At 44.5% G+C, this 576,716-nt stretch overlaps 1 protein-coding gene and 1 pseudogene across 4 annotated transcripts; both read left to right on the top strand.

The window, feature by feature from the left end:
• The first annotated feature begins 143,788 nt into the window (after positions 1 to 143,788).
• KIF16B (kinesin family member 16B) lies at positions 143,789 to 423,265 on the top strand. Of its 4 annotated transcripts, XM_043884699.1 has the most exons (26): positions 143,796 to 143,972; positions 180,869 to 180,938; positions 185,521 to 185,634; positions 193,485 to 193,601; positions 195,726 to 195,823; positions 196,541 to 196,650; positions 203,948 to 204,090; positions 206,082 to 206,250; positions 206,437 to 206,568; positions 207,696 to 207,871; positions 212,718 to 212,783; positions 216,744 to 216,803; positions 280,120 to 280,239; positions 281,282 to 281,333; positions 282,872 to 283,009; positions 299,634 to 299,716; positions 301,876 to 301,964; positions 328,263 to 328,316; positions 329,982 to 331,259; positions 334,721 to 334,873; positions 336,887 to 336,983; positions 337,695 to 337,745; positions 350,535 to 350,657; positions 368,962 to 369,051; positions 394,310 to 394,393; positions 422,091 to 423,265. In XM_043884699.1, exons 1-26 carry the CDS (start codon positions 143,926 to 143,928, stop codon positions 422,247 to 422,249), a joined length of 3,873 nt encoding a protein of 1,290 aa, XP_043740634.1. In that variant the 5' UTR covers positions 143,796 to 143,925; the 3' UTR covers positions 422,250 to 423,265. The 4 variants fall into 4 exon arrangements, with proteins under 4 accessions (XP_043740631.1, XP_043740632.1, XP_043740634.1 ...); XM_043884696.1 differs by lacking the exons at positions 350,535 to 350,657; positions 368,962 to 369,051; positions 394,310 to 394,393; positions 422,091 to 423,265 and adding exons at positions 327,867 to 327,899; positions 339,060 to 341,307 and having other exon boundaries at positions 143,789 to 143,972; XM_043884697.1 differs by lacking the exons at positions 350,535 to 350,657; positions 368,962 to 369,051; positions 394,310 to 394,393; positions 422,091 to 423,265 and adding an exon at positions 339,060 to 341,307 and having other exon boundaries at positions 143,789 to 143,972.
• Positions 200,465 to 202,835, top strand: LOC122681274 (annotated as a pseudogene).
• Positions 423,266 to 576,716: the final 153,451 nt, after the last annotated feature.

Genomic DNA, 576,716 nt, shown 5'->3' with positions numbered 1-576,716 from the left:
ATACTGTAGAATATGATTCAGTCATAAAAAGGAAGGAAATTCTGAAACTTTCTGTAACTGGAAGAAACTTAAAGCCATTATGCTAAGTGAAATAAGGACAAATACTACATGAGTTTATATGAAAGACCTAGAATAGTCAAATTCATGGAGACAGGGAATTGTGGTTGCGAGGGACTATGGGGAGGGGAACTGGGGTATTGTTTAATGAGGACAGAATTTCAACAAAGAAAGATGAAAAAGGTCTGGAGATGGAGAGTGGTGATGGTTGAACAAAAATGTAAACGTATGTAATGCCACTGAATTGCACACTAAAAATGGTAAATTTTGTGCTATTGTATTTAACCAGAATTTTTGTAAAAGTTAAGATAATGGTTTTGTTTTACGGGGAAAGGAAACAAGACATCTTGATTGGGATTGGAATGAGACATGTGGGCGGATCCACAGTCTCCAGGGAGGTTCTGTTCATTGAGATGCGTGGTGTTTACAAGGGTATTTGCTTTATAATAGTTCATTATCTGTTTTATTTGATTTTCTGTCTATGTTTTATTTTATAGCAACAAGGTTTTTTTGAAATAGAGAAATAATATATAAAACACTTGGAATCATGCTTAGCATAGAGACAGCCCTCCACGCACATGAGTTATTATTGCCATTACTCTGTGAATCATCTCTGTCTCTGCCTCTCTCCACCCACCTCCACCACCACCTCCCAGCATGATGATCTGCTAAATTAATGATGACAGCCCTGGACCCAGAGAGCCTGCCAGACTGAACCTGAGGCCTCCTAGCCTGATGGAAGAGGCAAAACCCCCAAGCTGGACCTCAGTGCTGGGAGCAAACGGTAATCATATGGGATAATTATATGGGGTCATGGGGTGGCGTCAGTTGGGGTGCCTTCTCAAGGGGAAGGAGGGAGACCATGCCTATTCTGAACAGAAAGAAGCTGAGTTAATCTCCAGGGTACATTTTCTGTTTCGGCGCTCCACGCTCAGCTTGGATGAGGGGCATGAAAATTGGTGACCAATCTGAGATGAGGAGCTAATAAATATGTTAGGTTATCAGTGCTGGAGGCATCCAGAGCAAAAAGAAATAGCCTTGAAAGATGAATGAGGTTTGGAAAGACACCGAGAAGATGGCAAGGGAATGGCTTTCCAGGAGCCAACATCAAGAAGAACTGGCTGGCATGTTGTAGTTGGTGAAAAGGCCAGTTGGCACCAGAGGGACACACGGGGGAAATCAGATTAGACAGGTCGCCTGGAGCCAGACGCAGGATGGCCTTGGATTCAGGTAGAGAAATTCACATCTGAAATGATGGAATATAGGGGGTCCATGGGAATTTTTTGAGCAGATGCAGTGAAAAGATTTTTTTTCAGCAGCTGCCCTCAAGGGGCTGGCAAGAGCTGGCAAGGGGCTGGCTCTGAGTCACAAGAGAGACTTATTTGGAAAGAAAATCAACAGGACTAGATACCTAACTGGATATGAGGAATGAGGAAAAAAAATATTTCTAGTCTGAATTAAGGAAGATGAGCCGTGTCCGTCTCAAGATTAGACTCTAGCATTTTTTTCTGGGTTCTAGACAATCTCAACTTTGAGGCACAATTGAATCATCTAGAGACTGTGTCAAAATACAGATTGATTCAATGTATCTGGGGCAAATTCTCCATTGTTTTTCTGGCCATGCCTCACAGCATGTGGGATCTTAGTTTTCCAACCAGGAGTCAAACCTCTACCCCCTGCACTGGAAGCAGGGGTCTTTAACCATTGGATCTCAAGGGAAGTCCCAGAATTCTCCATTTCTAACAGACTCCCTGGTAGCTAAGATGATAAAGAATCTGCCTGCAATGCTGGAGACCCGGGTTTGATCCCTGGGTTGGGAAGTTCCCCTGGAGAAAGGAATTGCAACCCATTCTAGCATTTTTGCCTGGGAAATCCCACTGACAGAGGAGTCTGGCGGGCTATGTCCCATGGGATCGCAAAGAATCTAACACAACTGAGTGACATTCACATTCACACAACAGGTTCCCTGATGCTGGTGGTCCACAGATCAACCACACTTTGAGATACAAAGTTTTAAAATAGTTGTTTGCAACTTGACAGTGCACAAGAGTCTTCTGGGGAACTTTAAAACATTCAAACAGCCAGACCAGACCCCTTCGGTCAGCATCTCTGGGTGGTGAGCTATAGGCATCAAGGTTTCTAAAGCTCTCCAGGAGGTTCACACCCACAGCCTAGGTAAATTGGGCTTTAGACCTTCTGGATTGCGGAGGGTAAAATAACACATTTAGTCTTGTAAAGTTTCCTGGATTATTCTCCAGGGAAAATGACTTGACTGAGATTCTTTTTGGAGTGGTTCAATAATTAGCCTATTTAAACGTGTGTGCACCCAGTAATCTATAACAACAAAAATCAAATTGTCCCTTAAAATGAAGGTACGTGAGCAAAATAACTGGCAGTAGATCGTTAATGCTACTGCAGCAAGCACATTTCTTTTAACCGCATGGTGGGAGATGTCTTACAATGCCTGCAAAGCTGTGTGATTTATGAGCATGAATGCACGGTGCAGAACCGCTGAATCACCGCAGCTCATCAAAGAAGCTTCTCTGAGGGCTATTTTGAAGACTCCCTGCTGGGTCTTCAGTCCACATTTCTGAACATCCATCTCTGAATGGTCAGGCCACTGCTCCCAACTCCACAGGTGCCTGGACTCAGCTCCCTGTTCGTCTTACCATGCTGCAGACACACACAGGCAAGTCCTATACCTTGAAGCAATTAAAGTCCTTTACAACAGACTGCAAATTATGGTTGTAATAGAGTGCTTCACCCAGAGCTTTCTCCCAGCACCTTGGGATTTATAGCAAGTGGCCTTCTTTCTCCTGGGTAGTAGAATGACACAATGCCCATGCTGGGCAGAGAAATTTGGGAGGCGGGGCCTAGACCCTCACTCAGCACACAAGCCCTTTCAATCAGATGTCTGCTGGGCAGCCAGGCACTGAGATGCAGAGAGAGAGCAGTTCCTCCTTCGTGCACAGAGAGGCAGTGTGGTATCATGCCAAGAGCCTCAGTGCAGGAACCACGGGGCCTGTTTCTTGCTTGAGTCTTGTGTTTTAGTGGCCAGAGTCTCCTCAGTTATAAATCTGGAATTAGACGGCTTTCTTTGTGAGATCATTATGGTCAGAGACATGTTGGTAAATGTTTAACAACTAACTATCAGCATGGAAAAAAAACCCTGACTTATATGGTTTGCCCATTTCCATGGTGTAAATATCCCCAGCCTGGCCTGTTTCAAACTATCAACCTGTGGGAGCATGCTGTTATGCAGTATTTCCTCCATTCAGATACAACAGACATAAATTCAAGGACACAGATAATAGTAATATGCAGTAAAATAATTAGGATGTATTGGGTTTTGCAAATTCATCACCTTTTAAGAATATAATTTGTTTCATTTTAAGTTTACATAGCTTAATTTTTGCCACTTCCCTGGTAACTCGGACGGTAAAGAATCTGCCTGTGATGGCAGGAGGCCTGGGTTTGATCCCTGGGTGGGGAAGGTCCCCTGGAGAAGGGAATGGCAACCCACTCTGGTATTTTTGCCTGGAGAATCCCATGGACAGATATGCCTAATGGGCTACAGTCCATGGAGTCGCAAAGAGTCGGACACGATTGAGTGACTAACACATACATAGCTTAATTTTTAATAATGGATGTCCTAAAAATCAGCTCACAAAATTCCTAAAATTTTAAGTTGGCTCTCACAAGCCAGCAGAAGGTGGTTTCAGCAATGTCCCGGATGTGATAATTTAATAAAATGATGTGTAAAAACATCTAGCATACTCATTAGGCATTTGTTTGCTAGGGTTGTCATAACAAAATCACAAATGGGGAGACTAAACAAGAGAAATTTATTTCCTCACAGTTCTGGAGCCTGGAGACCCAAGTTTAAGGTGTTGGCAAGGTTGTTTTTTCCTTTGGCTTGCAGTTGGCAGCCTCCTTGCTATGTCCTCATATGGTCTTTCCTCCTGCTTGCCCAACCCTTATAAGGACACCAATCCAGTTGATTTAGGGCCCTACCTTTATGAATTCATTTAACCTTAATTATCTCTTTAAAGGGCTTATCTCCCAATACAGTCCTCCTTAGAAGAACACCAATCCAGTTGATTTAGGGCCCTACCTTTATGAATTCATTTAAACTTAATTATCTCTTTAAAGGGCCTATCTCCCAATACAGTCAGTCATATTGAGAATTAGGGCTTCAACATAGAAATTGGAGGAGGTTGGTGGACATGAGTCAGTCAATAGAAGCATTTGGTAAATATTAGTTGTATATAAATAGAAAAGCTTCAACAATGAGCAGAGAAGGACTCATCTCTTCTGTTTCAGGTATTACATCTCTTATAGATCTCATGTTGTTGTTCAGTCGCTAAGTCATGTACGACTCTTCGTGACCTCATGGACTGCAGCATGCCAGGTTTCCCTGTGCTTCACTATCTCCTGGAGTTTGCTCAAGTTTATGTCCATTGAGTCAGTGATGCTATCCAATCATCACATCCTCTGTTACCTCCTCCTCTTGCTGTCAATTATTCCCAGCATTCCCAGAGTCTTTTCCACTGAGTTGGCTCTTCCTATCAGGTGGCCAAAGTATTGGAGCTTCAGCTTCAGCATCAGTCCTTCCAGTGAATATTCAGGGTTGATTTCCTTTAGGATTGACTAGTTTGATCTTCTTGCAGTCCAAGGGATTCTCAAGCGTCTTCTCCAGCACCACAGTTCAAAAGCATCTGTTTTTCAGCACTCAGCCTTCTTTATGATCCAACTCTCACATCCATACACGACTACTGGAAAAACCATAACTTTGACTAGATTGACCTTCGTCGGCAAAGTAGTGTCTCTGCTTCTTAATATGCTGTCTAGGTTTGTCATAGCTTTCCTTCCAAGGAGCAAGAGTCTTTTAATTCATGACTGCAGTCACTGGCAGCAGTGATTTTGGAGCCCAAGAAAATAAAATCTGTCACTGCTTCCCCTTCTATTTGCCATGAAGTGATGGGACTGGATACCGTAATCTTAGTTCTTTAAATATTGAGTTTCAAGCCAGCTTTTTCACTCTCCCCTTTCACCCTCATCATGAGGCTCTTTAGATCCTATAGGTAAAGAAAAGACTTAGGCTATGCCAACATAAACTTTGCCTGGGGGTCTGACCTCACTATGCTGAGGCTCATGGGCATATGGCCCAGTAATGTACAAAGGGTTGTACAAGTGGAATATTGTTGTGGTTAGTTATTTCCTTTCTACCATGGCTGGTTGTTTTAGTACAAACTAAAAGTTTTTCTCTAACTGCCCTTAGAGATGTTGTGTGTACAGTAGTCTATCATGGGTAGGTCCGTTATGGGTATGTAATTACTTATGTTTTGTGCTCTCTAATTCTTTATGCCTAGAGGCTGTGAAGCATGGAGGTTATACGTTCAGTCTCTAAACCCAGAGTCCCTGGATTTGAATCTCAGCTCCACAGTTAATATTGTGTGTTTTTTTAAACTTGGGTAAACTTTTACTTTTATACCAAAAGGAAAACCAATATTTACTTAAAGTCACCTAATCCATATTTCCAACAGTGAAAGCGTTTAGTTTAGTATACACATATTACATTTTCACATCTCATTACAGTTGCTGCAGAAGTTAAAGCCTTCATCCAAAGACCACCAGGAATACAACCATCATTCAAATAGTTAGGTTTATTTAGCTTCCTGTAGCAAAAGAAAACATACCCCAGAGAAATCATGGACTTCTGAGTAAGAAGGAATTAGGATGGGATTGCAGTGGGCTTGGGCTTGTTATGAGTATTTTTAGGAAGTTTGAAGGAAGTTGGGGGTGACAATTTAGGATGGAACCTGTCAGTACTAGTGGATCATTCAGTGATTGGACATCAGGATCATTTTTATTTGAAGGACAAGAGTATTAAGGCAAGGCTAAAGTTGCAAGTGGTAAAGAATCTGTAGTCACTTGTCTTCATCATAAGGGGGAAGTGTTCAGTCATCTTTGTGTTTCTAGAGTGTCCTGTCTTTGTCTTATGTAAAATATTGTCACACCATGAACTTATCTGATGATCATGTATATTCTTTGAGCACTGTTCATTTCAACTGGGATCATTACAGCCTATTGCCTCCTGGGGTGTTTTTTTACAAGTATCTCAAAATAGCATTCTTATCACTACTTAGAAATAATATTTATTAAACAGGTAACTAAGACATGAGTATATTGTGATAATCACTGCATGATATATGTAGGTCAAATCATACTATACAACTTAAACTTATACAGTGCTGCATGTCATTTATATATCAATGAAACGGGAAGAAAAGAAAGACGAGTAAAGAAGCATATGCAATACCATTTCACACCTATTGTGAGATATACACGCATATATTATCCTGATAAGTGTACTTCAATCCAGTTGTGGCTTTTGTAATTCTATATGTACTTCATTTTTTGCATTTAAAAATATTATTCTGAGAAAGAATTCATAGGTTTCTTCCAACTGTCAAATAAACCCATGAATTTCAGAAGTTTAAGAGCATCTGATAGCCCAACTCTGATTCTAGAAGTCGGGAAACAGGCTGCAAGAAGACAAGTGGCTTTCCTGAAGTTATACTGAAAGTCAGGGGCAAAGTAAGGATCAAGATCCACTTCTTCTCCCTCCTCCAGTTCAGTTCAGTTCAGTCGCTCAGTCGTGTCCAACTCTTTGCGACCCCATGAATCACAGCACGCCAGGCCTCCCTGTCCATCACAAACTCCTGGAGTTTACTCAAACTCATGTCCGTCGAGTCGGTGATGCATCCAGCCATCTCATCCTCTGTCGTCCCCTTCTCCTCCTGTCCCCAATCCCTCCCAGCATCAGGTCTTTTCCAGTGAGTCAACTCTTCACATGAGGTGGCCAAAGTATTGGAGTTTCAGCTTCAGCATCAGTCCTTCCAATGAACACCCAGGACTTATCTCCTTCAGGATGGACTGGTTGGATCTCCTTGCAGGCCAAGGGACTCTCAAGAGTCTTCTCCAACACCACAGTTCAAAAGCATCAATTTTTCGGCACTCAGCTTTCTTCACAGTCCAACTCTCACATCCATACATGACCACTGGAAAAACCATAGCCTTGACTAGACAGACCTTAGTTGGCAAAGTAATGTCTCTGCTTTTTAATATGCTATCTAGGTTGGTCATAACTTTCCTTCCAAGGAGTAAGTGTCTTTTAATTTCATGGCTGCAGTCACCATCTGCAGTGATTTTGGAGCCCCCAAAAATAAAGTCTGACACTGTTTCCACTGTCTCCCCATCTATTTCCCATGAGGTGATAGGACCAGATGCCATGATCTTAGTTTTCTGAATGTTGAGCTTTAAGCCAACTTTTTCACTCTCCTCTTTCACTTTCATCAAGAGGCTTTTTAGTTCCTCTTCACTCTCTGCCATAAGGGTGGTGTCATCTGCATATCTGAGGTTATTGATATTTCTCCCAGCAATCTTGATTCCAGCTTGTGCTTCCTGAAGCCCAGCATTTCTCATGATGTACTCTGCATATAAGTTAAATAAGCAGGGTGACAATATACAGCCTTGACATACTCCTTTTCCTATTTGGAACCAGTCTGTTGTTCCATGTCCAGTTCTAACCGTTGCTTCCTGACCTTCGTACAGGTTTCTCAAGAGGCAGGTCAGGTGGTCTGGTATTCCCATCTCCTTCAGAATTTTCCACAGTTTATTGTGATCCACACAGTCGAAGGCTTTGGCATAGTCAATAAAGCAGAAATAGATGTGTTTCTGGAACTCTCTTGCTTTTTCGATGATCCAGCAATTTCGATGATTGGCAATTAGGAGGCAGCAAATAAAAGAGTGAAAAAAGCACAGGCTTTGGAGACCAATAGACCAGCATTTGTTGGGATAATAACACTGTCTTAGCTTGGGTCTCCTTAAGAATAAAACACTTGGCAAAACTTACTCTTACTGTTTTATCAAGGGGTGCAACCCCAGGATGCCAAGAGTGAAGAGAAAAGAAAAGTGAGACTAAGATGGAAGGAAAGCAAACACCAGGAGTTGGGTTACTAAGTTTGCTGCAAGAAAAAGCAGACAGCTGTTCAGTCATGAGGATGCCCACCAGCAAAAAAGCATCAAAGTCACAGTGAGAGAGAAGATGCCGAGGGGACACCAAGTCCCACATCAGCAGCCTGGAACATGCTGTCTCCCACCCCCCTGGTAGGGTACACAGAGACATTTGGCAAGAGCATATTTGTGAATTAACAGGAGATAAATTGATGGTGGCAACAAGATTCTCCATCAGGAGATAAATGTGGAACTGAGAAAATATGGGAAGGTGCGTAAATTGGGACCTGACTTGAATCTATTATATCATTGTTGTTAGGATCAGAAATAGAGCACTGAGCTAAAAAACAAATCCCCAAAATGGAATGTGCAATGTAATTGCAGCACACACCCGCTCTGTGTTCTTTCCACCGTAACTTAGAAGTTTCCCTTAATGACCTTTCCTCGAGAAGGAACTCAGAATGTGACAGTCTCTTCCTTAAAAGTGGTCCTCAGACATGGTTGCACATTGAAATCAGCTGGAGAATTTTATTTTATTTTATTTTTTCATAGCTGGAGAATTTTAAAAAATTATGATGACTGGGTCCCATGCTGGTGATTCTGGCTCTGTTGGTTTGCGGTTTAAGCTGGGCATCAGCCGATCTCAAAGGAGGGTTTGGGTTATGATTGCAGTTGCTTAATTGACAAACTGATGGCTTGGAGTTCTTTAGTGGATCTTAATTTTATTCTTTAGTTCAATTCTCTACATTCATTGGATTCATTTTACTTGAAAATTCTACTCTGATTGCACCTTCTCTGTGGCCTAGGCTAAAAGTTCCTGACATTCTTACTGTTCCTTTCTATCTCCATATCTATGTCTGAAGGCACTTAGGGATGGGTCAAGAGGACCTCAGCAATTTCTGCTTGTGTCCACTTCATAGCATGCAATGCACGCAACACTGCCGTCTCTTCCATCACTGCTGTCTGTCTGTGCATGCAAACATCCCACCTGCTGATTGAGACCCTGCTCTAGGCATTTCAATAGGAATAAATCTAAGGCATTAGGGGCCATTGCCAATAGAAGATCACTTGGCAAGGAAAGGGACAAATCTCTAAAGTTATCAGTAAAATTGACAATTCAGGATACCTAAACTCATAAGATCTCAGACTTTAGGGAGAGAGGGGTGAGTTACTTGGACCAATCCTCTCCGCGTTGTATAAGTTCTCTTCTACAACATTCTTGCAGATACCAAATGCCAAAGCATTTTATTTTTGTAAATAAGGTTAGGGACTTCCTTGGTGGTCCAGTGGTTTAGACTCTGCTTTTCCAATACAGGGGGTGCACATTTGATCCCTGGCTGGGGAACTAAGATCCCACATGCTATGTGGTGTGGCCAAAAAACATAATACAAAACAAAATCACACAGCTTTAAAAAAGCAAGTTTAAGCTCCAGTGTTTCAAAAACACACCTAGTGGATAAAATGCAGGCCAGTAGAGGTCCTGATGAAGTTCACCAGGTGATGAAAGTGAAAGTATTAGTCACTCAGTCATGTCTGACTCTTTCCGACTCCATGGACTGTAGCTTGCCAGGCTCCTCTGTGCATGGAATCCTCCAGGCAAGAATACTGGAGTGGGTTGCCATTTCCTTCCCCAGAGGATCTTCCCAACCCAGGATGAAACCCAGGTCTCTTGCATTGCAGGCAGATTCTTTACCATGGAAACCACCAGGGAAGCCACGCCAGGTGGTAGTGATGCAGAGTGCAACAAAGCTGCTGCTTGTGATGAGAAGCGCCCAAGACACTGCAAGTCTGCATACAAATGCAGGAGATTGTTATTCAGGATTTGTGCAAAGAGTTGCCTTTTTACTATTCAAAAGGCACCAAAACTGAAAAAGACACATGTACCCCATTGTTCATCACAGCACTATTTGCAATAGCTAGAAAGTGGAAGAAATCTAGATGTCCATCGACAGATGAATGGATAAAGAAATTGTGGTACATATACACAATGGAATATTACTCAGCCATAAAAAGGAATGCATTTGAGTCAGTTCTGATGAGGTAGATGAACCTAGAACCTATTATACAGAGTGAAGTGAGTCAGAAAGAGAAAGATAAATATCGTATTCTAATGCACATATATGGAATCTAGAAGAATGGTACCAAAGAACTTATTTACAGGGCAGCACTGGAGAAAGAGACATAGAGAATAGACTTATGGACATGGGGAGAGGGGAGGAGAGGGTGAGATGTATGGAGAGAGTAACGTGGAAACTTACATCACCATGTGTAAAATAGGTAGCCAACGGGAATTTGCTGTATGGCTCAGGAAACTCAGACAGGGGCTCTGTGTCAACCTAGGGGGTGGGATGGGGAGGGAGCTGGGAGGGAGCTTCAAAAGGGAGGGGATATATGTACACCTATGCCTGATTCATGTTGAGGTTTGACAGAAAACAGCAAAATTCTGCAAAGCAATTATCCTTCAATAAAAAAATAAATTAAAAAAAAGGCACTTTTTCATTTGAAGTGTCGAGGAAATCAATATGCTGTAGTGACTGAGGCATTCAGAGGCTCAAGGCACAATGGAGAATTACTTCCCCCACTCCAAATACACAGATCAAAATCAAAGCTCTAGTCCTGTGTCTAAGAGCAGAGGCTTGGGAAGTCCACAAGGCAAGAACTTAGTCTTGCTCCCGAGAGAGATAGAAGGTTATTGTTGGTTCAAAGAATGAGAGAAAACATCAAAGTTTGAAAATAAACATTCAAACTTTAGAATAGTTATCTGCTACATCTGGATCAGTAACACATAATTCCTTTTTATTCTCCACTTGGAAATAACATTCAAGCCAGACGTAGAGATAGAAGAGAGGTAGGCTGGCATAACACAGTTCCCCGCCACCCCTTCCGCATCCACTTCCTTGGTTTGCTATTTGGACATAAAGAAGTGTATGCAAGGGCTTCCCCAGTGGCTCAGTGGTAAAGAATCCTCCTGCACAGCAAGAGCCTCATGAGATGTGGGTTCAATCCTTGAGTCAGGAAGATCCCCTGGAGAAGGGCATGGCAACCCACTCCAGTATTCTTGCCTGGAGAATCCCATGGACAGAGGAGGCTGGTGGGCTACAGTCCATACAAGTCACACAGAGTCAGACATGACTGAAGTGACTTAGCACGCATGTAGAAGCATATGCAAAGTTTATCACCCTTTATTTTTGCCATAAAACTGAAATAACCATTTATGGAGTACCTATAACGCTCAGCTGACTATGGTAAGGGTGGTGATTGAAACACATCTTTACTATTTTAATATTCAGTTCAGTTCAACCTGTGAACTCAGCCTTTTGCTGGGCCCCTGGGTGCCCAGCTGTCCCCATGTCTGGGACTATCCTGGTTTGGGCTCTGAAAGTCCTAGAGAACCTCTCACTCTCAGGCAAACTGGGACAGTTGGTCACTCTGGGCACTGAGGAAATGACCAAAGAAAGAACTGTTTCTAAACTTAAGGAATTTACAGCTTACTTAGATTTAAAATTAAGGAGTTTACAACTTAGATTTTTTTAAAAAGAAAATCCGTACGTTACACTGACAGCAATTCAAGAAAGAGTGTGATTAATAGAAGCTTACTATGTGATTAATATGAAGTAATATTGAAAAGGGGCTATGGAAGTGCTTGTGAAAATCAGTGCTTCAAAGGAAGGAGAGATGAGTTAGCTTTGACGTTCTTAGAGCTTTCAAGTGTTGAGTCAAGTATTTACTGAGGGACAAACAGTGCTAATGTCAAACAAGGTACACCTCTGCCTCGAGACGTAGTTTCTAGTCTCTGCACCACTAATCCTCCCACTATTGTGAGAAAATCACTTAAACTCACTGAATTCTGGTTTTCATATCTATAAAATGGGTATTATAACCTTATTTGTCTATCTCTTAAGGATGTTGGGAGGATCATATGAGATAAGCGGTATATATAAGAACATTTTGAAAACTATAGAATGCAATACAAATTTAAGGGGGTAGGTAATGTTGTTGTTATAATTGTTGAAATCCATAGTATGGGTTTCAGTGGTCTAGAACTATGTTGGCCAATACAACATAGCCACTAGTGGTTACTTGAATTTAAATTTAAGTTAATTAAAGCTAAATTCAAATTTAAACATTTGTTGCTCAGTCACCCTACTCACATTCGAACTGCTTGATAACTATACCTGGCTGGAGGTTGCTCTATTGGTCAATACAGAGAATATTTCCATTACTGCAGGAAGTTTTACTGGACAAAGCTGATCTAGACATAAATGATTGAAATTTTGTATCTTGAATATGGTAATACTGTGTCTTTGAGGTGGGACATTTCTGTATAATAGTGGGAAGGTTACAATGACCCCAAACCCTCTGGCCCCAACTCAGGTTGAAGTGGCTATGACATCTGTTCACCAGATAACTCAGTTCTCTTTCTCTTCTGGGTACATGTTAGCATCCCACTTCTTAGAGCCCCATGTGGTTGATTGGCAACCATGGTCAATTCTGGGCAATAAGCTGTGAGCACAACTGATGTATGTCACTGCTAGGTTGGACATTTAATTATTATTATTGGCTGCACTGCAAGGTTTGTGGGATCTTAGTTCCCCAGCCAGGGATTGAACCTTCACACTCAGCAGTGAAAGCATTGAGTTCTAACCACTGGACCACCAGGGAACTGCCGAGCATTTAATAACTGATGGAAAGACATCCAGGGTGCTCTCTCTCTCCCTCTTTCTCCTCTTCTATAGCTACTAGAAACTTCCCAGATAATGGCTACTGATCATCCTGGGTCCTGAAGGGAGATTAGATGAACAAAGGCAGAGATCATTTTCCAGCTGACCCTTGAGGGACACATAGAAGGAGCAATAAATCATCCTTTGCTTGTGTAAGCCACTAAAATTTAGGGACTGCTTGTTATCTTGTCATGGCTTAGCCTATCCTGACTGATACATTCATCTTGAGGTAAGAACAGAAAGAGACATAATGGGTTAGATTTCTGATCCTAGTTATTCTCTAGCCCAGATCATTCACCAAAACACACATACACACACTGAGACCCAAATGCACTTGCAATAAAAACAGAACAAAACAAGAACGACTCAGCACAGCCCCACCTGCCCACAGATGCATGCAAGCTGCACTGTCTCGCTTCTTTGCCAGAAGATTCAAAGCAGTTTGTAACCCATTTACCACAGCTCGATTTCAGAAATAGAGTATGATGTTCCCATTTTCTTTTAGGAGGCTCTGGATATTATCATGTCATGAGGACTCAGACTGATGTAACTGGAATCTGAGTTTTCCAGGGTGGGGTTCATACCCTGTTTACCAAGATGTACCTCTTGTCTTGGTCTCTGCAACTGTCAAAGGAGGAAGCAAGAAGGATAGTCTTCTCAAGTGAGATGATTTCCCCTCCCCTAAGGAAGTGTGGAATGCCTTGAGTTAATGGCAGAAAGTACTTAATTTTTGAAGAATGGAAGGGAATATATTGGTTCAAATTATACATATTCTGCTGCCTGATCCCAAAGCAAAGATTCCATTTTAAGATGCCAGTCAGCAATTTAGCTTTTGAAACACATCATGTATTATACTAAAGAGGTGCCATTGGGAAAACTTTATGAAGAAACTGCACAAATCTTATCTTTCTATGCAAATATGTTGAAGCATCCCCATGGACGAAGATGCAATACCCTACCTGATGCTTCTCTTCCTGTTCACCAGCAATGCTCAACCCAGCGTCTACCCACCATTTCCACCCCACCCCCTCCTTCCACTCAATTCTGTAAAGCACGGAGCCTGTTGCCAGGATTATCTGCTGCCATAGCTATGGAGAGCCCACAAGAAAAAGGAAGGTACCTACTTCGAGGGCACTGTGCCAAGCACCCCCTCACATGAGCTTTTCTCCTTCACAAGAAGCTGGAAGTGTGGCTGCTGTGATCTCCATGCTCCACAGGAGAAAACCGAGACTCTGAGACATTGCCTAACATGTCTGCGATAGACTCACCACTCACATACACCTGCTGACGTCAGATCAGAGGCATCTGTCACCTTTGGCCTGGTTTCCTCTGGTTGGAGAAGCAAACTCAGCCCACACAGAGCAGCACAGAAAGGCTAGAGTGTTTGCACCCCGAGGAGCAGTCCCTGGGCCACACGGATAGATGTCAGTGGATAAATGCTCCAGCTTCCTCTCCTCCTGTGTGGGGTGATGCTGAGGCATGCTCTGCACAGCACCCTGGAGTCCCCCAGCAGGAAGGAGACAGTTGCCCATAGCAGTCAATTTCTCATTCCCGTACTGTCGAGGTGTCCTTCCCCTCTCCTGCTCTCTTCCCCATCCCGTATGTGTACTTCCTGGAACCACCTCCCAAGGTAACTACTTGCCCTCAAGACTTGTTCTCAGAACCTCCTTTCAGATAGGACCCAACATTAGACAATGTAATGAACAAATGCTAGAGCCAAGATTCAAATTCATTTGACTCAATATTTTCTACATCAAGGAGAAGAGAGAATTTTTCATATGGTCTCTTATCTCCACTCCAGGCCGTTGTGATGGACACTCCACTGGCCAGATTAGAGCAGGGGGTCACCATCCTCACCAAGGACCCCTGTACTCCCCAGGACCCTGACTTGATCCTTCCAAAGCAGCAGCCTCAGAAAGACTTCTTGGCCCTTGAGCATCTGGGAAAATGGGTATCATGACAGACAGGTATCATTTCTGAGAATCCATGAAGAGTTTTGAGGGGAGGTTTCTGGAAACTGGACATGTGACTCATGTATAAACAGCCGGCGCGGTTGGGAAGGAGAAATGTCACTCTGCTCCTACCTGTTCCCTCATAGTCACAGCGTAGCTGCAATGCCATTGACAGTGGCATCTGTATTGCCCACTCTGGTCAGGGGCCAGAAACCCAATGACCTATGGCTGGAAACTCCCTGCAAGGATGGAGTTCCTTCACAGATCAGTCACAGCAAGTCATTTCAAGAAGGAAGGATTACCCAAACTATTGAAGAATGATTACCTTTCACTGTAGCTTTTATTGATGACGCTTTGCCCAATTTAATCCTACTAGTCAAGTCTAGTTGGGAAAATCACCACTGTGACTGCCTTCACAAACAATGGGGACACATCAGGGTCAAGAGCCCGGCCACCAGAGAAGGGGGCATTGTCTGTCACAGTTTGGACCAGACTTGGAACTTAACTTGGGCTTCCCTAGTGGCTCAGAAATTAAAGCGTCTGCCTCCAATGCAGGAGACCCGGGTTCGATCCCTGGGTTGGGAAGATCCCCTGGAGAAGGAAATGGTAACCCACCGCAGTATTCTTGCCTGGAGAATCCCATGGATGGAGGGGCCTGGTAGGCTACAGTCCATGGGGTCACAAAGAGTCAGACACGACTGAGCGACTTCACTTTCTTTCTTTCTTTCTTTCTTTCTTTCTTTGGAACTTAATAAATACACAGGAAATTTATTTATTTTTCATTTATTTCTATTAGTTGGAGGCTAATTACAATATTGTAGTGGTTTTCACCATACATTGACATGAATCAGCCATGGATTCACATGTGTTCCCCATCCTGATCCCCCCTCCCACCTCCCTCCCCATCCCATCCCTCTGGGTCTTCCCAGCGCACCAGCCCTGAGCACTTGTCTCATGCATCCAACCTGGGCTGGCGATCTGTTTCACACTTGATAGTATACTTGTTTCAATGCTATTCTCTCAGATCATCCTACCCTTGCCTTCTCCCACAGAGTCCAAAAGTCTGTTCTGTACATCTGTGTCTCTTTTTCTGTCCTGCATATAGGGTTATCATTACCATCTTTTTAAATTCCATATACATGCGTTAGTATACTGTATTGGTGTTTATCTTTCTGGCTTACTTCACTCTGTATAATGGGCTCCAGTTTCATCCATCTCATTAGAACTGATTCAAATGTATTCTTTTTAATGGCTGAGTAATATTCCATTGTGTATATGTACCACAGCTTCCTTATCCATTCGTCTGCTGATGGGCATCTAGGTTGTTTCCATGTCCTGGCTATTATAAACAGTGCTGCGATGAACATTGGGGTGCACATGTCTCTTTCAGATCTGGTTTCCTCGGTGTGTGTGCCCAGAAGTGGGATTGCTGGGTCATATGGCAGTTCTATTTCCAGTTTTTTAAGGAATCTCCACACTGTTCTCCAGAGTGGCTGTACTATTTTGCATTCCCACCAGCAGTGTAAGAGGGTTCCCTTTTCTCCACACCCTCTCCAGCATTTATTGTTGTAGACTTTTGGACAGCAGCCATCCTGACTGGTGTGAAATGGTACCTCATTGTGGTTTTGATTTGCATTTCTGTGATAATGAGTGATGTTGAGCATCTTTTCATATGTTTGTTAGCCATCTGTATTTCTTCTTTGGAGAAATGTCTGTTTAGTTCTTTGTCCCATTTTTTGATTGGGTCATTTATTTTTCTGGAATTGAGCTGCAGAAGTTGCTTGTATATTTTTGAGATTAATCCTTTGTTTCTTTGTTTGCTATTATTTTCTCCCATTCTGAAGGCTGTCTTTTCACTTTGCTTATAGTTTCCTCTGTTGTGCAAAAGCTTTTAAGTTTAATTAGGTCCCATTTGTTTATTTTTGCTTTTATTTCCAAATTTCCATATATTCTGGGAGGTGGGTCATAGAGGATCTTGCTGATACACAGGAAATTTAGTCAAGGTTTTACTTTAAGTCTGGTAAGTTGCGTGAACTAAGGTCAGTTGATCTAGTTTTTGAAAAAGAGGGATGATAGGAAGAGGTGATAAGAAACAGCCAGAAGAATGTCAGTTCACAGATGTCTGCTGCCTTGATATCCTTGAGAGTCTATCTTTCTACAGCTACCCTTTTCCTTTTTTAAAAAAAAAAAATTATGGGAGTATAGTTGGTTTAAAATGTTGTGTTCCCTCTTCCTTCATATTCAAAAAGATGGTTTAAAATGGCTTCATATTAAAAGTGATTTGTGACATTTAAAAATCATTTAAGTAGATCTTAAAATTTTTCATTACTAGAAAAACTAATTTGTAACCAGTGTTTGGTGATGGATGTTGACTAAATTTCTTGTTATGATGATTTTGCAATACATATACATACTGAGTCTTTACATAGTAAACCTGGAAATAATGTTAAATGTAAGTCATACCTTGTTGCTTCATCACTAAGTTGTGTCCGATTCTTTGCGATCCCTTGGGCTGCAGGTTGATAGACTTTCCTGCCTTTCACTGTCTCCCAGTGAGTGAGTGAAGTCACTCAGTCGTGTCTGACTCTTTGCGACCCCATGGACTGTAGCTTGCCAAGCTCTTCCGTCCATGGGATTTTCCAGGCAAGAGTACTGGAGTGGGTTGCCATTTCCTCCTCCAGAGGATCTTCCCGACCCAGGGATTGAACCCAGGTCTCCCGCATTGTAGGCAGATGTTTCACCATCTGAGCCACCAGGGAAGTCCCCAGAGTTTGCTCAAACTCATGTCCATTGAGTCAGGGATGCCATACAACCATCTCATGCTCTTTTACCCCCTTCTCTTCCTGCCTTCAATCTTTCCCAGCATCAGGGTCTTTTCCAATAGGTCAGCTCTTCAAGCAGGTGGTCAAAGTATCAGAGCTTCAGCTTCAGCATCAGTCCTTCCAACGAATATTCAGGGTTGATATCTAAAATTCTTAAAATGGCTTGTGTAATTTCAAGAAGCTCCCTTGGGCCAGAGATGGGAAAATCTGAGCACCTAATAAAGATGATAACAAATATAATAACTTGACAAATTTATTTAAATACGTGAGTTCATAATAATTTAAAATTGTTTGGAAACCTTTGAGGGGTGGAAGTGAACCAGCACACTGTTCCCTGGTAGCTCAGCTGGTAAAGAATCTGCCTGCAATACAGGAGACCTGGGTTCGATCCCTGGGTTGAGAAGATCCCCTGGAGAAGGGCATGGCAAACCATTCCAGTATCTTGCCTGGAGAATCCCATGGACAGAGGAGCCTGGCGGGCTACAGTTCATAGGGTCACAAAGAGTGGGACATGACTGAGCAATTAAGCACAGCACGCGCATAGCACAAATGAAAGGAATGAGTCAGTTAGAAAAGGGTGAAAACAGCAGAAACTAACAGAAAAGCAACTATACTCCAATAAAAATTAATTTAAAAAGTAGGGAAAAGTCCTATGTCCTGTATAGATTAATAAGTATGAAACCTCAATTAAATAGAGTTGGGTGACCAGAAGGGCAGCTCTCATACCCTGTAGCAATAGCAGAGCTCAACAGCGGGCAGAAAGACTCTTCATTCCTGGCAAGAACTCAGCCAGTGAAAACTCAATAGTCTGTTTGTTTCCTACAGCCCTCCAAACTTCCTCACCCCTCCCAACTTCCTCATCCCTTCTATAAAAGCCCTCTCCCTGCCTTGCTATCTGGGGAGCTTGCATGTGGCTCATCATAGTTGCAGACCTTGTATTGCAATTCTCTGCTGATCCTGAATAAACCCACCTTTACTTGAAGAATATCTGGCAGTCTATTTGTCTCATGTCAACAGCCCCATGCCATGTACTCACAGAGGTTCTGGCAGGTCACCACCGAGCCTTGTTGGGGAGGCATTCTTTCTACTGAAGCAATCCTCCCTGCCATATGCCTTTCCTTCCCCACTGTTGCCTTTGAAACCCAGCTCCTCCTGCTTCCACAGTTGTGACCTTCCTTCTGTGTCCTTGGCCCATGTTGGACACAAGGGGCTTCCTTCTTTTCCCAAACACTCCACTCTCATGAGCCAATCCCATTTGGAAGACTTTAATTGAATTCTTGTGGAAATGGGGGCAGAAGGAAGCACAAAAAACAAATTAAAACTGAATTTTCATTTGGAACTACATTGACCACATTCACTCCTTGGGAAATTTCTTCCATCTTTCGTAGATTTTTGTTATCTACAGATGGATGAATACATGTCATCTGTGTATCTTGGGTTCCCTCCCGACCCTTTAAAAATATTTACTTATTTGGGGAGGAGCCAAGATGGCGGAGGAATAGGACGGGGAGACCACTTTCTCTCCTACAAATTCATCAAAAGAATAATTGAACGCAGAGCAAACTTCACAAAACAACTTCTGATCGCTAGCTGAGGTCATCAGGCGCCCAGAAAAGCAACCCATTGTCTTCGAAAGGAGGTAGGACAAAATATAAAAGATAAAAAGAGAGACAAAAGAGCTAAGGACGGAGATCTGTCCCGGGAAGGGAATCTTAATAGACGAAGTTTCCAAACACCAGGAAACCCTCACACTGGCGGGTCTGGGGGAAGTTTTTGAATCTCGGAGGGCAACCTGACTGGGAGGGGAACAATAAATAAAACCCACAGATTACGTGCCTAAAAGCAACTCCCAGCAGAAAAGTACCCCAGACGCCCACATCTGCCACCAGCAAGTGGGGGCGGAACGGAGAGGAGCGGGCGGCATTGCTTAGGGTAAGGACCGGGCCTGAGTGCCCTGAGGACAATCGGAGGGAGCTTTTGTGAGTTACCAACTTAAAAATGTTTACTTATTTGGATGCCTGGGGTCTTTGTTGCATCACGTGGGACCTCTTGTTGAGGCAAGCATACTTAGTTGCTTCAGGAGGCATGTAGGATGTTACTTCCTCAGCAGAGATTGTACCAACATCCCCTGCATTGGAAGGTGGGTTCTTAAACACTGGACCAACAGGGAGGTTCCCACCCCATGCCTTTTTATTAACTTCTTTTCAAATACCCTTCAAAATCCTTCTCCCAGTTACCACAAGCCCCTACCAGCCTCTTCAAACTTTCTTAAGCTTTTTATTTTTAAAGGCAAACATGTTAACCCTTCCTTGATTAAATCTCTTCTCATCCAGATTATGCCCTGGAGAACTTGGTGTATATATAATCAAATATGCTCATTAAAATTGCTTTTCTTAAACAAAAGACAAGTTTCTCACTAAATAGAATTCTGGCTTCCTGAGGGTCTGACTCAAACCCCAGTCAGGTTTCTTATTTTCAATTTTCTCATTATAATGAAAAGTCTCTAAAAATTTTAAAGGCTTAATTTCAAGTACTCATTGGTGCTATTAATCAAAGGTGCAGTATGTATACATTTCAAACAAACTCTGTTCATCAGCCTGCCAATTATGTTTTATTTTGTGTGACCTGTTTCCCCCACAGGCACCAGCCCTCACCTTTTATCCAAAGTGCAGGTCTTTCAGCCTTGTTCATTGTAGTATTAGTCTATGACCTTCGAAAACAGACTGTTGCTTTGCTTGGGAAAAAATCTAATTACTGTAGTTAAATGAACTGGAATTAATTAAGTTGTGGGTACTTGACATTTATAGTTAATTAGTCTTATCTATCATAAAAAGAAAAATTAGGCGTTTTAATCTTTCTATTTTATCAACCATGCTGAAAATCCATATTGTTTTCAGAAGCATGTGTGCATGGGGTGGGGTGAGAGGACCAAGTCTCACAGCCTGTTTGACCCAGAAGAAAACACAAGATGCTACTGAATTATGGCTGGAAACTTCTTAGCTGGAGAGAATCCTCAAAAAAGAATCATGGGCTTCTGCATTGCCGAACAGGGACTTTGAAAATTTGCTCAATTGAGGAAAGGGGCACTGTCCTCAGTGCTTACTTGCTTGCTTTTCTTAAAGATTAAAAAAGATTTATTTCTTCATTTGGCTGTGTCAGATCTTAGTTGTGGCATGTGGGATCTAGTCCCCTGACCACAGATCAAACCTGGGTCTTCTGTATGGGAAGCATGGCGTCTTAGCCACTGGACCATGGGGAAAGTCCCAAAGATTTTTTTTTTTTTTGATGTGGATTATTTTTTAAAGTCTTTATTGAATCAACCCTGAATACTCTTGGGAAGGACTTATGCTGTAGCTAAAGCTCCTTTACTTTGGCCATCTGATGCGAACAGCCGACTCATTGGAAAAGACCCTGATGTTGGAAAAGATTGAAGGCAGAAGGAGAAGAGGGCAAAAGAGGATGAGATGGTAGGATGACATCACTGATTCAATGGACATGAACTTGGGTAAACTCCGGGAGATGGTGAGGGACAGGGAAGCCTAGTGTGCTTCAGTCCATGGGGTCTTGAAGAGTTGGACATGACTTGGTGAATGAACAACAACATTTTAAAGTCTATTGAATTTGTTAGAATATTGCTTCTTTTTTTTTTTTTAATTTTAGTTTTTTGGCCATGAGGCATGTGGGAGTTTAGCTCCCCAACCAGGGTCAAACCTGCACCCCTTGCACTGGAAGGCGAAATCTTAGCCATTGGATCACCAGGGATGTGCTTATGTGTTGAGTCTCATTTCCTCGAGAGTCCCACCCTTTCTTTCCATCCCCGTGTGTCTAATGTGAACAGCATCAGCCACCACCAACCAGGAGATGAATTTCTAAGAGCTCATGTGAGGTTTGCTGAAGGTACCTGAAGTCCATGATCTTTCAGCCTTTCTGTTCCACTCCCTGGGGATGGAAGGGATAATCTAAAAGGGAGTGAGACTATAGTGTCATCATGTCTTTATTTGTTCACAAAAGTGGAAACATTTAAGGACAAGGGACTTGTCTTATTTCTGTGACCCTATAAATAAGCTGTAATTGCCTTCCAGGAAGGCTGGGACATTTCATATTTTCCTCAGCAGTTTATGAGATGATGCTTCTCCCTGGAGTTATAGTGATGTTATAGCTCTTTTTCTTTATAGTTTCTCAATCTGATGGATGTAAAATAATGCTTTGTTGTTAGGGTAAATTGCATTTCCTTGAATTTCATGTGCATTGACCATTTGGCAGTAACCATTGGAGTCTAAACTGCATATTCTTTTTTTATTATTAAATATTATTATTTATTTGGCTGGTGTCAGGTCTTGGTTATGGCATGTGGGATCTTAGTTCCCTGACCAGGGATTGAACCCATGTTCCCTGCATTGCAAGGCAGATTCTTAACCACTGGACCCACAGGAAATTTCCCTGAACTGTTTATTTTTTTTAAATTAATTTATCTGGCTGCACTGGGTTTTAGTTGTGGCATGTGGGATCTTTAGATGTGGCATGTAATCCCTTAGTTGTGGCATGTGGGCTCTAGTTACCTGACCAAGGATTGAACCTGGGCCCCCTGCATTGGGAGCACAGAGTCTTAGCCACTGGACCACCAGGGAAGTCCCTAAATTATATATTCTTGATAAATCAGTTCCATTCCCAGAAATACAAAAATCCATTGAAATAACACCAACATATGTAAATACTTATAACAGCATTGTTCATAACTGAAAACTAGACATGGGTCAGTCAATATCCACTAACAGAGAAGAGGTTGGCGAAATTATGATGTATCTATACCATGAAATGGGGCTTCCCTGGTGTCTCAGTGGTAAAGAATCTGCCTGCCGAGGCAGGAGACGCAAGAGACATAGGTTTGATCCCTGGGTTGGAAAGATCCCCTAGAGAAGGAAATGGCAACCTCTCCAGTATTCTTGCCTGAAAAATTCCATTGACAGAAGAGTCCATCAGGCTATAGTCCATGGGGTCGCAAAGAGTCAGACATGACTGAGCAACTGAGGACAATACCATGAAATAGTATAGAGGCATTAAGACAGAACAAATTTTTTAAAAGTTAAAAAAAGAAAAGAAAGAACAAACTGTGGCATGCAAAGACTTCTGTATAGTGTTATTGAATGAGTAAAGTAAGAAGCAGAAACTAGGCATAATATCATCCCATTTGGGGATGTAGTACCATCCTTGGACCCAGGGCCCTGGGTCTTGTACATCAGAGGCCTTGCTCTGGTCCCTTTCCAGAGTGGATGTGTGCAGGGCTCAGGAAATGTGCCCATGAAGATACCCTGTGCTTCCATTCAGACCCTGGGATGCTCTGCATGGACCTCTTCCCTTGGTCTTTACTCTCAAGTGTGACCATGCTCAGTTACGCACCCCTAGGCCTGAGGGGTAGCTTTTGGTGGAGGATGTGACTGGGACTTGAACTTGGAGGCCAGGTGTCCATGTTTATTGGTACAAGGTCCTTTGCTGTGCAGGGTGGAATCAGGCTAAGAAGCCACGGAGGCAACCTCAGTCTGAGTTTCCATTTGCATTCTTGCCACAGTCAAACAAATATGGCAGGCGGGCCACCCATGGACATGGTGCCGTGGACCAACACCCAGGACGCTCTGCATGTGGCTGGGAAGTTGTTCTGTGCTGCTGCCACCCAGGCGTTGTCCAGTCCAGCCCAAACATGCTGTTCTTTTTCTGTTCATTGTTTAGGCAAAGATACTGCTCCCAACAAAGTGATTTTTAGGATGTAGGCCCCAGACAATAACTGTACCTCTATAGAGAAAGCAGACACAGAGCTGTCAGCCTCTGCAGAGTTGGTCCTTCCTGGAGCCACAGGCACAAACCCAACACAGCACAAAGAGGACGTTCCAGGGGGCAGAACAGGCCTGTGATTCCAGGAAAATACTTGAAAAAGTTCTGTTCAGACCCAGAGCTTGTCCCCCATCCGCCTGGTTAAAGATGGGAGCTGCATCTCAGAACCCACTAAGCATCTTTCTGTTCATTGGCATATCTGTTTACCCAGTGCAAGGGACAGATTTCTCACTCCAGACTATAAGTCCATGTGTCAATGGACCTCTCTACATATGTTTACACGTGGGTATCTGCATGAGGTGGTTCCTGTCTGAAGACAAGAGTCAGGATATTGACCAAGAAAATCCAGATAAAGAACATCCCTCCCAGACTCAATTTTAATGAGATTCTTTTCTCTCTGGTTTTATTCTGCTTCACATAAAACCTATTAAAGTTCCATGGAAAAAGATGTCTCTTAATATCTTGTGTCTTACTCAGAAGGTTCAGACATTTATTTGGGCTTACAGATGTTGAAAGCATTTTAAACTATTACATAATCATGACATGTTTTAGTTGGATGAAGCTTTTAGTTCAATAATTTTTCAAAGTTTTTTTTTTCAATTCTTCCTCAAAGAAGAAATGAAACAGATCAAAGCTGAGCTGATCTAGCTGAATTAGAGCTGAAGATTTTTATATTCATACACTGACTCCCCCTTCTCCATCCTCTCTGTGGAAACTTCTAGGGTGAGGAGAGAACGGATGTCATCACTAAATCGCTTGACTCCTTTGAGCCAGGTCTAAATACCACTCATCAATTTACTCTTCCTTATTTTAGACAGAAAAATACAATTATCAAGAGGTTAACCTTTGGGAGTAAGTAAAGATTTATTATTGTTCAAAGTATATAAAATTTTAGGATTTTAATATAATAATAGCAACAGTGGCCAGTACTTGATGAGTACTATAGGTCAGGCCCTGTGCCAAGCTTCTTCCCTCTGGTACCTCATGTAACTGTCTTAACAATGCTAGCAGACAGACACCAGTATTATCCTCATTTGCAGATGAGGAAACTTAGGCTTCAGTTCAGATCTACGGACTTTAATGCCAGAATCTTCACCTCTACTGTCTCCAGCAGGGTTTCTCAATTGTGGCACCACTGACCTTCGGAACCAGGTAATTCTTTGGTCCAGGGAACTGTCCTGGGCGTTGCAGGATGTTGAGCAGCGACCCTGGCATCTCTCTACCTTCCAGATACCAGTCTCATCCTCTCAGTCGTGGCGCTCACAAGTGTCTCCAGATTTTACCAGATGTTCCATGGAAGGCAAAATCACCCCCAGCTGGAAAACACTGGTCCACAGATAGACTCAGTATTCATAAAATTGCTTTATGCAGTACCATCTTCACCCGGCTGCCCACACAGCTCTATCCCAGGGACCAGCTAAATAGCTGACAGAGGCCACCAAGCAGTACTCACTTTGGGGAACTGTTGATGAAGGAAGTTTGTCCTGTGTGCTCAAAGCAGCAGGTGTAGGTATTGAATGTTTCCTCTCATGAGCTGCCTGTCTTTCTCCCTCCATAGATGTTGGAATAAGTGTCTCACTCATGATAATTTCTTCTGGCAAAATTGTATCCAATAGGAGGCAGATCCCAATCTGGGAGCCTGGAAATGGAGCTAATGTGGAGGTCCATTGTATTTTACTTATTTTTAAAAGTATTTATTTATTTATTTATTTGGCTGTATCATGTCTTAGGTATAGCATGGGGATCTTCATTGCATTCTGCAGGATCTTTCATTGCAACACACTGATTCTCTAGTTGCATCACATGGGCTTAGTTGCTCCTCTGCATGTGAGATCTTAGTTCCCTGCCCAGGGATCGAGCTCACGTCATCTGCATTGCAAGGAAGATTCTTAACCACTGGACCACCAGAGAAGTCCCTGGGGGTTCACTTTAGAAGAAAGGAGTGAAAATGTCAATAAGCAAAGAATGAAGCTGAAGCTGAAACTCCAGTGCAAGGGGACGACAGAGGACGAGATGGTTGGATGGCATCACCGACTCCATGGACATGAGTTTGAGTAAGCTCCGGGAGTTGGTGAAGGACAGGGAGGCCTGGCGTACTGCCATCCATGGGGGCGCAAAGAGTCGGACACGACTGAGCGACGGAACTGAACTGAAAGAAGGAAGTAAGAGCCATGGAGGTGTTCATGTACGTGAGGGGCTGCTGAGCTGCAGCTTCGTTCGCTTTACGGTGGATCTGCCTCTGTGCACACAGACAAGGTCTTGGAATCCTGCCTATTTTATTCACACATAGGAAGACTTGACTCTGCTGAGCATAGTCATTTAGCATTCTTTCCCATTCAGGCAGCATTACCGTTTCCTCTTTTGTGATGGCCTTGCTATATCAGGGTGATGGAAGCTTCCTTGTCATACCAGGATTTATGTGATCTTGCCCCAAAATATGCTATCCAAATTATGGTAGGAATTTGTCTTGCTTAGTAGCAATTTAATATAGCTGGTGGAAAGTAAAGTGGAGTAAATACTTGAAAAAGTGAGTTCCGTTTCACTGATGAAAATCATATTGCAGGTTAGAAGTAGCCAACTTTCTGACTATTAAAAAGAATTATGTTTTGCTACCCTGCTCATAAAGTGTCCCAGAGAAGTTTCTGATCAATAACTTTTCCTTCACTTCATTAAGCACAGAAAGTGATTGGGTGGAAAAATCAACTTGATAAACCTCAGCAATGATTTAATTTGTCTTCCTTAAAATTTCTCATCCAGTCAGCAAGAGTAAAAAATGTGGTAAAAGCATTAGAGAAGAGTGGATTATGGTAACAAGGAAAGACAGTCTGTCCAGTAATGCCATCCCCATGTCATTAATATGGCTAATACTTCATCTGGTGTTGGAAAAAAGGTGGCAGATTGCTGTAGCCTCTCCTTTCCTACCCAGCAGGTCCTGCCACTCTTCCCACTTAAGAAAAACAAGCCACATCCTCCTTCTCCTCCTCTGTTTCATATAAGCCTCCATCTCCCTTCCATTTCTGCTCTGAGAAATAAGAAACCATCTATTTCCATTCTCCCCGTGTCCCTCTGTGTCCTCTGAGAGTGACCCAGAATAGAAGGTAAATATTGGTAAATAAATGTTGGTTTCTAAAAGCACCCTCGAAGAGGTCGCCCCTTGGTGCCACTCCATAACCTTAGAGGGTGGACCCCTTTATCAACCAGGACATCTGTCCTCCAGCCGCTGGGCATGGTGGCAGGTGATGCTGAGCACAGCCTCTGTAGAGAACTGCCCTTGGTCAAGTTTCGTTCGTTTGCTGGGGCTGACGTAACAAAAGACGACAGACTAGGTGGATTAAACAACAGAAATTCTCCTCATAGTTCTGAAGGTCACGTGTCCGATCAGGGCCAGGTGTCAGAGCACTGGTTTCATCCCTAGGTCTCCTTGACTTGGAGGCGGTCATCCTCTTCTGCTATTTTCCATGGTCTTCCATGTGTGTGTGTGTCTTTGTTCAATTTTTCTCCTCTTATAAAGACACTAGTGGTGGTGGATTAGGGCCAATCCTAATGATGACACTTTAATTATCTCTTTAAAGACCCTATCTCCTAATACAGTCACTTTCTGAGGGACTAGGAGTTAGAAATATGAATTTCAGGGAGGCAAAATTCAGCCAGTAACAAAAGGCCACCATAGTGACCCAGCTGCCCACAGCCAACAGCTGTGATGGAGTTCAAAAGGTAGGCCCTCTTGCCTCAAGGTCAGACCAACTCTGTGGCGTTCTGTGCTCCTGAGTTCCTGGTGGGGACACGTGCCTGAAACCACGTGCGTGCTTAGCTTCTATTCCTTGTCCTATCCAGGTCCCCTCACATCCTTTCTCCTGATAATTCTTCTCCAACAAATCACTTTCACAAGAATATCCATCTCAGCCTCTGCTTCTAGGAGACCCTGGAAGCATGTACTTATTAGGACTGATCTTAGAATCTTAGAATCCAGGAGATGCATTTTCCAGCCATGGTTCAGCTTGCCATTTACCTCTGGATACCCTGAGCATCATTTTCCTCGCCTATAAAATGATGGTGATGGTCAGATGCCCTCTAAAGCTCTAGCCAGCTCCTACTACCATGTATGTCCAACTAGCCAGGCCAGTACTCCCTTATTTCTGTTTTTACTAAGGCGTCCACTGCAAAGCTTACCTCCATAGAATTGGAGTCCTTAGCTGACACCAAGGCTCTTTTCTGATATTTTCTTCTGCTATTTTAAGTGGTTAAGCAAGAGAAATGATGAACAGCTATGTAAAAACCTGCCACCAAGGTTGCCACCAAAGAGCCCCCAGAACCTTCTCTGTCTTGACCAGACTTTAAGTAAGATCATCGTATATACTCAAATCTGTAACTGGCAAAAGAATCTCTCAAAAACCGCCAAGTTGACAAGTAAGAATAGTATAGTACTTGTCAATCTTTCCCCATTGGACAGGAACAAATAACTGAGGCTAACCAGGCCACTCGAAGTTTTATATTTTATCAAAACTAAAAAGTTATCAATAGTGTTATAATATATATTTTATAAACCACTCAAGGAAAAAAATTATCAATCCCAACTCAAGTAAATGCATTTTTGTCAGTTAAAATTTTTTTCCTAATGAAAGAGAATTTTTTATCCCTATGAATTTTTTTAACAACAACAACATTGAATTTTTTTAGCCCTATTGAATGAATTAGATTCATTTAAGCATTTTTTCATCAATCACTCTCAAACATTAGAAAAGCAAAGTATTCAGGAAAAACTGTTTAAAGTACTCTTAAAAATTGTTCATATTTGGAGTTTAATTCTGAATCACTTTTGTTTCCATTTTCCCAATGACTGTATTGATATTTTGTGCCAAAAGAATGGGTTATGAGGCACTTGTTAAAATGTGTGCAACATGATTGTCTGTTGGATTTTCTTCCAAGCCATTGACACCATATTATAAGGTTAAAAATTTTTTTCTTTTTATCTTTTCATTATGGAGAATTCTGAACAAATACAAAAGCAACAGAATAGAATAATGAGCCACAGTTCTGTGTATCCATCACCCAGCAAGTCCACTCACTTTCACACCTTTATCTGCCTTCTCCTCTTCTGTATAATTTTGAAACATATGTCTGCCAAATCATTTCATATGACACATAATTCTGACATATTATCATTCACCCATAAATCTTTTAGTATATATCTTTTGAAAAAAGGATTACTTTTAGCATACTCACTATACCTTTTCAAACCCCGAAAATAATTCTTTAACATCATCAGATACCCAGGCAATATTCAAATTTCCAACTATCTCAGAAGTGTCATGACATTTCTTGAAACTTTAAAAAAAAGTTAGAATTCAAATCATGTTTTCACATGATAGTTTTCTGATATGTCTTTTTTTAAAACTACAGGCTCCTTTTCATTCTCTTTCTTTTTTCCCTTGAAATTTATTTCCTGAAGAAATTGGGTTGTTTGCCCTTGCAGAGTTTGTTGGCATCTGAATTTTGTTGATTTCATCCCTGTGGTGTAATTTAAAATATCGCTTTGTCCCCTGTATTTCCTGTAAATTGCTTTTTGGTCTAAAAGTGGATCACAGATAGGTTTGAATCTGGGGCAAGCACTTCATAGGTAATGCTGTTTTCTTCCACCAGGTGGTACTATGTCTGGTTGTCTCCACTCATGATTAGCAGCTAACCAGGACCCATTAGTTCATTAACAGCTGTAAAAAGGGGATATTCCAGATCTATAATTCCTCATCACTTAATGGCTGAAAGCTTCTGTAAAGAGAAACTTTTTCTCATCTACCATTTCTGCAAGTCTTAATACGTGCACCAGTCAGGAATGGTCATTTCAGCAATACAGCCTGACCATGAGTGGTTGAAATAAGAGTCATCAGTGTGTATTTAAGGACCATATGGTATGAAGACCACTGTTTCTTTAAGCACTGGGAGCTGAGAGCATGTGACGCATCTTCTAATTCGTGCTCCCTTCCAGAGCACTATGTGTGTGCATGTGTGTGTGTGTGTGTATTTGCCAGATGTGTATAGTGCAACTCATAGAAGTTAAATGCAAATGTGGTGTATAATATTATACATGATAACCATTATCATGGTTGGTGTTATGTGTATGTTTCTACGCCCTTAGATTATGAGTACATTTACATAATCTTTGTCAATATTGAAGTCCTCAAAGTCAAGTTTCTTACAAAAGCAATTTGCCTTGCATCCCTGCCCCCAGCCCCATTCTCACCTCCTGTAGTGTTAGAGCAGCCCTTAGTAGTAGTCTCCCAGCAGCCAAAACTGGAACCCTTCACAAAGATGTCCTGGTTCTAGTGGCTGTTGATCTTCTCTGTATTGTATTGTAAGCACTGTTGCTATGGCCCCATGTTCCTCAAACAATCCAAGCCAAGTAGCTATTATTACCTATTTTTGCACATGAGAAAACTGAGGTTAAAAGACGTAAAGTGCCTTACCCATGGTAAAAGGGTTTAAAGTGAGTTCAGCATTTTTTTTTCTCTTTATTTTGCAAACATCCTCTCTAGTGTCCCTGTTTTTATTGATTCTATTGGAGTATAGCCATTTACAGTGTTGTGCTCGTTTCTCTGTACAGCCAAGTAAACGCCATGTGTATAAACACAGCCCCCTTTCCTGGGTTTCCTTCCCACTTAGGTCACCACATCAGGTCAGAGCACTAAGCTCCGTTCCCTGAGCTGTACAGTGGGCTCTCGCTAGTCACCTGTTTTGTACATAGTAGTGTTCATATGTCGATCCCAATCTCCCAGTTCATCCCACCTCTCTCCCCACCTTGGTATCCATACATTTGTTGTCTACATCTGTGTCTCTATTTCTGGTTTGCAAATAAGTTCATCTGTACCGTTTTCCCAGATTCCACATATAAACAGTGTTATAGTATCCCTATTTTTAGTGTAAAATTTTTAAATTGTTACAGACCTTTAAAAGTAAATATTTTAATTTGTTACAGACAAGCACAGCCCAGTGAATTTTTACAAAAGGAACACATCCATGTTCTTAGAAACCAGCTTGAGAAAGAGAACATGAGAACTCTAGAAGTTCCCTAACATCCCTCCAGTTACCAGTTAACCTATAGGCAACCACCTATAGGCAACCACTATCTGAACTTCTTCCCTTTATAGATTTTTGAACATTATATAAATGGAAGCATGCCAAGTATACTATTTTCTGTCTGGCTTCGTTCACACATTATGAGATTCACCAAGCCAGGAGCTACATTTTCCAGGCTGTCTTACAGCTAGGTGGGGTCATTGTGACTAGTTTGGGCCAATGGAATGTGAGGAAAAGTGGATATGTATCCCTATCAGACGTCGGTGGGTAGTGCCTTCTCTGCATTGTCCTCGGTCTTTCTGTGAAGACTCTAGAGGGTATGTACTGGGACTGGCAGTGTTCAAGCTCAAAGGAGCCTGAATTCCTGAGATACTTTTCAGATCAGGTGAGAAACAAACCAGAAATATCCACATTTGACTTTATATCGCCAAGAAATAAGCTTCTATTGTAGTGAGTCATGAAGGCTTGGGGAATATTTGTTTTAGCAGCTGCCCTACCCTGATTGATATGGTTGGGTTCCTGGGTCTCTCTGTTTCTCAAAACATATGGTCAGGTGTCAAATATAAATGTATAAAAGCAAAAAAAAAAAAAAAAAGATTGCTAGGGAGAGATCCAATGTAGCAAAGAGTACCTTTTCCTCATTTCTTTTTTCCCTCTTAAGGAAATGATTTATTTAGTAAAGGAAGAGAAAACTGAATCCCTTGAGTGGCAGTCCAGGGTTAGGACTCTGAGCTTTCACTTCAGGGGGCACAGGTTTGATCTGTGGTCAGGAACTAAGAACCCACATGCCCAACACAACTAGAGAAGCCCATGCACCTGCACAGCCAAAAATAAAGAAATAAAAAAGTGCATGTATGAAAGAACTGAGAAACATGATTGTGTTATGATGTAAAAGGTTCACATCTTGCTTCCTCTGCTTTTAAAAATTAGAAATCCTTCTTTAATAGATCTTCATTTTTTTTAGCCCATTCGAACATGGTGTCTGCAAGGATTAGTCCAGATTTCTCATGGGTTGATTTCCTGTTTACTCCTGAAAAATATGCTTGGAGGATCCTTGTTCTTCTAGTGGCACGGAAGACGACTGAGAAGGGTATTTGAGTTTTTAATCTAGAACGGAGGTTAGCAAGCTGTTTTGGTCAAGGGCCAGATAATAAATATTTTAGACTTTGTGGGTCACATGCAAGCTCTGTCATATATTCATCTTTGTTTTTTTGTTTGTTCATTTATAAACCTTTAAAAATGTAAAGCTGTCTGAGCTCAAGGACTATACAAAAACAGGATGCAAGCTGGATTTGGCCTGGGGCCCATAGTTTGCCAACCCTTGGTCTGGAGCATGAATCACTTTTCTCTGGTTCCTTCTTATCTGGAGCTAAGACGTTGCAGAAAGAGTTTGCCTCCTAATCCATAACCTGGAGCAAAACTCAACAGGGTCATTTACTCAACATTCTTTGGATGCTGTTGGAGACTTGAAAGTGATTCTTTTCCAGCTTCTCAGTTCAACATTCCTCAGGGAGATTATTGGTGAAGAAACATCAAAAGCTAGAGGCCCAGCTGCTGTGGATTTGAACAGCTCCTGTCTCTCATGGTAGGTTGATCTGGACCACAGGACCCACAAAATCATGTCCAAAAGCCCTCCTGAAGCAAAGCACATCCTGGGGTATATCAACAGGAAAATGGCTCATTTCAGATGATCATGTACTCCAGCCTAGGACCCCCTTCATCATAGTGATGTTTTCATTCAGTTCTAGACCTGGGGCCAGGAGGTAGCTTCTCCGTTCACTGTGACATCTGAATTGGCAACCACTGGGTTCCCATACCCTTTGTACTTCTTGCCCCTGGGGCCAGTGTGAGGCCCTCAGGCAGGTACTAAAAAGCTACCGTGGACACAGTATAGATGTTTCTGTTTCCTCTTCCTGAGAACTTTATCTCCTCGCTGGCCCAAATGTGATTCTGGAATAAGCAGCATCAGTTTCCCCTGGAAAGTCAATAGAATGCAGACTTGGGGTCCTGCCTCAGAATTACTGAGTCAGAATCAGAATTTTTAACAAGCTCCCCTGGTGACTGGAATGCACATTGAAGTGTGAGAAGCATGGTTCTAATGTTCTCTTTGTAGATACAAAGTTCTCAATTCTGGTCATATAGTTGAACCACCTAAGGAGTTTTGAGACACATAAATACCTGAACCCTAACCTCATAATTTCTAATTGTTCTAGGTGCAAGTGAGTTAGAATTACTTGGCTGCACATTAGTGTCACTTGATCTGAATTAAATCAGAATCTCTGGGAGGGAGCTTTTGGTTTAGCGTATCTCCCTCAGTCCCAGACCCAGACATGTGGCCATAAACCTCCCGGGTATTGTAGTGAGGGCTGAAGGGAGCCTTTGGGATGGGGCTGCTTTCCAATTATTTGTTGCTGTATTACAAAACTCCAAGCTCAGTAGCTTAAAGCAACATACTTTTTTTTCATAGCCCATGAATCCACAATTTTGGCAGGGCTCAACAAGGGCAGTTCATCTCTGGTCTATTAAACATCAACTGGGACAGCTCACCTGGGAACTGTAGGATTCACTTCCAAGATGGCACACTCACATAGCTAGCAAGGTGGTGCTCTCTGTTGGTTGGGAACTCAGCCAGGATTTTGAACTGCAAGGCTTGGTAACTTTCCATGTGGTCCCCTCCATAGGCTGCTTGAGCTTCCTCGCAGCATGGTGGCTGGGTTCCTAGAGTGAGTGCTCCATCAAAGAACCAGGCTCTATGGTCTTCTATCACTTAGCCTCAGAAGTCCTACTGCATCACTTCAGCCATAATCACAAGATTGAAGGAGGTGAAGTTTGATAGGATTACTAAAGCCTGTCTAGTCCAGAATTTTCCCTCTCAGTCCACTAAGGCCTGAGTTCTGATTCTGACCACTCACTATCTTTCCCAGAATCTAAGCTCAGTTGGGCTGTCAGCAGGAAGGACTGCTCATGGCCTCTTCATGTGGCTCAAGCTCCCTCACAGCATGGCAGCTGGGCTTAGAGAATGACCATCCATCCCAAGAGCGAACATTCTGAGGAGCAGGAAGCAGAAACATCTGGTTCTCTTACAGACCAGCTCTGGAGCAGGCCCTGCATCATTTTGCCACATTCTACAGGTAAAGCAGCCACTGGGCCAGCCCAGATTTCTAGGGGAGGAGGAACAAAATATCTACCTCTCAAAAGCAAGTGACAAAGAATCTGCAGTCATCTTTAATCTGCCACACAAAGTAGAGCGAGTGGAAGAACAAGTAGACACCTTTAGGTCCTGCAAGTTTCAGAAACAGAGGGAATATGGGATTGGCCCATATCAGGCAACAGCTTGCTGCTAATGTTGCCGTTTTTCTGTGCCTGGAAAAGGAACATTGTACTGTTTATCCTTCATTCATAATTTTACCAGGATGTGCAGAAGTGTAGTTTTTCATTAATCACATTTGGAACTCCATGAGCACTTTTATCTATAAACCAAGTCTTTTGACAAATGAGCAAAGTTTCAATTATGTGAGTGATTAACTCCCTCCCATCTGTCCCGGCTCCTCCATCTGGAATGCCTATTAGTCTCGCTTAGGTCTCTTAGATCCAGCCAAATCTTTTTTTTTTTAACTTGTGATTTCTATTTCTGTATTATTGCTTCTGTTTTGACAGCAATTTTTCATTTTGTGTCCCATCTTCCCAGCTACTAACTCAACTGTCAGCAGTGACCACTGTTTTCTATTAATATGTCTCTTTACCAGGGTAGGGGCTGGTGAGGGCTGGAAGAGGCTGGGATAGGCACTACATCCAACATTTTTTTTTAATCTCTAAATTAAGATATGAAAGAAATACTATTAATTTCAAGGAGGCCCTTTGCCTATAATGCGTTAGTGTGTATGCACACCCATGTGTGTGCCTGTGTGCATTAACATGTGTACACAGAGATTTCCACTTACATGTGGCATTATGAAAGATAAGTGAGCACCCCCTCTCCCCCTTTTTCTGGCTTTACTGAGACATAATTGGCATGGAACATTGTGTAAGTTTAAGGAGTACAGTGTGGTGGTTACAGTTATATGCTGCAAAATGACCACCATTAGCTACCACACCTCTTACCTGTCACATCGTTATTTATTCTTTTTTTGTGGTGAGAATATTTAAGATCTACTCTCTTAGCAATCTCCAGGTAAATAGTACAGGGTTATTAGCTATAATCATCACTAGGGCATCCTCCCCTTTTGCTGGTGTTAGGACATACTCTTCAAAACTAATTATAGCCTCTCAAAATACCTTTTAATATGATTTACATGAATAATTAATGCTTTAATATAAAATCTAAGCCCTTAAAAATGTACACATCTGGAAAGAGCAAAACAAGTACCTTCCCACATAAGTGATACTGTATGTACCACTCAATTAAGGGAAAATTATAGTATTTTAGTAGAAATGCAAGGATACAAAACAGATACGATGACCAAAATTATTAAATACTTGTTCCTTGGAGATTAATCCTGTGTAGGCCTCCTCATATCTGAGTCTCTGCCTGTAATTACTTGTGTAAAACAATTATCTGTTCACTTGTTGAATTGCTGAGAATGAAAAGAGGAGATGCAGGGTGGGCTGAGTGACTAAAGCAGTAGCAGCCTTGTGCTGAGGGCCTGCTCTCAGTGTGACCTGGGCCAGCAGCAGCAGCATCTGGGGACTCTTTAGGAAGGAAAAGCCTTTACCGCCTCCCTCAGCCTCCCACCCCCGCACCCCCCGCCCCAGATCTATGGAAATCAAAAGACCTGGAGGTGGGGCCCAGCAGCTAGTGTCTTAACAAGTCCTCCAGGAGATTGCAAGGCACACACAAGTTGGAGAAAAATCACTCTGATCTTCATGTAATCAAATAAGGGGAGGATTGTCGCTTGCAGAACGGGAAGCTGAGCTAGTAACAATGGTCAGGCTTCCTTTTCCATCCTCAGTGCTCCACGTCTCGGCGCTCATCAAACCTCTCCCAGTTCATCCTTCTGCACTCTTGGATAACTGCTTAATTCATTCCTGACGTTGTTTAAAAATCACTTATTAAAAAATATTCACTTAGACACGTTTTCTACCTCTCTAGTGACAGCTTTGGTCATTTGTTTTCATAAACATTTATGTATTTGTTGTAGATACCCTTATGTATTATTCATCACTAATTATTTTTATTTCCTTTGTATTATAGCTAAGATCCTTTATTTGACACAGCAGTTACTTTGCTTACATTTTTCCCAGTACTTTATTATGAAAACCTTCAAACATTAAACATTTTTTTGAAAAATTGTACAGTGAGCTCCAGACACCCAGCATCCAGGTTCTACAATTTTTTACCCTTTGTTTGTTTTATCACTAACCTATCTGTCTAAACATTCCATCTTTTTATTTTTTATTTTGGCTGCCCTGGGTCTTCGTTGCAGCATGAGAGTTTTCCTTTGTGGTTTGAAGGCTTTTTTTTTTTTTTTTTTTTTTTCCCCTCTACTGTTCTGTGCAGGTTTCTGTAATTGTGGAGCACAGCCTCTACAGTGTGAGGGCTCAGTAGTTGCCCTGCAGCGTGTGGGATTCAGTTCCCTGCTCAGAGCTTGACTGAGGTCTGGATCCCAGCTGTGGTTGGCAATACATCTGTGATGAGCTCTGTCCAAAGCATCTGAGTCATTAGAGTGGTCTGGAATAGGGCTAGAAGGTCAAGGTCCATCATTAAGAGCAATTGGCAGTTGGCCAGGATGCTGGAGGTGACCCTGAAACAGTAATCATTTATAACATCATCAGTCGTTGGCACCTTGGCATGCAAATGTGTATTAGATCAGCATTGGGATTAGAAGGGAAGGGGCAAGTGGAGGAAGGTTGATGGTGTGTAGGAAAAGGGGAGGGACAATTATTTTCCACAGAGAAGTCTTTGAAAGCAGAACTATAGGAGAGTGCACTGTAAGTAAGTAAGCACATGGACTAGTCTGGGCAGCTGGATAAAGGGTGTGATGTGTCCCTGCATTCACTCACCAGGCAGACAGAAGCATTGAGAGAGGGAAGAGGACAGCTGGACTTGCTTTAGCTTGGGTCTCATTCATTTTTCCGGCCTCATTTTCTTCTGGCTCAGCTGGTCCAGAAAGAATTGTGTTTATTTTACATTGAGAGGCTGGATCCCTTGGGTTTCTACTTGCTTTGAGCAGCAGGAGAACCAAAAAAGAATGAATTCTGAACACTCTGAGGAAACAGATTTGTGGAAATACACCGGAGACAGTGTTCAAGAAGAGTTTATTCAAGCGAAACTGGAGCCTTTATAACCCTGCCAAGGCTAGCGGATCCCATGGTGCTTCCCCACAGATGGGCATCAGGGCTCCTAGCCAAGAGGGGCCCATTCTCCCCTTCCAGTATCCTCAGGAAGGTCCTAGCTCAGTCAGAAGGTAGGTAGCAGGGGAGATTGAAAGAGCTAACCCATGAACCCAACATTGTTGCCACCGCTTAACAGACCTGATGAATGATTGCGAGGAAACGGAGGTGAAAACCCATGCCCCGGGGGAAGGTTCAGGATATTCTGAGAATTTGGGGGCTCATCCTTTCACTGTCACCTGGATATTTGACAGCTGACCATCCATAGGTCAGAAGTAAGACAAGACTCAGATCAGACAGGTAAAAAGGAAATTTGCCCTACACAATTGCTTTGAGGATTTGACTTTGGAGACTACAGGAAGAAGAGAGGGGAGAGAAGTCATAGGTCTGAGTCCTGGGAAGATCACCCTCTTCTAGGAAAAACTGCCCAGAGTTCCATGATGCTAAAATGGCCAAATGATTTCTATCATGTAACCCCAACTCACCAGCACCACTTAGGGTGGTGTCTGTCCTTATTTGAAAATAGGCACGAAAAAGATAAAGATAAAAAGGAAAAAATAAACAACAACAACAAAAGAAAATAGGCACAAACAAAAATGTAGATTCAAAAGACAATCTGAAGAAAATGATGAGATGGGAAATAGACCTATTTGTGTATGCCTGAACCACACTTGTGGCAGCGTGAAGATCTAGGAATCCCTACACTGGTGTCCCTGGAACTGTCTTATGAATCTGCATTTTTGTTTGTGCATATATTCAAACAGTTGTTGTTGTTCAGTTGCTAAATTGTGTCTGACTCTTTGCAACCCCATTGACTGCAGCGGGTCAGGCTTCTTTTTCCTCCACTACCTCCCAGAGTTTGCTCAGATTCATGTCCATTGAGTCAGTGATGCTGTGTAAACATCTCATCCTCTGTTGTCCCCTTCTCCTATTGCCTTCAGTCTTTTCCAGCATCAGGGTCTTTTACAATGAGCTGGCTCTTCACATCACGTGGCCAAATTATTGGAGTTTCAACTTCAGCAACTGTTGCTGAATATATTTAGGGTTGATTTCCTTTAGGATTGATTGGTTTGATCTCCTTGCCATCCGTGGAGTGGTTATCACTAATAACAAAATAACAGAATATCGAAACATGTCCCTAGGATGACTTGTCCAGGATGATATGTAGGGGATGCTCTGAGGGGAGCTAGAAGGAGCTGACCACTGTCCCTTCACACTCGGAAAGCCAATGACTATTCAACTACCTACACTGTCTCGCCTTCACATGTTTTGTAGAAAACAGTGATAGGGTGGGGTGGGGTTTGCCACTCGGCAAAGTCAGGACACGGGTGAATTTTGTCTTCTGTCTTCTATGTAGTTTCCCTTTTTTACATTATACTTAATATTTTATTGAAGAATAGTATACATATAGAATAAACCCTAACTACAACTCCACAAATTTTCACAAACTGAACTTACCAGTTTAACAAAGTAACCAAACTCAGGTCAAGCAATAGACCACCACTCACTCAGGAGCTGCCCCCTGAAGCCCATTTTCAGTCACTAGCCCATCCCTGGGGCAAAGTCACCACTCTTGTGACTTTCAGCACTGTAATTAAGTTTGCCAGAGCTTTTTTCCTTTTTATCAATGAAATCACAAAGTAAGTACTTTTCGGTGCCTAGATTCTTTCAAGGTTGTGCTGTGAATCACCTGTGTTGTTGCCTGTAATTACAGACCTCTTCTGATATTACTACTATTTTTAGTTGCATTATTTTGAGAACACTACTAGCGGTCGATAGCACTATTAGCTAGTAGTATTCTTCTATGTGCTTTGCTGAGATTAGTCACTCAGCCGTGAATGTACCACAGTTTTCCATTCCACTGTTGATAAACCTTTAGGTTGTTTCAGTCTAGGGCTATCAGAGCAATGCTGTCTTCATCTTTTCTGTATTTAACTTTTGCTGAACACATGTAACTTCATTGGGCATATTCAATGGAGTGGAATCGCTGGATAATAGAGTGTTCAGGTGCTTAGTTTTCATGGATATGACCAGAGTCTCCAACGTGGTTGACCATTAGCTCTCTCTCTAATACTTCCTTATTCCTAGTTCAGCTCCTACATTTTTGTCTAATCCTGAACTTGAAGTTTGTCTGCTGCCTCTGACTGCCCAGGGTTTGGCTACATAGATATACATACACCCTGACATTACACAACATCAAATATTCCAGACATTTTCCTTTGGAAAAAAAACTCTGAAAACCTACCTCTATTCCTCCAGTTCCTGTTTGGCTTACTTCCTCTAAGGTCAAGTCTGTCTTCAAACAGGGGCTCTTAAAGACCCAAGGGCACATTATGTCTGTTCCTGCTGCATTTCTGTGCCTGGAGTTCTGGTCATTGTCTTTTGTGACTGACCTGGTCACAGGCCCATCCAAGCTAGTGTGTCCTGTACCCCAGGGCTACTGCCGCTGCCTTACGAGAGCTAGTGTGCATCACCCCGTTTACACTGATTTCCTCAACCTGTGATGCTTCGGTGTCTCATCCGTCGTTCCTCCTCTCCCAGTGCGTACCCCATGAAGATTCAGGGCCCACCAAGCAGTGTCAGGAAGGCTGGGTGGCTTCTTTGGGAGAGGCAGCATCTTGCAGCCTTAGATTATGGCAGCTTGATGAGTGGGCCTTCAGATTCTCACCAAGGGCTCTGACATGCAGTGCATTTCCTTGACCTAGGCAGCTACCTACATAAAAAGGGGGCTCCCAGAGGAAATATTTTAGGAAGGCAGATCTTTTATCATGCCTCAACTCCCATCTTTCTCTCTCTCCTTTTTTTTTTTTTTTGACTATGCTGGGTCTTCTTGGCGGTGTGCGGTGGGTGAAGGCTGAGTTGACCCACAGCATGCGGGATCTTAGTTTCCCGACCAGGGATCGAGTATATGCCCCCTGCATTGGGAAGCAGATTCTTAACCACTGGACCACCAGGGATGTCCCCTCAACTCCCATCTTGGAGCTGCTTCATTTGTACTTCAACAACATTTAGCAGGACTCTGAGTTCCCACATTTTGTTAATTCACTAATTATCTAACAATGCTGGGACTAGTTCCAGAGTAGTTTTAAGACAGGATTGCAATGCTTTTTTGTTTCTGGGGTTTTCTTTGCTGTTAAAAGTGAGTTATCTGAGAGTGCCTAGCTTAGTGTACAGTGCTGTGCTGTGCTTAGTCGCTCAGTCGTGTCCGACTCTTGCGACCCCAGGGACTGTAGCCGCCAGGCTCCTCTGTCCATGGGATTGGACACTGGAGTGGTTGCCATGCCCTCCTCCACGGGATCTCTCCAACCCAGGAATTGAACCAGGGTCTCCTGCATTGCAGGTGGGTGCTTTACCAGCTGAGCTATCAGGGAAACCCAGTTTAGTTTACAGTAGTAGATACTAAACAGAAATATAATTTTTATTAATAGTTATATTACTTATACATAATTTATGCTTCCATGTACAATTCAACAAATATTTATTGACCATTTATTATGTATGAAGTATTGCAAATAGGCCTTCCCAGGTGATGCTAGTGGTAAAGAACCTGCCTATCAATTCAGGGTTGGGAAGATCACCTGGAGGAGGGCGTGGCAATCCACTCCAGTATTCTTGCCTGGAGAATCACTCCCATGGACGGAGGAGCCTGGGGTCTATGGTTCAGAGGATCAAAGAGTTGGACACAACCTAAGCAACTTAACACACACGCATTGCAAGTAAGTTGCAGTCCAGCCTTCAGATATTCCTCAGGGAAATGATTGTTCTTGAGGAATTAGGAACCATTAAGGATTTTACCAACAGTGTTCTAACTTGGACTCGCCCAGAAATTGACCTTGAGACAAAATACGAGGGCTAGCTGTTTGCGAGGAATCATAAATGTTGTTGGTATCTGCCCATATCCATTGCCTTGCATTTATCTGGATAAACAGCCAACAGCTGAATAGTGGAGGATGGGGGTGGGGAGGTGGCAAATGTCAGTCCCCTGTAACTCCAGAGTGTTACAAAGTCATGGTCTCCAGAGTGTCCCACAGAATCCAGCTGAAGTCGGACTCCTCCTAAAACCACGCCCTTGCTCAGCCCCTCCCCCCCTCCATCCTGCTTCCCAGCATTCATTCAGGTTTCTCCTCAGAGCATTCCCTCAATAAAACTCTTGTGTAAGAACCCCTTGCTCTATTTCTAGGGCATCTGAAGGTGGGAAGGAGTCTCAGGAAGCACGGGTGGGAGAAAAGTGAAGTGATTCCAAGAAGAAGGCCAGAACCTTCTACAATATCAATAGGTGACCATGTGGGCAACTGGGGTTCAACTTCTCTGGGGTAGAGTCACCACATTTAGCAAATAAAAACACTCCATTAAATTTGAATGCCTGATAAACAACAAACAATTTTTTTGATTCAGGAATGTCCCATGCAATATTTAGGATAGACCTAACTGAAAAATTTTTCATTGCTTAACTGAAATTCACATTTAGCCAGATATCCTGTATCTTGTCCTGCAACCATTGTCTGCAGGTCCCTAGGTGAGAAGATGATCTGGAGCGTACCTTGTCCTATTCAAGGGGCGAGGGAGCTAGGGGTATTTATCCTCCAATCTTATCCATCACTGACAAAGTGACACTCCTGATAGCATTAACTCTTTGGTGTTTCTGACTCAGTCTAGACACAGGCTGGGAGAAAGCCAAGTCAAGAGAAGCAAACTTACAGAAGAATGCTCTCAACAAGTGTTGGGATGGGGGATGCAAGGGGACCTGAGCAGGAGACCACAGTGTCTGCTGCACACCGCAGCTGAAGTGAGAGGTTTTCTGAACTCTCCCACAAGCAAAGCTGGATGAAAAGGCAGTTTGTCTTTCCTCATTTCTCTGGATGAGTTCACATTATAACCACAGGATGCAAAAGAGAGAATTAGACTGAAAGGAATTAACTATTACATTGAATTATGGCCGGTTGAAGCGTGTGTGTTTGTGCGTGTATGTGACAGGGAGAGAGGGAAGGCAGTGTTTACTAGTCCAGAAATGGCATAAGAAAATGAAGATTTCCTGACCTGTCATTTTCAGCAAAATAATGGTGCAATTATAGGAAGTGTCTGGGTAGTTCTAAAATTCTTTCTGAAACTAGGGACCAAGTTCTCTTTCCATCTTTAGTTAGAATAATGAAGCCAAATGACTGTCTTTCCATCAGCAAGGCCAATTAGATTTTCAAAATTCTCTTTACACCAATAAGTGTCAATACTATGGATATGTATTTTTATCATCAGTTCATTGAGTTTCCATATGCCATCTGCTCTAACACATGGGGCCTGTATATTGTCTCTTGTTTTTACAATTCTTTGGGAATTGTTTAATCTCTAATCAAAACCAGAGAAAATGAACTAGACATAATTTTAGTGTTATTTCTTCATTCATTGGGTAAAAGTGTGTGTTATTCTGGTCTGAAGGGCCATGGCCTCACTCGGGAACAGTACAACTCATTTAGACAGCGGTGAAAAAGCGTTCCTTCCTTTCTGGGTTCTCCTGGCTCAAATTCCAGTTTTAAATTATTGGGAATAAATGTAATTTGGTCTTGTGACATGTGATATATTCAATTGCTCTGGGGAAAAGGCATAAAATGTTAATGAAGTGAAGTGTCTTTTAGTAGTATGGCAGAGGTTAGACGTTGAATCCCATTGTTTCTAAATAACATTAATGACTTTCAGATTCTTTTCCCCCCGTTTCTTTGTCCTTAAAAGGACAAGGTGAGATTCTATTAGATTAATTTTGAAAGGCAGGGTATGGACCATAGCCCAACAATGGGCCATAGCCCATTCAAACTGATTTGTGAGCCAGCTAAATTGCCGCCTCACTTGTACCGTTTCAGTCTTGAGAAGAAATATAAACAAACGGTAGCAAAGGCCATCATGTACAATTGTACAGGTTGTCTACAAAGACACCCAGTCAAGCAGATGAATTGAAATCAAGCCATGTACCCTGGGGCAGGGCTATTTATTTCTCAGAAGAAGGGATACTTTTTCTTAATAAACACAGAGGTGGGCAGATGGACTAATGAAAATCTTAGCCATAGCCTTCAAAAAGCATGAATTCTCCTGATTTTGAAAACAAGTTATTTAGGCTTTCCTGGTGGGTTTTTCACAATTACCAGTTGCACTATTGTGCTTCACTTCATGGCAGTTTAGATACAATATCCAGGATCTCTGTGCCTTGTTGCAGGGTCCTTCTCCTCTGTGCCTCCAGAAAAATTCAGAGCAACCTAGCTGTCTCACAGTGCAGGGGAAATTGCTGCCTGATCTCTGAGGTAGGCAGGTAACCCATCCTGGACTGCCTGTCTGCAGATGGCTTCTTTTTTAAAAAAAAAATTAATATTTATTTTTGATTGTGCTGGGTCTTTGTTGTTGCACGTGGGCTTTCTCTAGTTGGGGCAAGTGGGGGCTACTCCCTAGTTGCTGTGCGCAGGCTTCTCCTGGCGGTGGCTTCTCTTGTTGGTGGCTTCTCTTGTTGCGGAGCACAGCCTCTAGGCACACGGACTCCATAGTTGCAGCTCAAGGGCTCTAGAGCTCAGGCTTAGTAGTTGCGACGCATAGGCTTATCTGCTCCCCGGCATGTGGAATCTTTCTGGACCAGGTACCGAACCCACGTCCTCTGCATTGGCAGTCAGATTCTTTACCACTGAGTCACCTAGGAAGCCCTGAGTTAGGTAGGACTTCATTCTCACAGATTCACTGGAGCAAGGAATTTTCCAGGCCGTTTAGAACTGATTTCTTGACCCTCAGAGCTGACATAACAACCTTTGCAGCACAGTCCTTTTGGGGGATGATTTTGTGGAGACATGCTGGGATTGACCGGGGGAGACAATCCTAATCACCATTTTGGTGAGTCCCATAATATAGAGTGTCCAGGAGGCTAATGCCAATTTACGCTTTAATTTTTAATACATGGGAAGTGTAAATGCTATAAACCTACAACAAATAGCATCTGAAAGATCAATTAGTAAAATTTTACAGAAGTAATATGTTCCTATTAAATTCAACATCCCCACCTTCCTGTGCTAGATATCACTCCAGTCAGTTTCGAATGTTGTAAACTTTCGTCAGCAGCTGTTCAGTCATCATCCAGTAACTGAGGCTTCACTTTATCCATAAGAGTTTTAATTAATTAGTTAATTCTGGCTGCTCTGGGTCTTAGTTGCAGCTCTTGGGCTTTTCATTGCAGCATACATGCAGGATCAAGTTCCCCAGCCAGGGCTTGAACCCAGGCCCCCTGCATTGAGAGCTTGGAGTCTTACCCACTGGACCACAAGGGAAGTCCCCATCTGAGAGTCTCGACATGACTGCCACAAGAAACAGTCTAATGGGACTACATGAGGTGATGAGACTGCCAAACCAGAGGACCCAACTGCCAACTGCTCATCCACCAGCCTGAGAAAGCATCACCCAGTAACGGTGGCATGTGAAAAACTAACTATAAAATGTATTATTTAAAATTTGTGAAAGCAAACAAGTGTCAAGTAAATGTAAACAGTCAAACTTCTGAAGGATGGGTTTTGTAGGTTGTAACGTTGATACTTCTGAAGTTGTTAAAGCTTAAAACTGCAAGAGGAGTTTTGGGCCACCCCGCGAGATCCTTTAGGAATGACATAGAACTTCAGAGATAATTGTATTTCATCTGCACAGCACATCAGGAGAGCAACTTTTTGTCCCCGCTTTACAATTGAGGAAACTGGATCTTTAGACCCGTAATGTCAATGTGGTAGCCACTAGCCCTGTGTGGCTACTGAGCATCAGAGATGTGGTAAGTTGGAATTGAGATCTGCTATAAACCTAAAACATATCTAAGATTTTGAAGACTTGGTAAGAAAAAAATAATATAAAGTATCTCATTAATAATTTTTTAAAAATATTGATCACATATTGAAATAAAAAGAGCTTGGAATTGGGTTAGATAAAACATTTAAAAATTAATTCCATTTGTTGCTTTATAGTTTTCAATGTAGCTACTAGAAGAAAATTAAAAATTATATCTGTGGCTCACATTACTTCTCTTGGACAGTGCTGTTCCAGACCAATGCATCAACGCTGAACAAAAACCAATATAAATCTACTCAATGTCCTGCTCTGAAGTAAGAAATTAACTGGACTGATGTGTTGTCCTTTCAGGCAGATTTGAAATTTCTAGATTTTTAAAGACTACAAAGTTTAACCAAAGGAATGTGTTTCTGATAATAGAAATTGGGGGTCTTTTGGGTGTGCAGTAACTTATTCCACCGAAAGAAAAAGTCAGCCAGAGTCAGGGTTGGGAGGACATCAGAAAGATCACCTTGCATCTAAGCTCTCAGGACCGGCAGCCACCAGAAGCTTCCATCCCTCGGTTGGCCTGGAAAGTGACACCAGTGAATCTGCAAAGCCATCAGTGGTGACCAAAACGTCAGATGGGAAACTGTCGCCAGCCTCCTTTGTTGAGGTATGGGAGGAGAGCAGGGCTAGTCTGTAAGCTCATTTCCTCAGCTCAGTCATGCTTCTTTGACTGTATATTTGAAAAGCTCACAGATACTGAGAGATCCCACATAGGATCCTACCTGAGTGGAGAGATTTTGTTTCATCTGAGAACACTGTTTAAGTATGCCCTGTGCTGATATCCAGAAAAGATGAAAACTCCAATTGGAAGAGATATCAATATATGCACCCTTGTGTTCTTAGCAGCACTATTTACAATAGCCGAGACATGTAAACAACCTAAATATCCATCGACAGAGGAATGGATAAAGAAGATGTGTTACATATATACAATAAAATATTACCCAGCCATAAATAAAAATGAACTAATGTAATTTGCAGCAACTTGGATGGCTGCTGCTGCTGCTAAGTCACTTCAGTCGTGTCCGACTCTGTGAGACCCCATAGACGGCAGCCCACCAGGCCCCGCCATCCCTGGGAGCCTCCAGGCAAGAACACAAGTGGGTTGCCATTTCCTTCTCCAATGTATGAAAGTAAAAAGTGAAAGTGAAGTCGCTCAGTCATGTCCAACTAATCACGACCCCATGGACTGCAGCCCACCAGGCTCCTCCATCCAATATGGATGGACCTAGAGATTATCATACTAAGTGAACTCAGATAGAGAAAGACAAGTACCATATGATATTACTTATATGTGGAATTTAAAAAATGATACAAATGAACTTATTTACAGAACAGAATCAGACTCATAGACATAGAAACAAATTTATGGTTACCGAAGTGGAAGGTGGGGGTAAATTAGGAGTTAACAGATACACACTTGCTCAGCTGTGTCTCTTTGTGACTCCATGAACTTTAGCCCACCAGGCTACTCTAGTGAGAAGCTATTCCCTTCTCCAGGGGATCTTCCCAACCCAAGGATAGAACCCAGATCTCCTGCATTGCAAGCAGATTCTTTACCATCTGCGCCACCAGGGAAGCCCATACACACAGCTACTGTACATAAAAAATAAGAGAAACAACAGGAATCTGCTCTATAGCACAGAGAACTACATTCATTATCTTGTAATGACCTATAATAGGAAAGAATCTGAAAAGAATCTGAATCACTTTGCTATACACCTGAAACTATCCCAACACTGTAAATCTACTATACTTCAATTTAAAAAAATTACATAAGTAAAAAATTACATAAGTAAATGTGCTCTGTGCCTTGTTCTTCTCCCTCAGCAACTGTCTGAAGGATCTGGACAACCAAGGAGATACGTATCTTAGCCTTGAGCCTCCACTTCCTCATCAGTAAAGTAGAAAATAACATCATCTGCCTCACAGGATTATTGTGTGATTTAACTAAGACAACAGTTATGAAAGCAGCTGCCTTTAGGTTTATCAGTTAACCTTTGCTGTATAACAAATGACTCCAAAGCTTAGTAACTTAAGCAAAAATATTTTTCTCAAAATTCCATCATTAACCTCATTGAATTCCTGCCCTGAGCTGGTCTCACTTGGACAGCTGCATTCAGCTTCAGGGTTGGCCAAACTGTTCTCTGTCTCTCTCTCTCTTTCTCTCTCTCCATGTGGCCCTTCCTGCTCCAGTGGGTTAGGTCAGGCTTCCTTATGTGATTCGGGGCTTTCCCTCAGGAAAGGCCCAGTGCTCAAGCTCTTATCAAGCCGTTCTTTCAGTCACATTTGCCGATGTCCATTGGTGAAGGCAAGTCACACAGCCAACTCTAGACTGTGATGTCAACACCAGGAAGCAGGTGTCACTGGGGCCATTGATTAAACAATTGAACAATAGCAGGCGGACTGTTTAATGAGTCCTTGCTATGTTTCAGACACTGGGTTAAACATTTCGCATACCTATATCATCTAACTTATTGGCAAGCTGGGGAGTTGGGTGCCTTTGGCTACATTTTACAGATACAAAACTGTGGCTAAGTGAGACTGAGCAACAAGCCCAGGAATCCACAAATAGGAAGTCAATAAGCCATATGTTGTCCTGATCCCTCTAAAGTTTGTGTTCTGAAACCACTGATTACATCTCTCACTGCATATTAGGACAAGGAAGGGAAAAGGAAAGGGAAAGAGTCTACTCTCTGCAGTGCCTTAAATTGCTCTCAAGGACAACCTCTGGCCAGTGTATTAGAGGTCTAAGGGAACAAAGCGAAGGGCCTTCCTTCGTGGTCCAGTCGTTAAGCATCCACCTTGCAATGCAGGCAACATGGGTTCTATCCCTCATGGAGAAACTAAGATTCCACATGCTGAGGAGAAACTAGGCCCGCATGCCACAACTGCTGAAGCCCATGCTTTGGAGACCCCACACTGCTACTACTGAGCCATAACTAGAGTCTGTGCAATGCACTGGAGGATCTTGAACAATGCAGCGAAGATCCCTTGTGCCACAACTGAGACCTGATGCAGTCAAATGAATAAATATTTTAAAAAATAAATAAATAAAAGAAAGAAACAAAGCAGAACGCCAAAGGAACTAGGCAGCCCGCCTGGAGCATTTTCCTATGCCTCGCCTCTTAAAGGTACATCCCTTAGTGTGAGAAACGGAGGGACAGCAGGCAGATGAGCTTGGGGAGACCACTATTACACACATCACTCCAGCCCTGAAGTTGTTGGAGGCTGATAAGAACTATGAAACCCACTGAGATTTTAGTGCTATTTGATTTTCCCCTTTGCCCAATTGCACATTTATTTTTAAACCTCACACATGAGGAAGCAAAGATATTAGACAAATTACATATTCCAACCAGCAGATAAAGTCAACAAAAGCCATTGCAGACAAGCTCCAGCAGAATGGGACTGCCGTTATCTTCCTTAGAAAATAGGATTTGACTTGAAAAGTGAGCGTCTCCATAGAGAAGTAAAAATTGTCTCCTTAGATAAAAATCTCATTAATAATTCTTTTCTCAAACAAGAGGAGAGGAAGAAAAGATTTGTTGAGCTGGAGCCCACAGAAGCAGATAGCAGTGGTCCCCCGCTGCAGCCCAGAGGAGCTGGAGGAAGGCACTAAAGGTTACATGAATGAGGATCGTTAATATTCACGGCAGCATCTGGTGCTATGTTGCCAGGAGACAGTAATGAGAAAAGAGCATCTTCCAGGTCTAATGGCACCGCGGCTGCCACATCAATCCCGATGTCCCCAGAAATGAGATCTCTATCATTTGCAAACAGGGAAGCGCTGGTGGCTTGGCTGTCATTCTGGAAGGTCACTAACAGATATGCAGATGAGCTGCTCATATTTCTCGGGCTGACACCCACCAGGCTCCCCGCACAGCTTCTCCTTTTCAGAGACACTGTCTGACACAGCAGCTCACGTAGAGGGAGCTGGGGATCTGCTCTTGGTCTTCAGCACACAGTGAAATTCTGGCTTCTTGGTTTTCCATCCATATATCTGCTACATGCACTTTTGGGGAGGCATTTAGCCTTGTCAAACTTGTACTCTCAAAACTCCAGTGAAGGTCTGAGCTTGCCCAGCTGTGGACTTCCTGAGATCAACAAGCTAAACACGTAGTCAGAACCCCTTGGTCCTGGTCGCATTCGGTTTCTCCCAGGAGCAGACCCTGAGACAAAGATTTGCCTTAAACAAAATGTTTGTTTCTCTCTGTGGATAATGAGATTCTAAATGGAAGAGATGTTTCTAGATCTTCTCTGTCTTTCCTTCTTTCCTATCAGGGCTGAAACTTTCCATTATGTATGTTTAGAGACCAGGTGGGTGTAGAGCTCCTGCTACATTTCTATCCCTATTTCCCACTTTTCTTAGCACTTTTTTTTTTCATTTATTTTTATTTATTTGACTGCATAGCGTCTTAGTTGTGGCATGTGGGATCTAGTTCCCTGACCAGGGATTGAACCCAGGCCCCCTATATCAGGAGGGCAGAGTCTTAGCCACTGGACCACCAGGGAGTTCCCTTCTTAGCACTTTTATATTAACTTATCTGCAACTTGATGGATCGAAAACTATCTCTTACTTGATATATGTGGATGAACACACAATGGTGAACAAAACTAGACAAAGTTTACACCTTTGTGGAATTACAGACTATGAATGAATATGTACATAAATCCATTCATGCAGTCAACCAGTAGTTTTTAAATCAATCGATATTTTGTTTTATTGAAGCAGAGTTGATTTACAATGTTGTGTTAATTTCCTTTGTACAGCAAAGTGATTCAGTTATATATATACATATACATATATACTCTATTTTTAATGTTCTTTTCCATTATGATTTATCATAGGATATTGACTTAGTGTCCTGTGCTATACAAGAAGACTTTTTGCTTATCCATCCTCTATATAATAGCTTACATTTGCTGACCCCAACCTCCCACCCAATCCTTCTCCCAACCCTCTCCTCCAAGACAAGCTCCAGTCTGTTCTTTATATCCGTGATTCTACTGCTGTTTCATACATAGCTTCATTTGTCATATGTAAGATTCCACATATAAGTGATATCATTTGGTATTTGTCTTTCTCCTTCTGACTTACTTCACTTAGTATGATGATCTCTAGTTGCAACAAATAGTTATGGATCACCTATCCTGGGTCAGGGATCCTTCTAGGCACTGAGAACTCAGCTTGGAATGAGACAGAAAATTGTGCCTTCTTGAAGATTACAACTCAGCAGGGGACAATGAAACTTAGGAATAGAAATGCATTGTCGGTGGAAATAAATGCAATGAACTAAAATAAGAGAAGAGCAATTGATTGGGGAATGGTTATAGGATTTTTATCCTATTATCAGGGAAGCCCTCTTGGAGGAAGTGACATTGAGCAAAGACGTGATAACATCACCTGATCACTGAGGCATTGAGTCAGCTGATGCTGGCTCTTGAGAAGAAGAGGCACATCTCTTCCCAACTTCACCTTCAATGACCTTACACAGGCAGCTTAAAGTCAGCCGTAGTGGGAAGATTTGCATGCCAGAAATCAATAAATGCTGTGAATGAAGACTTTTTTTTTCAGATAGTCATTGTTTTTTAGTTTTGTTTTTTTGGCTATACCGTGAGGTATAGCATCAATCCCCAACCATGGATTGAACCCACAGCCCCTGCATTGGAAGTTCAGAGTCTTCACCACTGGACTACAAGGGAAGTCCCAGTCATTAGGTATTTGTCAGAACTCAATTATATACAATATCCAGGGAAAGTGTCTTCCTGGCAGAAAAAGCATCCAGTATGAAGGCCCTGGACTGGGAGAGTCCTCTGTATGTTGAGACATATCAAGAAGGCCAGCAGACCAGCATGTCTAGAACAATGGTACTCATCATCTGGGAAATTTTTAGAATTACAAATTACTGGACTCTATCTCAGACCTACTGGATCAGAAACTCTGGGGTCAGGACCTGGAAATCTGTTTTTAAGAAGTGATTCTGCCACACAGAACATTTAAGAACCACTGATCCAGAATGAGCACAATTATCGGTTAGGAAGGTGGCTTGGGTGAAGGAAGTTTGGAGACAAGGGTTGGGATTCAAATGGCAGAGTCAGAGAGGATGAGTAATGATGCCAGGGGGATAAAATCTGAAGTTAAAGCTGACATAACTTGTTGACTACATTAGAATTCTTGAATTTATAAATGAGAGCCCTCCTACTCAAAGAGACTTACATGAAAAAGAGTTTGTTGACTCAAGTAACAGAAAAGTCAGGTGGCAGGCATGATTGGATTCATGAACTCAAATAACATCATCATGGCTCATCTCTCCCTTTCTCCATGGCCCATTCTCACTCTCCTCTATTTTGACATAATTCTCAGGTTGGCCATCAGGTCTTTAAGCTTGCATCCTTTCTACAGTTAGCAATACCATAGGGAAGATGGTTTCTCTTTTCCAAGTGGTCCAAGAGGAGTCTCAGAATTAAGTAATTAGGCTCACCTTAGGTTCTGTTCCCTTTGCTGGACCAACTTTGAAGGAAATCAGAATTTGTCACTCTCTTTGGTATATGCCTCTTTAGTATAAAAATTATTTTTACCTGGAAGCAATTAAAAAGTAGTAAATGCAGAAAAATCTCCCCCTTTCTGCCTAAAAGCAGGAAATAAATTCTCCTTTCACTAAAGACAGACTTATCAACCCAGCAATGGTGCCAGTGGAATCTGCAAGTAAATGTTAAACTTACCTAGTTATTTCTTCACCATTTATTAGCCACAGCCCAAACCCCTGTATCTAACCAATTCTTCACAGATGTATTATTTCTTGGTCTAAAGGGTTTAAAAGCTGCCCATTCTGGTTACTTCTTCAGCTCTTCATTCTCTTGGGAAGGCTGTAATGCACACATAAAATTTTTATAAAATGAGTATGTTTTTCTCTTGTTAATTTTTGTCGGTTAAATGTTCAGACCCAGCCAACCACCCTAAAAGGGCTGAAGAAAGCTTTTTCTTTCCCTACAACTTCTTGGGCGACCCATAGAATACACTGATTGGGCAGTACTGGATCATCTGACCACCATTAAGGCCAGGGGGACGTGAGGGTCATCTTCAACTAAACTCAAGGCCAAGAGGAGGAGGAGTTTCCTAAGAGAAAATATAATATACCTGGAGGGGGATGAATGATGAAAGGTCAAATTAACCAATGTCCAGATGGTAAAATAGGTAGGACAAATATTTTAGTATTTGTGGGCAGGTCAAGGTAGGGGCTTCTGTGGTGGCTTCGATAGTAAAGAATCTGCTTGCAATTCGGGAGACCCAGGCTTGATCCCTGGGTTGGGAAGATCCCCTGGAGAATGGCAGGGGATGGCAACCCACTCCAGTATTCTTTTTTAGAGAATTCCTTGGACAGAGGAGCCTGTTGAGCTACAGTCCATGGGGTCACAAAGAGTTGGACACAACTGACCGACTAACACACACACACACACACACACACACACACACACACACACGCATACACACACAAGATGACTGACTTAGACTCCTAATGATGAATAAATGTCTAACCACTGTCTCAGGATTCTTTCTAGTTAACTTTCTCATTCAGTCAGTCTTGGAGATCTCTTTTTGGATGGTTCTATGTCAACTCTCATAAAGAAAATGTTTAGAAACCAGAGTTGAGAAATATGATTGCTTACATTTTCTTTACTTACCAAAGTGTTAAGTGCAGACACCAAACTAATATAAAATTTTAAAACCCTTGAAATTTGGAAATCTTAACCCTTCCTTCCTTCACAAAGCCCTGAAAGTAAAACTCTGGTTCATTCTCCCCACCCTCCATCTGTTATCCTGACATTCAATTACCACTAAAGGGAAATGGGGGAGCCAAATTGATGCCCTCCAGGAGGCCAAAGCTCTGCAGAGCTCTCCACAGCCCAGTGAAGTCATCAATCTTCGAGTCCGCACAGCCCACAGTGGAAACAGGGGACTAAGAGTCTGAAGCTAGGGCAGCAGGACTACAAAGGGGATGTGGCTGGACGGGATTAGGAAAGCTCCCCACCAGGAACTAACTCAATTTTGATACATGTCAGCTTGAAGAGCCCTGCCCCACGGTGCAGTGATGACCACACAACGGAGAGAGAGGAGCAAGCTAGGTTCATGGGCTGGCAGGCTAGCTGCCCTAGCAGGACCTCCCAGGGGTCTGTCCTTGATGTGGACAACATGGGCTTGTGGTCCAATCCTCATCTGTGAACATACAGGGTTGACTTATTTATTTTTCACTTCTAATCACAAACCCAACCCATCAAAGATTAATATGTATGCCAGAATGATGCAGTTTATTGATTTGCAGTAACAATGCCTTTGTAATATTCAGTGTTCAAATTCTCCATCCAAGATATCTCTTTCCCAGGATTAAGGTAGTTGGAAAGTTAATTCAGTCACTAGAAGGCTGCTCACAGGTTTTATGATAAGGCAGAGCTTCAGAGCAAAGGGATGTGGGAACTCTTGTACGATCCTTTATCCTGCATGTGGTAGAGCCTAGCAGATTCACTTTGCCACAGAAGGGCAAAACTGTAGCCAGATAAGGTAGGCACCCTCTGTACTTCATGTGGGTGGAAGCTGGACGAATTTCATTTTCAATTATTATCAGCCACAGACATCCCCTGGGCATGGACTTTCTACATACAGTCTCCAAGAATGTAGTTTATCTCAAATTAATTAAGTGTTCAGTGATGCCTTCTTGATGAGATTCTAGGTGACAGCTTTGAGCCCTTTCAGTAATGCAGGAAACATCTCAGCTTCATCATCCAAGAGCGTGGTTCTAAAAGCCCAGTGACCTTTACTGGATTTGTCCCCAAATTCTATAGTAAACTTTGGGTCTTGAACGTTCCTGGGTGTTGGATTCCAGACCTAGGTGCTGGCTCTTTGTCTAACTCCTTCTCTCCCTTCTCTTTCTTCCTTGAAGCAAGATAACTAAATCTATTACTGTGTTTACCCTCCTCTGATGACACTGTCTCTGGCCCCAAGGGTATGGAAGGAGGGTAATCTCCTTGATGGTGATTTAAGTAATCCCGGCTAATAAAATGTGTAATTTAGGTAATCCTGACCAATAACATATAAGGTTTGTGTAATCCCAGCTAATAAAATGTGTAATTTAGGTAATCCTGACTAATAACATATAAGGTTTATGTAATCCAGGCTAATAAAATGTGAGGTCTAAGAGAACTTCCAGATGTTCAAGATGGTTTTAGAAAAGGCAGAGGAACCAGAGATCAAATTGCCAACATCCACTGGATCATCGAAAAAAAGCAAGAGAGTTCTAGAAAAACATCTATTTCTGCTTTGACTACGCCAAAGCCTTCGACTGTGTGGATCACAATAAACTGTGGAAAATTCTGAAAGAGACGGGAATACCAGACCACCTGACCTGCCTCTTGAGAAACCTGTATGCAGGTCAGGAAGCAACAGTTAGAACTGAACATGGAACAACAGACTGGTTCCAAATAGGAAAAGGAGTACGTCAAGGCTGTATATTGTCACCCTGCTTATTTAACGTATATGTAGAGTACATCATGAGAAATGCTGGGCTGGAAGAAGCACAAGCTGGAATCAAGATTGCTGGGAGAAATATCAATAACCTTAGGTATGCAGATGACACCACCTTTATGGCAGAGAGTGAAGAGGAACTAAAAAGCCTCTTGATGAAAGTGAAAGAAGAGAGTGAAAAAGTTGGCTTAAAGCTTAACATTCAGAAAACTAAGATCATGGCATCTGGTCCCATCACCTCATGGGAAATAGATGGGGAGACAGTGGAAACAGTGTCAGACTTTATTTTGGGGGGCTCCAAAATTACTGCAGATGGTGACTGCAGCCATGGAATTAAAAAAGACGCTTACTCCTTGGAAGGAAAGTTATGACCAACCTAGATAGCATATTAAAAATCAGAGACATTACTTTGCCATGAAAGGTCTGTCTGGTCAAGGCTATGGTTTTTCCAGTGGTTGTGTATGGATGTGAGAGTTGGACTGTGAAGAAAGCTGAGTGCTGAAAAATTGATGCTTTTGAACTGTGGTGTTGGAGAAGACTCTTGAGAGTCCCTTGGACTGCATGGAGATCCAACCAGTCCATCCTAAAGGAGATCAGTCCTGGGTGTTCACTGGAAGGACTGATGCTAAAGCTGAAACTCCAGTACTTTGGCCACCTCATGCGAAGAGCTGACTCATTGGAAAAGACCCTGATGCTGGGAGGGATTGGGGGCAGAAGGAGAAGGGGATGACAGAGGATGAGATGGCTGGATGGCATCACTGACTCTATGGGCATGGGTTTGAGTAAACTCTGGGAGTTGGTGATGGACAAGGAGGCCTGGCGTGCTGGGATTCATGGGGTCGCAAAGAGTCAGACACGACTGAGTGACTGAACTGAACTGAACTGACTAATAACATATAAGGTTTATGTAATCCAGGCTAATGTGAGGTCTAAGAGAAGTCATTTGGGAAGGATTCCTATTAACCTCAGAGTAAATAGCTTCATTTCTTTCCACAGAACAGTTAACTGCAAATAAGATGTGGCATTGGGAGCCATTTGGAAACCATGAAGGAGTTAACCTGAAGATCTAAAGAAAGTGGAATCTGATTCTTGATGACCTCGTGGAACCACTGAATTAGTCAACCTTGGTGCCACTCTCTGGCAATAGTCCTTATGAGAGGTAAGATTCCCATCACTGCTGAAGCCATTTTAAGTTGAGACTTTTGTTTCTTGTAGCTTGCAGCTGCCTCACAGGTACACTTGGTTAATGGGTTCTAGACCTACAACCACTTGCTCTGTGTGTCTAAATCACTGAGGAGAGATCAGTTAACTTCTCTAGACTCCCATTGCTTCATTTATAAAGTTGGCAAGTTGAAGGAAAGTCTTTCTTCCTTCTCTTTTAACCTTGGCATTTGGAGTTTCTGATTTATCTTCTGTGGGATACAATGAAGAAACCCCTGATTCATCTCTGCTTTTTGTTTCCTGGACTCTCAAGGCAGACAAGCTTTCTGCTCTGCTCCTTCATTCTGAGGTGTGCATTAGATGTTCAGTATGTCAGGATGACCTCCTATATGATTCATTTCTCTTGGATCATCTTGGAACCTGAAGGGGATCAGAACATGCTACCCTCAAATATGCCACTTTGGTATAAGGATTATTTTGAGCTGAAAGTAACTGATGCAGGAACGGTTCTCTGCTCTAGCCATATCTCCTAAATTAGACATTATTTTTTCTTTGGGGAAGGTGTCCCTCTGTACCAGGACAGAGAGACTAACTTTCATCTCTGGAGAGGGATGGGGAGTGGTCACACTGAGATGAATTTGCTTAAACAGACTTTACTAAAATAACCCTTACCTTCCAATAGATTTCTTTATATATTTCCTAGCCATTTCCCCCACAATTTATCACCCCTAAGAGCCCAAAGTGAAAGTGAAAGTCACTCAGTCATGTCTGACTCTTTGCCACCTCGTGGTCTGTATTCTCCAGGCCAGAATACTGGAGTGAGTAGCCTTTCCCTTCTCTGAGGGATCTTCCCAACCCAGGGATTGAATCCAGGTCTCCCACATTGCAGGTGAATTCTTTACTAGCTGAGTCACAAGGGAAGCCCAAGAATTCTGGAGTGGGTAGCCTATCCCTTCTCCAGCGGATCTTCCTGACCCAGGAATTGAACCAGGGTCTCCTGCATTGCAGGCAGATTCTTTACCAACTGAACTATCAGGGAAGCCTAAACCCCCTTTGTTTTTCTAATTGCTCCTCCACAATTTATTACTCATTTGTTTAAATGGTATATAAGAAGCCCCACCCCCACTTCTGCTTAAATTCAAACTGCTTCTTTGAATTTTTACTTCTTTTTTGAGGATCTTTCATGTGTGTAAAAAATATTAACATCAGTTTTAAAATTGTATATTTTCTTTGTTAATGTCTTTTGTCAGTTTGATTAACAGGATTCAGGTACAAAACATAAGAGGATAGAAGGAAGTTTTTCCTTCAGGCAAATTCCAACAGCTTAAATTTTCTCACAAATAAAATTAGGACCTAACGACTCTAAGACACCTTCCAATCTAAACATTCTACAGATTTAAAAAATCATGGTATGATTAATTTTCAAAGGTAACCCCTATTAAAATGTTGTTATGGAGTTATATGTTTTCAAACATTCCAACTCTTACTCCACAACTTCTCCCAGCTCAGCTTCACATGAAGATAAAAGGTCCCCTCAACCTTTAACCTTTCACATAGTTGTTCCAGCCACAGAAATACACTTTCTTTAGGAAGGTGAAGCCAGCCTGGAATATTCCAGTTAGTTTACAACATAGTTGATGGGGACAAGAAGAAAGGATGGTAAAGGTGGCAAGTGTGTCCACTCAGGAATCAGTGGAAGAGGGAGTGTTTTGGAAAGGTACTGTAATTCACAGCCATTTTGACAGACATTGGAGCTAGACCAATGCCCTCAACACACACACACACACACACCCCTAACCAACAATTACTAATGGAGTATTTCTGGCTCTTAAGCACACCAGCCCCTTTGCCAAAAAGCTGACTGGTTGAAATATCCTGCCAACTCACAGAGGAAAACCAGCCATTTAAGACTGGTACTCCCCATACAGCCACAAAGGTGAATATCTAGTTCTCACATAAGAAAAAAAATTTTTAAAGGTCTATTGACTTCTCTGAATTAGGAAGTTAAATGCTTGAGAATCAACAATACCTCCCCAGACTACAGATTTAGTATGAGATAACATTTTGATATCTAACTACCCCTTTTTCTCTTTAATTCTAGCTTCTTTTTATTTAGAAAGTTATGTATCATGCAACATTTATGCTCCTGCTGACTATGTTGCAGTTTATTCAGAACACTTGGGTTTTTGAGTACCAAACAGGTGCAGTATAGAGAGAAAGCTTAAAAATAAATCAACAGGAAATAGCATAATACAGTTACACTAATAGCTTTTTCAGCCAGTTTCTATAACATCTGCAATTAGGTCAGCATCCCATGAACCATTAAAAGGGGAAAATAATCATGAGTCTTATGAAAGAACATGTTCACAATCTGATTATCTACAGGTCTGCTCTGTATGGAGTATTTTCAACTTCTCTGCTTTATGCTAATATTGACAATGGATTTTTGTTATTCAGTCTACATAAAGCAACATGGAGAGGAGTAATTTGCAAGTCAGCTGTGGATAATGATTTTGGATACTCAGTTTGGTGAGAAGATGGCAGTAGGGCCGTGATGGAGTTGACATTAATAGGTGTGTGAGAATCCCTGAAGCTGAGACAATACGACACTACAGTGCAGGCTGCTGCTGTCTTATTCACCGCATCAAGGCCATCAGAATGTGGGCTTTCCCACTGGAAGTTGGGGTTGGGCATCTGAAATTTAGGAGGTTGCATTGTTAGTCAGCCTGGTCTTGCCTCGTAGACACAGTATGAGAAAAGTGCTTATGAAGTGTCATGTAGGCTGGGGTCCCAGCAGAAGCCATCTCCTGATATAAGTGTTGTTTGGAAGGTGATCTCAGGAGCACTAGTGGTAAAGAACCCGCCTGACTGCCCGTGCGGAAGACGTGAGAGACATGGGTTCGATCCCTGCCTTGGGAAGATCCCCTGGAGGAGGGTACAGCAACCCACTCCAGTGCTCTTGCCTGGAGAATCCCCATGGACCGAGGAGCCTGGCGGGCTACAGTCCATAGCGTCACAAAGAGTTGGACATGACTGAAGGACTGCACACCCAGGAAGCCTCCATAGGGGAGGGGAGAAGTGAGAGAAAGAAAGGAAGGAGGCTGTGCTAGTTTGGGTCCTCCAAGAAAAACAGGATTAGATGTGCAAGAGATATGAGGTTTCAACCACTTATGAGGTTGAAAATGCAGATGGAAATAATGCAGATGGAGCAGCAGCTTGGCTATTTACAATCGCCGAGACAAGGAAGCACCCTAAGAGTTCATGGACAGACGAATGGATAAAGAAGAAGTGATACATATATATAATGGAATATTATTCAGAATATTATGAATGAAATATTGTCATTTGCAGGAACATGGATGAACCTAGAGATTATCATACTAAGTGAAGTAATTTGAACAGAGGAAGACAAATGTTGTATGATATTACTTATATGTTGAATCTTAAAAAATCATACAAATAAACTTATTTACAAACCAGAGACTGACTCGCAGACATAGAAAACAAATTTATGGTTACCAAAGGGGAAAGGGAGGGTGGGGATGGATAAGCTGGGAGTCTGGATTAACAGATACACACTACTGTATATAAAATGGATACACCATCAGGTCCTACTGTGGAGCACAGGGAATTATATACAACAATTTATAATAACTTACAAAGGAAAAGAATCTGGAGAACTATATATGTGTGTATTTAACTGAATCACTTTGCTGTTCATTTGAATCTAACATGACATTATAAATCAACTATACTCCAATTTAAAAACTACAGGTGGAGCTGCAGGTATCACCCCTGTAGAGCAGAAGGGAGGAGGCTTGATGGGAAAGTCTGAGACCGTGGTGCAGCCCTAAGGACATTTTGGCGAAGCCAGTGGCAGGTCCCTGAGCCACAGTCAGCAGTCAGAGGAGCCGTGTCTCCCCCACCGGGTCTGCCTCAGCTCCCCTGCTGTGCTGAGCCCCGGAAGCACACAGCCCTTGGGAGGCCCAGATGTGGGGCCAACGCAGTGGTGGATTTCAGAGCACCTTTGCAGGACGTGTGTCCGCCATACTGTCTGTGGTCAGAGGTCTAAGAGGTGCATTTTCATGGACAACACAGAAATCACGTCAGAGTGGGATGGTGGGGAAGATTGAGCTTAAAAGTACTGGCGAAGGACTTCCCTGGTGGTCCAGTGGTTAAGGCTGCGTGCTTCCACTGTAGGGGGCAAGATCCCACATGCTGCATGGTAATTTCAACAAATAAATAAAATAATAATAAGAATAAAATAATTGTAAAAAACCACTGGTGAGCTCTTGGAGGTTGTGTAGCACTCACATCAGAGATGTCACATCAAAGAAGTGAGGAAGCTGGGTTATTTAGTGGCTCTGGCTTATTCTTCAGGCATTAACTCCCCAGCGCTTCCTACCCTGCTCTGGAAGGGCTCACAGACAGCCGTCAGGAAGAGTCCAAGATGCTTGCAGTCGGAACTAGGAAGGTGGCCACTTACACAAAGCGAGGGGATACAGGTGGGTGTTGGAAGTGTCCTTTGTCTCCCTGCTAAGAAGGAAGAACAGCATGTGCAAGCGTTACATAATCTGCCCTGGGCATTTCATATGACTGGACATCCGGCACTGTCTTCACCCCGGCTGGGTCAGCCCAGGACTTTGGGCAGTGTGTACTGGTCACTGTCCCACGTAAATGAGCCAGCAGAATTCAGAGCCATGACCAGTCACAGTGAGGCCACAGTCAGGATCCAGTCCTTCATAATGTGGGCAGCTGGGCTCAGAGACTAAAATACGGGGAGAAAAACTTCCAAATTAATGTGCTTCATGTGGTCTGTCCAGCAGGGCAGATACACACTTACACTAATCACTAATCAGCTCCAGATCTCATTCAGGCCAAGCCTGAAACACACCCTGATACATCCAAACAGCCACTATTGGAGGTAGCACATGAGATGCTCTCTTTTAGGTTTATACTTACATAGCTGGAGAGGAAAATCTTTTTCCTTTATCCTTCTCTAGGTTCTTTGGTTGATCTAATAATCAAATTGACATAAGACAGATTAACAGGAAAACAAAAGATTTACTTACATACATAAAAGGGACCCCACAAGGAAAATGAGACCCAAAGGCAAGTTCGAGATGGAGGCTTATATGCCATGCGAGTTGAAGAATGAGCTAGGGGCTTCAAAGGAGAAGGGTGCCTTTGCAGGATAAGAGCGGACCTTTTGTAATTAGATGTTTGTCCTGCCACAGAGATGGGTCATTCAGATAAAAAGTAATCTCTCAGTAATAGCTCTCCTTCTGGGTCAGGCTCCCTATCTAAATTCTTTTGGGCACTTTAGGGTAAAAAGTTGTTTTTGTTTTGTTTCTTTGTATTTGCTGGGCTTTGACTGCTTTCATCTCAAAACAGTCTGCATGCCAAAGTGGCATATATTTTGGGGGGGGACTCATTCTGATCCCCTTCAATATCTTTAGGTATATGTTTCATATATATATATGTATATGTATATGTATATAAACATTTAAAAATTATTTATTTATTTGGCTTCACTGGGCATGTGGGATCTATTTCCCCCACCAAGGATCAAACCTGGGCCCATGCATTGGCAGTTCAGTGGAGCTGGTCCAGTGCATTGTCCATGCACTGGACCACCAGGGAACTCCCAAGCATATTATATATATGATATATAATTATTAAATATATAATATATATAATATATAATTATATTATTTTAATTGTATAATTATAATATATAATATATATAACTATATATAAATAATATATATAATGATATATATAATACATAATCATATATCACATCATTATATATATAATATATATTATCTTATATATAATATATAAATTATATATTATTATACAATATATATAATTTATATAATATTTATTTAATTATATATTGTATATTATGTATTTTATATATTATATTATATATAGTAACATACTATATATATTTATATATTATAATGATTTATATTATATATTATTTATTATATAATATTATATATTCTATCAATATTAATATAATTATTAATATATTAATATAATATATAATAGTGATATATAATATATAATTCTATATATATAAGTAATATATGATATAATAATATAATATATATGATATTATATATATAATGTATATACTTTCTATATTTCTATATATTTATAAATATAATTATATATTATAATTTTAATATATAAAAATAATATAATTATAGAATATATTATATATAACAGATAAATATATTATCTATGATACATTATAATATAACAGATAAATATATTATATATATGATATATTATATGATATATTATATCCTTATAGATACTATATATAATATAGTATATAATTATATATTAATATATTCATTATTATATAATTATTTTATAATTATAATTACATAGTATATTATTATATACTATATAATTATACATATAATTATATAGTATATAATATAATTATAAATATATATTGTATATAATATTATAATTATCTTATAATTATAATTAAAATATTCATAATTATATAATTACTATATAATATAATTATGAATATATTATTACTTTAGTATTATATAACATATTATAAAAATAAATCATAAAATTACTAATATTATATAATGTATAATATAATTATATGTTATATTTTATTATATATAATATTAATGTTATATGTTAATAATATTGATATATTAATGTATATTGATAATATATAATTATATGATATTTATATGATATATATATGATAATAATAACTCTGATTTATTATTTTATAATAATGATATTTTATAAAACATTAAATTAATAATATAACATGATATAATTATAATAATATATAATTAATATTATATAATCATATTTATATAGTATTTTATATAATATCAATAATTTTATGATTTATTTTTATGATAATATATATGATATAATAATATATAATATTGTAATACATAATATAAATTTTAATATAATATAATAATTATAATATATTATATATAATATATAATACATATACAATATGTATTATATATGTATGTGTATGTATATATGTGTGTATATGTATATATTTTAGTCATGTATATCTCTTTTAGGTATATATGTATGATATATATACATATTTTAAGTGTTACGTATCTCTTTTAGATATATAAGATATATATCTTCATTTACATATTATAGTACATTTTTTGTATTCTATATATATTTGTTTGAGGATAGTAACAAATTTGGCCTGGGAGTCATAGCTTTCCAATCCCTGCTCTAAATTATAAGTTATTTCTAAGTACTCTGGTCAATAGAAACTAGACTAAAGTGAGTGCATTTCTGGTGCAGGACCGAGGCAGCAACGTGGAATGTGGGTATTATGAATAATGTGGATAATATGATGACTGAGAATATTAAAGGTCTTCAAGGTAGTAAGAGCTGGCAGAGTCTGCACGTAAAGCTCCACATAGGAAGAGAGAGGTGGTGGGTAGGCGTCAACCTCAGAGGATCAGCATCTTCTGTTTTAATTAGCGTGAAAATGGAGAAGTTAGAAGCCAGAGTCTGGAGACCGAGGAGCCAAAGTCTTAACCTGAGTTATTTTATCGTCCCCTGTTGGTCTCTCCTTTGTGACACCGGTGAGAAAACCACCATCAGTGTACATTCCTGGCTTCAGACATGCTCTGGGGGCTGTAGGGTAAGAAGATGAATTTCTTCTCTTCAGAGCCAGAAATGAATCTAGATCCAATTTAGAAACTGCAGAGAACAGAGTCCTCAAAAACTCTATAGCTTTAAGCAGGGCACGCTGGATAGAGGCACCCTAGGGTTCTCATTCCCCCTCTCTTTCTCTGTCTCAGTGAGATTCACAATGAAACACTTTCTTCACTTAAGGGGAGCAATTTTGGTGTTGTTATACTCCATTAACTTTGTAAGGCTACTCTTTTGGAAAATTGTTTTTGCTTACATGCTTGAAGACGGGGTGGGGGGGTGATATTCTTTTGGAAAGCTGCAGAAGCTTTGAATAAATTCAACAGCTTTTCAAAAGTACTTTAGACCACTCTGTAATAGCACACACGTTGACATAAGGTCTGTAGCACCCACTTCAAAATATCTTCAAGTTTGGTCCAACAAATTCTCTTCTTTTTCACTCTGGACAGAAATGGAAGAAATAGAAATGAAGATGAGTCAGATCCTCTGGCATATTCCCAACAGTCAGGTAATTTGGTGTGGAGATGACTCTCTTTTAAAATTAAAAAAAAAAAAGAAAGAAACCAGAAGACACCTGTGATACCATGATGCCACATGTGTTGGAAATTTACCTACAGGCTCGCCAAGCTTAGAACTTATTCTGAGGGATGACTTTGGTCACCTTCATCCAGGGAGATGTTCAGAGAGGAGAAATACTGAAAAAGAGAAGGGATGTTACACATTCCCAGGGTGGGAACTCCCAACAGCAGTTTGAATTTCCAGGGTATGAAACATCGATATTAAGTTCTAACACAATGTTAAAAGCCGATGTTTTCAGGTCATTTGTTGTGTATTACTTATTTCATTATTGATTAATGAATTGAAATGATTCATTTCCATTAATGTATGTGAATAATTTAGAGACATTGTCCCAAAGCAGAACTTTCCAGTCTTCTCTGCCCTTCTCTGTCCTTCCTTTTTTTTTTCTGTAATAGTTTAATTATGGTTGTCAGAAGTCACCTGATTGTAAATAGAAAGGAATTTGACGCCGGGAGGTAGATGTTTGTAAAACCATTGGGAGCACAGCATAAGGGCTCTTGGCTGTTTCCAGGAATGACACCGAGAACAGTCTTCCCAAAGGAGCTGCTTCCTGGCCAGGGTCAGGAAGCCACAAACCCTACCCACAGCCCCCCAGGCCACGTGGGCCCTGAAGTGATCTGGGCTCAGGAGGCCATCCTCACACCCTTTCTGCCAAGAGCATGTCATCTTGGCTGTGACCCATCCTGACCCATCCTGATAAATGGGTCCCTCTGGCCTGGGACCTAGGGACCCCTTCATCAGGATGATAAACAGAGCCTGGGACTTCCGCTGCCTCAGCGGCTGGCCACAGCTCTCTGCAGAAACATCAGAGGAAAAGAAGGACTGGAGGTCTCTGTCTCATAGCTCCCTTCCAAGTACCGCAGGTGTCCCTGGAGGTAACTTGGTTCCCCAAAGTGCAAGGGAGTATTTCAAATGTGGGCTTTATCTTTCCAGCCTCTAGGACTAAGGTTATTGGGGTGTAACAGAGTGGAGTGGAGTGGGCCAAACCGGGAAGTCTGCTTCACTCTGTTTTCTTGCCCAGTGACTTCGTTTAGAGATCTCTTTCCCACTAAAGTAGAAATGGCTGGTGGCATCCCAAGTATTACGCTTTCCAGCTAGGTCTATATGGACTGAAAATTTAAAAACGGTAGGACTTTCAGTGTGATGGAATAAAATTCATATTTTAAGGCAGGACTAAACATAAAATCGGAGAAGGCAATGGCACCCCACTCCAGTACTCTTGCCTGGAAAATCCCATGGATGGAGGAGCCTGATAGGCTGCGGTCCATGGGGTCGCTAAGAGTTGGACACGACTGAGCGACTTCACTTTCACTTTTCACTTTCACTCATTGGAGAAGGAAATGGCAACCCACTCCAGTGTTCTTGCCTGGAGAATCCCATGGACAGAGGAGCCTGGTGGGCTATAGTCCATAGAGTCGCAGAGTCTGACATGACTGAAGTGATTCAGTATAACCCCCAACCCCTGTGCAATGCATATCTGCATTACACATTAACCAGGGCTCCTCAAAGATGGGAAGATTGCCCAGCCATAAAGATCAATTTTTTTCTTTTTTCTAATGCCAGCAATGTGACTTCTTAAAAGATTAGTGTTCTTTCCCAGCTCTGTAGGAGTCATGGTAACTTTCTGCTTTCTTTGTCTGTGCTTACCGGGACTGTGTGTCCTTGGTGAACTTTATGTAAAATATCAGTGTGTTGTTTTGGTGTACAATCCTTTGTCTCAAAAAAGTACGTGACCTCACCTTCAACTTCTAACAGGGAGAACAGAGCTCAGAGCTTTCCGAGAATCTGCTTTCTGGGTTTTAATCCTTAGTTTGACTCAAATAAAATTCTTTTTTTCCCCTTAACTTGACAGTTAATTGAATTCTTGTCTATAAGTGAAAAGATAGGAAGCTACAGGATATTTATAAAATTACACCATTTTGGGAAAATGATGTGTGTGTGCATGCATGTGTGTTCGTGCACATAAATGTGTTTGTGCATGTATGTGCACATATAAGACGTATTTGCTTATACAAGACTATGTATGTATCCACATATATAAATAAAATATAACATAGAAAAGGCCTAGAAGAATATATACCTCACATAGTAGCAGTAATTAATGCTGGATGTAGGAATAAGGGATGATGTGAGAGGGAAATTATTAATTTTCATAGCTTTGTTATGTTTTAAAGTCTTGTAAAGAATCTATATGACTTTTTGTAATATTTTAATATTAAAAACTCTTGCAGCCGTATTATCTGGGAAGGATCATGGTAGGGTCTCCTAAGCTGCTGATCTGTGTGGTGTTCACATATGTAAAAATTCACTATACTACATATATATGTGTGTGTGTGTGTGTATATATGTATGTATATGTATACTTTTATATATATAAAAGAATATACCACTATACTAAGTTATACATTCATATATATATTTGCATAGTTTACTATAGTGGTATATTCTTCAATAAAACAAAGTTTAAAACTAATGGATGTTTTAAGTGAAATAGTAAAAGAAAAATCTCAGACGCTTACCAGGTGTAAAAGAAGCTGAGGCAGCCACACCTAAACTGTAAAAGTCACAGGCCCTAAGCAAGTCATGTGACTTCTCTGAGACGCGGTTTTACTCATCTGCAAACAACATATCACCATGGTAGCTATCCCAGTGCCACAGTGAGAATAAAATGAATTACTCTGTATAAATTGCTTACTGAGTGCCTAGGCACACAATAGTAAATATGGAAACGGTCTTCATTCTTCTCTATCAGAGTAATTGTGTTAATTTCCTAGGGTGACCATAACAAATGACCACAAGTTGGCAGGCTCAAACCAACAGAAATGTATTCTCTCATAGTTCAAGAGTCCAGAATCCACACTAAAGGTGTTATCAGCAGGGCTGATTCCTTGCGAATGTTCTGATGGAGAACCTCTCTGTGCCTCTCTGGGGGCTGCTTGGCGTTCCTTGTCTTGTACTCACATCTCTCCAGTCCCTGCTTCCATCTTCATGGGAGCGTCTTCCCTGTGTGTCTGTCTCCCTCTGTGTCCTCTCCTCTTCCTATAAGGGTACCAGCTAGTGGATTTAAGGCCCACCCTCACCGAGTATGACTTCATCTTGACTAATTATATCTAAAAAGACCCTATGTCCAAATAAAATCACATTCTGTGATTTCAGGTGGACTGGAATTTGGAGGGACACTACCTTACAAGGGCTTTCTTGGTGGCTCAGTGGGAAAGAATCTGTCTGCAATGCAGAAGACACAGGTTCAGTACCTAGGTCAAGAAGATCCCCTGGAGGAGGGCATGGCTACCCACTCCAGCACTCGCCTGGAGAATCCTGTGGGCAGAGGAGCCTAGTGGGCTACAGTCCATAGGGTTGGAAAGAGTCAGACACAACTGAAGTGACTTAGCACACACACTATCTTACTCACTGCAGAAAGGCATCATTATTCAGAGATAATAAACATTTAAGGGCAGGGCAGGGGGAGTATCTCATTCTCCCAACAGGCTGCCTGCAATCAGAATCTCTGACTACACAATATTTGTAGACTTCTATTTTATTGTTTTTAATAGAAAATAAAAGTGCCAAGTGAGTATAAATCACAAAACTCTTATGGCTGTGATCCAGCCTGTTGTGTTGACAGCAATATCATCTGGCATAAATAAAGTGCAAACTTTTCACCACGATCGATAATAAACAAATATTATTAATGTCCTAAGTCTTGGGTAAACTCTCTATTTGTTTCCCTTGATTTTAATAGGCAAGACCAGCCTCTGTGATACTTGAGGTTGCTTTTTAAATGTGCCACTAGAGGGAGAGAAGGTTGTATGTTTGTTTTTGAAGTGCATATTGCAGAATAATGAGGTTTTCTTTGTGCAATTACTGAGCGTATGAGCTCCGTGTGTGATTGCAGAGTAATTTCATCTTAATGTTGATGATGCATGCTGCACTGCAGATCAAAGCGAAACAGTATAAATCACAAGCTGTGTTCCTATTAAAAGCATATTGTTTGGATGGAGATGGGAATCTATAACAATTCAAATGCTTTCTTTAATCACTGAAGTTCAAATGCTCTCTTTAAAACTGAACTTTTGCAAAGTGAGGATGGGCATTGCATTTTACACAGAATAGCTTCTGAAAAGAACTGTGGTATAGAAATTTGAGAAGATGGAAAATGCCATCAAAAAGCTTCAAGGTATGACCTCTCAGCATTGTTTTTAGTGCAAATTTGGGCACCAGGTAGCAAAGCAGCAGTCCAGCCCTGAGTAAAATAAAAGCAATAATAATTATCGCTGCTGCTGCTGCTAAGTCACTTCAGTTGTGTCTGACTCTGTGCGACCCCATAGACAGCAGCCCACCAGGCTCCCCTGTCCCTGGGATTCTCCAGGCAAGAACACTAAGTAGTACTTATTCTGTACCAGTGCTTTACATATATTAACTCATTTAGCCTTCACAACAACCTTTTAAAGTAGATATTCTATCATTATCCTCATAAATGTGGAAACTGAGATCCACGTTTACAAAGGTACTGAGCACCAAGGCTGACAGCAGGGTCTGGACTCAGCCACGATGCTCTGCAGCCTTCTGAGGTGAACATACATACATACATACATCGTGTGCCCTAAGTGCTTTCATGGCCAATTTCTGAAATTAAAAAACAAAAACTGACATTGCCAGGTGCTGATGAGACTGTGGAGCAATTGAAACTGTCATCCACTACTGGTGATAATGCACAATGATTCGGCCCTCCAGAAAACAGTTTGGCCATTTGTCTCTCAAAGGTAAATATAAATGATCACATAATACAGAAAGCCCAGCACCCACATCACAGGTTGCTAAAAGATCATGTAAGGGTCAGTGTCTGGAAAACAAAAGCCACACAAGGTATTTTAACAGAGAGAATGTAATTACACAGATATTGGAAGAAAGCAAAAGGATATTCTGAGGCAGTAACTGCAGGAAGCAGCTGCAGTCTGCAGCTCCTTAGGGCTAGGGGAACGAGGGGCAGAAATCAGAGTTCGGACAGATTCTAGGAGGAGGAGCCCCGTGGAGCTAGACACAGACCTCTAAGTGTGTGGGTGCACCTCACAGCCTGGCAGGTCCTTTTGTGTGTGTGCGCGCGTGTGGGGGGGTCCTTCTAAAGGGAGATGAGACTGATTCTGGGAGAGCAGGATGAGGCTGAAAACCAGAGCCAACCGACGCTGCTGGGGAAAGGGCCGTGGCGGGGCCATGCTGACATGCTGACGGGAACAGCAGCAAAACAGGAACTATGGCATCTCCCTCCCCCAGCCCTGCTGAGCACCGCTTCCAGCCTTCCAATTTCCCTCTGGGTCTCTTCTTGGCAGAAGCTGCCCAGAAGCCAGGCGGCAAGGAGCCTCACAACTTGTAGAGCTCAGCGTCCCAGAGTGTGGAAGGGGTGGGGTGGGGGCGCCCTCTGGAGCAAAGAACCTAGCAACAGTCGGAGGCATATAGTCAGCACCTCTTCACTCACTCATTCGTTCAGTCATTCATTCCTCAAATATTTGTTGAGGATCAAGTACTTAGCTAAGACTCCCGTCCTGAAGAAATTAAAACTAAATAAGAAAAATCAAAGCAGACTAAGCGGAGGTCTTTGTGGTATTGCAGTCTGGTATGGTGCCATTTCCACGGGGAATGTACCTCCTCCAGGTGTCAAATACTTGGAGCAGTAAAGCTGGAACAACATCACTTTGTATGGCATCGAGACTGGCTGTCTGCCTGGGCAAAAAAAGTACTCTGCATGCTCTCCTGACATCCTTGGGTCACTATAAGATTGGCAGGATCTGATAACTTGAGCAGCCTAGAAGGAATCTTACATGGGATTGTTAGCACAACAAGTTTTATTGGCCAAATTTCCCTGGGATCTCAAGTATTCAGGTCTCTCCCAAATCTTCCCTATTTCCTTAAAAAGAAATTGAAAGGCCTTTATTCTATTTGAAAACAAGGGTGAAATTCTGTTCCCTCTTGCCAATCATATATACAGATATTCATGTAGCAATCTTCATGAAGGTATTGATTTGACTCAATTCCCAGTTTCAGGATTGCTTTGATTACTCTAGCTGACTTATGACTCCCATAGGCAAAATGTCTTCTGGCTTAGCAGTCCTTCTTACACTCAAAAAACCTTGTTCCCTATCCCCATGAATTACCTTCCAACTAAAACCTGTCTCAGACTTTGCTTTTAAGGAACCTGATGTGAGACATCAGTTATTTCTACTAGTTCTCAAAGTGAACACTTATCCAACTCATAGGTACCCCCAAAGCAGTTAGGGACAGTCGTCACCTGCTGCTGGCGGTACGCTTCCATAAATGTCTCCACACTAAGGATGACAGCACAAGATGTGGTCAGAGATTACAACCCTCTGGGACCTGGGTTCTGTGCAGGGAGCTGGGAGGTTGAGCACAATGCACGGGCCATCCTGGAAGGGCTAGCAGGCCTCCATCCTAGATGGAGTGCTTCCATCCTCGGTGGCCTGTGAATTGCTATCAACATCAGGTTAAAACAGGTTTTCTAAAAGTTTTTATTGGAGTGTTGTTGATTTACTGTTCACGGGGTCCTCAAGGCAAGAAATCTGAAGTGGTTTGCCATTCCCTTCTCCAGTGGACCACATTTTGTCAGAACTCTCCAGCATGAGCCGTCCGTCTTGGGTGGCCCTGCACGGCATGGCTTATAGTTTCATTGAGTTAGACAAGGCGGTGATCCATGTGATCAGTTTGGTTAGTTTTCTGTGATTGTGGTTTTCATTCTGTCTGCCCTCTGATGGGTGAGGATAAGAGGCTTGTGGAAGCTTCCTGATGGGATGCACTGGCTATGGGGAAACCTGGGTCTTGCTCTGGTGGGTGGGACCATGCTCAGTAAATCTTTAATCCAATTTTCTATCAACGGGTGGAACTGTGTTCCCTCTCTGTAGTCTGGCCTGTGGCCCAACTATGGTAGGGGTAACAATGGCAGTAATGGCGACCTCCTTCAAAAGGACATATGCCAGCATGCCACAGCTCCCAGGACTGTTGTGTTCAGTGCTCCTGACCTTGCAGCATGCCACTGTTGACCCACACCTCTGCCAGAGACTCCTGGACACAAGGCTGAGCACCGAAGAACTGATGCTTTTGAACTGTGGTGTTGGAGAAGACTCTTGAGAGTCCCTTGGACTGCAAGGAGATCCAACCAGTCCATCCTAAAGGAAATCAATCCTAAATATTCCTTGGAAGAACTGATGCTGAAGCTCCAATACTTTGGCCACCTGATGCAAAGAACTGACTCGTTAGAAAAGACCCTGATGTGTGGAAAGATTGAACCAGGAGGAGAAAGGGATGACAGAGGACGAGATGATTGGATGCCATCGCCGACTCAAGGGACATGAGTTTGAGCAAGCTCCGGGTGATGGTGAAGGACAGGGAAACCTGGCACGCTGCAGTCCATGGGGTCGCAACGAGTCGGACATGACTGAGAGACTGAGCAACAAAGTTGATTTACAATGTTGTGTTAGTTTCAGGTGTGAATCAATTATATATATATGTATATATATATATATAATGTACTTTATATATATATATATATAGCACAGGGAGCTCTACTCAATACTCTGTAGTAACTATATGGGAAAAGACTCTTAAAAAGAGTGGATATCTTTTTAATATTTAAATTAATATCCACATTAATTTAAAAGTGGGAAGCTCCTTTACCCATATAGGTTACTACAGAGTGCTGAGTAGAGCTCCCTGTGCTATACAATAGGTCCTTATCAGTTATTTATTTTATATATAGTAGTTATGTCCTTGTGTCAAAGCTGAAGACTTAAATGTCAAGGGATGGTGTGCTTGAGCCAATGTGCTCAACCTGATTCCAGATTCAGTTTTTGACAAACAGAAGTCATCTTCTTAGTGATATGGCATGCGTACCACTCTGTAGGGGAAAGAACATACACTTTGGAGCTAGCTCAGATTCAAATGGTGAGTTACAAATCACTTAACTTCTGTGTGCCTCAGTGTTCTCAACTATAAAGGCAATGCAGGAATTTCCTGACAGTCCAATGGTTAAGACACTGCACTTTCACTGCCAAGGGCCCAATTTCAATCCCTGGTAGGGGGACTAGCTAAAAAAAAAAAAGGATAATAAAACTTCACAAGATGTGAAAGTGACAATTTACCTGTGTGAAACAACCAACATGAGGCCTGGTGCTTTTTAAGTGACAGTAATGTAGTTCTTATTAAGGGGTAGCAAGAATTGTCTTCACTCTTCCTTTATCAGCTATACTTATTTTGTTATCTTATTGATTAGTCGCTCAGTTATGTCTGACTCTTTGCGACTCCACGGACTGTAGCACGCCAGGCTTCCCTGTCCTTCACTATCCCCAGTTGACTGCAAATGTTGACAATACAACTGGCCTATAGCACAGAGACACTTTGCTACACCTTCTGCCTCTTGGGACTTCCTCCATGTTCTGTTGTTTCTTTTTCCTCCTCTCACATTTCTTTGCCTCTTTTTCATCCCTCTTCTGTCTCCTTGTCTCATGTTCCCTTTTAACCCTGTCCCCTGAGATCTATTTTAATGTTACTAGAAAGATAGGCTGACCCAACTTTGGGAATCACAAGACGGCATCACAGACCTGCCCTCATGCATTCAATCTGTGGAAGAGTTTGTCCATGCCTTGCTTGTGTCTCCTTGGCCCTCACCTTTGCATGCATGTTCTTGAAACATCTAGGACACACTACAGGCTCCCTCTCAGCCAGCAATGAGATTTGGAGGATAAACGTCCCAGTATACTTGCCTTTCAGGAACATCAATTCTGAGGCATGTTTTCCACAGTCTCCCAGATGTTCCCAGCAGAACTAAGCTCCCACTACCGGGTGGAGATGCAACCCCATCAAATAACACCCCTCGGATTGTCTTCCTCCCTTCCCATCTTACCTGCCTGATCCCTGGCCGCTGTGTTCAAATCCTTATCACAGGTTCCACTTGGATGGGCTGGGAGCAACTCAACCAAAGACATCACCTCACCTACCCTGCATCTTCAGGCTCAGGGCCATCCCTGGCCTCTTCCTGTCATGATCTAAGAGTTAGGAACCAGGCAATTGCTACAAAAAAGAGATATAGGGAGATTTGCTGCAGGGCTCCTGCTACCAATTTTCTTTGTTTCAAATAGAAAACGTGAATTATGGTCACAACTCAACCGTGTGTGTGTGTGCTCAGTCGCTATATCGTGTCCGACTCTTTGCAACACCATAGACAAGAGCCCACCAGGTTCCTGTGTCCATGGGATCATTCAGGCAAAAATACTGGAATGGGTTGCCATTTCCTTCTCCAGGGGATCTTCCTGACCAAGGGATCGAACCCACATCTCCTACGTCTCCAGCACTGGCAGGTGGGTTCTCTAACACAGGGAGGCCTCACAATTCACTGGATAATACTAAATCTGTTTGGTTCTTGCTTCTATAGGCATTTGTCACCCAGCATTATCTCTTTATTATTTAACCATAACAGTTTTTCCATTTCTCAAAAGACAGAGCAACAGTTCTGTGAACAACGAAGACAAAATTGGCTGATAGGGGAAATATATTGGGAGTATCATGAGCTCACCAACAAAGAGTCATTAAAACATCTCTCCGGTTCAGTTAAGAAAGAAAACCAACAAATTGTTCCATTTCGGCTGATGTGAGACAGGTTGGTCGGGGAAATAAAGAAGAGATTCCTTAGAGACATTTTCATTTTCCTACTCCCTGCAGCAATTAGATGTCAGTCAGGAACACCTATTCTTCATGTATTCCCTTACGTATTTATCTCCAGCCAACATTCTTGCCTGAAATTGGAAAGCTGTGAAAGGTAAATTTTTTTCTTTCAAGAAATGAAACTAATGGTCAAATTTAAGTGACAGGAAAACATTTCTCATGATAAAAATAAGGCCCAAAGCTCCAGTACTGGTGTACATTGTTTTCAATTCATCAGAACCCCTGATGTTAGCAGAAGTGTCAGGATAGAGTAATCAAGCATCTCTACTAGATGTGTTCATCAAGAATTCTTAAGGTTTCTATTTTTGAAATATAGAAAACTCACCAACAGTAAGTCCATCCATAATCCCCTTATAATTATTTTAATTGATTTATAAGATAAATACAATTAACTCCTCTTTCCAACTCTTCCAATACTCTCCCCACTCCATGGGGGGCATAATTCCACTGTGATAGACATACCTCCAGTCCCTTTCTATGCCTACGAAGCATATTTACACTCACATTTTTACTTTCAGTTCAGTTGCTCAGTCATGTCTGACTCTTTGTAACCCCATGGACTGCAGCACGCCAGGCTTCCCCGTCCATCACCAACTCCCAGGGCTTGCTCAAACTCATGTCCATTGAGTTGGTGATATCATCCAACCATCTCATCCTCTGTCATCCCCTTCTCTTCCTGCCTTCAATCTTTCCCAGAATCAGGGTCTTTTCCAATGAGTCAGTTCTTTGCATCAGGTGGCCAAAGTATTGGAGTTTCAGCTTCAGCTTCAGTCTTTCCAGTGAATATTCAGGGTTGATTTCCTTTAGGATTGACTGGTTTGATCTCCTTGCAGTCCCATCACTTCATGGCAAATAGATGGGGAAACAATGGAAATGGTGACAGACTTTATTTTTTTGGTCTTCAAAATCACTGCAGATGGTGACAACAGCCATGAAATTAAAAGATGGTTGCTCCTTGGAAGAAAAGTTATGACCAACCTAGACAGCATATTAAAACGCAGAGACATTACTTTGCTGACAATTTTTATATTCACCTACTTGCCGTTTTCCTAATGAAAATAATATATACACACTTTTGCAAAATTTTTGTTTCTGTCATACATCATGGGCATTCTTCTAAGAAACCATGTATGGGCCTATTGTAGGTGATGTGATAAAGGATCCACCTGCCAATGCAGGAGACACAAGAGACGGTTATTTAATTATATGCTCATTATAATATTGTTGTTCAGTGGCAAAGTTGTGTCCGACTCTTTAAAACCCCATGGACTGCAGCATGCCAGGCACCTCTGGCCTCCACTGTCTCCCCCAGTTTGTTCAAATTCATGTCCACTGAATCAGTGATGTTATCTCACCATTTTATCCTCTGCTGTCCCCTTCTCCTTTTGCCTTCACTCTTCCCCAACATCAGGATCTTTTCCAATGAGTCAGCTCTTTGCATCAGGTGGCCCAAGTTTTGGAGCCTTGGCCTCAGCATCAGTCCTTCCAATGAATATTTAGGACTGATCTCCTCTAGGGTGGACTGATCTCCTTGCAGTCCAAGGGACTCTCAAGAGTCTTCTCCAGCGCCACAGTTTGAAAGCACCAGTTCTTTGGCACCCAGCCTTCTTTGTGGTCCAGCTCTCACATCCATACTTGACTACTGGAAAAACCATAGCTTTGACTAGACGGACCTTTGTTGGCAAATTGATGTCTCTACTTTTTAATATGCTGTCTACATTTGTCATAGCTTTCCTTTCAAGAAGCAAGCATCTTCCAATTTCATGGCTGCAGTCACCATTCCCAGTGATTTTGGAGCCCAAGGAAAGTAAAATCTGTCACTGTTTCACTTTTTCCTCTTCTATTTGCTATAAAGTGATGGGCCCATATGCCATGGTCTTAGTTTTTTGAATGTTGAGTTTCAAGGCAGCTTTTTCACTCTCCTCTTTCACTTTCATCAAGAGGCTTTTTGGTTCCTCTTCACTTTCTGCCATTAGAGAGGTATATCTGCACATCTGAGGTTGTTGATATTTCTTCCAGCAACCTTGATTCCACCTTTTAATTCATCCAGCCCAGCTGGATGAATGACTGGTTTATCAAACCAGTCAATCCTAAAGGAAATCAACCCTGAATATTCACTGGAAAGACTGAAGCTGAAGCTGAAACTCCAATACTTTGGCCACCTGATGCAAAGAACTGACTCATTGGAAAAGACCCTGATTCTGGGAAAGATTGAAGGCAGGAAGAGAAGGGGATGACAGAGGATGAGATGGTTGGATGATATCACCAACTCGATGGACATGAGTTTGAGCATTTTGCATGATGTATTCTGCATATAGGTTAAATAAGCAGGGTGCCAATATACAACCTTTTACTCCTTTCCTAATTTTGAACCAGTCGGTTGTTCCATGGAAAGTTCTAACTGTTGCTTCTTGACCACATGCAGGTTTTTCAGGAGACAGGTAAAGTGGTTTAGTAGTATTCCCCTTTCTTCAAGAATTTTCCACAATTTGTTGTGATCTACACAGTCAAAGGCTTTAGCATAGTCAATGAAGCAAAAGTAGATGTTTTTATAGAATTCTCTTGCTTTTTCTATTATCCAAAGGATGTTGGCAATTTGATCTCTGGTTCCTCTGCCTTTTCTAAACCTGGCTTGTACATCTGGAAGTTCTCGATGCATGTATTACTGAAGCCTAGCTTGAGGATTTTGAGCATAACCTTGCTAGCATGTGAAATGAGCACAAGTATACAGTAGTTTGAACATTCTTTGGCATTGCCTTTTTTGGGGGTTGGAATGAAAACTGACCTTTTCCAGTGCTCGTGGCCAGCACTGAGGTTTCCAAATTTGCTCATATATGGAGTGCAGCATTTTAACAGCATCATCTTTTAGGATCTTAAATAACTCACCTGGAATCCTGTCACCTGCACAGAAAGAACTATTCACACACAAATGAGCTGCTGTTGGCCTCTGTGATGCTCTGAGCAGTCTGAGAGGTGCCTGGTGCCCACCCCTAGGCTCAGGGCAGAGGGCTGAGGCTGAAGAATGGGCTACTGGCTCTTTTCTGTTAGCTTGTTTAAAAGATGAGAATTGAAGGGAGAAGATCATGCTACCCCAAATATGCCTCTCTGGAGGCGAAAGGTTACTTTGAGCTGTTTATTTTGAGAAACTGAAGACAGAGTTTCCTACTCTTTGTGACCCCACTGACTGTACAGTCCATAGAGTTCTCCAGGCCACAATATTGGAGTGGGTAGCTGTTTCCTTCTCCGGGGGATCTTCCCAACCCAGGCATCAAACCCAGGTCTCCCACATTGCAGGCATATTTTTTTACCAGCTGAGCCACCGGGGAAGCCCAAGGAGAAGCTCTAAAAACAGAATAAAAGTTGCCCTTTCAGAAGGGAAATATACATTAGAAAGAGGGCCTATACTGCAAAGAGAGCTATTGCCAGAGAGAACTTTTTGCTTGACAGACTCCCTTGCATGGCAGGGCACCTTTGTTTACGAAACATTTACTCTTCTCACCTTCCCCCCTTGAAGTCCTGACCCCATTCATTAGCTCAGAAAGGTGTATAAGCCTCAACTGTCTGGATTTCTTTCTAGTCTCATATCTTTGTGGTGCTCTCATACATACATAATAAAAATTGTTTTTCTTTTTGTTAACCTATCTTTTATTACAGGGGCATCTCAGCCAAGAATTTAGCATAGAAAGAAAGTTATTCTTCCTCCTCTACGGAATAATCATGGAAAGTGTTGTGGTCTGTGAGCGGGTTGGAGAAGTACTTTCAGACAGAGGCGGAATGAGAGAATAGAGTTTATTAAAGCAGGAGATGCTGTTAGAAGTGCAGGTTGGCTCACGGAGAGCTGAAGCCTTTTGAGGGCTAGTAACCAATTTTTATAGCTTTGAGACAGAGAAAATTCCTGCTGGAAGGGTGGCATTAGGTGGTTGGTTAGGATGCTATGGGGTGGGAAATAGAGTGGGTGTTTTGCCTAATATGGGGTCAGGGAACTGGACAATTTTGATTAGGAGGCTCATGGCAACAGTTGCTATGGGAGATGTTTGTCCTGTGACCTTGGTATAAGGCTCCACATCTGTGATCTTGGTACAGGTCTACACAGAAAGCAAAAACAAAGCAAAATTAGAAGAAAGACAAACAAGGAGGAAGGAAGGAGACAGGGAGGGAGGGAAGGAAGGAGCTTGCTACTCAAAGCCAGCACATAGCCCTCAGATCCAGCTGCAGGAGATGATGAGGGACTGAGGAGTACCACGTGAGGGCATCATCTTTTTCAGCACAAAATCCAGCCCTAAGCTTGAGCCACTGAAGTCCTTTGTGAGAAGGGGACCGCATTCCCTCTAACAGGAATTCGTGGACAGGAAGAAGACATGGTTGCCTTAAAAGTCCACACAAAGTTGACAGTTTCCTTTCCATTTTTAAAATTTTTATTTTATTTGACTACACTGGGTCTTAATTGCAGAACTTTGGATCTTTAATTAAGACACGTGGGATCTAGTTCCCTGACCAGGGATCGAATCCTGGGCCCCGTCACTGGGAGTGCAGAGTCTTAGCCTCTGGTCTATCAGGAAGGTCTGTCCTTTCCAGGTTTTTAAAATGCTGACTCTGGCTCAAGGTTAACAGTGATGCTTGGAGTGTAAGAAATCAACTAGTTCCTCAGCCTTTGGAGAAAGTTTTAATGGTATAAGTCAAGGCAGACCCAAGGCCATGTGTCTGCTTTTTTTTAGTAATAACAATGTCATAGCTAAATTTATTTAGCACTTAACTGTGGCCAGGCTCCGGGGAAAGAACTCTCTGGGGAAAGCTCTGAAAGCTAATGTAATCCTTAACAGAGTAAAACCTTAACTCATTTAACTGCCCTCTACATGGGTACTTAGAGCAATAGGCAAATTTGGCCTTGGAGTACAGAATGAAGCAGGACAAAGTCTAACAGTTTTGCCAAGAGAATGCACTGGTCATAGCAAACACCCTCTTCCAACAGTACAAGAGAAGATATACACATGTGCATCACCAGATGGTCAACACCAAAATCAGATTGATTATATTCTTTGCAGCCAAAGATGAAGAAGCTCTATACAGTCAGCAGAAACAAGACCGGGAACTGACTGTGGCTCAGATCATGAACTCCTTACTCCCAAATTCAGACTTAAAAACCGAAGAAAGTAGGGAAAACCCCCTAGACTATCCAGATATGACTTAAATCAAATCCCTTGCAATTATACAGTGAAAGTGAGAAATAGATTCAAGGGATTAGATCTGATCGACAGAGTGCCTGGAGAACTATGGATGGAGGTTTGTGACATTGTACAGGAGGCAGTGATCAAGACCATTCCCAAGAAAAAGAAATGCAAAAAGGTAAAATGGTTGTCTGAGGAAGCCTTACAAATAGCTGAGAAAAGAAGAGAAGCGAAAGGCAAAGGAGAAAAGGAAAGATATTCCCATTTGAATGCAGAGTTCCAAAGAATAGCCAGGAGAGATAAGAAAGCCTTCCTCAACGATCAATGCAAAGAAATAGAGGAAAACAACAGAATGGGAAAGACTAGAGATCTCTTCAAGAAAATTAGAGATACCAAGGGAATATTTAATGCAAAGATGGGCACAATAAAAGACAAATGGTATGGAGCTAACAGAAGCAGAAGATATTAAGAAGAGGTGGCAAGAATACACGGAACTGTACAAAAAAGATCTTCATGACCCAGATAACCACAATGGTGTGATCACTCACCTAGAGCCAGACATCCTGGACTGTGAAGTCAAGTGGGCCTTAGGAAGCATCACTACAAACAAAGCTAATGAAGGTCATGGAATTCCAGCTGAGCTATTTCAAACCCTAAAAGATGATGCTGTAAAAGTGCTGCACTCAACACACCAGCAAATTTGGAAAACTCAGCAGTGGCCACAGGACTGGAAAAGGTTAGTTTTCATTCCAACTCCAAAGGCAATGCCAAAGAATGTTCAAACTACCGCACAATTGCCCTCATCTATACACTAACAAAGTAATGCTCAAAATTCTCCAAGCCAGGCTTCAACAGTATGTAAACCGTGAACTTCCAGATGTTCAAGCTGTATTTAGGAAAGGCAGAGGAACAAGATCAAATTGCCAACATCTGTTGGATCCTAGAGAAAGCAAGAGAATTCCAGAATAACATCTACTTCTGCTTTATTGACTGTGCCAAAGCCTTTGGCTGTGTGGATCACAACAAACTGTGGAAAATTCTTAAAGAGATGGGATACCAGACCTGCCTCCTGAGAAATCTGTATGCAGGTCAAGAAGCAACAGTTAGAACCAGACCTGGAACAATGAACTCGTTCAAACTTGGGAAAGGAGTATGTCAAGGCTGTATATTTAACTTATATGCAGAGTACAACATGTGAAATGCTGGGCTGGATGAAGCACAAGCTGGAATCAAGTTTACTGGGAGAAATATCAATAACCTCAGATATGCAGATGACACCACCCTTATCGCAGAAAGCGAAGAGGAACCGAAGAGCCTCTTGATGACAGTGAAAGAGGAGAGTGAAAAAGTTGGCTTAAAACTCAACATTCAGAAAACTAAGATCATGGCATCTGGTCCCATCACTTCATGGCAAATAGATGGGGAAACAGTGGAAACAGTGACACACTTTATTTTTCGGGGGGCTCCAAGATCACTGCAGATGGTGACTGCACCCATAAAATTAAAAGATGCTTGCTCAATGAAGCAACAGACAAAGGATTAATCTCAGAAATATACAAGCAGCTCCTGCAACTCAATTCCAGAAAAATAAATGACCCAATCAAAAAATGGGCCAAAGAACTAAACAGACATTTCTCCAAAGAAGACATACAGATGGCTAACAAACATATGAAAAGATGCTCAACATCACTCATTATCAGAGAAAAGCAAATCAAAACCACAATGAGGTACCATTTCACGCCAGTCAGGATGGCTGCTATCCAAAAGTCTACAAGTAATAAATGCTGGAGAGGGTGTGGAGAAAAGGGAACCCTCTTACACTGCTGGTGGGAATGCAAACTAGTACAGCCACTATGGAGAACATTGTGGAGATTCCTTAAAAAACTGGAAATAGAACTGCCATATGACCCAGCAATCCCACTCCTGGGCATACACACTGAGGAAACCAGACCTGAAAGAGACACGTGCACCCCAATGTTCATCGCAGCACTGTTTATAATAGCCAGGACATGGAAGCAACCTAGATGCCCATCAGCAGACGAATGGATAAGGAAGCTGTGGTGCATATACACCATGGAATATTACCCAGCCATTAAAAAGAATTCATTTGAATCAGTTCTAATGAGATGGATGAAACTGGAGCCCATTATACAGAGTGAAGTAAGCCAGAAAGATAAAGACCAATACAGTATACTAACGCATATATATGGAATTTAAAAAGATGGTAACGATAACCCAATATGCAAAACAGAAAAAGAGACACAGATGTACAGAACAGACTTTGGGGCTCTGAGGGAGAAGGCGAGGGTGGAATGTTCTGAGAGAATAGCATTGAAACAAGTATTCTATCAAGGGTGAAACAGACCACCAGCCCAGGTTGGATGCATGAGACAAGTGCTCAGGGCTGGTGCACTGGGAAGACCCAGAGGGATGGGATGGGGAGGGAGGCGGGAGGGGGTATTGGGATGGGGAACACATGTAAATCCATGGCTGATTCATGTCAATGTATGGCAAAAACCACTACAATATTGTAAAGTAATTAGCCTCCAACTAATAAAAATAAATGAAAAAAAAAAGTAAAAAATAAAAAAAAGTAAAAAATAAAAGATGCTTGCTCCTTGGAAGAAAAGCTATACCCGCTTAGCATATTAAAAAGCAGAGATATCACTTTGCCAACAAAGGTCCATCTAGTCAAAGCTATGGTTTTTCCAGTGGTCATATATGGATATGAGAGTTGGACTATAAAGAAAGCTGAGCACCAGAGAATTGATGCTTTTTAATTGTGTTGTTGGAGAAGACTCTTGAGTCCCTTGGACTGCAAGGAGATCCAACCAGTCCATCCTAAAGGAATTCAGTCCTGAATGTTCATTGGAAGGACTGATGCTGACTCTGAAGCTCTAATACTTTGGCCACCTGATGGGAAGAACTGACTCATCGGAAAAGACCCTGATGCTGGGAAAGATTAAAGGCAGGAGAAGAAGGGGATGACAGAGAAACAGATGGTTGGATTGCATCACCAATTCGATGAACATGAGTTTGAGTAAACTCTGAGAGTTGGTGATAGACAGGGGAGCCTGGCATGCTGGAGTTCATGAGGTCGCAAAGAGTCTGACACGACTGAGCGACTGAACAGAGCTGAACTGAAGTGGGTGCTAGATTTATAGATAAGGAAACAAACAAAAAGGGTTTAATGACTTGCCTGGGGTCAGATGAAGGAAGCCCCAGGAGCCCAGGCAGTCTGATGCTGGATCTCCGCCCAGTTCTCCCTGGTAGATCAGTGAGGCTCTGTCTCACTCCACCCTCAGTGCCCTGTGGGTCTAACCCAAGCCAGGCTCAGACTTGCTTTCTCAACCTTGGTTCATGCTTTGATGTCCTTGTTTTGCTCTTGGCCATTGTTGCTTCCCTTGACTTTCCTATAAATGGGACATTTGAAAAATCCTAATGTTGTTGATTGACCCAGGAATTAAAAGGGATTTTTTTTGTGCTTTTAGTCAAAGATGGAAAGGGAGGCTAACCCAGCTTAAAGGTCCTGCGCAGTGAGGAGTGGAGTCACCACCTCCCACTTGTGGTGAAGGATGAAAGCTGAGGATGGAGTGAGGGCTGGGGCAGCCTGGGTGGTCCCTGGAGGGTCAGATGGGGAGAAAGCCCTTTCGGGCTGGCCCCTCCCAGGTCGGTGAAATGGTGGTAAGGACCCCAGCCTGTTTCTTTGCCTAGGTTTTCTAATTGATGGGATTGAGGGGGAGGGAGGAAGGAAAGGAGATGGGAGAGAGGAAAATGGAAATCAAAGCTGATGGTTGGAATCTTGCAGGCTCTGAGCAGAGCAGATCAATGTATTCCTTCCTCGGTTCTCTTTAACCCACCCACACGGACGTGCTCACCTAAGCTGTATTTAACACCAGATGCTCATGCAGAAAAGAAAAAAAAAGCATATTGGTCACAAGGAGAAAAGTAAAGAAAGAAGGGACACCCTCCAGGCGCCTCCTTCCCCACTGTCCGGGGATCAGAAGTGGTTCAAGGCTCAGCTCTTTTTACCTTGGGAGGGAGGAAGCGGGGAAACCTGCCTGGCCTCTCAAGCCTCATTCTCCCCTAAACCAGGGAGAGCTGCACACCAGCTCAGCAGCCCAGGACACGGCTCACTCCCCGCGGCTGCCCACACTCAGTTCAAGCGCTGCCTCCTGGTTCTCTCAAGAAGCCTTTGTCTCTCCTATGCATGTCCATCCTTCACCTGTAAAATTGATAGCTCATAGCTCTGATTCATGTCACAAGGCTGTCTGTGCCCATTAAATGGAAACCCCTCCAGCGTGCCAGGCCTTTACCTGCCCCAGCACTCCTGACGTGTGCTACACCGTCCAGCACAAAGCAGGGACTGACAAATATTTGATGAGTAAGTGTAGTTGGGTGGGTGTGTTAGTGAAAAAGCGAATTCATGCCGGTGCTTGGTGGGAAGCAAAGTGGGAACAGCAGTTTGTGCCCAGATTGTCCAGCACATTTCTCGGCCTTCTTTGTACTTTGATGTTGTTGTTCAGTCACTCAGTTGTAGTTTTGTGACTAAGTTCTAACCAGTAGGATGTAAGAGAAAATACTGTGTGCGATGTCCGGGAAACCTCGTCAGGAGGCAGGGCATGCCATTGTTTGCCCTTTCTCCTTCCTGCTGGCGAGAACAAGGCGGAGCTCCAGCTGTCGTCTAAGGGCAGTGCCGTCCAGCAGAAATACAGGGCAGGCTGCATGTGAACGCCGCACGCACAGTTTAAACTTCCTAGGAGCCACATCTTTAAAAGTAGAAAGAGAGCTTCCCTGGTGATCCAGTAGCTAAGACTCCATGCTCCCCATGCAGGGGGCCTGGGTTCAATCCTGGGTCAAGGAACTAGATCCCACGTGCTGCAGCTAAAGATCAGGAGTGCTACAATTAAGACCCGGTACAGCCAAATAAACAAATGTAGAAAGAAACAGGCAGATTAAATTTTAATACTACATTTTTTCATTGTACTAAGTTTTTAAAAATGTCAGTTAGGACTGGGTTGTGGCTACTATGCTTGGCAGCACAGTTTCAGATCACAAGAGACAAACTGTACTTTGAAAATGGCAGAGCACACAGTGGAGACAGCCTGGGTTCCTGAACATTATGGAGCTGCCCTGCCAGCACTGAGTAGCTCATCTCTAGACTCCATTTACATTAGAGAGAGAGGAAAGAAAAAAACTTCTGTTCTCTTTTCAGTTCAGTTCTGTTCAGTCACTCAGTCGTGCCCCATGGACCGCAGCGTGCCAGGCCTCCCTGTCCATCACTAACCCCTGGAGCTTACTCAAACTCATGTCCATCGAGTCGGTGATGACATCCAACCATCTCCTCCTCTGTTGTCCCCTTCTCCTCATGCCTTCAATCTTTCCCAGCAACAGGGTCTTCTCCAATGGGTCAGTTCTTCCCATCAGGTGGCCAAAGTATTGGAGTTTCAGCATCAGCATCAGTCCTTCCAATGAACACCCAGGACTGATTTTCTTTAGGATAGACTGGTTGGATCTCCTTGCAGTCCAAGGGGCTCAAGAGTCTTCTCCAACACCACAGTTCAAAAGCATCAATTCTTCAGTGCTCAGTTTTCTTTCTAGTCCAACTCTCACATCCATACATGATTACTGGAACAACCATAGCTTTGACTAGACAGACCTTTGTTGGTAAAGTAATATCTCTGCTTTTTAATATGCTGTCTAGGTTGGTCATAGCTTTTCTTCCAAGGAGCAAGCATCTTTTAATTTCATGGCTGCAATCACCATCCACAGTGATTTTGGAGCCGAAGAAAATAGTCCCTCACTGTTTCCATGGTTACCCCATCTATTTGCCATGAAGTGATGGGACCAGATGCCATGATCTTAGTTTTCTGAATGTTGAGTTTTAAGCCAACTTTTTCACTCTCCTCTTTCACTTTCATTTTTCTTTAAACTTTCTATTTTGTTTAAACCATTGCTATTTTTGGTTTTCCACCGCTTGCAGAAGAACTGAGTTCTAACCGCATCACTAACCTGTGTTTGACCTCAGCCCTGATATGAAGCACGCATGCTCAGCATAGGGATTCTGCTCTGCTGAGCACGCAGGAGTCCATGGATATGGACCGCTGTAGACCCACACAGGGTTTGGTTTGACTTCCTAGTGTTTGCTAAACGTTTAAAAGTCCAGACTTTCAAGTGCTCTCATCAGATAACTGACAATGCTAAGCCAGCTGTAATTGGCTGAGGAAGGGGTCCAGGTGACTCTTTCAAGCAGAACCTGTATTCTCTGTTTGCTACAGAGCCTGCCTCTCTCTTTTCTTTTATTTTTAAAAATATTTATTTTTAGTTGTGTCCCACGGGATCTTTTGTTGTGGTATGTGGACTTCCTCCTAGTTGTGGCATTTGGGCTCTAGTTCCCCAGCCATTGACTGACCCCACATCCCCTGCACTGGAAGGAGTGTTCTTAACCACTGGACCTCCAGGAAAGTCCCCTGCCTCTCACTTTTCTTAGCCATAGGTATTCCTCACTCCAACACGTGTAGTAGATGCTGGCGCTGCCCCAGTCCAATATCCCATTGTCCACCTGCCATGAATACTAACTACTTCACAGCTCTTCCCTCCTCCGGGTCTCTCTTCTCACTAAATGGGGGCTGCCTCCTGAGAAGTTGTGTGTGCTTCCCCACTAGGTGCTCTCCTAGCTAATGTTGGACTGACACAGGCATGTGCAAGAAGCTCACACTACTCCACCCTCCTCTGCTTCCTTGTCTCGGGGTGGGACCAACTCTGCGATATATCTCCTGCTCCAGTGTTCCCCCTGGCACCAGGCTGAGCGCCCACCCCAGCTGAGGCCGTGTTCTGGCTCAGCTTCTTCCCTTGCTCTGTCCTTCCCCCTCTCTCCTTCCCCTGAGAGTACACAGGCAGCAAAATAAAGGCATAAATTTCTTGTACCAGGTACAGCTTCTGGAGAAGAAGACCCCTGTAGAAATTTGAGTTTTCAGCCCTTGGATTAGAGAGAGAACTGAAGTGTGCTGAAACTGTTAAAATAGAACCTCTCTACCAGGCAGGGCCGTAGTAGCTGGCCAGCTAGACCGGCATGCCTCAAGTAGTCACAGTCAATCTTCAGAGATCAGTTTAGGCTGCCAGGTTGATGGTATCATGCAGGACCCAGAATGACCCCAGAGAGTTACTGTTCTGATCAAGCTGTTGATTCTTTGCACTGTACACCATGGATTTGTGCTGTGTTCAGTCACTAAGTTGTGTCTGACTTTTTGCAACCCCATGGACTGTAGCCCACCAGACTCCTCTGTCCATGGGACTTCTCAGGCAAGAATACTGGAGTAGGTTGCCATTTCCTCCTTCAGGGGTATCTTCCTGACCCAAGGATCGAACCCAAGTCTCGTTCATTGCCAGCAGATTCTTTACCACTGAGCCACCTGAGAAGCCCACACCGTGGGCTCACTTATCTCCTAATTATTGCCTGCTCTCTCTGTCATCAGGTAAACAAACAGCCCATCCAGAGTCAACTCTATGAAACCAGTAAGATCCCTGACTGCTGCCGGCATGATGTGGGTAGGGGAGAAGCCTTCCTTGACATGTGTCCTAGCAGAAGAGCTTCTTTTCTGGGCATTGGATGGCTAGCTCATTATTCTACACTAATGAGGTCATGTTCCAACTTCGTACTCTGCTGGAAATAACTGAATCTCTGAGAGCACGCCGAAGGCATCCAGGAATTTTCTAAGAGAACCTGCTGAGAGGAATGTCATTGGCTGAGAGCCTCCAGCTGCTGCAGCTTCAGATCACTCAGCATTCATGCTGAGGACATGATGAAACGTGGTGGGGGTGGACTTGAGTCAGGTCATTTTTGCCAGGTGTCACACCATGAGCAGCTCTCTCTCTGAGGCTCCCCCGTGGTCTGGCTGTGACTTTCTCAGAGCTGGAGTGCAGTCTGAGGCTCTCCGTACCCCACTCCCCTCTGTTTCTCCCCCCCGCTTCCCAGGACTGAGGCATATGCTCTGAAGGCTTTCGCCACCTACTCCTGTCTCCTCTTCCTTTTGTTCTTTGCAGGCATTTCCCCCAGGAAACTTCTCAGCCTTTTCCTTCTCTCCTGGCATCTGTTTCTCACAGGACCCAAGCCAACATATCCAACTTAAACCGTGAGAGCTGATCCATGGAGTTGTGGATGCAAAGTGAAGATCAAGCATAAACAAGACATTACAATGGAATCCAAGGTAGCAACACTTAAAATGACAGGAAACACTTGTTAACTGGCATGGAAAGATGTTTATGATAAAGTAAATAGGGAAATTACATGAGTGTATAGTGTATGTAGTATGCGTGTGTGCTCAGTCACTCAGTCGTGTCTGACTCTTTGTGACCCCATGGACTACACCCTTCCAGGCTCCTCTGTCCATGGGATTCTCCAGACAAGATACTGGAGTGGGTTGCCATTCCCTTCTCCAGATCTTCCCAACCCAGGAATCAAACCCAGGCCTCCTGCATTGTAGGCAGATTCTTTACCATCTGAGCCACCAGGGCTAGCTCGCTAGCGTATATAGTGTAAATAGTATATAGTGTACATCCCAAATTTGTTTTATGATATTTAAATATAAAAAAATTTAGAAGACTCTACCCTCAAAATGTTATTTGCTTTGCAGAAGTCTTTGTTTTTGTCTTTTTGGTACATTTGCATTTTCAAATTTTCCCGTAGTAAAAACTGTTTCAGCCTGGAGGAGGAGTACCTCAGAGCCTAGAGCATTTTGGGAAAATCATGCTGGTCTAAGATTCCATCAAGCCTCAGGGCCGCTCCATAAAGGGCACCATGTGAGTACCCGGGACCTAGGGAAGAACTTGAGAGATGGAAGGGCATCAACCTGGAGGGAAGTCCCCGGAGACAGTGTGTGTGAGGTCTCCCTCCGGGCCAAAGCAGGATGAGTCAACGGCTATCCTCACCAGCACCACCTGTTTGATTCTGATGTCTTTCTTCTAGGTCCCAATGGCTCTGGCTGTGTGTATTTATTACAGTTCTTTCATTCATTCAACCACAATTTATTAAGCCCTACCCTTCGCTGGTTCTGTTAAGTTCTGAGGATTCTAGGATATGGAAGATGCCAACAGTGGCCTCTCGATATCCATTCTCCTGTTAAGGAAACGCTGATTTTGTTCAGAGCAGCAGCCTGTCTGGTTACAAACCGCATGTCGCAGCCCTCCTTGCAGCTGGGAGGGGGCTGGCTCAAACTGTGGGCTCCTTTGCTCTTCATCCTCTCCCATCTCTGGAAAGTAGATGGGGTGCTGGAGGGGAAGAGCCACCTTAGGACCCTGACATGAACATGCAGGACAAAGACTATACTGAAGACATTGGAATAAAACCCTTGAAAGAATCAGTCATTGGCAGCATCATCAAATCACTGAGAAGGATCTCTAGACTTCTTGTTATGTGAGAAAAACAAACCTCCTAGTCTGTTGAAAGCACTGTTAGGGTGGTTTCTGAAACTTGCAACTTAACAGAATCCTAAGCGGTGCAAACAGAATGAGCCATAAGCCCTGCCCTGTGTATGGGCAGAAAGCAGACAACTAAAAGGCAACTAGGCAAACAGTGCAATCAGTAGGGCAGAGGAGAAACATACCTGGTTCTCTGGGTATGTGTGTCAAGGACAACCCACAAGAACCAAGGGATCAGAAAGGATTTCCCAGAAGACGCAACACTTGGGATAAGTCATGAGAGGTAAGTGGGGATTTAGGGAGAGAAAGGGAGGGAGAGAGTGTGAATAGTTCTGGGCAGAGGCTGTGTAGAATGGCTGGAGCATAGACGGAGAGCAGGGATGCAGGAGACGAGGAAGTGAAGTTGCTCGGTCGTGTGTGACTCTTTGCGATCCCATGGACTGTAATCCTCCCCGGCTCCTTCATCCGTGGAATTTCCCAGGCAAGAATACTGGAGTGGGTTGCCATTTCCTTCTCCAGGGGATCTTCCCAACCTGGGGATTGAAGCCAGGTCTCCCACATTGCAGGCAGACACTTTACCTTCTGAGCCACCAGGGAAGCAGGAAATGAGGCCCGGGCTGCAAATCTTAATACTCTGGCCACAGTAAGGAGCTAGATGTTTATCCTTAAGACAACGGAGCAGTCCATTCTCATTTCATCATATAGTGCTACACCGGTGGAGAATGGATGGGTAGGGTAGGGCTAGGTAAATGCTGATGCTGTCACCCAGAAGAAAGGAGGCAGTGGCCAAAGCCTCAGAGGATGGAAAAGGATCTCAGGAAGGTAGAGGGGTCTGAGGGGCAGTAGGAAACCATACGCAAGCAGCCTTAAAGTGTAAGAGTCATATAAAAGGGAGAAGCAGTGATAAAAATGAAAGCATTCAGGGAGTGGCTGACCTGGGGCTGAGCCAGGAGGGCTCAGTAAGGCCAGAGGTGGAAGGAACATTCAGGGATGATGCTCCGTGTTTCCGCTCCGTGCTCCTGAGGTTTCATGGAAGGGTCATCTGGGATGGGGCAATGGGCACGTGGTTGGAGTATATGCCAGTACAGTGTGGGCAGAGAGGAATAAAGGTGGACAGCTGTGTTTGACACAGATGACAAGGATGTTAGGCGTGAGGGTTTTAGCTGGTTTCCAAGAGAAATCATTTCTGCAATCCCAGCCTGGGATGAGTCGCTCCCCTACTAGGAAAGGGGTCCCTGCCATGTGCTCAGAAAGCTGGGTTTCAACAAGTCCTCTCGGGACTTCTAACACCTACTAAAGATTGAGCATCACTTGGCTTGACTGATGCTTCTCAGACTTAAATGTGCATCCCCAAGTTTCCTGCAGAGTGTAGATTTCAATTCAGTAGATCTGGGAATAGGGAGGAGAGTATGTTTCTAATACACTTTCAGGGGACGCTGCTGTTGACGGTCACGGACCACACTTCGAGTAGCAAGGGTCTAGACCAAAGAACTTGTTGAGATAGTAGGGAAACAGCTTCTATACAGAGATCAGGGAATTGGCTTCTTAGCCTGTACAAGGCTGAAATGATTTACTGGCATTCTCCAAAGGACGTTGTTTCAATTTTTCCTTTTTTATTGAGGTCAAGGCACTAGAGAAATGGGCCAGCTTTGAAACAGACGTAATTCAGGATTGGCTGCTTTTTCCTCAGCCTTGGTAATGAAATCTTCAGAGGGTGATTTTCCCAAGGTTTCTGCCCACGTGGGATTTCCTGAGAGGTTTTCCCCTCGTCACCACCCCGCTGACATCTACAATCTGCTGTATTAAGTCTGAAGGTGACACATTGGAGGGAAGGCAGGACAAAGACATTGCTGGAGTGAGTTTACTGAAAATGGCGAAGAAGAAATGGAATTTTAAGGACAGTTGTCCCTTGGTGTCCATAGGGTATTGGTTCTAGGACCCGGCAGATACCAAAATCCATGAATGCTCATGTCCCTTACAGGGAATGGTGTAGTATTTGTGTATAACCTCTATACACATCCTCCCCTATACTTCATTTTTATTTTAAAAAGTGTTTATCTATTTGGCTGCACCAGGTCTTAGTGTATGTTCGTTGTGACATGCAGGATTTTAAAAATGTATTATTATTATTTTTAGCTGCAGCATGTGCAATCTTTAGTTGTGGCATGTGGGATCTTGTTCCCTGACCAGGGATCAAACCTGGGCCCCCTGCACTGGGATCACGGAGTTTCAGCCACTGGATGACCAGGGAAGTGCCCCTCTTCTATACTTCAAATCACCCTTAGATTACTTATAATACCTAATACAATGTAAGTACTATGTAAATAGTTGCCAGCACATGGCAAATTCAGGTTTTGCTGTTTGGAACTTTCTGGAATTTTGTTTCCAAAGATTTTCAACCCATGGTTGGTTGAATGCATGGATGTGAAACTCACGGATTTGAAGGGATGACTGTAACTGCTGTGGTGACAGATGAACTGGAATCAGTAGCCAAGATTTCCCCCAGCTCCTCAGAGAACCCTGCTGGGGTGGGGGAGGGGCTGGAGGGCAGGTCGCAAGACCACTCCTCCTACTTAACCGTCAGCTGAGCTTCAGTCAGTTCAGTCACTCAGTCGTATCCAACTCTTTGCAACTCCATGGACTACAGCACGCCAGGCCTCCCTGTCCATCACCAACTCCCGGAGCCTGCTCAAACTCATGTCCATCAAGTCAGTGATGACATCCAACCATCTCATCCTCTGTCGTCCCCTTCTCCTCCTGCCTTCAATCTTTCCCAGCATCAGGATCTTTTCCAATGAGTCAGTTCTTCCCATCAGGTAGCCAAAGTATAGAAATTTCAGCTTCAGCATCAGTCCTTCCAATGAATATTCAGGACTGATCTCCTTTAGGATGGACTGGTTGGATCTCCGTGCAGTCCAAGGGACTCAAGAGTCTTCTCCAACAACACAGTTCAAAAGCATCAATTCTTCAGCGCTCAGCTTTCTTTACAGTCCAACTCTCACATCCATACATGATGACTGGAAAAACCATAGCTTTGACTAGATTGCCCGTTGTTGGCCAAGTAACATCTCTGCTTTTTAATATGCTGTCTAGGTTGGTCATAGCTTTTCTTCCAAGGAGCAAGCATCTTTTAATTTCATGGCTGCAGTCATCATCTGCAGTGATTTTGGAGCCCAAGAAAATAAAGTCTCTCACTGTTTCCATTGTTTCTTCATCTGTTTGCCATGAAGTGATGGGATCAGATGCCATGATTTTTGTTTTTTAAAAGTCGAGTTTTAAGCCAACTTTTTCACTCTCCTCTTTCACTATCATCAAGAGGCTCTTCAGTTCCTCTTTGCTTTCTGCCATAAGGGTGGTGTCATCTGCATATCTGAGGTTATTGATATTTCTCCCAGCAATCTTGATTCCAGCTTGTGCTTCATCCAGCCTGGCATTTCGCATAAAGTACTCTGCATATAAGTTAAATATGTAGGGTGACAATATACAGCCTTGACACACTCCTTTCCCAAGTTTGTTGTTCTGTGTCTGGTTCTGTTACTTCTTGACCTGCATACAGATTTCTCAGGAGGCAGGTCAGGTGGTCTGGTATTCCCATCTCTTTAGGAATTTTCCACAGTTTGTTATGATCCACATAGTCAAAGGCTTTGGCGTAGTCAAGAAAGCAGAAGTGGGTATTTTTCTGGAATTCTCTTGCTTTTTCTAGGATCCAACAGATGTTGGCAATTTGATCTCTGGTTTCTCTGCCTTTCCTAAATACAGCTTGAACATCTGGAAGTTCATGATTCGTGTATTATTGAAGCCTGGCTTGGAGAATTTTTTTTTTTCTTTTCTTTTTTATTTTATTTTATTTTTTTAGTTGGCCAAAGTTTTATTTATTTTTTCATTTGTGAATTTTTGGGGGAGTCTTGATTTTTTATTTTATTATTATTATTTTTTTTCATTTATTTTTATTAGTTGGAGGCTAATTATTTACAATATTGTAGTGGTTTTTGCCATACACTGACATGAATCAGCCATGGATTTACATGTGTTCCCCATCCTGAATCCTCCTCCCACCTCCCTCCCCATCCCATCCCTCTGGGTCATCCAGGCTTGGAGAATTTTGAGCATTACTTTGCTAGTGTGTGAGATGAGTGCAATTGTGCAGTAGTTTGAACATTCTTTGGCATTGCCTTTCTTTGGGATTGGAATGAAAACTGACCTTTTCCAGTCCTGTGGCCACTGCTGAGTTTTCCAAATTTGTAGGCATATTAAATGCAGTACTTTAATAGCATCATCTCTTAGGATTTGAAATAGCCCAGCTAGAATTCCATCACCTCCACTAGCTTTGTTTGTAGTGATGATTCATAAGGCTGAACTTGGCAAAGACAAAGCAAGACCATACCAGCAGAACAATGTTCATAACAGCAGAACAATGGCCTTCAGGTACCACAGCAGAGCCTCAGGCCAGGGAGAGACCCTTCCAGCCTCTGGGCAAAGACTTCCCAACTCACAGCTTTCTCCAAGAGGAAAGCCAATGAGGACAATGCCTATAATAATAGCTCACAGTTCAGAGAGAAGAAGCAGTCTCTGAGAAGAAGCAGTCTCAGAGAGAAGCCAGTCTCTGGAATCACGACATCTGGGTTTGAGTACAAACTCCAGCATTTACTAGCTGTGTGTCCTTGGGCAGGTTTCTCTATCTCTGTGTGCTTCAGTTTCTTCAACAACCAGCTCTATTTGTCCTCTCCCTTTTACCAGACTGTGAACTAAGGACAGTAACTTCATTTTGCTCATTTTTGCCTTCTGGTAGCATCTAATTGAGCTTAAGGTGCCTAAGTGACCATTTTAAGTTGGGAGCTCTAGGTAGGAAGTGCCACTGGCATTCAGGGGAAGGAGAAAGGGGTGCCTCTGTGATTGTGGCAGTTGTGTTAGGAAGGTTTGGAGAAGAAAGGCCGTTCCAGCTAAAATGGCATAACCATACATTCCAGAGGAGCTGACAACTGCAGGGGCTCAAATGACATCATCAGGACTCAGTCTCGTTCTTTTCACTTCTAAGCTCAACTTGTCCCGGGGCAGGCTCCATCTTCCTGGAAGCTTCCTCTTAAGACCAGATGGAGTCTCCAGGCAACTCCAGCTGAAAGAGTTTCTTTTCTTAATAATTCTAAGGAAAGTCTTGGAATTGAGCCCTTCATGGGCTCTGATTGGTTCACAAGCCATGTCAGGGTCTTCTCTTATTGGTCAGGCCAGGGTCACATGCTCAGCCAGGATGCTGAATGGGGGTGGAGCTTGTTCTACCTACTACACATAGACTGAGGTTGGGGGAAGGTGATGCCCCAAGGAAATAGAAGTGTTGGTACCAGAAGTAGGCAGAAACACCCCTTGATCCTCAGAGCATCTAGCCCTGCACCCTGGGCTTTCTGACTCTGCTCACAACTCCATCCTCCTTACCAGGGGAGTTGGCCGTGAGCAGGCACCAGGTCACACTCCGTGTCTCTTATATATTTCTGCTGCCTGCATCAGATTACTGAGCTCAGCAAGAGTCAGGGATGATCAAAAGAGCCAATGACTCCACACATAGAGCATCCCAGCCTAACTTGGACCTTATGGCCAACTTTTATTACATTATTTCAATAAGAGATCCAACCAGTCCATCCTAAAGGAAATCAGTCCTGAATTTTCATTGGAAGGACTGATATTGAAGCTGAAACTCCAATACTTTGGCCACCTGATACGAAGAACTGACTCATTTGAAAAGACCCTGATGCTGGGAAAGATTGAGGGCAGGAGGAGAAGGGGATGGTGGAGGATAAGAAGGTTGGATGGCATCACTGACTCAATGGACATGAGTTTGGGTAAACTCTGGGAGTTGGTGATGGACAGGGAGGCCTGGCGTGCTGCAGTCCATGGGGTCGCAAAGAATCAGACACAACTGAGTGACTGAACTGAACTGAACTGAATGAGAAAACACACTGTGAGTTCCACACAACTGCTCTGCAGGTGAGATTTTGGAAAACTAGTATTAAAAGCTAGGATGCTCTTTTTCCATTTGGATCAATAACCATCGGTCAATCTTCCCACTTGGGTAAAATAAAAGCAGCTGATCAGGGTGTCCTCAAGCAGAATCCATTACACTCAGTCTTGACCCTGGATGGTAGTTTAAACGTTTTCCTGCTCTGGCCCCTCTGTCCACTTTTGTGACTCTCCCACCCTCATCTCTCTCCATCCGTTCCCTACTTCCAACCCCTACACCAGTCTTTCCTTCCCACTCACTCTGGCCCAACCAGGCAGCACCTCTGCCTGGAGGAAACAGTAAAGACTTTCCTCATATTTAAGGATCAGAGCCTCTGCTTTTCAAACAATTCTTCTTTTCATATCACAGCCAGGTCAGTCTTAGAAGCACGGGCAGGAAAGAAGAGTTGAGGAGCAGGTGTTCCAGCAGAAGGCAGCCAACAGGTAAATCACCTGAGTGAGGAGGACTTCTAGGAAAGCAGCCGTTGAAGCGGGGCCAGGAATAGAAAACAAGCTCGTGCATTGTTAAATCTAAAAAGGCTCTTTAAGCACAAGCTGGAGAAACCCGTCTCTGGTGCCATGAAGGGAGCGATGCACTTTGTCAGAGGGATGGGGGTGCCCACAAAACAGGAGAGAAAGCTGACCAGCCTTGTCTCCAAGAGGACAGGAACCAATGAGAGGGTTAATTCTTAGGTAGGTTGACAAGGAGTCTCGGGCCCTCAAGGAAGAAGGGGTCCAGGGCCCTCAAGAAGGAGAAAGGGGTCTGGGGCTCTCAAGGCAGAGAAAAGGACAAACATTCTTTTTTTCCCCCCTACATTCTTTAGTGTTAGTCACATAAGATGTTATTTTCTTTAAGCCCAGAGTTAATGATTACACATCAAAACAACTCACCTTAAAAGCTGTACTAAGGATTATATAACAACAAATATATCTTGCTTGAAGACATGTTTCTCCTTTTCAACAAGAATCTTCTGACTAATCTTGTTATCTTAAGACTGTATGTTGTGGGAGTGGGTCTGTAGGACCTTTCTGCTGTTAGTTCTAATCCTGTTAATTTGAGATGTATGTTTTGGGAGTGGGTCTGGTAAAAGTATGTAAGGCCTTGATAAGACTAGCAAGTGGTGCACTCTCTGTCCCCCTCCTGAAGTCTATGTCTCTGTCCTTCCTCACTGTAAAAAAACTTCTGCCTCACAAAAGCTCTGAGTATTCAAGCCTGGTCCCTTGTCCCGAAGCTAAATCTTGTTTTGGAGATCACAAATCAGGCATTGTTCACAGTAAGCTACCACCAGCATGATGCTGAGATTCTAGACAGAAGGGGCTATTTTCTTATTGTCTTTGGAAGATTCATTCACGTTTCACATTTCCAGGAGTCTGGCTGACCCACCTCTGAGAGCCCTTCAGTACTGTACGCAGTGGAGGGAAGTGGGTTCCCCAAGGACAGCTGAGGGGCTATTGCCAAGAGGCAGGCAAACACCACGGTTCTCCACTATAGAGGTCTCCACGTTGTACTTAAGGTTTTCCCATTTATTTAGACTTTGTATATGCTTTTCTGGACTGTTTCTCTCAGCCTCCGTGTGAACTCCGGAGACAAAGTTGTAAGTAATTCATTCAGTAAGAACATCCCCTGGGTATTTTACTAAGTGCCTGTGTCAGACCCTGTGCTGGTCACTGCAACACAAATAAGACATCACCGTGGCCCCGAGGTTTAGAAAGGGAAGGTGGATGTGCGCCTCAGTGCAGGGGAGCATGGGGCAGGTCTGCCATGGCAGTGGAGGCTTGAGAAGACTTGGAACCTGGCAGGGTGGGGAGGTAGGGCTTCAGCTGGGAGACACTCAGGTCGAGACTCAGCAGCGTGGTGTCCTAGCCAGCTGTGCAGTACTCAGGGCAAGAACAAAGGGGCAGAGGCAGCCCCAGGCATTCTGGGTCCTTAGGAGGAGTGAGATCTCAGATGCTGAGGACAAAGTGCAGTGTGCTGCCAGAAAAAGCTAGAGGGGGAATCACAGGCCAGGCCAGATCGTAGGCAGCCTTCGCAGTCTGTGCTAAGGAATTTGGAATGAATCTGTAGGTAAGGGGTTGGGGGGGGGGCCGGTGGTGCTGCAAGGATTTGAAGCAGAGAAGTGATGTGATCTGATTTGCATTTCAGGATGATCCCGTTGTCCCAGAATGAAGGCCAGAAGTGGAGATAGTTAACACGTTTATTGCAAAATTCTGGGCAGGGACCAGAAATAAAGTCATAATCATGAGGGTGAAGAAGAGGCAACAGGAAGTGAGATGCAAAGCAGGAACCATCTAGGACGTAGAGCTGATTTGCTAGGAAAGGTGCGGGACAGGGAGCATCACTCCCAGGTTTATGGCCTTGGTAGAGGCGGAGGGTGACGCCATTCTCTCTAAACAGGGCCTTCACAAAAGAGGAAGAAGAGGTTTAGAAGAGAAAAGCACTAAATTAAGGGTCAGTTATTGGATCTTGGATGTCTGTGGGGCACCCAGCAAGTGCTCTCCCATGGAAGGTGGGACCTCAGCATCCCAGAGCTGAGAGACAGGGGCGAGTGGAGATGGGTGTGTGAATGTGGGGATGGGAGTGACCTTAGGCTTGAGTGCTTGGGAGTGAAGATTGAGAGGCCAGGAGAGACTGTCAGGGAGGAGGAGGAGAGAAAGGTGTTCTCAGAAGAAGACATGCTCAACCTCAGATGCCTCAGAGAGATTCCCTGCAGTGAAGCCTGAAAAAAGTCCCAATTGAATTTGACATTTATGAGGTCACTGTTGACTGAAGCTAGAGATCCTTCAGTGGGGTGGTGGATTGGGTTGAGTGACAAGTCAAAGAGAGGGATCCATGATCATAGGAAGCTAAATCCTAACCCCTCCACCTCTCACGTTGGGCCAGTGGCCCCAAGCTGCTGGCACCAAGATGACCGGGGTTCTCAGCGATGATGAAGGTTTTCATTCATGTGTTCATCCATGGGTTTGTCAAGAGTTAGCTATAGAGGGTCTGTCGCATGTCAAGTACTGTTCTGGGCACCCAAACCCAAAAGATAAGTAAGACCAGTTGTTGCCCTAGAGACACTTATGATCTAATTGGGGAAACACACCCAAAGGTCAGACATGTAGCCGTGTGATGAAGTCCCTGTTATAACCGAGTTATTTCTGAAAGCGAAAATCAAGGAAGGTTTCATGGAGAAGTGTCAACGGAGTGAACTGGATACTTGGAATCTGTCCTATTCCAGTGGCCAGGCAAGAAATCCCTTGAAGCAAGGCAGGGACCAGATCAGCTTTTTGTAGTTGTTTCATGCAGATAAGTGATGAATTTTCACAAATATAAAAGCGTCACATAAGCAGCACCAGAACAAGAAACAGGCCATGACCAGCCTCCAGAAGTCCCTCCTTGTCTCCAGTCACTGGTCCCTCACTGTCATGACTTCCCCACCCCCAGCCTTTTTGGATTTTTTTTACACTTAAAAGGAGTATTCAGTTCTCATTTGTGTTTTCTGTCTTTAGCTTGAGGTTTCATTTATGAGATTCTTCTGTATCACTGCATACAGTACTAGCTGGTCACTCTCTGATGGTCTGTTAGGAAGATGTGCAAAGAAGTGAATGACTAGATTGTGAAACTCAGTCCTTTCCTTTGCTCTGCAGTTCTGGTATATCTAATTCACCAGGAACCTGGGCTCCTTCAGTTCAGTTCAGTTGCTGAGTCGTATCCGACTCTTTGTGACCCCATGAATCTCAGCATGCCAGGCCTCCCTATCCATCACCAACTCCTGGAGTTTACTCAAACTCATGCCCATCGAGTCGGTGATGCCATCCAGCCATCTCATACTCTGTCGCCCCCTTCTCCTCCTGCCCCCAATCCCTCCCAGCATCAGGGTCTTTTCCAATGAGTCAACTCTTCGCATGAGGCGGCCAAAGTATTGGAGTTTCAGCTTCAGCATCAGTCCTTCCAATGAACACCCAGGGCTGATCTGCTTTAGGATGGACTAGTTGGATCTCCTTGCAGTCCAAGGGATTCTCAAGAGTCTTCTCCAACACCATAGTTCCAAAGCATCAATTTTTCGGCACTCAGCTTTCCTCACAGTCCAACTCTCACATCCACACATGACCACTGGAAAAACCATAGCCTTGATTAGACGGACCTTTATTGGCGAAGTAATGTCTCTGCTTTTTAACATGCTGTCTAGTTTGGTCGTAACTTTCCTTGGCTCCTTACCCATCCCCAAATTTAAATGGGTAGGCCCAGCTCTCCCCACTCCTCATGTTTCTCCTTAAGATTCATCATCCATTTCTCGCATTGCTTACAATGTTCACTTAAGTGTAAGTTCTCTCAAATGTTCACATGTGCACATGTATGTGCATGTATGTGTGCATTTATTTGTGTGCATGTGTGCCGGTAGGGATGGAGCAGGGAGGGATTCTGCAGGGTTTGCTCCAGCCCGTGTCCCCTTTGGAGGGGTGGCCTGTGAGGCTGACAGGCTGTCCTGGAGAGAGACAGGCCAGCTTTCACGGGGAGCTAGGATGGACAGAGTGGGAAGTGGAGTGGTGGACGGCATGGCAGGGCGTGAATGATGAAGCCAGAGCCTAGCCTGTTCCAGTAATGAAGGGGCCACCCTCCGGGGAGGCCTGAGTCATTACTGTCATTCTAACTGCACCCTCTTGAATGTTCAGGAAGCTTGCAAATCCCAGAGCAATTCATTCCCCATTTCTGCTGGAAGAAAAATGAGAAATCATACCCTGGGAGGAATAAGTAATTCCTGCCTGTCTTCTTAAAAATACATCAAGACCCTGCAGAGAATATGCTTTCAAACCGAGGCCCTCAGATTCCAAGCAGCCGGGTGGTTTCTGCCGCCAAGGTCTCTGCTACCTGACAGGTCCTCATAAAATTCCTGAAGGAAGAGGTTATATCACTAATAAAACCTACCCTTGGAGCCATTCTTGGCTGAGTTTTGCCCTAGGAGCCCTTTATTCTTTCCTTCATCTATTCAGAGGTTAATAAGCTCGTATTTTCAAGGGCAGCTCTAGATGTAAAGGAGCATTGGCTCTGTTCCCTCTCGACCTAGGATGAAGATTTGTTCTTTCTTAAGTTGACAGTAGAAATGTTTAGAGACCTGGCCTGCCGTTTGAAAGGGCCCTCTTGTAAATTCTACAGGGCTGGGGGACTTGTGGGGAGTGGTGGGATGGGGCTCTGAAGGGTGACCAGGGACTCTTGTCTCTAAAATACATATGGGCTTTCTCTCCACAGGCATCCAATCTAGTGTTCAGCTTGCTCTGTATTTCTGAGTTTCCTTGTCTGCAAGAGTCTGATTATCTTAAAAGTTGGCAGGTTGGCCTCTGGCTCCAGCTACCTTAGAATATGGTTGGAGCCAAGACCTGAAAAGTCTGTCCCAAAACTTCTGTCTCCTTAGGGGCAGAATCGGGCCTAGGCAGTTTCAGGGGTGCACCCAGCATTTAAGATGTGTTAATTGGGAGCACTCATTGACATGAAGGTGGAAGGAGTGTTAGAAAGTGAGCCCAGGCCCCCAAACACCTACTTTATTCTTCTTCAGAGCCAGACACCTCCAGACACCTGGGAGGCCAGATAGACAGTGTTGGTTAGGCCCAGAAGATGCCTGGGCTACAAGTTCAGGCTGTGTACATTATTGGATTATAATTGACATCCCTTTGCCCTCATTTGATTTTTCCCTACATTGCTTTTCTCTAAAAACATAGGTCTTTGCAGACAATGTTATAGAAGTCAGCCAAATCCATCCCTGTATATTTTCCAAGTCAACCATTGCAAATTCAATCTCACAGAATTTTATTAAGAACCTGCTATGTGCCCTTAGAGATGACCCCTATCTGAATTTTCATAGTCTATCAGAGAAGATGGAACATTAAAAAATAATTAGAACAAAATGTGGGACTTCCTTGGCAGTCTGGTGGTTAAGACTTGTGCTCCCAATGCAGGGAGCACAGGTTCCATCCCTGGTCAGGGAACAAAGATCCTGCATGATTTTTGGTGCAGCCAAATAATAATAATGATAATAAATAAAAGTAAAAAAATAACTAGAACAAAATGTAAGCACTATCTATAGCTCATTCATTCAATAAACATTTAGTGAAGATGTGTGTGTCCCAGGTAACAGAGGTTATAGAAAGTGTAGATGTATGAGTAGACAGTAATAGAAACATTTAGGAGCAAAGATCTCCTTTTGGGTGAAGGGAGGTGTTCTAGGTACGATAGTGCTTCGTAACAACCCCCCCGAAACCCCAGGGTCTTAAAATAGCCATTGTATTAAATTCAGGCAGGGCACAGCAGAAATGGATTATCTCTGCTGCTAACATCTTGAAGGACACTAAGTCTGTCCGTGATCTCATGGCCCCAGACTAGAGTCATCAAAGAGTACTTCACTCAAATGTTTGGTGCCTGGACAAGAACGATCAAGGAGGAGGCTTTGCAGGAACTGACAGCCTGCAGGTAGCCTTTCAGTGTGGCTTGAGCTTTTCACAGTACGGAATCTGTGTCCCAGGAGGGAATGTCCCAGAATGAGTGTCGGGAGAAGGAGGCATCCACAAGAATCAGGAGCACAGGGTGAGTCCTTTTATGACCTAGCCTCAGAAGTCTTACAGTGTCACTTCCTCTGCATCCTCTTGGTTGTAAGACAGTCACTCAGGCCAACCCAGATTCAAGGGGCAAGACACAGATGCCACCTCTCAATGTGAGGAACATACAAGAATTTGTAGACGTTTTAAAACCACCACAGTAAGGGAGGATTCAGAACTTGCTATTGTCTTAATTCAATTTTATTTTTACCTTCTTAGTAGCAGAACCCTTCTGTTGATCATGCAATATGCCAGAGAATAAAACCCATATACATTGTATGGGATCAGCTCACATCTAATAACTATTGATATAATCAGAAACAATGAAAAAAACAGTGTTCCTAGACTGATGTTGCATTCAAGTTTTCTGAAACAATACAGTGAGTTGTTTTTCTTATAACAGGGGATTATTTCTTGGGTACATTGTCCAAAAGAAAACTAAGGAAAGATAAACCAAGCTCTGTACACTCAATTTCTGAACACATACCCCACTGTCACCTTCAACTGCTCTGCTGAGAGAAAATAAAGTGTGGTGGTAAATAGCTTAGCTCCCAAGGGCTGGCTGCCTATATGGCTGTGCGATCTTGGACAGGTAACTTTGTCTCTCTGTGCCTCAACTTCTTCAATATAGCATGGTAATAATTTATGCTTGATTCAAAGAGTCATCACAAAGTTAAAAAGAGATCAGCCTTGAACAGTGTTTGAAAGGTAGGAAGAATTCAGTAAGTGTTAGAAATTGAAAAAGCTAATTTTCAAAATATGTAGCTTTAGAGCATTCTAGTTCCTTTGGGGCATAAATCTCACTGTTTTCATGCAGTGCTAGTGTAATGTCATATGCTTAGTCAATTCTTGCTTGTTGGTTGAGTTTAATACCTTCTACAAGGAGTTGGCACACATGTGCAGTTGGAAAGGAGCAAGGCTGGGGAGAAATTTGATTTCTGAGATGTTATAGCACATATTCACGATCCAGAAATGCACTTTGATTCATTCATGACTCATCTTGTTTTCCAGGCTTTAAAAAAAAGACAAAACTCAATTTGGAAGTCTGTTATGGAATTGGGTAAGTAAACGGGTCTATTTTCTCACATTATTTGATGCTGGAATAGTACTTGTCTAGGGAAGGCTTCTATTGGAGCTAATGTTGGGGGTGCCACTCTCTGCTCAACCTCTCTGTCCATCCATCCATTCAGCCGCTAAATCGTCACTGAGCTCCTCCATGTGCCATTGTCAAGGCCAGGTGATGGGATAGTTCATGCCCATGTCCATGCCCTAAGTCCATGCTCTCGTGATGCTTACAAACTGAGGGAAAGTCACAAGAAAGAAATTCAGTACTAGTAATTGCAACAAGTGCTCTGAAGAAAAATGGGTACAGTGATGTTTCCTGAAGAAGGCAGATGTGTATGCAGGTATGTTGGCATGTGCATGTGTGTGGGTGCTCAAACACTTATATATATATACATGGATATCCACAAGCATCCAACATGTGCTTTAAGTTTAAGGGTATCATGAATTTTACTGTCAACAATTGGATTCAAACTGCTACTTTGATGTAATATTGTGCGTAGTCTCTTGCTATTGTGTGTGTCTCTTGCTTTTTTCCAACTATTAATAATAACTGACATTTGTCGGGCACTAACAGATACTGTGTCCAAAGCTTGAATATTTCAACAACACCCTGAGGCAGGAACTCCCATTAGCCCCAGCTCCAGATGAGGGATCGAGGCCAAGTGAGTTCAGTACCTTGTCCTAAGTCAGTCATGGGGCTTGTGTGTCTGCCCACCTGCTTTTGTGTTCCTTCAACAGTCACAGGAGAAGCACGGATCCTGTGGAAGGCCCAGCAGTGCAGGATTTGCACAGAGAGGCGGGGAGCACGCACGTGGCGACGGTTCAAAGTAACACAGAAGGTGGTCTCGCCAGAGCAGCAGCAGTTGGCTCTTATTGGCACCACCTGGCCCCTGGCGCTCCTTGAGCGAGCTGGATCGCATCCACCATTTCAGCAGCCTCTGGTGCTTGGGCAGCCTCTCATCTCAGTCCATTGCTGACGGTAAAGGCGTGAAACGCCAGGAGTCTTCTGAAGACCTCTGCCTGGTGGTGTCCAGCCCTTCAAGTTCAGCAGGACCACGCTCGTCACCCCCACCCCATCTCCTGTTTCCTCCCCTCATCACCACTTATAGCATGGGTTGCAGATTCATCTTCAGCGTCCCCAGCCCCAACATGAAGCAACTCACAAGGTGAGTGAGTGTATCTCAAGAGATATTTTGTTTAACTCCAAATGCTTCAGCCCCATGGCTCTTGTCCAATGATGGTGAGGCTGCCAGAGTCTTCTTGGAGATGTGTCTTTCCCCACTGACTTTTCTTGTCCCCTCATTCCTCGAAATCTGGGTCCCTGCATGAGCACCCATCAATTCACCCATGCCTCTCAGCTCAGGTGTTGAAAATCATTCCTGTGCTTGAGATGTGAATGGCTCTGGCCACACTGAAGGTCCCAAGGGATTTCCATGGTGGGGAAAGTAGGCCGAATGTCTCCTATGGGAGTGGATAACAGAGTCAGCAGATGCACCGCTCTTTGAAAACTGAACCTGGCAATTTCTCAAAAGCACTTGGATCCTCCCAGTGTCGTGCTAGCAGGTCCTCCATAGAAGCTGGCTTCTGACTGCCCTGAAGTAATCTGTCAGGGAAGCCATCTGCTCGGAGAGTCCAAGGCCAGTTTTCAGAGGCCTGAGCTAAGTTATGCTTCTGTGCAGTGTTTTGGGGCAGCTGTGTGTGTGTGCCCAGTGGGTGGGCAGGCAGCATCTAAAGTTCCTGGGGGAGCGGGGAAAGGGTGTCTAGCCACAGAAGATTGAGAGGACTAAGACAGATAGTGATTGGGGTACTTACAGAAGGACTAAATTTAAAAGAAAACTGAGTTCCATATCTGCACCAAATATTAATGACCAGTAACATTTGTCAACAAGTTAATGGGATAAACAGTATTTCACATATGGTATCGTTTAGTTCTTATGAGAATTCCAGAAGAAGCTTCTGTTATCCTGCTGTGTGCTTCCCCTTCAGAGTATTTGTCGTAATGACAACTATGCATTTCTTTTGAGATTTGTTAAATGGTTGTCTTCCCTATTAAGCCATAAGAATCATGAGGACAAATCTTATTTTCACTCTGCATTCTATGCCCAGCACCTACAGCAGTGCCCTGGCATACAACAGGCGCTCAACTAATACTCAGTGGATGAAGGAATTTAGTAAATAAATGGACAACTGTATGATGAGGAAGTGATAATTATGTGGCAGTTATGTAAAAAATATTATCTAAGGTAAAACACATTCCTAACAAATAGGCATACAGGATTTACCTTTTTTAATGAAGAGTCTATTCTTTCTATTATTATTTTACTTTATGCCTAATGCAGCAGCAGACTTTTAAAAAACTTTTTGTTTTGAAATAATTATAGATTCAGAGGAAGTTGCAAAGAAATGTAACTTCCCATGTACCCTTCACTCCTCTTTCCCCCAATGTTGAAATATTACATAACTATAGTATAATTCTAAAAGAGTTGGAAAGAAGTCGTGTTCTAAAAAAGAACCTGAAGAAAACATCATCATCTCCAAAAGCCATCTGCACCACACCCCTCTCCCCGACCATGTTCACTGAAGCCAAGATATGGAAACAATCTAATTGTCCATCTAAAGATAAATGAATAAAGATGTGATATATGTATTTCAGCCATGAAAAAGAAAAGGAGATCTTGCCATTTGTGACAATATGGAATGGATCCTGATAGTATTATACTAAGTGAAATAAATCAGGCTAATAAAGGCAATACTGTATAATCTCACTTATGTGTGGAATCTAAATGAAACAAAACAACAACAACAAAATAACAGATACAGATTTGTGGTTGCTAGAGGTGAAGGGGTGGGGGAGAGAGTAGGTGAAATGGATGAATGTGGTCAAAAAGGATAAGTTTCTAATTATAAGAAAAATAAGTCCCAGGGATGTAATGTACAGTATGGTGACAATAGTTAACAACACTGCATCCTGTATTTTATAATAAAAAATTCTTAAGAGAGTAGACCTTAAAAGTTCCTTACACGAAATATAATGCTGTGACTTATATGTATGGCGATGGGTATAAACTAAACCTCTTGTGGTGGTCATTTCACAATACATTCATGTATCAAATCATTATGATGTGCCCCTAAAATGAATACAGTGTTATAAGCCAATTATATCTTTAAAAAAATAAGAACCTAAAAAATAGAGTAAGTGGTACATGACAAAGCAGATCATCTCTCTTTCACTGCAAGGCTGAGCCTCATCCTCTGAAACCCTCCCGTGATCTGCATGTTCCCCTCTCCACTTAACTCAGGTGAGCAAGGAGGGTGACTGACAGGTGCACACGGACCCGGACCCCAGAAGCACGCTTAGCTGCTCTCACCTCTGTGTTCCCTGGAGCTTGGCAGCCAGGCCTCAGTGTTGGTTTTGCCACTTTCCTGCAATTACTGAGTCTGAGATCCTCACTCTCAGCACTCATTAACTCTAGGACTTAGGAAATAAACCTGAGCTTTTTGCACTTGTGTGAATAGTATTTACAGTAATAGAAAATTGAATCTCTGGAGGCTGGTGTATGAGGTATTGTATCTTCCCCACCTGCTCCCTCTCTGTATATTCCTGCAACAAAAAATAAAACAAAAAACCCCAACTCTGGCAAACATTTGACAAACGGAAGCTTAGCACTTGTTTTTCATTTCCAGTGCACCTAAGGCGTTCTTAGCGAGGGGGACCGACCATCCATCCCATCTGCCTCTCGTTAGTGTGACAGGAATTAAATGCTCTTTCCTCTAGCCAAATCAAGTTTCCCTGTGGAAGGCAGGCATGAAGCTCACAGATGGGTTGGAGGCACCTGGTTTCTATAATATCCTGTTACCTTAGCACTTATCCTGAGGTGTGGAAATTATTTGTCTCCCTCTAGCAGACAAGATGAGAGCAGGGATCATGACTCAAGCAATTCTCTTAATGCTGTGGATTCAGTGAAGAATGAATTAAATCAGTATTGAACGGCAACTCTTGATTTGTTTTGAATAAAATTTGGAGTAATGAATTGCCCATCTTCACCAGCCAGCTAACCTGGCTGAATTAAACCTTAGGCCAACAATCCCTCGTGTCTCATTATGTCTTGGCACCATCTTGCCATTGCTTTGGGACCAGGAAAGGCATGATCTGGTTTTTCTTCCTGCGTCTCTCCACTTTGCTTATGGATCAGCGTACGGGCAAGAAACATTCCTGTCATTGCAGTGCTGAAACATGTGGGCCTTTCTGGGTAAGCAAAATCTCTAGGAAAATATATAGAGAATTGACTGTGCTGTACATCCAGGGTCCATCCAAGCCTGGTTGCTTTCCAGAAAAGACAATTTAAAATTTGCTGTTTTAGTTTTTTTTTGTTGTTTATTTTTTTATTGAAGGATTATTGCTTTACAGAATTTTGTTTTCTGTCAAACCTCAACATGAATCAGCCATAGGTATACAAATATCCCCTCCCCCTTGAACCTCCCTCCCAGCTCCCTCCCCATCTGACCCCTCTAGGTTGACACAGAGCCCCTGTTTGAATTTCCTGAGCCATACAGTAAATTCCCGTTGGCTGTCTATTTTACGTATGGTGATGTAAGTTTCCATGTTACTCTTTCCATACGTCTCACCCTCTCCTCCCCTCTCCCATGTCCATAAGTCTATTCTCTGTGGCTGTTTCTCCATTGCTGCCCTGAAAATAAATTCTTCAGTACCATTTTTGTAGATTCCATATATATGCATTAGAATATAATATTTATCTTTTCTCTTTCTGACTCACTTCACTCTGCATAATAGGCTCTAGGTTCATCTACTTCATCAGAACTGACTCAAATGTGTCCCTTTTTATGACTGAGTAATATTCCATTGTGTATATGTACCACAACTTCTTTATCCATTCATCTGTCAATGGATATCTAGGTTGCTTCCATGTTCTAGCTATTGTAAATAGTGCTGCAGTGAACAATGGGATACCTGTGTCTTTTTCAATTTTGGTTTCCTCAGGGTATATGCCTAGGAGTGGGATTGCTGGGTTATATGGTGGTTTTATTCCTAGTTTCTTAAGGAATCTCCATGCCATCTTCCATACTGGCTGTATCAATTTACATTCCCACCAACAGTGCAAGAGCGTTCCCTTTTCTCCACACCCTCTCCTGCATTTATTGTTTGTAGACTTTTTGATGATGGCCATTCACCGGTGTGAGGTGATATCTCATTGTAGTTTTGATTTGCATTTCTCTAATAATTTGTGACATTGAGCGTCTTTTCATGTGTTTGTTAGCCATCTCTATGTCTTCTTTGGAGAAATGGCTGTTTAGGTCTTTTCCCCACTTTTTGATTGGTTGTTTTTCTGGCATTGAGTTGTATGAGTTGCTTGTATATTTTGGAAGTTAATCCTTTGTCAGTTGTTTCATTTGCTATTATTTTCTCCCATTCTGAGGTGTGTCTTTTCACCTTGCTTATAGTTTCCTTTGCTGTGAAAAAGCTTTTAAGTTTAATCAGGTCCCACTTGTTTACTTTTGTTTTTATTTCCGTTATTCTAGGAGGTAAGTCATAGAGGATCTTGCTTTGATTTGTGTCATCGAGTGTTCTGCCTATGTTTTCCTCTAAGAGTTTTGTAGTTTCTGGTCTTACATTTAGGTCTTTAATCCATTTTGAGTTTATCTTTGTGCATGGTGTTAGATAGTATTCTAATTTCATTCTTTTACATGTAGCTGTCCAGTTTTCCCAGCACTGTTTATTGAAGAGGCTGTCTTTGCCCCATTGTATATTCTTGCCTCCTTCATCAAAAATAATGTACCCATAGGTGCCTGGGTTTATTTCTGGGCTTTCTCTCTTGTTCCATTGGTCTATATTTCTGTTTTGGTGCCAGTACCATACTGTCTCAATGACTGTAGCTTTGTAGTATAATCTGAAGTCAGGAACGTTGGTTCCTCTAGCTCCATTCTTCTTTCTCAAGACTGCTTTGGCTATTTGGGGTCTTTTGTGTTTCCATGTGAATTGTGAAATTTTTTGTTCTATTTCTGTGAAAAATGCCATTGGTAATTTGATAGGGGTCACATTGAATCTGTAGATTGCATTTGGTATTATAGTCATATTCACAATACTGATTCTTCCTACCCAGGAACATGGAATATCTCTCCATCTGTTTATGTCATCTTTGGTTTCTTTCATTAGTGTCTTATAATTTTCTGTGTACAGTTCTTTTGTCTCCTTAGGTAAGTTTATTCCTAGATATTTAATTCTTTTTGTTGCAATGGTGAATGAGATTGATTCCTTAATTTCTCTTTCTGATTTTTCATTGTTAGTATATAGAAATGCAAGTGATTTCTGTGTATTAGTTTTGTATCCTGCAACTTTGTTAAATTCATTGATTAGCTCTAGTAATTTTCTGGTACTATCTTTAGGGTTTTCTATATACAGTGTATCATATCATCTGCAAACAGTGAGAGCTTTACTTCTTTTCTGATCTGGATTCCTTTTATTTCTTTTTCTGCTCTGATTGCTGTACCTAGGACTTCCAGAGCTATGTTGAATAATAGTGGTGAAAGTGGACACCCTTGTCTTGTTCCTGATCTTAGGGGGAATGCTTTCAGTTTTTTACCATTGAGAATAATGCTTGCTCTGGGCTTGTCATATATGGCTTTTACTATGTTGAGGTAGGTTCCTTCTATGCCCATTTTTTGAAGAGTTTTAATCATAAATGGATACTGAATTTTGTCAAAGGCTCTTTTCTGCATCTATTGAGATGATCATATGGTTTTCATCTTTTAATTTGTTAATATGGTCTATCACATTGATTGATTTGCGTATAGTGAAGAATCTTTGCATTCCTGGAATAAACCCAACTTGTTCATGGTGTGTGAGCTTTTTGATGTGTTGCTGAATCTGTTTGCTAAAATCTTGTTGAGAATTTTTGCATCTATGTTCATCAGTGATATTGACCTGTAGTTTTCTTTTTTGTGTTGTCATTGTCTGGTTTTGGTATCAAGGTGATAGTGGCCTTGTAGGATGAGTTTGGAAGTGTTCCTTCCTCTGCAATTTTTTGAAAGAGTTTTAGAAGACATTAGCTCTTAGAAGCTAATTAGAAGATAGACATTAGCTCTTCTCTAAATGTTTGATAGAATTCTCCTGTGAAGCCATCTGTCCTGGGCTTTTGTTTTTTGGGAGATTTTTGATTACAGCTTCAATTTCAGTGCTTGTAATTGGGTTGTTCATAATTTCTGTTTCTTTCTGGTTCAGTCTTGGAAGATGGAACTTTTCTAAGAATCTGTCCATTTCTTCCTGGTTATCCATTTTATTGCCATATAGTTCATAATAGTCTCTTATAATCCGTTGTATTTTTGCATTTTCTGTTGTAACCTCTCCTTTTCCATTTCTAATTTTGTTGATTTGATTCTTCTCTCTTTTTTCCTTGATGAGTCTTGCTATGTGTTTGTCAATTCTGTTTATCTTCTCAAAGAACCAGCTTTTAGTGTTATTCGTCTTTATTATTGTTTCTTTCATTTCTTTTTCATTTATTTCTGCTTGGATATTTATGATTTTTTTTCCTTCTACTAATTTTGAGGGTTTTTTGTTCTTTTTCCAGTTGTTTTAGGTGTAAAATTAGGTTGTCTATCCAATGTTTTTCTTGTTTCTTGAGGTAGGATTGTATTGCTATAAGCTTCCTTCTTAGAACTGCTTTTGCTGCATCCCATAGGTTTTGAGTTGTCATGTTTTCATTGTCATTTCTTTCTAGAAATTTTTTTATTTCCTTTTTTATTTCTTCAGTAACCTGTTGGTTATTTAGAAACATGTTGTTTAATCTCCATGTATTTGTGTTTCTTATAGTTTTTTTCTTATAATTAACATCTAGTCTCTTAGTGCTGTGATCAGAGAAGATGGTTGATACAATTTCAATTTTCTTAAATTTACTGAGGTTTGATTTGTAATCCAAGATGTGGTCTATCCTGGAGAATGTCCCATGTGCACTTGAGAAGAAGGTGTATTCTGCATTTGGATGAAATGTCCTGAAGATATCAATGAGATCCATCTCATCTAATTTGTATCATTTAAGACTTGTGTTTCCTTATTAATTTCTGTTTTGATGATCTGTCCATTGGTGTGAGTGGGGTGTTGAAGTCTCCTACTATTATTGTGTTACTGTCAATTTCCCCTTTTATGTCTGTTAGTGTTTGTCTTATGTATTGAGGTGCTCCTATGTTGAGTGCATAGATATTTACAATTGTTATGTCTTCCTCTTGGATTGATCCCTTGATCATTATGTAATGTCCTTCCTTATCTCTTGTAATTTTCTTTATTTCAGGGTCTATTTTGTCTGATATGAGGATTGCTACTCCAGCTTTCTTTTGCTTCCCATTTGCATGGAATATATCTTTCCATCGTCTCACTTTCAGTCTATACGTGTCTTTAGGTTTGAAGTGGGTTTATATATGGGTCTTGTTTTTGTATCCATTCAGCCAGTCTATGTCTTTTGGTTGGAGCATTTAATCTATTTACATTTAAAGTGTTATTGATACATATGTTCCTATTGCCATTTTCTTAATTGTTTGGGGTTGATTTTGTAGATCTTTTTTCTTCTCTTGTATTTCTTGACTATATAAGTCTGTTTAACATTTGTTGTAAAGCTGGTTTGGTGGTACTGTATTGTCTTAACTTTTGCTTGTCTGAAAAGCTTTTTATTTGTCCGTTAGTTTTGAATGAGATCCTTGCCAGGTACTGTAATCTTGATTGTAGATTTTTCCCTTTCAGTACTTTAAATATATCCTGCCATTCACTTCTGGCCTGCAGAGCTTCTGCTAAAAGATCAGCTGTTGAGCCTATGGGGTTCCCTTGTATGTTGCTTGTTGCTTCTCCCTTGCTGCTTTTAATATTTTTTCTTTGTGTTTAGTCTTTGTTAGTATGTATCCTGGCATGTTTCTCCTTGGGTTCATCCTGTATGGGAGTCTTTGTGCTTCTTGGACTTGATTGACTATTTCCTTTTCCATGTTGGGGAAGTTTTCAACTACAATATCTTCAAGAATTTTCTCATGCCTTTTCTTTTTCTCTTCTTCTTCTGAGACCCCTAGAATTCGAATGTTGGTGTCTTTGATATTGTCCAAGAGGTCTCTGAGACTGTCCTCAGCTCTTTTCATTCTTTTTACTTTAATCTGCTCTTCAGAAGTTATTTCCACCATTTTATCTTCCAGATCACTGATTCATTCTTCTGCTTCAGATATTCTGCTATTGATTACATCTAGAGTATTTTTAGTGTCAGTAATTGTGTTGTTTGTCTCTGTATGTTTATTTTTTAAATTCTTCTAGGTCTTTGTTGATTGATTCTTGCATTTTTTCCATTTTGTTTTCAAGGTTTTTGATCATCTTTACTATCATTATTCTGAATTCTTTTTCAGGTAGTTTGCCTATTTCCTCTTCATTTATTTGGACTTCGTATTTCTAGGCTGTTCCTTCATTTGGTAGTATTTCTCTGCCTTTTCATTATTTATTTTTCTAACTTATTGTGTTTGAGGCTTTGAGGTTGAATTCTTTCTTCCTTTTGGTTTCTGGCCTAAGGTTGGTGCAGCGGTTTGTGTAAGCTTCTATAGGGTGAGATTTGTACTGAGTTTTTGTTTGTTTGTTTTTCCTCTGATCTGCGAGGCTGAGTGAGGTAGTAATCCTATCTGCTGATGATTGGGTTTGTATTTTTGTTTTGTTTGTTGTTTAGATGAGGTGTCCTGCACAGGGTGCTACTGGTGGTTGGGTGATGCTGGGTCTTGTATTCAAGTGGTTTCCTCTGTGTGAGTTCTTACTGCTTGATACTCCCCAGGGTTAGTTCTCTGGTAGTTTAGGGTCTTGGGGTCAGTGCTCCGACTCCAAAGGCTCAGGGCTTGATCTCTGGTCAGGAATGAAGGTTTCACAAGTGGTTTGTTATGGCGTTAAATGAGATTAAAACAAATATCAAAAGACAAGAAACCAAAGATGAACCCCAGACAAATGGCAGTTACAAAATCCGGCAAATAATAATTAAAATAGTGGAACATACACATATGCATATGTAACCATGAGCAAAGTCAAAACAGTCCAACAAAAATAAAGTACAGTAGATTGACCTGGCAAAGTAAATCAAAAATTATATTTACCAGTTAAGAACAAAACTAACTAAAGCACAAATGGGAAGACAAAACTAAAGCAAGGTGCCAAGTGGGGAATAAAGCAATGAAAATAAAACTAACAAATATCTTGAGAGGAAAGCAAAGAAAGAAAAGAAAGAAAGAATAGATATGCAAAGTTAAATAGAGGTAGATGAAGATTTATATACATTAAAGATTAACTGCTTTAATGGGGAAAAGAACAGTAGGAAAGGCAAATGAATAAATGTAGGCAAATGAAAAAATATAATAGGTTTTTTAAAAGATTAAAATTATAAAAGAGAAAAGGGAAAAAAATGGAAGAAGAAAGAAAAACAGAGGGAAAAAAAAAAGGAAAACTCCACAGAGCTGCAAAAGTTCAACTTAGATGCAGAGGTTTATAGCAACAATAAAAAGTGTGAGTGAATATACACATATACATACACACCCATAAGCAAAATCAAAACAGTGCAACATAAATAACGTAAATAGATCAACATGGCGAACAAAGAAAACCAAAAATTATATCTACCAGAACAAAACTAACTAAAGCACAAACTGGAAAACAAAACTAGAGCAAGGTGCCAACTGGGGACTAAAGCAATGAAAATAAAACTAAGAAATATGTTGAGATGAAAGAAAAGAAAGTATAGATATGCATAGTTAGAGGTAGATAAAGAAGATTTTCTCATTGGAAGGACTGATGTTGAAGCTGAAACTCCAACACTTTGGCCACCTGATGCAAAGAACTGACTCATTTGAAAAGACTGATGCTGAGAAAGATTGAAGGCAGGAGAAGGGGATGACAGAGGATGAGACAGCTGGATGGCATCACTGATTCAATGGACATGAGTTTAAGTAAACTCTGGGAGTAGGTGATGGACAGGGAGGCCTGGTGTGCTGCAGTCCATGGGGTCGCAAAGAGTCAGACATGACTGAGCGACTAAAGTGAGTAAGTGAAAGAAGATGTGTATACATTAAAAACTAACTGCAAGGGAAAAGAACAGTAGGAAAAGCAAACTAAGGAATAAATGTAGAAAAATAATAATAGGCTTAAAAAATTAAAACTTAAAAAAAGAGAAAAGGAAAAAAAAAGCCGGAAAATTCCATAGAACTGCAAAAGCCCAATGTAGAGGCAGAGGTTTATAATGGCAATAAAAAAATGTGACTGAGATTTTAAAAAAGCTCAAAAGCTTAATTAGATTTCATAGTGGAAATAAAATTGACAACTACAGCAGAGCGGGTGAAAAAGGAAAAAATAGAAAAATCCAAAAGAATCTACAAAGCAAGTCAAAACATAAGAATAATAAATGTTTTTCTGGAGTCACTGCTGTCAGAGTCCTTTCCCTCGCTGGGAGTCACAGTCCACCTCACCTCCCTAGGATGCCCCCCAACACTGTGATGGTCTCTGGACCTGCTCTGGGGGCAGCTCAGATTCTAATCTGGCCCTGCTCCTGGTGTGTGTGCTTGCCTCCAGGGTCCACAGCTGTCAGAACTAGCGCGTTTTCTCTTGTGGGAGCTCTCAATGGCCTTTTATATATTCCCTTGACACAGAGCCTGCCTCGTTGATCATGTGGATTTAATCTGCAGCTTGTACAGATGGTGGGAAGGTTTTGGGTCTTCTTCCTTAGTCACACTGCCCCTGGGTTTCAATTATGGTTTTATTCCCACCTCTGCACGGGGGTCGTCCACTGGGGTTTGCTGCTGAGGCTGCCCTGGAGGACTTGGGTTTGCCCCTCTGAGGGCCGGGTGTGGAGGGGGTGCAGCTGCTTGGGTCGCAGGGGTTCTGGCAGCACCAGGTACTCAGGGGGGTTGGAGGCTAGGGCAGCAGGGAATATAGTGTTCTAGAAGGGTATGGCAGCCAGTATTGGCCAGTATGCTCCAGTCTTCTTGTCTGGAGAACCTCCTCCCTGACAGAGAAGCCTGGCAGGCCACAGTCTACAGGGTTGCAGAGCTGGACACTACTGAAGCGACCCTGCACACATAGATGTAAGATTTTTTTGCCTGGGGCAGCTCTGCCCCAGTGAGGGTTGAGCGTGAAGGTGGTGCAGCTGCTGGGCTCGTGGGGACCCTGGCGGCGCCAAGTGTGCAGGGACACGGATGCCTCTGCCGCAGGAGTTACGGCCTTATCTGAGCCTTTTTTTCGAGCTTCTTGTAGCTGGCGATAAGAAGGCCTCTGTGGCCAGTCTTTCTCCACGGCTCTGTCCATTGAGGCACTTAAAGGCTCCCTTGCCTGGGGTCCTTCTCTGTTGTTCTGCGTGTCAGGCACATAGAGGGACCACCCTGGCTGGGGTCCTACTGTGGAGTTCAGGGCATCAGGCACTTAAAGGGGCACTCTGGGTGGGGTCCTGCTCTGTAGATTGGCACGTCAGACACTTAAAGGGGCACCCTGGGTGGGGTCTTGCTCTGGAGTTCAGTGCGTCAGGCATTTGATGGGCCAGCCTCTCTATTGTTCAGCTGCCGATGCAGGCATGTGGGGAGAAAGAGGCTATGGTGATGGCTCCACCCCCTACGCATGTCTCAGCAGTATCGCCTTGCTTCCATAGCTGCCTGGCTTTCCTCCACAGGCATTTCCCACCACAGTCTCTCCCTCACTTCCCCTTGATCCGTCTCTCCACAGTCAACAGCAGCCCTCACTCTGGGATTGCTCCACACTCCCCAAACTCCAGCTCCCAGCCACTGCACCTTCCAGGCGACCCTCGGCCCTGTCCAGGTTATGTATGGCTACGGCAAGGACTGTCTGATTCTCCTTCCACTTAGGCTGCCACAGATCAGCTGTTTCACTCTCAGCCTTAAATGTTTCTCCTGTGACTCAGACAATTGCCTCAACGTGGGGATCAGACCCTTCCTTCAGTTCCCCCACCCACTGAGGGCAAGTCCAGTCCTACTGACACGCCTGTTTTTCCCCTTAGTTCCTTCATCCTACCGAGTTTTGTGTGGTTCTGTATACTCTTTTCCGCTGGTCAGGTGCCCCTGTCTGCTCTCAGCTGCTGTTCTGCATGCACTTCTGTGTCTGAAGTTGTGTTCCTGATGCATCCGTGGAAAGAGATGTACTCCATGTCCACCTACTCCTCCGCCATCTTGTTCTCCTCCTGCTGTTTTGCTTTGACTTAAATTATCTGATTTGGGAACTTCCCTGGTGGTTCAGCAGTTAAGACTGCATTTCCAATGAAGGGACTAAGTTTCAATCCCTGGTCAGAGAACTAAGACCCCACGTGCAGAGTGGCATAGGCAAAAAGAAGATATTAAATTATCTGACTTGGTTGTCTATATAGTGATCAATCTTGTCAAGGGCTTCCCTGATAGCTCAGTTGGTAAAGAATCCACCTGCAATGCAGGAGACCCCAGTTCAGTTCCTGAGTTGGGAAGATCCTATCCAAGAAGGGATAGGCTACCCAGTCCAATAATCTTGGGCTTCTCGTGTGGCTCAGCTGATAAAAAATCCACCCATAGTGCGGGAGACCTGTGTTTAATCCCTAGGTTGGGAAGATCCCCTGGAGAAGGGAAAGACTACCTACTCCAGTATTCTGGCCTGGAGAATTCCTAGGTTGTCTATATAATGATCAAGCTAATCAAATAGTTATCTATATATTTTCATATGATTATATACACAGTGGGCCAATCTCAGATTGTAAAAGGAAGGGGCTTTTTTCCTGATTAGCAGAGAGTTTTTAAATTATTTTCAAAATATAGGCATTTTTCATTTAGTTTATTTTACTTGTGTCAACTGGGATATTCTGGGATACTTTCAAATCTTTATTCCAGGCAGCCTGTTAGGGTCACAAAAGCACAAAGGTAGACAAACTGAATAATTCAGCTCTGTCCAAATGTGTGATTAGCCCAGAGGCTTCTCAGGCAGATAACAAGATGCCAAACTTTAAAATTAGAAGTTCCTCAGGCTGAGAAAAATAAGCTTGACTGGGTCATATCATTTGGTACTTTTTTTTTTTTTTTTTGATAGTGGAGTGCAGTTTATTACACCGGCGGGCCCAAGGCAGAGTCTCCTCTTAGCCAAGGACCCCGACCAGCATTTGTGAAAATCTTTTATACCCCATGTGTCCAAACCCACTACCCCAATTCCCTTGAGACTTACATAAACAAAGGAAGGGTAAATACAACTACAATAACCCCATCATTCACGTGTTATGTGTTCAAACAGTCAATAATCAATAAGCCCGCAGTTACATAACAAATAGTTAATAACTGATAAGCCTGTGCTTACATTCTGATAGCTAGTGTCCGGAGGCAGGTGTGATTAGTGTCTGTTCTTCAAGATTCCCCTGCCCAGAGGGGGGTCTTATCCTTCCATTGTCATTCCCACAGGCGCTAAGCACAGAGTTCAGAGTCCACTGGAGAGGTGGCCGCCCACGATCAGCACAGACAGGCCTGAGATGGAGTCCAGGCCCTATGAATTCCTTCTTCATTCCCCCCTCTTGATGCTCTTAGTTTCCCTAACGAGCATCATTTATTGAGATATATTGTACCTTAGCCCTCCTGCCACCCACATGAGAGACATTTGGTACTTTTTTTATTCCACAAATAATGTTGCCTACCTGCTCTGTTGAATTTCTATAAACAAATACTTGTCAGGACTTCCCCAGTGATCCAATAGTTAAGAATCTGTGCTCCCAATGCAGGGGGCATGGGTTCAATCCCTGGTTGGAGAATTAAGATCTCACATGCCATATGGTATAATCAAAAAACATTTTTTTAATTAAAACTAAATACTTGTCATGTGAGCAAAGGTCCCTAGGGAACCCAAGCATCCCAAGAAGCAAAGTTGTTATGTCTCTCAGAAACCATCCATCATTTCATTTCTTTGGTTTTGGTAGTCTGTGGTTCCACTCCATTCTGTACCATTTCTTACCAACTTATTAGGTACATATAGATCAATGGACCTCTTTCTAGGTTCTATTGGGTTAGGAGAACATGAAAAAACACCCATAGAGTTCTGTCTCTTGAAACGTTAATTTATTTAATTTAGATCAAGTTGAACCAACATGTCACCACTTGAAAGGAAATTCTTTTATAAAAGCCAGTGTGTTGATTATAGAATGTGTTGTATAGTTACTTTCAACATTAGCCTGATAAATTTGGTACTCCACTGAATTAATAACTGTAGGACGTTTATCAGTGGAAATGGCTCATGCAAGTAAAGAATCTACCTGCCAATGCAAGAAACACAGGTTTGATCCCTGGGTCAGGAAGATCCCCTGGAGGAGGAAATGGCAACCCATTCCAGTATTCTTGCCTGGGAAATTCCACGGACAGAGGAGCCTGGTGGGCTATAGTCCATGGGGTTGCAGAGTCAGACACCACTGAGCATGCATACACACAAGTGAATGACACTGATAAAGATTTGGACTTGAGCCATTTCATGTAAAATGTGAGGCACAACAAAGAAGTGGAAGTAAGGCTCCTATTATCTTGGTGAAGAGGACCATGGTCTGCCATAGATAATGAATCCAGTCTTTCTAGGTGTGCTTGCAGCTATGAATGTGCAATAGTATGATGATGGGTCTCTGCTGGTGTATAGTCCCAACCAAGGGACAATTCCTTCCCAAAGTCACATACAGAACAACCACTTTATTTATTTCCCTTTCCTACCATCTCCTCAATTTCTTCAAGGTGAATAGTATTGCTATCAAATCTAGAAAGGTAATTCAAAGAGCCTTTCAATATATGTTCAGTCATAGTGCTCTGAAATTTTTCCTGGTGCTATTAAATGTAACTATATATTTCAGCCAAACATTATTGGAGTTTTCTTTTCCGTTTCCATAGCAGTCAGTGTGTTCATGTTATGGAACAGAAGGAAAAAAGTGCTTATTTCCATATTTATTTTGTGTGTCACTTCGCCCCCAAGTGATTGATCATTTAAAGCAAGTTATTGGGCATTCTTCCCTAAAAGCTCTAAATTTGTTCTCTTTTCTCTCCAATGCTGACTTTCTGTATAGCAATACATACAGTGATGTTAAAAACAAAGCCAAAACAAGTAAAACTTACACTTTTTAAAAGCAACTTTATTGACATAAAATTCATATGCCAATGCAGTATAGCCACTTAACATGTACAATGAATGGTTTTAATATATTCACAGAATTATGCAAATTTCACTAATAATTTTAGAATATTATTAAAAGAGATATACCCATGAGAAGTCACCACCCCCCCCATTCTCCTTTTCCTGGAGCTATCTACTTTCTGTCTCTATACATTTGGCTATTTAACATATTTCTTATAAATGGATTCCTGGATGATCTTTTTTGACTGTCGTCTTTTCCTTATCATAATAGTTTCATCCATGCTGTAGCATGTATTCATATTTTATTTCTTTTTATGGCTGGGTAGTATTCTGTTGTATGGATATAGCGTGTTTTGTTCATCCTTTCATCAGTTACGGATATTTGGGTTGCTTCCACTTACAGGCTAATTTGAATAATATTGCTATGAATATTTGTGTATAAGTGTTTTTATAGACATGTATTTTCAGATTTCTTGAATTTATATCTATGAATTGCTGAATTGTATGCTGAATCATATGGCTTACTTGCTGGTTCAGTAGTAAAGAACCCTTCTGCCAATGCAGGAGACTTAAGTTCTATTCCTGGGTAGAGAAGATCTCCTGAAGAAGGAAATGGCAGCCCACTATAGTATTCTTACCTGGGAAATCCCATGGACAGTGGAATCTGGCTGGTTATAGTCCATGGGGTCGCAAAGAATCAGACAAAACTTATCAACTAAACCACAATGGTAACTCTGTGTGTGACGTTTTGAGGAACTGCCAGTTTTCCAAAGTGACTAGACATTCTCACCAGCAAAGGGTTTAAGTCTTTCCACATCTTTGCCAACATTTGTTATTGTGAGTCTTTTTGACTGCAACTGTCCTAGTGGATGTGAAGTGGGATCTCATTGCGGTTTTGATTTGCATTCCCCTAATGAATAGTACAGGGAGGCCTGGCGTGCTGCAATTCATGGGGTCACAGAGTCGGACACGACTGAGCAACTGAACTGAACTGAATGAATAGTAATGCTGAGTATCTTTAACGTACTTGGACTATTGTATATCGTCTTTAAAGAAGTCACTATGCAGAACCTTCATCCATTTTTTAGTTTGGGGTCTTTTTACTGCTAGATTGTCTGATTCCCTTAACACACATATGATTTGTAAACATTTCAAAATATTTTCTATACTTCTATGGGTTGTCTTTTCACTTTTTTCATGATTTACCTGGAAGAAAAAATATTTTTAATTTTATCATAAAATTTAATATATCATTTTTTCTCTTTGACACTTGGGCTTTTGGTATCAGATCTAAAAAAATATTGCCTAACTCAAAGTAATAAGATTTATTCCTTTGTTTTCTTCTGAGTTTTATAGTTTTTAGCTGTACATTTAGGTCTAAGATTTATTTTGCATTAATCGCATAAGAAAGGAATTCAACTTCATTCTTTTACATGTGGAAATCCTATAGTCTCAGGACCATTTCTAAAGAGATTATTCTTTCCCCAAATAAATTGTCTTGGTACCCTTGTCAAAAATCAGTTAACCATAAATATAAAGGCTTATTTCTGAATTCTTAATTCTATTTCACTGACCTATATGTCTATCTTTATCTGGTACCACCCTGACTTAATTACTGTAACTTTCAAGTAAGTTTTTAAAATGGGAAGAGTGAGCCTTCTGCCTTTTTTTATTTTTCTTTTCAAGGTTGTTTTGACTATTCTGGGTCCTTTGCATTTTCACCTGAATTCTAGCATCAGCTTGGTCACTTCTGCGAGAAGGTCAGGTGGGAATTTGCAGATCAATTTGGGGAATATTACCATATTTACTGTAACATGTCTTTCATCCATGAGTACAATAGCTTTTCTTTTATTTACATCTTTTTTATTTCTTCTCAACAGTGTTTTGTAGATTTCAAGGTACACATTTAATGTGTGTAGGGCTGGATTGAAGTCTGTACTTTGGAAAAAAAACAAATACCCTGGGATGGAAAGAACTTTTGCAGCAAAGAGTCAGCAGCAACCTGATAGCTGGAAATTGCATGGGTCTGGTGATGGGCTGCTGTTGATAAAGAAAGGTCAAGGGCCAGGATATTAAGGATTTGGCTTCCTAGTAAGCAGGGGTAACCTACGGTAGCAAGTGTAAAATTGAGGATATTTAGAGCTCTCCTGACATCTTCACTATGTCCTGGCCCCCTTGATCCTACTGACCTGGGCATGTTTTAGCAATGGATAAGAAATGCACCGGGGAACCCTAAGTTCTTCAACATCAAGCATATCCTTAACCCTTTTCAGCAAACACTTGTCCCCACCAAGTCCGCATGTCTGAGTGTCTCATTTCTGCTGACCCACCAGCTAATGGGGGCTCTTGGTCTCTCGTAGATGGCCACCTGCAAATTCTTCAGGGTTCCTGGGCGTGTGCTATCTGACAGCTCTCTGCAGATAATAGATGAGTACAGCACCAACTTTTTCAAAAGGCAAAATACCCAGGGATAAGGTAGACCCAGAAAAGTCATTTCCCCTGGAAAGAACTCAAGGAGATTGGAGACTGCCTGTGGTGATGAACTGATCTATAATTGTGACAAGCTGGTATTGTTCCTGAAAGCTGCAACGGGCTTCAGGCACAAGAGAGCTCAGGAAACAGATGAAAAAGATGAAGCACAGATAATGGTTTTATTTTGTCTGAACCAAACAGGAAACCACATCCCAAACCCTTTCAATCACTCTGCCATGTCATTATTCCCCTCCTTTAACACTGCTCATAACCCCTGACAGTGACAGGAAGACCTCCAGGATGGCATTTATTTCAGGGAAATGGATGTATCAGTTCCTTGTGTGACCTCGGAGGGGAAATATTTGCAAGCTGAGAAGTGTCCACAGAAGCCATCCCTCTTGGTAGCTATGTTTGGGAGTAAAGCTGACATTTCATTGCTGGAATTAGATTTCTTTTTGAAAATAGATGTTTGGGAGAAAATGCCAATTTCTTTCCACCTTGCCCTGTCCTCTCCTCACCATCCCTATCTCCATTCAAGTTCTGCCTGGTCCCAGGATAGATATTGCCCTGTAGAATTAGCAAAGACAGAAACAGGACTGGGTATTCATCTCTGAAACTTCACTGATATTTGATCTTTAAGTAGCCCCCCATGTCTTGACATCAGGCCACCCTGCTCTCATCCTGCCCCTGCCTTGGGCCACCTGGTATTGAGAACCTCCTGGGAAAGCTCTGCTTATACATCCCCCAGTGAGCAGATGATCCATTAGGCAAACTCTTCTTTCAGTTTCTCTTTACACTCCTACTTTCTATTCATTTTTTACAATGCAAAATCAGGCACACCCCACACTGAATATGAAGACTCTAACAGTGTGAAACTTTGCAATTCCACAGTCCTCTCTGCAAAAAGAGGCAGCATGTCTAAGGGGTGTTTCAAATCTAGAGTTTGAGGATTAGCACTTTCAAGAAGATGAAGTGTCCCTCTTGTTCTCAAAGAAGAGGTGAGGAAGCAAATTGCAAATAGATGAAATGCTAGGAAATACAGATGACCCTTGAAAAATGTGGGTTTGTGTGGGTCCAGTTACATATTTTTTTTTAATAGCAAATACTACAGTACACTATGATCTGAAAGCTGTTAAAACCGGGGATGTAGAACTGTGGATACAAGGACTGCATATATGGAGGGCAGACTATAAATTTTCCACTGGGTGGAGGGTGGGTGCCCCTAATCCCCATGTTATTCAAGGGTCAGATGTACTTGATGAGGTCCTAGGGACCATAGACACTCAAATAAATGGAGGCTCTTTTTACATAGGCACCATGAACATATGAGTGTGTATATATGTGTTGTTGTTCAGTCACCCAGTTGTGTCTGAATTTGCGACCCCATGGACTGCAGATGCCAGGCCTCTCTGTCCCTCACTATCTCACAAAGTTTACAAAGTTCATGTCCATTGCATCGGTGATGCCATCCAGCCATCTCTGACACCCTCTTCTCCTTCAGCCCTCAGTCTTTCCCAACACCAAGGACTTTTCCAATGAGTCAGCTGTTTGCATCAAATGACCAAAATACTGAAGTTTTAGCTTCAGCATCAGTCCTTCCAATGAGTATTCAGGGTTGATTTCCCTTAAGATTACCTGGCTTGATCTCCTTGCTTTCCAAGGGACTCTCATGAGTCTTCTCCAGCACCATAGTTCAAAGGCATCAGTTCTTTGGCACTCTGCCTTCTTACAGTCCAGCTTTCACAGCCATATGTGACCACTGGGAAGACCATAGCCTTCACTATACAGAGCTTTGTTGGCAGAATAATGTCTCTGCTTTTCAACCCACTGTCTAGGTTTGTCTTGGCTTTTCTGCCAAGAAGCAAACATCTGATTTCATGGCTGCAGTCACCATCCGCAGTGATATCAGAGCCCAAGAAGAGGAAATCTGTCACTACTTCCACCTTTTCCCCCTTTATTTGTCATGAGTGGGCCGGATGCCGTGATCATAGTTTTTTTTAATATTTAGCTTTAAGCCAGCTCTTTCACTCTTCTCCTTCACCCTCATCAAGAGGCTCTTTTGTTCATCTTTGTTTTCTGCCATTAGAGTGATATCATCCACATATCTGAGGTTGTTGTTTCTCCCACCTATCTTGATTCCAGCTTGTAACTCATCCAGCCAGCATTTCTCATAATGTGCTCAGCGTATAGATTAAACAGAGTGACAGCAGAAAGTCCTGACGTACTCTTTTCTCAATATTGAACCAATCAGTCCTTCCATACAGGGTTCTAACTGTTGCTCTTGACCCACATACAGGTTTCTCAGGAGACAGGTAAGATGTTCTGGTATTCCCATCTCTTTAAGAGCTTTCCATGGTTTATTATGCTCCACACAGTCAAAACTTTAGAGATATCTAGGGAACATTTCATGCAAAGATGGCCACAATAAAGGAAAGAAATGGTATGGATCTAACAGAATCAGAAGATATTAAGAAGAGGTGGCAAGAATACACAGAACTATATGAAAGATCTTAATGACCCAGATAACCACAAAGGTGTGATCACTCACTTAGAGTCAGACATCCTGGAGTGTGAAGTAAAGTGGGCCTTAGGAAGCATCACTACGAACAAAGTCATGTGAAGGTCATGGAATTCCAGTTGAGCTATTTCAAATCCTAAAAGATAATGCTGTGAAAATGCTGCAGTCAATATGCCAGCGAATTTGGAAAACTCAGCAGTGGCCACAGGACTGGAAAAGGTCTGTTTTCATTCTAATTCCAAAGAAAGGCAATGCCAAAGAATGTTTAAACTACCACACAATTGCACTCATCTCACATGCTAGCAAAGTAATTCTCCAAGCGAGGCTTCAAGAGTATGTGAACCAAGAACTTCCATATGTTCAAGTGGATTTAGAAAAGGCAGAGGAAGCAGAGATCAGATTGCCAACATCCATTGGATCATAGAGAAAGTAAGGGAATTCCAGAAAAACATCTACTTCTGCTTTGTTGACTATGCCAAAGTCTTTGTGTGGATCACAATAAACTGTGGAAAATTCTTAAAGAGATGGGAATACCAGACCACATTACCTGCCTCCTGCAAAACCTGTATGCAGGTCAAGAAGCAACAGTTAGAACTGGACACAGAACAACAGAACTGGTTCCAAATTGGGAAAGGAGTATGTCAAGGCTGTATATTGTCACCCTGCTTATATAAGTTAACTTATATGCAGAGTACATCATGCAAAATGCTGGGCTGGATGAAGCATAACTGGAATCAAGATTACTGGGAGAAATATCAATAACCTCAGTATGCAGATAACACTACCCTAATGGTAGAAACTTCAAGGATATCCAACTAGTCCATCCTAAAGCAGATCAGTCCTGGGTGTTCATTGGAAGGACTGATGCTGAAGCTGAAACTTCAATACTTTGGCCACCTCATGCTAAGAGTTGATTCATTGGAAAAGACCTTGATGCTGGGAGGGATTGGGGGCAGGAGGAGAAGGGGATGACAGAGGATGAGATGGCTGGATGGTATCACCGACTCAATGGACATGAGTTTGAGTAAACTCCGGGAGTTGGTGATGGACAGGGAGGCCTGGCATGCTGCAATTCATGGGGTCACAAAGACTCGGACATGACTGAGCGACTGAACTGAACTGAATGCCAGAAAGTGAAGAAGAACTAAAGAGCCTCTTAATGAAAGTGAGAGGAGAGTGAAAAAGCTGGCTTAAAACTCAACATTGACAAAACAAAGATCATGGCATCCAGTTCCATCACTTCATTGCAAATAGATGGGGAAACAATGGAAATAGTGACAGACTTTATTTTCTTGGGCTCCAAAATCACAGCAGATGGTGACTGCAACCATGAAATTAAAAGATGCTTGCTCCTTGGAAGAAAAGTTATGATCAGCCTAGACAGAATATTAAAAAGCAGAGACATTCCTTTGCCAACAAAGATCTGTCTAGTCAAAGCTATGGTTTTTCCAGTAGTCATGTGTGGATGTGAGAATTGGACTATAAAGAAAGCTGAGCACTGAAGAATTGAGGCCTTTAAACTGTGGTGTTGGAGAAGACTTCTGAGAGCCCCTTGGACTTCAGGGAGACCCAACCAGTCCATGCTAAAGGAAATAAGTCCTGAATATTCATTGGGAGGACTGATGCTGAAGCTGAAGCTTCAGTACTTTGGCCACCTGATGCAAAGAACTGAGTCATTGTAAAAGACCCTGATGCTGGGAAGAACTGAAGGCGGGAAGAGAAGGGGACGACAGAGGATGAGATGGTCGGATGGCATCACCAACTCAATGAACATGAGTTTGAGCAAGCTCCAGGAGTTGGTGATGGACAGAGGAGCCTGGCGTGCTGTAGTTCATGGGATCTCAAAGAGTCGGACATGACTGAGCAGGTGAACAACAACGACACAGTCAAAGGCTTTGACGTAGTCAATGAAACAGAGGAACATGTTTTTCTGGAATTCCCTAGCTATCTTTATGATCCAGTGAATGTTGGCCATTTGGTATTTGGTTCCTCTTCCTTTTCTAAGTCTAGTTTGGACACCTGGAAGTTCTTGGTTCACATAATGCTGAAGCCTAGCATGCAAGATTTTAAGCATGACCTTAGTAACATGGGAGATGAGTGCAATTGTCTGATGGTTAGCACATTCTTTAGTATACCCCTTCTTGGGAATTGGGATGAAGATTGACCTTTTCCAGTCCTGTGGCCACTGCTGGGTCTTCCAGATATGCTGATGTACTGAATGCAACACTTTGATGGCATCATCCTTTAGGGTTTTGAATAGTTCTACTGGAACTCTCTTGCATCCACTAGCTTTATTAAGAGCAGTGCTTCCTAAGGCCCACTTGAATTTGCTCTCCAGGATGTCTGGCTCTGGGTGGCTGATCACACCATCATAGTAATCCGGTTCATTTGGATCTTTTTTGTACAATTCTTCTTGTTTCCATTTTGTCTGATCTCGTCAGTGTGTACCATGTATATATGTATGTGTGTATGTATGTATGTATAATTCATTTATGCAGACACCTGCACATATATACATACAAAGAGAGATCACTTAAGATTGAAGCATCCTATGATGTAGGTAATATTTATTTCCACTTTACAGATGAAACAGTTCAAACTACTTGCCCAAGGACACCCAAGACTGAGAATCCAACTCAGATGGCCTGGGTTCAATATTTTCACCTGCTCAGTATCAGTCTCCTTTCTTCCAGGGGTTCCTTTTTTCAGAAACAGCCTACCCCCATGTTGTGTAGTCTTCTGGGGACTGTCAGTCAAGGGGTCATGCCCTCCTCTGCTCAAAAGCAAGCAGGTGATCAAGGTCACTCTATCCTGTGAGTCAGAATCCTGAAAGGAACAGCACAGTGACGGTGGGGCCAGTTCATCCCTGTGATCGCTGCACGAGAAATGGTCTCACTTGTTCCTGCATCCCACACTCCCCAGGCCACTCTGGGGCAGCCCTTGCTGGGCGCTGCTCCTTCAGGCTGCCCCTCTGAGCTGTGTGCGGCCCTCCTGCATGGGCAGGTGGATGCGGGGAGTGCCATCGGGTCCCCTCTCCGGGGCCGCAGAGGCGCTGGGCCTGATGGCTCACAGCCAAGGCCCTGCCAGTGCTTGCCCTCGGGCACACAGAATTCCCTCGCCTGGTTTAGGATCTCGTCCAGGGCACAGCCTTCAGGGGTACAAAGACCTGGCCCTCTTGGCTCAGTCTGGATTACCATCACCGCCATCTCAGGTCCAGAGCCGCCCCTCGGATCAGCTGAGCCTTCTGCTGCAGTTACAGCTCAGCTTCTCCCAGCCGCCTTCCCCCCTCGCAGGCGTGGCTCCTGTGGCCACTCGCAGCATACCTGCTGTCTGCAGATCTCTCCTCAGAGTCCAGAGAACGCGACCCAAGACTGCGGCTCTGACTAAACTTCTCCAACCTGCTGCCAGAGACCCCTAGTTGATTCAGCCAGGTCTATGTACCTCTGTGTGAGTCTCCTAGAGCTGTCATCTCAAAGTCCCACAGACCGGGTGACTCCGACAGCAGACAGTAAGCATCTCACGTTTCTGGAGGCTGAAAGTCCGAGGTGTCAGCAGGGTTGGCTTCTTCTCGGCCTCGCCCTTTGGCTTGCAGACTTTCCCTGTGTCTTTGTGTGGACTTCCCTCTGTGTTCGTCTGCGTCCTGGTTTCCTTTTCTTATACAATATTGTAAAGTAATTAGCCTCCAACTAATAAAAATAAATGGGAAAAAAAAGATACCAGTTATGTAGGACCAGGGCCTACCTATATGACCTCATTATAATTTAATTTCCTCTCTCAAGGTCCCCTCTCCAAATACAGTTACATTTTGAGGTACTAGGGCTTCAACATATGAATTTGGGGTGGACACTTGTCAGTCTAGAAAAACCTCTATAGCCTGAATTCCTTCCCCATCAACACTCTACTGTTTAGCAGAATCTAGGCTGTGAGCAGATGGGTCTGATGCTTAACTCTCTTGATGCTTAACTCTTCTCACTGCAAACTGGATACAACTGCAATGTGTGACTCTAAAAGGTAGTGAAGAATATCACTGACAGTACAGGAGCTAACAAATACAAAGTATAATTAAGATGTATCCATTTTAAGTGAATAAGAACTATTGTCTTCCTTTGAGATGTAGCCAAGCTGTCAAATCAGTGGAGGAAGGTGAATGGGTCAGGGTGCCAGGGTAACCAGCAGTCATGTAAAAACAAATCAAGTTACCAACTTGATTGTAATTATTATTAGTATGAAAAAGAAAATCATAAGAGTTTTTTTTTTTTAATGACTTTTGTATGGAAAGCACCTTCCTAAGACTGTCCCAAAGCCCAAAAGCATTTTTAAAGAGGGATCAATTTAGCCACATAAAAAAAAAAAATGCCATCCAAATCCTGAGTGATGTGCAGCTAATTAAGACTGGAAACAAAGGGAGAAGCCATGAAACCACACTGAGGAACACGCCGAAAATCGCCCCTTCTCCCTCAGACGCCTCATCCAGCATTTATAAACCCAAGGTCCCTGACATCACAAACTGTGTTCTTGCTTCTTGGGGGGTGTCTGCAGTGTTGCCCTCCTATGTCTGCAGATCCACTGCCCACCTGTTGCATCGCTAACCCATTCTGTCATCAGCAGGGCCAAGTGGTCATGGCTTGGTCTGTGGAAACTGATTATACCTTTCCATTTGCTGCAGAAGCCAAGGCCTTTTGACTGCTGCGTCTGTGTTTGTGGCTGCTGCTCCCATGCCTGCTCCAGCCAAGGTTGTAGGATATGAAGTGTCAGACTGGAGTGAGGATATGGAATTCAATCCCTCTGACTAACCACCAAATAGCAACCAACTGTGCTAAACTTTCCTTGTGAAACAAGGAAATAAAGGCTTCCATCCCATTAAAAAGTCACGGAAATAAAAACAATAAATAAAATCAAAGCTATGAAAAAAATATTTATCATATGTACTACTGAAAATGCTTATTTCCCCAACTTATGAAGGATTTCTACAGGGCAACAAGGAAATGATCCAGTGAACAAATGGGCAAACGACAGAAACCATTCAGAGTTAGGGAAATACTATTAATACAAATGATGACTGGACATTTGAAAAAGTACTCAGCTTCACTAAAAATAAGAGAAAGTCATATTAAGTCAAGACTATTGGGGGTACTGTATTTTAGCTATCACATTGGTAAAGATAAAGATCAAAAAATAAAAATTGTGAGCACTCTCGGAATTGTTCAGGATGTGGGAGCACTATCACAATGTCAGTGCAGGTATGCATCATTCCCTTGTCAGTGTGTGGCAACTGGTAATATCCATGAAAGTAAAAATGCACACACCATGTGACCTAGAAATTCTACAGATCTTCCCACATAGTATGAAATAGAAGGTTCACAAAGATATATACTTCAGCTGTATTTGTAAGAGTTAATGAACCAGCAACAATTCTGGGACAAAAACTGATTGTTGAATCTCAGTATTCATTCTTCTCTCCTTCTTTCTTAATAGAACCCCCAATTTTCCACTTATTCCCTAGATTGTGATGACATTTCCCATCTTCCCTTCTAGCTAGGTGTAGCTTCGTGACTAGTTTTGGAAAATGAGATATAAATGAAAGGATTTTGTGAGCTGGGGTGTGTCCTTCTTGACAGGGGGCATGTTTGCCTTCAGGCTGGAATGCATATATGAAGGTTGGAGCTCAAGCAGCCACCTTTGTACATGAGAAATCCATGTGCTAAGAAGAGAGGAACAACAAGATGGAAGGACATTCAGTCTCTGAGACTATAGTTACCAACACCAGCCCTAAGCCACCTAACTCTGCTCATCTTTCTCATGATATACACTTCTATCTTGTTTAAGCCACTAAGTCATTATTTTAGGTACGTTTAAAAAGACTTTGCTGAAATAAACCATGTGTACATATATAACACTGAGCATTAAATAACTTTTTTAAAGAATAAGGAAAATCTATTGAGGTTTACATAGTACATGTAGGTATGCTGAGATGAAATCTTTTACAAGATATATATTTTATGTGGAAAAAAGGCACATAAAGATGTTTTAAATTGTTATAGTTTCTGCAAAGAATAAAAATCTCTAGATTATGTGTTGTCGATTTGTAGACTACCTCTTTTTGGAAGAGCACAAGACACTGGTAACTAGTTAACTCTGAGCAAGGGAACTGGGGAACCAGGAAACAAGAGCCTTCTAGATCTGTGTGCCTGGGTACCTTTAGGATTTAGGGTTCCCAGGTGGTACTAGTGGTAAAGAACCTGCCTGCAATGCCGAAGACATAAGAGACACAGGTTTGGTCCCTGGTTCTTCGCAGGATGTGGCAACCCACTTCAGTATTCTTGGCTGGAGAAGTCCATGGACAGAGGAGCCTGGCAGGCTATGATCCATAGGATCGCAGAGTCTGACATGAATGAAGCGACTTAGCAGGCACTCACGTACCTTTTGGATTTATCCTTTCTGTATGTATATCTTATAATTTACAGTAAGTAATATAATTTAGAAAAAATGAGAGGATGCAGCTGAGGATGTCTAGCGTGTTCTTCTGTTTAGGGATGAGGCAGAGATATGGCAATTGCTGGGGCAGGGGCAGAGGAGGGACATATGTAACACATAGGAGGTGACTCACGTCACAGGCTAAAGGCTGACAGCACAGCATTAGGACCAGCAGACAGGTGGGTGGGTGCAAATGAATGAGGTGTCAGCAAAGAAATGCAGAGAAAAGCCACAGGAGGGAGGGATTTGTAAAACCAGTCTGAGAGGACCAGGTTCTGACTACGTGTGTTTTCTGCCCAAGACAGAAAAATCAGCCTCAGTTATTTCTAGACAACAGTACAATATGATCTGTGCATGTTGAAGGCAGAGCCAGAAAGTGATTGAATTCTCTAGGGACCGCCTAAGCATGACAGCTTGTTTGCTGCAATGAAGCATGTTTCTCCTTCCTGCGTCTTAAGAGTGTTTTTGATAGATATATTCTTTTTTTTCCTGCTGAAACTTACAGAATTTTTTAAATCGGAAGATAATTGCTTTGTGTTGGTTTCTGCCATACAGCAACGAGACTCGGCCATATACTCATCCCCTCTCTCCCACCCTCTCCTGCACCATTCTAGGTCATCACAGAGCATTGGGCTGAGTTCCCTGTGTTATGCAGCAGCTTCCCGCTGGCTATCTATTTTTTGATAGATATATTATTGAAAGTAGAAGCTGAAGATATTTCATCTTCTGGGTACAGAAAACACACATAAACAGTGGTTAGAGCTAGGTTACAAAGTGTTTTAAAGATGCCAGAGGAAGTGAGCTGTCACACTGAGGCATCACCTGCAGGGCGGTGGCAGGTAAGATGCAGGACTCTCACCCTTAACAAGTGTGCTAAAGAAATTGGCAAGGATGCTGCTTGAGTTATAAACAAACTAATCAAAACTGGACTGACTGAGCACAGGTAACTCCAGTCAGGATCATTACATGAACTCCCTAATTAACAGGCAGCCAAGTAGCTCTCATATATATATATATGTATGTATATATATATATATATATATATAGAGAGAGAGAGAGAGAGAGAGAGAGAGAGAGATGTTTAAGATTGATTTTAAGTATTCTCTGAAGACAGCAATAAAGTCTGTGAACATGTTTATCCAGCTTCAAAAATCTGTGCCACGTACCTAGTGAAGTGACTTTAAAAAACTGGTGATGCCAAGTGCTGATAAGAAAATGTAGCAATTAAAATCTCCTATGCTGCTGATGGGAATGCAAAATGGCACAGGCTCTCTGAAAAACCATTCTGCTTAAAAAAGTAATAATGTTCAAAATGGACTTAGCTAGACCAAGATATCCACTTCCTGGGTTTTCACCCAAAAGAAGTGAAAACTTAGATTCACACAAAACCCTATGTTACAGTGAACATTTATAGTGGCTTTATTCGTAATTGTCAAAAACCTGGAAACAACATGCATCCTTTAACTGATAAATACACAGAATGTAGTATAATTAAGTACTACTTAGGAATAAAGAAAAGAACTATTGATACACTCAACTACATGGATGGCTCTCAAATGTATTATGCTCAGTGAAAGAAGTCTGACTCCTACTGTATGGTCCATTTATAAGACATTCTAGAAAAGATAAACCCTAGGGACAGAATACAGATTAGTGGTTGCCAGGGGTTGGAGAAGGAGGGATGGATTTACTACAATGATGCAGAGGGGAATTTTTTTTTCAGAGGTGGGTCTGAGTGATGGGACAGTTCTATATCTTGATTTTATTGGTAGCCACACAACTATATGCATTTGTCAAGACTCATAGGACTGACTATAAAAAAGGGAAAATATTGCTGTATTAAAATGGTACCTCATTAAGCCCAACTTTCAAATAAAAAGCCTGTAGCTTGATGGACATTACTGGGATGATAGATGTGTTCTGAATCTCATCTGTGTGGGGGTTACATGAGTGTATATGCATGAAACAATTCATTAAGGTGTACAGTTTAGATTTGTATACTTTATGCATCCCACTGAATGGATTTTGTATCTTATTTTAGAAAAAGAGAAGAAAAAAAGTACTGTAGTTGTTAAAAAATAAAATTCAACTGAGTAAATTAGAAAGATCTTATTGGCTTTGTTCAACAGTTCACGAGTTGGGGAACAGCCCTTCTTAGCGGAAAGAAGAGAGCTTTGGAGAGCTGTACAAAGTGGAAGACTTTTATAGACAGGAGGGGAGTGTGATGAGGAAGTTATACTGTAAAAGAGCTGACTGTTTGTGGCGAGGTCATCTAATTTTAGGGGATGTTTGGGGTTTATCAAGCAGATTACCTCACTGGTGCTGACAGTAATTCTAGAAATTGGTTTAAGATTCCATTCAAGTGTGAAGTGTGGGCTGGAACTATAATTAATTAGTTTAGTTGCTAAGTTGTGTTGACTTTGCAGTCCTATGGACTGTAGCCTGCCAGGCTCATCTGTCCATGGGATTTCCCAGACAAAAATAGTGGAGTAGGTTGCCATTTCCTTTTCCAGGGGATCTTCCCGACCCAAGGATCGAACCTATGTCTCCTGCATTCACAAGTGGATTCTTTACTGCTGAGCCACCAGGGAAACTGTAATAAGGTAGGCATTAAATCTTGGTTTGGCCTTCGCAGGTAGCTCAGAAGGTAAAGAATCTGCCTGTAATGCAGGAGATCTGGGTTCAACCCTGGGTTGGCAAGATCCACTGGAGAAGGAAATGGCAATCCCTTCCAGTATTCTTGCCTAGAGAATCCCATGGACAGAGAAGCCTGGTGGGCTACAGTCCATGTGGTCACAAAGAGTTGGACAGAGCTAAGTGACTAATGGTGATCAGTTGGTGACATGAGGCTTAGCATAAGTGACTCCATTTTGGGCCTATTGTCTCTTTCTTTTTTAACATGGTTAGGAGAGGAAGAGAGAGGGAGAGAGGAGGGGACCCTGATGGGGTTGATATAAGACCCCAAATATGATGTTTGATAATGACAGGTAGGAAGGTTGTGGACACCAGGACAGATGTCAATAATGTCACCCTTTGTATCAATGCATGTTTGTGCTTTTTCTTTTTTTATTTAGTTCTGCTTCTGACAGCTGCTTTTCCATTTCTAGCATTTTCTCCAACACATCCTGTGCTGAGGAGGAGGGCTAAAAAAAAAAAAGAAATCCCAGCTCTGAGGACACAGACATTTGAATTCAGAGTCCAGTTTCCATACCCATAAGCTATATGCCTTCAGAAAATTCTCCATGTTTTTTCATCAGGCAGGTTTTTCTCAATGAGCCACATGTGTATATAGAAGTCCTAGTAATTCAGGGATCTTCCTGACCATTACGACTCTTTCAATAACAAATTTGAAGCACACTATTTTGAACTAACACTTCTTTTAGGGTTTGAAAGATTTCCACAGCAGTAACAGAAGTCCACGGCCTCCTTATGAAGTCATCTGCACAGGGCCAATTGATTTGGATGGTAACAATTCTGATAATCTTTCCCTGGAGGGCAGTGGGGCAGAGTCCCATTTACATGTTTTGTGCAGAACAGAAACTGCTGCAGCTCCTAAACAGCCCATCTCTATTCCTACAAACACAAATGTTCAACTGCGCCATCCCCACTGACTGTTGACTAGAGTCACAGGTAAGCCTGGTGGTGTACTCTTAACCCAGATGCCAAGAATACATCCATGGCCTCTGAGGTCAGAGAGAAAGGGAACTTAAACACAATCTTGGATATATTAGAATATAGAGGTTTGGGTGGTGGTGGGGAAACGTCTCAAGTGGCCCAGTGGTAAAGAATCTGCTTGCCAATGCAGGAGATGCGGGTTCTATCCCTGGCTTGGGAAGATCCCCTGGAGGGGGAAATGGCAACCCACTCCAGTATTCTTGACTGGAAAATCCCATGGACAGAGGAGTCTGGTGGGCTACAGTCCATGGGGTCACAAAGAATCAGACACGACTGAGCACGCATGGGGATTTTTCTGCTTGTTTGTATTTTATATTCTGGATAGGCAAATAGTTTATTTTCAAGTAATTAGTCACTCAGAGCTTTTCAGAGCCAATGACTCTGGGCGCTGATCGTTGTGAAACTTCAACCTGCTGCCATCAAGCCCTGGACTCAGCCCAGAGCTACGGAATGCCATGTTGGCCGCATCACTGTCTGTCTGAGCTTTGGGGCTGCTTTGCTGTGACTGGCCGCTCCTCCTTCCTTCTGTTGGCTTTGAAATGCTTCCTTCTTTCAGACCAGTGATGCAGTGAAGCAAGTTACTTGGAGCTGTGCCTTCAGTAATTCGAGGTTTCAACAGTCGTAGATGGATACACAGGGCGAAGGTTTAATCAGGTGAATCTAGTGAACAAACTGCTTAGTTTCTAGGCTAGTTTTTCATGGTAACATATTTGTCTCCTTATGTAAAGAGAGTGCAAATGACTACCCCATCATCTTCTATACTGCATTGAATTACCAACATAATTGTCATCAGTGCTTCTGGAAAGTGCTGACGGCCTATTTTGTACGTGTTTGTTAATCAATGTTAATTATGAAGCAAGCACAGGGGTTAACGAATTATAATGGGCTTAATTAAGCTTGACAGTAACAAATGGCATAACCTTTATGTTATGACCTGGTTAGAGGAACAGAAAAGGACAAAAAATGGGCCAAAGAATCATCACATAGAAATTCATATTTATATACTGGCCATCCACAGAAACAGAACAGTATAATGAGTTTATTGGTTTTGCTAAGTGTCAATGTTAACATTTGCCAATCTGGCATCACCGGGAATGCAGACAACTGCTAAGACCTACTCCTTACCCTTCAAGGGTTTATACTCGGATTGGGAGAGAGACACAGAAAACCAAGTTGGAAATTTTCCAGTGAGTAACAAGTGCTGATCATGTTATAGGGCATTTGGAAGAGGGAGCAATTGCCAGGAACTGGTGCAGTGGGGGAAGACTAGGGACCATCAACCTCAAAGGGAGAGCTGGACCCAGGAGGAGAGGAAAAGGCATTCCTGCTGGGCACACAGGATGCGGCGCAAACACAGTGTGTTCAGAGAGCATCTGCTCTTCTACGAAAGGGCTTCAGTGATAAGTTCACTGAGGGAGGTGGGCAGTGGGAAAAGGGGGAATCTACGGTTATGTTTCCTGTCTGAGCCTTGGTCTTCTCACATGTACAAAATGACCCCAAAGGCTTTCAGCTTCAAACAATAACTCCACAGACCCCTGATTAGGGTCCCAGCTCTGAGGTTTGTTTGTTTGTTTATGTTGCTCATATTTCTATATGATTAACAAGGACATTAACAAGGACTTTAACATGGACATTACCAGATGGTCAATAATGAAATCAGATTAATTATATTCTTTGCAGCCAAAGATGGAGAAGTTCTATACTGTCAGCAAAAACAAGACCGGGAGCTGACTGTGTCTCAGATTATGAACTCCTTACTGCCAAATTCAGACTTCAATTGAAGAAAGTAGGGAAAACCACTAGACCATCCAGGTATGACCTAAATCAAATCCCTTATGGTTATACAGTGGAAGAGAGAAATACATTCAAGGGATTAGATCTGATAGAGTGCCTGAAGAACTATGGATGGAGGTTCGTGACTTTGTACAGGAGGCAGGGATCAAGACCATCCCCAAGAGAAAAAAAAATGCAAAAAGGCAAAATGGTTGTCTGAGGAAGCCTTACAAATAGCTGTGAATATAGGAGAAGCAAAAGGCAAAGGAGAAAAGGACAGATATACCCATTTGAATGCAGAGTTCCAAAGAATACCAAGGAGAGATAAGAAAGCCTTCCTCAGCGATCAATGCAAAGAAATAGAAGAAAACAACAGAATGGGAAAGACTAGAGATCTCTTCAAGAACATTAGAGATACTAAGGGAACATTTCATGCAAAGATGGGCACAATAAAGGACAGAAATGGTATGGACCTAACAGAAGCAGAAGATATTAAAAGAGGTGGCAAGAATACACAGAAGAACTATACAAAAAAGATCTTCATGACCCAGATAACCACAATGGTATGATCACCAACCTAGAGCCAGACATCCTGGAATGTGAAGTCAAGCAGGCCTTAGGAAACGTCCCTATGAACAAAGCTAGTGGAGGTGATGGAATTCCCATTGAGCTATTTCAAATCCTGAAAGATGATGCTGTGAAAGTGTGGCACTCAATATGCCAGCAAATTTGGAAAACTCAGCAGTGGCCACAGGACTGGAAAAGGTCAGTTTTCATTCCAACTCCAAAGAAAGGAAATGCCAAAGACTGTTCAGACAACCGCACAATTGCACTCATCTCACACGCTAGTAAAGTAACGCTCAAAATTCTCCAAGCCAGGTTTCAACAGTATGTTGTGAACCGTGAACTTCCAGATGTTCAAGCTGGATTTAGAAAAGGCAGAGGATCTAGAGATCAAATTACCAACATCTGTTGGATCATCAAAAAAGCAAGAGAATTCCAGAAAAATATCTACTTCTGCTTTATTGACTACACCAAAGCCTTTGACTGTGTGGACTGCAACAAACTGTGGGAAATCCTTAAAGAGATGGGAATACCAGACCACCTGACCTGCCTCTTGAGAAACCTGTATGCAGGTCAAGAAGCAACAGTTAGAACTGGACATGGAACAACAGACTGGTTCCAATAGGGAAAGGAGTACGTCAAGGCTGTATATTGTCACTCTGCTTATTTAACTTATATGCAGAATGCATCATGAGAAATGCTGGGCTATATGAAGCACAAATTGGAATCAAGATTGCTGGGAGAAATATCAGTAACCTCAGATATGGAGATGACACCACCCTTATGGCAGAAAGTGAAGAAGAACTAAAGAGCCCCTTGATGAAAGTGAAAGAAGAGAGTGAAAAAGTTGGCTTAAAACTCAACATTCAGAAAACTAAGATCATGTCATCTGGTCCCATCACTTCATGGCAAATGGGGAAACAGTGGAAATAGTGACAGACTTTAGTTTTGGGGGCTCTAAAATCACTGCAGATGGTGGCTGCAGCCATGAAATTAAAAGATGCTTGCTCCTTGGAAGAAAAGTTATAACCAACCTAGACAGCCTAATAAAAAGCAGAGACATTACTTTTCCAACAAAAGTCCATCTAGTCAAAGCTATGGCTTTTCCAGTAGTCATGTATGGATGTGAGAGTTGGACTATAAAGAAAGCTGAGTGCCGAAGAATTGATGCTTTTGAAATGTGGTGTTGGAGAAGACTCTTGAGAGTCTCTTGGGCTGCAAGGAGATCCAACCAGTCCATCCTAAAGGAAATCAGTCCTGAATATTCATTGGAAGTACTGATACTGAAGCTGAAACTTCAGTACTTTAGCAACCTGATGCAAAAAACTGACTCATTGGAAAAGACTCTGATACTGGGAAAGATTGAAGCCAGGAGAAGGGGATGACAGAGGATGAGACCGTTGGATGGTATCACCGACTCAATAGACATGAGTTTGAGTAAACTCTGGGAGTTGGTGATGGACAGGGAGGCCTGGCGTGCTGCAGTCCATGGGGTCACAAAGAGTCAGACACGACTGAGGAACTGAACTGAACTGAACAAGGCTCCTGAATTATCCCATTTATCCAAAACCTTTCTTTTAGATAAGATAGGATATATTTGGAGGCAATCAATAACATGCACATACCCTAAGTCAAAGCTGTGGTTTTTCCAGTAGTCTTGTACAGATGTGAGAGTTGGACAATAATGATGGCTGAGTGCTGAAGAATTGATGCCTTTGAATTGTGGTACTGGAGAAGACTCTGGAAAGTCCCTTGGACTTCAAGGAGATCAAACCAGTCAATCCTAAAGGAAATCAACCCTGAATATTCATTGGAACGACTGATGCTGAAGCTGAAACTGCAATACTTTGGCCATCTCATAAGAAGAGTTGACTCATTGGAAAAGACCCTGATGCTCGAAAAGATTGAGAGCAGGAGGAGAAGAAGACAATAGAGGATGAGATGGTTGGATGGCATCACCGACTCAATGGACATGAGTTTGAGCAAACTCGGGGAAATAGTGAAGGACAGGGAAGCCTGTTGGGCTACAATCCATGGAGTCACAGAGTCAGACACGACTCAGTGACTGAATAACAACACCACCCTAAACCAAATGGCTTAAATGAACACCTCTGGTTTATTGCTCATGAGTCTTGTCAGGGTGGGAAAAAAAAAAAAAGCTTCCTTTACCTTCTTGAGTTGATAACATTGGTGTGCAAATTAAACTGGCAAAACAACCTAACAGATCAAACTGTTCTTTTCACCATCCAGTCTCAATTAAAGTTAAGGTTAGGATAGATTAAGGGTAAGGTTAGATTAATATTAGGTTAAAGGTTAAGGTTAGCTGAGGTTAGACCAAGAAGAAGGGTTTAGTTTTTAATCTGCATGGAAGGCATCACTGAAAAGAATTGAAAAAAATCCAAAGCAGTTAGGCATTGGAGTTTATTATTTTAACAAAAGGCAATACATTGTGGAGACGTGACTACAAAAAGGCAAAGGGTTCTCATCTCCTAGTGGCTGTAAGGACTGGACGGTTGTAAATCATGGGAAAGTAAGTATGTGGGGGAAACAAATGGGAGATAAAAGTTAGTTTAGTAAGGTGCGCTGCCTTTCTACCTCTAGTAAGAAGGCATGTTCTTTTGGTATGGGGGAAAGGAGGAGGACTAGCCTCACGAGGGGAAATTTCTGTCCTGCTTTTTGGAAGATGGGGGAGGGCAAAGAGCTCTTCTTGTGCTGGTTTATTGTTAATTGCCTTCAGATTTAAGACAATTCTATGCCACAGTTGCATATTTTGGCATCCTGATCCCCGTCCATCTACAGGTCAGCTTGGTGGTTCTGCTGGTCTGGACAGGTTCTGTCATTCCGGGCTGCTCTCATAAACCTCTGACCGGCTCATGAAGTGGCCGGGGCTGGCTGCTACAAGGGGTCCCACTCCCATGTCTGGGGGTTGGCTGGCTATTGATGGTGGCGTTGGGTTTGACCAGTCATGCCATCATTCAGCAGGCTGGCCTGAGCTTGCTTGCTTCACGTGACAGTGGTAGGGTCCCTGGAGTAAAAGTGAAGGCACAGGAAGCCTTTCCAAGCTTAGGCTGGAAAGTTAATTCTGCTGCATTTGGTGGGCCAAAGCAAGTAACCAGGCCAGCCACACAAACAGGTGGAGAAACAGACTCCTTTCCCTGATGAGCGCTGCAAAGTGACACTGCCAGGACAGGGGTGTGGGGGGCAGGGAGTGTGAGAATGTCTCACCAGCTTTATTTTTTAAAATATTTATTATTTGGCTGTGACTGGTCTTCATTGCGGCATAGGGAGTGTTCATTGCCATGTGCGGGACCTTGGTTTGGCCTGGGGGACCTTGAGTTGTGGCATGTGGGATCCAGTTCCCATCTAGAGATAGTTCCCTGCATTGGGGGTGTGGACTCTCAACCACTGGACCACCAGGGAAGTGCCCTGTATCACTATCTTTAAACCTCTAACACTATGCTCTGGGTAAAGAGGCTTTCCTTTCTCACTATTTCTGGGGCAGAAATAAAGAAAAGTTGCTCAGTCATGTCCAACTCTTTGCAACGCCATGGATTATGCAGTCCATGGAATTCTCCAGGCCAGAATAGTGGAGTGGGTAGCCTTTCCCTTCTCCAGGGGATCTTCCCAACCCAGGGATTGAACTCAGGTCTCCTGCATTGCAGGCAAATTCTTTATCAGTTAAGCCACCAGGGCAGGACCCTTCCTTTCCTGTCTCTGAATATTTGTTCAAGGTATTTCCTCCACCTCAGAAGTCATCTCCTCATCCATCTTGAGGCTCAAATACTGTCTGTCCTGCAAGATTTGTCTCTGTAACCAATTCATCCATGAAACTTTTCTTCATCTCTCCAACGAAATGTGGTTTCTCACTCTGAAGAAGTTGAAATGCTTACAGACTCTACAAAGTCCATCGATTCTAAACTCTTTGTAACCATAGGTCTAGTTATATGCAATTGAAAATAATCTTTTTTTCTATCTTAGTGTATAAAATGACTGTGATTTAGGGTGATAGCTTCTATTAAATTGAATCTCTGTGATTTCTTTATTCACTTCTGCTCTAAAAGAAAACTGCCATTCACAGCTACCTGCCTATAGCTTGCCAACAAAATTACTATGTATGACTTTCAAGATTATCTTTACTGTTACTTTGGAGCTCAGGTTTCACTCTCAGTTCCCCGAGTACACTTTCTCAAATGATTTTGTTTTTAATGTTCAGTATTTTAGGAGATTCTAAATTTACTTTAAAATTTTATGACTTAGAACATGAAAATCTTCCATGTTTATGAAAGCCTGGGCAAAGCAACAAAGACCCAGCACAGCCAAAAATAAATAAATACAACTGTAAAAAAATAAAACCCCAAATACTATAAGAATGGAATATTAATCCTATCACCCCTAAAGCTGTGTGTGTGTGTGTATATGTGTTGTGTATATATGTGTGTGTGTATATATGTATATATGTGTTCCATATCTATGATTTCTGTCTCTGATATGATTATGTATTTGTTTGAGAACCTGAAGAATAGTTACTTTAGTTTTTTGACTGACTGCATACCTCCTAAATCCAACTTAAGTCCCATGATGTACACCCACATGAAGATATAAAGTGTGCTGTGTGATATAATGCTTGAAGTCAGTACTTGCAAACAGGATTAGCTGGGTTTCTGAGATGTCAGTTGTATTCTATGTTCCAATTGAAGTGTGCCAGTCTGCTGTTCGTCAAGGTTTTGAAAGTCATACTGGTGAGAGAGTAAATCAACCTTGTTCCTTAGAGACTAGAGGAAAAATATATAACTGTACATATAGCTGATAGGAGGGTGGGTTTTTTTTTTTTTTCTGATAATGGTATTTCAAGATGATTCAAATATTTTGCAGTGGAGTAAACATTTCAATGCGATCTCACTTTGAAATGAAGAAGCTAAGTCTCAGGGAGTTTACATGAGTCACAACTATTTGGCAGTACTGAGATTGTGAAACATGAGAGGAAAAAAAAAGAATTCAACAATAAATGAAGATCCAAACAAGCTACATCAAAACAAGAAAACAAAAGCAAACCAACACGTATATACACACACGGCTTTAAGGGTGATGGGGTCAATATTCCATTCTTATCTGATAGCATTTGGGGTTTTATTGTTTTACAATTTTATTTGAATTTTGGCTGTGCTGGGTCTTTGTTGCTTTGCCCAGGTGTTCTCTAGTTGTGGTGCCCAGGCTTCTCCTTGCAGTGGCTTCTGGAGCACCAGCTCTAGGTCGTGCAGGCTTCAGTAGTTGCTGAATGTGGGCTCAACAGTTGCAGTTCCCATTCTCTAGAGCACAGGCCCCATAGCTGGGGTGCACCGGCTTAGTGGCTCTGCGACATGTGGACTCTTCCCCCACCAGGGATTGGACCAGTGTCTCCTGCATTAGCAGGGGCTTCTTTTACCATTGAGCCACCAGGGAAGCCCCCCTGTTCGGGTTTTAACATAGGCCTCAGAATCTTTTCTTCCCTCCAACACCACTCAATTTTTTTTTTTTTTTTTTGAAACTAGAATTGCCCTTCACTCATCCAAATGAAATGAATTTCCAAATTGTAGGTTCTTAAATGCTTTTGTGCCCTGGACCCTTTTGGTTGTCTGGTGAAATGTCATTTTCAGAATAACCTTTTTAAATGCATAAAATACACGGGATGGAAAGGAAAATCAATTTTAATGAAACACAGTGAGCAAGATAAATTTGTGATAGACTAACGCATGTGGTTATATTAAATAACAAGATGTAGTGTCAGTCTAATGAGGACCATAATTTCAATGTAACAGTGACTTTTAACAATTTGAGAAAGCTGAAACAATAAAAATTGAACAGGAAAATCCATAATTTCTAGAGGTGTCAAAATCTCTGGTATTACTAAAGTGAATATATCTTACTTGGAGGCTATAACAGATATTTACACCCCGCCCCGCCCCCCATCCCCCCATCCAAGTTCAGGGACCTTCTGGTAGATTTGTAACTTGGGTGGCTCAAATAGTACCTGCTCCTGGGGGTGACGCCCTCCACATCGATGCTGGACTTGCTGCCTTTGACCAATTCGGGAAATCGGCAAACGGAGCTACAACAGAGTCACCGGGCGTGCCATCCTGAAAGGCTGCCTCGCCCAACTAAGAAACCTCGTCTAACTTTTCGAGGCTAAGACGCACAGGCTTCCCAGTAATCCCAGTTGAGCCCAACCTCCAGCCTCGAGCCCCATAAATTAGGCCAGTTGAGACCAGCTGCACCCACAGAGTTTGCTGGAAAAGCAGCATCTCAGGTTTCACACCAGAGCTGTCCAATCAGAATCTGCTAGTTCACAAGTTTCCCTAGCTGACGTGTATAAGCGTTATGGTTTGCAAAGTACTCCAGAAATGTGCTTTTGACAAGTAGAGCCACCTCCTTATCTAGTCGTTCGTCTTCCCTTTCAGAGAGTTCTTTCACTCTGAGTTAGAAATGTTCTCCGGCCAAGTCTCTGTCCCACCCTGCCCAGCGTGAGTTGAAGACTTAACTGCCTCACTTTTATTCAAAAGCTCCAGGAGTGCTGGGTGAGGCCAAAGTGTCTATGGGGCTGCTTTGGTCTGTTTCGTCAAATGACAAAGTCACGAAGGAAGAGAGGGTTTAGAGACAGGAGCAGCGTGTTGGAAATGAATGAATGAACAAAACCTTCCAAAGAGCCAACCAGTGAAGCCTTAGACACAGAAAACAGCTTTTAATCTTGAACTCCTCCTGCAAGCTTGTGTAATTTGTTGTCTTTAAGAAACGGGCTGGCTTTGTCGGCTCTGGGCCACTCGCATATTCTGTGCACTGAAGCCCCCGACTCGAATAGAGTGCTCGCTAGTAGCGGCGGCGGCGGCTCACGCAGACGATGGGCCGCGCCCCCCGGGAAGGCGGCCCGCGCGGTTTGTCCCCGCGCAGCTCCCATATAAGGCGGGCTCCGCCCCTGCCCGGGCATCCCCCGCGCCGCGCGAGCTTCTCCGCGTTGCCTTTACCCCGCCCGCCGCTGCCGCGCATGCCCGGCCCGCTCCGGACACCGGCGCGCCTGGGTTCCCCGCCGCTTGGGTCTGATCAGCACCCAGCTCCGCGCTCCCCAAGGGGAAAAGTCATGGGTCTCCGGGCTCTAGGAACTCGCAGGGTGCTAATTCCCGGCCAGCCTCAGGGCTCTAGGGAAGCTGACGCGGCGATTCCTAGTTTAAGTGGGTCACGTGTTTGCAGGCATCCTCTCAAAGCGTGAACCAACAACCAGTTGTTCCTGATTTGTAGATAAAGCAAGAGCCTTAGAGGCGCCCAATAATGCAGACTGGGCCACCCAAAGCTAATGCTGGAGCCGAAGCTCAAACCCAGGAGACCAGCCTCCGCTTCTTGCGGCCCGTCATAGCTGGGCTTGTGGAGGAGCAGTGCCCTCCCGCCCCCTACCAGGCTCTCAGGGTGCCCTGGGGGTGTGAAATACCGGCAAGGAGGAGATGGGGGCAGGGCATCCTTTTGTGGCCCATTAGGAACCTGGGGGCGCACTGGCTCTTGAGTATGGGCACTGCCTTCTGTGGGTTTTCCTGCCCGCCCCCACCCCCCTTCAGCTGTAAGACCGGAGGCAGGAAGAATGGGGTCGTGGGGCTGGGATGGGTGGGCTGAGTGGCCCAGAATGGGGCAGCAGGAGAAAGGTGGAATTGATGTTCTGGTTAATGTGGCCCGCAGGTAATCCTGCGGCTCATAGGTGGGCCCCTGGGTGTGTGTGAACGAATGCCCCCAAGAGTGTATGCATGAGGGACTCACTGAATGAATGAATGTGCATTCTCCGGGAGCAGGGACAGGACCTTGGACTTCATTTCTCCAAGACCCTAATCCCCAGGAGAGAGTCCTTCCCACCCCTAATTCCTTGAAGATGGAACTGTAACATGTATGATCTCAGTCGCTAAGTCCTGTCGGACTCTTTGGAACCTCATGGACTGTAGCCCACCAGGTTCCTCTGTCTTTGGAATTCTCCAGGCAAGAATACTGGAGCAAGTTGCCATTTCTTTCTCTAGAGAATCTTTCCGACCCAGGGATGGAACCCCAGTCTCCTCCACTGCAGGGAGATTCTTTACCACTCAGTCACCTGGGAAGCCCAAACTGTAACATAAGTGCAAAAAAAGTCCAATTAAGATCTGATTTCAGCCAATATAGCAATTCTTGCCATAACCTTTTTATTTTCATTTCTTCGTATCCCTGGATTGAGGGGTCCAGAACACAGGCTCAGACAGCTTCAGAATAGTAGAGAGGACCTGAGGAGTGGCCCACTATCCAGCTGTGATAATCTCTCTGCTCCGGTTTTAAATTGGATGAGTTAACTCCCCCGGTGGGGTAAAGCCAGGTCCATGGTTAGGGCTGAAATACTGTTTTTGGTAATCTGACCTCAGGATTGTGGTTCTTGAGCTGGCCCTAAATTGCTGCGAACTCCTCTTCTGCCTCCTTCCAGTTTTTTCAAGAGATGAGGTTGGGTTTTAGGTTTTCTTGAAATCGCCCCGTGCCCAGCGGCCCTGAGGCTCGAACTACCTGATTTCTTGACCTCGGAAGCGGCTCCCGGGCACCGTGGCTCCGCCCCCGCGCGCCGCCCGGGCGCCGCCGAAGCGCGGAGCGCGGATCACGCGGGCCGGAGTCGCTCTGGGCATGCTCAGAGGCGGGGCCGGAGGGCAGCCGCGGCCCCGGAGTCCGGCCCGAGCGCAGGGGCGGGGGCGGGGGCAGGGGCAGGGGCAGGGGGAGGGGGCGGGAGCCGCGGGCTGCGGCGGGCGCGGGGCCGCGCGAGCGCACGCGGGCCGGGCCGGCATGAGCGATGGCCTCGGTCAAGGTGGCCGTGAGGGTCCGGCCCATGAATCGCAGGTGAGTACAGGGGTTGGGGCGCAGGCGGCCCCCGCGCGCTTCCCCGCCCGGAGGGAGCTGGTGTCCGGCTCCCCTCCAGAGCCGTCCTGGACTTGGGGTTCAGAGCCGGTCCCCGGCCCCCCGGGCCCGGTGGTGGCCTCTGGGGGCCTGGGGCAACTTGAAGCTTTGCTCTCGCTTTTACACTGCTTCGGAGGGGACTCGGGGGGTAAAGAGTTTACGGCGCCACGGAGAAGATTCCTGTAAACTCTTCCCGGTCTTGAGAATTTGAGGAAGTTTTTCCCTCCCCTTTTGAAAAGCATCAAGGGATCACTTTCCTGAAGGTGTAAATTCACGAGCGTGGTTACGGGGCACCAAGAGCTGTGAGGCGAAGTCCCCTCAATTGTGCCAACTCAGAAGTTCTCTATTATCTCTGTAACTTTTTAATTTCTTAATAAGAGATGATTATGATTCACCGAACGTGAACCTTGACTTCTGATCAGTAGTTTCGCCGTCCTTAACTTCAGGTTAAAGAGCGCATGGGAAAACTTATTAATAAGTTTTGCTTCCTGGCAGAAAAAATTCAAGGACACTGAAGTACACGTGTTTGAAATATGCCGATGTTAATAGGGAGGTGGTTATAATTTAATCTTGAATGTTTCTACTAAGTGATGCTTTACAGAATGATTTGACTCTGCATTCTATGAAGAATAATCTGTTCTTCCTTTTCAGTGACTATAATCACTGGCTTTAGAATAGTTACTTTTAAAATTGGTTTAGCTTTAAAGAATGAAGTGGATCTAAATAGGATGTGTCCTTTCCAGTTGGTAGGAGCAGTTCACACAAGGCCACTTGTTTTTATTGGCTTCTCAAGCAAGTTGAACATTTTAACTTGCCATATGGCCTTTGCTACTTTTCTTGTGTTGACTTTGGAGGTCAATGTTAGTTCTGACAGCTGATTGAGGCATCAGAGGATTATAAAATCAAGAGATTGCTGCAGCCTTCTTTGATTTACCTGAATCTGTTTTTCTGTTGGCAGGTAGGGAGTCGTTATTCTGATTTGTAACTGTTGGAAACCACTGCTTTTGTGATTTTTAAGTTATTTCTAAAGCTTTTTAGGGAAGAAGTTTGACTTTTTGGTAAGTCAGACATGTACATTTCTATGTATATTCAGTCCTACAAAACAAATGGGCCCCATTTAGATGTTTTTAAAAGATTGTTCTCTATTTTGGATTTACATGTACAACAAATGAACCTTCTTTTCCTTCTTTGAACTAAAGAAGCTTTGGAGCACATGCTACAAGATTGTGTTGAGTAACTAGAAAGCATTTATTAAGCTTCTGCCAATGCTGGAGACCTGTGTTTGATCCCTGGGTCAGGAAGATCCCCTGGAGAAGGAAATGGCAACCCACTCTGGTATTCTGGCCTGGGAAATCCCATGGACAGAGGAGCCTGGCGGGCTGCAGTTCATGGGGTCAAAGAGTCGGACGCGACTGAGCATAAGGAAGCGGTGGTCTGGCTCCAGGTGGGGATGGGAAGCCTGGAAAGATCCATGGAGACAGTTTGCGGGCAGAATTGACAGGAATCGGCAGTTCATTGGGTGGGAAGGTGGGGAGAGGGGAAGAATAGAGAGTCGCTAACTGAAGTTTGATGCTTAAGAAGGTGGGAGAGGTTTGGGGAAGGTGTGTTCTCTTGGGTTTGTGAGTTTCAGGAGATGCAGTAAATGTCAAATACAAGCACAGCGTCCCACTAGAATGAGTGCTCCCCCAAGTGTTGATGAGGTTCACTGTCTGAAGTGTCGGAAGGACATCCATTTCTTTGCTGGTGTCGAGAAGACTGGAAGAAAACACGAATCTCAGGTGATCTGAGGATTGGCATTTGGAAATTTTTAGCACATGGATGACAGTTTAAGAATGTTACAGTGAGGTGGTGATTTCTCAGGAGGAGAAATTTTTTTTAAAAACATTTTGTTTATTTATTTGGCTGTGCTGGGTCTTAGTTGCGGCATGTAGGATCTAGTGTGAGGGATCTAGTATCTTGATACTCTGACCCAGAGATCAGACCGAGGCTCCCTGTGTTGGGAGCGCAGAATCCTAGCCACTGGACCACCAGGGAAGTTCCTAGAAACCTTATTTTTATGTATAAAGCACAGATACACAGTAGATTAAAGAAGACTGTTTACCATCAGAAGAGGGAATCAGAGGTTGGACGCTGGGATATGCTGCTTTTAGGTTTCCAGGGAGATGACTGGCCTGTAGCGGTGTAGGAGAACCAGCACAGCGCATGGTCATGAAAGGAAAGGAGAAGGGGCTCCCGAAAGAGGTGGTGGTGGTTGGTGTCTGGTGTTGTCAAGATGGTGCTCTGCTAATGCCAGTAAGATGAGGTCTTTGGTCTAGGAGACGAGTGTTGATAACCTTCCAAAGAGCAATTTCAAGGAGAGAAAATGTTCCGGAAGTTGGCAGTGAAGTGGAAAGAGGTATGCTAATGGCCAACCAGAAATGCTTGGCTTAACTCATAAGGAAAGAGGTGCAGGTTATAATATTTGTAAGAAACCATTTTTCACCAATGAAATTGGTGAATATTAGCTGAACTTCGAGTGTTAGTGATGGGATCATAAAGGGTCAACACCTTTGAAACTTTCATGTTGGGAAATTTGACAGTAGCTGTCAAGATATGAAATGTATAAACTCTTTGGCTGAGAAATTTCATTTCTAAGATTTTATTTTATAGATTGTGTTCCTATCTATCAAGATGTATGTGTAAGGATATTTCTGCATCATTCTTTGTATAACAACAACAAAAAAATCATAAATGACCTAAATGTACAGTAATGGGGGAATTTTAAAATTGTGGCCTAGTCATTTGGTAGAATACAATTTAATACTTAAAAAAGACTCTTAGGATCTTTGTCTTAGAAAGAGTTCCAAGATAGAGAATTAAGTAAGAAAAGCAAGATACTCACAGATGCATACACTGTTGTAGAGTTGTTAAAAATGTACACATACATGCACACACACGACCGTATCTGTATAGAGTGATTCGAAAGAAACCTGACAGCTAACTCCGGGGAGGAGAGCTGATGAAGAGTCTATTAGGCCAGGATAGAAGACGTTTTTTTCCTTTCACTGTTTGAGATTTTACTTTGCTCTTGGTAGTTTTATAATTAATAATTCAAAACTTGTTTATGTAATTTTAAAGAGTTATCCAAGAAGTCATTGGCGCCACAGAAAGAATCTTTAGCTCATTGTCCAGGAGGTTTGAAGGAAGTTGTTAAAAGAATTTTCCACCAGTTTGAGATGTGATTGACATATTTGTAAGTGTCAGATATACGGCATAATGACTTGTATATGTTGTGAAATAATTACCACAATAAGGTTAGTTAACATCCACCATCTCGTGTTGTTCCAAAAAAAGAAAAAAATCTTTTTTCCCTTGTGATGAAAACTGTTAGGATTTACTCTCAAAACAGCTTTCAAATACCTTCCAGAGGTATTAACTATGGTCATCAGGTTGTACATTATATCCTCAGGATTTATCTTATAACAGAAAGTTTGTGACTTTTGACCCCCATCAGGGCCATCTATACGGTAGCTCTTTCTCTGACTGCTTTCACTTGGCATAATGCCCTCAAGATTCATCTGTGTTGTTGCAAATGGCAGGATTTCCTTCTTTTTCATGGCTGGGTAATAGTCACATATTCATATTTATGTGTGTGTGTGTGGTCATGTCTTCTTTATCCATTCATCTGTTGATAGGCCCTTAAGTTGTTTCCCTGTCTTGGCTTTTGCAAATAAGGGTACAAGCCCTGGAGGCAAACAGGAAGCAGCCAGTAGGAAGGAGAGGCCTGGGGTGATAGGGCGGTTGGGTTGCATCCTGTTGAAGGATGGGGCAAGGGGGTGAGATACTGACTCTGAGCCAGGAGCCTGTGTGGTCACCAGTCCTCTGAAGAGGCACCCAGTGCTTGATTAAGGACAGAATGTGATGCATTCCTTTTTAATAATTGTCCAGGAGGAGGAAACTTCTTCCTCTCCCTGTTGGTGAGTTCTTGTGGCTGGTCTAATAATGAAATTGATGAAAGGTTAACAGGTGGAAAAGAAAGAAACTTGTAAGGAATTGAAAGGTCAAAGAACCTTAGGTTTTGTGTGCCCAATTAGTGAGGAATCTAAACAGGGTTTGGGCTTGGGGGTGGTTGTTTCTTTGCTAAGTGGTGTCTGGCTCTTTGTGACCCTGTGGACTGTAGCCCACCAAGGCCCTTTGTCCATGGCATTTCCCAGGAAAGAATACTGAAGTGGATTGCCATTTCCTTCTCCGGGGGATCTTCCTGACTCAGCGATTGAACCTGCGCCTCCTATATTGACTGAGCCCCCAGGGAAGCCCCCTGGGGTAGCACATTAAAGAAAGAACAAGGTCCAGAATCCCCTGTCTTTGGCAGTAGGGGTGTCCTTCCACCTCCGCAGGCAGGGTGTATGCCTTTCCCATGGATGATTGATTTCTTGCTTTCGGGGAGTTCAGGGAGACAGAGGAGGGTCCGAGTGTCCCTCATAGGTTGACCGTTTCTTAAGTAACTTTAAAACAATCAGTATGCCATGGAGGTGCTTTTTGGGGTGGCCCACCCTGAACCCCAGCACCACCTTGTGGCTTTTGGTTATGTGGCAGAAGTAGTAGTTTGAGGTTTGAAAAAGCCATTACGTTCCATCAGGTAACAGCCTCTCCCTTTACTGAGAGTTTTCTCTGGACCGGTGGTGTAGAAGCTCATTTAATGTTTCTCATAATATCAACAGGTGGAGGCTGTGATTATCATGCCATTTTCCAGGCTGAGGAAGATAGTTAACTTGTCCAAAAGTCAGTTTCCTAGCACAGTCACAGCTATGCTTTATAACATGAATAAAATGTCAGCAGACACTTCATTCACTCATAATTTTTGTGGGCAAAAGCTTACTATTTATGTACTGTCTCTGCCTTTTTCTTGGTGATTTCTTCCCCTGGTCTGATGCCTCATCTTTTCTTTTTTGACTGGTTTCATTTTTTACGGTCTTACAAGATAGATTTTTTTTTTTTCCTTCTGAAGAGCCAGCAAAATAATAATTTGGGAACGAATTTGTCCATTTCCTGTCGGTTTCAGTTGCTTGTTTTTTTCTGGAAACACTAGGTGATTCTTCAGTCATCCATCCTATCTACCAGGGTTACATGGTTGGGGTCTGAGGGCAGACGGCCTGGGTTCCAGTTTTAGCTGTCATTTACCAGCTGGGTACCTTTGAGCAAGAGGCTTAATTGTCCTAAGCCCCAGTTTTTACATCTGCAAAATGGTGATGATAATTATGTATACCTTATAAAATCTTTTGTGAGACAAGGTGTTGTTTTTTTTTTTTTTAAATAATTATTTATTTTGGCTGCAGTGGGTCTTAGTTATGGCATGTGGTATCTTTTTTAGTTGCAGCATGTGGGATCTAGTTCCCTGACCAGGATCAAACCCAGGCCCTTTGCATTGAGAGCTCGGAGTCTTAGCCACTGAACCACCAGGGAAGTCCGAGACAAGGTCTTTTTCCAAATACTTTTTACTATGACTCACAATAAGAAACACATTGAAAATGGAAGCCCTGTAGATATGTAAAAGATTTATGAAGTGTTACATGCAAGTCACTCATAGTTTTGATTTTATCCAATTCTGTCTCATTTTAAAAATTTTCTATTAAAATTTTTTTAAAAATTAATTTTTTGGCCACATCTTGGGACATGTGGGATCCTAGGTCCCTGACCAGGATCCCACCCACAGCCCCAGCAATGGAAGCCCAGGGTCTCAACTACTGGACCTCTAGGGAAACCCCCCAAATTTCTATTTTTAGGTCTGCTAAATTGACTTTAAGATCTACTGATGAGTTGCAGTTGGCAGTATGAAGAACACTCATGAGGTTCGAGATACATGCATGGGGCAAAGCTCTACACGTGGTGCCTGGCATATAGCATGGGCTCTGTGAAGACTGCTGCTGCTGCTAAGTCGCTTCAGTCGTGTCCGACTCTGTGCGACCCCAAAGACGGCAGCCCACCAGGCTCCCTGTCCCTGGGATTCTCCAGGCAAGAACACTGGAGTGGGCTGCCATTTCCTTCTCCAGTGCATGAAAGTGAAAAGTGAAAGTGAAGTCGCTCAGTCGTGTCCAACTCTTAGCGACCCCATGGACTGCAGCCCACCAGGCTCCTCCGTCCATGGGATTTTCCAGGCAAGAGTACTGGAGTGGGGTGCCATGGCTGCTGTTATTATTGTTAGTTTTAGAATTTCACGATCGTACCTTTATGCAATAACTTGTATTTTAAAAATGTTCTCCCCCCAGATTTTTTTTTGTTGAGCGCCAGCAGCAGAACAGATGTTAGCTTTGTAATGCGCTTTCTCATCTGACAAGGCCGGTCCACCCCACACCTCCTACCCATGACGGTTCTCAGCCTCTCTTCCGGATTAGCCTCTCAGGTAGAATTTGCTGTCATGTCTGTCAAGTTAAAAGGAAAAGAAAACATGCCAGTGGTTGTTTGACTGGGGTTGATGTCTCTAGGCTCTGCTGAAGCCTTCCCGTTTGGAGAGCAGGCGTGGCGGGGAAGGTAGCTCCGCGGAGGCCTCTGCGATCTCTTTCGGCACCAGCCTCGGGTGGGAGGTGTCTGTGGAGCCGCCGCCTCGATTGCGCCAGGCACGCGCTCGCTTCTTCAGCTTGGCCTCTTCTTTTCCCCCTGCCGCCAACTCACTGACAGGCTTTCCACCCTCACTTGACAGAGGGGAAACGGAACGGCCCCCCAGATAATAAAGCGGGCTGAGCTGGCTCCGCCTCCCTCCGGAGCCCTCTGCCGGGCGCTTGTCCTCCTGGGTTCACTGATGACAGAGCTGTTGGCCTCGGGGGCGGCTGGGCTGCTGGCGGAGAAGTCAGGGCCAGAGCCACACACGCTGGCAGCGACAGAATCCGCGTGTGGTTGTCGGGGCCTCCAGGGGGCCTCTGGAGGCTGGAGGCAGAGGTCTCGTAGCTTCCCAGGGTCCCTTCGAGGAGAGGGTGGAGACTGAATTGAGCCCTGAAGAAGGGGTGTCAGCGGCCACCATTTAAGGAGGGTCTGTGAAGTGCTTGCCTGACTGATGCCCTTTGAAAGGTAGCACAGTCCCTCCGTTCTGCAGATGAGGACGAAGGCTCAGAGACCCAGACAGCCTGCCTGAGGGCACACAGCTCGGTCGTGGTGGAGAATGGGTCCCCCCCCCCCCCCCCCCCCCATAGTACAGAAGGCTCAGATGAGGACAGGCGGGGATGCCTGGCAGATGGCACCGAATACAGTTACCGGGCATCTTAGACGAACTGGCGATTTTGCTAAGGATTGGTTGAGAGGTTGGTAGGCAGGGTTTTCTGCGGACATTTCTTTGTTCAGCTTGGGAGTTGGGGCTTTTATAGTCCCGTCTTGTGCTGGCTAGTGTTGTAGCCTGTGAGTGTGTGCGGCTACTTATATTAACATTAAATAAGATGTAAAATGTAGTTTCTTAGATGTACAAGTCACATTTCAAGTGCTCAGTGTCTACATGTGGAGCAGGGCGTGTCCGTCCTCGTGGACACTTCCGGTGGACGGGAAGGCTGGCCGGGCTGGGTTTGACCCCCAGCTCTGCCGCGTCCTCGCTCTGGACCTGGTGCTTTACCCAGGTGCTCTGGGCTTCAGTTTCTTCGCCTGTGAGGTGGAGATTGTCGCGGGAGCCCCTCGTGGGGCTGAGATGGTTTTTGCATGAAGTAACCCTTGCTAATAGTATCAGGCCTCAGCGTTAGGGCCCTATAAATACTGGTTGCTCTTTTTAGGCACTGGGAGCTGCTGATGGCTTTTCAGAAGTTTCGTCCAATAGCAGTGTAGAGAAATACTACTACGACCAATTCTAGCAGCAGTGAGCATTGGTTGACTGTTTCCCAAGGGCAGTGCTGAGTGCCTTTTTTGCCCTACTATCCCACTGACTTTGCTGCCATATTCTGGGCTGCAAGCCCCGATGTCTTTGGAGCGGGCAGACTTTCAGAGAACTGGAGTGCGACTGGGAAGGCTGGGACTCTGGATGAGGCTGGAGTTCTGAGTAATAGGAAGGGGCATGAGATCGAAACTTAAGAACAGGACCCTGAAAAAACTTTCACAATATTGTTTTGATTGTGAAAATAATGTGTGCTTATAAAAAGTGTGTGCGATAAGTGTACCCAAGAAATCAATTTGAAAATTGCTCATAATTTCATGATCCAGAGGTGATCCAAAATTCTGGTGCATTTGAATCCAGTCTTTTTTTTTTCCCCCTGATTGTGTAGCAGCATAATGTATAACTGTTTTATATCTTGTGTTTTGCATTTGCAAGAAACATTCTGAAGACCAGTCCGTAGGGCGTAGAGAGGGGCTGAGTGGGCCTTGTTAAGTGGAGGCATGACCTTTCCCAAGGTTAGGATGTGGGCTGAGCAGGTTGGAGTAAAGGGCCTCGGTGGTGAATTGAGTTGGCTTAGGATGCTGGTGGGGGATCCAGGCAGTAGGCACTTGGGTGGGTAGCTGTGGGGCCCACCCTGCGGGGAGACTCCCCGGGGAGCGCTGTGCTGGCGCTGACCCTGACTCATGGAGTCTGGGGCAGATGGAGGCTTTTTCCCTTTCTTTTAGGAAAGACTTGACTTCCTCTGCTTTCAGGTGGAGTTGACAGGTAACCTGAAGCAAATGACTGGCGTTTTTTTTCATACACAAAATTTAAAACTATCTTAATATGTTTGATGCACTTGCACTTGTGAGTACCAGAAGTTTGAAATATGTTAAGTGACTTGAGTATTTAGTAAATGTAATTTCATGTTAAACTTTGCTTTATTTTATTCATGGTATTTGTGCATGTGTGTTTGTGTCAGAGGTTATTTTATAATGTCCAGTGGTGCAATGTAGAGAGAGCACTTTGGTCTAAAGCTGATTTTGCCTACACAGTCTCGTTTCATGATTAATTTTCTAAATTATTTCAATAGCTTTTTCTGTTTTTGTGGAGCCTGGAATTGGGACACAATCTTGCTAAGGCCTGTTTTGTGGGAGGAAATATGTTATACTTCTGGCCTGGGGCTGATGTGACCACGCCCCAGCACCCCCTCCCCTCCCCAGGGCAGGGCCTCCGGTCGTTCTCGGAGGCCTGGATTGCCTGGAGAAACCCCTGACGGAAAGGTAGTCCTCCCCTTGGATTCAGCCCAGTGACTTTCGTCAGGCACGGGGGAGGGACGGCCAGAGGGGTCTGGGTGGGTCCCTTCTCTTCCTCCAACTCTGCACCGAGCTTCTGTTTCCTGCCCTGTTCATTTCCAAGCATATTCATTATTCATTGCTGCTGCCCCGCGGAGGGGAAGGAACTGTTTTCTGTGATCAGCAGTCTCTTCATCGAAACGTGGAGCAAATTTCAGTATAGAATTTAAAGTCAGTTGAGAAATTGCTTTCACTGTAATAGTGTTAGTAAGTGATTTTTGTCATCAATTACTATTTCTAGGCACTCACTCACTAGGAACTCTGCTAAATCCTTTGCCATCATTATCTAATTTAATTCTTGACAACAGTCCGCAGGAGTGAATATTTTTAGCTCCACTTTATAGATGAGGAAACTGGGGATTAGAGAAAGATCAGGTTCTGGCTCAAATACCACTTCTTCCGAGAAGTCTTTATCACACTGAATTGGTCATCTGGCTTCATGGCCTTTACCATTATTGAGTTTTGCGTATGTGCATGTGAAAGGATTTTTGTTTGATTTCTGGTTTATCATCTCCCTCCTTCTTGCACGTAAACTCCATGAAAGCCGGTGACCTTGTCAGGTTTGTTCATGGCTGTTTCCCGAGGGCCCAGGACGGTGCCTGGCAGGGATGGGCCCTCAGAACGTACTTGCTGCCTTAATGACTGTCACCTCCTCCCCAGTCTCTCAGTTCGTGGATGCATATAAGGAGTCAGCATCCTTGGGATGCCTCACATTGCTCCCTGTGAGTGCAGGGGAATCTTGATCTTCCTGTTAGATGTTAGGGGATGGGGTGGTAGGAGCGGGCCAAGGAAAGGCCTCGGTGAGGACAAGGACGGCTTTGGGCTTTCCCTGTGTATGAAGTTGAAAAAGTGAAACTGAAAGTGTTAGCCACTCAGTCGAGCTTGACCCTTTGTGACCCCATGGACTATTGCCTGCTAGGCTCCTCTGTCCATGTGGTTCTCCAGGCAAGAATCCTGGAGTGGGTAGTCCTTCCCTTCTCCAGGGGATCTTCCCAACCCAGGGATTGAACTCTGGTCTCCCAGATTGCAGACAGATCCTTTACCATCTGACCCACCAGGGAAGCCCATGTATTAAGTTAATTATAAACGATACATATCAAATTTGTGTTATGTTTATCTCTTAAAGTTGGAGGATTGGTGGTAAAACACTATTTTTCATTGATATGTGGTTTATGGGACAGAACACTCTTGTTCCTTTGGGAAAAAAAATTTTTTTTTTAAACTTGAAATAGTTATACAGTAAAGTTGCCATATATGCTTCCCCCAGCTTCCTCTGAATCAGCATTGTATGTAACCGTGGTGCAGTTGTTAGGACCAAGGTATTAACAAGGGCAATCCTGGTAACTGGACATGGTTTTCCCACTAACGTCCTCCTTCTGTTTCGGGATCCAGTGCAGGATCCCATGTGCTATTTAGTTGCTTTGTCTGCTTAAACTCTTCTGGTCAGTGAGTTTCTGAGACTCTAGAGAGTGCCAGTGGTTATTTAGTAGCTTCTGCTATTCAGTCACTCAGTTGTGTCCGACTCTATGTGACCCCATGGACTGCTGCACGCCAGGCTTCCCTGTTCTTCACTGTCTTGGAATTTGCTCAAACTCATGTCCATCAAGTCAGTGATGCCATCCAACTGTCTCATCCTCTGTCTCCCCCTTCTCCCATCCTCAATCTTTCCCAGCATCAGGGTCTTTTCCAATGAGTCAGTTCTTCGCATCAGGTGGCCAAAGTATTGGAGTTTTAGCATTACTCCTTCCAATGAGTGTTTAGGGTTGATTTCCTTTAGGATTGACTGGTTTGATCTTCTAGGATATCAGCCTTCTTTATGGTCCAGCCCTCATATCCGTACATGACTACTGGAAAAACCATAGCATTGACTGAACAGACATTTGTCAGCAAAGTGGTGTCTTTGCTTTTTAACATGCTGTCTAGGTTTGTCATAGCTTTTCTTCCAAGAAGCAAGCATCTTTTAATTTCATGGCTACCGTAACTGTCCGCAGTGATTTTGGAGCCCAAGAAAATAAAGTCTGTCACTGCTTCCAGTTTTTCCCCATCTCTGTGCTATGAAGTGATGGGACTGGATGCCATGATCTTCATTTTTTGAATGCTGAGTTTGAAGCCATCTTTTTCAGTCTTCTCTTTCACCTTCATCAAGATGCTGTTTAGTTCCTTTTCGATTTCTGCCATTAGGACGGTGTCATCTGCATATCTGAAATTACTGATTTTTCCCCTGGCAGTCTTGATTCCAGCTTGTGCTTCATCTGGCCTGGTGTTTCTCATGATGTACTCTCATGTGAGTTAAATAAGCGGGGTGATGATATACAGCCTTGATGGACTCCTTTCTCAGTTTTGAACCAGTGCGTTGTTCCATGTCCGGTTCTAACTGATGCTTCTTGACCTGCATACAGGTTTCTTAGGAGGCAGGTAAGGTAGTCTGGTATTCTCATTTCTTTAAGAATTTTCTATAGTTTGTTGTGATCCACAATCAAAGGCTTCTGTGTAGTCAAGCAGAAGTAGATGTTTTCTGGAATTCCCTTGCTTTTTTCTACAATCCAACAGGTGTTCCATCTGTTTCCTCTGTCTTTTCTAAGTCCAACTTGTATATCCTGAAGTTCCCAGTTCATGGAGTGTTGAAGCCCAGCTTGAAGGATTTTGAGCATTACCTTGCTAGCATGTGAAATGAGTGCAGTTGTGAGGTAGTTTGATCATTCTTTGGCCTTGCCCATGTTTGGGATTGGAGTGTAAACTGACCTTTTCCAGTCCTGTGGCCACTGCTGAGTTTTCCAAATTTGCTGGCATATTGAGTGCAGGACTTAAACAGCATCATCTTTCAGGATGTGAAATAGCTCAACTGGAATTCTGTCACCTCCACTAGCTTTGTTCTTAATGTCCCTCAGTTTGAGTTTCTCTGACATTTTGTCATGATTAAATTGAAGTCATTCAGTTCTGGCGTATGGAGAATTTATGGAATGCCACGTAAGTGCCCTTCATCTCCCATCATGGTTTGTAATGCCAGTATTTCCTGTTACTGGTGATGTTGACCTTGGTCCCTTGGTCAAGGTGGTGTCCACTGTATTGTTACATTTTTTCCTTTCTGTAATTAATGCATTTCTGAAGGAAATACTTTGCAGGAAGTTTTTGCCTTCAGTTTGCAACAGTATTTATTTTTTTGCCTGTGGGAACATTTCAGATTTTCTGATAAAAGTTCCTGTGAATATAAGCTTTCTTTAAAACATTTTTCTACCTCTGAGTTAGTGAAAAAGGATTCAGTGCAGTTCAGTCGCTCAGTCTTGTCCGACTCTTTGCGACCTCATGAACCGCAGCACGCCAGGCCTCTCTGTCCATCACCAACTCCCGGAGTTCATCGAAACCCATGTCCATTGTGTCGGTGATGCCATCCAACCATCCCATCCTCTGTCGTCCCCTCAGGAGAAGGGGCCGGAGGAAAAAGGATTACTCATGTTTAAAATGAAGGACATTCGTGCTTTGGAAGGCTGATGACGATTGTATAGGACTACGCACTTAAAACATCTGCAGTAAATCATTTATCAGCCCAGTGCATGCTGATGTTTTCTACTCTCTACTGTTTCATTTTTTTAAAAAAGACGGTTATTATCCACTAAACTTTATCATCGGCAGTTTGAAAACCCTAGTGTAGTTAATTTATTATTCAGAGCAGAACTTGGTAAAATCTGATTTTTCTATGTGAGAGAACTTTGAAATTAGGATATTATTAGAAAGTGGGTCCTCTTTCCTTGGGGGAACTGGGGGTGGGGGTTGGGCTTTTGACCCCAAGAGGGTAAATAAAGCTTAGAATGTGAATTTTCAGCCAAAGAATCTAGGATTTTGAGTCGATCGTGGGATGTCCACTGTCAGGAGCTTTCTTTCGCAAGCCCTGTACCCTCCTGGTCTTGGGGTCTCTTGCCTGGGTGCACCTCCAGATTCTTACTTTCAGGGTTTGTTAAACAGAGTCTAAATCATCACCTTGACTCAGCTTGGAGCATAGGTAAGTCACTTTGTGAGTTCCCTCTGAGTGGGACTTGAACTTTCCCAGGGAGCTTTCAAGAAAAACCGTTCAGGTTGATGGCGACTAGCTCAGAAGTGAAGCATGTTGCAGAGATAAAGCTTCTAAAATATTAGCTTTTGGTCTGTTCGCTTTCTTTTTGTAAAGTTAGTGTTTTTATAGGAGTTATCTCTGCTTGGTCAGATAGAGGGGCAACTATGAGAAAAACATCTGTAGTCCTGGGCTGGTGCTCATGTATGGTGATCCAGTTGAGATGTTTTTCTTCTGTTTTGAAAAACATTAAAAAATTTTTCATTTTGAAATATGTACAAAAGTTACAAAAATAGTGCCGTGTTCACATGTATCTTTCACCTTGTACCACTATAGTATAATTAAAAACCAGGCAAGGAACTTGATACAGTATTATTCAGCAGTCTGATTCATCCAGATTTCCCAAGTTGCCCCCATAGTATCTTTTTCTCTGGTCTAAGATCTCAAGACATTTAGTTGTCTTGTAAAATATCTCCTTTTTTAGCTTCTCCTGTTCTTAGGGTCTGTACTTTGACTGTACTGATACACTGAATTAAGGGTGAGAGTAGGTACCCTCCTCCCAGGCCCCAGTACCTCTGTCCCCTCGAAGGACTGAGAACTTTCGCCTGCTGGCATCCTTGATTATTTGACCTGCTGACCCCTTGGTTGGATTAGTTGTTCCACATGTCAATGAAAAGGACAGTTGGGGACCTTTAATCCTCGATGGGACTTTTCCCCAAGAGAACCTTATTTCTAGTGGTAACTTAACCTGTACTTCCTACTAACAGCTTTCAGATTTTCTGTTCTTTCTGAAAACTAATAAATGAATTAAAGGACCAGTGGAAGGAATTTATTCTTTCTTTCCTGGAACCTAAGTGCTCTGGAATGGATTTGATTGTCTCTAATTTGATCTTGGCTGGAATTCCTCTCTCTTTTGATTATAAAGAGTCAGAAGATTTTGTGGTTTTTGCTTTTACCATCTTTCTCCCTCTTCATTATATTCTCCTCTGACTTTTGAGAGACAGCTATTGATAATCAGTCTTGGATAAATCTGATTTATTTTCTCTGCCGTCTTTTTCAGGCTTTGGCCCATGTTTGTAGTTATTGATTTTCCATTTCTTACTCATTCCTGCCTTCACTCAGCAGACATTAAGTGCTCTCGCATAAGAGAAACTGCTTTTTTGTGTGGGATCTTTTCCTTGGAGGGACATCTCAGTACTGTGGCTGGATTAAATTAGCAGGACAAAAATTTCACTGCCTCATAATCCCAGACTTTCACACAGTGCTCAGTGAAGGGGTAAGAGAGGCATGGGTGTTGAAAGGTAGGTAAGTCAGATGGTCCCAGAGTTGCATCCTGCTATTGCCAGTAACTACCTGCATGGTTTTCTGAAGGATTCTTGAGTCTGCTGGTCTGTTCTTTCTCCATCTGTACAACGAGGACAATGATACCTACTTGTAAGGTTATTTTCACAGCGTAAGGAATTCGTGGCGGTAAGGGGCTTGCACAGAGTAGGCAAGTCGGTGGAACTTACAGTTTCGTGTTGTGCCTTTTGGGGTTTCACATGATTATTGTGATGATGGAGCAGAATCTTGCATAACTCAGTAATGACTTGTCTCCTAGTGTTAGGGTCTCTATAGATAATAAAATGCAGTGTATGTTCGGATAAAGGAGAATCAATGTGAGCTCAAGTCTACAGGTAGATGTTATAACAGAAATGGAGCTCTGTGGACTACATGGGTTTCGTGTGGTGAAGAGCAGGTGTTTTTCTGGTGACTTTGGCATCTGTCCAGCCATTGAGCTTTTATTGGGCTTTTTCCTTTCATCAGAGATGAATAGGCTCACGATCCCTGCCCTCCAGTAGCTCATGATCTAGTGGGAGCCGTAGCCACAAAGAGAATGTCCCCAGTTCTGTGGGTGATGGTGGGTAGGCAGGGCATGGTGGTGGGGGGCTGCAGAGGTGTTGAGTGGAGCACCTTTTCGGGGCTGGGAGGAACAGCCCAAAGACTCCGCCACTGGGGGCACGACTTCGTGCACGGGTTGGCTGCGCAGACAAGGTGGGTGATGGCATTTTAAGCAGAAAGGGTCCATCGGCCCTAAAGTGGGGAGTGTGACTGGGGAGCTGCAGTGTTGTGATGCGTCTGAAACTTCAGATGGCTGGTGAGCGCGGGGACAGGGCCGGGAGGTCCAGATTCTGGGGGTCGTGCCGTCTGGACTTCATTATCGTTTCTTCCTTTTCACTGTCCTAAAATGGTATAACTTAAAGCTGATTCTATGGGTAATGGGAACTGTTTTACAAATGGATGTAACACTTTTCTAACGTGTGTTAGAAAGCCAATGAGTGAGATTGACAGGCAGCCCTGGTGGGGCATCAGGTGTGACTGAACGCAGAGGGGTGGGAACTAGTGCCTTGGAATTGGAGTGGACCCATTTTCCCACCCACTTGCTCTGCCACTACCACCACCCAGCCCATCCATCCATCCACCTACCCATCCACCCATCCATCCATGCATCCCTCCATCCACCCACCCATCCCTCCATCCATGCATCCATCCACCCATCCCTCCATCCATCCACCCATCCCTCCATCCATCCACCCATCCCTCCATCCATCCACCCATCCCTCCACCCACCCATCCACCCATCCACCCATCCCTCCATCCATCTACCCACCCATCCATCCACCATCCACCCATCCCTCCACCTAGCCATCCACCCATCCCTCCATCCCTCCACCCACCCACCCATCCACCCACCCATCCATCCACCCACCCATCCATCCACCATCCACCCAGCCACCCACCCATCCGTCCACCATCCACCCAGCCACCCACCCATCCGTCCACCATCCACCCACCCACCCATCCATCCACCCACCTGTCCATCCATCCATCCGTCCGCCCACCCGTCCGTCCATCCACCCATCCATCCTTCCTCATTACCACTCACTCCCATCTACCCATTCATTCATCTCCTTTCCCACCCACCCACCCACCTGCCTCGCCAACTAGCTGGGGAATCTGTTCTTTCTCTTCTTAAGAAAGAGTCAACTTAAAAAAAAAAGCAAAAATCCCTGATCCTTGGCCACCTCTTTTCTCCATCTTTTGTCTGTACCAGACTGCAAAGCAGACCTCAGTGTATTTCTAGAGGAGGTTTCATTTCCCCATCATTGACTGATTGATAGATTGATCAAACTCTGCCAGGTGTATGCCAGGTCTTGTATTAGACCAGCAGTTCTCAAAAAGTTTGGGAGATCCTTTAAAAATCATTGATGAACCCAGAGAGCTTTTGTTTTGTGGGTTACATTAGTATCTTTACCACATTAGAGGTAAAAGACATATTAATTTTATTTTTCTATATTTAAAGTGTTTATTGTTTTTAAAATTTTTTGACTGTGGTGAATGTCCTGTGGGATCTTAGTTCCCTGCCCAGGGATCGAACCTGAGTCCCCTGCACCAGAAGTGTGACGTCTTAACCCCTGGACTACCAGGGAAACCCCAGAGCAGACGTTTTTAGCAGAGCATGCGAGCACGTTGTCATCGCATGTCTTGTAGCCTCTGGAAAGCCTCACTGAGCGGTCATGAGTGACAGTGAAAAGGCACGTGGTGTCCGGTGTCATCGTGAAAAGGGTTGTGACCCCTGACAGTTCCCCGCCCCAGACTGTGAGAAGCCGCTGGGCTGCATGTTGGGAGTCCGGTGGGGCACCAGCCCGGCGCAGGCCCTGCAGCTGTGGGACAGGGCCCCGTGGTGCTGTGGAAGCCTGCAGTGGGGGTCAGGGCCTCGCTGAGACTTGGGGTGCTGGGGAAGGTCCTTGGAGGGAGAGGCGGCTCAGCCAGGCCTGCAGCGGGCACCGGCGAGTGTAGCGGGTGGAGGGAACAGCGTCTAGAGGCCCGAGGCTTCTCGAGAGCAGCCGAGAGCAGTTCCTCATGGCTGTGTTAATGTCGCATTTGCTAGGAAGAGACCAGCAGTTTGCTTTCTCTGTGTGGCTTCAGTGTGATGATTTTATCCACCTGTTTAACCTCAGAGGCAGACACAGCTGCTCTCAAGTCTCTGTCCCGTGTGACCCAGGGAAGCCTGGGGCCAGGTCTCAGCAGCTCCTGTTGGAGAGCCTCCTATTTCAGATGTTGAATGGGATTTGCCAAGCTTAAGGCCAGCAGCAGAGCCATGAAACCTGAGGGGCTCAGAGGCAGCGTGGATGGAGTGCAGCAGCGTGGAGGCCACATGGAAGAGCTTGATTAATCATCAGAGAATGGGAGGGCGACACTTGGAAGCTGAGGACTTGAGTGGGACAGAAGAGGCACTGCCCACTCGGTGTCACGTATTGTCCTTGCAGGAGGGCTGGCTCCCCGCCTCCTCATCTCCGCCTTGGAGATGACGTCCAGACGGGAGCTGTAGGCCTGGCCAGGTGCAACCTGAGACCTCCTGGCCCCCGTGTGGCCGCTGTAGGAGGGGCCTGCTTTATTGTGTGAGGACTCTCCGCTCAGCAGAGCCCCAGAAATGAGGCCAGACCTGTTTTGCTCTCTGTTTTACTGCAGAAAGCACGGGGGGTTAAGAGGACTTTGTGACCTCAGGCCCTTCAGGCTTGATGACGAGGTGAGTGCTCTGATTTCTGTGTGTAAATTCTGGCAGGGTATTCGGTTTCAAGGAATCTAGGGTGAGTTCTTGAATCAGGAGCCTGTGAATGCTGCACCAGCGTTACAGCTCCGGGAAGGGCAGTTTCTTCTTCTCGAGGTGTCTTGAGGACACTCGGGGGTGAAGATACTGTCCAGGCGTCTGAAAGAATAATCAGAGGGTGCAGCCCACTCTGACAAGACAAAAGGATTTGAGAGAAAGCCACTTGCTGGTGGTTTCTTCAATAAACCCTTAATTCCTGAACAAATCAAGCCTTATTTGCTCCTGGCTGAGTGAAATCATGTACTGCTAAAAGTCAGCTTGATGAGTTTCGGGGCCTCTGCCAGCTTTTCCAGGACTCTGTCCTCCTGTCCAGGTACCATGGGTGGGCGGAGGTCATGAAATCCAGCGGAAGGTACAGGAGGTTTGAAAAGGCACGGTCAGATCCTTTAAGTCTGCTGGCAGATGGTCATCTCAAGGGTTTTACTGTTAGAGGCACAGTTCTGTCCGTGAAGTCTGCAAGTTTCCTGCCGTGGAGTGGTGGGGTGGGGGCCCTCAATTCCCAGGTCTCGGGAGCCAGGTGAGGAGCCGGTCCTGCTGTCCTGTGGATGCGGATGAAAGAGAGTCCTCTGCTTCCAGAGAAGTCTGAAACCCAGATTTGTATGTTTGTATGTAAAACCTTCTGATCTTTAACATGTGATGACATGCCAGCTGCCGACACCTGCATTTCCTGCCTGACAACTGTCTTGGGCACCAAAGTGAAACAGGCTGAAAACACTGGGTAATTAACACCCCTGAACCAGCCCTAACCAGTGAGCCACAAGAGTATAACCCTCACCCTCCGATGGGGTAACTTTGAAGTCTGTATGTCACACCATTTCCAGAGTCCCCAGGTGAAACTAAGCTCCATCGTCCACAATGTAACTGGCTTGATAATACACCTCTAAAACACCTCTGTCCTTTCCCCATCTCACTTCCCTTCCCTCTTACTGGTCTTTGCCAGGATTGCCTCCCACATCAACGCCATGGATTTAAAAAAAAACACACCCCGAATTAAAGGTATTTTATCTGTTTTTTTAAATAATCTTTTATAATTTTAATGGAGTATAGTTGGTTTACAGTATTGTGTTAATTTCAGATGTACAGCACAGTGATTCAATTATATTCTTTTTCAAGTTCTCTTCCATTATAGGCTATTACAAGATACCAAACACAGTTCCCTGCACTACACAGCGGGTCCTTGTTTATCTGTTTTATGTGTAGTAGTGTGTCTGTTAATCCCAAACTCCTAATTTATACCTCCCCACGTAGGTGTTTTAGAACACAGCATGTATCAGTCCTTACCCCGGGTGCCACTGTAAAACCTTTGGTGTAGAATGGAGGTTTAAAATTCTTCCTCCTTTCTTTATTTTATTTAAAACTCATTTACTTTGCACCTTTCCCTCCCTACTCGCCTGCATGTCAGCGTTGTCCACGTTTGCCGGTCCCACTGTCGAGCCACAAGCGTCTCTGAGTCTCACTGAGCGCTTAGAGATGCTGGTGCTTTCCTGGTTGCCGAGACGATCAGGAGAGAGGGCACGTGGGAGCTCCTGGGAGACGCGGTCTGGAGGGAGCATCTGTGGGCTCCGGGTGCCTGCCAGGCTTGGTCCTCCGCCTAGGCCCTGGGGTCTGCCCTCTGAAAGTGGCGCCCCCTCAGAGGAGGTTTGGGAATGGGTGGACGGGCCTCGTGGTCCCCAAAGTGTTGGTTGGTCACAGGTGTGGAACCTCAGCCCGGCTGTTTGGATCCGAACCTCAGCCATAGCTCTGAGCATGCTGCCAGCCTGCGTGGGGTGGGATGGGGTTTGCTCCTTAGCCCCAGGGGTTTTTCCTCCTGTTGATGCCCTTCTCCCAGGTGAAACCCTCTGGTGCCTACTGCCCCTCTCCCAGGATAAAAGTGTCCTTTTAGGTCATGATTGTGCTTCCTTTCTGGGCTGACTTTGTTTCACGAGCAGACCGCAGCCGGGTCTCTCCTTGGTCTGGACACTCACCCAGTCTGTATGCTGGCCTGTCTTCTACAGCCTGTTTGCTCTCATCCTCGTGGGGTGATCGTGGGCACGAGCTACCATCATATGTCCCTGCGTCCCCGGAGAGCCCTGTGAGGGGAGACCAGTGTGTTTGTCCACTGACCTCCTCCTGCCTCTGGCCACTGTGGCGCCCATTAATGGTGTGTATGAGTGAGCGGTGCCCGCTTGCCCCGGGGAGCGGGGGCGGGGCTGCTGGGCACAGTGCGGGAAGCTTGGCGTGTCTTCAGGTGGCGCGGTCCATGTGCTAAGTCAGGAAGAACCAGACCTAATCCTAGGTATTTAAGTGAATATTGGTGTTTCTGATGTTCTGTTTTTTTTTTTAAATAGAAGTTTAAAAAATTTTTTTATTTGGCTGCACTGGGTCATAGTTGCAGCGTGTGGCGTCTTGAATCTTCATGGCAGCATGCGAACTCTTAGTTGCAGCATATGGGATCTAGTTCCCTGACCAGGGGTTGAACCTGGACCCCCTGCACTGGGAGCTTGGATTCGTAGCCACTGGACCACAGGGAAGTCCCTGTTTCTCATATTCTTATCTTTTTTACGAACTATGACCTCTGGATTGTGTCGTTCATCAAATGATAAGCATTATATAAACAAAATTTATGAAGATCAGCTCTCTGGTGGTTGCTTATTTTTGTGAGATCTGGCTAGAAAATTCGGCAAAGTTTATTTTCTGGATTCCCTCCATTTCCACTTATTTTGGGAAAAGATTGGAAAGGTTTTGTTAAAATGAATGTCAGTCCCAGAGGGCAGGAGAGGCACCGTGAATATATGTTGAATAAATGGTTGGGTCTTGGGTTTGTGGTGGAAATGATAGGGCACTTTGGTTTTCGCTGGTGTGGGGCCTTGTGTGGTCTGCTTTCCTCTGTCACATCTTTCACGAAAAAATTATACATGAGGGAAGCTTAGTACTTTTATAGGCGAGGAAGCAAAGGCTCAGCAAAGTTCAATGAAGTGCCAACATCTCGCAGCTACTGAGTCAGAATTTGCACCCAGCTCACGGAAGCGTGGTGCTCTCCTGACGACGATTAACGCAGTCAGCTGGGCAACACCAGAGGCTGGCCTGGTGGAAAGCTGCGAGAGACCACGATTGCATCTTATTTCACTCCGACTCCAAGTGAAGTCCTGAAGAAGCAGCCCTGCAGTTTAGTATTTCATAGCACACCCTTCCGCCAGGTGTACTTAGCTGGCAGTGTTGTAAAAGGAATCAATCTTCTCTTTACCGGCCAGCTATTGTATTTTTTTTTTCTTCAAAAGCTGCCACTGAGAACATTTTTCTCAAATGGAGGTAAATCTGGAAGGAGTGTCGTGGTGGTGAGTGCAGAGCAGACAGAACTTTGTGTTTCGCGGGGCTGTAGGGCTAGGCTGATATCTTTGTGCGTCAGTCAGCTTAATGTCTGAGCGCAGGAAAACAAAAGAAGTATTAACAGGTCTTCTTATGTTCTCAGTGTTATATTATTGCTACCCCTTTTAAACTTTCACTTTAAAGGAAAACATGAATAGGTCGATTGTGTGTTTGGAGAAGCACGTTGAAGAAGTTTGGCTACATGCACATCCTTGCTTTTCCTCTTTCCTGTGACTCACTCTTGGAGTCACAGTCACAGCTGTGGGTCTGCAAGAAGGGTGAGCTTCGTGTCTGCTTTGGAGTTGACATTTGCCAAGTGAACTGGTGTTTATGGGGGTGTACTTACCTGCGTTTAAAAATCGAAAACATGTCATAAACTTGGAAGCATTTCCTTCACTTGAGTGCTTGAATTGAAGAAAAGTATCTTGCTTTCATCTCAGCTGTTTCGTTTATTCTTTCATTTGCTCACTCATTCTTTTGTTCATCCATTCATCCAAGTGCTCGCTGCATATAAGGACATGGCAGATCGTGTCGGGGTAGATATCAAAAGTAGGGCGTAACCTCTGCCTTTGGGAAGCATCTAGACTGGTGGGGAAGATGAAATGTAGTGGCCCCGCCGTAAGTGGAACGTGGCAGCTTCCGTGGTGTGTTGTGGGCCGTCGCCGCCCAGTGTGGTGAGTGATAGTAGGACTTCACACAGAAGATGTTGGCTAGGGCTGATCTAGGAAGACCTGGAGGAGGAGGATCGTTAAGCATCTTGAAGGGTAAGTGAGATGGAGGAGGAAAGCGCCCTCCAGGCAGCGGGACCGGTGTGAAGGTCTTCATGTGTCTTGAAGAAGGGCTAGCTTAGAATGGCAGGGGGCTCGGCGACAGGCGTGGGTGGGAGCCGAGGCTGGATGGGCTTCCTGTGCCCCTCCATCCAGCACCTGTTGCAGCCGGTGACTCGCATCTGTTTAGACTAATCTTCCTGTGGACCCTTTAAACGTGCTCACCTGCCCACTGGGATCCCATGGGTACGAAGCTTGCAGAGCTCCCACCTTGAGGAGGATGTCGCTGAAATCAGGTTGGGGTCCTGGCATGCCCTCGATGGTCCTCTGTGGCTGAACCCCTCTAACCTTTCCCAAGGCTGACTCTGGAGGAGCAGCTTCAACCCGGTCACTTCACCTCTGGGGCCTCGGGTTCTTTCTGGGTGAGACCAGGGGTGGGCTTGGGCTCCTGTCTCCTGAGCCCACCCTCTCTCGTCGCCTCCACGCGGTGACGAGCCTCCCCTCGGCTCTCCAGCCTTCAGCATCTTGATCTCAGGTGCTCCCCCGCGTCGCCTCCAGAATTCCCTGAGAAAGTGTCATTGTCGTCTTCAGTCTTGAGCACAATTTGGTCCTTCGCGATTTGAGGCTTGAGTTTGTCTCGTATGAAATTCTTGAGCTTTCTACCAGCTTTTCTCAGCTGAAATCAGGATTCCATGGCACAATTAAGCGTAATGCCCAGGGTAAGGCTTCCATTATATGCAGTGAACTAACCTTGCTCCTGTGCTTTTAGAATGCTACCAGTTATGACCTTCTTTAGGGAAATTGAGAATGTAGTTACTTGGTTTATGCACATGCTATTTTCTCTTCCTTCCTTGCTTTTTTGCTGCAAACTGCATCAGAGTTTGCACGCTCTTCTGCTACCTGCTCTTTCTCCCCACGTAATGGTGTTCCTCAGTTCTGTGATGTTCTAGACTTCAGAAGAGAAGCCCCAGCCGGAAGCAGCAGTGATACCGTGGAAGGCACAACCCTGCTCTGGGTTTTTGTCCTGGAATTGGGGATTCAGAGGAAGGGAGGGCGTCACTGAGCAGGGGGCGCCTGAGAAGGAGCCGGAAGCTGTGAGGCTTCCCCACACTTTAGGATTCCAGTTTTCCTGGGTTGAGGAGGGCATCACTGGGCAACGAGGGCAGCGGCTCCCAAACCAGCTTGGTCATCAGTGTCTCGCAGGAGGTTAAATCCCCACACCGGGTCTCCATCCTGGAGAGTCTCACCTGGGAAGCCGGGGTTGGGCTCTTGAGATGATTCTGTTGCCCAGCGGGGCTTATGAACCCGGGCTTGGCCGTGTCGTCTTTTGAACACGTTTGCTCTCGCCCCTGGTCCAGTGTCTCTGTGTGGCTTGTATTAGCCTCCTCACTGGTCTCCTTGCGCTCTCTTCCTGCTCCAGAGTCTGAGCAGCAGCTTGCAGGATCATTTAAAAATGTAGAAGCGTCTTGCCATCCCTGTCTCCCTGTGTCTGAGGCTTCCTGTCCCACGTCGGTTCCTGGTGTCATCTGGCCCCTGCCCCCTTTTTGGCCTGTCTTGCTCCCCGCCTCCCCTCCTGTAGTCCCACCCGCCTTCCCTCTCTTCCCCGGACCTCTGGCTGGGTCCTGCCCCAGCGTCTCTGCACCTGCTGTTGCTTTTACCTGGGCTGCCCTCCCAGCTCTCTGCCTCGCTGCGGTTCAGCCCTTGCTCCCCCGCCACCCCCTGGAGAGGTCCTGTCTCACTGCTTGCCTCCCTTGCACTGTCCTTTACCATCTCCCGGAGTTATATTCAGACTCATGTCCCTTGAGTCAGTGATGCCATCCAACCATCTCATCCTCTGTCATCCCCTTCTCCTCCCGCCTTCAATCTTTCCCAGCATCGGGGTCTTTTCCAGTGAGTCAGTTCTTCACATCAGGTGGCCAAAGTATTGGAGCTTCAGCTTCAGCATCAGTCCTTCCAATGAATATTCAGAACTAATTTCCTTTAGGATTGACTGATTTGATCTCTTTGCAGTCCAGGGGACTCTCAAGTGTCTTCTCCAGTACCACAGCTTGAAGGCATCAGTTTTGCGGTGCTCAGCCTGAAAGCAGGTTTAAGCAGGTTTGAGGCTTGCCTTAAGGCCTGCAGCCCTGGCTCCTCACTCTCTGCTGGGGGTTTGGGGTGGTTGAAGCTGCCACTCAGCAGCGCCCTCCACAGCATCGACTTAAGAGGACTTGGGGTGGGGGACCCTGTGCCATGATGCGCAGAGCTTCCTTTGTGAAGCGTTGGCTGCCTGGCTGCTTGGGTGCTGTCTGTGTGGCCTTCTGTATCAGCCCCTGGGGGGCTTGAGGTTAGGCCCCTTTCCCAGGCAACCGGTGGTCCTGGTCCCTAGCTGTATAGTGTGGGGTGGTGAAAGGCCCCCGCACCTCCAGAACAGCCCATGGGTCACCGGGACTGCCCCTGGGTCTGGTCGCAGCTTACTGCCCTCTCTGCCCGTCCTGCTGCCCTGTCCTCTCCCAGGGCCGGACCCCAAGGGCACACCTTCTTGAACACCCAGCCTGCCAGGCTTCCTCAAACCATCTGCTCCTTGGGGGTCCCAGCCCGGAACAGTTGACTCTTTGCCTCATCTTTTAGGATTATCGCACGCTCTTGCGGCCGGGGAGATTTTAAGAAGCACAGCCTGATAGCTCTGTCCCATGGTGAGGGTCCCGGCCCAGCGGAGGATCTCACTTGCCAGAGACGCTCCCAGCATTGGAGTCTGGATGCTGCCCTTGGCTCGCTGTGGACAGCCCAGCAGAGCAAGCTCCCCACTGGGATGTGGGTCACGGTCCTCTAACCGCTGTGTGGCGAGGCATGTTCCAAGATGCAGTCAGGGTGATGGCCTGAAAACCCACTCCTGTGTGTCTTTCAGGAGAAAAGCCCTTGGGTTTTTCGCAAAAGTTGAGCCAATGTTTTATGATTTTTATGAACAGCAGCTAAGATAAGTCAGCAAGATCTTTGCATGCTCAGAACCAGCTGGAAAGGCTGAGGAGTAGCCTGGGAGAGAGGGTTGCAGGAGAGTGGCCTGCCCTGAGTTTGATTTCAAGCTTTGACATGGGCAGGCGAGGCGACACGTCTTAATGGAGCCTCTGCTACTGCGATGGGCACTGAGGCTGCTCCCTCTCTGGGTTGGGGGAGGGAGGTGAGTATAATTGCATCTAAGTGGAAGAGGCGAAGTCTGAATAGGTCTCAGGCAATACTTGGAATGCAGTTATATTAAAACATTTGTTTATCTGAGACTGGAGTTTAATTGGGCTTCCCGTGTTTTGTCTGTTGCCCTGATAAGGGTAAAAGTGCCATTGGGTGGGGCGGAGGAGTGAACGGCTCTTTGAGCATTTGGAGAGCAGGACTGCTTCCTGCAAAGGCGGGATCTCGTCTGGTTTTGAATATTGACCTGGTGGAGCCTGGCGGACATGCGGAGAGTGGGGGTGTGGCAGAGGCAAATCGAGGTGGTGGGTGGTGGTGGGGGGGTGTGTCCCCTGTGACGGGAGAGCCGGGGCAGTGAGCCAGCCCTTTGAGAACCTGGACACACCCCGGGGTGCCGAGGAGCCACCCGGTGCCTAAGGTCAGAGACTTTTTGCCTTTTAATTAACTAAACTTACTTTAATAAAGTCATATCCAATCATGCTGAAATAATTCCCACAGTGAAATATTTCAGTTCATTTTCTCATCCCCTGAGGTCTTCCTCCCACTTATTCTCCAGAGGCGACCAGCTTCGCACTTATCATTTTGCAAATGTCCAGAGGTGTTCTGTGCATCTAGAAGCATCAATGTGCATATTCTCTCTGCTTTATTTATCTACTTATTTGATTGCAAACTGGATGTCATCCATATGCTTGGTTCTTGCCCCCACTTAACACTGTTCCTTGGACTTCTTCCCGTAGTAGTACCCATGGAGGTCATGCATTCTTTTTATTTTGTGTTTAGTTATATCAATTAATTTACACTTGTATTTTGTTTTTAAATTGAAGTATAGTTGGTATACAGTAGTATATAAGTTGCAGGTGTACCACATGCTGTGTAGTCTCTAGGTTGTATCTGACTCTTTGCCACCCCACGGACAGCAGCCCACCAGGCTCCTCTGTCCATGGAATTCTCCAGGCTAGAATCCTGGAGTGGGTTGCCATTTCCTTCTCCAGGGGATTTTTCCAGCCCAGGGATTGATCCCGTGTCTCCTGCTTGGCAGGCGGATTCCTTACCAGTGAGCTACCTGGGAGGCCTGTACCATATAGTGATTCACGACTGAAAATTTTTTGTTTTTGGAGTGTCATTGACTAATGATGTTGTGTTAGTTTCAGCGGTACAGCAAAGTGGATAACTTACACACACATCCACCCCTTTTAAAAGGTTCTTTTTCCATAGAGGTCATTACAGGGTCTTGAAGAGAATTCCCTGTGCTATACAATAGGTTCTTTTTTTGTTTTAATATTTATTTATTTGGCTGTGCTGGGTCTTTGTTGCCGCATGTGGGATCTTCAGTCTTCATTGTGGCATGTGAGATCTTTCAGTTTTGGCACGCAGACTCAGTTGCAGCTTGTGGGATCCAGTTTTCAGACTGGGGACTGAACTCAGGCCCCTGCACTGGGAGTGTGGAGTCTTAACCACTGGACTGCGGGGGCGTCCCCTACAGTAGGGTCTTATTATCTATTTTATGTTAATAGTAGTGTGTATGTCATTCCCAGCCTTCCAATCTATCCCCCCCCCCCACCTTCCTACTGGTAGCTGTAAGATTGTTTTCTGCATCTACATGTTTTCTATGTTATTCTATTTCTGTTTTGTAAATAAGTTCATTTTTACTGTTTTTTTTTTTTTTAGATTCCACATATAAGAGATATCATAATATAGTGATTCACAATTTTAAAGGTTATGTTCATGCATTCTTTTTAAAAACATAGTTTAAAATTTTTTGCTCTTGAGTGTCTGCCTGCCCCCCAAACGAAGGCAGTTAAAGTATTGGTTCATAGTATGTAACTTTTCAGGTGAATTTGGGAATCCTAGCTCACTTCAGAGATAGGCTGAGTGAATCACTCTCTGGACTCTTCCAGGCTCGTGACGCAGTTTGGGGATCTCAGCGTCTCCCAGCCTCACTGTTCTGTTATGGGATGCCCAAACACTATCAGCTATATACAAGGGGAATCAGTCTGAATTGCTGAATAATTTCGAAACATTTAAAAAATACTTGAATTAACATTAGTTTTTTTTTTTTTTTTAAACAAGTTTTCTCTACTCTCATATCTACCAACTAATATAATTCATCTCTTTCTCTGATTGGATATTTTGCATCTTTTCCTTTCTCTCCTCCCCAGCCCCCCAATATTGATCTATAACTCAGTCTGATTATTCTGGTGGGTTCATTTGTAGCATCTTATGATCTAGTTTCCAGACCTTTCAAATAAATTACTTATTTATATGAGTGAACCATAATTGACTTTTCGCTTGAGAAACCCAATTCACCAAAGTGGCCAGGGAGAGACATAGTTCATTTTGCTCTATTATCAAATCAATGTTCAAATAATATTTCAGGATGATTTATTTTCCTCAACATGAGAAAAATGTCAAGATTTATCTCCCATGTTTCGTAAATGTCAGAGGAAATTGACCCGAGCCTGGTGTGGCGTGTATTTTAGCCAAAGGACTGGAAGACGGAGCAGTGAGCTGTGTTTGTGGGCGTTGCCCTTGTGCAGGGGGCTCCGTTTGCGGGGTGCAGAGGAAGTGGGCTTCTTGCTTCCCTGGGACCCTCTAGACCAGCTGGAGAGGTGACACCATCAGGGTTGAAGCCCGTGTGGGTGGGATGAAGGGGTTTTTGAAGGTTCACAGGGTGGGGGGTCAGGCTAGACCTGGGACAAGCCTCGCTCGAGGGCCTGAGTGGGAAATCTGGAAGCAGAAGTGATGAGAGCCCCGCGGGGAGAGCCGCGCTAAGGAGGGGGATGCCCTGGGGGGGAGTAGGCTGCAGGGGGGTGTGCATTCCACGCTTCGGTCTCTCGCCAGCTGGTCCGTCACATTCAGCAACTGTCTAACGAGCGCCCACCACGCCAGGTGCAGGCGTGCACACCTGTCGGGCAGTCCTTCCAGGGGCTGGGCGGAGGCTCAGCGAAGGCTCGGGAAGGTACAGAGGGCAGGCCGAGCCCTGCCCAGGAGGGGGCGGTGGGTCGTGTGGATGGGTAGGCTGAGTTGGGTCAGGAGGCCGTGGGTATAGCCAGGAGCCGGGCTTCACCCTGTGGCCCGCGGAAGTTGCTGTAAAGCCGGGGAACCACGTGATGCTTTGTGTGTTCAGCAAGTGGGGAGGAACCAGGCTGGAGGGAACGAGACCCCAGGAGGACCTGGTGGCCGACCTGGGGTGGCGGCAGAGGTGACCACGGTCGGCCGCCTGGTGGTAGGTCAGATGGGACTGTTGGCTGGGGGGAGGGGGAGAAGGCAAGGCTGCCGGAGGGAGCGTCATATGGGTTCTCAAGCCACCCACGATACTTAGAAACCCTGGGGGTGGGACTTCCCTGGTGGTCCAGTGGCTAAGACTCTGAGCTCCCAGTGCAGGAGGCCCAGGTTCGACCCCTGGTCAGGGAGCTAGATCCCATATGCTACAACTAAGACCCAGAGCAGCCAAATAAATAAATAAAATTAAAAAAAAAAAAGAAACCTTGAGGGTGCAGAAGAGGCCAGAGCAGCAGCCAGTCTCCGGGGGACGAGGAGCCTGCTTGGGGGGGTCAGCAGGGTGGAGAGAGGCCTGCCTTTCCTCTGTCTCTGAAGTCCGAGGAAGCCGGAGAGCCGCCTGGAATCCACTGGGGATGAGGGCATCAGGGGTTCATTTCAGCATTTAATCACCCCAGCCATCATAACTGCTTTCTAGAGATTACATCAGCTTTCCCATATTTTCCGTAACTAGATTGAGATTCACTGTCTGTAGCTAAATCTCTAGCTAGCTTCTTTATATTTATAGTGCTGTTCTTAGAGATTACTTTCAGAGTAAAGATAGATACATCTTTTTCTTACAATTTTACTTTTTATGCTTAAGAAAGAAGCAATCTAGGAAATTGTTATTTGTGAAATTTTCTTTGGAACAGATGGCTTCCTTATTTATCTTGATGACCTGTGTTGTGACTTAAAATGACTTCAAGCTATTGGCAGCAACCTTACAATGATTTTGGGAAACCATCTGGGTATTGAAAGGGCTGGAAGCTTGGCCAGGTACTAAGGACGAGGGAGCCTGGAGGTCAAGACACTGAGATGACTTCTGAGATCTGATGATGTTAGACATGTATTGCTCTTGGTTCGAAGCCACTGTGCAACTCAGGACAAAGAGTCAGGACAGTGTCAGCTGACCGAGGTGATCTCCAGTTCTGTCATGCGATTTTGCAAGTAAGACTTAAAGGTCGAAGTACCAAGTTAGCGTGTTTCCCAGTGTAGGAAGCAGATCGCATGGTAGGGTTTGTTTTGTGAGAGTAACTGTGAGGCCGGTTATGACTTTGTCGTGTTCAGATAGCGCCCCAGCCTGGCGCTCCAGTGTCGGTGGTCACCGGGGTCCCTGGGGCTCCTGTCCCAAGAAGGTTCCGTTCAGTGGGTCTGCGGTGGACCCGAGATCCCTCATTGCTGATGACCTCTGGCGGCTCCTGGTTCCTGGGTTGCACTTGAATAAGAAGGGTCTGAGCTGGGGTTTGCATCTTTTGGGGCACAGAGCTCTTTGAGGAACCGAGGAAACTCTGGACCCTCCGAAAAGTGAGCCTGCCACCTCCCCAACCCCATCCCACCCTGCCCCACCACCTGCTGTTTCAATGTTGTACAAACCTGTTGAAACCCACTGAGTGTCTTCAGATTTTTTTTTTTTTTTTTGATTTATTGGAGCATCTTCAATTTTGATTCGGAAGTGGCTCATTCAGTCACTATCTTCCTTGGTGTCTTTATAGAGTGGATGTTAATTTAAAACTGGGCACGTAACTGTTGTGGCTTCCTATGGGTTGGAGTCAATGATCCTGGGGAGGGCCTTTTAAACTTAGCGGCTTTCAAAGACGCCCAGCTTTGAGCCTGGGGCTCCTTCCCCTCTGGCTTCCCAGTGATAAGAGTGGTGGGCACTGTGTGACCTGCAATTTCATTTTACTGTATTTAAGTATTTTTTCCTTTATTGTTTTAATCTTTCGCATTTAGATCTATGATCCATCTCTAACTTTTGTGTATAGTGTGAAGTCTGTTCTTTTTTTTTTTTGGCCATGCCTGGCGGAACGTAAAGTAATGCTCAAAATTCTCCAAGCCAGGCTTCAGCAGTATGTGAACCGAGAACTTCCAGATGTTCAAGCTGGTTTTAGAAAAGGCAGAGGAACCAGAGATCAAATTGCCAACATCCACTGGATCATCGAAAAAGCAAGAGAGTTCCAGAAAAACATCTATTTCTGCTTTATTGACTACGCCAAAGCCTTTGACTGTGTGGATCACGATAAACTGTGGAAAATTCTGAAGGAGACGGGAATACCAGACCACCTGACCTGCCTCTTGAGAAACCTGTATGCAGGTCAGGAAGCAACAGTTAGAAATGGACATGGAACAACAGACTGGTTCCAAATAGGAAAAGGAGTACATCAAGGCTGTATATTGTCACCCTGCTTATTTAACTTACATGCAGAGTATATCATGAGAAACGCTGGGCTGGAAGAAGCATAAGCTGGAATCAAGATTGCCGGGAGAAATATCAATAACCTCAGATATGCAGATGACACCACCCTTATGGCAGAGAGTGAAGAGGAACTAAAAAGCCTCTTGATGACAGTCAAAGAGGAGAGTGAAAAAGTTGGCTTAAAGCTTAACATTCAGAAAACTAAGATCATGGCATCTGGTCCCATCTATTTGCCCACATGGCAAATAGATGGGGAGACAGTGGAAACAGTGTCAGACTTTATTTTCTTGGGCTCCAAAATCACTGCAGATGGTGACTGCAGCCATGAAATTAAAAGATGCTTACTCCTTGGAAGAAAAGTTATGACCAACCTAGACAGCATATTAAAAAGCAGAGACATTACTTTGACAACAAAGGTCCGTGTGGTCAAGGCTATGGTTTTTCCAGTGGCCATGTATGGATGTGAGAGTTGGACTGTGAAGAAAGCTGAGCACCGAAGAATTGATGCTTTTGAACTGTGGTGTTGGAGAAGACTCTTGAGAGTCCCTTGGACTGCAAGGAGATCCAATCAGTCCATCCTAAAGGAGATCAGTCCTGGGTGTTCATTGGAAGGACTGATGCTGAAGCTGAAACTCCAATACTTTGGCCACCTCATGTGAAGAGCTGCCTCATTGGAAAAGACCCTGATGCTGGGAGCGATTGGGGGCAGGAGGAGAAGGGGACGACAGAGGATGAGATGGCTGGATGGCATCACCGACTCAATGGGCATGAGTCTGAGTAAACTCCGGGAGTTGGTGATGGACAGGGAGGCCTGGCGTGCTGTGGTTCATGGGGTCTCAAAGAGTCAGACTCGACTGAGCGACTGAACTGAACGGGCGGCACGTGGGATCTTAGTTCCCCGACCAGGGATCAAATTCGAGCTCCTTGTGTTGGGAGCATGGAGTCTTAACCAGTGGACCATCAGAGAAGTTTCTTTCTTCCTGTTTTATGAGTAAGAATTGGCCGGTGATATGAGCACCTGTCAAGGACTAGTCCTCAGATCCCTGGGTGGTTTTTGTGCTCCTGGCAGGTATTTGTTGACAGTATTAGTGGTTTTAAAGTGCAAGAGCTAGACACAGTAGATTGGTGAATGACTAAGAAATGACCCAGGTGGAAACGGGAGGGATGTCATTGACAAAAGGAATCCTGTGGCTTTCTCAGTGGGTAGAACGTGCTTTGGAAGTTGAATGCTGTGAAGATAAGTATTTGTTTTCCAGCTCCGTGAACACGGGGTTTCCCCGAGGCAATTGTCACTTTTGGGTCCACAGTGGAGTCGCCCAAAGACCTGGAGGGTGGAGTGGAAGCTCCACACGGCAAGAGGGATTCCATTTATTTGTCTCTGAGCCAGTGTTCTGTTCACCCAACCCCGGCCTTCCTCAGACTGGCCTGGAAAAGCTGAATCAGGCCCTGGGGATCCATTGTAGCTCTGAATGGTGTTTACTGCCGCATACTCTTCAGGCATAATTGTTCTGGCTGGTATTTGTTGTCTCTGTTCACCCTGAGGTGGTCTGGGTGCTACCCCTTCCCGGTTCCACCCCCTACTAGATTATCTGAAAACAAGTCCCAGACATCATTTCATTTGAAATATTTCAGTGTCTCTCTCTAAAAGGTCAAGACCTTGTAAGACTCAACATGATAGCATTATTACACTTAATAATTTCGTAGTATAATCACATATCTAGTGAGAGTTAGTATTTCCCTCATGTCATATAATTTCTAAAAATGTTTTTCTGTAGGAATTGAGATCCAGTCAGTGGATGAGTCTCTAAAATCTTTTTTAGTCTATAGGTTCTGCTTCCATCTTTACATTCCCTGCAGGTTATGGTCATTGTTATTGAACAAGCCAGGTCGGGAAATGATATGATGTCTGGGCCTCTTTCTTCCCCGAGACAGTAATTTTGAAAATGGCCACTTAATAATCCTACTGTGGCCTCTAAGTGTTCAAGTGAAAGGAAGAGGTGCCTGTCTCATTTCAAATCAGAAGCTTGGAGTGATTACGCTTAGTGGGGAAGGCATGTCAAAAGTCGAGATAGGCGAAAGCTAGGCCTCTTGTGCCAAACATTTAGCCTACCTGTGAATGCAAAGGAAAAGTTCTTGAAGAAAATTAAAATTGCTGTTCCAATGAACGTATGAATAAGAAAGTGAAACAGCTTTATTGCTGATGTAGAGAAAGTTTGAATGGTCTGGATAGAAGATCTAACTAGCTACAACATTCTCTTAATCCAGTGCAAGGCCTTAATTCTCTTCCATGCCGTGAAGGCCAAGAGAGGTGAGGAAGCTTCGGGAGAGAAGTTTGAAGGCAGCAGAAGTTGGATCATGATGTTTAAGGAAAGAAGCCGTCTCCATGACGTCCGAGTGCAAACTGATGGAGAAGATCTAGTTAAGATCGTTAATGAAGGTGGCTGCACTAAACAAAGATGGTCAGTGTAGACACAACAGCTTTCTGTTGGAAGAAGGTGTCGTTTAGGACTGCCACTGGGTAATGCAGTTGGTAACTTTAAAGCCACTACTCATTGACCATTCCAGCAAATTTTAAGACCCTTAAGAATTTATGCTCAGTCTGCTCCACCTGTGCTCTGTAAATGGAACAACAAAACCTGGATGATAGCACATCTCTTTACAACATAGTTTACTAAATATTTTAAGCCCACTGTTGAGACCTTCTCAAAAAAAAAAAAAAAGATTGCTTTCAAAATGTTTCTGTTCATTGACAATGCACCTGGTGACCCATGATGGAGATTATTGCTGTTTTCATGCCTGCTAACACAGTATCCATTCTGCAGATCAAGGAGTAACTTCCACCTTCAAGTCTTATTCTTTAAATATATTTCATAAGGCTGTAGTTGCTATAGATAGTGATTCCTTTAATGGATCTGAGCAAAGTAAATTGAAAACCTTCTGGAAAGGATTCAACGTTCTAGATGCCATTAAGAACATGCATGATCCGTGGGAAGACGTCACAATACCAGCATTAGCAGGTATTTGGAAGAAGTTGATTCCAGCCCCCATGGATGATTTTGAGGAGTTCAAGACTTAGGTGGAGGAAGTAATTGCAGAGGTGGTAGAAATAGCAAGAGAACTACTTAGCAGTAGATCCTGAAGATGTGACTGAATTGCTACACCTCATGAAAGAACTCTGATGGATGAGGGGTTGCCTCTTATGCATGAGCAAGGAAAGTGGTTCCTTGAGATGGACTCTACTCCTGGTGAAGATGCTGTGAAGATTGTTGAAGTGACCACAGAGGATTTAGAATATTACATAAATTTGATTGTTAAAGCAGTGTTTGAGAGGATTGGCTCCGATTTTGAGTCTGTGGTTTCAGTTCAGTTCAGTCGCTCAGTCTTGTCCAACTCTTTGCGACCCCGTGAATCGCAGCATGCCAGGCCTCCCTGTCCATCACCAGCTCCCGGAGTTCACTCAAACTCATGTCCATCAAGTTGGTGATGCCATCCAGCCATCTCATCCTCTGTCGTCCCCTTCTCCTCCTGCCCCCAATCCCTCCCAGCATCAGGTTCTTTTCCAAAGAGTCAACTCTTCGCATGAGGTGGCCAAAGTATTGGAGTTTCAGCTTCAGTATCAGTCCTTCCAATGAACATCCAGGACTGAAGATCAGCCTTTGGTTTAAATACTGTCAAACAGCATTGCATGCTACGGAGAAATTGTTCATGAAGGGAAGAGTCAATCAGTGAGGAGCACTTCACTGTTGTCTTATATTAAAGAAACTGCCGTAGCTGCCTTAGTCAGCAGCCATCAGCACTGAGGCAAGACCCTCCACCAACAAAGAGATGGCCATTTGTCAAAGGCTCAGATAATGGGTAGCAGTTTTTAGTAATAAAGTAATTCTAAATTAAGGTATGTACCTTGTTTTTTTTAGACAAAATGCTATTGCACATTTTAAACATAATTTTGATTCGCTCTGGGGAACAGCAAAGTTAATGTGACTCATTGTGTTGTGATACTCGCTTTACTGCCATGGTCTGGAAGGAACCCACAGCATCTCTGAGGTCTGCCTGTATATTTGAATTGAATCTTCTCCAGTGAGCCCTGGCATACTTTAGTGGAAAATGGTATTTAGATACTACTTTGGCCATAAGACTAGGCCTTTTCCGAGGACAAAGCTGGGGAGTACTTCTTTTCAATTTCAGGTAAAGTTCATCTTAGATTTCCCGTTTAGATTTAGGACTAAGGAGTTTTTACCTTGCGTCATCAATCTGTTTAAAAAAATGCAACCGAGTCAATTTGAAGATCTTATTGGTTTTATTCAAAGATTCATGAATCTGGCAGCCTCCCCACCTGGCAAGTAGAAAGGCCCTGCTGGGAGCTGTACAAAATGGAAGGCTTTTATGGGCAGAAGGAGGCTGTGACAAGGAAGTTAAAAAAAAGTGGATTATTTCTGGCCAAGTCAGCTTCCCTGGGGGACTGCAGGGGTTCTTACCAGGCAGGTTACCTTAGACCAGGAATTTCCAGATGGACTGGTTCAAGACTTACTCTTGGGAGAGGCTGAAGCTGCCTTAAGTTAGGTATTAGGTCTTGGTGGGGCTTAGCTTGAGTGATTCCATTTTGGTCTTACAGTTTCTTTCTAACAAATCTGATGTTTGTATCTCCTTTCAAATCAAAAACCTTGGTTATCAGGGGCAGCAACATAATTACTCATGTATTATCCCTCAATACGCAGGCAGAAATGCTAGGATAAATACACTTATTTTATCACCAAAATATGATGCCTAAAAATACCTTGACGATTGCTTTGTGTTAATAGTTCTGTTTTTCCTTAGCCTAGATTCCTCCTGCCCAAGGAATCTAGCGTGAGATCTTTTCTCACTGTGCAGCGCACAGATTGATTTACTTCAACTTACTTTTGGGTTTTCAGTTCAGTTGCTTGATTGTGTCTGACTCTTTGCGACCCCATGTATTGCAGCATGCCAGGCCTCCCTGTCCATCACCAACTCCTGGAGTTTACCCAAGCCCATGTCCATCGAGTCAATGATGCCATCCAGCCATCTGATCCTCTGTCATCCCCTTCTCCTCCTGCCCCCAATCCCTCCCAGCATCAGGGTCTTTTCCAATGAGGCAGCTCTTCGCATGAGGTGGCCAAAGTATTGGAGTTTCAGTTTCAGCTTCAGCATCAGTCCTTCCAATGAACACCCAGGACTGATCTCCTTCAGGATGGACTGGTTGGATCTCCTTGTAGTCCACGGGACTCTCAAGAGTCTTTTCCAACACCACAGTTCAAGAGCATCAATTCTTAGGCGCTCAGCTTTCTTCACAGTCCAACTCTCATATCCACACATGACCATTGGAAAAACCATAGCCTTGACTAGACGGACCTTTGTTGGCAAAGTTAATATCTCTGCTTTTTAATATGCTGTCTAGGTTGGTCATAAAACTTTTGGGTTTTAGGTTATTTAATAAAAATTGTTTTATTTTTGTGTAAATTATTTTTGTCATTCTAAACACAATTTACAGATCAAGATGTTTTTGTAGAAATCTAGCTTTGTTCTCTGTCTCTTCTTTCTCCCTAGGTGCCCTTTTGAAAGATAAATAGGTTATCCTTTTTATCTTTAAATACACGTGGGTAGCATCCTATGTATGCTTTTCTCCACCTTCAGTTTCCCACTCAGCGTCCCCTGGCCTCTGTCCGCAGCAGTACCTAGAGACCTTCCTCTTTCCTTTACCAGGGACGCCCCACTCCCTTGTGTGGGTGTCGGCTTGTTTATTTTAGGAGTTCTCCTAACCTCCTGTTCCAGTGTTTTCTGGGAATGACAGTTTCTGGATGGATGTGGAGGGAAGGTGGGGGAGGGCGGTGACCTGGCTGCCTCTGGAAGCATCCTGGCTGTGAGCACTCACTGCTCTTTCTTCCCAGTGCTGGTCCTGGGTGGAGGGTAAGGTGCCTTTCCTCTGTCCCGGGTGGGCGGGGCCCCTCTGGCCTAGATCGCCATCCACGCTCTCTGTCCTTGCATTTATACTCCTTTTGGTTCCCATGTAGAAATGCTCCCAGGGTTTGAGTAATACAGCGTTTTCAGTCTTAAGTTTTTGATAATGGCCTCTGTTTTGTGTGTCCTCATGTTTATGTTCCTAAGGATTTGGGAGGAGTTAGAGATTGTGCCTCACATGCTGAATAAAAACAGATCGCCGTACATAAAAAGTAGACACAACAAAAATTGTAGAAACACCCTTTTCTCTCCTGCCTAACCAATACTGAATTACTTGTGTTGCAGGGAAAAGGACTTGGAAGCCAAATTCATTATTCAAATGGAGAAAAGCAAAACGACCATCACAAACTTAAAGGCAAGTAGTGACCTGGCCTGGCTCCAGTTTTGTGAGTTACGTGGTTTGTTTCAGTGCTAAATGGTTTGTGGGTGAGTACAACACATCTGTTTCCACAGCTTTCTTCTCTCAGTTCAGTTAATGACATCAGCTTGAACTTGGCTTGGGCTCGGCCCTGAAGCAAATGGGTGACAGGTGATACCTGTCACCTGTCCTGCCTCTGGTTTTGTTGACCTTAGCTGCAGAGCCAGGCTGCAGCTGGGGGACATGAGACCAGGCATTTTTATCCTCTATCCTGTTGTGGATTTTTAGCCTGGAAATGAGCTCATTGTGGATTATTATAAGCTTCGACCCCAGATTTGCTTTCATTTTTAAAGAAATACTTATTTTTACTTATTTATTCATCTCTGCCAGGTCACAGGTGTGGCACACGGGGTCTTTGATCTTCATTGTACAATGTGGGATGTAGTTAACTGACCAGGGATGGGACCCAGGCCCCCTGCATGGGGAGTGTGGAATCTTAGCCCCCGGACCACCAGGGAAGTCCCTGTTTTCATTTCTACTGAAAGTAACTTCATAAACCTTGCAGGAGGAGCTGGTATTACTATTCAAAACTCAGGAGATGAAAAAAATGTGAAAAACTGAAATTTTTTTCTGAAAAAAAAAAGAAAAAAGAAAAAAATCCCAGAATTTTCTAGGATGGCAAGTTCTTTTGTATTTAAAATATCCTGGGTGCTTTCCACTTATGGGGAAAAGAAGTATGTAAAATCAGTAATAAAGGAATCTCGCCCCTAAGGACCCAACCCCCTCCTCCTCTGAGGTTTGTCATTAGCTCACAGGTTTGGGTTTCAGAGGCCTGCTGCCCTGCGGCCAAGTACAGATCACTCTCTGGTTGGATTTCTGTTAATTCATGGCTCAGGGGACTGGACCCTTTGTAATCTAGTTTCAAAGCCCTGTAACCTGATCCCCAGTGATGGAAGCCGGTTCTGGGCCTGGTCTTCAAACGGGCCGTGCCCTGGGGGATTCCAGAGGCCTCCTCTGAGGCGCCAGTGCCTGCCTCTCGCCTGCGGCCTCTGCAGTGGAATGTCTTTCTTGCTCTGCTGACCTGCACTTCTTGTTCCTCCTGGCACTGCCCAGCCGCACCTGGCTTCCCCTCCTCTGATCACCCACGTCTTCTCGCTTTGCTCACTCTTTCTCTGCTGTTAGTTACCTTCGCTTTGCTCTGCTTCCTCTGTCTTTATGTGTTCACAGGGCTGCAAAGTACAATCATTCTAATACTGTATTTATTGGAACCAGTGGGGAGACCCGAGCATTGGATGAATATCCTTTCTTCATGTGTTATGGAATCTCGTTTTCCTTGATTACTCTGTTGCTTTTTGAGTTTTGCAAACATTGCCTTGTTTGATACAACCGCAATAGGTGCCTGGAGTTTTAAACATTTTAATAATTAGAACTTAAATTTTTTTCTTTTTTACAGCTTATAGTACATATAATGTTTAATCGTTTAGTCGTGTCCAACTCTGTGATCCCATGGACTGCAGCATGCCAGGATTCCCTGTCCTTCACCATCTCCTGGAGTTTGTTCACATTCATATCCGTTGAGTCAGTGATACCATCCAACCATCCTATCCTTTGTCTCCCCCTTCTCCTGCCCTCAATCTTTCCCTCAATCAGGGTCTTTTCCAATGAGTTGGCTCTTTGCATGAGGTGGCCAGAGTATTGAAGCTTCAGCATCAGTCCTTCCAATGAGTACTCAGGACTGATTTCCTTTAGGATTGACTGATTTAATCTCCTTGCTGTGCAAGGGACTCTCAAGAGTCTTCTCCAGCACCACAGTTCAGAAATATCAATTCCTTGGTGCTCAACCTTCTCTATGGTCCAGCCTTCCCATCTGTACATGACTACTGGAAGAACCATAGCTTGACTAGATAGACCTTTTCCAGCAAAGTGATGTCTCTGCTTTTTAATACACTGTCTAGGTTTGTCATAGCTTTTCTTTCAAGGAGCAAGCATCTTTTGATTTCATGGCTGCAGTCACTATCTGCAGTGATTTTGCAGCCCAAGAAAACAAATTCTGTCTCTGTTTACATTTCCCCCCATCTACTTGTCATGAAATGTTGGGACCGGATGCTATGATCTTTGCTTTTTTGACTGTTGAGTTTTAAACCTGCTTTTTCACTCTCCTCTTTCACCTTCATTAAGAAGCTCTTTAGTTTCTCTTCTGTTTCTGCCATTAGGGTGGTGTCATCTGCATATCTGAGGTTATTGACATTTCTCCCTGCAATCTTGATTCAAGCTTGTGCTTCATCCTGCCTGGCATTTCACATGATGTACTCTGCATATAAGTTAAATAAGTAGGATGACAGTATACAGCCTTGATGTACTCCTTCCCCAGTTTTGAACCAGTTCGTTGTTCCATTTAAGGTTCTAATTGTTTCTTTTTGACCTGCATACCGGTTTCTCAGGAGACAAGTAAGGTGGTCCAAGAATTATCCAATTTGTTAATAATCCACACAGTCAAAGGCTTTAGTGTAGTCAATGAAGCAGAAGTAGGTGTTTTTCTGGAATTCTCTTGCTTTGTCTGTGATCCAACAGATGTTGGCAGTTTGAACTCTGGTTCCTTTGCCTTTCTAAACCTAGCTTGTACATCTGGAAGTTCTCGGTTCAGGTACTGCTGAACCCTAGCTTGAAGGATTTTGAATATTGCCTTTCTAGCATGTGACATGACTTCAATTGTGTAGTAGTTTGATCATTCTTTGGCTTTGTCTTTCTTTGGGATTGGAGTGAAAACTGACTTTTTCCAGTCCTGTGGCCACTGCTGAGTTTTCCAAATTTGCTAGCATATTGAGTGCAGCACTTCAACAGCATCATCTTTTAGGATTTAAAATAACTCAGCCAGAATTTAATCACCTCCACTAGCTTTGTACGAAGTAATGCTTCTTAAGGCCCACTTGACTTCACGTTCCAGGATGACTGACTTGAGGTGAGTGACCACACTGTCACGGTTATTTAGGTCATTAAGACATTTTTTGTATGATAGAAAAATCATGTGTGTTCTTGCCACCTCTTCTTAATATCTTCTGCTTCTGTTAGGTCCGTACCATTTCTGTCCTTTATTGTTCTTATTTTTGCATGAAGTGTTCCCTTGGTATCTCTAATTTTCTTGAAGAGATCTCTAGCATTTCCCATTCTATTGTTTTCCTGTATTTCTTTGCATTGTTCACTTAGGAAGGCTTTCTTATCTCTCCTAACCTCCTTTGGGACTCTGCATTCAGATGGGTGTATCTTTCCTTTTCTGCTTTGCCTTTTGGTTCTCTTCTCAGCTATTTGTAAGGCCTCCTCAGACAGACATGTTGCCTTTTTGCATTCCTTTTTCTTGGGGATGGCTTTGATCACCACCTCCTGTACAGTGTTATGAACCTCTATATGGTTCTTCAGGCACTCTGTCTATCAGGTCTAATCCCTTGAATCTATTTGTCACTTCCACTGTATAATCATAAAAGATTTTATTTAGGTCATATCTGAATGGCTTAATGGTTTTCCCTATTTTCTTCCATTTAAGTCTAAATTTTGCAGTAAGGAGTTCATGATCTGAGAAGCAGTCAGCTCCCGGTCTTGTTTTTGCTGACTGTATGGAGCGTCTCCATCTTAGGCTGCAAAGAATATAATCAGTCTGATTTCGCTATTGAGTATCTGGCGATATCCACGTGTAGAGTCTTCTCTTGTGCTGGAAGAGGGTGTTGCTGTGACCCATGCATTCTCTTGGTAAAACTCTGTTTGCCTTTCCCCTGCTTCCTTTTTTTTTTTTTTTCACTCCAGGGCCAAACTTGCCTGTTACTCCAGATGTCTCTTGACGCCTACTTTTGCATTCCAGTCCCCTATGATGAAAAGGAGACATAGTGTAGTATCTGAATTATGTTGGCAAATATGATACCGATTAAATTTATTTAGCACATATCCAGGGAGCTGTGTGAGGCATTGGTGGCATATGCAGATGTTTAAACATGATTTTTTTGTTCAGTTTTGGTATATAGCAAGGTAGATGAGATGTATGCAAACATATGCAATAGACTCATAATACGATGTGTCCTGGGAGAGGCTCATCTCTCAGAGGTGGGAGAAATTACTTCTGGATGGAGTGCCAAGGGGAGCCTTATGGAAGGGGAGGCGTCTGACTTGGAGTTTTTAGTGGGGCCAGTAGATCACACATCTGTTATCACATTGTCATCTGTGTGAACAGCACCCCCTGGAGTTGTACAGACTCTAGCTTTGGCCGGAGTGTCAGGTCATATAAGGTAATCATGATAAAAAGTCCAGAAAAGGTAGCCTTGGGTCATACTGTAGAGAGCCTGAATAGGAGGCCGGGAGGAGTTTATGTTTGCTTTCTTCTTCCTTCCTTCCTTCATTGAGAAAGTGGTCAGGACGAATTAAATGGATTTGAGTCAGGGTATAAATAATGCATAATGGCGATTGTTGTGAACTTCTAACAAATTGTTTTTTTCCCTTGAATTGGGTGGATTACTTGTCAGCTAACAGTATTCTTTACATTATTATGGTTTTTCTATTGCATTGTTCTTGTTATCACAATCTTCTCTCTCTCTAGATACCAGAAGGAGGGACTGGGGACTCAGGAAGAGAACGGACCAAGACCTTCACCTACGACTTTTCTTTTTATTCTGCTGATACAGAAAGTCCAGATTATGTTTCTCAAGAAATGGTATGATGATTTCAAAAATCTCTATTTTGGTTTATTTTCATGTTGAGAAAAACATGCCTACCCTAAAACTCTTTAAAACGTCTTGGCTAATTTTTTTTTCTGAATATGATTTATATAAAATTAGTCTTTGCTAACTTAGCTTTTTGTTTGTTACATAGCACCATTTCTCTTAGGCCTGAGATAAATTCCATCCCCAAAAGGTGGAGTTTTTTTTTCCACTTCTGAGCGTGATCGTAGTTTTTGTTTCAAAACTTGGCGTGACTACAGTTTTGAAGGAGCTCTGCAAATAGAGCATTTTGAGGGGGACGTTTATAGACATGCTTTATTTTACTGTGCTTTGGTTTATTATACTTTGTAGATACTGTGTTTTGTAAATCGAAGGTTGTGGCCACCTGTGTAAGTGAGTTCATGTCGTTTTTCCAGCAGCATTTGTTCGCTTGGTGTCTCTGTGTCCCGTTTTGGTAATTCTCGCGATATTTCAGACTTCTTATATTATTATCATATTTGACCAGTGATTGTCATGTTACTCTTGCAACAAGATAATGACTTGTTGAAGGCTCAGATGATGGTTAGTATTTTTTAGTAAGAAAATATTTTTTGATTAAAGTATGTGTATTACTCTTTTTAGATATAATGCTACCACACACTTAATAGACTGCAATATAATATAAACATAACTTCTATTTGCATGGGGAACCAAAACATTTGTGAGCCTAGCTTTATTGCCGTTGTTGCTTTGTTGCGGTGATCTGAACTAGATCGCAGTGTCTTTGAGGTCTGCCTGTGTGTACTGCTAAGCCTGGCAGATTGCTCATTTGACCTTGAGTCCTACCCAGATGCAGAGCTGTAGGATGTAGACTTCAAACCCAAGTCACATTTCCCCTTCTTGGGTGCACCATTGTAGGTTCCAGAAAGAAGGATTCTAGAAAGAAAGATCGTTTTGCCCAGAATCTTTGTGGAACATAGAATGAAGGTGGGGTTTGTCCAGGAAACCTGTGCTGTGGACTAATGTGATCTGAAATGTAGACCTGACATTGGCAAATAAGAACAGACCCGAAGGGCCTCCAGGGACCATTGCGTGGTGACGTGTCACGTGACCAGAAGGACTTGTGTATTTCCTTGGGTGGGACAAGCAGGGTGTTAGAGCAGAGTGGGGTCCTGGGGAGCACCGTGTTGTGGGAGAAACTGGTTGCATCTCTGGGCTTCTTCCTGGCTTCTTAACAGCTGTTTTCTTTTTTTTTCTTTATTTTATTTTCTTTTATTTTTTAACAGCTTTTTTCTAATTGTAACTTCAGGTCTCGAGGTGTTAAACTGAGGGTATTAAGGTTGGTACAAACGTAATTGCTGTTTTGGACTGTGAATTTTAAATCATTGTAACGAGGCTCAAACACATCTTTATTAATCAAAATAAGAACCATTAAAATCACATTTTTTCCAACAAGAAATAAGTTTATTCCTGTAGCTTAAAAATCTGTGGCTCAGGATTCAACAAACTCTTGGAAAGCATTTTCTGCCTCCTGCTGGTTGTGGAAGCATTTTCCCTGCAAAAAAAGTTGTTGAGATGCTCAAAGAAGTGTTAGAAAGTTGATGAGAAGTCAGGTGAATGTGGCGGATGAGGCAAAGCTTTGTAGCATAATTGTTTAACTTTTGAAGTTTGGGAGGTCAGGCGTTGTCGTGGAAAATAATTGGGCCTGTTCTGTTGACCAATGTCGAATGCAGGCGTTGCAGTTTTCAGTGCATGTCATCTATTTGCTGAGCATACTTCTCAGATGTAATGGTTTTGCTGGGATTCAGAAAGCTGTAGTGGAGCAGATCGGCAGCAGACCACTGAACAGTGACCATGGCCTTTTTTGGTGCGAGTTTGGCTTTGGGAAGTACTTTGGAGCTTCATGGTCCAGCCACTGAGCTGGTTGTTGTATAAAGTCCACTTTTCGTTGCACGTCCCAATCTGATTGAGAAGTAGTTCATTGCTGTTGCATAGAATAAGAGAAGACGATACTTCAGAATGACTTTTTTTTTTTTTTAAGATTTTTGGTCAGCTCATGAGGCACCCACTTACTGAGCTTTTTCACCTAAGTTGCCTCAAATGCTGAATGGTTAGGATGGTTGACGTTGAGTTCTTTGGCAACTTCTCGTGTAGTTGTAAGAGGATCAGCTTTGATGATGGCTTTCAATTGTCACTGTCATTGTCAACTTCCAATGGCTGGACACCACACTTCTCATCTTCAAGGCACTCCTTTGCAAAACTTCTTGAAACACCACTGCATTGTATGTCCATTAGCAGTTCCTGGGCCAACTGTGTTATTCATGTTGTGAGTTGTCCTCTGGTCCTTTTGACGCATTTTGAACTTGAGTAAGGAAATCACTCAAATTTGCTTTTTGTCTATCAGCATTTCCATAGTTTAAAATAAATATAAAATATACAGCAAGTAATAAATCATTAGCAAAAACATAAAGTGAGAGATGCGCGTTAAAATGACGTATAACATAACCACATTTATTTAAGAATGTATTCCAACCAACCTAATAGAATTCCCAACCTGGCTGTCCTACCCACGTGGTAGCATCTTGAAGTGGTATCGTCGTCGAGTTTCTTGTCCCCTGGTGTGTCCACGTGCTGGAATCTCAGCATTGCCTGGGGAAGTGTTAGAAATGCAGAATTTCAGGGACTATTCCTGCTGAACCAAACTGAATTTTTAGAAGAGCCCCAGATGACCTGCATACTCCTTAACATCTGAGAAATGTAGTTGGTTTAGAAATGTTTCGTGGAGACGGCTTTCTGAGGCGATGTGCATGTTGGGTTAGAGTGAAGATGGGATGTGAACTTGGAGAAGTTGTTCCAAGGAAGAGCCTGGAGGGGTTGTGCCTGGAAGATGTCGATTCACCATCAGGGAAACATCGACAGGACGACGGCAGAAGGAGTGGGGGCTGCGAGGGGAGGGGGGGTGCCTGGCACGAGGCAGGGGCAGGGAGAGGAAGGGGCAACTCGTGTTGCCGGAATTTGCCCCAGACTCAGAAACACCGCAGGGTGCTCATGGCCGCTGCCTCGTTTAAGCCCCTCAGGAACCAAACGAGGTCAGCGGTACCTCCATTTTTCTTTGTCAGAGAGACTCAGGGTAAGTAACTCAGTGGACTAGAGGAAGTCCGCAGATCTAATCCACTGAGTTGAAGCGGAGTTGAAATCCTAGGGCTGCTGTTTAGGGCAGAGGCGATGCCACCGGAAGGCCCTGTGGTGTGAGAGAAAGGGTGGGTGTGTCCTCAGTGACAGGTGGGCAGGGCCGCCCAGTTGAGTGAGGAAATGGGCAGCGAGGGAATGAAGGTAACTTTGGTCCTGAGATGAGTGGACTTACCAACGTTGGTAGCTAGGAGTCTGGCGAAGAACGGAATGTTACGGCTAGTAGAATCCGGACTTGGGCTTCCGTGTAGGGATGGGGGTGAGGAGACCCGTGTGAGAGAGTTTAAGGGGAAAGCTGGTTCCTTCCCCGCTCCTTAGAGAGTCTTCACCAGAGGATGAAGGAAGTACCACGAAGGCTTCCCTCCTGACTTACCGGGCTAGTGGCTGGCTTTCCCCGCCTTGAACCTGGGTTTGCGGCCGCTGGGGACAGGGACTGTGCTGAGGGAAAGCCCAGGCATGGGAGTGGTGGCGTGGGCAGCGGGCCCTGGCCCCGGGAGGTGCCCAGCATGCGTTTGCTAACCGGGAAGCCTCGTCTGCGGTTGGTGGTCCGTTTATGGGAACAGGTGGCAGTTCCTGGATTCAGTGAGAGTTAAGGTCAGGGAAGCAGTAACAGGAGGCAAAAATACCTTCCCAGAGTTAAAAATAGTGAGACTATGAAGAGTTTGCAACTCAGGAGCACACTTCCCAGCTTCCGGACTGAGCTTCAGCCGTTTGGGTTCCTTGACTCTGAACAGTCTCAGGTTATTTATACTCACTTCAAAACTGATAAAACCTTTGAGATACATGAGTGAACGGTGCTTTCTAGTAGGACCACATGTTACTAGAACCAGCAGAGATGCAGGACAATACCTATTTTTTGCATTTTTCCCCCAGTTTTGTTGAGAAGTAATTGGCATACATCACCATGTGAGTTTAAGGTATACAGCATGGTGGTCTGCTTTATATATCTTGTGAAATGATGACCACAGTAAGTTCAGCTGACATCCATCTTCTCGTATAGATACAAGGAAAAGAAAAAGAAAAAAATTCTCCTTGTGGTGACAACTCTTAAGATCTACTCTCTTAACAACTTTACTGTATACTGTGCGGCAGTGTTAACTGTAGTCATCACTTTTATATTGCATCCTTAGTATTTATTTCTCTAATAACTGCAGAGCTGTACCTCTTGTCCAACTTCTTCCAGTTCCTCCCTTCTCTACTTCCCACCTGTAATGACAAATCTGATCTCTTTTTCTATAAGTTCGGCATTTTGGGGAAAACACCCATTTTCTACTCTCTTCAAAAGGCAATCTCCCTCACCTCTGATTTTATTAGCTGGTGTTGTGTGGGCTCACGTTTTCATGCTGGCAGATCCTGCCCAGGAGGTGAGCTGACAGGTCACACACCTGCTCTAAATAGGGGGAAGATCATCAGCTTAGCGTGAGGTCACCCTTTGTCTTTTTCTTCTCTTTAAAAATGATTAAAATGTAAAGGCACCTTGAGACAGTATATCATGCCCGTTACTGTAGTACAAGTCAGGTTTCCCATAATGTTAAACAAATTCCAAGTAAGATGACGGTTAATATTTCTTCCTTCCAAATCAATTTTAAATTTAGAAAAAAAAAAATCAGTGAGCAGTTAAAGTCCATACTCATCTTGATTAAAGACCATTTAAGTAAGGTCTCATTTTCTTAATGGTCCTTCCAGCTCCAAGGGAGGCTTTGCTCTCACGCTTGCCTGTTCCTTGATTCGACCCCAGAGAAACCTGAGACCTAAAATCTCCCCCTTGACAGCTGGACAGAGAGTCTTTCGTTCGCACGGTGCCCGCCCGTGGGCAGTTGCCCTCCAGCGAGGCCCCGCAGTGCCTCCCTCTGCTCTGGAATCAGCTTTACAGCCTCTCAGACACACTGGTGGGACTCCGGGTCCCTGGCTGGGAGGGCAGCCCATCAGCCCATCCAGCGGCCCCTCCATCCCCACCTCAGTTGGTGGACCGTGGTCGACAAGTCCTTGGTGGGAGCTGCCATGGGGAGCCTGTTTCCCTGCCGGGGGCCCCGAGGTGTGGGCACCGTCCCGCTGATTCTCGGGGTCCCCAGCCGACTTGGAGCTGAGATGGAGCCAGGCCTGCGTCTCAGCCCCCGGGGCCTGCGCTTTTCTGTGCCAGTTGCAGGGTCCTGTCCATCAGCCCTGCCCTACCCCAGGCCCCCTGAGTCTGGTGGAACACCACCTGAGTAGCTTTCTAGAGAATAAATGAGGAGTGAAGTGGCGGGGGTGGATTTTAACCCAAGGGAAGAATTCCATCTTGAAAACTTTGGGGTTTGTTTTTTATTATTGTCATTATTTTGGCCACACCCTGTGGCATGTGGGACCTGAGTTCCCTGCCCAGGAATCGAACCCAGCCCCCCTTCAGTGGAAGCATGGAATCTTAACCACTGGACCACCAGGGAAGTCCCTGGGGTTTGGTTTAAATATGGTATTTTCCGTGACTTTGTTTAGCCCCAGATAAAAGTATGAGAGATTGTTCCTTTATTCTTTGGGAAGCTTTTGGAAGGCTGTTCTTCCTCTCCACTGGCACCTTGTGAAGTGTTAAAAATGATAATCTGTCATTTCTTTTTTTGTCTAATCAGGAAGAAATAAATAAATATTTACAGTTTTCTTCGTATTCTGTTTTGGTGGTGAAAACCAACCTCTCAGATGGTTTGTCTGGAGCCCAAAGTCCCTGTGGGATTCCTGGTTCTGGTGCTTCACGGAGGTGTGTGTGGATGTGTGTGTGGAGGGGGTGAGGGAAGGCCTTCCGCGTGGGCTTGGGGCCTCCAGGCCGATGCTGAGCGCCAGCCAGCATGCAGGCCGGGGCTGGGGAGGGGGCTGTGGGTCTCAGCCCTGCGGCCGCTGCGGCCTGCCACCTCGCCTGTCCCCAGACAGCGGACCTGGCCACACTGCTTGCCCAAGGGTGGGTCACGAACACAGTTGAAGGTTGACTTAACCATCCGACTGTGAGAAAAAGATCAGACAATGCCAGCTCCTGAAGCAGAAGTGGATGAAAGTCAAGTCAGAGTGAAGGAGGGTAATGAGAGGTCCTCCGTGGAGATGGCTTGGTTGAAGGGACAGGCTGTACACCTCTGACTGAGGAGAGGAAGCCTGAACAGGAGGGTGGGATGAGGGGGTGGAGGCATCCTGGCTGACAGCCTGTGTTGGTAGTGGGACGCTTAAGTGGGGAGGGGAGAGAGGTGCTGGTGGTCATCAGGCCGTCGGGGGGCGGGGTCTGCCCGGCCAGTGGTCATCAGGCCATCCGGGGCAGTGTCTGCCCGGCGGGTGGTCATCAGGCCGTCCGGGGTGGGGTCTGCCTGGCCGGTGGTCATCAGGCCGTCGGGGTGGGGTCTGCCCGGTGGTCATCAGGCCATCGGGGGCGGGGTCTGCCCGGTGGTCATCAGGCCGTCGGGGGCGAGGTCTGCCTGGCCGGTGGTGATCAGGCCATCCGGGGCAGTTGTCTGCCCGGCGGGTGGTCATCAGGCCGTTGGGGGCGGGCTCTGCCCGGCCGGTGGTCATCAGGCCGTCCGGGGCGGGCTCTGCCCGGCCGGTGGTCATCAGGCCGTCGGGGGCGGGCTCTGCCTGGCCGGTGGTCTTCAGGCGGTCCGGGGCGGGGTCTGCCCGCAGGGCGCAGGTCCCCACGGGGAGGCGGTGTTTCTGGAGTCACGCAGGGTCGCTCACGGAGACTCCGCACTCCTGCGGGGCTGATGGCGGATCCTGCCCCGGCCTGTGTGCATCCCACACATCTTCCTGCCCTGACTGAGAACCTGATCGCACCCCCATCTCTGCTGTCTCTCCAGCTGCTGACCTGACTTGTTTTTGAAGGAGGGAGGTGTTCTTCGTGCCCGTGGTGTCCTGGTCCGAGAGGCCAGGTGGGGGTTAGAAAGCTTTGGCTGGTCCCCTCCCTCGCTGGGATAAGTAGGGTGAGGAGGCATCTCGGTTTGCTTCACTCCCATTGATCATGTAGGTCAAGCATTTGTCCTTCACTCCCTTCCATTCCCCAGAGCGTCCCACTGCAGTTGTGGGATGCAGACATGGACTCAGGACTGTGGGCACCGTCCCAGGCCCCACAGAGCCCATCTTCCTGGGAAAATAGCCAAAGAGGGAAAATCATCTGGACTCTGACTCAAGGGAGCCCATCACCCCGGCCTCACCCACACCCACACCCACCCGTTACTCGGCTGGTGAGAGCCTCTGGAGACTGACTCTGATGAACAGCCGTATCCTTAAAACAACGGCGTTGATTTGGCACGGTTTGGGCCACAACTTCTGGCTGCTGTGACTTTCAGGTTTTGAATATTTAGTTTCTGGAAGCTCTGGTATAGAATGAATCACTTTATAAGTCTATTTAATTCTGAGATGGTAAGTCATCATGCTTTAAAATCGTCTCTGCCTCTGTACATGATTGTCACTTCGCCTTGTTTGCCTTTTTATATTTTAGGAATCTTTTGTTAAGTGGGAAAAAGGATGAGATTCCCTTTTGCTTTGTTAGGTTTGTTTTTGATTAAAAACTGGACTACATGTGTTCTGCTGTTAACAGCTCTTCAGTGACTTCTTTACATGGTATAATCCTATGAAAGTGGTATTCAAGAATACTGTCAGCGCTGAAGGGGCTTCTGTTAAAATCCATGGTAATTATATCTTTTGGTTTTTTTCTTTTTTCTGCTTCCAGGTTTTCAAAACCCTTGGCACAGATGTTGTGAAGTCTGCGTTCGAAGGTTATAATGCTTGTGTCTTTGCATACGGGCAGACTGGATCAGGAAAGTCATACACTATGATGGGAGACTCTGTACGTTGCTTACACTGTGTGGGAAGCAAATTTCTCATTTTCTCTTTGGACTCATGAGAGTGTCCCTTTTGTCTCCGTGGTTGGTACTAAACGTGCTTTTCATGTTTTCATCATTCTTTAGTAGTAAGATAAAGCTCAGTAATAAGTGGGATGAAATTTCCTTTGAGAGATTTTAAAATTAGAAATAGTTTTAAGTTTATAAGCATGAATAATGGATGGGAGTCTCAGTTCATTTTCCGTTTTTAAAGGCTTTATAATCTTATCAAAAAAAGTGTGCTGGGCCTGCAAGTAATTTATTCTTCTTTTCTGCCAACCCAACAGTTTGAATAAAATTACTGAACTCTGTTCTTTTTAAAATTATTCAAAACATTTTTCCCCAAGAAAAATGTAGAAAAAAAAGAATCTCCTTGGTGGAAAGGCACTGCATAAATCCAGTGAATACATGAAAAGTGTTAGAATTACACAGGTTATATAGCATGTACACAGTTATAAACATAGTGTGTAGAGTTTAGTAGTCATGCTATACATAAGGACATTAAAATGATACGTGCCCCAAAATAGACGACAGAGGAGAAGCTGGGAGTGACTGCAGAACCTTATCCCATTCTGTGTTTTCTCCAGACCTGTGTTTTACTTTTCTCATGTCACGGTTTGGAAAACTGTTCACTGACTCTGAGAGTCGAGCACCTAGCAGAGCTTGGCTGGGCTTCCTGCCGGCAGGCTCAGAGGGGCCCAGATGCTGCAGGTTTGGTGGTTCACGGGAGAAGTAATGCAGTAAAGGAGGATTGGTCTTTCTGGATGAAAGCCTTTCAGCCCATGTGTCCTGGCTCCTTAAATCCAGGCGTCTTCTTTGCAGTAGGAGAAGTAAATGCAGTGCTGCTGCGAATCCTCAGTCCTGAGAAGTAGGGAAAAATAAGAGAAGAACAGACGATTTCAACAGTTTCACATTTCCTTTCACCATTACTCCACCCTTCCTTCTTTCCTGCTGTGCTTTGGGAAAAAAGCCTTCTCTAAAAATGAAATTTATGGGACTTCCCCAGTGGTCAAGACTCTGAGCTTCCACTGCAGTGGGCATGGGTGTCATGCCTGGTCAGGGAACTGAGGTACCACATGCTGTGTGTGGCCAAAAAATAGGAAAGAAAAATTTTTTTTTTTTTTGCTTGTTGATTTTCTCTTAGCTAATTTATGTAAGTTCAGCATTTACAAAGCACTCACAAGTTACAGCTGTTTTTCTCTGACCTTACAATTGAGTACCATTTGGGTATTCCTTTTTTATTTGATTTTTTAAAGTAAGAACAAAAAGTGTGGTGAAAGGGCCAGTTTTTCTTTTACAAAAATTGGCACTGATTTAATGGTGTAAAGGAAAAAAAGTTCTCCTAAACCTTGTGATGATATATATATAAATGTGTGTATATATATATGTATATATATCTTTTTTTTTTTTGGGTGGGGGGAATGGGAGATTAGGTGCAAATAGAGATTTCAGAAGAAAACATTGAAATCTCAGAGTTTGGCCTCCTAACAGGAGCATTTTCCCTTGTCTTTGGTACCATTCTGAAGCTTGTCAGCTTGTCAGTGCCGACCGAAACATGAATACTATAATTATACTCACATCACATAAGTAATGTGATGTATTAAAACCTTTCTGTCGAGGGGAGGCCAGGGTAGGAATTAGTGCATCACAGTCTGTATGTTTCAGTGTGGTCATCACCTCCTTTGTAAGACAAATAGCTTCTTTGAGGACTTCCTAAAGTTTCTGCCCAGCGTGTATTTCAGCTTTTTTTGTCCTTTGACCAGATCAAATTTATAACATTTGTTTTACGACAGTAGACTCTCTGGTTTGAAAACTAGAGAATACATCTTATATTTGCAAGCCACAATTTAGCTGATTGACAGCTGACTACTGTCTATTACCATGGTCCCAGCATGTAGGAATTACAAAGCTCAATCCTCTTATTTCAGAGGATAGGAAGCAGCCCTGGAAGGGGTGAGTGGTGTGCCCAGGTCCCTGGGGTGGGCCTGTAGGCCCCCGGAGTCTAAAGTCCACCCCAGCCCATTGCAGATGCAATCATCAGGTGCTTTTATTTCAAGTTACAGCTGAGGCACCCCTCTTTCCCACTGCAGGGCGATTCTGGCTTAATACCCCGGATCTGTGAAGGGCTCTTCAGTCAGATAAACGAAACCACCAGATGGGATGAGGCGTCTTTTCGAACTGAAGTCAGGTAGGGTTTGTGGCCTGAATGAGTGTGTGTGAGCTGGATTCAAAGCGTGAGGAATGGATAAGGCCTTTGGATCCCTGAGAAGATAGTCTGCCTTTCCCTGTCCTGCGCTGTGCTGGGTGGAAGTCAAGCTGAAAGCACAAATGTGTTCAGTGACCTCCTTGGGTACCATTTGGATGAGGGCTTCGGAGGTTAGTGGACGTAACCCAGCCTGGTCTGAAACTAATGTATGATGCTCATCTCAAATGCAGTGAGCTTTTGACCTTTCATTGTGTACCCACTTGCCGTATTCTTTTATTTGAATAAGGTTTGTGTTATTCTTTATGTTGGTTGGATCACTATCATTCTGATCTTTAAATAAATCTGGGCGGTTGAGGTGTTTTCTCCCCCCTCTCCTTGAACTTAAACCTGTGTGGAGAGGCAGTTTGGTCAGTGGTTTGGGGGCAGATATGGCAATCAGGGTATTCTCCTGGCTGCCTGAGCTCTTGGAGGCTGTGAGGTCTTGGACAGGTTGTTTAAATCACCCCAAGTCTCTACTGCCTAGTCTGTAAGACGAGGATGATAGTACCTTCCTCTGAGCTATTGTAGGGATTAAAGGAAATAATCCATAAAGTGCTGTACCTGATACATAGTTACCTCCCGTAAATGTATGCTGCTGCTGCTGTTGTTATTAGTGCCTGAAGTAATTTTACTGAATTCAACTCTGTTTGACATTTTTAGCTACTTAGAAATTTATAATGAACGTGTGAGAGATCTACTTAGACGGAAGTCATCCAAAACCTTCAATCTAAGAGTCCGTGAGCATCCAAAAGAGGGGCCTTATGTGGAAGGTAAGAGCGGATGTTTTCACAGCTCTCTTCTTCTTGGGAATTTTTTTTGAGTAATAGTTTAAGAGGAAAAAAAAGAAGGATAATGGTGACATTTAAAAAATCTAATTTTGGAGTTTAATTATAGTGAAAATTACACATGCTGCCACTGAACACCAGGGCTTCCCAGGTGGTGCTAATGGTAAAGAAGGCACCTGCCAGTGCAGGAGATGTAAGAGATGCAGGGTTTGATACCTGGGTTAGGTTTCTTGGAGGAGGGCGCGGTAACCCACTCCAGTATTTTTGCTTGGAGAATCCCATGGACAGAGCAGCCTGGTAGGCTATAGTCTATAGAGTCTTACACACTCTACAGTCTATAGAGTGTAGAGTCCGACTGTACAGTCTATAGAGTCTGACTGTAGGGTCTATAGAGTCCGACACAACTGAAGCAAGTTAGCATGCCACTGGGCTCTATTCATTTAATGTGCTTCTACTTTACTGGCCATTAGCTGATTTTGAGGGGCTTGCCAATAGATCATGTCTACCTTTAAGAACTCCAGAAACTTATTTTCCAAAGTTCTCAGGCAACTCTATAGCTTCTTTAAATGGCGTTGCATTTCAGGGGTACGTTTTTACTCATCTTAACGGTAACACGACTGTAGGGTGATTCTGAGACCCCTCACCTTTGGGAAGAGTGTTTGAGGTTCCCGTGCTGTGTTCTCGGCCTTTGCGCTGTGACACGTTCGCCGGGTCACTGTCCGCTGGGAGGACTGTCCCCAGGAGCGATGGGTAAAGGACTGGCTCCTGCGAACTATTCTAACAACAGGCTGGACGGAAGGCTGCCCCTAAAACAGCCAGCTCTGCACACTCTGTGTGCGGCAGCTGAGGGGAGGCCGAGGACTAGGAATCGCACACAGACAGCCTCTCCTGTCCTGGTGGTGTCCTTCCTGCCTGTTTCACTGGAGGCAAGGCTGAGAACTGGTCATGGATTCAGAGATGTTTCTGCTTCTGTTGTCTGGAAAGCCAGGTGTGCTAACAGGACCCCATCTGCATTATAGTAAATTTTCGATTGAACTTTTGTGTTTCATGCCCACAGCAAGGTGAGTAACTATGTATTTGTTCCATGGAGTGTGTGATAAATACTATTGTTAATAGTTTTTAGCCTAACTGCCTTTTCCCTTTAACTGTCTTAGCAAATGTTAAGACATACTATAGAGCTGGGTTTGTGGAGAGACAGGTTAATCAAACAGGGTAAAAATCAGAATCTACTGTCAATACTTAATGGGGATTTAGTTTCTAATAAATCTGCTGTTCAAACACTGGGGAATATGGGTTATTAACTTGTCTGGGAGAAAAAAAAATGGTACCAGAGCTCAGTTTTTATACTAGAGTAAATGGCAAATGGATCAAAGATTTAAATGTGAAAAGTGACATAATGACTGCAAGAAACCCTGGATTACTTTTTTCTGGAAATTTGGAGAAGGGAGGGCTTTTAAAATTGTTTAGTTAAAATCCAGAAGCCATGAAATAAAAGTGTTAAATTTGAAATGCTGAAACAAAACAAAAACTGAACTTTATACTTGGTAGAAACACCATAGGCAAAGTGAAAAAACAACTTACAAGGCAGAGAGGATCTTTTCAAGTTTCAGGCAAAGGACTTGTTTTCCTAATATATAAGGAGCTCCTGTAAATTGCAGACAGCTCCACTACCAAGGAGAAAAATGAACAAAGGATGTGACTAGGTTGTCCACAGAAATATTGATGATTTCTAATCAGTATTTTAAAAAATTGATTTAAATGTGTTAATTTCTGCTATACAGCAAAGTGATTCAGTTATACATATGTGTGTGTGTGTATATTTTAAAAAGACTCTCCTCCATTATGGTTAATCATAGGATATTGAATATAGTCCTCTGTGCTATATACAGTAGGACCTTGTTGTTTATCCCTTCTGTATATAATAGCTTACATCTGCTGACCTCCGCCTCCAACTCCATTCCTCCCACAACCCCCTCACCCTTGGTCTGTGTCTGTGATTCTGTTACTGTTTAATAGATAGGTTCATTTGTGCCATATTTTAGAGTCCACATAGAAGTGATATCATGTGATATTTGTCTTTTTCTTTCTGACCTAATTCACTTAGCATGATAATCTCTAGTTGGATCTATGTTGCTACAAATGGTATTGATTGATTCTTTTTTAATGATGTATATACACACACGTGTATATATATATGTATGCATCTCACATCTTGATTTATCCCTTCATCTTTTGAGGGATGTTTGGGTTGTTTCCATGTCTCAGCTCTTGTAAATAGTGCCGCTGTAAACACAGGAGTACATGTACCTTGGCTGGCTGCATATCTAGGAATATACAGCCTGTGAATTGCTAGAGCATACGTAATTCTACTTTGGTTTTCTGATGAACCTTTATACTGTGTGCGCAGTGGCTGCGCCAGCTTACATTTGCCACCAGCAGTGGAGGAGGGTTCCCTCTTCTCCATATCCTCTCCAGCATTTATTTGTAGATTTTCAAAATGATGGCCATTCTGACCAGGGGTGAGGGAGTACCTTGTAGTTTTGATTTGCGTTTATCTAATAATGCTGAGCATCTTTTCATTTGTCTGTTGGCCACCTGGAAATACGCATGATTTTTAAATGAAGGAAAGAAAGATTGACCTCACTAATAATCAGAGGAAAGCAGAATAAAAGTTCTTTGAGGTAGCTTCTGTTACCTGTCCCCAGCAGCTGTAAGGAACCTGATGGGAGTGTGTTGGGAGACACAATGCAGTCTTATGCATTGTTACTGTTGTGTGTAAATTGCCTTCTATGGAGGACAGTTTTGCAATATCCATCAACAGTTTGCATATGCTTCAATATAGAAATTCCACCCTCTTAAGAATTTCAGTTCAGTTCACTCAGTCGTGTCCGACTCTTTGCGACCCCATGGACTGCAGCACGCCAGGCCTCCCTGTCCATCACCAACTCTGGGAGTTTACTCAAACTCATATCCATTGAATTAGTGATGCCATCCAACCATCTCATCCTCTGTCGTCCCCTTCTCCTCCTGCCTTCAATCTTTCCCTGCATCAGGGTCTTTTCAAATGAGTCAGCTCTTCGCATCAGGTGGCCAAAATACTGGTGTTTCAGCTTTAACATCAGTCCTTCCAGTGAACACCCAGGACCAATTTCCCTTAGGATGGACTGGTTGGATCTCCTTGCAGTCCAAGGGACTCCCAAGAGTCTTGTCCAACACCACAGTTCAAAAGCATCAATTCTTCTGCGCTCAGCCCTCTTTATAGTCCAAGTCTCACATCCATACATGACCACTGGAAAAACCATTGCCTTGACTAGACAGTATTCTGGGGCCCCCGGCTTGAGAGAGCGAGCGTGGCTGCGGGTGCGCGGAGGGCGCGTGGGGGCAGAGGCGGTGTCGGGCCAAGCGCCCTTCCCCGCCCCTCTGGCACCCCGGCCCCCGTGTGCCCGCGCCTGTGCGCGCCCCGTGCAGCCCCCTGGACCCCGAGCCTCGCGCCGCTGGCGGGTCCGCGGATCCGCGCCCTCGCGGCCAGCCTCACCTGGCTGCGCCGGTCGCGTGCCACCCGGCCACAGCCTCGGTGACCAGCAGCGGTGGGGGACGCTGCTGAGTCGCAGAGAGCGCAGCCTGGCCACCGGCCCTGCTTAACGCGCTTTGCTGATTGGCCATTTTTACGAGTTTACAACTTTTCTAAGAACTTTTGTTGACAAAGCAACTTTTATTTTAAAGGCATCTCCCTTTTGTATTTAATCTAAAGAAGGATCTTGGGCAGTTTGTGGTTTGGTTTTGGCTTCGTTTCTAATTTTTTTTCCTCTTTGTTGACTTTGGGGTTTGGATATTCCTACCACTTTGGACTCCCGAGGACCTTTTGGGCCCCCACGTTAATGAGCCACCTGGCGAGTCTGATGTGGCCGCCAGCGAGGCGCCGCTTGTGTCCCTCCCCATGTTCGCGTCCGGCCTGGCGGGAAGGATGAGGTGCTCCGAATGACCGCTGGCAGAAGGAGCTCCCCCCACATGAAGCGGCTTCCCCGGTACTTCCCGGCCACCCCTACCTGGGTAGCCGCCGCGGCGACGGCCACCGACCTGGAGAGTGGTGGAGTTTGCAGCCGCAGCCCGGCCCTCCTGCCTGGGAGGGAGGCGGGGGAGTTCCGTGATCTCCTGGACCTGGACCTTATCCTCTCCAGCTCGCTGTCGCATCAGGAGCCCGTGGCCGCCACTGCGTCCTTGTAGGCATCAACCTCATCCTCGCTTTCCCCATGGAGCAGCGGACCCGCCAGCGCGCCCTCCACCTGCAGCCTCAGTGATCGATCCGGGCCGGGGGCGACCTGGGCGCAGCGGTGCGGGGCGGCGTGGGCGGCGGCTTCCTCAGCAGCGGGAGTCTGCACCCCCTCCGAAGGCTCCCATCAACCTGGCGGACATCAGTGATGTGAGCCCTTCCAGCGGCTTCATGGCCGAGCTTCTGTGGCCCGAATTGGACCCGGTGTGCATTCTGCCGCAGCGCCAGGTGGTGGACTGGTGGGCACGTTCGTGTTGAGGGCGCCTGAGTGCCCCTGGCAGCCAGTACGGCAGCCCGTCGGTCATCGGTGTTCGCACAGGCGGCCCGGACGGCAGCCACTCGGTGGTGGTGGGCCCTACAGCGGCGGGCCGCCGCGCGTGTGCCCGAAGATCAAGCGGGAGGCTGTCTCCTCATGCACTGTCGGTCGGCTCCTCCAGGCCCGCTTGGGCACTAGACCTCCGCTCAGCAGTGACCACCGGCAGCCTGCGCACGACTTTCTGCTGGGGCGGCATCTCCCCAGCAGGGCTACCCCGACCCTGGTCCCGAGGAACTGTCACCCTGCCCTGCCGCTCCCCCCGGGCTTCCATCCCCACCCTGGGCCCAACCACCCTCCCTGCCTGCCTGACCAGATGCAGACACACGTCCCACCGCGCCATGACCAAGCGCTGGTGCCAGCCGGTTCGCGCAGGCCGGAGGAGCCCAAGCCGAAGAGGAGGAGGAGGTCGTGGCCCCGGAAATGGACCGCCTCTCACACTTGTGATTACGCAGGCTGCGGCTAAACCTGCAGGGAGAGTTCTCATCTCCAGGCACACCTGCGCACCCCACACAGGTGCACACAGGTGCGAAACCTTCCCACTGTGACTGGGATGGCCGAGGGTGGAAGTTTGCCCGCTCAGATGAACTGACCAGGCACTATGGCAGACACCCTGGGCAGTGCCGGAAGTGCGACCGGGCATTCTCCAGGTTGGACCACCTCCCTTAGACACGAAGAGGCACTTTTAAATCCCCGAACAGTGGATGTGACCCGCACTGCCAGAAGGGAATTCAGTCTTTTTTACCTTTCACACTGTCTTCCTGGTGAGGGGAGGAACCCAGCTAGAAAGCACTACAGTCATGGTGAAGTTCCCAAGGAGTAAACTTGTGAATGGATAATCAGGAGACACAGGAAACCAAAAGACAAACTCAAAAAAAACAAAACAAAAAAACAGATGGGGTCTGTGACTGGATCTTCTAGCGTTCCAATTCTAAATCCAACTTGAATATATATATTTCTGGACAAAACGTCAAGGGGGTGACTGGAAGTTGTGGATATCAGGGTATAAATTAGATCTGAAAGTTGGGGGGAGGGAAGACCAGAACCCCTTGAATTGTTTTGATGCAATATAAGCATAAAGATCACATTGTATTCTGTTTGCCTTCTAAAAGTCATTATGACGCTCTTAGAAGAAGAGGAAGAAATTCAGGTACAAAAAATGGTGTTTAATAGCCTAAACAATGGTTCTTGGTAAGTCTTGGTTCTAAAGGTACCAAATGAGGCCCAAGTTCTCAAACTGCTGCTTACTTTGACAGGGAAAAATCTGTTTTTGTCTTCTGATCTAAATTTATGATCTAAGTCAGGTAAATACACCTGGTTTACTTTAATCTTTTATATAGTCTGTTATGTATTGTGGTTTCAGATGTGCAATAATTTGTACAATGGTTTATTCCCAAGTATGCCTTAAGCAGAACAAATGTTTTTTTCTATATAGCTCCTTGCCTTAATAATATGTAATATAAATTTAAGCAAACTTCTATTTTGTATATTTGTAAGCTACAACGTAAAAAAATGAACGTTTTGTGGAGTTTGTATTTTGCATACTCAAGGTGAGAATTAAGTTTTAAATAAACCTATAATATTTTATCTGAAAAAAAAAAAAAAGAATTTGTCCTGCAGAATTATTCACATATTCATAAAAACCTGTGTACAAGGTTATTTGTAGCAGCATTGCTTGTATTGAAAGCAAACACTCAAAACAATGTCTGTCGTCTCAATAGGAGATATTAAATTGGTTATGGTACATACATACAGTCTAGTGCTAGTACAGTCTAGCCATAAAAATGAATGAGGGATCACTTTGATACACAAAATTCTTCAATGTATTATTACACAGAAAAAAGCAAGATGCAAAACAATGTGTATGGTATGCTACCATGTGTAAAAGGAGGAAAAAGATGGTTTAATATTTATGTAATGCCCTGTATACATATGGCTTATTTCTAGAAAGTTTTGGGAAAATGAGAATGTTGGGTTGCTTGACAGGAAAGTGTGGGGTAGGTTATCAGATGGTGGAGGGGAAAGACCCTTGAACAGTGTACTTTTTGTAGTTTTTGACTATAAAAGCATATGAATGTTCTCAAGAAAAATGAATGAAAAGTTTCTTTAAAAAGGATTTTAAAGAATGTGATCGTGTTTTGCATGGAGGTAGTGTTTGCATTTTCCCTGACTGTGATTAGGGCTAATGGTGTTGACTGTGATATCTCGCGGTTATCCTGAATACCCTATGCGATAGGCATGCCCTATCAGGAGAGGTGACCGAGGCTCAATGACGTTAAATGACTTCTTCACAACCTTACGAGTCCACTGGTCAGCCACCGAGCTGGACTTGACCCGAGGCAGTTAGCTCCTGAGTCTGCGTTAGAAACCACCACAGGTTTCTGCAGGTGCAAATGCATGTGCCCTCAGTCGTGTCCGACTGTTTGTGACCCCATGGACTGTAGCCTGCCAGGCTCCTCTGTCCGTGGCATTTCCCAGGCAAGAACTATGGAGTAGGTTACCATTTCCTTCTCCAGGGGAGCTTCCGCACCCAGGAATCGAACCCTGCTCTCCTGCATTGGCAGATGGATTTTTACCCCTGTGCCACTTGGGAAGCGCACAGATCTTACAGTCGTGTATTATTTTGTAAAGGTACCTCCTCTCTTCTTGCCTCTACTATCTACTGGGGAGATTTCTTCACCCTCCTCTTTTTTTTTCAGATTTATCCAAACATTTAGTGCAGAATTATGGTGATGTTGAAGAGCTTATGGACGCAGGAAACATCAACCGGACCACCGCCGCCACGGGGATGAATGACGTCAGCAGCCGGTCTCATGCCATCTTCACCATCAAGTTCACGCAGGTGAGGGCAGTCGTGGGCCGGGGGGCCTGCCCCTGAGCGCTTCACGTGCTCATCAGCGCCGGCTGCAGACTGGTCTCTGCTGAGCCGGGGGCCTCAGAGGCTCCCCACTGCTGTTTTCTTGTTCTTTAGACTTGAACATGCTCTGTGTGATGGTTTCTCTGCAGTTACAACCATGCTCATTTGAGATGTAGCCTGATGAAGACCCCTAAGGCATATTTAGCAGGCTTCTGCCCTGTTCTCCACATAAAAAAAGGTGCTATGTGTTTAGTTAAGCCAGAGTTTTCGTTGTTGCAAGCTCTGTGGTAGATAATGGGTTTCCAGAGAGAACAGCTGGAGGCCAGGGTGAGGAACTCATCACCTTGAGTGGTCTAAGGGGAGTGGTCCTTTATGGCTCCATGGAACTCACCCCACAATGCTAATTGTGATTATTAAAATGTATTAAAGGACAAGGGATGTTTTTACCTATTAATGTTCTGATCTGGAGGTGGAGAGTGTTTAGAATGCACGTGAAACTGACTCAGGGGAAATATGTTAACACCGAGGCCAGTGAAACCAATGAGCCTAAAAGTGTTGGGTCCTCTCAGTGCTCAGCACATTATTAGGAGTTTGGGGGAGTCTGGCCTGTATTAACCATTGAACATGTCAGGTAGAAAGACTTAGCGTAATTGATGAGGGGGATCAGAGAGCAAACAAGATGAAAAAATTCCCTAAGGTCAATTGGAATAACTCCTGATAAATTCTCCAGAAATGTGTACCTTTTATTACGTTTACTGGTTTTTCTCCTGTTTTCTGGTTAATGTGGATTAGGATGTGGCCATCCCTAGTTTCTAAGAGGCTTGCTTTTGTATTAAAATGCAGTAATTTCTTCTTGACATTTTGGTTCAGACTGTAAAACATATTAAAAGGTTAAAAGTCTTGGGAAAGAAAAATTTTGGTAAAATTCAGAATCAATACAGTATTTAAGATTTTTGCTATTTTATAATTGTGAAACAACTTGTATGTTAACATCAGATAACGGTTGCATGATCTTTCACATAATTGTCTATGTTTATCATATTTTGGAAAGCCATTATGCTTGTCTTGTTCAAGATTTTAGGTGAGAGCAAAACTAATTATTTGTTTACTTATATTTTTCTTTATGGAGTGAGTGCCCCTCAGGGCCTAGCTTCCTTCTTTCCCAGGGTCAGACTCAGCCCTTGTTGAATGACTGAGTGATTTGGATAATGGAATTCGTGATTCTTCAGAAAGTTTAAGACTCACATATGGTCGGCTTCTCGATAGAGGCCAATATAATTATTGTAATCAGGAAGAAGCCCAGTGAAAAAACAAAATTAAAAAATCTACCCTGAGAGATCACAGTGAGGAGTGGGAAATAATTAGAACTTGTATTGGTGGTTTAGTCGCTAAGTCTTGTCTGGCTCTTGTGACCCCGTGGACAATAGCCTGCCAAGCTCCTCTGTCTGTGAGATTCTCCAGGCAAGAATACTGGAGTGGGTTGCTATTTTCTTCTCCAGGGGTTCTTCCTGACCCAGGGATCAAACCCGGGAGTCTCCTGCATTATAGGCAGTTTCTTTACCAACTGAGCTATGAGGAAAGCCCTTGAACTTGTGTTATAAACACATAAACATAGGTGGCAAGCCTGGATGGGAGGGGAGTTTGGGGGAGAATGGAGCCATGTGTATGTATGGCTGAGTTGCTCTGATGTGCACCTGAAATGATCACAGCATTGTTCATTGACTGTATTCTGATATAAAATAAAAAAGTTAAAAGAATTTAGTCAACCAAAAATAATTTGATTGCTAAATATGTTGCCAGTCCAATGCTAGTTATCAATGAGGAAGTAAAAGATTTTGTTTCTGTTAAATAATAATCTAGTTGGGGAGAGAAGGTTAATAAACATGAATGACACAGGAGAAAAACAAACACACAATGTTATATAAACATTGGCATTCTTCGTACCTCTTCCATTTTGCATTTATATTTCACCATAGGCAAAGTTTGATTCTGAAATGCCGTCTGAAACCGTGAGTAAGATCCACTTGGTCGACCTCGCGGGCAGCGAGCGGGCGGACGCCACTGGTGCCACGGGGGTCCGGCTGAAGGAAGGGGGCAACATCAACAAGTCCCTTGTGACACTGGGCAACGTCATTTCTGCCTTAGGTGGGTTCACCCTCGTCTCCTGCCTCTTCCCGGTGCTCCACGGTGGCGTGAAGAGCTTAGGTTTCATGTTTGTCTTACAAACTAGAGTAACAGCTTCAAGGTTTTTTGAAGCCAAGTTCAAGAAAAAAAAAAACCAACCTTTAATAATTGTCTTTGCCTTCCCCCACCTTTTCTTTCTCCCTGCAGCTGATTTATCTCAGGATGCAACAAACCCTCTTGTAAAGAAGAAGCAAGTTTTTGTGCCTTACAGGGATTCTGTTTTGACTTGGTTGTTGAAAGACAGCCTCGGCGGAAACTCTAAAACGATCATGATAGCCAGTAAGAAGTTTTGTTTTTTTTCTTCTCAACGTATGGTGTTTCATATGAACTGATTGTGACTATTTTAAGTTTAAAGTATTTCATTAGGCAGTAGCACCTCTTTATTTAAAAAAGAAAAAGAAATTTTCTATTTTGAAGAAAAATACTGTGATCCAGTCTGCAGTATGGTATTATTGCCTCTTTCCCCCTCTTCCTGGTTACATTAGCTTGCCGTTTTCTTGATTATGCAAACTGACGTCCGTGCAGGGTGACCCTCAGTGGTGCTTAAAGTATAGGACAGAAACTTCCAACTCTGCCAACTCATGCCAACTTTAGACATAAACTAAAAATAACCCAACTTTGTTTTTCTATTTAAAAGCAGAAAATAAGGAATTTAAGAATTGAGGGGAAAAAGTGTGGTAAATAGGGTAACAATAATCTACGTCTATGTTTTCACTAGTTAACAGGAAGAAGCAGAACAGAGGGGAAAATGTGCCAGGGGGAGATAACTGTTGAGAATTTCCCTTCCAGCTCCACCCCCACCCTCTTTTCTTGTCTCCACGTCTCCTCCTGCCCAAGCCATGCAGTCCCTGTGGAGGCCAGGGGTCTTCCCAGGGGTGTGCACCCTAGATGCAATTGTGTAGTCACTTTAGCTCTAAAGTTTGTTGGGGTTGAGGTGGGGATGTGATCAACCAAAGCTTTGGGAGGAAGAGCATTAGCTGATCTACAGACTCTTCATAGAAGTTTATCACACTCTGGGTTTTCATAGGTGGTAGGTTTTGCCAGAACTCTTTTAAAAGGATTTAAATTTCTGCTTTATCTTGAGAAGCGTAAATAGTCTTGAAATCCTCTACTTATATGTTCAACAGAGGAAACTCCCTAAGTTGCAATGGAGTGTTTCCAATCTTGTTTTAGATTTGGTTAGATGGCTGATTCTAAACTGAAGAAGAGTGAAATGGCATTTAATTTGGCATAGTGAGCACTTTTCCTATGAGTCCCAGATAATTTGTAATATTCATGACTGCAGTTATGAATATTTAGTCTATCCAGCGACCTGGGGTTAATCTGACTTTTAAATTACAAACCAACTTTGTGTTAAATGAAACAGAGTGCTGGATAAATTATTTTTTTGAATTCATTCTTCACAGCCATTTCACCTGCTGATGTCAATTACGGAGAAACCCTAAGTACTCTTCGCTATGCAAATAGAGCCAAAAACATCATCAACAAGCCTACCATTAATGAGGACGCCAACGTCAAGCTCATCCGTGAACTGCGAGCCGAAATAGCCAGGCTGAAGACGCTGCTTGCCCAGGGGAATCAGGTTGGCTCTTTTCTGAGACTTACGGGTAATTTTCTTTGAGTAATGGCATCTATTTCTAGATCTTAATGAGACACTCATCTCGGGAGTCGTATTGATTTGAGTAAATAAGTGCTAAGTAAAGCTTTGAGTGAGTTAGCCCGGTCTCTCCTTAACATCACCGTCCTGTTGGCCTTTGAATTCATTATATGCTCTGTGCTTAAGATTTTATCCACTAAACCCGAGATGATTAACTACCTAATAGTTATCAATTATGGATGGAAATTTAGCATGCAGTAGGATTAGCAGCAAAATCTCCATTAGTGGAAGGAAATCGAGGTGCTTGGAGCAATGTTTAAAATTCTACCGAAGCATTTTATGACTTGAAGATGTATTTTAACAGAAGGAGAGACTCCTCTGAGCCCCTTTCTGAGTCTCTGTTTGGTACTTCCCCTTACAGCAGTGGTTAGTGATGCGGGGTCCTGAGACATCCCTGTGGCCAGGCGGAGGTGATGTGCCTGGGCCCCCACATGATGGCGGAAACAGCCTCCCTTCAGGATCCTTTGGGGTTTTTGTGAAGGAGCCTTGTCCTTTTCACTGTAGTCTTCTGCATGGTGCGTGTACCAAGCTACTTCTGTGATCATAGTGTGATCCATGCTGGTTGGTTGAGACACTGTCATGAGAGAAAGTCAGGATCACTTTTTAAAACACTCAAGTTAAAGTGGGGTTAGAAATAAAGAGGGACTTCCCTGGTGGTTGACTAATTGAGACTATGCTTCCAAAGCAGGGGGCATGGGTTTGGTCCCTGGTTGGGGAATTAAGATCCTACATCCTGCATGATATGGCCAAGAAAAACAACCCCCAACATTTCTTCCCATTTTCCTAACCCATGAATGGATGTCTGAAGTGTATCATTAAAAAAAAAAACAAAGAACCCAGCTTTTCTTTAAATGCACAGAGCTGTCTTTAGAGCAGCTTTCCCTCCAGGAGCATGGGGCCCCTGAAGCCCTTGACATCCCTTGAGCGGTTTGACTCATGAGACTCAACAGGCCAAGAGCCTCACAGAGTTTCCAGCATCCTGAAAGCCCCGAGAGTTGCTGTTCTCCAAACTAGGGGACTGGAGTGGGCTGGGAGCTGATCTCTGCACCTAAAAATAGCTCCACACAATTGTACTCTTTCTTTTTTTTTAATCTTTTGGCTGTCCTGCTCCACGTTTGGGATTAGTACCTTGACCAGGGATCGAACCCTTGCACCCTGCATTGGCAGCTCAGAGTCTTAACCCCGGGACCACCAGGGGGGTCCCAGTGGTGCTTTCTGACGTGGAACTTCCCTGTATGTGCGTGGAAGCCGTCAGTCAGCACGACGGGTCCGGCAGCTCGTGGTGTTACCAGGCTCGAATCACTGGTGACGCCAGCCACAGTTGTCATTTTCACTTATGTACTCTGTTATTGGGATCTTTTTTCAATGTTTTAAAAATATTTGTCTGAGGTAAACATATAAAGGTGGTTTGATAGGGTCACCCAGGCTACTGTGTGTGAAGGGAAGGACTTGGAAAATTTTTGTAGTTAACATTTACTAAGTCATGAGAATGAAGGAAAAGAAAGATCAGCCTGTTAAACATTAAACTGAGGAAGTCCTTGAAAGGAGCCTTATCACACCAGCAGGAAAACTTAATTCAAACGTTTGCAGATTCTGTCTGAGGAATGTCTCAGAGGTGTCGTATATGCCAGTTGCCTTATACTTTGTGATCTTTGGTTCTCTTTCATGGCCAAAGACCACTACAGTCATTAAAAGGTTATTTTAGTTACTGTAGTTTTGGGCGTAAGGATGGAAAAGATTGTTGTGTATTTTAGGATACAGTGACGATAAACTCTGATAAACAATACGTTACAATAAAAATGAGTCCAATTTAAAATAATTTATCGTACCGTGAAGCTATAAATTGTTGTGAGACAATACAAGCTTATCCAAAATTAATTAAATTTGTGATGCTCAATAAAATTAAGCAGGGGTTCTTAAGCGCTCATTAGAAAAATCTCTGTATAAATTTTTTGGTGACATTCTTGTTTTCCCACAGTATCCTGTTCCAGATGCTGCTGTGGTTCATTGAAAATGCTGCTCAAGTGAGAGCTCCATTTCTGGGTTGTTGAAGTACAGCCAGATAAAAGCTCCTGCTTTTAATAATTTTGTGTTTAATAACTTGCCAACGCAAAATGCCACGTGTATGAGTTTCAAAAGCACAGTTAAATACAGCAAAAGATTCTGACACGTATCTGCTTCTCCTGCTGCATAGATTTATAGACAGATAAATATGCAGTGGTATATATGTATATATACATCCATGTGAACTCTCCATTGAAGAATGACACCCATTCTGAGTGTATGTATCTGTGAATTTTCACAAGCTGTATTCACCCATCTGACCTGCATTCTATCAAGAAACAGAACGTTTCCCAGTGCCCTAGAAACTCTCTTCACATTCATCTCCTAGACCCGCCTGCCCTTCCCCTCAAGGATAACCTCTATCCTGACTTCTTCAGGCAGGGTTAGTTTTTAGTTTTGCCTCATTTTGTTCTTTATATAAATGTAATCATGTAGTAAATACTCTTGTTCTTGCTTTTATATAAGATCAAATATATGGAATTTCAAAATGTAGACCTATAAAACCCGTTTCATAAAGTTCCAGACAGGCAAGGGTGCTGGCCTGTGGTACAGGCTGGGGAGGTGATGGAGTGCAGGCAGCAGGATTGACGGACAAGGGAAAAGTGAAAGGGAGAGGACAGACTGAGGGGCCTCACGGGGCTGGCGGGAGTGTGCTGGGCACCGGATGATGTGGGCAGCTTGATGTGGGCACCGGATGATGTGGGCCTTGTGAGATTCATCCACGGTGGGACGTGTGGTTTCAGGTCCACGTATGATCATCGCTGTGCTGTGTTCCATCATACGAGTGTGCGCCCGCTCACCGGTTCTGTTTGATGGGCTTTGGAGATTTTCTCTTTGCTGCTATTGCTGCTGTGGACTGTCTTCTATGTGTCTTTTTGTGAACATCCAGCTTCATTTCTGTTAAGTTTATACCGAAGAGTGGAATTGTGTCAGAAGGGGTACATAATGTTTGGTTTTAGTAGATAACTGCCAAATAATTTTTAAAGGTTTTTATACCAACTTATATCCCACTATTAATACATGAAAGTGCCAGTTCTAGTTGCATCAGGTCCTTGCCAATAGCTGGTATTACCTATTTTTTCATCATAGACCATTCTGATGGGGCATCGTGGTATCAAAGAATGATTGTAGTTTCCGTGTCTCCAATGATTAATGAAGTCAAGCGTTTGGATATCTTCTCTTTTCACATGTTCTCTTTTGTTATATTTAAAGCATCTTTTCAGACTTCTGCTTTGAGTTTGGCAGAGAGAAAATGTCCATTAACTTTTCTCTCTTAAATGTGTCTGAAGATAGCAGGAAAATTAACAATATAGAAATAGGCAGGAGCAGTCCAGGAAGCAAAGAAGTATATGAGTTAGAGAAGATGGAAGGAGAAAGGATTTCTCATTTGTGTAGCTGAAGTCGCAGGCAAACTTTGAATAATAGCTGGATAATAAAAGTGTCATTAAATGTAAACTTTCAAGGTAGACAACATCTCTGGGAGGGTCACAGAGTAAGGCTAGATGATAGCGTGTTTGTGAAGATGGGCAAAAGCAGACCAGGTAGTCAAGGAAATAATGATAGCCTGTGTGGAGGAGAGACAATGAAAATAGTCATGCATGTAGATGATTAACACATTCCCTTCTGGAAATTTATTCTGTTGATACTGCTTTGCATACTGTAGGCGGCTGGTATAAGATAGGCACTGTAACATCACTGGTAAAGCAGAAGATGAGGAAAACTACCAGTCCATTAAGAGGAAACTGTGGGCATAAATCGTAGAATAACCGCACAATGGAGTGCTGTACAGTGGAACCGGAGTTGTTACAAAGAATAAAATAGATTTATTTGTACTGAATTTTTCCCAAGATAGATTGTGAGATGAAAAAGGCAATATTCAGAATAGCGTTCATGCTGTTTATGTTTGAAAAACAACACAAACGCACTTGCATATGACCAGAATAACTGCACAGCAGAATGGGTGAGACCGGTTGCCCATGGCCTGGAGAGGGGGAGAGGGAGGGAGACCCCCTTCCGTTTTCCTTTCAGGTAATGTCGTCCGGGACCCTGCGTTCCTGCCTCTCGGGTTGTGAGTTACGAATGCAGTCAAAGCCCGCGTGCGCTCTGCCTGGCTGGGTCTCCCTCTCCCGTCCCTGCCTTGCCTCGTCCCCTCAGGGTGAACCTGATTTTGGGGTTTATCACTCTCACACCCATCTTTGCAACACAGAAAAGGAAATGGACACAGACTGTGGCCCAGCCTTACTGTAACAGGGTGTGATCCAGCAGTGGTGATAAAGGAGGGTCATTTGCACGTGTCAGTGTGGATAAATCTCAGAAACCTCTGGTTAAATAACCCCGCTTTTTGAACCTGTACTTCGTGCACATTGAAAACGGATGAGTCCTTCAGGATCCAGGGATTTAGACTGTGTTTGATTTTGATAAAATGTCAGCCCGTTATGTGTTTGTCTTTTTCCTTGTCTTTGCTGATTTGTGTTGCAAATGTAGTTTTACCAGGATGCTGTGGTTTTTTTCATATTATGAGGCATGTACCCTGCGGATTAAAGATTTTGTGGTGACTAACACTTTTGAGGAGGTGTGGGAAAATAAATACTTTTCACCTCTAATAGTTTATGTGGCAGTTTTTGATGATTTACAGTGTCAGGGCAGACCCTTCCTCTGAATTATCGGTGTACACTCATTGCCGCTGCTTTTTGTGGTTTGATTGCAGATTGCCCTCCTGGACTCCCCCACAGCCTTAAGTATGGAGGAGAAACTTCAGCAGAACGAAGCCAGAGTAAGTGACACCTTAACTTGTTTTTGTTTTTTTTTTTTAATCGTGAGTTTCATTATTTTAAGTGGATTCTTTTTTAGTATTGGGTTGGCCAGTAAGTTTGTTCAGGTTTTTCCACAAGATGTTACAGGAAAACCCAAACAAACTTTTTGGCCAGCCCAGGACTTGCTGTCTGAGACTCAGTTTCTCTCTTCATGACAGTTAACACTCCCGTCCGAGCTTTAAAGACGCACACTCGTTGACTTCCGGTGTATCTCCTGTGTCCTCTGTGACTTAATAGATGGGTTTGTCTGGTAGTCAAGGGTTGAATGCAGCTGAGACTGGGCCATTGCGCGAGGCGGTGAGGCTGGTGGACCTTCAGGAGAGGGAGGCTCTGTTCACATGCTGGTCCCCACAGCCTCACCATGGGGTGTTTTGGTCATCCTTTTACTTATTAGTGGGAATTGCAGCACTTAGGGAATCACTGAATACTCTGGGAAGGTGCTTAGCTGCTCTTAAGCAAACTGGGATTTGAGGTTGGAAGAGAGAGTGTCCTGGGCTGAAGTCAGTATTATGTGCTGGTGCTTTCTGAAAATTAGTTTCATGGATGACCTGCTTCTATACTGTCTTTTTTTTCTTTTTAAAAGAAAAAGACCTTCTGTGAAAAGAGAAACAGGTATTAATAACGTTTTCAGAGTGGATTTTGTTCACTGTGCCAAATGGTTAAAGCAGATTGAGAAAGAAAGTAGGATTCTGTTGGTAAAGCTCTTTCAAGAATACACAATATTGAAGATATAAAAATCACAGTGTAGTTAGGAACTTGTTGACACTTCCTGGATAATTATGCTGATTAATTTGCTGATAATAGCATTAGTGAAAACATTAGTTTCTTAATCCCTATTTTTCTCTTGACATTTTATTTTTTGGTACTTCAGATTTTAATTTTGAGGACTTTTGATGTGTCTGGATTGTATGTGTTCATCGCTCAGTCGTATCCAACTCTTTGTTATCCTGTGGACTATCTTAGCCCGCTGGCTCCTCTGTCTATGAAATTCTGCAGGCAAGGATGCTTTCTTCAGGGCCATTCTTTCTTCAGGGCGTCTTCCTGACCATTCTTTCTTCAGGGCATTTTCCTGACCTAGGGATTGAACCCAGGTCTCCTGCATTGCAGGCAGTCTTTACCATCTGAGCCACCAGGGAAACCCTTGATATGTGTGGATATAGTCTTAAATTATTTCTTACTGATAGTTTTCAGGAATACCTAGCAAGTTAATAGAAACCAATAAACATTTTAATTTTTTTTTAAACATTTTAATTTGAATCATGATACATGTGGGGACAGACATGACTCTTGTTAATAGCATTTTCTAAATTTTCATCTCTTCTTTTGCTGACCTCTTAAAATTGTTTGCCATCCACTTGGCTCTAAATTTTATCACCTGGTCACATTGTGAGAGGTGCTATCAGACTTTACATTTTTTTCCTGAATTTTAAAAATAAGGATTATTTGGTTTAAATTCAGTGGTAAAAGAAACCCAAGGCATACTTACAGTTCTTCGAAAGCTGGAATTATTTGATTGAATTGGAAAAGGATTAATTAGCTTACGTTTCTTCAGGGAGAACTTACCTGTTGGTGAAATCCCAAAGCATACTTTGTTAAATAGTTGGTGTTTCTCAGATAAATTGCCAGTGAGAACCTGTTAACTGATTATTACAAATTAGTAAATTCATCACCCCAGTCTCTTCTATGTCTGTAGGGAGAGAAGGTGTATGAATATTCCCTCTCTGAAAGCTTTTCCATCACAAAAAGCCCTGTGACCCATGGGGCTGGCGTCACTTGAGTGATGAAAGGAAGCCTGTGTGTGTGGCTGGCCCAGGGGGGCGGGCAGGACAGCCTTGCCTGACAAGTACCAGTGAGCTAAAAAAGAAAGTAGAGAGGCTCAGTCCTGTTTCTTCTCTTACTAAGAGGATGATAGATTTGACATTAATAACTAGTTAAAGGAGATGTGTGTGTGCTCCTCTGTCCGTGGGGATTCTCTAGGCAGGAATACTGGAGTGGGTTGCCATGTCCTCCTCCAGGGGATCTTCCCAACCCAGGGCTCAAACCCAGGTCTCCCACACTGCAGGCAGATTCTTTACAGTCTGAGCCACCCGGGAAGTCCAAGAATACTGGAGTGGGTAGCCTATCCCTTCTCCAGGGGATCTTCCCAACCCAGGAATTGAACTGGGGTCTTCTGCATTGCAGGCATATTCTTTACCAGCTGAGCTACCGGGGAAGCCCAGTTAAAGAAGATGTGTTTTTAAAGCCTTTTATTTTGTATTGGGGTATAGCTGATTAACAGTGTTGTGGTCGTTTCAGGGGAACAGCAAAGGGGCTCGGCCGTACGTGTACATGCATCCATCCTCCCCCAGACCCCCGCCCAACCAGGCTGCCTCATGACATCGAGCAGAGTCCCCTGTGCTGTGCATTAGGTCCTCTGGTTATCCATTTTAAACCCAGCAGTGTGCACATGTCCTTCCCAAGTTCCCTAACTGTCCACCCTCCTCTCCCGCCCCCGCCGGCAATCCTAAGTTCATTCTCCTTCTCTAAGTCTATTTCTGTTTCGTAAGTAAGTTTATCTGTCTCATTTTAAGGAAGATATTTTTATTTTAAAAAAAACGCTATCTTAGAACTCCTGTAGTTAATTGCGGTAAGTGTTCAGTTGCTCAGCCATGTCCAACTTAGTGACCCCAAGGACAGCAGCCCACCAGGCTCCTCTGTCCATGGTCCTCTAGGCAAGAATGCTGGGGTGGGTTGCCATTTCCTTCTCCAGGGTGTTTGCGGTAAATTGAGGAGTAAAATGTCTAGCCATTGAATGAACAAGGTGAGTGAGAGGTATTTTGGTTTTGCTCTCGGATAAAGTACCACTCAGACTTTCTTGAAGGTTTCTGACTCACGTCCGTTTATGATACTTAATGGCCTGTGGAAAGTATCTTCCTCTTAGCATTGAGCACGTAATCCAGTGTATTCTGTGCTTCCACTTTGACCTGGTTGAACAGGGTAACTTACTGGTAGGGAGACCAGTCAGGTGGCCTGGGGTGGCGTCTGCTGCTGGGTGGGGAGATGGGGAGGTGGCAGGAACACTGAAGGACAGAAGCGAAGGGGCTTTGGGAGGGTGTGTGCCCCGCGCGCCCCCCAGCCCCGCGGAGGTCACTCTCTCTTAATCTGAAGTATGTTGCTTTCGACAGAATTTTCCATTCTTTTTTTCTACCTCTCAATCAGGTATTACTTTACTTCTTAATGAATCACTCACTCAGGTCATTTAAAAAGTCGTGTGGAACTAGCAGAGTATTTTCATTAACTGAGAAGCTATTTCCAACTGTGCTGTGTTTGACAGTGGGGGATATTTTCTCCCTTAAGTTACTGCAGACTGGAAAGAAGCTGATTATTATCAAAAAGATATTTTTACCTTTACTAAGAGTCAATTAAAGAGCCACCTTAAAAAAAAAAAAGATAAAATGAGATTTATAAACCCTATTAATTAGCTACAAAAGCAGATTATCTCCTAAAAGAAAACGGTTTCCAAGGTGATTTAATCATCACATCTAATTAGAAAGTAAAGTAAATCACCATTTCTTAGGACCTAAAGTATAATCAGGAAAAATTAACCCATGTAATGGGATGGTGGCATCTTTGAACTTGTAATTTTGGTTAATATCCAAGGAAGCAGCTTTTATTTAAGTACACCTTGAAAAAGACTGCTGTAAAGCTCTATGCAACTTGACAAATTTTTTTCTATTCTTTCCTTTGCTGTAATGTAGGTTGTAGGGTGAGATCAGCTTGTTTGATTTATATTTGGTGATGATACTTTGAGGCATTGCTATCTAATTTAAAAAAGTATAGTACATTCTTTTATAATCTATAAAAGTTTCAAAGCTTTCTAAAAGAAAATCACAGTAATTTTTTTTATAGAGCAATGACGTATGTATGTTTTTTTCTTTTAGGTTCAAGAATTGACCAAGGAATGGACAAATAAGTGGAACGAAACCCAAAATATTTTGAAAGTAAGGACTGTGAAAAGGTGTCATAATCTTACTGTGCTTGCTTAAGTAGGTAAACTCTTTTCTTTCTCCGTCAAATATGGCAGTTGTGTGCTTCGCTTAAGGTGAGGTCAGTGGAACTGGGTAGTGACTTTTGGGAGGTTGGGACTCTGGTTTGATTTTAAAGAAACAAAAAAGGGAACTATTAGTCATTAAAGCTGTGTGTTTAGAGATGATGCTCATACTTAAGGCATTCACTCTCACTTGTGGAGTTTTTTCCATTTTTGGCTCAACAGATGTTAAATTCCATTTAATATTCAAGAGCTCCCACTTTGTCTTTCTGCCTTTTGTTAAACCCAATATAAAAGCAATATGTTTAAAAAAAATGTAAGATGGATAGCCAGTGGGAGTTTGATGTGTGATGCAAGGCCCCCAGAGCTGGTGCTCTGTGACAGCCTGGAGGCAGGGGGTGGAAAGGGAGGTAGGAACGGGGTTCAGGAGGGAGGGGACACGTGGATGCCTGTGGCTGGTTCATGTTCACGGCGATGCATGGCAAAAACCATCACAACAGTGTAAAGTAGTTATCTTCCAGTTAAAAAAAATGAATTACAAAAAAAAAAAAAAAATACTTCCCTTGGCAGTACTGCAGAGTATGTGTGTAGCATGCTAGACTTAAGAAGTTTCTCAACTAGTAATTTCCTTCTGGAATTTTTTTCTCCTGTGTGTCTTAAAGGCTAGGCAATGATGGGCTGCATTTTTGGCAAGATTCGTGGTGAAAAGATGTCAGTAATAGCTTCCATGTTTCATACTTTATGCTTCACAATACACGTTTCTTTGTGGTCCCATTTTTTTGCTGAGTTGGTAGGAAACTTGTGTCATCTGTGGAGGATCAGCCACGTCAGGTTTGAGGTTCAGCCTGGAATTTCACACTTTGATAGCATCTGTCTGTCCTTACACGAGAGAAGGCGATTCAGAGATGATTACTGAATCCTGGGTTTTTTTAAGATCTGTGGAGGTAAAACTTGCCCAAAGGACTGAGGCCTCCCTTGAATATTGGTAGGATGATGAGGTTTAGCTGTGTGTCTTTGTAGAACCCTGACTTGGATGGCCTTCACGTGAGGAGGTGACCTTCGCACAGGGTTGAAGGGGGGACTTTTGAAGGCCTGCAATAGCCACTGAGTTGCTCGCTCTGAGAGTGGGGTCAGCATCGTCTTATGTGAAGCTTCCTTGTACCACATAGGCAGCCTGGCCTGCTCTGGGGGATACAACGCTTGTTTCTCACGAGGAGAGTTGAGCTGCAGTCCTCAGTGGCCGTGGGTCATGGTGGTCCCAGAGACATTCTTTCCAGCTGTGAAAAGGGATGCAGTAAGTGAGGCTTCTGCATCCAGACTTTCTTTTCTTTCCTCCCGATGATGATGATAGCATCATGTTATTTTCAGGTACTTTCTCAGCGTTTGTTTTGTCGAGAGGTTTTCGTGCAGGAAAACTGAGCAAAGACTTCAGTTGCATTTCTGAAGGGTTGGGTGGGAGTAAGCACGGGCAGAGATGAGACTGGTCATCATCGTCTCTGTTGCGCCCACTTGGAGGTGTTGGGGTCGCAGCCCCAGTGTTAAGAAGCCCGATTGTTGGACCGTTCATAGCATGATGTATACTTTCCTCAGCAAATTTGCCTGAGAGAGAGGACTAAAGTTCACTGCACGTAAGGAAAAGAGAAATCAAGTCATTCGCTATTTGCAAAGCCGTTGGTACATATTGTGCCTTATAGCACAGGCAGCAGTGCGGCGGTGAATGCGAAGATGCCAACCCCCCCTTTCTGCGGGGTCTCTCCTCGTCACTGTGCTGGGGTTTTCTAACAGCCCTGCAGAGCTGTCCACACTGAGAGTCACCATGGTGAACCCCTGAACCTTACCTAATGCTTTTTTTTCCCGAATGTTATTGTGGACCCTGAAGCTAAATAAATCCTCCTCCAGTTCCAACTCTGTTTTTCATAAATCTTACTATTTTTATTTTTTATTAACTTTTAAGATGAGAAGACTAGCGAGATGTTATGTGCTCAGTGTTGAAAGTTATGAGAAGGGCTCACGATGTTTCAGATTTTTCCCTTCTTTTGACCCGGCAAGCCCTTTTTAGATCTCTCTGCTGGTGTCTGTGTTTTAAACCCGTAGTTGCTTTCTGCTCACGTTTGGTGTTTTAAGAGCTGTCTTCATCTCTTATTGGAAGACAGTGCCTGAGGGCTGAGGTGAAGAAAAGGGCTACTTAGATACTTTTGAAAACATTCTTTGGAAACTGATGGGGAAAGAGATTGCTTTGCGATGAGTTCGTGTCTGTTCAGTTTGTGATTCTTCCTGGTGTTTTTGCTGCCCGACTGTTCCTTCATCAGCTCTTGTTCCAATCATGCTACAGAGAACCCACTCCAGTCCAGTGGCTTAAAACAGCGTGTATTGTCCCTCATGCCTGTGCATATTGGCTGCTTGGCTGGTCTGGCTGGGCTTGGAGCCAGGCTGCGGGGGGGTTCCAGGCCTGTCTGTCACTCTCTGGGACTGGCTGGTTGTCCTAGGCATGATCTGTGGTCATGGCCAATGTAGAAGCAGGCACACTTGGTCTTGCAAGCACATTTCAAGCGTCTGCACATATCATGATGGAAGCAAGTCTGAACAGAAAGTCAAGGAGGGAGAAGTGTATTTCACTCACTGGGCCATGGCAAGGGTATAAAGGTGTAATCTTGCTTTGAGATCAGTGGTTTAATCGACGTGTGCCCCTGTTAAAATACAAATCTTCAATTCTGGGACCTTGTTTTTCCACTGCATTTGCTTGTTCCTAGAGATGAGCCCAGTGAGGCAGTAGATTCCCAGGATCATCTTCACCATAGCGCTGGTCGTTGACTCTGGCAACTTGTCAGTGTTGTCCCTTCCAAGCCCTGATTCCTGAACATCCAAGGAGAGACCTTTGGAGAGAAGACAGAGGGTGAGATAGTCTGGGGGACTGAAGGGCAATGCGGGCTGCTTCAGTGCCTCTTGGTACACTAGGAGCCAGCCTTGTGGCCTTTTCTTTCCCGAGCTCTCAGATGCTCAGAAACCAAGGAGTGACTTTGTCCCCTTCTTTGTCATCTGGTCTGGCGCTTTCCTTGCTGCGGATGAGTGAAGAGTCATGTGTGTTGAGTGGGGTGAAGAGGGGGGTGAAAGGTACTCTGATGAGATGCTGGGTGTTTGCAGCTGGGCTGGTCACGCCATGGTGATAATTGCACGATGCTGGGGCTTGGCCCTTCCAGCTGCATCTCAGGCTTCAGTTCTCTTCCTGAGTCACTCGTGGGTTGTGTCATTTATCCTTAGCTTGAAAGTCAGGGTGGATGGCAACCTCTTCCTTGTATCTAAGGTCATGAGGCAAGAGGTGATAAAGTGCTCGGGATTATGATGCAAGTAGCTGATGACAGTGTAAAGTGTGTTGACCTTGAAGAGACATTTCTTAGGTGGGCAGTAATGCGGCCTTTATTATCCTCTATAGTTCACACTGTTTATCCATTCTTTTGCCTGTTAATGTACCTCCCTCATTTTCATTAATCTTTATTTCTAGAAATTAAAGTTTAGACTCCCTTGCTGGTCCCCAGAGGCACTGAGCTCCTTCCCAGTTCCATAGTTCCATCTGCCTTTAGCTCCTGGTCTCCCCCCGCCCTGCGCCTGCCTGACCAGATGCCTTGTGGGTCCCTGTCCTCACTGGGTGTTGGGTTCTGGGGGTCTCCTGGCCTGTGCCTGGTCTGCTCTGTCATCTCAGGTCCTCCCCTTCCCATGCCCCTCAGAACTCACCATGAAGCTCTTTCTGATCCCTCTTCTCTCCCACTTTTCAGATGGAATGATTTTGTTTTCCTCTGGCGTTTGTAAAGGCTTTTGGTTCTGCCTTGTTCCCAGCATTCATCATCATTGGAGTTTGGTGATCCTCGTTTTTTCTCCCTCTAAGCAGGAGCAGGACCTGGGCTCGGACTGTGTCTTGATCATTCTGTGTATCAGCTCCTAGAAACTCAACTGTTTCTCACAGAGCAGGCATATGGTGAAAAGTTACTGGTAGTAGTATCAAGGAACTAAAACAAAATCTTTATATTAGTTTGCTGGGACTATCATAACAGAACATCACAGACTTGAGGCCTAAGCAGCAGACATTTATTTGCTTGCAGTCCTGGAGGCTAGAAGACCAAAATCAAGGTCTCGCTGGAGTTGGCTTTTCCTGAAGCCTCCCCCTCTCCTTGGCTTATGCGCACTGCCTGCCCTCTGGGCCCCAAGCGGCCTCTCTGTGTGCCTGCGGCCCTGGGCACCCTCTGCGGCCTAATCTCCTTTTCTTATAAAGACATTGGTCAGATTGGACTAGGGCTTAGCCTCATGGCTTCTTATATAACATAATTATCTTTTTAAAGGCTATATCTCCGAAATCAACCACATCCTGAGTTACTGGGGCTTAGGGGTTCAGCATTTGAACTTCGGGGAGGCACATTTCAGCTCGTAACAACCACGACCCGCACACACCTGGTGAGCGGCGGGGGAGGTGACGCGAGGTGGTATGCAGGCGGCAGTCCTTGGCTGGAGCTCCTGCCTGTGCATTCCATCCTGTTTTCCTCATTACCATCTGAAAGGCTCATGTACGACTGTGTTCTTCATCCTCGGAAGGAATGTGGCCACGTTCCTGTTGACTACGGTCTGGTTCGCCCCTGGGGTCAGTTAGGTTTTGCTGCTCCGTGTGTGGTTCCTGGGCCAGCAGCATCAGTATCGTCCGCGCGCTGGTTGGAAGTGCAGGCTCCGAAGTCGGAACCTGTGTATTAATAAGATGCCCGGCTGACGGGTCTGCCCCTCCAGGTCTGTGTATTGGACCTGAAAAGCAGGGAAGGAATGGTGGGGCCATCCTGGACTCTCTTGCCCTCAGTCCGGGTTTTCCCTTTTCCTGCTCTGACCTGTATCGTGGGGAGCTACTGAGTGGGCTGCCCTGTGGCGGGTGGGATTTGCTGTGAGGGGTTGGAGGGAGGAACCAGAGCGTTCTCATGCCGTTTCCTTGAAGAATCCCTGGCGCGGTACCGCCTGGCGATACAGCCGTGACTTCCAGGGTCTCCTCCTTACCTGCCCCTCCTCCCGGGGCGCTGCTGGTTTCCTGGCCTCGTCAGCCCGTGGGTGGCCTCACCGGCTCCACCGGCTGCCGGCTCTCCCATCAGCAGGGTAACCAGCTCCCTGTCTTAGAGCCCCCGGGATGTGAACACCTGGCATTTCTGTCTGACGCTGGGCACTGCCAGCTGCTCAGAGTCCTTGGCTGCCCCAGTGGGTTTTTCATTCTGACTGAATTTGTCTCTAGCTGCTGTAACTGTTGGCTCTTGGAACTTAATGTGATGAATTGGCTTCTACCAGGCCTGGGGTTGGTGCATTCCAGGGCCTTCATGTCTGCCCACTTTCCGTGGCTTCCACGTGGCATTGGCTGCTGTGTATTTGGGATGGTTTATAAAGTGACTACTTAATATCCTGCCTGTGTCCCTTCTGGCCTGGCTTTGTACGTCTTACTGCTGATGAATTTTTTCAAGTCACGTGGAATCCCTCCATCCATTGACCCCTCACCCGCACCCCCTCTCCCCCCAACCCCACCCAGTATGCACCTTTTTTGGTTTGTCTGCTCTGGATGCATTTTCATTTCTCTGTTCTAGTGTCTTCTAAATGATTAAAACGAAACTTTCAGAGGTAGTTTTTTTATCTGACTTTATTATCTGACTTCCAAATAACGTGCTGAGCCCCGCGCTCCAGAATAAGTCGCAACCAGCGTGGGCCGCGCGGGCCGCGCGGGCGGCTGGCCTGGCAGAAGGGCCCGCGGCTCTGTCTGTGCAGGTCTGTCCGGGGCCGGGCTGCAGTGCGGATGCTCACAGCCCAGATGCTCACAGCCCGGACAGCGTGTTCTGTCGAACCCCCCAGCACGGGTTATTCTTCCCAGTTCTCAACAAACAGGGTCTCTTCCTTACTGCAGACACATCCTTGGATTATTCTAATGCCTGACCGGCTTCTGTGTTTTCACGGCCCTGCAAGGGCAATCTGACTGGTTTGGTACGGGGTAGGTGGGGGACGCAGGTTGCTCACAGGCAGAGGCTGTCCCTGCAGAGGCTTGTCCTTGAAAAGTGAGCGATTTGTTGAATTAAAGTGTTTCTTTCTTTTTTTTTTTCACCAGGCATTGTTTGGAGTTTTTTCTTACGATAGATAATGTTGAATTGAATTGGAGGGTGGTGCATATTTGAATCTACATGATGATGTGATCCTAACGCACATGATTTCAGCTTAAGCTGTGCCAGTGTCCCGAGACTCCGTCTCTGGGCCGCAGAAGAGTCAGGGGACTGCAAGCCTGTGGCAGGAGCGTGACACACATTGACGGAGAAACTTTTTGTTTTTTCTGGTTCTTTCAGAATGTTTTGACTAATAAGAAATAGAGTAAAATGAAATTGGAATCCTTGACTGGCTTTAGATTTTCTGAGTTCGAATTTCATGGAGAGGCATACTTTAAGCCAACTTATTTCCATTTTATGATAGAATTCATCAGCTGAACTTTTGTCTCTAGAAGATTACAGAAACCTATCAAAGAATTTTTTCCTGCTGTCTGCGGTTTTCCATTTCACGGAGGAGACGTGTGTTGGGGAGGGTAATGGGTTTGGTGGGAGCGCGGATACCTGGGGCTGATGCTCGGCAGGCTTGACGCCAGGCAGGTCACAGACCTCTGAATTCCTGCCGCGCAGGGCCCTGGATATTCTGGTTTCTAGATAACCTACAGACAAACCAGTGGAAAGGTGACATCTTCTGTGGCCGGTGTCTCCATTTGTGTCAGTTAAACTTGACCTCCTCTTGGTATAAGAATTGAACCTGGGGTAGTTCTAGGATAGAATTCTGTTTATAGGCATTGATTTTGCTCAGCTTTTGGATGAAAGAGGAGACAACTCTTTCAGCCATGCATCACCCTGCTTATTAGCAACCATCTGGGGATTTGATGGTTCAAAATTCTGACCTTAGACAGGCACACGTACTGTTTCCAACTTTGTGAGAGAAATTATTTGTCTCCCTGCTTCAGCGTGCAGACTAATGTGAATGAGTCTGTGTCTGGACAAAAGTTAACTGTCGGTACCCCTGGTGCAAAGCCCTTTGTCTTTTTGTAGTGCATTCACACAGACTGCCCTGCTGGCTGGTTCTCAGTCTGACGCAAGGGGAAAAAGACGTTACTGCCCTTTATATATTCATGGTATGTGGTGGTTAGTTTGTCGACTTCTCTGGTTGTTAATTTCCATCAGACTCTGTGTTCTCCCCTTTCTAAAGTTCTGCTGTTGCACTTGTTTTTTAATATAAAAGGTGAAGTAATAAAGTTCATTGTGCTCTGAAACTGGGATTTGATAATTAATAGGGGAGATGACTCTTGGTGCCTTAGCATTGGAGGCTGACTGAGAATGTGGCAGAGTCAGAGGCTCAGCGAGCTGTTCCCAAGACCAGCTCTGATGCTGTCAGTAATGCCAAGGCTACCTTATTTTCTGCGGCAGTTTTCATCTTGAAGGAGCTGCTCATAAATAAAGGTATTGCAAGTGTATGTTGGTTCTTACTTTTGAGTAACGTTTCTCGGAACAGAAGGCTCAGAAATAAGTCAAATGTGCCCTGTTAAACGTTGGAACCACCTGATAAATTATTTTGAATACATAGGGGATTTTCCTTCTGATGTTTTGCAGTGAGGCATGTACGCTGACGGGCTCTTACTGCCTATTTATAGCTGCAGTCAGGGAGGAAAAGATTGCCTTGGTCATATGGAAGTAATGGTTTATGTGCGTCTGAACTCTCTGGAGGTGCTACACGGTAGGAACTTGGTTTTGTTGGCAGGAAAGCTTAAACAGTGACCATTTCACGGTACAATCAGTTTATTGTTCATGTCACCCCAGAAACACACTTAACTCACCCTGGAGGAGTCCTCAGAGTCGTGGGTTTGCAGAGGAGTGGGGAGGTGGAGAGACCCTAGGAGCGAGAAGGTGATCCTCCTCCTGCCTGGCCTGATGCCTTGTGTCTCTGCACATGCTGACCTTGGTCCCTTTGGCCCTTCCGTGTCTCAGAGTCTCTCTGTAAGATGCAGACAGTCATGGTACCTGTCTATAAGGTGAGTCCAACACATAGTCAGCATCGTAAGCGTTACAGTAATGTTAGCCAGTTTTTTCTTTTTTTTTTTTTTTATTGCGGTATTATTGACATCTAACATTGTATTAATTTCAAGTGTACAACATAACAGTTCAATATTTGTGTATTTTGCGAAGTGATCACCACAGTAAATATATTTAACATTCTTCAGCATAATTACTTTTTTTTTTTTTCATGTAATGAGAATCTTTAAGATCTGCTCTCTTAGCAACTTTCAAACATGCAAGAAGTTTTATTAACTGTACATTGCATCCCCAGGATTTATTCATCTTATAGCTGAAAGTCTGTACCTTTTGATCACGTTCATTTATTCCACTTCACATTACCACCCTGTGTAAAAAAGTGTGAAAGTCGCTCAGTCATGTTTGACTCTGCAACCCCATGGACTGTAGCCCGCCAGACTCCTGTGTCCATGAAATTCTCCAGGCAAGAATACTGGAGTGGGTTGCCATGTCCTCATCCAAGGGATCTTCCCAACCCAGGGTTTGAACCCAGCTCTCCTGCACTGGAGGCACATTCTTTACTGTCTGAGCCTCCACTGGCAGCCACCAAACCACCAATCTGTGAGCTCAGGGTTTTTTTTTTCTTTCAGATTTCACATATAGTTGACCATTTTTTTTTTTTTTGTTTCATTTTCTCCAAATCCATCCTTTCATATGTAAAACTGGCTTGACAATAGTATATGTCTTCTCACTGGCCAGAAAAACCAGAAGTGATGTATGTGCAAACTTTTAAAAAGTATAGTTTTATGCAGCTACAATGGGGCATTACTTATAAGGCATTTTATTATGCAGTGTTTTGTTTGTTTGTTGATGTCAAATAACAGAAAACCCAGTTCCAGGCTGGCTTGTGAGGCAGAAGAGTAGTGGTCAGGTGGTGGGGTGGGGTTTAGGCATGGGTTGATGAGGGCACCGGCTCTGCCTCTCTGGGACTTGGTTATGCCTTTTTGGGGTAATGCCTTCATCTTTAGGCTCTCAGAATGGCCGGGTGAGAGCAGCAATGATGGCTTTCTGTTTACCCACCACACCATCTAAATTCAGAGTCTGGGTTCAGAGTCTCCAGCCAAGTTCTGAGCTTTGCGCTGCTTGAATGATGTGCTTGTGAGCCAATCCCCGGGACCCTGTGCTGACTGGCTTAGGCCCAGATTATCTCTGCCAGTCACTCTGATAAAGAGAATGGGTTACGTGGGTTAGTCGGGATGAACCTGGGCCCGCCTCTGAGCTGGGGTGAGATGCTGTGCACTGTTGGGGCGGCGGGTGCAGGTGGATCCTGGTTACGCCCTCTGTGTTTTAATGGAGACGCAGAGCCTGGTCACTTACATTGTGAAGTATACGTTGTGAAATATGCTCAGGGCAAACAGAAGATGTAATGCAGTGGAAGTATTCTTTTATTTCTTGAAAAGTGAAAGTGTTGGTCGCTCATTCGTGTTTGATTCTCTGTGACCCAGTGAACTGTAGCCTGCCATGCTCCTCTGTCTGTGGAATTCTCAAGGCAAGAGTATTGGAGTGAGTAGCCATCCCCTTCTCCAGGGGACCTTCCTCACCCAGGGATTTGAACTGTCTGAACTTCAGAGGAAATATTTTCAGTCACTTCCTTGCTGACTCAGAAGCCCTGTGTCCAGCCGGGATGCTGTGTGAAAGGCCCCTGGGTATCTGCACCCTCGTGGGAACATTCCATGCAGAAGTCAGCCTCCTCTGGTGTTAGAATTGAAGGGTGGCACACAGTGAATTCCATGTGTTTATGCATATTTCCCTTCCTTTTCTAGGGTGATTATGTGACTTAAAAAGAACTCTAAATGAGCGCCTGTTCTCTTCTTTGGCTTTACGCATGTGGTTTTAAATTTGGCTTCATTTCCCGTCGACCCCTTTAACTTGACGTATCCCAGCCCAGCCTGCCTAGCAACCGTTGCTATGAGCGGCGAGTTGGCACTGCCCTCCATCTGGAGCGCAACGGCAGGTTTTAGGAGATTATTGTTCCTTAGCATCTGGGCTGATTTGGCCTTTGCATCATTTAAGGATGACCACTGTTTCTCTAGAGTTCCAAGTCTCTTAGCAGAAGTGGTGGTTTCAGAAAGTATATATCTGTAAGACAGGATCATTAGCCATGGGCAGATACTGAAAAACAAATATGGACCTAGGTTGTGAGTGAATATTTATTACCAGGATATTCTGATATGTGCAAGGGGTTATAGATTTGTACTCTTTTGTAATACTTCATATTAATAACATTGGCTTTACCAGCTAAGAACAGCCTTCCTGAGAAGTCGTCTGAGTGTCATTCATGAGAGGAGTTATTTCCTAACAGCTGTGATTTCTCCCTGGAAGACTCCAGCAACATGAACATCACCAAAGATGCTCATTTTCTTCTAGACCCAATCTACTCTGTATCATTGTATTCTATTTAGGCTTTCCTGTCCTTGCTATTAAAGTAAAAATTATACTGGCATTTCCAGGAGATTAAGGGACTGAAATGAAACCACAGAACTTGCTATGATGCTGTTTCAGTCACCAAGTCCAGTTTCTTATCCAAAGCAACATAAGTACCAGTTATTCCGCACGTCATACCAGTTGATTTTCCATAGGGAAGTGTTTTCAGCTCAGAATCTCTTGGGGGCCTTTTTAAAAGACCATTTTCTGGGGCTCTGCAGTGTCATGGATCGAGAGTTGTGGGGGATGATACCCCTAAATCTCTTTTTTTAAACAGTAGCCTGGAGCCTCACAGGAGTTGGGACCCACAGGCCTACGAAGCACATCGTGATATGTTTATCATATGGGCGAAGGCTCCCAGAAGAAAGTGGCCCATGTAACTTCTTGCAGAGTTTTATAGTCCCCAAATTGCACACGCATGCGTGTTTGGAGACATCGGGTGATGGTATTTGAAAAGACATTTCAACTGAGTAGATTATTTGTCATTAAATAAGGTGGTCTGTTCACAGGACCTTTTAAAAAACCTCACATAGGCATTTGAGTTTATTTTTCAAATTGAGATTCAACATACACAAAGTTGTACATTTGAAATGTGCGCCTTGGTGAACTTATAAAAAAGCGCATGTCTGAAGTGTCCAGCTCGTGAATTGTCATCTGTGTGTACGCCCCCCTCTAACCCACACCCAGGTCAAGATGCAGACTGTTCCTGCTCCCCAGGGGCTCGCTCCTGTCCTCATCTCCCGGAGGTGTTCAGACAACGCTTAGGTGGAGGCGTGTGGGCCGTCCTGAGCTTCCTGCAGCGTATTCGGTGTTTGTTTCTGTCTTCTTTCATGCAGGCTGTCGTCTTTGAGATGCACCCATGCTTTGTTGAGCAGTAGTTTCTACTTTATTATGCGACTGTACTGCACTCTTTATTCATTCTCCTGTTGGTTAGCTCCATTTGGGTTGTTATCTCCAGTGTTCTGGTTACTATGAATAGTGCTTCTAGGAGCGTACGGGAACATGTTTTGTTGGGTGTGTACATTCAGCGGGCCCCCTCTTTTCTGGCTTCCAAACCTGCGAAGAATTTGGCTCTGCATACATCTAGCCAGTATTGATGATCAGAGCACCCCCGATCCAAAGGTCCCTTATCTCTGTCCAGGTGACTCTCAGCTGGTCTGGGCCACAGAGCGGAGGACCCCCTGCCCCAGTGGATCAGGTCTAGGCCCGGCAGGAGCATCTCCCCGCCCCGGATCCACCAGCCACAGATGTTTGCCTTTAGTCAGTGTGGGTTCCTCATGTAATTTTTGTTTTTTTCTGTTGTCACCTGTATATAGTCGAACTGGGTGCGTAACACAAATTGTAATTTCTGTCGATTTTTAGAATGATAATTTTGAAGGTCTTCAGTGAGTTGAATACATTCTTTGTGGATTTTTTTTTTCCCTGCAAGTCCTCTTTTCTCACAGCTAGATGATATTTGATGATTTGTTTTCTATAAAGCTATAATATTATGGTATGTCTGGTCTTCTTTTGCTCAACTCTGAGGTCCAGAAGTTAGAGACATGTTTAAATTGTTTTCGTACTCTCTTAAATTGCCTTGCACTTAAATTAATAACGATAATATTAATAGGGATAACAGTGGATAATATTTACTGCACTCTTACTGTGTGCCAGGCATTGTTCTAAGCCAGTACTGTTTAATAGAAATGTAATGGAAGCCACATATGGGAGTTTAAATTTTCTAATACGCATTTAAAAAGAAACAGCTGAAATTAATTTTAACAGTACATCTTATTTAACCCATTATATAAAAAACTTACCACTTGACATATAATCAATATAAAAATTATTAATGAGGAATATAATTTTTAAAATAAGTCTTTCACATGACGTAAATTTGCAGTACCTTTGCATTTGCAGTACCTCTGAACTCAGTGTGAAATTTACATTGGATGCACTTGATCTGTATTTTGATTTTATGAAATTTACAGTTGAAAAGTAGATTCTCATTGCAAACTGTGTTCTAAACATATTTAAAAGTTTTCCAGTCGCTCAGCTGAGCATAGTTTAAACCAATGAGTCGTTAGCTGCATCTCAAATGTTTGATAGCCACATAGATGCACAACTTTAAGTATTGTTTGTATTATTCGTTCTGGTCTGCTCAGCAACGTTGTGCAAGGTGGAAGAGTATTTATTTTCTCACTTTGCAGCCAAGGAAACTGAGGCCCAGAGGGAACTCAGTTAAGGAAGGAATAGATGAGGTTGGAATTTGAACCCTGTCTCATAGTTGGCTTGTGACCCCATTCTGCTGTCTAGTTCTTAATTGTTGCTCCAAACTGACCTTTTTATTCCCCTGTTATAATTTATTGGCTTTTTTGTGTGTGTGTCTTTCTCTGACCTTTGTCTTTTTTGCTTTTTTATGTTTTAAAGATTGATGGAAAAAAGTTGTCTGAAAAAGGGATACTTTATTGTCTGTGAATTTGGTTATTCATCGGTGTTTTAAAAACCAGCATAGGTGATGGCCACTGTTTCAGCACCATCTGCTCTGTTATCTCCATAAATGTCAAGACAAGATTTGCTTTCTCTGAAATAATGGCTCAGGTTTCCTTTTGTGTTTTGTAATGCTCTTTCTTTAATCAGGACTCTGATGTTTTTTATTTCTACCACTGTTGGGCGTAGTCATTTCTTCCGCCTTGGCTCTTTTCTAGTCTTTTTCTATAAGACAATCATGGTTATTTCTCTGGGTATCATTTTTTTTTCCTGATGTGTTATTTGCATTTGTTCTTATGTTAATGACTTCTCTGAGCATCTTTCAGATACTTTGAACTATATTCAACCAGCTGGGTGTTCTTGTCTACCTTTGTAGGTAATATTTTTACTTTATATGAGACTTGCTTTTATACAAGTGTTCTCTTGCTCTTCACTGCAATGGTGGTTTGTTTATAAAACAGAGATCTGAAATGTGCTCTTTGCAAGGAAAAGTAGTCCAGATGTGCAAAGTGTTGTCTTTTTAAGTGCTGCATAGGAGGAAGGGAAGTGTAGGGGTTCAGTGGAAGTCTTGCTGTATTTCACTCACAGTCAGTGTGCTGTGTCCCAGTTCCTGCAAGACTGTCTTCTCCTCCCCTCTCTCTGAGGTCCCCTTCTGTCTGTGGATATTGTGTGCACCGGTCACCTTTCACTGCTTGTCTCATTTGAATGAAATGGACAACAGCCGTGTCCGTTCTTGAGTTCTTACCCATTCAGGGTGGTTGCACAACTCATTCTTTTGAAATATCTTGACCATTTTATAATTAGTTGTCTTAATTGAGGTGACCCAGCTTTTTACACTTGGATTTATCCCTAACTAGTTCTCTGACTTTGAGCCAATTATTCTGTCTCTGTCTCCGTTTTTTTGTCAGTCATGACCAGTGGGTGGTGAGGTGAGCTCTCAGTGTGGGTTCTTTCTCAGGAGGCTGCATGGAATTATCCCTGTGGGTCACCTGTCTTGGGTATGGGACCCTTCCCCGTTTCTCTGTCTTCAGGGGTCCCTGATGGTTTCATTTCGGCCCACTTGCTGTGGGAATTTTTGTTTTGGACCACCCTTCCTTTGTGAATGCACCCTGGGAGCTGTTCTCAGTCGGGCATTTATGTGTCACATATGTATGCACGATGCACAAACGTGAGTGTCCTGCCTGATGGGTTTGCACAGAATGAAGGCACCCATATAGCCTGTGTCTGGGTGAAGAAGCAGAACGTTCTCAGCCCCGGGTGTCCCGGCCATGCCCCCTTCTAGGCATCACTCCCCTCAAGAAAGATGTCTGGCTTGATTTGCAGGAAGAGTGTTGAAACATGTATATTGCCACGTGTAAAATAGATGACCAGAGCAAGTTCGGTGCATGAAGCAGGACACCCAAAGCCGGTGCTCTGGGACAATCCAGAGGGGAGGGATAGGGTGGGGAGGGAGGTGGGAGCAGGCTTCAGGAATGGGGGGGACACATGTGTACCTGTGGCCGATTCATGTTGAGGTATGTCAGAAACCATCACCGTGTTGTAAAGTAATTATCCTCCAATTAAAATTAATTACAAAAATAAAAACATAAGTTTGGTTTATCCTGCTTTTAAACTTTGTATGTAAGGAACCATACAGGACATAGATTTTTTTTTTCTTTTTTTCTTTTTGGTAACTGGCTTTATTTGCTCTGCATTGTGTTTGTGAGAGCCATCTCTTTTTTGCAACGTTGCGTTTATTTTCATTGTTGTATAATATTGCATAATGTGTAATGTGGCTGTATCACAGATTATTCATTATACTCTTTGAATTTGGGTTGTTTCCTGGATTGGGCTGTTAGAAATTGTGCCGCCGTGAACCTTCTTGTCCATGCCGTGAATGAATGTACATGTTTCTCTTGGGTGTCTGCCTAGGAGAATTACTGGGTTGTAGGGCAGGTGTCTGCTCCTCTTTAGTAGGGAGAGAAAATAGTTTTCCAAAGTTGTTGCACCGTTCACACTCCCACCTGCCATGTGAGAGGGCTGGTTGTTTCACCTCCTCCCCAACACTTGCTGTTTTCTATCTTTTGAGTCTTGGGGGCCATTTTCAGTAGCGTGCAGTGGTATCACGTGGTGGTGCTGTTTTGAATTTCCTGATGATGGTATCACTTACCATCATTTTTAATTAGCTTCATTTCTCAAATGCCCTTGCCTGAGACCTTGGCATCAAGTGCGCTGTCCTAGCGTTTCATGCCCTCCATTGCGGGCACTGCTGCAGCCTTCTCCAGCGCCCGTCACCTTGGTTGTCCATAAACTAGGTCTTCATTGCCCCCCGCAGTCCTGGAGAGCTGTCACTCATTCAGACAGCAGCCCGTCACAGGTGCCCATTGAGGGGAGCTCCCTCCTGAGATCCTTGGGGGATACCAGTGCAGTGAGCTGGAACCGACCCACATCTTGCCAGGGGATCGGGGGCGGGGGGTCTTCCAGATGCAACTCACCTCATTTCCTCATTTCCTGTCTTTGTGGAGTTTGACTGCCCTTCCTTCTGGTCTCCCCACCCCTACAGGTCATTTATCAGCTCTTCTAAGATAGAACTGTTGCTTTTAGCTAGGTCAGCGTTCTTTCTGCAAAGTTAGAGTAGTAAACATAATTGTAGTCGGAAACTCCAGACAGATTTTAAATCACTTACATCCTCATTCTCATCTTAGCCTTTTCAATAAACATTCCCTGTACATTAAAGAAAGGCCTCAGTTTTTCTGGTGGCAAAACTTCGCTTGACCAGAATGTTTGTGAATATCCTGGTTTAGTGACAAAGCCCACTTGAGTTATGTGAATTATGAAAATCTTAATTAACAGGATTCAGCACTCCTTTTGGTTTAGAGCATACAAGGTCTTAGCGAATGCTCAGTCTTTTTGGGTCTCTGGGTCCTGGTGTGCAGAAGGTTTTGTTTGAGCCCTCCAAGCGTCTCTGGTGGGTATGGGGTTTGATTCTAGACAAGATTTCGCCCCTCCTACCATCTTGCTGGAGCTTCTCCTTTGCCCTTGGATGTGGGGTATCTTTTTTGGTGGATCCAACATTCTCCTCTCGATGGTTGTTCAGCAGTGAGTTGTAATTTTGAATTTCTCGCAGGAGGAGATGAGCAAACGTCCTTCTTCTCTGCTATCTTGTCACTCCAGAAAACAGCAAATGTTGGGGAGGAGGAGTGCGTGCAGTTTAATATGTCTTTGATCAAGCTCAAGTTGTTGTCGTCGTTTAGTTGCTAACTTGTGTCTGACTCTTTGCCACCCCATGGACTGTAGCCTGCCAGGCTCGCTGTCATGGGATTCTCCAGGCAAGAATACTGAAGTGGTTTGCTATTTCCCTCTCCGGGGAATCTTCCCAATCCCGGTATGGAACCCGTGTCTCCTGCATTGGCAAGTGGAGTCCTTACCGCTGAGCTACCCGGGAGATACCTTTATATACTCCGCAGTGATTTCACTTCAAATCTCCGTTGTTGAATCTTTGTCCTGAATTTCTCAGAGTGCTCTGTCATTGCCTGTGATTTAATTTTAAAAAAATGCTCCTAGATTGTAAAGATCATCTTGTTCATAAAGCACAGAGCATAGCACAAACAACCCAAGAAGGAATTTAGGTGAAACTCTTCTCTCATCTCACAAAAGAAAACCTTTTTGTTTTAATGAGGAAGTTGAAGCCACGAGAAATTAAATGAGTTGGTTTTGATACTCTAGAGTTAGAAGCAGGGCTAGACTGGGTTTTTTCCTCCTAATCCAGTGCTCCTTAATTATATCTTACTTATCTTTTTAAATGGTTTCCAAATGCCTAGATTCTTAATTCCAAAGTGGTGCTTTACTTTGATAAAGAGACTATGGCTGGCCCACATCTTTTAGAATAATTTTAATATGTAAAATCTCAAGACAAGATTTAGCCCATGGCATATTTAAATCAGCAAGCCATCCTATAATGGGCTTCATCTGCATTTAAATTATTCTCCTTCAGAGATTTTTGAAGTTGGTTTTGAATAAATGGCTTGTATTATATTATTGTTATATTAAGCCAGAGTGCTTTTTGGTTAATTTTAAGAGGAGTCTTTTAATGTCTGCAAAATCTCCTAACTTCCCAGTCTGCTGTTGGTAAATAAAGTTATGTTTGCATTTAAAACGAAAAATTGGAGAACAGAGTGATTTCTTCCCCTCAAACAATTGTATCTTCTCAATGGGTTAATCTTATGAGATTCTTTAAATTGGGGGCTAGAAGACAATTGAAAATCGGCAATTCCAGTTATGGAAAAAGCGATATATTTTTGAATTATACATACTCTGATTTTATAGTAGGTGGTTATCGTTATAATAATTGGAAGGAATACTGTGCTCCACAGTGTATTTCAGTTTCTCAGCACTAGATGTCGCTAGAGATAGGAAGAACCAGCTCTCCTCCCGTCTTTGATTCCAGGGTCTTTGGTAGTGAAAGGACTTGGCTGGTGTTGCTAAGTGGACTGGCGCCTATTTACTGGTTTCTGGATAGAGTCTGAGCGAGGTAAATTGTGAAGAGTTTAGTAGAAGGAACGTCTTTTTGCAGCCTCCTTTGGAATTGATGCTGAAAGATGTAAATATGAACCCTCACATATTTGGAGGTTATTTTCTTAATTTTTAAAATAGTTTTTCCAAAGTTGCCTCAAATCACTGGATACTATCTTACAGGTAAAATATTTTTTTAATCTGGGTAGTAGGTAGTCATTTTGACTAGCTTGCAGTAGAAAGCTTTATTTGTCATTTATTTGTATTTATTTGTTTGTTTGCTTATATTTGCCCCTTAAAAGACTTTTCTTCTTTTACCTCACATTTGCCTCATTTTCAGCTCTTAGTTTTCCTTTTTCAGTTAGTTAATCTTTTTCGACTGCGGAAGTTCTTAAGAGAATTACAGTGTGGAACCCCTTCCCTCTTTCTCACCAATTTATGTCTGACCATTTTTACTTCAGCAAAGTAACCTTGACCCTCGGGATGGTGGCTTCAGCTTTCTCCTCTTTGGTTTCTCGTGCTTTGTGAAGCCAAGGAGTTTGATAGAGAATCAGAGTGAATTTTCTCCCAGCTTGTTCCCCTTTGTTGTAGGAACAGGAGGAAGGAGACAGCCATCCGCGGAGACGGAGAGTTAAGGACTTGAACCTTCGAGTCCAGTTGCCTGGAGTCCAGTCTCAGCCTCGCCAGTTGCTGGCTCTGTGACCTTGGGTGACTTACTTAACTTCTCGGTGCCTCAGCTTCCTCATCTGTGCAAGAGAGGTAACGGCGCCTGTCTCCTCAGGCTGTTGTGAGGATTCAGTGAGTTGCTTGTGAAGGCGGGCCTCTCTGGTGGCTCAGTGATAAAGAATCCACCTGCAGTGTGGGGGACGCAGGTTTGATCCCTGCTTTGGGAAGATCCTCTGGAGGAGGAAATGGCAACCCACTCCAGTATTCTTGCCGGGAGAAGCCCATGGACAGAGGAGCCTGATGGGCTACGGTCCATGGGGGTCGCAAAGAGTTGACTAAGTGACGGAGCACTTGGGAAGGCCTTGAAAGTGGGGCCTGGCAATGATGTCTTAGGGCTTGTTAGGCAAAGAGCTTTAGTTTCAGGCACTCTGTGGGCATTTTATAAACACTAAATAACCTACAGTAACTCCAGTTTAGCTAGGGAGGGACAAAGACAAATCTTTTTTTCTCTTAGACTCTTAGAAGAGTCTAGGGACAAACTGTGAATGGCTTTATTGTCTTTTTGTCCATCATTGAACATTTTTGATCACCTGCGTGGTGAGATGGATTGTGTGAACATGAATAAGACACTTTCCATCTGTTGGGGAGACCAAACTTCAAACCAATAATGAGATAAATTTTTACAGGTTAATAACAGTTAACTCTGTCAAGGGGGCATTTGGCTGCAGATAATGGTACCTGCAGAGCAGAGAAAAGGTGCCTTAAGCCAGCGGAGGGCTGTTGGTTTTTCCCCTCCCTGGATGAGGATGACAGAGCTGGGCTGCTGCTGCTGGGGGTTCAGTGGTTTGTCCAGAACCAGGGTCTGTGACATTCCATTGGTCTTTCTCTCAGTGGCTTCAAGACAGTTTCTGCAGCTACGTAATCACACGTGAGCTTTAGTTAGGAGGCCTGGGAATGGCAGTGGGGTGTATCTTTGCAGAGTTCATCCCTCTCTTAAGCCCCGCTTCTGTCTTGCCGGGAGCTGTGCCGCATGGCCCCTTCTGCCTGCAGGGAAGTCTGAGAATAATGTCTTCAGCGGGGAACCCTGCCATCTCTAACAAAACTGGGATTTTGCCCAGGAGGAAGAATGGGAAAGCAGAAGGCGGTTTTGACCACAAGCACTTGCCGGGCCCTCTTCAAAGCGCTCTGCAGGTAGTAGTAATTGGTTGCAATCTGTAACAGTCCTACTATGTGGGTGTTGATGGCTCTGTTACAGAAGATGGAGGCTGGAGTTGATAAGAAACTTGTCACACAGCTAACAAGTGAGCCAGCCAGTCGGAAATGAGTCTTAGGATTGGTGGAGGCACGGGAGGCCTTGGTCAACAGGTCAAGCCTTCTGGAAGACGATCAGAAACGGTTCAGAGAGGAGTTGCCCTTGAAGTCAGTGTAGAATTCAGTTGCTGTTGGGATTCCTGGGTGGGGTGATATAGGCTTCCTGATGGCTGGGGCTCAGATGAAGCTGTTACTCTGGGATATTGGGGCTTCCAGGGAAACTGAGTGGGCTTGGAGCAGGGGGATGGGGGGATAGGGGTCCCACGCTGGAGAAAGAGTGTGTATCAGGTCACGGTGAACTCAAACCACCGCCCCCCCCCCCCCCCAAAGCTCTCACAGTTTCATCATTGCTTCAGGAAACATATTCCGAGCTCATTTAAATTCTCAATGTACATTCTGGAGACGTTTCCAGTTTAGTTTCATTATCTGAGCCATCAGTGTGTCTTTTGAAGTGTCTAAGTAGTATATTGAAATTTCTTACCCATTTCTCTCATTTCACATTGAATTAATGGCGTAGAATATTTGAAATGGACGGGGCCTGAGAGCCGGTCTTTTCCACCCTTCCTGTGCCCTGATTGGGGCGTCTGGCACCCGAACCCAGGGAGTCAGTGGGTTTAGGTCAGAAAATAATAGTCTGACTGTCCAGTGCCCTTCCACCAAGCAGTGTTTCCCGAGGTGTCTTCTCTAATCCCTGTGTATCTTCTTCAGGTCCCTGATATTTGGTTAATGATTTCCAACTTGTAGTTATAACAAGTGTCCTCAGCAGGACACTGGATATGCTTCTAGTTCTAGCCCTTAGTTGAGCTCTTGCTACAAAGCAGGTACTCAGAACTGTTTGTTGATGGACTGTTGCAGTGTTAATACGGTTTCTTGCTGGGGTGGAGGGGGCGTGGGTGGACAACAGAAACTCTTGTTCAAATAAATCTGGGCAGTTCTGGGTGAAAAGAATTAGCCAGGCTTGTTTATAGGCCTTTGGGGGAGCCTTGTGCTGCCGTGTCTGTGGCTCTGAGGAGGGGCTGTGCACTTCACACTCACTTTGTTCTGAGAATGGCTGCTTGGCCTCAAGCCAAATGGCCTTTTTCAGTTTTGTGTCCAGACTTTATGACAACCTTGTAGCCTAAATGGATTCCTTAGAACAAAAGTGCTTTTTTTATTCTTTTTATGTTGCCTTTTGGTCTTTTGCTATTAAAATAGTGAAAAGTTTTCCATTGAAACTCTGTTGTATTCATTATTAGAAGATAGTTATGTTCCCAAAAATGAGTGATGTACCATTTCTCAGAACCTGGACTCCTCTCTGTCCGTCAGATACTGACCCTCAGTTGTGGGCAGGTTCTGAGGTTGGCCGCCGAAACCTGTTTAGCTCAAGGAACGAGGTGCTGAGATCCTGACATGGCCAGTCCTTAGAGAGGGCATTAGTGCGTTGGTGGCACATGGAATAGGTCAGCAGGGCCGAATACAGGGTCAGTGGATTGGTGACCAGCCCACTGAGGGATTCTGACTCTTCACAGTGCGTCAGGAGCATATGACGTGATGTTGTCATGGGAATGTCGGTGATGCTGTGGTACACGTCACATGATGGGATTCAGGAAGTGTTTCCCCAGAGTGTACAAGAGTCCCTCCATTCCAGAGATTGGGTTCGGCTCTTTACTTTTGTACCAGAGCTTGCAGCATACTAGAGTTACGTTATCCCACAGCTCCCACTTGGTAGAGCTTCATGGTTTAGAGCATCTACTCTGAGCCTGTGAGTTTGGGGTTGAACCATGACTTGGCCACTTGTGAATTTGGCCAATTACTTAATCTTGATAAGCCTCATTTCAGTGAAGCTGTTCTGTCATGGGACACGTGTCAAAGACCCTAGAATATACAACACCAAGAGTGCAGACGTTTTCCCCCCAGTCGTGGCTGACCCTCTGATTCTCTTGATGCTGTCTTTCGCAGAGCAGAAGTTTTGAATTTTAATGAAGTCCGACTTGGCGATAGTTTCTTTCATTGGTATTGCCTTTGGTGTTGTGTCTGAAAAGTTACACCATGGCAGAGGTCGTTAGGGTTTCTCCCATTTTATCTTCTAGGAGTTTTACTTTTGGATCTGTGATCTGTTTGGAGTTCATTTTGGTGAAGGATTCCTCCACGGCCGGTGCCTCTGGACTGTGACCCCCACAGTGCCTCTCCATTGTCCCACGTCCCCTTAGGTGTGGCTGGAGCGGGCTGGAGTTGTGTGTTTCTCTTCCCCCAAGCAAGTTTGTTGTTCTTGTTTAGTCACCAAGTCATGTCCAACTCTCTCTTACAGTCACTCTTTGTGACTGTATAGCCCGCCAGGCTCCTCTGTCCATGGAATTTCCCAGGCAAGCGTACTGGAGCGGGTTGCCATTTCCTTCTCCAGGGGATCTTCCACACCCAGGGATTGAGTCTGTGTCTCCTGCATTGCAGGTGAATTCTTTACTGCTGAGCCACCGGAAGCCCTCCAGGAAGGTTAGACTCCCACAAAATGTTTTCTCCTTGCTAAGAAGAACCAAGGGCTTTGACATATGTAAAAATGGCTATTTTCCCCACCTTCTTCTGAAAGCAAGAGGGACTTTTTCTGATATCCTCTATGAGGATCTGGGGGAGCTCTGGGAAATTATCTCACAGAGGTTTTGGGACCTTCCCAACCAGTGGCAGAGGCTTCCTGGAGCTTTTAACCCGCAGGGCTGTCCACTCTGAGCCTCCACCATTTTGTCAGATTACCAGTTAGGTTTTCATAGTGTGGCACCTTCTCCTGGGTTTCTGCTCCAGTGAGATGTAATCGTCTGTGTCTGACTGTCTCTCCAGTCGTAAGGATAGCAGTTTGCCCTGTGACCTCACTTCTCTTGACGGATCTAAGAAAAGTTGTTGGCTTTTCAGGGCCTCCCCCTCCCCCAAGTTTTTACTTATTGTTAGGCTGTTATGGTTTCTAAACTCCCTGCGTGGTGAGCTAGAAACCAGAAGTTAGCTCTTTTTCTGTTTTGAAATTAATCCCAAAATGGGATTCTCGTTCAGACCCTCATCTTAGTCATGTTTTGCCCGTTGTAATAATTTGTATTTTTGTTACAAAACTATAGTAATCAAAACACCATGACCCTGGTGTATAAACAGACATACAGACCAATGGAACAGAAGTGAGTGCTCAGAAATAAGCTCATGTATATTTGATCAACTGATGTTTGATGAGGGAGCCAAGAATATTGAATGGGGAAAGGATGGTGTCTTCAATAAAAGTGGTGCTAGGGAAACTGGACATTAAAGAATAAAATTAGATGCCATCTTTTACCACTCACAAAAATAGACTTGAAATTAAAGTCTTAAATGTAAGATTATTACCTTAATATTATTATAGGAAAACAGAGGGAAAAAACTTCTAGACATTGGTCTTGGCACTGAATTTTTGGAAGTGATACACCAAAAGTGCAAGCAATAAAAGCAAAAATAAACAAGTGGGACACCTTAAACTGTCAGTGTTTAAACTTAAGGTGTCCCACCTGTTTATTTTTGCTTTTATTGCTTGCACTTTTAGTGTATCATTTCCAAAAATTCAGTGCAGAGACCAGTGTCTAGAAGTTTTTATGAAAAGGCAACCTACAGATGGGAGAAAATAATTGCAAACCAGCTATTTGATAGGGGTTAAAAACAAATGACCTGAATAGACATTTTTTCCAAAGAAGACATACAGATGCCAACAGGTACAAGAAAAGAAGCTCAGCATCACTAATCATCAGGGAAATACAAATCAAAACCACAATTAGATTACCACCTCATACCTGTCAGAACGGCTCTTATCAAAAAGATAACAAGTGTTGGTGAGGATGTGGAGAAAAGGGAACCATTTTGCACTTTTGAAGAGAGTGTAAATTGGTGTAGCCACTATGGAAAACAGTTTGAAGGTTCCTCAAAAATTGAAAATAGAACTACCATATGATCCAGCAGTTCCAGTTCTGGGACTATATCTGAAGGAAATAAAATCACTGTCTGGAAGAGATATCTGCACCCACATCACTGCAGCATCATTTAAAGAGCTAAGACATGGAAGTAATCTAAGTGTCCATTTATGGATGAATGGATAAAGAAGATGTGAGATAGATATCTATATAGTGGAATATTATCCAGCCATTAAAAAGAGGGAAATCTGCCTTTTGCATAAGGTGATGGACCTTGAGGACATTATGCTGAGTGAAATCAGTGAGACAGAGAATAACGAACACTGTATGATCTCACATGTGGAATCTAAAAATGCTGAACTCATAGAAATTGAGAGTAAAACGGTGCTTACCAGGAGCTGGGGGAAGGGTGGGGGTGATGGGGAGATGCTGGTCAAAGGGCAGGCTTCCAGTTATGAGGTGACTCAGTTCTAGGATCTAATGTGCAGCGTGGTGACTGTAGTTAATAGAGTATCATGTACTTGCAGGTTGTTAAAGAGAGTAATAGATCTTGAGTGTCATCACCATACACACACGCGCACACACCCTCACACACACTCACACTCACAGGAAAGTGACTCTGTGAGGTGATAGACGTGTTAACTAACTTTATTGGGTGATTGTTTTGCAACAAGTGTGGGTGTCAAATCATCACATTGTATACATTAAACCTACATATATGTCAGTAATATCTCAATAAAGCTGGAAAAAATAATTTTATCAGCATAAACTAAGCAAACTTGACTTAAACTTATGTTGCCTACCTGCCCTACACACTTGCGTTGTGTGATAGTGGAACCTCACGCTCTACATCTGGGTCCCTGTCGTATGGTCTGTTTCACAACGTGGAGCAAGACAGACCTGGTTTCCACTGCCACTGAGCTTCCATCATTCTGGTTTTCTTACACATTTCTGAAGTTTAAGGGAAAAAGGGAAGAGAGAAGTACAGGAGGAATGATTTCATTGTTTCACTAAGACTGCTGCTCTGCTCAGCCTTGGCTATGTAGACCTGAGTATGTGATGGGGTGAAATAAATGTTCTGCACTGGAAATGTGGACGTGTTGGACACTTACTGGAAGTCTTAGTAGTGATTTTTTCTTTCATCTTTGGTTGTTGAATTAGTTAAAATAATTCATGTAGAGACTTTGTATACACGTGCGTGCCCTGGATGGGAATGAATGTATGTGTACAGACAGGCGGCCACATGTTTTAAATTAACACATTTAAAAATGATTTAAAATAAATAATGCAGGGGCTCACTGGAATAGCCACCCATAACACTTCAGAGGTGTGTGGAAGGCATCACAGGAGGAGGGCAGAGGCTGAGGGATGGGCTGGGGTTGTCTGACCGCTTCCCATGTCGAGAGAGGCTGTGGAGCTACAAGAATCGTTTCTATTCTGAACCTCTAGACTTTCCACTCGTGGTTAAATACGAGTGCAGCCTGCAGCTCTGCGTGGAATCGGTTGGTTCTAGTTTTATCTCAGGGCAGAGAATACACTAGAATAAAGGATAGCTGAAAATCGTTTCTTGTCCCAGTGTTGAGCATTTCTTTCTTCTTGGAGCTGCAAATGCTTCTCCAGGCCTGTATTCATTTTCTTGAGGCCGCTTCTGCAGCAGGATCAGGATCGTGGTCTCTTCCACATTTATTTTTAAATGGATGGGAACGGGCATGAGGGTTTATCAAAGGTCAGTCCTGGAACTCATGGTGGCGAACTCATCTCCTGGCCTCTCTTCATCTAGTCTGAAATTCAGCCCATGTGCTCTCCTGTGGCTGATAAATAGTCGGCTGGAACAAGTTCTCAAAGAGTAAGGAAGTGCTCTCAGAGCTTTGGCAAATGTAATTTGATATCATTTTGAAAATCGGCATTTTTTGCATGACTGTTGTTTGCCATTGTGGCAGGCAGTTGGGAAACAGGTATGAGAGTAAACACAGGATTTCAGAGACTGGTTTATTTGAAGAACCCACCAGCAGGGAGCTGGGCGCCAGAGAGGAACCGCCGGAGCCTGGCAGGCTTGCCTGTCACAGGCTGTGGCCATGCTGGGAACTGGAGGGCAGGGGCCTTCTGAGTCTGCACTTGCTCACCTGCCCAAGAAGTTTTCAGAGCTCTGCATTCTTTAAACATTTGTAATTTGGTGTCTATGTTTTGTTATGTATTTAACATCTGCACAAGGTGTCATTTTTGGTGGATTTCAAATATTGACATTTTAAAAAATAATCACTCCTTTACATGAATCCAGTGAAATGTAAAACCATAGGGATTCAAAATCCACCACCATCCATGCAAAAATAAATGAAATTTATTTACTGTCGGAAATTTTACACCATTCTCTTTTCTCCTTGAACTTGTGTATCCAGTTTGCCCTACAGAAGTTTTCCCTAGTTTAATAGATTTTTTTGTGCTTGGATGTTTTCCTTTGATCATCTTATCATAATCCCTTATAATAAAATCATGCAAATAAATTTAAATGTAATTAAGAGTATTTCCTATAACCATGAGGCTGTGATGATTAAGAAGATTTCTTCCAGAGTGAGTGCCATCATACTTACTTGTGGTACATACTTGATCAAAGTAGTAGGAGTATACATTTTTAAAACTTTGGTAGGTGTTCTTTCTTTTTTAAAAAGTGTACGATTCTTTTGTTTTCTGTTCTGGTTTTGTTGCTTCTCTGGTTGTGGCGGGTGGGGCGGCGCCCTGCCTGGTCCGCGGGTTTCCTGGGGCGGCTCCTCGCTGTGGAGCGCGGGCTCTCGGGCGCCGGCTCAGCAGCTGGGGCTCACGGGCTTAGTCGCTGCCCGGCACGTGGAGTCATCCCAGACCGGGGACTGACGGTGTCCCCTGCATTGGCAGGTGGGTTCTTGACCATTGGACCACCAGGGAAGTTCAGAAGCGTGCATTTTGATAACTGACTATTAACCATTAGAAGTGCTTTCAGAGACATGTCATTTAATAAACTGTATGGGACATTCCCTTCAGGTAGATGGCTGTTCACAGGGACATTGTCCGGGGGCACAGATTTCCCCTTGATGGATCTTTTCACTTATATTTATATGAGTTGATGGTCGTGGGGGAGGGCTCCTTCAGACATAGCCATTCATTCTTCAGAGTGGTGTCCGGAGAGGAGCAAAAAGTCACGTGATGATCTCTTGCCGAAAATCTTTAACACTCTGTGTGGTGACGAGCTGAGACCTGGTCCTCCTTCTGTTTTGTTGAAGGTTAAGAATTGGAGACCCCCCAACTTTCACGAGTCCTTTGTTACTCAGTTACTGGAAGCATTCACTTTCTCAGTTTCCGGGAAGTTTACCAAAAAGACTTTACCCCGACGTGTCAGATGTCTGTCAATAACACCTGTTGTGTTTTCACTTTAAAAGACACTTTTAAAATTCCATATACCCTGGAAGGCTGAGAATGCATTTCTATATTATCGACTTTAAATGTAGTTTTGTCCCTGTGTGTGTGCATGTAATGGAACTGTAGAATTATTGTCATTCCAGTGAGAAAATATAGGCTTTTAGTTTAAAACCATCTGCCTTCATTCTTCAGTTCAAGCAGGTATGTTAATATCTATTTCTCTGGCATCTCCATCACTTCCATTTCCCAGTTCTAAGGTAGTTAGAGGGGAGAGGTGGGGGGAGTGCCTTTGCCACCGTGAGATAAGGAGACTGTCTTCAACATGTCCCATCCATCTGCTTGCCTTTTTGTCAAGACTCTCTGGCGTATCTGAATCCAGAGCATCCCAGCACAGGACTGAATACCAGGTTTGCCCAGAGCAGAAATATGTGCCAGAAGAGAAAGGCAGGGAGTTGGCCTGATTGTGGAGGCTTAGATTTAAACCAAATGTTGAAAATGTCTCTTGTTTGGCATCCTGAGTGCACCATAGAGAAGTCAGGATGGGTACCAGGTGTGTCTTGCTGGTGTGAAAGGGAAGAACAGTTGTGATAGGAGGTGGGACAGAAGAGGGGAGTCATGGAGGGGTGTACTGTGGGCACTTTCTCAGGCACGCCCATCTTAGAGAACCACACATGCAGAACTCCGAGGTCTGGACACAGATCCCCGTAAGTAGCCACGCTCAGTATCTTCTGGAAGGTTTCCCTCCTTAGAAAACTTCCAGTCTGGGTCTTCTGCTTTTGGACAGTAATTCTCAGATACCCCCCTTTGTTCTAGGAGGCCAGAAGCTTACTAAAGAATCCATGTCTTTGTAATTATTCTGGTCATATGATCCACAGTTCTATGGGATCACAGTTCTCTGAGTAGACAATTCTGTGAGTTTTTGTTTTCATACCTAACAGTTCCTTGTTAGTAACTTATTAGGTCACCAGGACTTGATCCTTATGTGGATGAATTGGAAATTATTGGTCAGTACCGTGAGGTCTGTAATTTTTAGGCAGAGCTCTGCTGTCGGTCAGGGTCCTCAGTTTGGCTTGAGTTGGGTAGGGGTTTTCAATCATTGATATTCTTTGGGTTTTTTAAAATGTATAAATGATAAATTTCTTTAAGATTGGGTTCACTATGCTCAATATACTTTATTATGTTTGTTAAATCTTTTTAGGTGTAATGATAGATAAAATGGGCCTGTTTATTTTAAGCAGAGGTGACATGATTTCATTTCTTTCCTATTTTTTGATTTTTCCATAGAAGGATTTTTCCATGGCGTTTCATAAGCTTTGGGTTCCATAGTCTAGTGAGTTAAAGAAGAAAAAGTTTGGAAAAGTACCCAAAAGATGCAGATTCTTCATCTTTCTCTTTGTTAATTTTGCATATTTATATTTTCCCTCTATTGTTAGTTGTATTAAAGCTTTGCCTTTCTTTTATTCCTCTATATGTACCTTCAAGTCTTATGTTTATCTTTGTTTTCAAAGTATTAATTTCTGCTTATGTCTTATTTCCTTATTCTCTTTTTTTATATTTAAACAATTTTGATTATTTTATGTTTTCTATAGAAAAATGAAGTAATATAAGGCTATACATTTTCCTTTGGGTATAAATTTGTCAGTATCCTCTGTGTTTTGCTATGTAATGTTACATTTTTGTATAGGGTTTTTTTTTTTGTATAGGTTTTTAATTACAGTTTTATTTTCTTCTTTGTCAGATATTTAGGAGAATGTTTGTTTTAAAAGTGTCCCTGACTTGGGATTTTAATTTCAGATTATTGATTTTTTATTATTATACTGTCTTTCCAAGGTCCACTCTCTCCCTGTATCTAGGCTATATTTAGGTTAAACCCAATGCTTTTTCTGATCTTTATTGCTTCTCATCAGTGCGTTTGACCACTGTTTGCCCTTTCTTCATTTTGATATATCTTGGCGGAATGGAGGTGTCATGCTTGGGATGTTCTTGGCTTTTGCAGGTGAAGGGTAGCTGGAGTGTCTGTGGGACTCACAGTATTCTTATTAAAGCTTAGACCGTATGCTTTATTTTCTTCCCATTCCTGGAGTTGAGAAATTTTAGATTATTTTTGCTACTTGAAGCCAATCTGCATTTAGTTTTCATTTGTACTTCTTTGTGGCAAATTCTATTTATCTTAAAAGCATATTACCATGAGATGTGCAGGTACTGGCCACTTCTGTCTGATTTTGTCTGGATCAATAGCAAAAACTAGGTGAAATTTCCATTATTTAGATATGGGTCCTCCCCCTCTCCCGCCACCCAGTACTGCTTCTCATTTTCTGCATTTTCATACTTACTGTTCTTTTAAATCAGGCATTTGTGAGTGGAGAGGTGAGACTGAGACAGGTGAGTTTGGTAGCTGCCTAGGAAGCAACTGAGCACTGAAATGGGGGGCCTTTGAGCACAGCTCAGAAGGCAGAGAAAGGCCAGAAAGGATTTGAAATGTGTCGGAAACTTCAGCGAGAGACCCTTCAGTGCACACTAATCTTAAGAAGGATTTCTGAGTTTCCCAGCCCACAGGAGATTAGGAAAAAGCAAATTAGAAGTGGGATAGGAGCTGTGAGGAGCCAGGCCCAGGTAGCAGGGATAAGTGACAACCTGCTGATTTTGAAAGAGTCAGAATAATTTCAACAAATACTTTGATGGCGCCTTGGCTTAGGATGAAAGCAGCCTCCGCACCAGCTCCACATGCTCCAACCAAAGGCACAGACTGGGTTCTGTTACAGTAGAGTCTTCCGAGGTGGCGTGATGCCTCTGCGTCCCAGGGGTGGGTGACAGGGTACTCAAGAGCGCAGCTTCCCTGGAAGGCAGATCCATTTTAGAAATCGGCTTAGAACTTTCTGAAGGGAGGTCTGGACTTTCAGGAAGATTCTTTGAGAGTGCCTGACACCCAGCCCAGCCACAGTGGTGGTTAGAGATGATGTTGGTGGGTACTTTTTCTGTTTTAATTCTTGACCTAAAACAAATAGGCTGCCAGTTATTTCTCCAGCAAAAATGAGTTTATTTGGGATCAGCAAAGAAGTTTTTTGATTGATTAACCATTTTTGGCTGCGCTGGGTCTTCAGTTGCAGTGAGCGGAGCTGCTTGTTATTGTGGTGCATGGGCTTCTGGTTGAGGTGGCTTCTCCTGTGGAACGCAGGCTCTCGGGCACAGGTTCAGTAGTTGTGGCGCTTGGCCTTAGTTGCTCCAAGATAACGTGTGCTCTTCCCGGACCAGGGATCCAACCTGTGTCCCGTGTGTTGGCAGGAGGACTCTTGTCCGTTGTGCCCCCACGAAGTCCAGGTAACTCTTTTAGAGACAGATTAGTGTACTGGCTTTTGGTGGGCTAGGTTGTGACAGCCTCTCATTGACTGAGCTCTTGCCAGTCTAGAAGAGGAAGTCTTCCTTCTTTCTGTTGGGCTCTGCTTTCCTTGTGGGGCTTCTCAGGTGGCGCTGGTGGCAAAGAACCCGCCTGCCAATGCAGGAGACATAAGAGACGCAGGTTCCATCTCTGGGTTGGGAAGATCCTCTGGAGGAGGGCATGGCAATCCACTCCAGTGTTCTTGCTTGGAGAATCCCAAGGACAGAGGAGCCTGGGGGCTATAGTCCATCGGGTCGCAAAGAGCAGGGCACAGCTGAGTGACCTACCGACCAGCACCTGCTTTCCTTGTCCGGCACGGGAGCTCCCCCTTCTGGACTCCACGCTGTTTTAACTGAGGCATCTGTTCCTTTTTCCAGCTCTGTGTCATCTCCCTCCAGCTGCAAGCTTCTTGAGGTCAGGCGCTGTGTTCCATGCTTCTCATGTTACTCAGGGCAGGTCATCGGTAAATGTTCCTGATAGTCTTGGTCAGGAGGGCGTAATTTTCAAAAGTGAGCAATACTTCTATGCCTGTAATTAAATTTATAGTAATTTAGTTTGGCAAGAAATCATGACTTGAGGCACTTGTTTAAAAAGTGGTAATCATATAAGCATTAGGGTTGGTGAATAGGGAATTGGTGTTTGCTTAATAGAAGTTCTAAAGAGACTTCTGATTTGATTCATTTTCATTGTTAAAAGAAAGCAAACTGGATATTAGTTATATTTCATCCGGAAGTGAATGGAAATGCCTTTTAGAATAATAAGAAAACGGATACCTTCTATTTATTAACGGACACCTTTCTTCCAAAGAATTCAGAGCACTTTCCAGAAATGATCTAATTAATCTCTTTTCCTGCAGCGTGGTTAGTGGCGTGTGGAGTGGTGTGCGTGTGTGTATGAACACATTTGAACGTGAATTTCTCCCTTCCTCCCTTCCTTCTAACCCTAGCTCCCTTCCTTCACTTTTCATTCCACCTAATGGAAGCTATTTTCCGAATCTAATTGTGGCATGAACTTGGCATTTTTTAAGTCTGATGTTTCAAACAGTTGCATACCATTTTAAGAATATTAAGTCACATTTATTCATAAAGACAGAGTTTTCTGGAAAAAAACAGCACATGTTACCCATGCAGGTCAGACCATTTATCAAGAATTGATAGTCAGAAATGCTGTTAGAACATGAATTGCAGCAGTGGCTTCCTGTTTTGGCTTTTCTAATAGGATTTGGTTTCTTAATGATCGCTTTCATTTTTATGTCAACCATTGGATGAGCGATTGCCTAGGTGGCAAAAGCGCGTAACTGAGAGAAGTGAGCACTGTGAGAAGGTGAGGTGTTTCTCATTTGACATTTTCTCTTTAGACGGAGCAACCGTGTTAATTTTCTGTTGCCGTGTTTCTTCGCCAGACTTGCTCACTTGGGCCGCTTTTCATGCTGCGTGTGTCCTTTTCTTTAATTGACATTCATCTTTGGCAGCCGTCACTGCCTCCTTGGACTGTCCTCACAGCAGCTGCATTTGGGCAGGAAAGTGGCCCAGAGCAAAACTACATGGTTTTGATCTGGGTTGTGGCAGAATCTTTAATAGATTTCTTGATGGGTTGAAGTAGCAGAGCATTGTGAAGTCAAACCTGTTAGCACCCCTTGTTCTGCACTGCCCCCCACCATCCCCCGAAACACTGGTTCTGGGCTTTCCTCTGGGTGGTGCTTTTCTTGGGTAGTGCAGGTCAGCTTTTTTTCTTTTCCAAAGAGTGAAAGGATTTCACATCTATCCTTTTTCCTGTGATCTTGAACCAGCGATGCAGGCTCGTGGACCCGTGATGGAGGTGTGGCTGAGCAGCGAAGCTTCCCTTGACTACCTCGATGCCCTGTTGCGGGTCCTTGTCCATGAAGGGGGTCAGCCCGGAGGGCTTACTCTTCTTTTTTGTTTTTTCTTAGATTGTTGCTGTGCACTCGCTAAGTCATATGTCCTCTGTCCATGGGATTCTCCAGGTAGAAGTACTGTAGTGGGCTGCCATTTCCTTCTCCAGGGGATCTTCTCAACCCAGGGATTGAACCCGCATCTCTTGCATTTGTGGGCAGATTCTTCACCATCTGAACCCCCAGGGATCACTCACTTTTGTTTATTTATTTGTGGTATGACCTTTTGTTTATTTTTTTAGGGAAGTATGATTTCTCTGCAGTGTCATGTTGGTTTCTGCTGTACCGCACAGGGAATCAGCCATGTGTATACACACGTGCCCTCTCTGGTGGGCCTCCCTCCCGTCCCCTATCCCCGTCTTGTAGGGCGTCACGGAGCGCTGAGCCGAGTGCCCTGAGCTGTCCGGCAGGTTCCCACTAGCTACCTGTTTACACCGTTACAAACACAGGAGCTAGAAGCTTCAGGATCGCACGAGACAAAGACTTTTCAAGGCGTGGATAGTCATCCTTTTTGTTTTCTACTTGAGACTAGAGTAGAAAACAAAACCTGACTAGTAGGTTAGGCAGCGTTCACACCCAGCCTGCTCAGCTGTTTCTTACTGGATCATAAACCACAGCCAGGCTTTTTATGGATGAAGCAGGTGAAGGCTTTGGAGGGCAGGTAGCATTCAGTACCCACCTTTCCCCCTTTTTCAACATCTCGTAAAGCAGATGCGAAGAACATGAAATCACAAGTCTGTGACTCATTTGAGCAAAGGCAACGGTTGAGTCTTCACTCTTGGCTAAGGAGCAGTGGCTGTGATTTCTGGGCTGAGATGTTGCCCGCAGACACTTTCAACATTCGTTTTCTGTCCTTTTCAGAATATGTGTAATTGTCATTTGGCAGCAGTGCACACAGATTTAGAAACAATTAGGTTACTGGCACGATTTGTATGTGTGTATGTATATATATGCGTGTGCCCATATGAAAAAGGCCCTTCTTGCAGGCCTGAAGTGTAATTTGACCAAAGGTTGTCCAGGACCTGTACCAACGTAAAGGGTTGTTTATCAGCAAGAGTGGTCAGCAAGAGTAAGACGTTACTGGGAAGAATAAAACCCAGGACTCATTTTATTTGCCATCTCGGACTGGCCTGTACATGAGAACAGTTGGGGAAATAGGGTGAGGAGAGGGGGATTATCCTCATTTATGATTCTGTGTCTTACTTGATACATGACTGGAATCTTCAGGGGTCATAGACTTGTTCTTACCCTGTGGCTTTAGAAATAGACACTTGTCCTCCTGAAGCCCAGAACTGTGTAGTGAGGCAGGCGTTCCCACGGCTGACTGAGCCACGGCTTCTACGCAGTGTCTCGGCTCACCACTAGGTAAGCGAGTTAGGCCCCATCTTTGTACTATTCCCGAGCCAGCTGGGGGACAGCACGCACGGTTCTGCAGGACGGTGAGCTGTGGAGAGTATTGCAGAGGAGTGTCGGGTGTCCTGCTCTGAAGGCAGGTTACTTAGAGTCCACTTCCAGGTGCTCTAGTTCCTAGCTGTGCAGTTTGGGCAGGTTAGTTCCATTTTAGCTGTTAGGATATTAGTGATCTCTTTTAGTGCCTATCTTTGTCTTTTTGGTGGCTCAGACAGTAATGAATCTGCCTACAATGCAGGAGACCTGGGTTCGATCCCTGGGTCAGAAAGATCCCTTGGAGGAGGTCATGGCAACCCACTCCAGTATTCTTGCCTGGAGAATCCCCTGGACAGAGTGGGCTACAGTCTATAGGCTCACAAAGAGACGGACATGACTGAAATGATTTAGCACACACCCACACACGTGTGTGTATGTTTGTGTGTATGTGTATGTGTTTTAAATTGGAATAAGAGAAAAAGCGAGGCTATTTGTAGCAGGATCATTGGAAGCCCTTTTCTGTTTGCATTTTTGTTTTGAAGAAAGAGAAGTAGTCTGTTGCAACGGCATTAATGTCAGTTTCAGAATTTAGGCATCAGAGAGCTGTGTATTCCAAACTGGGCCTCCCAGAGGAAATCCGAGTCTGCTGTGTTTTTATCTGAATGGAGTGTGTTGAGTTGGATTCTAGATCCTTAGAAATCCTTCTCTGTATCAGGTCAGACCTTCAGAATTGTATCTCTGGACTGGATCAAATTAGCTCCCAGTACAACTGCTTCAGTTGAACTGATTTTTGGCCTCATCCCATTAAGCTGTATTGAAGGACATTGTAAGAAATGCCCTAGAAAGCAGGTTGACACATTTAATATGAGAGGTTGTCAAGGACTTATCCTTGGGTCTCTGTGAAATCCCATGGGGACTGTTCTCTTGGGATCAGGGAAGATGGGGGACTCTGCTGAGGAAGGGTTTTGTTTTAAACTTGCAGACACCGTGAATTACCTAGCCAGGCATGCCCCCTCTTTGTTTTGGCAGATAAGATGTGATGAAGGTTGTAAGTTTGTCCTGCTGTACAGGAAAGAATATATAGGACGTCGCGGCAGGCAGTTTGTAGCTTGTCCACCCTCCTTAATTTAGCCTGCTGCCCTTTTGTCTTGTTTTTTCCAAGACAAAGTAATGAAAATATTAATAGCATGTAAATAATAATTGAAATGAATAATAATCATTTTTGGATTTTTGTTTTTATTGTATGCAGAATCTTGTTGGACACTGGAGTGGAATTAAAGAAAATACGTTGTCACTTTAGTTCCTGTAAACTGTTTACCTTTTGGTTTTGACAACAGTTGATAACTCTTGCCTGAATCAGTGATTTCATTAGAAGTTGCAGAGTGTTTTCTAGGTTTAGCATTCCTTTCTCCTTTGCTAACCAGTGTTCGTCTGTTGCTGCTGCTGCTAAGTTACTTTAGTCGTTTCCGACTCTGTGCGACCCCATAGATGGCAGCCCACCAGGCTGCTCCATCCATGGGATTTTCCAGGCAAGAACACTGGAGTGGGTTGCCATTTCCTTCTCCAGTGCATGAAAGTGAAAAGTGAATGTGAACTTGCTCAGTCGTGTCCGACTCTCAGCGAACACAAGGACTGCAGCCTGCCAGGCTCCTCCGTCCATGGGATTTTCCAGGCAAGAGTACTGGAGTGGGGTGCCATTGCCTTCTTCCTGTAAAGCTGAGCTTTCCCTTATCACCAGGGCCCATTTAAATCTTCTGAAAAGGCAGGATAAGTACATAAGTTTTTTTCTGTAGTTGACATTTTTTTAAGGTAAGGAGTTGGTTTCATAGCTGTTTCAAATGATGACAAATAAGGTCAGCCCCCCCCCCCCCCCGCCCTGCCCCCTGCCGGCTCTTTCTTTTATCTAAAGAAGAGTTTTATTGTCGTTATTTACAAAGCTGTGTTAGTTTCAGGCGTACAGCACAGTGATTCAGCCGCACACACATACATATATGTACATGTTCTTTTTCAGATGCTTTTCCCTTGCACATTCTTACATAATACTGAGTGTAGTTCCCTGTTCTAGACAGTAGGTTCTTATTGGTTATCTGTTTTATATATGGAAGTGTGTATGTGTTAATCCCAACCTCCAACTTTATCCTTGCCTACACCCGGCTTTTTATATTTTTTTGGCCATGCAGCATGTGGGATCTTCGTTCCTTGAACAGGGATTGAACCCTACCCCCTGCATTGGAAGTACAGTCTTAACCACTGGTCCACCAGGAAAAGTGAAAGAAAGTGAAGTCGCCCAGTCGTGTCTGACTCTCTGCGACCCCATGGATGGTAGCCTACCAGGCTCCTCCATCCATAGGATTTTCAAGGCAAGAAAAATGGAGTGGGTTGCCATTTCCCTCTCCAGGAGATCTTCCCGACCCAGGGATTGAACCCGGGTCTCCCGCATTGTAGGCGGATGCTTTACCTTCTGAGCCAGCGGGGAAGCCGCTGGACCACCAGGGAAGTCTAAGCTTTCTCTTTTGTTGACTATTATTCTAGAATATGGGATTTCCTAGTTTCATTGCATTTAGTCAACTACGATCATTTTTTTTTTTGATGTGCAGTCTCTCACAGCTTTAAGAGAACTTTGTTCGTGGTGTTTTTCAACCAGTGTTCCTCTATAACTATGTATCTTTGAAAACCTTCTCTCTGCCAGAGCGAGGTGTCCCACGCACACAATGAACCTTTTCTGTCCGAGTGGAAACCAGCCCTTTCTTTAGGCGACTTCAGTTCCTGTTGGTGATGAACTGCATTAGAGACGGACCTTGCTCCTTGCTGCTGGGGGCTGTGGCTTGTAAACTACTTAGTAAATACAGTTTTTGTGTTTAACTTGCTTGATCTCATAATTATATGTCTTTACCTTTAACTGAAAATCTTGATTCCTAAGACTATTGACACATTATTTATTTGATTTAATCTATTTACCGTTTGATTTGAAAGCTGTTTCAATACAGCATTGCTAATATTACAGCTAATAATAAAATTAATGAATGTCATTTAAAATATTTGTAGGTCTTTTACCCTTAGAATGCTTTCTCTTAAGGAGGGTTTATGGTCAGAATTCTGTGTTATATGTTCACTTGAAATGATGACTAATTGTTTATGTGGTTATGTTTTCATTTTGATGAATGATGGAATTCATTTATTTCAGTTTGTTTTCAGTTTTAGGGTTGAAAATTTAAATTATACATATATTTACATATTATGTGTTATATGTAAATAAACTGTATATATATGCATATATGTGTTCATTATATAGTATATTTATACAATTCTGTAATCTAAACTAATATAGAAAGATAATGTAGATAAATCTTTTATTTTTCCCTATAAGTAACTTTTTATTAGTTATTTATCTTTCAAGGTTTTCTTTTAGAAAATAGGAATATATGAATATGCCTTATGCTTTTGGAAAGCAAATATGAATATGTTTTTATTCTCCACACTTTTTACAAAAAATAAGACCAGAAAATATATACATTGTTCTACATCTTATTTTATTCGTGTATCCTAGTTCTCCTTAATAGATTTTCCTCATTTTTTTTATAGCTGCACAGTACATCCTTATGTGGATGGATATACTGTATTGGATGGATATTCAGTATACTATGATACAGTATATCACACTGTATATCCAGTACAATGTCGATTGGCCCCTAGAGTTCTATATTACTGATTTTTTTCTTTAACCTTTTGGAATGTAAGCAATATTGTAAGGCATAACTGAGTAATTTGTGTGTGTGTGTGTGTGTGTGTGTGTGTGTATGTTGTGTGAGAAAATCAGCTCATACTTTTTCCTTTGAATTCATAGGATAAAATTCAAGAAGTGAAATTCTTGAGTCAAGGATAAATTAATCTAGTTCTTTTCCTTAGAGGGTACCATTTTGCTTTCTCCACAGCCTGTCAACGGTGTGTGTTGTCAGACTATAAAGTTTTGCGAGTCTGATATATTAGAAATAGATTGTTGTAGTGTTGATTTGTATTTCTCTTAGCGAAGTTAAGAGAATGTTTTATTTAAGGGCCAAATAATTGTCTTAGTTTCTTAGTTATTTTTTCTTTTTCATCCCCCTTGAGTTCTGTCCATCTTTCTCTTCCTGTTGTTGTCTAGTCATTTCTTTGAATTCCTGGAATGTTTTATGGCCACCTTCTGGCATTGCAGCTGGATTTTTCTGATGAATTTTCTTCTGCTGAGAAATAATTTTGTTTTTCAATAGTAGATATGGCAGTTTTCCTTGCTTTTCTGTTCTTATTGGAATTATTTGTGTTTTCCTGAGTTACTTACTAGCATCAGGATCCTGTGAGGCTAGGGGGCTTAGAGAAGCCTTCTGGTTTTTCAGAAAAGCCTATCTTCGCTGCTGCTCCTGAAAGAGCAGCTTCTTTGCCACGAGGCACTGGCTCTCGGCTCTCCTGTCGCCCTCCACACCTCTTCCGTCTGCCTCCCACCGCTGCCGGCTGTCCCCTGCCTTTGTCAGGCCTGCCCAAGCAGCTCCAGGCGAGGGGAACCCCTGTCCTCCTGGTGGTAAACGCCGTCTCACGTTGCCCAGGTCTGCACCTCACTGCCCCTCCCCGCCCGCCGCGTCCTTTCGTGTGGCATCCCCTCCTCTGCACGCAGAGGGCACTTCGGTGCCATCCCTTCCACTGGCTCCCCCACATCCTCACGTTATTTGAAGTAGGCATCCTAAGAGGCTTTGTTCCTTCTACTTGCTTTTCATGGCTTTTAGGAGAATTGGGAGGATTCAGTTGTGGGCAATTCCCGTACTCCTCCCAAACCCAGATAGATCCTCTGTATTCCTTCTAAAATAAGTAAACTTGTGAGCTGAATTTTTTTTATTGGCAGTATTAATTAACTATTTTAATTGGAGGATAATTACTTTACAATACTATGGCCGTTTTTGCCATCCGTCAGCATGAATCGGCCACAGGTATACATGTGTCCCCGGATCCTGAGCCCCCTCCCACCTCCCTCCCCGCTGTGTCCCTCTGTGTTGTTCCAGAGCACCGGCTTTGGGTGTCCTGCTTCATGCATTGAAGTTGCACAGGTCATCTGTTTCACATATGGTAATGTACATGTTTCAGTGCTGTTCTCTGAAATCCCACCCTCGCCTTCTCCCATAGAGTCCAGAAGTCTGTTCTTTGAATGTGTCTCCTTTGCTGCCCTGCATGTGGGATTGTTGGTCCCGTCTTTCTAAATTCCATGTATATGTGTTCATATTCGGTACTTGTCTTTCTCTTTCTGACTTACTTCACTCCGTATAATAACTTCACTCCAGGTTCATCATCTGTGAGCTTATTTTAAAATACTGAACATAAAAGCAAAATGAAACCAAGGTCTGAATAAAAAAGTAGCCGTTCCCAAACCTTTCTGCAGACATCTGTGGGGACGTTTTGTGTGCCCTGGGTGTGTGATCTTCACAACTAGAAGCTGGATGCTGTGAACATGAGACAGAGTTTCTCTAATGATTACTCCATATCTTATCTTCCGTTTGCCAAGTTCACAAGGTAGGGATTTAAAGAACTTGACTAAAATATTTTGGGAAATAAGGATTTCTTTTATTTTTTATTTTTATTTTTGGCATGGTGATAATTATTTCAGTTTAATGCTAGTGGCATAATGATTCAAAGAAAGAAGTCATCAGGCAACTTTAGAGAGGGATTTAGGGGTCATTTGTGATTGATTGGGAATCACCCTCTGAAAATTTAAACACCAAGCAAAGCACAGTTGTGTATGCTTCATAAACTTTCTGAGTGGCGAGAGGGGCTGTGTTGTTTTTCTTGCTCCTCATTATTCTAGGAAATGTATTTTTATGTCTCTCAAGTCTAGCGGGCATCTTGCATTTGCTGCTATAAATGCCTCCCATCAGAGGGCCAAATAAGGAAGTTACAATTATAGAAATGTTTTCCCTGAAGACGTGAGCCACATGAGATGCTAATTGACTTGCTCTATTTCAGTCTTTCTCATTGGTATTTTTCTTTCTGTGTGAGCTTGGAAAGCAGCTTGCAGAGTATGTGCTGACAGGTTTATTTTCTACATAATGTGGAAGAAACATGGGTATATGATTTTTGACTGACCCAAAGCTGTCTGAGAAGATGCAGGCATGCAGGAGATGACACTGTTACCATCCAGACTGCCCTGCAACACTGTTCATATCCTCACATTACTTGTCACTGAAAACAAACTGCAGTGTTTTTTGGTGGAAAACAGAAAGCTATAACCCGCTTACACCATTTTCCTGTTTGCTTCTCTCCAAAGAATGGCATGTTCAAGTCTCTTCAGAATCGAACTCCTGTCAGTCGTATTGTAGATCTGAAATGGTGTATGTTTGTTTCCAAATGTCATGCGTCTCTTCTCACTTAAAGCTCAGCTCAGCCCCATGTCATCGGTTGAGGCTGTACCAGATATCAGGCAGTGTTCGGTGCTGGGATTAGAAACCCCAGTGAGATGCTCTCCTTGTTTTTGATGACCTTAGAGCCCAAGGAGGGAGACAGCACATCCCTTTGAGAAAGCCAGATGGGAATGATAGGACTAATCACGAAGGAGGTGTAACCCGGGGCACTTGAGCAGAGGGACAGGCCTGTTGTGCAGGTGTTTGCAGATGTGGTCGCAGACCCCTGGCCCCATGGCTCTCCTGCCCTTTGCCTCATGCTGGGAAATCTTCTGCAGTAGGACACTGCCAACTTGAAGCCAGTCACCTGATGTTTGGGTGATTTCACTGGGGGAAACCTGATGGGTGTCTGAGCTGTGTGTGCCAGCCAGCATTGAGTGGTAGAGCTGGGGCTTGCTCTTAAAGTGTTTATGCTGGGTGCTGGTCCTAGCTTGGACAGACACTGACCCCAAGGTGTGTGTGGGGGTGTCAGTGTCTCTCCTGCCTTCATATTTATTTCCTTTATGGTCTAAACTAGTAAAAGTCTGTAAAATAGAAAGAGGTCAAAACTCAAATACAAGTGAACTTTACCATAGATTAATATGAAAGTAGACGGGATTGCATTTAGAATTTTAAAACATTTCTGTCTGCTTTTCTTGTACCATGGCTGAGCCTCCCGCAGTATATCAGTTATAAAACTTCCTTTCCTGAAAGGTAGAAGTTTTCCTGTTTGTTTGTTTTTTTTTTAAACCACCTTAAACTTTTTTCCTAGGATTTCGGCAGTTCAGTCTTATAGTCACTCTCTTTGAAGACTGTGTTTCCGGTTCACCTTCGTGTACTGTGGGGCCTGGCTCACAGTGGTGCCCAGTGAATGTTTGTTGAACTAAATTATGCGAACTCAGTTTAGTTCTAGCACCTACTTTTTCTGGGAATTATTCCCCCTGCCCCCACCATCTGCCATTTCATTTTACTGCTGTTGATGGACGTTTTATATTCCAACATTAATAATTCTATTTAATTTACCTTTCTATTTTGACATGCAAATCCAGTTTTATAACCTTCCTTCCAACAGTTGATAAGAACAGTCTTGATTTTGAATGGTTTCCATGCTTGTCGCTGCTCATTTTAGCCTGTAATTGCCTGTATCCAGTGTACGTTTTTTTGTTTAGATCATCTCTGATTTATCATCTTGCAGTGAGTTTGCAGACTGTCTTTTTTGGTGCTTCTGCTACTTCTGCAAATGGAAGGACCACGTGGATGTGGAATTTTTTTTGTTCTTGATCTTCTCCCCTGGAGAAGTTGTGAAGGCCACTTTCTTAGGTTTTGGAATTCACTATTGCCATGGGTAATTCCTGTTACCAGCCTAATGCTTTTTTCCTTTGTAAATGTCCATCCCTTTTATTTTGATACGTGTAGGATTTTAAAGTGTATTTCTTTAATTAAAAATTGAAACACAATTCTTCTCCTTTTGCCCTCTTACTCCGAGAGACCTTTTCCTCCTAGGTGCTGCCTCCTTTCAGCGTCTTTCCATTGATTCTGTAGCTTCTCTGTCATCTGTTCTTTTGTCTGCCTCTAACACAGGTTTTCCGTTTTCCTTCCTCTAATGGTCAGCTCTCCCTGCACTGTTCTCATCTCTTCACAGTTTGCAGGAGGGCCCCTGGTGTTCTCTCTTGTCGCTTGCTTGTTGTCTGTGATGTTGGTCTGTGTTGGTTTACCTTGTGATATTGTTGTTACTTACGTCTGTGGTTAGTTGAGCTTGTTGATCGTTATGGCTTTTACCTGTTTGGGGGTTTTCTTTGGTCCCCAACACTGCCCTCCTCCTTTGTTAGAATTCTTTGCCAGACACGAGATGAAGGCCTGTTTTGGGTGAACTGCCCTTTGCCAGATTCTTGGTGTCCTCCAGTCATTTGTCCTAGCTCAGCTTGCCTTTCTGGAGGGGGCATAGCCTATTCCCGTTGTGTTTTGTGGGATGACTTGAGGATTTATCTAAAATAAATGGATATATCTGTATGCTCTCTCTGGGCAGAGCTGCAGCATGATACTGCGTGGGTAGCTCCGTCTCTGCGTGTCCCCTCCATCCTGTGCCAAGATAGAGCAGACGGTGGCTTGTTCCTTCCATCCCGACTGCGGCTGACAGTGAATGCAGAAAGAGCACTAGCTTTGGGGATGGCTGGCTTGGGATGATGAAATAGTTTAGGCTGCTTCAGAAAGGAGGTTCCTCCTGCCAAGAATTGGCAGTGGCGGAATGGAGAGGCAGTCTTTCTTTTTACTCACTTACCTGTCCATAATTTCCTGATAGAAATATCTCTCAGGATGTGACCCATCATTGCCAATAGTTGTGAATTCCAAAGTGTCAGTTTGCATTTCTTTCTGTGTTTTCACTAGCATTTCAGCAGGACATAGGTGAGAGTGGAAGCCTCTGGCTTCAGCAGTTGCATCAGAAGCCAGGAGCTTTGGACTCGAGGTGGACATTCTTTTTATTTATTTATTTATTTATTTTTTTGAGGTGGACATTCTTAATGGACTTCTCCAGTGTATGTTTCTGCACACTTTTTCTTTCTTCAGTGAAAGTGCAGGTCACCCTCTAGGACCCCTTCACCCGCTTCCTATGATTAGTGAAGTTGAGGGCAGACCTCCGATCTTAATTCAAGAAGTTCATCAGAAACATTGAGATGTATTCACGTTAGAACGAGTCTCTGTGATTTATTACTTATCTGCAACTTTCTTCTGCTGTCTAATTGCAGAGTGGAATTCCTTGGTCATAGTTAATCTTTTAGAACAAGAGGAAGAAAAAATGAAAAGATGTTCTAAGTGGCCCCCATCTAAGGTAGATCAGATAACCCCCTAAAGAGATGCATTAAACATTTTCCTCTTTTTCTGTTTTCATGCACAGTCCATGATTTGAAGGATTTACAGTGCTGCTTAAACTGTAAGTGGCATTTATTTTGAGTTTTGAGTGTCTGATCTGTGCTGGAACTCTGAAAGTCAAGTTTAAAAAGACCAGGTTCTTGTTCTTAAGAGATAATGCAAGAATAAAGTTGGTGAATGTGGGTGGATTTAATTCAGTGTAAGGGTGATTTTTTTCTTTTTTTTTGACTTTCTAATGTTTTCTTGAGTTTGCTTGCAAGTTTTATTTGGGAGCGCTTGACAGCTATCAAGTCTTCAAGAACCCACCATCCTACCTAGTATGCCTACTGAAGTCTTAAGCCTAGATCGATGCAATAGTTAGGATTTAAGTGGTACGATCCTTAGGAATTAGATCAGTGTTTTCTCTGTATAGCACTTAGAGCTCATGGACCTTTTAGGTAACTGGAGATTGGTAGCCATATTCTATTTCTCTCTGTTTTTTAAACTAAATTAAGGGTAGAGTGTATTTTAAGGGATTGTTAAAAGTTTTTAGATTTCTGTTACTTCACTCTATTTTAATTGGATTAGATCAGGAAGAATTGATGGTGTCATGGTGGCATATGAGGGTGCAGACGTAGAAGGTTCCCATGGGTGAGCATTAATGGAATCAAGATGGTGCAGGAGAGCTGCCACCTGGTTCTGTCACAGCCCCAGAGGCCACTGTGACATTTAACAAATGTCTGCCCAAGCCAGACAGCGGTTTCTTAGATTAATTAAAGTAAAATCTAACCCTGATCTGGGGTTTTGATTAGACCACAGGGCAGTTGAAGTTGGAATTGGCTGGTGTTCGACACTGTTCTCATTAAAATGACCCGCTCTTATGGTTTCTTCTAAACTTTTGAATTTACCTTTTAGCAAAGACATGGCCTTCCAGCATTCCTGTTTGTTTTCTCTTTAATTGATCCACAGGGTTTTGTTTTAATGGAAGACGAGACCCTCCTTCCCTCGCTTCATCGTTCCCACTCTGTCTGGGGCACTGGTGACATCAGGATTTGGTCCACAGACTGGTCCTCTCCTGTAAGCTGCCCATTCTGGCAGGATTTACAGAAAGAGGAGATTGTTGGCTCTGTCCATAGTCAAATGCAGGGTTGTTTTACATTTTTTAATATAAAATTTTATTGGCCACTGGTACTTATATAAAATACAATTCTAGAATGAATTACTAGAAGAATAAAATGGAAATTAAGACATACACAAAAATACAAGTCCCAGTATTTTATTATTAAATTCAATACTCATAAAATTACTCTAATTGCTCTTAAAGTTTCTGAATACTTGTGTCTGTTTTCTGTGCTTATTGTGGAAAGTGTGCATGTATCACCCTGAATCGCTCCCCTCTGGACCCTGTGAGTCTCTGAGGAAGGACCTGGCATACCTGCCCTGACTGAGAGCTGTGGTTTGTTGTTGTTCAGTCTATCAGCCGTGTCCACCTCTTTGCGACCCCATGGACTGCAGCCTGCCAGGCTTCCCTGTCTTCCCCTCAGCGTGCAGATGGGTGAAAATGGGACACGGCAGTGAGTCTGTGCATGCGTGTGCTCAGTCATGCCTGACTCTGCGACCCCATGGACTGCAGCCCGCCAGGCTCCTCTGTCCATGGGATTCTCCAAGCAAGAACACTGGAGTGGGTTGCCATGCCCTCCTCCAGAGGATCTTCCCAACACAGGGATCGAACCCACATCTCCTGAGGCTCCTGCTTTGCAGGTGCATTCTTTACCACTGAAGCCCAAACAGCCATCAAGGCTGCTCCTTAGGACATCTTACAGCACTTGGAATTCTGAGCAGCTTGTGACTTTTGTTTGTTATTCCAATTGCTCACTTAAAAGTATATTTATATTAATTCTTGTAGAGTCTGGTTAGAATGACTTCAGATTAAGGGAAACATACACACATATATGGATACATGTGTATGTATACATACACAGTAACGTTAAATAAATTTATTCTCCCCCTCCAAAACCATAATAAATGCACATATGATAACTAGCACCTGTCCACTTGGCCTCTGGAAACACAGGAGGTTTTTTGGTCTCAATTTAGTGTAGAACTTGGCTCATTTAGAACCCAAGCCCTGAGGAGGGGTTCTGCATAGTTTCTCATGTGTCCATGAGAATCATTTGTGGATGTCTCTCTTTTCCCTCAGCCAGCACTGGCGGTTCATTGTACACACAATGGTGTTCATCTCAGCATGATATTGGCAGTAGCCTGCCACTGAAAGGTTCTGAGTGCCTCTTAAATGCCTGTGAAAAGACGACAGGTTAAGTAAATTGGAGCTTATCCACACAACGGAATTTTATGTAAGCGTATAAAACCTCAAGAAGCTCTTTACATGTTGATGTGAAATGAGCTCCGGAGATACGGTTAAGTGGAGAGAGAGAACAAGGCCCAGGGCGGCACCCACTCTGCACCTCCTCTTGTGTGCAGAAGGGGAAGCGCGCTGCAGCAGTGATGATGTCTTTGCGGGTTGGCTGGGGTGTAGGGCTGAAGGGTGGTGTTACACTGCATACTCCTTTCACAGTTTGAATTTTGTTCTGGGTATACTACTGATTAAAAAAAAATAGTTGGAATAACACAATCTGTTGGTAATTTTAAAAAGCAGATCTGAGAACATCATGGGAACACCACTAAACACGGGACAAGGTTAGACAAAGCTGTCTCTGAGAGGACCACGCCATTTCAGTAGAGATCACTGTTTCTCAAAGGGAAATTTAGCCCTGTTGAGAAATAACCTGTTTTAATGATGAAGCAATAGGGCACGTAACGTTTAGTGAACTTGAACCTGGTTGTAACAGGCACTACGTGGTTTGGGATGAGTCAGTTTACCATCTTAGGTGGACTCACGTGCCTTCTGAGATAAACGTGAACGTGTCTGTTGTCCTTGCTTCTGTAAAGCTGAGAGAGCAAGCTAAAGAGCTAACTGAGGTCACGGGTCATGAGTGGGGGCCCGGGATTGGTTCCAGGAGGTGGGATGAGAGCGCCCTGCTGCTGCTCAGCACAAGCATGGAGTGCCTGTGAATAGACACTGTCCGGAAGCCCCATGACTTAATAAGGACTGACCAAGACACAACAGCGCGCAGCCGCAGCTCTCCGGTCTTTGTGTTTGTAGCGGGTGCCGCCCCAGCATCATCTTATCCTTGCACAGCAAACCAGCAATAGCAAAAACAGCAGAACTGCAGCAAAATGGCTCCTTAAGCAGCGTCTTCAGATCAAGCTGACATCTCTTGTCCTACTAATGTTATTCGTCACATCTTACGTGAACCCACGATAGTCATCAAACAATGATAAAGTGCCTACTGTGTGTGTGTGCATCCAGAAACCATGGCAGGTGCAGGGAGGTGTAGGCATAGTCCTGACCTCAGTGAACTCCTGTGGAAATGACTGTAACTTGGTAAATATTTCTTTTTTTTTTCCCTCTTGGGCACATGAGAAGTATGTTAATTATAAAACAGAGTGTTGCAGGATTCCAGGAGGAGGAATCTGCAAAGCTGGAGAAGACATCCTTTCTTTGATTGATGAACACTGCAGGTTGTTGTTATAGTTTCTATTCTGCATAATCCTCTATTTATACATAAATTTATGCATAAAAGGGTGAAAAGAATATAATATCTTTTCCTATTCTCAGTGCCAAGTTAACAGCCTTTGTTAATCCCGTGTTGAAATTCAAGATGAGAAAAGGAGTGTATGCCTGGGGCTATGTTGAATTCAACAATAAATGAGTCCCCCAGAATTCAAGGAGCTTACACTTCAGTTAAAAGATAGACTTTGGTCTCTGTTCTAGGTGGGTAATAGTTATACATTCTGTTACTTTTCTAATGAAGATTAAAAAGTTATAAAGTTGATTGACTCAATGCTTAATAGTGCTAGATGAAAAGAAACTACTTATGGTTACTGTTTTTTAAAAAAAGATGAGAGAGGGAGGATCAGACTCTAATCCATTGACAATGCTGCCTCTGTAAGAGGCATGTCAGTTAAATGAGGGAGGATGGACTGAGAGTATTTTTAGGACAGACATAATAGAAAGGAGAATTTTATTCCTGCAACTGAATATTCCTTCAAATAATTTGCTTAACTGCAACTGGGTATATATACAATTTTTTCTTTGCTTGTAGAAAACCTTAGTAGAAAGAATCTAGGTTATTTTCTTATTAGGAAAAAACTTAGTTTTAACTAATCTTAGTTCTGTGAAACTTCAGATTTTTAAGTGTCTCAGAAGGAAGAAGAAAAAAAAAAGTACCAGGTTTTAAAGTTGTAAATACCTTCAAGAAGTAACTTCCCTTTATTCATTCTGTGGGAGGCTGGGTCCTAAGTTGTCTCAAAGATCCCTGCTCCTGTTGTGTATTCCCTGTGTGACGTCTACACTCATGCAGGTGAATGAGACCCATGAATATGAGGAGGTGTCTCTCCCCAGATTATGTTACATTATATGAGACTCTGGCCTAGCAGACTTGAGAGAGATTCTCCTGCTGACTTCGAAGTAAGCTGTCACGTTGTCATGGCCACTTGGCTAGGACCTGAGGGTTACCCCTCGCCTACAGTCGGCAAAAAACCGAAAATGGGGACTTCAGTCCTACAGCCATAAGGAACTCTGTCGCCATCCTGAATGGGCCTCGAAGAGGACCCTGAGCCTCAGGTGAGAGCACAGAACCTTGATTGTGACCCTGCAAGACCCGGAGCGGAGAACAGCTCCACGTGCGGTCTCCTGACCTGTGGAAGCCGTATATGTGCAGTACGTTTGTGTTGCTTTAAGCCGCCAAGTTTGTGATAGTTTGTTACTCAGCAATAGCGCAGTAACACAGTTTAAAAATTTATATGTACTTTGTTGTTTCATCTTTTACAAAATTGCCCAGAGTGAATTCCTGGTGATAACTTAATATCAAAAGAAACTGTTCCTTATCTGCTCTGGTGACTGAGGCATTTGCTGTAAATTTCTATTTTCTAGGTTATACAAGTTTATGTACTTTAGAGCAAAGAAAGAGATGTTACCCATTTGGGGTGGAAATTTTTAAGAAAGTAAGACAGCACACTTCTCCGTTATTTTAAACAGAGTGTAGCAGCAGAGCAGCGCCTTAATGCTTGTCATGGCCGGGTTTGTTCTAAGCATTGATATGAACCATGACAGATCAGGGGGAAAGGGAGATGACACCTCGCCAGGGCTGGAAAATGGTTTGTACTTGGACTGATTGGGGGAATGATCAAACCCATGTTCCCTGCATTGCACGGCAGACTCTTAACCACTGAACCTCCAGGGAGGTCCCTGTAAAACTCCTTCTCAGCCCGTGGAGAGTACCAATCCAGACAGTTGGCCTGATGGGGCCTTTGACCCGTGTTGGGGAGCCAGCACTGAGGGTGGGATGATGGGCCACGTGGTATAGATAGTATTTAACTGTGGAAGACACTGCTGGTTCCCCAAAGTCGATTGCATCCCATTGCCAACATGTAAATGGCTTTGTAGTGAATGAAGGACGAGGATTTTACGGTCTGGATTTTGTGATGGCTTAGAAAAGGATTGTTTGGTTGCTTTTGACTCTGTCGATTATGAGAAGTTAGATGTTGATAGATAAGTGGTGGGCGTGGCATTTACTAGCAAAAATAATTGAAGTATGTGATTGGTAAATGTCATGTGTGTACCTTTTGTTTTGTTTACTTTGAACAGACTAGATCAGGAAACACAATTTTTTATCTTGAATTTCAAGTTTCCTTGAACAATTCTATAACCTTGGCCACATGTTTTACTTGTAAAATGCTTTCATATGTAATTTCTCTTTCTCAAGTGGGTTATGTTTCATATTTTAATAAACTATTGGGGACTGTGCAGGCAGTGTTCAAATTCTTGTTTGGGCTTTTGAAAGTCCTCCTCTTGCATAATCTGAGTGAATGTGCCCTTTTGATCTACCGTGCAATTTATCTTACTAAAGGTATATTAATAATGTTTCCAAGTGTAACATATCACTTACAGGAATACTTGTGTGAAATATTGTTGACCATAAAAGAGTATTTATGCAACCAAGACATACACATATATTTCTGCTAAATAGACTGAGGGAGCAGGTGCTGGTCTTTTGGGAATGGTGTCCATGTAAAGTTACGATGTGAAGGACATGAACTCTCATAGGGTGGGATTTGAGTGGCAGACCAGTTGGAAAATATTAACTCCTTGGATTCCTGGAGGGGGTTTTATCTAGTCCCTCATTAAGTACCTGGTCACATCTCTCATCCCTGACTTTACTGCATGGCCAGGGCAGAAACTCACCTCTGTACCAGGGTGTGCGCTTGACAGGCCAGCACTTCTCACAGTGTATGGAGCTGTCCGAACAGTCTGATTCATTAGACTCACTGGGTTTTGCTGAGTAGGGTGGATATTAAGTTACTAGACAAGAGAGGTGTGCACGCTCTCTTCTCCATAAAAAGCAGGTTTTATTATGAACTAGGAGAAGTGGTGAGCCATTCCCTGGGGGTGTCTTCACTGACTTACCAGGATGCTTGACGTGAACACCTCCTTGAAGGAGATTGTGGGAAGCCAGCAGTTGGCCCCTTTCTTTTTTCTTTTCCTCCTTTTTGTTCTCCTCCTCTTGTTCCTCCCCTCTCTCTCGGTGTCTTTCTTCCATTTTTCTGTATTTCCTTCTGATGCCGACACTGAAACAGGCAGAATTTCTGCATCAAGTCCTGCTGGAGTTAACTTTTCACTGATTGGAGACCGCCTCCTCTTTTCTTTTTTTTTTTTTTAAATCTTTCTACTTTATGGGACAGAATGATACAAAGAAGCTTGCAAACTTGAGGATCTTTGCTTTAATACTGGTTGATTTCTTGCTTAATTAAGAGCTAGGCATCCCGATGTCATGTGACATCACAACCTCATGCAGAGCCACCCTTACTAGTTCTTACATAGAGTTTTAACTATTATTTTCAAGAGTGTAATCATGATGCCCGTGGAGGATGGTAAATTTTTCTGAAAGCATTAATAGGTCTTTCAGGTGTGATTTCTGCTGATAAAAGGGTGACTGAAAGTTCCTTTAGCTTCTGGACACCTGAAGGTTGTCCTTTTTGTTTGTTTGGCTTTTGTTTGTTTTCTCCCCAGTTTTATTGAAATGTAATTGATTCAGAAACATTTATTAGTTTCAGGTGTACAAATGATTTTATATATGTATATAATGCCAAGTGATCACCACAGTAAGTTTGGTTATCATCCATCATCTCACTTGGGTACACATTTTTTTTTTTCTCGTAATGAGAACTTTAAGATTTACCCTATTAGAAATTTTTGATTATATGGCGCAGTGTTGTTAACTTGAGACACCAGGCTGCACGTTACATCCCTGTAGCCTGTGTACTGATACTTTCTGTGAATGCATACCTTTTGACCACTGTCACCCATTTCGCCTCACATCCCACCCCCATCCCTGGCCACCACCCGTCTGATTTCTGTATCTATTACTTGGGTTCGTTTAGATTCAACTTATGGATGAGATCATATAATGTTTATCTTTTTCTGACTTATTTCACTTAGCATGATGCCCTCAAGGTCCATTCTTATTGTTGCAGATGGCAGAATTTCCTTCCTTTTTTGGCCAACAGTAGTTCATTGTGTGTGTGTGTGTGTGTGTGTGTGTGTGTGTGTATCACATTTTCTTTATCCATTCATGTGCTGATGGTCATTTAGGTTTCCATATCTTGGCCTTGATAAGTAATACTGAAGTGATTATGGATACTGCAGGTATTTCTTTAAAACCCTGTTTTCATTTCCTTCAGTGAAATACCCAAAAGTGGAATTGCTGGATCATATGGTAGTTCTGTTTGTAATTTTTTGAGAAACCTCCTCAAAAAAGTACTGTTTTCCATAGTGGCTGTACCAGTTTACATTCCCACGAATAGCACACGAGGGTTCCCTTTTCTTCACATCTTCACCAACACTTGTTTCTTTTTGGTAATAGCCATTCTAAGGAGTGGGAGGTGATGTCATTGAGGCTTTGGTTTGCATTTCCCTGGTGGTTAGTGATGTTGAGCACCTTTTCATGTACAGTAGTCCTGCCTTAGCTGTGGTTTTGCTTTCTAAAGTTTTAGTATCTGTGGTCAGCCTCAGTCTGAAAATATTAAAGGGACAATTCCAGACAGAAACAGTTCATAAGTTTTAAATTACGTGCTGTTGTTAGCAGCATTGTGAACTCTTGAGCTTTTGCTTTTGTGGCCTTTGCTTTTGATTGTCATGTCCCCAAAAAATCATGCCAAGACTGATGTTAAGGAGCTTACCCCTCGGTGTTTTCCTCAAGGAGTTTTATGGTTTAGGACTTATGTTTGTCTTCAGAATTTATTTTTGGGTATGTTGTAAAGTATGGGGTTAGTTTTATTTTTAACATGTGACTGTTCAGTTTTCCCAGCACCATTTAATGAAGAGACTATCTTTTCCCCATTGCATATTCTTGGCACCTTTATCATAAATTAATTAACTACTTGTGTGTGGGTTTATTTCTGGGCTTTCTATTCTGTTCTGTTGATCTATGTGTGTATTTTTATGCCAGTATCATACTGTTTTGATTACTATAGCTTTGTAATATAGTTAGATGTCAGGAAGCATAATGCCTTCTTTAGTTTTGTTCTGTTTCAAGATTGCTTTGGCTGCTCAGTCTTTTGTGGCTCCATACAAATTTTAGGATTGTTTTTTTCTATTTCTATGAAAAATGCCATTGGAATTTTGATAGGAATTGCATTGCACCTGAAGATCACTTTGAGTGGAATGGACCTGTAAATTTTGACAAGTTTTTTTCCATTTCATAAGAATGGAATATCTCTTCATTTATTTGTATCTTCAGTTTTTTCATTAATAGTTTTCAGTGTACAGGTCCTTTACCTCCTTGGTTAAATTTATTCTTAAGTTATTTTGTTATTTTTGATGCAAGGTAGATGTCATAGTTTTCTTAATTTCTCTTTCTAAAAGTTTGTTATTAGGGTATTGAAATGTGACTTATTTTTGTATATTGGCCTTTGTCCTGAAACTTTACTGTATTTATTTATTAATTATAACAGATTTTTTTGGTAGAGTTTGAGTTTTCTATATATAATATTATGTCATTTGCACATAAAGACAGTTTTATTTCTTCCTTTCCAGTTTAGATGCCTTTTATTTCTTTTTCCTTATCTTGTTCCTGATCCTGGAGGGAAAGCTATCAGCTTTTCACTACTCAGTATGTTAGCTGTGGGCAGATTTTCCATATTGAGGGCGTTTGGAGAAATGGTCTCTGGGCTTTCAGTTTGGCTGATGCATTTTTGTCTTATCATTGTAGAATTCCAGCTTCAGAATGTTACACAACATACAGTAAAACTCGGCCTTGGCGATTACTTGAGATTATTTAAAATATATTTTAAATGAGATAAATTGGAATAAATTAAGTAAATTAAGTTTAAGAAATTTCACATGGAAGTATATTCCTTTATTTTATTTAAAAACTCTTTATTACCTGCATTGTATTATTATAACTGTGTTTGTTATAGAAAATTGGGAAAGTGAAAAAGTATAAAGAAAAAACTGCCCAGAGACAATAATCTCTGTTTCTAATTTGCATGAGACATCTCTACTAGGCTCAGTATCTCTCTTGTCTCTCCTATCTACCTCAATACATGTACTGCATTTATAATATATTTTATATTTATAAGTATATGATGTATATATTAGACACACAAACCCTGCCATGGACTGCATTGTGTCCCTCCAAAATTTGTTTGTTGAAACCCTGATTCCCAGTGTGACTACATTTGGAGGTAAGGCCTTTAGAAGGAAATTAAGGAAAGGATAAATGAAGTCATAAGGATGGGACCCTAATCCAGGAGGCCTGTGGCCTTACCTCTCTCTCCCCCGCATGGTGCGCACACACCCAGGAAAGGCCATGAAAACACATAGTGAGAGAACGGCTCTCTGTGAGCCAAGAGAGGAGCCCTAGAATAAAACTTCTTGGTAACATCTTAATCTTGAACTTCTAAGCCTCCAGAACTGTGAAAAGTCCATTTCTGTTGTCTACACCATCTAGTCCGTGGTATTTTGTTATGGCAGCCCAAGCTAACACACATATACACACACACACTCGAATCATTGATATATCCTTCACACACACTTGAAACAGAAGCTGAAGACATTTTCTGTATAATCTAGCAGACAGCTTTAAGTTGACCTGGCAGGTAGTAGCAGATGCTCGTAAGTGTGAGCTGAACGAGTTGCAGATTCTTCTGCTGGCTGGAGAATGAAGTACAGCACTTACCCTTCAGAAATCCTGAGTGCACCCAGCAGATCAGAGGCTCATTCCTACTGGGAATACAGAAAATTATGGATGCAAAATACCTGGGAACTTAAGAAAATACCCTTACCAGGTCCAACTTTAAATGAGATGCTTACTGAAAGGAACTGCAGGGGGTCAGTGAAAGTCATTTAGTCATGTCCAACTCTTTGTGACCCCATGGACTATACAGTCTATGGAATTCTCCAGGCAAGAATACTGGAGTGGTAACAGTTCCCTTCTCCAGGGGATCTTCCCAACCCAGGGATCAAACCCAGGTCTCCTGCCTTGCAGGCGGATTCTTTACCAGCTGAGCCACAAGGGAAGCCCAAGAATACTGGAGTGGGTAGCCTGTCCCTTCTCCAGGGGATCTTCCTGACCCAGGAATCAAACCAGGGTCTACTGCATTGCAGGCAGATTCTTTACCAGCTGAGCCACAAGGGAAGCCCCTGCAGGGGTCAGGCATGGTGTTTTAAAAAACTCCTTGACTGACCTACTGATCAAGCAGGGCATGGGTGTAAAGACACTAGTCATTTTTGACTAAGATGCAAGTGATCAGGCCAGATAACTGTGGTCATTGAGAGGAAGGATCCGCTGTAGACGTGAGGAGACTCTAGGTGTTTCCTGGAGGAGGGGAAGGATGGCTAGGACTCAGGAGAGGAAGGATTTAGAGAGCTGCCCCAGGAACAAAGACTGGAGGTGGGGACAAGTGGGACATATTTCTGTGGGTAAGAACAATGAGGAAGCCAGCTTTATAAGATTGAAGTTTAAGGCTGATGTCAGATTGGAGCTTTCTGGGTTACAATGCGTCACTTAAAGTGATCCTTTCACTCTGCTTTCTCATCTTGGGTTAAAGTTCGTGCTGTATAAAAATGATTAAAAAAAAAACAAAACCAAAAACACGCCCTTTTAGATCCTTCTGGTGAACCTTCCTGAGTATTTTGGGCTTCCGTTTAGGTCAGATATACTAAAGTTCTTGTGATCACAAGATCCTGCTCTACTTAAAAAGGCTAGTTAAATATTAATGCAAGGAAATTTGCTCTTGCATATTTTCACACGTAATTTCTTTAATTGGGATTATGCATTTTGCATAATTTAAATCCTGACATCTGGGTGATTTGCTCACCCAGCGAAGGACCGTTTCATCAGAGAGATCTCCGTAGCATCTCTCTGAACTGCCTGCCAGCAGTTAGCTGTTCAGAGTTTACATCAAGAATGTTGTTTCTTCACTGGGAGGTGTGATGGAAATTGAACTGTCCCTAGAGCTTCTGTTCACTGAAAGGACAACACTAGTTCTGTTTACTGTAGCGGCTGGAATGCCCAGAGAGGTCTATCTGCTAGCACTGGGGAGGAGGCGAGGAGGTTGTCAGAGGTTCTTCCCTTCTTGCTTCTGCCCTGGTTAGTCCGGGGCTCTTCACCATCTGTCCTGTGTGTCTCTCTTGACCGCAGGTACTATAATATGGATTGTTTGGGGGGGGGGGGGGCAGGGAGCGAGGTTTTTGCATTCCTACTTCAGTTTTTATAATGTATTAGTAATATTGGAGAAGGAAATGGCAGCCCACTCTGGTATTCTTGCCTGGAGAATCCCAGGGATGGAGGAGCCTGGTGGGCTGCAGTCTGTGGGGTCGCACAGAGTTGGACCTGACTGAAGCGACTTAGCAACAGTAATAGGTGCCAAGATGACATCAACTTTCCGATGGTTGGTACAGATGTTGTGAACACTCGTTAAATTATTTATGATGACTCTCTTTTGGAATCCAACCTTCACATGCAAGCAACATTCCCTTAAAAGCTTCTGATGTCTCTGGCCATTTGGAGCATTCCTTTGAGGTTCAGGAGCTGCTTTTGCCAGGCGGGGAGTGTGCCCATAGGACTGACGCGAGACAGGGTCAGCCTTGGGATCAGAGCAGTGGTTTGCCCCTCGCCGACCCCCACCTGCGCTCCTGTTTCCTGAGCTTGACTTATTGTCCTGGGTCCAGTATTTGCTTTCCGGGGGGCCAGGCAGACAATAAACGCACATAATTTTGGTAGACTGGAGTGCTCTGGAAACAGCAAGCCGGGTGGAATGGCGGGATGTGCCTGGGGGAAGGGAGAGGAGGGGTGCGGTTCTTCTCGTGGGAGGTGAGCTCTCTGTGAGCGAGGGCCTCGTCCGCCTGACTAGCCGGGCCTTCGGTCTTCAGAGAGCAGGCTGCCGGCGGGTACGGGCTGGCTGACAGGAAGGGGCAAGCTCAGATGTAGGGGGAGAGTTTCTCCGCAGAGGGAACAGCGCGTGCCGAGGCCCTGCTGGGGATGAGGAGGCCCCTGTGGCTGGAGGCTGGGGGTCCCGTGGGGGGTGGGGCGGGCGGAGTGAGGCGGTGGGCCGGGGCCTGAGGAGGCGAGCGGCGGGCGCCATTTTGTGCTAAACGCACGAGACGCCATTGAAGGGCTTTGTGTGCGAACCCTTGGCGTTGTGGGAAGAAGACCGTGGCTGTCGTGTGGAGGACGGAGTGCAGGCTGGCAAGAGACGAAGCAGAAGGACCCCCGGGGGCGGTCAGAGACCACGCAGGAGGTGGTGCTGGCAGCGGCCGTGGAAACCTACGGTCCCGGACAAGTCCGGCCGCCATGTGGGTAGAGCTGGTGGCTCTGTTGAGGGTTCGCAGGGGGCTTAGAGGCACAGGGAGGGTCAGGGTGACGTAGAGGTCGCCCCACTTGATCCTTCCTTTCCTTCTTCAGCCTGTGGATTGCTAAGTCTTTCTTCTCCCCAGAACCATCTCTCTCCTTCATCATTGGGACAAGGGTGGTTTCCGGCCCTCCCTGGCCTGTCTGGGTCTGCGGTACCTGCCCGACGCTTTCAGTGCAGGTATTTCCAGTCAGTCCTGGATTCTCACAGGCTCTTCCTTCCCTTCCCTGTGTTTGTAATTAAAATCTTACGAGTCCAAGAGCATCAGTAGAGCTCTCACAGGGAGGTTACACGTTACCAGGAAGCCTTGCAGGGACGTGGATGTGCCTCTAGGCAGCAAAGGTGGTTTTTCTTCACCTCATTGTGCTCTCTGGGAACACAGTGAGAATAAAAAGTTATTTCCTGGAGGAAAGTGGAGATCTTTACTCCTTTTTATCCCTGCCGGGCCAGGTTATGTGAACAAAGGGTGCAGGAAGGTGGGATGGTGTTGCAGGCAGTTGACAGGTACAAGCTTCATCGACTTTGGCTGTCTTGGCAGCTATTTCCTTCCTCAGTTACATGGACAGGATTCTTCTTTGTGCACAAGGATATACAAGAAACTGAAGCTTCTGGGTGAATGCCAGTTTGTATACTTTCAGGATTTCAGAGCTAATTGGTTTGTGTTGACTGTGGCTATTTACCGTTTGTATATTGTAAAAGAAACATGCAAATTACTTGACAACATTTGCTAGTCAAATTGGTGAGCTATTTTTTTAATAAGTCAGCAATATCTACTTGATGAGCTGTCTGGAAAGTATTACTGGGAAGTGTCAGGACTTTTTTTCCCTAGCAATAAAAATCTTTTTTTGATATTTATCAGATTTTTGCAACTCTTGCAAACTCTCCACTTTGCTTATTTCTCATTAAGAGGAGCATATAAAACAGTTGGAAGAGTCTTAAGGTTAGTCAGTCAAATTGTCACATACAGTCTATGAGGCTGTTCCTTCCTTCCTAATTTCACTTCCCTTTTCCCTCTTCCTAGTCAGATTTGTGTTCTATGTGTCAACCAGTCCCTGTTTTCAGAGTTCTCAGTGGCTCCTGGTTTTTGTGGGGTGCCCTCACAGCAGAGAGTGCACTTAACTTCTGCAAAGCTGACTACAGCTCCGCCTGACCACCCTGACCTGCTTGTGTGTGATGCATGGCCAGGAGTGGACACAAACACTGGTCACACAAACCTACATGGTTTCAGGCACAGCTGGTTAAAATTCAACAAATACTTCAGTTGCTTTTCCTTTTGTTAAGTTCAAATGAAATCACATACAGGTGTGTTTTTTTTAATTAAAAGCATCTATGCTAGAAGATAATTTTATTTTTAATAAGAGTCTTCCCATCCGCCTGACTCCCTCCCTCCTCCTCATACGCAAGCCAGCCAGGTTCTCTAAGCCCCCATCATGGCGCCCCCTCCTCTTCTGCTGTTATAGTCAGGTTTGCGGAAGTTAAGTGCACAGTCTGCTGTGAGGCAGTTCCACACAATTCTAGTTAGTGAAACGCGTGATTCTTCATAAACAGAATTTTCACCAGAAAAAAAGCCTGGCTTTTAATTCTTGGCTAGCAACAACAACAACAAACATGTAAAACCACCAACTACTTACAGCGCCAAATAATCAACAGTGACTGAGTGACTACTGGGTGCCTGGTGAGCCCTGCTCACCCACCTACTCGGTGTGGGGAAACAGTTTCTGTCCCTCTGGAACTCTGAGTTCAGGTGGAGCAGACACCTTGCCAGAGCTTTCCCAGTCTTTCCCAGGTAAGACCTAGCTCTCAGGAAGGCTTCTCAAGAGGGAGAAACAAGCTTTCTTATTGACAAGCTTTTGTCTTGATTTTCACCTACTTTTTAGGGAAGGCTGTTGTGTTTTGGCAGGCACAGGGCTAGATATTAAGGATGTGGTTGTGATGAAAACAGGGAGAATTCCTGCTGAGTCTGACGAAGGAGTGTGGAGTCACATGGGACATGCCAGTGAGCCAGGCCCTGTGGCTTCTCACTGTAACCCTGGCAGCCGTGCCTGCTCCTCACCTGAATCCCTCGTCATGCCAGAGGAGGCACTGCTGGGGCCAGGTTTTTTTTTTTTTGAAGATTTTTTAAAAATTTTATTATAGATGTGGGCCGTTTTAAAAGCCTTTATGAATTTGTTACGGCATTGCTTCTGTTTTCTGTTTTGGTTTTCTGGCCTCAAGGCATGTGGGATCTTAGATCCCTGACTAGGGATCAAACCCAGGCCCCCTGCCTTGGAAGTGTGGCTCCTTAACCACTGGGCCACCAGGGAAGTCCCTGACACAGGTGTTAGATTCAGGGTTGAAGAAAATCATTTTGAACATATTTTTGGAAATGTGATGAGCGTCATGTTTAAGTGGATTCTATCTTCTTATACTTTTTGTCAGGCTATAGTTTCCTTTTTATTCAAACACTGGTTGTCAGAAGCTTTGTTTCAATACAGAATATGTGCATCCATACATCTTTGACCACATTCTGTCTTTGGAACCCCGTGTGCCTGGTGTTGGGAAAGGGATTGCCAGCTCTGCTCTGTTAAATATTCCATCTTATCTGAAAGAGGTGTTTCATCAATTATGTATAACAGTAGATGCCACTCAATAAATATTTTATACGTGATAGATATTTTTGTCTGAAATTACTTTTTCACTCAAGCAATAATTTAAACCCTCGTTTTTAGTTTTATGAGGTGACACTTTTATAATATCATATAGTGACTGCAGCTTGAATGTCATAGAGCTTTAGGGCAGTGTTAATCATAAATTCATCTGCCCCCACCCCCGATCCTCAGAGACTTTCTGTTAATTCAGGTTTTACCCCTTCTATGTGTGGAAGAAAATGTGTGCGTGTGTGAGAGGGAGAGAGAATGTGCGTGTATGTGTGTGTGCGCGCACGTGCTGGGAATGAGACAAGTAATGCTTTTGACCTAACGGCTCTGAAGTTACAAATTTAAAGTGATTTTTAAAATCTGTGTATGAGACTTATTTTAAGGAGGGAAAAAGAGCATGTTTTCCAGTGGGTTAAAAAACAGAATGTTAAACTACGCCGGGATGTATTCTAAACAGTCTCTCTAGTTTGAGTGAGTGGAAGCTGTGAGAGTTTAAAACACCCCCCCACCACTCTCCTTTTTGGGTTATTGTGTACTTTGATGGAGAAGGGTAATACTGTGTGTCTGGACCTCGGAGAACAGTCTCTCCTCTCCTTTCCACAAGAGCCTGGCGACTGGGCACAGTCCATGGCCGGGAGCCGCCTGCCCTGAGTGCAGTGTCGTCACAGTTCACAGCTACCAGGCCTGCCAGGGAGGACCTTGTTTTATGAAATGAGGCTGTATGATTAAATTCTCCACTGCAATATATATCTTTAAAAAAAAAATCACAAACTTTCCACTTTATGGCAAGAGAAAAAGCATGAATTCTGCTGGAGAAGCAGGAGTTGGGGTCGGTATATTGAGGGTTCATTTCAGCCAGGATTTGCAAGGGCCTTGGTGTGGTGAATGGGGAAGACGAAGTCCCGGCCTCTCAGCCTGATGTTCTGGGCCTGGTGAGGGAGCCCGGCTGATAAGAGGAGTAATTGAAGAACAATGATACGCTTCATTTCCTTTTCTTGAGTCTAAGTTATGCATTGGTCATTTCCTCTGCGTATCTATTTAATGGTTGTTAAATTAAATTGCTTTCTCTCAAGTGGTGATTTTTATGTTTTTGTTTTTTTTTAACCATCTATCTTTCCCACTCCGCTCCGTCACCCTCTGGCCTGACTCCAGCTCTGCACGCGTGTGGTGGAGGCTCTGATGCAATATTTAAATGACACAGGATGCAGTTATTTGATCCAGGGATGTGAGGAGTGCCAGCTCTTTTCGGGCTGTGCTGGGCTTCGGAGTCCAGAACTGGAGTGTGCTCAGCATGTCCGGCCGCACGAGGGGGTGAGGGAGGTGTTCACTCAGAGCACCCCTGCCCCAGGGCCCCCATCAGCAGCACGGGACTGGCTCCTCCACTGCTCCCGTTGGCCTGTGGTCACTGAGCTCGGTGTTGTGCTCTGGGATGGGGCGCAGTCTCATTAGCCCAGCCCGGCCTGCAGGCTGGTATTTCCACCTCATTCTGCTGGAGTTTGTCCACTTTCCGCCTGTGCCCTGAAACCTGGGTTTCCAGTCTGCTGTCTCAGGGCAAATGGGCCTGGGGGCCTCCCAGTCTCATCCCCGAGACCCTCCTGCCTGCCTTTCTCCGAGTGTCTGCCCACTCATTCGCTCATTTGACAGATCCTCACTGAGGAGCATCTCTGTAATGGACATGAAATTAGGCGTTGGGTTACATTCTAGTTGAGAGACAAGGGATAAGCTCTTATATAACGTGCAGAGAGTGGTAACTGTTAAGAGAGAAACAACTCGGGGTAAGAGATTAGTGACTGCTGTCTTGAATGGGGTGGTGGGGAAGGAGGCTTTGGAGCAGAGCCCTGAGGAAGTGAGGGCCACGTTTTGTGTGCATTGAAGGCAAGTCTCTCCTGCCTCAGTCTCTCTTGAGGCAGATTTTGTTCCCCAGGGGACATTTCTCGGTGTCTGGGGACATCTCACAGCCTTGGGGGAGGGATATGTTTCACTGGCACCTGGAAGGCAGAGACCAGGGACACTCCTAAGGCTCCTACAGTGGACAGAGTGGCCCTGCATGCAGAGAACCATCTGGTTCAAAATGTTGGTGCTGCCAAGATTGGAAAACCTAGTTGGGAAAGGGAAAGAGTAAATAAGAACAGAGGGAACAGTGGCCACAAAAGTAAAAGGAACCCCCTTAGGAACCCCTGAGGTGGGAGCAGGTTCGGAGAGCAGCAGGGAGCTGGGGTTCCCGGGGAGGAGGGTGCTGGGGGCGAGTGGCAGGAGGTCAGGGAGAGGTGAGGTCACACGGAGTTTCGTAGAACCTTGCAAAGATTTTGGCTTTGGCAGAGCAAAGGAGGCTGCATAATTGACCCCAGCAGAGGAGTGGCCTGCCCTAACATCCCTCTGGCTGCAGAGGAGAGCGTGGACCCTGGGTTGGGCACGGGCTGGAGCAACCAGAAATACCGCGGCCATCTTGCTGGAGGTGCTGGTGCTTGGGGCCTGGGAGCAGTGTGGTGCTGTGGTTTGTTGTTGGATTGGGTGCATATTTTGAAGCTAGAGTCAATACTGAGTGTTGAAGGGTTTAGAGAAAGGCATGTGCAAAGGATAGCTTTTTTTTTTTTTTTAAACTTTTTGTTTTGTATTAGGGTATAGCTAATTAACAATGTTGTGTTAGTTTCACATGAACAACAAAGGAACTCAGCCATACATACACATGTATCCCTCAAACTCCCCTCCCATCCAGGCTGCCACATAACATTGAGCACTGTTCCATGTGCTATACAGTAGGTCCTTGTCAGTTATCCATTTTAATATAGCAGTGTGTAGTGTATGTGTAGTGTTAGTTACTCCCTAACTATCCCCTCTCCCTATCCTTCTCCCTGGCAGCCATAAGCTTGTTCTCTAAGTCTGTGAATCTTTGTTTTATAAATAAGTTCATTTGTATCTTCTCTTTTTAGATTCTGTATGTAAGGGATGTCATATGATATTGCTCCTTCTCTGTCTGGCTCATTTTACCTAATATAATATTTTCTAGATCCATCCATTGGAGAAGGAAATGGCAACCCACTCCAGTACTCTTGCCTGGAGAATCCCATGGACGGAGGAGCCTGGTAGGCTGCAGTCCATGGGGTCACGAAGAGTCGGACACGACTGAGCGACTTCACTTTCACTTTTCACTCTGATGCATTAGAGCAGAAAATGGCAACCCACTCCAGTGTTCTTGCCTGGAGAATCCCAGGGATGGGGGAGCCTGGTGGGCTGCTGTCTGTCAGGTCACACAGGGTAGGACATGACTGAAGTGACTTAGCAGCAGCAGCAGCAGATCCATCCATGTTGCTGCAAATGGCATGATTTCATTCTTCTTAATGACTGACTAATAGTCCATGATATATGTATCACATCTCCATAATCCATTCCTCTGTCAATGGACATTCAGTTGCTTCCACGTCTTGGCTGTTGTAAACAGTAGGACAGCCTAGTTTTTGGCCCAAGCAACTGTAAGAAAGATTGGCATTTATTGAGAAGGGCTAGTGCGCAGGTGTGGCAGGCAGTGGGAATCAAGGATTGATCTTTTGAGGTGTTAAGTTTGAGCTGCCTGCTTGGCGTTGCGACAGGTATATCAAGGCAGGGAGGTTTGTACACATGGGGGAGTTTTAAGGGAGAGGTCTGCCTTCCCCTTAACTTGAGGTTTTAGCGTCATTAGCATGCAGTTGAGCTCTCTGTGTGTGTAGGTTCTACATCCATAGATTCAACCAACCACTCATCAAAAATGTTTGGGGGAAAAAAATTTCAGATAGTTCCCCAAGGTAAAACTTGAATTTGCCTTGCTCCAGCAAATATTTGCATAGCATTTTCATTATGTTTGCAATGACTTGCGTAGCATTTACATTGTATTAGGTGTTATAAGGAATCTAAAGATGACTTAAAGTATAAGCGAGGATGTGTGTAGAATATATGCAAATCATGTGTTTTTACATAAGGGATATGAACATCCTTGGATCTTGGCATCCGAGGAGGTCCTGGAACCAGCCCCCTCTAGGATATACAGGGATGACTGTGTAGATTGCTAGTAAATTCAGGAGACAGTTGAGTCCCTGGGAGCAAAGAGTCAGGGAGGACCTGGAGGACCACAAGTAGGGAACTCTTTGGAGGTGATTCCCTGTGAAGGGGCACAGAGAAGTTGGCGGTAGCTGGGCGGCGGTGCAGGGCCGAGGGAAGTGGTGGCGGTGGTTGGTGGGAGCCCTTAGCAGGTGGGAATGGTCAGTGGGTAGAAGGTGGTGCAGGGCTCCGAGGGTTAGCCACCTCTGGTCCATGGGAGTTAATGCACAGGAAGGGGTTGCTGTCATAGACATGCGGAGTTTGACCCTAGTCACCGGCAAGAAGAACCAGTGAATCAGGAGACATCTAGGTATTAAGTGAAATAAAGGTTCTGAAGTGGGAGAAAGATTACCTTGTAGTCGACTGGTCTTGGACCCCTCCCTCAGGAAGGCAAGATTTGAGCTTAGCTTCGTGTGAGTGTGTGTATGTGCATTTATACATATGTATATGAATCTTTATCTGGCAATAAATGTAATTCATTTTATATTGAGCTTTTTATATGTTCCAAGCTCGCTTTGCCACCATATGCCAGGATTTCAGCACGAAGTTTATGATCCTTTTTTCTTGCAGTTTTTTTCATGAGCGGTAAAAACATCGCTCATTTCTAACACGTCCATGCTCATGCTCGTGCCGTCAGTCTGACTCTTTGCAACTCCATGGGCTGTAGCCCGCCAGGCTCCTCTGTCCATGGGATTTCCCAGGCAAGAATATCGGAGTGAAGAAAAAAATACTGGAATGGGTTGCTGTCGCTTCCTCTACGATGGGATCGTCCCCACCCAGGGATCGAACCCCTGTCTCCTTCGGCTGTTATACTGCAGGTGGATTCTTTTCCACTGACCCAGTGGAGAAACCTGTGTAAAGTCTAGTGAGCATCTGACAGGAAGTTCTCTTTTCCCAAAGTAACCTCTTCCTTTTCTTTCCCTCCTAATTCCAGGAACAGACTCTGGCCCTAAGGAAGGAAGGGATTGGGGTTGTTTTGGACTCCGAGCTGCCCCATCTGATCGGCATCTATGACGACCTCCTGAGCACTGGCATGATCCTGTATCACTTGAAGGTAGAAACTGCTTGCCTGGAACCTTCTCAGTTTGGTTTCCGCTTTCGCTCGGACACTGGCAAGGTGTAATGTAATACTCCGTGTCCGTGAACACGCTGTGAGAGTAAAGAATGCACAACAAATCCTCAAGCTCTTTGGGGAGTTTCACTGGTTCGTTGGGATTCTCTGGTATTAGGAATTCCTGTTTTATGTCATCCTACAGCTAAATGAAGATCCATTCCCTTTGCCTTCTAATTTGTAGAACCAGTAAGAGGGAGGTAAGGAACAAAAAGACAGACTTAGGAAGAAAGGCTACCAGCATCTAAACTGCGATTGCTTGTGTGTACAGTTTTCTGGTCCCTCAGGTTAGTTATGAAGTTGTGTCTGAAAGTCACTCACTCATGCCTGACTCTTTGCGACCCCTTGGACTGTAGCCCACCAGGCTCCTCTGTCCATGGGATTTTTCAGGCAAGAATACTGAAGTGGGTAGCCATTTCCTTCTCTCGTGGATCTTCCTGACCCAGGGGTCGAACCAGGGCCCCCCTATGTTGCAGGCAGATTCGTGAACCACCAGGTCCCGCCTACATTATTGGGCTTGCTCCCAAACAGAGTAGCCCTTTCACAACATAAGAATTTCCTCATCTGCATCAGTGGTGGGCTCTGTAACCTTGACTTCAGTATCTTTTCTCTGATCCATGACTTACAATGGAAAGAGTATCATACTGTGTTTTGCGGGCTCCCCTAAACCATATCTTTAGACACAAAGAAACCCCTGGCCGCTGGAGGAGAGACTTGTTGGAAAGGATTGGGAATAGCCGTGGAATTGCAGTCACGGGCAGGTTACTGATGCCGAAACAGGAGGCCAGCCTTGCTGAGCCCCGAGCCTCAGGAGTCCTGTGTCCCTTTCTGGACACCATGCACTGTGCTTACAGAGCCTCAGGGGACTCTGCCTGGGCCAGAGCTCGCCCACCTGTCAGCAGGTTTCTGGGGCTTCCATGAAAGATGGAGAAGAGACTGTTCTTCATGTTCTTACTAATAAATTTTGCTTGGCTTTTCTCCCTAGGAAGGTCAGACACATGTCGGCAGAGAAGATGCTTCGACAGAACAGGATATTGGTGAGAATCTTTATCAGCTTCCTCTCCCCAGTGGTTTTTAAGAAATCATTCAATGAACTTGCTTTTGAATGACTGACTTTGAAGTAATTATAAAAAAGGAAACATTTCAAATGCAGCATTGATCAGAATGGGTATTTCCATAATTTTGAACTCAGCTCAAATGACCAACACCGAACGCTTAGTTTAGTGACTAGAATGGAGCTGCGAATCCTCTCCCCACACCCCGCGTGCCTTCTGTCCTCAGCCACGTCTTTCAGGTGGGCTGTTCTTTAAACCACTCACCTCTTGTCGCAGTGGAGACATCCTAACAGGTACAGAAAAAAGATACAAGATCCTTTGACGGGAAATCCTTCGCACTTGGCATGTACATAGGCGAGGACAGAAGATACACACATGCCCAGCATTCACACACGCAGAGCAGCATCTCCTGGCTTTTCCCAGTCTCTGTGAGGTACCCGGCTAACCAGCGCTGTAATCCCTGAACCCGGTGAGGTCTTGCCAGGTTTTACAGAGTAAATCAGAGCGTGCATGTGGTGATAGTGGAGTGTGTGTCTGTCTGTGTGGTGGAGCGGGCAAGGTGGGGATTGGCGGGGGAAGAATTGTATCTTTTCAGCTGGCTTTTAGAAATGCTGGCAATGAACTTGCTTTCTTGCCCAGTGTAAGCTGTTCATCAAGTCTACGTGTATTTACTGTTTATCGTGAACTTGGGAGAGCTGGAAACCAATTCCTGGAAGTCTCTGGGTGAAATTAGCCATCAGGCCTCCTCTTCTCATCGTTAAGTTATGTGCTGACCTTCGGGTTTGTTGTTCGTGATGCTAAGTGCCCAGCACAGGTGTTTTCTGTAAACAGAAAAGTTCTGTTCACAGTGTAGGTCTGGGGAGCATAGTGGAAGCAGTTTGGTTTGTGCTTCTGAGCAGCTGGCCAGAAACTGTGCCTGAAGTTGCGTAGGTTTGTGTGACCGGTGTTCGTGTCTTTGCCTGGCCATGTGTCACCAGGAGGGTGGTTGGGTGGGAGCAGGTAGCCCTTGGCAGCCACATGCTCTGAGAGCTCTGTGGAGGTCAAGTTCACCTCAGGACTTCTGGAGACTTCTTGGGCCTCCCAAGATCCATGCCCTCCCACATTCATCTTTCACCTTTGGTTTGTGCTCCAGGAATGCAGCGTCAGTAAGTGTCGAGGTCACAGTTAAGTCCTGGAACTATGGGGCCATCTGCCCCTTCCATTTTACTGGGACCTTTGGGTAACTGGAGGAGGAAGTTCATTCAGACTCACACAAAGCGTCTTAGTGGTAATCAGCTAAGTCGCGTTACTCACGTTTTTTTCCTGAAGATGAAGTCCTTTGTTTCCGGTGATATCCAGCCCCACTGAGTGACATGTAAGAGCTGATTCTGTCAGTTGATGCTGTGAACTCCTGAAGTTCAGTTTTCTCACTAAATAGAAGTGTTCCCCTCACAGTTCAAATTGAGAAAATAAATGAAGGTTGGGAATCATTGTGCCAGGTACCAAAGGACATATTTTCTTCCTCTGTTTTCCCTTCTCAGTTCTTCACGGCCTCGACTTGGAGAGTGAGCACTGCATCTTTGAGAATGTTGGGGGTACGGTGACTCTGATCCCCCTGAGTGGGTCCCAGTGCTCTGTGAACGGCGTTCAGATCACGGAGGCCACACACCTCAATCAAGGTATTGGCTTTTGGTTCTCAGTTCTTCGTACATGTCTTTTCTTAAAAACAAGTTGGCTAGGTAATGGGGAACGTGTGCATTCTAGGACTAATTATTTTGTTTAGGTATGAAAGGATGAAGACTGTTAGCTTCATTAGGCTCTTTTCTGTTTTGCTGGAGTATTTCTTTATAAAATGCCCGTCGTCTTGTTGAGTTAAACTTCTGTGTTGTGGCTTAAAAGTTACTGCTACTATGGAACTATGACTTTAAAGGAATTATATTAAGTTAAAAAAGTGCCCTTCAGGTGCAAGACCTTAACACAATGGCTTCTTTTAATAATTTTATTACCTTATTTATATTCTTTTTATGACCAATTATAACTATAGCACACAGGATCTTGTATCAAATCTTTTTTTACTTTGAGGTGATTTCTGTGTTACAGAAAGTTTGCAAGGACTTTTTCAGGATATTTGAGTTACTTGCTCAGGGTCCCTGAGTACTTCAGTGTGTTTCCTCCAAGCAGGAGGAATTATGCAGCCATCCAAACTGAGGAAGTAACAGGCGCATTCCCACCACCTGATTTCAGACACCCTTTGAGCTTGGCCGTTTGTCCCAACAGTGTCCGTCATTCAGCTGCCGCGTCTCTCTAGTCTCCTTCAGTCTGGACATGTTCCTTGGTCTTTCCTTGACTTTTATGACTTTGGCAGTTTTGAAAACTGCCAAACGGTAGAGAAATGATGCTGCATTTTTCTCACGTCTTGTTACCTGATTTCTATTTGTTGCGTCACTGAGGGTGTTCATGTTGATCATTTAATTAGGGAGCAGGATGCTAGGCTTACTTCACAGTAAAGTTAATCTACCCCCCCACCCCCGCTTTCTAGTTAATAAGGATATTAGGAAGGTATTTCAGAATCATAAATACTCTGTTCTTGCTCCTACTTTTCACCCTCTGGTTTGGGAATCAGTTGGGTTTTTTTTGAGGAGGGGAGGTGGTCCGATTTAATTGTTATTCTGATGGCTGCTATGTGGCGATTTTCTTCTTTCTACACTTATCAGTTGGCTTTTTACTGTGAGAAAGAGCTTTCCTTTATTGCTATTTATTTGTTAATTTATTTAAATCAGCGAGGTTACACGTGTTGCTGTTTTATTGGTAAGTTTGGTCATTGTCTATTACTGCTTATTTTGATGCCCAAATTGTCCTGGATTTGGCCAGTGGGAATTCTTTCAAGTTGTTTTTTGTGTTCTTTTGGTTTTTCCCTATTGTCTGTGATTACTGCCTTACTTTCTGACAAATGAGGTATTCCAGGCTCATCTTTTACTTTTCTGAAATCAACCAGTTCTGCTCCCTTTTAGTGGAGAGTGGGATTTAGAAGCCAAGATCTGGGCAGTAGATGTGCTCATTGCTCATTGAAGTGTTGCTGCTCACATCAGAGTTAGGGAAAGTGAGTCTGTGTGTATAACATATACAACTATACTTCTGTATCTGTTTATATTGATATGTTGAAATATCTGTATTTCAGTATCTGTATTTCTAACCAGGAGTTTGTACCGATGCCTCTAATTCCAACCCAGTACCTTAGAGTTCTTTCTAGTTTTCTCCTTCTTCTTACTTGTAGCTGCTTTTCTGACAGTGATGAACTGGACTCCCGTTATGTAAGCAGTATCCTATCGCTTCTGCCCTCCCCTCATTCTGGGAGCCTCCTCTTCTTGCTCAGGCTGTGATGCCCCACGCTGGGCGTCACACTTCTGCGCCCCACCACTGCCCCCACACTTCTAGTGCAGACACCTTCCTCACCTCGCGCCGAAGCTGCCTTCCTTTCCCAGTCTGATGCTTGCTTTGTCCGACCCTGTCTAATGGCTTTCGTGCTGAACTTTGCAAGAAGGAAAGGAAGAAAGATGTTGACATTATATCTTAAGCTCTTTTTGGTATATTATACATAGTTTTTATAGTTATAGTTTTTCATGCTTACATACTATAATGTTGTATCTGTGATACAGGAATTGTACAGATGGGGTCTGGAAAGTGTGTAGTTTATTGGTGTTAGTTAAATTATACAAGAAATCAGTTGCAAGGAGTTATCTTAGAAACAGAGTACATGGAGCATGGACAAAGGTGATCATGCTTTCTTAGGAAGTACAGAGTCCATTGGAGACGTTCTAAAACCAGCTGAGGGAGCACGTGCCCATGGACCATCTCCAAATCGTCCACCCATTCATCTAGCCATTGATGTCTCCATCACTTTTCACTCTCAGTATTTTTCGGTTTCAAGGTTAGTGGAGCTTGGGAGATAGCTGGTGCCCTGGAACCGGCCAGGAGGGTCCAAGGTCAGCAATAGTAGGTGACCAGCCCAAACAAAGGATGCAGTGAGAGCCTGGTGATCATCACCAAAGCAGCATTCCCTGCTTTTTTGCAGCCAGGGCACGGGCCCTGGCAAGAAGGGCAGTACTGCTTGCCAGGCAGTGCTGTTAATCATGGTGAGAAGCTGTCTCTGCCCTGGGCCCAGAAAGTCACGATAATTGGCTGGCAGACAAGACATCACCATGGAAGGCTCTTCAGTGGCAGCCCCTATCTGGGAACACACAGGCCCTTGTGTGAACAACAGGGATAACTGGAGGGCACACAGTTGACAGATGACGCTGCAAATAAATTCTGTAACTAGATCTGGACCACAGCCAGACCACCTGTCTGTCCTCTGTCAGGACCTCAGGTGAGGGTCCTGCTGCTGTTGCTTCAGGCAGCGGGGGTGGTGCAGGGGTCATGATGAGAGGCAAAGGATGTGTCTCCTTGTGCAGCAGAGACCTCTGTGCTGGCTGCGTCTCCCTCAGTTAGGTCAGAGGGAGGTGCCCTTGTGATGATGACGACTGTGTTTACTGTTACAGAATTTTATGAGCAACTTGTACTGGTTTTCAGTATCATTGTTAATGCATGAGTACACCTCTGGAATCATTTTGAAATATTTCATGCTTCTGAGGTTCACTGGTACATAAAGTATAGATCTAATTTAATTTTTCCCCACATTGGTGTACCATTAGCATAAACCTTCCCACCACCTCCCTTTTGAAGAAACTTAGGTTACCCAGAAAAAAAAGTCATGTCAATTTCTTGGCTTTTTACTTTGTTCCAGGACTCTGTATTTCTACTTTTGTGCCTATATCACACAGTTTTAATGCTTGTTGTGTTATGTTGTTGTTGTTACCCAATTTGTGTCCAATTCTTTGTGACCCCATGGACTGCAGCATGCCAGGCTTCCCTGTCTTCCACTGTCTCTTGGAGTTTGCTCAGATGTGTGTCCATTGAGTCGGTGATGCCGTCCAGCCATCTCATCCTCTGTCGTCCCCTTCTCCTCCTGCCCCCACTCTTCCCAGCATCAGGGTCTTTCCAGTGAGTCAGCTCTTCACATCAGGTGGCCAAAGTATTGGAGTTTCAGCTTCATCATCAGTCCTAGAATACTTACAATTTATATATAATATATATTTTATAATATGTTATAATTTCTGTTCTTATCTGGGTAGTTTTTCTGCTATTCATGCCTCTTAATTTTTTCGAAGAAATTTTAGAATTGTTTTGTTGTATTAAAATGTCCTTTGACAAGTTAAGATTCTAATTTCACTCAGTTTACTCACATTTAAAAAAATGTATTTCCATCTTGACACTTGGGTTTATTCACTATGCCTCTTCTCATATTTGAATTTTCATCTATTTTCTCTGATAAAACTTTGAAGATTTTTAATTTATGTGCTTGTTGAACTGTGTTTATTCATGTATACAAAATTATGAACATAGCTGTATACATTAACTGCTCAAAAACAGAAAGGAAAAAACCCTTTCTTATATTTATTCTGTGATCATCTGTTTTGATCATTTTGGGCACAAAGGGCCTTTGAAGATATTAATTTAAAACCAGGTGGAAAAGAGGCCCACGGAATTCTGTGTCTGGCTCCAGGACTTCTGAGAACATTGTTCTTCCAGATGCAGCCTGGTGTGTCTGTGGAATCACTCACAGGGAGTTAGAGAAGGAGTTGTAGTTGAGGTTGGTTTGGGGACATTCTTTAGCATGAGCAGTGCTTTAATATAAATAGCCCACAGATGTCGGTGTCAGCTGCTGAATCTGCCTGGCTCTGTAGTCTGGCCATCAGGCAATCACCTCCTGTGCGTTGCTTGCTGCAACCCTGTTTCCCTGGAGCTTCTAGAACTTACACCACCCACAGTCCTGGCCACTGGATGCTGAGAAGGCTGCTGAGTGGATTCTAGAGACCACCTGCCATGTTATGGGTTAGTCTCTTGTGGATTTTCCTGGAAGCTGACTGTAATATGTAATGATGCTTTTGTGAGAAAACGACCTCCAGAGTTCTAAACTACATACTGAAAAAGGGACTTTTAGAGCGTATATTGTTTCATATGTGAACAGCCTAAAATTTAGTATTGGAGTTATCTTCCCATCATCCTGTAAAAATCACTAGCTTATTCATTTAGTTCATGGAAATGGCTTATAATTCCATTGTTCTTGTTCAGTCATTAAGTCATGTCCAGCTCTTTTGACCCCATGGACCAGAGCACGCCAAGCTTCCAAGTGTACTCACATTCTCACATTGAGTCCGGGATGCTATCTAATAGCGTTATTTCTTCATCATTCCATTGCCATGTGTTTATGTAGTGATGATTATGTCTCTGGTTCTCTTGTGGAATGGAGCATGGAAGGTGAATAATAAATGCACCTCCTGTGCAGTGTTTTCATTAAATGGTTTTTAAATCTTAAAACTTATCAAGTCCATCTGAAAAATATGCCTATTTGAGTTAGGAATGGCTAGAACTAAATTTTTGAACTTCATATTGAAGCTATGACTTGTCCTAGGAAATTAGGATTCCTAATTGGCATTCAAGGTTAACTTAAATTGTCAGGATTATCTTCCCCTTCAGGGCACTCTTAATTGTTTTATTACCCTGGTGGCATGGTTTTCAGACCTGATGGGCTGAGTTCCTCTGGAATTCTACTCTGTTGCTCAGCAGCTTTCTCAGTGTGGACGTCAATGAAATTGACAGAAAAATGCTAAACCATTAAAACACAGTGCACTAAATATAAATGCCATGATAGGTCTTAGGGCAGAGAAAGGTAAGCCAACTTTATGTTTCAGGGCATTACAGAAGAGAGGTAAAATGGTAACTTGGAAAAAAAAAAAAAAACCTGCACACTTTGATACTGTAAGATCCCTTCAAGGGAAAAACGTGTAATTTTCTTTGGAAAATTGAGGGTTAGAATTCTCCATTTAAATTTTCTTGAAAAAAAAAAATTTTTTTTTTGAAGATTACTAAAGTAAGAACTGGAACATGTTTTTTAAACAGAGAAAATATGATATATTGTTTGTGGTTACAAAAACATGTAGCAAAAATAAAAAGTTATGAATGAGACACATGCCTACTTCTTCAAAAATGTTGTAGATGTATAGTTGACTTACATATTGTGTTTAATTTCTGCTATTCAGTAGAGTGACTCAGTTATACATATGTATTCTTTTACATATTCTCTTCCATTATGGTTTGTCTCAGAATATTGAATATAGTTCTCTGTGCTATACAGTTGGGCCTTGTTATTTATCCATTCAATATAGGATAGTTTGCACCTGCTAATCCCAAACTCCCACACCATCCCTTCTTTACTCCCTTCTCCCTTGGCAACCACAGGTCTGTTCTTCATGCCGTGAGTCTGTTTCCGTTTCATACATATGTTCATTTGTATACTATTTTAGATTCTACATCTAAGTGATATCATATGGTATTTGTTTTTCTCTAGGTCTATCCGTGTTACTGCAAATGGCACTATTTCATTCTTTTTAATGGCCGAGTAACATCCCATTTTATGTATGTACCACATCTCCTATTTATCTGTTCATCTGTTGATGGACATTTAGATTGCTTCCACGTCCTGGTTATTGTAACTGGTGCTGCTGTGAACATTGGGTGCATGTATCCTTTAGAATTGTGGTTTTGTCTGGATATATACCCAGGAGTGCGATTGCTGGATCTTATGGACATGCCTATTTTAGAATAGTGTTAACCTTTGGAGAGAAGTGGGGAGGGGATTAATCAGGCAGGAATTCAGGAGGATGTTCAGCTATAAGATTTTATATTTAAAGGAAAAAAAAGACCAAACTCCCCAAAAGGTATATGCACTTTATTTAAACCTAATAATAACAGGGACACAGATTAAAAACAGCAGGGTAGTCATACTCCAAAAACTACCTTGGCTTTTACTCATGAAGCCATTTTATAAAAAATTAAAAACATTTTTTTTCATGAAGCTATTTTTAAGTAAAGGTATCAAGAACAGAGACTGCAGATATTAAAGTGTAACGTGATATAACTGTATTAACTCTGCATTTGACTGGATTTCTGGTTCACTAGCAGCTTCCTATCTTTTTACCAGTCTCTAGTATATTGTTGGGCTCCCCTTGTAACTCAGTTGGTAAAGAATGCGCCTACAGTGCAGGAGACCCGGGTTTGATCCCTGGGTGGGGAAGATCCGCTGGAGAAGGAAATGGCAACCCACTCCAGTACTCTTGCCTGGGAAACCCCATGGACTGTAGCCTGGCAGGCTGTGCTGTCCGTGGGGTCGCAGGAGTCGGACACGACTTGGTGTCTCAGCCAGCACCACCAGTGTGTTGCTGGTGCCTGTGCGCTCAGTCACTCGGTCGTGTCCAAGTCTCTGTGACTCTGTGGACTGCAGCCTGCCAGGCTCCTCTGTCCATGAGATTTCCCAGGCAAGAATGCTGTAGCAGGTTGCCATTTTCTTCTCCAGGACATCTTCTCAACTCAGGGCTTGAGCACACGTCTCCTACATTGCAGGCAGATTCTGTATTACTGGGCCATGTGAGGAGACCCGGTATATGGCTGATACTTGGTATTTAAATGTCTCTCATTAGTATATTAATATTCACTTGGAAATATGCTGGTTAGGCTGTGCCATTAAAAAGCACGTCATGTAGTAATTCCCATTTCCTTATAAAAATCACCTAAGACACTTGTGAATGTCAACTAGTAGGAGGTTTATCTGTGTTTAGCAGATTGTCACCATGGCAGGGGAAATTTTTTTACCTTTATCAGTCAACTGCCTTAACTTCATTCAGATTGCATAAATAGTAGTTCCTCTGCCTTAATTACAGGAATGTTTTAATCTGGTAAAGTCATTAGAAAGAAAAGTATTTGCTAATACTCTGAGAAGTAGCTGTGATTACATCTATATTGTATATGTCTAGAACTCTGCACCTGAAGCTTTTCTACTCTTTCTTGGGTCCTTCTAGGGACAGTGGTAGGATTTGCAGCATTGCATCTAACCTTGCTTTTCAATGGATGTGTTCTGCGAAGTGTAGTTTCCCTCACTCCCATGATTCCATAGAAAGAGGAGGCTTTGCCAGAGAATAAAGGATGCATTGACTCTGGTGTCTAATCCCTGGGCCTTGAGTTGTTTTTGATAGAGTCTCAGACCTTAGTTGTTTTTTTTTTTCCTCCCATTTTTTCATATGTTTAATATGAAATGTACAAAAACCAAATGAGGTATCATTAAAAATGTATTTCAACCTTTGTCCTATAGTTGCTAGGAACTATTCTCTCTTATTTTAATTATTTTTTTCTTTTTACTCCAGTATGTATGTACTAAAGGTGATCGTTGCTAAACGTGATGAATTTTCCATTCAGCATCAGTGGACTGCGCTGGTCTTGCTGGTTTGTCAGAGCCGTGGCATGCTCACCTCTGCCCTGAGCAGTGCTGCGGCCAGTCCGTCCAGGGACCTCACCCTCCGGTGCACTTGAATGTGTCATGCTTCAGCGCCAGAATATACTTGTGTGTATTCCAGCTCTGGGAGGGAGCAGGTGGTCTGGAGTGGAGCTCAGGAGCCTTGATAGCATTCTCATCTGCTGAAGGGCTGCTATGAGTTGTTCAGTGACAAATTACAAAAGAATTGTAGTGCAACTAGAAAGGGAGAGAAATTCTTTAGCAGTTTAGCCAAGATGTCTGGAGAACGAAAGAGACCTTCCACACTTCACAAAAAGCCAGCAGATCACAATGTCTCATCTCCCCTTCAACTCCCTTGCACTTGCCCTTAAGCTATCATTAGATGTCTTCCTCTGATTGGAGATCCGCAAAGCTGACACCTGTCGCTTGCACATGTATGATTCTTTCAGTAGAGACTGTTGAGTGTCAGAGACCTAACTATTCTTAAAGACTGTACCCAAAGCCAGCAGTTCTTAGCGTGTCCCCAGATCAGCACGATCAGCATTACCTGGGAGCCTTTCAAAATGCAGTTTCCTAGGCCCCATCCTTGACCCATCCAATCAGAAAATCTGGGGATGGGCCCAGCAATCGAGATTCTCTTGACCCCACAAGTCATACAGGTGACTCTGATGCACACTCTAGTATGAAGACCAAGGGTAATCACACATTCTTGCCCCAGGCTTTGGCCCAGGAGACAACCGTTTGTCAGTTTCTTTAAACCCTTCTCTTCTCTTGTCTGAATCATTACATTTATTATCTGTGATCTCTCACAACTGAGGTGGAGGGTGCTGTTCCACATTGGGCAGAACCAGAACTTGTCCTCTAGAGTTCATCAGCTACAGACTGATGAGAAAGGAGAGATTTACCCAAAGCTGAGCTCTGAAATGAATGAATTTGTCATAATGAAAAGTGACTTAGATATACTCGGGCCAGAGTGTCTAGTGAAGAATCATCTAAAGGCTGGAAAGTGGGTGAGGTGGGGAGCAGAGTAGTGGGAGGCCAAGTCGCCTTGGCGGCTGAGGCTTGGCAGGTTTGTAGCACTCCCAGATCCCAGGCTGGGGGCATGGATTCTCTGCGGAAGGTGCTCACCAGTCAGGGGAATAAGAATGCATTCACAGAGGTGAAGGGCAGCCCGGTTTTTATATATCCCAGAGGAGGCTTGAGGGTGAACCGTAAAGAAGAGGAGTTGATGCAGTTAGGAGACTGTCCGTGTTTAGGGAGACGGGAGAAGGAGGCATTTTGGAAGGAAGGCTAGGATGTGGACAGCTTGGTGGGTGTTGGAAGCAAGAGCTGGATAGTTGAGATGGTTACTGACAGAGTAAGCAGTATTGGTGGTAACAGAGAGTATGAGCTACTAGGTATGAATGGAAAGAAAATGACAGTCAACCCTCTGTATGTGGTTTTGCATCCCAGTGAATCCAACTGCAGATTAAAACTATTCAGGGAAAAAGTTCCAGAAAGCAAAACTTGAAACTTTCCATGCTCTGGCAGTTATTTACATATCATTTACATTGTATTTACAACTATTTACATAGTATTTACATTCTGTTAGGTACTCTAAGTAAGCTCGGGTAATTTAAAGTGTATCGGAGGCTGTGTGTAGGTATATGCAGATACTAGGCCCTTCTGCATAAGGGACTTGAGTGTCCTGGAGACGTCTCCCTGTGGCGAGGGGCAGAGGTGACCTGGACTCAAACCCCCATGGATACTGAGGGGCCACTGTGCTGAGAGTTTGACCACTTAGTGTACTATCTTCCATTCAGTGCTGCAGAATCTAATATTTTATTGTCTACTGTATCTCCCCTGAGGCTTTAAGAGGAAAAGATTCATCTCCCACTCACCCCACACCCATGCACATGCAACTAAAAATTGCTTTGGCAGGGATGGGACTGGCACATCTTGAAATTTTATAAAGCTCCACACTGAACCTGTGTACACAGTTGGAGCAAATGATTCTTGTCAGTTATTTGGCTAGAAATCTCAATAATGAAGACCGAAAATCAGTTTTCTTTATTCTCCAGAGTCCCAGAATCTAATTTGCAATTTTCACTTCACCAAAAGCGAACAAGGGGCTTCCCTGATAGCTCAGTTGGTAAAGAATCCGCCTGCAATGCAGGAGACCCTGGTTTGATTCCTGGGTCTGGAAGATCCACTGGAGAAGGGATCGGCCACCCACTCTAGTATTCTTGGGCTTCCTTTGTGGCTCAGCTGGTAAAGAATCCGCCTGCCATCCAGGAGACCTGGGTTCGATCCCTGGGTTGGGAAGATCCTCTGGAGAAGGGAAAGGCTACCTAATCCAGTATTCTGGCCTGGAGAATTCCATGGACAGTCCATGAGGTCGCAAAGAGTCTGACATGACTGAGCCACAAAGTAAAAAAAATTTAAAAAAGTAAAAAGTGGTTTATCTAAAGCAGGAAGTTGCAAATCCACATTTGAATATAAACATTAAAAAGGAGAGTACAGGGCCTATGTGGCTTTTTGGTAAGGTGTCACATGCATTTACATCCTTCACAAATGCTAATGGGCTGTCTGCTGACATGCTTTATACCTGCTCTTCTTCATGCCCAGTGCATGTCACTCACCTGAGCCAGCTGTCAGCCCCAAGCCATGTGACCTGTAAGAATTTGTTAGTGTTCATGTAAAAATTTCATACCCTCCACCAGCACCATGTCAAATCTTAAGTCTTCCCTATCTTGCTGCCCAAAACCGTTTTTGAGAGAGGGAAACTTGTATTTCAGGTGTCTTAAAAGCCAGTGTCACAAGAGTCCAAGACCGAGGACATGTTATGTCAAATGTTCTTAAGTATTGGCACATGTTAGTGGAAATTAGACTCTGTCAGGGCCCCTAATTGGTGCTGTCATCTTATTTTAGTGTTAAGTATTTTAAAGATCTTTCATATGACTTAAAATTATCACACACAAGGAAAGTTTCTTTTAGCTTGAACTAGGAAATAAGAGCCTCACCTATTCTACCTCACTCAACTTTTCATGTGATATACCATTCCAGAAAATTTTTCCAGACAAGAGCTTTGCTTTTCTTTTTTTATCTTTAAACTTGTTTAGAATTTATTTTTAATTGAAGGGTAATTGCTTTGCCATATTGTGTTGGTCTCTGCTGTACAACGCTGTGAGTATTCATACATCCCTTACCCCTTGAGCCTCCCTCCCACCCCCTTATCGCACCCTGCTTTTCTAAGTCTGTTGTGTCGAAAATGAAAACCTGTCCTTCACTGAGCGTGGTTGAGCAGGGCGTTACGTTGTGCATATATTGGGGAGGAAGTTGCTGGGGAGGGGCTTTCTGAACTAGGATTAAATGCAGAATTTGGAGCCCTGAAGCAGAGTTTCAAATGGTTCCTGTTTTTTGGCCGGGAAGCTCATATTACATTTGACCATGCCCTTTTGGGAATGCAGTTGTCTTATATGTTTTTATTAATGGTAACTCAGAGTGAAATAATTCAAACACCATCGCCTCAGAAATATTTATTTGACACCATTTGATTTCAAACAGTTGATTTATATGGGCTGTAGCAGAATTAGAAAAATCTCACATGAAATTTGAGGACTGTAATTAATAGTGGTATTAATGATTATTATCATGACACTGCTTAGAAATCACTGGAAATGTTTATATGATTAATTTTTTTCAGCGTGCCTGAAATATTAAGATAGAAAATCTCCCATGAAGCCTTGTTCAGTGGTTTTATTCACAAGAGACGTCAGTAAAGCTGTTTTTGCTGTTAACAAGTGTCTGTCTACCTTTTATAATGTTGTTCCTGCTCCATCCCCTTTTAAGACTACCCGGGATTTGTCTGTCCTCAAGTATTTAACAGGATCTCAAGGGATCTCAAAGATGCCATCATATATTTCAAGGAGGTTTAGCTACACTCTAAACATGCAAATTAAGTGCATCACAGAAAGTCCATCTGCTGTGATTAATCGCATTAACCTCAGATGAGGGAGTCAATCATAGTTAGAAAATTTGAGATCTAGAAGGAAGTGTTGAGGACTTGGTGATGGCGCTGAGCCCTCGAGGGTTTACTGCAGGCGGAACACAGGCGCTGGGTCTCTTACAGAGGCCTTGCACAGCCGGTCACTCTCATCCGTTCCTTCGTTGCCTCTTTCTCTTCAGCTTTTTGCCTTTTAAATATACTCAAAAGTCTCCTTTAAACAAAAATATCCCACGGGATCTGTCATCTCCCTCCTCCAGCTACCACGAACTCGCCTTCTCTTCATATACAGACGACTTCTTTTTCTGTTTTGTTTGTTTTATTGAAGTGTAGCTGATTCATGTGTCAAGTATATGGAAGAATACACAAACTTCGTGAATGAGTTGTGCACTCAGAGACCTCGACCATGACTTCCCTGACTTCTGAGGTTTTCCTTCTCCCCCTCTGATGGCCCATCTCTGTTTCTGTAGGGGTCCATCCTCTTCTACTCAGCCATTAAAAGCTGAGTTGCTTTAGGTACTCGGCATTGGGCTCTCTTGGTTCCCACCTTTCTGTCTTCTCCTCAGGTGACTTTACCACAGCTGTGGCTTCCCTTATTAGAGATGACTCAAATATATAGAAAGAGATGTAGCACACTCACACACGCACATATATGCACATGTGTATGTACACTTATCTACCTGGTATCTGTAGCGATGCATGTGTTTGTATGTACTTGTGTATATGCACAAATCTTAGAGAAATACGTATGTATGTGTGTATATCTGTCTATATATTTTGAGGTCTGTATCTCATCTGTATAATTTTTTGGTTATTGTTAGGATTAAAAAGCAATTTTTAATCCTCCAACTTTCTAAATTTCTTAATTTCCTCCAACTTTCTAAATTTCTTAATTTCCATCATTTGAAAGAATGTACTTGACAAAAACCAGGGGTTCTTTCAAAAGTATACTTGCCAACATCAGGAAAACATCTTAAAATACTCTATATTTCAGCACAGAGCAGCAGATTATCAAAAATAGGCATGTGTGTGTGTATATATATATGTATATATGAGTAAGTAGGTATGAAAGTGGGTAGGTTGGTAGATGGGCAGATTGATAGGTCTCTCAGCCTTTCTTCTGGAGCTTCACGCCCTTCTACCTGCAAAAGGCTTCGCAAATTCATTATGTCCGAGACCACACTCAGTGTTTCTGCCCCAGCCCCGAGTTTGGTCCTTTTCCAGTGTTCTCATTCGGTGTGAACAGCTGCCCAGCCAGCTAGTTGCGGGTGAAGCCTCGCCGAGAGCCGCCTTCCTCACCTCCCTGGCCCCTGTCTCTTGCCCAGCACGAGTCCCGGCCGTCTGCAGTCTGTTCACTCCCCTCCTCTGACGCCTCCCTCCCACCCGGGGCTGAGCTCCCAGCATCTTTGACCCAGACAGCTGCAGTAGTCACCTGTCTTGTTTATCTACATCTCTTCTTGCTCTCTGGTTCATTTTTCAAACAGTAGAAAGAGTTGGACTTGAAACTCAAGTCCAGCCACGTGATGCTGCTGCTGCACAAAGGCCTTCGGGGTCTTCCCGTTGCCTGGACATGAAGTCCATGTTTGCCGAGTGACTCTGCGTGCTCTGTCCCTCCCTCGCTCTCAGGCCTCATCTTGGGCAGTACTCTCCCTGGCTTCTGCTTCTCTGTCTCCCATCATCTCGTCGTCTGTTCCTGTCTCTGTTGCATTTGCTCTCCTGCCGCCGGAGCTTGTCTGCGGCACCGCCTCCCGCAGGGCGTCCTTCCGTAATTCTCCTGCGCTCCGCCCGGTTCTCAGGCGCCCCCTGAGCCAGAGGCAGCGCCTCTCTCCTTGATTGCAGCTCTGCGTTTGTTGGTGAAGTTGTTTGCTGCGTGACCTCTCTCCCCTTATTTACAAGCTCCCTAAGGACAAGGCCTGTGTCTTAACTCGTTCCTCTTTGCATCCTCACCCCTGGTGCTTATCTCAGTGATGAGCACAATAAGTGCCCACTCAGTATTTGTTGAGTGAATGGATGCACAGTGGCATCGTGTAGGAAGGAAGCACAGCCAGTAGGTTTGTTCAGGAAAGGAATGCAGTGGAGGAAAGAGAAGGGACCAGCCTTAACAGAGTCCCTTTTATGTGCCAAGTAGTTTTTACACATTATTTGGGTGGAAGCAAGGAATAGTCACGGGTGGTTTTGTTTTCTTTTATAACTCCTCAAAGAGATTTTTATATGTATTTCATGCACATACATGGGTGGCAAGATTATTTTCATTCATTTAATACACCATGAAATATGTCTCTGAAATACTATCCTATTTTTCCATTAACATATTTTAGCAATTTTCAACTTGCATGGCTGGACATTTGATTAACAGGAAAAAAAATTCGATTAGAGGTAATTAACACTTCAAATGAGATTGCTTTATTAATCTCTAATGTCACTTTAAGAGCATTAAATACACATATATCCTAGGCACGGCTGTTTGATTTTTGACTTTCTGTGTGGCACACAGTTTTGAGTCCCAGTCATAAAAGGCATGGGAAACACCTCTCTTCATTACGGTCACGGTGCTGTTCCATAATTGGGAAACACATGAATGCAGTTTTATGTGAGGAGGATAAGCAGATTGTTGGGCGGATAATATCCACTGCTGCCCTTCTGAGTCTGTCCAAACTGTGTCCTTCTCCTCTTGGCTCCATTTCTGCTAAATAACAGCAGTCACCAGAACCAGTGCTTTGATTACTCCCTGGGTTCTGATCCAAACCCACTAGGTTTTAACTGTATTGAATTTTGAAGCTCCTTTGAGATTCTGAGACAGTATGTGAAGTAGGCATATGTATATGCCTGTCTGAAGCTCCAGAGTGGCCATGTGAGATATTGATGCTACTTTCAGGGTCCAGGGGGAGCTGGTACCCAATAGAGACTGATGGCTGTGGCCAACCAGAAGTCACGTGCCCTGTCCGGGGGAGGCAGCAGGCAGCAGCCCAGTGGCAGCACTGACCTCCTGACCCCAGATCTCCTAATTTTTGAAGGGAAGCCAGAAACTCAGACTTTCATGTGAGAACTATGGAGTTTTGAGAGTCCCTTGGACTGCAAGGAGATCCAATCAGTCCATCCTAAAGGAGATCAGTCCTGGGTGTTCATTGGAAGGACTGATGTTGAAGCTGAAGCTCCAATACTTTGGCCACCTGATGCGAAGAGTTGACTCATTGGAAAAGACCCTGATGCTGGGAGGGATTGTGGGCAGGAGGAGAAGGGGACGACAGAGGATGAGATGGCTGGATGGCATCACCGACTCGATGGACATGAGTTTGGATGAACTATGGGAGTTGGTGATGGACAGGGAGGCCTGGTGTCCCGCGGTTCATGGGGACACGACTGAGCGACTGAACTGAACTGACTGATGGAGTTATAACTGTTGATTTTTTTTTTTTTTTTAATTTGTATGGGACACACAAAACACATCCAGAACCTGAACTGTTTTCTCTGACCTTTGTGTTGCAAATTCTTCATCCTGGCTGCTATTTCTCCGTGGTCTCTTTCTACCTCATCTGTCCAATATGGGTTCTTGCTGCTATTTCAGATGCCCTGTGTTTTGGCTGGACTTGACTCTCCTTTCTCCAACCTCAGGAGACCCATCTCTTGTCTCAGGCCTAGCCCCTCTCCCCAGTCACCCTCACATGGAGCATCTCTCTTGTCCTCTGCTTGTCCTGTGAGACCCAGCTGAGGCCCTCAATGCCAGAGTCTGTCTCCCCATCCTGCATCCTGAACTCATCACTTTGATCCTTCATGGTTGAAGACTTCTCATACAAATGTCTTATCTTCACAAATACGTTGCCTTCATTTTCAGGGCAAAGATTGAACGTGGGGGTCTGTGCTGAAGGCTTGGTAGACTCTGAGGTGTGATACATGCTTGCGTGCTAAGTTGCTTCAGTAACATCTGACTCTGGGCAGCCTATGGACTGTAGCCCACCAGGCTACTCTGTCCATGGGATTCTCCAGGCAAGAATCCTGGAGTGGGTTGTCCTGCCCTGCTTCAGGGGCTCTTCCTGACCCAGGGATCAAACCCGCGTCTCTTATGACTCCTGCATTGATTGGCAAGTGGTTCTTTACCACTTGCGTCACCTGGGAGGTGGGACCAGCTCAGATAGTGCATCTTTTAAATGCTTCCAGGGACGGGGAGCTCACTGCTTCCTGTGACATCTGTGCCAGCTTTGGACAGCTCTGACCTTAGAAAGTGCCTTTTTGCTTATTGGCTTAGTCAAGCTGAAATTTGCCTCCCCACCTAATGATTTTGTTACCCTTGTGCGTTTACATTCCATCCTTTTGCCCCTTGTACAGTTTGGACCCTTGTCAGTCAGAAGGAGCCCTTCTTGTATGTCTAATGTAGCCATGTCAATTTTAACAGGATTTTCACAAGAAGCAGCGTCTTTACAGGAAGTAGACACTCCACGTGCACGTTTTCTTTCCTATCAAATTCTGAGGGAGATTTTAGTAACAGTGACCTGTGCTCTGGCAGTTTCACTGGGTTTTTTCTTTTGAAAGCACCATCTTTTGAGGTTTTTGCTTTCATTGGCGTTAATAAACATTTCCTAAATTGGTGACGCTATACTTTGTTTGCTCTCCCAACATCTCTTTGGAGAACTGCTTTCTGTTTTTCTTCTCAACAGTCAAAAGTCTAATTATGTGTATATTAAGTTTTAAATCTTGTATGATTTTGTAGTACTTAAACCCCTCACTTGTGCCTTGGGTAACGTAAATATTGTGACACTTGGCTGTAAAAATTAAAAGCATTTGAAGGTGTAGAATTGGCTTGGGTAAGCAGACTTTTGGGATGAAAGCCTCCTCTCGTTCCTGGGAATCACGTCTCAGCTGCAGAATTCCACATTAGAGTGTCCTCTGCTGACCAGGTTCTCACTGTAAACTCACTGCTGTTTCTGTGTGTTCTTAGGCGCCATGATCCTCTTGGGAAGAACCAACATGTTTCGTTTTAACCACCCAAAGGAGGCCGCCAAGCTCAGGGAGAAGAGGAAGGTGAGCAGCTTGGAATCCCCAGCAGCCAAGTCCACTCTGGGTGGGCCTGAGGGTGGGGGAAGAGGGGTCTCTGCTCTGGCTCCAGCAGTCAGACTTCCTGGAGCAGGAACCAGCCCACAGCCTGGATTGACTCCAGGGCATTGGTTTCCCTGCGGACGGTCGGCTGGTGGAGTAGGACAGCGAGCGAGGTCCAGCGTGGAGGAGACATGCGGCTGTTCCACGCTGCTCATCAGCATCCCCATCCCTCAAAAGGAGGTGGACACCTTTTCACATTAAGTGGAGGGTGCCCTACACTCGTGAGCATCTGTTTTAAGAGTTACTTCCACACCAGAATCCCTTTGATCCAAAACTTTGCTCACCTCTTATTTTCATTCCTAGTAAGTTGGATATTTGATCGGGGTGTGAAGCAGAGAGGGGGCGAGTTTAGGACAGTTGAACAACTGGAAGAGATTGCAGCTTGTTTGGATGGGGACGTCCGGGGGCGCTTGAAGTGCTAGATGGGGAAGTGGGCCAAGGACCAGAGAGGGAAGGGAAGGGGTAAGAGGGAGAGCCGTCTGTCTAGTCTAGCTCTTGTGCACCGCGCTGAGCTTAGACGGAGGAAGAGTGAAGCAGAGATGTCTGAGGCAGAACCACGTGGAGCCTCCCTGTGAACCACTTTGTGTCCACAGAACCGTTGGTACCCCCAAGTCACAGATGAGCGAGAGGAGAGGCTGAGACTGGCCTGTCCTGTGGCCCACAAGTGGGGACAGGGACTTGAGCCCTGACTGCAGGCCCAGATGTGTTAGCCCCTCACCCAGGGTGTGGGCCCCCCACTCCAATTCACGCGGCCCCTCACACAGGGTGTCAGCCCCCTGCCCCGAGTCACACGGCCCTCACACAGGGTGTCAGCCCTTCACCCTGAGTCATAGCCCCTCACACGGGGTGTCAACCCTTCACCCTGAGTCACATGGCCCCTCACACGGGGTGTCAGCCCCTTGCCCCGAGTCACACAGCCCCTCACATGGGGTGTCAGCCCCCCATCCCGAGTCACACGGCCCCTCACACGGAATGTCAGCCCCCCGCCCCGAGTCACACGGCCCCTCACACGGGGTGTCAGCCCCCCATCCCGAGTCACACGGCCCCTCACACGGAATGTCAGCCCCCCGCCCCGAGTCACACGGCCCTCACACAGGGTGTCAGCCCTTCACCCCGAGTCATAGCCCCTCACACAGGGTGTCAACCCTTCACCCTGAGTCACATGGCCCCTCACACGGGGTGTCAGCCCCTTGCCCTGAGTCACACAGGCCCTCACATGGGGTGTCAGCCCCCCATCCCGAGTCACAAGCCCTCACACAGGGTGTCAGCCCTTCACCTCGAGTCATAGCCCCTCACACGGGGTGTCAACCCTTCACCCTGAGTCACATGGCCCCTCACACGGGGTGTCAACCCTTCACCCTGAGTCACACGGCCCTCACACAGGGTGTCAGCCCTTCAGTCTGAGTCATAGCCCCTCACACAGGGGGTCAGCCCTTCACCCCGAGTCACTCATCCCTCACACGGGGTGTCAGCCCCCGCCCCTAGTCCCACAGCCCCGTGCCTCAGCCTGCTTTTCCAGGACTGCTGGGGTCCCCAGTGACTGAGGTGGGAATAACCAGAAAGCGGCAGTCCCCACCCCAGTCTTCTCTGGACTGCTGCTTCAAGCCTGTGAGCCTCCTGTCTGCTCAGCCCAGGTCTCCCTGGAGGGCCCTTTTGGGACCCCGTTGCAGGGAGGAGAGGGAAGGAAACAGGCCTGCCAGTAACTTTCCGTGGGAGCAGAGCAGGGCCAGCGTTCACTCTCCTGGTCTCCCTCCTCCTCCCCGTCCCTCTCTGTCACTCAGCAGGCGTGGGTGCCGCTGCCAGGGCCCCTCCTTCCCTGGATGCAGCAGCAGGTCAGGGAGCCCCTCGGGGCTGAGCGGCTCCGGTGCGGGTGTGAGACCCTGCTGGCCTTAGCGTGGGGCTTGGGTTCCGGATAGACCCTGGGCTTGGCTGCCCCAGCTTCTGTCCTCAGGGAGGCCAGTTGTGTGTGGGCTCCTGGAGGGTGCTGGGCTCCTCACTGCCTCTCCCCAGGAGAGAGGGGTGTGCGCAGAGCACGGTCTTCTCCTGCCGCCGAGGTAACCGCTCTGCCCTGTGTCTGCTCTTAGAGCGGCCTTCTGCCCTCCCTCAGCTTGTCCATGAGCGACCTGTCCAAGTCCCGTGAGAACCTCTCTGCCGTCATGCTCTACAACCCAGGGTGAGTGGACTGCAGCGTCACCTTCCCTGGGGTCACCCCTGTGGTTGTGTTTGCTCTGTCGACCCCATTAAAGTCGCTTACTTAAGAAAAAGAATCAGTTAAATAAAGCTTCTGCAGTCAACCCTCTTTTATCAAATCAGCCATAGTGATTTTTCAGGTTCCTTTCCAGCACTCACTGTGTATGAGTATCCTTTAACGAGTTATAATCACGACACATATGAGGTGATGCACTCTGATTCTTAAGTAATCAGCATTGGTAAGCCTCATCACGGCTTCCTTCTTCTTTTCATAGCAGTCTAATATTTTAGAGCTGACACTTGGATTGCTCCGTGCACGATCCCTTTGGCTCAGGTCCTTTCACTTCATTTTGTAACTGTGGTGTCATCGCAGAAACAGCTTTGGTTCTTAGGGCTTCAGATGCCCAGGGAGTCGTGTTCACTCCTTCCAGGCTCTAGGAGACCACTGAGAACGGTGGTGGTTTAAATGGACTTGGTGGTGGGGGACCTTGAGCAGTTAGCTTAATTGCCTGAGTCCTACATGGTTCCATCCCCGACATGGTCATGAAAATGCCTCAAAACAGAGAAGTGGATGAAAGGACTTTGGGGTCCTTGCCAGGCGTGTGAAGAGTCCATAATTTTATCTTTCCTGCAAAGAGAATCTCATGTAAAACAGTGGAGGTAAATCTCATAGCTAAATGTGTTAAAATTGACAAGACTGCCATCTTCAGAACTGATGGTTCGTTGGTCGTCACTGTCCCAGGCACTGTTCTGAGTGCCTCATCTTCGTCAGCTCCTGTACTTCTCACAATGACTCTCACACGTAGAGTTCATATAGGTTTGCTCATCAGTTTCAGGGTCAGAGCCATGGTGTGAGCCCAGGTCGGCCTGTTTCCCAGCCTGTGCTCTGACTCTGTTCCTTCCTGCCTTTCCCCAACGTGGGGCACGGTTTCCCACCTGGGAACCGGTTCCATGGCCCATTGCCCCCGTCTCAGCACTTCTCACAAAGTCTGAATACCTCGTCCCTCAGTTCGGGTCAGTCCTCCTGTTTGTGGACAGTAGACACGCCTATAAGGACTTCCTTCACTGTTGTAGGAGTTTAAAGCTGGGAGGGGGCCTTTGATCATGTTTCTGGATTCATCTTTCTATCGGCAAGTGGGCGGAAGCCCAGGTCTGGTTAGTAGACCACTGGCTGCAGACTCCTGGGCCCTCTCTCCTTCCAGAATTCCTGGATGTACACGTAGGCAGGTCCCTTCTGTGTCAGCCCTTGCCAGCACCGTTCATGAAGCCTTTCCATCTTATGACAGGGTTACTGAGAGGAGTTGTGCTTTTTTAGGTAAATCTGTCTTGGACTAACTCTTGGTGATTGGTAAGACCCCTGAAACATGAGAGCAGTCTTAGAGCAGCTGGGTTATTGGTACTTGGGAAGCTCATTAGGTTGTCGGTCTTTAATTCCTCTGTCTGGTTTTAATAGCAGCCTTTTACCATGACTGAGACTGCATCTTTCACATGCTCACTTTATTTGGGTTTAACATAACATGTAGGTGTTTAGGGTTGTCTTCCATTTAAGAAGCACGTTCCCATCTGTTCAGTGTTGTGGGGCTGCTTGAATCTTTGGGATGTGCAGTGTGTTTACATGGGTGGATTCATCTCCCCACTTGGAACCCATTTCCTGTCCCAGGATCCAGATACCAGCTTTGTTTTCTCGATGGTGGCGGCTTCGACTCTGAGTAGACTTGGTAGTGACACGTGACTGTTCCATGCCTCTGAAAACAGAAAGTAATCTGCATTCAGCCTGAGCTCTGGGATACAGTGTTGCAAGCTGCAGCCTGCTCTCCCAGGCCTTACAGATGGGATCTCCTCCAAACACAGGAGACTATGCCATCCTCTTAAAAGTGATGCTGTTTTGTTGTTGTTTGCTTGTATTTAAGCTGAAGTGGTTTTTCTCAGTGTCTGTGAAATGTAGGTCAGAATGTAGTAGCTTCACCCTCAAACTTTTCAGTGATTTTTTTTCCTGGTCTGAAATGTAAGATCCCAGGCCTCGGTGAACCGCCCCACCCTGCTGACAGCTCAACTCCCTATCATCCGTGCTGGCCGCCAGCCTGCTCTCCCGCCCCTTACCCTGGGCACCAGCTGTTCCGTTTTGGGTCCCGCTCGTCCTCAGACCGCCCTGGACCAGTCCTGCCTTTGGGGCTTCTTCTCTTCTAGTCCCAGAGCCTGGTGCGCCTTTGGTGATGCTGTCTGCCTGTCCTTAAGGCGCAGTGCACACGGCCTCCTCTGGATGCTGTTCCTAACTTCCCTCCTCCCACGGCTTTCTCACGGCTCATCACGCCATCTCTGGCAGCCTTGTCTTGTTCTTTGTGATGCACACTTGTCTGTCAGCAGGTCCTTTCTCAGCCCCTCCTGAGAAGCAGGCATGGTTCTCCCTTTGGGGACATGGTTCTCCCCTTGGGGACACGGTTCCTGATAAGACCCCTGGTGGGCTTACAGGTCGCTCCAGGGGAGCAGCCATCACAGGTCATTTATGAATAAGGGTAGAAAATGAAAATGAGATGAAAGTAGAATGACTCTGGCAGTCCTAGATGGAAAGGTCAGGAGAGGCCTCCTGAGGCGGGGACATTTCTTATAAGGCTGGCGCAGAGCGAGGATGATGCTTATGTGACCGGAAGGGGGCGGGCGTCTCCAGGCAGAGGAAGAGCAAGCAGGTACATGGCATCCAACCAGGAGGTGGGGTGAGGGTAGAGCAGATGGGTGCAGTCACCGGAGGGCGGGATGCCGGGAGGGCAGCGGGCCAGCTGATGTGGGCCTTGGAGACCCCTGGAAAAAATTTGGCTGTTCCCAAGAGTGCTGGGAAGCTGTTAGATGTCTTTAAGCAGTAGAGGAACGTGAAGATTAATTGACTGCAGATGTTAGTACATGCGGCGTTTGGAGAAGGTAGTGTAGAAGCAAGAGACCATTTAGGAAGCTGCTGCCTTAGTCCAGGTGGGAGGTACCAGCGGATTGGGTCTGGGTGGTCCTCATGGAGATGGAGCATCATGGAATTGAGGGCTGTCCCCAGGCTTTAGATTTAAACAGTTGGGTAGATGGCAGACCTGCTTCTGAGGTAAGGGCAGCAGGAATGACCTTCATGGCTGGCAGTGGGGTGAGAGTTCAATCCGTGTATCTTTCCTACTAGGGTGGAAATTTTTAGAGGTCAGAGGCTGGTCTTACTAATTTCTATATTCTACAGTGTCATTCATGTAGCATGCTTGATGAATGTTTAGCAAACAGATTAATAATGAGTTTATGGTGAGATGCACATGTCCTTGGGGCTTCCCTGTTAGCTCAGTTGGTAAAGAATCCACTTGCAATTCAGGAGACCCCAGTTCAGTTCCTGGGTTGGGAAGATCCACTGAAGAAGGGATAGGTTATCCACTCCAGTTTTCTTGGGCTTCCCTTGTGGCTCAGCTGGTAAAGAATCTACCTACAGTGCAGGAGACCTGGGTTTGATCCCTGGGTTGGGAAGATCCCCTGGAGAAGGGAAGGGCTATCCACTCCAGTATTCTTGCCTGGAGAATTCCATGGACTGTATAGTCCATGTGGTCGCAAAGAGTCGGACATGACTGAGTGGCTTTCAGTTCATTTCACACATGTCCTTTGTGGGGGAGAAGGTTTTTCACTAATTCCTCTGGGTACTTGTGTTCCGAATGGTGGAAAATGGCACATCATGCAAAGGAATGTGTATCTGAGGCATGAGTCAGTTCCAGAATGGCACTGCAATTGGTGGAATAACCTCAAGTTCATGTTCAAGATCCTCAGGCAAAAGGTGGGAAGAGGGCCTTATGAAGAAATGAAGACTTGGGCCAAGGTAGTCTGAGAACACAGTGAGAGTCGGTCTGCGGTTGGCTGAGGAAACATGCTGGATGACTGGACGCGGCTGTGGTGACCTGCATCCATGCATCTCGTATCTGCTACCTTTGCAGTGCTCATCTGTACCAATTCAAATTCAGATGACTTGATACTTCATCATACCTTCATTCCCCTGATCCTAGCTGCCCCCTCCAGTTGCCACTTGGACGGAGAACTATTAGCCATGAATTAAAACATAATTGGATCATATGGCAGTTCTATTTCCAGTTTTTTAAGGAATCTCCACACTGTTCTCCATAGTGGCTGTACTAGTTTGCATTCCCACCAACAGTGTAAGAGGGTTCCCTTTTCTCCACACTCTCTCCAGCATTTATTGCTTGTAGACTTTTGGATAGCAGCCATCCTGACTGGCGTGTAATGGTACCTCATTGTGGTTTTGATTTGCATTTCTCTGATAATGAGTGATGTTGAGCATCTTTTCATGTGTTTGTTAGCCATCTGTATGTCTTCTCTGGAGAAATGTCTGTTTAGTTCTTTGGCCCATTTTTTGATTGGGTCATTTATTTTTCTGGAATTGAGCTTCAGGAGTTGCTTGTATATTTTTGAGATTAATCCTTTGTCTGTTTCTTCATTTGCTATTATTTTCTCCCAATCTGAGGGCTGTCTTTTCACCTTGCGTATAGTTTCCTTTGTAGTGCAAAAGTTTTTAAGTTTAATCAGGTCCCATTTGTTTATTTTTGCTTTTATTTCCAATATTCTGGGAGGTGGGTCATAGAGGATCCTGCTGTGATTTATGTCAGAGAGTGTTTTGCCTACGTTCTCCTCTAGGAGTTTTATAGTTTCTGGTCTTACATTTAGATCTTTAATCCATTTTGAGTTTATTTTTGTGTATGGTGTTAGAAAGTGTTCTATTTTCATTGTTTTACAAGTGGTTGACCAGTTTTCCCAGCACCACTTGTTAAAGAGGTTGTCTTTTTTTCCATTGTATATTTTTGCCTCCTTTGTTGAAGATAAGGTGTCCATAGGTTCATGGATTTATCTCTGGGCTTTCTATTTTGTTCCATTGATCTATATTTCTGTCCTTGTGCCAGTACCGCCCTTGCCTTCTCCCAGAGTCCAAAAGTCTGTTCTGTACATCTGTGTCTCTTTTTCTATTTTGCATATAGGGTTATCGTTACCATCTTTCTCAATTCCATATATATGCATTAGTATACTGTATTGGTCTTTATCTTTCTGGCTTACTTCACTCTGTATAATGGGCTCCAGTTTCATCCATCTCATTAGAACTGATTCAAATGAATTCTTTTTAATGGCTGAGTAATATTCCATGGTGTATATGTACCACAGCTTCCTTATCCATTCGTCTGCTGATGGGCATCTAGGTTGCTTCCATGTCCTGGCTATTATAAACAGTGCTGCGATGAACATTGGGGTGCGTGTGTCTCTTTCAGATCTGGTTTCCTCAGTGTATATGCCCAGAAGTGGGATTGCTGGGTCATATGGCAGTTATATTTCCGGGATGTTTAGAGAGAACAGCATTGAAACATGTATATTATCAAGGGTGAAACAGATCACCAGCCCAGGTTGGATGCATGAGACAAATGCTCAGGGCTGGTGCACTGGGAAGACCCAGAGGGATCGGGTGGAGAGGGAGGTGGGAGGGGTTATCGGGATGGGGAATACATGTAAATCCATGGCTGATTCATGTCAATGTATGGCAAAAACCACTACGATATTGTAAAGTAATTAGCCTCCAACTAATAAAAATAAACGGAAAAAGTAAATAAATAAATAACAAAAAGAGGGAAAAAAAACATAATTGGAGAAAAGTCACTGCCTCTGATTTATGGGAAGCAGACACCCTGTACAGTTTATTTGCTTCAGGAACTCGGCAAAACAAAGTAGGAATAAAGCCGCACTGGGTTGTTTGTACCTGTTTTGATGTAACAGGTGTAAATTTGTCACTTAGTTTGAACTGAACTGAACTTTGTCACTAAGTCGTGTCCAGCTCTTTGCGACCCCGTGGACTGTAGCCTGCCAGGCTCTGCTGTCTATGGGATTTCCCAGGCAAGAATACCAGAGTGGGTTGCGATTTCCTTCTCCAGGAGATCTTTCTGACCGAGGGATCGAACCTTCGTCTCCTGTGTTGCAGGCAGATGCTTTATCACTGAGCCGCCTGGGAAGCTGAGCAGGTGTAAATAGCTGTGACCGAGGTTAAGCACCGCTGGATAAATGGAAAGGGGGGCTTCTCCCTTTCTTCTGGGCAGTCTCATTGCCGTGGCAGCACGCAGCCTGTAGTGAGTCGCCAGGGCCCCTGGCAGGAGGAGGTGGTGTGGAGGGCATAGCAGGGCTCTGAGGGGGCTTCGGTGGTGACTCCATCTAATCCAGCACTTCCTTCTCCATAGCTGAGGATATGAAGATGCTAGAAGTCTGTAAGATGCTTACCTTGGAGAACAAAGCAGGTCGAACACTGAGCAGAGATTTAGCCTTGGATGCTTGTCAGGCAGAGTCCCAGGTCGCTCCCCGCAGTTCTCTTTGAGGAGGTGCTATCCTGTCCAGTGGACTAGATCGTATGCTGGGCCCTGAGAGGTCTGCAGGAAGAGAGGGTTTTCCCCTGGAGAGTAGACGCTCTGGGGGAGGAAACTAGGTGAGTGCTGGCAGGAGTGGTGCTGCATGCTAGAAGAGAGAAGACTCTGCAGGTCGGGGCTTGGCTGGGGAGTGCTCTGAAAGCCAAGCCAGGATGCGTGCAGTCTGCTTTGATAAACAGACGGCTGTTCTCTGAGGAGATGCACTTTGGCAGGATGGGGCAGGAGAGATGGCAGCTCAGGTTCTGCTGGCGTGTTCTCAGCACCTGTGTGCAGCTAACAATTTTACAAGTTCTGGTAGGTGTGCTTAGAATAAGGATTGTGATTAAAATGTATGGCCCAGGATACAACAGAGAATTGTTTTCTCTGTACTCGTAAGCATATGCTAACTCATTTCTTCATTCCTTTTTAAAATTGTGCTAAGATGAATCCACCTGCCAGTGTAGGAGGTGTGGGAGACACAAGTTTGATACCTGGGTTGGGAAGATCCCCTGGAGAAGGAAATGGCAACCCGCTCCAGTATTCTTGCCTGGGAAATCCCCGTGGACAGAGTGGCCTGGCAGGCCACAGTCCATGGGGTCAAAGAGTTGGTCACAACTAAGCACATAGGAAAAGGAGTACGTCAAGGCTGTGTGTTGTCACCTTGCTTATTTAACCTCTGTGCAGAGTACATCATGAGAAACGATAGGCTGGAAGAAGCACAAGCTGGAATCAAGATTGCCGGGAGAAATATCAATAACCTCAGATATGCAGATGACACCACCCTTATGGCAGAAAGTGAAGAGGAACTAAAGAACCTCTTGATGAAAGTGAAAGAGGAGAGTGAAAAAGTTGGCTTAAAGCTCAACATTTGGAAAACTAAGATCATGGCATCTGGTCCCATCACTTCATGGGAAATTGATGGGGAGACAGTGGAAACAGTGGCAGACTTTATTTTTTGGGGCTCCAAAATCACTGCAGATGGTGATTGCAGCCATGGAATTAAAAGACGCTTACTCCTTGGAAGGAAAGCTATGACCAACCTAGACAGCGTATAAAAAAGCAGAGACATTACTTTGTCAACAAAAGTCCGTCTAGTCAAGGCTGTGGTTTTTCCAGTGGTCATGTACGGATGTGAGAGTTGGACTATTAAAAAAACCTGAGCACAGAAGAATTGATGGTTTTGAACTGTGGTGTTGGAGAAGACTCTCGAGAGTCCCTTGGACTGCAAGGAAATCCAACCAGTCCATCCTGAAGGAGATCAGTCCTGGGTGTTCAATGGAAGGACTGATAATGAAGCTGAAACTCCAATACTTTGGCCACCTCGTGCGAAGAGCTGACTCATTGGAAAAGACCCTGATGCTGGGAGGGATCGGGGGTAGGAGGAGAAGGGGACGACAGAGGATGAGATGGCTGGATGGCATCACCGACTCGATGGACATGGGTTTGGGTAGACTCCGGGAGTTGATGATGGACAGGGAGGCCTGGCGTGCTGGGATTCGTGGGGTCTCAAAGAGTCGGACACGACTGAGCGACTGAACTGAACTGAAGCACATAAACACACACGATACATTTAACATGAAATTTGCCATCTTAACCATTTTAAGGGTACAGTAGTATTAAGTGGGTCACATCATTGCAGCTAATCTCCAGAACTCTATTGCTATAAAACTGAAACTCTGTGCTCATTAAATAATATCTCAACCCCCTCCCCCTGGGTCACCCTGGCAATCACCATTCTATTGTCTGTCTCTACTCTAGGTACCTCAATCGGTGGGTTCATATAGTGTTTCTCTTTGTGACTGGTATATTTTGTGTAGTATAATGTCTTCAGAATTCATCCATTTTGCAACAGGTATCAGAATTTCTTTTTAAGGCTAAATAACATTTCATTGCATGTACATGTCATATCTTATATATTCATTCATCTGCCAGTGAACTTGGGTTGTTTTCCCTATTGGCAGTTGTGAAAACAGTTATTTTCTGTTTTTTTCTTTTTTTTTCTCTCTTGTTTTTGATAGTGGCCACCCTAATGGGCGTGAGATGTACCTCATTGTGGTTTTTCTTCACTCTGTTTTTCTTCCATATTCTCAAGAATATCCTATCTGGAAAATAGTGTTTGGAAATACAGAAAGATGGAAAATCTCAAGGTCTGCTCCCCCAGAAAGTACAGTAAATAACTGATGAGTGTCAGTCTGAACCGGACATGGAACAACAGACTGGTTCAAAATAGGAAAAGGAGTATGTCAAGGCTGTATATTGTCACCCTGCTTATCTAACTTATATGCAGAGTACATCATGAGAAACGCTGAGCTGGAGGAAGCACAAGCTGGAATCAAAATTGCCAGGAGAAATATCAATAACCTCAGATATGCAGATGACACCACCCTTATGGCATAGAATGAAGAGGAACTAAAGAGCTTCTTGATGAAAGTGAAAAAGCTGGCTTAAAGCTCAACATTCAGAAAACTAAGATCATGGCATCTGGTCTCATCACTTCATGACAAACAGATGGGGAAACAACGGAAACAGCTAGAGACTTTATTCTTTTGGGCTCCAAAATCACTGCAGACAGTGACTGCAGCCATGAAATTAAAAGACACTTGCCCCTTGGAAGAAAAGCTATGGCCAACCTAGGCAGCATATTAAAAAGTAGAGACATTACTTTGCCAACAAAGGTCTGTCTAGCCAAAGATATGGTTTTTCCAGTAGTCATGTATGGATGTGAGAGTTGGACTATCAAGAAAGCTGAGTGCCGAAGATTTGATGCTTTTGAACTGTGGTGTTGGAGAAGACTCTTGAGAGTCCCTTGGACTGCAAGGAGATGCAACCAGTCCATCCTAAAGGAAATCAGTCCTGAATATTCATTGGAAGGACTGATGTTAAAGCTGAAACTCCAATACTTTGGCCCCCTGATGTGAAGAACTGTCTCACTGGAAAAGACCCTGAGCTGGGGCTTAGACCCCTTGGTGTGTGAGCACGCGCATGGGCAGACTTTGGTAAAGCCTGGCGGGAGTCAGGGCACCGGTAGCCTTTGCCTGGGACACTTGCACGCCTCCAGGCTGATTCTGCGTTTGGGCCGCTGTGCAGCTTACCCAGCCCCTGGCTGCCTGCCTGCTCCTCCCAGCAGAAGGCTGTGTCCCCCGACCCTGGGATCCATCCCACAGGCTTCAGCAGCCCTGGCCCTGGAGACACGTGCAGAGTTCAGGGTCCCTTACCCTGATTTGCCTTGTTGCCTATCTTAGGACTGCTTTGGAGTCAGCTTTCTCTTTTTGCTTTTAAACTTTCCCTCTCTTAGGCGAACTAGCTTTCTGCCTTCCTGATTCCCTAATGCTTAGTACTAGCTTAATAAAGTCAGCTACCCGCAGCATGCCTCCCCCTGCCAACCACCACCATCAACACACACACCCTGTCGTCTTCTTAGTTCCTCTCTCATTAAACCCTCGCGAACTTTCATCTTTGTAAAGATGCTGGGTTCTTGAGTTTCAGGCGCTCCTTTCTCTTGAGCACCAGCAGCTTTCCATCACTTGAGAGAAATCTTAGCCCGCTCTGTCCCTTGGGAAAGTTTTTCTCCCTGAATTGGCTCCACACAGGGCCTCTGCCTCTCCAGGTCCCCCTTCCAGTCTCCCACCTCCTCTTCCAACAATTTCACTCTGAGAATCTTGCTGCTTCTCATTGTGGAGAACGTTCGGGAGGGACTTTCCTCTTTAAGTGGCCAGCATGGTCAGTCCGTGAGAAGTAGCTGACCTTCTGGAGTCGTCAGGATTCCCGTGGCAGTGCGTGGGATTCCTGGTTTCCTCTCGAGGTGACGCTGGGTTGGGGGTGGGGGGTACTCATGGACTTGCCCCTGGAACCCGCCCAGCCTGGGGCCACAGGAGGGAGCTCACTGCAATCCCCCCTTAACCCTTGGTGGTGACCCCAGCATGGGGCCGGGCTCCCGGTGCCTCTGGGATGCCCTCCAGGCCCCAAACACAGTCACCCATTAGTCCACTACTGTCATCTTCTGTCACTTTCTGCCTTGAAATTTATGCTTTGGTGTAAGTGGACATGGCTCTTTCACGGCTCTCTCCAGGCCAGATCCATCTATAAAGCCTTCTACAAATCCCTCCCACACTCCTTCCCACGGCCAGTCCTCTTTGTCTTCCACGGTGCGTATAGGAGTGGTCTCCTCGGAGGCATGCTGTGTGTCTCCAGATTGAGCTCAGTGCTTCCTCTTCATTCTCTGCCGGGTGTCTGGCTCACACCTTTATCACCATAGCTTTTCCCAAGTTCATGCCATTAATGCTTTTGCCTGCTTGCCCACTAGGCTTCCTGAGAACAGGAGCCACGCCTTACTCATCTTTGAATCTCCAGCATCTCGCATGTAGTGAGCTCTTCATAGATGTTCCCTGAGATGTGGACTTGGCAGCAACAGGAGGTGTGTCCACTCGTAGGTGTCCAGGGCCTTGTGCTTCAAATGGTCCCACACACTTCAGAGTCTGCATTGTAGCTGGGCCTCATCTTTGTGAGGCTGTCACTCGCACACATGTACTTCTTACACATTTTGTGGCTTTCTTAACTGTTACACATACATGTATCTTTTGGTTTCCTCGGTATCATGTAGATTTGAGTTTGTTTATTGCAGTAGGTTAAAAATGTTTATTACTTAGCATCCAGTGCCTCTTAGAGCAGAGCTCTCTGGAAGAATTAAATCTGGTTTGCAAATGATTGTATCCAGTAAGACCCAGCTCATCTTCAGAGCACCTGGTTTCAACAGGCAGCCTAGTAATTCTCCAAAGAGAATTTTTCTCCAAAAACCCATGCTGTGCATCACAGCAAGATTTCGACTTTTAAGAAGTGACATCTTTGTTACCCAAGAACATTTTATCAGCCCAAGTGGACACATGGCATTGGGTGTGCCGTGTCCAAGGTCCTTGTTTGGGCACTGACTGCTGGCCCACATCACTGGCTTTCTGGAAGCCAGGATGTGTGTGCACACATGCGTGGTGCCCGGTGCCAGAGGATTTTCGGAGGAGGCAACACAGCCCAGTGACTTCCTTCGGGAGGGAGCTCCGCTTTGGAGAAGCGCCCAGCCAGGGTCTTTGCCAGGAAGCAGTTTCACTGCAGGGAAAACATTCCTTCTCAGTGGCCCAGTGTCTCTAAGAAGAAACCAAGCCCACTCCTCAGGTGTCCTGTTGCCACTCCGAGGCAACTAACTTGGCAGAGTGTGGACACTTCCACAGCTTTTTGAAAGTGCTCAAAGCAAAATTATATGCATTCCAAGTTCATTTCAGTCTTGAAAGTAAAAAGGAGAAATTTTTATTTGTGCATACACACAAATTTTTATGTAAGCGCTAGCCAGTAGGGAGCCTGTTTGAATGGATATACTATACTGTATGTGGATAATTAAATTCTGAAGGGGAGAAATGCCTGGGTTTCAAATCCAGTTGGACCAAAAATAACCTAAAGTCAAAAATCACGCCTGTGTTTGGCAAGTGGCCCAGGGAACTTCATGGAGTATAGTGTTGGGATGGGATTGGTGGGCATCAGCGCCAGCTCAGGAGCTGTGCATGGCCCCTGACCCTGAAGGTGGTCTCAAGTCAAGTCACCGACATCAGGGGATGAGGACAGATGAGTGATGATTTTTTTGAAGATTTTTTTTTTAATGTGGACCATTTAAAAGTCTTTATTGAATTTGTTGCAATACCGTTTCTCCATTATGTTTTGGTATTTTGGCCATGAGGCATGTAGGATGTTAGCTCCCTGACCAGGGATGGAACCCGCACCTCCTGCTTTGGAAGAAGTCTTAACCTCTGGACCACCAGGGAAGTCCCTGAGTGATGATTATTTTTAACCTGACTTTTTATTTTCACAAACAAGCAAAAAAGACATCATTGCAGTGAACATGTTGCCGTATATCCCAGTCTGTACTTCTGTTTGTCCCACTGTCTAGTCATGTCTGTCTTTCTCTATGTGTGTTTGTGCATGTATGTGTACATTTGTGTACTTGTATATTTATATAGATTTTTATGTGTTCTTTCACCAGATGGGTTCACACTGGTCTTGTGAGAGTTTTTTGCACTTACCTGTCTTTTCCTCTTCATACGTGTTACCCTCTGTCATTTTAAGTCCATGTGCGATTCCTTTGTGTGGCCACTCCATGCCTTACTTATCTTCTGTTGGTAGGTGTTCTTGTTGTGTAGTTTGGTGCTATGACAAGCAATTGGGGTGAACACATTTGTAGCTAAATCTTTGTGCTGATCCTTGAGTATTACTTCCTCAAGGGAGAAAAACGTAGAATGGAATTACCAGGCCAGAGGGTATATTTAATACGTCCTAAGGCTGTTAATACACATTCACAAACTGTCCTATAGGATGGTTGTACATATCACCACTATTGATTTCCTGCCAGTACCGTATGAGAGTTTCCCTCTGCTTGCAAACTCGAAAGGAATCCTTTTGAAGTGTAGACGGTGTCAGGGCGAGCACACCCTTCTGGGCGCGGCTCTTGGCTGTCTTCACAACAACAAGGGGATACGGAATCCCCCTACCAGAGGCTCCCTCTGCAAGCATGTTCCGAGCATCCTGATCATCAGCAGGGATCCAGCAGGCACGGTTTGTCCTGTGCTGAGCTCCGTGCTGTGTGCGGTTAGCGCCAGCCTTCCCGCTCCTTTCAGGTTAAGAGTCGGGATGGGATTTTGGAATGTAAAGCCAGAAGGAGCTAGATTCTGAATGAAGAGTTCTCAGGATTTCGATGCAGAAAGCTGGAGGCCCCCAGACACTGGTGCAGACTTCTTACCAGCTGACAGTGATTGTAGGGGAAAAAAGTGGTTTCCTTTTCCTTCCTCTCTCCAACCCCTTCCCGGTTTCTTCCTTAGACTCTCCCTCCTCATTGGCTCAGAGGGTAAAGCATCTGCCTGCAATGCAGGAGACCCGAGTTTGATCCCTGGGTCAGGAAGATCCCCTGGAGAAGGAAATGGCAACCCACTCTAGTATTCTTGCCTTGAAAATCCTATGGACAGAGGAGCCTGGTAGGCTATAGTCCATGGGGTTGCAAAGAGTCAGACATGACTGAGTGACTTCACTTTCACCTTCCTCATTTCTTTGCTCCTTCCCTTCCACTCCCCTTACCTTCTTTCAGTGGGAAAGATAAATGCATCACTCTAGGGGAAGAGTAAGGAGACATCAGTAACAAGGTGTGTTCTTCTGTCTGCTGAGCTTAGCTTCCCTGTTGATGCCCATCAGCAGGATCTAATCTGTTCACTCAGCACCCAGTGTAGCATTTTACTTGCCATGTAATACACGTGAGCTAGGTTTTCCCCTTAACTCATACCCCATGTAGAAGGCACTTCAGAAATAGCTGGTCATAGCTGGAGATACCCTTGGGAAGACCTGCCCCTTCAGGTGTGATCATGTCCTTACTGTGGATCCTGGGAGGGACGATCACATTGCTCATGGATACAGTGTCCTGCTACCCCCATTTTTTCTGTTCTTCCCTCACTCTGTGGGCTTTAAACATTGTTTCATTGTTTCTTTTTTTTCCTTGCTTGATCTTGAGCATGAAAGTTTTTCGCATGTAGTTGGAAATATTTCTGTTGCTGGTGATTTGGTAGTTAGTCTGTGTTTTAGCTGATGTGTTTTGTACTGTGTCTTTGCTCGTTTGCTTTATTGGGCTTTCTATTTTTCAGAAGTTTGCTTTGCTACAAGGCTGACTTCCTTTCCCATCTCTGGTCCCTGTGGTATCACTTTTTCATGGACCACTTACTCACTTGGCAGTTGCTGTATAGTGCCTTAAATAGCTCGTGAAGATGCACCGTCTTGGAGAACTTGTGATGAAGCAGCTGAAAACAGTGAACTTCTTCCTGCCATTAACAGAGAGCAGCTTCAGTTCCAGGCGGGCCTCGGGGACATGGCCGGCTGGGTTCCAGAGCACCGTGATAGAGCAGATATTGCCATAGAGAGAGTCATACCAAGTGATTGGTTTCCCCGTCCTTTTAAAAATTATACTGTGTTACTCCATTATATTTAGCAGTAGAGAACCTGCCTGCCAATGCAGGAGATGTAAGAGACACAGGTTCAATCTCTGGGTTGGAAAAATCCCCTGGAGAAGGGCATGGCAACCCAGTATTCTTTCTTGGAGAGTCCCATGGACAGAGGAACCTGGCGGGCTATAGTCCATACAGTCACAAAGAGTCAGACATGACTGAAGCGACTTAACACACATGCACACACTCCATTTTATTGTATGTTAAGTGTGCAGTAGGATTCTGTCTAAAAAATATACATACTTTAATTTTAAAAGTTTATTACTAAAAAATGCTAATCATCATCTGAGCGTTCAGTGAGTCATAATGTCTTTGCAACAGTAACATAAAAGATCACTGGTCAGATCATCATCACAAATATAATAATGGAAAAGTTTTCAGTATGAAATGTATTACTAAAATGTGACTCAGGCATGAAGTGAGCAAATGCTGACGGGAAAATAGCACGTGGGTTGACTTGTTCGATGTAGGGTTGCTACAAACCGTCAGTTTGTTTAAGAAAGAAAAAAGACAGTATCTGTGGAAGTGTAATAAAGTGAGGTCTGTCTGTACTGACTTAGCCTTTTTCTTTCTCGTCCTTGAATATCAGTCCACTGTGTGCCACTGTAAATGATGAGCTCCTTTGTTTTCCATGAGCTGTAGAATTCCAGGCGCCATCTGTCTTCGTTTGGTCCCTTTAGCCTCGCTTTGTCTGCGCAGTGGCGGCATTTCTGTTTCCCCTGTTGTATTGATATGATTGTATGATCTAAAGCTGAATTACGTGGTAGCTGAGGAAGGGACGTGCCCTGTGCAGTGATGGATGGCGGTTATGGGCAAGGGTGGAAGGTAGCGGATTCCTCTTCATCCTACATGGCAGCCAGCGTGATTCTCCTCCGCAGCAGCATCTTGCACTTGTTTGATTATCTGCCACACGCTCTCTGTAACTCGTTGACTCATCTGATTAGAGCTTGCTGCTGATTGAGTCATGGTTTCCTGATACACATATGTGTCTGTTGTTGCCCCCAGGCCTTTGCTGGAAACACGCTGTTTCCTGGTCTCAGACCACTCGTCCACATGTCCCTTCGCTCTTCACATGCTAAATCCCACGTACGTTGTCTCTAAGATCTCGGCTTATTTATTTCTTTTAAACTTTTAATTTTATGCTGGAATGTAGCCGATTAGCCATGTGATAGTGCCCTTATTTATTTCTTTTAAACTTTTAATTTTATGCTGGAATGTAGCCGATTAGCCACGTGATAGTGCCAGGTGCACAGCGAAAGGGACTCAGCCAAACGCATGCGTGTATCCATGCTGCCCCAAAGTCTTCCTCCCACCCCGCTGCCGGGTAACATTGAGCAGAGTTCTGTGTGCTGTGCCGTCGGATAAGATCCCAGTCACCTAAGTGTCACTTCCGCAGGGAGGCCCTGCCGAGCCGAGCCCAGATTTCGTTTCCCCGTCTCTTCACTCAGAGCATTTTCTTTTATTTATTTATTTCATCATTTAAAAAAAATTGTTTTTTTTTTTTGCCTGTGCTGGGTCTTCATTGCTGTCAAAGATAAAGAACAAGTTCACAGCTGGGGTGGGTTTTCTTTTTGAATTACTTTTTGGTTGCTCTGGATCTTCGTTGCTGCGCGCAGGCTCTCTCTAGCTGTGGTGAGTGGGGGTTCCTCGCTAGCTGCGGTGCACGGGCTGCTTGCTAGGGTGGCTTCCCTTGCTACAGAGCGTGGGCTCTGGGGGTGCATGCCCAGGGGCTGAGCCTCACTGGCTCTGGGGCGCGGGCTCAGTGTCTGTGGGGCACAGACTTAGCTGCACGTTCGTGTGGGACCTTCCTGGAGTAGGGGTGGAACCTGTGTCCCCTGCATTGGCAGGTGCACTCTCAACCGTTGGGCCACCAGGGAAGTCCTGTGGTGGCCCTTAAAATAGTTGGTAAGACTGTGTCTCTCACTGCAGCTCTTTGCCGGCTCTTGGTCTGTGTATTTAGTATATTTAGTGAAAAGTTTTGATTTTCTTAATAACATGCTCCTGCTTCTAAGTAAGTGTTTTGAGAAGTGATTATTGATTGTATGTGTGTGTATGTGAATTGTTGTGCCCTAAGGAGGCACTTCCACCCGCTTCTTTTCTCCCAGATCATGATGCTAACCTTGAAAAGCCATGTCCCACATCAGTGACCTTAGATATTTAGTCACCATCAACAACCCCCAGATATTATGATCTACTGAGGTTAGTCGTCATTGTTGCTGGAGATGAATGGAAATCAACTAGAAATTTGTGGGAGCAAAAAGGAAGTAAGACGGTTGCTATAATCAGAGTAGATTAAGAAAAATGTTTGAAACAGGTAGTTTGTCTCATCATAAATTGAAATGCTTATTACAAAAAATAACACATTCAGAAATGAATAAAGTAATCACAGGTATTCACAATCCTTCCACCAAGAAATAATGACTGGTTTATATTTGTAATATTTACTTATATTTTATACTCTATATATTTAATTGTATGCTGGGTACTGTAATCATGCATTATAAAGGGTATTTTTAAAAAACAACAGTGAGCTCACACTTGATACACAGCTCCATGTTTGGCTTTTCCTTTTACCGTTTTCCTGGGCATTTGTGCCCAGGCCACTGAATGCTCATCTTCCTTCCATGTTTATATCACCATGTAACTCTTGCTTCATCACTGATGACTTTTGGGACTATTTCTTCTGTTTGCCCCCATAAATTATTGGTTGTGCTCAGTCGCTTCAGGCATGTTCTACTCTTCACAACCCCATGGACTGTAGCCCGCCAGGCTCCTCTGTCCTTGGGATTCTCCAGGCAAGAGTACTGGAGTGGGTTGCCATGTCCTCCTCCAGGGGATCTGCCTGACTCAGGCATCGAACCCGAGCCTCCTGCATTGCAGGATTCTTTACTACTGAGCCACCGAGGAAGCCCAAATTTTTTATTACATTGCAGTTAATCAGCTTGTATAAATCTTTCCTGCTTCACTATTCTTTTTTCTTTTTTGGCCTTGCCACATGGCATGCGGGATATTAGTTCTCTGACCAGGGATCCAGCTCGCACCTCCTACATTGAAAGTGTGGAATCCTAACCGCTGGGCTGTCAGGGAAGTCCCTTGCTTTACTATTTTATCAGCTTAATCCACACACGCTGGAATTCTCTATTTGACAGTGCCTTGGGCTTCCCCTGGTGGCTCAGAGGTTAAAGCATCTGCCTGGAATGTGGGAGACCCTGGTTCGATCCCTGAGTTGGGAAGATCCCCTGGAGAAGGAAATGGCAACCCACTCTAGTACTCTTGCCTGGAGAATCCCATGGAGGAAGGAGCCTGGTAGGCTACAGTCCATGGGGTTGCAAAGAGTCGGACACGACTGAGCGACTTCAGTTTCACTCACTTCACTTTCTGCTTACATTACAGCAGCAAGCGGAGGGACGGAGAGAGATGTCAGAGAGAAATAAGGAATGGGAAGCTTGAGACCTAGAAGAGGCGATGGCAGGGGCAGGCTGGGGTGGACAGGAACACCCCGGGAGGTCACAGGTGCTGTCAAGACCTCCCTCGGTCCGTGAGTTTCAAGCCCTGCCTGGTTGAGCACGTGAGCATCGTGTCCCTTAGCACTCAGAGTCCAAGGAGCACAGGTGTGCAAAGCAGACCAGAGCTCTTCACCTCAGGGGTGTCTTGCCAGGGCAGAGGACCTGTGGTGCGTTTCAGGTCTTCTTCACATGTTCAAACCCCCTCCTCCACCCTCTCTTTCTCTGTACCCACAGGTATGCACAGCTTTTCTTTTCACAAATGAACCTTTTCCTTGGTTATACCATGTGGATCCCACCAAACCGTTTTATCAGAATCATCTACCATGTACAATTCCAGCCTAGAGATTGCTCCCGTAAATCATGGTGCATCTGTGTTCTAAGGCTGCATGATATGAAACTGTGTTTAGGGTGTTAGTTCATGATTTGGGGATCTGTCCAAGATATGGATGAAGAGGAAAGGGTTTCTCATGTGTGTGTGTGTTCAGCTGTGGTGTTGAAGGCCATTTACCAAGATGTTGTGATCATGGTGAGGGGCCTTACTGTATTTTCCTCCCCTGTATTTTCTGCGTTTGCTGCAGTTAATCATTTTCACCTTGAGGAGTTTGGAAGCACCGCAGGTTGTCGTTTCTCAGGGCACAGAGAGCTCTGCCCTGGCTGATGTCATCTGCTCCTCGCCCAAGTGTCTGTCACTCTCTGTAACTAGGGTCAGGCTCTGAGTCTCAAGACACTGACTTCAGAGCTGTACGCAGAGCTGAATACCTGCTCTGTGCCTTGCGGAAGGCCCTCAGGTTGCAGAATCGGCTCAGGTGGTCTCTGTCCTCCAGGAGGCCTGGTGGACAAGGCTCTGTCCGTCCTCTAGACCTGTACGGTCCTGGGGGGTCTGGGCCCTGGCCCCCTTTTGGGCCACAGCTGCCCTCACTCTGTCTCTGTTCCCTGCTTCCGTCGGCTTTCACCACGCTAGTCTTGTTGTGTGCTCCGGTCTTTGGCCTGGCTTCCCCCACGTGTGGCACCAACTACATCCTCCTGGTCACACCCTTCCCTTAGCTCTCCCCCACGCTCTCTCCTGACTTGTCTTTTTCACAGCGTTTACTACATAAAAGCCTCGCTGTTAGTTAGCTACCCCACTCCCCCCACTCCTCCCACTCCAGGGGCTTCCCTGGTAGCTCAGATGGTAAAGAATCTTCCTGCAATGCAGGAGGCCTGGGTTCAATCCCTGGGTAGGGAAGATTCCCCTGGAAAAGGGCATGGCAACCCACTCTAGTTTTCTTGCCTGGAGAATTCCATGGACAGAGAAGCCTGGAGGGCTATAGCCCATGGGAGTCGCACTGAGCCACTAACACTTTCACTTACCCTCCTCCCTCCCCCCAAGAATGGAAGGCTTACAACGGCAGGGACTTGGTTCCTTCTGCGGAGTCTCAGGGCCTAGGACACGGATGGCATGCTGATCAAGTGAGTTGATGATGCATGAACCACTGGCCCCTCTGCTTCGTGCTCAGAGCCTTGCTTGTTTCTTTCATCTCCCTCCTACTATTTTTCTTCCACCTGATTTTCCCTCTGCTCACATCATGGCCATCGTCCTTCTGTCCATTTGTGAAGGCCCAGCTCAGATAGGCGATGCAGCCTCCTCCTGTCCCTGCAGCTGTAAATGTCCTCCCTCCACCCTGACTCCTGTTAAAGATGAGACTTTCTCTTTAGGCTCCTCACGTTCCATGTGATCGATATGCATACGTATTTTATTTCCCTTATGGTTCACTCTTAAGACCTGAAGGCAACTTATCCGTTCTGTATGTCTAAGACGCTACCTTGCACATAGTAGGGGCTTGTTAAAGGCTTGTTGGGCGCGTGGCTGGCATGGCTGAATGAAGGCGGGAACAGGCCTCGTGGCACACTGTTCTGGTGTGTCCGACGGGGAGAGGTCCACCTCAGAACTCTGGACCACCTTTAACTCTGGGAGGCTGTTTCTTGGCTGCAGGTTACTGTGGTCTGGTTGAGTAGGTGAGATGGAATTCTCAAGTTGAGGTAGGGATAGAGGAGGAGTAGGAAGCGGTGGACTTTTCTCTTGGCTTCTATGAAGAGGAGGTCCCCTTGGGTGTCTCCTTGAGCCTCCCTGGGCCTCAGTCTCCTGGTCTGTACAGTCCAGGAGGACAGGAGCTGGATGCAGGGGTGTGTGCCAGGTTGATGACTTGGTCTCTTGAGTCCCATTTCATTCTAATTACCTTTGGTCTTAGGTTTGATCAGGTAGGTCTCCTGGGTTTAACACGTGGTTCTGGCTGTCTTTATTAGAGCAGGTTATGGCACTATTACAAGAAATAAGCTGCGAAGAAACTCACTTAAAATGCTTATGGCATCAAATTTTACTATTTTTTTTAAAGCAATCTTCGTTTCTTTGAGCACTTACCATTTGCAATACAGAAGGCTTAAGACTGACTTCTGGGAAATCTTTACCAGTACTTTGTAGACCAAGGATTTGAAAGTTCATTAGAAAACCACTCCCAGAGTACTGGGGATACTTTTATTATAAACTTCGACGTCTACCTTAAAGGGGTTTAATTTCACACCTTCCTAGATCAAATTGCATTGTGCAATTGATGTAAGCTCTTGGAATTACAGTTGTATGTAATCACTCTGCTATAGGATAACATGATTTGAAGGAGAAAAGGGGGAGCCTGGGAGTGATTGATGTGGCAGTTTCAATTGTCTCTACAAGTAGTTTTCTCATGCTAGTTTGCGTGCTAGTAGCTTTCTGATGTGTGTAGGAAGGACTGCAGGACCTCTCTAGGCAGAGTCTAGTCTGGAAGAATGGCGGGAAAGTCTTTCATGAGTTTCCCTTTGCCTCCCTTGGGGTAGCATCTGGTTTCTGCTCAGCCTTTAAAGAACATCTTGAATGACAAGGTTCTCAAGGTCAGGGAGACAATTGGATGAGACCTGCACAAACTGTCATACCCAAATCCAAACTTTATCTTTAGTCTTCAGATCCCCTAATCTCCGTGGGATTTGCTTTCTGTATGGTGATTTGAGACTGGCCGGAAGGGAGTTCCCAAGGGTGGAAGGGTGGTGAGAAGATTGGCCATGCTGGGCTAAACCGTTACAGGACCCATTGTGGTTGTGGTCAAAATCTAGTCCCTGGAAAGGATGCGGGAGAAGGGGACCTTCTACACTGGTTGTTTCCAGCCACCTTTCCATTTGTCCCTTACCAGACCCTGGACCGAGTCCAAACATCCCGGCAACAGAGCAGAGATTCTTTCAAAAACAGCACATACTTGATCAGAACCAGCTGCATAATTTGCAGAGCTCAGTGCATAGTGAAATGTAGTATTAAGAATTTCAGGATGATGATAGCAGAGCATCACATGAGGGCAGGGCCCTGGGCACCTTCACGGGCTGGCCACCCGTGAGGTCATGCCTGGATTTGATGATAACCTGAAAGTCACATAGGAAAAAGCCAGGCCTCCCCACGGACCGAGAACTTTCCCCTTACCTGTTCTCGTACCTCCTGGGGGGGCTGCCTCCCCTTCGGCTCACCTCCCTCGTGGGGTGGGAGCTCCCTCCTGGTCTGAGCTCAGCATCCACGTTCCGCCCACCTCCCCCTGCAGCTGCCACTCAGGTGCTGACTGCATTCCAGTGGCCACTTTCCTCCTTTCAGAAAGTGAAATGAGAGGTACCAAACTCATCACCACTGATTTTAAGGCATTAAAATTTTTCTTTTTTTTCCCTTTTTGATAATCACAGTCTCACTTTCAGTGTAATGGTGCGAATGGAGAAATCCCCAGCCCCTTGTGTTTTCATTGTCAGTAATAACAGGGATATAATTCGCAAGATGTGCAGTGATGTCTCCAAATGCTAGATGTCTTTTAACGCACAAAAGAGGTCATGTCTCATCAGATAGATTGTATGCTATGCCTTTTTGTTGGCCCTAACACGGTGTGTGTACTTCCAACTGTCATTTAAAAACACTAAAAACAGCTGCAAAAATTATATCCTTTTGTGATTTTCCTTTTAATTATAACATTTAGGAAATTAGCATTTGGGGCCAAGATAATTCTAGTAAAGCAAGATAGTGAATTACACTTACTTAAAATGAAGCTGTATTAAAGTACAATTGCAGTAGATACTCTGTCCTTGATATTAACACACATTCATATTTTACAGTCTGTTGAGGTTTTGCTCTTTGAAATAATTATCATTGATTATGGAAAAAGGTGCATTTTAAAGTATGATTAGTAAATATGTAATATTTAATAGAAGCTAAACAGTGCCAGCAACAGCTGATATCACATCATATTTAAAATATAGTTCCTGACTTTGTAATTATGACTCTCTCCATAGACTATTTAGAAGTTTAAGACTGAGCATCTTTGTCTGTTTAACTCTTAATTTCGAGGAAATGGAAATCCTTATTTATCAAGGGGATCTTCTCTCTCTCTGTCTTTGACTGCTCGTCTTCAGCCTTGAGGGCCCCTCCTTCTCCGCTGGGTGCTGCCGTGTCTGTGGTCTTCCAGACCACATGAGCGTGGCTGCCCCTGGGCTCCTTCTTGTCTCTGGGGATCACATACGGGAAGCAGATTTGCGCACCTGCTGTGCACAGGCGCTCTGCAGAAAGTGCACGTGTACTGTCTCACTCCACACCTGTGTCCTGGGCAACTTCATCCATCTCCGCTCCATTCCCGCCTGGATGCTGGTGAATCTCAGGTCTGTGTCTCCATCCTTGAGAAGGGTCCAAGTGCCAGATCTTTGTTTGTATTCCCCCTGCCTGCCGGACAGCTCAGTTTGGTTGACCCTGGAATCATTAGATTCAGTACTTGTAAAACTGGGCTTCCTTTCTTGAAGGCAGCATAGAGACAAACTGTGGTGGCCTCTGGAGTCAGTTGATTCTGCCGTTTACTGGAGACATGGTACTTCTCTCGTGTGGAAAGGGGGAGATGGCGCCTAGCTCCCGGGCCGCGGTGAGAGACACAGGTGAGGACTGACTCTTGTGGACGCTGAGCACCCGCCTCGCCTGCACCTCCGTGAGCACAGCCACGGCCGCCCCTGCTGCTGCTCCGCTGGCCCGCTGGGCTTCTCCTGGCCTCAGGCCACAGGCGAGAGGCAGACCTGTGCACCTACTGTGTGCAGGCTCTCTGCAGATGTTTCATGTGAACTGTCCTGTTTGATGGGATGGGTGTTCGTCTCCTTTGAGGGAACGCCTGTTATTTTCTTCTAAGTCTGTGAAAATTAAGCACCCAAAGTTAAAGAACTCGTGCCTAGCCTCCCGACCACTAGCCTCTGTATTCAGACCAACTGACCTTTGAGCGCAACCTCTTGGCTGTAATGCTCTGCCTCTCCACCCACCGTGAGACCCTGCGGGACACCGTCTTTGATTCTTTCTTTCCCATCACAACTCAGTGCAGCCCGTTACCAGGTTCTGTCACCTTGACGACTGCATATCAGAAGATAGCAGCGCTTCTTTGTCCCTGTTACGTTGGTCCTGCCTCTGTCATCTCTTGTATCCATGATGACACTGGCCTCCGGATCTGTTTCTTGGCTTCTCCTCTCACCTGTTGTCTGTGGGTCCTCCAACAACCCTGTTCCGAGACACTTTTCTGCCACCGTCTTTAGGGTCAAGTTCAGAGTCCTCAATATAACTTCTAAGGCCCCGCACCCTGGAGCTTCTGCAGTCCCACTGAACTTTGGATCTTGCCACCCCCCGCGCGCCCCTCCCCCCGCCCCAGGAAGCCAAGACCTGGCTTTATAGAGCTTTTCCTAAGCTGCTTCTTCATCACGAGGAAGACTGTCATAGCCTAGGTGGAAGTTCCCTCGAGAGTCTTGCCTTGATTCTCATCCCGCCAAATTCTGAGATCGGCACCGGCTCCATGTGTCAGGTGTAACACTGTCCTTCCTCGCTCTGGCTCGTGACTCACTGGGTGCCCTTCCCAGTTTTATCCCATTGTCACTTACAGACCGGAAGCCCCGCAGGGGCAGGGGCCACAGCTCGCTTCTCAGACACTGTATCCCTGGCGCCTTGCGCAGCGCCTGGCACTGGGCTCAGTGAAATCATAGGTGCTGAGTGTCAGCCTGAAGACGCAGATACTAAAACTCACACGTTACGACCCTTGGAGACACCAGTTACCAGCAGTTGTAGAGGTTAGCACAGATTTTAGTACCAAATTGGTTCAAGCCCTCCCTCTGCTACTTGCCTGCTCCAAGCCTCAGTTTCCTGGCTTATAAAATGAGGATGAGACCTGCAGAGGTTAGAGAACAAAGGGGGGGCATAGCATGCGCGGTGCCTCCCGGCACCTGCGAGTTGTGAACTGTCCTGTGATAGGGGTTTGTTGTTGTGTTGTTGTTGTTTTTTTTTTTGGGGCCACACTGCAGGGCATGTGGAATCTTAGTTCAACAACCAGGGATCAAACCCATGCCCCCTGCACTGTAAGGACAGGCTTGTAACCTCTGAAACTCCAGGAAAGTTCCTAAGTCCTGTGATAGGTTTTCATTGGAATCTCTCAGAGCAGCATTTGGCTTATGACCGTTCTTTTGTGACATTGTCAGAGGAGAGCCGTGTTGTCCGCTGATGGTCACATTGAGCCAGTGTTCACAGAAAATAAAAATTGAGAATAAAGGCAATTCAAGGAAAATCCCCAGGTTTTGAAAGTGTTTTCACCAGTGATTTTTTTTTTTGACTACCTCTAAGAAGACTAAACTGTATCAAAGTCTCATACTAGGAGTCATTCCCAAGGATCTGTTTACCATTATATAGAGAGAATGATCATATATGAACTTTAATGAAGCCCTGCATCTACTTAGTGTAATGACATGTAGATAAGGCTTGGGAATTGGCAGATACTCTTCATATAGATTTATGATTGACTTCTCATGGAAGGCAGTATCTATAATCTACAGACCATTTTCATTTGAAAGAAAAATAAATATAACCCTAAATGATAAGTTTCAATGAAAGATTTAATATTTTTATTATGCATCATAAACTGGAAGCATTGCTCATAAAATGAATGAATTAGCATGTTTTGGAAGCAGGCTGTTGTGGGTTCAAGTCCTGGTTCCTCTGTGTCTTACCCTCCTGATCTTGGACAAGTTCTTTCCCATCTCTGAGCTCTGGGCTCCTGACATGTTAATGGGTTTATGCTGTGTGCTGCCTTCAGGATTTGCTGGAAGGCAGAGTAAGCAAATGTGTAAACCTCTCAGCACAGCACAGTTCTGCTCCCAACCCCCCACCCCCGCCCCCACTGCTGCCCCTGAGACGTGGTACTCTCAGTTTTAACCCAAATTCAGTTGGTGACAGATCTGTTTGAATTTTCATTAGCTCATCATAAAGGTAACTGTTGCCAACCTGGATTTGCATGTTATCCAAGGAAAACAGTTGACAATGAATTTTTCCATAGTGTAGCTTTTTGACTGTATCTGCCGTCCCCCACAACAGGAAAAGGTGTAAGTTTAACAATTGCAGTTCATGCTGTTTAAAAGGTATAGTGCAACCTTGAAGTAATTCAAGCTAGTATTTGAGAAGAAATCAACTTTTGTTATCCATATTTTAATGAATTTTAAATTGCCCAGTGACCTAGCTCCCTTTATTTTGCTACCAGTGTGGTCAATCTGTTCATCATCTCTGTAGCCCCCAGGAGCTGCTATATCATATAATTACTGATTACAGGAGGATCTTGAGAAACCTACATACAGTAGAACCATCTATAAAGTAGTAAAAGTATAAATTTGACTTTTGTGGGCAGTTAGTTTTGGCACTCATTTATTACTAGCACTGTAATTATCCTGGGAAGTGTGCAAAACCTAACAGCCAACTCTGGAGTATTTGCTTGGGAAGGTTGGGAAATGTGATATGTATGAAAAGACGTTTCAATTTGTGCATGACAATTGGCTATTAAGTATCTTACTGCTTTTCTTGTGATGTTTCCCCAGTTAATTCTCTTCTTAATTGATGTCTGTGCTCTCTCTCTCTCTACCTCCCTGGCAGTTTTTTCCCTATAAAAGGACCCATTTGTCTAAGGTAGAGATTGTTCTTCTTTTTGTACTAATCCGTGACTAAACTGCATGGGGTCAGCATGCTTCTCATTTGGAAGTCGTCTTTAACTCTGCTTCTTCCATATAGTGGAAACGCTTCCACTATATGGACTTTCATACAGTGTTTTTTGTTTCCTTTTCTTCAAGTAAAGTATGTTCCTTCTCAGCCTGAATTCAAGCACCCCAAAATATGTCTAATTTCTAATCATAGTTATAGAGCAGAGAATACATTTTAAGCTTGCTAATCCACAGTGATTAAAAATCATGCTTGACAAACTGATGCTCTTTCGAGAGAAGAGTGAAAAAGCACTTCCAGAAAAGTAACTCGTTTTTCATCTGATTTTATTAGACTTGAATTTGAGCGGCAGCAGCGTGAAGAGCTTGAGAAATTAGAAAGTAAAAGGTAAGCCACGTGGTGTGGAGTCTTATTCACACCACACAGGGGTGGGTGCCTGTGTTGACGTCCTAGACTGACTTCCCCTGCGTCTGTCGTTCCCCTCTGGCTCAGTGTCCATCATTTACACATCTGATGACTGCAACTCATTTTTCTTTAGCTGGTCAATTTTACTTCATGTTTGAATTTTTAATTGTTTTTTAACTACTAATTTTTTTTTTCTTGGTTGTGCCACATGGTACATGGGATCTTACTTCCCGGACCAGGGAGTGAACCTGTGTCTCCTGCATTGGATGTGCAGGGCCTTTACCCACTGGACCACCAGGATAGTCTCAATGTTTGGATTTTTAAAATTAGTTCATCTTCAAATACTTGTGAGAGGGAATAGAGTCAGTAGGCAGATTTACTACACTCATTAAATGTAATACACCAAATAATAGATGTATTTAAACTTAACTAAAAAGTATATCTTCCTTAATAATATCCCCTGAGTTTTAAACAAGCCACAAGAATGGCAGTTCCCCTTCTTATGCCTTTTCAGTTTTTAAACATCTTTCCTTACGTTGATTGGCCATTTGTATAACCTTCTCTACTCCACCTCTGCATGTTCTCACCTCCCTTTTCTTTTGGGGTATGTGTCTGTGCACGCACATGTGTGTGTGTGTGTGTGGTTATTTAATTGATTTGGAGAGGCTTTTTTAATATGTTCTGAATATAATACTTTGAAAAAGTATTATTTTTTTCCCATTCTATATAACAAGCCAAGAAATGGACCAACGACAGATACTAGCATAGAAAGTAAGGCCACAGAAAATCTGTACCCTGGATATTTATTTCCTAGAAGGTGGAGTCTGGAGGTTACACATGAATTCGTTTAGCTCCCAGCATCATGTAAGATAGGGCTTGGGTGGGTCAGGAGAGAGACCTTGCACCCACACTCTGAAGCACCCTGGGCTCTTGCTCTAGAGGCCATCCCTCCCAACCTTGAAACACTGAGTCAGCACCCCGTGGGGACCCTTTGCTCTCTCAGACACTTGACACATAGCCCCTGGAATCATGCATTTAAGTATTCTAATGGAGATTGCCATTATTTTCAATGTTATGCATTAATAAACTAATATTTTGGGTCATTTGGTGATTGCCATTTGTTCTAAACTAGTGATTAAATGCTCAACAGTGTGTAGTTATTTGACCTGGAACAATGAAATGTTGATTATCTTGACTTTGATATTTGACCCCGATGAGTTGAGGACAGCATAAGCATTTTTATTTAATGTCATTTTGTCACCGAATTTCCACTGAGTTTTAGCCACTGGGCTGAATAAAATTATTCACATTTAAATTTAAATTGGGCACGGCTCTTTCTCTTTGAGCTCAGGGGTCTTTTAAAATTATATCATGCATAACACATTATGCTTATAGGCACTACAAAGAAATGATATCAGAGGCTACTGGAGGAGATTAGGCAAATGATATGTTGGACAGTTACAGAGTAAAAAAAATTAAACAGCAGGCCACTGGATATTAAAAGGAAAGTGCTGTTCTCTTTTTAAAAATTTTAGTGAAGGGTGTGCAGTGTAAGTCCATTTCCAGGATATATCAGTTCAGGGAGAAGTCAGAGCAGCATGTGAAGCTAGCCATCAAATAACACCCCGTCACCGCTTTGCGTTTCAGAAAACTCATAGAAGAGATGGAGGAGAAGCAGAAGTCCGACAAGGCGGCGCTGGAGCGGATGCAGCAGGAGGTGGAGACGCAGCGCCAGGAGACGGAGATGGCGCAGCGGCAGATCCGCAAGCAGGAGGAGAGCCTCAAACGGCGCAGCTCGCACCTGGAGAGCACGCTCAAGGACCTGCTGGCCGAGAAGGAGCGCTTCGAGGAGGCGAGGCAGCGGGAGCAGCAGGAGACGGAGCTGCAGAAGAAGAAACAGGAGGAGGAACGCTTCCTGCGTGTCCAGGAGGAGCTCCAGCGCCTGCAGGAACTCAACAGCCACGAGAAGGCCGAGAAGGTTCAGATATTTCAGGAGCTGGAGCGACTCAAGAGGGAAAAGGAGGAGCACTACGCCAAGCTGGAGCGGGAGAAGCAGCGGCTGGAGGAGCAGGAGCAGGAGCAGGTCCTGCGCGTGGCGCAGCTGGAGGCGCAGCTCCACGCGAAGCAGCAGCTACTGCGGCCGCCGCAGCGCGCAGCCGAAGAGCGCCGGCACCTGGAGGGCATCCGCGCCGCCCTCCTGCGCGCCAGGGAGGCCGGGGCCGAGGCGGGTGGCGACGGCCCGGAGCTCGAGCAGGCGCAGCTGCGGTTCTTAGAGTTCAAGCGAAGGCAGCTGGCCACGCTGGCCAACCTGGAGAAGGAGCTGGTGCAGCAGAAGGACCTCCTGAAACGGGAGGTGGAGGAGGACCAGGAAATCCTCCACGAGCGCTTACCATCTGGCAGCCAGGAAGAATTGAGGGGGTCGGAAAAGGCGGAGGAGGGCGGCGCGGCTGTTCTGTGGGCAGCCGGAGCGGTGGAGCGGACCGGGCCGGCGGAGGGTAGGCTGCAGTGTAAGAAGCGTCAGCTCGAGGACCTCCTGCGGGAGCATTTGCCTAGGCTGTCGGAGGAGAAGCAGAGAGTCCGTGAGATCCTCGACCGAGGCCCTCTCGGCCTGGACAACACTCTGTACCTAGTGGAGAAAGAGATGGAAGAAAAGGAAGAACAGCTCGCGCAGTACCAGGCCAGTGCCAGCCAGCTGCAGCAGCTGCAGGCCACCTTCGAGTTCACGGCCAACGTGGCCCGGCAGGAGGAGAAGGTGAGGCGGAAGGAGAAGGAGATCCTGGAGTCCCGAGAGCAGCAGCAGCGCGAGGCGCTGGAGCGCGCGGTGGCCCGGCTGGAGAGGCGGCACTCGGCGCTGCAGAGGCGCTGCGCCCGGGCCGCCGGCGGCGAGCAGGCCGGGCAGGAAGCCCTGGAGAAGGACCGGGAGAGGTGAGCGCGGCCCAGGGAGCGCTGCTACACCTTCCGGGCCCCCAGGCATTAGGTTAATAGCTTGGTTTCTACCCCTGAATGCTGTATCTCTGACTGATACAGCAGTGAAGGCTAATTCTTTTCTTTTTCCTTAGAATCCTTGTTTTAGAATCACCATCCTAAATTTGAAAAAACACAAAAACCAAGTCCTGGTCTGTTACCTCAGTGACCTCTAATCGTGTATGTAATATTTTAATAACCATGGAATGCTGAAAAGGCTTCCAGCTCTATTTCCCCACCCCTCCCCCCATTCTTGTTTCTTGATCTCCACCCCCCACCCCTCCCTCCCTGTTTCCTGCCCACACCTCAGCATCTCTGTGAGGATGAGCAGCACTTACTCTGATGAGGGATGCTCCTGAGTTCACAGGCGGTATAGACACCCATTTCCACGCCTGGCAGTGAGCTGAGAAGCAGTCCTCCCCCCACCCTGGGGGTTTTCGGTGTTTGATGGGAGCCCTCAGGATTCAGAATTAAAAAGTAAAGCTCTTCAGATGTTCTGAACACAAGTCTCTCCAGGCTCATTTGGTGATGATTTACTGATACTACTTCCGAGGTTGTGGACTAGGAGCCAGTGCTGTGTTCACAGTAAAGGAAGAGTGTTTCTCTTCCTCCACCTCCCTCCTGTCCCCATGCTTCCCGGAGGTAGGGCCTCAAAACAAATACACACACTGGAGGTGCTTTTTCTGCTAACCCTGTGGGTGTGATGCCAAGACTCTCAGCGAGGCTGGCAGCCACCTGGTTTGCAGATGTCTCCAGATGTGGTGTTCTGCAAGGGGGCTTCGTCCCCTGTCCAGCCCCTTCCTGCCCTGCTTAGCATGGACAGGCTCTTCTGTCTTGGGGCTGCAGTGTTTGTCCTTACCCTTAGGAGGACACGGAGCTTTTCTTTAGTAATTCCAGACCCTTTGGTCTACTGGGATCTTAACTGAAGCCCCAGTACAGGGGGCTGGAAGGCTCCCTGCCTCCCGGGAAGTCCTCCCCCTGCCTCCCACACCTTTCTCAGGGCTGCGGCAGAAGCCACCTGCTGGCTTGTCGAGCCCAGCTTGACGTGGGCAGAGGCTTGGGATCCATGTTGGTGACAAGGCAAGACCTACCGTGAGGTGCTGCTGGAGCTCCCGGCCATCACCAGGGTCAGGACAGCCTCCTTTCAAACCATCTGCTTAAATTATTCTCTTAACCTAGCTCCCTGGTGATTCCCTCAGGCAAAACAGTGACAGATGAAACAATCAAAACCCACAGTGCTCTGACTTCAGAGAAATAGGTCTGAGGTTTAAGAAAATGATTGTTACATAAATGAAATTGCTGGACAAACCTCCAGCCCCAGGAAATGCAAAGCAGAGGGGGGCGTGCTCTCAGTTTGTCTCCTGCGCTTCACGGTGAGAATGCAGTGGGGCTCGGAGCCTGCCGTCCCTGGCTTCTGTCAGCCGGCCTCGCTCCCTGGCCATTTAGTATTAATACTCGATTATGGCAGATACACTTGAGTGATTTCCCAATGTCAGCATTTCTCTGGAAGCTGTGCAAAGGAGGCTTTTAGCTTCGTGTGTTTTGATGGGAGTAGATTTTGCAAAGCGCTGATTGAGGCCGGCAGATTCTCCGTGCTTTGCTGTGGTTGTGACAGTCCTGTAGCATTCTGGGGGTCTTGGTTTTGTGTCTTATTATTTCTCTGGGCTCTCCCAACTGAGCCAGGGTCTGCTGTGCACCCTGACCTGACCACTTGTGAATTTTCCAAAGTGCAAAATACTAGATTCACATGGAGCCAGATTGGACCAACACTGCACTGCGTTTGTCTTCCTCTGCCAGCTTGCTTTATGAGCTAAGTTTAATCCGTTTTCTTCTTCTTTCCTCCTCGATGGTTATATAACCACAGGGGACAAGTGTCAGGCACTTGGAAAGTGGCAGGGTTGCCCCTCAACACCAGCTCGTGGCTCCTTTGTCCTCTTGTCTGCTGACCGCAGAGTTGCTGCCAGGCAGGCCAGTTTTTCACGTGTGCCGCGACCCTTTCCTTGGGACTCACTGCTGTCCCTTGCCACCCGTATAAATCCCGCTCAGCCTTCAGAGCCCCACCGGAGCCTCTTTGCTCTGGTGGAGTCCTTCCCACTGCCCAGCCCTGAAGGATGACTTTGAACAACTTCATGGGCATCATCTTAATCATAAACTTTGGCCACCACCTACTTGAATCGGCTCTGTTTCCTTACCATCTCTGAGATTCTGTGTGGACCTCGTTCCCTGGATCTCTGCCCCCAGCTGGGCGCTGACATCCCTCCCCTGTGCCCACTCGCTTTTCCTTTGAGAATGCTCTGTGCTCTGCAGGCTGGCACTTGGTAATCAGTAGGCAGATGAACGGCTGAGGTAAGCTGGGCATTGCCTCCTGTGAAACCCAGGAGCGCCTACTGTGGTGATCCCATAATCATGTGTCCAAGAACCAAGAACTTGGCTTTCATGATGAGAGCAGAGCAGTCAGGTTGCTGCTGGTGATGTGAGAGCTGGCAGTGTCATAGCGTGTTGGCGTCTAAAGCCAGAATCTCTGAATTTTGGACCCAAAGGAATTTGGAGAGACTAGTTACTCTCATGTGATACACGAAGACGCTGAGATCCAGGCCTCATAGCAGTGAGTGGGCTGCAGCCCCTAGAGGGGTCTAGTGTTCCTCAGGACACACTGATGGGCCAGCTTGGCTCTTTGGCCTGATGGCCCTGAATTCAGTCACGCCTGCGCCAGTGGGAGACCAGCCTCCTACACACTTGACCTTGTATTAGCTGTATCGTCTGCCTTTGAAAGTAAATGTTTGGTTCCGCAGCTTATGGTTTCTATTAATTTCTGTAGATACTCAGCCTGTTTTCCTAGGTCTCTCTCACCTATTTTCCCTTTTCCATACCCTCCGCCTTAGCCAGAGCAGATTCCTGGTTTTTGTGGCGTGGTCCCTTTGTTTCTGCACCTGGAATACCATTCACTGTCATCTCCAAATGCCAGATTCCCACTGGCCTGTGTGGACTCAATTTAGAACTGCCTTGACCTTGAAGGTTCTCCTAGATTGGCGGTTTTGAAAGATCCTTTAAAACAAAAATCTCTTTTGTCAAATAGACATTCTTGTTGGGATATGATATATAGTCCACAACCAACTGTTTTGTTGAAGCCAGGGTCAGGGCTCAGAATCCTGCACTTGTACCTCTGAGGATTTACTGGGCACAGTAGGAATACCTTTGCCCATTATGTAGAACTCTTAACTCCTGGATGTCTGTGGCATTTGTCCTGAAACTCTCTTGTGGCTTGTTACCACCTTATACAATATCGTATAGGGCTGCAGTACCTTTTCTACCAAAAGGTAAAGCTCCTTGGGCAGTTTTTGTCTGGATCTCCTGTGGTTTCTAGGGAAGAAGCTCAGGAGACACTGTTAATGAGTGAATTCACATAACTTCCATCTTTGTAGGTTAGAGCATGAAATCCAGCAGTTGAAGCTGAAGATCTGTGAGGTCGATGGTGTTCAAAAAGGGCATCGTGGGACCTTAGAGGGAAAGCCTGCTGCTTCCAGCTTCCCATCCAGTGCAGAAAAATCTCACCCGGTCCCTCTGATGGATGCGAGGTACTTGACAGCACACTGATGCCAGGCCTGTTTGTGACGTGATTTGATGACTCAGGGTGCCCTGTATTGGCCAGGTGCATATGAAGGACTCTATACAAGATGATGAGCAGTACTTGTCTCCAAGACATATTTGTCTTGATCAGCTGCTGCCTGGCCCCTGGTGGGGTGAGATGTCCTTTAAAAGGGCTCAACACCGGATACTCGGCCAGTCACATCTGAAGAATGCTGATGCAAGTAGTTTGCGTAAGAAGGTAGAATTGTTAAAAGGTTCAGGGAGGGACTTCCCTGGTGGGCCAGTGGTTAAGAGTCTGCCTTGCAATGCAGGGGGCGTCTGTTCACTCCCTGATCAGGGCACTAAGATCTCACATGCCGCAGCTGGGGAATCTGTGTGCCACAGTGCAAGATCCTGAGCGATGCCACAGGCCACAACTAAGACCCAGTGCAACCAAATAAATAAATATTTAAAGGAAAAAAAAGGTTCAGGAGAACCCGAAAGGAGTGATGCCAGGCCAGGTCGAGAGGAGCAAAGTGGAGTTAATTGGATTGTACCAAGAAGGCCCTTGTGCTGACCAATAGTTTACAGAAGTCATTGGTTACAAATAGATACCGCAGAGACCACACCGTTTATTCAGAATGACCATGAAGAGCACGCATGCATATCTGATGTTACCATAGGAAAGTGATTTTCGATTTGGGTGGCATCATGAGTTGATCTGTGGCTTGGAGCCTTCAGCTAAATCGACCTATTCATTTATTGCCTGTAAGAAAATTGACTGTTTCCCTCACCCCGTCTATGCCATGGGGACATTTCAAACTGCACTGTCCTGAGCCCTGGGTACTAGAAGATAGCTATTCAGATATCAAAATGTACTCAGAATGGCACAAACCTCTGAAGTCCTTTAAACCTAGGTTGTCGTCCTCTGTGGCACTTAAAATTTAAGTAAAGGTTCAGGGAGAGAATTTGTTTGTAGGAGGCTCATATTCAGTTGCATATGATTTTCTTTACTGAAATACTGAAATGTAAATACTGTATTCCACTACCCTTGCACCATTCTTTTGGGCTATTTTACGTATATATTAATCTCTTTACCCAGCATATCTGAAAGTTCTTTAGCCATGGTCAGTAGTACAGAAGTGTTTTTAGAATTATGTGTAGACTTAGATCAAACCAGATTTTTAATTTTTTAGTGTGCCAAGATGTAAACATGCAAAACAGCCCATTTAAAACCATCTGTGTAATTCAGCATCTGTAGACCCTGAGTCAGGAGCCTAGAACTGAGAAAGCCTTGCCTTTGGGTGGCCTGAGTCACTGGAAAGATTTTGACGGAACCAAAATCCTCTGTTCTCCCTGGTTCTTCTGGGTGGGTGGCTGCCCCTAATACAGTTTCCCCTGTGTGTTGTGTGGAGTGCCACATACTTGACTGACAGCTGCCTCAGAAGCCAGCTGTTTCTGGCTTCCACCGTCTTGGCCCTTCGCCAGGCCTTTTGGCAGGTAGAGACCTGTAAAGCGTCGTGTCTCACGGCCAGATGCAGCGACGAGAGAGAGGAGGAATGAGGTGAGACAGCGTGCCGTCTGTGGAGACCGCATCCGCCTCTTTGTCTTGCCTTTTAATCCTCTGAAATGATTGTGTTTTGTGACAATAATTATCACCAGTGTCTGTGAGGAAACCGAGGCTCGGTGAGGGAAGTGCTGGGTCTCAGAGTCAGTTCTGAGTCCGTGGAGGGTCTCTGACTCTTCCTTGTCCCACAGCAGGCGTTCTGCCTGGGACATCAGAGGGAATTTGGACAGGATAACTGAGTCTCCCTTCTGTTCCCAGGATTCGGTAATTTATCCAGGCCTCTCTTGTTGGAGGTAAAGCCAAGGTAGTGAATACACGATATCACATCTCTTAGAAAGAAGGCAAAGGTTGGAGGCTCTGAGTTAGCTATGTTTTGCATTTAGAATGAGAAGGCTTCTGGTTGCCAAGGGTGTGGTTAGATGGGATCATGGACTCCCGTCCCCTTGGCTTTCAGGATCAGTGCGTACATTGAGGAGGAGGTCCAGAGACGCCTGCAGGACCTGCAGCGTGTGGTTGGTGATGGCAGCAGTGAACCTGCAGACACCGTGAAGGTGAGCGAAGGAGCTGGTGGTCCGGGCGGTCGTTTTCAAGATGCCTTTTCATTAAGCAGCTGGGGGTGGTGATCTTTCATTTACAGTTTTTCAGTGAGAAAATTGAGATATAAAATGTTCTCAAATAATTAAATATTACTTGGGTGGAGCTTGTTTACAAATAATCTTATTTCAGAAGTAACTTTATTTGAACATTTTGAACTTCTGGGGGAAATTTTTAAGTGAATATGAAGTTTCCTAAAATGTTTTATTTACCTTAATTTACAAAAATTCTACACGTAACACCTTTCTGTTCTCTCCAAAAATATAATCAATTTCGTAAGTATTTAATTCACTTGATAAATTATCCCAAGTAGAAATAACAGTTTTGCCTTTGAGAGGATACATACTTGTGACTAGTTGATTTTTATCAAAATGAAGTTATTTCCTTCCTGTCCTACAAATTAAGAAGTATCCTAAGGAAATCTTGCATTTAATGTTATGTTGCGAATTTTAAGGTTAGGAATAAATGGTTCATTTCCATTTATAGGCAGATAGATCCACACAGTCACGTTTACCTTGGAAATAAAAACTCTCAAGAAAGGTCATTGTTGAATGACAAGTATGTTTCTTTACAATTTTGTTCTCATAAATATTCTAATCAAATCAGTTTTTTTTCCTCTATGTGAACATGCTGTAATTTAATATAGAGGGCTTTTATTTTCATTTCAGGATAATGAGAAACTCCACAATGGCACCATTCAACGTAAGCTAAAATATGAGGTAGGTAATGACTTTTCAGATTGATAGGGTCGCCTTAAATTACGGCATGCTTGTGTGATTAAATTTTCTTAATGTTTAGTTGCATAATTAGAATTTTGAAGGCCCAGTGAGATTAATGGCTAATAGGCAAGGCAAGCTATTATATGACTTAAAAATTAAACGGAATCCTGCCGGTTGCAAAGTGCTCTGACTTTATTTGAATGTGTGTAGCTGTGGTAGAGACCCTCTGCCCAGTTTTTCATTTGTAACAGTATCCTTTCTCTTGGTCTGCATTTAAGAGGCTGAATTATATAATCAGAATCAGATAGGGGGTTTGGAAATGAACCCAAGTACTTCCCAATGTGTTAGGAACCCTGCCTGTTTATGGACCGTGCTGGCAATGGCACAGAGGAAACACTCTTGGTTGGGTAGCTTATTTCTCCAGTGGTTTGTCAAACCAGGGTTTATTTGGGCATATGATTTGTAAGGCTTTTCTTATATTTTCCTCCACTGAGGGACTTGTCCTTCCCATACACTCCTAAATTAAAAAGCAAAAAAAAAAGCAAAACTAGGAGGTGGTAGAAATCTTACGTCACTGAACAGAGTGAGCAACAGAGGGGTGGATGTCCTACAGGAGACGGACCATCTCACCCTCCATCCTACCCATCCGGGAATAACACTGGCCCCCTCTGAACGTCCGACTCCTCAGGAGATGACCTTGTGAAGAAGAGGATGTTGCCTCTCACTTCTTTGTATCCACATGTCTAGCCTGTAGCAGGCTGGCCATGAGCCTTTTGTGGTGCTGGTTTGCAGATACTGTAATGGTGCTCTAACCAGGGCAGATGTACACGAAGGATTCCCGTGAAACAGACCAAGAGGCCAGAGAAACACATGAGGTTGGAATGCTTGCCAGTTTCTCATTCATGTTAAGTATGCCCCCCGGTTACTCTTACGTTTTGGACATTTACTCAAGGACTTATTTTCACAACTAAATTTGCCCCCTGGAAAATTGAATCAAGGCCTTAGGATTCTGTCTTTTTTTTTTTAAGAGTAGAATATTAGACCAAGAAATGGATACTGTGGCTCAATCCCATCTAACGTATTCCTATCAAAATACTTGGCAATTTATAAGATGTGAAATACAGAAATTGATGCTCTGTGTGTGAATCAGCTCCTCTATTCTAAAATCATGAGTCAAATCAACACAAATGGCTTTGGTTATCAATTGAACCTCTGCATTAATCCACACGATAAAGCCAATGACCTCAGGAATCTTCATTCATGCAAAAAGAATCGCAAAAGATGCCACAGCCCCCTTTCACCTGTTTTTGACAGAAGAGCTGTCCTGCCCCATTGCTGCCCAGAGACGTCACTGATGCCCCCGGCCGAGAGGAGAGGGGGGAGGTGAACCAGACCCGCCACAGGAGCCTGCCCATGACCTGGAGCATCCCTGGTCCCTCTGCCTGCTGCTCAGCGCCAGGCTGGGGAGCAAACCAGTGGGGGTCTCGGCCCTCGGAGCACGAGCCGTCACATAGCAGCAGTTGTAACAGAGGCGACTCTCAACCAGAAAGCCTCGATCTCACTGAAACCTCTCCTCTTAGTGAAAGCAGCATCCGCGGTGCGGGACATTTTCATGGTGAGTCAGAAAACCTCAGCGAGCCGACGAGTCCTCAAGGTGGACCCAGCCCGGGGCTCACGTCCAGCTGGACTTGGCTGCAGCATACATCCCAGGAAGTGTCCGTGGATGGCAGGGGCGAGCAGACCTGGCGGAGCCAGCTCCTCTGCTTCGTTCTCTCTCATAGGGTCCCCCGGGCCAGTGTCCCCCCAGTGGCACTGGCCTCGAAGCTCCGCTGGGAGGAGGCAGCAGCCCGAGCGGTGAGCTCTCCGGAGTCCCTGATGACTGTCGAGCCAGAGGGAAGCCGTGGGTTGGGGTTCGTTTACCAGTGGGTCTCAGACATTTACAAAGACACCAGCAGCCACCTGCTGCGGGCAGGTGCAGAGGCCGTCGGCCAAGCCCGGCTCGTGGGCAGCCTGTGCGACCCCACCCGGCTGGCCTCGCAGGCAGCGACCTACCTCACGAGGCTGCCGATTCTGAAGCTCTCACCCCTGCACAGGCTCCTGGAGATGGGTGGGGCAGCAGCAGAAGCGCTTTTTCTCCCCAGGGAAGCTCAGGCTGGCAGCAGGGACAGGGCAGGGGCCGTGGGGCGGGCGGGGAGCCTGGCGCCCTACCGAGCCCTGGGCCGGCCTGCTGGCCCCGCAGCCACCGAGCTCTCGGGCTCCTCACTGGGCTCTGTCTCCTGCCTGGACATGGAAGGTGCCAGAAGGGGCTCTGTGTTTAAGCAGACCCTTGTGCGATTCCCAGACCAAATGCTGAAACTTCAAGAATGCCCCTTCACAGACTTTCTTGAGCTGGTGGCCGGTTCCCTACCAGAGCTCTGGGGCAGCACGGATGTACCCCGAGCCATGTACTGGCTGGCCGTGGCCAACTGCGCGGAGCCGGCACCCCAGCCTGCGTGCTTGCTCCTGTCCAGCTCTGCTCTGTACGCCCTGGTTCTGGACACCCCGGGCTCCTTGGGCGTGTTTCACGCCCTGCCCCTCTCTGGGCTCCGGGATATTGAAGTTGGCTTCGGTGGGCAGAGCATTCGGCTCCTGGGCTCTGCGGAGAGTCTGCTGCTCACAGTGTTTCCTTACAACAAGAACCTCTGCCAGCAGATATGCCAGGACCTCCTGTGCGTCCTTGCGTCTGCGTCCGAAGCCGCCGCCTGCGCCGAGCATCCCTTGTTCCGGGAAGATCTGGTCCAGCTCTCCCTTGACTGGAAGGCAGAAATCCCTGACATAGTTTTGGCAAACGGAGTCCGGTTATCATCCAGATTCCAGAATACCCTGGTGGACCTGATTTACTTCCTTCACTGCAACCTGGATGCCGGCGCCCCGTCTCTGGCAGAGGCTCAACTCTTGCTCTACACGACGGTCAGAGTCGAGGGTGACTCCGGCCAAGGCCCCTGCCAGTCGCTCGTCCTTCTGAACACCCACGTGGCCCTGGTGAGGGAAGACCGCGTGTTCCATCCTCGCAGCCCTGCTGTGAGCTCTCCGCCCCCAGGCACGCGGTTTGATGTGGTCAGATGCCGAGCCTTAAGTGAATTCAGGTGCCTCGTCATTCCAGAGACGAAGATGTCATCCACCCTCGAACTCGTCTTCCTCCAAAAACGCAGACGCCAGTCAGGTTCAGGAAGCGGTGCTTCCCGGCGCCCTCAGGAAGCCCGAAAGGTTCAGGCGTGCACCAGCACCTTGGATCTGCAGGGCAGCCGGGATGTGGTCCCTGAGGTCTGGAAACTGACCTTCAGCTCTCGGGACGAGGCTTTGTGGCTGACCTCACACTTGACGAGGCTCTAGGCAGGAGCTTCGTAGCAGTACTCTGTGGGGTTTCTTAGGCTGTTCATAGAATAAACACGATGAAAACCGTCCAGGGCTGTGAATAGCTCAGTGTGGCTAATTGATTTGAAACTGGAAAAATGCAGACCTCTCTAAATAGGAAATGTAAAAAATTTTAATATCTCCTCTGAAATAAACAATAGCTGAGCACTGATAAAATACCTTTGTCACCACCACGCCTCACTTTCCCGAACGTCAGCCTTGTGAATTGGGTCCGCCTCGTTGTTTGTGAGGTGCTGGAAGCACGTAGGGGTGTGTTGACTTGTGGTCACGTACTTTAGCGTCTGTTGGTTTCTGCCGGATGCTGGCAGGCAGACGTGCGCTGCCGGAGCAGGTGTCTGGTCTGGCAGCCACCTTCCCAGCGTCCTCCCCTGGCCGAGGTTAGTGAAGGCCTCCGTCAGCCTTCCCCGGGGGCCCCGAGGGTTTGCAACACCTGCCCCCTCCCATAACACGTGGGATGGGGGCAGTGCCATGCCCTGCCGGGGCTTCTGCAGGGCATCGCCTTTGTCGTCCTCCGCTCAGACTTCCGGCCCCTTCCTTTCCATCCTGTGGTTCAGTTCCTCCCTCGTCAGCTGTTTGGACTGTTCTTCCCCCTGGGCCGTGTGCCCCCGCGTTCCAGTCCTTTCTCTGAGGCTTTTCTCTCCTAGAAAGGCTCTTCAGCTCTGGGTAAGTGTCTGGGCTGCTGCGGCTGTCTCAGATGGCGGCCTCCCTGAAGGCATCCGGCGCTTGCCTGCCACCCCCCTCCTTCTTCTCGGCCTGCACATCCCTCTCAACCTCCCACCACAGGGCCCTGCTGGCCCTGCTTCTCGGGGGAGCTCAGGCCATGTCAGCCTGGGTCGGCTCCTCTCCCCTCCGGGTACCATCCAGCTGTCCTCGTCCTCCGTAAGCGGCTTAGAGCCGGCTCTTCAGAGCCTCTCCTCTGGTGGACCCCTTCCTGTCCACCCATCTCTGGTCATCATTCCTATGAGGAGGCGGCCTGCACGTTTTGTGTTTATGTTTGCCAGCATCTGACCCCAGGTTGCCCTGCCTCTCTTCTCCTGTTTCTCGAGTTCGAGTGTTCTCCTAGCTTCCAGAATCTCGGGAGGAAGGAGGCCCCCTCCCCATCACCCTTCTCCTCTCCTGAGCTTCAGCTGGGGTCCCGGCAGCTGCTCTTCAGCGCATCCACAGTGACTTGGCCTTTGTTTTGGCCTGGGCTGCAAGGGCCACTTTCTATTCCGGTCAGATCTTTGCATCACGTACAGTAGAAGTGATGTTCTTCATTTCTGTTCCTCATTGTTGAGTGGGCCAGTGCCAAGCCGATCCCTCCAGAGATTGACCCTCTGCCTCTGTCCAGGAAGCACAGCTCCCCTCCTTCCCCACCAGAGCTGACTACAAGCTGCTGAACTTGCCCTGCATTTCCAGCATTGGTTTTCCTCTCCCCCCAGGTTCTGGGGAGGGGGCGGGGAGCCAGGAGAGGCAGCACCCAGGAGACTGTGTCAGGGTCCACACTGCTGGCTGCAGCCTGGCTGGTGGTGGCCAAGTGGGGTCTTTTATCTTTTTGGAGGAAGTAGAATTCGTATGTTTTTTCCTTTTCCTGTGGAGCTTGTTTTTAACCCTTCCATGACCCCTCCCCCCGACACACAGAGGCAGCCACTCTCTCTCACACGCACATGCGTTCACACCCTTTTGCCTTATACATGAAGACTTTTGAGTCTGTGATAAAGGCATCATTAAAATTAGTTTGTTGACACAACTGAATGAACAACAACTAATTAAGTGCTAAAAAAAAATGTTTACTGTCTGCTTGGCTGGTGGATCTTCTATCACAGAAAAAAGCTTCCAGAATGAACCAGAGGAGTCTTCTAATATCTTACCAATATTTCTCCTGATTTGAATTGAGTATTTTCTTGTGTGTTCTTTGTAAGCACAGAATGAATGATCATGAAGAGCAGGGACAGTGGAATGTAAGATGCCAGAGAAGGATAGTGTGGTTGGGAACGAAACAGTACATAAGCAGTCCGTTTTAGCAGAGTTGTACTTATTAGACAGACTGGCTCGTCCTCATAGGTACAGAAGCAGAATTCTGCCATGTTATAAATTATGTTCTTTAATATTGTCCATAGATGGAGCGTGCAGCGACATGAGTGCTGCATATAGATCACATTATCGGTTATGACAACAGTCTGCTCTATGAGCCACGTAGCCTGAAATGAGGCTATGACTACAAAACAGAAGCAGCCTCCAGGCAATTCAGATTCCACCTGTCACTTCATTTCACCTAAGCATGCATTTTACCTTGAGATCAAATGTGGTCCTGATTTGAGGACCTGATTTACCATCATGAAGTGACCATTCAGGGTGTCAGGAGGCCGGGAGAAGCCAGTGGAGGGACGTGTGCTCCTTTATCCTCCATGGGTAAGGCTTCGATCCCAGGGCCTCTCTCTGGCTCACAGGCTCCTTTTCCGGGGTTCTGAGCCTGGGACGCTGCTGCAGCGGAGCAGGTGTGGCAGCTTCAGCGTCCAGCCTGAGGTACCATCTTCTCAGTGGTAATGAGTTTCTGTATCAGAAAAAAAAAAATAGGTTCATGCATACTTTGTTATACGGCACTTGGCATTGTCATAATGTCGGCATAAACACTGAACATTGCAGAGCTTGTTACTGTGTTCTAGACAACACCTCTTTGAGTCCTTTTGAGATAGCAGTTTCATCTGAATTTGATTAAAATCCATTTTGCTCACAGCTGCCTGTTGTGCAGACTTGTGGATGGCAGGGTGAATTTATTTAGTCTTTGTTGAAAAACACTTCAAAACAGTTTGTCTACCCATTCTCGTTACTTTAAAAAAAAATGTGCATGCATCCTTTGGAGAGAATGCTTATGCCTTCCAGCAGCAGTAATTATAATAATTTTTATTTACATTCCTTTTCCTCGATGAATTAAAGTTCTGAATGATAACTAGATTAGAGCACTTTTATTAGTGCTTCTTAGATAGGCAAGTGGTCTTGTTGGGCAGACTAGTTTCTAATGGGGTCTTTTTGCTGATTGAGTTACACAGCCTGCACTACTCACTCTTTAGTTACTACTGCTTCCTTCCTTAACATACCTTTTGTGATGGATGTTATATCAGTCAGCTATTGCCAAATACCAGGCAACCCTCAACATTTTAGTGACTTCCAAAAAAGACAGCTTTTATTTCTCACTAATAGCTTGTAGTTGAACCAAGGCATCTCTCTGCTGTAGGCCAGGGTCATCTGTAACTCAGCTAGGGTTGGTCTGTACCACCTGTCTCATTTTGGGGTCTGTGTGGAAGGGGCGGTGGCCACGAAGTTGATGACAGAAGCATGAAAAGACAACCATGCATCGTGTCTGCCAACATCGCGTTGGCCAGCACAGGTCACACATCCAAGTCCAAAGCCCAGGGCAAGGAAGAGTGCACTCATTCACCAAGCAGCACGGCAAGAGTATCTCCCTCCTCTCCCTCCTCTGGCGATGAGAGAGAATTGGGACCACACACGGATGCATTCAGCCGTGTTTCCCAAGGTTCTCTTGAAGATAACTTCAGATAAAACGTATAGGACCTCTCCCTGATGGAAGTGTTGGTCTCAGTCATCAGTTGAACTTATTTCCCAATTCAGTCTTTGCTTAACCCCTCCATGGGCTGATCATCGCCTGCCTCTGAAGCAGTGTACTCACTGGGATCTGCTCTCATTGTTAGGGGCTTCCCTGGTGGCTCAGATGGTAAAGAGTCCACCTGTAATGCAGGAGACCAGTTTCAGTCCCTGGGTTGGGAAGATCCCCTGAGGAAGGGGATGGATACCCACCCCAGTATTCTTGTCTGGAGAGTCCCATGGATGGAAGAGCCTGGCGGGCTACAGTCCCTGGGTTCACAAAGAGTCAGACATAACTGAGTGACTTTCACTTTCTCTCACTGTTAGACCGTTCTTCCCATAATCTTCCTCATTGTGACCTCCATCTGCAGTCCACTCACCGGTGGCCGCTCTGTGGCAGAATGGAGCAGGTCTGTTCCACAATTGTATTATATCAAAAGCCTTCCAAGGACACAGCGCCCTCTCTCACCTCCTCTGATTTTTCTTCTCCTACCGCTCACGTTCTTTTGCCCCCTACTGGTTCTTACATAACACAGATTCTGAACTACCAGCATCCAGTCACTTATTAAGGACCCATTCTTGTAATTAAAGCAAAAAACTCTCCTTTATAAGAAGTGAAACTGAATAATCCAGTTGGTGAGAAGGAGAGAGATTCTGTTACAAATCAGTGCTCACTTTTGTTTTCTTCTGTCATCTTGTTAAAATCACTTGTTGCTGAAGATGCGGTGGATCATTGTGGTAACAGCCCCGGCCACCCTTTATACGGTGGTTTATAGCCTACTGAGTTCTTTCCTACATACTGTTCCTTTGGAGTCCACTGTGCTCCTGTTGGGATGGGGGAATTGTCTATTTCCATTTCATGTCTGAAAGGATCACTCAATTGAGAATTGGAACTCGAGCCCAGTCCTGATTCTAGGACGTATATTCTTGCCAAAGTCATTTCCTGGTGATGGTTATTCTTGACAGTGCCTGTATACATTTTTTTCTTGATTTGTTTTTTCATAGGCATGAATGATTAATTGGAAGAACTGCTGATTTTTTTCCTGACTTTTTTCTTGGAATTCTAGACATTAAGGATTATTTCTCTTTTTGTAAGTTTTGTTTTTCAAGAATTGCCTTATGAGTTTCGCAGCAATTCCATTGTTTCTTGGTATGCTTTATGTCTCCTTTTTGCTCTCTGCATTTTAGCTCTTACAGAAGAAAAGCTGGGATATAACCATTGTGGCATATAGTACAGATATCCTTGCGTGCTCCAAGTTGCTCCTTTCGTTGACAGGTTAAACAGTATACTCCACAGAAACATAGGAACATGGTGATTGAGTCCCCGCCAGTCCCCCACGTTAGTTTCTCCTGGACCTGAGAATTCAGCACAGTTTGAGGCGCTGGTTTTTGGCTCAGCAAAAATCAGCGACTGACGATGAGTGGCACTTTGCATGGGTCATTAAAGACACTACAGAACCAGGAGGAAGGTCACCTGTTATCTAGTCTTTTTTAAACCATCCATCTAATGATGGGTTATCCATTGTTAGAGACAAGGGCCATTCAACTTATCTTTGGACTAGAGAAAGATGGAAACATTTTTAATTGTTTCAAGTTGAATCGTTCATAAGATATTCAGTATTTCCAAACCTTGAGACAATGTCAATCATCTCAGATGTGGATGAAATAATCTATTTGTACTGAGAATCACAGATTCGAGTTTACCATAAGATATTCCACACGAATCTATATCTAGTACAGTTTGTTGTTTTCTGGCTAATGTATCCTTGATGATATATAGGTATATAGCAAAAAGACAGAAATACTCCTTTATTTGAAAACTCATATTTCTGTTTCCTGCTGTGAGTATTCTAAAGTCACTTTGAAATAAGACAGAGTTTGGGTTGTTTGTGCACGTCGGCCAGTTGTGAAGCCCCAGCCTTGGCAGGGGGCGTACCGGGAGCAGGTATGCCATGTGCCTTAGCACATCTGGGTCAGTGGCAGGCATGGGGCCGGCGCCAGGTCCCTGCTTGGCTCAGGGACGCTTCACCTTCTGGACAGGCGTGCCAGCATGCCTTGGCTTTCTGCCACGTTCGTAGGGTACACCTGCTCACACAGGTTGCCTTTGTGCCCTGTTTCTTGTGACAGGGCTCATACTTGAGAAGACCCTTGCCGCCTATGCCCCAGACCCCAGTTTTCAAACTGGGTGGGGGTCACAGTAGGTGCCTGATGCAGAGACCTCTAATTAAAACTGTCACTGTGGCATGTATGGTTGAAAAAGGAAGGATTAGAAATATGTGCTATGCTGGAAACAGAGAAAGGGGAACCACTAGTTTTGTTAAATCTGATAAAAGCCAGGTTTGCCTGTATTTTAAAAGCAAAGCGTGGATATTTGGCTAAGAGATCAGCCAGCCGTCCTGAGCCCTGACCTTGTCATAGTTACAGCGTATGCTGAATTCAACCATCTGGTTCGTAATTAGAGCAGTTAGGGGAGAATGCTGATGCCTCCCTGTGGGATCAGTCCACTCCGTGCCCTCTGCAGTGCCGACAGCTAGTCTAGTGGATGCTAATGCTTCTTCCTGTTAATTTCCTTTATTTGCTACTTTTGAAGGAGACACAGCCTGAGTAAGGAAGAGAAGCTTATAACCTGAACATTCAAAACAGATCCTATGATCTGTCTGCTTCCTTTGGCTGAGGACCGGACTATAGTATTTCCCTGACACTGGAAAAATAGTGTATTTGTTGACACTGGACATTGTTTGGCAAAAGCTATCAGAAGAAAATAGTTCTCTGTATCTTATTTTTAAAAGTGGTATTTCTTGTATATAGACATGTAATCTAAGTTACTAATTATGTACTTCTCCTTGACCTTTTATTTCTAAGTAGAGCCACTCTGTGGTGCATTTAAAATTGCTTGACACATCCCATGTGTTTACCAGATCTCCTGCAAGACGAGCTTCCGCACCACAGCCTCTCATGTTTCGTTACCTCCTGGCATGTTGTGCCACTGGCTTCCCCTCCTCGGTCTAAGACTCTTCTTTGCCCCATGTAGAGAAACTGTGACTGATTCCAAAACCAGTAATTCCATAGATATTCAAAAACTCTCACAGAAAATAGGATATGATATGATGCAGCACACATTTACAATAAATCTCACGATATTCAAAATATAACTACTTTCAAATAAAAAAATAAATTTGGCAGACATTTGTGTTAACTTTCCTTCCTGCCCAACAGAAGCGTAGTTTAGGAGAACGTCAGGAACCTTGCACAGTATATCCTGAGAATTCAACATTTTATATCTTGTTGATTTCAAAACATAGCGTCTAAAAATTCCATTGCAGCAGTGATTCAGTGGAAACACATACTCGTGCTTTTTCTCTATACTTCTGCTCAAATGTCTTTGGATTCCTGACTTATTCTTCAGTTATTCATTTCTGCAGGTGTTTATTTCTCTTTACCTGTTAATATTTAATTACTGGGAAATCAGTGAGATTGAAGTAAACTGTGGCCCCAGATGTTAGTGGGAATGCTGACAATATTTCTAGTCCTTGACATGCAAAATAATGAAGAGAAATAGTCTCTTCTCAATGAAGGGATCAGTTATTCTTCACTGTCTGGTCCCAAACGGGGCAGTGGCTTTTGTGTACCATCTAGTAGAACCATTTCTTGAGGTACACATGCGCATGCTGGGGTGGAAAGGGCTGTCCTAGATTTAGGTGAGTTGCCTGATAAGATCCATTTTCTCCCAGGTTACTGGTCTGTACAGTATTCATATACCTGTTAAATATGAAGACAGTGATTTTTTTCTTTAAAGAATTTATGAGCCTATGCTTCAAACAACTTTTTTTTTCATTAGGAATTTCCACTATGGTTTTTGACACCAAGGATAGCTAAAGAGAGGTGTACCATTGCAATAAAATGAATGGTTTTTATCTTGGGTAACCAGCTGTGCAGTGCAAAATTAAGACGCTCTAAAAGGCTCTGGTAACTTCATATTGTGCCAGGATGTTTGCAGTGTCAGCTGGAGGAAAGGAGCCATCTGAGGCGAATCCCACGCCTCTGTGTCTCCCAGAGACCTGCGTTTCACACCCGAAGCATAGCTGGGCCTTTCATGCTCTGCCTGGCTGAGGTGCCGAGGGCCCAGAGGGAGAGGGAGCTGGTTGCCTCTGTTGTCTTTTTGGTCAAATAAGTAAATTTAATAATCGTGGGATCTCCCATCTATTTTCTGTGTGCTGAGGTGTTTATTAGCTCAGTTTATCTCAGGTGGACAGATTTACTTTAAAATGTCTTGAAAGCTACAGAGTGAGGCAAGTCAGAGAAAGACAAATATGGTATGAAATCACTTACATGTGGAATCTAAAAAATTATATAAATGAATCTGTATATAAAATAGAAACAGACTCACAGACACAGAAAACAAACTTATCATTACCTAAAGGGAAAAGATAGGATAAATTGGGAATTTGGGATTATCAGATTCCCACCATTATATATAAAATAGACAATAAGAACTTACTCCATACTCCATATTGAACTATGTTCAATAACTTGTAATAACCTATAATGAAAAAGAATCTGAAAAATATTTGTAACTGGATCGCTTTGTATACCTGAAACTAAGACTATTGTAAATCAACTCTAATTAAAGAAATAAATTACAAGAGTGGATGTGTGTGTGTGTGTGTGTAACTGAATCCCTTTGCTGGATACCTGAAACTTACACAGCTTTGTAAATCAACTTTACTCCAATAAAAAGTTAAAAATATGTAAATTAATACATAAAGGTCATGCTAGCAGTGGTGATATACACGGGCTTTCTCAGCTCACCTGAGTTTGAATCCTGGCTCTTAACACTTCCCATTTTCCTAAACTCTTACACGTTATCCACACTCCGGGTGTTGGGCCTCTTACTTGATAATTTGGGTTAATAATGGTTCTTGCCTCATGGGGAGGATCATGAGGATTAAATGAAATGACACAGTTGAACTGGTCAACACAGTTCTAGGTGATAGTAAATATTCAATAGGTGCTAACTGTAATTATGATTTTAATGATTTTATTACTGCTGTTTCAAAAACGTGTCTTTTCGTGTTTTGTAAAGCCCTCCATTGGTGTTAACAATAAGGATTATTCAGAGATCTCTTCCCATTCACACTTAAGAGAATTCCTTTTGATTTTTTTTTTAACCTCTTCGCCAAACCCGTCCTTGCCACCATCCAGACCATAGACATTTGTCAGGAGCTCAGTTGATTATTAATCAGATGGAGCCTAAAGAAAACACTTGGGATTGTTTTCATTGTGGTTTAAAGAGCTTTCCACACTACACTGTCTTATGAAAATGCCTGGAATTTAAAACTAAAGCGAATGTGAATAAAATCTCCAGCTTTGGAGCTTTATGTATAGCACGCAGCCTTGTAGTCGGTGAAGAAAAAAGATGTTATTCAGTGATTAAGACTTTCTGAAAAGATTCTGCCTTATACCATATATATATATTTTTAAGTCAGGACATGTAACCTGTTCTTTTTTTCCTACTCATTCCTGTAAATTGAAAGGAACATCAAAGCCAGACAACATTTGGAAGTGCCTTCGTGCTGCCTTTGTGGACTAGTATCTCTTAAGCAAAGGTCTTTTGTCATGAGAGAGACTTAGCATTTCTCTTTCAAAGGAAACCATCATTTTTCTAAATAAACTCTGCTGGTTGGATGCTCTTTTCTTTGCTTGAAACTGTCTCCTCCGCCTGCCGGGGTGGGGTATATGCAGTGCAGTGATCTTGGTCTCTCTTTGTTCTTCCATCCAATGTGCCTTTGATAGCGGATGGTTTCCCGCTCTTTGGGAGCAAATCCAGACGACCTGAAGGACCCCATCAAAATTAGTATCCCCCGCTATGTCCTCTGCGGCCAAGGGAAGGACGAGCACTTCGAGTTTGAGGTCAAGGTAAGTGTCCCTTCGTTGCTCTCCTGGAGGCTGGAGGCGTGAGGCTCTGCAGTGCTCTTTTTTGGTAAAAGGAGATAACGCTACACAGGAACGTGTGGTTTTATACAATACTGGTCTTGTCCTTCTTTAAACCAGTATGTGAAAGTCTGACCTGGAACAGGTGGAGGGAAGTTACCCCATGGAAGGTGGTGGTGGGTGGGGAGTCAGGCCGACGTGGACATTGCTGTCACCTCCCAGGCCCACAGGTGAGGTCACCAGCCACCCCGGATTGCCAGGATTTTCCTTCTTTGGGCATAGATGGTTCTATGCCTCAGGAAACTACTTAGTACCCAGGCAAACCAGGAAATCGGGCCATCCTACCATGGACTTTGGCTCAATTTTTTTAAATCTATTAGACCAATAATATTTAAGTCACAGGGATGTTAAGTGCATATAAAAGGCTGACTCCAGTTTTTGGTATATGATAAAGAATACATTATGGCTGTTGCTGTTATTCCTACTGCTGTTTTCATTGTTGTTTCTGTTATTAGTGAGTATGACGCTTTCCTGATCTGTTATTTGACTTATAGGACTTTTCAGGAAGAGACGTGCCTCTTTCCTTACCTCATCCTTCCCCAGATAATGACTTCATCTTATTTCTAGTTGAGTTCCATTGACTCATACGCTTCATTAAATACTGCTAGCTGCCATCCCCTCCTCAGGGAATTGGTGGGTAATCGCACTTCCCTTTTGAGGATGAGCGAGGGTGTTGGTGCCATGGCGTCCACTAGGATCACCAGTCTGCGGGAGGGCGTTCCTAGAGGTGGTTTTGGTCGCCAGAGTCTGGATGTTGAGTTCTCTAAACTTGGATTCTACTGCAGCTGACTGAGTGACCCGAAGTCTTCCCCTTCCTTGAGCTTCGGTTTCCTCACTGGTAAAATGAGGAAATCGGACATCACCAGGGCTTTCCAGATTACTCTTTAGCGAACCCTTTGAACAGAGAATCTCGTATGAGGAGGACACTGCAGAAGCAGATAAGCATGGATCTGCTGTGGGGGGATCCTGAAGCCAGCCCACCCTCCCCCAGCACTCCCCCCACCTCCCAGATGCATCTCAGGGGAGCCCTCAGGCTCTGGGGGATCCCTCCCTTTAGACATGTGTGTTCTTTCAGTCTTCCTGGAGAAACAATGCAAATAACTTATCTAATTAATCAAAGTTTTTAGGTTCTTATTTCTACCTACTGATTATCCCCTTCCCACCCCCTTTTTAACAAAACTTGTGCATTAGTTTATATATTTGAGGTGTCTGTTGTTGTGTGGCAGTGGTGGTGGCTGAACTTGGCCAGATTCTGCAGTTTCTTATTAAAATGTTCCATCCTGTCCTTAACCCAGTGCTTCTGTTGCTCCTGACCTAATGCCTGATTCCTGCCCCATTTCTTTTCTCAGCCATTTGAAATTGTGTGTGTGTACAGGTCCATTTGGGGCTTCCCTGACGGCTCTGCAGTAAAGAATCTGCCTGCAATGCAGGAGGTGTGGGTTCGATCCCTGGGTTGGGAAGATCTCCTAGAGGAGGAAATGGCAACCCGCTCCAGTACTCCTGCCTGGGAAATCCTATGGACAGAGGAGCCTAGTGGGCTACAGTTCATGGGGTCACAAACCAGTTGGACACAACTTAGTGACTACAGAACAACAAAAAGTTCCATTCATACCTATGTGTTATATGTTGGATTGGCCAAAAAAGTTTGCTGTGAATTTCTCCATGTAAGGCGTATTTATATATATTATTTCTATATTTTTAAATGAGAGGGTAAAGAGTGACTTTCGCCAACTCAGAATTCTTCAGAACTCACAGCCTTGGAGGACATGTAATGATCATGGTTGGTACAGAGATTTATTTTATTGGATAAACGTGCTAATAAAGTATAATTGTTAAATTGATTTCATGCATAGAACTTAAGACATGAGTAAAGAAAATACTTAATTCTTTTTAACTGAGTTGATTTAAATGAAAATTGTAAGCAGATTACAGGCTGGCCATATGCAGATCTGGCCAAAATTGTGATGCAACTGTAAAGGCAAATCAGAGAAACCAAAGACATGAAGTGTCTGGAGCCGTTCAGACTTCCGGCTGTGCTCTCTGAGCTGATCAAAGCCCTGCTGAAAGCACGTCATTGCTCTGCTTCCTTCTGTCCCCGTCCCAGGTGCTATCATCATTAGCACCAGGACTGGACTGTTAGCGTTTGCCTGGAGAAGTCCCAGTTCTTGACAGAGGAAGGGCTGCCTCGTGCGTTCTCAGGGCGGTGGCCTGAGGGCCTCACGTCCCTGTAGGGTGCACCCTGTCCCCAGTGGTATCAGGGTCCGTTCCTAGACACACACGTGGTGAGACTGTGCCGTCCCTCCCTTGGCAGGACAGACAAAAGTATCTGGGCTCCAATAGAAGCGGAGCTGTTGGAGAAGTGCTGGGGGTTGGGTACTCCCCCTCCAGGCAACCTCACCGCGCCTCATCTGTGAAATGGGGCTGAGGGAGCCTGTGGGCTGGCTTGGTCTGAGGACTGTAAGAGCTTTTGTATGTGAAAGGCTTGGAATAGGGCCGGCCGCATTCTAAGTACTGGATAAGGTGTTGAGAATGAGTGAGATTTTACTCTTGGAAATCCCTTGATGACTTTCATCTTTATGACTGTTTGGGTTTTGTTGTTGTTGTTTTTCTCCCTCAGTGTTCTGAGTTTGAAAATGATCTACGCTAACCGTTTCCTGGGCGTCCCAGGTAGCACTAGTGGTAAAGAACCTGCCCTGCCCAATGCAGGAGACACGAGAGACGCAGCTTCCATCCCTGGGTCAGGAAGATCCCCTGGAGGAGGAAATGGCAACCCACTCCAGTATTCTTGCCTGGAGAGTCAATGCTGAAGGAAATCAATCTTGAATATTCATTGGAGGGACTGATGCTGAAGCTCCAATACTTTGGCTACCTGATGCAAAGAGCTGACTCATTGGCAAAGATCTTGATGCTGGGAAAGACGAAGGCAGGAGAAGGGTATGACACAGGATGAGATGGTTGGATGGCATCACCGACTCAGTGGCCATGAGTTTGAGCAAGCTCCAGGAGATGGTGAAGGACAGGGAAGCCTGGTGTGCTGCAGTCCATGGGGTTGCAAAAAGTGGACACAACTGAGTGACTGAACAACAGCAACCACCATCTCCTTCCATCACTTTATTTCATGCACAGGCAATGTTTTCTACAACAAGTCGTCACATTTAGGGTAATATTTTGGCTGCTACTAAATTCTCTTGGTGAACCAATGGTTTTAAAAAGAGAAGGTTAAAAAAATACTATTTTTTGAAACAAATCTGTGTAGTCTTGGATCTCCTTATATGTGATATAATATGTAATATTAATGTATATTTTATATCAGGCTCATTTAAGGGGCCGAGCTGAGTCAGGTACAGGGCCCCCTGGTGCACGTCCCCAGTGGTTGAAGTGGCAGGTCCCCGAGAGCCCAGGAGGACACGTGTGCAGAGAGTGACAACTGCGGAGAGCTTCTCTCTCAGCTTCTCCCGCACCCTCCCGTTCCTCCACCTCCTACGTTCCCGCCCACTCTGCTGTAGATAGAATTGATTAGTTATTTACTTTCCATATTCCTGTCCATTTTCATTTTAACCTCCAGTCCGATCACTCCAGCTCTCCAACATGGTCTGTTCATTGCCAAACGAAGCAGTCGTGATCCTTGTTAAAGGAATGTTTGAGGTTGGCTGCAGGGCGGGGGACCTGTGGGCAGAGAAGGGGCCAGAATGCTCACTTTCTGGTCCACAGTGCGTCCTGAGGAACTTTCCATCACTGAGCTTTAAAATGAGAAAAAAAAAAAAAGAGTTTTTAATTCAAAAGGACGTTTATGTCTTCTTTATTTGGGGGATTAAAAACAACTTTCTTTTATAAACTAACTGTGAGAATGGATATGTATAAGGTTTTGGGGTCTTGGTCAAATTTAATTTTTAAAATCAACTTCATTTAGGCATTATTTACACCCAGTGAATTACACCATTTTAAGTATAGTTTGATGAGCTGTGACATGTGTGTACACCCAAATCAAGCAGCCCAATCAAGATTTAGAAGTTTTCATTCACTCTAGAAACTTTCTAATGCTCCAGGCAAACCCTGATCTGCTCTCGGTAATTATAGCTTCCTCAGGTCTGTTGTGTGTGGAGGGGATGGGACCAGGAGACATTGACTCTCTTGCGTCTGGCTGCTTCCTCTCACATGCCCTTTAGAGATGCATCTGTACAGTGAAGTGTAGCAGTGGTTTGTTTCTTGTTCTTGCTTAGCAGCATCCCGCTGTGTGGCTGCATCACAGTTGCTGGGTCAGGGTCTGTTCTGACGTTCTCATCTGACGGGACAGGAAGCTGTCATCTCCATGTCACACACCCCCACCCCACCCCACCCTTATTTCATTGACCCTGGAGGACTCATGCCTGGAAAGCCCTGGGTGAAGACGTCCTTGGGTGAAGTCATACCTGCCAGTGTCTCCCAGCAGCACGTCCTTCTGGAGCTGTGTATGCATGTATGTGGAGAGGTGTACGTCCCGCCAGCTGACGTCAGCGGCAGACAGGCTGCGGGCGTGCAGCCTGGCTCCTCTTGGCAAAGAGCACATGGTGTGCTGCATTCCATTGAATGTGGCGGGCTGATCAGCTGAATGTAGTAGGTTGGTGCAAATGTAATTGCGGTTTCGGACTGTGAACTTTTATTTCAACGAGTCTCAAGCACATCTTCACTAATCAAAATAGGAATGATTAGGCAGCACATTTTGGCCAATGAGAGATAAGTTTGTTCATTCCTGTAGCATAAAAATCCATGCCTCGGGATTCGATGAACTCTTGGAAAGCATTTTCTGCCTCCGGCTGGTTGTGGAAGTGCTTTCCCTACAAAAAGTTGTTGAGATGCTTAAAGAAGTGGCAGTTGATTGGCGAGAGGTCAGGTGAATGTGGTGGATGAGGCAAAACTTCGTAGCCCAATTTGTTCAACTTTTGAAGCATTGGTTGTGTGATGTGAGGTCAGGGTGTTGTGGTGGAGAAGAATTGGGCCCTTTCTGTTGACCAGTACTGGCTGCAGGTGTTGGCGGTTTTGGTGCATCTCATCGATTCGCTGAGCATACTTCTCAGAGGTAATGGTTTTGCTGGGATTCAGAAAGCTCTAGTGGATCAGACCAGCAGCAGACCACCAGACAGTGACCATGACCTTTTTTGGGTGCAAGTTGGGCTTTGGGAACTGCTTTGGAGCTGCTTCTTGGCCCAACCACTGAGCTGGTTGTCACCAGTTGTCGTATAAAATCCACTTTTATTGATTTTTGTCAGCTGACGAGGCCTCCACTTACCGAGCTCTTATACCTTGGCAGTTTGCTTCAAATGCTGCGTGACCATAGAATGGTCAGTGTTGATTTCCTCAGCAACTTCTGCTGTAGTTGTAAGAGGATCAGCTTCAATGATGGCTCTCAACTGGTCATGTCAACTTCTGATGGCTGGCTGCTGCGCTCCTCATCATCAAGGCTCTCGTGTCCTTTGTAAAACTTCTTTAACCACCACCACACTGTATGTTCGTTAGCAGTTCCTGGGCCAGATGCGTTGTTGATGTTGCGAGTTGTCTCTGGGGCTTTACAACCCATATTGAACTCAAATAAGAAAATTGCTCATATTTGCTTTTTGTCTAGCGTCATTTCCATAGTCTAAAATAAATATAAAATACATGGCAAGTAATAAGTCATTAGCAAAAAAACATAAAGTGAGAAATGCACATTAAAATGATGTATAGCATTACCACATTTATTTAAGAATGTATTCCAGTATCAAACAGCAGAGTTCAACAGTGCAAAACTGCAATTACTTTTGTACCAACCTAATACCTGTACAGTCTGTGATGGCACGAAGCTGCAGCGGTCACAAGTTCCTCCACTACCTGGACCACAGCAGGTCAACTTAAAACTCTTCCTTCCACTGCTTTTCAGTGGTTGACATGTGAAATCAGTTACCCTGTGTTATACTTGCCATCCTCAGTTAGCTAGGACCAGACTGGGTAGAATTTAATTTTTCAGTTGCATTTCAGCACGACGTAGAATCCGTGGTTATGGCTAAGAGAGGTGGTCATACCCTTGCGTTACAGAAACAAGCCAAGGTTTCCACCGTAGTTTTAAATTCCCTACCTTTTAACTTACATGTTAACATGATAATATAAAGAAATGACCTAACACTGGTATTTAAAAAAAAAAACAACAACTTGGTTTCCAGAGGGTTTTTATTCCTGGAAAACTGGAAATAACCTTTACGAGAGACTGTGGTCCTGTTTCCCTTGGAGAGTGCGTCGTCGACTCCAGGACCCCACACCCCGCCCCACTCAACCCCTTAACCTGCTCTGCTGCTGGCCATAGCAGGTGTCACAGCCACACTCCCACTTTCTTTTCCCCTTCGTTCTGGTGTTTAGCGCCGGTCTCCCCGCCGGCAGGTGTCCGCTCCATGGACCCTCATCAGCCTGTGCAGCCCTGAGGCTCCAGCGCTTCCCCAGGGCCTGGCTGGGAAAGGGCCCCCTGCGGATGACTGTCACATGGCCCACCCAAGCCGGCCCAAAGAGGACGTGATCACAGCTCAGCACTTTCTATCTCTGCCATTCTTATTGTTCCATCACGTGGATTTCCTCCATCTTCGGCCCGCCTTATAGGTGATGGGCCTGCATTTAGCACGTCTTAAGAATTCTGTTATTTCTCACATGCTGCTTGCTTACTCAGCTGTTCTGACACATTCTGTGCGATTTGCCTGCATCTCACAAGCCTCTCACTCTCATCTCCTGGCTGTGCTCAGCCCCTGTCGGGCTCCGTCCATCCCCTGGAAGTGAATGTGCCCAGGTGGTGTGTGGGCCCCCACTTTGCTCCCTGTTTCTACACTCACAGGGCCTCTTGGAGTTTCCTTCCTGTCTGATCCCTGCAGGCAACTGAGTCTGCAATCTTGCTTCAGGTTTGGACACTAACATCTATCAGGCACCTGCTTTGTTCCAGGCACTTTGAAGACACATCCCCAGCTGTGGAAAACGTACCAGGAAGGGGGTGCTATTTACATTCGACGAGCTAGGAAACTCTTAAGTGGCTTGCCCGAGGCCACACAGCTACTATGTAGAGTGCTGCGTCACTTCAGTCATGGCCCGCCCTTTGTGACCCTGTGGACTGTAGCCTGCCAGGCTCCTCTGTCCATGGGGTTTTCCAGGCAGGAATACTGGAGTGGGTTGTCATTCCCTTCTCCAGGGGATCTTCCCCGCCCAGGGATCAAACCTGAGTCACTTAAGTCTCCTCTTTGGCAGGCGGGTTCTTTACCACTAGCACCAGCTAGGAACCCCATAACTAAGTAGATGAGGTACCGAATGCCCATGGAATCAAAGTCAGCCATTCAGGTTCCTTTGCTTACTCATCTTCATGGACCTTCTCAACGTCATTACTTCCTGCACTTTTTGGAAGTTGAGGCCACATCTTAGTGTTGCCCTCACATAGTGACCATTTCCACATCCTCATTTGTTTTCAAGTGTTGCCATTATTTCTGTGTGTACTTTAACTTTTATCATGAATTCTAGGCCAGGTCACATGCACTCTGAATTGGGGCTGTTAAAGTTTTGACAGACTTGGAGAATTTGATAGTGGATAGATCTGCCAGGAGAAATGCCCAGAAAATGTGCAGTTTGGGAGCTGAAGAAAATCACATTTAGAGTCAGGGAAATGTCTCTTTATTTGGCAGAACAGAAATAAGAGCCATTCTGGTCTGTTAGATAAACTATGCGCACATACATCTTCTAGAAACATCCCCAACTTGGTAGAATATAAATGTTGAGAAGGATTTGTGTGTTGGCATCTGAATCTCTGCTTATTAGTAACTGATAGATGGTCTCCCCCATGTGTATTCGCAGAGTTGAGATGGATGGGTGGTCGCACGAGCTGTGGTTCATCTAGATTCAAATAGTTAGTGTGTGGACTATTTTCAAACACAAATATCAAGTGGAAGAAATAACATTAGGACTTAAAAGAATCATATATTATCCTAAATTTTTTTTTTAAGCATGCCTCCCATCTCTTTGAGAATGTTGTCTTTCACTAAAAAAAAAAAAAAGAATAAACATCTTTCCTGTCCCCTATTTTAATACAAAACAACTCATCTTTCATGTTTTTACTTGGGCAGTTGTTTATCTTCACCAAGGCAATACTGCATGCATGAGAAATGATGAAGAAGAGATGAGATTGATTCATAAGCCCAGAGGAAAAGCAGTAATCACCTTGTGATCCTACCTTGGATTTCCATTTCAAATTTGTTTTTGTGCTATAAGAATCTATTAATATTTCTTCATTTCAGAATTTGGGGAGTTTTACATCTCTTCCTAGAATAAAATTTGTTTTAAAAGAAATCACAAAATGGTTTGAACTCCCTTTTTGCAGTTGCCCTCCACGGGTGCTCTGGCCTTTCAATATGTGTAATAAAAGGGTTTTTTCAGTAAGGTGATCCTGGGCGCAGCAATTACTATGTACTGAGTACCCCAACACTCTGCTAGTTGCTTCACTTTTTTTAGTTCAGTTATAGGTTAGGTGTTAGCTATAGGTTGGGAGTCCATTTTACAGATGGAAAAACTAAGGCTGGAGGAGTTGCATAATTTCGCCAGAGTCACACAGCTAATTAGTGACTGGGCTGCAGTCAGGATCCAGGTCTGCTTAGTCCAGAGCCTTTCATTTTCTATTCTCCAGTGATGACTGCTGGATAATTTGCATTTGGTGCTTTGCCTCTGAATATCTGAGTAATTTGAAGGAAAATTGCTTAGGCTGTCATTCTCTCAATTTACCACAACTTTAAGGTATTACAGTCCTGCCTGTTCCTCACCTGTTTCAGAGGTGTTAGGGAAGGGAGAAGTACTCCTTAGTAATGATCTTGGATTTGAAAGGCATCCATCTCATCAGAATATTTGAATCTTTTGACATTCTTTCAAATTTACCTTCAAATTACCGTATAAAGTGTATTGAGATAAATGGTATTATCCTTATTTTGAAGGTGCATTCCTTCTGGTTATTGCAGAAGGCTGAGGTTTGGGCCAGCTCCAAAGCCTTGTTTGATTTTGCACATCCTGCCATGCAGAGTGCTCTGTAACCAGCAGTGGGCTGCCAGGCTCCTGTCTGCCTGGCGCACTGGGTTCAGACCAGGTCCGGGAGCCAGAGGCTCTGAGGCACCTTCTTTACTTGCTGGTGATGCATCTACACAGGGGATGTCTGGGGCGCTTCCCGCATCATAAGGCAGAGTGACGTTATATCTGCTTGGCTTTCTGGAATCTTCATTCTCTAAGCGCCCCATATCCTCCTTTCCACGTTTTCAGCAGGCGGGGGTAAATCTAGGGTTGGACCTTAGACCTCCATCTCCCCACACACTGCGCTGTCTCTAAGACCATCTTCTCCTGCCAGGGCCCGTCATGTTCCCACAGGTGCAGAGGAGATGGGATTTCTATAGTTAGTGGAGCTCCGGTTCAAGTTCACAGAGACACTGCATGGAGGGGATGTGAGCTCAGCTCAGGAACTCACGATGTGGTTAGAGGACACGGTTCAGATGGCACCCATCCCTCCGCCTCCAGGACCTCCAGGACAGTCGCTGACAGTGTCTTTTCCTTCGTGTCCACTGGGCTGAGAGCTCAGCACTCCTTTGGGTCCCTAGAAAGAAAAGTATGTCAGCTTTGCTGCAGTTTCCCCAGGGAGCCAGAGGAGGAAGAATGTTTTACATCTCAGAGTAAATAACAGAGAATACCTCTTTAGACAGTTAGGTTCTCCCCAAATACCAGCATCCCCCCTTTCCTAGATGGCCCCTGGGAGCTCCAGCTGCTGCCCCCGACACCCTCCGCTAAGGGTGGGGCGGGGGGTGTCAGCTCCAACCCCCTGCCTTGGCTTGTATCCCCATGCCTGCATACCCGGGGACAGGATGTTCAGAAACAAGTCTCAGTTAATAGAACCCACCCTTTAAAGGCAGTTCAGAGACCACCTCTTGTTTCTTGATGTGTTGGTTTTAGTTCTTTCTCAGCTACCTGTGCCCATTCTTACTCCCAAATCATTTATCACTAAACCGAGGCTCCTCTCTCCAAAGGAATCTGGTGAATGACATTTTGTTTTAATTTTATGATTCTTTACTTTCTTATCGCCTCTAGCACCTGTTGTCCAAAAGCTTTAGACATCTATAGGTAAATCAGAGAAGGCCTGAGCTGCAGATCATTCTACTGCCCACAGTTCAACATAGAAAAAGGGAATGGGGAAATCACAGAAAAGTGTGTAACGAAGAGACTCTGGGCTCCACTGTCTTTATTATTCACTCATTTATAATTTAAGAAGTATTTATTTGGTACCTGTAACACCTTTTTTTTTTTTTAAGACTATACTAGAAGTATCAAGACATTGAGGAACAGAAGAGCTGAATAATCAGTTCACATCCTCTAAGGTCAGTGAAGTGGGGGAAAGAAGAGAACAGAACAGGGAGGCTCGTGATGGGCACCCAGGAAGACTTAGGTTTTCTCTTCGCACGTGGGAGTGAGAGGGAAGCAGGGCGCTGGGACAAGCCCACGCGCAGATGGGCTCAGATGATGCTTTGGTAACAGGAAGTAATACTGCTTGAGGTCGGCGCTGGGGGAGGGTAGCTGCTTTCAGGCAGAAGCCTAGGAGGCTGATGAAGGGAAGCTGAAGGGAGGGGGAAAGACGGTAGCAACAGCATCTTTCTTAGATGGGTGAAGCGACTGCTCAGAAGCTGGGCTTGGGTGACCCTAGTCATCTCAGTAAAATATCACCGTCTGTGAGAATTGAAAATGTAGAGCGTTTAGAAATTCTCATCACAGAAAGTGTAATTTAGAAGGATTTCCATGTAGGAGTGCCTGCAGACTTAAGATGTGAAAGTCGCTCAGTCGTGTCCGACTCTTTGGGACCCTGCGGACTGTACTCCAGGGAATTCTCCAGGACAGAATACTGAAGTGGGGAGCCTTTCCCGTCTCCACGGGATCTTCCCAGCCAAGGGGTCGAACCCAGGTCTCCCACACAGCAGGCGAATGGTCTACCAGCTGAGCCACAGGGGGGCCCAGGAGTACTGGAGTTAAGACAGTGCACGTTTAGTGTCAGCGTTTCCTGCCTTTCCGTGGAGGGGCTGTGGGGCTGTCTGCTGCAGTGCTGGGCAGCACACAGGAGAGAGGGGGTTACTCTGCTGGGGCCCCACCAGAAGGTCTAGGGAGCCAGAGAGTTCGGGGCAGGGAGAGTGACCTGCAGTTCGCCCTGGGCTCCCGGTGAGTGATCAGAGGAGAAGGGCTGGGAGACCGTGAGAGGCTGGGGCATCACAGCAGAGGCAGATACCGGATGCAGCGCATGCAGGTTGAGCATCCCCACTGGAAATCCCAGCGCGCTGGGCCGTGGGTTCTCAGAAAGCCTAGGCCATCCTAGAGGTGGACCAGGGTGAGGAGGACCCCGTGGCCAACTGTGATTAATGGGCAGCTGGCTTCCTCCCGCCTCCTGTGCAGTTCCATTTGGTGTTTGGAGAGAATTTAATTAATGTATTAATGCTTGCTGTTATACAGATTCAGATATTTGTAATATGTTCATGTTTCCTCGAGCATGGTCATAGTTATGTTACTGCGTAAGACTCTATTTTTCAGAAATCTGATAAAACTTGTTTTAGTATATATTAGGGTGGTGGTAGACCATTTCCTGTGAACTGTTATTGAATACAAGGAATACAAGGAATTTTGTATATACTTGATGTAGCTCCTCCAAACATTGTTTAAAGATAAACATTGCTGAGGAGACCTCTGTAACTGCCTATTTACTTGGGGCCAGTTAGAGTATTTTTCTTTGAGTGAAAAACTGTTGATTCTCCTCTTACACAAGCAAATATATACTGATGACAGGTCCTGAAATTGACAGTCCTTAAACCAGCAAAATATGTATATAACATAAATTTGTAGAAAGCACTCAATTGAGAATTGTTCATAAGTGAACACAGTTCATCTTGTGGACACATTTATGGTGTTTAAGTTGCGCTTGATCATTTTATGGCCCAGAAAAGATGGATTTGTATCTGCAGACCTGTTCAGTGAGAGAGAAGTAATGAATTGGCTCCTCCAAGGCATGCAGCGTCGATGCCCAGCGTTCTCAGCGTGGCAGAGAATAGTTGCTTGTTTTGACCTGATGTGTTTGGGTGTGCTGATCTTCTGTCCCTCCTCTCTGCAGCAGCACCTCATCCCAGGCCCAGTTTTAATTTGGGGCAAAATAGAACTTTAATGGCTGTTTCTCCTTTCTGCTGGGTTTCCCTAAATTTCATATGCGCTGTTTCCCCAGCTCTAGGCATGAAGGTGTCCCCATCACAGAAAAGGGATTTGACCATTTTCCTACGGGGAGCTGACCACCATTTCTGTGGTGCTCACAGTGGTCTTCACTCATTGTCACTGTCCACATCTTGTTTACATGTTGATAGATAAGGGGGAGATTTAAGTGTTTTATGTACAGAGCAGGAAGCTTGAACCTTTGTAATCCCTGTGTTTAACTTGGATTCAGGTGAAAACCTCAAGGGTAAAGAATTTAGAAATCTCTGTATGCCTCGGTATAAATTTGGATTATAAATATATCGAGAATGCACCCTCGTCTCAGTACAGAGAAAACAAACAAAAAGATACTATCATGTGACTAATGAAAATAGTCTGATTCAGAGAAACCTCAGAGAAGCCACAGGAGAGAGTTAATGGAGCCAAGATAGTGGAGCCCTACCTTCTTCAAAAAGCAGAATAACCGTAAGGACATCACACAGAAAACCACCAGCATCTAAGGTGGTGCCAACACATAGTAGTAGCTCAATAAATTTATTCTTCAGTGAGAGCCCTTCCATCGCCACTCCAGCTACCACCGAAGGCCCATTCTCTTAGAGGGCTTGCATTTTGTAGGGCAGAGAGACAGATGTCGATGTAATTACTGTTGGTTATATAAATTGATGAGGCAAAGATTAATTCTGCAGTTAATGTCCTGTGACATGTGCTCTGATCAGGGTGTGAGTGAGTGTCTTCCTCAGTCTCCTCCCAGCCCCACACCCCACCATGGCAGCACCCCCTCGCGTTGTGAGCCCCGGGGGCTGGTATCAGAAGCAGGAGGACAGGCATCGCATGCTTTTGGTCGGGGGGCTCTCCCGGGGATTTTACGTCCTCTTGCTGTCCTGTCGTCTTGTGCCCAAACACCCTGATTCTGCTGCCCGGGGAATCATTCATCCATGCCTGTCCTCCTGAGGATCTGGTACATGCAAGGTGTTAGAGAAACTGCTGCCCCTTATAAAGCCTTGTTCTGGGGCCACTGTGGAAGGGGGAATGAAACCCAAATTAGGAGGTATATTTGAAGTAGCTGTTTCATTAGTTAGAGGTTTCAAAATGCAGTCCGACTTGATGAGCTGTGAAGTCAATGAGAAGGAAGAGGGTGCAGGCCAGAGTCACGCAAGCTGGTGTCCAGTTCCCCACGTCCACATCCAAATCCCGGTTGTGCTTAAGGCCGTCTCTCCCGCCGGAGAGACGGAGACGGGCCCTGCTGAGTCATTGCTGCTGAGCCCAAGGCTCTGCCCTCCAGCCCTTCCTCAGGATGCTCACGCTGCATCAGGTACTTTTCTAAGGTGCGGTAAAGAGCAGCTAGAAATCCCAGCTCTCCTGGGGCTCACTCCAGCAGGCAAGAGAGCCAGAAACGAGATGTCCAAGTAAGCAAATAGAGGCACATCTCGTTTTATTGCCCTTCCTAGATACTGAGGGGTTTTTTGTTTTGTTCTGTTACATGGAAGGTTTGTGGCAACTTTTAAGTCATCTGATGAAGGTTAGCATTTTTCAGCAGTATTTATAATTAAGGTATGAACATTGTTTTCTTAGACGTAACATATTACACACACATTTAATAGACTGCAGTGTAACATAAATGTAACTTTAATATGTACTGAGAAACTAAAAATTTGTGTGACTCACTTTTTTTAAACTGGAATACAATTGCTTTACAATGTGGTGCTAGTTTCTCAGCTGTGTGCATATACGTTCATCCCCTTCCTCTTGGACCTGCCCCCCACCCACCCCGTTCCCACCCCTCCAGGCCATCACAGAGCTCCGAGCTGGGCTCCGTGTGCCGTGTACACGGCAGCTTCCCACTCGCTGTCTGTTTTGCTCGTGGTAGTGTAAATATGTCAGTGCTACTCACCCAACTTGTCCCCCCTTCCCCTCCCCACTCCCATGTCCCCAAGTCTGTTCTCTGTCTCTAATTCCTGCCCTGCAAATAGGTTCATCGGTCCCATTTTTGTACATTCCATATATATGCATTAATGTATGTTTTTTGGTTTTCTCTTTCTGACTTACTTCACTCTGTATAACAGACTCGAGGTCCATCCATGTTTCTATAAATGACCCAACTTCGTTCCTTTTTATGGCTGAGTAATATTCCATTGTGCATTTGTACCGCATCTTCTTTATACATTCATCTGTTGACGGGTATTTAGGTTGCTTCCATGTCCTGGCTGTTGTAAATAGTGTTGCAATGAACATTGGTGTATTCTTGAATTATGGTTTTCTCAGAGTATATGCCCAGGTATGGGACTGCTGGATCATATGGTAGTTCTATTTTTAGTCTGTCAAGGTAACTCCATACCGTTCTCCATAGTGGCTGCAGTAATTTACCTTCCCACAAATACTGCAAGAGGGTTTCCTTTTCCTCATACTCTCTCCAGCATTTTTTGTTTGTAGATTTTTGGTGATGGCCATTCTGACCAGTGTGAGGTGATAACCTCACGGTGGTTTTGATTTGCATTTCTCTAAAAATTAGTGATGTTGATCATCTTTTCATGTGTTTGTTGGCCATCTATATGTCTTGTTTGAAGGCATGTCTCTTTAGTCATGTGACTGACTTTATTGCAATATAGACTTTATGGTGGAACCCAACCCACAGTGACTTGAAGGCATGACTGTACCATGTTAGGTAGGAAGACATGCTTAGTAGAAAAATACGAGGAGTAAGTATTGTGGAGATGGGGAATAAGGGGTGGGGGGGTGCAGTAGTATATCCAGAGGAGGCATCGCTGAGAAAGTGGGCGTTTATACAAAGACTTGAAGGATGTGCTGGAGCTAGTCATATGGAAAGAGCATTCCAGAAAAAGGAAAAATCACACATGTGCTTCCTGAGGCCATATTTACCGTGTAGCATGTTTGATGGATTCCAGATAAGCGAGGAAGGCAGAGTGAGCAAGGGAGAGTGCGGCCAGAGACGAGGCCAGGGAGGAGACAGACTGTAGACTCCTTGAGAGGATGTCGCATTTGAGCAAAGAAATGGCTCCTTTGGGCAGTTTTTAACAAGATTGCTCTGGCTGCTGTGTTGAGAATTGTGGAGGACGAGGCAGTGGGGGTGATGAAGGCTCGAGGAGAAAGATGGGGTAACTTTAGAAAACTCTCATCCAGGAGAGTGGGAGAGTGGATGGAGTTGGGAAACATGGCGTAACCAACTGGTGGGAGACATCCTGGCTGACTCCAGAATGGTGATTGTGACTGAAGTAAGACCAGGCAGCCGTTGGGTGGTGTGTGTTCCTGCAGCCCCATCCTGCTAGACAGCTGCAGGCCAGGAGTAAGCAGACAGTCGGATTTAACCAAGGTTGTGGTTTAGCCTAGTCGCGGGAATTACAAGAGCAGGACGAAGAGATTTGGGGTTGAATGTAAGGGGATGGTTGTATTGATTGCCCATGGTTTTCCCGTTGGGTGAGGAAGGAACCAGGACAGAAGTCAAAGAACAGGAGGTCAGGGCATTGGAGGGATCATCTGTCATTGATTTAATTACCAAGATTCATGGCAGGACTTCTGTAGCCTGGGAGCAGATGACAGTGAGCAAAACCCAAGATGTTTAAGGAGTCGGGGATGTAAGTGAGGTGAATTGCCTGTGAGAAGGATGGATAAAGGTAAGATCTGAAGGCGTGGCCTTCACGTGGGGGCGTTTAGAGAGGGCAGAGGAGCAGTGGTGTAAAAGTTGGGTGGAAACACAAGCACGTCCACCTACCTCCCGGGATGATGGGATGCAGAGTGTGGGGAGAACAGAGTCCCTACTTGAGAGGGCTGCAGGGGGAGGGGTCCCCTGGTGACCAGTTAGAGTGAAGGTGAAGGGGATGTTCCCGAAAGAGGCTAGGGATGGGGGTATTTTGCAGATGATTGACTGTGAGTTGAAGAGGAAGAGTGGAAGCACTCAGAGATCCAGGGAGCATTAGCATCTGAGGGAGGAGGGGGACCCAGGCTTCTTCTGTGACTTTCTGTAGATTCCAGAATTCCAGGACAGAATGGTCTCCCGGGGAGCATCCAGCATCTTACAGCTCCCAGGTCACAGGTGTGGTTCCATTAATTGCTGGGCTTTCTTGGCAGGCAGGCTGTATCACGCCCACCTGATCTGTGTCCAGCCAGGCTGGTGAACGGCTGAGCTCCTGCCCTAAGGAAGCCCTCCCCCCCTTGCTGATTGTGCTCGGTGGGGTCTGTTGAGAAGGAGAGAGCCTGGAAGAAGGCCCCTAGCTGAGCTCCCAGGGGCAGTATTTCCCAACTTTTGGTGACATTGGTACCGTTTTTGCTAAATGCTTTTTTGTTAACATACTTAGCTTTTTTCTTTCCCTTCTTTAAATATCTTTTTAAAAGGAAACAGGAAGAAAGCTGCTCCAATTGAAGCTTTGTTGTAAATGATGAATCTAGAGCCAGATGATGAACGTTCTGAAACGTACATCCTTGTACAATCCCAAATCGTCTCATTTGCCACTTGGGGAAATGAGCGAACCTTGAGGCTGAGACTCAAGGCTTGCCCCTCCTCCCGAGGGCTCTGCATGGGTGTCCTGCCCCTGCCGATCCCGGTGGTTTGCTGATCCCCGACTTCCCTGCTCACCCCCAGGAGTTTCCATGTGGGCGAATCAGGCTGAATCACCAGCCTGAGGAGGGTGTTCCTCTCACGCGCGGGGTGAGGTTTCTGGTTCAGGGGTGTGGCCCCCGCAGAGGCCAGCATGGGAAACAGTGTGCAGTTTACAGGGGGTGCCCTTGAGCGAAGACACCTGCGGGCAGAGGCTGTTGGAGGGGCACAAGTCTAAAATGTGGGTCTTTTTCTAGGAACGGCGTGAAGCTTCTGGGGACTTACGGGTGGAGGTAGAAGGATCAGATTTAAGTGTTAGAAAGGCCCCCGTCAGTGGTGCAGGGAAGGGATGGGAGGGGCAGCTGGGTGGGGACACTGTGGGAGGCTCGGCCAAGGCCACGTGGGACCTGGTGGCCCAGAATGAGCCGGCGGTGGTGGCAAAGGCTGAGAAGGTAGAACCCCGAGGAAGGCGCGGGGCCCGGGGCTTGTCTGACTGTGGTGTGTGGGGCAGCTGGACCAGCGTCCGTCTGGCGTGGCTCGGTGGGTGGTCATGACCGGCACTGAGATGAAGCAGAGTTCATACCGGGGAGAATGGATGGGTTTGTTTCAGACAAGCTGACCTTGAAGTTGCTGTGCGACATCTAAAGAAGTCATCTCCCGGCTGGGGACATGGGCCTGGAGCAGTGGTGGGGGTGCGATGGGAACTGGTGACTCAAGTGCGACCACAGAGGTGGGTGGTGTCTCCCAGCTTCTTCAGGTCCCCGTGACCTTGGTGTATGATTGATGGGTGCCAGAGTGTCCAAAGGACACATCATCCAACAGGGACAGGAAGTGCCTCTGCCGGGTGGAGGCTGGACTGGGAAGTCTTCCTCCGAAACAAAGCAGGTGATAGTGTGTGTGGGTTTGGATGCTAATGATCACTGGCATGCAGACAGTTTTTTCTTTCTTCATTTTCCTCTTTGTCCTCCACCTTCTCCTCCTTTGCCCTCCCTCTTCCTTCTCCTCATCCCTCTCTTTTTCTTTGCTGCTGCTTCTCTCTTGTCCATGGTGGTGGCATCTGGAACTGACGCTACATTTTATATAAGAGTGCAAACGTTCTGTGTGGGCACAGCGCTCTGAGAGGTCCCGCCGTGACGTTTCCTCTCTGCGCCCCACGTGGAGAGCTGAGGGAACTTCTGATAAGCCCTGAAGAGGAGACTCTGTCCTTCATTTTACAGGGGAGCGTCCTGCTCCTAACAAGATTTGGGAAGCAGAGATGCATGTGTCACCAGAGCACAGTTATTATTTATAAGGCTGATTTGTGTCGCTAGATTAATGTTTTCACTTCTGGGGAAATTTACATGCTAATCACTTTTTGTTAATTTGTAAATTATTTTAAAGAAACTGAGTCACCTTTTCCTCTAATTAATGCTGATTTGTTTCGCTTTTCCCCATGAATAGATCACTGTCCTGGATGAGACGTGGACCGTGTTCAGACGATACAGTCGTTTCCGAGAAATGCATAAAACACTGAAACTGAAGTATGCAGAGGTGAGTTATGACATAGTTATTTTCAATTAAGAAGATCTGTTTTAAAAAGTAAATGCCATTGGCTGCCCTGTCAATGCCCCCTCCTTCCTCTTTAGGTGTTAGCTTATGCATGTCACCAAGTTTTACTTCAGTCACTCATCTTTCAAAGATAGCTTTTTGATTTTTGTTCTCTGTTACATTTGTATTTTACACAATTTAGACATCTTTCTGAACACAGAATTCTGGTGATAGTAAGGAACAGTAAGTGAATTCTGTCCTTTTCATTAATTATATGATGTATTTTAAATAATTATTTTGATCAATTTACAACTTCTCAACCATGAGTGAGATGTATTAAAATGAAATAGTAATACATTTTTCAGTATGAATTTGCCCCTTTTTCCCTTAAAAAAAGACTACATTAATGCTTAGACTTCCATATAATGAGGAGTAAACTCGTAAAAGTTAATTTGCCATCACACATGCAGGGGAGATGGATAGTAAATACAGAATTATCTAGAAGTAAGGAGGCATTTCATGCATCTGATAAGATGCCCAGAGTGTGTGGATACATTAATAGTCATTTTTTAAAAATTTGGACAAACACTGGTTTTTTAATACTTTTCAGCAAAAGAAGGTATTCCTAAAATTAATGTGGATCTTCCAAGAGATACACATTATTCTTACTTTTTGTTTGTTTTTGCTCCAATTAAAGGAAGCCTTGTGTAGGCATTGCTCTTTGGGAATTTTGGATTGACTGACTATAAATCAATCATTAGTCATTGTCTTTTCAGCCTGCTTTCCCTAAGTGTGGCTGTTTAGCCCTATTTTTATAGTTTCTTATGATATTCTAAAAATAACTTAATCCTACATGTGTCCCTAGCTTGTTTCATGTTAATTACATAGTATTTCCTCCGTGGCCTCTACTGTCTGTTATCTGATACACAACATAAAGAAGAATTCCTTTTTATAAATAAAGTGACTCTTTGATGTGCAGAAGAATCTTGGGTCCAGGAAAAACTGAGTTATCTCTGAAATTCTGTTGTTAAGTCATTGTCATAATAGTATGCAGTTAAAAATTGAAGAAGCTTCAGGTATGAATTTTAGCTCAGTGTTCCCAAGAGGCTTCAGTTCTGAAGGTAACTACATCAAAGTTGTTATTAAGTTTGTTTCTGCAATTTACTTTTCCTATCCCAAGTTAATTTTGACAATAAGAAAAAGTAATTGTGTACATATTAAATGTACAGAGCAACTGGTTTTTGCAGTGAGCTTTGCAGCTCATTAACTACTTGATGGTAAGTTACTATATCAGTACTTTAATAATGTATAGATTTTCATGTTACCTTACTAAATTCCCACACCAGTAGTAGGTGGAGAAGCAATTTACTTGAAACAAAAGGATACAAACTTTACCAGGAATGTGTATGTGTGTGTGTGTGTGTGTGTGTGTGTGTGTGTGTGTGTAACTTCATTCCATTACTTACTTCACATCAGTTCTTTCAGTGCCGTTAGTTCAACGCCATTCTACATAGGCACATTTTTGTAAATTCTCATAATATAAGTAGCAGACAAGAACCAGAAGGTCTTCTCTTCTGCATCTTAAATTTATATCAGACAGGCTTGACAATAAACCAGGAAAATATAACAATAACTGACACTCTAAAAATATGCATGCTATGTTGCAGTTACCACTTAAAGTGGGGTACAGTGGAACAAAATAGAAAGCCCAGAGATTAATCCACATACCTATGGACTCCTTATCTTTGACAAAGGAGGCAAGAATATACAATGGAAAAAAGACAACCTCTTTAACAAGTGGTGCTGAGAAAAATGGTCAACCACTTGTAAAAGAATGAAAATAGAACACTTTCTAACACCATACACAAAAATAAACTCAAAATGGATTAAGGATCTAAATGTAGGACCAGAAACTATAAAACTCCTAGAGGAGAACATAGGCAAAACACTCTCTGACATAAGTCACAGCAAGATCCTCTGTGACCCACCTCCCAGAATATTGGAAATAAAAGCAAAAATAAACAAATGGGACCTAATTAAACTTAAAAGCTTTTGCACAATAAAGGAAACTATAAGCAAGGTGAAAAGACAGCCCTCAGAATGGGAGAAAATAATAGCAAACAAAGCAACAGACAAAGAATTAATCTCAAAAATATACAAGGAACTCCTGCAGCTCAATTCCAGAAAAATAAATGACCCAATCAAAAAATGGGCCAAAGAACTAAACAGACTTTCTCCAAAGAAGACATTCAGATGGCTAACAAACACATGAAAAGATGCTCAACATCACTCATTATCAGAGAAATGCAAATCAAAACCACAATGAGGTACCATTACTCGCCAGTCAGGATGGCTGCTATCCAAAAGTCTGCAAGCAATAAATGCTGGAGAGGGTGTGGAGAAAAGGGAACCCTCTTACACTGTTGGTGGGAATGCAAACTAGTACAGCCGCTATGGAGAACAGTGTGGAGATTTCTTAAAAAACTGGAAATAGAACTGCCATATGACCCAGCAATCCCACTTCTGGGCATACACACTGAGGAAACCAGATCTGAAAGAGACACATGCACCCCAATGTTCATCGCAGCACTGTTTATAATAGCCAGGACATGGAAGCAACCTAGATGCCCATCAGCAGATGAATGGATAAGGAAGCTGTGGTAAATATACACAATGGAATATTACTCGGCCATTAAAAAGGATACATTTGAATCAGTTCTAATGAGGTGCATGCAACTGGAGCCCATTATACAGAGTGAAGTAAGCCAGAAAGAAGAACACCAATACAGTATACTAACGCATATATATGGAATTTCGGAAGATGGTAATGATAACCCTATATGCAAGACAGAAAAAGAGTCACAGATGTATAGAAAAGACTTTTGGATTCTGTGGGAGAAGACGAGGGTGGGATGATCTGAGAGAATAGCACTGAAACATGTATATTATCAAATGTGAAACAGATCACCAGCCCAGGTTGGATGCATGAGACAAGTGCTCAGGGCTGGTGCACTGGGAAGACCCAGAGGGATGGGATGGGGAGGGATGTGGGAGGGGGGATCGGGATGGGGAACACATGTTCCATGGCTGATTCATGTCAATGTATGGCAAAAACCACTACAATATTGTAAAGTAATTAGCCTCCAACTAATATAAATAAATGAAAAAATAAAAAGTAGTGAGGTACAGGTATTCTAGGAAAAATATCAGTAAATTGTGATGGGCAGAAGTAGTATAAGGACGTTTTAGGGATGCTTTCTAATAAAATGGCATTATAGTTGAAATTTCAGGTGAGCGATATTTAAACAAATTTGCAGAGAAATTAGTAGACAGTTCTAATCAGTACAGTCCACTAGAGAAGGGTACTCTTTCCTTGAGAACCCCATGAACAGTATCAAAAGGCAAAAAGATAGGACACTGAAAGATGAACTCCCCAGGTCGGTAGGTGCCCAATATGATACTGGAGATCAGTGGAGAAATAACTTCAGAAAGAATGAAGGGATGAAGCCAAAGCAAAAACAACACCCAGTTGTGGATGTGACTGGTGAGAGAAGCAAGGTCCGATGCTGTAAAGAGCAATATTGCATGGGAACCTGGAATGTTAGGTCTATGAATCAAGGCAAACTGGAAGTGGTTAAACAGGAGATGGCAAGAGTGAACGTCGACATTCTAGGAATCAGTGAACTAAAATGGACTGGAATGGGTGAATTTAACTCAGATGACCATTATATCTACTACTGTGGGCAGGAATCCCTTACAAGAAATAGAGTAGCCATCATAGTCAACAAGAGAGTCCAAAATGCAGTACTTGGATGCAATCTCAAAAATGACAGAATGATCTCTGTTTGTTTCCAAGGCAAACTATTCAATATCACAGTAATCCAAGTCTATGCCCTGACCAGTAATGCTGCAGAAGCTGAAGTTGAACGGTTCTATGAAGACCTACAAGACCTTTTAGAACTAAAACCCAAAAAAAGGTGTCCTTTTCATTATAGGGGACTGGAATGCAAAAGTAGGAAGTCAAGAAACACCTGGAGTAACAGGCAAATTTGGCCTTAGAATACGGAATGAAGCAGGGCAAAGGCTAATAGACTTCTGCCAAGAGAACACACTGGTCATAGCAAACACCCTCTTCCAACAACAAAGGAGAAGACTCTACACATGGATATCACCAGATGGCCAACACCGAAATCAGATTGATTATATTCTTTGCAACCAAAGATGGAGAAGCTCTATACAGTCAGCAAAAACAAGACAGGAGCTGACTGTGGCTCTCAGATCATGAACTCCTTATTGCCAAACTCAGACTGAAATTGAAGAAAGTGGAGAAAACCACTAGACCATTCAGGTATGACCTAAATCAAATCCCTTACAATTATACAGTGGAAGTGAGAAATAGATTTAAAGGACTAGATCTGATAGACAGAGTGCCTGATAAACTATGGACAGCAGTTCGTGACATTGTACAGGAGATAGGGATCAAGACCATCCCCAGGAAAAAGAAATGCAAAAAGGCAAAATGGCTGTCTGAGGAGGCCTTACAAATAGCTGTGAAAAGAAGAGAAGCAAAAAGCAAAGGAGAAAAGGAAAGATATTCCCATTTGAATGCAGATTCCAAAGAATAACAGGGAGAGAGTAGAGCCTTCCTCAGTGATCAGTGCAAAGAAATAGAGGAAAACAATAGAATGGGAAAGACTAGAGATCTCTTCAAGAAAATTAGAGGTACCAAGGGAATATTTCATGCAGAAATGGGCTCAATAAAGGACAGAAATGGTATGGGCCTGACAGAAGCAGAAGATATTAAGAAAAGGTGGCAAGAATACACAGAAGAACTATACAAAAAAGATCTCATGACCCAGATAATCACGATGGTGTGATTATTTACCTAGAGCCAGACATCCAGGAATGTGAAGTCAAGGAGGCCTTAGGTAGCATCACTACGAACAAAGCTAGTAGAGGTGATAGAATTCCAGGTGAGCTATTTCAACTCCTAAAAGATGATGCTGTGAAAGTGCTGCAGTCAGTATGCCAGCAAATTTGGAAAACTTAGCAGTGGCCACAGGACTGGAAAAGGTCAGTTTTCATTCCAATCCCAAAGAATGCTCAAACGACCACACAATTGCACTCATCTCACATGCTAGTAAAGTAATGCTCAAAATTCTCCAAGCCAGGTGTCAGCAATACGTGAGCCATGAACTTCCAGATGTTCAAGCTGGTTTTAGAAAAGGGAGGGGAACCAGAAATCAAATTGCCAACATCCACTGGATCATCAAAAAAGCAAGAGAGTTACAGAAAAACAGCTATTTCTGCTTTATTGACTATGCCAAAGCCTTTGACTGTGTGGATCACAACAAACTGTGGAAAATTCTGAAAGAGATGGGCATACCAGACCACCTGACCTGCCTCTTGAGAAACCTCTATGCAGGTCAGGAAGCAACAGTTAGAAATGGACATGGAATGACAGACTGGTTCCAAATAGGAAGAGGAGTACGTCAAGGCTGTATATTGTCACCCTGTTTATTTGACTTATATGCAGAGTACATCATGAGAAACGCTTGGGCTGGATGAAGCCCAAGCTGGAATCAAGATTGCCGGGAGAAATATGAATAACCTCAGATATGCAGATGACACCACCCTTATGGCAGACAGTGAAGAGGAACTAAAAAGCCTCTTGATGAAAGTGAAAGAGGAGAGTGAAAAAGTTGGCTTAAAGCTCAACATTCAGAAAACTAAGAGTATGGCATCTGGTCCATCACTTCACAGCAAACAGATGCAGAAACAGTGGAAACGGTGTCAGACTTTATTTTTTTGGGCTCCAAAATCGCTGCAGATGGTGACTGCAGCTGTGAAATTAAAAGACTCTTACTCCTTGGAAGGGGACCTATGACCAACCTAGACAGTGTATTAAAAAGCAGAGACATTACTTTGACAACAAAGATCCATCTGGTCAAGGCTGTGGTTTTTCCAGTGGTCATGTATGAGATGTGAGAGTTGGACTGTGAAGAAACCTGAGCACCGAAGAATTGATGCTTTTGAACTGTGGTGTTGGAGAAGACTCTTGAGAGTCCCTTGGACTGCAAGGAGATCCGACCAGTCCATCCTAAAGGAGATCAGTCCTGGGTGTTCATTGGAAGGACTGATGCTGAAGCTGAAACTCCAATACTTTGGCCACCTCATGCGACGAGCTGACTGATTTGAAAAGATCCTGATGCTGGGAAAGATTGAGGCAGGAGGAGAAGGGGAAAACAGAGGATGAGATGGTTGGATGGCATCACCGACTCAATGGACATGGGTTTTGTTAGGCTCCGGGAGTTGGTGATGGACAGGGAGGCGTGGTGTGCTGTGGTTCATGGGGTTGCAAAGAGTTGGACATGACTGAGTGACTGAACTGACTGCATCAACATTTAAAGAAAATTTTAGAGCCGACACAAGCAATCTTTAAAGATATAGTAGAAGACAAGTCACCTGAGGTCAACAATAAGTTAACTTGTGAACTGAAGCTATTGCGTGGTACCAGGGAAAATTAATGAACAGAGATGATCACATGTGTAAAATTATTTTCAGAAGGAAGAAGAGTGTATTACGTACATGGTGAAAAAATTAAGTGGCTTTCAAATGAAAAAAAAAAAAAATTGAGGTGGTTTCCCCTTTCATCCGGCGGTAAATCTGTCTGGAGCAGCCCTGCAGTGTGCATGCAGTTGTGATCGACACTACCGCACCCATCCTCTCGTGAGTCAGAGAAAATGTGCAATAAACAGACAAGTGAAACCCAGTAAATAAGAGGGTTTTCAATGGTGCTAAGTGCCATGGGGAAATACAACGAAGCACTGTGACAGTGTGAGCCGGGCGGTGGGCTGCTGTAGGTGGGTTGGTGAGAAAGCTGATCTCAGAAGAGTGAGACTGAGCTGAGATCTCAGTGCGGAAAGAAACGGAGGCTTGAAGATCTGGAGGTGAGCTCATTTGAAGGTGAGAGAACAGCAGGTGCAAAGGCTTGGGGTGGGACCAAGCTCAATGTGTTTCCAGAATTAAAAGCCCTGTAAAAAGGGGCAAGTGTCGTAGAGAGGAGGGCCGAGACTCAGTGGGGCCATGGGAAACCCATCACACTGGGTGCTGCAAAGGAGGGTCTGAATATCGAAGCCCGGCTGGAATTGCCATTCTGTTAACAGGCGTCTTTTCCCAGAAACCCATTTCCTGAAGATGGACTCCCGATGTAAATAACGAAGACTGTAAGTTGCTTTTCCATGCTGAGTCCAGCTTCATGATTTCAGTTTTTTCCTTATGAGGACAAAAACCAGTTTATGAAAGAGAAACTGCAGACAGTTTGCCTGAATTTGAAAGAGAAGAGAGAATATGAGTAGTGGTTGAAATCACGTAGTGAGATCCTAAAACAACACCGCCTGGAGAAAGGGAAGCCGAGCTAACCGCAAACCCTGTGGGACTACACCAGTGCCAAGGAGCTTTTCCGAGGGCTCGGCTCTGATGGACATCTCACCATTCACTGAGTGCATCCTGCCAAGCTGTGCTCTGCCTTTGACGTTCGTGGTCTCTGCTGGAAGTGCGAGACTTGCCTCTTGTGACACAGCCTATGAGCAGAAGCCCAGGCACCTCAACTCTGATTCCTATTTCTAACCAAACAATATCCAAACAGAAATGAGGAGAAGCATCATCTCTTAAGTACACAGTAGCATGTCATTCTAGATCACAGTCAACTTGTTTTGCTGAGAGGACAGCATTGTCCATTTAAGATTTTCAAGATGAAGCTTGAATATCAAGATGAATATCAGCTTTATTTATTTTTTTTTCCATAAAATTGACATTTCTTTGGTGTAGCCTTCCTTGCCGAGTGTGTGTTGGGATTTGAGATCAAGAATCTATGTATTAAGTGTTCGTCCGTTATAGTCACTCTTATTATTGTTCGTATGACCTCCATCCCTATATCTAATGTGAATCTTCTTGATGTCATCAGCTGCCTCCACGTGGTCTGTAGGCCCTGCTCAGCCCGGGTGGCCCAGGAACGATGTAAGACAGAGATCACTGCTTGCCAGCAGGGCCCAGGCGCAGGGAGGGCCTGGCCGCAGTGAACCCCACAGTCCGCATGGCTGTCTAGGCGCTGTTGTCTTTGCCCCACCTCTCCCAGGGTATAATAATTTAGGTGGTAAGAGACACGTGTGGGGAGGCCTGAGGAACCAGTCTGCTGTATAGAATCCTAGGCAAAAGAGAGCCACTTTCTCTGGGAACAGCTCCATGGGCAGAATATCCAGAATCTGCATGCGGGACATGCTGAATTACAAGAGTCACCTCACTCAGAGAAGCCTTAAGCTGTGGCTTCCTCCCAGATAGCTATGGTTTCCCTGGCTCACAAACAGTTTATCTACTTGTTAAGCGAGGAATCATCTTCCCATGAGCAGTGGTGCCTGGTAACAGTTGGCGTGTCAGCTGATCAGGTTCCAAGAATCCACTTGACCGCCCCTCAGGCAGTTTCTGGATTTTTACTGTTGTGAAGACCACCCTGTACATTCTGTAAGATATCTACCTATCTGCAAGTGCTGACTGTCTCTGGGAAGAACTCTCGTAGTTGTTCACCTGTCCTTAAAGACCCAGTTTGCGAAAAAGCAAGGTTAGGGAAAGCATGCAGAAACGGCGTGACTGAGACCCCTGAGAGCCTTCACCCCATTAGTGAGAGGGTCCTAAGAATTCCTTACGCATCGTTCAGCTAAGTCTTCTAATCTCCCTGTTTGTTCACTTTCATTTGCTTAATTATTTACTGTAATGTCTCCTTAAGGAGAATGATGTCCACTGAAGGGCTCCTAAGGGATGCTTTGTATACACTTGGGTGGTGAACCAGTTAACACAGGCAGGGGTTGTTGGTTAGTAGGTGTAACATATGTCTGTGAAGAAAATAGAAGGAACTCAGGGGTACACACAAAGTGAACTTGTGAATTGAAAGGATGAGAAGTCAGTGGATTCCCTGAAACTCTGGGGTGTGGGGATTGTGGGCAGGGAAAAAGCAAAAATCACAGAAAAATTTAATCCATTATTTTTTATGGTGACAAATTTCAGAACAAAAAAAGAAAACTAAATTATTCATCCTGAATAATACTGAAGATGAGCAGGCTGCTTGCAGGTGACCGGGCTTGTATGTAAGCATTACACTCAGTCTGTTTCCAGATTCACTTGTGTGTGCGGGCTGAGTGCTCCCTGGATGGAGGTGCTGCATTATTCAAGGGTTTTAAAATTGTTGTTTTATTTTTATCTATTTATGTTCTGTCATCTTAGCATTTTCCTCTGGATCCTAAGTAGCTTTGCCTTCTGTTTTGAGTTAGTTTGTCCCCTTGATGCACTGACATTTATTGTGCAAGATAGTGCTCCTCCTGGCTTCCCTTCTCCGTGCCCCTTCATTGACCTTGTATGAAATCTTCATCAAATTAAACCCTGTGTTTTCAGAGTCCACATCTATAAAATGATTACGCCACAGCTAGTTTGTAAAAGATCGTGAGAGCCTCAGATGAAACACGTTATTGAAAAGTAACTACAAAGAATCGTGCAGTGTCTGCCAGAGAGCATGCCTTTGAAATTTGGTCATGTGAATCACTGCTGCAGTGTGCTTTATCTGTATGAAAACTGTACATTTTCCACTCTATTAAAATCAATGTAACCCTTTTAAATACCAGTGAAGTTATGTGCTCGGAAACAGAGCCCCATTAAATATCCTCTTCTCTCTATGGATGAGGCAGAGTTTTCTGTTGATGTCTAATGTCTGTGAAGTTTACTTGTGGGTCCAGGTCATAGTCTGAGAGTCCATCAAGACAAAAGCATAGCTCATCCAGAAGCAGAAAAGACTATTTTAAAAGCTCATTCCCTTTCAACCATTAGAATGAATGATGAAGAGCTCGTATCCCATCCCGTTCCCCCCTCCCCTCCTTGGTTGAGTGGTCTGATGGGCTGAGTGTATTGAATGAGGTATAGGACATGGGGCTAGGAGGTCAGAGGGTCACTGAGGGAGCTGCTCCTTTTAGGAGTCCAGAGATGCGAAGGACCTCATTTTAGTACGTTCAACAAGGAGTCCTCCCGAGTACTAGAGCCTAATGGACCCCTTATGCCTCCAGAGAAGCATCTCGTGGTGAAAGCAGTTAAGCGTTGGAATCTATTGTTGAGGGCCCTTTTATAATCTTGGCTAATGGTGATTCTGAAGCAGGTTTGTGTTCTGCCCAGAGGCAAGAGGATGAACCATGAAAATAGGATATTTTAAGTATTAAAACGTACAATCAAAATAAATGCTAAGGGCACTTTAAGGCCCATGTGTGGTGAGAGCCGAGCCTAAGTTACTGGGAACAGGCATGCCTGTCTGTCTGCCTCGTAACTGAGTTATCACAGTGAGTCTTCAGAGTGCCCTAGTGTCAGACAGGATCGGCATCCATCAGCCATGTTCCCGGGGGGGCTCCTTTCTCCCTGATGTGGAGCTGAGGGAGAAAAGCACTTTCAGAGCCTTCAAGTAGAACATGAAAGATTGCTGTGTTAGAGCAACTGTTGAGTCTCACTTCTGGCAGTCTCTGGGTGCCCAGTAAATATCACTGGGAGAAGAAAACGATTAGGCAGGAGCTTATGTCATTTGTATATGGACTTTCAGTTTGTACTGATAGGACCATTTCTCACCTTCTTTATTTCCCAAGTAGTTTCCCCAAAGCAGCACCAAAAAAGGGAAAGAAAAGAAACCGGCTACTGGCTTTATATTTGTCTTAGACAGCTATCTGCCATCCATCACTGAAATGCATTCTAAACAGTTTTACAACCAGCATTCCAAATTTAATATAAAAATTGCAAATCTACTCACCACCCAAATTGTAAAGCTACCAACCATAGCCACAGGGAGCATTCGGTAAGCCTTAGATAAATTCAGCCGCATCAAGCACTCAGCCTCCTTGAATTTTTAAGTAGCAACCAGCTATGTAGGCAAAAAATAGAACACTGCCAGCTCCCTGATCTGGTACATTATCAGAGGCCCAGGTATCTCACTGTATGGCTTGCATTACACCATCCTCTCTGCCTGATAGATAATCCGTATTTAAATCACTGCTTTCAAAGGTGGGTTGGGGAGAGAAAGACATTAATTAGCTCAGAAGATTTTCCAAGATACGTGAATGCAGGCCCCAAGCTAAGAGATTTTGATTCAGTAATCTGACATGGGATCTGAGGGTGTTTGTAGTTAGGGAAAAAAATAGCCCCCAAATGATGCTCTTTGAATCACTGGTTAAGATGCTGCCTGTCATTTCTTTTGCATCCACCATAGGAGCGTTATTGATTTTTCATTATTATAGTCCTTGTTATAGATCACCAAATCTAAAAGCTGATTTCCAGTGACAAATAATCCTGTCAAAATTAATGACAAGCAAATTGAAAACCAGACAATGAAAACAGGTTGATAGCCTCTTTGAGCACCAAAGACTATGAAAGATAGACTCATAGTAGGCTTTCCTATCCAGCAAGGAGACTTCTGTAACTGGGTTGGAACCATTTGCACATTATGAAACATACATACTCCAGGGGCGCCTTAAAGATTGGGTAGTCCAGTTTTCATTTTAGAAATTAGATATCAAATACCCAGAGAGAGTTTTGTTTGGAGTCACCTCAAGACTTGGGGCCCAGGCGAGGTTCATGTCTTCTGACTCCTAGGCCTTCTTCTTGGCCCAGAGTCTCCATGACCATGGTCACTCAAAAAGGGGGAGTTTGCAGAGTGCTCCAGACAAGACCAGAAAGAAGATTATCTCTTGCCTGTAAAGATCTGTTACATAGCAAGACCCCATGGATGAAAACTAGAAATAGGGTTCCTTCTATCGAATGTCAAGGCAATGACAGGTTTCTGTCACGTTCTTAGTCCCTGAAAGGGACAAATTAGCATCACCGTAACAGATGGAAAATACAAGCATTTGAGTTAATTCAGCTGCATAATTCTTCTTTAAAATGCAGTATGAAATACTCATAGATCTGAAATGTTTCTCACTTTGCAAAATTGTTGCGACATGCATGAATGTCCTCAAATCTGTCTTACCTGGCTCATACCTAAATAAAATTGATATTGGCTTTGGGAGGAGTAGGATTTTAAATTACAGTCTTTGTACCAAATATAAGGAAGGCAGTGCATTCATAAGTACATTTATTTTTTTTTGACTGTGCCGTGTGGCATGCAGGATCTTAGTTCCCCAACCAGGGATCAAAGGCTGTGCCCCGCCCCCCACCCCCCAAGTGGAAGCATGGAATCTTAACCACTGGACTGCCAGGGAAGTCTGAGTGCATTTCCAACTGTAGTTTTACACCTAGAATCTCACCTAGTTTCTGTGCTTCAGTGATGGTAGGACAGCAGCTTCTGATGGTGGAATGTCCTAATTATAATTGCTGGCTGTTGCATGTGGACTACCAGCAAAGGATTCTGCCTTGTTCGTTGGGCAGATGCTTAAGAGAACCTAGGATGTGCCAGGCTCTGAGCTAGGCGCCTGGCACATGCTCATAAATACTGCGTGGTTCTCTCATGATACCGTGTGCTGTGTTTAATTGCTCAGTCATGTCCGACTCTTTGTGACCCCACGGACTGTAGCCCACCAGGCTCCTCTGTCATGGGGATTTGCCAGGCAAGAATATTGGAGTGGGTTGCCATGCTCTCCTCCAGGGGCTCTTCCCAACCCAGGGATCAAATCCAGGTCTCCCGCATTGCAGGTGGATTCTTTACCATCTGAGCCACCAGGGAAGTCCAAGAATGCTGGTAAGCTATCCCTTCTCCAGGGGCTCTTCCCAGCCCAGGATTCAAACTGAGAGCTCCTGCATTGCAGGTGGATTCTTTACCAGCTGAGCTACCAGGGAAGCCCCTCATGTTACCATATCAGAGGTCTAAAGGAAGCTCATTGCTCCTTTGATTATCTAGGTTGTCCTGAAGAGTGGCCACTTCATGCCTCTAATAAGTCAAACTTGGAGGAGAATTGCGTATTTGTTTGTGAGTATATTTCTCAGTGACAGCTGTTCTTATAAGGCCTTGGGAGCTGCTATTAATTTTGAGTAGTCAGAAATGCTTCCCTCTTGTCAGCTGTGAGAGTTATGGCAGCTCTTTGATGAGTTTTCATTATTTGCATTTCTCAAAAGCTGGAGAAGCTGAAATTTACAACCATAAACCTTCAGTATGTGGGTGTTTCAGATGCTGCTAGTTGTCCTGTAGTTATGTCTGCTGGCAAGAGGTGGATTAAAGCTGATTTGACCATGTAGTTTTGCCATGTAGAATTTTTCTCTCGATTTTTTTTTTTTTTTTTTTTTGCCATTCGATGCAGCATTCGGGGTCTTAGTTCTTCCACCAGGGGTGGAACCCATGCCCCTGCGTTGAAAGTGTGGAGTCTTAACCACTAGACCACCAGGGAAGTCCCATTTCTCGCTAATCTTTAAAAAAAACTGGGTACTGTTTAGGTAGCCACATATTACAGGAGTAAAGAAAATGACTAGTAAATGAGGAATGACAATAAAGTACACTTTTATTAGGTGGTAACAAAAGTCAAATGTTTTCCTTTCATTAGTCAGGATTCCATACTTTATTAGTTGTTGTTCTGTTTTCCTCCAGTGATTTATAACCCAGTTTTAGCTGCTTAATTGTTATAAAACCATAAAAGATAGGTGAGGTTTTTTTATTGCTGACTTTAATTTCTTTTCTATATTAAGGCTGCCATTATTTATATCCAAAGAAACAACGATGCCATTTATCAAAATCTATGCTGTCTGTTGCCTGCAAGACCACCTGACTAACCTAGAGTGAACTTGGCCAAGAGAGAAAGGCTTCTAATAAAAACAGACTTTTCCATTACATTTAATTTGTCTTTTTGATGGCAGCAGCCTGGCCGACCTATCTTATTATAATGTAATAAACGTTGAAGTCAGAGTTTGAGCAAGATTGCTCTTAGAAGACATTAGGCTCTGTCAGTTCATTGGGAATCAAAAAGGGAAAAGCCAACTTGTATATGAAAATTTCATGCTGAGATCATTTAGAAATATTACGAAGCAGCAGAGAATGCTGACTCTATTTCTAATATACATATAGCTGGCCAACTTGATGAATAAATGGATACTCTGTTTTCATTTTCTCAAAACTGAGATTCACAAATAATTACATAAATTGGCAATGCTAGTATTATAAGGAACCACTGTCTTTTCTTACTCTGTTCGTGATTCTTGCTATACAGTTATTGTTCAGCCTGAAACTTATGGGCTTGCTTCTCAATTATGCAAAATAAAAGTTGATAACTTGGATTTTTAGACTCCACAGTCAGAGAAAAAGAGCAAGACAGATTTCACTGAAAAGCAGTAAGCTTCAAAATTATCAATTTCTTTTTTTTATGGCTTTTGTTTCAATACATTTATCTTTAGAATAATGTTTTATTTACTGAATTGCAGAATGAGCTTGCCATTATGTTTCTCTTAGGTCAAAGAAGTGTGCTATTTTAATCCTCATTTGTTTCCTGTGTTTTACTCTGTATAATTAGATTTCACAGTTATGCAGTGTAGGTAATAGGGCTGTTGTTCAGTTTCCTTCCAGTGTTTTCTAGACCTGTCGTGTCTCTCACAAATATCCAGTATATTTGACCTCAATCATCATTTTTAACTTTAACGTACAATTTTCCCATAAGAGCTAAAATGTCTGCATCATTTCCCACTCCTGCTCTAAGGATAATGACTGTAGCAGGAAGTGATACCATTTTAAAGGTTTTCTCATGAATACTGCATTCCCGTTTGTTTCTATCCTTTTTCAATTCTACAACCTCTTGAACAGTAACATCTCATTATTACATTGGTCTGTTTTCCCATACACATGTTCACCTTACTTAAAATAAGAATGCTATGAAGACTTTACAGGAAGTAAGGTACGCTTCTCAAATGTGATATAGCCAAGTTAAGTATCTCCATGGTTTCTAAAAGTGCTTCTCGTAACTCAGCATGGAGAGATTTTAATCATTAGTACCTGAGATACAGGATTTCAGAGCTCGAAAATGAAATATCTCAGTTCAGCTCCTTCATTTTAATAGACGATGAAACTAAGAACTAGAGACATTATCCAAGCAGCTCTTGGCTGAGCTGAGACTTGAAATCTGATTGCCCTAAATCTCAGGTTATTAAAGGAAAAAGGCATATGATGTTAATTTAACCATTCCTTTAAGTATATACAGAGAATAATCACTTTTTATTGTTCCTCTAAAAATGATGCATGCTCATTTATAAAAGCTTCACATAATACAAGAAGAAAGCAACAGATTACTCAAAATCATACTCTGAATATAATTAATATTACTACTTAATGAACATTATTTAAAGTACTGAAATGGATAGGGGCAGGTAAAGGGACGGATATGTAGATTGATACAAAGAAATTAAGATGAGAAGAAAAAGAATAGGAAGAATGAATAAAATAACTTTATAACATTGGGGTCATTGTATATATGCCATTTTTAATTGGAAACATTAAATTTATTTTACTTGAATATAACAAAGGGAGAGAAAATCAAAACTGAAGAAATTTCTGAGCTTCAAGTTAAATTTGTCTCCACCATTACCTCTAAAATAGTGTGTTTTTAAGAAAAAACAGCATGTCAGGCTTCCCTGTCCATCACTGTCTCCCAGAGTTTGTTCAGAGTCATGTCTTTTGAGTCAGTGATGCTGTCTATCTCTCTCATCCTCTGCCATCCTCTTCTCCTTTTTCTTTCAGTCTTTCCAAGCGTTGGGGTTTTTTCCCCATGAATTGGCTGTTCGCAGCAGGTAGTCATAGTATGGGCACTTGAACGTTAGTCCTTCCAATGAATATTCACGACTGATTTCCTTCAAATGGACTGGTTTGATCTCCTTGCACTCCAAGGGACCCTCAAGAGTCTTCTCCAACACCACAATTTGAAAGTATCAATTCTTTGGCACTTAGCCTTCTTTATAGTCCAGCTCTCACATCCATCCATACATGACTACTGGAAAAACCATAGCTTTGAATATATGGACCTTCATTGGCAAAGTGATGTCTCTGCTTTTAGGTTTGGCATAGCTTTCCTTCCAAGGAGCAAATGTCTTTTAATTTCATGGCTGCAGTCACCATCTGCAGTGATTTTGGAACCCAAGAAAATAAAATCTGTCACTGCTTTCACTTTTTCACCTTCTGTTTGCCATGAAGAGGTAGGACAGGATGCCATGATCTTAGTTTTCGGAATGTTGAGTTTTAAGCCAACACTCCCTTCTTTCACCCTTATCAAGAGGCTCTTTAGTTCCTCTTTGCTTTCTGTCATTAGAGTGATGTTATCTGCGTATCTGAGGTTGTTGATATTTCTTCCAGTAGTCTTGATTCCAGCTTGTGATTCTTCCAGCCCAGCATTTCGCATGATGTACTCTGCATGTAAGTTAAATGAGCAGGGTGATAATATACAGCCTTATTGTACTCCTTTCCTAATTTTGAACCAGTCCGTTGTTCCATGTCTGGTTCTAACTGTTGCTTCTTGACTCCTATACAGGTTTCTCAGGAGACAAGCAAGTGGTCTGGTATCCCCATCTCTTTAAGAATTTCCCACAGTTAGTTGTGATCTACACAAGGGCTTTTGTGTAGTCAGTGAAGCATAAGTTGGATGTTTTTCTGAAATCCCCTTGTTTTCTCTATGATCCAGTGAATGTTGGCAATCTGATCTCTGGTCCCTCTGCCTTTTTTAAACCCAGTTTGTACATATGGAAGATCTCGGTTCACATACTGCTGTAGCCTTGCTTGAAGGATTTTGCATATCACCTTGTTAGCATATGAAATAAGTGCAGTTGTACAGTAGTTTGAACATTCTTTGGCATTGCCCTTCTTTGGAATTAGAATGAAAACTGACCTTTTGCAGTCCTGTGGCCATTGCTGAGTTTTCCAAATTTGCTGGTGTATTGAGTTCAGCACTTTGAACAGCATCATCTTTTAGAATTTGCAATAGCTCGGCTGGAATTCCATCACCTCCACTATGTTCATAGTAATGCTTCCTAAGGCCCACTTGACCTCACACTCCAGGATGTCCGGCTCTAGGTGTGTGACCACACCATTGTGGTTATCCAGGTCATTAAGACCCATTTCTGGTACACTTGTTCTGTGTATTCTTGCCACCTCTTCTTAATCTCTTCTGCTTCTCATGGGTCCTTACCATTTCTGTCTTTTATCATGCCCATCCTTGTATGAATTTTTCCTTTGATATCTCTAATTTTCTTGATGAGATCTCCAGTCTTTCGCATTCTGTTGTTTTTCTTTATTTCTTTGCGTTATTCATTTAAGAAGGCCTTCTTATCTCTCCTTGATATTCTCTGGAACTTTACATTCAGTTGGGTCTTTCTTTCCCTTTCTCTCTTGCCTTTTGCTTCTCTTCTTTCCTCAGCTATTTGTAAAGCCCTCTCAGATAACCACTTTGCCTTCTTGAAGTTTCTTTTTTTTTTGGAGATGGTTTTGATCATCGCCTGCTGTACAGTGTTAGGAACCTCTGTCCATAGTTCTTCAGTCACTGTGTCTATCAGATCTAGTCCCTTGAATCTATTTGTCACCTCCACTGTATAGTCATAAGGGATTTGATTTAGGTCATACCTGAAAGTTCTAATGGTTTTCCCTACTTTCTTCAATTTAAGCCTGAATTTTGCAATAAGGAGTTCATGATCTGAGCCACTGTCAGTTCCAGGTCTTGTTTTTGGTGACTGCATAGAACTTCTCCATCTTCGGCTGCAAAGAATGTAATAAAATCTGATTTCGGTATTTACCGTTTGTTGACACCCGTGTGTAGAGTCATCTCTTATGTTGGATGTTTGCTATGACTAGTGCGTTCTCTTGACAAAACCCTGTTAGCCTATTAAAATAATGGGGCTTCCCTGGTGACTCAGATAATAAAGAATCTGCAGGCAATGCAGGAGACTCGGGGTCAATCCCTGGGTTGGGAAGATCCCCTGGAGAAGGGAATGATAGACGCTAGCTTTCATGTGGTGTGTTTCCATTTTATAAATTATCAATTGTGTTTCTCTTTTATAAATGATCTTAAAGATAAGATTCTCCCAGTGTATTTACTCCCACCAACCTGGTTTTAAAATTTTTATTATTTTTATATTGTCAAACTGTAGTACATTTTTATACATAAATTATGCGTAATTCTCACCTAGTTGTGAGTTTAAAATGAGGCAGCATTTTCTTTACCTTGCTTTCTTCATTCCTTAGAACCTTAGACTGTACTGTCTCTTGTTGGAATTTTTTGGTCATCCAGTATGTTTTTTAAAGGTTCACCTTGATTTGTTTTACCAGAGTTTTATCTGTTTGAGAATGTCTACCTGTGGCCAGCACAGTTTAAAGACATTTCTGTGTTAGTTATAAACTTCTAGGACCATATTTTCTTTCCCTTACGATTGTGCTCAGTCGTGTCTGACTCTTTGGGATCCTATGGACCAAAGAGGCTCCTCTGTCATGGGTTTTCCCAGGTCAGAATACTGGAGTGGGTTGCTGTTTCGTCTTCCAGGGGATCTAACTGAGCCAGGGATGGAGCCTGCTTCTCTTATCTCCTACATTGGTAGGCAGGTTCTCTACCACTCGCGCCACATGGGAAGCCTTTCTTTCCTTTAGCACATTTCATTTTGCCTTGTTTTTTTCCTGCTCTAATAGCTAATCTGTGTTCTTATTGTCGTCATTCTAACTTTTTCTTTCTTCTACTGGGACTTTCTTTCTACTATTTTGTTGTTGTTTTGTTTTTTCCATCTCTTTCTTGAGTTCTTCTTGCTTCTTTTTTTTTTTGAGCAGGTAGAGGGAGTGGGGAGGAGGGCATGGTATCACTGGATTTTCTTTTTTCAGTCAACATTTTTCACTTTAGAATAGTCTCAGACTGGTGGTCTTTTTTTTTTTTTTTTTGGCTTTTAGCATGCCTTGTCATTTTTGTTGCAAGCTGGACACGATGTGTCATGTGAAAGCAGCTGAGGCAGACAGGCTTTAGTGTGTGGTTTTATATTTAGCTGGCTACGATGTAGGCTAATTTGGGGGAAGAGAGCACCAGTGAATCATGGGGACAAGGAGGGCACAGGTCCTATGGAGAGGGAGGCAGCAGTCTACCACATACCTAAACCTTTGCCTGGAATTTTTATAAGTTTTGTCCCACCAGTTTTTTCCTTCACATTGAGACATGCCTTTTCTTGTTTTCTGGTGTTTGCGGGGACTGTGGGGTCAGCGCCTGTGACAGTGAAGTCAGGTGTCTGCCCCTGGGCTGTTCTCCCACCTACACCTTGAGCAGCTCTGGGCTCTCCCCTAGCAGCCCTCGCTGCCCCCCTTGGCTTCGGGTGTCCCCCACCTTCTCCTTGTCCCCAGCTTCAGTCTTTAATCATAGCTTCATGGAATACCTACCTAGGGGTTTGGTTGCCAGCTCTGGTAAGTGGCTTGTGGCCCCCAGCCTGGAGGGGCAGCGGGGAAGCTGGGCTCCCTGGGGTCACGTGGCCGGCATGTAGACTTAGTGGTTTCCTACTTTGCAGTCAGAATCTTTCTTTTACTTTTCGTCTCTTTGGTGCTTTTGAAGGCAATAAGGGGAACAAATAAAAGCTTTAGTCCACTGTCTTTAACCAGAGCTGTTTCATCAAATGCTACGGTTTGTAGGAAGAGTATTTCTGTTGCAATCATATTTTTTTAACATGAGACTCTCTCCATGAAAGTTCAAAGGGGAAATTGATGGTTTTTGCTCTTTATGAAGCTGAAGTTTTTAAAAATTTTTTCATAGAATGGTGAACTCGAGACTTTATGATGTCACTTCTTTCCAAAGTGATCTGTTGTTTCAATACAATTGCAATAAAAATCCCAGCATACTCTCTTTAGTAGAAATTAGCAAGCTAACTGGCAGAAAATGATTCTGACAGAATTTCGTACAAATAAAAAAGTTAGTTTTTCCTTAATACTGAGTCCCAAGTAGCTTGATCATTTTTATACAAGTCAGAAATACTTACATGAGTTGTTGTGAGGAATATAGGACATCAGGAACGTTCATTTTTAGAAAGGTAGGGCACTGTGTTCTCCTTTGTCAGAGGTTACAGAGGAAATGAAAGCGGAGTCTCTCCTCCACTCACTGATGTTTACTGTTCCTGACGATGTTTCTTATGGAAATCAGACTTGACTATGTGCTAGGTTCAAAAAAAATGAAGCCATAAAAATGAAAAAAAATCTTAACTATGAAGAACTTGAGAAGAAATTGTAAATATCCAGATAATATCATTGATTTTACTTTCAATCTTCTCTTTAACATGAGAAGCCAAACAAACAAACAACATATGTCAGTGTATGTAGGCCACGAGAGGAAACGTCAGGGACAGTCACCTCCTTGCTGAGCCTCGCTTGTATTCTTCATTTGTTGGAAATATTACTTTTCAGACAGCAACACTTTCTGCACAATAGAAATCTTTTCCCTATTTTTGGCTCTCCCGGGCACATCATTTGTCCTGACGAGTGATTCTTTTTATCTTGGTAAATTGTCCATTTTTAAAAACATTTGGACAGCTTAAAGAATTCATAGTCCAGAAATGAAACCTACAGAGGATTACTTGTGCTGTTCTGCTTCAGAAGAAATGAGGTGGTCGTACTTGGAGAGAGGAAACGCTCAGGCCTCTCTTCTACTCCAGATGTCTAATTCTTCTAAGGGTTTTTCTAATATTAAAGATACAAAGGATTATAAGGATTTTTATAATGCTGAGAATGAAGCATCAGTTCCTGCCCCGTTTCCCTCTAATCCAAGAAAAGACTATGATGGTCTTTTCTGCTTTTTTCCTTTCAAAAGATGGGCTGATGTTGAAAGTGGGCCTGTAATCCATTCTGTATCGACAGCGAGTGGCCCCTAAGTGGCTTTGGTGCCCACTGTACTGTTACTGTTTCCCCGGTTCCTTGGCTGTTGTTTCAGCTCTGCTTTTGTTAGTTAGTTTGTTTGTTTTGGCCATGCCAGGAGGCACATGAGATTGTAGCTCCCCAACCAGGCGTGGAACCCACACCCCTGGCAGGGGATGCTTGGAGTCTTAACCCCTGGACTGCCAGGGAGGTTCTAGTGTTGCATGTTTTAAATATAAGATGTTCCCAGTTCTGTTGTATCTTTGAGTGCTCTAAGAAAAATATTCCTTTGAAAGAATACTGGTTTAGATGTAGCTGATCAACAATCCCACAACTGAGAATGTTTGCCCTTGGCAGGTATAGGCAGCTGGGAATGTATGTTCGCCTCAGAGGTCGTTTAAAAATGCCAGAACTTTTATATGGAGTTTAACCTGATGGAATTGCTGATATTCAACCATTTTTAACTTTAAAATTGGCAATTTCATCTCATTCAACCTAAGAGCGTATAGACGGCAAGGCTTAAACAGCACTGTCAAGATTCCCTAAAAAGGAGAAATGGAGGTAGTTGCCATTCTTTCAGAGGGACGAGGCTGGAGAGCTGATTCTGATGTAAATGTAATTATTTTAATGGAGGCAATACTTTTTTTTTAATACCTTGCCTCACAGCCTTGCCTTGCTCCTTCAGTTTGCTCATGTCCCAGCCCCGCCGAAAGAATGTGGACCAGGTCATGCGCGTTGAGTCGTGAGTCATGTGGCAACGTTATTTTAACACCAAAAACATTTTGTATTGGGGTATAGCTGATTAAGAGTGTTGTGGAAGTTTCAGGTACACAGCAAAGGGACTCGGCCATATGTGTACATGTATCCATCCTCCCCCAAACTCCCTCCCATCTGGACTGGCACATAACATCGAGCAGGGTGCCATGTGCCATATAATAGGTCTTTGTTGGCTGTCCATTTTAAATATAGCCACCCCCACCCACCCCCAGCAAAGCATAAGTTCATTTTCTAAGTCTGTGAGTGTCTTTCTGTTTTACTAGTTCATCTCATTTGTATCTTTTCTTTTTAGATTCCACGTGCCACGTCTTCACGTGGCAACTTCTGTTCCCCTTCCCTCTCTCCCTCCCTCCAACACTTCTTAAGTTTTATTATGCATGGAGTCAGTTGACAGGAGCTGATAATCCCAGGACAGGCTTCCAGGGACCCTGCCTCCAGTCCCATCCAGTTCGCATTGTCCCCGCGATGGTCACTGACCCGTCACCTTCTGTTTCCTTGTTAGTGCAGGTCCCCACTGAGGTTCGTGCACAGCTCTTGGTGGGCCCATTGACCACTGCCAGCAGCTGTTCATCAGTTTTCTGGAGGAGGGGTTACTCTCTTTCATCTGGATCCCTGATCCTCGAGGCCTTCACTACAGTCTTCCATACCCTGTGGATACCCTTTACAACCTTGTTGTGAAAACCTGGAGTCGGTCCTGGTTCCTCATCTGGACTCACCCACCCCATGACATGGAACTTTTCTAAGTCACTGAACTGTGTTTCTTCATCTCTGAAGCTAGATGGTTGAATATTATAGTCTTAGGATTATGTGCCTCAGTGCCGTTCAAGGTTGCCCTTTTCCTCCTAAAATCTGAGCAACTGTGTTACACATAGTTTATACACAGTTATTTCACAGGATGGATCATCATGGCACATTGTGGCCTCCATCCCAGGATGGAGTACATACAGCCATTTGACCATGAGGAAATACAGATGCTTGCTTCCTACCTGGTTCATCTGCCTGAGGTCCTTTCGCTGCACCAGCTCTGATTGAGTGTGTAAGTGTGACTGTGAGTTTCCCCAACAGAAACCACATCATCTCATCAGCCATGTAAGAAAATGACAGCCAACTGTGAAAGCATGCTTGCCAAGTTTTCAACATCACTGCATTTGAGGGGGGAACACATTTGTATAAGATGAAGTCGCGGCTGGATAGAGCCCAAAAGACACGTTCTGGGTACCTGTCTTCTCTAAGCTGCAACATATGGGAAGTGTGCTTATGCCAGTGAAGGCAGGGTTCCAGAAATCTCTTTGCTCCTTGAAGCCACATCACCAGTCTAGAGATGGAGAGAGGGGACCACAGAATGTGGCATGCTGCATTCTTAGAATGACCAGATCTCTAGTAAAGAATAAGAGTTGCTAAGGTGCATTTGGCGTTGCTTCACTAAATATACCTGGTAACATTTACTACCATTGTCTGCAGTTTTTTTTTTTTCCCAGCAGGTTTACTGCTGGCTCAGAGAGATTACTCAGGCTCAGAGAAACAAACTAGCTAGCTAATTAGTGGTCATGATTCAGAATTGGCCTGTCTTACTTCCTTGCCCATGGTCTCTCTCTTTACCTTCAACTGATTTCAGATGTGAGCAACCAGATTGAAACATTGGTGAGAAAAGGAGAAAGAGGTCCCACACCTCTCTCACCCCCGGGTTTCTCTGGTTTGGTAGAAAGAGCTGTGGAAGTTGGAAACTTCTGTACGACTTCAGTTAACTTTAAAAAAAAGGCCTCTAAAGACTTCAGATCCCTGGAGAAGAATCAAGAAGGAGAATTACGCTTAATAAGAAAAAGGTGTATACCAGGGAAAAAAAGGCCAAAAGAGCTGAACAGGCACTCCCCATATGGTCAATGAGCATGTGAAAAGATGCTCAACATCGCGGCTCTTTAGGAAAATGAAAATCTGAACCATAGCAGAAATCATGGCATACCCACCAGAATTTCCCTGATGAGAAAGACCACAGCATCAGGGGTTGGCGAGGATCTGAAGCCATTTGGTCTTGCAGTCACCGCTGGTGGGAGTGTCGGTAGTAAAACTGTTTGGGAAAGCCGTTTGATAATTTCAGATACCACTGAACACTTGCATTCCATATGACCACCACTAAGACTATGACCAACAGGACTCCCTACATAACGTTTATAGGGAATGCATTGGAAACCTATAGAAAAAATGTTCATAGCAACACGATGCCTAAGGGCCAAAACGCAGAACCTAGCCAGATGTCCCACAACCAGAGACTGAACAGACCAGTGGAATGTTCAGCCCCAGGACCGAGGCAGCTACTGCTGCACGTGGTTACCGGGGTGGACCTCACACGCATGAGGTAGAGCAGTGACGGACGCAGAAGGTTCATGCTGCCTGATGCTGTCTACGTGAAGTTCAGAATGGGAAGCACTGAGCCAGGCTGTTAGAAGTCAGGCTAACACCAGCCTTCCACAGGGCATGTGGGGCAGTGGGAAGGAGCAGTGGGGGCTACTGGGCCCCGGGATGTTCTGTTTCTTGATCTGGGTGGTGGTTGCCGTGTGTTGAGATGCTGAGAATTCACATGTTGTTCGCTTCCGATGTATGTGTTTTTCTGTATGTATATTCTCCTTTGATACTAAGTTTTAAAGTCCTATATATATATATATATAGATGTTAGTTCTTAATTTTTGATTCCCACTGTGGAAAGATAAATTTAAATCAGCCAAGATTTGCATATGCCTGAAATAAGAATTTTGCGGCACATTGTGACCAGTATTGTGGGAGAGATGTTCTTTTTTTTTTCTCGATAATGCTTCATTGGCTTCTCAATGTGTCTGAACCTGACAGGGCAAGGAAGGAAGGAAGGAAAAAGTGAATTTCATCAACAGCAGCAATTATTGCTGCTCAGCATTCATTCGGCCAAAGCCACATGAGCAGGTCAGGTTTGCACCAGATTAGTGAGTTCTTGTCTTGGAGTCTATTAGAAAACTTACCTTTTTGCTATGATTTTTCTCCTTCCGAGAACAGAAGCTTAAGAATAATACCTGTGAAATTCTAAGACCTGGCTACAACAAATTCTAAACATTTATTCTTTAGGAAACAAGGTGAAAGGCTGAAAGAGAAGTCCTCTTTTCACAAAGGCAGTCTGCATTTGCAGTAGTAGCTGAGAAAAGTCCACGTGGAAAGTTGAAAGAACCACAGCAATGGTCTAAAAACTCTCTTACAAACTCTGCAGGTAGTGTGCTTGTTGAGTTTTCAAACTTCATCTCAACACAAAAATAATTCTAGTTTAAGAAGAAGACTAAAAGAAGAACAAACTTGCGTTTTAAGAAGGGAAACTTATGAACTAGCATCTGACAGAGAGTCCACTCTGTATCTGGGACCAAACATTGAGACTCAAGTCCATTGAGACTCAAGTCCATCCTTCCTCTGAGGCACCTCCTCCTGCCTGGCGGAGCCTCACCTGGTCTGCTTGAAGTCATACGGTTGTTTAGTGGCCAAGCAAGGCAGGACTTACCAACTTGAAACGTCTAACCTCTTTCTCTTCCCACCCCCACCCCCCTGTGATAGAGATTGCAAATAACAGATTAATAATGACCGAAAGATCCTAAGTGTGATAGTAATCCATCTCTTATAAAATATGTATTTCAGCTTGCGACCCTTGAATTCCCTCCAAAGAAACTGTTTGGAAACAAGGATGAACGTGTGATTGCTGAGAGGCGAAGTCAATTAGAGGTAACAAAATCAAGCTTTTCTTTCTGTGTGTGCAGAAAATTTGCCATCTGATTGACCAGTGAGAAGTCGTCCTCTTAAACACTTAACGGTTCACAGTTGTGAAGGTGCTGCCAATCGTTAACGCAGGAGATGGCAGTAGCAGATTGTAAAGTAATGAGATTAGTTTATTTAAAATATAAGGCCTTCCCCTCACCCCCTCTCCGCTCTAACAGAGTGTTTTCCTGGGTTTTGAGGAGATACATTTATTCCAAGGGTTAGGAAGCAGGTTGTGGGTGAGAACTGAATATTCACGTAGACAGATGGTACGCAATGCAGGATGGGGGTACAAAGCTTGCTGCCAAAAACTTGAATTAATTAACTGAAGATTTGTAGTATTGCATCGCTGTTGCTTTTTCAAGATGGCTGGAAGCAAAAAGACACATACCTATTTTAGTCACGTTAGGTTTTGTTTGACTTACTTTAACTTCGTCTTCTGAGCCAGCTACATGGAAAACTTTGGTTCAACACAACTGTTGTTTTTCTGACTGCCTCTCTGCCAGCATGCGTTGTTGACTGCTTTATATAGCTCGTTTTTCTTTGTAGGATAGAGCTGCTTATTTCATTGGCATCTGATGCTACTGAGACAGGGTGTCTATGCTAGGGCATGATCGCAGGTGGCCTTCAATTGTGGGCAGCTCTCTCGCCATTCTGAGCCACTGAGGCCGGCAGATAAAATTACAGTAGCTCCCTGCAGTCAACAAGCTTCCTAGGGGCCTTGCAGAGTCCCCTGTGCCACTCCTCTAAGAGGAATAAAAAAAAATAAGGCCTTTTGCAAATGAAATGAAATAAGAGGAGGCCTGAGCTAGCCCTTTCTGAATTGTGAAAGTCTGTGTAAAACTTCAGTATTGTTCTCATTCAGTTGAGAGAGGCACAGTTTGAATTGTCTGCCTGTGGAGCGCAGTGAACACCAGTGAACCAAGGGAAGTATCCAGAGGCTGGAGGTTCCAGTGAGAGCCAAAATGGGGAGCGGGGACCGTGGAGAAATTGGAGGCCAGGAGGTTATGGCCCATGAGGAGGTGGGGTGTTCTAGGGTTTTAAGATCCTCGGTGTAGAACTAAGGAAAGATGAGTTTCAGGGTGTGGCCATGCTTATAGACCTGTGAGTTAAACTGTAGAGTTAAGCTGTGTTTCTCCAACTAATAAAAAAAAAAATAAAATTAAAAAAAAAAAAGAAAAGATCCGAAAACTACTACGAATGAGGTTTGGATGGATCATTGCACAGCTCTAAAAATCATCCTATGAGACGGCCTGACTCTGATACCCGACTGAAGAGCTTATTACATTCAAAGCAGAGAGTATCATGGTGAGCCTGCTTAGCCAAGTTCTTGTAAAGGTTTAATGGTATCATACAAACACTTTAAAGCTCACAACAGAACTAGTGATGGTTTTCTTTACCGAACCCTTACCCACCTCAGTTATCTAGACTCGTCTTTCATTAAAACCTGTGCAGAATGACAGTGTATGAAAACGAGTTTGTAAACCAACAGGAAATAGCTGTTGTCATCTCAGCTTACTCAGAGCTCTGATTACATGCAGAAGGTGCCAGCCGTGCCACAACAGAGTAGGCGTTTGTGTGCCCAGTGCTCGGGGTCTCTTGCTTCCCACTCTAGCTTCCAGGGCCAGAGCAAAGTTCCGGGCCCCCCTTTCATTCTTGGGACTTTCAGGTGGAACCCATATTTGTTCTTCCAGGATCTCTGCTTAACCGTGTAGCCCTACTGAGCCGTCAGCTGTTGAGTATCAGTATTAACATCTCTGCATTGAACAGAGTTCAGTGTTAACATCTCCGCTGATACAAGCCCGTGATGGTGGCTTACCTGTAGCATTAGTCCATATGGAGTGGATTCTACACTTTGGAGGAAAACAGGGGCTTATATTTTAAATTAAGTATATTTAATCTCATGTTGACTGTTAAGTCTTAGAATATCATGTTCTTGTCAAGGAGAGAGTGTAATTCAGCTTCACTTTAATGGAAAGTTGAAGTGAGATTCTTGGGTTACTTTCATGCAACTATTATGTGATTTTTTTTTTTCCAGTCTAACACCAAGAGTCACTGACTTAGTGGGTTTTCATGTGAAAATTAACATTTATTTTCCCTTGAATTTCCTATGTGATTTAATTCAGTCTGCATTTACTTAGTTCCTGGTACATACTGGGGATAGTTTTAGGTGTTACATGGAATATCAAGGTGAATGAGCCATCTCTTTCCCTCTAAGAGCATATGTTTACATTGGTGTATGAAACTTTACCTGGAGGTATAGTTAAATACATAAGCACATGCAGAAAGATAGATTACAGTAGCACACATTTGTACTGGCACAACATAACATAACATACAGAGTGTTTGCACAAGAGGAATTATCTGCCGATTTCTAAAATCCAGAAATACAGTTTTACAAACCTCTTCAGGCTAGTGGAGCTGCACAGAGCAACTCTATGGATGCTTATGGATTCTTCCATAAGCAAGCATCCGATTGCATTTCGATCTTCCTTGCTGTTAAAATAGCTCCAAGATTGGGACCTCATGTTTGACTTTATCAGCAAAAAAATGTGAAATGTTTTCACATGAAAGACATGACACGTACTTTATAACTTTTTTTTTTTAAGTCGCTCAATCATGTCTGGCTGTTTACGACCCCATGGACTATACAGTCCATGGAATTCTCCAGGCAAGAATACTGGAGTTGGTAGCCTTTACCTTCTCCAGGAGATCTTCCCAACCCAGGGATCAAACCCAGGTCTCCTGGATCACAGGTGGGTTCTTTACCAGCTGAGCCACAACGGAAGCCCAAGAATACTGGAGTGGGTAGCCTATCCCTTCTCCAATGGATCTTCCAGACTCAGGAATTGAACCAGGGTCTCCTGCATTGCAGGCAGACTCTTTACCAACTGAACTATCAGAGAAGCCCTACTTGTAAAAATGTTAAAATAATTATTGTAAAGATGATGGGTAGCAACAGAAATTTCTGCCTGTCACAAGATGTTCTACAGATTAATTTTCTCACCATGGAGAAAGGAGCATTAGTGGTGTGTGTGGCGGTAGCCGTGAGGGTCAGGGTGTGTAGCACCAGAAAAAGGCAGGAGTGAGTCAGGATGTGGTGATGCCACGTGGAGAAGTGTAAATTTGTCCTCCGGAACTCACTCTTATTGACAGACTTGTGTGGGATCCACCCATCCCGAGTTATGGGGCCCGCTCTGGTTTATACCTGGAGAATCTGGCTGGTTACTGCTTTGCATCTTGTGCTCAGATGCCACGCAGCACTTCTGCTCCAAAAGAGCCATGGTCTCTGGAGGTTTCTCACGTGGGCGGATCTCCCTGTTGCTGCCTCTGTGACCCCACTGAAACTGGTCAGTGTAAATGTGCATGTCGTTGACAGAGTCTGCCGTCGGGCAGCCAGAGGGTTCTGACAGCAACTCACCCTGTGTGACACGCTTCCCAGCTCCCCCAGCCCTTCTAGTAACGCAGACTACTGCCCAGCAGAGAGGGTTGTGGAGGTACCAGGAAAGGGCCACATCAGTCTCTATCTGATGCGTTTATCTGGAGTGGAAAGGTGCTTGTTATCAATACTCTACTTAAAGGCAGATACCATTACCATTGGGTCGCACCTGCCATTGTTGTAGGTCAAAGAGGGTGGAATGTTGGCAGTTTCCCAGGCTTTCACAGGGTGCTCCAGCTTCCCCCAGTGGCTGCGTGTTCATTACTAAGTGCCAGGCCTGAGGGAAAGGCTTGGCACCTCATGCCATGTACTCCTCCAGCCAGCTCTTGAGGGCTTCTATCATTGTCCCCATTTTACAGGTGAAAAAATTAGGTCTTGGGGAGGATAAAGAAGGTTGTGTAGCCAGTGAGTGGCAAAGCCTCAGTCTTTACTAGAGTGTCTTTAGGGCAGGCGCCTCCTCTTAACCCTCACACACTCTGAGTCTGAGGTGAGCTGGGTCTGCTGCACACTTTGTTTTGGAATGTCCGTGAGACTTCACTTCCACCTCTTTTGAGACCCTTATTACTCTCTTGCTTTCCCCTGTTGTACTCTTCAGTTATTTGAAGACAGCTGAATCGACGTCTAATGGAATTCTCAGCCTCCCATGATATTTTACACATGCCTCACCTTCGCTGAATTCTCAGAAAATCTGCCTATATTATCTCTAGTAGATGAGTTTTTATTTTGTTTTTGTTGATTGATGAGAGGTGCATTCTGGGTCACTAATTTCAGAAAATGTTATCATCTACTTGAAACATTTCTGCTAATCATCTTATAGTCTGTCATTTCAAGGAGTAACTGTAATTAATGCAAACAGGGGGAATCCTCTAAAATAATAAAGTTTTCAAGAATAAAACCACCACCTTTGGAGATAGGAACCTGAGAAATTTCTTGGGCGTTTTCTTGAAAGTAGTAGAGCAGTCAGGCTTCCCAGGCGGCTCAGTAGTAAAGAATCCACCTGCCAAGCAGGAGACTCAGGTTTGATCCCTGATGTGGGAAGATCTCCTGGAGAAGGAATTGGTGACTCACTCCAGTGCTCTTGCCTGGGAAATCCCATGGATGGAGGAATCTGGTGGGCCATAGTCCATGGGGTTTAATCCATAAAATGGAAACACTAATAATACCCACTTCATAGAGTGGTTGTGAAGGTTAAATGAGAACACATGTAAAATCCTTGGATAGATAACACAGCAGACCCTAGAAATTCTTCTGTTAAAAATTGCTACATTCCAGTTGTCATATGAGTTACATACAGTTTACTTTTAAAATTAAACAAAGTTCTAATTACTGCAATAAGATAAGGATATAAAAGATTATTTGGATTCAGAAGGGAGAAATAAAACTCTTACTCACAAATGACATGATTGTCTCTATAGAAAATCCAAAATAATTGACAAGAAATCTCCTGAAACTGATAAGCAATTATGTCAAGATCGCAGGATACAAGAACAATCACTTTCCTGTATACCAGCAATGAAACATTGGAATTGAAATTAAGAACACAATTGAATGCACATTAGGACCCCAGATTAAATACTTAGGTAAAATTTTAATAGAATATGTATAAGATCTGTATGAAGAGAACTATAAAAACTCTGATGAAAGAAATCAAAGAACTAAACCAATGAAGATATAGTCCATGTTTATGGATCGGAAGACTCAATCTTGTCAAGATATCAAGTTTTCCAACTTGATCTGTAGATCCAGTGAAATCCCTCAGCAAGTTATTTGTGGACATGGACAAACTGATTCTCAAGTCTGTATGGAGAACCAAAGAAGCCAGGATAGCTGGTATAAAATTGAAGGAGAAAAAGTTAAGAGAACTGACACCACCCAAGCTTCAAAAGCTACAGTAATCCAGACTGTTTGTAAAGTGCAAAACTAAAACTCCTAGAAGATAACGTAGGAGGAAATCCAGATGACCTTGGATATGGCAGTGATTTTTCAGATATAGCATCAAAGACACAATCCATGGAAGAAACAGTTGATAAGCTGGACTTGACTAAAATTGAAAATTTCTGCTCTACAGAAGACAATGCCAAGAGAATGAAAATACCAACCTGGGGTATTAATACCCCAGATGTTACCCCCAGTTATTACCCCCAGGTAATAACTACCTGGGGGTAATACCAATATTGGGGGAAAAATATCTGCAAAAGACACATCTGATAAAGCACTCATCCAAAACGTACAATGAACTTTTAAAACTCAACAATAAGAAAATGAAAAACCCAATTAAAAAACAAGTAGAAGATCTGAACAGGCTCCTCACCAAAGAATATGTACCCACGGCAAATATAGGAGGGACATCTACGAGCATCATTTGTCAGTTGGGAAATGCAAAAATGAAATAGCAGTGAGCTATCTCTGTACACCTTTTAGAATGGCCAAAATCCACAACTCCATGGATATCAGATGCCACTGAGAAGGTGGAGCAGTGGGAACTCTCCTTCACTGGTGGCAGGAATGCGTGGTACCGCCACTTTGGAAGGCAGTTTGGAAGTTTCTTATGAAACTAAACACACTCTTGCCATACAGTTTGGCATTTTAAATCATTGGTGTTTACCCAAATGAGCTGAAAACATATGTTCACACAAAAACCCACACATGAATGTTTATAGCAGCTTTATTCATAATTGCTAAAACTTGGACGCAATCAAGATGTCCTTCTGGAGGTGACTGGATAAATAAACTGTGGTCCATCCAGACAGTGAAATATGACTAACCTTAAAAAGAAATGAGCCATCAAGCCTTGAAAAGACATGGAGGAACCTTAAATACATAGAACTTAAGTGACAGAAGCCAATCTGAAAAGACCCCTTACTATATGATTCCAACCGTATGACATTCTGGAAAAGCCAAAACTGCAGACCCCGTGAAAGGGTCAGGGGTGGGGAAGAATGCATAGGCAGAACACAGAGGATTTTTAAGACAGTGATGCTGTCATGGTGACGTAATACATTTGACTTAATACATTGTCAAAGCCCATAGAACAGGCAAGAGTGAATCCTAATGTGGACTGTGGACTTTGAGTGACAGTGATGTGTCTGTGTGGGTTACTAATTACAGCAGATATAACCTTCTGGTGTGTGAATTTAATAGTGGTTGTGTGTATAGAGCTGGATATGGGAAATTTTGCTTCCTTTCCACTTTTCTGTTAACCTTTACCTGCCTTAAAAATAAAGTTTATTTATGAACTTTATAAAATTTTTTAATAAATGTAGTCATCATGCATTGGTAATCTCCTTCCTTTCCCTTTTTTTCTGCCTTCATTTTTCTTTCACTTCTGTCCTCCCTCCATCCTCTTATTTTTCTGTTGTCCTTTAATTGCTTTGCTCAAGAAAGGAGGGAAGGATGGATGGGTGGTAGGTAGGTAGGTGAGTGGGTGAATGAATGTGGCAGTGGTACACATTTTTCTCAAGAGTTTGAGTTTTAATTATTAAAAGGAAGGTGATCATCTAAAAAAATTATATTTTTATACATATTTTCTCTACTGCTAAGCATATAATAATGTAAATTTCATTAAGAGTGACTCATTCATTACTCTGAAATTTGGAAGTCGCTATTTTATCTATCTTTGCCAAGCACCATTTTTATTCACTTGTTCTTTCCAAACTCAAGGTAGATGTCTGCCTTTATGAATCAATGATTTTAAGAATATGCAAATCAGTGAGGTGCCCACCCAGCACCCGCCTTTGTAAATTAAGACATTTGAATACAGAAGCGTTTCAAAATTAAAACATTTGAATAGTGAGGAATAAAAGAAGGAAATCGCTTGTAATCACATAGAAGCATAAGCTAGGTGAGAGGCCCAGTGGAATACTGATGTAATTGACAGTCATAAAGATTATCTTTCCCTATAATTTTCATGTATCGCCACAAAGGCTTTTCCTCACTGATGCTTGGTTCAGAGGGCCTTCATGTTCACCTGCCTTGTAGTATCACTTTGGATATTCTAAGTGACCTGTTGCTACGTTTAATTACACTGTCAGTATGATACCTGAAGACTTTTTCTTCAAGGGTCGCTTATGAATTCTGAAAACGGGCTGCCCCTTCCTCTGCCCTTTTTCTCTGTTCTTTCTACCACTTTCAACAGTACTAAAACTAAATTCTCCTTCATCCTGTCAGACAGGAAAGTTGAGATGATCTTCTGTCAAGTTAGTGTGAAGAAGCAGAACGACTTGAGTACATTAATTTTAGCATCAAGATAAAGTTAGAATGTTCGTGTAGAAGAGAAGATCACCCTCTTTCCAGGACATGGCCCTGGTTCTCCTTGGAGCAGAGGGCCTTCCTTGGCAATCCTATGCAACCCATTCTGGCTCAAAAGAGAAATGGCCTTTATCTAAAGAGTGTTGGGTTTGTTGATAGCAGGTATTCAAAGAACTCTTAGAATCAAGGGTTGCAGCCCTGTAAAATTAGCAAATTTCTGCTCTGCAAAAGGTTATATAACCATCTCCAACTTTCAGTACACTAAAGGTACTTTGAGATATCATGAGATAGAAATTTATGGCTTAGACATTTTGTTAAACTTTATTTCTTATGACAGTGTATATTAAAAAACCAGAAAGAATGATGTTATAAACCCAATGCACCCTCTCATATGACCCAGCTTCATCATTGTCAGCATGTGACCTGTTGCGTTTCATTTCTTCCTCAGTCCCTATACACACACATTCACAGGATTACTTTAAAACAAATGCCAGCTATCATATTGCATGCTTATTTTGCTCAGTCTTGTTGATCTCTTTGCAACCCCATGGCTTATAGCATTCCAGGCTCTTCTGTCCATGAAATTCTCCAGGCACGAATACTGGAGTGGGCAACCATTCCTTTCTCCAGGGGATCTTCTCAACCCAGGGACTGAACCCTGGTCCCCTGCATTGCAGGGGGATTCTTTATCAACTGAGCCACCAGGGATATCACATTATTTTATCCATGAATATTTTAGGATGAATCTCTTTAAAAAAGTGTCTTCTAGTCTATAGATTTCCCTGCCCTCTGGTTTTCTCACCATTTGTTTGTTGATGAAACCATGTCATTTATCCAGGGAATTCTCACATTTGAGGTTTTGCTGGTTGCAGCCCATGGTGCCATTCACCATGTGCCTCTCAGTTCAGTTCAGTCACTCAGTCGTGTCTGACTCTTTGTGACCCCATGGACTGCAGCATGCTAGGCTTCTCTGTCCATCACCAACTCCCGGAGCTTGCTCTGACTCATGTCAGAGTCGGTAATACCATCCAACCATCTCATCCTCTGCTGTCCCTTTCTCCTCCCACCCTCAATCTTTCCCAGCATCAGGGTCTTTTCCAGTGAGTCAGTTCTTTGCATCAGGTGGCCAAAGTATTAGAGTTTCAGCTTCAGCATCAGCCCTGCCAATGAATATTCAGGACTGATTTCCTTTAGGATTGACTGGTTTGATCTCTTTGCAGTCCCAGGGACTCTCAAGAATCTTCTCCAACACCACAGTTCAACCACTTGTTAGACTGAGTGGCTTGATTGAGTTCAAGTCTAATTTTCTGGGGCAGAAACACTGGAGAGGTGGTGCTGCTGTTCCCTTGCATCTCAGAGGAAGCACGTGATGTCTGGTGGTCTCCCTCTTGACGGTCTTTGCTGTCTGTGTTAAAGCAATCCATTGACCATGGCAGTCACTGCCCATGCTCAGGACCACTTCCTGTGCACGATTGGGCCTGTCTGGCATGCATCAATTGAGTGCTTCCCATCTCCAAGGACCTCATGGTCCCGTCGGAGCGGAGATGACTCATCAGGTAACTACTCAAATAGTCATGTACCGCCTCCAAGGTTATCAGAGGACGTGACTCCCAAAGCAGTTGCCCCCAAACCCGTGTGGCCAATCTTTGAATTTATCTCAAGTAGCTTTTTGAAAGATAATAAATTCTCAGACCATGTTCTAGTATATTCTGATTCAGCAAGACTGGGATGAGATCTAGGAATCTGAGTCTGCCATAGAAAGATGAGACTGATGTGGACGTAGACAGGGAAGGAAAAGCCAGATCCTAAAGCCGTGTTCCTGACTTTGGACCTGAGCCACAGGACAGCGAGGCCCATGGGGCACTGTTCACAGACGAGAGGAGGGCTGACATTTGACTGCCCTGGAGAGAATGGAGGGACCTGAGGAGATGGAGGCAGGAAAGAGCGGTGGCTGGGCTGTTACTGTTTCCAGACAAGGCGTGACTGTGGCCTCAAGGAGGGTGTGTTGGCCATTGGCTTGGAGGAAAGTGGGCGGCTTAGAGAGACACACCAGAGGTGGAGTCAGCGTGGCTCGCCACTTTGTAGAATGAGAGCCGAGGGCAGTGATGAAATGAGCGTGGGTGCCCAAGACCCACAGCATTCATCTGAACCAGACAGTGAGATTCCCTTTTAAACATATTTGTGTCTTTTGCATTTCTACACACAGTCGATGACACTGAAATAGTGCTTTTTTTTTTTTTTAGCTTTTCACTAACTTGGGGTTTGGAGGTCCCAATATGTGCGGTCGGCAGTCACGGGTCAGGGAGAGCCACAGTCCAGAGGCCAGAGGACCAGCAGAGCTGGTGGAGTGTGTTCCATCCGGCAGGTTGATGTTTCTGTTCAAACCCAGAGATGGGAGGGACCGCTGTCCCTGCTCAGCGCAGTCAGGCACGCATTCTTCTTACTCGGGGGAGGGTCCGCCTTTCCGTTCAGCCTGTTGGATGAGGCCCACCCATGTGAGGGTGTGCGCCACTCAGTCTGTTGACCCAGACGTTCATCTCATCCATAAACAGCCTCACACACACACAGAGAAATAGCGTTTGGAGTAATGTGGCAACCCACTCTAGGATTCTTGCCTGGAAATCCCATGGACAGGGAAGCCTGGCTAGCTGCAGTCCTTGGGGTTGCAGAAGAGTCAGACACGACTGAGCAACTGAATGATAACAAAATATCTGGGCGCTTAGTGATCCAGCAAGTCAACACATGAAATTAACCATGACAAGCCATTTCTGTTCACCCCAGATACAGCTGCCGTGGTAATTTTTCCATTTTTGAGGATTTTGATACTCTTTAACATCAGTCCCGATGAGAACCCCACCTCAGTCCCCAGTAAATCCTTAACATCTGTCATCTTCCCAGCTTCCACCCTCACTCACAAGGTGTTTTGGGGCTTGGCAAACAACCGGGATTCTCTGGCTCTTTCCTGTTGATGGAAATAGCATCAGATGAAAAGATCGCAGCACAGCCCAGTACGTTGGGCTTCAGAGCTGGGCGTGCTCCGCTGTGGAGTTCAGTACTGAACATTTTTCATTTCCCAGGTCACTTTTAAAAGCAAAATGAAATGCAGCTTGAGTATTACAGAATTAAACCGTGGCTGGAGGATTGTTCCTGCTCTGCTCCTAGATAGAGCGAGGGACCCCTGTTTGTTTTCTTCCCTATCATGTCTCATGGCCTCTGACACAGAAGCAGGCATCCCCAGTGACGCATGGAGCCAGTGGCCTGGCCTCCCTCCTGTCGCCCGCGCCTGGGGGAAGCTGGCCTGCCTCGGTTGGAGACGGCTGTGAGCTCCAGGCCCCTGTTGACCTCACCGTTTACCCTGCAGAATGAAATGCCATTTTCGTCTCTTCTCTCTGCCATCCCTCCCATCTCACACTTGCCGCAGCACAGCAGGGATGGGGAGGGACCGTCTTCCAAACTGAAGCACTTAATTAGCTCCTGGCCCTGGCGGAGTGTCAGAAATGCAGCTAAAGTGGGGGGGAATAGCTGTGCTGGATGATGGAAAGAACACCCATCTCGTTACGGGGACACTGAGTTACTAAAATGGTTTCAGAGCTAGTGACCATTTGGAGTCATGTCTGTGATGGTGTCATCTTTATATCATCCATTTCTAGCAGTGTTCATGTCTGTTCAGTTCAGCTTGCTCGTTTCTGCCAAAAATAATGCTTTTTCCTCTTCCCTAGTGCACGCATTGTCCTGGGTGTAGATAAAGGGGTGTCCCAGTAAAAGTCTAGTCCCTTCTTGGGAGCCAGGTTGTTCTTTAGGGCTGCTGCTGATGATGGCATAGCCGCATCACCATCCTGTTAATCCTCACTGGAGGAGGAGACATGCAGTGGATATGTTACTAATTACAAATAAGATAAAGCGTGATCTTGTTGTTCAGTCACTAAGTCGTGTCCTACTCTTCACAACCCGATGGACTGCAGCATGGGCAGGCTTCTCTGTCCTTCATCTAATAAGATATAATTGTATAGATTTAACTGTAGATGATATTATGTGCATATAGGCACATTATGTGCACATAGGCATAGTTATAAATATAGTTATATAGGTATAGTAGAGAGGTTATAGCTGTGTAGCTAATAGGTGCGTAGAAAGATGTCAGTTTTAGAGATAATCAATATAGTATATAGATATAATTCTGTAGATAGAGTTATATAATACAGCAAGAGGCACTGATACAGCAAGAAAGCATGATGCCCAGGAGTCCTTGGAAGGACTGCAGTGTAGCCCAGGCCCGGGGCTCTGTGCTGACAGCCGCCTCAACTTCTCCCACCAGCATGTCACAGCCCAGCCTGGCGGGTGGGGACTCACAGGCATCTCCATCATCTGGATGCTTTGCAGTCACGTGATGATAGATTCACTAGGCTCAGTGCATGAAACCTGAGTTTCATTAGTCGCCTGAGTTCTTACCGCCTAAGGTTGCGATAAAACTTGTATTTTAATGTCTTTAAAAAGAACTGTTTAGCCTTAGGAAGGTAATGAGTCAGCTTGCTGTGAAATCAGAAAATCCTCATCAGAAAACCACACGCTGAAGTCACAGTGCGAGCTCGGGGCGGGGGCGGCAGCTGAGCCAGAAGCGGAGACTGACATGCGGTGCCCGGCTCCGGCGTGGATACCATCCCCATCATCCCCCCCAGGCCCATCCCACAGCTCACACGTGCTCCTCCCTATCCCGTAGCCCCCAGGGGATGCCGGCCCTGCCCAGCAGGCCCAGCATATGTGGGCCATGTCCCCAGGGCCTCTCAGCTCTGCTCCCCAACCCCCACCCGCGCCCAGCCTCCTCCAAAGCCCAGGCGGACCCAGCCCGGCTGGGACCCAGAGGGGGGTGAGGCCCTGGAGGAACCCCACAGGGAGGCCGCACGTCTTTCCGTGGGGAGCCTGCTGGCTCCCCCTCCTTTCCAGGGGTGATTGGAAGCGCAGTGTTGGTGTTTCTCAGCGTGCCCAGCAGGACCCAGCCCAGCCGTAGTGCACAGCTGTGACCCGCTCAGCAACAGCCCCTTTTTTTCTCTCTCGCTTTCCCATCCCTTTGCTTCCATGTCCAAAGTGTGTTAGTTGCTCAGTCACGTCCGATTCTTTGCAGCCCCATGGACTGTAGTCTACCAAGCTCCTCTGTCCGTGCGGATTCTCCAGGCAAGAATACTGGAGTGGGTTGCCATGCCCTCCTCCAGGGGATCTTCCCAACCCAGAGATGGAGCCCAGGTCTCCTGCATTGTAAGCGGATTCTTTACCAGCTGAGCCACCAGGGAAGCCGCAAGGTCACCCCTAAATAAGTGACCCCAGGCTTTGCTCTCAGAGGAGCTCATGCTGGGCTGGTCGTATATCCTTTTGGGTTGGACATATGTCCTTTCTGACCATTTTGCTGTTGGTTCATGTGTGTGTGAGAGAGAGAGAAAGTGAGCGTGTCTGTCTGAACGTGTGTCTGTCTGTGTATGTGCGGACCTGTTGCCCCGTCCTGTGTGTACAGTTTGTAGGCTCAGTGAGTTGTGGATGCGCTCACAGACGCCTGGGTCACGTCCACCCTGGCCTCCACCCTCCTTTGCACCTCTCGGGTTGTTTCCCCTTCCTGTGCTCCCTGTTCTCCTCCTCCTTGACTTATCCCCTCATTTCAACTGAGCACATCCCTAGGAGCTTTCTGAGAAGGGACGCACAGGAGGTGCGTTTCTCGAGGCATGTCTGATGAGGTCTTTCTTCACCCGCCCCTGACTGGACAGGATGTGCTAGTTGGAAACCATTTTGCCCTGTAGTTTAGGGGGCTTGCTTCCTGGTCTTCTGACCCCAGAGCTGGTGTTAGGCGGGTCAGAGCCATCTCGGTGCCCAGCCCTTTGCGTCGTGATTCCCCCCACCTCTGTCCCCAGCGTCTGGGGTGCTCGGGGGTCTTCCCTGGTGAGCAGCCCCTCCCTTTTCTGGGCCTCTGTCCGCATGGACTTTATCTCCTGTCCTTCATCTCCGGGAGATTTTTGTGATCGTTTCCTCTTTTGAGGGTTTTCCTTTCTGGAGTCCCACTTGCCTGTGTTGAGCCTCCTGGCCTGATTCTCCTGTCACCTCCTCCCTCTGCTTTCCGTCTCTCCCTCCCTCGGCTGGTCCTTCCCTGCAGGTTTGAGAAACTCTGCCAGTGGTCCCTCTCACCCCGTCATCCTTTGCTTTAACTCTGCTGGTTACTTTTGCATCTTTTCATGTTATAAACCTGGAGGCCTTGCTTCTTGCTTCTGGAAATTGTTGGTTTGTGTATTTCCATGGGTCAGGGTAGTTCCTCTTCATACATTTGCTTTTGCTGCAGCAGCCCAAAAGACAGGATCAGAATTCTTCCTGTGCTTTTGTTTAAGAACCACTGTCTCTGTCCTGTCTCCATAAAGTTCTCTGCTCACTATTTATATCAACACTGGCGGATTATCTTTTCCCTCCTACAAACCCCCGCCCAGTTGGCATTAGGCTTTCTTAAAGATGCTTTAGTCCCCTTCACTCCATTCATTCAGATTTGTCTGCCAAATGAGTTGTGCTTTTCTTACATGAAAGGTGTTCACCGTGTCCTGGGCCCACAAACCTCCTGTGTTGCCTTTGTAAACTGCATCTTTATTTCAGGATTCTACTGGTTATTTGTTTTCCCTAGACAATCGTTCTCTCTTCTATACATGCTGCTTACGTTTTTCATAGCGGTAATGAATCCGTGTTGCTGCAGCACTTTGAGACAATATTTGGGGGGAACAAATGGAGAACAACATCAGTTTGTTCCAATTCCATACAATTTTTATTGTTTGCTCATGTAAAACTCTCATCCTTTTCTAGCCAGGCTTATTTTTATTCCCAGCAGTTCACTGCAAAGTGTTTACATTTGCATCTGTAATATTCCAGGCAACCAAAAAAAAAAAACTTTCTCTAATCTATTTTCTAATTGAGATCACCTGTGTCATATTATTTATAAGTGAAATTAAGAAGAAAAAATTGCTAATCAGAGATGAAAATGGCAGTAAATGAAGCCATCATCTTTTTCTCAATGGATTTTTTAAGCCAGCTGAGGGGTCGAGGTGAGGCTCATGCTTAAGACACTGGTGAGTGCTGTGGGCAGTGAGGGACCCTGTCTGCTCTGTCTCCACAGTCTGGGGTATTTATGCTTCTTGCTGTATGTTGTGATTCCCCTTTCCTTTTCTATTTATAGTGCTCATCTTCCAGTTCACAAAATTGCATTTATTTGCAGTTCCTCATCCGAAAGGATCTGGGTATATTCAGGTACTAGCATAGTCCCTATGAACTGACCTTCCTTGCTTTGCTGGGCAGTTCCCTCGCAGCAGAGTCTGTGGATGTCGGGTTAGCCCCCATTTCTTTGATTAAATGGCCCTGTTGCTGTCCCCAGGACTCCTCACCTGGCGCGGTTTCCTTTCGATCTGTAAGCTCGTCTCTTTACCCACATCCTGTCAGCCCCTTTTAAGTGGCACTGCCCTGCTTGCCCTGCCCTGCAGTTGAAAACAGTCACAGATATGAAAAGTCACGACGACTGAAAGCTTGATGCTTACGGAGTTTTGGGTTTCTTTGGCATTTCTCTCAGCTAGACGCCGGTGCCCAGGGAAGCTCGTGTGTCTTTGTGCTCCAGGTTGGCGGCATCCTTCACTCCCTTCTGCAGGGGCTCCTCGGGTTTTACGAGCTGTCCAGGACAGTGGTAAAGGTTTCAAAAGTTTGACTTTGAGTTATACATTGATTTGATAGACTTCATTCTCTATCCTCTATTCTTCATTCTCTGTAGTAAATAAGTAAAGCCCTTTGAGAAAAAGAAGACCCTCTTAAAACCCATGATGTTTTGCTTACCTAGTGGCCATCTCTGTGTCAGTCATCTAATTGAGCGTGTCTTTCAGGAAGCACATGGATTCAACATATATATATTTTTCATTGAGATGCTTGACTCCACTGGTAATATCTGTTTGGTAAAGGAATTTATTTTCATTTCCTTATATGAGTTATAGACCTACTCTGTCCTTTTTGAAAATCAGAGCTGGTGCCTTTAGAGAAGTTTGCTCTGGCTTTTCTCCCCACCTCCACCTTCCCTGTCATCACCAAACCTCAGTCCCTGTGAAGGGTGTCAGTGGAGCAGATAATCCAGATTTCCAGCTGATCCTATCTGTGGGGCGGGTCACAGGCCCACCACTCGGGGCCACGGTCCTCTTCATACCTGGGACATGACCGTGGCTCCCCCCTGGGGTGCAGGGCGGTATGTGGATCCTGAGAGATAATTTATCCCCAAGGCAGGAGGGTAATTTGCCAGGCAAACAGTCCCTCGGGGATCGTCAGGGGCTCCTGGCCTAAAGAACAAAAAGGGAGCAGTGGGTCTCCCTCCCCCAGTGTCTCCAGAGCTTACCCCCTGGCCCTGAATTCAGAGACTCAATGTTACTCAACAATGGTCCAGTTCAAGGCCATCCAGGGAACACGTGCCATCGATGTACAGAGGACCTTAGGTCAGATTTGAAAGGGAAGGATCGTCCCGCTCACCCGCAGGCACAGCTGGTGGAAAGGGACGAGATTGTCATTCAGGGTCTCGAAGCATCGCACTGCACCCCGTTCCCGGGCTGCACATGGGGTGGGAGCTTAGGGGTGCCGGTAATTCTCAAGTGATTTAGGACCAGTTCTTTACGTGCCTTATGGCCGGACATGCCACACAGCAGTTTCAGTCTGTCAGTTTCGTTGGTCACTGGGAGTCGTCCTTCTCTTTCCAGATGTCAGGAAGCTCTTTGAAGGCTTATGCCGTGCTGGGAGGAGTCATGAGCTTAGAAACAAAAGAAGGGGGTTTGGAGTTTGTTTTTTGTTTTTTTTTCCCAGATGGCACTTTATAGAATCTCATATTCAAAATGATCTTTCAGAGGATAGTTAATTTACCTTATAGTTATATTTTTTTAACTTATTTTTAATATGACTCCCCATTTTGAAAAACATGTGAAGTCATCCTTCTTTTAAAGCAACTCTTGAAATAAAGGGTTTGCCAGTGACTGATACTAGGTGACTTTGGAGAAAAAAAAAATTCCATATTCTTGCTGTCCTCTACTTTCCTTTGAAGGGGAAAACATTAAATACTTCCATGCTCTATGCCCATGTAAAAGAAGAGAGAGTTAACAGATTTACCCAACAACTTCCAGAGGACCAAACTGTATAGATAATAGCGTCGATGACTTCATAAAGACTCCTTGTGAATTGGGCCCTGCCCCAAGCGCTTTTACAGACAGTAGCTCGTTTAATATTCTGATCCTTAAAAGACAGTCCAGTGAGGAAGCGGAGGACTCCGTGTCCCTGCGCTGTAGTGTCTCCACGCCCAGCGTGGTGGCTGAAGGGTGACCAGGTGCCTGGGGCGCTAGCTCACAGGGCAGAGTCGGATCGGCCAAGCTGTGTCTCCAGGGCTCTCTTCCAGCCTCACCTCTGTCTGAGGGTGTCAAGTTGCTCTGCATCTGTCTTTAGCCGGTTACCCATCTCTTGCAAAGAGACCCAGTAAACAAAAGTCAAAGAACCAGAGTGAGCCCTGGGTGCTGGGCTCCTCCCAGCATCCTGGCATATTTTGCTTTCACCAAAGTTGAGAATGTAGCCCGTGAGACTCCATCACTCCTGGCTCACATGTGCACCAAACACTTGAAGGATCCTCTCTTCCGCTCTGGAAGCCGAAAAGATGGGACTGCTGTTGACTTGTGCTCTGGAGAAAGGCTCATCAAGCTTCTCAGTTCAAGCAGACAGTGGCTTTCTCATGTGGCCAGTTTGTTTGTGGGGTTTCACCCTGACCTTGCTGCTCGACCCAGCTGGGTCATCAGGATCATTGAAGCTACTTAATACCCCAAGCCAAAATGTCAACCTATAAAAATGAACATCACATGGACTTGAAATGCACATCCCTTATAAAATTTTTAAAGCTTGCTAGATTTTATTAAAATATGTGAACCAGACTGAGTATATTAAATTTATGAGTCCAATTGATGCAGTACCACAATAATTCAATACAATACGCTTATGTCATTAAACTCATAAAGAAGATTCTCTGAATAGCTGTAATGAATAGTTCGGATTCTGTAATCACAGACGAACATTTTCACCCTGATGAATTTTAAGTGGAAGCTCTCAGAATTCTATTTAACATCAAGAAATAAATGCCATATTTCAAATGATGACTACTTATTCTAAGTATTTACTTTAAAACCTAGGGTAGGAAAGAAGTACCTGCAAAGACAGAATTATTCATTAGAAATAAGGAAAAGGTTGGAAGAGGTTGGCGTGAAGTAGAATAGGACTGTAATTTATGGCTAGTCATAAATTATAAACAGACAACAAAGAAACTTCTGTTCGGTTTTGACTGATACCATTTATTCCCTCACCTCTTACCTTTTCCCCAAATACGTGTATTTTGGTAATCTCTTACGGAGTAATAACCTACCCCAGAAGTGAGTGCTTTAAAGAAATCCCATGTTGTTGCTTATGGTGCTATGATTCTGGAACATGGGCTGGCCTCCGCTGGGAGATTCTCCTTTTCCAAGTGTCCTTGTCAGACCAGGGCACGTGTATGTGGCCGCATTTGGATCGTGGCTCTGCTGAAGACTGGGCTCAGCCGGGGCACCAGAAGCTGCACGGTGCCCGCTTCACCCTCAGCATCACTTCCAGTGCACTCTCTAGGTTAAAGCAAGTCACAGGACTCGTCCTGGCAGGACTCCATGGTTCAGAGAGAAGAGAGTTTCGCAAGACACATACTGAACCCCTGGTCTAAGGCCTGGTTGAGAACTGATCTGGTGGGCAGTGCAGAAGTGCCTCCCCCATGCTAAAGAGAGCCCAGTCCGGTCCTGCTGGACCACTGGCCGTGCCCCAAGCTCTGCTGCCCCACTATGAGGCTTTATACCCACTCTGCCCTCTGCCTGGAACAGGCTTCCTTCAGAATCTTTCTCCAGTGTCTTCACAGGCTCGATTCTTACCCTTCAGGTCTTGGCGTAAATGTCTCCAATCCCCAGGGCTGCCTTTCCTAGGTGCTCTAAAAGTATCTCATTCCTTTTTTTTTTTTTTGAGCCATATTTTAATTCCTGCTTTCCCTGTCCACAATCTCCCTGAAAAGCCTGCATGTTACTCAGGATGGGAATGAAGCTTGTCTTTTACTGAATCCCCAGCAGCACTGGCAGGAGGCAACCTCTCGGTTAAATATTTGCTTGTTGGGCTCGTGAATGGGGTCTGAAGGGAGAGGCATCAACAGAGTTTAAACCTTGGTTTAGCCCTTAAAGGAGGAGCAGGATTTAGATGATGGAAGCACAGCGCCAGGAAGAACGACTCTGAACCATGAGGAGATGGCATGGGCAGCCAGGTGCCCTGGGAGGGCAGGCTCTGTGTCTGTCAGCACCCGCGTGCCCACTCCCCATGTGACTTCGTGGGGAGCACATGTGCAATAGCTGTGCAGTGGTTGAGTAAGCTGCTGGTCAAAGGCTGTCCTTAATTTTATCAGAGCATGGAGGACACTTGGAGGCATGTTGGGAAAGGAACTCAGCATGGTTGATCCAATGGAGACAAAGTTTAGGATTCCTAAAATAGCCAGAGAGAGGTGTTCAGAGTAGGATGTATGGGAGTTTAAAACTGGGAAGACTTGACCCTGAATAACATAACCCGCCTGGGTTGGTTCATAACACATGGCCAGTGGTGACCAGACCTCTCTGGGGTCTAGAAATATCCCAGTGTGTCTCCATCCAGGCCAGATTCATCTTCAGAGCCCATCAATCAATGATTGATTCTCCCAAGTACTGCAAGGTAAATGAGACCTCTAAGTCTTATTGGACTTAGAGTTGTCTTTAAGCTGCCGGCATGGCCAGTGAGTTCTGGAAATGAGGAATGCCACTGAACTGCCTTCTCTGTTATTGTGTCATGGTGGAAAGGTGGCTCAAGCCCTTTTACTTTTTTAAAGAACATTTCAATTTTAATAATTTCAATAACTTTAAATTAAATTATGGATTGGTGTTAAAATTTTGTAAAATGAAAAGAGCTCCACAACAGTGAGATGGCCGGGAAATCATTCAGATGACACAGCTGGGGTGAAATATCGCCCATGAAATAAGCAGTGGGCTGCAGTTACAGCCGTGAGCCCTATTAAAACAGAAAGTTTTTAATAACATAAAATGGTCATGATTTTATCCCCCCATTAATTAAAATAGAAGGAAGGAAGCCAAAAGATAAAAAAAGGTAGTCTTTCAAACGCTTCTGAGGCCCTGTTCTCATTCCCACATCTTAGACACACACATACGCATTTACACACCCACACATGCGTGTGCGGCAGCTGATGGAAATCCAGGGTAGATTCTGAGCCTACACGAGCAGGGCGTGGACAGCCCCAAAGAAAGGGGCTGCATGTACATTTACATTTATACCTTAATGTTATGGGCTTAAAGGATTCTCCTTGAGAATTTCGAGGACTTTCTCCCGAATCTGAAGAGCCAGTCATTTTGTCTCTTGCAGTCGTTTTTCTTGTCTAAGTTCCTGTCTCCTGAGATCTCAGTCTTCTTATGTGGAAACAGAGGAATACAGACACCTGTCCTCCTTCTCCTTAGACTGTCTCAGGGGTCGTAGGAGCTCCTGAGCCCGGAAAGGCTTCGCACAAATACCTGCAGACCCGACAGCCAGGTTCAAGGCCCCCAGGATTCTCCTTCAGACCCTGCCCTTCCCCAGGCTGAGCCCTCCACACGCTGGCCTTGCTCCCTGTTCACATCCTTTACTGAGCCTGGGTACCACACACCTTCCCTACTTTCCCTGTTCTCAGACTTGCCTTTCCTTCCAGATTCCAGACCTGAAAGGGGAATGGCTGTGCGATGGGAGCGGCCGCACCATGTAATGTCCCTCTCACCTCCCAGGTTTTTGCCTGGACGAGCTGTAGAGCACGAGGTCTTCCCTATGAGCAGACTAGCATTTCATCCAGAAGCTCCCAAATTGAAAGGAAAAACCCAGCAGAAGCTACTTCAAGTCCAGCTTCTACCAAGGTTATTCCCGGGACTTAAGTACTTTTCCTTTTAGCCAGAGCCGACCCTGAAATCATATTACAGGTCACACATGAATCATGTTAATATAATGACCTTCTTCAAAAATGTCTAAAGTGAAGTAGCACGTAGCAGCACTTTATATTCATTTTTCCCCGCCTTAATGCAGTGTATTGATTGAGGTACCAGGCTAAAGCGCTAAGATAATTGACTAAGTTCTTGCTGAATTGCTCTGTATTGCTGTAGGGAGTGTGTTTCGCCTTTCAGAACTCATTAACACAGCCAACAGACCATATTAGCCTGTGTTTTTGGTTCAAAAGATTAGTAGTGTTTAGTGGTTGACTTTTGAAATGGTGTTGAATTTTAAAGATTGGCCCGTGTGTGTATCTGAGTTTGGAGCAGGAGTCTTCCAGCTGAATGCTTGGCTAGGAATGGACCTCTCGCATGGGCTGACCCATCTGAGACAGTATGTCTGAAAGCCTCCCAGGACGGACCTTGTCCTAAGAGAGGCATCCTGGGCAGATGCCCTGAGCCCACGGCGGCCCCCACCCCCAGAACTGGGCGTGTTGTAAGTGGGAGGTTTCCTCTTATTCTTGACGGACGCCTGCCAACACCCCAGGGGCGTTGAAGGCAAACAGTAGGAAACAGCTGTGGTCCTGGTGAGCAAGTGGGCTTGGGAATGGACAGACCTAGAGCTCTCCTGCTTCTGCCCCGGGTTTCTTAAGCAAACTCTTGAAATGCTCCATGGCACCAGCTCTGCATTCTGGGAGAGGCTTGCCCCAGAGCACCCTGCATCCCTGCAGGCTCCACGTGGTATCTTGATGAGCTCTTCAGCTGCAGGAGCCCATCCCAGAAGATGAAGAGGAAGAGACCTCTAGCCCTCTGCCCTGAGTCAGCCAGATGACCCATCCCTAAAGAATGGGGAGGTATTTTTTCAGAAGGGAAGCTAAATGTTGTCTGGGAGGGGGAACAGAAGAAGGGCGGTCAAGAAATGACCAGTGCCCAGCAAGGCGCTGTGAGGAAGGTCTGTGGATGTGAACAGAGGAGCATAGCCTCTGTGGAGAAGGGTAGACGCATCAGAGGAAGGGGGCCTCTGTCCCAGGTTTGCGGGGAGCGTTCACTCTAGGCAGCCCTGCGCCCCCGTCCCCGTGAGAACACCATCAGGCCAGCAGAGGCAGCATCTGGCCCAGGCAGTACTAGATGCTGTGGCATTTACTAAGCCCAGGCAGCCGAGACGCCCAGTGCCATCAGCCCGGCCCAGTAAGATGGCAGCACCCGGAGAGCAGGGTCAGCCCGAGAAGGGGAGGCTGGCGGGCGCTGCGGACGGAGCCCGGGGACTGAGACCAGTCTCTGGACTTGGGAGAGCTGGTGTGAGTCCTCACACTCCCACACTCTGTCACCTTTAGGACGGTACTTAATGCCTCCTGGACTGCGGTTTTTTTTCTCTGAGAAGTTGGAGATAATAATAGACTCTGCCTCATACACTATTGTGATCTTTAAATGAAATAGACCATTAAACATTCTCACTGTGCCTGGAGCATTGCAGGCTGTTGATCAATGTCCTGTCTTTGAGAGGAACGAGGCGATCGCTGGCCGGCCTGGTGTGTGCACGTAGGGGATGTTCCCAAGGAGCTCAGGGGTGTCGGCAAGTATGAGTTAAAGGACAGAAAGAACCCCTTTGCAGAGAAGGCGTCAGGAGCCTGGTGTGGGGCATTTTGGCAATCTGTGTGTCTCTTATCCTTCCGCTGATCTCTTGGCCTCCTCTTTTGAAAGCTCATGGTCCCTTACAGGATTTTGTTTTTGTTCTGTGGGGAGGGGGCAGTTTTTAAAACCACAAGCCATTTAACATTTTGTTTGGAGCAGACCCATGGGGGCCCATGTCTCCCAGTGACTTCTGCCTCCCCCCATCCCACTCAAGGCCCCTGTGCAGATTGACTTAAAAAATAGATGGATAGATACATACATATATACACACACACATATATATATGTATATATATATATGCATGCCCACAACCTGTAGAAGAAAGAGTTTCTGAAATCAAGGTGCTGTGCATCAGTACTGAAGTATGCCGTAAAGACTTGTCATCTAAATTTGATTTTCCAAAAGCATTGATAAGAAAACGCCTTGTACTACAGTGTCAGTCCAAGCAGCTAAAAGAAACCTAGATAAATGTCTAACATATCTATTGTTCTTAGACCTTTTATTGCCAACTTTGAAAGCAGCTCATGGTCCTCCTGGAGAAGGCAATGGCACCCCACTCCAGTACTCTTGCCTGGAGAATCCCCTGGACGGAGGAGCCTGGTGGGCTGTAGTCCATGGGGTTGTGAAGAGTCGGACACGACTGAGCGGCTTCACTTTCACTTTCCACTTTCATGCATTGGAGAAGGAAATGGCAACCCACTCCAGGGTTCTTGCCTGGAGAATCCCAGGGATGGGGGAGCCTGGTGGGCTGCTATCTATGGGGTCACACAGAGTCGGACACGACTGTCGCGACTTAGCAGCAGCAGCAGCATGGTCCTCCATCCCCAGCGTGGTGTGTGGTTCCCCTCTCTCCCTCCTCTTCTCTCCCCACCACCCCTGATCCCACCTCATCCCCCTCCCCATCCCCCAGCTGGCCCCTTGCCCCTCTTTGGGCTCCATCTCCTCTCAGTCCCTCCCATCTCCTCGGTTGCTCACTCTCAAGACATCCCCAGACCCCCTTTTGCTCTGCATTCCATTTCCTGATTTGCAGTCTTACTGAAAGAAGATTGGGTTTCATCTGACTTTCCGAGGCAGGGCTGGAATGTCTCCCAACCATGGCAGGTGCAGCCTCCATTCTTAGCAGCCCTGATCTGGGGTGTTTCACAGAGCAGAAACTTGGATGTGACCTCCCCCAACCCCACCACCAGGGCAGCCTGGTGTCCTGCGGGCCTTTTGTGATCCCTAATAGCTGCTAAAGCTGAAGCTCCAATACTTTGGCTACCTGATATGCAGAGCTGACTCATTGGAAAAGACCCTGATGCTGGGAAAGATTGGGGGCAGGAGGAGAAGGGGGTGACGGAGGATCAGATGGTTGGATGGCATCTCCATGAGTTGAGCAAGCTCAGGGAGATAATGGAGGACAGGGAAGCCTGGTGTGCTACAGTCCATGGGGTTGCAGAGAGTTGGACATGCCTTAGCGACTGAACAACAACAGTGGCTACAGAGATTGAAATTTGTCTGCTTTTCTGATTTTCATGGAGAAGAAGCCATGTGAAAGAAACAGAAATTGGATATTGGATTTCACAGATCCTTCTCCTACTTTGCCCTTCTGACCCTGATAAGCACATAAGCTCCCTATGTCTTTGAGTTTTGTAAAAGTAAACTGCCCTGGGGAGGTGGCTCAGTTCCTGGACTCATTTTCACATACCAGGGAGGGTGGGGGTGTCTTTGGACTCAACATTAGAGAGAGAGCTTTGACAGGAAGCACTTTAATTTTCTCCCTTTGGCCACAGGTGCTGTGGAAAATTCTAGGAGCACAGGCAGCAGAATTTATTAATATGAATGTGTGTACTTAAGTATGTATTTTATATATAATTCGGATGTAGATTGATATACACGCAGTAGCAGAGTTCTAGTACATTAGACTCAGGCCTCAAGTCCTAAGGGGGAGCTTCTTTATTGTAGGAATAGTGATAAACTTGATTCACCCAACATCGTTATACAGAAGTCGATTTCATTACTGAAAAGGTCAGACAAAAGAACCAAACCCATCGCCACTCCATACCCCTCCACCTCAGTAAGTGGGTGGATGGGGCACGTGGAATACTACACAGCAGTGAAAACAGAACAGATCACAGCACACCCACCCAGGTGCACAAGTCTCACAAGCGTCACATTAGACGGTGGGAACCAGACACAGAAGAGTGCGCCCTGTGGGATCCCATCGGTATCAAGTTCAAAGCCTGGCAAAATGGATCGGTGGCACAGGAAGCCGGAGTGGTGGTTACCCTGGAGGACGGAGTGTGGGGACGGCTGCCAGGGCTCTAAAAACGTGATGTTTTTAGCCCAGTGCTCAGCACACCCGTGCATTCACTTTTTGAAAACTCATTTAGCTGTACATTCATGATGGATGCTGTTTTCTCTCTGTACATTTCAGTTTTTAAAAATGAACTCATCAATATTAGTCATCAGGGTTGCTTGTAAGCACTTTCCCCCAACTCAGCAGTGTCCCAGGACAATGGGGGATTACAGAGAATGAGATGCTGTCTGTGACCCCAGGCACTTTCTGCAATTTTAGTTCTTTCTTGTGTCCCCGGTCCCAGCCCTGGGCCTTTGGGTTCGTCACTCACCAGAAAGGATTTGCTCAGCCCACTGCAAGCCTGTGGTTCTGGACACAGCCAACCAAGGCCACGTGTCACCTCTTCACTTCAGAGCATGCTGAGGTCTCCACAAAGAACACTTCCTACTCATAGCCTTTCTTTGACCAAGAAGCGGTCTAGGAAGAGGGAGCCAAGGCCACCCAATTCTGCTGAGCATAGAACTCATCACAGAGAAAAGGCTCTTCCATAATGTTGAGAATCAGTTGGATCAGATCCCTCTCTCAGGAGGTTTCATCGAGGCGTGCTGATGCATTCATTTTAAGGAGAGCCATCACCGGCAGCTGCTTCCTTGCTCTCTCTTTACGGGGCTTCCCCGGGTGGGGAAGGGGGATCTCCAGACCCTTCTCTTTGCACTTTATTTCAGGCTTTTACTGTTTCTTCTCTTTTCAGTATCCTTCAGGCTTTCTTGGCCCTTTAAAGGGCCCCTGCTTTGTGAACTGATGATGACAAATGTTGATACATCATCTGTTCCCTTCCGTCCAGTCAGAAAGCATCTGGAAGGCAGGCGGTGTGGACATTAGTCTACGCTCGAGCCTGGCCGTGGGGATGTGGGCTGCAGGGAGCTGTTGAGGTGACGGCCCGGGTCCTGCCTCACCCCGCGGAGGGGTGCCGCCATAGCTCACCCGCGGGGGCGGCCCCGGTCCCCCTCCTGCCAGATGCGTATTTCACAGTAACCGTGTTTGTTGGACCTCAGGTCCCTCTCGGTCAATGTTCCCGGCTTTTCTGCCCCCAGAAAAGTCAAGGCTGTTCTCTTCTGCTTCTTTGATGCAAATAAGTCCTGGAGCAAGGTGTCCATTTTCTAGCAATTGGTTTTGACACCTTCTTACCTTGACCTGCTTTTTGTTTAGAGAGCCTTTCTTGAGCGATTACCATGAGATCAGGAAGTTAAGAATATTGAACACGGGAAACAGCCTGAGTTAAAAATCCTTGCTCTCAAGTCTCCTCTCTGGATTACTAGCCTTGCTCACCAGATAATGGGTGTTACAGTAATTAAAAGAAAAGAAAGAGGTAGGTATAGGCAGAGCATGAAGATAACCTACAGTTGGGTGACGCAGGACCCCTTTGGGTGTGGTCCAAACGCCTGTCACCTTGCTTTGCTGCTGGTTTCACAGACATCTCCACGTGTCAGCACTCTGCAGGTCCTGCCTTGGAAGAGTACTCAGCCACTGGGCATCAGTTATACTTCCATAAAACACAAAGAGTTAGGTGGTAGATTTTTAGAAACTATAAATTACTGTACGAGTGTTAATTATTAGTAGTCCCTGTTACTGTTTTTAAGAAAGTAGCTAAGAGATTTTCCTTGAGCAGAATGTCTTCTTTCAGAGCTAAGTTTGAGGTGGGCTATTCATTCAGCCAGCTGAATTTGGCTTCCCCCAGGCCACAGGTTCGTTATCCGTGTCACTACTGACATTTGGGATAAATAATTCTTTGCACAGAGGCTTGTAGGATGTTGAGCATTATAGGATGTTAGCTGCATCCCTGGCCTTTACCTGTTAGATACACGCCCACCCCCCACCGTGAAAATGTCTATGGGGCAGATCACCCCTGCTTGGGAACCGCTGTTCTAGACCATGTTTCATAGACAGAATTGTTCTGTTACTCAGAGTCCATGATTACTGTGTTTAATTTCTGAGTTTGTGATAGGATTTTTATTTTTTAAACAAGCCGAGAGAGTAATAAAGATTCAGGCCTAAAACCACCCTCCCTGCACCCCATTTTCAGTTATAGGTAACCTCTGCCATACTGGAACTGTATGAAATATTTCTGCATGTTCTCTTTTCCATTAACACATCTTGCTGGTGCCCACGTCTGATTTCAGCCCCGGAATCTCGGGTCTTGGACTCAGAGCAGCTTTGCGAGTTTGGTGCCAGAAAAGCAGGCCAGTGCTGCCACAGACGTGTGCAAAGGTTGGGGTGGGGGGTGAGCACAGGGTTCAGAGCAAATTAATCTCAGCAAGAGCTTCCTTTACTGGTTGATCTGTAAATGTTGGTGTTTGCAGTGGTCCCTCTTGCCCACAGTGTTTCTTCTCCTTTAGTGTATAAGAAGGCTGCAAAGCAGAGAGGGCCTGTGCCACTCGACACATTGTTGACTAAGGACATATTAGCGCCAGAGACGTTAGTTTCAGCAAAAATCCCCCGGTCAACAAGAGTAAAAATGTGCATTTAGCATCGTGCAGACCATTAGCAGTTTTGTTCTCCTTCCTCTCAGTGGTCTTCCTATTAGTGAGTTGGGCGGGGGGACATGACTCGGCGGGCTGCAGTCCATAGTGTTGCAAAGAGTCCATAGTGTTGCAAAGAGTCAGCACATGTGACTTGGCTGAAAAAGCGGGGTATTAACTACCGGCACGATGCTGGAAAGCAGACCCCACCCCCAGCGCCCGCTGCCCGGCGTTCCCCGGGCCTGTCTGCAGACGACATGTCCTATGAGCTCAGAACCAAGAAGTGTCAGCCGCACGCTGGGCGTCGTGGCTGCTCCCCAGGTGGGTCTGACGTGGGGAAGGCATCAGAGGAGGGTCCCTGCACTGTTTCTGACAGTGGCAGCCCCTCCACGCCAGCAGGGATGTTGTTTCTAGGCGCTCCCCCCGCCGCCTCCTCCCTGCCCGTGCCTTGACAGTGTCTTTGCCTCTCCTCTCTTCCCAGCGGTACCTCAGGGACTTCTTCAGCGTGATGCTCCAGTCGGCCACGTCCCCGCTGCACATCGACAAGGTGGGGCTGACGCTATCCAAACACACGGTGTGCGAGTTCTCGCCGTTCTTCAAGAAGGGCGTCTTCGACTACAGCAGCCACGGGACGGGGTAGGGCTGGAGATGGAAGCCCGCCGCACAGTGCCTTCTGGTCCGAGCAGCCCCCCGCCAGGGGCCTGGGCCCCCTGCCGCCGCCTCCGAGTGCCTGAGCAGAGCCGGGCCGCGCTGGCCACGGTGACCTTGGGGGCGGCCGCCCCCGCCCGTCAGGGTGAATGTGGCCTTCTCATTGTGTGCAGGGTCTGTCCCAGAGGCTCCATCACCGTGGGCCCCTGGAGCCAGCCTGGGGCTTCCCCTGGTGGGTGCCTGGTCAGACCTCCCCAGTGACTTTCATCTGGTTTCCCCTTTCACCAGAATACTCTTATTTTTTTTAATGTCCCTTCCATGTGGCTGGCTGTATCCCAAGAAAAGCATTTTAAATTATTTCACTGTATTTTCTTTTTTCCCCATTTGAGTCTGAACTTTTTGTATAATCCCTAAGCACTGATGTTTACACAGAATTTCACATTCTGCAAAAGGGATTTTCAGTCCAATCATGACTGGAGTCTTCCATGCTTGACACATTGGATGTAGGTTACATCAGCTTCTATAAATCCATTGAAATAGGATATTCGTTTAATCTTGAATATTCAAGAAGTTTTTACCAAATGGCTGTCGTGCACGTTCGAGCTTTCTCTGCTAAGCACAAAACCAGCTCCTCGTTGAATGCATATTTTTAAACATTTCGTTCACATTTTTGTTACTGTATCTACTGGATCTTAAGCTGCAAGACTAGAATTTACTGTAGTTTATTAATGATCCCTTAAATCACTCAGGACTGAATGTAGCATCGCACATCCATGTACAAGTAAAACTGCTTTGTTTTACTAAAAAGAAAAATTTGAGAAGAAAAAAAGATATATATGGTATATATTGAAATGTATATAAGTCTACCTATAGATTTCTATATGTACACACTCCTGTATGATAGTTATATCAAAATATATAATTATTCACATGAAATTTATTAAAGGTATTTGCTTTTTCAAGGTTTAAATGGAGCTGCTATCAATATTAAATGAAGTTATGGAATCCACCCTGTAACTTAGTTTATTTTAAGCTTGTGACATGATCATTCCTCCTGGTCTGTTTAAAAATTTATCTAATGTGCTTGGAAAGATACACAGTGTATAATTTAGCATTTGTTTTGTAGAAGATGGGCTTACAGTAATGATTGAAGTCACAAATGAATGGGTAACAAAACATACCTGCATTCAGTCTTCTAGATGGCTGTGCAACAGAGCTCTCCAGTCTGAAAAATATATATTCAAAGATGCAATTATCCTGATAAGGGGGAAATTATTATTGTACTAATTAGATATCAGAGTTTAGCATGAAAAAAAATGAGGGCTTTTTTTTTTTTTTTTTAAATTGCTGCAGGAAGACTTCATATTGAGTGCTGTTGTGATTATAGGCAGAGGTTAGGGGTAATTACTGCTAGGAAATTTAAACCTAGAGATTAAAGGATAAAAACTAAGAGATGATATCAGGTTGGCCAAAAAGTTCATTTGGGTTTTTATGCATGATGTCCCCTTTTTGCTGAGGAAACTAGTTTTCTTCAACTGACCAGGTCATCTGTCTCCTGCCCTTTTGGACCCATACTGGACGCCAGCCTCGTGGCAGGTGACTCCCTGGGATCACACAGGGGACATAACAGTTTGACGAGAATATGTAAACGTGTGTTTGTAGGAAGCACAGGAATCAGACGATGCTTTGATTCCAATCCTCACCTAAGGTGTCAAGTTGAGGGTTGAAATCCTGGTCAGTGCTGGGCAAAGCTGGCTGTAGCACATGGGCGTCATTTCACTTCTCTGAACCTCAGTCCCCATCTGAAAGTGACACTGTTGCACAGGGTGACCTCTAGGTTCTGACCTAGCCCAGGGTGACAGGCAGAGAGACTGTCACCAATGTATGGATGCAGACTTGTAATCAGACTCAAGCTGCATCTTAATCTGAGTAAAACTTGAAGGAATGCTGGCAAGCCAGTGGAAAGTCTCCTCTAAACAAATAATGGAATCCCTTTCTGGGATGAAGAGAAGACTCATGACAGAGATATCTGTCTCTGGTGATAAAATTGAAGCTTCGTTAATTTGGACTAATTCAAAGGAATAAAAGAAGGCCAGCAAATATGTGTCTTAATACTTTTAAGCGTGTCAGATAATAGGTGTGCTGCCCTGACCGCTGAAGGCAGTTCAGGGTGAAGTGCCATCAATTCATAAACGCCTTTGTAGTCAGCTGGACAAATCTAAGGCACTTCAACAGAATCCTTTATTTAGGCTGTTTTAGCATGTCCTCCAAGGTCCTGCTTACACACTAAAATGTGTGCACCAAACTTGTGTGTAACCACAGGTAGTAGAGTGCCCTTCAGCCTGAGTCGCAGCCAGACCTTCTTGTTTCTAAGCCAGAAAAATTCTATTTCAGCCTTGTAATTAACTTAGTCATGTGATACGAGGTCACACTGCCTCCTTAATGATGGATATCTAGAAGATTCCTGGCCCACACGGTAGAGACGCTCTGAAGATTCATGAACCAGAGCACTGGGCACTTCTGTTTATGTTTGTTGGCAGGAAGAGCTCAATCTGTTTCCAACTCAGAACTCTAGAGAGCGTCTTTCAGAATCTGAACAGAAGCCTCCAGAAGCTTTCAGAGCCTAGCGCATCCGTGAACTGGAAATGTAGCTGCTGCAGCAACAGCAATGCAGTCCCAGCCCCAGAGCTGGGCCGTGTTCCTGATCTGGGGTCAACTTTTGCATACGGCGCCCGCTCCCCCGCCATCTCCCCGGATGCATCTCCTAGCACACGGCCGTGCCTGGCCCACTGTTGCCTACAGCTTGCTCCTGGAGACGGGGAGCTGCGTGGCATCATGATGCGGCTGCTTAATACTCAGTCTGCGCCCACCACGGGCGACGCTCATCCCTCCGAGAACACGCAGGTAACAGCTCAAGCCTGACACGAGAGACGATATTCAGTGACATCTTGCTTTCAAAGGGTGCTGTTGGAAAGAGGTTTTGAAGTTGACCCTGTTTTACATTGCCTAAAACGGCGCCTGGAGGTTTCGTGAGTCCAGAGTTGAACGTGTCTGCCGCGTGAGACCGCGTTCCTCCCGTGTTCCCAGACACACTGCAGGGGTGGTCCACACTTCGTTCCTGGAAAAGCGTAAGGAAAGCTAGGTAAAATAACTCCATAGCCAAATCCAGTGCTTCCATTATATGTACATAACCACAGCAGGTGTTTATGTTTTGGAAAAACTAAAGAAAGACCATTCATCTGCGGAGACTCATTCTTGACAGATTTAGACCATATACCCCTCTTTGTACAACAGCGCTCTTCCCACCAGCGAAAACAGGACCTGACTGTTGACTTGTTTCTTTGATTTAGAGTGCTTTTTCTGATGCTAATATAGTAGGTGGAAAATTATTCTCAGATGATGCTCATGTTTTGAATTTTGCGCATACAGAGTTATTTCCAAGTTGAAACAAATCTACCTGATTCTTAACTGCGGATTTCTAAAGCATCATATTTCAGATTAATCCCATGGTGGTACCTGAGAGTTAGCAGGGTGTAGTTGGAATTGGTTGGGCTGATGCCTGCAGAAGCCTTCTGCTTTAGGGAATCCGGTAGAACTAGTTACATGTGAAATAGTGGGAGGGACATAAAGGCAGTTGATGGACCCGAAGGGGTTCAAGGATGTGAGTTTACACTTGTTCCCTCCAAATAGCATTTGCACACAGTTGTAACTGTGGACTTACGGACAGCTGAGTTCTAGCTTCTGAGGCCCCCCCCCCCCTGCCTTTCTAACAGGGTCTGTGCTCTGTGCATCTCTTGCTGAATGACTAAATACAAAATATCCTTTTAAAACCTTTTATCGGAGTCTAGTTGTTTTACAATGTTGTTTCTGCTGCACAGCAAAGTGAATCAGCTAGAGGTGCGTGTATATATCCCCTCCGTTTGGGATTGCTTTTGCATTTAGGTCACCGCAGAGCATTGAGTTCCCTGTGCAAAATAGTAGGTTCTCGCTAGTTCTCTATTTTACACACAGTATCAATAGCGTATATGTGTCAATCCCAGCCTCCCAGCTCACTTCACCTGCTTGGTGTCCGTGCGTTTGTTCTCTCATCCGCGTCTCCATTTCTGCTTTGCAGATAGGTTCATCTGTACCATTTTTCTAGACTCCTCTTATTAAATGCATGTTAATGTATGATGTTCGTTCTTCTCTATCTGACTGACTTCACTCCATATGACACTCTCCAGGTCCATCCACATCTCTGCAAAAGGCACAGTTTTGTTCCTTTTCATAGCTGAGTAATATTTCATTGTGTATATGTGCCACATCTTCTTTATCTATTTATCTATCAGTGGACGTTTAGTTTGCTGCCGTATCCTGGCTATTGTAAATAGTGCTGCAGGGAACATTGGTGTGCATGTATCTTTTGGAATTATGGTTGGGTTTTCTCCAAGTATATGCCCAGGAATGAGATTGCTCAGTCAAAAATGGTAGCTCTATTTTTAGTTTTTTAAGGAGCCTCCGTACTGTCCTCCATAGTGGCTGTACCCATTTACATTCCCACCAACAGTGTAAGAGGATTCCCTTTTCTCCACACCTTCTCCAGCATTTATTGTTTGTACATTTTTTGATGATGGCCATCCTGAGTGGTGTGAGGTAAAATATCCTTCCTTTAACTGTACTCATGTGGTAGGTCTGTATTTGAAAACAAGGGGACTTTTTTCCTAAGTTACCTCTGCCACAATTGATTGTTGTAGGAATTTGAGATTCATCAGTTTGATTTTGCTCCTGCTGCCTTGCTGGAAAGGCACACTCTTCCCTGTTCAGAGAGAGACACGTGGATGTGTTGAAAACCGAGAGGTGCACTGGTGCACAGTTGGAAATGCACGGAGGAAGACGCGCCCGCAGAAAGCCGTGCCAGGCCAGCATCACGAAGCTCTTGAGCACCATTAAGGCAGGTCGCCAGGAAGAGAAACCATTCTCTAGAATTTAAATCCGGATTAAAAAATATTGTTAAACGTCTTCACTGTTTGAAAGCAGAGTTATTTTCCTCCAAGAATCAGGAATCCTTTCGCACAGTTAATATTTGCAGAAGTTTCTGTATCTTTCCAGTAGTGACTCAAGTTGTGCCTGAGAGCTGCTGGCTGAAGAACAGCTGGGGGCCGGCACTGAGGCTCCTTCTCTGCCAGGCAGAGGGGAGGGAGGGAGGGAGCGGGGAACACAGCTGCTCTTTTAAAGCATGGGGGGACCGTCTTCAGAGAAAGGAATCACAGTGAACAAGAATGCCAATTTGTGGTGATTAAGAGCTTTTTGAATATTTGTACTTTGCTTAATTCCAAACCCTGTGAGCTTTTCTCTCCCAGACACACCCAGAAGCCTTGGAGAAGGAGGGGGTGGTTTCTGTCATTTATGACTTCTTCTCCTATGGTGTTTTGAGCCCTGATTTCAATGGATTTAATAAGAAAAGTTGGTTCACAGAGGACACAGGCCTTCTGTTGCAGAGGAATCTCAAGATGCTGGCTCTTTATCATCTGTAAGTGATGGATGGGGAAGATCAAGTTTACATTCATAAGGGATTTCCCATGCCTTCAGACACAGGGCGGACTTACTGTCTGGAGTGGAGGACCCGTCTGAAGAGCTGGTGGTCCCCCGCCTCTCTAGGGGACGTGCTGCCATGTCTGCAGCTGATCAGAAACTGGTGCCAGCCGGGCCAGCCCCGTTGCACTACCACTGCCTGTCCCCGTCCCATTAGCACATGGGGTGAGCCTCTCTCTGGGTGTCAGTCCCTCCGCTGCCTTGTACCCTTCGGGTGCTGGGACAAGGCGGGGACAGACAGGAGGGAGGTGAGCCTGGGACAGCCCGTAAGGTAGGTGCTTGCCTTATTTGAAGCCACCAGTATAAACTCGAGTCCTAGCTACCACCCCAGTCCCTTTGTGCAGCGGGAGGGTAAGGGAGGGTCAGCCCAAAGTCTGGCCCTTCTGGTGACCCTGCCGGCCACATGCTGTGTTGGTGGCCTGGCTGAGAGAGAGATGCACTGAACATCTCAGAGCTGGCTGTGCCTTCCTTGTTCTTGGTGCTCAGGGGACCAGCCTGCCCATCCGTGGCCCACCCGCCACCGGCCTGGTCATGCAGCACAGACTATTCTGTGTCACTTTCTCTGTCCCGGCCAGGTCCCCCCACACAGGGGTGAGCCGCGTGGTCAAGGGCCTGCTCTCAAGCCACTCAGAGCCAGACTAGTCGTGGCAGTTCCGTGACGTAAATTGGGATAAAAGGAAGACCAGGCTGGTGCTAGGGGAGAATGTACTAGGGAAATTATGGAGCCTGGGAGGCTCCGAGGCTCCCCTGAGCAGGCGACATGTGAGCGGAGAGATGGCCCCCAGAGGAGGAGGAAGCTGCAGCGTGAAAGGTCTGCCAGAGGGAGACAGAGGTCAGGTCAGGGGCACCTGAGACCTGCAGCCAGGATTCTGAAAATGGGATGATGCTCCCCATCAGCTCCCGTTGTTTCAGAAGGATATTCCTGGAGGAGGAAGACGAGCGCACGACAGCTAAGACTGAACCTTTAAAGCCACGTGCAAGAACTTCCTGTTTGTAACAACCAAGGGGCAAGTCCAGGGCCCAGGCATACTGTCCTGTGCCGTCAAGAGGCTGGTTGTCCTGCTTGCTGAACTTTGACCTTTGGCCTCTCGAGGTTCTGAGATTTCACAGCCTCTTGCCATCAAGTAGCGTGATTTCCATAGACCATCAGAAGCCCAGCTGGGAGTGGACTCCCCTGCCCTGCAGAGAGGCTGGCAGTAAAGCTCGTGTCCTCTCTTGAGCCACCACCTCCTCCTTGCTCTGTAAACAGCGGAACAGGGCGCCGCACGCGGGCACAGCTGCCAGGGAGTCACGTGCTAGTTGGGGGCTCAGTTTGTACACAGTCATGCGCTGTGTCCTCCGTAAGCCTGGGGATGCCTCCTGCAGCCCCAGCGGGCCATCATGCCACCTTTCTGTTCTGCCCGTAGTCCGAGTCCCCGGTCGGGAAAGAAGACTCCTCGAAACAATGCAACTCGCAATAGGGGAATTTATTACTGACTCGAGCCAGGGCCTCCCGCCCTCACCAGGTGTGTGAGGACGAAAGGCCCCGAGCCCCAGTTCTCTCGGGTATTTATTAGGTCAAAATAAGCAGCAGGTAGTTGGCGCAATCGGATTGGTTACACGGTGGGTAGTTGGCGCAAGCTGATAGGTTACACAGTTGCAAGGTAATTTTTGTTGGCCCAACGTGGGGCTTTCAGCTTTCCCCTGATAGGTTCCCTTTTCTCTGGCTAGGCATATGTTGATTGGCTGGCTCTAGGAGGCCTGATTATTATGTTACCCTGGGAAACCAGGCCTACTCCTAATCTAGGCTGCCTGCCATGGCGTTAGCTGTGACAGCCTCACATTTCCCCCCTGTCTGTTGTTCAAGTAGAGGAATCTTCCTCTTTACTCTGTGAAATTGACTGATATTGTTGTCTCAACACCATAATTTGGATGGTATTTAGGCGCTCCCTAATAAATGAGACCAGACGGTTTAAAATGCATGGACCAAAGGTCAGTAACAATATTAATACTATGAGTGGACCCAGGAGGGTGGAAATCAAAGTGGTCAACCAGGGGAGCGCTGAAACCAAGATTTAAACCAGCCTTCTTGGGCTTTTCGTTCTGTCTTCTACTGGGCTAGTTCCTCTCTTACTTTTTAGAGAGATTTTTGTACCACCCCTGAATGGTCGATATAGAAACAACATTCTTTTCTCAGTGCTGCACATAATCTTCCTTGTTGCAGAAACAGCAAATCTAAACCTCTCCTATTCTGTAACATTACTTCAGCCAAGGAGCTCAAGGATTCTTGGAGGTGCGAGATGGACTGTTCCCTTGGTTTCACAACCCCAAGCGGCGCAATAAAGAGTCAATTCCCCCACATTTTTCAATTTTGGTTCTGATCCCTTCTTCCCCCCAGGGCAGACATAGACAGGCACCTGTTTATAGTACTGTGGGCCTTTTCGCTCACAGTTACGGGTGAACAGACCGAAAGAGCTGTGGCCAAAGAACTTGGTCAGTTGGTGGGGACCAAACCCATTACCGTCAGCCACCAGCACGCACAAATCAAAGGTCAGTACTGGCCACCATGTCCCTTTGGGGCCACGTTGGAGCTCGAATTAAGCACTTCTCCAGTCTCAGGGTTGTAGATCACCCAAGTCAGGTTAGCTGGCTGATGGGGGTTGTGGCTGGTTCCTCCTGGGCCAATGAAAACTGTTATCAGCAGGAGAGTTAAGAGGGCTCCCGTCGTACGAGTTTCAGTTTCAAAAGATTTGACGGGTGAGGTCTTGCCTCCCATTCTGCTTGCATCTTTTCCTGTTCTTCTGGGGTGGCTTGCCACACGTGATTGCAGTGAACCTAGGGCCCGATCCCGTCGACCTTAACAGCAGTAGGAGTGGTAAGGAGAACAACATAAGGGCCTTTCCATCTAGGTTCTAATGCTTTAGATTGGTGTCGTTTTACCCAAACCCAATCACCCAGGCCAATATTATGTGAGGGGATGGTCCCCTTGCTTGTTCTCTCGTGTATCTCTCGAATTAATTTCCAAACATGGCTATGCACCTTGCTTAATGCCATCAGTGATTGCTGGAATTGTCCCAAGGTAGGGGGTGGTAGGCATTTTCCCTCGAATATAGGACACACAGGAGGGGGTCTTCCATACAGAATCTCAAAAGGGGTAAGATTCAGACAGTAGATGAAGGTTCTCCATGATCCTGCTCACCCCTATTTCCTCTATTCTTTCTCCGGGGTCGGGATTCCCTTGTCCCTTCTGATTCATTGGGGGGGCTCTTCCCCCCGGGGGAACCTGCAACGGAGGAGGGGCATATGGCGGGGGCCTAATTTCTGTCTCCAAGTCAATCAGGTTCCGGTCCGAGGATTCCTGCAAGACCGGTTTTGGGCCCTTATTCTTCTTGGCTTCCTCTGGGGCAGTGGGAGTTTTCATAACCAGGGCCTGTACATTAGGAGAATCAGGGAGTTTGTGAACAAAAGGTTTTAACCATTCGGGCGGATCTTTTACTAGATCTTGCCAGACCATAACATATGGGACTTGGCTCGGGTGGCCCCAGGGATCAGGAGCCATAACTTTTTCTTTTTCACTGCCCAAATAATAGAAGGTTGAAAAGTTTCTTCTGAAGGCCATCCAACCTGGAAGGCGGGCCACTCTGCAGAGCAAAAGGTTATTAATTTACTCTTTGTAACCAGTAGTGACAGATCATACGCTCTAGCCCTGACATCCGAGAAATGATCAGTCATGAGAGAGAGTGAGGTAGATTTTCTTGCCCCATAGTGAGAGTCAGAAGAAAGTCACCGAGAATTACCACCAATAAATCCTATCGGGAGTGGTGGCGGCCAGGAGGTTGGGCTTGTGGTATGCTTCATGGAACTATTTGAGTGCCTTAGTCGTTGCATGGAAGTTTTCTTGCTGGGGGCGGGCACCCTAAGGGTTTCTAGCCCGTTCCGTGACCCCCTTATCCTTTCACGGGAGTCTTCCAGTGGCAGGCGCCCTATCGGCTCTTAAGTGCCTGTCCCGTGCCCACACAGACGGGTTTTTATTTGGCCAGATTCTCAGTTTAGAATACGAGAAAAAAGAAAGGAGTTTCACCCTCTCGGGCTCCCGTTACTGGGGCTGACTTGTTGGGAGGCCTTCAGAATCTGCCAGGGAGTAGCCCTGGCCGGGACTCGTCAGTTGCCCCGACAACTGTCTGCCTGTTCACTGAAACTCCCAGAAACAGAAATGAGGCTCCAAGGCTTTATAGGAAGAAGTAGACAACGACACACCAGAGAACAACGAGACAGGAGACAATGCCGGCAGTTACACAGAAAAACACACAGACAGACATACATCGGCCGATGACACAGATCCTCTGGAACAAGGGTCACCTTACCGTATGGCGTCCACTGTTCCCCAGATTCGGGCTTAGGAGGGGAGGTCTCCTTCCCACAGAGCTGGCTGCCTCCCAGCATGCTCGCTGGCCGCGGCCTCACGCCAGCCGGAACGGCCAGTCCGTTCCCTCATGGAAAGCTTTCCCTAACGCCAGACACCTTCCCGCTTCACAGCAGGGCCCCGGATTTACTCTGGTTTTTTTCTGCGCCAGACACCTTCCCGCTTCACAGCGGGGCCTCGGCTTTACTCTGGTCTTTTTCTGCGCCGGACACCTTCCCGCTTCACAGCGGGGCCTCAGCTTTACTCTGGTCTTTTTCTAAACCTGCCTGAGCACCGGTGCTATTCCCTATCTTTTTTTTCCCCTTTGTTCCAAAGAGCGTTCTTCCCCGGTCAAGGGATCCCGGACGAGCCCCCAAATGTTCTGCCCGTAGTCCGAGTCCCCGGTCGGGAAAGAAGACTCCTCGAAACAATGCAACTCGCAATAGGGGAATTTATTACTGACTCGAGCCAGGGCCTCCCGCCCTCACCAGGTGTGTGAGGACGAAAGGCCCCGAGCCCCAGTTCTCTCGGGTATTTATTAGGTCAAAATAAGCAGCAGGTAGTTGGCGCAATCGGATTGGTTACACAGTGGGTAGTTGGCGCAAGCTGATAGGTTACACAGTTGCAAGGTAATTTTTGTTGGCCCAACGTGGGGCTTTCAGCTTTCCCCTGATAGGTTCCCTTTTCTCTGGCTAGGCATATGTTGATTGGCTGGCTCTAGGAGGCCTGATTATTATGTTACCCTGGGAAACCAGGCCTACTCCTAATCTAGGCTGCCTGCCATGGCGTTAGCCGTGACAGCCTCACACTTTCCACCTTCTGAGCCTGATCATGTTCATCCCAGCTTCCCATAAAGGAAACGATTCATGTTAGATCAAACATATTCATCCCAGCTTCCCATAAAGGAAAAGATTCATGTTAGATCGAACAGCCTAATACCCATCCCTTGGATGAACAGAATCACCCCTTTGCTGATGTAGAGAGCAGAAGCTCCTCAGCCACCTTGAGAATGTGGCTCAGTAAAAGGGGGTCAGTTTTTACCGATCGGGTGGCCTGTAGGCTGATACCGTAACCCAGAGCCTCCAGAACATGTCAGCCCAGTGGTATGGACCATCAGGTGCAGTTGATATGAGTCAACGCTGTCATTCACAAGGACTGTTGCTGTTAATGCATTGATTCTCTGGGCTGTGAACTGGTGTCTCTGCTGAGGGCAAGCAGAAAGGGTCCTGCTTGGTCCCCACTAGTAGGGGATGGACTGCCATTGTCTGTAACCAGTGAGAGCTTCAAACAAGCAAGAGGCCTTGGGGCCAGGGCACATGGTCAGCCCAGTAGCGGCTGGTGGGCTATGTCTGCCTGACCACGCAGATCTCAGACAGCTGGGCCCAGGCACCTCTCTGATGCTGATGATGCCCCAGAGGGCAGCAGGAGAAGGGGGTAACTGAGGAAGAGATGATTAGATAGCATCATCGACTCAATGGACATGGATTTGAGCAAACTCCAGGAGATGGTGAAGGACAGGGAAGCCTGGTGTCCTGCAGTCCATGGGGTCGCAGAAAGTCAGACATGATTGAGCAACGGAATGACAACAACAAATGCCCTTCTGCTGTTCTGGCCCAAAGGCCTCCTTTCTCAGAGTCAGGGTGGGTAGGTGGCTGAGCAAGAGCTTCGGGTCTCTCCCCTTCCCCCAGCCTTGCAGTCTCCGCCCAGTGCCCTGTCATGGCAGAGCCTAACTTGGAGTAGCTGACAGAGCAGAATGCTGCTTGCAGGGTCCCAGTCCCAGGGACCCAGGGCAGATGGGGGTGGGCTCGGTGCTGGAGGTGAGCGCTCACTAACTGGGGTACTTGAGTTCTTGCTCCAGTTGAAGCCTGGACCTAATACTCATCAGCTTCCAATTGATTCTTGGATAACAATCTAGAAACCATCCCACACAACCCATCCTGGGCCTCCTTGAGTTGCCATCTCTGCTACTTGCTGGGAGTTGATTGTGGTCTCTGCCCTCCAGGAGCTCACCTGTGAAGGTAACCTTTATTCCAAACCTTTATTGGGGGTCAAGAAACTGGACACTCCTCTCTCAGAGCAGCCACAACCATGTGTCCCTGCTCAGTGCGACCCTCATCACATGGGAAATGACATCTCAAGCATCCCCCACCTCACCTGGACTTTGTTACAGGCTCGTTTTCTGGAATTGGAAAGAACTATTCAAAGACTCCAGGGGCAAATTCCTAGAGATGGTGAAGGACAGGGAAGCCTGGCGTGCTGCAGTCCATGAGGTCACAAAGAGTCAGACATGACTGAGCGACTGAGCAACAAATTCAAAGACTGCTTGAGAAAGGCAAGGAACCGAAAACATCCTAGAACACCAGCCCTGAGCTAAAAAGACTTGGTTTTTCTCTGTTCTTCCCTTATGGGACCGAGGAAATTGCTTTGGGAGTATTCGCTCTAGTTCCATGGCCCTGTAAGGTAGAGCTACCATCTGGGTAGGACAGAGATGAAGATGTTTCTGGAGCATCTGGCCAGGGAGTTCCTACGCTGTTGAGTAAACGCTCTGGTTTCTTGTCTTTTTGTAGCTGGTAGTCGTGCCCTTCCTAATCTGCACTGGAGTCTCCTCTGTTCCCCATGGACGCCCTGTTCACCCCTCCTGCCTCTGTGATCTGAAGTGCAGCTCACCTGAGAAATTACTTCTCTGTGTTTATCTCTTTGAGAGGCGAGATCAGCCATAACATTTCTGGGTGCTGGGCCATGACATTGACTTTCAGAGACTGGAAATGGCTATTTTCCTGGATGTTCTGAACTTTAGGACCTGGAAACACTTGTTCCCTAAAGAGATTTAACAACCCATGAGCAAAGACCTGGGAGATGGACCTGGTTTCGTTTTTCCCAGCGTGGCAGGCTCAGTGATTGCTGTTCTAAAGTCGAGGCCATATCTGCTAAGTCAGGAAGTCAGAGCTGTCTTTCCCCTTGGAGCTTTTCTGCTCACTTGCGCCAGGAGGTCCAGAAGGGAGATCAAAGGGAGGTGGGTGAGGTTGGGGTGCAGAGGATCGTGTAGAAAAAGAATTCTCAGAGAGAATTGGCTCAAGGTTGGAAATAACTTGTGAATGGCCCAGAAAAGCCCTCTGGCTCTGGGGCTCAAACTTATTTCAGTAACATGATAAAATCCTCAAGCAATGAAATGAACATTTAGTACTTGCTTACTTTCCTATCTCGCTCTCCAGCCAGCCCACAATGGCTGGGCTGGTGTTTGTCTGTCTTCCTCTCAAAATGAAGGCTGTTCTGGAAGCTCAAAGTACTTCATTTATGTTCGTTAAATTTCCTGGTATCAGTGACAGATGATCAGCTCATCGGTGTGGGGTTTGACAAGTGGTGGAGGATACATCTGATCACAAGGAAAGCATCGTCTTGCAGCCGTTCCAGAAGCATAGGTTGTAGCAGTCTCTGATTGCCATTTGAGAAATAGGCTGTCAGAAGCTTATCAGTGTAGACAAGCCCAAACCATCCCTGCAAATGCAAGGGAACTCTATTAAAAGTGAGGAAGTCTGAACACATCAAACATATTTTAGGAAATCTCTTTATAACTAGCCATCATCCACTTTGCAAAGAGGAAATGGCAAAATGCAGGTAGTCCAGAAAATGTGTTCAGACATTTGCAGGTTCGTCTTTCTCTTCCACTCCCCTTGTAACAGAAGTCTCTAGTTCAGGGTCTCCTAATTTGCGTTGTGCCCCTTTGCCTTTTCTGGGAGCAGGAAGGGTCTCCCAAGGCCTGAGAGGACATGCGGACTGAGAGTGCACGCACATGGGAATGGCCCCAGTAGAAGAATTATGAGCAGGGGTTGTGTCTCACTTTTGAGATGTGAGGAGTTGCTGCTTCCTGAAAACCCCTGCTACCCTAAAGTGAAAGTGTCAGTCGTGTCTGACTATTTGAGAGCCCGGAGAGTGTAACCCACAGGCTCCTCTGTCCATGGGATTTCCCAGATAAAAGTACTGGAGTGGGCTGCCGTTCCCTTCTCCAGGGGATTTTCCCAACCCAGGGATCAAACCCACATCTCCTGCCTTGCAGGTGAATTCTTTAATCTGAGCCACCAGGGAAGCCCTATCCTAAGAGAAGTTGAAGGGCAGAGACAGACTCAACTTGAGGATATTTAAGCTTAAGCCTCTGACTTGCACAGGCTCCTTTCAAGGTGCCAGAGTTCTCCTGGGAGGAAACAGCAGCCCAGCCGTTCGTGGGATGGGAGTGGGAGTGGGTGATCTCTGCCTCTACCCCCACCCCCCACTGTTTAGGCATCACTCTTCACACCTGGGGGTCCTGTGGGCACTGTGGGCAGAGCTGGCAGGCTGCCTCCATCACCCACAGCAGCTGTAGGGAGGTGGCTGGGGGAGGGGAAGGGTGTAGCTGAGTTAGACTAGTATGCCAAGGCCGAGGCCCTAGGGGCTGGCGTAGGGAGATCAGAGAGCTGGTGCTTTAGGCAAGAAGCGCTGCCCACGAGGTGTGGCATGTCCAGTGACAAGTTGTGATGCCAAGGAAAGTCTGTTCTCCCTACCCATGATGTTACATGACTATCTGATGCAGAAGTGATTTAAAAAAAAAAAAAGCAGAAAAAATAGGGGCGGAAAGAAGTATTATAGAACTGAGTCAAGCAATTAAACAATAATGATCTTTTAATACAATTAAGATTCCACCCATTGGTCCCGGCAGGGAAAAATTACAGGGAAGGAAGATGGGTGTGAGGTTGTGAGGGTCTCAGGTGAAGAGAGGGCAGAAAGTGTTAGTCCTCCGTCATGTCTGACTCTGCGACCCCATGGACTGCAGCCCACCAGGCTCCTCTGTCCTTGAAGTTCTCCAGGTAATAATACTGGAGTTGATTGCCATCCCTTTCTCCAGGGGATCTTCCCAACCCAGGGATCGAACCCGGGTCTCTCACATTGCAGGCAGACTGTTTACCTCTGAGCCCCCAGGGAAGCTGCAGGGAAGGTGGGGTTGGCCACAGAGGGGGAGCTGGGGTGATGTTCTGGGGTGAGGGGACGTCTGCGTCCTCATTGTGGGGGCGGCTACACAGTCACATGTGTTTGTCAGAGCTCACAAAGCTGTACGCGGTAAAGAGTGAATTTTCCCGCGTGGAAACGAGGCCTTCCACGTGTTCCGTGATTCGGCCGGTAAACCGTGCCGACTCTATTCCATACCACATGTGTTTCTGTTGCCTTTGTATCAGAGACAGCTTACGAAGTCCAACAGGAGAAAATCAAAAGTGCGGCTATAGACTGCAAAGCCTCTTGGTGAGTTTAGGTCCCGGGGTCTGACGGCATTGGAGACGTGGTTTGTCTGCGAGTCTGCCCCCTGCCTGAGCCCACCAGCGTGCAGACGGCAGGGACCATTCCATGGCGCATCCAGCAGGCGCTCAATAGAAGTCTTGGGACAGATGACGGGCTGCTGGCTCACCACCCCCTCCAGCTCTGGAGCGCCTCCCTCTCCCCGCCTCCTTCCCTCTTCCTCCCCACTCCGCCTTCTCCCGGTGTCTAAAATGTTTCCACCATCTCCAGGGCAAAAGACCATCAGCCCAGCATGATTCTTACAGGAAAAGGATCCAGAAGGCTTTCTTCCCAGCCTCATAATTCTTCAGAACAACTCCCCGTGGGGGGCTGTCAGAAGTCATCTGGGAACAGGAGAAGGACTTGACCAGGAAAGTTCCCGAGGGCTCCCCGGGGTGTCTCGCCGGGGAGGGGTGGACGGTGAGGGCTCAGACCTCATCCCCGTTTCCACGGGAAAACGGGACACGAAACAGCTGCCTGACAGCTTCAGTGCCTCTGTCCGACTCCCTGCTGTGAACCGAGGTCGGGGGCAAGACTGCATTCTCTGTTCACTGCTGGTTCCCCTGATTCAGCGCCCAGTATATTCAATGGAACTGAATTGAGTTGGTGTGTGTCTGGGGGCTGGGGCGTGCTGTTTGCTAAGTCGCCTTCAGTCCTGTCTCTTGGCGACCCCATGGACTGTAGCCCGCCAGGCTCCTCCGTCCATGGGATTCTCCCGGCAAGAACACTACCATGCCCTCCTCCAGGGGATCTTCCTGACCCAGGGATCGAACCTGCGTTTCTTACATCTCTTGCGAAGGCAGGCGGATTCTTTACCCCCTGGGGGCTGGGTATCGATGGTGAATTTTCTGAAAGGATCCCTCAGGCTACTTCTGGAAATGGACAGGGTGGGGCGGGCAATGCGGAAGAGGTGAAAAAAGTAGGGGGACCGTGGGGGACAGGAACCTTAGCTGGGCAGCCTCAGTGGGGATGGAGAGCAGGGAGTGGGCATCCACGAAGGGGAACCAGGATTTGGTGGAGGGGCATCAAATGTGATTCCCAAAGAAAGCTGGTGAGAAAGCCCACTGCCTTCTGAAACTGCCCTGGCCCAAATCCCCTGGGCCTTCCAGATTTGGGAGGGAAGGAAAAGCCACATTTGGGGTTGATGGACTTCCTTGCTCTGGCGGGAACACACTGTGGATGCTACCCCAAATGCCCTGGGTGGAGAGCTGCTTCCAGCTCTGAAATGCACTGGTGTTTCTTGTTCTAAGACCAAGAACAGTGGAACACGAAGGGGAGCTTTATAACCAGAGGCCCGCACACACACCAGATGCAACAGATGCCGACGTGTGTCTGTGGGACACGGAAGAAGGGAGACAGTTGGGTTTCCAGGAAGCTGGGAACAGCAAACGGCAGCCAGATACCCCAGCGTGGGGAACCGTCACGGCACACCGGAGCGTGAAATCCGGGTTCAGATGGAGAGGAGGGTGCAGTTCGGCAGAGGCCAGGGGGTGGAATCTCTAGTCAGAGGTCTGTGTGGGAGCTCAGGCAAAGGTGACCCAAAGCGTGTGTGGGGTGAGGGTGAGTGTGCGCTGGGGCCTTAGTGCAGAGTCTTACCCCTGCCCCCGTTCATCCCGCACGGGTGACCCACCATCAAAGCTAGATGCGGATCCACCATCCGTCCTCCTCTGTCCCTCCAGCCCTCGGCAGGCTCAGGTCTGGCCCAACCCCTGCAGCCTTCTTCCTCGCACCTCGCCTCTTTCGACTGTTTCCCCCACTGCTGCAGCCGGGGGCAGAATGTACAGCCCAGGCCCCCGTGCAGTCCCCAGGGCAGGAGCAGCCGAGGCAGCCTGGCCTGGGGGTGGCTCCAGTGAGCCCTTGTTATCTCACAAAGGGAATGCGCACGCCCTCAGGGCTGACCAAGGCCTGGGGTCCACAGGGCAGTGTTAGTGAAGGAGGACTGTGTGGGGAGGAGACCCACAGGCACAGCCAAAGGCTGCTGTCCACAGTGGAAGTTCCTCCATCTCTCCCTTGCGTGCGTGTGTGGCTAAGATGCTCAGTCATGTCTGACTCTTTGCGATCCTATGGACTGTGGCCCACCAGGCTCCTCTGTCCACAGGACTCTCCAGGCAAGAACACTGGAGTGGGTTGCCATTTCCTTCTCCAGGGGATCTTCCCGACCCAGGGATCAAACCCACGTCTCTTATGTCTCCTGCACTGGCAGGCAGATTCTTCACCACCAGGGCCGCCTGGGAAGCCCCCCACCTCTTTTACTCTCTCTTGGAAATCTCAGCCCTACTTCCCCAGGTCCACCCAAATTGTCCAAGACAATCTCCCTTACTTAAACTCAACTGAGGAGGTGTTTTAATTATATCTGCAAAATACTTTCACAGCAACCCCTGGGTAAGTGTTGGATGGGCTAACTGGGGACTGCAGCCTGACCATCACCGCCCCATCAGAGAGGGCTGACCCACAGCTTAAAGCTTCCAGGCGCATGCAGCCGCACCTCACCAGCTCCAAACCTGCTCGGAGGCCTGACTCCTCTGCAGGCCCTGAATGACGTTCTCCTAGAGGCCCCCGGCTGGGCTCTGATGCTGCTTTGGGGAAGCCGCTGCTCTCCAGGTACGGCTCTGCAAGCCTGGGTGGAAACAGTAGCCGTGTCATTCCAGGGACCGAGGAACAAGCTTAAACTGGTAATTGGCATCTGTGGACATTTTCAGCTCGGTGACAAACTCCAGGTTCATAGCTCCTGTTTGTTTGGGAAAAAAAAAAAAAAGTGGTAAACAGTCAAGGGCAAATGAGAGGACTTCATTTCTCACATCATTCCCTCTTTGAAATGTACACAGGCTTCCCAAGTGGCTCAAGTGGTAAAGAATCCGCCTGCCAGTGCAGCAGACACAGGTTCCATCCTGAGTTGGGAAGATCCCCTGGAAGAGGAAATGGCAACCCACTGCAGCATTCTTGCCTGGAGAATCCCATGGACAGAGGAGCCTGGTGGGCTGCAGGCCACGGGGTCACAAAGAGTCAGACATGACTGAGCTACTGGGCACACAGAAGATAAAAACTAGAAGTGATCAGGCCTGCTCACTGTTCTCTCCATCTTCTTTGTTCTCAGGAAAGAAATGTACAGAATGGGCCACATCCTGTGGTATTTGTCTCATTGTTCTTTGTTTTAGACCACCTCACCCTTCTTTATAAAAACGAATTTTCTGGATTTTTTTGGGTGATTCTCCTTTAAAAAGGATCCTTCCGAAAGTAGACTAATTATGTGGTTACACTTTTTAAGACTTTCCCTAAATTTCCTATCTCCTCTTGGGAATTGATTTCCCCGGACACACTTTGTTCACCCCCTGGGGCTCACTTTTGAATAACTATTCTCTTTCTCATCCTCGAACTGATTTAGTGGAAGCCTTGTGATCCTCTTTCTTTTATTATTAGTGTGGTGTCTGTAATCCAAATTTGGAAAGAATTTTCTGAATATGAGGCTCCAAGAACCAGCATTTAAATTTCTCCCACATTTCCCCCTCTTCGTTATAGTATCATCTCAGAGACTCCTCATTCTCGTCTTCTGAATGGAGGCCCATGAGCAGCACAAGGAACCAGCGTGGACCAGCGCATAGCAGCTGCTCAGTAAACGACAGTGTCTTTTCTTTGCCCGGGATCCAGTCTGCTGCTCGGCCCCAGCCTGTCCACAGCGCTGTCCTCTTTTCCTGAGATCGGTGCGTTCAGGCCATGAGGGTGGCTGGTCCAGGGTAGGCAGAATCTGAGGCTCATGGCCTCACATTTAGGAGAGATACCCTGCCTTACTGCACTGGCTCCAGCTTCCGTCTGGCCCTCTGCCGAGACCTCTCCTCCAGCATGAGGCTCCGTTTCCCTCGATGCTGGGATTGTGGGCTGGCGGTGACTCTCAGTTGAGTCCCTCCCCCAGCACTGCACTTGGCTGAAGGGGTTCCCTTCCTCCAAGGCTAGGACCCTTCCGCAGGGTCAGTGCACATCCAGTGACCGGTCAATGCGGCAGGTACCAAGGGCTGGCCCCTGCTGTGGTTCAGGGTGGCTTGGAACGGCTGTCTGAGCTCAGAGCTCTTTGTGGGCCAGGCCAAAGTTGTTGGTGCTCTTTCATGACATCCTGATGCCCCTTCTGCCCACACAGCTCCCCTCACTCCTTCTGTGTTTCTGTCCCAAAAGCCCTCTTCCAAAATCTAGCTGCACCCAATTTTCCCTCTCAGTCTGCTTCCTAGGAAACCTGAAACTCAAAGGCTCTCAGACATTGAGTCATTCTGAACAACTGTGCTTTGATGATACTGATGATGCCATGATGTCAGCACAGCATCCTTACCTCCTTCTTCATGTGTCCGCCTCCAGATTGTCTTCTGGCCTTGGGGAGAGCCCTCCGTCAGTCCTTGCTGCCTCCCCAGCCTTGGGTGCGGGTGTGGCCAAGGCCTGGCCCGTCCTAGAGCTGTGTTGCCTGGGCCGCAGTGATTGGCTGAGAGTTGACGAAGGACTTGAGCTGGGCCAGGAACACCCCTCCCCAGGATTCACACTTTAACCACTGAGGCAGAGAAGCTCTCTTTGCCCTGGAGCACTGAACTCATGGATGGGACAATATTTCAGAGAAAAGTGGGATGAAAAGATAGAGAATTTGATGACATCCTTTGACCACCTGAATCCAGTTGGCTCTGAACCCAGGTCAACTATGAAGTTTCACTTAGGGAGTTAATGTATTCTCTTATTTACTTAATTGGATGGGTTTCTCTTCTTTGAGGCCAAAAATGTCCCACCTGATACAGAGGTTTGCCCTTTAGCTCCCCTCAATTAGTAATAATAACAACCCTAATGAACATTTTTAATTAGAATTTTTTCTAAAATGTATCCTTTCCTGCTGCTTAAACAGAACTCCAGAACATGACTTTTCCCATTGGCTGGCATTTGACCCTGAGGCCCGAGATCTGCCCTGGGCTCTTGCATCTGTGTCAGCTGGACTCGGTGACTAAGACTCATGGAGTTCTCGTGTAACTACACTGAGTTAAAAATCTTTCCCATTGTTGTCAGGCTGTTGCTCTTTTGCAATTTCTATCTGCTATCACAGCAGTTGCTTCTAGCAACACCCATCCTTCTCTTCAGTTGCTGCTTTGATTTAGAAATCTGGACTCTGAGTTCATTTGAATTGTATGTAAGGTAAGTGAACATACATGTTTGCATGTGTGCATGCTAAGTCACTTCTGTCATGTCCTACTCTTTGCACCAACCTTATCGGCTAGCCTGCCAGGCTTCTCTCCCCATGGGATTCTCCAGGCAAGAATACTGGAGTGGGTTGCCGTGCCCTCCTCCAGGGGATCTTCCCAATCTAGGGATCCAACCTGCGTCTCTTGTGGCTCCTGCATCACAGGCAGATTCTTTGCCTCTAAGTCACCAGGGAAGCCCTAAGTGAACATAGGTTTTGAGTAAATACTTGACAGTCTCCCCTCTGCCCTAAATGCCTAAGTTTTTGATACATGGACATTGGGTGTTAAATATAACCAATTGCATTTTATGATTTTATACTTATCGTGAGACACGTTCTCAATCAGGAAACATATGGGCTAGGAGACCTCCATGTCGGCAGGATGTGAAATAGTCAACCATGCAACCAGAAAACTTGGTTTTATACAATAGTTTCCATCTGGCATATTGTTCTGTTTTAAAAATAACGTTCTCAAGTGAATTCATTCTACATGAGTCAATGACTTTTTTGAGTCAAGAAAATTAGATTGAAACCTGTAGTAAATGGATCCATAAAAATACTCATTAGTTTCTACAAATGTACACTGGCGTTTATGCCAAGCGCTTTCTCACTCCTGTTGGTGTGTATCTTGTACTATCTTCATTACCGATCTTCCTAGGTAACGTGTATGTGACTATGTCCAGAGACCAGAGTGGAATTCCCAGCATTTGTGTGATTTCTTTCTTTGATTCTAATTGTTTTTGTTTCATGAACTTGACTTAAGGCAGCTAGAATATGATTCCTGGCTTCTGCTAGCACCAAGGACAGAGTCTGGGACCTGCAAGTAGAAAGAGGCATATAGACAGGAAAGGAGATGTTTGCTTCTGTGTTCCCTCCCCCTTGTCTGTAAAGCAAAGAGCAGGTATAGAAGGGAGGAAAATGTTCCCAAGAAGGAGGAGATCTGACAGTCCCAGAGAGTCCAACCTGATCAATTAGTATGAACTCAGTATGCATCATTTTCAAACAAAGAAAACTGCTTTTGCCAATCATTTCAGCTCCTCTTTATCACTTCCAAGGGTGTTTATTTTGACAGCTTTTTATTTACTCTCTCTCTCTTTTTTTTTTCCAGTGGTATATCAGAAATATGGCCCCATCTGGAGACAGTGCATAGCTTGATGTTTTCCATGGCCCTTCCAATCAGGAGTAACTACAGTTGTCAGGGGAGCACTGAAAAAATGTCAATTAGCTATAAAAGTTTCGCAAACAAGCATTATGTCTTCCTCTTACGAGTCCCTGGGTGCAGCTCAAAATGGAGCAATAATGTCCATAGTTAAGAATGGCTTTTGGGGGCCCTAGCATCTCTTTTTCCATGAACAATTGCTCGACACTGGCGCTGGAGTCCCTGCCTGGGTGTGGTGGAGCCCAGGTAGAGTATGTGTGTTAAAAATGACTACGGCTCCTGTCACATCTTTGGCATGGGGACCTGGCGTTCTGTGTGCAAACCACATGGCCAAGTGCATCCCTCCAGGGAGCTAGGAGTGGTGCCATCCCACCCTGCTCTCCAAGCACCAGCGGCACATTTCCTCCTCATGTCTGGAAATCACATCAAGGTCGCTCTGGCTCCAAGGAGGAATTAGAGAGCCGTCTGACTCCTGGTGTCACTCTCTGGGCTTGTCCAGGATCCCACCCACATGGCCTGTATTTGCAGACACGTGTTCTGTCCTCCAGGCTGAAAAGGCAAAGAATGTCTCCTTTCCAGAAGTAAAACTGGACAGGTATGCCCAGCGACTGTGACCTGTCTTGGCATGCAGAAGTAATGACATCTTGTTTACAAAAGCAGGCAGCTGGCCCATGAGCTGTAGTTTGTCAATTATATTTTTAAAAAATATTGCATTGAACTAGTATTCATCTTGCTTATTGAAGTTTTTGGTGCCCCTTTAATCTTGCGCCTGGGGCCAGCACCTCCCTCTCCTCTGTCTACTCCCAGCGTGGCCTCCAGCCAGAGAGGAGGAAGGTGGGGTCCTTGTCCAAGGGCTCTGCTGTGTGTTGCAGGGCAATGAGTCAGGGCAGAAGGATTCAGCCATGTGTGGCATGGAGGTGGCATCTGGAAAGAGCACGCCTCCAGAGCTTGGTTCCAACTCTTGTTCTGTAGTCATGTGACCCCCAGCGAGTCATCCAGCTTCTCTGAGCCTCGGACTCCGGGGCTACAAAGCTGAACCGACAATACTGACCTCCAAGTATGGCTGTAAAGATTAAATGAGATGAAGTATGTCAAGTGGCTGGCCTCAGTAAGTGTCACTTTAACAAATGTCTGCATTTGTGAACAGAATGTGCAGGCTGTTGGAGGATTTTATAGCACCCGACTGCCTTCTAATCAGCTGGACCTTTTTTGTAGTTTGGGCTTCTACATCAGGTTTGTGTGATTTCATGAGTTCTGGGAAGATCCTGCTGACAGCTTGGGAGCCAGCCCTGTGTAAAGGCCCCATCGACGCTGATCTGAGGCCTCCTACTGGCAGCACGTGAGTGCGTGAGCTCAGGGCCTGATCCCCCGAGGCCAGCCCTTGATGTCACACAACCCCAACTGATACCCAGACTGCAGGCTTGTGAGAGACCCGGAAGTAGGACCACACAGTCGAGATGCTCCTGGATTCCTGATCCACAGGAGCTGGGCGCTTGTACCTATGAGTGGTTTCCAGCTCCTATGTTTTGGGGTATTTGTTACATAGCAATAGCTAACTATCATACAGTTACATCCCCACTTTGGGCCATAGCCTCTATAAAGTGTTTAGAACCCAGAGGAGCCCACCAGTGAGTTGGTATAAGCCTAGCAGAGGTGACAGTGGGGACATGGGGAATCTGGAGGGTCTCTCTGACCCCACTGAGCCATCTGCCCCCACATTTCTGAACTGGGCATTGTGATCTTTCAGAAAAATCAGCCAAGCAGAGAACAGTCCTGTTCAGGTTAAGGTGATATCAACAAGTAATTTAATACTTTCTTTTGATTGGATTAGCAATAAAGGTATTGACTAGCCTCTCTCTGAGAGGAGGAAAGTTTAGCCCATCTATATTAAATCTCTTTGTCATCACTGGTTCCAGCAGCCTTCTTATGCTGCTCCAGATGCTCTGCACATTTCTGTTGTTGTTCAGGGCTGGAGGAGAAGCAGAAATGAGTTCTTTTTTCTTGGCTAGGAGGACCGACTGCCTCCACCTCCCCAGCGTGATTATCGAGGCGCATATGGCTGAGAGCCACTGAGAAAAGACATGGATCTGCCTGAATTAGCACCCAACTTGGGTAAGCACCGAAGCAGAGACTGGCCCTCCTTTTAACACTGTGGCTCAGCCAGGCAGGCCAAGCCCTATAATCATCATCGATTATCTCGTTCGGCCTGACTCCTGGGAAATCTTGGGTAAAAGCAAATTGAATTGGATATTTGCTGCCACTCTTGTAAAAGAGGCCCCGCTTAGATTAATTTCAGTCATGATGGTGGCCTGGAAAATGAGGCCTGGACCAGCGTGGTCGAGGTGGCTGTCTGGCCCCATGAGAAGATGCGGCTTTCATAAGCTGGTGAATGAAAGGCTTTGGAGCCAAGCGGGGTCTTTTAATCCAGGGGATTAGTCACAGAGGGGAGGCCGCTATGCACATGAGCTTGCCTGGCTGACACATGGAAATGGCAGATTGTTAAGGAAGATTAATTAAATAAAGCCGGCTGCATTGTTCCTGGGTGTCCTAGGCCCCCTAGGGAGAGAGGCTGAACTAGGGCTCTTGGGGTAGGATCTTAGAAATTAATGGAGAAGAAGCCCTTTTGTGGACCGTGGGTCATTCTAAGAAATCCCTAACCCTTAGCCGGAGAGGATGAATAGGCAAAACTTGAAAAGGCCAAGGGTTTATTTAATGTCAGAGGAGGGTTTGGGGCCAGCAGATCCTGCTGGAGACGCGAGGGCACGGCTGAGGGAGAACAGAGCCCTCTAACTCGAGCGCTTGGCCGGCGTCTCCCTTGCACACGGCCCACCCGGCAGGAAGTGGGGCCTTCCCACCCCGAGGAGAGGGAACCCCAAAAGACAGGGCACCAAACATGGTGCCAAACAGAGACACCGATGATGTGAAACCAGAGTTGAGTGGTCACCCTGGCTGTCAGATGAGGGCCTCGCAAGGGGAGCAAACAGGACCGCTGGGTGTGAGCCTGGTGAGGCCCTTTCAGGGAAGATGTTATGGGGAAAAAAAATAATGATAATAATAATAACAACATTAACTATTAGCAAGTGTCTTCTGTGTTTCAGGTCAGGAGATATATATGTGTGTGTATATATATAATGAAAGAAGAAGAATTATTGTCTGTAGTGTAAAATGATGTTCCACCCAGATCACTTTGGGTCCCTTTCCACCCATGTTTAAAATGAAATATAGTTGATTTACAATATTGGCTAAGTTTCAGGCATACAGTAGAGCAATTTAGATTTATATTCACATATACATGGTGGTTTAGTCACTCAGTCGTGTCCGACTCTTGCGACCCCAAGGACAGCAGCCCACCAGGCTCCTCTGTCCATGGGATTCTCCAGGCATGAATACTGGAGTGGGTTGCCATTTCCTCCTTCAGGGGATCTTCCCAACCCAGGAATCGAACCCAGCTCTCCTGCATTGCAGGTAGATTCTTTACCTATCTTTTTCAGATTGTTTCCGCTTATAGAATATTACATGATATTGAGTATAGTCCCCTGAGCTATAGAGTAGGCCCTTGTTGGTTTTCTGTTTTATACATACTGGTGTGTATCTGTAAATATCAGCCTGTTAATTTACCCTTCCCTCCTTTCCTCTTTGGTAACCATGTTTGTTTTATGACTTCTCACTCATTTACAAAGTTATTTTTCTATTTATTTTGGCTGCGCTGGGCCTTCCTGCTGCCCTTGGGCTTGCTCCTGTGGCAAGCGAGGGCTGCTGTCTAGTGCCCAGGCGTCGCACTGCGGGGACTTCTCTTGTTGAGGAGCACAGGCTCTAGGCTTTGGGCTTCAGCAGTTGTGGTGCACAGGCTGAATGGCCCTATGGCATGTGGGAGCTTCCTGGCCCAGGGATCGAACCTGTGTCCCCTGCATTGGAAGGTGCATGCTTAACCATTGGAACACCAGGGAAGTCCACTTTTCACCCATTTTGTATTTTGTGCCTCTCAGGCTGGGTTGTGGTCCTGCTTCTAGCCTTGAGCACCTGTGGCTGTTTTTTTTCTAAGAATTCCTCTTGGTCTGATGGAGCTTGCTTTGCAGAGATGAACATGCCCCAGAATTTACATTCACCCTTCGTTCCCACAGCCCTGAATCAGAGGCCGATGGGTGCAGAGATAAGAGAGCACCTCTGGGTGGAGCCAACACCAAGGCATCATTTCATTCAAAAGTCCAGGGTGCCCCTCCAGGGTCAGGCCACCCTGTGCAGGACTTAGATACAGAATTCCTCTCCTGGTAGGCCTCCTCTGTTCTTCTCTCCTGCTTCCCTCCCTAACTTCCAGCTTGTCCTGGGAGAATTTCCTTGATCCTACACATCCTCACCTTGGGATATGCTCTTGGGAAACCTAACTTAAGACATTGTCCCCAATTTGTAGGCTAGACAACTGAAACTGACAGTGTGATGAAGTCATTTGCTTGCCCAGGGTCACTACAGTGAATGGCTGAGCTGGGATTTACCACCAGTTCTATCTGACTCCAGAGTGTGTGTTATTTACATCCCTTGTTGGAATGCGTTTCCGAAGGGGAAGCCTCTGTGTGTGGAAAGCTGGGAGGAAAATCCTTATGTCATTCTTTGGTTCCCTTCTAGGGGTGCTTCTTCCCCAAGAGTTGGTCAAATTCAAGACACCTATAGCAGCAGCTCTTGGGAAACATGCAGTTGACCTGTGAGGATTTCTCACTATGGTGTATTTCATTTAGTTTTGGTAAAATTTGACCCCAAGAGTCAATCGATTTACCCCAGTAGAGTTGCCCTCAGAGACACCATCTTTGTAGGTAGATTTGTAGTTTCTTCTACTCCCGAATTATTTCCTGTGCTGACTTGGTATTGGCCTGTGGACTACGTCACCATGAGGCATGGTTGGCTTGTGTTTATTTCCTTTGCGAGTCAGAAGTCAGGTCACCACTGCCATGATCTTGTCACTGTTATCTGCCTGCAAAGGAACTGGTTGGGCCCAGAGGTAGATACACTTGGGTGCCTGATAGAGCTCAAGCACTGGCCTTAGGTGCTTTAGCTGACGTTGGAGGCGGGGACAAGTGATGCCCAAAAGATGGGCAGGTGCTGGGGTTAGGGATGGCTTTGGACTTAAAAACACCCAGATTACAATTCTGGTTCAGAAGTTAGATGTGTCGTTGCAGACAAGTTACTTAACTCATCTAAACTTATGTCCTCATTTGCAGAATGAGAATTCTCATCACCCCTGGTTTGTAGAATTGCTGTGACTTTTTTATATATGGCTGTTATGCATTTAGGTGCTTTTTAAAATATTTACTTGACTGTGTCGAGTCTCAGTTGCAGTAGGCAGGCTTCTCTCTGGTGCAGGCTGTCTGGTTGTGGCGTGCAGACTCTGGTTGTGGCGTGCAGGCTTCTCTCTGGTTGTGGCGTGCAGGCTTCTCTCTGGTTGTAGCGAGCAGGTGCTCTGGTTGTAGCGTGCAGACTCTGGTTGTGGCGTGCAGGCTTCTCTCTGGTTGTGGCGTGCAGGCTCCCTGGTTGTGGTGTGCAGGCTTCTCTCTGGTTGCAGCGAGCAGGCGCTCTGGTTGTGGTGTGCAGACTCTCTGGTTGTGGCGTGCAGGCTTCTCTCTGGTTGTGGCGTGCAGACTCTCTGGTTGTGGCATGCAGGCTTCTCTCTGGTTGTGGCGTGCAGGCTCCCTGGTTGTGGCGTGCAGACTCTCTGGTTATGGCGTGCAGACTCTCTGGTTGTGGCGTGCAGACTCTCTGGTTGTGGCATGCAGGCTTCTCTCTGGTTATGGCGTGCAGGCTTCTCTCTGGTTGTGGCGTGCAGGCTCCCTGGTTGTGGCGTGCAGACTCTCTGGTTATGGCGTGCAGACTCTCTGGTTGTGGCGTGCAGACTCTCTGGTTGTGGCATGCAGGCTTCTCTCTGGTTATGGCGTGCAGGCTTCTCTCTGGTTGTGGCGTGCAGACTCTCTGGTTGTGGCGTGCAGACTCTCTGGTTGTGGCGTGCAGGCTCTCTGGTTGTGGCGTGCAGGCTCTCTGGTTGTGGCGTGCAGGCTCTCTGGTTGTGGCGTGCAGGCTTCTCTCTGGTTGTGGCGTGCAGGCTCTCTGGTTGTGGCGTGCAGACTCTCTGGTTGTGGCGTGCAGACTCTGGTTGTGGCGTGCAGACTCTCTGGTTGTGGCGTGCAGACTCTCTGGTTGTGGCGTGCAGGCTGTCTGGTTGTAGCATGCAGGCCACAGCATGTGTAGGCTCAGTAGTTGCACTGCATGAACCTAGTTGCCCCGTGGTTTAGTTTGCTGACCAGGGACCAGACCTGTGTCCCCTGCATTGGAAGCCAGATTCTTAACCGCTGGACCATCAGGAAAACCCCAGAATTGCTGTGACTTCTGAATGAAATAGTGCTTCCAAAGGTTTGGCAAATAGTCCTTTGGCCACCTGATACAAAGAGCCGGCTCATTAGAAAAGACCCTGATGCTGGGAAAGATGAAGGCAGGAGGAGGAGGGGAAAAACGGAGGATGAGATGGTTGGATGGCATCACCAACTCAATGGACATTAGTTTGAGCAAGCTCCGGAAGATGGTGAAGGACAGGTATCCTGGCGTGCTATAGTCCGTGGGGTCGCAAAGAGTCAGACATGACTGAGCAACTGGACGATGAACTACAAAGTATTTGATAATGGTCCCTGTGTTTTAATAACTTAATTACAAGTAGTTTTTGCTTATGTTAAGCAAGAGGGAAAAGGCAGGAGATTGGGAAAAAATATAGCTGGTGTGTCAATGTGGGTCAGCATACACTTGAACTCTAGTGAGCTTCCTACTCACCAAATAGTTCTTGTTTTGTACCTGTAATCAGGAGGAAATCAAGGGAAGACCTGTTATCAAAATACTGCTCTCTCTCAGGACCCATGCTCTCCGAAACCTGCCTAATGACGACAGCACAAAATGCGAAGCCCGTGTCTGTGAATTTTTCTATTCTGATGGGGCTTCAGACTCACAGACAAACACTTAATGTTTAGGCAGAGACTGCTTGGCTCTTGACCTAGGGCCACTCAAATTCGTTTGCCACATGTGTCCAGTTGGCCTTGTCTTCTAGGCAACAGTGGCTTTGGGTTGTCATCTTGAACAGAGCCCTCACAGTGTTAAGATTTGAGGTATGTCTCCCGGAGATGTGCATGAATCTCTGGGACTGCAGTAATGCTGCCCCCCACCCCCTCAGAACATCCAAACTCCAGTCAGTTATAGCAACAGGGGTTTGTTTTCTTGCATCTGTGACTTCCAGTCAGATGGATAGCTCTGCTTCTAGCCATGGGTTGGGTTCAAGGCTGCACGTATGTCTTCATTCTGGGGCCCAGGCTTGTCGGAGGCAGCAGCTCTGGGCATCCTCTGTTCATGGTGGTCCCAGGCCCAACCAGGCAGCACACGCAAAGCCTCTGCTCTGGCGACGTTGGCCAGAGTGATGACTGGGTCAAGCCCAGCACCAAGCCCGTGGAGGAATGGGCTCTGTCTCATGAGCGCAGTGGGAGGCTTTCTGAGTCACATGACAAAGTGCGTGGATGTAGAATTTAGTTGTGGGAGAGGGAATGAAGGAGTGTAACAATAATCGAATCTGTTTTTTTTTTTTTTTCAGTGGGTTTTGTCATACATTGACATGAATCAGCAATAGATTTACACGTATTCCCCATCCCGATCCCCCCTCCCCCCTCCCTCTCCACCCGATTCCTCTGGGTCTTCCCAGTGCACCAGGCCCGAGCACTTGTCTCATGCATCCCACCTGGGCTGGTGACCTGTTTCACCATAGATAATATACATGCTGTTCTTTCCAAACATCCCACCCTCACCTTCTCCCACAGAGTTCAAAAGTCTGTTCTGTACTTCTGTGTCTCTTTTTCTGTTTTGCATATAGGGTTGTCGTTACCATCTTTCTAAATTCCATATATATGTGTTAGTATGCTGTAATGTTCTTTATCTTTCTGGCTTACTTCACTCTGTATAATGGGCTCCAGTTTCATCCATCTCATTAGAACTGGTTCAAATGAATTCTTTTTAATGGCTGAGTAATATTCCATGGTGTATATGTACCACAGCTTCCTTATCCATTCGTCTGCTGATAGGCATCTAGGTTGCTTCCATGTCCTGGCTATTATAAACAGTGCTGCGATGAACATTGGGGTGCATGTGTCTCTTTCAGATCTGGTTTCCTCAGTGTGTATGCCCAGGAGTGGTATTGCTGGGTCATATGGCAGTTCTATTTCCAGTTTTTTAAGAAATCTCCACACTGTTCTCCATAGCAGCTGTACTAGTTAGCATTCCCACCAACAGTGTAAGAGGGTTCCCTTTTCTCCACACTCTCTCCAGCATTTATTGCTTGTAGACTTTTGGATAGCAGCCATCCTGACTGGCGTGTAATGGTACCTCATTGTGGTTTTGATTTGCATTTCTCTGATAATGAGTGATGTTGAGCATCTTTTCATGTGTTTGTTAGCCATCTGTATGTCTTCTTTGGAGAAATGTCTGTTTAGTTCTTTGGCCCATTTTTTGATTGGGTCATTTATTTTTCTGGAATTGAGCTTCAAGAGTTGCTTGTATATTTTTGAGATTAATCCTTTGTCTGTTTCTTCGTTTGCTATTATTTTCTCCCAATCTGAGGGCTGTCTTTTCACCTTACTTATAGTTTCCTTTGTAGTGCAAAAGCTTTTAAGTTTCATTAGGTCCCATTTGTTTATTTTTGCTTTTATTTCCAATATTCTAGGAGGTGGGTCATAGAGGATCTTGCTGTGATTTATGTCGGAGAGTGTTTTGCCTATGTTCTCCTCTAGGAGTTTTATAGTTTCTGGTCTTACATTTAGATCTTTAATCCATTTTGAGTTTATTTTTGTGTATGGTGTTAGAAAGTGTTCTAGTTTCATTCTTTTACAAGTGGTTGACCAGCTTTCCCAGCACCACTTGTTAAAGAGGTTGTCTTTTTTCCATTGTGTATCCTTGCCTCCTTTGTCAAAGATAAGGTGTCCATAAGTTCGTGGATTTATCTCTGGGCTTTCTATTCTGTTCCATTGATCTATATTTCTGTCTTTGTGCCAGTACCATACTGTCTTGATGACTGTGGCTTTGTAGTATAGTCTGAAGTCAGGCAGGTTGATTCCTCCAGTTCCATTCTTCTTTCTCAAGATTACTTTGGCTATTCGAGGTTTTTTTGTATTTCCATACAAATTGTGAAATTATTTGTTCTAGTTCTGTGAAAAATACCGTTGGTAGCTTGATAGGGATTGCATTGAATCTATAGATTGCTTTGGGTAGAATAGCCATTTTGACAATATTGATTCTTCCAATCCATGAGCATGGTATGTTTCTCCATCTGTTTGTGTCCTCTTTGATTTCTTTCATCAGTGTTTTATAGTTTTCTATGTATAGGTCTTTTGTTTCTTTAGGTAGATATATTCCTAAGTATTTTATTCTTTTTGTTGCAATGGTGAATGGTATTGTTTCCTTAATTTCTCTTTCTGTTTTTTCATTGTTAGTATATAGGAATGCAAGGGATTTTTGTGTGTTAATTTTATATCCTGCAACTTTACTATATTCATTGATTAGCTCTAGTAATTTTCTGGAAGAGTCTTTAGGGTTTTCTATGTAGAGGATCATGTCGTCTGCAAACAGTGAGAGTTTCACTTCTTCTTTTCCTATCTGGATTCCTTTTACTTCTTTTTCTGCTCTGATTGCTGTGGCCAAAACTTCCAACACTATGTTGAATAGTAGTGGTGAGAGTGGGCACCCTTGTCTTGTTCCTGATTTCAGGGGAAATGCTTTCAATTTTTCACCATTGAGGGTGATGCTTGCTGTGGGTTTGTCATATATAGCTTTTATTATGTTGAGGTATGTTCCTTCTATTCCTGCTTTCTGGAGAGTTTTAATCATGAATGGGTGTTGAATTTTGTCAAAGGCTTTCTCTGCATCTATTGAGATAATCATATGGTTTTTATCTTTCAATTTGTTAATGTGGTGTATTACATTGATTGATTTGCGGATATTAAAGAATCCTTGCATTCCTGGGATAAAGCCCACTTGGTCGTGGTGTATGATTTTTTTAATATGTTGTTGGATTCTGTTTGCTAGAATTTTGTTAAGGATTTTTGCATCTATGTTCATCAGTGATATTGGCCTGTAGTTTTCTTTTTTTGTGGCATCTTTGTCTGGTTTTGGAATTAGGGTGATGGTGGCCTCATAGAATGAGTTTGGAAGTTTACCTTCCTCTGCAATTTTCTGGAACAGTTTGAGTAAGATAGGTGTTAGCTCTTCTCTAAATTTTTGGTAGAATTCAGCTGTGAAGCCATCTGGTCCTGGGCTTTTGTTTGCTGGTAGATTTTTGATTACAGTTTCGATTTCCTTGCTTGTGATGGGTCTGTTAAGATCTTCTATTTCTTCCTGGTTCAGTTTTGGAAGGTTATACTTTTCTAAGAATTTGTCCATTTCATCCAAGTTGTCCATTTTATTGGCATAGAGCTGCTGGTAGTAGTCTCTTATGATCCTTTGTATTTCAGTGTTGTCTGATGTGATCTCTCCATTTTCATTTCTAATTTTGTTAATTTGGTTCTTCTCTCTTTGCTTCTTAATGAGTCTTGCTAATGGTTTGTCAATTTTGTTTATTTTTTCAAAAAACCAGCTTTTAGCTTTGTTGATTTTTGCTATGGTCTCTTTAGTTTCTTTTGCATTTATTTCTGCCCTAATTTTTAGGATTTCTTTCCTTCTGCTAACCCTGGGGTTCTTCATTTCTTCCTTCTCTAATTGCTTTAGGTGTAGAGTTAGGTTATTTATTTGGCTTTTTTCTTGTTTCTTGATGTGAGCCTGTAATGCTATGAACCTTGCCCTTAGCACTGCTTTTACAGTATCCCATAGGTTTTGGGTTGTTGTGTTTTCATTTTCATTAATTTCTATGCATATTTTGATTTCTTTTTTGATTTCTTCTATGATTTGTTGGTTATTCAGAAGCGTGTTATTTAGCCTCCATATGTTTGCATTTTTAACAATTTTTTTCCTGTAATTGAGATCTAATCTTACTGCACTGTGGTCAGAAAAGATGACTGGAATGATTTCAATTTTTTTGAATTTTCCAAGACCAGATTTATGGCCCAGGATGTGGTCTATTCTGGAGAAGGTTCCGTGTGCACTTGAGAAAAAGGTGAAGTTGATTGTTTTGGGGTGAAATGTCCTATAGATATCAATCAGGTCTAGCTGGTCCATTGTGTCATTCAAGGTTTGTGTTTCCTTGTTAATTTTCTGTTTAGTTGATCTATCCATAGTTGTGAGTAGGGTATTAAAGTCTCCCACTATTATTGTGTTAGTATTAATTTCCTCTTTCATACTTGTTAGCGTTTGCCGCACATATTGTGGTGCTCCTATGTTGGGTGCATATATATTTATAATTGTTATATCTTCTTCTTGCATTAATCCTTTGATCATTATGTAGTGTCCTTCTTTGTCTCTTTTCACATCCTTTATTTGAAAGTCTATTTTATCTGATATGAGTATTGCGACTCCTGCTTTCTTTTGGTCTCCGTTTGCATGAAATATTTTTTTCCAGCCCTTCACTTTTAGTCTGTATGTGTCTCTTGCTTTGAGGTGGGTCTGTTGTAGACAGCATATATAGGTGTCTTGTTTTTGTATCCATTCAGCCAATCTTTGTCTTTTGGTTGGGGCATTCAACCCATTTACATTTAAGGTAATTATTGATAGGTGTGGTCCCGTTGCCATTTACTTTGTTGTTTTGGGTTCACGTTTATACAACCTTTCTGCATTTCCTATCTAGAGAAGATCCTTTAGCATTTGTTGAAGAGCTGGTTTGGTGGTGCTGAATTCTCTCAGCCTTTGCTTGTCTGTAAAGCTTTTGAATTCTCCTTCATATCTGAATGAGATCCTTGCTGGGTACAGTAATCTAGGTTGTAGGTTATTCTCTTTCATTACTTTCAGTATGTCTTGCCATTCCCTTCTGGCCTGGAGAGTTTCTATTGATAGATCAGCTGTTATCCTTATGGGAATCCCTTTGTGTGTTATTTGTTGTTTCTCCCTTGCTGCTTTTAATATTTGTTCTTTGTGTTTGATCTTTGTTAATTTGATTAATATGTGTCTTGGAGTGTTTTGCCTTGGGTTTATCCTGTTTGGGACTCTCTGGGTTTCTTGGACTTGGGTGGCTATTTCCTTCCCCATTTTAGGGAAGTTTTCAGCTATTATCTCCTCAAGTATTTTCTCATGGCCTTTCTTTTTGTCTTCTTCTTCTGGGACTCCTATGATTCGAATGTTGGGGCGTTTCACATTGTCCCAGAGGTCCCTGAGGTTGTCCTCATTTCTTTTGATCCTTTTTTCTTTTTTCCTCTCTGCTTCATTTATTTCCACCATTTTATCTTCTACCTCACTTATCCTATCTTCTGTCTCCATTATTCTACTCTTGGTTCCCTCCAGAGTGTTTTTGATCTCATTCATTGCATTATTCATTTTTAATTGACTCTTTTTTATTTCTTCTAGGTCTTTATTAAACATTTCTTGCATCTTTTCAATCTTTGTCTCCAGGCTATTTATCTGTAACTCCATTTTGTTTTCAAGATTTTGAATCATTTTTATTATCATTATTCTAAATTCTTTTTCAGGTAGATTCCCTATCTCCTCCTCTTTTGCTTGACTTGGTGGGCATTTTTCATGTTCCTTTACCTGTTGGGTATTTCTTTGCCTTTTCATCTTGTTTAGATTGCTGTGTCTGGAGTGGGCTTTCTGTATTTTGGAGGTCTGTGGTTCTTTTTTATTGTGGAGGATTTACCCAGTGGGTGGGGTTAGATGATTGGCTTGTCAAGGTTTCCTGGTTAGGAAAGTTTGCGTCGGTGTTCTGGTGTGTGGAATTTGATTTCTTCTCTCTGGAGAGCAATGGAGTGCTCAGTAATGAGTTTTGAGATGGGTCTATGTGTTAGGTGTCACCTTGGGCAGCCTGTATGTTGACGTTTAGGGCTATGTTCCTGCGTTGCTCGAGAATTTGCTTGGTATGTCTTGCTCTAAAACTTATTGGCTCTTGGGTGGTGGTTGGTTTCAGTGTAGGTATGGAGGCTTTTGGACGGTCACTTATTACTTAAAGTTCCATGTAGTCAGGAGTTTTCTGGTGTTCTCAGGTTTTGGGCTTAAGTCTCCTGCCTCTGGATTTCAGTTTTATTCTTCCTGTAGTCTCAGGACTTCTCCAACTACACAGCACTGATAATAAAACTTCTAGGTTAATGGCGAAAAGATTCTCCCCCGTTAGGGACACCCAGAGAGGTTCACAGAGTTACATGAAGAAGAGGAGAGGGAGGGGGGAGATAGTGTTGAGCAGGAGGAGAAAAAGGGGGACTCAAGAGGAGAGAGACAGATCTACGCAGTTGTCTGTTCCCAGAATGTTCTCCGTAGCCCAGACACCCACCAGGATTCACAGAATTGGATTGGGAAGAAAAGGAGAAAGGAGGAAATAGAGGTGTTCTGAGGTAGAAAACAGAGAGTCAAGATTGGGAGAGAAAAATCAACACACTCCTGAATAAAAATGGGAACTGAATATTGGATTCTTAAATGTTCACAATTTCTATCATATATTGAAAAACAAAAATTAAAAATCTAGAGTAGAGATTAGACTCTTAAAAATACTACATTAAAAACAAAAACCAAAACACACACACAAAATTTTTTTTGAATATATATGAAGTTCAGTTTAAAAAATAGGGCTTCTCTCTCTTTTTTTTTTTTTTTTGGTAAGGTTATAGTGTATTGAAAATGAAAATTAAGGAGTAGTAGAGGAGTACTAGAGGACTTTAAAAGAAATAAGAGAAAAAGAAAAACAGAAAATAGAAGAGAAAAAGGAGAAAAAAAAGAAAGAAAGAAAAAAAAGAATTTTCCCTAATTAAAAAAATCGTAAAAATCTATGAAAATGAAAGTTAAGGAATGATGGGGGAGTAATAGGGAATTTTAAAGGAAAATAAAAGAGAAAAAATAAAAAAGAAAAAATTAAAAAAAAAATTTTTTTTTCTTATTAAAAAAAAAAAAAAGTAAAAATATGTCTAGGAATTTCTCTGGAGCTGTTGCGGTCAGTGTCGGTTCGGCTCAGTTTCAGATATCTCCTCGTTCCAGCTTGCACTTCTCGATATCTACAGGCCTCTTCCGGTGTAATCAGTGTTTTCTACAGGGATTTTAATCTGTTGCACCGCTCTCTCCTGAAGCGGTTCCCTTTGTTTATTTGGCTTCTGTTTGCCGGTCTCTTCAGAGCCTCATTTCCGCCCTGACACAGGCGGGCGGAGGTGGACTCATTCAGGTAGCTAGTTCTGTCGCGCTGCTGGGAGGGGCTGACGCTGCGGGGAGGGGCTGGCGCTGCCGGGAGAGGCTGGCGCTGGTTTCTCGGTCTGCGCTGCTCAGAGTCCCGGCCGCTCCTCATGGAGCGCGCCGCGCGCTGCTCCAGCCCTCGGGTGATCCACAAAAGCGCGGAACAAAAGGCTGCGTCCGCTCTTGTGCCTTCCCCGTCAGAGCGTTCCAGGCAGCCAGGAGCTTGACCGGCCCACTCTCTCCGGGTGCGGCGCACCCTCTCCCTTCCACGGTCCCAATCTCGGTTTCTGCCGGGGCCAGTCGGGTGTGTGCGCCTTCTGCCCTCTGCCCCCAGCCCGTCCCCGCCCGCGTCGGTCGGGTGCCTGCGCGCTGTGTCTCGCCGCGACCTGCTCCTGCCTCTGGCGGGTCCGGGCCGGACCGCAGTCTGCGAGCCCCTCTCCGGACTCTCGGTCCCCCCGCTCCGTGAACGGCCAGCAGCGAGTTCGGGCCGGTCAATTTTCTCTCTCTTCCCTGCTCTCCCACAGTTCAAGCCGGCAGCTCACAAAAGCTCCCTCCGATTGTCCTCAGGGCACTCAGGCCCGGACCCTGCCCCAAACAATGCCGCCTGCTCCTCTCCGTGCCGCCCCCACTTGCTGGTGGCGGATGCGGGTGTCTGGGGCACTTTTCTGCTGAGAGTTGCTTTTAGGCACGTAATCTGTGGGTTTTATTTATTGTTTCCCTCCCAGTCAGGTTGCCCTCCTAGATTCAGACACTTCCCCCAGGCCCGCCAGTGCGAGGGTTTCCCGGTGTCTGGAAACGTCCTCTAAAGACTTGCTTCCCGGGACGGATCTCCGTCCTTAGCTCTTTTGTCTCACTTTTTATCTTTTATATTTTTTCCTACCTCCTTTCGAAGACAATCGAATCTGTTATATATGAGAGTAATAAGACTTCACACTGGACCCAAAACTAGGGCAAATGACAGACCATCAAAGAAAGATCAGAATATACACACACACTATTATATAAAAAATGTATTAACAACCAGGACCTCCTGTATAGCACAGAGAGCTATACTCAGTATTTTGTAATAACCTACAGTGGAAAAGAATCTTACAAAGAATATATTTATGTATATGTAATAGATATATAACTGAATCACTTTGCCCCACACTGGAAACTAACACATCATTGTAAATTAACTATACTTTAGTCAATCAATCAATCAATCGCATTAAAAAAAAAACAAGTCTTATTTAAGGAAAGAGAGACCACAGTGTTAGGACTGGTGGTCTGAGCATCAGTGATGCACGGGACACGGAAAATACCCTGAGGGACACCCACAGGTCTTTCGTTTCTACTGAGGATTATAAGTGCACCAATAAAAATAAATACTCATGTGTATGTACCAGGAATTAATACCACAGAAATGATACTTCTAGGTAGACAGTCACTAGAGTGGCTGAATTTGGCGGTGGTGGGGCACCACCTAGGTTCTTGTGTGACTAGAATTTCTGGGTCAAGTCACAATTTTGTGAGTTCTGTCGGATCTCCTGTGCAAGCTTTTGCTTGTTTTTTGTCACTTGAATCATTAGAAAGTGGCTCTTAGCTAAGCAGAGCATTCCTGTAAGAACATGTTGCTAAGTTGCGTGCATTTTTGGAAAAATTACACCCGTAGAGGCACGTCCCGGGCTCTCGTGCTCTTGGCTAACGAATGAGAGTTGGGGTTTGGCTGGAGTGTGTCTGGTCAAGGTCTGGTCTTCCATCCTGTCCCCGCTCCTTTCCTAGTAGCTGTGAGAGGCAGTCATCATGTTAAGTGGTGATCTTCAAGGAAAACCACTCCTCACCTCCAAGGATTGAGCTAAATGGGTGGGGAAAGAATCTCTAAAAGGCTATGGATTTTTTATCCCACATGCTGGACCCAGGACTTAAAGGCCCTCAGAACAATCCTTCTGCTGACATCGCCCCATCCCTTTCTGAGCGTCTGGGCACGTCCATGATGGACTACTTGCAGGGTCTGGAAATACTGACTCTGCCAGGCAGCCAGGAACAGGACAGAAGGACAGTCGGCCTTGACAAAGGCCCCTGCTAATGAGAAGTGCAGCCTGCCCTGGCCAGAGCCCTCACTGGAGTGCGGTCCCCGGGGTCCCAGTCTTCTGCCAGAGGGTAATCGCCGGCCGTCCATGGCTGACTTTTGCCGGCAGACACAGCTGGGTTAGTTGTCCAAAGCTGTCTTCTCTGGTCCCCCACAGTCTCCCGTCCTCGGTCAGCACCCCCTCTTCCACCTGATTGACGGCTGCGATCCGACTGGCCCTGGGGTGACGTAACCTGCAGGCCTGGAGCCTCCTTCTCCATCACCAGGTGTGAGTGAGGCCCGTTCACAGGGTTATAGTGAAACTTCAAGCCAACAGTAATAACACAGCCAGAGTGGGTGAGCACCTCTTGAACTCAATTCATTTCTCTTTCTTTTCCTGCTTCTTTTATTCTGGCTTTCCCTTTTTGTTTGCCCCATTTCTCCTTCCTCTCCCTTTTTTTGCTTCCTTCTTCCGTGATGCTTTGATACTTGTTTTATCTCTTCGGTAAACTTTAAAACTGGTGTCATTAGTCAGTGGGAGTTCTGAGTTGCTCTGGCTTACCCTGAAGGGAAAGTCGTGTTAAATGTGTCTTCCAGTGACTGCCCCCCCCCCCACCTCCCGTTTCCAGGGTGAAGGAGACATACCTAAAAGGCACAAGAGTAACTCAGTATCGAGGTAGTCACACTCTGAGTCAGGATGAGGTTCAGTGCTCTCCTCTGGATGAATCCAGAAAGTAGGTGAAGATGATGGCCAAGCATCTCACCTGGGGGATCTTCCAGGCAGTGAAATGATGCTGTCTCACTCTAAGAATAGAAAATAAAAGAAAATGTAATTTTAGTTTTCTTAAGACCCACGTAAATAGGTACATAATGCAGGAATAAAATAGCCAAAGGAGAGTTGTTAGCAACTTATAGAACTCAGAGTGAACAGAGTGACAAATTCTTCCAACTATTTTCTTTTATAGTTATACAGAAGCTGGTTAGGCCTAAGGGACTTGTTGGAGGCACATGGGTATCTGATGCTGAGGACCTTTGCACTAAGTGCCCAGTTTCCACTCCTTACCCTACAACCCCATTGACTACAAGGCTCCAGATAGTTTTCTGTGTCTGCATTTTAAATAACAAGAATCGAACCGGCAATCATTAGGGGCAAATGTTACACAATCAGTGAAGAGATTATTGAGTACCAGTGCTGACCTTGGTTTGAAAAGACAGAAGGCATTCCCATAGAATCCCCCAAAGCCAGGGGAGGGGAAAAACTTTCTTTGACTTCACTGAGATCTGGCCATCAGCCCTGATCTGGATACTACTAGCTATAAACTTGAACATGCCATTTAATTTCCTTAAGTTTTATTTTCCTTATTTGCAAAGTAAAGACAATTATTTCTGAACTGTCTGTTTTGAAAACATATTGTGAGTCTCCAAGTACAGATGATTTAGTCCAACAAAAACATCTGTACACCTACCTTGTGTAGGGTCCATTTAGCCAGACACTGGAGAGTCAAAGATGAATTTAGCAAGAACATGCTGCTTATGCTCCATGATGGAACATTCCATGTGCATAACAGAGCAGATCATTATTATCATTCCCGCAGGCTACTCCCTTTTCCCTGAAAGCAGGGGCTAGAGTTCCATCAGTGCCCCCACAACCCACGCAGCTCAGAGCTCTCGGATTTCAGTAGCTACTGCAACACACATGTGCGTGCACACTCAGTTGTGTCCGGCTCTTTGTGACCGTGTGGACTGTAGCCCACCAGACTCCTCTGTCGATGGGATTTTCCCAGGCAAGAATACTGGAATAGGTTGCCATTTCCTCCTCCAGAGGATCTTCCTGACCCCGGCATCCAACCCGTGTCTCCTGCGTTGGCAGGCAGTTTCTTTATCACTGAACCACCCGGGAAGCCCCACTGCAACATTATCTAATGGTCACTGTTTAAAACAGTGTCTTTCTATGTGTACAAGTTTCACGGATGACTTGTGTATTGTTCTTGACGAAGACTCAGGATCCAAGAGGGAATCGTGAAGGACAGAATATTAAGGACCACGGGCTAAATTTCTCAAGTTGCTTCATTCCCAGCTTGCTTTATGGGTCTAGGTGACTCACTCATTTATTCTGAGTTTGAATTTCCCTCACTCTGTTCAGGGAAGAAGAATCTTATCCCACCTACTCCAGAAGTTTCTTGGGGAGCCAAGATAGTAATGCTTTTGGAAGCATTTTTAAAAATGTATGAGCACTAAAAAGGAAAACCTGCCTACATGGGCCACCTGGAAAAGGAAGAATGAGCCAGATAAAGAATTCTTTGAAAGCTCACAAATAACCAGATTTCCTGGAAAGCACACAAGTGGTGTTCACCAGCAAAAAGATTAGGGAGAATCGCCGTCTCTGAGTTATTTTTAGCAGGATAAACCCAATCTGTGCTAGTTACCTATTGTAAATAAGCCTGAAATGTGTGGATTTATGGGACACAGTGGAAAATGTCCCATAACCTATGTCGTTTATTTGTTAATTTCTGTGTTCTGCTCTGGTTTGTAAACTGAATTACAAGTGAATCTGGCACTCGGTCTGATCAATGATCCATGCTGACTGTCACTTGCATGGTCTGTGTTACGTCAGGTGCCATCCTAGGGGAGGAATAAGAAGGCATAGGTGTCGAGGTATAGGTGTAAAAGGGAGGCCTTCCGTAACTGAAATGGCTCCTCTTCAAGCATCATACAAGATCCGGGGTGGAAACCCCCCATGTTATACCTGAGCGGGAGCAGCCCCAATGCAGCAGAGATCTGTTGACAGTCCTGGATCTTTGAGAGGGAATGCTGTTTGGCTGGGTTTGGCAATTTCCGGTAAACTTTGAATTGGAAATAAGTCTGGTCCTAGCAGTCATCAGTGAGTCCAGCTGAGTCTTATTTGCACTCTCTTCGGGCTTTCTCCCAGATAAGGCGTCACCATTGCATCATTTCTGAGGATCACCGAGGAGATACCTATAAAACCCAATCCAATCTTTAGGGCAAAGATCTTGTGTATGTGTGAGATCAAAGCAAGTGATAAAGATAAACTCTGTGAAATGATGTCTTTGCACACAGGTTTGTGGAGCTGGGTGAGAAGGGGAATCCCTGGGGGTTTGCTGACTCAGTTACAATCAGAGGGGCAAGTTAGAGATGGATCTTGGAAGCGTTTGTTCCTTGGTCCATACAGTGGGCGTGGTCACCAGTATCCACAGTCATTATTTATTTATTTTAGTTTCTATTTTATTTTGGGGTTTAGATGATTGACAATGTTGTGTTAGTTTCAAGTGTGCCGCAAAGTGATTCAGTTACACGTAGACATGTATCTATTCTTTTTCAAATTCTTTTCCCATTTTGGTTATTATAGAATATTTAGCAGAACTCCCTGTGCTATACCATAGGTCCTTGTTTATCTATTTTATTTTATTTTTATAATGAAAACTTTTATAGTTGGAATTAGCCAGCTGGACTCAGTTTAGATGATTTCAGTTTTGTTGGCAACATCCAAAGTGTCTTAGTCTGGAGCCAGTTGGACATATACATGCCTTCTTCTCTCTATCAGGCCTGATCAGGGGGCTGACTTTAGCCTCATCAGTGTCTTAGAGCTTCTTCACGGCTGTTTAATTTGCTGCTTGTTGGCCTTGACGTCCACACTGAACACCAGTGTGTTGTCTCCTATTTTCTTCATGGCCAGCTGGGTGGAGAGGGGGAAATTGATGATGACAGAGTGGTCACGTTTGTTTTTCCTGGGGGCATTCTTCCGAGGATATTTGAGTTGCCTCCTGAGCTGAAGTATTTTGGGCTGCTGGGACGTGGGTGACGTCTGGATCGACTCTTTTGTTAGTGGCTGTGGATGCCTTTCAATACTGCTTCTTGGCCTTCAAGGCCTTTGCTTTGGCCTCAGCTTTGGGAGGGGCAGGGGCCTCCTTCTTTGCCTTTGGCTCCATCTTCATGAAAGGTTACCTATTTCATGACCTATATGGGTCAGTTCCAGACTCCCGATTTGCCCCTCCCCTGCACTCTTCCTCCCTGATATCCACAAGTTTGTCCTCTGAGTCTGTGAGTCTGTTTCTGTTTTGTAAATCAGTTCATTTGTATTAATTTTTTAGATTCCGTATGTAAGTGATATCGTATATTTGTCTTTCTCTGTCTGACTTAGTATGACAGTCTTTAGGTTCATTCTATTTCATTCTTTTTTGTGACTAATATTCCATTGTATATAAGTACCACATCTTGTTTACCCATTCCTCTGTCAATGGACATTTAGGTTAATTCCAGGTTTTGACTATTGTGAATAGTGCTGCAGTGAACACTGAGGTGCATATTAATCAGAATTATGGTTTTCTCTGGATATATGCTCAAGAGTGGGATTGCTGGGTCATAGGGTAGCTTTATTTTTAGTATTTTAAGGAACTGCCATACTGTTCTCCATAGTGGCTGTGCCAATTTACATTCCCTGCAGCATATGGTCACTCTTTATTGTTGGATTTTCCTCTCCCATCAGCCTCTAGACCACTTATGGTTTCCTTAGGTGCCCCCTAGGACGGTAGATCCTACATTCTGGCCTTCCTCTTCTGCTGTCGTTATCCTGACGTGTGTGTACGGCAAAGAGTAGCAGGAATGAGGTGACCTGGACCCCCCCAGCTGCTCTTCCTCTCTGCTCCCTTTCTTCACACTTTGTCCATCACCATCCTGAAAGCCAAGGGATAGAAGTCAAGTCAGAGGCAAGACCTGGATATTTTCTTTAGTCTAATAAAAATATTCTTTGGGGGATTAATAGGGGGATAAAAAGACAAAAAGAAAGATCTTATCTCGGAGGCCACAGAGGCTCACTTTTGCAAGCCCCAGACAGAATTGGAGACAACAGTTCTCCACCTTGACTGCAGAATTACTTAAGGTGATTTAAAAAAATACTATGCCTGGGCCCTCCTCCAGACTGGTTAAATTAGAGTTTCTGAGAGTGAGACCCAGGCATGCAATTTTTAAAATGTTTCCAAGGTGATTCTAATGGATACCCATCATTGCAAAGCACTGAGGTAGGAATCTCATAGTCATTTGTTATAGTCCTTAGGAAAAAAAAATCAGGTGGTTAAGTGAATTTTTTAGACATAAAACGGCTCAAAGATGAAACATTTGCTATTGTGAGATAAGCTACATGAAAAGGCAACCCAGCTGCAGACTGGAACATTGTCAGCCCATCTATGAAATCATTTCTTTTGATGTTTACAGCACTAACAAGTTCTGAGATGAGGCTGTCTGATGAGACCATGTTTAATGACCCAGGTCTGCCTATGAGCCAGAGAGACATCCTGATTTGACTTCTCTCTTTACCAGTTTATTAACTTCAGGACATTAATATTTTTACCATTTAACAAAATGACTTGCAAGTGGGACCTTATTAGAAAGCATGAGATTCACATCATATCAGGGACATGACCCTCCCCACGTCCTTCCCACTCACACCAGAGCTGACACTTCTTTGCGCAGGAGATAAAACACTGAATTTGTATGTTATACCAGAAATTCTGAACCCTGGGGCTAACTGGATCACTTTAAGGATCCTAGTAAGAGATGTAGTTGTTGTCAGTGTCTGCCCTTGAAAGAGTTTCTCTCTGCTTAATTTTGGTTCTTAAGGATGATGGAATGAAGTCCACTTTAATTAAATGTATAGGAAACACTAATCTACTTTGAAAGGCACCACTTAATCCACTTATTGGTAGTCAAGGCATGTAGTTAATAATGAGACTTTCAGGAGAACAGGCACAAAGGAGACTGTTTCCAGGAAATGCCCACTCTTAGGATGGTCACTGTCTTGGGACTTCTCTGGAAGTCCAGTGGTTAAGACTTTGCCTTCCAGTGTAGAGGGTATGGGTTTCATCTCTGGACAGGGAGCTGAGATCCCAAATGCCTTGCAGCCAAGGAACCAAAACATAAAACAGAAGCAATGATGTGACAAATTTCAATAAAGACTTTAAAAATGGTACACATCAAAAAAAAATTTTTTTTAAAGAGAAAAGAATAAAAAAGAATCAACATTGTCTTATATGTATAACTCATAGCCAGTGGCCACCAAGCAATCTCAAAATTAATCCACACCCTGCCTAAATACTTACTGTGTCTTCACTAGGGATCTATGTACATGATACAGTTTTTGGTTAAGCAAATGAAATTATGCATGTATTTATAACCTGGGTCTCGTGCCCAATTATACATTAATTTGGTCTCCTGATACTAGACTTTTGTTTATACACTCCAGACTTCAGGTTATTTTTCTATATATTATTATGGATTTGCATTTAAATCCTGTGGGAAACTTAAAGAAATAAGTCATATGCTACTGCATTTATTGTGTTATTGTGAATAGTTTTATGTTACTATTTTTGTTTTCCTTCCTTAAATAGACACTGGAACTTCTCTAGCAAATTACTCACCTATATGACTGCTGTTTAAGAAATATTTGAATATTTTCAGCATAGGAAAGGAAAGATGTCATCATCAATTTGATTGGCAAAATAGCTTAGCTATCTAAGAAATATTCTGGGTTTTACCCTGAGGCTTTACTGAAGGATAAGCACTTGGGGAAAGGAACAGATAACTGCTACTGTGTCTAAATTATCCAGGTTTACTGCAGAGCACGTGGGGTCTTTGAGTGGTGATTTGACTTTATCTGCATCGTAACAGGTGGCAATTAGTTATCAATAGAATGAAAAAGTAACAATAATTTTTTAACATAAAAGAATTCACTTGCAAACTGTGCCTTCAGTATTGTTGTGATATGCATGTATGTATTTATTTGACTGTGTTGGGTCGTCCAAGGTGGCGCTAGTGGTAAAGAGCCTGCCTGCAGGAAACATAAGAGACTCGGGTTTGATCCCAGATCAGGAAGATCCCCTGGAGAGGGGCTTGGTAGCCCACTCCAATATTCTTGCCTAGAGAATCCCATGGACAGAGGAGCCTGGCGGGCTAAAGTCCATGGGGTCTCAGAGTCAGACCCAGCTGAAGCGGCTGAGCATGCATGTGTTGGGTCTCAGTTGCGGCACACAGGACCTTCACTGCATCGTGTGGGACCTTTCACTGTGGTGCAGACTCTCACGTTATGCGCAGGGGCTCAGTACTGGCAGTGGGCGGGCTTTGTTGCTCTGCAGCATATGGGATCTTAGTTCTGTGACCAGGGATCGAACCTGTGTACCCTACATTGTGAGGAGGATGAATGCATAACCACTGGGCCATCAGGGAAGTCCCTGTTGTGGTTTTTAAATTCTATCTTTGCAGAACTCCTACCTCAAAGATTATTAGACTAGAAATGAGATGGCCCCTGCAGACTGATTAGTTGTATGATCTTGGCTAAGTCACTTTAGGTACTTGAATCTTATTGGCCAGATAAGATATGAGTTATATGAGCTTTTCCCTGAAAATATTTTGTTCCTAACATTGTGTAACTCAAATTTTCGACATGTGTTCTGGGATCGTTATATATTGCTACTTTCTATGCTTTTGTCTTCATGCAGGATATCTTAATGAGCATGGAGTTTAAAAATGAAGATGTCTTTATTCCTCTTCTGATGAGTTTTACAATTATTCACAAATACTTATTCTATTTCCAATTCCCCATTGAATTTAGATCAACTCATATGGCTTGTGGATTAAGACAATGTGAGCAAAATGACACGTCACTTCTAGAATTAACAGTAAATGATTCTTTATTTGTACTCTCTCTCTTGCTACTGTGACCAGCCTGGGTCTGAGTGAAGATGTGGAATAAACCCCTAGATTTGAAGTAATGAGTATGCATCATAAAGAAATCATTTATGTTTAAATCAGCAAGATCTGGGGATTGGTTGTCACTGCAGCATAACCTAACCTATCCTGACTAGTACACCTTCGTTTATCCATTTCAAGTAGTTGACAAGTAGCCTCTGGGGGAATTTACTAAGTGCCACTGAGGTTAGAATCAGCAGATGAACCATTGCCCCTATAACACCACTCAGGAAGAAACTTAGCTGCCACGGACCTTCAGTTTACCCATCACTAAGCAAAATCTTGCAAATGATTCAAACTAAACAGATAGCCCCAGCTAATATCATTTCTCATCTTACTGCAAAATATTTAGTAAATGATCAATTATAGTCAGTAGTGACTTGTAAGAGAGTGGCTATATTTTTAGGATATGAGGTTATTTGCTTATTTTTTTCTTTTCCATTGTGGTTTATTACAGAATGTTGAATATAGTTCCCTATGCTATACAGTAGGACCTTATTATTTATCCATTCTATCAATATATGTAATAGTTTATATCTGCTAATCCCAAAGTCCCAATCCATCCCTCCCCCACCCTTTCCCCCTGACAAGCATGACTTTATTTCTCTTTAGTAGATAAGTTCATTTGTGTCATATTATATATTTCACATATAAGTGATATCATATGGTATTTGTCTTTCTCTGACTTCACTTAGTCTGATTATCTCTAAGCCCATCCATGTTGCTACAAATGGCATTATTTTGTTCTTTTTATGGCTGAGTAATACAGTGGCTAGGGGGCTTCCCTGGTGGCTCAGTGGTAAAGAATCTGCCTGCCAATGCAGGAGCTGCAGGTTTGATCCCTGGGCCAGGAAGAGCCCCTGGAGGAGGAATTGGCAACCTACTCCAGGATTCTTGCCCAGAAAATCTCATGGACAGAGGAGCCTGGCGTGCTACAGTCCGTGGGGTCACAAAGAGTCAGACATGACTGAGTGACTAAACAACAACAATATTCCATTGTATATATCTACCACATCTTTATCCATCATCTATCATTGGATATTCAGGTTGTTTCCCTGTCTTGGCTATTGTGACTAGTGCTGTTATGAACCTAGGGGGTGCATGTATCTTTTTGAATTATAGTTTTCTCCAAGTATATGTCCAGGAGTTGAATTGCTAAATGATATGGCAACTCTATTTTTAGTTTTTTGAAGAAACTTCATACTGTTTTCCATCATGGCTGCACTGATTTACATTCCCACCAACAGTAGAGGAGAGTTCTTTTTCTCCACACCCTCTTCAGCATTTATTATTTGTAGATTTTAATGATAACTATTCTGACTGATGTGAGGAGATACTCCATTGTAGTATCGATTTACATTCTCTAAGAGAGATCATTTGTATAAACAGTTGTTACAAATGAAGCCATGGTGCAGATTGCAGATACTTTTATTGTTGTTTCTATTGTTATATATGATTTTTGAATGGAATAACATTTGCTACAATCAATTGAATCACTCTGAGGGTGAGAGGTTTGGCTCTAATACAGATATACCCAAGTGATGCAAGTTCTCCAAATCAGCCATTTCAAATAATTCCCTTGAAAATAGCACTTGAATACACCGTAGGAAAAAAAAAAAAGAGTTTTCCAAGTTTGCTAATGGCTCCTTTATTGTTCTCATTCTCCTGGGACCCGTTTCTCTTCTTGCTCTACATGTTCTTCCTTTGTGACCTCACCCCTCCTGTAGCTCCTAATAAGGGGAGTCAGCAAAGCAAGAATACAAGATTTCCTGGACTGGTCTTGGGATTGTGCAGAAAGGCAGGGCGTGTGCTGAGCTGAGCAGCAGGGCTAGCCATGGGGTGCTGGCCTTGGATGCACAGACTTTCTGAGTGGATTCTGGAGGACAGAGCCCGGGAAGAGGGATGATTTGGGAGCAGAAGGGGAGAGCCAGGGTTTGGGGACTACACAAGCAGACCTGAAGACTAAAGGGGGAATCCAGTCAGAGACCAGAAGTGCAGTCAGGAAAGGGGGTTGGCAATAAAAATCAGTGACAGGGACTCCGGAGAGTTTTCAGAGCAGATTGCTGCTTTTCTGCCAGCTTGTTCCAGCTGCTAGCTCCGCTCTGCTCACTCCAGAGTGCCTTCGGGAGCATGGTCCTGCCCCTGGGGGATTCAGCCGCCGTCTTGTGACCTTCTGGTCAACCTCCATATCGTCCTTCAGTTGTGTCTTTCTCTGTGAGACCCTATGGACTGTACCCGCCAGGCTCCCCTGTCCATGGGATTCTCCAGGAAAGAATATTGGAGTGCGTTGCCATGCCCTTCTCCAGGGGATCTTCCTGACCCAGGGATCGAATCCAGGTCTCCCGCATTGCAGGCGGATTCTTTACTGTCTGAGCCACCAGGGAAGCCCATCCAGCATCTGTCTTTAACCTCAATGCTTTGGGAAAGGGCCAGCAATAGAAACCTGCATGGTAGGTGTGAGTCATTCTCTACTGAAATATGGATTTCTTTGGATTAATTTGTCATATGTAGTTAGTTAAAATTGCTGTGGGCTTACAATCTGGTCTCGTCCCTGGAATACAAGTTTCCCTTGTCCTCAAACACAGCCTAGTCCAAAACTCTCAACAAGAGCTTATTGTGGGGCCTGGTGGTGGGCACCAAGGAAAGGGACTAGGGCAGCGTGAGCCAGACTCACCGCTGACTTTATGATATCACAGAGGTGCTGGGAAGTGATGCTCCTGCCTTTCTAATACCAGACCTAACTGTGAGCCCTCAGCACTGACACAGGTCTCTACAATTAAAAGCATTTAAATGAAATCTGATGACTGGATAAAGAAGATGTGGTACATGTACACAGTGGAATATTACTCAGCCATTAAAAAGAATGAAGTAATGCCATTTGCAGCAACATGGATGGACCTAGAGATTATCATACTAAGTGAGTCAAGTCAGAAAAATAAATACCAACATGATACCACTTATATATGGAATCTAGAAAAAATAATACAAATGAATTTACTTACAAAACAGAAAGAGACTCACAGACATAGAAAGCAAACTTACAGTTACCAACGGGGAAAAGAGGAGAGGGATAAATTAGAAGTTTGGGATCAACATATACACACTAATATATATATATATAATAGATAACTAATAAGGACCTGGGCTACTGTGTAGCCCAGGGAACTATACTCAATATCTTGTAATAGCTTATAACTGGAAAATAATCTTAAAGTGTGTGTATCTGTTAATATAAATGTATAAATATATGGCTTCCCAGGTGGCTCAATGGTAAAAGAATCTGCCTGCAGGGCAGGAGAGGCGGGTTCCATCCCTGGGTTGACAAGATCCCCTGGAGAAGGGCATGGCAACCCCACTCCAGTATTCTTGCCTGGAGAACTCCACGGACAGAGGAGCCTGGTGGGCTACAGTCCATGGTGTTGCAAAGACTCAGACACCACTCAGCAGCTGAGCATGCACAGATGTATATGTATAACTGAATCAGTTTGCTATACACCTGAAACTAGCAACATTGTAAATCAACTATGCTTCAAGCAAACGATTTTTTAAAACGATGAGGAGAGCAGAAACGTGAAAGGAGAACCAAAATTTACTAAAAATTATGAGATCTGACTGCCCTTCCTAAGAGCTTTCAGAATTCACAGTGAAAAGCAGCATCTGTGGCCCCGGTGTCTCAGTCCGAGCCCCGCTGACACTCAGCCTGGGTAGGGGCTGAGTTTCTCTTGGGGAACACGAGTCACTGGGTGTGTGGAGGAAGCAGCTGTGGACAGGAGCGCTTGTGAGCTCTTGAGCATCATGGTGTCGCATCAGCTAAGCACCAGCCCCTAATCTGCAGCCCAAGGGGGCTGGGCTGGGAGGAGCTAGCTTCGCAGGAAGGCGTGATTCCACGTGATGTCCGTCTGCTGGAGCCTCCATGTTGATCTTCTCTTATAATGCTTCTGCTTGGAGGACATACTTGCCACTTGCATATCACTGGCTTGGTTCCTTAATCCATGAAAGGCCCCAGCAGGAGTTGTCTTGCACATCTGTGAATGCCAGGAAATCAATGCCATTCAGCCAGCCACAGTGACCTTTCAGATACAGAGATGAGTTCAAAATGGCTCATGGAAGATAGCATTCAGCAGTTACGATAGCATGCACAGAATTTCCATTAGCACCTTAATGATCATCTCTTGCATAAAAGGAGAAAAAGTACTAGTTCGTTAGGCTTTGGTGGCAGCTCTTGGAGCTGAAGAAAGCAGGGATGACAGGCTGGCTCATAAGGGGGGTGCCAACTGCCTATCCCCTTGTCAAGGGTCACATCGCATGACTCCAGCCCCCCAGGAAGGGAGAGGGAAAGAGCCCCAGGGCTGACAGACTAAAGCTCAAGGTTCCTGCCTCAGCTCTGTGTCATGAGTGCATGACAACAGTCATTTTGAGCCTTGACTTCTCCATCTGTGGAATGGGATAATAGGACTACTTGCTGGATATATTGCAAAGATTCAGGAGGAGGTGGTTTTTGTTGGTTTGTTTGTTATTTTTTATAGAAGTTTGTACCTTTTGGCCACCTTCACCCATTTCACCCACTTACCACTCTCCACCTCTGGCAACCATCAATCTGTTCTGAGTTTGATTTTTTATTTTTAGATTCCACTTACCTGAGATCATACAGCATTTGCCTTTCTCTGACTTATTTCACTTAGCATAATACTGTTGAGATCCAGCTCTGTCATTGCAAATGGCAGAGTTCCCCTTTTTATTTTTACATAGAGGAATAATACTCCACTATGTAATATACACGTTTTCTTGTTCCATCAATGGACAAAAGTTGTTTTCATGTCTTGGCTATTGTGAATAGTGCTGCAGTGAACAGGAGGGTGTAGATAGGAGGAGGTTTTGAAACCTGAAAATCGCTACTGTTTTATTCTTCAATCATTCTTTCAAAAGCAATATACATCTATTTAAAAAAAAAAACATTGATCACAGAGATTAGCTGAAATAAGAAACTAAAAATAACTTAATCCCATCACCTGTTTTTTTCATGCATACAGGTTTATTTATCTATTCCTTCCTTTCTAAAATGGGATTATATTGCACATACTGTTTGATAATCACTTTTTTTAAACGGAAGACTATATAAGCATAGCTTTCCAAGTCATTAACTATTTTTCCTATGATTTTAAATGATTGTTCAACATTCCATTGCATGTTTGTAGCATGATCTATCCAACCAGCTGCCTAGTGTTTGACACCGATGTGGTTCTCTCTCTGTATCTTTCCTCCTTCCTTCCCTCCTCCCTCCCTGTCCCTCTTACCCCTCCCCATCCCCTTCTTCTTCTTCCTTCCTCTTCCTCCCTCCTTCTTGGAAGTTACAAATGATGCTGCGAGTTGCTTCCCCCACTGCTGTGCAGTCCAGGAGCAGCCACATGGCTGGCTTGGCTCACCACATCCTTTGCTGGGATTCTGGTTCCAGCCCAAAAGGATGCAGAGAAGGATGACAGGGCCAGAGTTCCTTCGTTCTAGACGTGATGCTGCCAGGCAGTCCGTGCTACTAAGACTGCTTACATCTTCCACTTCAGCCCTCATTCCTCAGCAGACTCTCCCCTTCTGCAATCCTTCAGGAGCTTGCAAAGCTCTTAGATGAATTTCCTTCTTGCCTAAGGTACTCATTGGCCATTTTTGCTGTTTATCAAAAGATCTCCTGCAAATGCAATCAGGAATTTTACAGTACTAACCTGACTTCTTAATGTTTTAAGTTAATCAAAAGAATGGCCTACAGACATTAAAATTAAAGTCAAGTCTATAATCTTGTTTATACCAGGATTGAGCTTTATTTTCTCCTTTGTGACTGGATATTTGCCTCTGGAATTAGTAAACTTTACTAATTTTTTTTTTTTAGCTTGCCAAGTAAATTGATATTTGTTTAATTTGCTAACAAATCTATTAGTGTCTTGGCTGGAAACTGTTGGGAAGAAGTTTCAGCCCAGACCCACTTTTTTATTGGCTCTTTCTGAACCTCAGAAAACAAAGATTTACTATCAGTTTTATGGAAGTGCTGGCACAACCATGACTATGATGATGCAGATGGCACAGTTGTAAAATATATATGTATGTGAGCATACTCGGCAGCACAGCTTGGTAAATAGATGTTCGGATTGCTGAGGGGAGAGAGGAACTTCGATGTGGCATGGTTTCTGTTTATCCATATGGCCTAACAGAGCAAGTGACAGAATGACTTTCCCTTCCGCTCTCTTGTCTGGTTTTCTTTAAGAATCCACAGCCCTCCTTCTCAGGAGTCCTCTTACTTTTCTCCCAGGCCAGGAGTTTATGGGAGGGGAACTCTCTTGAATGGTGGCCTTCAGGAATCCACCACGGGCCAGCCCATGGCTTCCAACTCAGAACCGAGTGATGCTAATGATGGTGAAGGATGCTTTTCTTCACTCCCTGTCTTGCTCTGACTGATGGGAAGGATGGTACCTATTACAGCAGAAAAGAGTCAAGTCACTATGAAACAGTGTTGGAGAATCAGACTGGTTTGGGTTTTAGAAGGTGGTAGACCTAGTTGTGAACCCAGCTCAGCCATTTTGACTTGACTTTGAATTGATCTACCCTACTATTGAACATGTTCTCCAAACAGTTTCTTCACCTATAAATTCTTTCAAATTAATGTGAGAATTTATGAGCTAGTGATCGCTTGGTATGTAGTAAGTACTCTTTAATGGTGGCCATACTATTTTTTAATAATTATATCAATATTTGCCAATAAGCTATTTTGGGATTTAAAGAACTCCATAAGCTTCAAGTAATGGATCTACTGAAAGACTACATTTGAGGATTTGAAAAACAAGAATTCTGGCCCTATTAGTATTGAGGAAAGTGTGAAGTACTTAACAAGCAGGGTCAGGGGATGTCTGCATGTCTGAGCCTTGCAAAGCATGAAAATGGATAATCCCTAAAATTCCACACTGTCCACTTTGGCCAGGAAAGAGGTGATGCAGTGCCAGCTTCAGAATTAGCTTTCTTGACAGCTTCCTCTTTCCACCTCTTGAAATGCTCACTCCTGGGAGATTTCCTCTTAGAACCAGCTGCCACACTGTGAACGCCGAAGCCCCGTGGAGGTGTTTCAGATCACAGCCTCACCTAAGCAGCACTGTCCACGGCTGGTCACGTGAATGCATCAGCTTGAATATTCCAAACCAGCTGAATCTTCACATGCTGCAGCCTCAGCTGACATCGGACGAATTGCATGAGACATGCCACATGCAACCAGACAGCTGAGTGCAGCCACGCCTAAGAACCCTGAGAGATAATCATGAGTGGTTTCAAGCTACTGGGTTTTGGGGTGGTTTGTTGTGCCAGAGCAGAGGAACTGGAACAACACCAACCTTGGGTACACCACAGAGTGAATGTCTCCATCAAATGGAGTGACTGTCAACTCTCCCGCTCTCAGGACGGCCGGGGAACCCTCCTACTTGCTGCCTGCTTTATGGCATAGCAAGCGGTTTGCCTGTGGTTAATGTCTTCACAGACCCATGAAGTCATGAGCTTGAGTTACCACTTTCTTTTCTCTCTTCCTACTTCCCAGCACTTCTCAGAATTAGTCTGGCTCCTGCTTCTCAGACAGAAGCTGGACTTCCTTTTTCTAAAATCTGGCTTCTCTTCTCTGTATCATCTTCTTACATCCATGCTTTTTTCCTGTTTATTTGTCTCTCCCTGTTTCCTAGTCTTGCCCAGGTTTCCAGCTGGTCCTCTCCTCACTCCCTTTGAGTCCACTGTCCTCCTCTCTTTGGACTTCCTGCCAGTGATGACATCTGAGGCTGCTTCCTGACCCCTCTCCCATCTCTGTTTCAGGGCCATGATGGAGACTCCCCACCCTCATTCTCTGTGATCTGAGACTGTCAGTCAAGATCCCTCTCCCAAACCCTCGACCAGAGGTAAGTCATGGGATCAAACATAGGCAAGACTCTTTCTTTCCTGGGACTTTGAGTCTTCAGGAGGTGGTATTGATAGAAAACGGTGGTTATTGAATGCAGACACTGGAAGAGAGGATCCATTTCTTCCTGCTGCCTGCATTGGGGGAGCTGCCTCTCCCAAGGGCTGCTTGCTTAATTCTTTCCTTTTGCTTTATGAACTGTTCTTCCAAGAGGTAATTTTACATGTGAATCAACCAGAACTGTTTTCTGTTGTCTGGCAAGAATTATTTCCTTCCTACCCCCCTCTTTTATTTTTTCTCTTGTTCACTCACCTCCCCTCTTAGTTCTCTGTCTTCCTATTTATTTCTGGGCTATTCTCTCATTGTCTCTTTCCATAGACACGCATATACAAGAATTTTCTCTCTCTCCACCATTTCTTCCCCTTTCTGGGTCTGCTGCTTTTCTTTTTATAATTAAATTGTTTTTAAATTGCAGTCTTCTGGGCCTTGCTCATGCCCAATCAACTCTACATGGGCTCTGCTTCCCCGGCCGGTGGGTGGTGGGGTTACAATGAAGCTGTGAGTCTCCGCCATGCCTGTGAGTTTGCCAAGCAGGAGTTTCATCCCTTCCAGCTCCCTCCCAGGATGGCTTCAGGCTCTTGAAGAAAGCAATGGCCATTTCTTGCTGCATTTCTCAGCTCTCCGAGTTCCAAGTCTCTCCTGCTGGGTTTGCAGTGGTGTTTGTATAAGCCTAGCATTAATAGGACACATATTTGGTGCTGCTTTTGGGAGGGGGTGTTTTAGAAATCTGGCAGATGGGCGTGTGTTGAAATAACTTTGGAGTGGAAATAGGAGGTCTGGACGCCAGTCCCAGGCTGTATGGCAGACAGCCTCCACGCTCTTCACCGCTCCATATGCTGCCTCTCACGGGCGCCAGCCTGCGTCTGCTCCTCTTTTATTTGCCAGCATCAGTCCTGGTCACAAATTCACACAAAGGCAGGTCACAGTCAGGATCCCCTAGAGAGAGCTCCCAGGGTCCATTGCTGAAGGATTTCTTAGGAGGGAGAAGACGAGTGATAGAAAGGCCACTTGGGAGAGTCTGGACTGGGGAGATTTATACATAGATTCCTTGGTGGCTCAGATGGTAAAGAACCCGCCTGCCAGTGCAGGAGACCCAGCTTCGATCCCTGGATCAGGAAGATCCCCTGGAGAAGGAAATGACAACCCACTCCATTATTTTTGCCTGGAGAATTCCATGGACAGAGGAGCCTGATGGGCTACAGTCCATGGGATCGCAAAGAGTCAGACACAACTGACTCCATAACAACAACAACATATGTATAGCACGAAGCAGACGTTGTTACTGCCCCGCCCGTACCCACTCGCCATGCACCACTGCCGTGTGCCATGCTGGTAGCTTCCCGCTACTAGCACCTGAGAACGCCCGGGGGCTTTTGCTGACTGCGGGGTTTGCTTGGTCTGTGAGGACTGTGAGGGCAGAGAGGAGCGCAGAGAGATTTACCTGGAGCAGCCCTGAACCAGTGACACATGGAAGTTGGTGGATAAATACCTCAGCTCTCCTGCCCCTGGGATTCCGTGAGAGGTGTTCCATACATCTCCATACGCAGAGGTGTTCCAGACCCCAGAGGCCAGCCATGGGATGGAGCCCCCATTGTCCGCAGTGGGGACCTGCTCATCAAAGCCCCCTCTAGCAGCTGCCTCCATCTGTCTCACTCCCCATTCCTTTCCGGTGGCCTCTGAGGTCATCCTTTCCCTGGTGAAACACTGTCCGGGAGAACTCAACCCAGAAAGAGGGTTTTCAAACTGCAGAGCCAATAGTTGGCAAGCAAGAGTGATGCTCCTAGGATAGAAAAGAGTGAAAAATGGAAAACTCAAGTTGTCCCCTTGAATGCCTCTTCATCCGTTAGTGTGGGTATGTTGGGGGAAGAGAGATGGTGGGTTGGAGATTGAAATACTATGAAATTGACTCTGGATGAGGATACGAGCTAGAAACTAGACTTCAGTACCTTTGAGTTCAACAAATCACTCAACTTTCTCCGACGAGTTTATTTCTGGCTCAACTGACCTCACCAGGTGCCATGGTATGCAGGCACTGAAAGCCATGAACCTTCTTAGCCTATTGAAAAATGGCTTCAGGGCATTCAGGTGTTTTCCTTATAAAGGTCTCATTTGTTTTTATAGTGAAATGGTTTTGATGACAGTTTCTAAAACGCCAGCATTATGCACTAAGTGTTTGCCATGAATAGTGCTGATTTTCAACAGCTACGTTCGTTATAAATTCACAGACATAAAAAGTGCCATAGTGATGAACACGCATGTCCTAAGCTCCGAAATCATGAAAGTTTAATGGCTGCACTTTTGTTGCCCTGGGTCTTGTATCCATTGTTGCTGTTTGGTTCCTATTTAACATGCTCAAAGCATCCACAACTGAACAAGCTGATCCTTACAAGACAGCTTGTTTTTCACTGTGCTCAGGACTGGGACTTTGGGCTTTGATCTTTCTTGCTGCTGCACTGTGGACCAGGTTATGAGTTTTATTCCAATGCCAGCACGCTGTTGTGGGACAGTGATATTTTATGCAGGGTCTCAAGCATATGATAGGTTTGCTTGCAGATCAAGATTTAGGAGTACAGACTTGGAAATTCAGTATTTTTGGTTTCTTCCAGGATGATTCTGGGGGATGGGTCTGAAGAGTAGAGAGGGAAGAATGGTTGGCCTTAAGACCCACAAGGAAAGGATAGAAAAGTGATGATGCTATGGGTTTCTCCATGATTGCTTTATTCAATTTCACAGCAGTCCTCTCTGTGTATTGATTATGTCCATTTTTACAGATGAGGAACCTCAGGTTCAGAGAAGTGAAGTGACCTGCCTGAGATCACACCACCCATGAATGCAGAGCTGGGATGCCAGCCCAGTCGTTCATCACTCTGTCCTATGGCAGTGTTTAGATATTTGAAGAGAAGTTGCATGTAGGAACTAGCAGAACCCAATCTGTGTGGGGTTTTTCCAGAGTCACATCCTGTATAAGAGGGTGGAGATAGATGCTCAAGAAAGTACCACCCAACTTTTAGGTCCTAGGATGGGCTATGAAAGGATGAGTCTTGGGAAAATGTTCTGAGTATTTTATCTGTGTTCTTATGATAGGACTAGTTTACCTCCCAACTAAGATACTTCTAAAGTCATGAATGGTCTTCATGGTGATTCCATTTGAGACCTTCATTGGAGATCCACTGGGACCTCCACCGTGTTGATTTCAGCACAGCCGGCCTTAACTTGGGTAGCTTCTTGGGGGAAGTTTCCTGCATGCAACTGATCTTGTGCCATGTGGATTCTTTTGGTTCCCTTCCCAGCATACAGATTCCAAGGTAGATCCATGGAAGCTTTTTGAGGGGCTAATGATCCTTGGGCTTCCCCAACTGGTGTTGGTGTTCCATGGAGGACCACAGTAATCATGCATCTCCTCATCTACACCTTGCAGGTAACCTGCACACCCCCACACCATTCACCTGCAGACCTCAGTCTTACTGTAGTGTAGGTTATCTCCTGAGAGCATAAGCTTGTTGAATAAAGCATAATGGTGGTCAATTTTGGTCAGGATTTCCCTGTTCCAGAGTGGATGACAATTGTTGTCTCCGTGAACTTGAGGAAAAGGCTTATTCTCAGGTGTAAGTATTGCAGTCTGGTCAATGAAACTACTTATTGTCTTATATGTAGTCTTATATGTAGTCTACAAAGACCCATTTAGAATAAATAATAATAAATAATAAAAAGTTTTTGAATAGCTTGGGAGAAAAGTGGATTATTTGTTTTATCATGCATGTACATGTACATGAGTGTTTGCGTATGCCGGTGTATCTGTCTCTTATACATGTCTATGTGTGTGTGTTCAGTCACTCAGTCATGGCTGACTCTTTTCAAACCTATGGACTGTATTCCACTAGGCTCTTCTGTCCATGGAATTTTCCAGGCAAGAATACTGGAGCCAGTTGCTATATCCTACTCCATGGTATCTTTCCAACCCGGGATTGAACCTATGTCTCTTGTGTCTCCTGCATTGACAGGAGGATTCCTTACCACTGCGCCACTTGGGAAGCCCACTTGTGTACACACACACATGTAAGCACATTTACACACATATATGTATAGGTATATCTGTACGTAAGAGAATCAGATCTGGGACTTCCCTAGTGGTCCAGTGGCGAAGACTCTGCACTCGCAATGCAGGGGCCTGAGTTCAATTTCTGGTCAGGGGAATAGATCACACATACTGCAACTGAAAGATCCAGCATGCTGCAATGAAGACTGAAGATTCCATCTGCCAAAAGTAAGACCCAGCGCAGCCAAATAAAATCTTAATAATTTTCTTTTAAAAAAGAGAGAATCGGATCCCTCTGTGTGTACCTTATGAGCTGTAGTCTTCCAAGTGTCAATTTGCCTGAATGGTTTCCCCACCAGAGGAGAGAGGAGAAGACATAGAGGGATCTTTATAAGTCATACAGCTCCTCCCAAGACTCGAAAGAAGCAGGAGAAGCTATTTTCATAAGAGATCTAGGGACACCTGGCTGTGGAAGCAGGGCTGGGGTCCCCAGGTGATCAGGGGTGCCATGGATTGACGGAAGGGCTATGTCTCTTACTTTCTCTTGCAGCCAGGCGTGGCGCTGGCCACAGGAAATGTCAGAATGGTGGCCAGTGCCTGGCAGTCAGGGGAGAGGATCTAGAGAAAAAGACAGCGTCTCCAGATGGCACCTGTTTGGATCAAGGACTTCCTCAAATAAGCTTTAAGGAAGGTCAGAGATTTTGTTTTAAACTCAGGGATTGGGACTTCCCTGGTGGTCCAGTGGTTAAGCATCCACCTGCCAACGCAGGGGGCACAGGTTTGATCTCTGGGAGCAAGGATTCCACATACTGAGGAGCAGTTAAGCCCCTGAGCCTCAATTAACTGAGTCTGTGCTCCAGAGTTGATGAACTGCAACTGCAGAAGAAGCCTGTGTGCCGCAATAAAGACCATCAGTGAATAAATCAATAATAACCTTAGAAGTTAAGGAAAAAGCCAGAAAAATGCGGGGTATATCATTCTTTGGGGCTTCTGTGAATATTCCAGCAGTCTGACTGTGGTAGGCAGAACTGTCCTTCTCCCCTGTCCCCAATCGGACCATGAAGATCCTCTAAGCCTTAGAACCTGTGGGCGTGTTATGTCACTTGGCCACAGTGAGTTCAGGTTGCAGATACAATTAAGGCTGCCAGTCAGCTGGCTTTACAGTAGAGGGCAGAGCCTAGATTACCTAGATGGGCTCAATCTCACCACCTGGAGATGTGAGAAGGTGCCGTGAGCCGAGGACTGTGGCCGCCTCGAGGAGCCAGGAACAGCCCTCAGGTACAGTCAGCGAGAAAACAGGGACCTTGGTACAACTTCAAGGAGCTACATTCTGCCAGCAACCCAAATGGACAGCAAACAGATTCTCCCCTCAAACTAGAGGTTTCAGAAAGGAACGCAGCAGCTGACCTCTGGATTTCAGCCATGCCTGCCAGACTTCCGACCTGCAGAGCTGTGAGGCGATTTGTGCTGCTTCAAATGGTGAGTTTGTGGTGCTTTGTTATGAAAACAAATATAATAATAATAAAAAAACCCTGTCTCTCCTCATCTTTAAAAACTTCCTTTCCGAATTGCCTCCCAATCTAAGACCATCTTCTCTGTTCCCAGGCTTTTATTCACATATCACTTTGAAGGTATATTTCTCCGGTGTCTTTTACCTTTTATTCAGCATTAGCTGGAAATTTGATTCTTGCTTCTTCATTTATCAGTTGAAACTTTCCTACCAACACATATTTTGGCAGTTTTTAATCTTATGGCTTTTTTGTTTGTTTTTACCTTAAAAACTATTCTAACTCCCTATATTAGGTTTGTTGAAGGGGCCAATAAACCTGAAAAGTTGTACAATCTCAAGCGACCGTAGAAATATAAGTACAAATAATGAGTTGTTTTGATCTGTTGTTCGGGGAAAATTAAAAGATGTGTATTACGAAGTGTTGATGAGTGTGAAAAGAAGTGTGCCCTTTTATACACAGTTGGAATATAACCCTGCAGACTCTCTTATGGAAAGGCAGCATGACAGTATTTTCATAAATGGAAATGTGAATTCCTTTTGACAGAGAGATAAAGATAAAGATGTCTATTTTGGTGTCTGAGGTTGTATAAAATTGGAAACCGTGATAAATGGGCATAAAAGCAGGTCAGAGAAGGACCACGGGGAGGAACTGGGGAGTGGGAACATGCAGCCCTTGTGTCTGAAAACATGTGAATTGTTTTATCTTTTACAGAGAGAATCTGACCTTGATCCCTAAAGTAACATTAGAAGGAAAGAAATCCCAGGTTCTTTTCCCAGAGAAATCCAGGTGTACTTCTACTTTATAAAGTCAAAACGAACCCAGCAGGCTGTCAAACCCCAAAAGTTCAGGCAGCAGGTGGACAATTTAGTCATGGAGCTGGCTGGTTAGTTATTTGGATAATTGAGTTTCAGCCATCACGGATAATGTAATCCAGTTTAATTTGCAAAAATGTCATGTCTGGAGACAAATCAGAAGAAAAACATTTGGTAATGGCGGGAACGTCATTGGAGAGACTTATTTTGTGTTATGAGCTGTCTGTAGGAACCAACCCTTTCACGCTACAAGCGCCTAGATTGAAAAGATGTGATTAAGAACCTCAGCAATCTGGTGTGTATCATTAATGTTAGTGTTATATAATGTGCTTTGCTAATATATTTATGAAATGTTTGATTTAGGAGTCCATTTGCCCCTTGTCAAAAGCATCTGGGAATGCCTTCATTTTCAAATTGTTTACTGGAATAATAATTTGATTTGGGTTTTCCCATTTGGCAAGTTTTTCTGATCCCAACAACATCTCTAACTACACCACATGGTAGATTTCTATTGTTCTGGAAATTTTGAGCTTCTTTTCAAATATTGGATATGGCAAATGGCCCACCATTTGTCAGCTTAAACATGTTGGCTTTGAAAAGGGGCTGCAACTAAAAATTGTATTTATCTCCTTGGATCTATGACCAAACACCTTTCTGCTTGTATAATCTTTTCTTAGTCTCAGCTGTGACCACTGCTTGTTTAGAAGGTTTGGACATGACTTGTGGACTACAGGGAGAGCCCAGCTGATATTTATTAGCTTGGTGTCTTCTGGAAGGAAACTCAACATCAAAAAAGGGCTATATGAAGACTCTCGGGTGATGTGGGAGGGGAGTAGACATTGTATCAATAAGTACACATGGTGGCTGGGATTCCAATTTGGTTTGTTTCAGAGAGACCTACAGATGCTTGGGTTCCAGATACAGAGACTGAAATCCTGGAACACACTGGGGCATAAGGATCTCTGTTTGGCAACCCCACTAAGTTACAACTAACTCGATGCCCTTTGTGCAAGATTGTAGACCAATAGTATTTTGCGGCTCAGTGTCAGGGGTGTCGGACCAGGCAGGACCACAGAAATGCCCCTCGGGATTTTTGAACACTTTGAAGTGTAAGAGACTTGGGAGTCTCCGAAATAAATAGTATAGCCTTGCTGACATCTGAGTGCAAGCTGATGGTCACCCCGGCATTATGACACACATCTGCACTCACATGCTAGTGATGATTGGTCACACTTGGCCTTCACAGTGAGCCTCGGATGTGGACTCGACACTGAAACAATCCTTTCACAGTGGTTTGTTTTACCAACAGTTAAATTGCACCATTATCAGTATGGCAGAATAAAGATATGTGCACAGTAGGAAACTTGTGAATGTAACCACTGGGTCCTTTCTGACCCAGCAGAATCTGGCCACTGGAGTGCTCATCTGGTGTCCTCAAGATCATCACATTATTCAATGGTATTTGTGAATTATTCCCTAGAGGTCATAGGGTGGAGATAAAAATGGAGAAAATGACGACCTTTCATTTAGAAGTTCAACTACATTAGAAAAAATTTTTAGAACCTAGGGTCCAATTGCCAATAGATAGTAAAGTGACGAGTTATAATTGTAGACTTGAGATAGGTTTCCAGAAATAACTCAGTGAAGTTATATCATTGTCACCAATTCCAAGTGCCTAGAAACTTTTTAAATTTTCCCAAGAAATGCTCTGAATCTTGCATCCCTTCTCTACCCGAGTCCTCAGCCAAATCCGCTTTTCACGTAGGTTGTCTTTCTTTCAACCTGTGTCAGAACCTTGGTAATCACACAATATCTATCTTCACACGTGAGGTCTCTGTAAGTGTGAGAGTAGCCTGGGGGGTCATTGAGCCAGGCAAGGGCATCACCCAGGCTGCCTGTCTTCATATCAGAGTGTCTATAGGGCTGCGCTCTTTGAGAATTACAGGCTGACTCTTTTTTTTTTTTTCTTCCGGGCTGACTCTTAAGTCCTCAGGAACCTAAATTTCTTACCTTAGGTCTTTGCCAAAGCATTTTGAGTGCTTATGTTGTTCTACAGATAGAGATAAAATATTATTTCTTCCTGGGAAATACATCTTTAGATGAGCACCCAATTATCCAAATTTCCCTTGGCCGCAATCTTCCTATCTGGAGAATGCATGAGACTGACAGAATGCATGAGACTGACTTTTCCTCCCTGAGGTTTTTGTATGAGATGCTTACATGAGATCAAAGACCTAGACTCTAAGACCTCTCAGGTTGGACCGCTCTGATTGGGTCCACCCACCCGACTCATGTGTCTGTGAGAGTCACTGATCCAAACGTGCTGGTTCTCAATGTAAGTGGGAAAGAGAGCTTGGAAAAGTCACCCCATGGGAATCAGGTTTAATAGAAAGCACATGGATGGTATTGAAAGCAGCTGTACTTCCATAGTGACCTAGAGAGAAAGTTTTCATGGAGGAAGAGATGTCAGAGCCACAGACCCTGCCCTCACAGGAAGGATGAGGGATGCCCGCCAGCTGGATCTGGCCTAGTGCTGTGTTCAGTTGCTCAGTCATGTCCAACTCTTTGCAACCCCATGGACTGCAGCCCTTCAGGCTCCCCTGTCCATGGGATTCTCCAGGCAAGAATACTGGAGTGGGTTGCCATACCCTCCTCCAAGGGATCTTCCCAGCCCAGGGATTGTACCCAGGTCTCCTGCGTTGCAGGTGGATTCTTTACCGACTGAGCCACCAGGGAAACCCGGATCTGGCCTTAGACCACTGTTAACCACTGAGCTGCTCAGTGGCATCTGTCGCCCAGCTTCTTTCACTCACTTCTGAGGCCAGGCCACCCTCCAGGCCAATCCCATTAGCATCTGTGGCGTGGGACTTGGGCAACTCTGATATTAGAGCTTCTCAGGGGATTTGCATATGGAACCAAGGTGAGAACCATTGCTTTGGTCCCTGTGCTTCTCCCACTGTGGTCCTTGGAGCAGCAGCATCAGCCGCTCCTGGGAGCTGGGTAGAAAGGCAGAATTTTGGCCTTACCCCAGACCTACTGAATCAGAATCTACACCTTAACAAGATCCCCATGTAGTTCTTATTGTCCTTTTGAGCAGTATAGTAACAAGGTTTCTCAGAAGAAAGAAAAAACAGGAGAAAAAAAGGCCATGTATATTTTTTATCTTAATGTGATAAAGTGAAAATGACTCCTGTGTTATTACACACTAATATGTTTAAAAACTACTTAAATGCTTAAAATAAAATTTTGAGCTTGGGAGGCTGCCATTTGCATGCAAAATGTGATTCTGTAGTCAAGACAGTAGTTGAAGATAAATAGCAAGGATTGGGCTTTTCGGCTTAAGGATGCTCTTGAAAGCATCTCACATATAGGACACAAGATAGAAAAGAATTGTGCCCTGATTTTTTTTTTTTTTTTTTGGTAAAGGCCTGCATCTGTTGGGGGAGGCATTACTTTTTCAAGAAGGAATTTAAAATGAGAGAGGTTGAATATAAAAAAGGTGATTGGAAACAATAAATGAAGGCTGTGCTGTTTATAGGAACACAAATATAGACAGAGGTGAACGGTATTTTCAAAGCAAAGAAAAATAATGTTCAGTCTGGTGAGTGGAATTTACATAGATCTTGATCAAATATGCATCCTGATCCTAAGTTTAAGACTGGGCACAGCACACAGCCTCGTTACACAGAGTGCTGGCTCTTTGGAAGAGCAGAAAAGAGAAGTCAGGAGCAACTGAGAGTGGGCGCACAAAAAGACAAACACCCGGATTAGGGAAGGGCTAGTCTGGCGAGGGGAAAGGAGCTCTCGTTGTTGGGCACCCGGCCAGGTGCCCCATAAGCAGAGGGCGGCGGGCTGATGGAGCCTTGGGGTTGAGCTCTTTGCCTGCGATAAGGTCATGGCTGTGAACCCAGACCTCTTTGCTTTCTCTGTGATCCAGGTCATCTGGAAGTTCTTGAGGATCTTGGTGAACAGCATCACTTTTCCACTTGAGACCCAGAACCCACCTTGCCACGTTTTAGTGATTTTCAAAACAGCAGAATGATATGTTATCCATTCACCTCCTCTTCTTCCTTCTTACCTTGCTTATCACTTCCCTGTTCTCTGACTTCTTAAACCATAGCCTTCCTTTAGAAATCAGCAGCAGAAAAGCTGTTTCCTTATCACAGATTTCCAGGATTCCCATCAATCCTACAGTGAAAATTTAAGCATCATTTTCAGGCAGGAAACTTGTCAACTTGCCTGACAGCAAGAGAGATGATGTTTCCAAGATTCTTCCTGACTATTGTGATGTTATCATAACTGTGAAAAGACCCGGCATCCCACTGCTTTACTTACTTAGTGTGTTAACCGTCCCAGGGCTGTAACATGAAGGTTCACTTTCAGTTCAGTTCAGTCATTCAGTCGTGTCCGACTCTTTGTGACCCCATGAACCGCAGCATGCCAGGCCTCCCTGTCCATCACCAACTCCCGGAGTTTACTCAAACTCATGTCCATTGAGTCGGTGATGCCATCCAGCCATCTCATCCTCTGTCTTCCCCTTCTCCTCCTGCCTGCAATCCCTCCCAGTATCAGGGTCTTTTCCAATGAGTCAACTCTTCCCATGAGGTGGCCAAAGTATTGGAGTTTCAACTTCAGCATCAGTCCTTCTAATGAACACCTAGGACTGATCTCCTTTAGGATGGACTGGTTGGATCTCCTTGCAGTTCAAGGGACTCTCAAGAGTCTTCGCCAACAACACAGTTCAAAAGCATCAGTTTTTCAGCACTCATCTTTCTTCACAGTCCAACTCTCACATCCATACATGACTACTGGAAACACCATAGCCTTGACTAGATGAACCTTCGTTGGCAAAGTCAAGTCTCTGCTTTTTAATATGCTATCCAGGTTGGTCATAACTTTCCTTCCAAGGACTAAGCGTATTTAATTTCATGGCTGCAGTCACCATCTGCAGTGATTTTGGAGCCCAAGAAAATGAAGTCTCTCACTGTTTCCACTGTTTCCCCATCTATTTGCCATGACGTGATGGGACCAGATGCCATGATCTTAGTTTTCTGAATGTTGAGCTTTAAGCCAACTTTTTCACTCTCCTCTTTCACTTTCATCAAGAGGCTTTTTAGTTCCTCTTCATTTTCTGCCGTAAGGGTGGTGTCATCTGCATATCTGAGGTTATTAATATTTCTCCTGGCAATCTTGATTCCAGCTTGTGCTTCATCCAGCCCAGCGTTTCTCATAATGTACTCTGCATATAAGTTAAATAAGCAGGGTGACAATATACAGCCTTGACGTATTCCTTTTCCTATTTGGAACCAGTCTGTTGTTCCATGTCCAGTTCTAACTGTTGCTTCCTGACCTGCATACAGATTTCTCAAGAGGCAGGTCAGGTGGGTCTGCTATTCCCATCTCTTTCAGAATTTTGCACAGTTTATTGTGATCCACACAGTCAAAGGTTTTGGCATAGTCAATAAAGCAGAAATAGATGTTTCTCTGTAACTCTCTTGCTTTTTAGATGATCTAGGAGATGTTGGATGTTGTCTAACTCAATGAAACTAAGTTATGCCATGTGGGGCCACCCAAGATGGATGGGTCATGGTGGAGAGGTCTGACAGAATGTGGTCCACTGGAGAAGGGAATGGCAAACCACTTCAGTATCCTTGCCTTGAGAACCCCATGAGCAGTATGAAAAGGCAAAATGATAGGATACTGAAAGAGGAACTCCCCAGGTCGGTAGGTGCCCAATATGCTACTGGAGATCAGTAGAGAAATAACTCCAGAAAGGATGAAGGGATGGCGCCAAAGCAAAAACAATATCCAGTTGTGGATGTGACTGATGAGAGAAGCAAGGTCCAATGCTGTAAAGAGCAATATTGCATAGGAACCTGGAATGTTAGGTCCATGAATCAAGGCAAATTGGAAGTGGTCAAACAGGAGATGGCTAGAGGGAATGTCGACATTCTAGGAATCAGCGAACTAAAATGGACTGGAATGGGTGAATTTAACTCAGGTGACCATTATATCTACTACTGTGGGCAGGAATTCCTTAGAAGAAATGAGGTAGCCATCATGGTCAACAAAAGAGCCCAAAATGAAGTGCTTGGATGCAATCTCAAAAATGACAGAATCTCTGTTCATTTCCAAGGCAAACCATTCAATATCACAGTAATCCAAGGCTATGCCCCAACCAGTAATGCTGAAGAAGCTGAAGTTGAACAGTTCTGTGAAGACCTACAAGACCTTTTAGAACTAACACCCAAAAAAGATGTCCTTTTCATTATAGGGGACTGGAATGCAAAAGTAGGAAGTCAAGAAACACCTGGAGTAACAGGCAAATTTGGCCTTGGAGTACAGAATGAAGGAGGACAAAGGCTAATAGACTTCTGCCAAGAGAACACACTGGTCATAGCAAACACCCTCTTGCAACAACACAAGAGAAGACAATACACATGGACATCACTAGATGGTCAACACCGAAATCAGATTGATTATATTCTTTGCAGCCAAACATAGAGATGCTCCATACAGCCAGCAAAAGCAAGACCGAGAACTGACTGTGGCTCGGATCATGAGCTCCTTATTGCCAAACTCAGACTGAAATTGAAGAAAGTGGAGAAAACCACTAGACCATTCAGGTATGACCTAAATCAAATCCCTTAATGACTATACAGTGGAAGTGAGAAATAGATTTAAGGGACTAGATCTGATAGACAGAGAGCCTGATGAACTATGGATGGAGGTTCGTGACACTGTACAGGAGACAGGGATCAAGACCATCCCCATGGAAAAGAAATGCAAAAAAGCAAAATGGCTGTCTGAGGAGGCCTTACAAATAGCTGTGAAAAGAAGAGAAGCGAAAAACAAAGGAGAAAAGGAAATATATTCCCATTTGAATGCAGAGTTCCAAAGAATAGCAAAGAGAGGTAAGAAAGTCTTCCTCAGTGATCAATACAAAGAAATAGTGGAAAACAACAGAATGGGAAAGACTAGAGATATCTTCATGAAAATTAGAGATACTAAGGGAACATTTCATGCAAAGATGGGCTCAATAAAGGACAGAAAAGGTATGGACCTAACAGAAGATGAGGATGTTAAGAAGAGGTGGCAGGAACACACACAAGGAATGTACAGAAAAGATCTTCACGACCCAGATAATCACGGTGATGTGATCACTCACCTAGTCAGACATCCTGGAATGTGAAGTCAAGTGGGCCTTAGGAAGCATCACTATGAACAAAGCTAGTGGAGGTGATGGAATTCCAGTTGAGCTCTTTCAAATCCTGAAAGATGATGCTGTGAAAAGGTTGCACTCAATATGCCAGAAAATTTGGAAAAGTCAGCAGTGGCCACAGGACTGGAAAATGTCAGTTTTCATTCCAATCCCAAAGAAAGGCAATGCCAAAGAATGCTCAACTACTGCACAATTGCACTCATCTCACACGCTAGTAAAGTAATGCTCAGAATTCTCCAAGCCAGGCTTCAGCAATACGTGAACTGTGAACTTCCAGATGTTCAGCTGGTTTTAGAAAAGGCGGAGGATCCAGAGATCAAATTGCCAACATCCGAAGGTTCACTTTGGTTTTACAGAAACTTCCTGACTTGAATGTCCTTGGCTAACGGTCAAGGGCAATTTGCTCATAGACATATCAGGGTCTTCAGTTAAACTCCTCAAGCTGGTCTCCATATACTAAACCTAACCCAGACTTGCCTGTGAGTGTCCAGGAGTTTCTGGTGGAGGCGTGGGCTGGCAATGGCCTGCTGCAGGGTTGGGGGCACGGAGTATAGCTGTGTCTTTATGGGACCTTTTGAAGGAGGTCACCATTATCTTCAATACCTCCATAGTTTGGCCTTAAATAGAAAATTGGATTAAAGATTTACTGAGCTTGGCCCCATCATCTTTCAGGATTTGAAATAGCTCAACTGGAATTCCGTCACCTCCACTAGCTTTGTTCTTAGTGATGCTCCTAAGGCCCACTTGATGTCACACTCCAGGATGTCTGGCTCTATGTGAGTGATCACACCATCATGATTATCTGGGTCTGAAGATCTTTTTTGTATAGTTCTTCTGTGTATTCTTGCCACCTCTTCTTAATATCTTCTGCGTCTGTTAGGGCCTTACAATTTCTGTCCTTTATCGAACCCATGTTTGCAGGAAATGTTCCCTTAGTATCTCTAATTTTCTTGAAGATATCTCTAGTCTTTCCCATTCTGTTGTTTCCTCTATTTCTTTGCATTGATCGCTGAGGAAGGCTTTCTTACCTCTCCTTGCTATTCTTTGGAACTCTGCATTCAAATGGGAATCTTTCCTTTTCTCCTTTGTTTTTCCCTTCTCTTCTTTTCACAGCTATTTGTAAGGCCTTCTTAGACAGCCATTTTGCTTTTTTGCATTTCTTTTCCATGGGGATGGTCTTGATCCCTGTCTCCTGTACAGTGTCACGAACCTCCATCCATAGTTCATCAGGCTCTCTGTCTATCAGATCTAGTCCCTTAAATCTATTTCTCACTTCCACTGTATAGTCATTAAGGGATTTGATTTAGGTCATACCTGAATGGTCTAGTGGTTTTCTCCACTTTCTTCAATTTCAGTCTGAGTTTGGCAATAAGGAGTTCATGATCTGAGCCACAGTCAGCTCTCAGTCTTGTTTTTGCTGACTATATAGAGCATCTCCATCTTTGGCTGCAAAGCATATAATCATTCTGATTTCGTGTTGACCATCTGGTGATGTCCATATGTAGAGTCGTCTTCTGTGTTGTTGGAAGAGGGTGTTTGCTATGAGCAGTATGTTCTCTTGGCAGAACTCTATTAGCCTTTGTCCTCCTTCATTCTGTACTCCAAGGCCAAACTTGCCTGTTACTCCAGGTGTTTCTTGACTTCCTACTTTTGCATTCCAGTCCCCTATAATGAAAAGGACATCATTTTTTGGGTGTTAGTTCTAGAAGATCTTGTAGGTCTTCATAGAACCGTTCAACTTCAGCTTCTTCAGCATTACTGGCTTGGATTACCATGATATTGAATCGTTTGCCTTGGAAATGAATAGAGATCATTCTGTCATTTTTGAGATTGCATCCAAGTACTGCATCTCAGACTCTTTTGTTGACTATGCAAATTTGGAAAATCAGCAGTGGCCACAGGACTGGAAAAGGTCAGTTTTCATCCTAATCCCAAAGAAAGGCAATGCCAGAGAATGCTCAAACTACAGCACAGTTGCATTCATCTCACACGCTAGTAAAGTAATGCTTAAAATTCTCCAAGCCAGGCTTCAGCAATATGTGAACCATGAACTTCCAGCTGGTTTTAGAAAAGGCCGAGGAACCAGAGATCAAATTGCCAACATCTGCTGGATCATCGAAAAAGCAGGAGAGTTCCAGAAAAACATCTATTTCCGCTTTATTGACTATGCCAAAACCTTTGACTGTGTGGATCACAATAAACTGTGCAAAATTCTGAAAGAGATGGGAATAGCAGACCCACCTGACCTGCCTCTTGAGAAATCTGTATGCAGGTCAGGAAGCAACAGTTAGAACTGGATATGGAACAACAGACTGGCTCCAAATAGGAAAAGGAGTACGTCAAGGCTGTATATTGTTACCCTGCTTATTTAACTGACATGCAGAGAACATCATGAGAAGTGCTGGGCTGGAGGAAGCCCAAGCTGAAATCAAGATTGCCAGGAGAAATATTAATAACCTCAGATATGCAGATGACACCACCCTTATGGCAGAAAGTGAAAGAGGAGAGTGAAAAAGTTGGCTTAAAGCTCAACATTCAGAAAACTAAGATCATGGCATCTGGTCCCATCACGTCATGGCAAATAGATGGGGAAACAGTGGAAACAGTGAGAGACTTTATTTTCTTGGGCTCCAAAATAACTGCAGATGGTGACTGCAGCCATGAAATTAAAAGACGCTTACTCCTTGAAAGAAAAGCCTTGACCAACCTGGACAGCATATTTACAGGCAGAGGCATTAGTTTTGCCAACAAAGGTTCATCTAAGTCAAGGCTATAGTTTTTCCAGTAGTCATGTATGGATGTGAGAGTTGGACTGTGAAGAAAGATGAGCGCTGAAAAATTGATGCTTTTGAACTGTGGTGTTGGAGAAGACTCTTGAGAGTCCCTTGGACTGCAAGAAGATCAAACAAGTCAATCCTAAAGGAAATCAGTCCTGGATATTCATTGGAAGAACTGGGGCTGAAGTTGAAACTCCAATCCTTTGGCCACCTGATGGGAAGAACTGACTCATTGGAAAAGACCCTGATACTGGGAAAGATTGAGGGCAGGAGGAGAAGGGGATGACAGAGGATGAGATGGTTGGATGGCATCACTTATTCTATGGACATGAGTTTGAGTAAGCTCCGGTAGTTGGTGATGAACAGAGAAGCCTGGCGTATTGCAGTCCATGGGATTGCAAGGAGTCGGACACAACTGAGTGAGTGAGCTGAACCTAACCCATATCTCTTCCTGCTCACATGGCTTGTCTGTGAACTGCCCACTTCCCCTGAAACTAGATCTGCGAGTTCTTTGGGGCCCTGATTAAAGCTGAGCTTCTCCATAGAGGATTTGTGGATCCCTACCTGTTTCCCTGGTGCACTGTCTTTTTAAGTCAAATGATTTCGGGGGGTTTTGGGCCACATTTATTCCTGACACTGAGGCATCCCAGCTGAATGTGGTGTGTAGTGTGGGGTTACCTCCGCTGGCCTGTACTAAAACATGCCCATCTCCTGAGATACTGACCCTCAGCCAAGGCTTTGGCATCTGGTCATTAATGAGAAACAGTGATCTGGAATCGTGGAGCGCTGAGTCGTTTCTGAGCAGAAGGTAGCAGCTTGTCAGGATTGATTAGTAGCAATACTCGGATTTATGATCTGTTCCTGGTTTTGGCAGCGGCCGGGGAGTGAGGATGGGCTCCATTGGATAAATCTGGTCGTGTAGCTAGACTGTGTCTATAAGAGATGCCCATCACGAGCATGTTTACTAGTGCCAAGATGCTCCACCTACCTCTCCTCCACCCCCTGCCACAAGCCTGCCCACACACACACACCCCGGTGCTTGTTAGAGACGAGGCTTTTCTGTGAGACTCATCTGTGGGAGGACATAGACCCTGCCGCTCTGTTTCTGGGTCCTTCTGAGGATTCCTTAGTTCCCATCCAGTTCAGAGATGCATTTTTTTTTTTTTAAATCAGAATTGCTTTCTCAATAGGGCAGTTATTCAGTATATCCAATCTTCTAACAGATGGTAACTGCAGCCATGAAATTAAAAGACACTTACTCTTTGGAAGAAAAGTTATGAACAGCCTAGACAAGCATATTAAAAAGCAGAGACATTACTTTGCCAACAAAGTTCCATCTCGTCAAGCCTATGGTTTTTCCAGTGGTCATATATGGATGTGAGAGTTGGACTATAAAGAAAGCTGAGCACCAAAGAATTGATGTTTTTGAACTGTGGTGTTGGAGAAGACTCTTGAGAGCACCTTGGACTTCAAGGAAATCCAACCAGTCCATCCTAAAGGAAATCAGTCCTGAGTGTTCATTGGAAGGACTGCTGTTGAAGCTGAAACTCCAATACTTTGGCCACTTGATGCAAAGAGCTGACTCATTGGAAAAGACCCTGATGTTGGGAAAGGTCAAAGGTAGGAGGAGAAGGGAACAAGAGAGGATGAGATGGTTGGATGTCATCACTGACACAATGGACATGAGTTTGAGTAAACTCCGGGAGTTGGTGATGGACAGGGAGGCCTGGCGTGCTGTGGTCCATGGGGTTGTGAAGAGTCAAACACGACTGAGTGACTGAACTGAATTGAACTGAATCTTCTAAACTGCCAGAGACTAGAATTTGCAATACACACACACAAAGAGATATGTGTGTGTGTGTGTATACATACATATGCCTATACATGTATGCAATATACACATGTTTTACACATATCTATATATGCACATATATGTAACCATGACTTTATTTTAAAGATTTCTTTGTGGGTCATTTACAAAAATTATTTTTATTTCTGGCTTTTCATGACCATGTGTGGGCTTTTCTCTTGTTTTGGCGAGTGGGGTCTACTCTGGTTATGGTGTGTGGGCTTCTTGTTACGGCGGCTCCTCTTACTGCAGAGTACGGGCTCTTGGCTCGCCAGCTTCAGTAGTTGGGGCACATGGGCTTAGTTGTTCCAAGGCACGTGGAATCTTCCTGGACCAGGGATCCAGTCATTGTCTCCAGCATTGAAAGGAAGATTCTTCACCCCTGGACCATCAGGGAAGCCCGATGTGAACCAGTTTTAAAGTCTTTCATTTTCATTTCATTGAATTCACTACAATATTGCTTCTGTTTTATGTTTTTGGGTTTTTTGGTCACAAGGCATGTGGGAGCTTAGCTCCCTGAACCAGGGATTGAACCCGCAGCCCCTTCTTGGGAAGGTGAAGTCTTAGTCACTGGACCACCAGCGAAGTCCCTGTGACCGTGACTGTCTCACTCACTGTCTTCTGGCTTTCATGCTGCCTATCATTCCAGCTTCCCTGTTCTGAGGCTCTGTCCTCTGCTTCCTCCTACTCCATCTCTGCACCACGTCAGATGCTTGCTTGGCCAGCTGCCCCTTGCCAGCCACATGTGGCCCATCCCCTGCTCTGTCGGTGAAGTTTTACGGGAAATACAGCCTCACCCAGTGGCTTCTGCATGGTCAGTGGCCATTTTAATAGCAGAGTGGAAGGGGTTCAACAGAGGTCTGGTCCACAGAAGTCTACAGTGTTTAGGAGGAGTTTGTCGACTCTCTGCTCGTGGCCTGACACCTGTGATGCTGGCCGCCCCTGAGTGCAGCGGTGCAAGGGCTCCCGTGTGCCTTGTGGTAGGCTTGTCTATTTGGTGTCCGCGATTAATTGAAATCACACGGTGTTTCTAGAGGGAGCAGGTCCTGGTTACTGAGTGTCTTGAGGGCAGTGATGCCTGGGCTGACTCACGTTGAGTGATGTAGGTGAACGGACCGTAGTGACACCGCACAGGTTCCTGATAGGGATCCTTGAAGAACAGGAGGTTTATTGATTATGGACGATAGAATTTCTGACCTGCTTGGGATTGTCGCTGCCCTTCTAACATCAAGAAGCAAGGAAGCACGGAGTCAAGCCACGGAGTGGGTGAATGCGGCTGCCTCTCCGCCAGGCTTGGAGACAGCAGGAGCAGCCGTGAAGGCAGCAGTGGCCAGGCTGCCAGGGTCCGCTGGAGAGGAGCTCACTCTAGTGCAGCTGCTTGTCCTCCGGGGGCCACAGAGCAGGGAGCCCTAGCCAGGATTCAGGGCCCTTCAGGATGGAGGGTCAGGGCTGGAGAACTTAGGTTGCCCAAACCAGGGGTCTGCCCTGAGAGCTTGGGTGTCACGGGGACTTCATTCAGTCACTGGCAAGGTGGGTTAGCCAGGATGTGGGTAAGCTTCCCCTACTCAGGTCGGGTCCCCCTCCAAGCTCTCAGAGGACCTGGGTTTGAATCAGTGATCAGACATCCAGAGAAACTCAGAGCCCAGAGTACTGAGTCACACTGGAGGGGAGGAGTTTGGAGACCACTTTTCTAAAGGGCTCTGAAGAGTAATGGGGCTGAACCCCCGGACTGAGCTGGCCTCAGCCAGGATGCAGGTGATGAGCAGCGTTGCATTGCGCTGATTCCCCTGCGGTTGACTGGAGTGAGGCTTGCTCGGCTCCCTTCTGAACCTGCGGCCTCTCATTTACCCGCCGCCTCGGTCCTCATAGACCTTGAGCCTCCTGACCTGGAGCCAAACCCAGTCCACGTGTCTCTCTGAGTACAGACCTGTGCTGGGGCCATCTCTGCTCAGGCACCCGAGTGGTGCTGAGCTCAGCTCAGCATGTGCGTTCTTGCCTGCCTTCCTCCCCCTGTGGCTCATGGTGCTACCTGACTTCTAGTAACAAGTCTTGGCCACTGCTTCTCACAAATCCCATTCAAATAGCAAATGAATCCTACCCTTTTAGACACTCACTCAGGGTCCCATCATTCCTTTCCTGTGTCACCTCTAAAGTGGTCTCGTTGGTCTCTTGCCCTACTGTCCTCCAAGCATCAGCTCAGATGCTGTCATGTCATAAGTTCATCCCCCTCCCTCCTTGCCATGAATACTTTTCTCTCCAGGACACAGTCCATGTTTTTAACGTGGCTGTGAGCGTCTTCCTGTCCTTCTCTGGTTGAATCTCAGAACCTCTTCTCCAGGCTCACACTCATTCCCTGGCTCTGAGCCCATCTGAATGCTTTCTTCACACCCAGGTTCTGGAGACAAGCCCTGTCCTCATCGCTTGCCTGGCTGTATCCACTGCACCCCCATGGGACTGTCCCACCCTGGGCTCAGGTGCCAAGTATCCTACATTCACTCTGAGCTCACAGGTTTGGTCTCCCTTAGACCTCACAGAGCTGGAATGCAAGCTGTACTTGGGCAAAATCTTAGTTCTCCTGGTGAGTAGATTCCCTTAGCTGAGAGCTGGGCATAGAGTGGGTGCTCTGTGAATTTGCAGAAGGCACACATTTAAGGGGTTCTTTGTAATCCACCACATTTCCTAACAACCTTTCCCACCAGTAAGTTTTCTCTGTTCGAATTAAATCCATATGCTAGAAAGCAAGCACGTTTCCTCATCTGGATTTTTGATGGAGCTGGCAAACCAGTTAGACTCTCTTTGCTATAAAGAACAACAACCTGGATTCAAAGGAGTCTTGAGTCCTTGCTGACAATTTTCTCATCTTAATCTGAGTCATTTTGATTTCTTGAACACTTCTTCAGAAACCATTATCTGTGTTCATAGATTCGCCTGGAAAGAGCCCACATTAGGTAAGCAGCTTCTGCTGTTTACAAAATAGCACCAGATTCAGGCCTTTGGCTGTTAAAACCTACAGTGTTCTTGAAGGAAGCTTGGAAACAATGCCTCATGCTCAAGTGGGTTCACAGTGTGTTTTGGTCTGGGAAAGTCTATGAACCTGAATGCCTATGATTTTGGATCGGAATGAAATAATGCCGCTTGCAGCAACACGGATGGACCTAGGGTATGTTTCTAATGGTCGTCATTGGGGAGGAGAGGGGCATTGAGATGAACACAGTCCAAAGCCAGCTTGTCCTGTGTGCCTGTGGGGGCCCTGAGGGGGATCAGGAGGGTCAGACTTCTAAGGTGTCTCCTCTCTAGCTGTACTCCCGGATCCCGTCTCCACCCTGAAGCCTGAGTAACATTCTAAGTCAGAAGTCCAGCCAACACCTGTCTCTGCTTCCGACCCCTCAGGCCTCCCTAGGGTGTACAGACCCAAGCCTGCGCTCTGGTGCTCCAGGACTTGACGGGCGCCCCCTCCAGCTCTGCCCTCAGCCCCTGCAGACTTGATGCTCCAGCTCCCAAGCCCACAGCCTCCTGTTTCTTCCGTCCCTGCCTCCTTCCTGTTGCTTCTCTTGTTGTTTATTTTTAATGAATCTTTATTGGTGTATAGTTGTTTTACAGCGTTGTTAGCGTCTCCTGTCCAGCAGAATGAACCAGCCGTACACACACACATACCCCTCCGCCTTGGACTTCCTTCCCACTCACGTCACCCCGGCGCCTTGAGCAGGGTTCCCGTGCTGTGCATGATGTTCTCGTTAGTCATCTATTTTACACATAGCATCGATAGTGTATATATGTCACTCCCAGTATCCCAACTCCTCTCACCACCCACTTCCCCACTTGGTGTCCATATATTTGTTCTCTGCATCTGTGTCTCTGTTCCTGCTTTGCAAATATGATCATCTATTCCATTTCTCTAGATTCCCCATATATGCATTAATACATAATACTTTTCTCTTTCTGACTTGTTTTACTCTGTAGGTCTATCTATGTTTTCACAAATGACCCAACGTTGTCCCTTTTCATGGCTGAGTAATATTCCACTGTATGTAAGTATACATCTTGCTTCTGTCTTTGATGGCCTTCTTCTGTTTTCCCTTTGGACTAAATTCCATCCATCCTTTAAGACTCAGTTTTTGGGTCTCCGATGCCAGGAAGCCTTTTAATTGCCTCAGTGTTGACTGGAAATGTTTTTTCATTTGTGAGTGTTGACCCAGTGCCTACTACATGCTCGGCATTAGAGACAGAGCAGAGATGAAGATTCAGGAGTCATCCCTAAGGAGCATACAGGCTGGATGTCCAAGTGTCCTTGTCCAAGGCCATGGATAGCAGAGAGAAAATCAGAGGACCATCCCTCATTTGCAATAAACTCTCAGTCATTATGTGATGAATTTTGTTTAAAAGTTACAAATGACACATGAGCCTTCAAAGTCACCAGAATATTCCGCCACTTGGATAGCCAAGGATGATATTCCTTTGTGGTGAACATGGATGCTGGTGTTACATATATTAATTAGCATGATATTGGCTTCCTAGGAGACTCAGTCGTAAAGAATCCACCTGATGAGTAGGGGACACAGGTCTGATCCCTGGGTTGGGACGATCCCCTGGAGGAGGAAATGGCAACCCACTCCAGTATTCTTGCCTGGAAAATCCCATGGATAGTGGAGCCTGGTGGGGTTACAGTCCATGGGGTCCCAGAGCCGGATACAACTTAGTGACTAAACAGCAACATAATGTGCTGTTTTACCAGCATTTCAAGGTTTTCTGGGAACAAAAATGGAACTTTACTCCAGTAGGCATGTTTCACCATGCCCTGCACAAAGCTTCCCCTTGTCGGCTTAGAAGAACCATTGAAAGTTCAGTTTAATGTTGCCCTAATGGTATGTCATGGTTACTATGAAAATTATGACATTGTTTATTACAAAATGAAGAGTGGCAATAAATTCAGAAAAAGAAACCTGCAACATTGATATGGAGCAGTCTTGCAGTGTGGTTATTTTGCTTTTGTCTTCTGCATCAGTGGAAAGCTGATTGAAGAAAAGTCTTCTACTCAGGGGAAGAGCACACTGTATTAGTGTATCTGCTAGTCCCATGAGGTAATTAATTTCTGATAATAAAGAGGGACATTACCTAATTCAAACTTTTATCATGCTGGTCAACTGGGCGCCCGTAAAATGCACTGAGGCAAATGATTTACTGACCACCTGATCATGACGGGACATGTCCAAGCTGCTGGAAAGTTCTCAGTCCGTGGAAACTAATGGGCAGAAGTGATCGCTTTCCAGGCAGAGGTGTTTACCTAGGAAACAGTTAGTCCAGCAGGCTGAAGGCTCATGTTGATATCCGATAGAAATTTTGTTGCAGTTATACCCAGTAAGAGATTAACTCTCATATTTAAATTTGTTTTCTGTCGAGTCATTTGTCAAGCTCAGTAAGAAGACTGAAACAGGCTGATGAGATTCAGGGCTGCTAAAACGGCACTAAAACTCTAAAAACTGAGGATTCTCACTAATCCCTCTAGAAAATTTTTTAGAACCAAGTAAAAGGCTTGGATTTGAATGGCATGGCTTAGCCCTGCACAAAAGCAGCTCAGTACCCTTGATTTTAGTTCTTCCAGAGAAATGCTCTGTCCCCACTGGGAATAATAGGAAGCATGTTCTGACCCAGAAGGAGGGGATGGCACTGTACCCCATGTCCTCTTTCCAAAGAACAAGGGGCCCTCTGATATTTGAGGCACTAAAATTGAAGACTTGAACACCACCTAATTTCTTTGCCTGTGAATGCCAGCCAGCATCTTGCATGTCTGTAAGTGTTCACCAGTCCTTGCCAGATAAAAGTCTGCTCTTGCAGCTAAGATAGCCCGTTTCCCCAGTCAAGATTCCTGGGGACAGAATACAACAGACTGCATGTGAATAAGGGCTTTGAGTTACTGTTTATTTTCATGACCAAATATGTGCGTACATATATATTTTTGGGTAAATTTACTCAGTGGATGCAGCAGATCCTGACCCCTGGGCCATGGAACAAGCATGTGGCCACCCCACCCCTCACCCTAGCTTAGGACAGAGCACCACCCCACAGCAAGAGTCATTCCAAGGTGAGGTCATGAGACGCCAGCAGAGCCGATCAGAATCTTTCCCTGGAGCTGGTACACTGACATTGGAAAAAAGAAGCTCTGTCTTTCCGTGTGGTTACTGGTTGGCTATTTTTTGCAGCCTCATGGAGGTCCCATGTCTTTAGTAAGAGACAGCAAGGACAACATACAGAAAGGAAGGAGACAGGCAGAGATGACAGATGGCAGAGAAAGAGGTGCTTGCATGACTGGGACTCCAGACTTTGTCTTGGTGATGCTGAGTCATGGAGGTCTTCCCTGTCAGTTCTGTGAACCATTCAGCATCTTTCCTGCCTATGCAAGACAATACAATGAGCCCTTACATTCCCTTTTGTGCTTTTTGTATTTTACTAATACGCCAAGTTTTGTCAACCTTTTACCATATAGAATTGCTATGCTTCAAAAGACACAACTGACTCCCAGGTTTCTATTTCCATTCTATAAGGAAGCACATTATGGCTGCATTATTTGGATTCAGTTCAATTCAGTCACTCAGTCATGTCTGATTCTTTGCAACCCCATAGACTGCAGCATGCCAGGCCTCCCTGTCCATCACCAATGCCCAGAGTTTACTAAAACTCATGTCCATTGAGTCGGTGATGCCATCCAGCCATCTCATCCTCCGTCATCTCCTTCTCCTCCTACCTTCAATCTTTCCCAACATCAGGGTCTTTTTCAATGAGTCAGTTCCTCACATCAGGTTTCCAAAGTATTGGAGTTTGAGCTTCAACATCAGTCCTTCCAATGAACACCCAGGACTGATCTCCTTTAGGATGGACTGGTTGGATCTCCTTGCAGCCCAAGGGACTCTCAAGACTCTTATCCAACACCACAGTTCAAAAGCATCAATTCTTCGGCACTCAACTTTCTCTATAATCCAATTCTCAACATCCATACATGACTACTGGAAAAACCATAGGGTTGACGAGATGGACCTTTGTTGGCAAAGTAATGTCTCTGCTTTATAATATGCTGTCTAGATTGGCCATAACTTTCTTTCCAAGGAGTGAGTGTGTTTTAATTTCATGGCTGCAGTCACCATCTGCAGTGATTTTGGAGCCCAAATAAATAGTCTTTCACTGTTTCCCTATCTATTTGCCATGAAGTGATGGGACTAGATGCCATGATCTTAGTTTTCTGAATGTTGAGCTTTAAGCCAACTTTTTCACACTCTTCTTTCACTTTCATCAAGAGGCTCTTTAGTTCTTCTTTGCTTTCTGCCATAAGGGTGGTATCATCTGCATATCTGAGGTTATTGACATTTCTCCCAGCAATCTTGATTCCAGCTTGATTATTGGGATTACCCTTTGTAATACTGCCATTGAAAAAGAAAAGGATTATGTAGGCTAAGTGGATAATTTACTCATCCAGGTAAAGTTAGAGTAAATTAAATGAAAACGAATAATGCAGGTACCTTCTGGCTTGATAGCTCCTGTTACTGATGGCATTTTAGCAGTGACCACACCTCCCATCCCACGTGTTCTTCTGCCACGTGACCTTCACACTCTGTCCATCAAGATGTGCAGTCTATACTCCCTCCCTTTGGACCTGGGCAAGCTTGTGTTTCATTAATGAACAGAAAGTAGCAGAAGGAATGCTGTGTATCTTCCGAGGCTAGGTTGTAAATCAATGCAGTTTCCACCTTATTAGCTGAGACACTTTTTTTGGAGCAGTGACCTGCTGCAGAGGAAGTTCAAATACCCTGAAGTCACATGCTGTGAGTCACACGCCCAGGCGATTGGAGAGGCCACTCATGGTTTCTTCAGTTGATAATCTAAGAGAAGACCCCAGGAGAAAGTCAGCATCCACTGCTGGACACATAGATGAAGATACTTTCTGATGATTCCAAACCAAACCATCAAGTCACCCCAGCACGTTTCTAGGAGGTCCACGAAGGACAGCTCACAGGTCCCCAGGAAGCAGCCTGTCTCTAGTCTCCGCTGTTGTCCCACGGCCCATCATCACCACATTTCTTCTCCTGCTCATGATGCTGCCTGGCAATACCCCATCCCTTTGCCCACTCTGCAACTCACATCTCAAGGTCCCTGTTTAGGAAGAATAATCTCCAAACTTCCCACTACATTCCAAAACTAGTAAAGACTCAGTGTTGAGACAGGAGGAGAACTGTGTCTCCAGATTTCAGCCACACTTTGTTACTTGGGCTCCAGAGCATCTCGAGTGTTACAAAGCCACTCCTTAGCAGTGTCATGCTGGCGGTGGAGGCTGGACTTCTTCAATAATACTTGCATAATGCTGACAATGGGCAGGCACTCTTCTAAGTTCTTTAAGAATAGTAACTTCCTTGTGGGGGAAAGGATCGGAGGAAGAGATAGCGAGTTTGGGATGGACATGTACACATTTAAATGAATATTTTAAATGGATAACCAACAAGGACCTATTGTATAGTACATGAAATTCTGCTCAACGTCTGTGGTAACCTGGATGGGAGGAGAGTTTGGATACATGTTTATGTATGGCAGAGTCCTTTCGTGGTTCACCTGAAACTGTGACAATATAATTGTTTGTTAATTGGTTGTACTTAAAAAGAAGAATAGTAAGTTTTTAATTTTATTGATGTATAGTTGATTTACAATGTTGTGTTAGTGTCGGTGTATAGCATAGTGATTTAGTTTACATGCACATTTCATTTACAGACTCTTTTCTCATATAGGTTACCACGGAATATTAAGTAGAGTTCCCTGTGCTGCCCAGCAGGCCCTTGGTTATAAATTTTATGATTTGTCCCTCCCCACAATGTTTCCCCTTTAGTAACCACAGATTTGTTTTCAATACTGTAAGTTTTTGTTTCATAAATATGTTCATTTGTATCTCTTTTTAAAAAATCAGATATCACATATGAGTGGTGATATATAATGTTTGTCTTTCTCTGTCTTACTTCACTTAGTATGAGAACCTCAGAGTCCATTCATGTCACTGCAGATGGGGTTATTTCTTTCTTTTTTACAGCTGAGTAGTATTCCGTTGTATACATGTACCACATCTTTATCTGCTCCTCTGGTGATGGATGTTTAGGTTACTTCCATGTCTTGGCTATTGTGACTAGTGCTGCAATGAACATTGGGGTACCTATATCCTTTTGGATTATGGTTTTCTCTGGAGAGATGCCCAGGAGTAGGATTGCTTGATCATATGATAGTTCTATTTTTAGTTTTTTAGGGAAGGGCTAGTAACTTTTCAACCTTCCCTGTAACCTCATGAGTTTTGTTGTTGTCTTTTAGCAGATAAGGACACTGAGGCACATCAAGATTAAGGAACTCTGCTAGAATGTGGGGAAGTCAGGATTCACATCCAGGCAGTCTGCTCATAAGTCCATGTTCTTAAGCGCTGTTTTTGATGGCTCCTCTGTGTTCACATCCGGCCAATATGGCCAGAGAGATAACAAAGGACATACTATCTTCCTTACCTCTCGTATACCTCCACCCCAATTATCATGCTAGTTAATCTGTGTGTGCCTGTGTGTGTGTGTGCAGACTAGTGTATGCTTGTGAAGCCATGTCTTTCTCTACTGTATGCCCTTGGAAGCTGATAATGGCTTGTCTGTGTCTATGGATAGAAATAAAACCAGCCAGTGTTTGTTAAAAGAGATGAACAAGCCTAACCCAGTCAACCCTAAAGTCATCTGGGTTTTTGAGAGTTTTCCAGGTCCTTTGATGGAACCCATCAGGCCAGACTAATGATGCTGCAGTTTGCCATTCATTCTCATTGGGCTTAATGAAGATAAAGGGCTCTCTTTATGTGTCCAGTTGGGCTTAACAAATTAACCAGGCTGCCCAAAGGGTCCATGTGAACAGAGTGTTTGTCCTCATAATGTTCATTAGGAGAGAGCAAGTTAACTAACCTTTTTATCCTGTGTTTCTTTTCCCAGGGCCCAATGAAATCTGCAGAGCTAAAATATCATCTCTAATCTTATTTCCGAGGGGCCTTTCCCTAACTTCTTCTTCTATGATTTCTTCACAGCTGTTATATTGAATCAGTATCATTATTGTTTGAAAAAATATTGTGTTCTGTGTCTCAGAGCTAACTGTCCAGAACTAAATATTCTGGCTTCTTTTGGGGAGATCACAGGCTGTGAGAGATCTTTCCAGAGTGGCAGAATTGTTTGCTTGTTTCTTCTGCCTTCTTGGCAGCAACTGGTGAATGAGTGAAAGCTGTGCTTCTTGGAATTTTTTGCTGTGGGTTTACACGAACAGCTCCTCATGGCCAATTGCAAAAAAACTGCCCCCAGTTCCTCCTTTCCCTGAATGGACACCTCTTTGCAATGTGATTTTTGCCTTTATTTTCATCAGGAGTGGAGTCTATATTCCATATGTTGCATCTAGGCTTAGAAACATGATTTGTTTTGATTAATAGGGGCTTCCCTGCTGGCTCAGATTGTAAAGAATCTGCCTGCAATGCAGGAGACCTGGGTTTGATCCCTGGGTTAGGAAGATCCCCTGGAGAAGGGAATGGCAACACACTCTACTCTTCTTACCTGGAGAATTTCATGGACAGAGGAGCCTGGTGGGCTATAGTCGATGGGGTCACAAAAGAATCGGACACAGTTGAGAGACTAACACTTTCACTTCAAGTGGGATGTTAGCCGAGCTTGAAGGGTACATGTACTTTGCTCTCTCTTGCATCTGAATCTTGAAACCCTTATGATACCTGGCCTAAGCTAGCCTTTCAGAGGATGAGAGACCATAAAGAGAAGAACACAACATCCCCAGTTGCCTGGCAGCCTGTTAACTGCCAAACATGTGAATGAAGCCAGCATAGATTATCCAGCCTCTGGTCAACCTGCCAGGTGACCATGGTCACACAAGAGAGTCTGACAGAGCTAAACTGAGCTAACCTGGACCAGAATAATTGCCCCAAAGACTCATAGACTCATCCATAAAATAAATGGTTATTTTAGCCATTAAAAATTGGGATGATTTGTTACATAGCTGAACCTAATTGATACACTCCTTTATTCTCAAAGCATGCAGCAGCTTACCTCAATGGGGTACACTTTATGCCAAGAAGTCTCTGAATCATGTGAAAAATCCATCTTCTGAAGGACTTGGCTTCCAAGAAGTTAGCTCCTCTCCGCCCAAGACCGATGTTTTTATCAGTGACGTCACTGAGACCCCTTTCAACACTGAACCATCAGTCAGTACACGTGCCAGCTCTGCTATTTCACCTCGCACGGCAGAGATCAAGGCCATTCACGTGCACCTGACACAAGTAAACCAAGTCCCTACGGAGTTACCCTTTTGTAAGATCAGACTACAAAGCTGAGGATAATTAGTTTGAAAACCAATTGTCTAGCATGTTACCATGCTTGTGGACATCTGGCAGGTTGAATTAAAGTTGTTTCCTCCCAGAACACCAAGATCATAAGTTGGTTTGTTGGGTTTACTTGATTCAGATATATTATGTTTATATCCCTAAGATGATCTTGTAACTCAAGATTTTGAAAATAATTGAGAAGAATTAAAATAACATAGTGGATGAACCACATGCAGGTTTTCAAAAAAAGTACTACACTAGTGATCACGAAGAAAATAACATATTAATAAGGTCTCATCTAGTTACTATTCCTTACTCAACTTAGGATGGCCAAACTTTTTAAGACTTGGGTGGCGTTCTGGATATCTGTTGTTGTTTAGTCGCTAAGTCACATCCGACTCTTTGTGACCCTAAGGACTATAGCACACCCGGATCCTCTGTCCTCCACTGTCTCCCCCAGTTTGCTCAAATTCATGTCCACTGAGTCGGTGATCCTATCTAACCATCTCATCCTCTGTTGCTCCTTTCTCCTCCTGCCTTCAATCCATCCCAGCATCAGGATCTTTTCTGATGAGTCTGTTCTTCTCATCACGTGGCCGAAGTATTGGAACTTCAGCTTCAGCATCAGTCCTTCCAGTAAATATTCAGGGTTGATTTCCTTTAAGATTGACTGGTTGGATCTCCTTGCTGTCCAAGGAACTCCCAAGAGTCTTTTTCAGCGCCACAGTTTGAAAGCATCAATTCTTCAGTGCTCAGCCTTCTTTATTGTTCAACTCCACATTCCATACATGACTACTGGAAAAACTATAGCTTTGATTATAGGGACCTTTGTCGGCAAAGTGAGGTCTCTGCTTTTTAATATGCTGTCTAGGTTTGTCATAGCTTTCCTTCCAAGGAGCAAGCATCTTTTATTTATTTATTTTTTTGCAAGCATCTTTTAAATTCATGGCTGCAGTCACCATCCACAGTGATTCAGAGTCCAAGAAAATAAAATCTGTCACTATTTCCATTTATTCCCCTGCTATTTGTCATGCAATGATATCTATTGCTGGGTAACAGATCATGCGAGAATTTAGTGACTTGAAACAGCAATCACTTTATTATCTTTCATAGTTTCTGGGAGTCATGGATGCAGGAAGGGCCTGGCTGGGTGGTTGTGTGTGGCTCCCGTGTGCAGAGTTTGCAGGTAGAAGCTGTTCTCGACATAGGCTATTCCGGGCTTCCTCCCAGCACGGCTGCCTCGGACAGTCAGGCTACTTACAGGACAGCTTAGGCCTCCAAGCCAGTGACCCAGGAGAACACTGCCTGGCCTTTTGTTACCTATGCTCAGAAGTCACACAGCATTACTGCTGCCATAGACACAAGCCCTGGCTGAAGGGAGTGGGATAGACAGCATATCTTGAAGGGAGGAGTGTCATCAGAAAAGCAGTGGGTGTGAGATAATCGTTGCCACTCTCTTAGTACATCTGTTACAGATGGCTAAAGGCAGAATCTCTGATTTGATCTAAAATCTGTTTTGTTGGCCTGTGTTTCCTTGGCAGGAACAGAATTGACACAGTGTTACCATGTGGGTCCTTTCTGCTACTGCTTGCTTCCTATCTACCTCCAGGTACAACAAATCAGCTACAAAGTAAAGTAAAACCCAAGAAACCCACAGGACCACCAGGGCAAAGATGAAAAAATTGTCTAAAACCAAAGGAGTCTAAGCTGTTCACCTAGTAGCTCTGATCTATATGAGAGATAAGGAAATTTAGAAGCTTGGAAGAACAGTGGGGTAAGAGAAAACCAACAACCAAAAAAGAAACACTGAACAGAAAAAGTCTTGCCTTCTAATCCCAGAAGGAGGAAAGAAGCTGGGAGGGTCATGCAGTTCAAACCATCTTGTACACCTCATTATCTCACATAGTTTTCAGATCTTTTGTATGGAACTGAGTTAATGTCTGTAAAACTCCTAGAAACCCTGGGCTTATGGATGCTAAGGAAATGTCATTCAACTCGTGCAGAAGCGAAGGACAAAAGCAAAATCAGAGAAAGGGGCTGCTGCTCACAGTTTAGTGCGCTTGTTTATGGTTTCCCACAAGATGGGGCCTGAGGACAGAAAATCAGAAGCAGGCTGTCGGTCCAAGTCCCGTGTTCTGAACCACTTCTGTCCCGTCCCAAGGCCTTCCTGCTCCAGGGCCTTTACAAACATACTTCTGGATATTGTACCTGTCTCTACAGTCTCCCAAGTTTGCCAGACTATTTCCTTTAAAAAATTCTTTTTTTTTTAATGCTTTGGCCAGGCCACACAGCATATGCTTTCTCAGTTCCTTGACCAGGGACTGAACTTGAGTCCTCTGCAGTGCAAGCACAGAGTCTCAACCACTAGACTGCCAGGGAAGTCCCTGACTAATACAATTTTTTTTTTAAAAAGATTCAGCTCACTTTGAAAATATCAGAAGTTTGAAACTATTTTCAGATGAAGTTTTAAGAATGTGTGCTCTGCTAGGTCACTTGAGCCGGGTCCAACTCTGCGACCCCATGGACTGTAGCCCTCCAGGCTCCTCTGTCCATGGGATTCTCCAGGCAAGAATACTGGAGTGGGTTGCCGTTCTCTTCTCCAGGGGATCTTCCCAACCCAGGGATCCAACTGGCGTATCTTATGTCTAACTTGATTGGCAGGCAGGTTCTTTACCACTAGTGCCATGTGGGAAGCCCATGGTGGCTCCACGCAAAACCTAAAAATATTTCTCTGAATCAGCAGTTTACTGAAAACCTATTTTATTGCTGTTCAGTTGCTAAGTCTTGTCCGACTCCCTGTGACCCCATGGACCACAGTGCACAAAGCCTCCCTGTACTTCACTATCTCCTGGAATTTGCTCAAATTCATGTCCATTGGTTCGGTGATGCTATCCAACTACTCATCATCTTCTGCCCCCTTCTCCTCCTGCCCTCAATCTTTCCAAGCATCAGGGACTTTTCTAAAGAGTTGGCTCTTTCCATCAGGTGGCCAAAGTACTAGAACTTGAGCTTCAGCATCAGTCATTCCAATGAATATTCAGGGTTGATTTCCTCCAGGATTGACTGGTCTTATCTCCTGAGTCTCCAAAAGATTCTCAAGAGTCTTCTCCAACACCACAATTTGGAAGTCTCATTTCTTGACTGTTCAGCCTTCTTCATGGTCCAATGCTTACATCTATACATGACTACTAAAGAAACCATAGCTTTGACTAGACGGACCTTTGTTGGCAAGTGATGGCTCTTCTTTTTAATACTGTCGAGGTTGGTCATAGCTTTCCTTCCAAGGAGCAATCATCTTTTAATTTCATGGCTGCAGTCACCATCTGCAGTGATTTGCAAGCCCAGGAAAATAAATCTGTCACTATTTCTACTTTGTCCTCTTCTATTTGCCATGAAGTGATAGGACTGGATGCCATGATCTTAGTTTTCTGAATGTTGAGTTTTAAGCCAACTTTTTTACTCTCCTCTTTCACCCTCATTGAGAGGCTCTTAGTTCCTCTTCGCTTTCTGCCATTAGAGTGGTATCATCTGCATATCTGAGGCTGTTGATGTTTTTCCTGGTGATCATGATTCCACCTTATGATTCATCCAGCCCAACATTTCACATGATGTACTCTGCATATAAGTTAAATAAGCAGGGTGACAATATATGGGCTTGACGTACTCCTTTCTCTATTTGGAACCAGTCTGTTGTTCCATGTCCAGTTCTTACTGTTGCTTCTTGACCTGCATACAGATTTCTCAGGAAGCAGGTCAGGTGGTCTGGTAGCCTCAACTCTTTAATTTTCTACAGTCTGTTGTGATCCACGTGGTCAGAGACTTAAACATACTCAATGAAGCAGAAGTAGATGTTTTTCTGGAATTGCCTAGGTTTCTCCATGATCCAACAAATGTTGGCAATGTGATTTCTGGTTTCTCTGCCTTTTATAGACCCAGCTGTACACCCAGAAGTTCTTGATTCAAGTACTGTGCAGCCTGACTTGCAGGATTACCTTGCTAATGTGTTAAATGACTGCAATTGTTTGGTTGTTTGAACTTCCTTTGGCATTGCCCTTCTTAGGGTTTGGAATGAAAACTGACCTTTTCTAGTCCTTGGCCACTGCTGAGTTTTCCAAATTTGCTGGCATATTGTGTGAAGCACTTTCACAGCATCATCTTTTAGGATTTGAAATAGCTCAGCTGGAATTCCATCACCTCCACTAGCTTCATTCATAGTAATGCTTCCTAAGGCCCACTTGACTTCACACTCCAGGATGTCTGGCTCTAGGTGAGAGACCACACCATCATAATTATCTGGGTCATGAAGAACTTTTTTTTTTTTTTCAATTTTATAGTTCTGTGTATTCTTGCCACATCTTGTTAATCTCTTTTGCTCCTTTTAGGTCCTTACCATTTCTGTCCTTTATCATGCCCATTACAGGACATAGTCCCTTGATATCTCCAGTTTTCTTGACAAGATCTCTAGTCTTTCCCACTCTATTGTTTTCGTCTATTTCTTTGTATTGTTCACTTAAGAAGCCTTTCTTGTCTCTCATTCTATTCTCTGGAATTCTGCATTCAGGTATATATATATTTCGCTTTCTCCCTTGTCTTTCACTTCTCTTCTTTTCTTAGGTATTTGTAAAGCCTCCTCAGACAACCAGTTTGCCTTCTTGCATTTCTTTTTCTTTGGGATAATTTTAATCGCCACCTCCTGTAAGAATGTTGCATATCTCCGTCCATAGCTCTTCAGGCACTCTATCTACCAGATTTAATCCCTTGAATCTATTTGTCACTTCCACTGTATAATCATAAGGGATTTGGTTTAGGTCATACCTTAAAGGCCTACTGGTTTTCCCTGCTTTCTTCAATTTGAGCCTGGATTTTGCAGTGAGGAGCTCATGATCGGAGCCAGTCAGCTCCAGGTCTTATTTTTACTAACCGTATAGAGCTTCTCCATCCTCAGCGGCAAAGACCGTAGTCAGTCCTATTTCAGCACTGACTGTCTGGTGATGTCCACGTTGGAGAGTCATCTCTTGTGTTGTTGGAAGAGGGTGTTGCTCTGACCAGTGTGTTCTCTTGGCAAGACTCTTTGCCCTGCTCCATTTTGAACACCACAGCCAAACTCACCACTTACTCCAGGTATCTCTTGACTTCCTACTTTTGCATTCCAATCCCCTATGATGAAAAGGACATCTTTTTTTGGTGTTAGTTCTAGAAGGTCTTGTTGGTCTTCATAGAACCATTTGACTTCAGCTTCTTCAGCATTAGTGGCCGGGGCATAGACTTAGATTACTGTGGCATTGAATGATTTGCCTGGGAAATGAACTGAGATCATTCTGTCATTTTTGAGATTGCACACAAGTACTACGTTTCAGACTCTTTTGTTGACTATGGGCTACTCCATTTCCTCTAAGAAATTCTTGCCCACAGTGGTAGATATATATATCTGAATTAAATTCACCCATTCCTGTCCATTTTAGTTCACTGATTCCTAAGATGTCGATGTTTATCTTGTCATCTGCTTGACCACTTCCAATTTACCTTGATTCATGGACCTAATGTTCTAGGTTCTGATGCAATATTGTTCTTTGTAGCATCAGACTTTACTTTCACCCCTGGACACGTCCACTACTGAGCAACTTTTTCGCCTCTTTGTTCTTTCTGGAGCTCTTTCTCTGCTCTTCCCCAACAGCATATCAGACACCTTCTGACCTGGGGGGCTCGTCTTCTGGTCTCATATTTTTTATCTTTTCATACTGCTCATGAAGTTCTTGAGGCAAGAATACTGGAGTGGTTTGCCATTCCCTCATCCAGTGGACCAGGTTTTGTGAGAACTCTTGACTATGAGCTGTCTGCCTTGGGTGGCCCTGGAGGGCATGGCTCATAGCTTCACTGAGTTACACAAGCCCCTTTGCTATGTCAAGGTGGTGAACCATGAAGGGGAAAACCTATTGTATACCCCCACTAGGATGTACACTATTGCAGACTAATAAACCATAATACTTATTGTTATGTAGGGATGATGAGTCCCATAAGAAACTAATAGTAACCATTAATGTGCTAATATTCCTTATACTGTAAATTTTTTTCAGATTCATAATCAGTCATAATTCTTTTCAACATTGAGACTTAGTCTTGACCTTGAAGGCTTTAAGTTTGTACAATATCATGAACCAAAATGCCATTTGTGGACTTTGCTTTTTTTCAGGGAGTGGTTATGAAAGAGCATCTCTAAATAACCTTTCCACACCAGACCTCCAGGCTCTTGATGCCATCCCGTCTGGAAATTGTGTTCAGATGGACTTTGCTTGGAACTATTTTTTCCCCATGTGATACTTCAAAACTTCTATGCAAGCAGTCCCAATGCCCTATGGGGTTAAAATACATTAAAAATCCTCTTTCATTATTTTACTTATTATCTGAAATTACATGGTATTGAAACAGTAGAAGATTCCTTCTTTGCCATGATAATCTACTTTTGTTGATTAACTGAGAAACTGTTAAATTTTGTGTCCGTGCTTCGCTGTATTATGGAATAAGTATTGATAGCCATGGGTGGGGAGAATTCTAATGAGATGGATGAGATTAGGTGGGAATAGGGCCGGAATGTTTGCTTCCAAAGCAGCTGAGGCTTAGATCTTCTAAACACCTGTCTTAAAATCTGGCATCTAAATGACTTTTCTGGAGATTTCAAAATGAATCTTGCCTTCTTTCCAGCTTTAATTGATCCTGGAATGGAAACAGAAGACAGAAAGCCAATTTGTACCATACCCCGTTGTTGAAAATGGTAGTGGTTTGTGTTATAAGCTGTATGAGGAGAGGGACCGTCAGGCCCTGTTCCTTCCAGAGCAAACTGTTCAGAAGTGTGGTGTGTGCATACGCAAGGGGACATGGAGCATCCGGAGCTCGGTTGCTTTGCTCTTCCCAGTAGGTTGCTTCGTGGGCACTCACTGAGTGGACAGCCCGAGGAAGGGCTTAAACATCAGTGTGTGGCCCAGACAGAGTTTCCAAGCTGTTTCCTGGTGAGGTTTGGATGACTGTGAGCTGCCCTGTGGCGCTGAGCACCAGTTGCCCAGAGGGGAGACCTATCCACTGCCGGACCTTGTACCTTCCCCTGCCCTCTCTGTCTCACTCCCTTGCTAGGCTGTAGGTGCTTCCTGGGAGCATCACGCACACAACCTCATACATTCCTTGTGTTACAGCCTGCTGCTAGAGGAATCCAACTGAAGACATGACCTTTAGAAAACAGATGCTTAGCTCTGTGAGCCCATCTCGCAGTCACCATGCACTTTCTCTGAACCCACCACGTGGAAGGCACAAGGCGCGGAGCTGGGGAAAGAAAGGTGAGAAGTGAGAATACCTTCCTGTTACCTAGAGTTGAAAAACAGAAAGGGACTCTCTGTTGAAACAGGAACATCATGAGAGAGGGGTGTGAGCTCTCACAAGACCTCCACCCTAAGGATTCCTCCAGAACTTTCCAATGGACCCCTGGTGTTCCCTGGCAGCTGGGGGCTAGGAGATGCTACGTGACTTCTGTTGGCTTTTTCCTACCCGCTCCTTCTCGTCTCATTTGACTCTCTATTTAGTTTGGGGTTCTTGATGATGTTTTTCTTGTTTTTAAACATGGCTATAACTTCTTTGGACATTTTTATGTACATAGAACATCCATACAGAGAAGTGAACGTATTGCTCAAGAAGTGTCCCTCAGGTACAGCTCGCTCTCCCCACAAGAGGAATCACTGTCTTGACTTCCCACAGTGTAGTTTACCTCTTTTTCTCTTTAAATGTCCACATTTGTGAGTTTTGTGCATAATTTTGTACATGATTGTGCAGGGTTCATACTCATTTCCATGTAGTATTCCAGTGCATGAATGACCATGATTGCTTTATCTGCTCTAAGGTTGATGGGCAGGTGAGTGGTTTCTAGTTGGAGTTCATTCTGGACGGTGCTGCTGTGAGCTTTCCAGTGCATCTTTGGATGAATACATGGATGCATTTCTGCTGGGGAGATGCTCTGGAGCAACACTATCAGGTCACAGAATTCACATGTGTGGTTGGTTTCAGCAAATGACTACCTGCTTTCCTCAGTGGGTACACGGGATTACACTCCCACCAACAGGTTATGAGATGTCCAGTGTTTCTGTGGCCCCACTAATGCTGGTTTTATTCATCTCTTTTTCATTTTAGTTATTCTGATGAGTATGGGCTGTATGTCTTTTTAACTTTTCTACAGAGAAAGATTTAAGTATTTTATCTCTATTTGTAGCAGAAAACCAGAAGGCTCATAAGAGAGTTTTGTGATTAATAAAAATTTGTACCTGCTATAAAATTTTCTCTTTTGTTCACTTTTTGTCCATAATTCTTTGAGATTATGACTCATCTTGGGAGCTGCCTTTTGCTAAGCCACTTTGAATACTTTAACTAGCTAATCCTCCTTCCCACCTCCTGGAAGGTGTCTGCATCGCCCCCTTTCAATGAAATGTGAGTCCACCCACTTGAGAATCCTTTTCTGTCAGTCTTTTCTGCCTCATTATCTTCCCAATGCTTTTCACTTTTCAGGCCATTTTCCTGCTTCATCCGCACCATTCTTTTGAAACCATTTTTCCTCCCAAAGTCACAAGTATTTCTTTCATTTTCTTTTCAGTATGTGTTCTTTTTTTTTTTTTCCAGAAAGTCCTTGAGAGGATGCTAAAGCTAGTTTGCATTGTTACATGGTTTCCTTTACTTCTAAATGTTATCTTGTCCTTCGAGGTGATATAATGGTTAAGAGTGATTGACACCGTGGGCTCTGAGGTCAAGTGCCAGCTCTTCAGTCTTTGGCAAATCATGTAACGACTGTACACCTCAGCCTCCTCATCCATAAAGTGGAGGGAGATATTTTAACTCTCTCTTAGGGTTTCTGGAGAGGAAGTGAGCTGTTAACCTTAGCCTCATAGCTGGCACATACTACTGTCCAATGAATGTTACTGTTAATCAGATGATATCTTGAATTCCTGTAACGGAATTTCCTTTTCCTTCCCTTCTTTCTCCCTTCCTCCTTCTCTTTCTCTTTTCTTCCTTCCTTCTCCCCTTCCTTCCTCAAACATTTATGAAAGTCTGCTGTGTGTCTGATCTTGTGCCAGGAGCTGGGATGTAGTGGTCATGGTCAGGGCCAAAGAGCACAGAATTTAGCTTGTGTGACAGGAAATCAGGTGTTCACGTGAATACATCACTACAAGCTATGCTGTGTGCCTAGGAAGAAAGGCATGGGTTCCTGGGTAGTGCCTATCAGGAAAATATGATCTAGTCAGATTCCCTGAGAAAGAGGCTTCGGGTCTCACGGGAGGAATTAAGTAGACACCCCACCATCATTGAGAAGTGTATAACAGATTATTTAACTCTTTCAATAATTACTCTTTTTTCTTTTTTTTTCCAAGCAGGCTGTGTTGTAGACTGCTTACCCAGTGCCCACACCCAGTAAGCCATGTATCCCGGTGTTCCTACTCTTGTGCAATCCTTCCCCACGCTGACTCTGGGCTTAGTCTTGTTTTGGTCAATGAGATGTTAGCAAGCTTGACCCCAGCAGAATAGCCCTCTTTTTTTTTTCTTTTTAAGTTTTGTTTTATTCTGGCATGAACCCTTAACATAAGATCTAACATCTTAATAAAAATTTAAGTGTACATCATCGACTGTAGGTACTCTATTGGGTAACAGACCTCTAGAGCTTATTCATCTTGCTTAACTAAAACTTTATACCTGCTGATTACAACTCCCCATTTTTCCCTGTCACTAGCCCCTGGCAACCACCATTCTGCTCATTATATGAATTTAACTTTTTTAGATACCTGATATAAGTGAAATCTGCAGTATTTGTTTTCCTGTGACTGGCTTATTTCATATAGTCATTATGTCCTCAAAGTTCATCCATGTTGTTACAAATTGAAGAACTTCTTAGAAACTCACTCTTGAAGCCTTGGACCCCCATGAAGAAGTTAAATTTTCCTGCTGGGGGGCTCTCGCAGAGAGATGTCCCTGAGGGGATGAGACTCCAGGGAAAGTGAGTGAGGGGAGTCCAGTCAGCCTCAGTGGTTCTGGCCAAGACCCCACAACGTGAGCAGACCCAGCTTGACCCCTCCATTCCCCAGTCAAGCTGCCCCAGCCAGCAGCACCCGGGGCAGAGCCATCCCTACCAGGCCCTGCCTGAACCGTAGAATCCTGACCAATACAGGGTCACTCTTCTTTTAAACCACTAACCTTGGGGATGGTTTGCTGAATAGCAATAGATACCTGAAGCATGTGGCTTATTCATCCTGTCTGACTTGGGCCCTTCCTGTATTTCAGATGGAACTGGGTGTAATCAGTGGCTTCTCTCACATAGCCCAGTCAGACTCAGGGGGTTTAACCTCAAATCCACTTACTCCTTGACACTGTACTCTCTGTTGGACATATGTTGTATATTTCCTAGGGAGAGGACTTGTGGCTCTAAGTATACTATTTTCTAAAGGAGCTGTGATTCTGCCAAGTAAGTAGCAAGTGTTTCAGAAGGAAATAAAGACATGTAATATTTTCTACAAAAAAAAAAAAAAAAGAAATTTTGAATAAAGTGCTCTGGGGGAACAGAGAGATAGGAATGATTAATTATGCTAATTAGAATCCCTGTGATCTCCACAGTGGAAGGACTATAACTTCATCTCCTTCAGTAAAATTGAGCCTTGAACCCATATGCCAAGGAATTTGTTTTTTCTCTCGTATTGCAGTGAGTTTATTGTTCCCACATCTTTTAAGATGGGCTAATGTCCTCACAGTTTTCCTAAAGACAAATGAGAAATTAAAGAAGTAAATATCAGAGAGTACAGTAAATCATAAAAACTCAGCATCAGGTTTGCTTCCAGCATTTGTGGAGTTAAGAATAGGAGTAAAAATGGAAAATTAGATACTGTGGCTAAATATTAAAAGTTATAAATTGAGCTAACAAGCTCTTTTTGAGCAATGTCGTATTTTAAAAATTTTATTGTTCATGTTTGGCTGTCCTGAGTCTTCACTGCTGTGCACAGTCTTTCTCTAGTTGAGAGTGATTGTCACTCTGGAGTGGCGGTGTGTGGGCTTCCTATCGTGGTGGTCTCTCTTGTTGCAGCTCTCAGGCCCAGTATTTCTGTTACATGGCCTTACTTGCCCCACAGCATATGGAATCTTCCCGGACCAGGGATCAAACCCACGTCCCCTGCGTTGGCAGGCAGATCCTTAACCACTGGACCACCAGGGAAGTCCTACCACACTCTTAAATAATAAAATAAGTTCTATTTTCCTACCTTGTTAAATTAGCTGCAAACGTAGGATCCTTAGGCACCTCAGAGCTCTCTACTTGCAGGCAGTGGTGTAGAGAGGAATGACCAGGCTCTTGGGTCAAATCGACCTGTCCGTCTTCTCTTCCTTGCCCCAGCTCCATCCTGCAGAGGAATCTCAACCCACTTGTCCATGCTCTGTTTCTGCCTCCCCCACAAGCACGCATCTCTTCGGACCTCCTCCAGTCTAGGAGTGCACAGAGCATCAGCGTAGTTCACCCTCAGCGTGGTAGCCCCTTCCCTGTGATGGAGCCAGAGAAAGGATCCATCCAAACTTTGGAAGGGCGCTATGCACCCATTGGGCAGGGACTTGAAAATCTCACGTATCTGATGTATAATCTAGAAGGAGGTGTGGACGATCTAGGTAGGTGGGTCCCCTTGGCCTCACAGATTCCCAGCCCCCATGATGAGGAGTCTAGCCAGAAGAGGACCAGGGTGGCTCCCCCTGAGGCTATGTTATGCAGTATGATAGCCACTAACCACGGGTTGTTTTTAGCACTTGCAGTGTGACTAGTCAAGATGGAGATGTGCTGAATGAGTTGATTAGAAAGTGCCTATTAGATTTGGAAGACACAGTATAAAGAAGAAAAGAATGTAACATACCTCATTGAATGTATTACATTTGCTTCTTTAGCCCTTTAGAAGATGTGGCTATGGAGAACTTTTCATGGCTCGCATGCTTTGCATTTGAGGACTCTCGGTCCATGCAGCTCTAAAGCGTGGCGTCCAGGGCAGCAGCCCCTGTCGTCCTGGGGTAGCGGCGTCATGGTGGTGATGCTCTTGGCAGCTCCTCTCTTCCTCTCCTGGCCTCACCTACTCTCACACAGCTCAGACTTGTTTTGATTGATCTCATCTCCCAGATTCTATCCCAGATTGTGGATTCATGGCCAAACTTTGGTGTGCAACTCTGGACTCCTACTCTGAGAGTTAACAACCTTCCTGACTTTCCCCATGTTGAGTCTCCAGCACTTGTTTCTGACTGACAGCTCCCCTTTGCCCCAACCCCCATCCCCCCATCCCAATTCTCTTTGTCTTCAACAAGGGCCCTTGGGGTATTAGCCAGCCCATTGCTGGCTTTCCTCATGAAGAATGGGTGAGATCCCATATGCTCCTTGGCTCCCTGGGGTTCCTTTATGATCTAGTCTGTCTTATATATTTGCTATAATGACTTGGGTTTGATGGGCTTTAGCTTCATCTCTTAATTATCAAGTATTTCCTCAAGGATAGACTCCAATGGCAGATCCATGAGGAAGGCAAACTCTAGGTTTTCCTTAAAGATTTTACAAATCCTTCTATTTGCAAACACTTGTTGCTATTCAGTCATTAAGTTGTGCTTGACTCTGTGATCCCACGAACTGTAGCACGCCAGGCTTCCCTGTCCTTCACTATCTCCCAGAGTTTGCTTAAAGGCATATCCATTAAGTGGGAGATGCCATCCAACCATCTCACGCTCTGTCACCCCATTCTCCTCTTGCCCTCAATCTTTCCCAGCATCTGGGTCTTTTCCAATGAGATGGCTCTTCACATCAGGCGGCCAGAGTATTGGAGCTTCAGCATCAATTCTTTCAATGAATATTCAGGATTGCTTTCCTTTAGGGTCGACTGGTTTCATTTCCTTGCAGTCCCATGGACCCTCAAGAGTCTTCTCCAACACCACAATTCAAAAGCATCAGTTCTTCAGCACAGTTTAGGTTTGTCATACCTTTTCTTCCAAGGAGCAAGGGTTTTTTCATTTTGTGCTTCAATCACTGGTTACAGTGCTTTTGGAGCACAAAAAATTAAAATCTGCCAATATTTCCACTTTCCCCCCATCGATTTGCATGTAGCAATAGGGCTGGATGCCATGATTTCAGTTTTTTAAATGTTGAATTTCAAGCCAGCTTTTTCACTCTCCTCAAGATTTAGTTCCTCTTCACTTTCCGCTATTAGAGTGGTATCATCTGCATATCTGAGGCTGTTGATATTTCTCCCGGCTGTCTTGATTCCAGCTTTTGAGTCATCCAGCCTGCATTTTGCATGGTGTACTCTGTATAGAAGTTAAATAATCTGGGTGACAATATACAGTCTTGATGTACTCCTTTCCCAATTTTGAACCAGTCTGTTGTTCCATGTCTGGTCTAGCTATTGCTTCTTGACCTGCATCCAGGTATATCAGGTGATGGGTAAGGTGGTCTGGTATTCCCATCTCTTGAAGAATTTTCTACAGTTCATTGTGATCCACACAGTTAAAGGCTTTAACAGAGTCAATGAAGCAAAAGTAGATTTTTTTTTTCCCCTGGAATTCCCTTGCTTTTTCTATGACCCAGTAAATGTTGGCAATTTGATCTCCGGCTCCTCTGCCTTTTCTAAACCCAGCTTGTACATCTGGAAGTTCTTGGTTCATGTATTGCTGAAGCCTAGCTTGAAGGATTTTGTGCATTACCTTGTTAGTATGTGGAATGAGTGCTATTATGCAGTACTTTGAACATTCTTTGGCAGTGTGCCTTTTTGGGATTGGAATGAATACTGACTTTTTCTAGTCCTGTGGCCACTGCTGAGTTTTCCAAACTTGCTGGCATATTGCAGCATTTTAACAGCATCATCTTTTAGGATTTTAAGTAGCTCAGCTGGAATTCCATAACCTTTGCTAGTTTTATTGGTAATAATGCTTCCTTCCTAAGGCCCACTTGACTTCACAGTCCAGGATGTCTGGCTCTAGGTGAGTGATCACACCATCGCGGTTGTTTGGATTGTTAAGACTTTTTCTGTATATTTTTTCTGTGTGTTCTTTCCACCTCTTCTTAATCTTTTCTGCTCCTGTTAGGTCCTTGTCATTTCTGTCCTTTATTGTTGAGTTCCTACTATGTTCTAGTCACTTGTTCTAAATGTGAGGACTCTATAGGGTGTGAAATGGAGCAGTTCCCTTTGTTTTTTTTTTTTAGAGACAAACGGTTTATTTGGTAACAAGGAGTAAAAAGGAATTCTTGATTCCTCTTCTCGCTTTTGGCGGCTGAAGTGAAATGTGATAGTCAAACAGACAGCAACACACACAGGAATTCCCTCACAGTCCCTGGTTACAGAAATGCAATCAGCTGTCACGTGACTCGTCATTACTGTTTTCTAGACAGAAGTGCCGGAGCAGTTCCCTTTGATAAATGAATTAAAAATCAAGGAATCACAACAGCACCCACTATTGCATAGAAGCCTTTGGTGCTATAGATGAGAGAGTCGGGGAGGTAAGAGAGAACTCCAGAGAAGTCAATAAATTACTGAAAATGTAAATGGCTTCTTCAGACCCTTAGTGAGGATTAATAGTTGTATGGAGAGGAGAGAATCATCATGTCACTGGTGACATCTTGGGGACATGTTGGAGGCCTAGTCTTGCCTCTCTCATGAAGAGACATTTCTCTGCCTAACACCCTCGCTGCAAGTGGGCTGCAAAGCTTTAAACCAGTTCCAGAGCATGTGAGGCTGGATCCTTGACTCTGTGAAAGACCATGTTGCTATCTTGTGGGTATTTGGGCCTGTTCTTCATTAGAGGAGTCATATTTTGAAATATTGGCCTATGCAGTTATTCTTTTTAGAAGTCATTTTCCCTACAAGGCTTGCATTTCTTAAACTAGAAAAGCTGAGTTTGATTGTCCTGAGAAAGAAAGATACAGAATTCCTGAGAGTAAGACAAAAGTTGAATTCTTGGCTTTTGGGATTTTAAATAGATGCTTCTGAGTCTATGGTGAGAAAAGGGTCTCAAAATTTAAGTGAAAAAAAAAATCAGACTTGAAAAGGAAATAGGCTGTTTATTCTCCTTAGAAGGCCTGAGAGTTTGCCCTTAAACAGTCTTTAGAGTCACTGGGATATGAGAGTTGGTGAATTCTTACTTGTGCTTCAAGACTTCACTCTGAGACCCCTTTCTGAGTGACCCAATACCATAATCCAATGACACCCCTAGAACATGGGCCTGTCTTCTGAAAAAAGACTTTAGTTCTTCAAGCAGGGATCATGTTTTATTTTGCTATTTCCAGCTCTATGCTCAATAGTACTGATACTAAATAAATGTGTATTAAGTGAATGAGTAATGGAGTAAATTCTCCCTTATTCTCCAGAGTAAAGAGAAAACAGCAAGAGACAGGTTGATATGAAGACACGGTTTCTCTACCAATAGTCAGGATTTCAAGACACTTTTTATGGGCATAATGAGCATTGTCCTGGGTTTTTAGGTGGCCATCCTGAGAAATTTCCATGTGTCAAATGAAATGTAATACTTGATCCCTACTGTATGTCAGATGAAATAGGCTAGTGGGCCCAGAGTGGGGTTCTGATCCTCTCTCTGGCCCTGACGAGTTATGTGGCCTTGAGTATTATTATTATTTTAGCTGGAGATACCTTGGTGCCCATCCTAACTTCCTCATTTTGCAGGTGAGCAGACTGAGTGGCTTGCCGAAGTTGATACACAGGGCTCTGGCTGAGGTAACAGACCCTTTCTTCTGACTGAGGTGACCAGCTCTTTAGTCAAAGGGATGTACGCGGTGCTCACCCTTAACTGCCCATGGATGGGTTACAGCATGATCAAAGCCAGGCATCCTGGGCACACGTTAGCTCCAAGACGAGGCAGGAGTGAGACGGAAAATGTAGGGAAATGAGGGCCGTTGACCAGATGTCTGTAAAAAACTGAGAGATGCCATCACTACACACCTGAAACGAAGCAAAACCATGAATCGGTCAAGATAGACGTGGGGGCTCCGGGAGGAGAATCAGGCAACTCGAGTTGGTTCTGAGAGTCCAGACTCAGTGCTGACGTGCCAACTCGCCCTGCAGCAACATCTTAAAAATGGCAGCCACCACCTAACAGTGCCTACGTGACAACTCTCACAAAATGTGATGACAGGGCCTGTCAGTGGTATTTACGGGTCTTAAGTTGCTGGCTCAGCCTGGCCATCTGTTCAGAAACCCTTCCCTTGGCATATAGCGCAATAACTTTGTCAGTTTCTTAAAGGCAGAGACTGCCTTACAGTTCCAGTTACGCTCAGGATCCAGCATGACGCTAGGCAAAGAATTATAAAGTTTGATTGGCCAGGTAGGAGAGGCTCTGCTGGGTAACAAGCCTGAAATCTCAGAGGCCACACACAGTAAGAAGTGGTTTGTTTCTTGTGCAAGATCGGATGGACTGGCAGAGGCTCTTCTCCAGGCAGACACTCAGGTATCCAGGCTCCTGTTCCCAGAGGCTCCATTTCAGCACCCGCTCATCACGGTGGCTCTCCAGGAGGAAGAGAGCCGAGGAGGGGGCAGACTGGCACTTAGCTGCCTTAGCCTGGAAGTGCCCATGTTGCTTCAGCTCAGAATCCTATCACACGCCCCAAACTGGCTGCAGGGAAGGCTTCCAAGCACTGGTAGCCTTTTCTGGGGGCTTGGTGCTTTTGTCTCAGCGCAGCAGAGCTGTGTGGTGGCTGGATGGGGTGCACACGCCAACCCAGCCCAGATGTGTGGCGGCTGGATGGGGTGCACACGCCAACCCGGTCCTGCTCCATCACGTACTCTTCCTGCAACCTTGGATGCTCGTCTCAGCCTCTGTCTTGGTCTTCTCATCTGTAAAGTGGGTATAATAATAATATCTATTTTCAGGGTTGTTTGGAAGACCCCTTGAGACGATGAATGTTAAAAGGGCTTTGTACAGTGTCAGGGACTATTAGAACTTTCACAGTTTTTTCTTTTTTGTTTTCCCCCCAGAGCACTTTGTAACTGTTGGAAGCTCATCACAGTGCATATGAGCGACAGAGCTTGTCCTTGAATAGGGAGGGTTTAAAGAGGACTGGGCCCTGTTTATTGTTGTTATTTCTAACTTTATTTTTCACCTCCTCTTGCTTCTTCTTCAATTGTTTTCTATATGTATCTAATGTATATTTTAAAGGGTTTTGAAGAGATACTTGTTCGTTTGTTGATTTTGGCTGTGCTGGGTCCCTGTTGCTGGGCAGGCTTCCCTCTGGCTGCGGCGATGGGGGGCTACACTGAAGTCGCCGTGCGTGGGCTTCTCGTTGTGGCAGCCTCTCTTCTTGTGGAGCAGAGACTCTAGGGCTCAGGAGCTTCGGGAGTTGCAGCACATGGGCTCAACAGTCCTGCTTCCTGGGCTTTAGGGCACGGGCTGTTTCTCCCAGATATCTTCCGGGACCAGGGACCGAACCTGCGTCTCCTGCATTGAAAGGTGGGCTCCTCACCAGGGAAGACCCGATCCTGTTTGTCATTAATTTTTCTGTGTCATCACTGCCTCCGAAGGATCCCAGACTGTAAGGATACTTAATCAGTATCTTCTAACTGGAGGAGTGGTTGAGCATGTACATTTTATGCCTCGCTAGCACAGTAAAGAAAGAGGATATACTCGAGGCCTCTGGTACATTGGTGGCTTAAGTGTAAATCTCTTAGGGCTCTGCCCCAAGATCCCACACGAATGGAGCATCATCCCTTTCCCTTTTTCCATCCATCCACCCTACTCTCTCTTCCTCTCAACTCTATAAACTCTCTTCCTTACTGCAATGACCAGAATCATAAAGCACAATAATATAGTCTTTGTCTTGTCTTCTCTTTCTTCAGCCAGAGCAGTCCCCTTTCCTCCTCTGCTAGGCTGGACCGACTCTGACGGTAATACTAGCAGTGACAGGGACATGAGCAATAACAGTGACTAAGCAGAACTCTGCCAGGCACTTTGTCCACGACATCTGTTACTCCTCACAATAAGCTTGGGAGTGAGGCGGCCTTTCTGTCTTAGAGATGAAAGAATTGGCAAGGTGATAACAGGGCTGTATTTTAAACCCAGGAGAATCAGATTCCAAAACTTTTGCTCAGAGGAGTTTTTCAATATTGCCCTCTTCAGAGTAAGCCATGATTCCCACGTCTAAACCAAGATGCTGGAATTATTTTGTATCTGAACTCATTGTTTTCATTGTAAGCTTCTCTTCTCTAAGAACTTTAGTTGTATTTTTAGCTTTCATGATTGGCTGTTTCAAACATAAAGCATGATGCAGCTGACAAATTTATGTAGGGGACACATAGAATTGTCTAAGAATCAAGTCCTTTGATTTTTTCCCTGTAGGTTAAGATAAATTCATTTAGCCACTTCTCTGTTCTAAAGCTGTCTTCTAGTACGTGCTTTCCACCATGCCTCCTAGTCACATTGGTTTGCCTATGGCACTCTGAGTACTATTGCAGGCTCAAACCACTTGAACTTGGTGGTGTGAATCAGTAACTCTCATTTGCTCACGATTCTGTGGACCAGGAATTTGAACAAGGCCAAGTAGAGGACTCTTCCCTGTTCCATAATGACTGAGGACTCAGCTGGGGAGACTTGACTGGCTGGGGCGTGACTCGAACATCTGGGGGTTGGACAGGCGGGGCTGGGAGTTGGCTAGCTTCCATGTTGCTTTCCTTCCTCGCATGTCTGATGCTGAGGCTGAAGGACAGGCTGTTGACCAGCACACCTACTCATGGCCTCTCCGTCTGGCAGGGGCTTCCTCACAGCATGGCGGCTGGGTTCCAAGAAAATGTATATTGAGAACAGTCTAAGAGCAAGTCTTCTAAGACAGTTGGTGGGAGCTGAACAACCTCTTCTGATCCAGCCTTAGTAGTCACACAGCATCATTTCTGCCTTGTTGGTCTCTTTGCTTTTGTAAAGATTTTTTTGACGTGAACCTTTTTCAAAGTCTTTATAGAATTTGCTTCAGCACTGCTTCTGCTCTGTGTTTTGGTTCCTTGGCCGTGAGGCATGAGGGAGCCTTGCTCCCTGACCAGGGATAGAACCTGCACCCCCTCCAATGCAAGATGAAGTCCCAGCCACTGGGCCACCAGAAAAGTCCCTGCCTTGTTGTTCTCTTAGCGGCCAATGTGTCATAAATCCAATCCTGGCTAAACAGGAGTGGAATTGTATTCTACTGCTCAGCTGTAGGAGTTTTAAAAAATGTGCAACCTTTAAAAAACAGAGCACTTCATATATATATATATATATATATATGTATATATATATATATATATATAAATATATATATATAATAATATTCTTTAGAGCAACTAGGCCTATTCAAAGAAGAGAAGACAGGATGGCACAAACAAAGAAAAAATATGTAAGTTGGCAAATTGATGCATGGCACAATCTTACAAGACAGCAACTGTGGCCATTAAAATTATGTTTTCAAATGATATAAAAAGATAAGGAGAAATGTGTCAGTGTATTATTAAGTAGAAAAATGCAGCAGATAGTATGTAGAACCTATACCTGCACATCGCAGACTGAAAGAATCCGGCATTTTGAGTGATTTCTCTTTTCTTCTGCTTATCAGAGTCCGTGAATGTTCTTACAATGAGCATGTGCTTCTTTTGTAATAAGGAAAACAATCAGATACGAGGAAGGAGAAGTTTGGAAAGTTGAAAGCATCTGTACTAATTTCAGAAGACCCACAAAGTGTTTTGGGTCCAGCTGTTTTTCTGCATGTGTGTGAGGAGAGCTGACTCTCTGGAGCCTGGGGAGCTGGGGTGATTGGGTGGCTGAGGAGCCCTGTGAAGCTGGAAAGGGCCTAGAAATAGTCGTCCTCAAGCCCTGGCTTCGGGGAAGAGACAGTCGGATAGGGAGTGGCTTATGTAAGGCCAAGCAGCTAGTGAGTGGCAGGCCCGGCGTGTAGCTCAGGGCTCCTAGTCCCGGCTGGTTGGACCCTCCCCGGGTCCTGCTGCTGCGGCCTGGCCCGAAGGCAGTGCTGCATGTGCCCTACGGGGGGACGTTTCCACTCCCGATGGGCGTCCCGCCTGAGACACTGTCTGTTGGGAACTCTTGGATGCTTCTGGCTCGAGAAAGTAGACTGTGATTTTATGGAAATTGGACCGGAGGTTGTGATAAACTTAGCAGCCATGGGTTACGTCCAATGACTGATGGCAACTATATTCTGTAAGAAGCTGAACTTGAGAGTGAAGAATGGGAAAATCGTTGAATGACACTGAGCTTCCTTGGTTCAAGGGTAACTGAGAAAGACCCAGCTTTAGAAGCGGCTTGGAGAGAGGGAAAGGAGCCCACATTTTGGGCATTCCATTTCTAAAGCTTTTTAGGGGGCCAGATGGCACTGGTACATTGAAAGGCAGCTCAGAAAGCATATATCGTCTCCATCCCTGACATATTTTCCCTTTGGAACACGAGACGCATGTTCAACAGAGCCCTGAAAGCAGAGTACACCAGTCAAATGTTTTGCTGTCAATATTGTCTATTTTTTACTTTCAAGTTCCATCCCAGCAGGGCCAACGGCTCATACAGGTGCTTCTGGGCTTTTCATACCCTCTTTTATCACCTGATAATCTTTTAATAAACAGAGCTTGCTTTTTCTACTCCTGTAAAAAATGCCTTTGGAATTTTGATAGGGATTGCATTGAATCTATAGATGACTTTTGGTAGTATTGACATTTTAACTATATTCCTTTCATCTATGAACACAGGATAGCTTTCCATTTATTTGTGTCTTCTTTGATATATTTTATCAAACTTTTTGATATTAAATATAAAGAATTGATATACAAAAATAAATTCATTAGACAGTTGACTAAAATATCATTAAAATATTGAGTTGCATACAAAATACCCACAAAGGGCACATTTATAGTATAGTGCAAATTTGGTGTTTAACATACAAGAATAACTCAGGAGTGCCCACAGGCAAGTTTGTCTTAAAAATGATTAAAAAACCAAGTCAATTTCAGAAAAGGATAGATACTGGCAAGGATTCAGAGAATTAAATATTCGATAACTTGATCATTAGATGACTAATCATTAAGCAAGTAACTTTTAAGGAGGATAGCCTCAAGCCCGTAAGGATTCCCTGGGAGCTATGAGGGAGCATGGCTAATGCTCTGGGGATTGGAAGTGATGGTTCCAAGGTGGTGACAGACGCTTCAGAGATAATTTGCTTGTGGAATATCAGAATGTCTGAATAACGAGGATAACTCTTACGTTCTAGGTGTGCAGCTTTTCTCGCCACAGCTCCAGGTCAGGAGGGTTGGTTCGTTTGAGCAAACAGCACTGGATCTTCCCCAGATGGGAGAGTCGTGCTGAGCACCCTGAGTGCTAAGTCGTGTCTGACTCTTTGCGACCCTGTGGACTGCAGCCCACCGTTCTCCTCTGTCCATGGGATTTCCCAGGCAAGAGTACTGGAGTGGGTTGCCATTTCCTTCTCCAGGGGAATCTTCCTGACCCAGGGATTGAACCTGCATCTCCTGAGTCTCTTGCATTGGCAGATGGATTCTTTACCACTGAGCTACCTGGGAAGCAGCTGGGCAGAGGGGTAATAAAATGGGAAAATGAATGTTTGGGGATTGTATAGATGTAGCAAGGAAGATGGGGAGATGCCTGACAGCTGCTGTGTGGGCCTCTGGGCAGAAGCAGAAGAAACAATAACTAAAAATTAGCTTTCAGAGGAATTCTATGACCTTGGTAATGCCACTCCTTTAAAGAAATCTAGAAGAAAGGCTAATGTTATTCTCCAAGCTTCTAAAGGCAGATGATGTTGTTCTTAGATGCATTGACAAGCAAAGAGAAACGTCAGTCTTGCCTGGTTATATTCAGATTACAGTCTGATGGAAGACATATTGGGAGACGTAGGTTAACATTTTGAGCTCTTTTAACTGATTTTACTTTTTTTTTTTTAAAGCATTATTTATTTATTTGGCTGTGCTAGATCTTAGCTGTGGCACTTGAGATTGTCAGTCTTTCTTGCGATGAATAGGAGCTTTTTTTAGTTGCAGCATGAGAACTTTTGGTTGTGGCATGTGGGATCTAGTTCCCTGACTAGGGATCAAACTCAGGCCCCCTGTGTTGGGAGTGTGGAGTCTTATCCACTGGACTGCCAGGGAAGTTCCAATAACCCGTTAAATAATTTTCCTCTTGATGTCCAGGACACTGTGAGTAAAACGTGCCAGGTGAGCTGATACAATGTGCTACCAAACACCTGTGATGAGAAGGTATTTTTCAGGTGCTTTAAGCCAAGGGACCTACAGAATGAAGGGCATATACTGCAGGCCTGCAGATGTGCTATTTCATTACTTTTTATTTAGGTGAGCCAGAAGACAAAAATCTGAAAATTTCACATTCAAATTGGATTTCCAATTTCTAGTGAAAAAACTGAACAACCTAAGGATAACTTCCTGCATGATTATTGGCTGGACCTGAGCAGAGGCTGTCTCCTCTCAGCAGGGTACGTGGGCCCTCCGGCTTGCCCCAGGCCCAGCACTCCTTACTGCACTGCCAGGCCCGCATCAGCCCTGGTGACCCACCCTGAGAGGCCCCACTCTGAGAAAACTGGCCTTGCCTTTGAGTCGTCATGACCAGACACAGGAAACGCGGGGATGGGGCACATGTCCCACATGCCTTCTCCTGAGAATACTATAGAGGGAGGCAGAGACAAGGACCCCCGGGGATGAGTCTCAGGTCCCACAGCTTCACAGGGTGACTGTGCTCGTGGGAGTTGTGGGAAGGCAGCGGGCTTCGTGAAGTATAGAGCTCCGTGGAAGGGGATGAGGAAGTGGGTTAGAATCAATAAGTAAAAACACTATAAATATTTGATACAGAGGTCTAAAGCAGCAAGGGGGACAGGGAGAGGACAATGAGTAAAGATAAAAAAGATTAAACTGTTCTTGAAAGGGATGCAGAGCAAGCCAGCCATCTTTGGGACCATTACAGGGCGAGAATGGGAAATACGTGATGCAGGAGGCTGGGAGCACTGTGCGTGGAATTTAAATGTTTCCTCGGGTATTTAGGAGAAAGCTAAGACAGTGTCCCGGAACTCAGGCTGGAGGCTCCTCCAAGTGTACCTCTCGTGCCTTTTGTGAGCCACAGCAGAAAACTGGAGAGGGGAAGATGAGGGTGGGATGGGCAGAGCCGGAAACCATCGTTGGCATCGTATCCGGGTGTGCCACGTGCTGCAGGAGATAACCAGTTCCCTCGAGGCCCCGGCCCCCTGGGGCAGCTGGCTTCTGCAGCTGCTACAGCTGAGCGATTAACCCAGGAGGACCCTGAATCCTGTTCCCCTGTGCTGAAGAAAATGAATCTCCTCTGAAGTCAGGAAACATTCCCAACAGCCCAACCTGGGTGCAAGCAAGCCTCTCTTGAGAGGGCAGCCCCCAGGGAGAGAGATGCTTGGGATCTCAGAGTTCAGAATGTCACTCTGGGGAAGGCTGGAGTGAGCAGTGTTCCGTGTTTAATCACTTAGGCCATGGAGAAATCACTTGGAGAAGAGCATGTGCCGGTTATAACCACTTAATTAAAGGAAGAAAAAAGAAAAAAAAAAAAAAAAAACCCAGGAAGACTAAAAACAATTTCGGTGAAGATGGCTTCCAGCTATTTACAAGGGGACAGAAAAATGCCTGTCAAGTCTCTGAAATCACACACATTAAAACTATCTTAAGTCCTGCTATTCTGAAACCCTTGATGAGAGAATACACCTGCAATATAGGAGACCCTGGTTCAATTCCTGGGTCAGGTAGATCTGGAGAAGGGATAGGCTACCTACTATTCTTGGGCTTCCCTTGTGGCTCAGCTGGTGAAGAATCTGCCTGCAATGCAGGAGACCTGGCTTCGATTGCTGGGTTGGGAAGATCCCTGGAGAAGGGAAAGGCTACCCCTCCAGTATTCTGGCCTGGAGAATTCCATGGACTATACAGTCCATGGGGTCACAAAGAGTCGGACATGACTGAGTGACTTTCACTTTCTTTCACTTTGATGAGAGAATGACAGGCAAATCGTTCATTCATTTACTTATTCCCCTTTTTGAACTTTGTCTTTCCTGAGGGCACATCACTTTCTCCCTTTCTTACCTTATTTAACAAAGTCTTGCAGATCTTACCTTCTAAATATCCGTGGTTACTCTCTCTCCTGCTCAATGTAGTCAGCACATTTCTCCGTCTGCTAATCCATTCTTCACACCCCACCTCTTTTCAGAGTGATAATCTGTTGCATGAAATCCCTCAAGAACCAAACTGAGCCAAAGGGGGCTTCCTGGTAGTCCAGTGGTTAAGACTCTGTACTTTCACTGCAGGGGGGCACAGGTTCGATCCCTGGTAGGGAAACTAAGATCCCACATGCTGCATGGTGCAGCCAAAAAGGGGGAAAAAAAAGACAAAATGTACCAAAGACTGGCTCTTGGAAAAAAAAAAAAAAGAACACCACCATAAACAGAACCCAAACCAAAACTTAAAATATTCTACAACCTTGCTACTTAAAGTGTGGTCCCTACTCTCAATAGAAATGCAGAATCAGTGCCTTTGTTTTTGCAAGAGCCCCAGGTAACTCACAAGTACAATAAAGCCTGAGAGCCACTGACCTGCAAGGTTTTGTGTTCTTCAACCACACCTACCTGCCTAGTAAATCTGCCTGACATCTGTGGGTCTCTAAGCAACAAAGGTCCGTCTAGTCAAGGCTATGGTTTTTCCAGTGGTCATGTATGGATGTGAGAGTTGGACTATAAAGAAAGCTGAGTGCCAAAAAATTGATGCTTTTGAATTGTGGTGTTGGAGAAGACTCTTGAGAGTCCCTTGGACTGCAAGGAGACCCAACCAGTCCATCCTAAAGGAGATCAGTCCTGGGTGTTCATTGGAAGGACTGATGCTGAAGCTGAAACTCCAATACTTTGGCCACCTCATGTGAAGAGTTGACTCATTGGAAAAGACCCTGATGCTGGGAGGGATTGGGGGCAGGAGGAGAAGGGGACGACAGAGGATGAGATGGCTGGATGGCATCATTGACTCAATGGGCATGAGTTTGAGTAAGCTCCAGGAGCTGGTGATGGACAGGGAGGCCTGGCGTGCTGCGATTCATGGGGTCGCAGAGTCAGACACGAATGAGTGACTGAACTGAACTGAACTGAAGCAAGAGTAGGGCTTCCCTTGTAGCTCAGTCGGTAAAGAATCTGCCTGCAGTGCAGGAGACATGGGTTCAATCCCTGTGTTGGGAGGATCCCCTGGAGAACAAAATGGCAACCCACTCCAGTGTCCTTGCCTGGAAAATCTCATGGTCAGAGGAGCCTGGTGGGCTACAGTCCATGGGGTCGCAAAGAGTCGGGCACGACTGAGTGACTAACACTTACTAACTTACTTAAGCAAGAGAAGAAATGGGGGCCCATAAGTCCAGTGCCTAAATATTAAATTCTAAATCAAAGTAGTTGTTAAAGAAAATATTTCCTATCCTTCTATATTGACAAAGATAGCTTCATCACAATCATGAGTGTTGGGTCTCCTTTAGAATTCCTAGACTGTTAGTAGTTCTATATTATAGCATACCAGAGATGATGTGAGCCCGAATAGACACCCCACCCACCCATCAAGCATCTGTCCACAGTCCCACCAGTAGCTGTCCTGTGGCCATTTTTCAGAAATCCCTTCCCAGTAACATGATTTACCCTCATAAGTGTGGACCCAAGACAGAGGTCACTCAGGCCGTGGGAGCAAGCTAGGGGGTTCTGTAGAGAGGCAATTCTCTACATCCTGTACCTAAAGGGTGGCCTAGAAAGAGAAGAGCATGAACCCTTGGAGGACAATGTCTTTCCAGTCCCAGAAGCTCCTTGCCTCATGGAGAAGAGGAGGGCTGAACTGATCCAACCATCTAGAGCTGGGTCCTTTTAGAGTCTGAACCTGTCTTACCTAGGTTGAAGGTCAGTACTACTCTCTGAGCTTCTGTTGTGTTGTGACCTCTGTCCCCCCTGACACAGGCATCCTGGTCTTGTTTCCATCCTTTGTTCTTACTCACTTCCTCTCCCCAGCTGTGGGGCTCTGGTCATTCTGCCCAAACACGGTTTTACTCTTCAAACTGTATGCTTAATGCCAGGCAACCCTGAGATACCAACTCAAGCATTCTTTTCAAGGGACGGCTTCTGCACCCTCCCTGATGAAATCAAATGCGCTAATATTGAATTGACACAGTTACCTATGTGGTATATCTATCTATTTATCACCCATTTCCTCTTCAAAACCTAAGCTCTATTATGGTAGGAACCATAACTGGTTTTGCTTTAGCATGAAGCACAGATTTTTTACATATACTATGTATTGATACATATATTTGTGGAGTGATTGTATGAATGAAGATGAACTCTTTTTGACAGCCAGAACAACTAAACCAAATATGCAAGGTTTCAATCATTAAGAAGAAAAAGATTGTTCTGTACTTCATATCGGAGAAGGCAATGGCAACCCACTCCAGTACTCTTGCCTGGAAAATCCCATGGATGGAGGAGCCTGGTAGGCTGCAGTCCATGGGGTTGCGAAGAGTTGGACACTACTGAGCGACTTCACTTTCACTTTTCACTTCCATGCATTGGAGAAGGAAATGGCAACCCACTCCATTGTTCTTGCCTGGAGAATCCCAGGGACGGCGGAGCCTGGTGGGCTGGTGTCTATGGGGTTGCACAGAGTCGGACACGACTGAAGTGACTTAGCAGCAGCAGCAGTATACTTCATATAGGCTAGGTCCAGTGGGTCATATTTACCATGTAATGTTGTCTACAATGTTTTAGGTGACTTTTGACAATCTGCAAGATGGATATAGGGCATTGCTCTGTTTATTCCAGAAGAGACCATTTGTTCTCTTAAACCTGTTTTCGAAAATTTCTTACCATTCTTCTTTGGAAAATATATTACCTGCACTTTAGCTCCTGACATAAAGAAACAAAATCCACTACCTTCTAAGTTCTTTCTTGTCTTTTACAATGATGTGATTTAAGCTGCTTACTTTTGTCTTTCAAACTAACTTCCCATGATTTGCCGTGTGTATCAGCTTTTGCTATGTAGCAATCACCCCAAAACTTACCAACCTAAAATATCAACCATTTTGCTTAGTTCATAATTCTGTGGGTTGGCTAGGAGGTTCTTCTGGACAGGCTAGCTGTTCTGGTCTTTGCTGGATGCCGTCATGCATCTGTGGTCAGCTGGTGGGTCTTATGACAGCTGATTGATCTAAGCTGGCATCACTCACAAGTCTGATGGTTTGGTGGCTATTGGCTGGGTGACTAGGTTTTCCTCTCTGTGGTTCTTCATTTTTATCAGACTTGCTAGGGCTTATTTACATCATGGTCTTAAGGTTTCAACTGAAGGAATACAAGTCTCAATCTGGACTCTTTAATCTTCCTTTTGGATCACCTTTGCTAATATTCTATTTTCTCAAACATGTCATACAGACAACCAAAATTAAAGGGGTAGAGAAATGGACTCCATCTCCTGATTGGAGGGACTGCAAAAGTGTGGCCACTTTTTCAATCTGTAGCATTGTGCTTAAACCATGCTTTCTCAAGGTGATCCCCAATTCATTCTACAGGATTGCCCTGTAGAAAGATGCCTCTTTCCCTCTCAGCTTTGTCACCAATATATTTCCCAACCAATAAAAGAACTAACATGGCTTCAACTGTGAAGCTTAAAAGTGACAAAGAATGAGTAATGGGAGGGCCTGTGTGTGCCTGGTGATGTCTAGGACTGATTCTGTGAGTGGGCACCCAGTCCGAGCCCAAGCTGGAACAGTTCACAGGACAGGATGGCACCCAACTGAGTTTATCCTGAGTGGACAGCAGGAAGAGGCTGGGGCATCTGTGGTTTCTACACTGTCCTCCAGGAAACCTGTTAGAGACTATATTTCTGGATGATAGTGCAGTCTGCTCTGTCATATGGAAGCCACTGTAATTCATGTCTGAGGGCTATGAGACTCTGGAAATCTCATATTTCACCATGTTGCCAGAACAGGATGCAACCAGGGGAAACAATGTATCTTGTTTCCCAAAGCTCATCTGTGTTGACCCCAATGGTTCCAAATAGGAAAAGGAGTACGTCAAGGCCGTATATTGTCATCCTGCTTATTTAACTTATATGCAGAGTACATCATGAGAAACACTGGGCTGCAGGAAGCCCAAGCTGGAACCAAGATTGTCAGGAAAAATATCAATAACCTCAGATATGCAGATGACACCACCCTTATGGCAGAAAGTGAAGAAGAACTAAAGAGCCTCTTGATGAAAGTGAAAGAGGAGAGTGAAAATGTTGGCTTAAAGCTCAACATTCAGAAAACTAAGATCATGGCATCTGGTCCCATCACTTCATGGCAAATAGATGGGGAGACAGTGGAAACAGTGGCTGACTTTACTTTTTTGGGGGGGGGCTCCAAAATCACTGCAGATGGTGATTTCAGCCATGAAATTCAAAGATGCTTGCTCCTTGGAAGAAAAGTTATGACCAACCTAGACAGCATATTAAAAAGCAGAGACTTGACTTTGCCAACGAAGGTTCGTCTAGTTAAGGCTGTGGTTTTTTCAGTGGTCATGTATGGATGTGAGAGTTGGACTGTGAAGAAAGCTGAGTGCCAAAGAATTGATGCTTTTGAACTGTGGTGTTGGAGAAGACTCTTGAGAATCCCTTGGACTGCAAGGAGACCCAACCAGTCCATCCTAAAGGAGATCAGTCCTGGGTGTTCATTGGAAGGACTGATGCTGAGGCTGAAACTCCAGTACTTTGGCCACCTGATGCGAAGAGCTGACTCATTGGAAAAGACCCTGATGCTGGGAGGGATTGCGGGCAGGAGGAGAAGGGGACAACAGAGGATGAGATGGTTAGATGGCATCACCGACTCGATGGACATGAGTTTGAGTAACCTCCGGGAGTTGGTAATGGACAGGGAGGCCTGGTGTGCTGCGGTTCATGGGGTCGCAAAGAGTCGGACATGACTGAGTGACTGAACTGAACTGAATATTGCCTATAACATGATGAGGAACTGTCAGTGTAGGACACCATCCTGGACCCAAACAGCCTGGGTTTAAACCTAAATTTCACCTGATTTGCTGCATGCTTTGTTAAGTTAGTTTAGCAGTCAATGCCATGCCTCAATTTCCTCATATAAAAGTTGAGATAATGACAGCACCCATTCCTTTGGTTATTTTGAAGATAAAATGAATACATATGTTTAAAATACTTATAATAGAGCTGGTATGTGTTAGGCACTCAGTAAATACTAGCTCTTTTAATTTGTCAGTGAAATTGGAGAAAGTAGGGACCCTGTGGTGAATCTCATTGGTGAAACGGATCACTTCTCTATTGGACTTGCTTATTCTCCTGTGCTCAAGCTAGATACTCAGTTGGTCTTCTTTTCTCCTTCATACAAGAGAAGCAATTATAAGATGGTTCACTTTCTTGCCATAGTTAGAGGCACTAATAGTTAATAATATTATTATAGGCTAGAGGGGGAGATGACAGCTGAATCCACCTTATGTGTGACTTTTTGCCCTCCCTTAAATATTTTTAATTTTATCACTCTCCAGGTGATCATTAAATTATGATGTTGGCAAAAGGATCATTGGATCGGGGCCCAAAGACCTTATTTCTAGATTGGATCCTGCCACAAATCAGCAGGGTGGTCTTGGGAAATGTTCTTTGCACCTCTGAACACCTTTTTAAAATGGAGACTGTTTCCATAGACTAGGAAAATTTATACAAAACGATCCATGTGTATTGGGAGGACCAAGAGCAAGCTGGTAAGTGGATGTTTCAAGGCGTTGGCATGAATATTCTGTGTGCAAATAATCATGTGGTATAATCTGTGGTATAATCATGAAGAGACATTCCAAGGTGTGTTTTATTCTCTCAATTTCTCTGTAACGAGAAGGAGGTGAGGTTGGTCTTGGACTTTGGAAAATAAAAAGTTTTTCTGAAACTGCAGTATAAATAAGGAGCTTACAGCCTGAAATGATTTCGTCTTGGCATCTTTGGAGGACTGAGTCTGGTTGACCTCTAAGTGGGAGCAGCAGCATCTGGGTCTGTTGCAGTGCCTGTGAGCAGGGCCTTGCTGATTTCAAGGTAATTGTGGTTTGTGACGGGGCCAGCAGTGTGGTCATTTGATGATATTTAATTCCGTAGATATCTATGAAGTGTCTACTCTGCTGTGAGCACTGTGTGATAGGGTGATGGAGAAATTGTACCAGTTTATGATTTCACAAGTTGCCGTGTGATACCGTGTACCATCCAGAATCTCAGGCTTTGGATATATTAGGACCCCAGATGGTGAGTCTTGAACAAGGGCCATGACTGTGGGGCGGGGGGTCTTGACTGAGATTAGTGTCCCTTAACTAGAGCTGAGGGGTCCAGTATGATGAATCAAAATGTGTGGGATATATATGGAGGCCTGCCCAGTTATGCATTGGTGCTTGTACAATTGCAAGGCTTCATTTTTCTGGCCTGGGAGGTGGCTAAAAGCAGAACATGTATTTGGTCTAGAGAAGCACTCCCTAACCTTTTTGGCATGAGGGACCAGTTTTGAGGAAGACCATATTTCCACGAACTGGAGGCAGGGGGATGGTTTCAGGATGATTCAAGCACATTACATTTACCGTGCACTTATTTCTGTCATTATTATTATTACATCATCTCCACCTCAGATCATCAGGCATTACGCCCCAGAGGTTGGGGCTCCCTGGTCTAGAACAAAGTGTTCTTAGGGGTTGAAGATCCATTGCCAGGAGATCAACTCACATCCAGACACTGACAGCATTTTCTGAATATGGTCTAAAGAATGGCCCTCATTCTTAGTGGGAGTCATGAATTCTGGGTCCCTTAACAGAATATGGCCTTTCTAGTTCTTGATGTAACCCAGCACACATTACATCACCGCGGGCCAAGGTGTAGGAAGATGGATCTTCTTTAGTCATGTGCAGCATGCTGCCTGCTAAATCCATAATTACTCTAAGGAAATGTGCATCTTTCCCTGGACACAGCAAATCTTAAAGGAATAGCCATGTTTTCCCCCTCACCTCCAAGGACAGAGCTTATTATATTAAGTGTAGGTTCTCTATAGTGGGCAACCAAGCCTTAGCCTGACCATGACCCAGAACATTACCAGGAGTGGAGCATTGAACAGATTTATTAGGAATTGTTGAAAAAATGAGTCAGGTAATTATAATGTTCATTCAAGATCCAAAAACACTCTTCTGGAAGGTGAGGCCCTCAAATTCTTAAAAGAACTGAGAAAATCATCACCTACTCAGTTATCCAGGACACACGCTGGGTAGATTTGGGTGTCATCTTGGAGAATGGACCTCCTGGGAGCTTGCTGACTCTTTTGTGAGAACCTCTTTCTTCACATCTCAGCAGGTCAGAAGCATTAGAGGCAGAGCCTCTACCTGCAATATGTCCTATAGCGAAGTCTGATGGTGACGTCTCTAGGCTTGGGCATTTAACAGAAAGAGATAAAAGGGTTACGCTTGAGTGTGTCTTTGTTTTTATTGTTAAGTAACTTCAAAAAACTCAATTCTGGACCTTAAGGTCAAAGCATTTAGGCCTTAGGTCAAAAGTTCTATTTAAGGTCAAAAGCTCTTATTAAAGAATCTGATTGTTTTTGTTTTTCTTAAGCCAGTGATCAGTTGTGAGAGCTTGGAAAGTACATTAAAAGAGGCACATCTTCATTTCTTAATCTGCAGAATGGACAAAACAGTACCTCCATCTTATGGTCAGTTAGGATGGCTAATCATATATAAAACTTTGAAGTAGCACTTGATATGAAGTCCTTGATAAATGAGACTTTATATTATTCCTGGTCAGGCAACTGAGTGATATGAGCTTAAGTGAGTTTGAGTTTTAATTAGTTCACATAAAAATTGCACAGTGCACATTTCCTATGGTGCTAAGAGATACTTTGGCATTTTTTTTTCTGTAAACTTCTACTGTTTTGTATAGGTTATGTCTATATAGTGCAATTAGATTGATTTTTTTCCCCATTCAATTCTGCATTTTGTTTTTCGCTGGGATAATGGGCAATTGCAGAGATATTGATGGAAGTTACTGAGCTTCCTTAAAACAACCAAGCAAACACATCCGTCTGTTGCTCCAGTGGAGGCAGCCCTACTGCAACTGCCAGAAAGCATTTGAGTCTGAAAGTGCTATTAGAAAATCCTGGCTTCTCCTATCATCCTCTGACCCTTAGCTCTCAACTATTTCTGATGAATCTGACTCCTGTGGAGACTCACTGGTATTCAACAAGAAATGAGAACAAGGTATCAGTTGTCTCAGTTCAGTTCAGTTGCTCAGTCGTGTCCGACTCTTTGTGACCTCATGGGCAGCAGCACGCCAGGCTTCCCTGTCTGTCAACAAGTCCCGGAGCTTGCTCAAACCCATGTCCATCAAGTCGGTGATGCCATCCAACCATCTCATCCACTGTCATCCCCTTCATGGCTGCAGTCATCATCTACAGTGATTTTGGAGCCCAAGAAAATAAAGTCTCTCACTGTTTCCACTGTTTCCCCATCTATTTGCCGTGAAGTAATGGGACCGGATGCCATGATCTTAGTTTTCTGAATGTGGAGTTTTAAGTCAAAATTTTTACTGTCTTTTTTCACTTTCATCAAGAGGTACTTTAGTTACTCTTCTCTTTCTGCCAGAAGGGTGGTGTCTTCTACATATCTGAGGTTATTCATATTTCTCCTGGCAATCTTGATTCTAGCTTGTGCTTCATCCAACCTGGCACTTCCCATGATGTACTCTGCATATAACTTAAATAAGTAGGGTGACAATATATAGCTTGATGTACTCCTTTCCTGATTTGGAACCAGTCTGTTATTCCCTGTCCAGTTCTAACTGTTGCTTCTTGACCTGCATACAGATTTCTTAGGAGGCAGGTCAGGTGGTCTGGTATGCCCATCTCTTTAAGAATTTTCCAGTTTGTTGTGATCCACACAATCAGAGGCTTTGGCATAGTCAAGAAAGCAAAAGTAGATGTTTTCTGGAACTCTTGCTTTTTCGATGATCCAAAAGATGTTAGCAATTTGTTCTCTTGTTCCTCTGCCTTTTCTAAATCCAGCTTGAACATCTGGGAGTTCCCAGTACACTTCTCTTCTTTCACTTATTTGTAAGGCCTCCTCAGACAACCATTTTGCTTTTTTCCATTTCTTTTTCTTGAAGATGTTCTTGATCACTGCCTCCTGTACAATGTCATGAAACTCCATGCATAGTTCTTCAGGCACTCTGTCTATCCAATCTAATCCCTCAAATCTATTTCTCACTTCCACTGTATAATCATAAGAGATATGATTTAGATCATACCTGAATGGTCTAGTGGTTTTCACTACTTTCTTCAAGTTAGGTCTGAATTTGGCCATAAGGAGATCATGATCTGATCCACAATCAGTTCCTGGTCTTGTTTTTACTGACTGTGTACAGCTTCTCCATCTTTGGCTGCAAAGAATATAATCAATCTGATTTTGTTATTGACCATCTGGTGATGTCCATGTGTAGAGTCTTCTCGTGTTGTTGGAAGAGGGTGTTTGCTATGACCAGTGTATTCTCTTGGCAAAACTCTGTTAGCCTTTGACCTGCTTCATTCCATACTTCAAGGCCAAATTTGCCTGTTATTCCAGGTGTTTCTTCCCACTTTTGCATTCTAGTCCCCTATAATGAAAAGAACATCTGTTTTGTGTGTTAGTTCTAGAAGGTCTTGTAGAAGACCTTCTACAAGATCTTGTCTTGTAGACAAGAAGGCTATAAGAAGTCTATGAAGGTCTTGTCTTCATAGAACCATTCAACTTCAGCTTCTTCAGCTTACTGGTTAGGGCATAGACTTGGATTACTGTGATATTGAATGGTTTGCCTCGGAAATGACCAGAGATCATTCTGTCGTTTTTGAGATTGCATCCAAGTACTACATTTCAAACTCTCTTGTTGACTATAAGGGCTACTCCATTTCTTCTAAGGGATTCTTGCCCACAGTAGTAGATATAATGGTCATCTGAGTTAAATTCACCCATTCCAGTCCATTTTAGTTTGTCAATTCCCAAAATGTCGATGTTCACTCTTGCCATCTCCTGTTTGACAACTTCCAATTTATCTTGCAAAAACAAGAACAGGAGGTGACTGTGTCTCAGATCATGAACTCCTTATTGCCAAATTCAGACTTAAATTGAAGAAAGTAGGGAAAACCACTAGACCACTCAGGTATGACCTAAATCAAATTTCTTACGATCATACAGTGGGAATGAGAAATAGATTTGAGGGACTAGATCTGATAGAGCGCCTGAAGAACTATGGACGGAGATTTGTGACTTTGTACAGGAGAAAGGGAGCAAGACCATCCCCAAGGAAAACAAGTGCAAAAGAGCAAAATGGCTGTCTGAGGAGGCGTTACAAATAGCTGTGAAAATAAGAGAAGCGAAAAGCAAAGGAGAAAAGGAAAGATATTCCCATCTGAATGCAGAGTTCCAAAGAATAGCAAGGAGAGATGAGAAAGCCTTCCTCAGGGATCAGTGCAAAGAAATAGAGGAAAATAAGAGAATGGGAAAGACTAGAAATCTCTTCAAGGAAATTAGAGATACCAAGGGAACATTTCATGCAAAGATGGTCTCAATAAAGGACAGAAATGGTATGGACCTAACAGAAGCACAAGATATTAAGAAGAGGTGGCAGAAGAACTGTACAAAAAAGATTTTCATGACCCAGATAATCAAGATGATATGATCACTCACCTCGAGCCAGACATCCTGGAATGCAAAGTCAAGTGGGCCTTAGGAAGCATCACTACAAACAAAGCTAGTGAACGTGATAGAATCCCAGTTGAGCTATTTCAAATCCTAAAGATGATGCTGTGAAAGCGCTGCACTCAATATGTCAGCAAATTTGGAAAAGTCAGCAGTGGCCACAGGACTGGAAAAGGTCAGTTTTCATTCCAATCTCAAGGAAAGGCAATTCCAAGGGATGTTCAAACTACTGCACAATTGTACTTATCTTACATGCTAGTTAAGTAATGCTCAAAATTCTGCAAGCCAGGCTTCAACAGTACATGAACCATGAAATTCCAGATGTTCAAGCTGAATTTAGAAAAGGCAGAGGAACCAGAGATCAACTTGCCAACATCTGTTGAGTCATCAAAAAACCAAGAGAATTCCAGGAAAATATCTAGTTCTGCTTTACCGGCTATGCCAAAGACTTTGAATGTGTGGATCACCACAGATTGTAGCAAATTCTGAAAGAGATGGGAATACCAGACCACCTGACCTTCCTCTTGAGAAATTTGTATGCAGGTCAGGAAGCAACAGTTAGAACTGGACATGGAACAACAGACTGATTCCAAATCGGGAAAGGAGTACGTCAAGGCTGTATATTGTCACCCTGCTTATTTAACTTATATGCAGAGTACATCATGAGAAACACTGGGCTGGATGAAACACAAGCTGGAATCAAGATTGCTGGGAGAAATATCAATAACCTCAGATATGCAGATGACACCACCCTTATGGCAGAAAAAGAAGAGGAACTCAAGAGCCTCTTAATGAAAGTGAAAGAAGAGAGTGAAAAATTTGGCTTAAAGCTCAGCATTCAGAAAACTAAGATCATGGCATCTGGTCCCATCACTTTATGGCAAATAGGTGGGGAAACAGTAGCAGACTTTTTTTGGTGGGGGGGGGGGGGCTCCAAAATCACTGCAGATGGTGACTGAAACCATGAAATTAAAAGACGCTTACTCCTTGGAAGAAAAGTTTTGACCAACCTAGACAGCCTATTAAAAAGCAGAGGCATTACTTTGCCAACAAAGGTTTGTCTAGTCAAGGCTATGGTTTTTCCAGTAGTCATGTATGGATGTGAGAGTCGGACTGTAAAGAAAGCTGAGTGCCAAAGAATAGATGCTTTTGAACTGTGGTGTTGGAAAAGACTCTTGAGAATCCCTTGGACTGCAAGGAGATCCAACCAGTCCATCCTAAAGGAGATCAGTCCTGGGTGTTCATTGGAAGGACTGGTGCTGCAGCTGAAACTCCAATACTTTGGCCACCTGATGCGAAGAACTGACTCATTTGAAAAGACCCTAATGTTGGGAAAGATTAAAGGTGGGAGGGAAGGGGATTACAGAGGATGAGATGGTTGGACGGCATCACTGAGTCAATGGTCATGAGTCTGAGTAAGCTCCAGGAGTTGGTGATGGACAGGGAGGCCTGGCGTATTGAAGTCCATGGGGTCTCAAAGAGTCCGACATGACTGAACAAGTGAACTGAACTTAATTTACCTTGATTTATGGACCTAACATTCCAGGTTCCTATGCAATATTGTTCTTCACTGCATTGGACTTTACTTCCATCACTAGTCACATCCACAACTGGGTGTTGGTTTTGCTTTGGCTCCATCTCTTCATTCTTTCCGTAGTTATTTCTCCACTGTTCTCCAGTAGTATATTGGACATCTGCCAACCTGGGGAGTTATCAGTTATCTACGGCTGCATAAAAAACCACCCACACATTTAGTGGCTGAAAGCAACAAATACTGTATGTGTTCATATACCCTGAGTCAGCCACCTAGACTAGGCCCATCCAGCTGGTTCTCATGCCAGTCTTGGTTGAGGTCACTATATGGCTGCAGTCATCAGACAGCCTGATACTGGCTTGTGGCTAAGTCACACATCTTCATCAGCTTGGCACAGCCTTCCTCACCTGGCAACAGCGTCCAAAGGGCCAGAACAGATGCTGTAAAACCACTCAAAACTTAAACTCAGAAGTTGCATGACATCAATGCAAGTCAAAGGATGGCCTAGAGTTCAAGTCATAAGTGAATGGGCTGCATGATTTAATGGGAAGAGCTGCAAAGACTTTGTGGCCATTGGAATCTACTGGGAGAGAAGGGAAGAAAAAACAAAAGTAGAGAAACATTTGCTGAGTATCAGTTATGCTCCTCATCAGACACCTTTCAGTAATGATAGCCAGCCTGAGTTGCGGGCTAGGTGTGTGCTGGCCATTGTCAACACTCAGATGCATAAATACCTCATCTGTGTTCTGAACAACCTTAGAAGGTAAATGACATTATTATCCCCACTTCTCAGATGAGAGATCGGAGAGGCTAAGGATCTTTTTCAAAACAGCCTCACTTGTCAATGATAGATGGGACATGATTTTGGAGTTATCCATGCTGGAGAGTAAACTCTTGGTTCTTATTCTTTCACAAATCAGAAAAGTCACAGGAAAACTCATTTCCTCTTTGTTTCTCTTTCCTTGGGTGAGAGACTGATTGACTGGCAGTCAGCAAAATGGCAGTTGGCTGGGCCAACAAAGGAAAACTATTTTATTTGCTTATGGATCATCCCAGGTGAGGAGAAGGCAATGGCACCCCACTCCAGTACTCTTGCCTGGAAAATCCCATGGATGGAGGAGCCTGGTAGGCTGCAGTCCATGAGGTCACTAAGAGTTGGACACGACTGAGCGACTTCACTTTTACTTTTCACTTTCATGCATTGGAGAAGGAAATGGCAACCCACTCCAATACTCTTGCCTGGAGAATCCCAGGGATGGGGGAGCCTGGTGGGCTGCTATCCATGGGGTCGCACAGAGTCGGACACAACTGAAGTGACTAAGCAGCAGCAGCATCTCAGGTGGCCCCAGTGGTAAAGAACCCTCCTTTTCAATACAAGTAGCCATAATAAATGTGGGTTCAGTCTCTGGGTTGGGAACATCCCCTGGAGGAGGGCCTGGCAACCTGCTCCAGCATTCTTGCCTGGAGAATCCCATTGACAGAGGAGCCTGGGGGGCTACAGTCCATAGCATCACAAAGAGTCGGCACGACTGAAGTGACTTAGCACACATGGATCCTCCAAAAGACCCAAGATATTTCTTGGTCTCTGTAGCCTGCCTGTTTTGATAGCACCCCATTACACTGGGTTAGTACTATTTCTCCTTTTAGAGTTTCTCATCTTGGGGGACAGTGCTGATCCAAGCTGCAAAGGGATTCAGGGGAGGGCACCTATCCTAAGAGGTCAGCGGTAGCATGCATGCTCTTTCTTGGTTTTAAAGCCTGAGCTCACCAGATTTAAACATAATGAGGACCCTAGGAAGCCAGGCGGATTGGTTGTCATCTCATCACAACCCATAGCCTCTTGACTTTGCTTCTTCTCCCACAAGTTCACTAAACTCTCATTTTACCCTTTTCCTAGACCACATTGCTACCCTGGTTCTACTGTGTTCTTAGGGAAAAGGACATTTTTGTGGTTCTACTGTGATTTTCTCCTGAAAACTAAGTGACTTTCTGGTTCCGTTGCCACTAAAATGTAAATTAAACAAAACAAAACAAATTAAATATTCACTGAGGCATCTGCTGCAAAACATTGTGACTTTCACTTTCCTTTGGAACAGCTCCCCCCTTTTTTTAATAGCTCCTTTTTATTTATTTTTTAAAATTTATTTACTACTTCCTTTGGAATAGCGTGCTCTCTCTCTCTCTTTTTAAATAGCTCCTTAAAAAAATTCTTTTTATTTATCTACTATTTTTTGGCTGCACTGGGTCTTTGTTGCTGGGCGCAGGCTTTCTCTAGCTGTAGCAAGCAGGGGCTACTCTCTAGCTGAGGTGCCTGGGCCTCTCACTTCAGCGGCCTCTGTTGTTGTGATGCATGGGCCCTGGGGCATCCAGGCTTCAGGAGTTGTGGCCCGTCGGCTTAGTTGCTCTGTGGCATGTGGATTCTTCCCAGACCAGGGATCAAAACTGCGTCCCCTGCATTGGCAGGCAGATTCTTAACCACTAGACCACCAGGGAAGTCCTTTGTCTTATTTCGAATCAAGGTTATTACAGAGAATCTGATGAAATAACCTTACTGAAAAAATTGTACATGTCCAAATACCCAATTTTGGAAATGTTTGTAGCCTGGGTGTCTGCGAACCCTGAGTTAGGAAGACCTGCTGTAAAAGACTTCGAGTCAATGATTCAGAAAAGGGAGCAGACCAGAGACACAAATGTTGAGGGCTCTGGACCAGTGGTTCTAAGCCCTGGTTTTTCATTAGGATCACCTGAAGAAATTTTAAAAAATGGTGATGCCCAGGCTGCCCCCTGGACCAGCTAAATCAGAATTTCTGGAAGTGGTTCCTAGGCATCAGAATTTTTTCAAGCTTTCCAAATTATTTCAAATTGCAGTGAAATTTGCTAGACCAATACCACTCAAAACCCAGCTCAGACCCTTACTTGCTGCCTAACGTTGGGAATCACTGACTTCCTTTGCGGGTTTTAGTTTTCTCGACTACAGAATATTGATGATATTAATACTGAACTTAGAGGATTGTTTGGAGGAAATAAATGATTTCCTGTATTGAAAGGTCTTAGAACCTGCCACATAATATGCCCTTAACACAGCTATTACTATTTTTTATTAGGAAATAACAATAACTTGGTCTCCATCCTTCCAAAGTTTATTCAAGAACATCATTCAGAAGTTGTTGCTGTCTTGTAGAACCAAGGGCTGTTTTTGTTTCTTAATATAGGGGAAAACTAAGGGTGAGTGTTCCTGGTTGATTTTTGGGGGGGAGTTGGCAAGTGCCGTTTTTGCATTTTGAGGGACTGTTAGATCTTCTTGCAGTTGTTCTGTGTTGCTGGTCAAAGGTGTCACATTGAGCCCTGGAGTTGGTTTTAAAGTCTCTTGGTGCAGAGTGCCTGTGCTCTCTGGGATGTGTTTATTTATTTATTTTAATTGATTTATTTTAGTTGGAGGCTAATTACTTTACAATATTGTAGTGGTTTTTGCCATACATTGACATGAATCAGCCATGGATTTACATGTGTTCCCCATCCCTATCCCCCTCCCACCTCCCTCCCCATCCCATCCCTCTGGGTCATCTCAGTGCACCAGCCCTGAGCATTTGTCTCATGCGTCCAACCTGGGCTGGTGATCTGTTTCACACTTGATAATATACATGTTTCAATGCTGTTCTCTCAGATCACCCCACCCTCGCCTTCTCCCACAGAGTCCAAAAGACTGTTCTATACATCTGTGTCTCTCTTTCTGTCCTGCATATAGGGTTATCATTACCATCTTTCTAAATTCCATATATATGCATTAGTATACTGTATTGGTGTTTTTCTTTCTGACTTACTTCACTCTGTATAATGGACTCCAGTTTCATCCATTTTATTAGAACTGATTCAAATGAATTCTTTTTAATGGCTGAGTAATATTCCATGGTGTATATTTACCACAGCTTCCTTATCGTCTGCTGATGGACATCTAGGTTGCTTCCATGTCCTGGCTATTATAAACAGTGCTGCGATGAACATTGGGGTGCACGTGTCTCTTTCAGATCTGGTTTCCTCGGTGTGTATGCCCAGCAGTGGGATTGCTGGGTCATATGGCAGTTCTATTTCCAGTTTTTTAAGGAGTCTCCACACTGTTCTCCATAGTGGCTGTACTAGTTTTCATTCCCACCAACAGTGTAAGAGGGTTCCCTTTTCTCCACACCCTCTCTAGCATTTATTGTTTGTAGATTTTTGGATAGCAGTCATTCTGACTGGCGTGAGATGGTATCTCATGGTGGTTTTGATTTGCATTTCTCTGATAATGAGTGATGTTGAGCATCTTTTCATGTGTTTGTTAGCCATCTGTATGTCTTTTTTGGTGAACTGTCTGTTTAGTTCTTTGGCCCATTTTTTGATTGGGTCACTTATTTTTCTGGAATTGAGTTGTAGTAGTTGTTTGTATATTTTTGAGATCAATTCTTTGTCTGTTTCTTCATTTGCTATCATTTTCTCCCATTCTGAAGGCTGTATTGTCACTTTGCTTATAGTTTCCTTCGTTGTGCAAAAGCTTTTAAGTTTAATTAGGTCCCAGTTGTTTATTTTTGCTTTTATTTCCATTACTCTGGGAGGTGGGTCATAGAGGATCCTGCCGTGATTTATGTAGGAGAGTGTTTTGCCTATGTTTTCCTTTAGGAGTTTTATAGTTTCTGGTCTTATGTTTAGATCTTTAATCCATTTTGAGTTTATTTTTGAGTATGGTGTTAGAGAGTGTTCTAGTTTCATTCTTTTACAAGTGGTTGACCAGTTTTCCCAGCACCACTTGTTAAAGAGATTGTCTTTTCTCCATTGTATATTCTTGCCCCCTTTGTCAAAGATAAGGTGTCCATGGATGCGTGGATTGGGATGTGTTTTATTTCTAGTGCTTATTCAGTCTTTCCCCTCTCCAAGGGTAACTCTGAAGGCTGGGAGGTTGTCTGTGAGCCTCTGCTGACAAAGGCATCTCTTGCAGGACTTTCTGCATGTAGGTGGAATTTTCTGTACACAGTATCGCCAACTTCTCCATAAAATAAACAGGACTGGTGGCAGCTTTAGCTGAGACACGTTGATCTCTTCTGCCAAGCTTGGAAGCATAAACCACATGTTCCACTCTAACTGTACCTTCAAAAGTCAAACAGAGACTGTGACAGTGTGCGCCTGAAAATATCAATCATGTCTTGAAACTATATTCTCTGTCTGTGCTAGGTATTTTAGAGAAATAGTATAGGCACAGAATTTAGCCAGGCTCTGGCCCGAGGAGACATATGATTGAAATGAAAGAGGAAATGTGGCTTTGTAATTATAAACTAAATTAATGTATAGCTTAATTCTTTATTTAAAAATTTTTTTATTTTTTTTCCATTTATTTTTATTAGTTGGAGGCTAATTACTTTACAATATTGTAGTGGTTTTTGCCATACATTAGCCATGGATTTACATGTGTTCCCCATCCAGATCCCCCCCTCCCTCCCCATCCCATCCCTCTGGGTCTTCCCAGTGCACCAGCCCTGAGCACTTGTCTCATGCATCCAACCTGGGCTGGTGATCTGTTTCACAGTTGATAATATACATGTTTCAATGCTATTCTCTCAGATCATCCCACCCTCGCCTTCTCCCACAAAGTCCCAAAGTCTGTTCTGTACATCTGTGTCTCTTTACTAACGCATATATATGGAATTTAAAAAGATGGTAATGATAACCCTATATGCAAAACAGCTTAATTCTTTTTTTTAATTTATTTTTATTAAAAAAATTTTTTTTCATCTATTTTTATTAGTTGGAGGCTAATTACTTTACAATATTGAGGTGGGTTTTGCCATACATTGACATGAATCAGCCATGGATTTACATGTATTCCCCATCCCGATCCCCCCTCCCACCTCCCTCTCCACCCGATTCCTCTGGGTCTTCCCAGTGCACCAGGCCCGAGCACTTGTCTCATGCATCCCACCTGGGCTGGTGATCAAAACAGCTTAATTCTTTAAAGCAGGTGATCCTTAGGCAATCAAACCTGATTCTATAGCCTTGAAAGGACCAAAAAATGTTGGTGAATAGAAATTGCTATACAGGCTATTCCTGTAACTTAAGGAAAGTATGAGTTCTTAGATGAAATCAGTGTTTCCTAAATGTTGCACATCAGAATATCTGAAATTAAGAAAAATTAGAGCTGTAGATAACTACATATCTACAGTTTATATAGTTTTATATACTATATATCACTCATGTAACATTTTTGAAATATAAATTACATATGATAAAATGCATTAGATCATAAGTGTTCAGTTGATGAGTCTATCCAATCATATTACCACCAGCTAAAGTAAGATAAAGTTTTTGTCACTCTCAGAAGTTACCTTATGCTTCTTTACAGTCAATTCTCTTCTCCCCTGGAGACCAGCACTCTGTGATTTCTATCACAGTAAATTAATTTAGCTTGTTCTCCTACAGTGTATCCTATCTTGGGTCTGGCTTCTTTCACTGAATGTAATGTTGGTGAAATTCAATTTTATTGTTATGAAAGATTCCATTTCATTTTTTATTGCTGAGTGCTGTTCCATTGCCTGACTATATAACTATATCTATATGTTGATGGACTTTTGGATTATTTCCAGGTTGGAGTTGTTTTTCTAAGGCTTTTATGAACATTCTTATACAAGTCTTCCCTTCATTGCTCTTCAGTCAATATTTAAGAATGAAATTGCTGGATCATGTGGTAGATGTATATTGTTTAATTTTATGAGAAGTTGCCAGTTATTTCACTTGGTATGATAATCTCTAGGTCCATCCATTGGAGAAGGAAATGGCAACCCACTCCAGTATTCTTGACTGTAGAATCCCATGAACAGAGGAGCCTGGTGGGCTACAGTCCATGAGGCAGCAAAGAGTTGGACATGGCCACATAAGTAACACTTACTTACTTAAGCATTTGTGGATAGGGTGTTGTATACTTATTTATAGTTTATACAGGCACATATTTAATTAGCAATCTCAGGAAAGCTCCTAAGGTTAATAATAAGCACATGGATTTGTATGATTGTGTTTCTCACACTTCAAGTTTCTTTACCTTTCATTAGTTTATCAGTCTTTTAAAAATTTGAGATATAATTTATATACCATAAAATTCAGCCTTTAAAAAGTGCCCAATACAGTAGCTTTCAGCCCAAAACCAAAGTTGTGCAAGCGTCACCACTACCTAATTCCACAATATATTTCCATCATCCCAAAAGGAAACCCTGTAACCGTTAGCAGTCACTTCCCATTTTCCCCCCATAGCAACAAATTAATTCATTTTGTGTCTATGAATTTGCCTATGTTGGGTGTTTTATGTTGGGTGGAATTATTGGGTTATATGGTAACTCTATCTTTAATCATTTGAAAAACTGCCAGTCTTCCATAGCAGTGTGTGAGGGTTCCAAATTTCTCCATGTTCTTTCCAACACTTGTTATTATCTGGTTTTTTAGAGCTATCCTAGGGCGTACAAAGTGGTATCTCATTATGGTTTTTGTTTGCATTTCCCTAATGATTAGTGATATTGAGCATCATTTCATGTACTTATTGGCCACTTGTATAAATGCCTATTCAAATTATTTGCCCGTAAAAGAAAAAAAAAAATGGATTCTTTGTTTTTGTATAATGAAGTTCTGAGTTCTTTATATATTATTAATACAAGTCCCTTCTCAGACATATGATTTACAATTATTTTCTCCCATTTATGTAGGTTGTCCTTTTACTTTCTTGATAGTATCCTAGCACAGGTTTTTAAAATTTTTGATGCAGTTCAATTTATCTTTCTTTTGTTGTTTGTGCTTTTTCTTTGTCATATCTAAGAAGCCATTGCCTAACCCAAGTCACAAGATCTATGTTCAAGGTTTCTTAAGAGACTTAGCTCTTACACTAGGGTCTTTGATGCATTCTGCATTAATATTTTTATATGTTGTTGAGATCCAACTTCATTCTTTTGCATGTGGATATTCATTTGTCTCAATACAATTTGTTGAAAAACTAGTCTTTCCCCAGTGAATCATCTTGGCATCCCTATTGAAAATCAGTTGATCATGAATATAAGGAATTATCTTTGGGATCTCACTTTTACTCTATTGATCTGTATGTCTGTCCTTAGGCTAGAACCACACAGTATTGAAACCTGTAGCTTTACAGTAAATTTTGAAGTTGGGGAGTATGAGTTCTTTTTAAAAATTGCTTTAGTTATTCTGAGTGTTGCATTTCAATAAGAATTTTAGGATCATTTTGCTTTTTTTTCCCCAAAAAAGTAAGTTGAGATTTTGACAGTGACCACATATATTTTGTGCCTCAGCCTGGGGAGTGTTGCCCAGCTGTGACTTCTAGGCTGCTGGCTTTCCTTGAAGTTTGTGGCTATTAGTTTTCAAGGCTACCATGGAGCTGGAGAGAAGAGATGGGTACCAAACAAGTTGAAATATCACAAAACTCTCTGTTCTTACCAAGATTTAGACATTTTTTTTGAATAAACACTCTCCACATTGTTGTAAGAATTCAATTTTCAGAGTTCTTAGTTTATTTTTTGCCAGTATTCTTATTGCTTTTATGAAAGAGGGGATTTTTGGAGGTCTTTATTCCATCTTTTCTGCTGATGTCGCTGTCAATTCCTCCACCTTTCCAACTTTGGGATTAGGAGTCCTGTAGAACAATTCTGGCCTAGTCATCTATCAGCTGGTGACCCTAGGAAAGTTACTTAACTTCTCAGAGTCTCAGCTTCTTCTCCTGTCCAGTGAAGCTCCATTTTAGGATGTGCAGGAACATTAAGTGGCATATAAGATTGCAACACAGTCTCTAAGAGCTCTGCATATACATATATTTCCCTAGTCTCATCTTCAAGGCGAAGTTCAATTAATACTAGTATGCATTGATCTTTTCCTCTCCAGATGCTTAACATCTGATCACTTCCTCTTGATGTCCCTAGTTCCCCAGGTGGGAACTTCTATTTTTGTTCTCTGGGATGAACAGACTTTCAGATGCCACCATGATTCCTGCCTCTTAGGATTCACACCTTTGTATAGTCATCTCCCTTTGAAGGTGAGCGGGAACTGTGACTTCTAACCAGTAGAATATGGCAAAGTGATGGGATGTCCCTCCTATGATGTTACACTATGTATGACTCTGTCTTGCTTCTAGACCTGTTCTTTCCTCTTTTGCTGGTTTTGAAGAAGCAAGTTCCCATGGGGTCAGAACCAGCCTACAGAAAGGGCCAGTGGCAAGGAACTGCAGGTGGCCTTTAGGAGCTGAGGGTGGCCTTGTTGTGTGGCTGCCAGGGGTACCAAAATGAATTCTGCCAACAACTGGAGTGAATTCAGAAGCAGGCCCATCGGCAGTCAATGACTTTTGTAAGAACCTCCAAAGCCAGATAGACCAAGTACAATAATCCCTACTTTGAAAAAAAGGTTTTGAGATAGTAGGGAGAAATGATTATTATGGCTCACATATGAAGATGGGGTGAGGAAACAGTCAAGAATCTAGGTTGTTGTCTTGCTGGAAAAACAGAAGATGAAAGACTTTGTCCTTCACAGACACATCACAAAGCTTCCTCTATCCATTCGCTGCAGTTGGGCGGCAGTTGGGTGGCAGTTTGCCCTTCTCTCAGCCCTTTCACAGCACCCGATGCAGGGCCCTCAGCCAGGTGTCAGAGAGGCCCCCCACCAGTGATGCCCCATGGTGCCAGGAGACATCCCACCAGTGGCCACCTGCTCACACTCTCCTGTGCTGGATGTGGAGAAAGCCTGTGCTCCCAAACCCAAGAAGTGCATCACCATACCTGCTGGGCGGAGTGGAGCTTCTCCAGCTGTCTGGCACATGACCGACCCTGTTCATACAAACACACCTCTGGGGAGGCCAGCTGTGCTGCAGCCAATGACACCCGGTCGCTGAAGGTGGTGGAGATGAATGAATGTGATGAGCCGTCATCCTGGCTGCTCTCATCTTCGCCTTGCTGCCGCAGGCTCTGCTGTCTGCATCTCTGCACAGGCAGGCGTGGCTCCAGGTGGAGGACCGGCTTGGTCCCGCTGCAGGTGCCGTTCACTGCTGTCCCTGCAGCTCCCCCGGGACCCCATCACCTGGCAGGTTAGCATTGAAGCTGGTATAACTAGATGTCAGTTTGCCGCCAGGCTGGCAGAGGCCCCCCAGCGCTGTCAACTGCCGTCTGTGATGAGAGCAGGGCTGCCGTGTGCCAGCCCTGAGCATTCTTGGGGCTTTGGCTCCTGCACAGGCTTGCCATGCCTTTGTGATGCCTTAACAGCCACAACTAGGGCCACCGTGAGCTTATAGGACAGTCCCGACTCTCTTATTATCCTGTGTTGAAGTCTGCGAATGTGAATGAGTTCATTTTTCTGGTGAGAGCATTCGTAGTTTCTATGATATTCTCCAATCAGGAGTTACTGAGATTTTTTTTCCAGTTACTGTTCTAAGCACCTCACATACGTTGATGCCCTTTAACTCTCATAATGACTCACTGAGCTCAGGATTATGTTCATTTTATAGGTGAGGAAATTGAGGGCTGGGGATAGTAAGTCACTCACTTAAAGTTGCACCTTGAAGAAGGTAGGAGGGCAAAGATTCAAGTTCAGGTTGCACCACATGAGTGTCTGTGACCCCAGAAAAGACTGTGACACCCTGCTCGGATGAGTCCATTTGGAAAATAACATGACTCCCCCGTCCTGGCAGCTCAAGACACAGCTCTTGTTCACAGCGTGGTTGTGTCTCTTCCCATCTACCAGTGTGAGGCATGGCATTACCTTTACAAGTGACTTGCTCTAGGACATATTTCTATATTTTCAGTTTCCCTTCGCCTTACTTTGTGCCTTTCCTTTCCTTCTTTAGGGTTTAGAATAGTCATTGATAACATGTAACTTGATGAAATTTTTTGTATGTGAACTTGCATGTAACCACTATTCAGATCATGGTCCATAACTAAAGTCAGCAGACCTTTTCTATACAGGGTCAGGCAGTAATTTTTTTTTTTTGCCAAGCTGCACAGCATGTGGGATCTTAGTTCCTAGACCAGGGGTCGAACCCATGCCCCTTGCAGTGGAAGGGCAGAGTCTTAACCAGTGGACTGCCAGGGAAGTCCCAGTAATACTATAGACTTGGCAGGCCATGTAGTCTTTGTTTGAAATACTCAACTCTACCTTGCAGGGCAAAAGCCACCATATACCTGTGCAAATAAGTGGGTGTGGCTGTGTCCCCCCAAAAAAGGTTGTTGACCAAAGTGGGCAGTGGGTCAGATTTGGCTCATGGCCTTATTTGCCAAATCTTGTTATGGTGTATTCCTAGCATCTCATAGAGCTCCCTTTTTTTTTTTTTTAACCCATTCATGACTGAGAGTAACCCTCCCTATCCATCCAGATGTAACCACTATTTTGGCAGCTGTCATCATTGTGGTTTGTTTTTCTTGTTCTTAGACTTGCTGTGAATAGAATCGTATTCATGTACATATTACTTTGTGTCTCATTTTCTTCATTCAGCATCATGTGTGAGTCGTCCGTGTTGTTGAATATTTATTATTGCTTTGTAGGTTTCCCCTGTATGACTATACTATCATTTATTTATCTATTCTCCTGTTGATGAAGATTTGCATTATTTTCAGTTTGGAGCTATTATGAATACTCCTGGGGGGTGAAAAAAAAATTCTTCATTTCCTTTTGTGGAATCTCTAAAAAAGCAAACAAAACTCTAGATGATATCTTGATTGGCCACCATGTTAATTAAATTAATAAATGGCCTCAGTGAACGCTTTGAAAGCATACCTGAATAGAAGCAGGATCTGCTTGCTTACATTATGGATTCTAGCACCGTTCCTTACTCTTATTTAGAAAAAGTAAAGATATATATTCAGTGGCAATTTAGTGAGTGCCCACTCCCAGGTACAAGGCAATGAACTTGGAACCCAAAGGCTTGCCCTTTCACCTAGGGGATCTGTGCCTTTGGCTATAGCAGGGAACCTCTCTGAGTCACTTTCCTCATCTGTGAAATGGTAGGAGCCAAGGTGTAAGAATAAAAATGCTTGTGGACTACAAATTTCTACAGATGTGAGACAGTAGTGTTATTGTACAGAGATTTATCAATAATGGTCTCTGTCCTCAAAGAGAACCCAGTGTAGCAAAAGCAATGACCATGACCTGTGCCATGTGAGTATACCATAGTTAACACTGAGGAGGCGTCTTGCTTGGACCAGCCACAGTGCAAGGGGGTAGTGAGGATGGCAGAGCCCCCTGGGTTTATGCCACCAGGGTTTGCTGATGGACTGAATGTGGGATTATGGGATGTGAGAGAAAGAGTCCTGGATGGTTACGATTGCAAGATGTTTGCCTGATCCGCAAGACTGATAGAATCGCCATTGATTGGTGCAGGAAGGCCAGGGCAACGTTTGTTCTGAGCTGTCCTGTGTGGGTGGACAGGAGTTCCCTAAGAAGGGGATATGGTGGATTCCATAAAGGGACACCCATCTCATATAAAGGAGAACTGGGGGGACCTTTGGGGAGTCAGTTGGTCAAAGCTGAGAATGTAGGGAAAATGAACAAAACCACATAAAAAATGGCAGCAGATCTTGTGGACCAGCTGATGCACATGGCCATTCTCCTACATGTCCAGGAAGATAACTGGAGGATTTCAAGCCACAGGACCTTAGAGCCTTGAAATAAACCAATGAGACTCTAAACACTTCTTCCCGACTTTCTTCCTCAGGTCAGTTTGCTCAGTAAGTTAGTCTTTGAGGGGAATCCAGAAGTACTGAAACTACTTTGAAAGTAGAAACAGATAACTGGGGCTGCGTTGACCCTCATATGTCCCATGTTGGCCCCATGAGCCACTTCAGGAACTGTTTCTGGGGTCTTATTTGTGGTTGCAGGAACTGAGGTGGGGAAGCGGATGATGCCATGCTGAGAATTACAGAAACACTCATTTCCTCAAATGATTCAAGAGCCGAGGCTATTGAAGGAAGACCAAGAACAAGAGAAAATTTAAAGCAAAATCAGACCTGAACCATAATGCCTGAAGACCTGGGTGTGGTTCTTCTTCAAGCCACACAGTCATCGTGTTATCTTGGACATGTTACCCACTGACCTTAGTGCCATGTTCATCTGCAAAACCAAGGTGGTTGTCCCTTCTTGACCTTCCCTCCAGGGCTGTAACAAAAGTCTAATAAGATGCTGTAAGTCAGACACCGTTTCTTGCTGCAGGGTGTTAATCAGGCTCCTGTCAGAGCAGTGAATTAGGACGGCAGAGCTGCTCATTTCTGGCAGAGCCAGCCAGTCTGCTTTTCCAGACTTTTGAATTCTTGTAATTCTGCAGGCCACACAGGGCTGGGGCAGGCAGGGAGAAGAAAGTAAACCCCAAGGGCTCACCTTAGAGGGAGACACTGATGTGATAGTGGCTTCCTTTCTGCATATGGAGCCTGGCTGTTTAGTGTGAGGTTCTTGTCTCCAGGGTTCTCTTCTGAGACCCCCAAGGGTCCCACGGCACTGTTCTTTGTGAATTCTTTGACAATCATGGTCAGTTAGCCAAAGCTCTCTGTGAAACTTTAGGGAAACCTGAGGAGGCTGGCTTTGACATCTTGGAAAGTGAGAGAATGATTGTCTTTTCTGTTTTTGGAGCATCCTGACATACCCTCAGGCAGGCCCGGGGCAGCCCTGAATACAGCTGGAGGACCCTGACCTCCTCCACTCTGCAGTGCTCACCTGCTTCATTTCAGAAGAGGCCTGAGGGCAGAGCTGGGCCTTTTTATTGTCTTCACTCCTGGGCCTCCCTGGCCCTGGAGGAAGAACCTTCTGGAAGCAGACATGTCTGCCAGTGGCAATATACGCATAGTAATTACTGTCCTCTTTCATAAATTATCCAATGCCTCATCATTAAAAGGGGAGCTACCAGATAACTTTAATAAACATTTAGAAGTTTATAGGAAGGAGTGGTTGATAGTTAAGAGCCAGAAATTTAGCCTTAAGTCAAATTCTGTTCAAATCTCTTCTCTGGCTTTTATGAAACAGAGGCAAACTTGGACTAGTCACTATACTGTCAGAGCCTCATTGTTCTTGTCTGTGAAGTGGACATCAGCATATGTATCCTCTAAGACTACTGTCTTAAAGCAGTCTTAAAATAGGAAGTCAAGAAATACCCGGAGTAACAGGCAAATTTGGCCTTGGAGTACAGAATGAAGCAGGGCAAAGTCTAATAGAGTTTTGTCAAGAGAACGCATGGGTTATAGCAAACACCCTCTTCCAACAACACAAGAGATGACTCTACACATGGACAACACCAGATGGTCAATACCGAAATCAGATTGATTATATTCTTTGCAACCAAAGATGGGGAAACTCTATACAGTCAGCAATAACAAGACCAGGATCTGACTGTGGCTCAGATCATGAACTCCTTATTGCCAAATTCAGACTTCAATTGAAGAAAGTAGGGAAAACCACTAGACCACTCAGGTATGACCTAAATCAAATCCCTTACAATTATACAGTGGAAGTGAGAAATAGATTTAAGGGACTAGATCTGATAGACAGAGTGCCTGATGAACTATGGATGGAGGTTCATGACATTGTACAGGAGACAGGGATCAAGACCATCCCCAAGAAAAAGAAATGCAAACAAGCAAAATGGCTGTCTGAGGAGGTCTTACAAATAGCTGTGAAAAGAAGAGAAGTGAAAAGCAAAGGAGAAAAGGAAAGATATTCCCATTTGAATGCAGAGTTCCAAAGGATAGCCAGGAGAGATAAGAAAGCCTTCCTCAGGGATCAGTGCAAAGAAATAGAGGAAAACAATAGAATGGGAAAAACTAGAGATCTCTTCAAGAAGATTAGAGATACCAAGGGAGCATTTCATGCAAAGATGGGCTCAATAAAGGACAGAAATGGTATGGAACTAACAGAAGCAGAAGATATTAAGAAGAGGTGGCAAGAATACACAGATGAACTGTACAAATGGGATGTTCATGACCCAGATAATCACGATGGTGTGATCACTCACATAGAGCCAGACATCCTGGAATGTAAAGTCAAGTGCGCCTTAGGAAGTGTCACTATGAACAAAGCTGGTAGAGGTAATGGAATTCCAGCTGAGCTATTTCAAATCCTGAAAGATGATGCTGTGAAAGTGCTGCACTCAATATGCCAGCAAATTTGGAAAACTCAGCAGTGGCCACAGGACTGGAAAATGTGTTTTCATTTCAATCCCAAAGAAAGGCAATGCCAAAGAATGTTCAAACTACCGCACAATTTCTCTCATCTCACACGCTAGCAAAGTACTGCTCAAAATTCTCCAAGCCAGGCTTCAACAGTATGTGAACTGTGAACTTCCAGATGTTCAAGCTGTATTTAGAAAAGACAGAGGAACAAGAGATCAAATTGCCAACATCCACTGGATTATTGAAAAAGCAAGAGAGTTCTAGAAAACATCTATTTCTGCTTTGTTGACACAAAACCTTTGTGTGGATCACAACAAACTGTGGAAAATTCTTAAAGAGATGGGAACACCAGACCACTGGACCTGCCTCTTGAGAAATCTGTAGGCAGGTCAAGAAGAAACAGTTAGAACTGGACATGGAACAACAGACTGATTCCAAATCGGGAAAGGAGTATGTCAAAGCTGTGTATTGTCATGCTGCTTATTTAACTTATATGCAGAGTACATCATGAGAAACACTGGGCTGCAGGAAGCCCAAGCTGGAACCAAGATTGTCAGGAAAAATATCAATAACCTCAGATATGCAGATGACACCACCCGTATGGCAGAAAGTGAAGAAGAACTAAAGAGCCTCTTGATGAAAGTGAAAGAGGAGAGTGAAAAAGTTGGCTTAAAGCTCAACATCCAGAAAACTAAGATCATGGCATTTGGTCCCATCACTTCATGACAAATAGATGGGGAAACAGTGGAAACAGTGACAGACTCTATTTTTTTGAGCCCCAAAATCACTGCAGATGGTGACTGCAGCCATGAAATTAAAAGACGCTTGCTCCTTGGAAGAAAAGCCTTGACCAATGTAGATAGCATATTTACAGGCAGAGGCATTAGTTTTGCCAACAAAGGTCCATCTACTCAAGGCTATAGTTTTTCCAGTGTCCATGTATGGATGTGAGAGTGGACTATAAAGAAAGCTGAGCACCAAAGAACTGATGCTTTTGAACTGTGGTGTTGGAGAAGACTCTTGAGAGTCCCTTGGACTGCAAGGAGATTCAACCAGTCCATCCTAAAGGAAATCAGTCCTGTGTGTTCATTGGATGGACTGATGCAGCTGAAACTCCAATCCTTTGTCCACCTGATGTGAAGAACTGACTCATTTGAAAAGACCCTGATGTTGGGAATGATTGAAGGTGGAAGGAGAAGAGAATGACAGAGGATGAGATGGTTGGATGGCATCACCGACTCAATGGACATGAGTTTGAGTAAACTCCGGGAGTTGGTGATGGACAGGGAGGCCTAGCATGGGGTCGCAAAGAGTCAGACACGACTGAGCAACTGAAATGAACTGAATTGAAGTATAATCAGTAAATATTAGCTCATAGGAGATCATGATTTTAGACTTAATTAGAGGTGATTTGTTGTTATAGAGAGGCTATTTAGAGTCAGTAAATGAATTCAGTTTGATTTTTTATTTTCAGTCTAGAAAGTTGGGTTCTGGCCTTTATCACCTGCTAGAATTAGGGAAGAGATTTTAAGATTAGTTACTTGAGACTGAGTTTACTCTTTAAAGGGTGATGTTGGAGAAGCTGAAAGCAAGTGGCCAATGAGCTGATATTGGGTCATTCCCAGGGACACTTGGGGTGGGTGGGCAGGATCCAGGCAGGACTCCTCACTTGACAGCCCAAACTCTCATCTGCTTACTCAATTTTCTGAACATTGGAACCAGCACGAGCCCCATAGGAGAGGAGGAAAACTTTTGATGTCCTAAGTCTAGTCAACCCTTCTTGTTCAAGTTTAGAAAGAGGGTGAGGAGCAATGGTGTTTTATCTTTATATTGTTAAAAACAGTACTAACAGTCAACACCGAAAACTGTTGGAGAGGTTCTATGAATCCACAGTTTATGGGTGTTGTCTCTGATCATTACGACATAAGATGTGCTAGTCTCATTCCCCACTGACAGCGGTCACTAGCTGCCCAGGGATGTTAAATAACTCACTCAAGTACCCACAGCATCTGAGATTCTAACCCAGGGAGCTCACGCTCTCACACCATATGCTCTATTACCTCTTGGAGCTTCCCTGCTGGCTCAGATAGTAAAGAATCTGCCTGCAATGCAGGAGACCTGGGTTCAATTCCTGGGTTGGGAAGATCCCCTGGAGAAGGAAATGGCAACCCACTCCAGTGTTCTTGCCTGGAGAATCCCATGGACAGGGGAGCCTGGCAGGCTACAGTCCATGGGGTCACAAAGAGCTGGACACGACTTAGTGACTAAACCACCACCACTGCCTCTTACACTAAGCAAAGTAGGCCTAGAAATACCTTCAATGTTTACAAGCTTCTTATTCCAGGTAAGACCAAGTCAAGATCATCTTATATTTATAATGTGCACTATTCTGAGTCACATGAGCAGAGTATGTTCAGATGTTCATAGAAAATGTTACGGGCTCTTCTTTTTCTGAAATAAGAGGTTCCTATACATTGTTAATCCAAATGTCTGTTTTCCTCAGTTCTGCTCACAATAGGCATGGAAAATCCGTTCACAATGCCTTCTTGGGAAAATGGAGAAGACAACAGCTTAACAGCGTACTTTGATGGCTCATCAATGGTCCTTCTTCTATAAGGCATCCTTTCTTCATTCACTCATTGTTCATTCATTCATTATTTCAATTAAGAATTTATTATATACTATGCTTTCTTCTAATCTTGTTTCTATCTTTAGATTGTGTTAGTCACTCAGTTGTGTCCAACTCTTAGTGACCCCATGGACTATAACCCACCAGGCTCCTCAGTCCATGGGGTTCTCCAGGCAAGAATACTGGAGTGTCTAGCCATTCCCTTCTCCAGGGGATCCTTCCAACCCAGGGATCAAACCTGGGTCTCCTGTATTGCAGGAAGATTCTTTACCATCTGAACCACCAGAGAAGCCCCGTCTTTAGCTTGATTGTCTTCTAAAAGTTTCAACTCACTTTCATGTAGTCTGTAAAAGAAGTGTGATAAAGTGGACTCTGACTTTGCCCAGAAGGAATTCACAACTCTTGGGAATATCATCCTTTCTATAAACTAGGGCACTCCCAAGTGCAACTGAAGGCTAAGTTTGTCATGCCTAGAGCAGGTAAGATTTTTGGTTCTTAAGATAAATGGCCAACAGGTATATGAAAAAGTGCTCAGTGTCACTAATAATCACGGAAATGCAAATCAAAGCCATGATGAGCTATCACCTTGTACCTATTAGAATGGCTATTATCAAAAAGACAAAAGATAACAAGTGTTGATGAGGTTGTAGAGAAAAGGGAACCCTTTTGCACTGTTGATGGGAATGTAAATTGGTACAGCCATTATGGAAAACAGGATGGTGTTTCCTCAAAAAATTAGAAATAGAACTACTGTATGACATAGCAATTCTACTTCTAGGAATATATCCAGAGGAAACAGAACCAGTATCTTGAAGAAATATCTGCGCTCCCATGTTCATCACAGCTTTATTCACAATAGCCAAGACGTGGAAACAAAGTGTTCACTGATGAATGATATAGAAAGTGATATATGTGACATATAAATTTCATTATCTATGTATGATAGATTTTATCTATGATAGACTGTTATCTAGCTATTTATAGATAGATAATGGAATTTTATTCAGCCTCAAAAAAGGAAATTTTATCATTTGCAGCAACATGAATGAAACATGGAGGACATTTTGCTGAGTGAAATAAGTCAGAGAAAGACAGATATTGCATGATCTCACTTATATGTGGAATCTAAAAATGTCAAACTCTTAGAAGCAGAGGGTATACTGGTGGTCACCAGGGATGGAGTGGAGGAAATGGGGAGATGTTGGTCACAAGGTACAAAGATTTGGATATGGAGGACGGATAAGTCCTGGAGATTTAAAGTACAGCTGGGTGACTTTAGCTAACGATACTGTATTGTACACTTGAAGTGTTCTAAGAGAGTATATCTTAGTTGTTCTCACTAAAAAGAAGATAACTATGTGAGATGATGGATATGTTCATTGTTGTTGGTTAGTTGCTAAGTTGTGTCTGACTCTTGTGACCCCATGGACTATAGCCTGCCAGGCTCCTCTGTCCATGGAATGTTACAGGCATGAATATTGGAGTGGGTTGCCATTTCCTTCTCCAGGGGATCTTCCTGATCCACAGGGTTCAAACCCATATCTCCTGCTTTGGCAGGTGGTTTCTTTACCACTGAGCCACCAGGGGAGCCTGGATATGTTAATTACCTTATGGTAAACTGGTCATGTATGGATGTGAGAGTTGGACTGTGAAGAAAGCTGAGCACTGAAGAATTGATGCTTTTGAACTGTGGTATTGGAGAAGGCGCTTAAGAGTCCCTTGGACTGCAAGGAGATCCAACCAGTCCATCCTAAAGGAGATCAGGCCTGGGTGTTCATTGGAAGGACTGATGCTGAAGCTGAAACTCCAATAATTTGGACACCTCATGCAAAGAGTTGACTCATTGGAAAAGACCCTGATGCTGGGAGGGATTGGGGGCAGGAGGAGAAGAGGACGACAGAGGATGAGATGGTTGGATGGCATCACCGACTCAATGGACATGAGTTTGAGTAAACTGCGGGAGTTTGTGATGGACAGGGAGGCATGGTGTGCTGCGGTTCATGGGTCGCAAAGAGTCAGACATGACTGAGTGACTGAACTGAACTGAAAACATTTTAAAGCGTAAATGTGCATCCAAAAATCACATTGTATGTCTGAAATGTATACAATTTTTAACTGTCAATTACCCCACAGTAAAGCTAGGATTAAAAAAAAGAGTTTGGGAGCAGTGGCTGTAAGGATTTTGCTTAGTGTGGGTCTATAGCAAGTATTTAATGAAAAATAGCTATTGAGTTTTGTCATTTAGTCAAACTGCTTAAACCAACTGTGATGATTCATTGTATTTTGAGAACTTTTAAAATAATTCTGCTTTATATGGGGAAAATCCAATGGCTTGTGAGCTGGAGAATATGGATTTGAATGTTGGCTCTGTCATTTAACTGCCAGTCCTTGGGCAGATGTTCTCACCTCCTCTGCCTCTTTGTGTTTTCATCTCCACCCAGTAGTAACATTTACTGAGCATTTCTTATGAACTCCACTTTTTTCTAGGTTTTCAGAAGATTAAAATATAGTAAATTAAGATCTGATTCTTGTCCTGGCAGTTCTAGCATGGCTGGGAAACTGAGGGGGTATGGCCAAAGGTGAAGTCCTGGAAGGAACAGAGCTATAGGATGCAGAGATGTTGAGAGCAAGGGAAGATGAACAAGGCTTCACAAATTGTGGGACATGGACTGAGCCTCCAAAGTGAGGCGGTGTTAGGCACAAACCAGCCATTTAAGCAGGAGCTGGGAAAGGAACAGTGTGGACTCTGGCTGGAACAGCAGGGTGTGTGCAGAGGAATTGAGACCAGCCTCCTCAGAGCAGAGTGCTGGGTTTGCAGTAGTGAGTGAGGAAGGTACACAGGAATTGCTGAGTCTTTATAGGAGTGCCTGTAAAAGTCAAACCCATGAATTATGTTGTTCCTCTTTCTTGTTCTGGGTCACCGTCTATGTGATGAACCAGAAGGAGCTTTGTTTTGTTTGCTTTGATAAAACTTTCATAAGGAAAGGTGATGTCGAAGGTGTTCCCAGGAGCCATGTTCTCTTTTCTTGGGGATTAATCAGACAGTGGCCAGAAGCATGTTGGTGCCTGTGTGGACTGCAGGAAGTGGTGCCTACGGGGATGCAGAATCTGCTCTCAAATGCAGAGCCAGTCTCAAAGAGACAAGCTAGGATTTCTGATTTTCATTTCTGATGACTCCTTCTGACTTATCAAACTTCTAAGATGCTTTCTATAAGGTCTGTACTTCTTGAATGGAGAAGGAAATGGCAACCCACTCCAGTATTCTTGCCTGGAGAATCCCAGGAACAGAGGAGCCTGGTGGGCTGACATCTATGGGGTCACACAGAGTCAGACATGACTGAAGTGACTTAGAAGCAGCAGCAGCATACTTCTTGAAAGTTTTCCAAAGAAATGTCAGGAGCAAAATGTTTCCTTTCATACTTTGGAAGCTGCATTCTTTTTTAGGAGGAGGGTAAGGGGAAGTTCATTTTCTTAATGTTGGATGAACATCTGGTCTACCTCCTTGCAAATATACCACGGGGAGAATGGGTCTAGACACAGCAGACTCAAGACTCTTCGCAACAAGCTCTGGCTACCAGGTGGGAACAATTTGAAAGCTTTGCTTGGATCCAGTGTGGTGTGGCTATCAGAGGAAGTGGTGCATCAGGTCTCCTTTCTTGCTTAGTAATTCTCTTAACGCTTCTTTACAGCTCTCTTGCTAGTGTCTGAGAACACATGCATGCAAAGTAGTTTGAAGCAAAAGTGGCTTTTGAGGGGTTGAAGTAATGATGATCATGGTTCTAAAGGCGCTAGGACTGAAAAGCTGTATTGCCGAATACTTAGAAGGCACAAGAAAACTCAGAAGGCAAGGTCACAAGATCCTGACTCTCTCACATTTTTCTATCAATTGGTCAAGAACAGTTTGGCCATAGCATACAAAAAAATAGAAAAAGTTTGGTCAGAGCTTACAAAATTAGAAAAAGGCAAGGAAAAGATACTCATAGTCTCCTGGGCAAAAGCTTAACTCAAAGAGCCCAACTCTCTCATTTTTTAATAGGAAGATGAGAATAAATATGGATTCAAAAGAATCCCAGAGGAATTCCCTGGTGGTCTGGTGGTTAAGACTGTATGCTTCCACTGCAGGTGGGGGGGGTGGGTTTGATCCCTGACTGAGAAACTAAGATCCTTCATGCAGTGTGGCACAGCCAAAAATAAAAATTAAAAACAAATAAATAATGTCTTAAAAAAAAAAAGAATCCTAGGTTTCCGGTTTGAAAGAATACTTTCCTGATTTCTCAGGGTTATTGAAGAGGCTATTAACATACAAAGGTAGCTTCTCCAGGTCACTTCTCTCTCTTGTCCTCATAAACCAGGTGAAATGAGGAAGAGGATGAACAAACCAGAAGGCGGAGGTGGTGGGGAGGGGAGCATCTGCCCACCACGTCCTCCATGCGCTTCATCCTCTGTTCCAAAGACTTGGTCTAGTGTTACTTCCTATGCCTCCCGCTAAGGAAGACAGAACAAGCCTCACAGATATGGATTTTGTGAATCTGTTTGAAACCATAACTAGAGGCCAAATTCTGGCTTAGTCATAGGGGCAAGATTTTTGTTTTAATAAGTCAAAAGTGATTGGCCAAGGAAGGTCTGCCAATTCACGGGTCACAGCTCTGCTGGCCTGAGCCCTGGGAGTGTGCTTCCACTGAACAATGCAGTGGGCTGGCCTGCAGGCAGGTCATGAAGAAACCTGAGGAAGAGTGTGCCGGTTCACAGCTCAAGGCCCTCTTCTCCCTAAATTTGTTTTCTACATCTGATGTCTCCACATGAAAGTGGTGCATTTAGCACTATACCTAAAAACCATTAAAATATTCAAACTCTTTGCCTCTGGAATTCTAGTTTTAAAAATATTTTCTAAGTCAATAATTCTAAATATGGGAAAAGTTGTATGCATGATGATATTCCTCAAACTTTATTTCTAGGAATGCAATTTGCAAATAATTTAAATGGCCAACCAAAGAGGAATGGTTCATAGTACATTCACTTGAGGGAATTATAAAAAGCAAGATTATGTTATAAAAAGCAAGATTTATTTGTATAATAAGAAAAGTTTTCCTATTACAGTGATTTAAAAATAGAATATCAGAAAGAAAAAAGTAAAAAGCTATAGAAAAGCCTAATGGATTCTTTATTGCTATTTGGGGGATAATGGGTCTGTCCAGCCAAAGCTATGGTTTTTCCAGCAGTCATGTATGGATGTGAGAGTTGAACCATAAAGAAAGCTGAGCGTCAAAGAATTGATGCTTTTGATCTGTGGTGTTGAAGACCCTTGAGAATTCCTTGGACTGCAAGGAGATCAAACCAGTTCATCCTAAAGGAAATCAGTCCTGAATACTCACTGGAAAGACTGATGCTGAAGCTGAAACTCCGATACTTTGGTCACTTGATGCAAAGAACTGACTCATTGGAAAAGACCCTGATGCTGGGAAAGATTGAGGGCAGGACGAGAAGGGGATGACAGAGGATGAGATGGTTGGATGGCATCACCGACTCGATGGCCATAAGTTTGAGCAAGCTCCGGGAGTTGGTGATGGACAGGGAAGCCTGACTTGCTGCAGTCCATGGGGTCGCAAAGAGTCAGACATGACTAAGGGACTGAACTGAACTGAATGAGATTATGAGTAATTGTTTTTTCCTTCTTCTACCATTTTCTTTTCCTTTTATTTTTCTTCCATAATCATGCTTGCTTTTTAACTAGAAATAACATTTTCATTAAAAATATTTATGAAGCAGGAAGAATAAGATTCCCTCTGGAATTATTCTTTATTCTTTCACTCTGGAAAAATAACCATCCTTATATTCCTTTTCTGGCGTGGTTACATATCAACTGAGTCATCTTATATTTTGGGGGGAGTTAGGCTGTGCTTCTTCCCTCTGAGCCTCTGACTGCTTTGAGCTGTCAAAACCCGAGGATTGTGCTACCGTGACCAGGAACTCTAACAAGTTTCTCTGTCTTAAGTTAGCTTTGTTGTCTTTCCTTGAATTGCCTGTTTCTTCTGAACGCACCAAGGTCTCTGGGAGCTCAGAAAAATAGTGTGAAAGAGTGAAAGAAGGAATACCTGTTCAATCCATCTGACTTTGACAAACATCCATGAAGTAACTGCTTCAGGCCAGGCAAACCCCTCACACCAGAGCTGTACAAGGATATTTTCCAGGGACTAATACCTAGTCCAAAAGGCAAGAGGGCTGACTCCTAGCTCTATGGCAAGGTAGACTGTAAGCCTCCTAGGAGAAGAGATGAGTTTTATTTAAGGGTCAGGGGACATGGAAAACCATTCTAGAGGATGAAGTGCAGAACTAGCTCCCAGATCGATCCAACACAAGTAGATGGTCAGGTGCATGGGAAGCTGGGAGGAGTGGTTGAGGCCACAATAGGGGAGTCCTCAAGTGTTAGGTTGGGAGTTTTGGCTTTATTTATAGGTGATGGAGACTGATTTTTGAATCAGAGTTGGAGCAAAGTTTTATCTACTCCTAGGAAGTTAACTAGTGCAAAGACTGCAATTTGGTGACCCTCAGGCTGTATGGGACCACTGGACGGGTTGGTTTGATTCCAAGATATGTTGTTTTTAATAATTTTTTTTTCCTAACAGATTTAACATTATAAAAATAATTCAGATTTCAAACTTAAGGAAAAGAAGAAAAGGAGATGTGTGAGTACCAGGCCACATCTCTCTCTCTTTTTTTCTCAACCCGAACTCTCACTTTCATGCATTTTGTCATTTGTGTTACTGACATGGGTCGTCTTGCTGGGACATTGACTAGGACACTGTGAAGGAGGTACTGCTGTGCTGTCTAATGTGGAAGCCGTGAATGTTTGTATCTATTTACATTAAAAATTAAATTTTAAAAGTTTCTCAGTCACGAGTCTCAGTGATTTCTCAGTCACTGGTCATGTGGGACTCATGGCTGCCGTATTGTGGCTTCTTCTTTATGTCTTTGATGTAGAATACCTTTATTTGGTAGTTTCTATGTTTTTTTTTTTACTGATGGTTGTTCAGCAGTTAATTTGATTTTGGTGTGTTTGTGAGAGGAGGTGAGCTCAAGGCCCTTCTACTCTGCCGTTTTGTCTCCAAGCCTCACGGTTGCCATATTGGAATATACAGATATAGAATATCGCCAATATCACTAAGAGTCCTATTAGATAGCTCTGGTGTTGGGGCAAACTGGGAGGCCTCAGCAGGAGTCCAGAGGAGGAACTACAAGGCCACTAAGAGTGGTGGAAATGGAGCGTGATGGCTCTCCTCTCTAGAGCACTATTTTGGTTTGACTTCTTACTGACACAAGTAGACTGAAGTCTATTGTTTAACTCATTTTGTTGAGTGTTTGAAAGCACATTTTTGTTGCTGGTGGGACAATGTTTGACAAGTGTTCCAGGAGGACATACTGTTTGTATTCAACAATACTGATTATTTTTGCCCTAAGTTAGTTTCTCTGGAGTGCTTACTCATTGGTGACATACATGAAGTGCCAAGTGCTGTGAATGCTCATGAAAACAAAAAGTGGGGAGCATTTGGAGTGCTTTAGAGGAATGGTGCTCCAAATGTTGGAAGCATTATTATCCTCAAAAATAGTATCAAGAGGCTCCTCTCTGTGACCTCCATTTATTATGATTATAGGCAAAAGGAACCTGCTGACAATGACAAGAATGGGTCTGCTGGGTTTATCATCCCTGATCCTAATTCCTCTCAGTGCACTTCTGTGAGTCTCAAGGACTTGAGAACATAGGAGTCATGCTTCTGTGCACGTTGCTTCAACACTCATAGAAACACCAACATCTGGGTCATGGGGTAGATAATACGTTCAACTTTATGAATGCTTTTAATTGGTCTTCCAAAGTGAGAGCACCAGTTTGCATTGTCACTGATTCTGATTTCTACATGTTTTTCTGAACATTTGGTATTTTCAGTCTTCAAAATTTTAACCATACTAGAGTGGGTCTAGTGGTATCATTTAGTGGCTTCAGTTTGCCATGCCTTGCTGTTTAATGAGATTGAATATGGTGTTTGCTTTTGCATGTATTTACTGATTGTTTGAGATCCTTCTTGACTGACTACTCAAATATTTTTCTATTGAGTTTTTGTCTTAATGATTTGTAGGAGCTCTTTACATAGCTTGAATATGAACCCCTTGGTTGACTCTGTTGAAAATATCTTCTTCCACTCTGTCACATGTTATTTCATTCTCTTAATGGAGTCTTTTGATGAACAAAGTTCCTAATTTTAATTTAACAGTCAATTTAACATTTTTTTCCCTTATGATTAGCATTTTTTGTATGCTCTTAAAACAATCATGGCTTACTCTAAGGTTAGGAAGATGATCTTTTATGGGTTTTTGAACAGCTTTATTACTTTTCTGATTTGGATTTACAATCTATGTGCGATTCATTAATTGATTATTGCACACTGACTTTGTACATCAGTTTTGGGCTTCTCAGCTGGTTCAGTGGTAAAGAATCTGCCTGCCAATATAGGAGACTTGGGTTTGATCACAGGGTCAGGAATATCCCCTGGAGAAGGAAATGGCAACCCACTCCAGTGTTCTTGCCTGGGAAATGCCATGGATGGAGGAGCCTGGCACGCTATAGCCCATGGGATTGCAAAAAAAGTTGGACATGACTTAGCGACTAAACTATAATAATATCGCTTTCACTGTTTCCATATGGATATTAATACTTTTTCTAAAGACCTCATTTTCTTCCATGTGGATATTCAGTTGATCCAGTTCCATTTAATGAAAAACCCATTCTTTTCTCACTGCTCTGTTCTGCAAATTTTGTCATGGAATCAAGTGTCCATTTATACATGGGAGTCAGCTTCCCACATCTGTTATGCCCCATCCCTCCAGTTAACTATTCTTGTTTACTAATTTACTGTATGCTCCAAATATTTTTTTTTATATCTGGGAAAGTAAATCATCCAACTTTATTCTTCTTGTTCAAGACTCTTTTTTGGTCTTTGCTCTTTCATTTGTTTATAATTTTTAAATCAGTTTATAAGTTTTGACACAAACACAGTTGGGATATTGTTTGGTATTGCATTAAACCTATAGAGAAAGCTAGAATTTACATCTATAAAATACTGTCTTACAAACCCATCTCTTTGGGTATTCTTTAATTTCCCTTAATAAAATTTCATGCTTTCATGGGTACGTATCTTTTATTAGAGTTATTCTGAGGAGTTCCCATCTCAAAGAGAGGTCATTTATCCTTTTACCATCAAGGATGATGGTGGATGGCTCTTGGGTATGGTTTCGCTTTGTTATGAAATATCCTTTATCAAATTAAGGCTTGAAAACAGACATTTTGCCTTTTTTTTTTTTTTTAACCCTGGGCATTTTTAAAGGACCTAAAATAAGCTATCGAAGTTTCAGCTGTGGCAGGGTTATGAGCACAGTCTGCTGCATTCAGCCTCTGAGCTGCAATCCATCTTCCCTGAGCTGGAAGGAGAGAGGAAAAAGATGGCAGGGTTGACGCCTAGAGACTGTAGAAGATTCAGGAGCTAATCCCTGGGAAACCCAGAATTATTTTTAAAATAATTGAGGACAGTCTAGTGTTCTCACATAAAGGATGAGAAAAAGACCAAAGAGATGTCTTTTTTTTTTTTTTTTTCAAAGAGATGTCTTGTGACAGACTTATGCATGTAGCAAAAGCCTGGCACATTTTCACTTTTAACATCCCATCTGTTATGTCACTGGATCCTTATAGCAACCCTAGTTTCAATATAGTACAGTTTTACAGAAAAAGAAAAAAACAAGATGAATCAGTCATCTAATATCATCGAATGAGAAGAGGATGAGCTGGAAGCAAAAATCAGGTTTCCAGGTTTCCTGACCTGGACACCTCTGATTAGAACAGAAAAGCATATGAGGAAGGACTTCCCTGGCGGTCCAGTGGTTAAGGCTCTGTGCTTCCACTGCAGGGAGCATGGGTTCAATCCCCGATCACGTAACTGGCATCCCACATGTCACCTGGCATAACCAAAAAAAACCCCAAATAGTTTTTAAAAATGCAATTAAAAAAGCATGTGAGAAACCCCAAATACAAAAGCTATCCTAGGTCACCCAAGAGGAGACGATTACATTAGAACATGCAAAGTGTAAAAATACAATATCAGTTTATAAAAAGTGCCTCTTATAAAACCATGATTCATCCTCAAAACAAACTGTTCTGGAGGACTGCAAGCTGGGACCTCCCCTCCAGGCTCCCCCAGATGCAAGTGCTCTCCTTCTTCCCTCTTTCCTCTTTCTCACCTGCTCTTCCCTCTGCGACTTGCTTTGGCCAAAGCAATATGAGCAGAAGTGACCTGTGTCACTTCTAGGTGAAAGCATTCCACAGTGGTGCTTGGCTCCCAGCCCACTCCCCGTGTCATGGAAAGCGCAGGATCTCAGGTTGATGTGGCGGTGCCAGAAGGTAGAAGCCAACTTGATATCCTGAAATTTCCCAGAGTTACCCATATCCACAGCAGGTCTCATGTGAGTGATAAAGCAACATCTGTTCCTTAAGCCACTGGGACTGTGGGTTGCTTGTTACTACAGCATCACCTCACCTCTCCTGACGGATACAGCAGACCAAACAAGGTCTGCTCCTGCCAGGCCAGCTCTGTGGTTTGCATTTTCTTTTGCTGTGCCTCTGCTCTACAGGGGCAGCTATCCTCAGTTCAGTCGATGGGGAAGAAGGGAGAAAGAGACAGGAAGGTCACTGTAGCCGTATGTCCAGCTGTGATCTCCAGTCCCAAGCCAGCATTAGTGAAGTGCTTTGCTTTTCCAAATTTTAGATTCCAACCACATTCCTTGGCTCATAGCCCCATTCCATCTTTAAAACCAGCAGAATTTTCATCACATCATATTTCTGTTTTTAAAAACAGTGCTTTGATTCCACCAAGGTGTCTGTTTCTAAAATAGCTTAGATTAAAAAAAATACTTTATTAGGTCATGCCTTGCAGTATGTGGGATCTTAGTTCCCCTACGAGGGATCAAACTAATTCCCTCTGCATTAGGAACACAAGTCTTATCCACTGGACCACAAGTGTTGGTGGCTGTTTAGTTACTAAGTCATGTCTGACGCTTGCAACCCCATGGACTGTAGATTACCAGGCTCCTCTCTCCATGGGATTGCTCAGGCAAGAATACTGGAGTGGGTTACTGTTTCCTTTTCCAGGGGATCTTCCCAACCCAGGGATCGAACCCGGGTCTCCTGCATTGCAGGCGGATCCTTTACTGACTGAACCACTAGGGAAGTCCCTAAAAAAGCCTGGATTTTTACTACTCAAACAGTGATCCATGGGCCAGCAGGGTCAGCATCACCTGAGAACTGGTTGAAATCCAGAATCTCAGGCCCCACCCCAGACCATCTGAGTCATAATCCACATTTTAAGATCCACGTGACTGGTATGAACATTTCAGTTTGAGAAGCACTGGCTTAACCTTGGCAGTGAGGAGAGAAGAGTATTTTGGTTTTCCTCAGTTTCCACGGTCCTCGGAGGGGGGTCAGTGATTACCTTCCCCTGACCTCCCGACCCACTATGCCCTCTTTTGAGCCCTGCACAGATTCCTGCTGCAGTTTCTGTAACAGAAGGTGAGCCTTGAGGTTTCTGGTCCTCTTTTGTATCACATCACAAGTAAGAAGTGAGCCCAGATGTCAGGTATGAGGATTCCATCCAACTCGCCTTCCTCGAGACTGCCTGCCGTCCATGTGGGAAAGGCAGCTGGAAGGTTTTCCTGCTCCGTGCTCCCATCTGGTGCTCTTGACCTTGCTCGGGTCCTCTGCAAACAGATGGACTTGGCAAATGCTGGGGCTGCTGCCGCTCACTCCTAATGTGCCCTCTCATTTCCTCCCTGGCCCCAGTCCCTGCTCTTGCCCATCTTCTCCAGTGCCCCCGGAAGAGTGCCAGGGATGAGGCAAAATGGCTCCCTGGCCCTGCTCCCACACGACGAGAAGCCAGGAGAAGCTGAGCAGGAAGGATGCTGAGCTGAGACTGGGGCTGGTGCTCTTGGAGCCCGGCTGCATCTGCTGGTTATTGGAAGACAAGGCACAGGCTTGTCTTTGCCACGCCAGTCCACTGCCCCGGGCTGCCCTGAGTCCTGGCACCTCCTGCTCCGCTATCCACATGCTGTTGGCAACCCGAAGCCGGGGCGGGGCGGGGGGGGGGGGCTGCCAACGGGAGGCCACTGGTTACTCCTCAGAGCTGCGTCCCCCCTGCTGTTTATGGAAGCAGCTCTCTGTGGGGGCCTGACCTGATGCTTTCCACCAAGAATGACTTTCCCGGGGGCTGTGGCCGGGGCTCTGCCGTGGGAGCTGCTGGACTGAACGAGGGCCAGGAGGGAGGGAAGGTGGTCCGGCTACAGCGGCAGATGGAATCCGGCCCAGGGCGGACGGCGAGTGCCTTCTTCAATATGCCTTTCCCCTTTTAATCTCCTCTTGAGCAGAGCTGATCAATTAGAGCTGTAATTATTTTAATCTTCTTCTTTGCTGTCCCTGTCTGCCCGCCTGCCACTGCCCATCGACCCTTTCTGCTAACGATGCACTCAGGTGGCAGCCTTGCCAAGGCCACTTCAGGCAGCCCGTCTTCGTAACAGGCCAAACCCGGATGCAAGCTTGCCCGATCAGGGACTGTCGCCTTCCTTTGCCCGGGGGGCCTTTGGCAAAGCAACACTCCTGTGGTGGTTTCTCCTCTACAAAGTGAGTCAACTCCATGGGTGGGTGAGAGAAATAAGGCATCAGAACGCTAGCTATGTAGCATAGATAGCACACATTTCAGCATCACTGTGATGTTCACAATATCATTTTGGAATCAGAAAAATCTGGGTCATCTACCTGGGCATCAATCTTGTCATCTCTGGGTCTCGAACCCTCATCTGTTGAATGGGGATTGTAATAACTTCAAGAGTTGCAAGGACTGGAGGACTTCCTCAGTGGTCCAGTGCTTAAGACTCCACTTTCCAATGGAGTTCTGGGGGTGCAGGTTCAATCCCTGACCAGGGAACTAAGACTTCACATGCTGTGGGGTATGACCCAAAAGTTTAAAAAAAAAAAGAGTTGTAAGGAATGGGAAAAATGATGCATATATATCTCAGAGCATAACATTGGGCCCGAATGTCAACTGGATAAGCAAGCTTTTTTTTTTTTTTAAATCATTAGTTATTTCCAGATTTTCCCTGTGACTGGGGGAAATAGGTGTTTGGAGAAAGGAGTTGAATTAGTCATCTTGGATTTGTGCTGTTAATATGGGTTAGTAGAATCTCTTCCTATCCCATCATGGGTGGTAAAATGAGGAAAATAGTGCAAACTAGAAGTCTTTGGGATATTTGAATAAAACTTTTTCTTCCCCCCTATATAAACTCTCATGAAGTGAAGGAGACAGGTAGTCTCTGGCTCACAAGACAAAGACTTCCATGTTCTGAAGGGTCCTGGGCCAGATAAACATCAGTTTGGGAGCTTGATGGGTGTGGGTTGTCCTGTGGGAAGATTGGATGCTTCAGCCCATGAGAAAAGCAAACCACTGCTGGCAACTTTCTCCCCCTCATTCCCCCTCAATCAAGTATCCCATTTTGTTCAGTTCAGCGTAATGCAAAGAAATGCATAAGGAGCTTGAAATACAAAGGCATCTGGGACAGGGTTGCTGGCCCTAAGATCAAGGGTCAAGGGCAGGCACAGAAGCAGAAGTGAAAATTATAGTGGTGGGTATTAGGCAGACACAGACATGTCCTACAGGAAAATATACAAGGGATCAGCAACTTAGCAATGGAGGGTATGTGGGGGGAGATGGTCAGGGAAGGTACTGCAGAAGAGGAAGCACTTCTGAGATGATTTCTCTTTTCAGGTAATCTTTAGATGCAGTGAAAACAATTTTAATGTAACCAGGTGTGTCAGTTTTTAGCTTTTGCTGCATAAAGCAACCCAAATATTAGTGGTTCTGAACAACAGCAGTTTATTTAGTTCACCAATTTGGGGCTCACTTGGGTGGTTCTTCTGTCTGGACCAGCTTGACTCCTCTGGGTGTGCTGTTTTGGGGTCATTTGATAAATTAGCTGACTGGGTGATTTAGGACGGCTCACTCACAGCTAGAGCGCATTGGTCCCCCTCCACATGGGGAAACCACCAGCTTGGACTCGTTTACATGGTAGTCTCAGCAAGAAAACTGCCCAAATGCTCAAGGGTTATTCAAATCTCTGCATCATGATTTCTAACGTCCCATTAGCTGAAGGAAATCACGAGGCAAGCCTGGATTCCAGAGGCACAAAGGCAGCTTCCACTAGTGTACCATACTGCTTATATTTAGGACGCAGAAGACAAGAGGGGACAGAGAGAGATGCACTCAGGAGGTAAACATCCGAATGAGATGATCTATTTCCCTACTAGAGATAGGAGTCAAGAACCCAATGCCCCATCTTTGAAGACACATTCTGCTTGTTTAGCGGGGTTCATCCCATTGTCCTTGTTGGAATGAGTATATCCTTGGAAGATCATGACACTTTCAAGTGTAATTAGTCACTTTGAGCGGTCACTTAATAGCAGCAAAGGCCATGGCAGAAACCTCCTTGGAGGATTAGTGGTAGTGGATGAAACATGGGGTGGGGGGTGGTCAGAAAGGGCAGAGAGCGAATATCAGGCTTGGTGTTAGCTCCCTCCCAATTTTGCCTGAAGCTAGACCTGCATCTGCGTGTTCAAGGGGGAACCGCATTACAAAGTCACTTGCAGAACTTAGCTTACAGAGCTTAGAAGCCAGATGTCCCTGAAAGGATGGTAGCAGCATGCTAGGGCACCTCACTGACAGCCTGATGAATGGTCTCCTTTCTTGTGCCTCCTCCAGCTCAGCCACTCTCTGAGCAGCTGGTGCCGGTAGCCGGCTGTGGGCCCTGCCTCAGTTACTGCTCTCTAGTCCAACTTCCAGGGGTCATCGGGTGTGGGACGCCAAGGACTTAGAGTAGTAGTTTCTCAAACTTTACCAAACCCCAGATTTCCCTGGTGGTGGTGGTTTTTATTCACTAAGTAGTGTCTGACTCTTTTGTAATCCCATGGACTGTAGCCTACCAGTCTCCTCTGTCCATGGCACTTCCTAGGCAAGAATCCTGGAGTGAGTTGCCATTTCCTTCTCCAGGGGACCTTCCTGACCCAGAGATTGAACCCATATCTCCTGCAGTGGCAGGCGGATTCTTTAGTACTGAGCCACCTGAGAAGCGCAGATTTGCCTGGAGTTTGTTAAAACAGATCCCTGGGCCCTGCTTTGAGGGCTTCTGATTCTGTAGGTCTAAGGATCTAAGCATCTGTCATGCTAACAAGGTGCCAGGCGATGCTGATGGTGATACTGGTGATTCGGGACTGCATTTTGAGACCTCCTGACCTAGGGTTTGGATACCTCGTCCTTCTACATGGGGTTTTCCTTAAGGCAGAGGTTCTCAACCTTGGCTGCTCCTGGGCACCACTTTAAAAACATGACTTCACCTTCAGAAAGACTGATTTAGTTGGTCTGGGTGATCCTGGTATTTACAGTTGTTAAAATACTCTTGGGTGATTCAGATACAGAGCCAGGGCTGAGGACCCGTCTTGTTGTAGTGGTTTTCAGAGAGTGGTCCCCAGACCCATAGCAGCAGGATCACCTGGGAAATTGTTAGAAATGCAGATTCCTAGGCTGTACCCTAGCCCTACTGAGTCAGAAACCTGGCAGATAAGACCTGGCAAGCTGTGTTCTAACAAACCTGAGGGAGTCTAATGCACACTGAAGTCTGAATCATCAGCTTTTTCAAATGAAATTGGGCCCATGGGGCACTGTCTTGGAGGCGCTCATTCAATACTCTCCATCTTCAGAACACGGCCTCTGAGGAGGTGACATGCAGTTTGCAAGTATGGGGTTTTGGATGTTCCATCGAAAAATCTCTGAAATACATCTTAGACAGAAGCATGGGATATGAAAGTGAAAAGTGAAATGAAAGTCGCTCAGTTGTGTCTGACTCTTTGCGACCCCATGGACTACAGTCCATGGAATTCTCCAGGCCAGAATACTGGAATGGGTAGCCTTTCCCTTCTCCAGGGGATCTTCCCAACCCAGAGATTGAACCCAGGTCTCCCACATTGCAGGTGGATTCTTTACCAGCTGAGCCACAAGAGAAGCCCAAGAATGCTGGAGTGGGTAGCCTATCCCTTCGCCAGTGGATCTTCCCGACCCAGAAATTGAACTGGGGTCTCCTGCATTGCAGGCAGATTCTTTATCAACTGAGCTATGAGGGAAGCCCCAGCATGGGGTATACATAGACCTAAAGAGAGGTCTCAGGCTAGCCTGGGGGAAGGGCTTCACGTGTCTACCTCACTCTGGCCTCCAAGGCGGTCCCTTGAGATCCCTCCCCCCAACTCCTGTGCCTCTCAGCCTGGAACGGAACCAGGAACTTCTGCCTGAACTCTAGCACTAAATTAATCTTGTGAGCTTTCTGTGCCTTTGCTTCCTCTTCTAAATGTACAACAGGATTTGCATCAAATAAATCATCTACCTTGCCATTCTAAGTAGGTCAATGAGATTTCACAGGTATGGTTTGCAAGTGTTTTATGGTTATTGTTCAGGAAGAAGAATGTTAATGGAAGGCCTGCTCCTGTCTCATGTACATGCAGCTGGCAGGGCTACCTTCCTCAGCTCGGGGGAAAAGCAAAGTTAAAAATCATATCCTTTAGATTTTTGTAAATCCATTGTTTGAAATGTCCAAAGTAACAAAGAATATATAGGAACGCAGGGATTCCTCACTTGGGCCTCCACCACTCCCAGTTGTCTGAGATCTCTTAAGGTTTATTCCTGGGGAACTTAAAGCATCAGATCTGCTTCTGGATGCTTCTCAGAGTATCTTGAATGTGATCAGTGGGGACCATGGCTCATCCTACCTCTTCCACTGCATGGGCAGATCTGGGCAGCTCAGGGGATACTCTTTACTTGTGATGCTCTTGCCAGTCAGACAGGTTCTAGAATTGCCCTCTTCTTGGGCCCCAGAGACATAGTAATTTCGTAGATGGACACACACACACACTCAAGCTACAAGCTTGTAGAGTCTAGAGGGACTTTCTGCCTGGGTCTTGAGTTAGAGCTAGCCGTCTCCAT

This window comes from Cervus elaphus, chromosome 23, assembly GCF_910594005.1.
Source record: "Cervus elaphus chromosome 23, mCerEla1.1, whole genome shotgun sequence".
NCBI lineage: Eukaryota > Metazoa > Chordata > Mammalia > Artiodactyla > Cervidae > Cervus > Cervus elaphus.
Note: the sequence above shows the minus strand (reverse complement) of the source record. Positions and strands in the feature narration are given on the sequence as shown.

Coding starts and splice junctions, on each gene's coding strand:
- KIF16B (XM_043884696.1), top strand. CDS start 143,926: ATGGCCTCGGTCAAGGTGGCCGTGAGGGTCCGGCCCATGAATCGCAG. Junction 299,717..301,875: donor AGCTCAGGGAGAAGAGGAAG/GTGAGCAGCTTG, acceptor GTCTGCTCTTAG/AGCGGCCTTCTGCCCTCCCT. Junction 337,746..339,059: donor AACGTAAGCTAAAATATGAG/GTAGGTAATGAC, acceptor TGTTTTTGACAG/AAGAGCTGTCCTGCCCCATT.